General features: G+C 42.3%; 4 protein-coding genes across 16 annotated transcripts; 1 reads left to right on the top strand and 3 right to left on the bottom strand.

Annotated features, from left to right (window-relative positions):
• Positions 1 to 4,919: 4,919 nt before the first annotated feature.
• On the bottom strand, positions 4,920 to 65,992 carry TNFAIP8L3 (TNF alpha induced protein 8 like 3). The gene is made up of 2 exons (XM_044978828.1): positions 65,904 to 65,992; positions 4,920 to 9,413 (listed from the first exon to the last, which is right to left on the bottom strand). Exons 1-2 carry the CDS (start codon positions 65,953 to 65,955, stop codon positions 8,851 to 8,853), a joined length of 615 nt encoding a protein of 204 aa, XP_044834763.1. The 5' UTR covers positions 65,956 to 65,992; the 3' UTR covers positions 4,920 to 8,850.
• A 61,017-nt stretch (positions 65,993 to 127,009) lies between these two features.
• On the top strand, positions 127,010 to 353,122 carry GLDN (gliomedin). Of its 10 annotated transcripts, XR_006572591.1 has the most exons (13): positions 227,856 to 228,213; positions 234,146 to 234,197; positions 236,973 to 236,990; positions 241,767 to 241,874; positions 245,876 to 246,031; positions 247,097 to 247,216; positions 256,256 to 256,339; positions 256,437 to 256,562; positions 257,752 to 257,902; positions 264,053 to 266,476; positions 348,449 to 348,567; positions 352,651 to 352,755; positions 352,991 to 353,122. XR_006572591.1 is itself a non-coding variant. In XM_044980977.1 (12 exons), the coding sequence occupies exons 4-12, from the start codon at positions 234,155 to 234,157 to the stop codon at positions 264,510 to 264,512; spliced, it is 1,266 nt and encodes a 421-aa protein (XP_044836912.1). In that variant the 5' UTR covers positions 127,010 to 127,139; positions 128,409 to 128,555; positions 224,330 to 224,571; positions 234,146 to 234,154; the 3' UTR covers positions 264,513 to 267,252. The 10 variants fall into 10 exon arrangements, 2 of the variants coding, with proteins under 2 accessions (XP_044836912.1, XP_044836911.1); XM_044980977.1 differs by lacking the exons at positions 227,856 to 228,213; positions 348,449 to 348,567; positions 352,651 to 352,755; positions 352,991 to 353,122 and adding exons at positions 127,010 to 127,139; positions 128,409 to 128,555; positions 224,330 to 224,571 and having other exon boundaries at positions 264,053 to 267,252; XR_006572589.1 differs by lacking the exons at positions 348,449 to 348,567; positions 352,651 to 352,755; positions 352,991 to 353,122 and adding exons at positions 267,697 to 267,861; positions 332,120 to 332,353.
• On the bottom strand, positions 142,762 to 178,690 carry LOC123344591 (aromatase). 4 transcript variants are annotated; one of them, XM_044980979.1, is made up of 10 exons: positions 178,611 to 178,690; positions 164,858 to 165,026; positions 162,941 to 163,091; positions 158,484 to 158,638; positions 154,394 to 154,570; positions 153,391 to 153,505; positions 150,931 to 151,045; positions 150,050 to 150,212; positions 146,103 to 146,344; positions 142,762 to 144,041 (listed from the first exon to the last, which is right to left on the bottom strand). In XM_044980979.1, the coding sequence occupies exons 2-10, from the start codon at positions 165,000 to 165,002 to the stop codon at positions 143,790 to 143,792; spliced, it is 1,515 nt and encodes a 504-aa protein (XP_044836914.1). In that variant the 5' UTR covers positions 165,003 to 165,026; positions 178,611 to 178,690; the 3' UTR covers positions 142,762 to 143,789. The 4 variants fall into 4 exon arrangements, with proteins under 4 accessions (XP_044836914.1, XP_044836916.1, XP_044836915.1 ...); XM_044980981.1 differs by lacking the exon at positions 178,611 to 178,690 and adding an exon at positions 165,255 to 165,288; XM_044980980.1 differs by lacking the exon at positions 178,611 to 178,690 and adding an exon at positions 165,136 to 165,203.
• DMXL2 (Dmx like 2) lies at positions 268,219 to 383,185 on the bottom strand. Its single transcript, XM_044980982.1, has 44 exons — positions 383,068 to 383,185; positions 363,960 to 364,085; positions 360,907 to 360,978; positions 360,155 to 360,233; positions 355,749 to 355,911; positions 352,643 to 352,709; positions 350,357 to 350,535; positions 348,411 to 348,594; positions 340,189 to 340,363; positions 337,913 to 338,152; positions 333,461 to 333,738; positions 332,561 to 333,257; positions 329,647 to 329,768; positions 327,017 to 327,106; positions 325,084 to 325,201; positions 320,243 to 320,362; positions 319,292 to 319,519; positions 316,993 to 318,675; positions 316,526 to 316,636; positions 314,637 to 314,806; positions 307,131 to 307,228; positions 305,191 to 305,356; positions 304,348 to 304,612; positions 302,231 to 303,339; positions 300,826 to 301,017; positions 298,876 to 298,952; positions 297,854 to 297,984; positions 296,288 to 296,536; positions 292,628 to 292,809; positions 291,996 to 292,126; positions 290,834 to 290,919; positions 290,188 to 290,389; positions 284,695 to 284,812; positions 283,776 to 283,838; positions 283,295 to 283,381; positions 283,066 to 283,187; positions 281,599 to 281,737; positions 280,828 to 280,888; positions 280,575 to 280,702; positions 275,365 to 275,442; positions 274,561 to 274,652; positions 273,119 to 273,171; positions 270,450 to 270,667; positions 268,219 to 269,462 (listed from the first exon to the last, which is right to left on the bottom strand). The coding sequence occupies exons 1-44, from the start codon at positions 383,152 to 383,154 to the stop codon at positions 269,253 to 269,255; spliced, it is 9,246 nt and encodes a 3,081-aa protein (XP_044836917.1). The 5' UTR covers positions 383,155 to 383,185; the 3' UTR covers positions 268,219 to 269,252.
• Between the last annotated feature and the right edge of the window lie 62,582 nt (positions 383,186 to 445,767).

Here is a 445,767-nt window from a genome sequence, read left to right as displayed (position 1 = left end):
CAAAGTCAATGGTTATTTTCCATCTGACATTCATAATTAGCCAGTTCTTCCAAAGTGCCCATGTTGTAATAGAGTTAAAGAAGGAGATAGCCAGACCTCACAAGAGCATTCTAAGGCCAGGTCTACGCTAAACTTACATTAGTAGAGCTACATCATTCAGGGATATGAAAAATCCACATCCTTCAGCAACGCAGTTACATTGACCCTAACGGCAATGTAAATAGCACTATGTTGGTGGGGAGGGCTTCTCCTGTCGACATAGCTACCACCGCTCATGGAGGTGGATTAACTATGCCAAGGGGACAAGATCTGTCGGCCTAGTAGTGTCTTCACTAAAGCGCTACAGTGGTGCAGCTGCAGTGTTTTAAGTGTAGACCTGCCCTAAAACTTCTATTTTTGTGTACTTGCCACGATGTAGTAATTCATCCTTCTTTTGATGCTGATAGCCGCTACTTTGTTAGCGAAGAGGCTGTTGGGGGAAAAAATCCTGTTCCTTCTGGCTGCGTTTGCGGTACTGCTTTTGCTCTCACAATACACATTTTATCTTTTTTAGTTGTCATTTTTTTCTCAGATAGTCTGGAAATATTTTTAATGAGACATCTGAATAGGAATATCCATCATATCTATTGTATTTCTAAATATAGATTCAAACTGCCCTATTGCAATTACATTATATCCCTTCCCATAAGTCTCTATCCCTGCTCATCCCATAATTTGGGGAGGAGCAGAGAATTGTTCTGTTTAATGGACAATAGTCATTTTGGTGGTTGTATATAGCACCCAGATATTACATTGATACTTTCCTTGCAAATGCTTGAGACACCCATTTTTTTTAGACACCTGTGTTTAAACCTGCTGTATTGACGCCTATCAGCTGACTGACCTCTTTCTGGCATAAAACAACTTGAAAATCCTTGCTCAATGTGGGTCTCTCCCTCTCTTCAACACGGTTACTTATCTAACATTCTACATATGGGAGGGGAAATAAACCTACTTCTACCATCTATTGTAAGACTTTCTTTTGCAATGTTATTGCTGATATGAGACTCTTGTACTGTAGCTTCCAATTCCATTGAATCCCAGTTACTTATACACCGTTCTGCAACATGTTTGCAATAAGTAAGACAGCATATGTTCATTACTATTTATTGTGCTTCATATTGTTTAATAGACAGACTGCGTTATGAGTGCCACTAGCCACCTTCTCAGGATGTTCTGAGTCATACTTGTATTAATATTACTATTACATACAGAAAATATTTGACACAAGTTTCAATGTAAACAGGAATGAAGTGAAGAATATTGTGTCTAATCTTCTGCCTTATATACCAGTTTGAAAGCAGTGGTTTATTATAAGCAGGGCTGGTAAACGGTGTGTGACACTTCCTTTTAGTTGCTTATAACTTTGACGAACTTTAATCGTTTAGGCTGAAATTTTCCATGCTGAGTCTACCTAAGGCTGAAAGCTTTGGAAAATTTCAGCAAAACGATTCAGAGAATGAGACTAGGAAAAAATTCCATGTTTTGTCCATGTAAAAAAAATTCTGGCAAACCTTTTCTTTGAAATGCTCTAGTGCCTCCTTTTGTTGGAGTGGGAACTTGAAATTTGGCAGGGAGCCTGACTGTGTCAGGGATGTGCCTTTTGACACCCCTCCAAAAAAAAGTTTGCCCAAATTTGGCCAAATTGGAAGGCTTGGAAATATTGCTGTTTGCACATGCCCCTTTAAATTTTAGCAGCTAAATTTCCCAAAGATTCTGTCCACACTGAGTATACTCAAGCCTGGAGCTGAGCAGGACTTTCCTTGCAATTGCAGTTCTGAGCTACTTTCAGCTGTACCTAATCTGGGCAATTAAACAGAGAGCATATCTCAGTGACCACCTGATGGGCCTAAGCAGTGTGGAGGAGGAAGCTGTCTGCTGTGGAGGGGATGAGAGTCAGAACTTTGAGTGGGGAGGGGGAAATGGAAACTGGGACTGGAGGCAGGCATGGAGGGGGAGAGGAAAACTAGGTGTTGGGGTAAGGGGGAAACTGGGAGCTGGAGTGGCTGGGCAAGGAGAATGGGAGCTGGGGAGGGAAGTGTGTGGGATGAGGAGACGGAGTCACTGAGTGGAGGGAAGACTGAGGTCAGATGAGGAATCAAAGGGGAGACTGGGAAGGAGAACCAGTGGGGGAGAGGACACAGGGCTGGAGTGCATGGGGAGAACTTTAACAAAAAGCTGAGGCTGGGACACTGAGATTGGACAAGGAGCCTGAGGAGGGAGATTGGGACTCAGAGTCAGTGGGGACAGGAAATGTGAGAAAGGGGCACTGGAGGCTGAGGTGGCTGGTGAGAGAGATCGGCCAACGAGCCCAGAGGCAACGGACTAGCTGGGCAAAGGCCAGGGCTGCCCAGAGGATCAGGGGGCCTGGGGCAAAGCAGGGGAGCTGCGGCACTTGTACTCACCCAGTGGCGGTCCAGGTCTTTGGCGGCATTTTGGCAGCCGGGGGGCCTTCAGTCGCTCAGTGTCTTCGGCAGCACTGAAGGGCCCAATGCCGCCAAAGACCCAGAGCAACTGAAGGGCCCCCCTGCTGCCGAAATGCCACCGAAGACCTGGACTGCCACTGGGCCAGGGCTCAAGGGGCCCCTGTGGGGCCTGGGGCAAATTGCCCCACTTGCCCCCCACCCTGGGCAGCCCTGGCAAAGAGACTGGGTTTGGATACTAGGGCTGGGGGAAGACTGGGACGGGGAGTCCAGAACAATGTGTGGCAAGGCACCTCCTCAGCTTTGGCTCAGAGCTTCCCCCTCTGGCCTGGGTAAGTCAGCCCCCCACTCTGGATGGTGTTTGTTCTCCCTGCTCATGCCATGCCTAGCCCTCAGGGGATGTGCAAGAGGGGAGTCTGCTTTTCCACACTTGTGCTATTAAATAAAGAGCAATGGGGTTTTAAAATCCTCGGCAAAGGCTGCTGGCTCACACTCACGTATCCCTAAAAATGTCAACGTTTTAGGTGGAATTCTGGGGAACGTGCAAGAGCTGCGGGGAAGTGTGGGAAAGACAGCACTAGTTTCAGGGCCTAGGCAATTGTACTGCAGGGTCCTCACTGCAAAGAGGGGCATCAGCCATGTGATCTGCTTGTGGAGTGAAAGCCCAGAAGCCAGGAACAGAGCCTAAACTCTGCCTAGTATCAGCTCTCTCTGGGCATATGGGAGTCAGCATTTGGATCCCCTCACAGCAGTGTGGCAAGTGTCCAGCAGGAGGAGCTAGTCCACCTCCGTGAAATACTCCTCTCCCAGGGCTGTTGTGAAAATCAATTCATGAATGTTTGTGAAACCTTCAGGAACAATAGAGTGCCACAGAAAACCCTGTGAGGAAATTACCAATTCTGCCTGCAGAACAATGTTTGAATAGTGTATAGTAACTAAGGCTTGTGGCCACACTGAATGATGGTGAAGAAAACAAAATACTGAATAGCTGCTTGTTATGTGATCACTGTCCATCCTGTGCATTGAGTGAGGCAAGGGTCCTGTGGAGGAAAAAATAGTGTGTGATCATATAATTAGAGTCTATCCTAATTCATATGCACAATGGGGCCAAATTAAGGTTGTGCAGACAGCCTTAATTCTGGCATTTCCTCACTTTTGACTTTGGAACCCTACTAATGTTCTTTTAATGTAGTTTTTGAATATACCGTATTTTACATTGGTATATACTGTGTGCTGAAATTCCTATGCATGGTGGTATTGGTTGCAATTGCATAGACACTTAAAGCTGATAGAATAATAGAATATAGGGTTGGAAGGGACCTCAGGAGGTCATCTAGTCCAACCCCCTGCTCAAAGCAGGACCAATCCCCAACTAAATCCCCATATCCCTAAATGTCCCCCTCAAGGATTGAGCTCACAACCCTGCATTTAGCGGGCCAATTCTCAAACCACTGAGCTATCCCCCTGCATGATTTAATAATCATTGTTTGATCTAAAGAAGCAACTGATACTAAAAGTTCTGAATTCGCCTATGAACTTTGTTTGATAATTATACAGTCGATTGGGCTTGTTCACACCACACTTGCCCTGAAATGGTTAATGCAGACTGAGAAGGAGGCTAATGAACCTGACTGACCACAGCTGAGTGGAATCAGGTGGCTAAGTCATCCCCTGCCTGAGTGAGGGAGCCCAGCTGCGGAGGAAGGAGCTGGGCTGGGTTTGTAAGGATGGGAAATTGGAAGCAGAGGGAAAGTCTGTGGTGACTCCCTGGGAGAAGGTAGGAGTGTTTGGAAGCTGCAGAGGCAGGTAGCTCACAGTTACTTCCATAGGTATGGGAAGTAGGGGTGCTAGCTGCTGGCCCTGCACACCTGGGGTCCTGGCCTCAGCTCAGGCGGTAAGGGGGCTGATTTTCAGCACCCCCACTATTAAAAATGTTCCAGCCCCACTGGTTATTTCCTGGATGGGAGGAAGAGGTTGGTAGACCCTGAGAGTGGGGACTGCCAGAAGGAAGGAAAGGGCTCAGGGAAAGGCAGGAAAGTTCAGGAGACAACAGACCTTGGCTGCTGACTAGAGGGTCCCTGAGCCAGCATCTGGAGTAGAGGGTAGGCCTGGGTTCCCCTGCCAGCCACTGTGGGAGTGGCATCAGGGGGAGTGAATGGGAAGGCTGCCTGAGACTGCTAGTGTGGAGAGAGACTTTGATACCCCAAAAGGGGGAAAACATATTTAAGGACCTGGCCAGAGGGCCAAGTCACACAGAGGCAGCTCCTGGAGCAAGAGAGAGGTTATGGACCGAGAGAGAAGGATGGAGAGATGCCATGCCACTGCGGGAAGGGGCATTGACCCTACAAGGCTAATTCCCAGAATGGTCAGGAGGCACCGTCCTAGTGGTGAGTAGAGCAATCCGTCACAAGGTAGCAAAATGAAAACCGAAAGGAAACAAAAAATACAGTAATCACAAATCATTTAATCCACAAATATTATGATAATACATCATATACTTGATGGGTGACTTAAACATATTACTACATACCAAGCCACCAGTATAAAAGTAAACAATGAATATACAAGGTATACAAGTATCAGAAATACTTGAAAACATTTTTCCTCCACTTTAAGGCTACTAAAATTTATAAATAAAATGATACACATTTGGCTGTTTTCTAAAATACCAGAGTCTGAATACTGATATATGCAACACATAAAAAGAAACCACATACAGAGTATCATTTTTCTTTCAACTGTCATCCTTTTCAAATGGTGGCTTTATTTGTTTGTTTTAAAGTCTTAAATGCACTTAGCTTGCTCCAAAACAAAATAAAAACTCTTCCTCCCACCACCTGAAATTTGATATGTGAGTTGGATGTATTATATACTCAAAAAAAAAAAAACCCCCCACAGCCCATCAGTTTGATAAGTAGTGCTCTGGGGTAGATTTTGGCCAATATTGCATGTAAATGTAGATTATTAAATATGGTTCCGGTGAATGCCTACAATTTTTTACCATACAAGGCAAATCTTGCAAGTCCTTCTGCCCAGATTTTATCTCTGTATTATACCACAGAAGGGCAGTCCACATTAGTTGCTATTGAACAGAAGTTTCATGGATTCAAGGGAAATGGGTGGAAAATCGCTCCAATACAAGCAGCCTATGGTGCTGCCATTTTAGATGGCTTGTTTTCCTGTGCATTTGAAATACACTCTTCAAAGATGAGAAATAAGAACACTTCTGATTGTTCATGTGAAACTACCCCTATAGTATACGAATCAGGTAGCTGGGCATCCAGCTATCTAAGCATAGTTGCACTATAAAGGAAACATGGGATTGTTATTGCAATGCATATGACACAATTGTTTTGTAGGGGAAAAAAGACAGAAGTATAAGAAAATGTTCTGAAGTCTGTTATAATATCGTGTTTTGAATAATGTTTACATGTGAAAACAACTCTCTATAATACTGATGAGATCAATGATCTGCTCTGTAAGCATTGCTTAGGTAAAGAAAAAGCTTTCAAATGAATAATTTTTCATGAGTTTTAAAAGTAATGCATCTAATTATTGTAATACACCCTTTGGTACAGTATTTGACATCTGTGTTGTCTGCAAGGCTATCTGTGATTCGCATATCATCTACAGTCTCAAACCAAAGTATCTTTAGAGCTGTGGGAGTGGATGAACCCAATGGTGAGAGGAGAGTTTTAAATGTATTCTAAATCTGCTGTGTCTGCAAGCCAAGGGTGAGCCACTATAAAATTAACAGAATTTCAAAACAGGGAAAGGTTAGTGCATCAAGACACAATAACATTTGATACTGTTGTAGATTTTCTTTCTAGAGGATTCCCTCCTAAGTACCATTTTCTAAAAGCCAAATCTTGACCTGCAGCATGCACTTGTCCAGGGAAGTACGGGAATATAAGATGCCCTCTTACTCTGCACAAATTATTCTTTTCATAAGGCCATAGCATGGGTCAGAGAGCAGCCTCTGTGGCTCCACCCTGACCTCAGCATACCAGGCCATGCAATCAAGGCAGCACAGATGAGGAAATGAACTCTGCCAGCTTTAGCTGGTAGGACTTGATGACTCCATGATCTAGCCCTGTATAACTGAATGGATATTTTGGCTAACTATATCCCTGCTGTTGGAGGATATGTTATTGCACACTTAGTGATAGATGTCTATGTCCACTAGTTATAAGGAGCTAAAATGCTTGAACTGTAGAAAACGCTGATTTGCCAAAACAAAGTTTCACAAAACAGGGTCAAGTTCAATGTATTTCCCACCTTGAAAAAATGTTGAGAAAAATATTTGAAGTGAAAAATTCTGATTTAGCTGGTTCAAAACTACTTTTTGTTTTGAAATTTAAGTTAATGAGCCGCAAAAAGGCTTTTTTTTCCTTTTAAACATCAAAATTATTGAAATGAAACATTTTGGATTGACTCAAAACAAAAATTTGTGCTTTCCCCCGCCCCGCCCCAGTTCCTGGATGTTTTTGAAATTTCACTTTTTACCCTGGCATATTTCAGTGAATGTCTTGCTTCCAGGAGGCCTTGAGGAATGAAAATGTTCTACCATAGAGCCTTACACTTTCTGTGGTGCTCTGCTCTATATCACAGAGCACAAAGATTAATGGGTGCAATGTAAAGGTTGAAATTAATTAATTAATTTGACTTTTGGAGGATTTTTTTCACAACAAAGTTGGCTTTCAAATGAACTGGTAATGCATTTCCCCTCTGCCTCTAAAAGAGAAAAGTCACCTCAGTTCAATAATGAGCAATATAATTCTCTGCCAGCATTTCTTTGGTACCAGGATTTCCTCAGTCTTAGTTTCCTAATAGCAATGCTAAGCTCTTACCTAGTGTTTTTTTTAAATCCAATAATTTCAGAGCAATTTACAAAGGGGAAATTTTGCAGATTGGGACACAGAGAAGCTAAGTGACTTGTCAAAGATTACAGAAGTCAGTGGCAGCGCTTGAATTGGTTGTTTTAAGCACTATACCATGCTGCTTTCTTTTGTGATGCTCTGGACTGGGGATTATAAAATCCGGACTCTTGCCAGGAAAGTTGTGCTGTTGCAACCACTGTAACTTTTCTGCAAGTTCTTTAGTTCATCTTTGTTCTGTAACAGGTGTTGGGGTGTGTGTTCATTTTTTTAAAAAACGTGTATAGAATAAGATGCAATAGGTCCTTGATGTTGCTCCTAAGTTTCCCATGTTAACAAGCCCTAGTTACAGAGGTGTGGATGTTCTATACATAGATGGCACTGTGAAAATACCAGCTTGGCCCCCGTTCCCCACATTTCACTATTTGACTGTAAACACAACTAATTACAATGGACATACACTAAGCCATGGCTGACAAGTTGTTCCATACACTGAATATTGTCTTTTGAGAGCTTTTGCTATTTGCAGGTGGAAATGGTGTTTCAGTGGAGAAGGAAGGGACAGATGATGGCTTCATTGATCCAGTAATATCACTATTCCTCTCAGGTGTTCAGCATTTGTATCATGGTGTTCTTCAGCAGGAAACTTATGCTCTGGCACTGAAAACAGTAATTGCAGAGAAAGTAGCATGGCCCTCTAATCTAAGCCTATTTGATGTCACGGTGTGCTTGAGCCTGTGGGGCACACGTTATCATTGAAGCCAAAGATGTACTTCATGATTTAGTTTCTTCATTATGTTTGACTTTAAAGTCACTGAGCTGTTCTTCCAGAATCACAAGTTTCTCACTTCTATTCTTAGATGCAAAGCAAAAATCTCTAGTGGGAACATGCTTCTTAAAGAAGCTTCTCTACTCCTCTCACTTCTCTCCCTTTTATTAAGTTCTGCTCTCCAGTATGGTCTTAATCACCTGCAAAACTGGAGATGTGCTTTCCTATTGGTTCCTGACGCTACTGAAAGGAGAGAACTTGTGCCCATCAGACCCCCACTTTCCATCTAAGCCTCTGAGATCTTTTTTAGGAATAATAAAAAGATATACAAGAAGAGTTTTGGGGTCAATTCCATGCAACACCCTTTCTGCTTTTCCCCTTCTATCTTTGACACAGTCACGTGTCTTGAGTTTAGGTTCATTTTCACACAACAAGACCCCAACACAGATACTGAGGTTATGATGTGCTGTGATCTTGTTCTGAATAATAAGCATCAGCACCCCCTCTTAGCTCCCTCCGTTGAAAAGGCTGAAATCCCTGTGAACTGAGAATTGCAATTTGTAGCTTTCTGGGGTTTTTTTTCCTTCATAATAAGCCAAGTGAGCACATGCTGGTTTCTGATGAAGTCCATGTAGCAGGCGGATGGTAGGAAGGAAGCTCACAAGCTTTGCCACAACTCATCAAGTATGGCCAGTTTGCTGCAGCTCTAGGAATGAGTTTTTGTTTTGTAAAAGGCAAAGTTTCAAAGGATTTTCTCATCAAGTAGTTTGTTAATTCCATCACAGATCTTTTTGAGGTACGGTCGGCAATCCCCATCGAGGCTATACAGGGCAGTGAGGAATTCCACATCTGCAAAGTGATTGAAGACATGGTTGATACGCCCGTGGGACCTGGGCGTCAGGTGTCGCTCTACCAGTTCGTGCACCAGGTCTTTACATTCGTTCAGAAGTTCTGCGAGAACATTTCTGTCAAAGGTGTATTCTACCTCGTAAAAACTGACAATTGTCATGGCTGTCTGATTCAGCTTCTTTCTGAATTTGTCTACGATTTCCAGCTCTTCTTGGTTGAACTGATTGTTTCGGTAGAGGATCCCAATTTTTATTGCCACTTTAATCAAGTCCTTCATAATTTTGTGAGCTTCCTTCTTGTTCCTTGTATGTTCTCTAGTTACTTTATATAACTCATCAAATATTTCGCTGCTTGTGTCGTCGATGAGCATGTTAGCCATAGTTTTGGTAGCCATTTTACTCAGGAGCTTTTTCTGTGCTTGCAGCGCAAGGTTCTTTGAACTGAAACAATCAGGACCTATTGCAGAAGAGGGGAAAAAAAGAAAGTTAATTGCACTTTGGAAATAATTTGCATATAGTGGCAAATTAGCAACATGTAATACAGGCTGTTGTTTGTTAGCCACACTTAAGGTGCCTATGGTAGACACGTTCAGTGGATACTCCAGGGATAGGTCATGTCTTCAGTATTGTTTTTCTATCAGTCCTCATAGCCTCAGAAGCTCGTGTCAAGATCCCAGTTTTTGATTCCTAAAATCTGGGGGTGGTTGTAGATGGTAGAATTGAATATTCAAGATATACATTTATTTTATTACTTTGTCCTTTGCAAACACTAAAACGCCATGCATATTCTTGGTTTTAAAATAGACACAGGTTTAAAATGAAAGCTTCCTCAGCTGAAAGCTTTTGTTCAGTCAATGTGCACAAAAATGTAAATTACCTGTCAAAGACTCTAAGATTTAATGTGGTTGAGAAATACAAGGTCCATGACGAATTACAGGTCTGGTCACTGGGTGTCACTATTGCTCCATGCTTGAAATGATTAGGCAGCATGTTTAGAAGAGCTGACTGCACAGATCCATAAACATAAATGTATGTGTCTTTAATCTATAATAATGGTGCCTTTTTGGCTTTTGTAGCTAATGTGCCTAATTTGAGAAACTGACTTTTACAGAGCAGTTTGAATTTGAGCTTTTGTAGGAATTTCGCCTGCAGAACAAAAATATCTGAGCAGTTTTTTTACATAATCATCATCATAAACCTGTAAAAGCAGCAAAGAATCCTATGGCACCTTATAGACTAACAGACGTTTTGGAGCATGAGCTTTCGTGGGTGAATGCATGCATCCGACGAAGTGGGTATTCCCCCACGAAAGCTCATGCTCCAAAACGTCTGTTAGTCTATAAGGTGCCATTGGATTCTTTGCTGCTTTTACAGGTCCAGACTAACACGGCTACCCCTCTGATACTTGACATCATAAATCTGGGTTTCTTGGATTTTACATCCACTTGGCTGTATTAATTTATACAAGCTAGGACTGTCACTCAGCAAGGTACTAAAGCATGTGCTTAACTTTAAGCATGTATAGTCCCAGTGAAATACCTTGTTGAATGAGAGCTAATGATTGCAATATTTGACATACTCCTGTTTGGCATAAATGGTGGTTGTGATTTGTGGTGTGTTTTTTTTGGGGGGGGGGGTGGAGGGGGTGGGGGAGTGCGGCAGGAAGTTTACAGGGAAAACATAAAAGCCAATTAAGTAACTGTATGAAATAACCAAGTAGCTGAATTCTGCTTCTATAATACTACGCTTGGAGTGTTTGTACGTGGAATATAAGAAATTTGGTCTGTGTAGTAAAGCAATGATAAATGGGTGCAAGTCAGGGAGCAGGGAACCTAGAGGTAGCCAGCAGAATGGTCACTTTTAGTAAGAGAATCGCACCTCCCCACTCTGCCCCCAACCCACCTGGGCTCTTTACCTAGTTTGTTTGAATGATAGTAGCTTGTAGAGGCCTCAATGGAGATTGGGGTCCCATTCTGCTAGGCACTGCACCAACACACAGAAACTGTCCCCGTCCCCAAGAGTGTAAAATATAAATAAGATAGTTCACTGCATCTTCACTTCCCTCACTTTTGGTCTGTTAGCCTGAAGCAGGAATAGGGGAGATAGCCCAGAGAACTGGACAGCTAGTGCTTCGCTCTGCAGCAGCCCATGGAGTCCATGAGATCCTGAGACGCCAGTAGAATAGTACCTGTGGAACAGCTCCATGGCCAGGGAAGAGGAATTCCTTCCACACCAGCTGGACCCTCACTTATCTGAATGTTGGATGTGCCCAAGGACAGGATTTGGCTCTAAATTAACAGACAAACTTTTCATAAGTGAAGTGCTACTGTCACTGAAGCAACAACAAAGCTCTACTGTGACTCCTGGTCATTTTGTGGAGTGGAAAGGATACAATAGCAACCCCTAATGAAGGTGAGATATCAAGCAAAACACCATAACAGATTAAAAAAAACATTTAAAGGGAAACAATGCTGAAATGAGGCTTTTTTCATCTCTCTCACAAGTCGGTAGCTCAGCAGTCAAGGTATTATTGCAACATTCACCATGGTGTGCGGTACACTGGAAAGTGCTGCTTTGAGAGGTTGGGACTAAGTACTATATTTCTGGTAGCACCTCCCATGTGCTAAAGGCTGAACAAACTCAAAAGGCCTAGTCCTCGCCCTGTAGAATCTACAGAGAAACAGCTCTCATTTGCTGAGACTAGTCTTGAATCTATGTAAACTTGCAGCAATCCCTACAAACTGAATACCCACACCTCTTCCCCTTCTGCCCCACCTTGGGGCCATTCGCTTTCCTGCTCCAGCAAATGTAAGGGCAGGTAGTGCCCTATAAACGCCAATGCACAAGCTGTGGTGTTGCCAACATATGGTTGGTAGGGAACTTTATTGCCGTGAGTCAATAACGGTATCTAGCAGATGTACCTGGATAGATTCTCAGAGGCTGCTGCCCTCTAGGAGACACGGCTGGCCCTTGAAGACCTATTCCAGTACTGGAGAAAGGCCCAAAGGAGAGGAATAACCATAGAATTTCTGCAATAATGGGGCTGAAGGCAGCTCTAAAAGACATTATCTGTCAATAGTTCCCAGGGTAACCCCAGCCATAGAAGCTGGTAAAGGAGCTGCTAGGAGTGGTGCCAATAAAGGAGGGCTGGTTGGCGGGGGTTGCACTTGCTCAAAGTCCCATCGTTCTGTGGAGCTGGGGGATGACGGCCTGACCGCCTTTGAGCAGCGGCCTCAGACTAAATCAGTCTGATGGCTGCTGCTGGAGTGGTCTGGAGCATTGCTCTGGCTGTCTGGTCACAACGTGACTGACACGTGACCTGGCCACCGTCTCAGATATTTTGGATTCTTACTAAAATAGAGTGAGAACATGCTTCTGAGATGTGAATTAGAACAAGTTGTTTTCCAGAAGAATTGTTTCACTATCTCTCATCTGATACCAAAACATATGAAATATTTTTCTGACTATTCCAAAATTGACTATTCAGTGACTTTTGCTCTTTTTTGCTAGTTTAAAAAATAGAAGATGTTGAAGCTTTGAATGTTGAAGCATTATATTTCTTTGCTGGCTGCCTAATACAGCGGTGTAATTAACCAGGGCTTGGTGTGTGTGCGCGTGGCGGAGGGGGTGGGTGGGTGTGTTTCAAAATGCAAATTGAGTAATTTTGAATTAAATGTGACATGAATTAGTGCAAACAGCTCTTAATCTGATAACTACTGAATTAAGGGTGGTATTTTATAAAGGATTATTCCACACAGCTATTGCTAAAATTCCTAGTCTTAAACAGCCTCTTTTTACCAATCAAGGAAACATTTTAGAAAGGAATAATAGGAAACAATGGTTAGCACTGAAAAAATGTACATTTCAGTTATTCAGATTACTTCATCATGGGTACCTTCTGATACCCTTTCTCCACTATATCTGAACCTATAAACCCATCATCTTAGATCTAGCCATCATTGGGACTCAATCCAGCTCCTTTTAAAAGTAATGGGAGTTGGATTGGGTGGGCCCTTGTTTGCAAAGGATTAGTTTTGCAATGTGGGTGCACCCTGTTTTGTGTGCACAAGCCTGTGTGTAAGTGTAAATTAGGCTTTTAGGGAGCAAGCTTCATGATGGGTCTGTATATACACAAGCTGCACATTACCTCTGTAGCTGTAGTCAATTGCACACAATAAAACAAGCATGCAATATTAGAGGCTAGATGAAGGCTAGCTGAAAAATTTAGTTGATGATGTGTATTAATGACACAACTGAAGTAATAAAATTCAGATTTTTATTATATTTCAGTGTAATTATTGTATTCTAATTCAACATTTTTCTTAAAAGAAATATTTTTTCTTTGAAGTGTCTCTCTCTCTCTCTCTTACCAGGGCAGTTTTTTCTTATGCTGGTTTGATAACTTCAGGAGTTTATAAAATAAGAAATGAGCCAGTAGGCTTTGAACATAACATTTTATGTTACCACTATGGCAATTTGATGAGATTTACATCTCGGAGTACAGTATTGGGTCATGAAAGTACAGTACCAGCTTGCAGCGATTCCAGGGAGATTCTGTTTTGTCTGAACAATGTACATTTTATTGAATATGAGCTCTTTTCACAGGGGGTCACAGTTTCCTCTCAGATGGGCCTCTGCTACTTTGATCCTTGCTTTTGTCTCCTTTGGGCAAGAGCCAATTGTAACACATTCTGCCCAGAGCCATCCACAGCTATCACAGGGCTGTGACGTTTCCTGCAGGCTCGACAATGCTGGCTAAGAAGGACACAGCACCTCTCTGCTCTGTGAACCCCACTGGCTCTGTGTTTACCTCCCAACAACTTTCAAAGGCCTGCTCCTAGTCTATGAAGCTGCGAACAGAATGAGACTTGGTTACTTCAGAAATGGCCTTGTCCTCCATGACATTCCAAAGCCATGTGCTTGGATGCTAGGGGCCATAGTTGCTATATAAAAATTAGGGCTGGCAAGTGATTAAAAAAATTAATTGCACTGTTAAAACAATAATAGAATACAATTTATTTAAATATTTGTGGATGCTTTCTACATTTTCAAATATATTGATTTCAATTACAACAGAGTACAGTGCTCACTTTATATTTTTGATTACAAGTATTTTCACTGTAAAAAAACAAAAGAAAAAGTATTTTTCAATTCACCTAATACAAGTACTGTAGTGCAATCTCTTCATCATTAAAGTTGAACTTACAAATGTAGAATTAAGCGCAAAAAAACTGCATTAAAAATAAGTGTAAAATTTTAGAGCCTGCAAGTCCACTCAGTCCTACTTCTTATTCAGCCAATTGCTAAGAGAAACAAGTTTGTTTACATTAGCAGGAGATAATGCTGCCTGCTTCTTGTTTACAATGTCACCTGAAAGTGAGAACACGTGTTCACATGGCACTGTTATAGCTGGCGTCGCAAGATACTTACATGCTAGCTGCGCTAAAGATTCATATGTCTCTTTGTGTTACAACCACCATTCCAGTGGACATGCGTCCATGCTGATGATGGGTTTTGCTCAATAGCAATCCAAAGCAGTGCAGACCAATGCATGTTCGTTTTCATCATCTGAGTCAGATCCCACCAGGAGAAGGTTGATTTTCTTTTTTGGTGTTCTGTAGTTTCTCCATCGGGGTGTTGCTTTTTTCAGACTTCTGAAAGCATGCTCCACATCTCATCCCTCTCAGATTTTGGAAGGCACTTCAGATTCTTAAACTTTGGGTCAGTTAGAAATCTCACATTGGTTCCTTCTTTGCGTTTTGTGAAATCTACAGTGAAAGTGTTCTTAAAACGAATGTGTTGGGTCATCATGGCAGAATGTATGGCAGAATGCAGGTAAAACAGAGCAGGGGACATACAACTCTCCCCCAAGGAGTTCAGTCACAAATTTAACAAATTTTTTTTTTAACAAGCCTCATCAGCATGAAAGCATGTCCTCTGGAATGGTGGCTGAAGCATGAAGGGGCGTACGAATGTTTAGCATATCTGGCACGTAACTATCTTGCAATGCCAGCTACAAAAGTGCCATACAAATGCCTCTTCTCACTTTCTGGTGATGATGTAAATAAAAAGAGGGCAGCATTATCTCCTGTAAATGTAAACAAACTTGTTTGTCTTAGCGAGTGGCTGAACAAGAAGTATGACTCAGTGGACTTGTAAAACTTCAGAGCCTACCTTGTTTTGTTTTTGAGTGCAGTTATGTAACAAATCTACATTTGTAAGTTGCACTTTCATAACAGATTCACACAAGTACTGTAGTGCAGGTGAATCGAAAAATACCATTTCTTTTGTTTATCATTTTTACAGTGCAAATATTTGTAGTCAAAATAATATATACTTTGATTTCAATTACAACACAGAATACAATGTATGAAAATGTAGAAAACCATCCAAAATATTTAATAAATTTCAATTGGTATTCTATTGTTTAACAGTGTAATTAAAACTGCGATTAAGTTTTTGTTAATCACATGAGTGTGATTAATCGACAGCCCTAATACAAATAAAATATAGATAAGGTATGTTCCATAGGACCAGTGCTACTGGAGTGAATGAGATTTAGTCTAACTGAGTGCTAGGGCCACCTGTAGAACTCCTGGTCTGAAAAATTCAGACTGAGCCTTTTTGTTCAGATCAGTGTGTAAAGTCTGTGGATTTTGGGTGTTAACATCAGGAATGATGCTATAAGTAACATCACTCCTGAACCAGTCATAGGCAGGGAGCGAACCCCAGACCACTAGATGTAAAAGCCTGAGCTGCTACGGGTAGAGCTAAAGGACCAAGTAGGAGGCAGTAGCAGATTCATAAACCCTGTTGTCTAGCCACTACAGAGGGACACAGAGTCAAGTTCAGATTTTTAAAAATCTTTGAACATAAAAACTTTCAAGAGAGAGAGGGCTATTTGTTTTGGGTTCCTGCTTCCAAGTATTAATCTGTGCTCAGATACCAAGCCAATGATTGCCTTTCAAAGATCATAGCTAGCCACACGGATTAGATTTCAGACATTAATGAGGTCTGGGGGACAAAGTTTTACTCTAGAAGTCGTATCTTTCTGCTTTACGCTGTGCTTTCTTCAAAAATATAACTCCTTTGCTTGCCACGTAGAAACAGTCTATCTCCTACTTTCCCTGGAGTAACAGGACAGAGTACAAACAATTCTAGAAATGCTGTTAACCTTTTAGGACCATTAATAACTGAACCTACAGAAAACTGCTTGTATCTGCATAATGATTAGACTGCGTTAGGAATTTTGACATTTCAGCATCTATTGAAATGCGACTACTTCTGACTTCAGCTCTGCAATGCAGATCCCTAAAACTTCCGATGACTTGTATAATCGGAAATATGTTGCCAGCAACCTTCATACTAAGATGTTGGTCTCTAATAATCTGCCATCCTCCAGAAAGTGTGGCTTTCCAGATTTGCGTTTCTGCAGTTTTGATAAATGAATCAAAAATACAAAGACCTGGTTTAAGCAAAGAGGGCAGAATTTAAGGCAGAACTTGTGTTTTACACTGATAGCAGAAGCCAGTTTAAGTATAAATAATAGCTGACTTTCACTAGAACAGTAAATGTTCTTTGGCATCTTCATAGGAACAGCCAATAGAAAGCTGTCTAGCTTATATTTCTCTTAGAAATCAGCTATCCAAAGGTAAAATTTGGCTCTCTGGGACATAGAATGGAACTGGCCCTGAAAGATTTTTGATCTACCAACCAATTAACAAATTGCATTTACCTATCTATGCATTCTTCCATCTGTGGCGGAGACAGCCAGCTAAATTTTCTGCTGGTGTAAATGAGCAAAACTCAACTGAAGTCAGTAGATAAATGAAGCGGGGGGAGGTTCGCTCCCTTTTATGGATACCAAGCCAGCCAGTAGCTATAAACTCCCTCTTAGTAGTTGTTCTCTAATTGCCCTCTCTGTAAACGGTTAAAAAGTCTCACTGCTAGGCATAGGTAAAAGGAAGGAAGTGGGCCCCTGGCCAGAAGAGCCAATGGGAAGGCCAGAACTTTTAAAAATTGAAACAAGACTCCTCTTTTGTCTGTCTGTCTGGTTGTTCTCCCAGGAGAAGCGAACAGGGTAACAACTATGCTGTAAGAAGCTTGGGGCCAGGTATGAAAAATCCCTGGTATCATACCTAGAAACTACCCACTTGAAACCCCAGATATGTAAGTAGATCAGGAAATGTCTAGGAAGACGCGATTAGGTTTATCTCTTTTTATTTGTTTTATGGCTTGTGGAGTCCTCTATGCTAACCCCGGGTGCTTTTGTTTTGCTTGTAACCTTAAGATGGACCTCAAGAGAGCTATTCTTAGTGCTTAATCCTTGTAGTTACTCTTTTAAAATCTAGCAACTGCCTGAGTTTCCAAATGTATTTTCTTTTTCTTTTCTTTTTTTTTTTAAATTTACTTTTTTAAGAACAGGATTGGATTTCTGTGTCCTATGAGGTTGTGCACGTTTTTTAGTTAGCTGGTGGAAAACAGATGATTTTTTTTCCTTCCCCTTTCTCAGCTCTTAACTGGAGTGCGGGTGAAAGGGCTTGAGGGTACCCCACAGGAAGGAATTCCCAAGTGTGCCTTCTGGGCTCTCAAAGGGGTTCTGCACTTGGGTGCTGGCAGCATTGACCAATCCAAGGTCAGAGAAAAGCTGTAACCTTGGGAGTTTAATACAAGTCTGGAGTGGCCAGTATTAATTTTTAGAATCCTTGAGGGCCCCCACCTTCTGCACTCGAAGTGCCAGAGTGAGGAATCAGCCTTGACAGTAGAGTTGTGAATTTACATGAGCATAGCAGCTTGCTCACTGTATGGATAACTTCCTTCTCTTCTTGTCTCAACACCTATTGATGAAGGCAAATAATGGCATATATAAAAATATAGCAGTGAGACATTGAGTTGTTTGGCTATATATATTTTGTGATCATAACAGCTAGGAGAGGATAACTGGTTGCCATTTGTTGGCCAAACAGATGTTGGACAAGGCATTTACCAACATCCATTTTGGCCATTTATCATTCTTTGTAGAGACAAACAGCACTGTATGTTATATCTACAGAAGATATTGACAGGAAGTCTGCTCTGCATTAGTCATCCAGAATGAGGTCCTTGATAGAATACAGATAATGATTAAAAAATTAGTCATGTTTAGAAGTTAGGAAATAGTCTGGAAAGGGAGGAGTGTGGCTACATCACCCAGGAGCTGAAGCTGAAGAGGCCTCCTTAAGAGCGGCAACCAAAGTTTAGAGCTGAAAAATCCTCAGGCTAGGGTAGCACCAGTAAAGCTTTCTGCTCTCTCCAGGAGTGAGTGCCCACCTATTGGCACTTGGTGATGAAAATGGCATGTAAACACACGTGTATCTACTATGGTGCATCAAACCCCAAAGATCCAAAAGTACATAATAGAAATGCTGAAAAAGTTTGGTAATTGTATAGACAAGACTGGCTATAAAGAGTCTTTATAGCTGTTTTAAGAGATTTTGAAACTAAAATAAAGACCATCTGCAATATTCTCAAAATATTTTGATTCCAGATGGCTGAATAGAGTACAAAGTGTTTAGGACTGAGTGCTCAGCTATATTATTTGCATGTAAATATGCATTTAGTCATTATGTACACATTGCATGGAATACCAGAAACAGTGCACACTCCCAGAAAGACACATTCCGCATGACTATTAATGGAAACAGACTCAGACCCAGTCCACGTGAAATATAAAGCCATGTTACTGACAATTGTGTTCAAGCATAGTTTGTTGCTGATACAACAACTGACAGGTCTGGATGGGCTTTTTTTTTTTCTTCCCTGAGAAACCACTAAAGAATGTTAACGAGGGGGTAGGGATAAGGCTAATACGATGCAGAGACAAATATGCTCGACAGGGAATCTGTGCTATCCATTCCCCAGTTTACTGTAGCATGGACCTGGCCAGGAGTCGCTCATGTTTGGGTTTGCTATAACTGAGATGGGATCCTCCTGTTATGTGATGATGGATCTACAAGAATTTTCTTGCTTTGTCTTACAATTGATCCAGTATGCGCGAGCTGAGCCTTTTTGCATGTCTGGCACTGAGAGCTGCGAAATATGCAATTTAGGTTACTTAATCAACAATCATAGGGCCTGTATTGCTTTCTTCCCTCTAGCTCTGTGGTTCTCAACCAGGGGTCTGGGGCCACTAGGGGACCAGAGCAGGTTTCGGGGGGGCTGCCAAGCAGGACCAGGGTTGGACTCACTGGGGCCCATGGTGGAAAGCTGAAGCCCCGCTGTGTGGGGCTGAAGCCCAGGGCTCTGAGTCCTACCACCTCGGCTGAAGCCTGAGCAACGTAGCTTTTGGGGGACCCCTGTGGTGTGGGGCCTCAGTTGCCCTGCTTGCTACCCCCTAATGCTGGCCCTGGCTTTTATATGCAGGAAAACAGTTGTGGAGCTTTTATAGCATGTTGGAGTGGGGCCTCTGAAAGAAAAAGATTGAGAACCCCTGAGCTAGCTGATCACAATGAGAGTTGTGACTGTTAGCTCCCATCTAGGCGGTCAATCTAACCTCGAGAGGAGACCCTTTTACAACAAAGATGTCTAGACCTGTAAAAGCCCAAGGCTGAAGCAGGGGTTCCGACCTGGTTAAAATGTAGTTTGAGCTCATGCACACTGCAAGACCAATCCATGTTTTAAATGTCCTGAGACTATCTGGTTGTACCCAGCTCCCCTAACCTGGTGCTAGTTACAAAGGGGAAGCTTGCACTGCCATGGTCTGGGTTTGTGCCTACAGTGTAATAAACACTTCAGCTCTCAGTTGACCTCAAGCTAAAAGTAAAAAGGGCACATGGGAGTATAGTGGTAATTACCAAGGCTCAGATTTTTAAAGGTATTTTTGGTGCCTAACTCCCATTGATTTTAATCGGAGTTACTTACAAATACCCTTGAGGAACTGGACCATAGTATGTCATTAAAAACCATTTTGCTATCTAAATTGTTTGTTTAAAAGATATGTGTAAAGGCTTCAATTTAAAAGAAAACATATTTTAATATGTAAGGAACAGAGTGGCGCTAACAATAGTGCGGCTAGTGGAAACGTGGGCATTCCATCAAATTTCCAGCAGTAACTTATGCCTGCCAGAATGCTAGGTACATTTGTTAATTGGAATGTAATGGAAAAGAAATAGGTCACACTTTATATTAAGGGCACATTAAACCTTTAACTAAAATTATCAACATCACATGTCCAAATATACAAAGTAAATATCTTTAAATCAAACTCTAAAGCTTTCAAGCTTTCTTACATTGCCTATCTGTAAATGTCTCTTCTTGGTGGAAATATTTTTATTGGTTTGTGTGTGTATGAAGAACTTGACATTATACTAGTTTTACTGACATTTACCAATAAAAATCTAATCCTTCCAAGCCTATTTATAACTATGGCTCATCCTTATCTGTAACATCTATTCATCATGTTTTAACCATTTGTAAACTATTGTACTAAATGTACTTAATATTAAGTGTGAGCAAGAAATTGTATTGAGCTGCTAGGTAGAATCATGACTGTACAATAAGAAATAGCTACCATGGCTTTAGAAAGGAGAGGCTGTGTAAATAACTTGCATGGCTTTATTTCTAGGAGTTCTAGACAAGGTAGTTAGTGGTAGTGCACTTCAAATTAATTTTATTTCCATTATTAGGCTCCAATAAAATTGTGTGTGACCTTTTATCTTAGTTAAGATTAAGCTTGTAGAAATGAGCAGTAGGACACAGGATCTGGTAGAAAAAGGAGCAGTTAAAGTATTCAGAATGTGATTGTGGGACAATCCTACAACCGGCCTGTTTGCTGTTAGTGTGCATGTTACTGTGGAGTATCTGCAGGATCTGCACAGCAGAAATATTCCATGTGTCTGATAACTTCAAACCAACAAATCCTACAGACCAGATGGAATTTATCAGTAATTTTAAAGAAGGCCAGTTAATCATGTGCACGTCTATAGGGCCCCATGCTCAAACTTCTAAAGCTTTTAAATTGCTATTATGAATATATGCCCATGTGTAAAAAGGCAGTTTGATTTCATAACAACATGAGAGAGAGGATTGACAAGACACAACTATGGTACATAACTAACTGCTAAGAGGAGATCTTAGCAGTGTCCAAATACAGGGACCCTAGCACCATTAATATTATGTATGCACTGATTTAGGCATTTGGAAAATAGCAGCACTACCATAAGCAGGGAAATGGCAAAATTAAAAATTGGCTGTTTTCCCTTCTATCCTTTCTAATACCAACTATCACTATAAAAAAGCACTTCCTGGCAAACTAGTGAATGGGGTTAGCTAGCAACATGGATTAGTGGAATAATTTGTCTCTCAAGATAGGAACTGAAATTCAGACTCGACCGGCAAGTGGAAATTAACTGGGTTGTGTCTTCCTATACTTTGTGTATGTTACAAAACCAGCTCACCATCTGGCATCATCTCTTCAAGAGAGGCCCAGGCATGGACTAACTAAGGGTGATGGGAGAAGAGGGTCAGGAGTGATGTAGTCTGATAAAGCCATGCGAGAGAATTTGCACAGCATCTTGCTCTAGACAGCTCTTCTCCTTCATGAGCCCATAATCAATACTTGAATAGATACGTGGAACAGAGAACGGGAGAATAGATCTGTCCATTCGGAGTATGTATGCAGCGTAGCTGTGTGGGTCTGAGGATATTAAATAGACTAGGTGGGGGAGGTAATATCTTTTATGGGTCCAACTTCTGTTGGTGAGGGAGACAAATTTTCAGGCTGACAGACCCAAGAAGAACTCTGTTAATTGGAAAGCTTGGCTCTTTCACCAACAGAAGTTGGTCCAATAAAATATGATTTCTCACCCCACCCTGTCACGTGGTGTGTGTACATTTCAGCCGTTCAAGTATTCAAGGGATCTAGATTCTATTTAATTTGAATGGGACTTGGATGTCCAAATCCTTTAGATGGCTTTGCAAATGTCAGCCCTATGGTTAACTTTAAAATGATTGGGCCAAATTCATCTCTAGTAGAGCTCCATTGGTGTGAATGGAGTTCTACCAAAGATGAAACTGACCCACAGTGTGGGAGCTTCATAAGAATCCATTTAATTGTATCTACTTAACTGCCAAATTGGGTCAGTTTTTATGTACCACTGTTATTTGACACTGCAGCCAAGAGTCTTATGTGCAGGACTCAAGCTAGGCAATAACTCTGACAAAGGAAGGTTTAACTGAGAGGTTTGTCATCCTACACTATTAGCCCAACTCCATTGTACCGGAAAGGGAAGTATTAAACATCAAACGCTTCATAAGTGATGCAGCTGTGGTGTTTTGGACATAAAGTGAATGTGGCTGGCACGAACAAAAGCAATGAAGTTATTTGTGAAAGTTGCAAAACCTTGTAAGGTAAGAACCTCCACCTATTTAAAAACTAAAACGGGTGTTACAATTTAATCACAAAGTAGGAAATAGCCTCTGTGAAACCTGACTTTCAAGTGATCCCTATTTTGACTTTGCACCCTTTTGTGTTATGACGTAAGAAACGCTGTGGTGTTCCCTATATCAGCCAAAGAAGCAAAAAAACCTATTGGTTAATGTTCGGTGGTTGATAACTGAAAACATGGAAAAGTTTGTTTATACGCCAAGATAAACACACACAAAAAACAAGCCATGCTTGTTTCCTTAATTGGAAAAGTCCAGTAGCTGTAGGGAGGAGTGGGTACAGCTGGCTTGTGAGGCAATACATTCCAATCTATTGTTTACTGTAAGTTTAAAAAAATGTTGCTTGATATACTGAACCCTGCATTTTATAAAAATATTTAAATATTTTCAGTGTTACGGGAAGATTATTTTGATACCAAGTGCAAACAAATGTCAAAAAGAAAAAGGCCCCTAATGAGCAGAGAACACTCCTTTTAACAAGAGTAAATACACAAAGAACACGAACTCGCACATCAAAGGCGAGAATTAGAACAGGGAGGAGTTTGCAGAAAGTCAAGCAGTAATAGACTAAACAACACGTGCTTGCCAAAGCCTAGTTTCCCTGAACTCTCCAGCTTAGTTTCCCCCAATATGCCACAACAGCAAGCAAGAAAGGGGTCACTTTGTGGTTATGCTATAGCTATAGCCAAAAAAACCACAGATCAAAACAATACTCTACCTCCCTGGAGTAGTCAGGACAGATTATGGATGCTCTAGTAGAGGTTCATTGCAGGGAGCAGATGTGAAAGGAAGCCATAATTCATGTGCTTTGCATTCTCTAAACAGGGAAGGAAGCCAGTAGCATAGCAATGACCAGGTTTGGCCCCCTGTGATGGAGTGTGCACCCCACACAAGACTTGAAGGCATTAAGGTGGCCAGGTAGGCCAACTAACTCCCCAGGTTCCACCTGAGGAAGGAGCCAGGGAGCAGGGATTGATTGATTCACTGAGACAGGACAGGAACGCCCAGGAGCTGAGACCAGAAAGGAGCTTTAGGCTGGCAAACCCTGGGAAGGGAGAGAGCTGGAAAGGTAGGCAAGGCTCAGGAGAAAAGCAGTAAGGGATAAAAATAGGGCAGACTTTGGCTGCTGCTGAGGGCCTTGAGCTGGAATCCTGAGTAGAGGGCAGGCCTGGGTTCCCCTACCAGCCACTGGGGAAGTGGACTGTCTGGGGCAGTTTGCCTTGGAAAAGTTTGATACTCTGGAAGGTGAGGACCACAGTGACCTGGCTGATGGGCCAACTCACAAAGAGGCCGCTGCAGCTCCTGGAGTGAAAGAGGCTGCAGAGTGAGACAGGCTGGGCAAAGAAAGCGTGAGAGGAGGGTATAGCCCCTGGAAAGAGCTCATCTCCTGAGGAGGTGCCACCCCATGACACATCCCCTTCCCTTCTGTGCATGCGGGCAGGGCTGTAGACATTTGGCTCCCTATATTGCACGTATGGCAATACAATGTGCTTCTAAGCACCCAGACGGTCTCTAGGTATTGTTGGTAGAACAGCTGGAGTGGAAATTACCACACAGTGTTGTCTGAGAAGATATTATAGCATTTCTCTGTACTTTGAGATAGGGAATGATTGTGATATCTCAGCAACATGTGGTAAATACGGACTTTTTAGGGTGACCACTGTGGTGAAATGTGTTAACTACTATAGCACATTGTCTGATGTATCTGTGTGACTCATGGACACCACTGTGTAGAACTTTTAAAGAGAGAAGGTGGGTGAGGTAATAAAAGATATTACCTCACTCACCTTGTCTCTTAACATCCTGGGACCAATACAGCTACAACACTGCATAGAGCTTTTAAAACATTAGTAGACATCCTGAATTGGGTAGGCCTCTGAATAACTGACTGATTTTTTTCAGGCTATGCTCTACTATATTACTAATACTATTTACCATAGTAAATTCTGGGCATTAAACCATGAATGCTTCAATTGAATCTTTTGAAAATATTTTTTTTCTCCTCCCATCATGACATTTCTTAGACACCTGCTTTGTTTCAAGAAATACATTTATCTTCTGATATAATGTGCACTTAGAAAGAAGTTATTGTGCTGTGTAAGAGACACCTAATTATAAGGATAATTATCCTCTTTAAAGAAAAATTATACTTGTTGCTGTAATGTCCTGTTGTGAAAATTATGACTAGACAATAACAAACTTGTGATAGTCATGACAGAAGTATTTATTCCTCAATAAAGACGTGTCCTGAGTTCTGTGGAAATCTCAGGGATGTAATGAATACCAGGCCAACTGTCATGATGAAGGAAACCTCTCATGGATCTTTCTAAAAGAAGAGTAGTTAATGATAACTATTACCTTTTGGGGGAAGATGGTAGGGGATATCAAGAATAGAAATGATCTTCCTGCCAAAGTGTAATTTGCCACTGAGAATGTTAAGCAATGATAAATCTTTTAAAATCTTGTGACTAATACTGCTTTTCAGATGAAACACATTATTCATTGTAGCACCTCTTTTTTCTAAATGATGATTTGCATCAATATTAAATAAGTTACCTTGCTATTTAGTGCTAATCCTGATGGACATTTATGACCAGACTTTCCAAAGAGCTAGACAGGCTGAGTGCTGAGCTCTCTAGAAAATCTGGCCCTTATAGTTTAGGCAGTGACCACATAGCTAACCTTCCTGGAACCAACAAACTGGAGTAACATGCGTGAAAGCTGCTTTGACTTATGGTACCAAACTTTTTTCTCCTAGCTTCCATTAATGGAGATTGTTTTCCTTGCTCAAGGAACGTAACAGAAGATGTTTGTCTTTTAACGAATCACATGTTAAAAAGCACACTCCCAAGGTTTATAAGTGTAAAACCCATCCCCTAAGAATAATAATCTGTACTTCACACTGTACTTTACAATGTCCCATGATGATGGATTTTTAAATTCTCCCAATATAAGAGTTAAGTGTAGGAAAATCTTTGCTCCTAAGACAGGCTAAACCCAATATAGGCATTGTGTGGACCTGTGCATGTTGCACTGTCACTCTGCTGCTCTTGCTGGTTTTGTTGTAATGAGCTGACAGGGGACTGAAGTTTGTAAGAGTCTCTTGCCCTGAGACGTTCACAGGGCATGAACTTGTCACACTCTCTGTTTTGTTCTATCATAATTGTAGATCTGGCAGAGGACTGGAGATAACGGCAAGACTTTAGGTTATTTTATCTGAGGCAAATTGTTGTAATTCACAGTGACAGAATTTCCAGTCCAAATGTAAATTGAGCAGCATAAAGTGTGTGTGTGTGTAGTCACAGCTCTATGGGCGTAGATAGCAAGGAGTTCACCAAGCACCGTGCCTCACGGAGTAGCTAAGGGCAGGGGTGAAAGTAACTTAAAGGACTTACTGGTATGCTGGAGTCCTGAGCAGGCGGGGCCTCAACCGGAAGAGGCGGGGCCTCAACCTAAAGAGACTGGGCCTTTCAAGATTTAAAGGCCCTAGGGCTTCAGCTGTGGCTGGGAGCCCCAGGGCCTTTAAACCACCAGCTGCAGAAGTGGCTGGGAGCTCAGGGGCAAATTAAAGGGCTCAGGCCACCACGGATCTCTGGGCCCTTTAAATCACCACCAAGCCCTGCTGCCGCTACCCCGGGGTGGCAGGGCTCAGGCTAGGGCTGGGGTAGCAGCAGCAGGGCTCTGACCGCTGCGGGGAGCCCATGGCCCTTTAAATCCCCTCTGGAGCCCAGCTCCCAGGGCTCCAGCAGCTGGTCTTGGGAGGGGATTTAAAGGGCCTAGGCCTCCCTGTAGCAGCTGGAGCCCTGTGCCCTTTAAATCACCTATGGGGAAGCTGGTCCAGTCCGGCACGCTGTACCGGCTCTTGCTGGTACACCGTACTGTACTGGCTTACTCTCACCTCTGGCTAAGGGAGCTCTAAAGCACTGGGAAAATGTGCAGGAGTTACTGCAGCTAGTGTAGCTTTCCAGGGGATGTCAGCTAAAGGTCTCACCAAATGAGCAGTAGCTCTCCCCCAGCAACAGAGTGTCTCCTGATTCCCTTATGACTGACTGCAGGACAGGAATTATATCAGGTTTTGTAATTTCACTTTAGTTAATCCAGATTAATTTTCCTGTATGTCCCCATGTAGACAAGCCCTTAAATTCTATAAAAACTGTTTTTTGTTTCACTTACAACATACGGTAAATGGACCTAACATGGTTGGATATTGGTCCAGGCTCTAACCTTGAAACTGGACAAACATAGTGGTGAGATTTTCATTGTCATTTAAAGCAGATACTTGTATTTCACTGGATTCTGATTAGCTGATGTTCCTCTAAATTATAACACAGATTGTAAATCAGATCTGAAGATCCCTGTGTAAGAACCCAGTAGCCTTGAAGAGCTCTTCCCTCTTTGATCCAGCGAGACTATTTTGGTCCTGCTTTGAGTAGGGGGTTGGACTAAAAATTTTTTTTTATATATTGTAGGGGGGAGGGATAGCTCAGTGGTTTGAGCATTGGCCTGCTTAACCCAGCTCAGTGGTTTGAGCATTGGCCTGCTTAACCCAGGGTTGTGAGTTCAATCCTTGAGGGGGCCACTTAGGGATTTGGGGATTGGTCCTGCTTTGAGCAGGGGGTTGGACTAAATGATCTCTTGAGGTCCCTTCCAACCCTAATAATCTATGATTCAATGTTATCAGCATTGACCATTGCTCGCTTTGTGTGCTAGCTCATCACTCGCTAAAATGTTTGTTTCTAACAAACTTTGAGATCCCTTTAGATGCTTACTGCAGACAATTTCACCATAGCCTTTTCTAAACACAAGAGTTGTATGGCTTTGACTGTGCTGGTATAGTGTGGATGCAGTTATAAATGTGCTTATGCAGTACACTTTATTTCTCTGTGGGAAGGGAAACAAGCTATACCCGTGTCAGCACACTCATATCAGTATAACTGTGTCCTTGCTAGGGGGCGTATCGGTTAAAATAAAATCACACTCCTAACTGAAATGGTCATACCAGTACAAAATCTCTGTAGGTAGGTCTAAGTGTCTGCATGCCTCTGTTGTGCCCAACATGAAATCTAAACTCAATTTGTCAGCGCTGTTCAATGCAGTGGCAATTCAAACTTCAATCAATCCCTTGTTTTCAGACTAGGGGTACTAGAAACAGAAAAGGCAGCAGGCAAGAGTGTGCAAAGAGAAGTAGTAAATAAATGGATATTGCTTTTGGGCCTGCCCAGAAGACTTTTTTTTTCTAAGTATCAGCAAAGGAGCAAAACACATTACTTTAAAGGGTATTAAAATGGAGTACATGCTGTTTAAAAAGATGCTCTACTGGCTTCCTGAATTTTAAAAAAATAGAGTGCAGCTGTACATAAATCTTGTTCTGACAAAGATGAGTTATAAGGGAGATAGCCCAGTCAATTCCAGTCTCTTATTCCCCAAAATGGGAAAGCTCCCAGTTTGAATAATCATCTCTGATTCTGGTTGATTGAATCCAGGCAACTTGGATTCATCATACTGTCCATACTCAGAACATATATTAGGGATTCATTAGTAGAAGGAGAACCTTCTTCATCCTAGCAGAATCGTGGCATACAATCCCAATTTTTCTCTAAGCCACCATAGCCAATCAGATTTGGAGCCTAGTGACTGCTATAGATCTTGTAACCTCCACCTTGTACCATTCACCTGCTTCAGGCCCACTCTATACCAGGATGTCCTGTAAGGATGACTCAGAGTTAGGAATAGGATAAGATGTCTATGGAAGAGAACAATGGTATGTTTTACAGGAACCATAATTCAATAGATTATTTTTCCAAGAAGAACTTTGGAATTTGTCCATAAAGTCTTAAAGATGACTATCTACAAATATTTTTAATAAAATGAACAAAATAATGCACACTAATAAAACTACAAGCTGAATACTAAATCATAATAAATCTAGGAGGATTATTCCTACTGGAAAGGTACTAAGGCAGATTCTCATCCAGATTCTACTTCACCTTAGTTACCAGACCTGTGTGAATAATGTCTGCCTTAAAGTAACAGAGCATTTGCTATGTAAAATAAGCATTATTTGCTTAATAGTAACGAAAGAAAAATCCTTGGGCTGTGTTGGAAGAACAGGAGGAAAGTTGACTGCACATGCAGTGATGCGTTTTTGCTAGGGGTTTAGACTAAAGGTGTTGAGCATAATATAAATACATAGATAGCAATGCCTCTGACCCTAAGTAACATAAATAACATCATACAGTGAAAGCCTTTAGAGGATGAATGTTCCTGAGGATAATCTGATTTTTACACTTGCTCATTGGATATATTACAAAACATGTCAGGACAAGAGGAACATCCTGATACTGGAGACAATCTCGGTCATCAAGGAGTCCCTATTAACAGTTAGCACTAGGTGTAAATGCTGGTGGTATGGAAATTCACTCTCAATGCAGCCTTTTACTGCAGGAAGATGACCTGACAATGATTCTGAAAAACCACTGAACCACTATAATAATTTGTCTCCAATAGGCCATTTCATCACTGTGACAAGGCATGTGTATAGGAGAGGATATTCTCATTGGCCCTCGGTGTTTCACTTACACCAATGTACCTTTCAATACATCCCCATTATATTGTCAAACAAGTACCTTGGCTCGGGATTGTATTTTTCATCAAATGGGAAAATCTGCTCATGGCTGGCTGTGTATTGGCAGAAAAAAAATCCTCCTTTCTGAACTCTGTAACCGAATGGCACAAGTCTCAATGGTAACGGCAGCTGAGCAAGGCCCAAAGAAGCTGCCCCCATCAGGCCTTAATTCAGCCAAGTCCTTGAGCGCACATGTACTATGACTACTCATGTGCTTAAATACCTTGCTGGATTGGGGCCTCAGTTTCTTCACTATGCACTATCAGCCAGTATAAGACTCACTGAAGTCAGTGGGGAAAGGGGCTTTTCATTGACTTCAATGGGAGTTGAATCAGGCTCCAGGTTAGCATTCAAACTGAAAGGGAGAAGTGTAGCAGCACAGTCACCACACAGTCACAATCCCACTGCTTCTTTAGATGCCACCAAAACTATTGTCCTGACATCTCATGGCACATAGGCAATAGGACAAAAAGAAATATTATGAATCCTCACCTGCTAAAACAGTAATGCTCCATCCTGTAGTGTAGATGGTCACTCAGCACTATCTTACTCTAGTTTGCTGTTTCCAAATCTCCAGCATGGATTTTGGAGAGAGTGTCTGCTGCACTCTGACCAGATAGTATTTATAGGCTGTTCTACTCTCCTTCCAGGGCAGTATAGGTGTGGAAATATCAAGGTGAAGCAGGAATGTTGCCAAAGGAGGCTGAGGCCCTCCCGACTTCTCCATGGTGCTTGGACTTTCATCCACTCTTATGGGAGCTTGTTCTGACATTCTTGTAGCGACTTGTGCAAAGTTTACCCCTCTTATTGCATCTAATGAATTGCAAACTCCTTCCTTCTTAGCACCTTAGTTTTGCCATCCTTGCTTGGACAAAGCTCCCACTGAATTGGTTGGGAGTTCTACCTGACTGAGGGTGGTAGGATCTTCCAATTCAGCACTCTCTCTTCTAACAGGGCATGGGGAAATTGCCAGCTGAGTCCAGCCCTCTGTCTCCCTTTTTGGCACCCATCCTCCGTAGGGGAAACCTATGTTAATTCCCAGCTCAGAGATGGGGCTTTAACCATTGCCCTGCTAGACACCTCATGGGAGCTGTGCACCCCTTCACAGATTGTTTTTTGAAAATCAAGGACCAGATCAATCTCAGTTCTGGCAATCTGTTTGTTTGAGTCTCTCAGCTTGCAGCTCCATCCATGTGAGATATTTATCAATGGAAATAAAATTATCGTCTCATGCATTGTGGGCAGTGGAAAGTGGACTGTTGTCCGATAAGCTGAAATGAAATGTCTTTGTGGTATCGCAGCATCTAAGCCCCCATGCACAGACCAGGACACCACTCTGCCAGATGCTGTACAAATACTGAACTAAAAGATGACCCTGGTCTCAAAGAGTTTACAATCTAAGTAGATTCTGTTATCATAGGCTTAGAAAGGAATAAGTCTACCTGTCATGTGTTAATGCTTCTCCACATACCAGAAATAATCTTGAGTACTTCCTGAGAGTTTGCACAAGACTTGAAAAATAATGGCCTAATGTTTAGGCCACGGATATTAAGATCAGTGCATGTGTTTTATTGCTATATAAGGTATAAACCGTTAGTGTCATGTTTAAATAAACTCTGCCAGCTAATAAACTAGCCAAATGTTCTTAAACCTCACTAAATGATTTCACGTTTGCTAATGAAACTTCCCAACACTACTTCGGCAATAACAGAAAATCTGCAGTCTGCCCACAGTGACACAGCACAACTTAAAATATTTAACAAGAAAGGTTAATGGACCATGTTCGCGTCTGGAGAAGGAGGTCTCTGTTTATCCTCTTTCTGGCTGTATTTATCACTAATTTGAGTTGCTAATTTTCTGCCATTGAGTCCTACACTGTATTGCATTTGAAGCTTCACTTGGGGAAGTACTGGGAAGAACTTAAACTAAGCTGACTGATCTTAATGGCGTTACACTTGTTGCCAAATTCAAGTGCTGGCCAGCTTTATTCCCCCTCGCCCCCAAGGCTATTCAGATAGATCACTTCAAAAGAAACTGTTTCCCTTCCTTTGGGCCTAACGCTGCAAAATGCTGAGGGCCTCCTTGGAGGTGCTGGCTGTTCCAGGCTGCCATTCCTATTGGGGTGAGCTCAGGGTTCCTAGCACATCCTCAGCATCGTGCAGCATAGAGTCCTTTGTGGTTGCTTGTCTGTCTCTTTGAAAGTTTATTTTAGAAATAACATGTTCCCATCAGCCAGCTGCCTGTCTGTACTGCTTTTGAGCTCAAAGCCTGAAGACAATTTACTATTAACTACTTTCCAATGTCCTTTCCCCATGCTTTAAATACTGTAGTGCTTGCTGTGAAAACAAATGTCCGAGCTTTCCAAGCTGCTTGATCCTTCCAGCATATATAATAGCCATGCTTCCTATGTGAGAGATAGGAATGATGAAGCCATTTCTTACAGCACATGGACTCCCCAAACAAGTCTCTTAGAGCAGCTTCCTACTACACTTAATAAGCTGCAGTGGCACTGGTGCAGTTGTGATGCTGTAGCTACTTCGCTGGTGGGAGAGTTTTTCCTGTCGGAGTAGCTGATTCACCCAGCCCAGTGAAGCTAACATGGTATTACATCAGTTGGCATGTATTTAACTGTAACACACAAGCAATAACTTGTGAAGAGGCCTGTGACAGAGTGTTACAGGCTAACAAGTGAGCCAGTCCTCGGGTCACTTAGGGCAGGTCTACATTACCGCTTAAGTCGATCTAATTTACGTCACTCCAGGGTGCAAAAAAGACATGCCCCGAGTGATGCCAGTAACACCGACCTAAGCGCTGTCCCCGCTGGCGCTATGCCAACGGAAGGGTGCTCTCTTGTCAGCATGGGGCATCTTCACCAGACACGCTACAGCAGCGCAGCTGCACCCATGTAGCGCTTCTAGTGTAGATCTGCCATGAGATGCCAATTAGTTCCCCAGAGAAAGCTGGAGGTAGATAATCAGGCTGGCTGGCTGTCTGGGATAAAACGTCAATTACCCAAGGTCTGATAAAGAAGCATAGTAAAGAATCACTGGGGAGAGAGACAGGGAGGGGAACAGGGCTAGCTGAGCCTGGTCACATGGAAGCATGAGAGAAGGGAGCCCTCAGGCCTCGAGGAGCAGGCCAAAAACACTGTAGATAATGTAAATAGATTGTTGCATGGGGGTTGTTGTGGTAGTGGTGGAGGAACTTAAAAGGGTGTTGTGAATGCACAACCAGTGGAATCTGCACATTTTCTGTGAAGAAGACACGAGTGAAGACACGCCCTATTAAAGGGCTGCATCACACAAGGACATGAGATCAGAGAATGCCAAAAACCTCTCCCCCTCTATGTCAAGAGGATGCCTGGAAATCAGAGAAGCACTTTAGGACTTGTCGTTTTCATTCTAAAAAACTCAGAGCTTAACTAGTGGCTACTGAAGTCAAAAGGATAATTAGTGAGCTAGCCTTCCCAAGGCTTCATTCCAACATCCATGCCTGGAGCAGATTATGCTAAAGCCACTCTGCTGTGGCTTCTTCCCCTTCCCCCCCAAATCTCAGGGCTCCAGTAAATTATACCCAGACTCTAAATCAATTTTCAATTAATCTCTCAAGATCATCTGCTAGCTCCTTCTCTAACTGGCAGCATTAATGCTAGAAACACACAAGTGATTCAGAGAGCTGAATGCAGGAATTTATACAAGGGCGACGCTGAACTTTTCCCCCTTTCTTAATCCAGGCAGCTACACTAATTATGATTTTTTGTTATACTTTTGTCAAAGATGAATGGGAAATCTGGTTACCTATGCAATGGATTTGGGCTAGGAAATACTGAAGTTGCTCAGTGCTATATTCTGAGGACAGAACAAACTCTGGGAAGACAATATGCCACACTTTGCCATTCAGTATCTAACAAATAAACGTATGCCTCTGAATGTGTCTGCGATACACTTGTAACTATACTGTCTAATGCTGTTTAACCATGTGCTTATGACTTGTTTTATATTTACCTATGAATGACCTTAGTTGTATTGCTTGCTTTATCTGCAACAATAAAAGAATCAATGGAAAATATACACTAAGAGAGAGATCCCATATTTACCCTCTAAACCCCATTGTTCTAAAAAAGTCATTTTATAAGCACTTATAATCAGCTCGTATTGCAATGTCCTGGGCATTTTCTCAGAGAAACTAAAGAATAAAATGCTGAAGGAAGAAGGTTTTGCCTCTGATTTTATTTACAAGGTTCATTGTATCTCCAAGCACTAGCCTTTCCTGCTAGAGAAACTGCATCTAAAGTAGTAAAGCAGTTTAATGTTAAGTAGGGTCAAACGGATTTAGGACATGATCCAACTCCAGTAGAAGGTAATGGGAGCCTTTTTTGACTTCAGTTCTTTACACAGGGATGAATTTTTCAGTGTTAGTAAAGACAGCAGAATCTGGCCCTATACAATTGTGATGTTACGCATGACAATAAGGAGGCTGCTTCTCCAGAATATGCTCCCCTTGCCTCCTACTCCTCCTCTAGGTTTGATCCCAAGAGTTTCTCAAATGAGACTGAATTGACCTCTACCAGATGCTCTTCCATACCTCTCTTAGATGGATTGTTATTTAAAGGGGAGTGTAATCTGAGTGTAATCTACTATACATTTTAAGAGATACATGTTACACTGTCATTCTTTTCTCAAACTATATGGTCATTGAGTATGACGTTTGACATTCTTTTTCCAATTTCTCACAAGCTACTGTCCTTAAGCACGCACAGTCCAGGGGACACTGCCTGAAGCAATGGCTTGAATTCAGAAAGGATGTCTTTGTGGTATTCAGGCTCTAATCTTCAAGGCTAGGGACTGGATCAGCAAGTGCAAACGGGGACTAATTCTACTAACTGTTTAGATGTGCTTACATGTTACTATAGTGAATTCTCCAGCAAAGAGATCACTGAAGTCTTATTGTGTCTGCTCTTGCCTCCTCCCTCCTCCTTGTTTCCATCATGAGATGATAATGACTTGTTTGGAGTAATGGAATGTAAATTAATAATGTCAGAATGTGCATATTATGACTGACTTCTTAAAGAAAGCAATATCCTTGCTTAATTTTAAAAGTGAATGGATAGAAGGGCCAGGTCACCAGAACAGTAAATAGAAGACCAGGTTCAGGAGTAGCACAAGGTGAGGATGGAGAGATTTGGATGTACCCATGCATTAGATGCTAAAGAATCAAATAACCCTGTAATAGCATTAGGTGTGCTGTCATGGTTTATGAAGTCTTCAGAACCCATAGCTTCTCTGTAGTTGCTTGGCTATCATTCTTTTCATACAGATCAGCTGCTGTATATGAAGTGCAGTTGGCTATAGAACTGTATACCATATTTCTCTGTATTGTGCTTCCATAAAACATACTGCATTTTCCCTATCCAGAAAACTAACACAGGAAACATTTCCTTCTCTGCATGTCTCATTAGAATAGCAGAAATGTTGAAACCATTACTATTTGACATTCATTATCTAGCCAGTGGTGAAATTTGCCTTAATTTATTCTCCTGGGTGATTGTAGTAGCCTGACCCCAGTCACTCCTCATTATAACTGGAAAACCTACATCTAAATAGGGCTGTACTGTATTTTGTGGGGTGGTGGGGTTAGGAAATGATCGCCAGCAGGCAGAGATTGACATGACATCTGCTGACTTGTTCTTCCTTTGCTGTTTTATAGGCAGTTGGCATTCCAACAGCAGAGGTATTTCCTGTTTGAGTGCTCTGTAAAGGGAATGAGGAATTTCCCCCTAGCTACAAAGATGCAAGAAAACAAGGCAGAACACTCCCCATATTCCTCCTCCAAAAAATAACGGTTGCAATTCTCTTCATATCTCCCATCACATGGTCATACAAGTACTTCTGCCTTCAATGTTTCAGCAACTGCTGCTTCTCTTTTCCCTGTCAGGGCACTGGTAGCAGTGATGCAGTGTTAAAATCTTAGTCCCATTTCTAGTGGACATTCCACACCTCTACAACTGGAACTCTTCTTGGCACAGGATTGAGTGGGATACTCTCGCACTCCTAGAGACCAAGGACAAGGCCATGTCACTCTACCACTGTTTGGACTGTCCCTGTTTTGTGGAAAAGCATGGGGCAATAACAAGTTTGTCAATAAAGCACCTTTCATGAGCACTGAATTCACTGAAAAGAATAGAAAAGACCTAGTTCCTTCTAATCCCCGAGCCCTTTGCTCCCTTCAGACAAAACCGAGCAATGGCACAAATACAATTAATGGAGTCTCTGGTGCCTCAAGAGTTAACATATTAAAATAAATGGCATATTATGCTAAGGTATCAATACATAAATTGTACAGTGGCATACAGCAGATTTATAGATGCAACATTCACCCTGGGGATGGCCAGGAAGTAAGACAAATACAGAACTGTTGTCACTCCCCTTCACAATCACATCTTTCTCATGTGATATACAGGCAATGCTGTGTGGTAAGCTGTTTTGTAATCACAGGCATTCCCCAAAGCATCTATACGCGCTAATCACTAGTTGCAGGTTTCTTTGTTTTTTGTTTTATTTTTTTAGCCACAGCTTGCGTTGATCCCTGTTGCATAGTTTAGGTTTGGTCAGGGGAGGGGAAATGCTTAGCAAAACTTTATGGTACTAGAAATGTTTGTGTGGAATCATAAGAACGTTCAGTGGAAACAGTTTGCTTTGATTTAAACATTTCCTTGTAGAATTTGCAACACTGCAGTATTTTGTTAATGTATGAAATCCAGGAAGTGAAATGAGCTAGTCTGTTGTCTGACTGAGAGATGTGCCAAAAGTGAACTGGACTGTGAGAGTGGTGAGGAGAATTAAGTACTAATGTCACTAAAGCGCTAATAAGTGCTAGGAGTTAGTATCACAGATGACAACACCTGCATTTAAAAAAAATATTTCCCCTTTAACAGCTACCATAAGGGACCTATTCTGCTCTGTTACTCCTGTCCAACCCCACTGAGTTACACAGAGAATGAATGAACAGCCATTTCCTTCTCCAGTGCCAGAGAATAGGTCTCAACTCAGCGCTTTCAGTTGTACCCTGATTAGAATGGCTGGTGGCTCCAGAGACTCACAGTTGCCAGCTCTGGTATCTGGTTTATTTGCAGCAGCATTTGTTTGTTTCCTGTTTACTTTTAGCTGCCTCTCACTCCTAATCAAAATTCACTTCATTAATAACTAAGGGCTCCAGAGCCAAACCCTGCTTAGCTTACTCATGTGGATAGCCTTACATGATACTACTGATGTGAGTAAAATGAGCAGGATTTGGCTGGAACATGAACAAAAAGAATTCCAGGTGTTTTTCTTCCCATACATCTTCCAACACTTGTCCTAAGTCTTTGTCTGCATTAAGCAGCTATTATTTCCATGTGAACCTACTATAAAATATTTATATTGCAGTAGCAGCTAAAGGTCCAACACGGGTCAGAGCACCATTATGCTAAGCACTATGCCAGCTTAATGAAAACATAGTCCCTGGCCCAAAAGTTGCAATCTTTTCCATCTTCTTTGCCCCACAGTTTTGATCCATATTAATAGACTTTAAAAAAAATCTTTTGGAAATACAGGGCCAGATCTTCATATGATATACACTGATATAAAGCTGCACAGATTTACACCGGCTGAGGATCTGTTCCATGCTGGAAACCAATTATAACAATGCAAATCTCTGTTTAAATGGACTGAAGGAGAGCAATTGACACTGCAGACATAAAAGAATTGCTTGTACTACTGAGCATATATCATGGTCATGTCTTCAGATTCAATCTTGGAATATGCAAGTTCATGATTTACGGCTATGCTTTGCCACCATTTTTATGCAGCTCTCCCCACTGATTTCAACTGTGAGTTCTATATAAAATTAATGGCATGATATGGCCCATGGTGACTGTTGCTTCAGGGCTGTATTAGTCTCCAAAATGTAGTTTGTTACTTGACTTCAGTGGAATACAAAATATTTCTAAGTCACAAAAGGAGTACACTACTATCACCATAATATGGGTTAAATTCAGCCTTCTCTGAGGAGAAAATGCTATTTGCCACCAAATCGGCAGGATTATTTGATTGAGAGAAACGTCTGCTTTTGAGGAAATTTATGGATTGAACCAGACCCTTCGTAAATATATAAAGATTTGGGTTGACTTCAGCCAATGACTGAAGAAGCTAGCCAACTGATAATGTTCACTGAGATAACAGGCTGGCATTACCTCTAACTTCTCTGTATGGCTATGTTCTGTCTGCCTTTCATACGGTCTCTATGACTGAAGTGGGTAATTTATTAATGTTTTACAACAAAAGCCTAGCACTTTTCTTTTGTATCCTTTCATGTTATTGGAGTTAATAGGAGTCTTCATGTAGCTATTCACTTTTATGAAGTGGTTCCCGCTTTCTTTTTAGTTTTATTGATCTATAAAATTTTAGGATTCAAAGTTGCTCACTTATGTTTTTTGTTGGTTTTATAATAAAAATGTACAAGGAAACTTATCTTAGAGGCTACCTCAATATTCTTGGTAAAGTCTGGAGTGAGAAAAGCATTCCATTGGCAGTGGAGCTAAGATAGTAGTTTAACCCAAACTCCATACTTTATTGCATACATTGGGAGAAATTCACCCCCGTACAGAACCCCAACACAATACCTGCGCACACTGCTTGTGTGATAAAGGCCTGTGCTGGCTCTGTGCACACAGATGAATTTCACCCCTTCACCACAGTTATTAGATCTCTTATCCCAGGTATCACATTAGGGAAATATTGGATCTAGGTTTACAAAGTCCCAGCCTTGGAGGATATGGTCACAGCATTGTGGGCATGTGTAATAATGGATCTGGGCACATTTGGAGTAACACCACAGAAGTAAATGGATTTACTTTGGATAGACACTGGCATCACAGAGGAGAATTTTTCCCAGTGTCTGGTTGGCTGTGGGGGAGAAGGGTGAAGTTTAAAAAAAAAAAGTGGGAAGAAAGTGGTGAATAACAGACTAGATGTTTTGATGATGAGTTCTGTATCTCTCCAGGTATTGCCCTTCCATCATCTGGCACAGTAAATTACTCAATGTTACTGCAGAGTTACCTTTGTTCTCTACTTAAAGGCATATAACATTGTTGTGACAAGGAAAGGCAATTTCCCTTATCCAGTGTACACAAGCTCTCTATGTTGCAGGAGTCAGTCATTTTCAAGGGATTGCCACAGGACTAACCACTGCTTTCTGGCACTCCAGAGCAGACACTTAATAGGCTCATTTGGATTATGTCTGTATTATTTATTGGCTACATTACTGGTGTTCATCTGGTTACTGAGGAACATTTACAAGGCTTAAATAGAGGTTTCTCATGCGTCAAAGCTAGCAAACTGAAATCGGATTGTGTTACTTGGAAAAACGATTTACAAAGATGGAAATTATTCTGGTCCAAGGACTACAGAAATAGAATAGCACAAGCCACTCCATAGCTGCCAGCTGAAATAGGAGCCTGTCTTGTACTGTGTATGTCTCTGATTCCTTTCTTGGGCTGCTGTCTGTGAGTTCAAAAGAAAAATCTTGTTCAACTAAGTTTTGAGCTGCAGAGTTTCCTTTCATGTTGGAAGGGATACACTTTAGGTGCATAGTCCATGGTGATGTCCCTCAGGTTCCCTTTGAAAGCTAAAATACTACAGCGCTTAAGAGATGAGAGCTCTGTAGGGGAATTCCACTGGGACTGAGGGACTGCAACCCTTCTATGGTGTCTAGAGGCCTGGCCCCGCGCCTCCACCACTGCTGCCCTGGCCCATATGCTGTAATAGTGGCTGTCACCGCTCTCTCTCCATGTGGGAGTTTTGTTGGAACTTGTAGGAAACCTGGTAGTCAAACACATTAATCCTGTTTCCCCATCTCCCTGAAACCTCCACTACGTGCTTTCATGAAGCCCTGCTCCTCAGTACTCACAGCATGCAATCATCCTGCATAGCTTTTTTATTCACTGGCTACTGAGTGGCACTGCATCATCGTGCTGGTTTGGGGCGTTTTCTGCAGAATATATATTCAGGATTTGGTATTTAGAGATCAAAACACAGTGCTGGTTTTTATGAAGCTTACCTTACATAAGGTTCAGTACTGGAAGCATTCTGGGCATAGAACTCACATAGGAGTCAGCGGGCTTGCAGGACCTTATGTGATTATGTAGGAAATACTAGACAGGTGGGTACTGCAGGGACTGAGAATGATGTACCTTTGGTACCATGGAGATGGTAAGTGCTCAGTGTGGTAGATTACAGAGCACTTCTACAATTCCCCTATGCCTTGTATGCATAGGGTGACCAGATAGCAACTGTGAAAAAATGGGATGGGGGTGGGGGGTAATAGGCTCCTATATAAGAAAAAGTCCCCAAAAACGGGACTGTCCCTTTAAAAATGGGACTTCTGGTCACCCTATGTATGCGTAGATAGAAGCTGTGGCTATTCCTAGTGAGTGTGGGGAGTACAGACTACATGTCTGTAGCAGCTGACCCAAGCCATGGTATGGTAAGAGATGTCTTCTAATAAAGAGGAGAAGGGGTGAGTGTGTCAATGCTACAGTATAACAATCCTGGCCCCTGAATAAGGCTGAGAGTTAATCTAATGAAAGACATTGGTGAGCCACAGCGTATGGCTTAATTTATGTTGCTCATTACCTCCAACATCAGTCCCCGAAACCACGAACTCAAAATATACTAGAGGGAATTAAATCCTCATGGTGAAATGCTGCACCATATTTGAAGATTAGCAGCAAGAACCCACTAGCCTCACAGAATGCTACAACGCCTCATTGCACTCCCGTGGCAGATCAAAGGGCTATCAAATGGGCTATGCCAATTAAAACACACCTTTTTGTATTCATGAAGCATTCGGCATTAAAAAACCAAACCTTCGTGATTGCACAAATTGACTCAGTGCCATGCTTCCTACAGCTCTCTTCACTGCAGGGGGCCAGGGAGCCTTCACAGAACTCTCACTACCAACTGAGAACAATAGGGAATAGTCATTTCACGCCAGAATTTAAAATCTTTATGATTTAGTCAAAACTATTCATTATGAGTGACACTCACTACTGTGAGAAGGAGTCATGCAAAGCCCTTCATACTGCTTACGTCCCTCATAAACCCTTACCAGTTAATTGGCACTTCGGTTGTGCATCAGACCCTTCCTGATTTCCTTGCTCAGGGATGGTTTTTCATCCCATAATATCTAATGTATTCATATCTTTATGCCCCATGCATGAAATTCATCTAAACGCAGAGAATATGAACAAGGCATTATGCATCACTTGAATTCAGTGTAAAGCCCCACCAAAGCCCAATAAAGTCAATGGGATCTTTCCATCGGGCTCTTACTGAGAAGAGGATCTTATCCATGCCCCCTGCACTGGTGTGAATTTTACTTTCTTCCTACAGCTGCATCCAATCTTGTGCTTTAACCTTCTCCAGCCCCATGACAACCGCTGATTTGTTGGGCTTGTTTCCATAATGGCACTGATCTGCTCCTAAGCTGCAGTAGCATTTCTCTTCTGGGTTGCAGCCAATCTGGTGGCCTATCTCAAATTGTTTATTTACAATGCATCTAAAAGCTTTTTGACGTCCCAATCAGTAGTAAAATGAAATAGTCATTGATTTCCTAGAAGATATATCAGTCTTTACATCATTATAAAGAGGAAGAAAAGTAGAGAGCTAAGAGATAATGAGTCGTAACTTCTGAGTATCTCATTCTGTCAATGGAAAAAGATATATATATACACATACATATACACACACACACACACACACACACACACAAACACACACAGATTTCTAAGGACTCGTAATTATAAACACTCAGAAAATATTAGCAAACTTTAAAAGCTTTTAGAGTATGTTGTACACAAAAATACTGAAGTTTTTGACTGTAGAAAATATCCAGCTTGATTAAACCATCCTAACCCCGAATGATGGCACTGCATAAGTTAATAACCACCGCTAGGGAAATAACACCAGCTAACTGAACATAGATCTAACCCAGGCAGCACTGTTTATATTGAGTTGTCAGTCATTTCCTGAACACGACTGTCTCTATGCAGTGCATAACGGAGGTGCTTATTAGATTAGTGATATGACGGTCATACCTTCTGTCATGATTCCTTATTTGGAAAATAAAATGGAGCTATAGCAATGTTTTCCCCAGCAGATATCAAAAATAATCTTGAACTATTAGAACAGAGTTGGGTTTCAAATAACTCGTACAAGGTAGGGTTTCTCAGCTGGTGAAGTACTTAGAATAAGAACTACTTGTCCTTTTACAGATTTTTTTTTAAACAATTGGAAATTGATGTCCTAATTAAAACCGTTCCCTTCAAGCAGTATATTATGTCCTAACACCCCCAAATCCTACATCCTAGCTAGGTGGAGGCAAGAGTAAGCAAATCAGGGTGGATTGGGGGAGGGAAGGGGAACACACACACACTTTACCCCCATCTAGCACACACACAGATGCCCAAGAAATCATACTACAGCCTGGGGCTGCATTACCTTTCCTACTGTGCCTTCCCCACCACATGAGTTCTGGGAGTTGCTGTGCCCAGAGGAGTCCTTGGAGAGTGGGCACTCTTAAAAATATGACACGTTCATTCACATACTGATTAATGTTCTTCCAGACACAGCCCCTTCATCCCCTGACACAACCCACTCTTCTGATATCTTTTCTGTGAACAGTAGGTGGCGGTCATGTTCCTTCTGCATGCTGCAACTCCTACTTTTTGCTTAGGTCCCCATTGGAATCTGAGTGGTGCTGGCTGGAGTTGAGCACTTATGGGAAAAGCCAAGAGCCCCCTTCAGTCATTCCACCAAGATACATCCAAAGCCCTCATTCCAATACCACCGGCTCTGTCTAATCACCCTTGCTGTCTAAATAGCTCCCTTGCTGTGTTCAGAAGTCTTGAACGCAAAGCTATAAGGAAGTCATCATAACACACTATAAGGGATTATTGTGAAGATGTCTTCAAGACTGAGCAGTTTATTACAGAAAGGGAGACATAGCAAATGGCAACCAAGATGGAAATGAGGATCTTCGTATGAAAATAAGAGAAACCAACATCTTTGGGGAAAGTAGGAATTACAAAGGACCGCAGTGTACTGTAGTATGTACAGATATGAAGCAAAAAACAAAGAATAGGAAGATACAAAGCTCCGCAAACAAATTTACATAGACTATGGGGGATAGGATCTACAGGAAGCTACGGAAGTGAAATGTGATTTGTTCATGAGTAAATGTGTGAAATTACGCAGACAGTAATAAGAGCAAATAATGTACGTGTGGATGTATAGATAAAAATACATATACCAGTATTTGGAAGCAAAATATTCTGAAGTGCTGTTCAGCTGGTAACTCTAAAGTAACATGCTGATGTAGGCTTCCTGGTTTATTTTTGTTGTAATTTTTTCCCTCTGTTCGCACACTAGTTTGTGCTTACCTTGTTTAGTATGACATATGGAGCTCCTTCTACTGTAGCAAGGCTTGCAAATTCTATAGCAATTCAAGTGAAAGAGTGCTAACGCTGCTTACAGATGTGCCAAAACTATGACAAAATGAAGGAGAAACAGAACTTTCAAAGATATTGATGGTGGCCAAAACCTCATAATGGAACCCATTAACTTTATCATTTATCTTTATGGGAACAGACTCAGTCCCATGTCAACTGATGTCTGGCTTAGAAGTAAATTAAACACTTCCAGCTTGTACCTTGTTTAAAAAAGGGGATCTGGATTCAATTCCCGAGTCTGCCATAGTTTTCCCATGTGATCCTGGATAAATCCTTTAATTTCTCTGTGCCTCAACTTGCCATCTGTAAAGTAGGGATAATACTTCCTTTCCTTCATGCTTTGTCTAATTGGCTTTGTAAGCACTTTGAGGCAAGGACTGCCTTGCTGTTTGTTTGTATAATGCCGAGCACGGTGGGAGCCCTGATGTCAGTTGGTGCCTCTAGTGGCTACTGTAATATTTCAGTGGGAGTTGCCTCATAGGACCTTGCCCATGTAGCATAGGAAGTTTCTGAACTTCATAGAATATTACACTGAGAAACAGAATCCAAAGTCTTGTTTACTGAATACGCAAAACATAACTTGTGTAGTCTGAGGGCACGTCTACACGGTGTTTTAAAACCAAAAGCTTGTCTCTTTCACCAACAGAAGTAAGTCCAATACAAGATATTACCTCATTCACTTTGTCTCTCTTGAACCTAGGGACCAACACTGCTACAACACTAGAAAGGTACTGACAGACCAGTTATGAGCTTCCTATAGCATGCAGTTGTATTTGGAGTGGACTCAAATTTCTTTCCTAACGTAATATCAGCTTGTCATGTGTATCTGGAAATAAAATACAAAACTCTTTCCTCTAAGCTGCACTAATCGAGATCTTCCCAGCAAATAAGGCCAGTGGTTATTTCCATAAAAACATAATATTGAACCTTGTGCAGGTTATAAGGGATACAGAGAAGGCGGGATAGCAAGTGACTGTTAATATACTAATACAGTAGAACCTCAGTTACAAACACCTCAGGAATGGAGGTTGTTCATAACTCAAATGTTCTTAACTCTGAAAAAAATGTTATGGTGGTTCTTTCAAAAGTTTACAACTGAACATTGACTTAATACAGCTTTGACACTGTACTATGTAGAAGAGAAATGCTGCTGTTAACCATCTTAATTTAAATGAAACAAGCACAAACCATTTCCTTATCATGTCAAATTTTTTTTTTAAACTTTCTCTTTTATTTTTTTTTAGTAGTTTACATTTAACACGGTACTGTACTGTATTTGCTTTTTTGGTCTCTGCTACTGCCTGACTCTGTACTTCTGGTTCCAAATGAGGTGAGTGGTTAACCGGTCAGTTCATAACTCTGAGGTTCCACTGTATATTTATATACCCAAAACCTTTTTTATTCATAAATCAGTTTTAGTGGATTTTTTTTTCTTTTTGGGGGTGATTATCAAAAAAAGAGCAGCAGCAGCGTCCTTTATTTTTCACCTTCTCTTCTTTCCTTCTGCTCCCTCCAAACTGTAACCCTCTTCCCTGCTGTCTTCCCCTCTTCATAGAACTGATCCCTGATTTGTAGTCCATCCACTCAAAGATAGACCATTCTGTTGGCAAACTGGTAACCCCATGTGCCAAAGAAGATGTGAGGAAAGGGAGTCAGAAAGCAGGGCTCTTCCCCCTAAAATAATACTCATTATTTTCCCCTGATCACATTGATTTCTCTCATTGTGGCTGCCAGAATTCAGACTCAAGCGGAGAACTTTCATTAGTGTTTGCAGCAGGATGGGATGTCACAGTTAGGGGCAGAACTACTCAGCATTCTCTGATTCTCCTGTAGATCCTATCCAAGTATTACACAGTACACAGAAACAAAAAATGATCCTTTCAGAAAGCTATCGAGCCACCAGACTGACCTAGCATAAATCCCCCCGTTTTTTAAAATGTGCAATACAAGACAGTTAAATATAAACTTTATTCTGTTTCTTCTCTTATGAACCAAACTTCACACATGAGCTAATTAACTACATCTCAGAATGGACTGGAAATGATTACTGTACTATAATGCTGTGGTTTCCTAGCAACCATGAGAGGTAAGTTGGAGACTGTGAAAGAGAAACCCGAATAACAGTATTTCCAGACACTGAGGGGAATCTTATTCCTAGGTTTATTTGTTGGCTAGCTAGTCAATTATTTTCAGTTTCTTTCTACTTGCCCACTTCAAAGCTACATCTTAAATCTTTAGGTTGTAAGTGAGAGATTTTTCAAAGCCACAAATGGCAGTTAGGCACTTAATTCCCACAGAACTGATTAGGTACCCAAGTGCCAATTGTGGATCTGAAAATCTCCTTCTAAAATGTTGGAAAAACACAATCCTGCCTCCAGCTCCCAAAACAACATATACATATGGCACCCAATCCCCTGGACCAGGATTTTTGACCAGAAGGCTTGCCTGAATAAAGGCTGCAATTGTTTCATTGTAAAGGCATATTGCTTCAGTGTAAAGTATGCAAAGAACTCTTGAAAATTCTTTACATTTTATTAATAGTAGAAAGTTTAAATGTAACTTTAAAAAATCCTGTGGCTAACTTAGTGGACTATCTTTTCTTTATTGCTCTTTTGAGCTCTTGAAATACTTTGTCATTTGAAGATGCATATGGTTACTTACAATATTTTAATACTTTAGTAGAGGTGACACTATGTCACTGGATTCCAAAAATAGTCAATTTTTCAAGGCAGTTTACAATAACATCCTAACGACCAAAATTTCAACAAACTCCGTCAAAGCTCCCAAAATCACTTTGCACCTCGCTATGCAATTGCCACTCAGATGTGACATCCCGTAGCTAGAATTCTGGATTTCATTTTTATCTTGGAGCAGAGAAAGGTCTCTCTCACTTTCTAAAACTGTTTTTGTTTAGGGGAAAGCAAAGCATGAGAGCCAGCTATGCTGGGAACTTCTGAACCTGACAAAAAGCCTCCTAAACAGCAAAGTCAAAGGCCCTTGTCTATCTCTTTTCAGTATTGAAAAAAATTCCTCCATTCTTTGGCCAATTCAAAGAACTGCTCAGCTATGGTTCATATTACTCTGTATTGCCCAAACAGCTCCCAAGAGCATTTTATAATACCCAGTGAGACAGGCAAGAGCGTCCTTGTAAATGTATCCAAGAACGTAGAAATTGATTAAAAAGTCTGAGTTGAATACTAAGCGTGATTGGATTTTTGTTTTGCTCCAGGCTTCTTACAGAGCAGAAATCTGTGCTATTATCAGACTGAAATATTCCTTTGATTTACATCTCACCTTTTAATATGGTCAGAAATTCACTAACAGGTTCAGAAAACAAACCTGAATCTACTTAAAAACAAAAGAATTTTAGTTAGCTATTGCATTTCTGAATCCTGTCAAAGTGGTGCCAAAAAGGGTCAGTGGGGGTCAGGGGCAGCGAGGGACAGTTCCTCTTCCTGCAGTACATTATGCACTGGCATAGCAGAGGTTAAAAATAAACGGAATTAGTTTCATTTACAAGGATGGACTGAGAAATCACCAAGCAAAATGGCTGAATTTAGCAACTTCTACAAATCAATCTCTTGTAACTGAATGCAAGGCTCTGGGAATCTTTAGCTAGAGACTTGGAAACACCTGAACTAATTTTGTGTGTGTGTGTGTGTGTGTGTGTGCGTGCGCACCCAAAACTCCCATTGACCTTAATGCTGAAATCACAGGAGGAACTTTGTTTCTAGCAAGAACAGAGGAAGCGAGTGGGGCTGACCAATGTAAACAAACTCACAGGGCATAGAGTAGTGGAGTTAACTGGAATGAGTCTTCATTAGTGGTGATGCTTGAATTCTTCTTGGAGATGTATTTTAAATTCATATTGCTTCCTGCTGAGATGTTCAAGGCTTGGTGGTGGTGGTTGTTTCAAGAGGTTTAACGAACACTTTAACCCCTTTAACACCTACAACTGAATTTCATCCTATTGCCAGATATGGGCTGTCCAGGCTGTGTGAGCATCAGTGCCAGTCATTTTGCGCACCAGTTTTTCTTCATGATATGTGGGTTTAACTCCCATTTTTTCCAATGGTCTTGGTCTAACCTGTGGCTTGATCCTACTTTCCTTGTGCAGGATAAACCCTGATAAACCAAACTTTTGTGTCTCGAACTGCTAACCTCACCACCCACTGTGGCTGATTTGTGGGTAAATAAGTTACACACCCTTTGTTCTGAGCGAATCTTTCCCTAGGGGCAGCCCCCATCCCTGCTTATTGCTCTCACTTGAAGAATAAATATTGGGTGCTCCCCAGTCTGGCCAACCTCGTGCATGTCCTCCTTTGAACCTATACAAGACTGCCTGAGAGATACAGTAGCAATCATTCTCTCCCAGTGCCTGTAAATTTTCTATCTTCCTCTACTCCCCATGGTCTGAGTGCTAAAGTCTGATATAAGTAATTGGATCTTTGACCTGCTGAAGGTCCTTGGATGGTCCTTTGGTATGTCTGGTTACAAGCTCAATGTCCCCTTCCATTAAGTAACGGAAGGACCATCAAAGCACTTCTCCTACCCTTCCCACAGAAGAAGTCTGCCCTTTCCTATACTCCAAGGAATTTCAGTCTGCTTAGAAAAATAATCCAGGGGAAAGCCATAACCCTCTGAAAGGACAGTAATCTTCCTTGTAGTTTATAGGTTCCAAGGTTCCTTTTCACGTTACAAGTCAGTGAGAGCCAGTCCAGATTCTTGAGAGAGACTGTTTAGTCTAGCTTGAGTCATGTTCAGAACAGTCCTACTTTTGTATGATTTTACTCCTGCCATATATGGCATTGTTTTAATTGTTGAGGAAAATCAGTGAAACATATGTTTAAAGTAGAAAATGGTATTTTCAGGTTTGCCAAATTGTGTATCTATTGCCCATTAAATCTGCATGCTATTCCTTTAATTCCACTTTTTGTTCCCACTAGAAGATGCAAAATGCTGTGGACTCAATCATAGTTTATGTTTAGGGGTATATTTTTAAAGGGGCTGAAACCCACCTTTCCTTTTTGCAGATGCAATTTGAACCCACAAATAAGTATCGGTGCAATAAGAGAACTTGCAGCCCCAATTTAATTGCAGCTGCAAGAGCACATGTTCAAGCTGAAACTGCAGAAGGAACGCTGGCTGCTCTCATAAAAACTCTCTGCCTTTAGATGCAAAAGGTGGTTCTCATGTTTCCATAGAAGGTATATTCTCAAAAGGCAATAAAGTCTTTGTTAATGACAGACCTCCAAGGCAGCCCTCAGCAGTGGTGATTGAAAAGGTGGCACTCTTCCCTTTGAAGCCGCAAAGAATCCTGTGGCACCTTATAGACTAACAGACATTTTGCAGCATGAGCTTTCGTGGGTGAATACCCACTTCTTCGGATGTTTAATTTAGGGGTGATGTCCCTATTTAAATGACTACATTCTAACTCCTAAAAATTCTCTCTAGTTTCGTTACAGGGGTTCTTAATCTCCTTTCCTGAAGACTGCTATTTAACGTTCCTGGTGCAGAGTGACTGCCATGTCCTACCCAGAAACGGCTACTGTCCAGTGTCTGGAGTGTGATTCTTTTATACAAGAATTGCATGTAATATATGGTAACTTACTTGCTTTACTATGACCTCCCCTTCCCTTTCCCATACATCCTCATATTGCATCATGTCATAACATAGATTGAGCTCATTGGGGCAGGGGCTGTGTGTGTGTGTGTGTGTGTGTGTGTGTGTACACATTGCTTGGCACCATGATGCTTTGATCCATGATGGTGTCCCTCCTGCAAATGAGTGTTTAATCGCCAAATATTTGTGTGGTTTTTTTCTGAGTTGACGGGTCTAAAATTGTAAGAAGGAGCAGGAAACAAGTGACGAGAATTCTTCCAAGGAAAAAGTAGCTGTTGAGTAATAACTTAAAATGGATTTGTGCTCATTTCAAAAAGTAGGTTTCAGAAAACAGGCTTCTTCAGATTCAACAAGATCAAACATTGCATTGACAAACTATTGAAGCAGTGAGCAGAACATTGAGTTTGATGTAAGCTTTTTTTCAGTTTCATCATCCTTATCGAAATGTAACCCCTGTTCAGCTCCATTCAGGAGCAGTCTGTGTTGGTCTTCAACACCCAAATGATGACAAAGAGCCATCTGACTCTTCCATGAAAACAGTTCAGGTCTCTACCTGTCTTGTATCTTATCAAGTTCCAACCCTCGTTTCTTATCTTGTAATGTTACCTAGATGTTGCAGAAAATGAGCAATTTGAAGAAAAGATTGAAGCACTTCCTCACATGTTTACTACTATATACTCCATCAATTAAATTCACCTCTGTCAGAGGGCCAGCAGAAGGACTGCGTACTGCTTAAGTCCCATGTGAAGCCTTTTTGAACTTCACCCCAAGTGAAGAGAAAAAATTAAAGACAGAACTAAAAGAATTAACACAGCCATTTAACATAAGATGACTAGTAACACATGAGGCATGAGCCAATAATAGCTAAAAAGTCCATACTGGAGGGGAGTAGAGTTGCCAAATTTGGTCGGATGTATTCCTGGAGGTTTCATCACAAGACAATCTTTCATTAAAGATTAATCTCTAATTCCTGGAGATACCAGGACAATCCTGGAGGGTTGGCAACCATAGAGGGGAGAGGAATACATTCCTGATTCTATGCCTGAAAAAAAACAGGCTATACTTTATTTGTATTGTGGTACAGTCATAGATCTGAGCTAGCATGTACAAATACACAACAAAAAGACAATCGCTACCCCCAAAGAGTTTAACAACATGCTGAAGATTTCATCCAAGAATGCAGACTGAAGTATGACAAGGATGTGTTTACTTAAACAATGAAAATACAATGGAAAAAATTGAGAGCTCTTCTCAGGTGTAATCCTCCCTTCTTATTTCTGCTGTATGGTTGCTGAGCACCCTATTTAAACCTTTAGCTACCTGAAAGATGCTACAACATGCTTGACATTGCAATGTTATTCCTTGAAATGTTTTGGCAATCAAGATGGAGACACTGGATGGTTTCAGACATGTTATGTAACCCTGGTACCTCAGTGCTTGCAGGCCTCTAAATACCCCAGGGCCAAGCTGTGCCCTAGAGGCTTGGCAGAATAAGTGAAATTTAATTTAAAGTTCATGAAAGCTAACGGTACAAAAAACCCCTAAGTCCTTTAAACTGAATTCCTAGGCAGTGTTGCTAACTCATATTTAAAACCCCAGTTCATGGAAACAAGTGATTATGAGAGAATCTCAATTTTCATTAATTTAAGCCCTCATGAGAAGCTTGAAAACATGACCCGAGTTCCCTAAAGGCTCAAACCAGAAGGCAAATAGCAGGAACCCCAATCTCTTGATGTATTTTTTTGAATGCTCGGGGTTGGTAATAATTGTAATTGTAGTAGTCTGAGTACTGCCTCTTCAGACTGAGAGGTATGACCAGCATATCCCCTGCGAAGGCTGTATGGCGGGGAATTCTACTCCTGTGTTGCTACTGGCCAAACGTTGTTTCATCTCTGTTAATGAAGGGTTGTGCACAGGCTGAGCTCTCTCTCTAATGGGGATGTGGCTCAGATGTACCTTGTGTCAGGCTCAGCCCAGTTCTCCAGGTGAAGGGAGTAAATCCTGGCATCAGCTGATGGAAGCTGGGTGACCTGCCAGGGTATAAAGGGCAGCCTGAGGTTTGGCTTGTAAGTACAATCCTGTAGGATAAAACGACAGTTGCTGGAGGAAAACCGTAGCAGAAGGAGGCAGAAAGACTCTCCTTAACTCCAGGCAGAAGGGTTTGGGGAGTGAGATCTGCAGGGAATAGATACTCTGGCAGAAGACCCTGGGTCAGGGGACGGCACATGGCTCATAGAATTTACATTAAACGGTTTTATCTATTTGGGAGAATTAAAACTCAAGCCCTCAAGAAAAGGGACGGAAATATGCATGCTGTTGGGAGGGTTTTAGATACACTGACTGGTGAGTTGGCCTGTTGGCTTCCAGGCTGTTTAACTCAGCTATGTTAGAGATTCTTAATCTTGAGCAGCAGAGTATACAACAAACCAACAGCAGAGATGGGCCCAGACCAAAACCCTGCATCCAATTACAGTCGCTGAATTTTGCAGAGTTCAGATCTGGACTTGATCTTTACTGTTTAAGCCCATCCCTAATTTGCAGGGAATAAACTTGGAAGATCCTCACTACATTAGAAAACATGCTAATGGTCATGAACATGCTAACAGTGGCAAACATTTTGTTCTGGTAACTTATCCTTCAGTGAAAGGGCTTCTCTCTTTAGTTCAGTACAAGAACTGTGTGTTTAAAAAAAACCTACAGTTTCAATTTGTGGATTCTATTTTTATTCCAAACATGCTTTCTGCCACATAGCTAGACAATCTGAATCAGAAGCAAATAGAAGGATGGAAATATGTGGCTAATTTCTCTTGAGCTGCCTTTTTAAAAGGGAAAATAGGAATTTCCTATCATTCCTTGTAGCATTCCTTTGCTTTGGCATGGCTTGTCAAAGAATTATCTAATCATTTTGTTTTAAGATGTCAAGTGTGGTTAAGATTAATTAGTTTTCATACAGCAATCTCCTTTGAGCAATTTATTGCCCTTACTTCAGCCAGCACAAGGATGTATATCCTGGGTGTTTAAGAGCAAGAATCAAATATGAAATTGCTCCTTGGTTTTTGGCTACTGTGAAGTTTTCATGACTGATATATTATGGTAACTGTATTAATGAGTTTTACAATTACCATCCTTCTCCCAATGCATTGCATTAGTCTTACTTTCTATTTATTTGTATATTAACTGGGATTTTTATAATTTGTATAATAACTGGGAGTTCCTGCCCCCAAAGAGCTTAAAATATAAATAGACAAGGCAGACAAAAGGTGGGATGGGAAACAGAGTTGAAATGAATTGCTCAAGGTCACACAGCAGGTTAGTGGCAATGGTGGGATTAGAACTCAGCTCTCCTGACCATCTCATAGACTCACATACTTTTAAGGTCAGACGGGACCATCAACAGACACACTCAATTTTGCATCATTAAGCAAACTTTTGCAAGATTTCCCTATCTCCCAGTCCCATACCAGCAATTCAGTATTTATATTAACTCTGGGCTTTAAAGAGGATCTATCTACTTTCCTAATGTACAGTTTGGCCAACCTACTGTTCATCCCTTTGATATTGTAACTGAGATCTGTGCACCTCTTTAATCCAACGTTTGCCTCTTGGAATATCAGAAAGCTGCCACGTGGTTATGGCTACATTGCAGCTGGGAGCAAGCCCTCCAGCCCAGGTAGACGGGCCCGTATTAGCGCAACTTGAACTAGTGTCCTAAAAATAGCAGTGTGAATATTAGTGCACCAGCAGAGGCTTGTACCCACTCTCCCCGAGTGGCTAGTCCAAACCTACACTGGTGCCACAACAGCCACACAGCTATTTTTAGCATGATAGTTCGAGCCGAGCTAGTGCAAGCCTGTGTGCAAGCCTGTGCAAGGCTAGGTGGCTCACTTCCAGCCGCAGTGTAGCTGTCAACTTTTCCACTGCTACACTGGCAGCAGGAAGGGGTGAGTGGTGTACAATCTGTGGCACTGCAGAGTCAGATCATCATTTCTTTGGCTGGTCCTCCCTGAACCAGTTAGATCAGTCTTGCAGCAAATGTAGCGCATGGTGTCTAATTCCCCTTTGTGCACAGGAGAATCAAAGCTTTTGATACAGTCTCCCACAGTATTCTTGCCAGCAAGTTAAAGAAGTATGGGCTGGATGAATGGACAGTAAGGTGGATAGAAAACTGGCTAGATGGTCGGGCTCAACGGGTAGTGATCAATGGTTCCATGTCTAGCTGGCAGCCGGTATCAAGTGGGGTGCCCCCAAGGGTCGGTGCTGGGGCCGGTTTTATTCAATATCTTCATTAACGATCTGGAGGATGGTGTGGACTGCACCCTTAGCAAGTTTGCAGATGACACTAAACTGGGAGGAGTGGTTGATACGCTGGAGGGTAGAGATAGGATACAGAGGGACCTAGACAAATTAGAGGATTGGGCCAAAAGAAATATGATGAGGTTCAACAAGGACAAGTGCAGAGTCCTGCACTTAGGACGGAAGAATCCCATGCACTGCTACAGACTAGGGACCAAATGACTGGGCAGCAGTTCTACAGAAAAGGACCTAGGGGTTACGGTGGACGAAAAGCTGAATATGAGTCAACAGTGTGCCCTTGTTGCCAAGAAGGCTAATGGCATTTTGGGTTGTATAAGTAGGGGCATTTCCAGCAGATCGAGGGATGTGATCATTCCCCTCTATTCAGCACTGGTGAGGCCTCATCTGGAGTACTGTGTCCAGTTTTGGGCCCCACACTACAAGAAGGATGTGGATAAATTGGAGAGAGTCCAGCGGAGGGCAACAAAAATGATTAGGGGGCTGGAACACGTGATTTATGAGGAGAGGCTGAGGGAACTGGGATTGTTTAGCCTGCAGAAGAGAAGAATGAGGGGGGATTTGATAGTTGCTTTCAACTACCTGAAAGGGGGTTCCAAAGAGGATGGATCTAGACTGTTCTCAGTGGTAGAAGATGACAGAACAAGGAGTAATGGTCTCAAGTTGCAGAGGGGGAGGTTTAGGTTGGATATTAGGAAAAACTTTTTCACTAGTAGGGTGGTGAAGAACTGGAATGGGTTACCTAGGGAAGTGGTGGAATCTCCTTCCTTAGACGTTTTTAAGGTGAGGCTTGACAAAGCCCTGGCTGGGATGATTTAGTTGGGTTTGGCCCTGCTTTGAGCAGGGGGTTGGACTAGATGACCTCCTGAGGTCCCTTCCAACTCTGAGATTCTATGATTCTATGAATGTTCTCGCATAATGTGATTCCTTTTTATTCTGTACATTATGACATAAGCAGAAGGAGGCAGGGGAAGAAACTTTCAGACTCAGCTCTAGAATTCCTGACTTCTCGGGTGTGTGACTTCTCGCAAAATCTTGCTTTTCACCTTTTGAGATCTGGATTCCAAAGTGAAAGCTGCATTAACACTAACTGTTTTTTTGTGTGGAACAGGTGTGTATGCGTGTGTGTCTAAGTCTATTTCACATTAATTTATAAATACTGAAAACATGTTAGTAAAGCCAGTGGTGCCTATTCTGACTCCCACCCCAGTCCATATATACAGCTTCAAGAGCTGGAAAGGAGCTGCAAAGGAAGGGTTAGGGGGAATTCCCCTAGCACAGAAGCAGCATAGGGCTGCTATATGTAACCCATTCTGCTCCTGGGCTGCAGGCTCATTGCTGCAGGGTTTCTAGGCTCTGATGTTGTCCATAAACAGTTGTGGGGAGGCAGGCTGGGGGATTGCTCAAATTTGTGCCAAGAGCTGTTCTGGCCCTGACAGCAGCCCAGAATCAAGGTGGCACAAAGATGACTTGGAGTCGCCTTTCCCTTTGTCCCACAGCTGTGCCTCTCAGGAGATACAGGACAGAATCTGTCCCAGCAATTTTAAAGTTAGGCTTTCAGATTTGTTTTGAAATGTGTAAAATGATTTAAAAGATCTGTTCTGTTGGTGTACATATGTCTCCCCCATTAAAGGTAATGAGAAGCAGCTGTTAATGGAATTACGTACATGCGCCAAAAAGCGAATAGCTTGTATTCTGTAAACTGTTGTCTCTTTTTGTTATGTGAACAGTTATGTGGTTATATGTGCTCTTATAAAATAAACTCCTTTCCTAGAATGTCTATGCTTATAGACTTTAATATCATTTAAAAAATATTCACTGCATTAGACTGGAAGCCTGTAACATTCAACTTCATAATCAAAGCTTCTTTTAAAGATTATAAAAAACACCTGATTAACTGGACAAAATATTGCTATAAAAGCTACTTTAGTGTCTAAGGATTTTATTCTCAAGCAACTTTTTAATCTCTTTTTACATAACCAGATGGTCAGTACAGCAGAGAATGTGCTTGCATTGTTGCCAGGGATGATCTAAATAAGCATAGCAGTCCTAAATTATATTCACCAGTAAGAAGCATAACCACCTCTTACCTCTTTCTCAGAAGTATGAAAAATAAACTGTCCCACAATTACCAGTTTATTATAATGGCACATATCGGATATGGATTTCCATCAAATGTGGCTACAGGAAAATGTAACCATATTTATAGAAATGCTGTCTCAGGCCCCAGCATATGCTGGGGTATAATCAATAAACCTTGTATAGTTGTGGTTGCCTCATACGGTTATTTTGCAGGTCAAATGATGCTTCTGTATTTCAATGCGCAGGCAGCCGAGGTATTTTTGTTGTGCCTTTCCACCACCTCACTGCTGATTTATGGTAATTGCAAGAAAATCTAATTCCATTTGTTTCTGATAAAATAAGGAAATGGAATGATGGTATTAAAAGAAATCCAGCTGCTACAGATCACTTGTACCCCTCTAGGACTGTGCTAAGGGAATTTGTGCCTAGGTGAGCTGTGCAAAGCAAACAAACTGCACTCTGCGTAAGAGCAACAATCATTAACCACTTACAGTATAAAGTGATGTAAATTTACATGGAACTTCAGGGAACATGTTTCCTGTACGTTCTGTAAATCCAAATTTATCTCATTCAGGCAAGACCAAATCACACAAGACAGCAATGAGAAGGGGGGAGAAGGAGGGATTTCCTGAATAAGTGGGTTTAAGATGGTATCTGAAGGAGAGAGCACTTGGATGAGGACAGAGAAAAGGTTGCAACTCACTTTTGCTCACACCTCCACCAACACACATCTCCTCCTCTTGGGTCCATAGGTGTCTTCTCATACGTGTGCATGTGCTAGACCTCTGCAACACACATCACTGGAAGAGGCTGCCCTTGTCCATGCCCTTTGGCCAGAGACTGATTTAAGGGTGTAGGCTCCAGATACCTCTTGCCTTTGCTCCTTCTCCTCAGAGGTTGAAGAACTTTGCTCTCTTTGGGGCCAGTCTGTGTGAAATGCCACACAACAAACTTTTTAAAAGATGCTCTAAAATTGGAGAGAGAATGCTACTCAAACTGTCTTCATAATATAATTCATATGAATATTCTGCCAAAGCCCGCAGAGGCAGGCAACCCTTAGCCTTTCTACTGAGAAGGGAATTGCTTTCTAGTTATGTAAATTTTCCTTTCTCTGACCTCCCTTGGTCAGTCTGACAGCCTCATGCTGCTGTGTCCAGAGCCAGATACGTGTATCTCCCTCACCTGATCTGCTGCTGAAGTCCAAGCGTTTAGTATTGATTATCATATTAAGATTAGGTTACACTCGTGTTTCCCCACACAATTACTTGCTTAGGTGTGCTGTCTGTCTCATTCTCTGGCAGGTTCCCACACCTACCTGTCTGCACATTCAGAATTTCAAAATCCCTCTTGATCTTTCTTCTTTACACATCCTTGCTAACCAAGACCACTGCCCTTTGTTATAGGGGTGAGATAGCGTCAACCTGCTGAGAGCACCCAATTTCTCTCTCTGCTGACGACAAAGGGAATATGATTTTTTCCTCTTAATTTTCTACTGTCATGAAATATAAACTATTGACAGACCCACTCCCTGTCTCAATAGCAGAAGGATGAAGCCAAGAATGGGAGGAGAGAAACAAAGGAGAGATGAGTGGGAAGAATGCAGGGAGAATTAAGTGTGTGTGGAAATGACACAGATGGGGGCGGAGGGGAGATTATGCAGGGCCTGAGAAACAAAGATGAGGCGATTCACTAGGAAGAGGTGGCTTGTCAATGGGGGAATTTCCAGAAGGAAAGGTGGGACGGGGGCAGAGCACCAGGAGGAAATGGCTTCAGTAGCAAGATATTAGCCTTGAGTGAGAGGCAGTGAGGCCAGAGAGGGGAAAAGTTAGAATAATTAAGATGAGAGCTGATCCCTGTGTAAGTAATGAAGAAAGGGAGGAGTGTGGACTTTGGAGATATGAAAGGTGGAAATGCAGCAAAGAAGCTTTCCAGTTACTCCTGCGCAGCTGAGTAATGGAAGGAGGTAAAGGCGAGAGGTAGTAGCCAAAATTTTGGCTACAACAATCCTGAGAACAAGCTGCAAGGGACTCAGCAGCATCAGTGGCCTTAGACACCCAAGAAGAAGGGCAGAGTCATAGCCCTAGTCCTGCCCTCCCTTTCGGCATCCTCAAAGGTGGGAGGATCACATGCTATTCTTTTTTTAACAGGTGTTGACAACCTTCATGTTTTCATCTTGTAGAATTCTACCTGCCCCTATTCACTGCAGGCAGAATGTCTCCAGCCACTGCCATGCCATGGTGTTTTATCTGCAGTATCGACCCTAAAGTGACACTGGTTTCTAAGGCCACAATCTGGTCTTTTACTTTCTGAGAGGTCACCCTTCTTATAAATGAACTTTAAACCACTTGCACAAACCAAAATCAGTGCAATTTTCTTTTACAGCTTGTGAAATTAACAATTGTATATAGTTAAAAAGAAACCTAGTCTCTCCCCCAACCTCCTTGGAGAACAGCAGAAGGTACACTGGTCTGGAGGATAACTGAATACCAGCAGATCAACAACTGACTGCGGGAGCTGCTCTCAACCTTCAGGCACCTCACTTAATCCAAAATTTAATGGCAGAAGCCTGGAATTTTGGTGGGTACTGGTATTCATCTATCTTATGAATCTGTTTTGTTCCTGGCTTTCCATCTACTCAGTGTGATCTTTATAAGATCAGTGCTCTAAGAAGGAACGTTAGTGGCAATTGTATTTGGATAAATAGACTGATCTCCTTTTAGTGGTCTAGTAAGAGAAATCTCAGCAATGTCTGTCCCGATAATGCCAAAATCCTTCTTAAGAGGATGATACCTGAAACTAAGATGTAATGATTGATATATCAATGTTCTTAAAAACAAGTAGATGTTAAGGGGACAAAAGATGGACAAAGTGTACACTCATATGTAGGTTAGATATACTGGCTCACTAGCATTTTTTTGACAGAGATAAGGTCTAGTTATTGGGGGGAGGATGGGGTGGAGTCTCCTTTTTAGGTCACAATGCAGAGTCTGAAAAGCCTAACCAACAATGGTTAGTCCAAGAACTAATGGCCATATTTTAAAAGATATTTAGGTGCCTTTAGATGCAGATAAGTGCCTAGTGGGCTTGTCAAGCACTTAACTCCCAAGCGGTTACAAATGTAAATATAAATATTCAGAATTAAAATGAAAAATGTAACTCTGCATTATTTACTTTAACATTAGGCAAATGTCAAGATTTTCTTGGCCAAACCAAAACAGAGGAAAGATGGCTATCAAATAAATGATATCAGTTAGTCTAGATCTGTAAAAGCAGCAAAGAGTCCTGTGGCATTTAAGTGAATAAATAATATTCTTCCAGGATTTTACTTGAGTCCTTATTTAGCAGATTATTATGGTATAGAAGTAGAGCTTCTGACTTTAGGTTTAACCTATAAAATACCCCCAATACAAAACAAATTAAATTGGTATTTATCCAATAAGCACTGGAAACACCAGAAATGGTTACTTGGATCTAGCAGCTTGTCTACACAGAGCAGCAATTTGGACAACAGGTGTATGACTTCTAAAGCACACTGAAGTGTTGTGCATTAATTGGTCTGTGTAGACCTGTTGGTGTGCTTTAAAGGTTGCCTAGTGCATTTTAATGTAGTGCTGTTAGAAACAGTACTACATTAAAGCGCACTGGGGAACATTACAAAGAAATTACTCATTACAGTATAAACTGCTGAAATGAGTAATGAATATACATAACAAACAGTATATACAAAGAAAAAGTCCCAAAACTCATAGTTTTATGGGTTTTTCCATCTACATAAAACTCAAATTGCTAAAACTAAACCCTGGCAAATGAAATTTAATAAACCCTGAAAAACAGAAGTCCTGTAAATTTCACTTCTACTGGAACTTCCAACAGAGGAGGTCAGTGTTATACACACAATAACTAAATCTCACACAACCCTGGGTGGAATAAACATTCACCTCTGAAGTGAAACACAATGGTGGTTGAACAGCTTGCTGCAATGCAACACATGACAGAAGTGGAGAAGATTGTGTCCACCTGGAACTGTAGGGCGTTTTGTGTTATTACATGATACATCATTGAATCTTTAAGTGTAGCTGCAGGAAGCAAACGATTGAAATCAGCTCCCCGTATCTTCTTGATGCAAAGGAAGGAAGAATAGCGCACTGACTGTGCAGTGAGGAAGGACTTCATTATCAGTTATGAGAGGTAGTATCACTGATAGCACAATCTGTGTTGCACAGCAACTGTCCATGCACAGCATGGGAGACCAAGGCAGAATGAGGCTGAAGAATCAAGATTGTGTGATAAGCCAGTTAATAGAACAGTGAGAGAGGTAGAGGTAAGAGAATTCACTTCTGATCTGTCAGCAGCCACAATGAGAAGTGCCTGAGAATAGTACATTGTTTTCTATTGAATGTTCATAAAATTCCAATCTGAAGCAAACCATCCGCTTGAGGGACCAACACTACAGCACAGTAACAAATGTTATGATACAGCAATTGCTAAGGTACAGTAACAGCACGTTTGAGGTCTGACTGACTCTTCCATCACGGCAACCAACCACACTCCATGACTTAAACTTGGAGTTCCCAGTGAATAGGGAGTAGTGGCCACTTGGATGGGGGAAAGAGTTGTGGTCTGCAAACACTGTAGAATTCCAAGGATTAATGTGGTAAGCAGAGCATCATCTTGCAGATCCTAACCCATGTCCAGGAAGGGCCATCCCCTCTATGGCTTGTGTTATGCAGAAGGATGAACTAGATTATCACCGTGCCTTTAAAAATCTACAAAGAGTAGGCCCACTGACTTCAGAGGGATTGCTCACATGCTTAAAATGAAGCCATTGCAGTTTCCTGGCAGTTTTGTCCCAGGATCCAATAGCTGCATGAAAAACCACCTGCTCCCTGGCCTTCCCCCTGCTTACACCATGTCCTCAACCCTAGGTCACAGAGGGGCTTCCACAGGTTTCCAGGGAAAGGCAGGACTGTGTTGCATCGACTCCACTTTACCCCATACCTCTGTCACTTTTCATCCAGCTTTGTTAACCTCTCTGTGCCTTCCAGCAGAGGGGTGAACAGAGCCCGTTGTCATTATCCAAGTAGTTGGGTACGCTGTTGGTGAGTGCAGCCATGAAGTCATGCACAGTGGCTTTTATGCAACATGTCAGTTGCTTTCCCCAGTGTTTATGAATCCTGTTTGTTGGTTGTGTAAATGTCTTGCCAGATTCTTCCTGACTAGACCCTATTACGCTTCCCAGTTTGCTGATTCAGACCTCTGTTACAGAAAGGCAAAAAACCTCCCAGGTTTTCACCCTGATAAAGTGCAGCCTTTATGTCCACATAAATTCCACAAATGATCACTGTGCCATTCCAAAAAGTAGTTGCAAATGTTGCAGATACAGTTTCAATACTGCATAACCTCCATAATTCCTGTCTCGAAGAACTTTGACCCAGGATATTTTAACATTACTATTTACAACACTACTTTTCTGTTTCTAAATAAGTCTGTTTACAAAAGTATCTTGGCTCTGTCTAGAATGGCTTTTGACTGTACTTATTATCAAGATAAAATACAAAACAGACTTTTACTGCTCATAAGCAAATGTGTATGCAGATCATCTAACATGATAAATGATTTGCGGACAATGATTTACTACGCAGTCCAAATTAAATAATATAACTGGTCAGCTCCAAATAAATAATGCATGTTTTTAGAGCCCTATTTACATTAATGAATCATTTTAAAATCTGATGCTGTTTACTAAGTGCATATTTATTTCCCATGGGAGAGTTTAGAAAATTTATCAATTTTTAATATGCATTAAGCTTTTTGTGCCCGAAGTGACAGGGGACAATCCGAATTCATTGAAGTCAATAGCCGAACTCCCACTTACTTCAAGGGGGCCAGGAATTTTGTCCACAGTGTATACTTGCTTTGGCCACTGGCAGCATACAAAATCCTAGACTGTTAAGTGTTAATGTTCTATAAGACCCCATCACCAGTTGAGAACACTACCTGGGTCCCTAGCTGCTGTCCTGCATGGGCCAAATTCCCATTGATTACTGTGAGTGTTTGGCCTAAAAATAGGGTTACCAGATAGCAACTGTGAAAAAACGGGATAGCGGGTGGGGGGTAATAGGTGCCTGTATAAGAAAAAGTCCCAAAAACGGGACTGTCCCTTTAAAAACAGGACATCTGGTCACCCTACCTAAAAAGGGCTCCAGAATCAGGCTTGTGATAGAATAAACTTTCAATGGGGAGGAGGGGCCTTACAGCGCTTTATAGGAGAGAGAGGTAATTTAGCCCTTTGTCCTCATATGATCAGAATATAAATGCAGTACTTCTCTGTAAAAAAGTAGCAGTCTGTATTCTGAGCTAAGCGCTTGTAATAAGTTTTAAAACCAATGTGGTAGAAGATTGGTGTAAATTGAGATAGCCAGCCAATGCACAGCAGATGAGGATCTGCTCTTCTCTCTTTCTGTCACTCACTCCACAACACCAATGATATACCATGACTACTGCGGGCAACTTGAAATTCTATGGCCTGTGTTCTGCAGAAAAATGGACCAGATTATCACAGTGGCTTAGTCTTCATAGATTTTAAATTAGGCCCATGGACTTCAAGGGGACTACACATATGCCTAAAATGAAGACTTTTCAGGATCAGGGCCCTCACTGGTAACTAGTCCTCATTTCTTCAGCATCTTTTTGGTATAAAATTAAAAAACTTTATTCTGCTTCTGAAAATTACTTTTTATAAAATAATCCCTAGATGTTTGTCACTCTTATTCTCTGGCTATGTTATATTCTAAGTATTACTTGCTCAATTTTTGGGGGAAAAAGGTTCCATAGGATAATCACATTTTATGGAGTAAGCATGACTAGTCTATAGTAAAAATCATGAAGCTGGACAGGAAATGTGCTGCTTACACATTTTAGCTACATCCCAAATTTTAAACTTTTTCCCCCTTAATAAACTGGGTTATACAATGTGTGTGTTGAAAAGAATGAAGACATGTCTAGTACTTCTACTGTGGGACAAGTCTGTCCAGACACTATAGTCAAATATATTTATCTTACAATAGTTAGCTTGAGTACAAAGCAGGGAGGGATGAGACAGGCTGTGATGAATGCCAAGTCTTGGATGGCTGGATAGTCTAGTATGGAGATGATGATTTTTCGAGTATAACTAATATATCCCACATTATTGAATACACGGAGCTTTTTGCGTACAATATACACATGCCACAGTACGTTCATAAACATGGAAAAATACTTCTGCTCCTCTTGTAGACTCAGCTTTAATTGGCTATTGAAGGAAACAAGACTCCTGGAACGTAGGGATTAGACTCCAGCTGGACCAGCAAAGGTGTATAAGGGACTCTTCTATCCTTTCAGCACCTGGGCAGCAGGCTGTCAGAATGCCGAGGTTTGCACTCCCTGAATGCAAGCGGGGAGGGCAGACTAGCACTGCTGGAGGTATTTCAATCCTTCCAGGGGTGGTGGTGGTTTGTATTTACATTGCAGAAGCACCTAGGTGCCCTAGTAATAGACCAGGACCCCCCTGTGCTAGGCACTGTACAAACACAGTAAAAAGACAGACCCTGCCCAAAGTGATTACAATCTAAGTGTCCGTGAGTGGCCAGGGCCCTGCCGCCCTGTACACCAGCTAGGATTGGTGCTGAAGGGAGTGCATGCTGGACATCTAAAAAGTGTATGTGCTACTTCTGAGAGTGAAATCCAAGCCTCACTGAAGTCAACGGCAAAACTCCCATTGGCTTCAATAGAACCAGGACATCACCCTGAGTGTGCATCTCCTGGCTATCCTGGTGGCATTCTGCTGCTACACTTTGCAGGCAGAATACCTCTGGCCACTGCCACGGGGTACTGCACTGACGAATTCCTCCCTAGCCTCTCTTTCCTCTGGTTATGAAATAAGCAACTCCCTAGATTTCTATGCCTGTGGTAGTAACTGAGTATGATTATCAAACACCCACATACACACATATACTGCACTGTACATATGGAATAGTAGGCGAAAAAGACAAAAAAAAATCCAACAACACAGTGCTTTCTCAGAGCATATGTGGATCCAAACAAATAAGGAATAGCTAGTAAAACAATTCCTTTAGGCAGAGGGTAGGGAAAGCATTATAGTGCTTTTCCTTTGAAGAATTACCGTACATACTACGTGTTTAATTCTGCTGCCCTGTATGACTGGGGATATCAGATTTTTTTGATTTTGTACAAGAAGGAAAAACAGCATGGATGAAAGGGAGGTTTTAGGTATTCAGCTTTAACTGCTGGAAATTAGCAAGCTGTGAGAAAAAGAGTGTTTAGGGCAATCTCTAAACCATTTAAAAAAAAAATAAACTTTTAATCTCCACAAATTGTTGGTAAGAGCTGTCTTAAAGGAGCTTGTCTCTAATACTGACTTTCCTTTGTAACTCAAAACATTGAGTAAGATGTGATCATTTAGAAGAAATTATATATTTTAATGGTACATTACCCTGAATATAAAACACATGAGAGGGCACTCCCTTAATGCAGGAGGCAAGGGGATAGATGTACAGCCTGACCTTTGTCTATTTACCTTATAAAGCTATTAAACAAATGATAAAATATGCACCAGGACATCACTTGCAGATCTACTTCATTGTAAAACTAGGCTGGCCAAAAGTAAAAAATAATCTATAAGAAACAAGCCTATACTGTTAGGAGACTTCACCAGATGGGACCTATCTGTCCAAGAGTTCTATACTGTCACTCATCGCTGTAGTATCTGAGTGTCTTTCATGTAAAATCAATAGCAAAGTCTCTAATGGACTTTTCCCTTTACAGGAATTGGAACTCTGCTTGGGCTAGGTTATTTTTTGGAGGAGAGACGGTGATTGGAAAGGGCTTGGGAATAAAAAGGGTGTTTGGATTGTGAGCGGCACTTTCTGTAGACAGGCATTCTCAAAGGAGAAGGCTTTGCAATGTTTCGTAATAGATCTTTTCCATCTCTGCCTACTCTAATCACAAAATAAGTCAGACAATAAATATGGGCATGATTCTGATCTCGCTTACATATTTTTGCTGGTGTAACTACACTGACTCAAAGGAGCTACTCCTGATTTACACCAATGTAAGTCAGATGAATCAGGCCCTTCCTATGACTAGATTCAGAAATCATGTATCCGCTGTCATACGTAAGAAAGTCTTTCATTGTGAGACACTATAGTAGACAGCTTTTTTGTTGGTGTCAGGGTTACCAACCAGTGACTGTACGAAGTTAAAACTTGAAGATATGCATGGGGATGGGGGACCTTTCTATTGTACAACTCTTCTCTTTGGACTGAAATTGGAAAACTATGTGCTGGCAACTAGCACTACTGTAAAGTAATGTAAAATCCAGCATTACAGGGAACTGTCTTTATTCACTTCCTGTGCTGGGCATCCTTCAATTACTAGACAAGTCAATGATTACTCATTTATTTTGCTCACTACTTAGGGATGTGGGTCGGTTGGGGATGGCAGAGGAAAGTGTTTTTCCATCAGTGGTTTTCAGTCTTACCTAAAAACTATGCAAACTCCAGCCACCAGAAAGCAGCTGTTTTATGTTTTTTGTGACAGTTACAAGTTAAGACACTCTAAAAATAAAAGCCTAAGGATTTTGCATGTCTGGGCTTGAGGGGGGAAGTCTTCCCTGCCAAATACTTGTAGTTCTGGATAAAAAGAAAAAAAAGTGCAGCCCCTGGATATAAAGAACAATGGACCAGATTTGTCCCCAGGCAAGCTCTGCTATGTTCAGTGTGTCATATCATGGCCGAATTTAACGCCCTAAGCCAAATCACACTGTTACACAAGAGCAGGGCTTCTCAAACTGGGGGTTGAGACCCCCTCAGGAGGTCGTGAGGTTATTACATGGGGGGGGGGTCGAAAGATGTCAGGCTCCACCCCAAACCTTGCTTTGCATCCAACATTTATAATGGTGTTGAATACATCAAAAAGTGTTTTTAATTTATAAGCGGGGGGTCGTACTTAGAGGCTTGCTATGTGAAAGGGGTCGCCAGTACATAAGTCTGAGAACCACTGCCCTAGAGGAACCAGTTTGACTTCAACTGCCTGGGTGTAACAGGGAGCAGAATTTGGCTGAATGCCTTGTATTCTAGTTTCTTAGTTCTTCAGACAACAAAACAGGGAGTTATTGCTTTTGCTGTCCCTGAAGTTGCAGTGGAATGGAAAGGTGCAAGGGGGCAGCTAGGGTGACTTCTCTGTCTTTGGCAGCATTCATCCCCCGTTGGATCCTGCTAACCCACTGCTGCTGCCCCAGTGGAGGACTTATGAATAAAGACACGTGCAAAGTATTTCACTTAGAATGGAAAACCAAATGTGCAAGTACAAAATGAAGAAGGGCTAGCTATTATTTCAGGTATCACTGAAAAGGATCTGGAGTGATAGTGGATCACAAATCAAATATGAGTTGTCAATGTAATGCAGTTGTGAAAAAGGCTAGTATGGGTTGTATTAACAGGAGCATTGTATGGGAGGCAATTGTCTGGCTCTAGTTGGCACTCAGGCCTCAGCTGGAGTACTGTGTCCACTTCCAATTAGGAAAAGATGTGGACAAATTGGAGGGAGTCCAGAGAGGACAGCAACAAAAGTGATAGAAGTTTTAGAAAACTAATGCGCATGTTTAGTCTTCTTGAGAGAGAACAAGACTGAGGAGGAACCTGACAAGTCTTCAAGGGTTGTTATAAAGAGGACACTGACCAATTGTTCTCTGCTGAAAGTAGGAAAAGAAGTAATCTGCTTAAGCTGCAGCAAAGGAGATGGGGTGAGATATTGGGAAAAACTTTTTTTTAAACTCTGGCATAGGCTTCCCAGGGCAATCGGGGAATGCCCAGCCTTGGAGGTTTTTAAGGGCAGGGTGGTCAGCCACCTGTCGGGGATGATCTAAGTTCACTTGCTCCTGCCTCAGTGCAGGGGGTTGGACTTGACCTTTGGCGGCTCCTTCCAGCCTGACCTGTCTGATTCCATCATCCGCCCTGGCTCACAGGGAGCGAGCAACTTCTTGCGCTGCCTTTGGAACGCCCCAGCCTGCAGCACAGGGCAGGTGCGGGCTGAGTCCCGCGAGGGGGGAGACTGCTCCAGGACCCCCCTCCACCTCCCCCTGCGCACACAGGGATCGCTAAAGCCCCCGCCTCCCTCTGCAAACCCCTCCCCCTGCTCCAAGTGCCCCGCAGCTCTGTCCTGCCCTTGAAGTGGCTGTAAACCGTGTAAAGTGACAGCAGCCCCCCACCCCCCCTCGCCCCCCGGGCTGGAGCCGGGTCCAGGCAGCGCAGCGAGCCCCGCCGGCAGCCGCCCTCCCTACCTGCCGGCGCGAGCAGCTCCCCTTCGCTCAGCTCGGCGGAGTCCGAGTCCATGGTGCCGCGCGCCGGGGCTCCGGGGGGCGCCGCGCGGAGAAGTGCAGCCCGGCGCTGGGGAGAGCGGAGTGAGCGAGGGAGCGCGGGCGGCTCCGCTCCTGTCTCCTCCCAGCCCGGGCGCCGGGTCAGCGCCGCCACATGCAGCCGCCTCGCTCCGTGCCATTGGCTGCGAGGCAGGCGGGCCCCGCGGGGGGGCGGAGGCTCCGCGCTCTCCCTAAACTTGTTACCGGGGCTTGATCTAATCAGCGGCTGCGGCTCCGCTGCGTCCCCGGCTTGGCCGGCGCTGCGGGGAGCCTCGTAACCCGGAGCCGTGGGGCCGTTCGCCTTCGGGGCTGCGGCTTTTGCTGGTTGGCCCTGGGTCAGTGCACGGGGCTCTCCCGCCGGGGTATGTCTGGGGCTCCCTCCCTGCTCCCGTCCGCCCACGGCACAGGGGGCTTTGCCCACAGGGCAAATCGAGCCTGTCTCTAGTAGCGACCCATTCAGCGATTAGTCTTCGTAGCGCTGTAGTGCCTGGGAGCCGCACTCACGGGCCGGCCAAACACGGAACAGAAACACGGCCCCAAAGAGCTTAAATGATCATTGTGTGTCGCCTGTTCAGGATCCTACTGCCCCATTCAGTGGGGGAAATGTGCTGCTGAGTCTCTCCTTTTTTGTTGCTCTCCCTTCTCCTACATCCTTTCTCCCCTTTTACCTGTATTTGTGTCTCCCCTCTGGATTTCCTACCTTTTATCAGCTCCCAGTTCACAACCTCTCTACCCTTTCTAGCTACTCAAAAACTAAGCCATGAAAGAGTGAATGTTGGCCTGTGTAAGGACAGTGGCATCACTGAGCATCTGAGTCGACATCCGCAAGAGATCAATCAGGGGGCAGAGGAGTTCACTCCCCTCCCGCCTCCCTCCCTGCTGCTGCAGACAGAAAAGCCAGAGCAGGGTTGTGAAGTACACAGAGTGCAAAGTTGCCCAATGTGGCATTTTGCTGCGTTGGTTCTGCTGCACAGGGCAGAAGTGGAGTCAGAATTTGCCCCACAGTCTATAGAAAGTCCCAGTGTTCCCTCTCCCTTCATATCAGGCATGGCAGTACAACCTGCAGAGACAACAGATCTGAAGATGTCACCGCCTGGCCCAAGCAGACTGGAGCCTGGCCTCTGTGCAGACACACCTCTATATGAAAGATGAGGGTGGCTGCAATCTGCTCCATTTATATTTTGCATGTCAGGCGCAACTTAATTTGGGAAGTTGCCAGCATCATCCTGGGTGGGTAAAGTTTGGACCTCCAGTCTTATATATTAAGAAGACCTTTGTGAGATTTCACAGACAGCCATGTCAATTCAATGACAATGACAACAAAGCCTAACTTTAACAGGTATTGTTTGCATTTAAGTTTGTAATGATCTCTTCAAACAATGCCGAGCAACCTCTGAGAATTGAATTTATATATATATATAATGAGAGAGAGAGAGAGAAAACTCCTTAATTTAAACAAGGAATCTGCTCTCTTTCACTATAACATTCATAGTTTATTGTAAAGGGACAATTCAGACATATTACACAAAGGAGTAGAGAGCACAGCTAGGGGAGACAGTGCATAAGTGTGTTATGGAGAATGCCTCATGGCAATAAGAAATCCCCAGAACAGAATCAGAGAATTGCTGCAGGTGATGACAGACATCACATTTAAAACAAAATCTGAGAGCTCCAAGGTTCTGACTCCCCATCTTTTAAACCAGTACAACCCCAAAGAGTATAAAAACACTTTCTCCATTAAAAGAGCAGTTTAATTCTGAGGGCTAGTGAGGGGAAATCGCCCATCAGGTGTGGATTTGAGTTTAATCCATCTTCTCAGTCTTTCCTTCCTTCACATGTATCAGCTTCTGAAAGTTTTTATCCCTTCTATAAAAATGTTATCACACTATAGGCAAACATTGACTTTTTAATGGCACTAGGCAGAGCATACCAAAAGCTTAATATTCAGCCCACTGCAACCAACCATCTTAGGTGCAGCACACTCCCTTTCCAAAAAAAAAAAAAAAGTCCTACTAAAAGAAATTCTCTAATTTTTTCAGGTTGGATTTTTCTTTGGGCAGAACCTATACTATAATCACATCTGCTTGTGGGAGAGCTTTGGAGATCCACACTTGATTATCACATAGTCCGTGTTTAGCTAGTATCCAGTGTTAGATGCTACAAATTCAGAAGTCTTTGATACCAGATGTTCAGTTGCCACTAGACAACATTATTTTTCATGATCCTTTAAAGAGGAAGAAGCCTGGGCTTGGGATAGTGAACATGAAAACTGAACCCCACTCATTTTAATCGCTGTCAGCCTTTTTCTCCTTGGATAACCAGACCAATAGATAATGCAGTGGAAATGAAATAACTTAATCAATATTCTGTTGCATCAAAGGTGAGAAATATACACTGTGCATTCTCATTGCTGTGCCGTAAATATTTTCTGTTCCACAGTAAATTCTCTTTCAAGATAATTGCCTACTTTATTGCTGCTAACTGTACAGCACTCACTAAAGTTTTCAGCTGAAATAGAATGAGCATATTGTTTCATTTCAAAACATATGGTTAGAAATCATTTTTTCCTTTAAATGTTCTTTAGCTAGCAGAGTCCAGCACTTGTCGTAACATGTGGCCCGGAAAATTCCATATGCTTAGAGCTCAGAACTTCATAGTTTCCACCCATTACAACAGTGTGCACAGAAAAACCAAAACCAATTAATGACAATATGCGCCATATATATGTAACTTAAGTAATAGTCCACATACTGAAAACAGCTTCTGTTTGATTTTCTTTTGGTTTATTATGTTTAGTATACATTTCTCTCTGTTCAGCTACATAGTTCACTGTTATGATCTCAGTACCATAACATGTATTTCCTATATTACAAGACATTCATGGTTCTGGGGTAGGCATAAGGGTAGCTACACCAGATGCTGGCACAATGCTTTTAAAGGCCCAAATCCAGAGGTGGATTTCCACACCTTCATGTGAATCTCTCCTGTTCATGTGGCTCTCATTTGGAATCCTGTGCTGCCTATTTATTGTACTTGAGTGGTGAAGATCTGTTTGTGGGAGAGCTCTGGCCACACTTCATTATCACATAATCAGTGTTCAGCCACTATCCAGGTTACACTCACATGTGAGCACACTTGCAGTGCAGCAGTTTCTATCTTAAGTACTTATTGTATTTGAGTGCCTCACAATCATTAATGTGTTTGTCTTCACAGCACCTCTGTGAGGCAGGAGAATACTATTATCCCTATTTTACAGATGGGGATGGGAAGTAACTTGCCCAAGGTCAGACAGGAAGTCTGTAGCAGAGCATGCAATTGAACCTGGGTCATCTGCATCCTAAGCTAACACCCTCACCACTGGGGCAGCCTTGCTTTCTGAGTTCAAAATGGAGTGTGCCAATGGACAGCCTTGAGACAGGTGAGCTGGAAACTGGAGAAGTGAGAGATCTGTGAGTTGTCAGCATACAGGTCATAGTTGAAACTGTTACAGCAGTGATTCTCAAACTTTTCTAGTGGTGCCCCCTTTCACACAGCGAGCCTCGGAGGGCCACCCCCTCTTATAAATTAAAAACACTTTTAAAAATATTTAACACTATCATAAATGCTGGAGGTGAAGCGGGCTTTTGGGTGGAGGCTGACAGCTCGCGACCTCCCAGGTAATAATCTTGCGACCCCCTGAGTGGTCATGACCCCCAGTTTGAGAACCCCTGTGTTACAGTGTAACTCAGTGTGGTGTCACAGGATGGCTGTAGAGAGAAAACAACACTAACGGAGAGTGGGTGGGGACTCCAGGGAAGGAATGGGCAGAGAGATAGGAAGAGAGCCACTGTAGCCCAAAGCTTTTGACGCCTTGGGAGAAGTCTTTAGATGACGGAATGACTGATCGTGTCAAAGACATGACAAATGGATCAAGTAGGATATAAATGGGAGAGCTTGAGACGTTGCTGGGAAGTGGTGAAAACTTTGGTTAGGGCTCTTTCAACAGTGTGGCTGGAGTGAAAACTAGATGGGAGTGGGGCCAAAGCGAAATTTGGTAGAGAGGCAGTGTGTATAGATAACCTGACCACAAAATACGGAGGCAATTAAACCAGTTTCCTCTGCCTCCCTTCTTTATCTCCACTCACGACTCCAGTACCCTTAATAATCTCCCTCCCTCCCAGGCCCATATATTCTGTGTAATCTTGGACGCTTTTCGTCTTGCTCATATCAGGTGTCTTGCTTTATCTTTCTCCATTGGTATCCTGGCTCCTAATATGTCAGGTTCATGCTCATTGTCCACTTCTCCAAGGCGCTACAAATCTGGCCCTCACCTATATCATTTCTCCTTATGCCCATTCTCTCTCTTTAGGCTCTTCCCAATCCTCCTGCTTGACTCCTCCCTTTTATCCCATTTTCCTACTCTCAGCTTCATACATTCTGTCATACTGCCCCTATGTCTGCAACGGTCTTGAACTTTCTCTCCCCTCCTTAAACCCCCCCTCTCCAAGCAATCTCTCCTCCCACTCCTGTGGTGTTGCCTTTGCGTTTAATTTGTCTGATTTAGATAGTCACATTCCTGCCCCAAAGATTTTACACTCTGTTGATACTGGCTGTGTAAATGTAAGGGCCTATATAAATCATTTGTAATAAATAAAGTTTATTATTATTATTATTGTTAATTAGTAGTCTCCCCAGAATGGGCTATTTCTAATGCTGTTTATATTTTGTTTCTCCATTTTGTAAATTTTATCTTGTTACCTCCAAATCCCATTGTTACCTGCCACTGAGCGTCATCTAGCAACATATTTCATGAGCATGGTAGCTTCCTTTAACCACTTTTGGATTTCCTTTCATCTCTTTGCCATGATGCCATTGTTCAGTCTATTTTGGATGATAGTGTAGATGAATGTATTTCAGGAAGGATGAGCATTCGCACTGGTAGACTGAGTGATTGACATTAAGCTTTAGTCATTATTCTATCAACATCTTTGCCATACCATTAATTGTCAAACTACCAGCTTCTTACTGATATCCAGATGCTAATCAGCCTTTATAAATTCTTTAGTGCATTTTACTTATACCACTGCACATGTACCTTTTATGGTATAAAAAGAAAGGAGTCTTCTACTTAATTAGAATTCTGTGCATAGCCACCTGCGTTGTTTAAACACGACTCATATGCCAATATGTCTTCAACACTCTATACTTTTTTTTGCTTTTGATTTAGGCAGAATATATGTGACAAATGCTGCATATATAAATGTGCAGAAGTGTTTTCTGCCTGCATTTACTTAGGTAGCATGAAGCATCCTACAGTATCTGTCCAGAACTCCTAGTATTCCATCAATGTACTGTTAATCATTAAACTTACTGGACTGAATAACACCTGCGTATCGATGGTATCAGTGTTTACTTAAAGAAGAACTGTGGAGGCAATGGTAGCTTTGGGCTAGAGTCTATATTAGACCTACGCTAGAGTTTGGAGTTTAAGTCTTCAGGGAATCAAGTTTAAGGCTAGGACTGAGACTTGGCTTTGATGGTGTTGATGTGGCACAAAATGTGAGATTTCAGCCCCCAAAGGCAAATAATTTGCAAGCTCATCTATCTTGTGAGCTTTTGGTCATCCTGAATTGTATTAATCTCCCAGAAGGCACCTGAGGATAACAATAAACATTGGGTCACTCCTGATATATTTTATCAGAGTTTGATAGAGGTTGATGGCCGGAGTGGGGATCAGCGTAGCAGAAATTTTATAGTAGTAAGAAACTAATCTGAAACAAACCCTGCCTTTTGCTGCATGATGACAGCACTGACTGAGGAAGAGGGAGCAGTGAGTTTCTTCACTCTCTGTGCCCATGCAACTGCAGGAAGGAGTGCAATCAAACAAGACACAGCTAGGTTGGCGACCGGCCTATCCAGCACTCTTGCTCAAAAATATGGAAGTTAACAGCACAGCCTGAGTGGTGAACAGACTGGCCTTTCTGGTGCAGCACTAAGGTCTCCTATGTTTCTTTCACCTGGCTTGAACCATCCTGACCTATACAAGCAGGATACTGTATGTCCCTACCATGTTACTTCCATTGCTTCTCTGTCCTTCCCTTGCTACTCGCTGTTCACTGTTTGTGAATAGGATTTTACCCATAAGGTAACATTTTCCATTTCAGATAGTAATTCAAATTGCCCCTGCACTTAATTTTTGCGCTATTCTAGAAATGTGTGGTGATGGGTTGTTTTTTTGATTATTTGATTTGTTTTATTTTTTAAAAGAAACCCAAACTTTTATGTTCAAGTGAGCAAAAGTTATTGATTTGTCTTGTGGTTACAAAGAAATCCATCTTGGAAATGGTATGTGCAAAGTCTCACGTTCCAAACAACAGTAGAAATGAAATTTCTTTGGCAACAAAGATATCGACTCGAAATAAAAGGCCCACTTTCCAAAACAGGAAACACAGCCCATGCTGTAAATATATATAGAAGGAAGAGATCCAACCCATTAACAACCTCAGTGTGTAACAGAAAATCCATCAGTCACTGAACTACTCAGCATGCTGTGGTGCAACAGAGGTTGAGGCTGATAAATGCAAATGTAGCCTCAATATATGAAAATGTGGCTGGCTTCATACTTGCCTTGCACCATTAAATAGGTTACATCTGGGTCTGAAGACACTAGGGCATAATTACATAGCTGGACACTAGGGCATAATTACATAGCTGTATATCTATATACAGTGGTTCACATCCTGTACCTTTCCCGGCCATCCCATGTTGATGATGGTCCCTTGTGATCCACCAATGCTTGCAGCACCATTGAAAAGTACCTCTTTTGGTTTATGTACTTGCTGGCTTGGTGCTCCGGTGCCAAGATAGGGATACGGGTTCTGTCTATCGCCCCACCACAGTTAGGGAATCCCACTGCAGCAAAGCCATCCACTATGGCCTGCACATTTCCCAGAGTCACTACCCTTGATATCAGTAGCTCATTGATTGTGTTGGCTACTTGGATCACAGCAGCCCCCACAGTAGATTTGCCCACTCCAAACTGATGCCCGACTGACCGGTAGCTGTCTGGCATTGCAAGCTTCCACAGGGCTATCGCCACTCGCTTCTCAACTGTGAGGGCTTCTCTCATCTTGGTATCCTGGCACTTCAAGGCAGGGGAAAGCAAGTCACAAAGTTCCATGAAAGTGGTCTTACGCAGGCGAAAGTTTCGCAGCCACTGGGAATCGTCCCAGACCTGCAACACTATGTGGTCCCACCAGTCTGTGCTTGTTTCCCAAGCCCAGAATCAGTGTTCCACGCCATGAACCTGCCCAATTAACACCATGATGTGCACATTGCTAGCAGGGGTTGCTCTAGATATTTTGCCGCCCCAAGCATGGCAGGCAGGCTGCCTTCGGCGGCTTGCCTGCGGGAGGTCCCTGGTCCCGTGGATTCGGCGGCACGCCTGCGGGAGGTCTGCTGAAGCCATGGGACCAGCGGACCCTCCACAGGCAAGCCGCCGAAGGCAACCTGCCCCTCGCGGCGACCGGCAGAGCGCCCCCCGTGGCTTGCCGCCCCAGGCACGTGCTTGGCGTGCTGGTGCCTGGAGCCACCCCTGATTGCCAGGGCCTGTACTTTGTGAGAAGTCTATGTCCATGTCCTCATCACTCTCGTCACCGCGCTGCTGTCGCCTCCTCGCCTGGTTTTGCTTTTGCAGTTTCTGGTTCTGCATATCCTGCTGGATAATGCGCGTGGTGTTTTCAGTGCTCATAATTGCCGCGGTGATCTGAGCGGTCTCCATGTTCCCAGTGCTATGGCGTCTGCACTGAAAAAAGGCGTGAAACGATTGTCTGCTGTTGCTCTGACGGAGGGAGGGGTGACTGACGACATGGCTTACAGGACTGGCTTACAGGGAATTAAAATCAACAAAGGGAGTGGCTTTGCATCAAGGAGAAACACAAACAACTGTCACAGAGAATGGCCCCTTCAAGGATTGAACTCAAAACCCTGGGTTTAGCAGGGTGTTGATTTCATGGAGGGAGAGAAGGAGGGAGCGGGGAGCAAATGAATACAAATGAATACAAAACAAATCGGGTCTATTTCTTGTTCTGATCCACTCCATCTAGCTTATACATCTTAGGCTGGCAGCAGATGGTGCAGTACGACTGCTAGCCATCGTCACCTCCTGGCTGCTTACCAGAAGATGGTGCAGTATGACTGCCGGCAGGACTGAGTTTCCATGAGTCAAAACTTGAAAAGGGAATGACCTGGCTGAGTCACTCCCATGTCTGCCCAGGTGCCTCTGACCGACCTCACTAAGGTCGGCTAAAAGAGCACCCAGGAGTACGATGATGATGGCTACCAGTCGTAATGCACTGTCTGCTGCCAAAAAGCAATGAGCTGCTGCTGTGTAGCAATGCAGTACCACATCTGCCAGCACCCAGGAGACGTACGGTGATGGTGAGCTGTGCGGGCTCCATGCTTGCCATGGTATGGCATCTGCACAGGTAACCCAGGAAAAAAGGTGCAAAACAATTGTCTGCCGTTGCTTTCACCGGGGCCGGGGGAGGAGCTGATGACATGTACCCAGAACCACCCGCGACACTGTTTTTGCCCCATCAGGCTTTCATTGGGATCTCAACGCAGAATTCCAAAGGGTGGCGGAGACTGTGGGAACTGTGGGATAGCTATCCACAGAGCAACACTCTGGAAGTCGATGCTAGCCTCGGCACTGTGGATGCAGTCCGCCGACTTAATGTACTTAGAGCATTTTGCGTGGGGACACACACAATCGACTGTATAAAAACGATTTCCAAAAAACCCGACTTCTATAAATTCGACCTAATTTTGTAGTGTAGACATACCCAGAGTCAGTGCCTCTCTAGAGAAATAAGCTTTTATTAACTGTGGTTTACTTAGGCCACATACCCTGCATGGATCAAAGAACATGGCCCATAATCTTACTTCATCTCTTTCTAGTAGAGAGGCGTATTCCACTGTAGGAAGCTGATGGGAATGCCATTGTTAGGTGGTTAACAAAGCTACTGAACAGGGCCTTGGTTCTTCACAGTGCTCCACAGGGCTGGACTGCTATGCCCACACTGAGCAGCTTGCAGAATGGAGGTTTAGGGCAATTCCATGTCTAATTTCATTCACTTGTGTGAATGGGAGTTTGCCATGAGTAAAGACTGAGTTGTGTGTTCTGTTCCAGGACATCGGAATCTGGTTTTGAAGCAGCATTTTCACCTGGGAACACTGGAGAAATAATTGATTGTGTTTTTTACCAGCTACCCATTACTACTTCCTCTTTACCTTACTTTTAAAATGTATTTGGTAGTATCCATTTCTTTTTACTCTATGGATTTGACACATATAGTTTGTGTTGAACAAATTAAAACTTGCCTTGGGAATGCTTTCCCAAACTGAAAACGTATGTGCTGGCTCTCAGTCAAATTCTACTGACCTTGCCATGATTAACAACCAGGTTCATTATTATTGTTATTTATTATTTTAAGCCCACTAATACTTTAGATATTCATGGAATCATTTGCAACTTGCCATTTCAATGCAGGTGGTTGATAACAGTACAACAGGTATGAGAGTTATTAGCAGAAAACTGATTTTCCTTACCAGTTTCTCCTTCCCACAGTCAGAAAAATAAAAGAATACTCAGCAAACTTCCTTCTAGAAAATTTAGTTGTCGAAGGTGGGGAGCACTGGAAGACACAGGGAACAACAATAGAAATTCCTTGATTGTCTCAATCTACTCTTCGGTTGGGTGCCAGACATAGAATGTTAGCAGAGTGCCATCATGGAAGGTGCCAGTTAAAAGTAATTCCCCAGGAGCAGTAATGGGGGAGACATGATTTTAATTTTAATGGCTGTCATTTAAAATTATACTGAAACTACACATTCTTTTCCTCCCAATATTTTTGCTGAGTCTTGTCACTCCATTATCAGGGTTGATATTACTTCTCCAGTGGTTACACTTTAGAGACATTCCAGGGGTTAACCATAGCTAAGACATAAGTAAAATACAGTTGAACCAACAACAGATGCTGCTTTTCACTGAGCTGTATTTCATCGTGCTTTGAAGCAGTTTTGTTGCACATAATCTGATTATGGGTCATTCTTGTTTTCATCCTTGATTTCAGATTGCCTGTAGGAGGAGGATTCCACAACCTTGTTACCCTCAAAAAGCAGAGGAAATTTGGTTCCCAAGAAACTAGGGAGGTGTTGTACCTTACTTTCTTTCCAGAATAGTTTGTTAGCTGCCATCAGTGATGCCACCAAACCATCTCATGCTGTTTTCCATGCAAAACATCCATATATACTCCCATTGCCACAAACTTGTCAGAAGTTCAGACATACTGCAGAGTACAAATTTAACTATTAACTTCATGCTATTTTTTCTATTAGTCAGCAACAGCTCAATTTAGATTATATTGTATTTCTGATTGCTAACTATTTATATTACAGTCATGTCTTGAAGTCCTAAATGAGTTCAAGCTCTCACCATGGTAGGCATATGCATATAATAAGAGACAAGACAAAGGGCCCAAGAAAGGAGGTAGTATTATCCCCATTTTATAAATGAAGATCTGAAGCAGAGAGATTAAGTGACTTGCTCAAGGTCACACAAGAAGTCTGTGGAAGAGCCAGAATATGAACACAGATCTCCTGAGTCCTACTCTAGTCACTTAACCACATAGTTATCCTTCCAAATGTTTCACTGTATGTGCTTAACAAGGATTCTCTGGGCCAGATCCTTGATCCTACTCTGGCTGCTTTGTTCCCCTCTGGCAGCACAAAGAAGCCCTAAAGCATCGGTGGCTCCAGGCACCAGCGCTCCAAGCGCGTGCCTGGGGCGGCAAGCCGCAGGGGGCGCCCTGCCGGTCCCTGCAAGGGCAGCAGTCGGGCAGCCTTCGGCGGCTTGCCTGCGGGATGTCTGCCGGTCCCACGGATTCAGCAGCAATTTGGCGGCGGGTATGCCAAATCCGCGGGACTGACAGACCTCCCGCAGGCAAGCCGCCTAATCCGCAGGACCGACGGACCTCCCACAGGCAAGCCGCTGAAAGCAGACTGCCTGCCGTGCTTGGGACTGCAAAAAAGCTAGAGCCGGCCCTGCCCTAAAGCCAGGGCCAGCTCCAGGCACCAGCGCAGGAAGCAGGCGCTTGGGGTGGCCAATGGAGAGGGGGTGGCACGTCCGGGTCTTTGGTGGCAATTCGGCAGTTGGTCCTCAGTCCCTCTCGGAGGGAAGGACCGGCCGCCAAATTGCCGCTGAAGAATGAAGCGGCGTGGTAGAGCAGCCGCCGAAGTGCCACCAAGCGCAGTTTTTTGGTTTTTTTTTCTCTTCACCGCTTGGGGGAGCAAAAAAGCTGGAGCCGGCCCTGCCTAAAGCTGTCTTAAATTGTCCCTTGAGTTTTCTCCTCACACTGGGGAATGCTCAGGTTGTGTAAAGCCACCTCACTTTCAGCACTCAATGGGAACAAGGCCAGATGGTATTGCTCAGGTGTCCTTATGCCCTGGCCAGAACAGCCTCTTGGGGGTCATGAATACCAGGCATAAATTAGAGCATCTCTTAGGCTGCTGTAATTTGTGCCAACAAGGACCTGGGCTTGTGCAGATATGCTACCTTTGGTCCTGTCTCCACATATCTTGTGCTGAACACTTGGTCAAACCAGTGGATCTGTCCCTTTTTGTTCCTGCTACTAACCTCTCTCAAAATTCTAAAATGCACCTTTCCTCAACAAGGTCATCAAAACAAAACAAATGAGGCATAAGCAGGAAACATGATGAACCACACTCGGGCTATGAGATTTTTGGGAAAGTGAATAGGAAATCTTGGAAGCACAGTAATGTCAAAACTCCTTTTCTGAATTTTGCTAAACCCTGATCTCTGCCTGGGGCTGAGTCAGCATGTAAAATTTCAAAGGCTCCATTTCTTTTTGGGGAAGCTTTGTGTGTATGTGTTTGGTTGGTTTTTAATGATGCCAACCTTAGTAATGGAGCTTTTAGTAAACTTAGGAACAGCCTACTGACTTGGTGTCTACTATGACTTAAGCAACCATCATCTCTAGGAGGCAAATAATGAGGACATGATGGAGAATGGCTGAGCAATTCATTACAGCCACAGTCTTCCTGCCAGGTGGCAGAATGTTAGTGGACTTGTTCTGTGGTCTTTGCAGAGGTTGACATGAGAGTTAGAACCACGTGAAAGCACTTTCTCCATCTGACAATGAGTATGTGTTACCATGACTATTTTGGAAGTACATGGCAAAATACGCCTGAAGCAATACCTCATCAAAAATGGCCTTCAAGGCGTGGTGGACACATGAAGCGAAGTCAGAGAAACAGAGCGATATGGTGAAATAGATTAGTTCTTGATTTATTTATTCATATGACCACTGAAAGTTATACATCCTGTAAAGGTGGGGTGAATGTTTGTCTGCATCAGAAATTATTCAAACAGCTCAGCATGGCTGGCAATTTCTGCTTAAAACAAGCCAAGGGCTGGCATAGGAGGGTGGTCACTTATTTGTGTTCATTGGCAAAATTGTGTAGGGAAGCAATTATAGATAGCACCTACTGTGCCATCACACACTTCCTCCTTCCCCCCCTCCCCCACAAGATTCATCTGGCAGAGCCCTAGATATTGGCTAATAGCAGGAACAGTGCCAGCCAAACAGCAAAGTTGAGGTACTGAGACCCCTCAACACACAGGGGAGCTGAGGAGCCCGGCAGTGGGCTAAATGCTGAGTGGAGACACCCTAGAAAGGAATGGATAAAATCTGTTGACTGAATATATTTGCAAATAGAGAATAATATTGTTTCCTGCTGTTGAACTATAACTCTATGACAAATATCCTCAAATGCACTCTGCAAGCCTGCCTTCTATTAATAATGAAATGCCATCATCCCAGACAGCAAATTCTGTTTTACGTGTAGTCTTAGGAACATGCAACGTAGACAATTAGATTACATGTAGTCCTACAAACTTCCCAGTACAGAGAATGAAATTACATAGAAACTTGCTGTCCAGACAACTGTCAGGTGAATTATTTCTATTGTACACACATCAGGGGCCCTAGTCTGCCTTCAGACACATGGATACGAATGTCCTGACTTCAGTGGGAGCTGCTCCCATGTATCTAAGGGCAGAGCTGGGTTCTGTAAATTTACATTCACTTTGCTTTTGTATGACAACTTTGAGGGCACAGTTGCCAAACCTGCTGAGAACCAGAGGTCTACTGCTGATAAATGGGCAGGGCCAGGTCAGGTATATGGGTCCCTTGTGAACCTGACAGGACATTAAATATAAAAAGCAAATTTAGCTGAAGAGTTGGGCTAACTTTTCCACAGGCCCCACACTGTGCTGTGCCACCTTCCACTTTCAAAAACTAGCTGAGGAAACCCCATCAGGGTATTGCCTGGGCGCTAGAAGAGATCAGGGGAGCCTAGAGTTAGGGCATAGATGGGTCTCACCCATCTACAGATCTTCTATGATCTTTATGGATCTCTGAGAGAACCCTTTGTTCATTTTGTTAAGGGGAAATTTCCCCTTCTTCCTGACAGAATAATGTGTGGGAAAACTGTGTGAGGAGAATCTCAGCAGTCTTTCTTCACTGCAGGGCAGCCTCCTGCAGTTGAATGATCACAGTGTTGATCATTAGAGCTGGTCAGACAATTAGCTTTCCAATGAGGAAATGCCATTTTGTCCAGAAGCTTTCTCAGCCTCAGGGAAGAAGAGGGAGAGAACCACCTTAGGGGTGAGGGTACTTGCTTGGGATGTGAAACTCAGGTTCAAGTCCCTGCTCTGCCTGATTCCTGCATCCCAGGCAAGTGCCTTAACCACTTGTGTTTAGAGTTAGTCTCGCCTATTAGAGTAGCCCAATTTTGTATGAATAATTAAATATTCATCGAGAGAGAGAGAGAGACTCTATAGCCCAGTGGTTAGGGCACTCCCCTGGAATGTAAGAAACCCAGGTTCAAGTTGGGTTATTAGTTCTTCTGCAGCAGATCAGTCTTGTATTTATTCATGAAAAATTTTGTAAGGTCTCATTTTCATTCTATAGCAGACAGAAAACTGCTTTCCAAACCTCAATTTTTTCTGAACTGGAATTTTGTTTTCTGGTCAGCCCAACTGATCATAATACTGGGGCCCAGTTCTGCAAACCCCTCTTCAGGTGTCCTTCCTCATGCAAGTACTGCAGTATCTTTGAGCTTCTGTACATAAGGGGTTGCAGAATTGGGCCTGGGGCACATGGTAAATGACTGCTTTAGAACCAAATGAAATCAGCTATTAACTTGATAACCAGTACTGAAGCCATTCCACTCTGAATTTCTGAGGCCGGCATTGTGGAATACCAGCTGACCACACAGCCCCAAGCTCAGACTAATTGGCTTTTATATGTGTACAGTACCTGTTTTTATCGGCATGTAGTGGAAGAGAAATGTCGAGAAGGTACAGAAATGCTGCAGTTAGTTGAACTGGTGCCTGAGGCCTTTTTCTTGTTATTCACCACAGCTGGTATTGTCTGCTGAAAAAAGAGCTTGAATGCAGAGCTTTTAGGCAAAAGCATAGAGGAGGTCTACAAACTGGTAAAGCACATGGTTGCTGCTGCTCTCTGACAGAGGTGTCTGTGTTTGGGTAGAGACGGGAGAGATCTGTGTGTGTTTCCATTGCTGAAAATACAGATATCTCAGGATGTCAAAAAAAATTAACAGGAGCATTCCATAGTGCCCCTTTCCCTATGGTAATGAAATGATCGCTCTACCAGCACAGGGTATTAGTTTTATGGCTCAGTGAGACCCATTTCCACCCTGACCCATCCTGACTATGGAGCAGTTAGCTTTTAAAAACAGATCAAAAGAGATCAGAAATTATAAGAAGTTTAATGAGAAGAAATTGAAATATACTTTGATGGTGAGACAGAGGTAAAATGAAATGGCAGGTATATAGTGTGTGTGTGTCGGAGGGTGGGGGCGCAGGCTGGAGCTGGCCAGAAAGGGAGAGTGTCAAATGATCCAGGACATGCACTGACTCAGCTGTCTCTGTATCTCTTTTTTGTGTACCCTAGAGAATAAGAGAAGTGTCATTGGAGAAGGCATGACTCGTGACTGGTAGAGCCTCAGTAAATAATGGAACAAGTTCCTAGTTTAGCCACACAAGATTTTTAAAAAACTTGCTGGTTTGGGGTTTTTTTTTGGACTCTGAATAAATATTCTATAGCTTGACTAAAGAGTGTTTATACTATTGGGAAAATTCATAATTGATCTGTGCCTCCCAGATAAATGCATTCTGAAAGTATAGAAAGTACTGTGTAAATGACAGATTTCAAGTCTGTGCCATAACATGGATTGAGTAAGAAAAAATAATTTTCTCTTGACTTATAGGGCTGTATCCTTGGTGCCTCTTAATTCCACTTTGTACTGTTCCAGGGATGAAGTCCTGGCTCCATTGATGTCAATAAAGGTATGTCTACACCGCAATTAAACGCCCTTGGCTGGCTCATGTCAGCTGACTCTGGCTCGTGGAGCTTGGGCTAAGGGGCTATTTAATTGTAGTGTAGAGATCATTCATGCTTGCGCTGGAGCCAGAGCTCTGAGACCCTCCCCCCGCAGTGGAGGGCCTGGCCACAGTACAATTTTGGAGTTGCAGGGGTGAAGCCATGGGGGACCCAATCTTATGGTGTTCCTAAGGCCCCTGCTGACCTTAATTCCATCTTGGGCTGCTAGGATACATTTTACTACTTAAACTATGAATGATCTGCAGGGGGAGAGGAATGGAAAGGACTATACAAAAAATCCTCCAAGAGGCCAGTGTAAAATTACATTCAGATGGGCTTATGCCCCGTAACCACTCTGAACCAGCTGTGATATGTATGGTTCTGTACTAGAGAGAAGATACAAAACTTTTCCTGCCAATGGGCTATTTCTCCCCTGCCCTCCCAGCTGAGCAAAGAGAGTATAAGAGAGTAGCTTTTTACACCCACTTTGCACAGGTGTACGTGTTAGGCAGGGGAGAACCAGACCCACTGTCTGCAAGGCATTATTTGAGTAAAAGAACAGCAATAAAGCACCAAGCAAAAGATCACAAACTAGCCATTACTATAACAACCGTTTCTACCAGACATCCTGTCAGATTAAAATTACAGTCTATGGGGAATCTGAGATGCCTGCCAAGTAAATTTCCAATCCCTGAAGTGACGAGCGCCTTCACCACCTCGTAAGAGCCAACAAAAGTTGAGGCAGCTCAGCATCTTGCAGGAAGCACTGAGCACTCCCAGGGGCTAGACCTAGAAGGGGAGGCAGACTGCTGACATGATGGATACTAGCGTGGGATGTATTGATAGTTAACCCATGGAGCACAACCTGAAGACATGCCAGGGCAGAGCACTCTCTGTTTCAGCATGTGATAGGAACCAAGCCCCTTTATCTTCCTAAAACTATGAAACATAATAGCTTATTATCAAGAACTGAGCAGCAGACTGCTGGCAGTATCCACCTGCTGCTTATGTAAGACTTTATGAGCTTTCTATAGACAGCCACAATGAATAATGAGCTGAGTCACGACAGAGATTCATTTTAGATGTCACTAGCCTAAAGGATGAGGTGACCACGGCCTCCAGAGTGTGTTAGATAAATATGTGAAGGATGATGAGCAGACATCCCACAGTACATGTGCTGTGATGCTGCAGATGGCTCTGTGGGTCCCAAGTAAGCTTTCTAGCTAATGAGCTATAACAAAAGAGGTGTGGTTGCTGCCATTTTAAGAGACAATGAGCTGTAGCTTTGCCTTAAAACTAACAAGAAGCCACAGAACACAGTGACTGGTGATAGACAAAGGCCTCAATCCTATAGCTGAAAGTATGTGGGCAGACTGCTGAGTTTGTGAAAGTCCCACTGATTTCAGTGGAGCTCCATGTAGTCACAGCGGATTAATAGTTTGCTGTTGGTTACAGGGTACCAGTAAACTAGCCCATAGATTGTCATCCTGGAGATATGCATGTTACATCTGGGGTATATCGTACTTGCTCACCACTGGGCATGGTTCAGGATTTTTACAGAGTGGCTGACTATCATCTAAAAGGCTGGATATATGCTTGAATGTTGTATATCTGGAGTGATATACTCAAATCCATAAGGAAGTGTTTAAAGTCAGAGGGCACAGATCACATGTGTTTTGGCTTTAATTTTACATCAGCTGCAAAAAAAGTCTATGAAACCCCAAATTATCAATTATTACATTTAATCAGTCAGCACAGTCCCCCAGATTGAGTTGTGCTTCCATTTTTATAACTATTAGGATCTTTTTAAAAAATAAATCTGTGTGAGCAGTGTTTGACACTATAAAGGAAACATTTCCTTTGTGGCATAGCTGTCATCTTATCATAACATCCCATTCTAGGAATAGAAACTACTGAAGTGTTCACAATAAGCACAGCATTACAATAAAATAAATGCTTCCATTTTAGAAAGCCACTGAGAAAGGCAAGCCTAAAATAATTGATTATATCACTTTTATTAAATTTTCAAGGGTAGGGATGGGTGTGGTGTGGGAGGTGGAAATGAAAAGGAATTTACAAAATAGAAGCATCCATGAAAGTCCTAGCTGTTGAGGGCATAATATTTGTGCCAAAAACTGTCAAAAGTAATTTTGGCATATGATGCTCAGTTTAACAAGCAATCTTCTGCCTAATCATAAAAGTTGGCTGATGTGAGAATCTCCTGACTTCAAAAGTAGCTAATGGCTGGAAGAGTAACCCAGCAAAGCACTGGACAAAATGTTTACTGAATCTAAATGTAATAGAACTAAATAGTCCTTTAACTGCATCCCTCCTCATGTGTTATGATCAAGAGAATCTTGAAAAACCTTACACAATGACTTATCTGATATTATGATGGGCCAGTGTTCATGAACAATTCTGTTCATTTTGTGTATGTATGTACATGTGTAAGAGGTGTAGGTGGCAACTACAGTTTTAGATTGTGATGAATCAGCCTTTATTCAGTGGGCTCTTATTTTTGATTTGTGAGGAAATGCTTTCCTTTCCTGTACTCCCAGATTGCTGTAATTCCACTTCTTTAGTGAAGAATGTTCTACGTCTGTTTTCCCTTTGCCCCTGATATTTTATATGTCTCAAATGTGTAGTGGAAATAACCTCCTTTCACAGATGATTAGAGAGGTTTTTGTTCTATTTTCCCAGTCCCATGTTGATAATACTCTTAAATCAACACTAATGGCTTTTCAGGGGAGGCATTGCCTACTCTGTTTTCAGTCAAATTTTACTTGTTGCTGTAAACTGCCTGTGCAGATACAGTACCTTTCACTAGTCAGTTTTACGCCTAGTTCCCATTTTCTGAGGTAACCAGCCTATACAATAAACAAAGACCCCTTAAAGTATAAACCACTCAGTTTCCATTTATAAAATATTGAGAGTAGGCACAAGGCCTTCAAACAATGTATTAGGCCCTGATTTCTAACAATTGTGTGATTATCTATCCATTTGTCTGTCGATCTATTTTAGTTTTTTCCATTCTGGTAACTGTATCACTGGTTTTTTTTAAATATTGTAATTTTGATTATCTGTTGAAGTATGAAGGCTCCGACAATAGGTTGTGCAACGTGTGATTCATCTTGTAATGGGGCAGTGTTTGGAATATGAGAGTTCCCACTTAAATCTTGGACTTAGTAACACACAGGCCACAAACACTGAGTCTAGCCTATATTAGTTGCTTAAGTTCATGCTAGTCATTGGCCACCCTATGGCAGACACAATACCTACCGTCTGAAAGCTTTTATAGTTGTGTTATATCAGAGCAACTCAGAGGAAGAACCTGCATATTTAATAACCCGCCTTGGGTTCATCATTCTTACATGAATGGTCTGTATCTGTATATGTGCAAATAATTAATAGATAAGGTGCCAGTAAACGTTGTTCAGGACTATGTAGCATAGTTCATGTTTTTTTGTGGGATCAATAACACCGGAAGAATATGTAATAGTGTAGTGCCAAAGAATGTACTGTTCTCCCATACTGACTCTCATACTTATAGCAGTTGACTGCAGGTTTGATTCTACAGAATCATAGAAATGTAGGGCTGGACAGGACCTCAAGAAGGTCAAGATAGGACCAAGGAAACCTAGACCATCCCTGACAGGTGTTTGTCCAACCTGTTCTTAAAAACCTCCAATGATGGGGACTCTACAACTTCCTTTCGAAGCCTATTCCAGAACTTAGCTACTCTTATAGTTAAAAAGCTTTTCCTAATACTTACATCTTCCTTGTTCAGATTAAGCCCATTACTTCTTGTCCTACCTTTGGTGAACATGGAGAACAATTGATCGCAGTTCTCTTTAGAATAGCCTTTAACATATTATAAGACTGTGTCTAGCCTTCTTTTCCCAAGAAAACTACCCATTTTGTAGTTATGTATTTGATTTTTCCTTCCTAAGTGAGGTACTTTGTACTTTTCTTTCTTGAATTTCAAGATGAAATTCAATATAATTGAATAGAAAGAATCTCACGGAATAGAAGGAATTTCTCATGAGTGTGTTCTGCTAGTGTTCAAATTGGGGAGAGTATTTACTGGTGTAACACACCTCCCTGTAGGTCCTGATCAGTCTGGGAACACCCCCCCCCACAACTAGTGTAGATATCCAGGGATCACCCCTCATTTTAGCCTCCTCCCTTTGTTATTCATTCTCTCCCTGAACAGCTAAAGCAACCAAAGCCATATCTGAAGGTTGCATCTGACGAAGTGGGGTTTTTTACCCATGAAAGCTTATGCCCAAATAAATCTGTTAGTCTTTAAGCTGCCACTGGACTCCTCGTTGTTTTCAAAGCCGTATAGAATCTTGAAGTTTGTAGAAACTGATAACCTGGAGCAGTGACAGCAGCAGAAAAGAGAGGACCAAATGCTGCCTTCCTTTCAAGTGATCGCAATTGCCAACTCTCCCCTCTGTACCTCAGTGGCAGCAGCATCAGAAACAAGGTCTACCCTGACTCCCCCAAAACTTCCCTTTCTCTTCCCCGCTTTCCTGGCTGCTGCAGCTCCCATGATCTCTTCTTTTTTCAGCCAGCCACCCAGTATGGCTTCTTCCTGGCAACCAACTGCCTCCAGGCCCTTCTCTCCACATGTGCCTCTCTTTAAGAGACAAATCCTGTGAGGAGTTGAGCATCTCCTGATAGGTGCTGAGCATCTACAGTTTCTACTAACATTAATGGAATAAGAGAGGACTCAACATCTGATGCTAGGCCCCTAGAAAGAAGCCATCACAGCCTGAAATAAAGCCATGCCAGCAATACTATCTCAATCTGAGTCCTGTTTTTCATAGCTTTATAACGAAGACCCAATGAATAGTTATCGTTATTTGTGAGCAGTTGTGTATTATATTAGCATCTGATAAAGTGTTCCTTTTGGTTTACAATGAAATTGTCTCTATTTTAGCTGTTTATTGTGATGGAGATGTCACTCCTGGTCCATTGTGTCTGTGGTGGTAACACAGCTGGATTGTTAGCAGGCCGGCAAGATTAAAGGCATGGCTGATTTGTTTGTTACTGGTCTAGATGTAGACTTTGTGGAGGAAATGTTAACTCTTTGTACTGTGCCTTTATCCTGTAAGGGAGATGGATTTGAGCACAAAGCAGTAAGGTTTGGTCAGTTTTTGGTGTGCAAGAGGCTCTGTTGTATTTTTTTCCCCTAAAGAACCTTGCAAGGTTTTATAATTAGTGTCATAATAGTAGGCCTTTTAAATCTAGGACAGAGGTTCTCAAACAGTGGTCCGCGAGCTCCATTCAGCTGGTACGCGGATAGTTCCCTCTAAGGTGCGTGCCTGGGCAGTCGCACACAAGAGAATGAAGGGCCACCCACCTAATTAGTGGAGCCGCGCAAGCATGGTTCCACTAATTAGGTGCCTGGACCTTGGAGAAGACACACATGTAAGGTGAGGGGTGGCCTTGGGGGGAATAGGGGGTAGTGGGAGGGGGCAGTGGGGTGAGAAGAGAGGGTGGGGGGAATTTGGGACGTGCAGGGCTGCAGCAGCCAGAGGAATAGCTGACTTTCCCTAGCTCCAGGGCTTAAGCTGCCAGGAAGAGACAGCCCTCCTTCCCAGCCTCAGCTCTATGGCTACTGTGGCGGGGGAGAGAGGAAGAGATCCTCCTCCTTCCCAGCCCCAGCTCAGGGGCTGCCATGGTGGGGGAGTGAGGGCACATCCATCACATTAGAAAGATAATACTATTAATATATTAAAATATGAGTTGTGTGCTTTTATTTGTAGAACAAAAAAGTTAATTATTACGTTTTTTTTTATATAGCGCTTTCATCCAAAGCACTTTACAATAGCTAGCTAATGGTAGAAACAACATTTGAAAAGACCATTAAGTGGTCTGCCGAGACCCTCAGCAATTTTCAAGTGGTCTGCGGAAATAAAAGTTTGAGAACCACTGCTCTAGGAGCCCATAGCGTAGAGCAGCCAGTAAGAAAATCAAGGTCCATCTCCTAACTCCTACGAGCCTTCACTATACAGCAGCCTTCAGTAAAATAAAGATCCTTTTCTATAGATGAGTACAACAAAGCACTCCCTGAAAATCTAAACTGAGTTTAAATAGGAGTAAGGCAGCCATTAAATCAGACTGAATGGACTAGAATCTAAAAGTACACAGTGAAGGGTATTTATGTCAACTAAGCATTACTAGAAAAATATGTAGGATGTTCTGCAAGACATAGCCAAATAGCCCCTTCTTTGGGAATATGGACCAAATCTTGGGTTCATGTTACAGACCTGATATAGCTCCTTACCTTGCCTATGTCCTCACCATACTGGATTGACAAGCCCAGATGCTAAGGATGGGTGCATAAGAGGGGATCTGCACCCATTCACTGCATACAAGGCCCAGAGTAGCTCAGGGGTATGGGAGAGTGAGAAGCTCATGCATATGTATTGAGCAGTTCTCCACAGATCCTCTTCTTTCTCCCAGTGTGTGGGCTTCAAGTTATTTCAGTCCTGGATAGATAGGAGGATCAGACTCTCCTTCCACAAAGTGTAACACACATACACACTTACATCTGGGTAGATTAGCTGTGTCCTCACCCACTCACTCAGTTGCCGTGGGTTGAGATGAGATTCTTCACTCTGACCCTGGATCCCCCTCCTGACCAACATACCTGTATACTATACACACATAAGATCCAGAATAGTCTAGCAAAGCACTTTTGTCTTTTATTTTATCTAGATAAATCCCATCAGAATCTTCCTGCTCCACAAAATCTAGTCTCTAGAACATCCTTCTGCTCTTTGCTTCAGTTACATCAAATGCTTTCTTTCTTAACTTAGTCTGTTCACTATTCCATCAAGTTTTTTCTGGCTTCCCCATTTACTCTGTTTCCTTATTTTTAGTGTATATGCCTTTTTTTGAGTCTTTTGTCAGTGTGTGGACAGTTTATTTCTACGAATTTTGCCATTCTCTTTCATAATATTACAAAGTGATCTTAAGGGAGCTCAAAATTTCCTTCAATGCAACAAGAACAATCCCAACTTTCTTTAAGTTCCCTGATGACTCAGATTCTTCAGCCTTGCTATCTTCTTTGCTGCCACATTTTGTATCATTGGCAAGGTGATAATCTTCTCCTACTGTTTTTTGTAGAGCATTGACAGCATGGTTGGTGCTATGCAAAACACAGAATAAGATTTGACTCCTATACAATGGAATTCACAATCTAATCCTGTGGAACGATGGCCAGTTTGGCACTCAGTTTACAGAAATAATTTTAATGAGTTGCTTTTTAATATAATGGAACTGTCTTCATTTTGTATTTTCTCCCACAGTTGATATAATCTTGGCCCCTATTTTCATAAATGTGAAGTGCCAGGTTCATGCATATCTTTGCACACACGTTTTTTCAGGCCTACTTTTCATAAGTAATTTGCATGTGCAAATCAGTACTGTAGACATGGAAATATGGCATCTGAGCAAAAAATAGATTTAGGGCCTTGGCTTTTTTTCGGCTGCTGTGCACTAACTTTATGGCTTCAATGACGTTTCTACAATAAATACCATATATTTTTCCTGATCAGTGTTTTGGATGTCTGTTTCATTTAGCACAAATCTTGGTTCCTGGCTCCTAGTCAAATTGTTTTACATTTGTCTTCAACAAATTGCATTTGCAATCTCATGGCCCAGTCATCTAAATGATCCAAGTCTTTTGGAATCTGGTTGTATTATTCCTAATTATTTGCTCTGCCTTCAGTTTTAGTATAATCTGCAAACAGAGAGATCTTGTTTTCAGTACATTTGTTCAAATTATGAAACAAAACATATATCAGGGCTAATATTCAAAATATGCTTTGCAATTCCGGACAAGTTGTTTTTCCATAGGTAAAGTCTATCTTCTGTATGCATAAATGGTACTGCAAATTCACATGCACAAAGATGGAGTATGGGGGATCAGGCTCTTTTGAAAATGTGGCTCAGTATGAATAATATAGGATTTAAATCTGATGCTTTATCAGCTCATAATCCCTTTAAATAGAAAAAAGAGAACTCTACCATATATAAAATATAACAGACCAATAAAATTCATCCTTAGTATAACTCCACTGACATCAGTGGAGTTATATTGCTGATGAAGAGAGTCCACTGTATTGACAGAAAAATGGGTTTAAACATTTTGAAAAAACTAGAAAAGTATATAAAGTGGAAAATATGTAAAGTTTGACTACAGTAGAAAAGAGCACATTGTAAATCGTATACTACAGTCGATATATAGGATTACATAGACTTAATGGTGTGTGACAGAATGTGGTGACAGATACAAACTAGCTATGGATGAACAAGAAGGTATTTTTGGTTCTGCATAACCATGTCAGATCTCTTATGGTTTTGCAAACTACAAACCAAAGCTGATTTCGATCTTGGTTATATAAACTCACCAACATTTGAGTGGAAAAAGGAGTCTGGATAAGTGGTTCCAGTTTTGGCCAACCTCTATTTCATAGAAAGATGGGCAACCTATAGGGCTGATTTGGATATAGTAAAACCTCTGTAGTCAGGTTTTAGTTTTACAAACTAAACCCAGGAATAAATTGAACCCAGGTCCCATTTTGGGGGGCAGGTGACTGCAGAAACAACTCCAGTTTTGTCCCATCTCTGACACAAACCATACAGTACCTAGTTTGTCACTGTAATCTATATTGTACTAAAACTGGTTTCTTCTCACTCTACTCATTTTCGATATAGCAGTTCACCTGTCACCATAATGAAAGGAGAGAGCTGTGTTGGTATTTTCAATTTTAAAAAGCACAACTGACAGCACTTTAATTAGATTGGGAATATTCTCTCAAAATGATTGTCTATGTTCCTGTAGTGACTGCATACGAAGTGTTAATAATATAACACAGCTTCATGCGCACAAGAACAGATGTCCTGTGGCAAAGTTTAAATAAGATTGGAAGAAATTAACAGTCATCCTGTTTTCTAATGCACAGCAAAGGAAACATTGAACTGCAAATGGGGGCGCCTGCTTGGATGCTTATTCCTCCTCCCCCTCATTATTAAACAAAGAGAAATATCAGAACATAATAAAAATAGAAACTGATGTGACTCCATTTGTTCATTTTTATCCTGGAGTGGAGCCTCATTTGCTGATCCATGTTCTTCATATAATTGCCAACGAACTGAGCTCACCTTTCATCTCTGAAGCACAACCGTTAAGTGCATAAATACAACTCATAAAAGCATGCAACACGACCCCAGTAGCAATTCCAGAAAATTGTAACTGTGACCTGTCACTGAGCCATTATCTCACTCATTAAACCATTTTATGTCCATTAAATTATATGAACGCTCTAGAATCTGGATGGATAAAGGGTCTGGATAAATGATTCCAGGTTTGGCCAGTCTGTTTCAAATAGAGATGGGAGAAAATCATGGTTGACTTGGATTCAAGTCCCACTTATCCAACCCACAAAAATCTGGGAACATATGTTACATCTAGTACAGGGGTGGGCAAACTTTTTGGCCTGAGGGCCACATTGGGAAATAGAAATTGTATGGCGGGCCATGAATGCTCACAAAATTGGGATTGGGGTGCAGGAGGGGGTGAGGGCTCTGGTTGGGGATGCGAGCTCTGGAGTGGGGCTGGAGAAGAGGAGTTTGGGGTGTAGGAGGGTGCTCTGGGCTGGGACTGAGGAGTTTGGAGTGAGGGGGATCAGGGCCGGGCCAGGGGTGCAGGTTCTGGCTGGGGGTGCAGGCTCTGGCTGGGGGTGCAGGCTCTCCGGTGGGGCTGGGGATGAGAGGTTTGAGGTGCAGGAAGGTACTCCGTGCTGGGATCGAGGGATTTTGAGAGCAGGATGGGGATCAGGGCTGGGGCAGAGGGTTGGGGCATGGGGAGAAGGTCAGGGGTGCACGCTGCAAGCAGTGCTTATCTCAAGCAGCTCCTGGACGCAGCGGCAGTCCCTTCTCCAGTTCCTACACAGAGGCACGGCCAGGCAGTTCTGCATGCTGCCCCATCCGCAGATACCACCCCTGAAGCTCCCATTGGAGTGCCAGAGGGGGCCATTGGAGCGCATAGGAGCCCACCCCCCGGGTTTCCAATAAGACTACACAGACGTGCAAATCCCCCCAGCTGTATACCCTGTTAGTTCAAGAGCTCAGGGCAAGTGTGGGTGATTAACCAATGTAACCTATCAAATGGGATGGTTCTGTTGTATTTAACTTGGACAGAATAAATGGGCTAAAGGCGTTAACGTAACCTAATCACTGTCTAACATTAAACAGTGTTAAATAAGGTCTGGGATTTGGTATACAGAGACCTCAGCCTGCTTAGCACCATGGCAAACACATCATTAAAAATCTTTGTAATCCTTTATTAAAGGTACAGAAAAGAAGGAGCCGGGGGTGAGGGGGGGCAGGCAGCTTTTGGGAGCCATGTGGAGTGACACTCGACCCTGCGCCCTTGCCGGAACACTGGAATGGGGCCAAGCCGTGTGGTGTGGCCCACGACCCAGCACCCCGGCTGGAGCACTGGAACGGGGCCGAGACACGTCGTGCAGCCCGCAACCCAGCACCCCAGCTGGAGCACCAGAGCAGCCCCCGACCCAGTGCCCCTGCTGGGGCGCCAGAGCAGGGCAAGCCCCAGACCCCGCTCCCCAGCGGGAGCTTGCAAGCCGGCTTAAAATACACAAGTACAATTCAGGAATAACTCAGTTTAAGTAATTGGAATAATACCAGTGTTATAAGAGAAGAATCAGGTTTATGAACATTTAGAAAACCATAAGATGTCACACCCAGGCTTCTCTCCTTGTAGGGTAAAATTTTTGACAATTGTCACAACCTTTTTTTTTTTTAATACCTTATTTGTGTTATTCAACAGGGACACTCAGCTAGATGGCCACTCAGAGGTGAGGATGCCTTTTAGACGTAGGAAATCTGTCTTCTATTTACCCATTTGTATTTAGACTAGCATCTTAACATAATCAACCACTTATTGGCTAATGACCTTATCTTGAAAAATGGCTACTATTTTTGCAGGCACAATTTTGCATCCACAGATAGTTAGTTAGTATTTGGACCCCAAATTACCTAACTGTCTGCAAAGCTGGAGGCCTGATTGAGGGTCTTTTCAAAATCAGGCTATAATTCTATATTGATTTTCAGTGGCTGAATTCACTGTCTATCAAAGTCAGTGGGAGTTTTGCCATCTACTGTGTAATTGAAATGAGATTCTAGGCCAAGATCTGGTCCATGGCTATTGAGACCTATATTTTCAGAAGTGACTTGTTATTTTTGGTGCCCCGCTGGAGATAATTTTAAAGGGGATGATTTTTAGAGGGTGAGTGGTGAGCACTTTCTATCAGGCCTCTTTGAGTTCTCTGAAGTTGAGCGCCCACAAATTGAGGCACCTAAAGTCACTGGTGTCTTTTGAAACTTTTGGTCCTGGTTTCTTGGGATGCTTTTGTTTGGATGGTCCTTACCTCTTATAGTTAACATGATGATGGGTTTCAAAGAGCAAATAGAGAATGTGATAAATCAGTTGCCCAAAATGTTAGATTGTTTGGAAATACAGCAATGGGCGGGAGAGTGAGAAATCCTGTTATGAGTCATAGAAGACCAGAATTTCTGCATTGCCAGTTTTCTGCAGACTGAGTAACAGTTCTGCTGTCCAAAGGAGAGAGCTTGAAGGGTAGTGCTGCTCGGCAGGACCGATAAGGATGTATCTGAGTCCCAGGATTATTTTCTTCAGGTCTACCAGGAGCGGGAAGGGGCGATACACTGCAAAAGACAGACGGGAACAAGCATTATTAACAAACAAAACGTAATTCTAATAACTTAATCCACACTTAATGGATTAGCCAATGATATGCCATACTAAGAAGAAAGACCAGCATTTCTACGGTCCTCAGAATGCAGGAGAACTCCAGTGGTAAGTGTTCCATCCTGTTCAGTCAGTTAAGAAATACCTTTAAGCAGGGTTTTTCAGGAACACAACTTAAAGCTCTTTTTTAAAGCATGGGAAGATGACACCGCCTGTTCCTGCATCAAATTTTATAGGAACTTTCTGTCTCAGACTCAAAAATAAATAAATAAATATACGGCTTCCATTTGTGAATGTCAAACATTAATTATTGATTTTTTTCACAAAGCAGGTAAGGGATGGAAGAGCTGTCTCTTCAATTAAGTCCTATGCATCAGTGCCTCCATTTTTCATAAAATTAAATTACCAAATGAACACACTCTTTTAAAGCTCCTGCATTAATTAGACTACCTTCTCCTAGCTATAATCATTTTGGGGACTTCAATGTTCTCTGGTCTACTCGCTCTCAATGTGATAATTTCTTATATTCAGTCCGAGATGCTACAGTTAAATTAACATATTTATAAGTGTTGTAGTGGTCGCTGCAAGTTTCCAGGTTATAAAAGTTATACATCTCTGAACTTTAGCTTCAAAAACCATAATGGTTAGGAAGTTTTATTTGCTGGGCATTAACTTTTGGATTACCTAGTTTTCATTTGTCCAGCAAAGGATGAGTTGGGAAACATCTATTTGAGTGCCTTTATCTTTGGAAATGTGTAGGAAAAAATAGGTCTAAAGAATACCTGAATAGTCACATTCTAAGGTAATTGCATTGAGATCAAACTTAGTTAGGTCTTAGAAAAGGGCAGACATGAGGATCCAGACATATTTTAAGCACATCTAGTCAGTTGGGGAAGTGGTGAGGGTGGAATTCCTTATGGTTAGCCAAGGTGTGTACCACTTACTGGAGTAGACAACATTTGAAACACAACTGTATGTCAGGTGAGAGGCACATGTAGGATTATTATTTTTATGTAGCTAATTCTCATTACTAAATGGAAAGATATCCCCTAATTATGTGAACTTTACTAGACCAAATCTTGCAATCCCTAGTTAGAATATCAGTATTAACTTTGTCTCAGTAAGTAAGTACTTTAGAACTGCTCTCTCTCTAGTTAGTTGGTTTCTCAAGAAAAAAAAAATGAAACAGCACTTTTGGCCATCACTGCATTATGCCTCTGATATCTGTTTTAACTAGCAGTTAGCTGTCTGCCGAACTTGCTGCATGATGATTTAACTGTCCCAAAACTGAATATATGCACTGTTTTAGGGGATAGTTTCCATTTTGGAGAGTCTTCAGGCCAGATCCTCAGCAGTGATAAATTGTTTGCTGATCTGTACCAGTTGACAATCTGTCCCACAATCTGAAGCCTCAAGAAAATAGAAGTTTTATTTCTCAAAAACTTTGTGAGTCATAGCAGTTTATTTCCAGAGAGAGACATTTCTAGATGTCAGTCTGTTTTTATATAATCTTTGGTTTGATCTTTGTAAAGAATTACAACACAGGATGATTGTGTCACCATAGCAGTGGAGAAGGGGAAAAACACGAGAGAGAACACGGAAATAGATACAAAAACAATGAATATATCACTTAAAATCTCCATGAAAGCAATGAAATTTTAACTTGTCAGCTTGTTCTTATAGACTAGAGGCAGGGAGAGTGAGGCAAACCCGGCTTTTATTTACATTAGTGGCATCCCACTGACTTCAGTGGAGTGGCACCAATGTAAATGAAAGCAGAATTTGGCAAAATAGAGAGATGAGACTGATTTGAGGAACAAATCTTTCAAGACTGGAATACATGCTTCCATCCAGTTAGATAGGAAATAAGATAGATTTCAATATATCTGTCCCGCTTATCTTGTAAGCGGTAGGTTTTAATACGAAATCTGGTAAGTGGTAAGCAGTTTAGAAAGTTGGTTGGAGTATGCTTAATGAGTCCCTGATTGCAATTAGCAGCTCTTTGGTGCTTAAAGGGCATACATTTAAGGAACCTGAATTTTTAAAGGATTTACTATGGGCTTGATCCTGTGTTCATTGAAGTCCATGCCAAAGATCCCATTTACTTTAATTGTGCAGATATAGGTTTCAAGAAATAGACTGAGGGCAGAGCTGATTTTTTTTTTCTCCACATGCACATTGAGCCAGGTGCTGCAGCCCTTACTTGCCCATGTGGTCTCATTAGATTCAAGGATTAAGTGTTTTATTCTGCATGGTGCTGAACTTTAAGCTTATGATAAGTATGTCCTTAAGTGCTTTCTTTGATCACTCCAGAGCCTGGGGTTGAACCCTAATCCCTTAAGTAATGGATGATTTCAGGATCAGGCCCCTTATGCAGGCTCTCTGATGCTTTGCTACTAAATAAAAAAGACCTGTCTTTGACATGTATGGAGTGTTGTAGCCATGTTGGTCCCAGGATATTAGAGAGACAATATGGGTGACTGGAAGAAGAGCTCTGTAGCTCAAAAGCTTGTCTCCCTCACCAACAGAAGTTGGTTCAATAAAACATGTTTTCTCATCCACCTTGTCTGTCTTAGATAGTTATTTTTTTTAATATATTCTCAAATCTCAACCTTCTGCCCCTACACCTGGTAAAATACATAAATAAAGTCACACAAAGTGAGCTAAAAAGTAAATTCTTAAGATTTATATTCTTCTGTCATGTATATTCTTGTTTAATGCATTAAGAAGATGCCTTCATTTGATGATACTTTTCCCTCAGAAATAAATTTCCTTTTCACTTCTCATTTTGTCTCCTCATTGTATGCCTTGCCTATCTCAAAATTGGGAGTGACAATTGCCCATGGCACTTTCACATCTCTTTGAACTAAGCGTGAGAGAGCACGTTCCATTTTAGAAGATTTTTTGGAATAGTTTTCTTACCTGACGTCTTACAAGCAGAGGATGAAAGTCCATACTTTGAAAAATGGTCACTATTTACTACTCAGAAAGAGCAGCATTGCTTAAGTCTTCAGATCAAGGTGATCCAGGCTTGTCTCACCAGCTAGTGTTTGAGGTTCAACAATAGCAGTTAAGTAAAATCACAACTCATGAATGTCAGTCTAACCCAATTAATTTGAAACAGTTGGGAATATGGGGGGGTTTCCTTTATATTTTATCATTTTACCAGTATATTGGATTCAGGTTGAGCCACAATAGTGAAAAAAATCACTTCAAACTGCATGATCAGGATTATGATACTTAGTCCTGCCATGGGTGCAGGGGACTAAACTAGATGACTTCTTGAGGTTCCTTTCAGTCCTATGATTCTATGATCCACAGCAACAACTTTGACAATAATGTATTATTTTCACAGTTGCTGCTTTATCGCCATCTTATTGCCACAGTTGATTCATGGTCTCACCTACACTGGTTCTTCAGAAGTGTGTCACTCTAACCTGTTCTACTTTACAATGTAACAAGCACTTACAAGATTCTTTCCCCTCAGTGAATTAAAAATAATGTGAGTAAATTTTAGTGGTCATGAAAATGAGGGGATTGGGGGTGAAATTCATGCTCATGCCCAAGGCCTGTGACAAGGCTTAAATGGTGCAAAGGACATTGCACAAGCACTGTGAACTGGAGTGAATTTCCCTCAGAGCCAGATTCTGATATGGTGCACTCATGCCATGTCTGTTCATTATGAGTATGATTCTGTGTCAGGGATTAGATATCCTGGACTGCAGCATTTGAAACTAGGCCATCTAGGATTATTATCATTGACACAGAAAATGCATCATCATCGGGATGTCTGTAAGTTTGAATAAAGTGAAAGAGAGAGATGGGTTACAGTTAAGAATGAAAGAGGTGTGTGTTAAGAAGTCCAGTTGTTATTATCTTGCTTCCTAAAACAATCCTGATCACTTCTCTTACCATCATTTATCCTTGTCCTTTTCTCTTCACAGCCTTATTTTCACCTCAGTTATCAAGTGTCTTACATTTCCCCTTCTACTCAACCAGTCTTACTTGTCCATTTCTCTTTCCTTTATTCAGAACTTCCTTCTCTTTCCAACAGAATTCAGCAATCAGCTCTGAAAATATTATTAACATGTGGCAAAGCTGTACACTAATTGTAATGATCTGTGTAAATAGCACCTCCACCGACAGATGGTGCTGTATCTTTATCTTAGTGTTAAATGGTTGTCTTCTATGTTATTATATTGTTGTATCTGATCGGGGAAGGGGGTTAATAGGAAGTCAGCTCCTGTCTGTGTGTGCTAGAGGTGTTGCTTGCCGTGTTCCAATAAATCCTGTGATTCTATAAGCTAGTATTACAGATGATATTTAAAATGCTAATAAAGTATAGATTGGGTTCACTTTCCTAGAACACTTGCCATCAAGTTTTGACCTTAGTGGGTTTTTTCCAGGACTGCAGAATTATTAATTAATATTAGTTCTTGATAATAGTGCTTAGAGTTCCCAACTGAGATTAGAGCCCCATTGTAATAGGCTCTGTAGGCACTCACAGTGGGAGACAATCCCTACTCTGGAGAGTTTACAATCTAAATAGACAGAAAAATAGCAGAGGGGAAATTGAGGCATATAAAGGAAAAAAGTGTCCAAAATCATGCCACATATCAGTGGCAGACCTGGCAGTAGAGTCCAGGGATGAAATCCTGCCCCCACCAAAATCAATGGCAAAACTTCCACTGGGACTGAACTTCAGTGGGATCAGGATGTCATCCCAGAATTTCTGGCTTCTTGTCCAATGGCCTATCCACTAGATCATGCTATATTGTTTACAAAAGCAGATTCTTATACAGTATTTACTTTATACAAATTACTAACCTTTTTTCTCAAGGGTTAAAAGAATTACATCACTGTAACTACAGTGGAATCAGTGGGTGGGGAAATTTTTTTCCAGAGATGTCAAGCCTGGAAAACTAATGCATCCTGAAATGAACAAAGGTTACGGTCTGGGATTTTTGAATGACTAACTCGCTAAGACCACTTTGAAACTGCCAGCCATTATGATTATTTATTAAGTGCCTACAGGGCTGGCCCACAACATTTTGGCACCAGAGGCCGGGAGCTCAAATGATGCCCCCATGCCCCCTCACTTGGGCCAAAACTTTGAAAGGTCTTAATTCTGCCTTCTTCCTGTTCTACTCCTCTCATGGTACTGCTCTGCTACCTACCCCAATAAAGGAGAACTAACAACTTAAAATGCCTTGTTCAATAATTTTAAGTAATACTTAACTTTCAAATGCCTGAACAGCAAATGTAACTTTTCTTGTCTGCATAGTAAACACTGGCATGTTTATCTGTTTGAATAATCAAAGTGGTGCTTTCCGTGCCTTCTTGGTTACAAAGATTTGAACTGCTTCCTGCTGAAGGTCCACAGTCTGGGCCAGCTCATGCTCCATTGAGATGGTTGCAAGGCTGACCAGCCTCTCTTGTGTCATTGTGGAGCATAGATGTGTTTTTATTAATTTCAGCATGGAGAAGCTGCGTTCTCCCTGGCAACTGTTACAGGAAGTGTTAGAAGTATGCACAGAGCAACAAAAGCATTTGGAAAGAGGGTGGTCATCTTATTTGTGCACATCTATTCTAGAACAGCGTTTGGCGTTTATCCTGCTGAAATGTATCTTGAAAGGGCTTTCAGTTCAACACCTAAATCACTCGCGCAGTATTGATGCATGTCATCATGTGTCAACACTGTCTCTAGTGCCCTGCATTGCTGGTGTAGGTCTTCTTCAGGTATAGTGAGGAGTTTTGGAATATCATACAACATCCCAAATATACTGCTGTATTCCTTGAGCTGCATGAAACGTTCTTCAACTGACTGTGTTGCATAATCTAGTACCTGGTTAAAGAATTCAACTTTGAATTGTTGTTTGGGGTCTCTTATGGGATTATCCCATGCCTCGTAATCAAAATGTCTTCTTTGGTGACTCTTGTATTCTTGAATGGGTAGGAAAATAGCTTCAGTGTGAAATTCCTCTGCCAACTTCTGTGCACTCTTCAGAATGTTTTGAAATCCCTCATCTGACCAGTAAGACTGTAGGTATGACTTTGCTTTGTTCCATTGCTCCAGATATATCAAGGTCAACACCTTGGAGTCTCTTGCTTACAACATTTATTTTAAACAGTATATTGTGCCAATGTGGCTGGAACATTAGACTGGAAGAGTTTGCAACAAAAACAGTATGCAGCATTCTGGGTTTTTGAGTACATAAGCCATGGCCTCTCCACTTTGTCACCATTGGGGATTTCATGCCAGTAATGTGTTGGTTGGAAGCTTCTATTTTCATTGTCTTTGGGGAACATGAAGTTTTTCACTTGCTGTGGCCCATGCAGTACAAGGATGTCCTTCAGGCTACTGCTCAAGTTGGTCCACAGTCCTGGATCATCTAGACCAGTATTTCCCAAACTTGGGACATCGCTTGTGTAGGGAAAGCCCCTGGCAGGCTTGGTCGGTTTGTTTACCTGCCGCATCCGCAGGTCTGGCCGATCGTGGCTCCCACTGGCCGCGGTTCGCTGCTCCAGGCCAATGGGAGCTGCTGGAAGCGGTGCGGGCCGAGGAAACACTGATCTAGACTTAAGGAACTAAACTCAGCAGCTGTTTCTTGCGCCTCCACCACACTCTTCTCTGATCTACACTTTTCTTCAGGAATGTGCATGGTTACATCCATTTGAGATGGAGATGTGGATGCTGCAGTAACTGCCAGATCACCTGCACTCTGACTAACTGGAAGATCAGGCATCTTCTCACCACTCACATCCTCACTGGGGCCAGAAGGCTCACTGTAAACATTTGTGTCTATATATCTCAGGAGAGCTGCTTCCTGCTTAGATAGAAAAGCTTCGTTTGCTTTCTTTCTTTTTCTGAATGCTGCCCCAAAGGGGTGTTTTCTTCTTCCATTCATGACTGCTGTTCTGTGCCAGCTAGAGTGGCTCTCAACACTCAGTTGAAGGGGACAAATAAGCAGGCGGATAGCAGGGGCTGAGTAAGGGAAGATATCAGCATCTTAAGGACCTAACTGGCTCCTACTACTTCAGTTGACTGCCTGTTCTCCTCAAGTGGGTTCAGGGAAGCAGCAGGAAACAGGTAGCTCCCTGAGAAGCTGGTGTTAATCAGTCCAGACTCCTGGGGGTGCCAGAGAGGTACATAAGAGGCTCCTCCTCTTCTCTCTTCCTGCAGCTCCTGCTGCTTTCTGTTATTCCTTCTCACCTTTTCTCCTGCCTGCCTGTTATGTCTCTTGTGCCCTCCTTCCTCCAGCACAGACTCCACCATCTCTGTGCATCTAGAGCAGAGAGAATACATATGCACCAGCAACAGACACAATTTTCTACACTCTGGGTCCTAGTGGTGCCCCCTCCCCCAAGTCTGTCACCTGAGGCGGCCGCCTCAGTTCGCCTCATGGTCAGGCCAGCCCTGAGTGCCTATGGTGTGCTTAATACAGAACAAACATATTCCTGACCCAAAGAGCTAACTTTCCTTCATTCTGGCTTCGACAAGCTATATTTTTGTACCCTTAAATGTTTTATCAACTGTGACAAAGTTCCTCCTCTGCCTTGGTGGGTCCTGCACTTTTTGGCGGAATTGCTCACCTCAGAGGTTTATGGCAGCCCTCAGTTTGGCCGCTTCTGACAGAGGCTCAAACCTGCCATTCACTCAGCTAACCTCATCACTGGCCAGCATGGGGGAAATGGAGAACAATCCCCACAGTCTCTGTGTCCCACCTAGTGGGTTGGGGACAGGCCAGATCCCTTTCCAAATTAGGCCTTTCCTTCTGGTGTTTCTCTCAGACCAGGTGAACTCCTCCTGTGTCCGATCAGGAGTTGGGGGGGATGGGGGGAACCCAGACCCGCCTTCTACCCTGGGTTCCAGCCCAGGGCCCTGTGGATAGCAGCTGTCTACAATGTCCCCTGTATCAGCTGCGTGACAGCTACAACTCCCTGGGCTACTTCCCCATGGCCTTCCCCTAGCACCTTCCTTATCCTCACTGCAGGATCTTCCTCCTAAACCCTGATCACCCTTGTACTCTTCAGTCCTCCAGCAGCACCTTCTCACTCCCTCCTCCTTGCGCACCCCCTCACTAACTGATGGGAGTTCCTTTTAAAACCAGGTGTCCTGATTAGCCTGCCTGCCATAATTGATTCTAGTAAGTTCTTAATTGGCTCCAGGTGTCTTAATTAGCATGCCTGTCTTAATTGGTTCTAGCAGGTTCCTGATTGCTCTAGGGCAGCCCCTGCTCTGGTCACTCAAGGAACAGAAAACTATTCATCCAGTGGCCAGTATATTTGCCTTCTACCAGACTCCTGTACCCCACTGGTCTGGGTCTGTCACTTAACACTACCCTTTATTATATGAAAGACACAAAAGTTAAAATACATACATACTCTATTTAAACCCATTTACTGGTGATGCATGTTAAGTACCTATATGACAGCCCATTTATGATTGTCAGTTTAATGCAGGGGTTGGCAAACTTTTTGGCCTGAGGGCCACATCGGGGTTGTGAAACGGTATGGAGGGCCGGGTAGGGAAGGCTGTGCTCCCCGAAAACAGCCTGCCCCCACCCCTTGTCTGCCTCCTCCCACTTCCCACCCCCTGACTGCCCTTCTCAGGACCCCCAACCCATCCAACCCCCCCTGCTCCTTGTCCCCTGACCACCCCCTCCCGGAATCCCCACTGCTAACCGCCCCCCAGGACCCCACCCCCCTAGCCAACCCTCCCTGTCCCCTGACCGCTCTGCCGGAGCCAGCCATGCCACCACGCTGCCAGCATGGCGAGCTGAGGCTGCAGGGAAGGGGGGACAGCAGGGGAGGGGCTGGGGCCGGCTGGGAGCTCAGGGGCCAGGCAGGATGGCCCGACAGGCCAGATGTGGCCTGCGGGCCATAGTTTGCCCACCTCTGGTTTAATGCAAATCACCTTGCAGACAGTATAATGTAATATTTCTAAAGGAAATCAATTTACATTTTACACTGGCAAAAGGAATTGTGTTCAGTTCCAGTCATTTTCAAGTGTGTGTCCCCATACATAATTGATCTACTCCCTTCTCAAAAGATAAATGCTAGTTGATTATGAAATATGTAATGATTCAATATTTAAATGTTGTAAATTCAGTACACTGGATTTAAGGAATAGAGATTTTGGTGACATTTAAACTAGTTCATAATTTATACCTGTTGATAATGTCAATTGGGAGCCAAAGCAGAGCATAATCTTTCTTTGAAATGGTAACTTTGGTGTTATCCAGTTAGTTTCAGACTCTGTATGACCTACAATTATTTATGCATCAGTTAGTGCGTGAGCTGCAGTGATTTATTAAAACAACCTTTGTTGATGATAAAGACCAATCAAAGAGCGATTAATCATTCGGTTCAGTCTGTCACAAATTTAATGTTTCAAGCTTTACATAATCTGCTTTGATGGTCGGTGACTGACACAGAGTAAAGTGAGGAAACAAAAGGACAAAAGTAGCCATCTATTGCGCTATGGGAAGGTACCCAGATATTACAGTGATGAAGAAGCAGTATCAAAACCTATATAGGACAGAGCCGTCTAGTAAAAAGCACTTTCAAATTCAACATGCATTTAAAATACTACTTCATCAGGGCCACCGCTAGCATATATGCAGGACTAGACTTAGAAGTTCTGTTACCCTAGGAAGCATGTGTTTGGGGCCTTTATCCTCGATCCTTAAAAGACAGAAAGAAAAGAAAAAAGCCCCACAGTCAACAAATTGTATCCTTGAGAGCGGCTGTAAAACAGATTAGAATGTCAAACATAAACAAATGAAAATAAGGAAGTGTCTTCACCAGGAAATTGTTCCCCCCACCCCAACTTCTTTCCCTATTTTGCCTTTAAAAAAAAAAAGTTCCTTCTGTCATCTCTCACTATCATCATTGTATTCAGATACCACTGTGATGGGCATGGCCTAAAAACGTAGTGCCACCTGTGCTTGAACGCCTAACACTGCCTAGGCTGCTGTAAAGTTATTCACTTTGGCCCCAGTCCTGATCCTGAGAACAAAGCCTGGCTAAAAGGGATTTGCTCATGGAAACTACAGTGGCTGTAGGAGACGATGGACTTCTCAGCTGCTTTTGCTACAGCCTCTGGCTAGCTGTAGTCGGCAAGGTTCTCTGCACAGTCCCTAGGAAAATGAGTGTCCCAGTAAATCTGCTCCACACATCCTCATCCTACTGGTCTACCAGCATTTCACCTCTCCCAGCGTGAGCAGTGGATACCTACCAGTATGACTCTCTGTGGCATGCAGCAGTATGCAGAGCCCACCTCCAAAGAGTGAGTTGGAAAATGGTAAGTAGTTCACACCCAAACGCAAACGAAACACACCATTTTTTTTGAAAACTGCAAAGGTTTTCATTAAACTGGATAATGTAGAAAGAAAGAAAAAATGCATGAAAGTTATTCATTGCCAAATAAACAGCCCTTTTTCATTTGGAAAAAGTTGTCCAAAAATGTTGCCCAGCTTTACCTCTAAGGCATCCTTATTGCTTTGTTTTATCTCATTTAGCAGATCCACAGCTCTTCAGCTACACTGGACTCTAATGTGACCCCTTGGAGTAGTACAGGATTTGGCCATATCTTATTTAATGATGAAAAAGAATGGCCCCTCCACTGTATGCATTAGTCACACAGAGCATATCAAAAGAAGTTGACATAAACCTATTTTTTTTTTGAGGATTGTAAAATTCCCTGTATAATAAGTACTTACAAACAAACTAAAACACCTACACTCAGGAAGCAGTGTCTGAGATCTCTAGGTGGGGAAAGAGAGGACTCAGCTGTGTGAGGAAAACAGGGCGGTCTGCAAGATTCCCTGGTGGTAGCTAATGCCAGCCATTGTCTCCAGATTGTTAGGCTAACTTTAGCTTGGCAAAATAATCTACTCCTGGGGGAATTCTGCACCAAAAAATTAAAAATTCTGTGCACAATATTTTAAAATTCTGCATATTTTATTTGTCAAAATAACACAATATTATCATGCCAGTTTCAATTATTAAGGTGATTTATTAAGCTGCCATCTCTTCTGGCACCACATCACCCTAGGGGGAGAAAGTTGTAATTGCAGCATGACCCCTCTCATGGATTCCCTTCAGCTCCCCATCAGAACCAATTATTCTGCGGGGGGGTCAAAATCTGTGGGGACATTAATTCTGCACTTGTGCAGTGGCACAGAATTCTCCCAGGAGTAAATAATATTTCATGATGTCCCAGTTATCAAAACCTCCGTTTTCTAACAGTAATTTGTGTTAATAAGGAACAGATCCTAGGCTGAGTTCTGGGACTGTATGTTGGAGAGAGGGGTGGGCACAAGCTTGTAAAAGGAAAGAAAGGAACATATCCTTGCAAGGCTGCTGGGGAGTCAAAAATGAAAGCTACTGAATCTTACCGGCTGGCCACTGCGATCAGACCAGGGTGACAGGAGTGAGAAAATATTTGTGTTCTATTTTCTCCAAGAGACAACAAAAGTAAAACAAGGCTCTAGATATCTGGATTGAAATATATTATTCCCAAATGCCTAACGGCTGTTAGGGTGTTATCATCTATCCTCTCATTTACCAATCATCAGGCTCTGTTTCATATACTTTTAAAGCACTTAGAGTCTGATTCAAAGCCCACTGAAGTTGATAAAAAAAAACTTCCTATAATTTAAATCAAGCCTATAACCTGCACTAAATTTGGCCTTTAGTAAGGTCAAGGATTATTGGAATTAGACCCTTAGTATCTCTGATCTCTGGCCATTCTTGTGAAGATATTTTCTAGTAAGTGTTTTGCATTCATTCAGCAGACATTTTTCAAATAGCCATTTTTTTGTTATCAGCAACAATAGAGAATTGGTGCTCCTGTCACTTTGCTGGGAACATGTTGTGCTCACGTGGGTGTGGAGATGAAGCATTTGTTGCCAGAAGAATTATGTGAAAGTGGTGAAAAACATTTCTTAAAAGTGTTCACTATTTTGCTTTTTGTAAAATAGATGAAGAAAAGGTTTTTCCTACTGGCAAACATTCCAAAAAGCACAGACACAACATTCTACCATGCAAAACAGCCTCCAGTTGCCCTCTTAGTAATGTGTCTTTTATGCATCAAAAGTGAAGAACTAGAAAATATTGCCTGCAGCTCATATTACTGCTAACCTCCTCTGGATCTGGGAAGTGTCTCTCAAACTCTAGTGGCTTTTGAACCTCCTGTGATGCGGAGGCTCAGCATAAGGAGCAGCTAACAGAGGAGTTTTGCGAAGGAGTTTAGAGGGGGAATTTGAGGGGGTGCTAGATACACTTACCATTCTTTACATTTCTTTAAACTTAAGGCCCCAAACACCCTCTGATAAACATACAACATCAACAAAGGAATGAGCTGCAGGAGTAAAAAGAGAATGCAGGCAGAAGTCCAGCAACAGAGTGGGGGCTATCCAGTTTATTGCACTCAATGCAGCACGTATGATTACCTACCCTATGGGCAGGCTGCATATGTGTGCGTTTGGTGCAAGGAGCTCTTGGCCCTCAGAGACCAAGTACGGGCTTTGGAGACCAGAGTGGCTGAACTGGAGGAGCTAAGGGAGGCAGAGAGGTACATAGATGAGACTTTCCGGGACACAGTAGAATGGTCCCACCCATGGCCTGACAGCCTCTGTGCTGTTGAGGAGGATGAAAGTCTCAGGGAAGGAGAACATCCAGCTGGAGCTGAGGGAAATGATCCCATAATTGGGACCCTCCTTCCAGATGATGATGTGGTCACATTGAGGATACCTCTCTGGGGGAGGGAACTCCAGTTATTAGGAAGAGACAGTTAATAGTTATGGGAGAATTGATCATTAGAAACATAGATAACTGGGTTTGCGATGACTGGGAGAACCGCATGGTGACTTTCCTGCCTGATGCGAAGGTTGCGGATCTCTCGAGACATCTAGATAGACATGTAGTTCTGGGGAGGAGCCGGTGGTTATGGTATATGTAGATATCAATGATATAGAGAAGGATAGGACAGAGGTCCTGGAGGCCAGATTTAGGCTGCTAGGTAAGAGATTGAAATCCAGGACTTCCATGGTAGCATTCTCTGAAAAGCTTCCAGTTCCACACACAGGGCCAGTTAGACAGGCAGAACTGCTGGGTCTCAATGCGTGGCTGAGACAATGGTGTGGGGAGGAGGGGTTAGATTTATTAGGAACTGGGGAAACTTTTGGGAAAGGGGGAGCATATACAGGAAGGATGGGCTCCACCTAAACCAAAATGGAACCAGATAGCTGGCACTTAAAATTAAAAAGGTCGTAGAATTTTTTAAACTAAGGGCTGGGGGAAAGCCAAGAGGTACGGAGGAATATGTGGTTTGGACAGAGATATTCCTTAGGGGAGGATCTATTAATGGAGATTCTCTATGTCCTAGTAAGGAGGAGAAGATGGAAGATGATAAAATATGGGTAGGATCTGTTGAGAAACAGTTACATGAAAAAGAGTCCCATTCAATTACATCATGTAATGGCAGACAGCTAAAAAGTGATAAATTTTTAAAGTGCTTGTATACACATGCTGGAAGTCTAAATAATAAAATGGGTGAACTAGAGTGTCTCATATTAAATGAGGATATTGATATAATAGGCATCATGGAAACTTGGTGGAATGAGGATAATCAACGGGATACCAGGGTACAAAATATATCGGAAGGACAGAACAGGTCATGCTGATGGGGGAGTGACACTATATGTGAAAGAAAGCGAAGAATCAAATGAAGTAAAAATCATACATGAATCAAACTGTACCATAGAATCTCTATGGATAGCAATTCCATGCTCGAATAATAAATATATAGCAGTAGGGATATATTACCAACCACCTGACCAGGATAGTGATAGTGACTGTGAAATGCTCAGGGAGATTAGAGAGGCTATAAAAATAAAAAAACTCAATAATAATGGGGCATTTCAACTATCCCTATATTGACTGGGTACATGTCACCTCAGGACGGGATGCAAAGATAAAGTTTCTTGACACCCTAAATGACTGCTTCTTGGAGCAGCTAGTCCTGGAACCCACAAGAGGAGAGGCAATTCTTGATTTGGTCCTAAGTGGAGCACAGGATCTGGTTCAAGAGGTGAATATAGCAGGATTGCTTGGTAATATTGACCATAATATAATTAAATTTAACATCCTTGTGACAGGGATAACAGCACAGCAGCCCAACATGATAGCATTTAATTTCAGAAAGGGGGACTACATAAAAATGAGGAAGTTAGTTAAACAGAAATTAAAAGGTACAGTACCAAACAGGGGTGGCTTTAGCGATTTCGCCGCCCCAAGCACGGCGGCACACCGTGGGGGGTGCTCTGCCGGTCGCCGGTCCCGCGGCTCCGGTGGACCTCCTGCAGGCACGCCTGCGGATGCTCCACCGAAGCCGTGGGACCAGCGGCCCCTCTGCAGGCACGCCTGCGGGAGGTCCGCCGGAGCCGCCTGGCACCCTCCCAGCGACCGGCAGAGCGCCCCCCGCGGCATGCTGCCCCAAGCACGCGCTTGGCATGCTGGGGTCTGGAGCCAGCCCTGGTACCAAAAGTGAAATCTCTGCAAGCTGCCTGGAAACTTTTTAAAGACACTATAATAGAGGCTCAACCTAAACGTATACTCCAAATTAGAAAGCATAGAAAGAGAACCAAAAAAAAGCACCACCAGGGCTAAGCAACAAAGTAAAAGAAGCAGTGAGAGGTAAAAAGGCATCCTTTAAAAAGTGGAAGTTAAACCCTAGTGAGGAAAATAGAAAGGAGCATAAACACTGGCAAGTGAAGTGTAAAAATATAATTAGGAAGGCCAGAAAAAATTTGAAGAACAGCTAGTCAAAGACTCAAAAAGCCATAAATGATCTGGAAAAAGGGGTAAACAGTGAGGTGGCAAAATTGCAGATGATACAAAAGTACTCAAGATAGTTAAGTCCAAAGCAGACTGCAAAGAGCTACAAAGGGATCTCACAAAACTGAATGACTGGGCAAAAAAATGGCAGATGAAATTCAGTGTTGATAAATGCAAAGTAATGCACACTGGAAAACATAAGCCCAACTATACATATAAAATGATGGGGTCTAAATTAGCTGTTACCACTGAAGAGAGAGATCTTGGCATCATTGTGGATATTTCTCTGAAAACATCCACCCAATGTGCAGCAGCAGCCAAAAATGCTAACAGAATGTTGGGAATCATTAAGAAAGGGATAGATAAGAAGACAGAAAATAACATATTGCCTCTATATAAATCCATGGTATGCCCACATCTTGAATACTGCATGCAGATGTGGTCGCCCCATCTCAAAAGAGATGTATTGGAATTGGAAAAGGTTCAGAAAAGGGCAACAAATAATTATGGGTATGGAATAGCTTCCGTATGGGGAGAGATTAATAATATTGAGACTTTTCAGCTTGGAAAAGAGATCACTAAGGGGGGGATATTATAGAAGTCTATAAAATCATGATGTGTGGAGAAAGTAAATAAGGAAGTGCTATTTACTCTTTCTCATAACACAAGAACTAGGGGTTCACCAAATGAAATTAATAGGCAGCAGGTATAAAACAAACAAAAGGAAGTATTTCTTCACACAACACACAGTCATCCTGTGGAACTCTTTGCCAGAAGAAGTTGTGAAGGACATGACTATAACTGGGTTAAAAAAAGAACTAGATAAATTCATGGAAAATAGGTCCATCAGTAGCCATTAGCCAGGATGGGCAGTGTTGGTTCTGTTTGCCAGAAGCTGGGAATGTGCAACAGGGGATGGATCACCAGATGATTACCTTTTCTGTTCATTCTCTCTGGGGCACCTGGCACTGGCCACTGTCAGAAGACAGGATACTGGGCTAGATGGACCTTTGGTCTGACCCAGTATGGCCGTTCTTATGTTCTCACTTTGGAATGGATACTTGCGTGAATCTCTTTTGCTACGGAAATTAGACTGGACAAATCAAGAGAGCAGGCTTACTTATAAGATTCATGGTATTCTTGGGGAAGGAGTGATATGATAGCCAATTTCTTGAAGCTTTTCAGAATATCGTCTTCCACCTGGGCTGAAACCAGGAAGCAGAGAGGCTAAAATAAAATGATTTTTTTAGAAATAAGTTAAACATGAACTTTAAAAAATTGGGTCAAGTTTTCAGCAAAGGTTCAGAGTGGGCCTTTACATTCCATTAATTTAATCAATCCCTGGGCAAACTGTGAACAGCAATTAGCATAATTATATGCCACATATTTGCAGTGTCACAAAGTATTACTTCTATCACCTTATGAACCAGGTGTTAAAAAGAAAACAGGACTGACCTAGCGGCCTGAAGTAGTGCTCTGCAGAGCTGCTCAGGTGACCCATATTTAATTACCCTGAAGGCAGCTGTGCCTGGGAGCCTTGAAGAAGTGCTTTCATTTTTACCATGCAAACCATGCCAGCATAAATTATAGTTATGACAATAGCCTATTTATCCTATTGTGACATGACCGGATAAAGTGAAGTAAACAAAGTGGGTCATGTACTTCACAGCACAACACAATATACCAGGGAGAGATGAGCTTTGATGCAGAAAATCTTGTCATGGTGGTTTGTCACTTTTCCTGTTTTGCAAAAGGAGAGAAGAATTAAGGAGCATATGGGAATTTGCTGCAGCTGAGTGGCAAGAATTCTCTCACATCCCTTCCAGATGGCTTAGACTTTCCTTGGAACTGAATGCCTCATGTAAAATTAGTTCCCTGTTTATTCTCATTTAATAACAGTTGCAAAGGTGAAGAGGAGATTAATCTGGCAGAAAAGCCATGAGAGCACTGAGATGTCTTTCTTGCAAAATAGTTAATACTGAGTGATACAGTTCTTTAGCTTGAGCGGAAGGAGATGACTGCGAATAAGCAGTTTGATTTACTATGTGTATTCAAACAAGATGGCACAAAGAGAAAAGGGAAGGCTTTCCTAGCTAGGCAAGACTTTATTTCCTTTTTAAAAAACATTTTCCTGGTTATTATAATAAAGAATAAATACTGGCTGGATTCAGGCACGTTGCTCAAGGAAGTTCTAAGACTGAAAGAGCAAGGAGTGTTAGATATCAAGATTGACAGAGCTGTCGGGGGAACTAGCAAAGACTATAAATTGTGTGGTTGTTTTGTGATAACTAATAGTAACTAAGGTATAAGATGAAATAATTAAACTCACTGTAGGCTACAATTCTACACATTACAGAATATTAAAGAAATGCACAGATCCATCCAACCTTTCATGCATAAGGGCTATAGAAGGACCCTGCACGTCTCTTTCTGTGTTCTGTGGCTGAGGCAAGTAGGCTGGCTAAAGAAGTAAGACTTAACTTTTTCTCTCTTCTCTAAAGAGGTAATTTCCCCTCAACCCTAGAGTCAAAAACTGTTTTATACATGGATGAGCTATGTGAATTCTGACTCGTATAACCAGTTTCAAAAGCATGTGTTTTGCATAAATCAATGACAGGTTTTATTGCACAGAATAGAACAGAAAACAATTCCTAACTTCATGCTGTCATTTTCTTTATCCAGGGCTAAATTGGAGACTTATCAGTAACTTGAGCTGAATTAAGTATGTATGCAGTATTGCCAGACCCAACCTGTCAAAAATCAGACTCCCCTCCTCAAAAAAAATCACAAGTTTGGCTTAAAAATCACAAGATTAAAAAAAACACATACATTTCAGGCTGTTTTTATTCATTGGTTTCTATGCTGTAAGGTCACATTTTCAAGTTTTTTTTCTGCAATCAGGAAGGTGAGAAACTTGCCTTCTGAGAGTCTCATGTAATCACATGACTCCAGGAATTGAGGCTTCAAAAAAACCCACCACCTAATATTGGCTTTATTCCAATTCAAAAAGAAAACCACAAATTGCTAAATTCTCTGTGAAACTGAATTACCATTCTCTTCTCCAGTTCTGCTGGGAGCCCCAGCTTCAGGGCAGTCTGCATGATGAACTTCCCCAGAGCCAGGGACCCTAAGAGCCCACTCTATGAAGGTGCTGCAAGCCTGGGAAGCTTGGAACTCCCAGGACTTCCTTGCTCACCATCCACCCAACAGACATGCTGTTCAGTAGATACAAACCTGGGCTCCTGGAGCTCCCAAGCTCTCAGCTCCCAATCAGCCCACCAGGTGGGTGAGCTGGCAGGAAACCAGGCAGGTTTCCAATAATAACCTGCCTGCCTGGCAGTGTTCCATCAAAAACCTGTCTGGTTTCTGGTGGAAGTTTGCTGAAATTGACACGGTCCTGTGAAACATTTTGCTTTTGATAAACCAGCAAATTCCAACAAAAGCGTTTTATTGAAATTTTTCCAGTCAGGTCTAGTCGTAGGTATTTTCTCATGATTCATTAGTACTGTAGTAGCTTGCCTTACTGGAAGAATACAACTAGTGCATTATTTTTGGAACTCAAGATCTGTCAAATCTGATCTCTCAGGATAGTTGAAAATCAAATTTCCACATCTGGCCAACTCCAATTAATTTGGCAATCAAGTATCTCATTTTCTTTTTCACTAGGATAATGTCTGTAGTGTGGTGGTAAAGGCAGAAAATAAGAAGCACACAAAGATAGGGAGATACATAGCAGGTATAAACATCTTTAATTAATCTAACGCACAAGCATCCCACACAACATATCCTGGTCCTCTTTAAGAACTAAAGGACCATGAGCTCTCTGGCTACAAATTAACTCCACAATATCTAAAGAAAATCTTGCCATTCATAAGTCGTGTGGTCATTGCCAAATCATGCTGATAAAAGTACTTTAAGGTACATCACTCCATCATGGGCTCTCACTCTAATTGTCACCAACAGTACAAATGAGTGATGAAATAATTCAGTTACAGGTTTGGTCAATACAGCTTGCAGCTAGCCTCATCTTATACAAGAAGGAAGCAGCTGTTTTTCTTTCAGAATACAATAAGTCATGTTAATGTCAATGACTTTAGCGATGAACTTGTACAGGCAGTGCCTTTTATATGATTTCATACATTCTGTTAGATTCAAAATACTTTGAAATGTCTGTGCTACTTAAATTTTTAAATATTTACCTGCTACACAAAATGTCTTTATGCCCAATATAAAATGTTAAATAACTTAATGCGCATTTATTAATCCTGAATATTTTGCCTGGCTCCTCAGAAGCATCAATCTTTTAATTCTAGAATGGCAAAAAACATAAGGTCCAATCTGCAAATGCTGCTGGTGGATATTAATCATCTGAGCAGTTTTGTTACTTTCAAAAGGGGACTATTCACATAAGCCAGGAATACTCTCAGCAATCAAGTTTTGATGGATCAAGCTCATAGCATTCTATGGATTCTTTTCTATTAAGTAACAGTGGTTTCCTTTTAATATATATATTTTTTAAAAATTTGCAGATATCTAGTCCTTATTTTTGGTGTTTTAAAAAAGTTTTGATATGGGAAGCTAGAATGTACTTGATCCTTGCATAGGTACGCAATGGCCTCCTATTGAATCTCCCTGCAGAAGGGCCAGGCACAATTGCACTCCTGGTACTCCAAGAGGGTGCACACAGGACAGAGAGGGCCGAAGAGAAGATGGGACAATGCAGTAGCCTCACATCTGATCATAAGCAGCTTGAAGAGGCACCATGCAAATCTAGAGGGTGGTTCAGTAGGTGGGTGTACTGACCCCATGGGAGCATAGAATCATAGACAATGAGGAAGAGACCTCAGGAGGTCATCTAGTCCAACCCCCTGCTCAAAGCAGGACCAACCCCAACTAAATCATCCCTGCCAGGGATTTATCAAGCCAGGCCTTAAAAACCTCTAAGGATGGAGATTCCACGACCTCCCTAGGTAACTCATTCCAGTGCACCATAACCCTCTTAGTGAAATAGTTTTTCCTAATATCCAATGTAGACCTCCCACACTGCAACTTGATGCCCTGCTCCTTGTTTTGTCATCTGCCATCACTGAGAACAGCCTTGCTCCATCCTCTTTGGAACCCCCTCTTCAGGTAATTGAACGCTACTATCAAATCCCCCCTCACTCTTCTCTTCTGCATACTTAATAAGACCAGTTCCCTCAGCCTCTCCTCATCAGTCATGTGCCCCAGCCAGGGGCGGCTCCAGGCCCCAGCACGCCAAGCATGTGCTTGGGGCGGCAAGCCGCGGGGAGTGCTCTGCCGGCGCCGCGAGGACGGCAGGCAGGCTGTCTTCAGCAGATTGCCTGCGGAGGGTCCGCTAGTCCCGTGGCTTTGGTGGACCTCCCGCAGGCTGCCGCCAAATCCGCGGGACTGGGGACCTCCTGCTGGCAAGCCGCCGAAGGCAGCCTGCCTGCCGTGCTCGGGGCGGCAAAAACCCTAGAGCCACCTCTGGCCCCAGCCCCCTAATAATTTTTGTTACCCTCCACTGGACTCTCTCCAATTTGTCCACATCCTTTCTGTAATGGGGGGCCCAAAACTGGATGCAGTACTCCAAATGTGGCCTCACCAGTGCCGAATAGAGGCAAATAAGCACTTCCCTTGATCTGCTGGCAATGCTCCTACTAATGCAGCCCAATATGCCGTTAGCCTTCTTGGCAACAAGGGCACACTGTTGACTCATATCCAGCTTCTCATCCACTGTAATCCCCAGGTCCTTTTCTGCAGAATGCCACTTAGCCAGTCACTCCCCAGCTTGTAGCAGTGCATGGAATTCTTCTGTCTTAAGTGCAGGACTCTGCACTTGTCCTTGTTGAGCCTCCGCAGATTTCTTTTGGCCCAATCCTCCAATTTGTGTAGGTCCCTCAGGACCCTATCCCTACCCTCCAGCATATCTACCTCTCCCCCCCAGCTTAGTGTTAGCCACTAACTTGCTGAGAGTTCAATCCATCCCATCATCCAGATCACTAATGAAGATGTTGAACAAAACCAGCCCCAGGACCGATCCTCGGGGCACTCCACTTGATGCCGGCTGCCGATTAGACATGGAGCTGTTGATCACTACCCATTGAGCCCGAAGATCTAGCGAGCTTTCTATCCACCTTATAGTCCATTCATCCAATCCATACTTCTTTAACTTGCTGGCAAGAATACTGTGGGAGACCGTATCAAAAGCTTTGCTAAAGTCAAGGTATATCATGTCCACTGCTTTCCCCATAGCCACAGAGCCAGTTATCTCATCATAGAAGGCAATCAGGTCAGTCAGGCATGACTTGCCCTTGGTGAATCCATGTTGACTGTTCCTGATCACCTTCCTATCCTCCAAGTGCTTTAAAATGGATTCCTTGAGGACCTGCTCCATGATTTTTCCAGGGACTGATGTGATGTGAGGTCTATAGTTTCCTGGGTTCTCCTTCTTCCCTTTTTTAAAGATGGGCACTATATTTGCCTTTTTCCAATCTTACGTGACCTTCCCCGATTGCCATGAGTTGTCAAAGATAATTGCCAGTGGCTCTGCAATCACATCAGCCAACTCCCTCAGATGCATTACATCTAGCCCCATGGACTTGTGCATGTCCAGCTTTTCTAAATAGTCCTTAACCTGTTCTTTCACCACTGAGGGCTGTTCATCTCCTCCCCATACTGTGCTACCCAGTGCAGCAGTCTGGGAGCTGACCTTGTCTGTGAAGACTGAGGCAAAAAAAGCATTGAGTACTTCAGCTTTTTCCATATCATCTGTCACTAGGTTGCCTCCCACATTCAGTAATGGTTCCACACTTTCTCTGACCTTCTTGTTGCTAATATACCCGTAGAAACCCTTCTTATTACCCTTCACATCCCTTGCTAGCTGCAACTCCAATTGTGCTTTGGCCTTCCTGATTACACCCCTGCATGCTCGAGCAATATTTTTATACTCCTCTCTAGGCATCTGTCCAAGTTTCCATTTCTTTTAAGCTTCCTTTTTGTATTAAAGCTCACTGAAGATTTCTCTTTTAAGCCACCCTGGTCGCCTGCCATATTTGCTATTCTTTCTGCACATCAGGATGGTTTGTTCCTGCGCCCTCAATAAGGCTTCTTTAAAATACAGCCAGCTCTTCTGGACTCCTTTCCCCCTCATATTAGCCTCCCAGGTGATCCTGCCCATCTGTTCCCTGAGGGCGTCAAAGTCTGCTTTTCTGAAGTCCAGGGTCCGTATTCTGCTACTCTCCTTTTTTCAGGATCCTGAACTTGACTATCTCATGGTCACTGCTGCCCAGGTTGCCACCCACTTCTACTTCCCCTACTAATTCCCAGGGGTGTTCTGGGAGAGATTTTGCCGTTAACTTCAATGAAACACGATTGAACCATTGATTCCAAGAGTGTTAACAAGGTAGGGAACGATCACATTTACATTGGTGGTGATGGAAAAATTCCCATTTATTACAGTAGGAACAGTGTTAGGCCCTAGCTTTTTGACTTTCATTAGTTTTACATACATATGTAATCTAAGGGATTGCCCACGCAGATACTTAGGATGTGAATGTACAGCGCACTAGCCTGCTGTACACTAAGAGCTTTGTCCAATAGTAGTGGGTCAAAGCACTTTACCTGCTACTGTGCATGAAAAGTTCCATAAAGCGCTTTACCTACTGCTTGTTGGAGAAGCCCTTAGAGAGGCTAATGTCAATAGCACCTACTCAAGCACCCAAAAATTGCAAGTCAGGACCCAAAAAATCATGAGATTTAAAAAAAATGGATTTTGGATCTTTTCATTTTCCTTCAGGTTTTTGAGCCCATAGGGTTCACATTTTCCAGGTTCTCTTTATCACCCTGAGAACTACAAACTTTTAAAAATGAAAGCTGAGATTGTCATGAAACCACATGATTCCAGCAGCTGGGACTTTAAAAAAATACCCAAATATCATTAAACTTATGATAAAACTCTGAACGTTGGCAATACCATCTTTGGCTTAATAGGAAAAACGTGTGTTCTGTTAACTATTTAATCTGAAGAAACGAGGAAAAAGAACAAAGTAGTACACTTTCTACATTTCTAATTTAGGCCCAAAGAAGCCTTTGTTAATGACCCTGAAGCATCTCTTCTGTATACAATTTGCTTTGGTTTAGGAAAGCTGTTTTCAATTAAAGATATTTATAAAGAAAATTATTTTCTGGCATTGTTTACATGCCAGCACTAAGTTGTTATAAAAATAACAAAATTGTAAAGGGACAATGCAGCAGGCAATTTCCAGAGCACATCTCCTTCTGACAACAGCTGCCTTAGATTATTATCCAAGTATTTAGAGACTTGGGTATGATTCTGATCTCACAGACATCAGTGGAATTAAAAGTGTGGGAAACTTGTGATTGTAAATTCAGGTCCTAAAGTCCTACATTCCTTACTCAGGCAAAACTTCCACTGACTTCAAGGATTGCCCTTAAATAACAGAGTAACTTTTTGGGCTGGCATAAGACTGAACAAGTAGAAGTGGAGAGGCAGCACCGAGGGTTTAATAAAGTGCAGTAATGACATACAAGAGCCTGTTGCAAGATAAGAAGAAATTAGTTATCTTATGAAAGGTGATTTTTGCAAGGGTAGCAAGGGAACCTTCACTCCCAAAGGGATGTGTGTTATAGTAGGCCTTGGTGTATACACACCCTGGATTTGAACTAATTTAGTGGAGGAGTTCCATCTGGAAATCCCCAGGAAATAAATACTATTTACTGACACACAGTTGCACAAGAAGCAAGACTCCTTAGGTGATCAGATTAGTTTTCAGCAGACTACCAAGTGGTTTTCCAGAAGATAAGTCATGGATAGAATAAGGAGGACAATGAACTTGGATCAAGGGTTAAATAGTACATACTGCAAATGAAATAGAAATTTAAAAAAATACCTGGATACAAACTACAACAAATTAAGAGCATTTAACATTCAGGTAACATGTGGCCATTCAGTCCTCTGTATTCTCTGTGGATAGTTGGAATTAAGATAGCTCATACTGGACTCATTGGCTAGGCTGATAGTTATTATCCAACAAAACTGCAGGTGAGCGCAGAGGGAGCAGTTAACTCATTACAAAGGGAGTTTCTCGGTTAGGCAGCTCCTAAAGGAGACTCTTTCTTCTGTGGTCCAGAGTTTCTCATGTTGTTAGTTGCTGCTGGGGGTTCCATAACCCAGGCAGTATTTCGAGGAATCTGACTTAACCCAATTGATAAACACACAGTTGCTTTAATGGCATAGTGAAGAGTGAAAGAGGCCTCATTGCACTGGAACTAATGCTATATCTTTTCTCCCCAGCTCCCTCAACAGACTGATCTCCCAGACTAGAAGCTGCCCCATAAGATAGATCACTGGGACAAACCTTCCTTATCCTTAATTCTATGTGTCTCAATGCCAGAAACCCCTCTAGCAGCAAAAGGTAAGTAATACTTCAGGGGCTCCCTTGGAGTTTCTGGTCCCCTGGTGTATTTAGATACCATTAGTACTTTGGGATGTGGTAGTATTCTGAGGAAACAGGGGGCTATTTATAAATCACTCAGAACAGTCAGCTTTGATTATAATTGATTTCCAACACCTGCTGTAGAGACCAGCCGTGCCTTTGAGAGCCTTATATAAAGCAAATGCTCTGCTTGTGAAAGTTTTAGCAAACTGTTCAAGGTATTGAGAGTTTTGTTAGAGAAATAGCAAATGATAACAATTAAAACATTGACATGAGCTGGGGATCACTGAGATACAGGTATAGTTGCAAGAAGAAATTGTGTGGAGCCTAGTCCTTTAGCCAGAGTCTTGCTCCTATAGAGAGTCCAGGAGCAAACCCATCAAATGTTGTGGTGGAACTGCCCTCAAGTCTAATGAGGCTATATCAGCTAATTATGAATAAGAAATTCCTCTAGCTGAATGAGTTGAAGGAAAAAATGTACATAGAGCAAAATTTCAAATTAAACTAAATTGCTGCCACCTAAATGTTGTTTGAATGTAGATGCACCTAATTCTGAACATCACTCAAGGTTTTTGTAAGGTGAAAAGCTTAGCCGTGTCCATTGTGAGCTGTTAGAAGCTTATTAAAGTTTGAGGTTTAGAAGATGAGTGTTTTCACAAATGTTCTTAGCTTGAGATGTCAGGGCTGGGCAAATACTGTCTGTAGGTTTTCTTTTTTATGTGATCCCAGTTAAATAGATATGGGAAAAGTCAAACCTATTGTTTATTTTATGAGATCTTGAAATTATTTGAAGCCAGTTATTCTGTGATGTACTTTGCTGCTCACTGTAAAGTAGTAAGTGTGTGTGAGAGAGTGTCTGTGAAACAGCAGTGTCCTCTGTGGTGCTGCGACTTCATTTTATTTGTCTGTCTGCAGAGAAACATCCAAGGAAAAAAGTGAATAGAAAGCAACTATCCACAGTATGTGCGAATAAACAGGGGATTTTACTGATCTTTGGCTAGGAATGAGTTAAGCCGGTGGGAGAGAGTTCACACATGAAATTAGACTGACTTTAGCCTAAGTGGCTTGCGCTGACTGGGCCTCCAGCACCTATTTCTCAGGCTGGCCTATGCAATCCAGCATAAGCCTAACAGCTTCTGTATCTCTGGTGCATCAATGCATTATATCCTTTTGGGGGGGAATTCATCCCTGTGCAGAGAGCTAAACTTAGACTTAAATGATGCACAGACTAAGTGCTTGCACTCTGTGCTCGGGTGAATTTCACCTGACAGGTAACAACTTAATCCCTAGTTTGATATTGCTTTCTCTTGTTTCCAGTGTTTTACATCTAACAGGACTGGCACTTGGCCAATGTGTGCCAGAGAACAGGTTAATAATAACATCAGGCTGATCCTGCAGGCTACTTAGACAAAACTTTCATTGATTATAGTAGTAGCAGCACTGGGCCTTAATTAAAGGTCGTGAGACTTGGCCTATGCACAATTTAGAGTTTTATTGGTGTATGGATCAATTATCTTTAAAAGATGAGAGCTGGCACTTTATCCCTGACTATATATAATGCACTTTGGTATTTAAAATGTAAATAAGCTGGTCCAGAGATTTAACTTAAAAAAAAATAATGCAGGGCTTGATTCAGCACAAACCACAGTGCAGAAGCCAAACACTTTTTGTTGAATCAGCTAAGCCTGCTTATTACATACAGGTCACAACAATCTCTGAGCCTGTCTCACAGAATTAACGTAGCTATTTCTTTTACTTCTTGCTTATCTCCCCTCGTGTTGGCTCATGTCGTGAGGAGCCAAAGCCTGTTCTGGGAAACAAAACCAAAGCACGGGGGCTTTAACAACCTGAAATAAAGGGGATGGAAGCCTGCCCCTCAACCAATGAGATCTGAGGCACCTACCCAGGTGGGCTGCAGTTGTTACTGCTGGGTATGCGCAGATGTATATAGGTTGCTTCCAGCTACTTCTCCACTACACAAAGGTGTAAGCCAGTCCCTGTAGAATCTGGAGCTATCCACCCTTAGCTGTCCAGTTTGCAACCCTACTTCCACACTCAGTGAGGAACACCATGGTACTCTGTACCATGGAGTACAGCAGTTCTTCAGTGCTTGTCCTCCCCTCCCACAAAGTCTAATTGTGGCATTTCTGCTGCATTTTGGACCAGAGCACAGACTGAAAAGGCAGACATGAGCCCAGTAGAATCTCCTGTGCTCTTGCTTTAGAGTCTTGCAAAGTTCAGGCTGTGCTGGCCAAGAGGAATTGCAAGGTGAGACCAGAAGAGATTGTGGGAGAGAGACAGAGAGTGAATGAGATAAAGGGGTAGGAGGAGCGGGGAAAGAAGGTTCCAGGCAGTGAAAGAGGTTGTATAAGAAAAGAGAGAGAGCTGGGCACATTGGAAATGGAGGCAGAGATGGGGATTAGACAAGAAGGTGGCAGTTGCGAGAAGAGGAGTGGGTGGGAGGAAATGAAAGAAAAGTGGAATACCTGTTGGAAAAAGAAATAGGGTGATGGGCTGGAAAATGGCACAAGATGAGAAGAGAATGAGATCAAGACAATCAAATGAGAGGACAAGAGATGCTGCATCTCAAGGAGGGAAAGAAAAGGCCCAGGAATAGGAGTGAAATAACAGAGCAAGTGTCCAGCAGAGAGCTGGTCAAATATCTCAACAACTGAGTATTAATTAATGAAGAACAGCAAGGTTAGTCAAGTAATGTCTCTGAATACCGTAATATCTGACTAGTTTCATCCCAAACCACTAAGCTTGGTAGCTTTTGTCAGCCATCATTTGACTGATTATTTTTCAGCAGCTACGTATCTATTCTGTTTTGCTCCAGTGTATTTCCTGTGAAATATCTATGCCTTTTTTGTACTTGAGTGAATCCACAAACTTACCAACTTGATACCTGAAATGCTATACTCTCATACAATACAATAATAATGATTATTGATAATACTTAGCTCTTCTGTGGCCCTCTACACTTTCAAAGTGCCAAACAAACTTTAACTCTTGAATCCCAGATTGCTTTCAGTCCAGCAAAGTGATCATTGGCATGTTCCCCCATTTTAGCATGGAAAGGAACCAAAGGCCCTGAGTAAAGTGATTGTGGTAAGAACCAAGTTTCATTACTGTCTAGGTTAACCTTAGGGGGTTTCCTGTGGTGGCTTTATATCTTTAGACATTTTCCTTAAAACAATAGCAATGATGCATCTGCTTTTTTAAAGAAGTGTATCCAATTGGAATTCCTCTAAGGCAGGGATGGGCAATCTTTTTGGTTTGAGGGCCACATCTGGGTATGGAAATTGTATGACGGGCCATGAATGCTCACAAAATTGGGGGTTGCGGTGCATGAGGGCTCCGGCTGGGAATGCGGGCTCTGGGGTGGGGCTGGGGATGAGTTGGGGGTGCAGGAGGGGACTCCGGGCTGGGATTGAGGGGTTTGGAGGGCGGGAGGGGGATCAGGGCAGGGGGTTAGGGGCATGGGAGGGGGTCAGGGGGTGGGCTCCGGGCGGCACTTACCTCAAGCAGCTCCCAGAAACAGTGGCATGTCCCCCTTCTGGCTCCTATGCGGAGGCGCTGCCAGGCAGCTCTGTGTGCCGCCCTGTGCACAGGCTCAGTCCCTGCAGTTTCCATTGGCTGCGATTCCCGGCCAATGGGAGCTGTGGGGGCAGCGTTTGGGTGGGGACAGCGTGCGGAGTCCCCTGGCTGCTCCTATGTGTAGGAGCTGGAGTGGGGATGTGCTGCTGCTTCTGGGAGCCATGCGGAGTGGGGCAAGACCCTGACCCTGCTCCCCGGCTGGAGCATCGGAGAGGGCAAGCCTTAGACCCCGCCTCCTGGTGGGAGTTCGAGGGCCGGATTAAAACATCTGGAGGGCTGGATGTGGCCCCTGGGCTGTAGTTTACTCACCTCTGCTCTAAGGGTATGTCTGCATGGCAGCTGAGAGGTGTGATTCCCAGCACAGGACAACAGATTTGCACTAGCTCAGCTCAAGCTAGCATACTAAAAATAGCAGTGTGGACCTTGTGGCACTGGTGGTGGCTCGGACTAGCTGCTCAAGTTCAGACCCAGGGGATGGGCAGGCTCAGACTCCGGCAGCTAACTGGAGCCACTGCCCGTTCTGCCACACTGCTATTTTTAGCATGCTAGCTTGAGCTGACATAGCACAAATCTGTCTACCCATACTGGGAATCGCACTTCCCAGCTGCAGTGTAGACATACCCTAAATTTTCCTAATTGTCTCAATTATCTATGTAATAATACCCCAAATTAGAACTCTGTGATTTTTGCTGACCTGTGCGCTGCAGTTTTGTGAAAAGCTTTTCTATTTCAGCTGCATTTACAAAAAAAATAAAAACCAAACAAAATCTTTGTCCTTCCTTGGGTTACTTCTGTCCTTATTCAGGTAAAATTCCTGTTAAAATCAATAAAAGACTGCAGGATTTAGCCCATTGACTTCTGTGAGAGTTGCACCTCAGGGAAAACTGAGGCAAGAAGGATTTAGCCTATTAAAAAAGTGTTCAAGGAAAAAGTAATGATTTTTTTTTATAATTCTGATAGTAACTATAGAAAATCATGCCACTGATGGTTCAGGGCTAAATTGGACTAGATAGGACTTGGACTCTGCCCATGCAAGGGAGTAACGACAAGTCAGAACTTGCCTTGCACCCCTCTGCAGCATTAGTGAACAGCACATTTTCTTTTTAATAAATAGATAAATATTCACACCATCTTCTCCTGCGAGGAGACAGTTTTTCATCACCTCCACCATGGAGCAGCAGTTTCTATTTTAAATTATTCAAGTGGGTGTCTGAGTTCTGAGGCTGGTTCCTCCCGCCTAAATAAGTGAAAACTAAAGCCATTGGTTACCAGGTAATGGACTGATCTGAGGAAAACTTTGGTAGAAAGAAAATTCTTAATTCAGTGTGAGTATTTTTGGAACCAAAGATGACAGATCTGCTAATTTACATCTTCTGAAGATCTAGCCCTATAGCTCCTATAGGACATACAGGGCCAGATCCTCAACTGGTGTAAATTGGCATTGTATATAACAAATTTCTATAGGGTATATAGGGACAGATCCTTCAGTAAAGTCAATGGAGCTATGCCTATTTTCAGCTGCTGAGAATCTGGCCCATAACATCTACAAAATACTTAATTATAGACTATCACAATGTCTTATGGTCAATATAAGTGGCCTAGTCCTGCTCTCACTGAACCTGATTGGGATTTCTCCATTAACTTCAATGGGTGTGTACTATGGATGCCTCAGGAATATGCAAACACGCTTTTGACTTAAAAACAACCAAAAAGCCAAAACAAAAATCTACCCTCCAAACCATGGTTTGACAGTCAACCCGATAACAGAGTTGTCTTGGACAACTCTGGTGCTACGTTTTAATCAGCTGTATAACTTGTGTACAAGAATTAGTCTGCCTAAAAATAATTATTCTATCTTAAATGAGTCATTGTTCTAAGCACAGAGACATTGCACCTACTCAGATTAAAAAAAAAAAGCTATTAATATATGAAAATTAAGTTAGCAACAACTGCTCTGTTCTCTTAAATTGTCTAATTCAAAATAAGCTTTACAGACTGGCTTAAATAGGCCAGGATTTAAGTAGTTGGTTCCCTAATTTATTAGTCCCCTTTGAAAGTCCCAGCCATAGTCCCTTGCTGGATCTCAATATAAATGGATATATGTCATTACATGGTCATCTCAAAATTTTAGAGAAACATATTTGAGCTCAGGAGGAGTAATACATGGATTGACTTTTTTCCATTCTCTTCTTAATCCTTCTCAACTATTTTCTATCACTGTATTTTCCTTGGAAAATATCTCAAAGCCGATCAAGTGGCTTGGAGTGGTGTTTGATTTATAATCACTTGCACAAACCACTTTCATTATGCATTTGGCCATCCTTCAACTCCAGATCAATAGCTGGATATGCGTATTATTGGAAAACTTGTAGTATTACTACATTTAACTTCTTCATTATAGATGTGTTGCCTAGATACAGCTGTTGATGGGTGTTATGCGTAAAGTTATCAGGGAGTCATGCCCTTTGTACTTGGCAAAATTAATGCATTTCCATTTCTGTACTTGCTGCAGTGCCATGGCTAAAAAGCATAGCAGTAGAGGCAGAGTATACTTTAATGGTCATATAACTGTTTCAGAAATGCCTGCTCAGAGTCGCTCTTTTTAAGGTCTTAATTTTACTGTGCACATGGTTTTGAGTCCTGAATAGGAATGAGTGAGCTAACATTTTTAGATAAAATAAGAACCTACCTGAACCTGTGACCAAACTTTGAACTGCACCTGAATCTTTGAGATCTGGAAATATTCAGTCATTTTTTCCCCTAGAATCAACCCCCAGATCTGAACACTCCGTCCCTTAGGTTTGGATTGTGAACTCCCTATTTTGTAGGTTGGACCCAACTCTCTCTGTTTTCCATTTCATGTGTGGTTTTTCATTGGACTGGAAGTGGATGTGCTAAAGAGCAGGTACCACAAGAACACTTTAATTTCTGGGAAGTCTGGGGAAATCTCACACACGAGACTGTTTTTGTGACTTTTCCAATCCAAGAACCAGACCAAATGGGTTAAGCTTTGAGTAGACATCTATGCTTTGGAATGTTTTGTGACCCTTTTGAGATTTGCCTGTCAATAATCCTGAGTTTACAAATCCCAGTGAAAAAATAATGGACACAGTAAGGATTCCAGCATACAAGTGTTTGAGTTCTTTGGGAATTCTAGTGGACTTTGTACATGAGAAATGGGCCCAAGTTGCACATTAAGGATCTAAGTGCAACTTTCCTAAAGTTTGAGGGTGTTCTAATCTGGGATTGTAGTTCAGCCCAAAATAGAATTCAGTAACAGAATTTGGATCTAGATCTGGTTCTGAACATACCTAAAGTTTGGGAATTTGTCCCAGCTCATCTCTAGTTCATTGTATATAAATGAATGCATGCAATATTTGTGGCATACTACCAAGCGGGAGTAGTTAAGCTCTAACCATACAGTTAAACAATTTTAACTAAACTTATTTCAGAAGATTTACTAACTTCTTTCTTTCAGTGAACAATGTACCTTTACCTCAATTAAAATAAATGCATAGCTGGTAGTACATTCCATTGGAAATTGGCTTCATCCCTAAAGCAATAAGATGTCTGCTATAATCTTCAAGTTATCTGTTAGTTTGTTATGATCTGTTTTATTTTTCTTGACTGCACATTCATCCCAATGCATTCTTTAATTTCTGCCATTTGCAGTGCATTCTTATGTGAAGGTATGAGGCTTTGATACATATACCTCAACATGACTTTCCTGCAAGTAGGAATGTGTTAGTCGCTTCATGCAGTTCTAAGGAGTTTTGACTTTGATAGGTACATCTTACCATTTTAGTATTGCTCACTTTTTTCATCTTGTTGCAACCTGACAGGACACTGAAAAGTCTTAGAAAACTAGAGTAAAATCATTGCTGCAAGGATAAAATGGAACTAGAAAATCTCTTTGCACTTAGTGTGCACAAAGATAGACACACTGGAGCTGGCAGTAATTACTGGACCAAATGTGCATTCTGAACATTTCAGGATTGATTTAATTTGAAAAGCAAATAGTAATAGGGGACAGGCTAGCTAGACAGTAAACAATGTCTCCCGTGCTGATAACTGATTTAACAGGTTGTGGGATTAATTTCTAACATAGACTGTAAGCAGGTTTTATGTAGGCATTACTGTCCATTTGGCTGGTCAAACGGGAAGGTCTTTAACTTATATTTCAAAAGTGACCTGGGCACTTAAGTGCCCAAGTCCCACTGACTTTTAATGAGAAATGAAAGAATACTGGAATGAACCCTAAAGAAAACATAAATCAGACAGCACAATTTTGATGAATAAATGGCTGTCTTCATGCTATTCTAAAGACTTATTCACAATTTGTAGGATCAAAAATAGTTCTTTGGATTGCCAAGGGCTTAATTGTTTAGAGCGATAACTAATGGGACTCTAGTTCCTCTTACCTCTAGTTCAAATCCAGCCCATGGTGATAGTGTTTGAAAGGCCATCTCATGTTTGATCAATAGGTTAGTGAACTTGCTTCAACTCTTCTTGGCTGCATGTCCACATCACAAAACCCACCAGGCTAGTTGGCATTTTTTTTCTTCCCAAGTGGTGGTGTAGCATCCCTCTTCGACAGTCTCACCAGAGGCCAAGAACTGAATAATATTTTGGGTCAAATTTTGCACTTGATCAAACTCATTGGAATCAACAGAATATGACCCATTTTTGATGACTGAATTCTCACCCTCGAGAAGTAATTAATCCAAAACAGGGCTGAGGCACATGGGTGTGTGGGGGCAGGGTTAGCCTGAAGCTTACATACAGAACAGCCTGAGTGCCATCAGGGAGCACACTGGGTTTGTGGCTACATTTAAACAGGAAAAGGAAGCTAAGCAAGACAGAGAAAAGGGGCAACAGCTATGCTAACTGCTCTGAGTTGAAGACCCCTGGGCCCCAGCCTGACCTAGGCCTTAAAGAACTTGGTTAAGATGTGCCTTCTCTGACCTGCTGCTTGAGGGAAAGGAAGAAAATCTGCCTGTTCTTTTGTTCCAGGAGGCAAGGAATTCTGCTGGCTGGGGTTGGTTTTGGCCTCTCCGCCTTAGACCTTGTGCAGTGTGTATTGCCACTAACCTTGTTGTGTTTATTCTGTGGAGAACTATGTTCTCTAGAGCAAACTTTATGTGCTGAATTCAGATGATAGGGAAATTGAGCCATTTGTATTACCAGACCACAGCAACTAGGCTCCAACCAGAGACACCACTAATGTATTTCTAAATGTAAGCTCATGTATCATACCCTTAGCTATGGCTTTTGTTACCACTAGCAATCAGAATGGTCCTGAGCCTTACCAACTTTAAGGAGGATTGCAATAGCATGGCTTGTCTAGAAGTTACAATATTGGGAATAAACTCCTGCACATCAGTATTGCAACACAGCTCTCTGTAACCCAAAATATAACTTTATTTTTAGATACCTAGATCCAGATCCTCTCAGAGCAAGTCAAATGGTAGGGCTCCAGCAGTGTAAGTTCTGGCTCCACTGGAGGACTTTGAGATAGTTGGTTCAGGATAGAATAGAATAGGGCTTGTAGGAGATGTTTCTTTCTCAGATAGGAACCCTGGTAGTGGAAACTATGAAGCCCTAACTGGTTTAAATGTGCTCTCACTAGGGCTAAATCCTTCATTCAGGGTAGCCATTGTCCCACAGGATAGGAATGCAGAATGTTCCCTAAGTTTTACTAGCTCTTTTTAATGTTATATATGTTTTCATATAATTATCTATTAAAATGTATGTCTGAAATTTTTAATATGTAGTTCTAAAAACAAAACAGGAACCCTCACGGATTCCTTGTTGTGACAGTTAATTCCCCTCCCCCACCAAAACATCAAACTCAAAATCCAGAGAATTTCAACCAGCTCTAGTACTTTCCAAGTGATATCTTTCCTGCTGTAATGAAAGAGCCTGTTTAGTGGCTGAGGACTAGGAGTCCTGGTTCCTCGGTTCTTTTTCTACCACTGAGTAAACTGTGAGTTTAGGACAAGTTGCTTACCTTTCTGTATTTCAAACTACTAATCTGTAGCATGGGCATAACAAATCACCTACCTCAAAGTGGTGTGGTGATGTGTAATTAATATGAGGAAAATGCTTTGAGATCCTTAGAGGAAAGAATATAAGTGGGGAAAATAACATTTGTAATACATCGTATTATTCTTCTAGCAGAAGACAGAAAACATATATAGATATGGTGAATATGGTTTCATTTTATTTATATAGCTGAGCTGGTGAAATTTCATTTGAAATCTGTAAGCATCAAACACAAAGATCCATTTTAATAATTCAGTAGCTGAATCTAATCTTTTCACAAAATATAACTGTGCTTTGTGAAATGGAACTAAATGCCAATTTGCTTAATGTAGTTAGCACCATACTTAATAGTGTAATAATGCTGCTTTATGCTCTCCTCATGTTTATTTTGTCTGATTGCTCCACACTGAAAAAAACGATCAATATAGTATTTGCTGGTATGAATTAAGATGGGAGGATTATAGATGCAGTTTTATGGAACACCACTAGGGATGGTGATTCCTTAAATTAAAAACTCTGACATTTCGGAGGGAACATCCAAACCACATGGGTTTACAATGTTTATATATTTAATTATCTAAACTAAATGAGTATACAGTACAATAAATAAATAAAAACTCAAATTAAAGGGAAGTGGGTTAATATTAATCATCAAATTAGTCTAGTTATCGGGTTGATTAAACCATATCAAATAAACCAGCCATTCCTTATAACTTCTATTTAATAATGCGAGAAGGCAGCATTTTTGTCAAGATATCAACACCCAAAATAACAGGACATTATCAGTCTCAGTGCCAACTGATATATTTAGGTCCAGCCAAATAGCTGATACAGGGAGGATCAACTTACTCCAGGTTGAAGCTAATTTGAGGTAGCTTGCCCAGGTTAATGGTGGTTAGGTGATAGCCAATCTCTTCTGTCCCTGCCACCCCTACAATATAGGGTTACAATGAATTCCAATATACTGTAATTCAAGATGACAGATCTTGTTTTTTGAATATTGAATGTAATAAATTTAGGTGAAAATAACATGATTTTTTAGGATTAAGCATACAACTCCTAACCCATGAAACATGTGATCTTTTAGATAGCAAGGACGTTTAACCTAGAGCTGAGGAACGTTTAACCTTTCATAGCTGAAGAACTATTCTATAGTCACTTTTCTCTAATTCTAGGAGTTCTAACCATGCACTCTCTCTCTCTCTACTAGCCATCTGCTGGAGTTAAAAGAAGTGCAAGGAGGCTGAGGTGGAAATGTTCTTCTACTTATAGACATTGGAAAACCAAACCAAAAAGGTTGACACTTTTGCAGGAGGTTTTTGTGACTTTTGTGGTTTCATTCAGCTTCAGGAATCAGGTATCTAGTTGAAAAAAAGATTACCCAATGCTCTTACTGGTTCCAGTATTTAATGTTGATAGAATTGCTGGCTAGAGGTTACTTGCTTGTAGAGTATTGTAGATGTTGCATGCTGTTGGACTCCCCCTACCAGACGGGAAGGTGGAGGAAGCACTGGCCTCTTTGTTAGGTACAGTAGCAACATATAGCCAGAGACCAGCCACCAATGGCCATAGCAAGCAAACAAGCCAGAAGCAAGCAAGTCAGCAGCAATGTTCCTTCCTCCCACTTTTTGAACGTGGTGACCTGGCTGGTATTTTCTCCTTTGAAACATCTCTTAGGAGCTTCTTGGTACATCAGAATAGAGAATTCTTCTTCTGAAGCCATTGACATCACCCAATTGGGTCTGATTAGGTCCCCTTCATAGAAATGAAAAACCTTCCAGTCACTTCAGGCTCAGAATGTCCACAGATTTAAAAAAAAGTCAGCCAGCAGGTTCCTGGGTATTTTGAGGTAATGGGTCAGTTCACAGACAGACATTCTTAACCACCCTAGAATGTCCTGACTCAAAAATAACACCCAAATGTAAAGCTAGCAAAAAGTTGTAACTGATATCAGGCATACACCACTCAGACATGAACTCATCCAGCCAGGGACAGTTCCTGTTCTACAGATTCATGTACCTTCCCCTTTATATTTTGATACTCATCAACTCAATTTTAAACAGTGTTTTTTAAACACACCATCTGGGAGAAAGGTTAGATTTTAACTTTGAGTAAAAAGTCTTGTCCTCCTTAAATCACAATTCAGGCCTTCAGTTTTTATGTCCTGGCCTGTCTGCTGCAGAATAGGTTATAACTAGGCACCAAGCAGATGGTGAGGGAAGATTCCTGGCCCCAAGCATGTGGAGTGGCTGCAGATGTAAAACCCCCACTGTGGATGTGTGCCTCCAGCAGGGCTAAAAGATTTCTCTGCAATATCTCCTCCAAGCCACTGAGGCTGATAGAGTGCAGGGGTTTTAGGAAGTGAAGCTCCCTCTCTCCTGCTGCTGGATCCAGCCCAGCATGGAGCTGCAGTGATGAGGAGTTGATCACAGCTTCTGCCTCAGTGGCTCTGCCAGTGAGGGAGGCAGGCAGAGCCATGTGGCATGGGACCCTATTGTAGAGTAAAAATAGCACACATTTGCTGCACACCTTTGATTTCAGATTGTTGAAATATTCTGTGATGTACCCAACATCACTCTGAGAAATGAGAATCCCCACATATAGCAAGTTCATCCATCCTAAATACTAAGACCTTTACTTAGTTTTCACTCCTTCCTACACAAATTCCCACTCACTTTGTGCACACTCCCACTAAAAGACTGGGTGATAACTGAATACAATCATTAGGGTTTGCCCATTGGATTTGATCTCCAATATAATCAATAGAGAGTATGTTAATACTGGAAGTGCTCCTGTTGCATGTATACATTTTCTGTGTGTGCCATCTGCTGGAGTGTGATCGCAATACAGTGCCCACTCTTAAATCTTTTCAATTGCCATTGTAATTAAACAACATTTAATTACAATGTAAGTAAATACAGAGAAGATGGTAAATATGTGAATAACACATCCTCTAGTTTTATTAAAGCACCTTTAAGGGGACTGCAGTGCATGGTATGCACTGTATGTTCTTACTAATAAATGTCAGTGCTGCACATACTTTTAAAAAAAGTCAATTTTTAAGTCAATTTAACAATAATGTGGAGCTGGCACAAACTGAAAGGCACAATCAAAAGTCTCCATTTTAAAAGACCAACTTTAAAACTGAAAGATAAATTGTCACAGGGTCACTCACCACACTGGTGCCTCCTGCTGGGCGTTTCAGGAATTAGCTCAGTCCCAGCAGGGGTGCCCTTGGATGGTGGTGGCTCTCCTGTCCTCGCCTCCACCTGCAGACCTGTTACCGCTCCTTTCTCTTGGCATCTAGTTAGTGGCACAGCCCTCTGGCATGTCACCATCCAGTTTCCCCCCATTCTGGGGGGCTCCTGTAGGGCGGTTAGGCCAGGGCTCGTCCCCCTCCAGGGCAGCCGGGAGCCAGACCTCATCGCTATACCCTCCCCCACCCCTTAAGTCTGGCTCCCACTTGTCAGGGCCAGACTCTTCCATACCTCCCAGGCGGGACAGGAAGTCAGCATTAGCGTGGTCCTTGCCTGCTCTATGGCAAACCGTAAAGGCATAGGGCTGGAGCGCCAGGTACCACTGCTGTATTCTCATATTATTTTCTTTCATTTTATTCATCCACTGAAGCAGGGCATGGTCGGTGACTAGGGTGAACAGGGCTCCAAGAAGGCAGTAATGTAGGGCATCACAAGCCCATTTCACTGCCAGGGCCGCCTCCTCCACCTCCGCGTAGTTCTTCTCCCGTGGAAACAGTTTCCGGCTGATATATAAGACTGGATGGTCTTCCCCATCTATCTCTTGGGACAGGATGGCGCCCAGTCCTACCTCTGAAGCATCCATTTGGAGGACGAAGTCCTGGTTGAAATTTGGGCTGTAGAGGACCGGTTCACTGAAGAGACTTGTTTTGAGTTCCTGAAAGGTGTCTTCGCATTCCTGGGTCCAAACCACACGTCGAGGGCTGTCCTTGGTTAAAAGGCTGGTCAACGGGGTGGCGACAGATGCAAAATGGGGAATGAAACGCTGATAATAGCCAGCAAGCCCCAAGAATTGTTGCACCCGACGCTTTGTGGTGGGAGGTGGGCAGGCCACCAGGGCCTGGACCTTTCCCACGAGGAGCTTCACTTTTCCGTTCCCTATAGTGTAGCCCAGATAAGTAGTCTCTTGCCATCCAATGTGACTTTTTTTGGGTGGGCTGTCAACCCGGCTGCCTGCAGGGATCTCAGGACTGCAGCTACCTGTACCAAATGATCCTCCCAGTGGCGGCTGTAGATGACCACATCATCCAAGTAGGCTGCCGCATAGTCTTGATGAGATTGGAGGACACGGTCCATCAGCTGTTGAAACGTGGCTGGGGCCCCATGGAGGCTGAAGGGCATCCGGGTGAATTGGTACATACCTGTTGTGGTGGCAAATGCGGTCTTCTCCCTTGAAGCGGGGTCATGGAGGATCTGCCAGTAGCCCTTGCTGAGGTCAAGTGTGGTGAGGAAGTGAGCTTTCCCTAGCCGGCCAAGCAGCTCATCTACGTGCGGCATAGGATATGCGTCAAATTTGGAAATGGCGTTGATGCATCTGAAGTCGATGCAGAAGCGCTGCGTCCCATCAGGCTTGGGTACTAGCACTATTCGACTACGCCATTCACTCTGTGAGGGTTCAATTACGCCTAGCTCTAGCATGGCTTGTACCTCTTCCTTGGCTGCCGCATGCGGTGCAGTAAGGGCCTGGTCGTTTCTCAGATCACTACCCCAGGTTCTGTCTGAATGGTATGATAAACCAGGGTTATGTAACCCGGCTGGCCGGTGAAGGTTCATGGGAATGCCTGCAGGAGGCACCGGGCTTGCTTGCGTTGTTCGTCCGTGAGGGTCTCCGTGAGCTGGGACCCCTGGGTGTCTTGGGTTAGGGCGGCATGGGGGCCCAGTTCTGGCTTCGGCAGTTAAGGGTTAATTAATAAGCCCTTGTGCTCCCGCCACGGCTTCAGGAGGTTGACATGGTACCCTGGATTTTCTTATGTCAGTTCGGTTGGTTGACCTCATAGGTGACGGGTCCCACCTTCTGGGCCACCTCGTAGGGGCCCTGCCAGTGGGCCAGTAGCTTGGACACACTCAAGGGCAGGAGAAGCAGGACCCGGTCCCTAGGTTTAAAGTTGTGGCTCTGTGTGTCTTGGTTATAGGTTCGTGCTTGAGCCTCCTGGGTGACCCTTAAGTTTTCCCAGGCGAGCGCCTTGGCCTGAGTGAGGCATTCCTGGAGCTGGAGGACATACTTCAAGAGGCCCTGGATTGGTGATGGAGCTTGTTCCCAGTTTTCGCACATCAGGTTGAGCACTCCCCATGGGCGGCGGCCGTACAACAACTCAAAAGGGGAAAACTTCGTAGAGGCCTTGGCGATCCGGGAGGTGCCCCGAAGCAAAGGCAGGAGTAGCTGGTCCCATTGGCATAGTTCTTCTGGGGGGAATTTGCACAACATGTCTTTTAGAGTACGGTTGAACCGTTCAGCCAAACCGTTGGTTTGTGGATGGTAGATAGAGGTGCGCAACTGCTTGATCCCCAGGAGTCTACACACCTGCCACAGCAGTTGGGAGGTAAAGTTGGTGCCCTGATCTGTGAGAATCTCCAGGGGCAGGCCTACACGACCAAAGACCTTCACGAGCTCGCCTGCAATGGTTCGGGCGGTGATGCCTCTGGGAAACGGGTAGCATAATCTACTAGGACCAACACATACTGCAATCCCATGGTGCTTTTCGGGAGGGGCCGCACCAGGTCCATGGCCATGCATTTGAAGGATGTTTTGACTATGGGTATGGCGACCAACGGGGCCTTGGGTGTCCGCGGGGGTGCAGCTAGCTGGCACTCTGGGCAGGAGTTACAATAGTTCCTTACTTCCTGATGCACTCCGGGCCAGAAGAAGCATGTCAGTATCTGGGCTAGAGTCTTCTCATGGCCCAAGTGCCCGGCAGCAGGGATGTCGTGGGCGAGTTTCATGACTGCCCGCTGGTGATATCGAGGCACGAGTAGTTGGCTCTGGAGTTCTCCAGTGTGTGGATCCCATTCTACCCGATAGAGCCGATCCTGTCGCAGTTCGAAGTGTGGCCACTGCTTCACCTGGTGTGGGTCAATTACGGCCCCATTGACTGTGGCGAGTTCCTCGTAAGCGCGACTGAGGGTGGGATCTGCCCTTTGGTCATGACAAAAGTCATTGTGAAGCAGGGATTCAGCAGCAGCTTCTGGAGGGGAGTCCTCTGGCTCTTCTTCCATTCCGTTGGGGTCTGGTGCCTCCTCCCCCTCTGACTGGGTCTCAGGGAGGCTCCCTTCCAGTAGTGGGGTAGTTGCGGGCTTCTCATTGGCATTGGGGTGGACTTCCAGGAAATCTGGCCAGTCCCACCCCGGGATCACCGGGTAGGCAAGCCGAGGAGCCAGGCCAACCACCATCGATCGTGTGACCTCATCCATGGTCAGTCGGATTTGTGCACTGGGGTAGGGTTGTACATTGCTGTGAATGCATTGTAGATGGATCGCCCCAAGACGTGGGTCAGCCTGGAGGCCTAGGCTTTGGCGAGCCAGCATCTGGCCACAGCCTGAGTCAATTAGGGCCCAGGTTGGGCAATCCTTGACAACCACTGGCACCGTAATCTTGGCGGCTTGTGGGTGTCAGGTGCAGGCTTCTCCCGTGCAGACCTGGCCAAAGCTGCAATCCATCCCAGTACAGTCTCACTGCAAATGGCCATAATTTCCCACAGGAAAAACAAGGTCTGATATCCGAGCACTCAGGCCAGGACAGTGTTCCCGCCTGGCCCCTGGGGGGGCTTCGGTTGGTCCCTTGGGCATCTGGTTGAGGAGCTGAGGCTTGTCGAACTGGGACCTCGGCAGGTAGGGGTCAGGGCTCCGGGCCCTGTGACGGATTTTGTGGTTCACTCCGGGTGGCCCCCCTTTTCTCTGGGTTAGGGCGCTCTGGTCCTGGGGGGGCAGCTCAAGTGATTGGTCCCACTGGTACTTTGGTGGCGAGGAAATCCTCCATCAGTGTGATGGCAGCAGTTAAGGTCGTAGGCCGGTGGCGAGGACCCAGGCCTCCCTCGCGATGGGAGTATATGGACGAATCGCACCAGAATAATTTGTTCAACGAGCTCATCTGGGGTTCACCTTTCAGGTTGTAGCCACTGCTTGCAGGCTTCCCCCTCAACTCTTGGGCTACCATCCGGGCTTGGGCCCCCATAGGGTAGACCAAGTTCCGGAACCGCTGTCGGAAGGTCTCCGGGTTAACCTCCAGGGCATCTAAGATTGCCGCCTTTACCCGGGTGTAGTCCTGTGCTGCGTCCATAGACAGGCTCCGATATACGGTTTGGGCGGTCCCGGTCAGATATGGGGCCAAAATGGTAGCCCATTGGTCTTGGGCCCAGCCTGCGACTAACGCCAGCCTTTCGAAAGTTACCAGAAAAGCTTCTGGGTCGTTGTTGGGGCCCATCTTTGTCAACTGGATGGGAGGGGCCAGGCTGGGGGGTCCAGTGGAACCCGCATGCTGGGGCTCCGCAGGACGGGGCAGCAAGGTCACCAACTGCTGCAGGCATTGCTGCTGGTAGTCCTGGTTCTGGCATCCCAGCTCCAAAATCAGCTGTTGCTGTTGGGTCCCGAGCTGGGCAGCAGCCTGCTGCTGCTGTCGGCTTTCGGCTAAGAACTTAATAAGCTTGTCCATATCCATGGTCGCTCAGGTACGCTCCACCGCAGATCCCTTCTCACAAAGATTGGGGGATCGCTGCCCACATTCTCCACCATGTGTAGGGCGGTTCAGCCAGGGCTCATCTCCCTCCAGGGTGGCGGGGAGCCAGACCGCATCGCTACTTTGGTCAGATGTGTTGGGGAACTAGCTTGGCTGGGCAGCAAACACTCAGTAGCTCAGGCCCTCAGGCAGGAGCTGAGCAAACAGGTTCAATATGAGCAAGCCCCCACTGCACCGCTGACTGGGAGTCGCCTGAGGAAAGCCCATGCCCCAACCCTGAACCCCAGCCCTGAGCCCCCTCATTCCCAGCCCTAGCCCAGAGCCCACACCCCCGGCCCAGATCCCTCACATCCCAACCCCCTGCTGCAGCCCAGAGCCCCCTTCCACATCCTGAACCCCCCAGCCCCAGCCCAGAGCCCAACCCCCATCTCAACCCACATTCCAAATCCCTCAGCCCCACCCCCCAACCCAGAGCCCCCTCCTGCACCCTAAACCCCTAATCCTCAGCCCCACCCCCTCCCACACCCAACCCCCTCTGCCCCAGCCCAGTGAAAGTGAGTGAGGGTGAGGGGAGAGCAAGCCACTGAGAGAGGGGGGGATGTAGTGAATGGGGGTGGCAGGGCTAGAGTGTTCAGTTTTGTGCAGTTAGAAAGCTGGCAACCCTAACTCCTCCAACAAGAGTCCAGCCACTCCTCACAGTGGCTTGGCAGTCCAAGCTGGGTCACTCCTTCAGCGGCTAGTGGGAGGAGCCAATGCCCACCCACTACTCCAGGCCCCGGTACAGGGACCCTACACACAGTAGCTTCCTGCTGCCTCTTCCTTCCAGCTTCACACATCTGTCTCAAGCCCCTGGGCCACTTCCCCTCAGCCCCAGCACCTTCGGCTCCTGCCTCTGACTCCTTCACCATCTTCCCAGGGCCTCAAGCCTGCAAGCCCTAGCAGCCCTGTTCACGGTGCTAGTTTCTGCAGTCCTCTATGAAGCCGGTCCCCTCCATTGGGCTTCCTGCAGCATACTGACTTGTTCTAGCCTGCAGCTTCCTTTTATATGGATCAGCTGGGCCCTGATTGCCTGGTCCAGCTGCCGCCTTAACTGGCTGCTTCCTTGCAGCCCTCCAAGCTGGGTTTTAACCCTATCAGGGCCAGTGCAGGGCAGATGCCTATCACATAAGTAAACAATATTTGTTTTGAAGTCCTTTAGTATCAAATTTAAGGCTAATGCAAATAGTAGCTGGGTTATATTATTTTCAGCCGTAATAGTTTCAAAAGCCCTGAAGTCCTGGGAAATGTAGGCATTCTGAAAATGAATTCCTCCAGTACCAAATTCTACTCTGCTACACAATGGAGTTGCTCCAGATCTTTACTAGTGTAACTAAGAGCAGAATGTGGCCCTATAGCTGTATATTTTTTTCTTGCCCATTACAATGTTAAATTCCTTTCCTTCCACAAAATTGTAATTTTAATAAAGGCAATAGTTTAAGATTTAACATTTCAATCTAGTGGAATAGTAACTGAAAGCATAAAATTAAAACTAATTGAGAATCCAGAGAGTGAACAATCTGAATGCTATTCTTCTAATGTTAGTTTGTCCTCTCTGACTTTTGGTATTTGTATTTTGTTAATAAATAATAAAATATACATTTAAGCCTTTAAGACATCAAATCTTATTTCTTTCCTTCAGACCTAGGCTAGTGCGCTCTTTTCGATTTGTAGTGCCAGACCAAATTCTTCCTTGTTATTCCCGTGCAACTGTGTTGATTTCAGTGTAGTGTCACTGGTATAAATGAGGCGAATTTGGCCCACTTTCTTTCCATTGAAGACTTGTGACATGATTTCACAGTGTATTCCGGAGTAAACAGACAAACTCATGTTTGAATTTAAATAATTGAATCTCTCACTGCTTGAATTGAAAACCATTGAGAGAAATTCTAGCCTCATTGAACTCAATGGGAGCTTTGTCATGGACCTCCATAGGGCCAGGACTTCACCCATTGTATCTAATATTTTAAGTACTGATTGTGTAAATATACACACTTTATTTTATTTTTTGTAGTTTGAGATCATGAAGTAAAATGGACAATTTAAAACTTTTTTTTATGCACAGTACTTTTATTTGTACTTTATTTGTCAAACACCTTTTCCATATTTAAGGTCTGTTCATCTATATTGACACTAACTCATAAAATACTGTTAACAGTTTTGATCTTATGAATAGATTTAACACTAGTGAAGTAATTACTGCACAATAGTAGACCCAACGTCATTCTGAAGGTCAATAAACTTTTCACAATACCTGATAATGAAACATCATTTAAATTCAGAGCAATAACAAGGTACAATAGCCCATTCATATCTAAATCAACGAATTTGCTTACATTCACACTGCAAACTTTGAAAAGTGTTTTCATTATTTGCAGATCTTGTGGGGATGAAGGAAAGCACAAGAGAAGAATATGGGCCTGATCCTGCAAATACCCTTACAAGTAGCTATATATATATACCAACAGCTGGTTTGAGTAATGTTTTGGAAGATTGGAGCCCAGATTAACTGTTTATGGATCCAATCCTGTAGTCTTTTCGTAGGTACATAACAATAGGAATAATGACTGCAGGATCAAGCCCACTATTATCAAAGCACATAGGGACAAGGCTAATTCAAAATATTTATGGAAAATAAATTTACAAGTTTCCTTACAAATAACAAAACAAAACTCTCTTCATTGGACAATATTACTTTTGTGATGTTTCTAAATTCCAGGCCCCAAACTCTCAAATAAATAAGGTATTAAAAGAATCCTTGCCATTCATTTTCCAGTTATCTACAAGGTTTCATATAATCCTTATTTAATTCAAATATAATGTATTAATTCAATTACTGAGAAAAGCTTTATCTATTAGAGAATAATTATTATTATTAAATGGAAAATTAGAAACTAAGGTACCTCTAGAAAAGTAAAGTCTGTTTCCTTTTTGTGTGTGTGTGCAGAGTGAACAGAAAGAGAATTAGTATGTAGTTTGTTCTCCAAGAAAATGAAGGCACCTTGATTTTTACAAGTTTTTTTACCAATGTAAAATATGTGGCCAGCAAAATACTGTATTTAACATTTTAAGGTATCAGGCATATCAGGGCATGTTATTGACAGAAAGATCCAAATCAGTAAATGATCAAGTTAAAGGAGACACAATCAGGGCAAAATGTTCTCATTTTGTTTTCTAAATCTATATTCATGGAGGTGTCTTAGTCTAGAATGGAGGTACTGTCATCTAGGGGAGCAAGCATGGACATGGTAATCAAGAATTTCTCAGTTCTAATCCTGGCTCTGCAACTGAAGTGCTAAGTGGTCTTGGGCAAGATTCTTAACTTCTCTGGGCACAATTTTAATCTTAGTTGTACTAAAGTAACTCCATATGAGTCAGTTTCACCTTGGGTGTGAAATTTTAGTCCTAATGAAGTCAATGGCAAAACTCCAAGTGACTCAAATAGGGCCAAGAATTCACCATGTGTTTCTGTTTTCCCATCTGTGAAATGTGACTACTAGTACTTACTTTCCTCATGTGAAAATGTATTCGTTAGTGTTTGTAAAGTGCTAAGTAACATTAATAGTACATTTAAGAGGTCCTGGGAAGGAAGATGGGATTTAAGGACCCTTTGTCTTCTATAACGTGCCCATTTATATGCATTGTTTCAATTTTTAAGTTAGTCTTTATAATATTAATATCATGTGGCTTTTAGAACTATTCTCTTTTCTACTTTAATTAGAATGTCAGATTTTTGATATCCAGTTTTTAAGAAAGTTGAATAAAAAAATTTATGTTATAGTGAAAGAAAAATAGTCTAATCATATAACATATGTAGAACTAACAAACCAGTAGCATTTGAACTCTGATCCTTCAGTTGTAAACTCAGGTACCTGTCCGATCCACTGGCTGACACAGTGACATCAACATGTTCCTATTACATTTTTGAATGCCTTCAAAGAAAGGTTAAAACAGAGGTAAACAATTACATTCTATAGCTTCCATACAAGTCTCTATCTGCAAAATGTCATGAAAAATTAGATTTAATATTTTGTAGCTACAGTAAGAAGAAAAAAGATTAATTTCCCCACTTTTAGCTTTCTGTTTCTCCAGAGTACTCTATCAAAAACTAGGGCTGTCGATTAATTGCAGTTAACTCAAGTGAGTAACTCAAAAAATTAATTGCAATTTAAAAAATTAATAGTGATTAATCGCAGTTTTAATCACACTGTTAAACAATAGAATACCAATTGAAATTTATTAAATATTTTTGGATGTTTTTCTACATTTTCAAATATATTGATTTCAATTACAACACAGAATACAAAGTTTACAATGCTCACTTTATATTATTAATTATAAATATTTGCACTGTAAAAATGATAAACAAAAGAGAGAGTATTTTTCAATTCACCTCATTCAAATACTGTAGTGCAATCTCTTTATCATGAAAGTGCAACTTACAAATGGAGATTTTTTTATTACAAAATTCTACTCAAAAAACAAAAAAAAATGTAAAACTTTGGAGCCTGCAAGTCCACTCAGTCCTACTTTTTGTTCAGCCAATCACTAAGATAAACTTTTTTGTAACCAGCATTGCAAGATATTTACATGCCAGATATGCTAAACATTGGTATGCCCCTTCGTACTTCAGCCACCATTCCAGAAGGCATGCTTCCATGCTGATGAAACTCGTCAAAAAATGCATTAATTAAATTTGTGACTGAACTCCTCGGGGGAGAATTGCAGGTCTCCTGCTCTGTTTTAACTGCATTCTGCCATATATTTCATGTTATAGCAGTCTCGGATGATGACCTAGCAGATGATGTTTGTTTTAAGAACACTTTCACTGCAGATTTGACAAAACAAAGAAGGTACCAGTGTGAGATTTCTAAAGATAGCTACAGCACTCGACCCAAAGTTTAAGAATCTGAAATGCCTTCCAAAATCTGAAAGGGACGAGGTGTGGAACATGATTTCAGAAATCTTAAAAGAGCAACATTCCGATGAGGAAACTACAGAACCTGAACCACCATTCCAGAGGACATGCATTCATGCTGATTCCCTATCTGGAATGGTGTTTGAAGCATGTAGGGACATATGAATCTTTAGTGCATCTGGCACGTAAAAACCTAGCAAAACCATCTCACTTTCAGGTGACATTGTAAACAAGAAGTGGGCAATATTATCTCTAGAAAATGTAAGCAAACTTGTTTGAGCAATTGTCTGAACAAGAAGTAGGACCGAGTGGACTTGTAGGCTCTAAAGTTTTACATTGTTTTGTTTTTGAATGCAGGTTTTTTTGTACATAATTCTACATTTGTAATTTCAACTTTCATAATAAAGAGATTGCACTGTAGTGCTTGTAATGGGGGAATTGAAAAATACCATTTATTTTGTTTTTTACAGTGCAAATATTTGTAACCAAAAAAAAAAAAAAAAAGAAAGTGAGCACTGTATGCTTTGTATTCTGTGTTGTAATTGAAATCAATATATTTTAAAATGTAGAAAACATCCAACATATTTAAATAAATGGTATTCTATTATTAACAGTGTGATTAATCACAATTATTTTTTTTAATTGCTTGACAGCTCTATTAAAAATGCTTTTGTTCATGCAACATAAGGGTCACCACATCTGTGCAGAAGCCCAAAGAGAATAAAGCCACTCCAGTGAGAACTGTTACAATATGTAATCTGCAGAGTCTTTGTAATAACTTATCTATTCTCTACCAAGACTGTCTATACATTAATGTTCTGTTTAGGCAGCTTTCTTAACCTAGGGATCTGAAACAACTTACAAACAATTTACAACTGAACCAGTCTATAGGCAAATCTGGTGAACACATCAGCTATTAATTAATGGGACCTGAATTTTGTTGTTGTTTTTCTTCTAGTCATTCCACATGGGTTTCTACATCAGGTTATCTGGTGTGCCCTAGTAGTGCAAGGTGGGGAATTTAACTAGTTCATTACCACTTCCTCTTCTTTTTTTCTATCCAACTCTTTGGGCATGACTTTTTCCAAAGTTCCTGAGTGACATAGGCACACAAATCCCAGTGGAAGTCAATAGTATTCATGCTCTGAAGTCACTTAGGCTCTTTTGAAAATCATATCCTGTTTTTCTATAAGGCTTCAGTAAAAATATTTTCCTGGGTCTTATATTTAACACAATGTCAGCATTACTAAACAGATACCTAGTACTGCCTATACACTTAGTTGACAGAATGATCTAAGGGCTGCACTTCATTAAGATATAATATTTAGATAACGTGCCAGTGGTTATAAGGAAGGCACTTTGGAAAAGCCTTAGCTAGCTAGCAGTAATAAATTAATCTGCTGCCATTTTGATCTTTGAACTCCCTTGTAGCACCATCTTCCCTGGAAGATCTCCTTTTTTCCTTTTCTTCCCATTCTACTTGGCACTTGAGACCTCAGCTGGAGTACTGTGTCCAAGTCTGGGATTGCGGGGTTTGGAGGGCAGGAGAAGGATCAGGGCTGGGGCAGGGGGTTGGGCCATGGGAGGGGCGCAGGGGTGCAGGCTCCACGTGGTGCTTACCTCAGGCAGCTTCCAGAAGCAGCGGCATATCCCCCTCTGGCTCCTCCGCAGAGGCACGGCCAGGCAGCTCCGCATGCTGCCCCATACACAGGTGCTATTCCTGCAGCTCCTATTGGCCATGGTTTCCAGCCAGTGGGAGCTGCAGGGGCAGTGTGCGGAGTCCCTTGGCTGCCCCTACATGTAGGAGCCGGAGGGGGGGGCATATTGCTGCTTCCAAGAGCCACACGGAGCAACAATACACACGGAGCAGGGCAACCCCCCGACCCCACTCCCTGACTGGAGCGCCGGAGTGGAGCAAGCCCCAGACCATGCTCCCCAGCGGGTGCTCGAGGGCCGGATTAAAATGTCTGAAGGGCTGGATGCAGCCCCCGGGCTGTAGTTTGCCCACCACTGGTCTAGGATAACTTGGTCCGGTCTCAGCATAGGGGGCTGGACTTCATGACCTCTTGAGGTCCCTTCCAGTTCTACTTTTTGATGATTTTGTAAGTCCCCAAAATATGCAGCTTCTCTACTTGATCCTGATAAAGGGTGTGAAAAATCCCCTTTACAGTGCTCTATACATGTCTGCTTACTGTTTCAGGATATTTTCTGACTGATGCAGCAAACCTCTGATCAGTCAACCCCTGAGCTCCACCCCTGCCTGGAGTGGATGAATGAAGTCCATTTGTCACTGTCAAGAGTGACCAGCATTCACATCTTGAGCCAACTGCTGTTCTCATTTACACAAGTGTAGCCCTATTGAAGTCACTGGGAGAGCACCCATGTACTTGAGAGCAGCATTTGGCCCATTGTCTTGAAAGAGGAGCGATGAGGGTTGTGTGGGATTTGCAAGGAATTCTCCCTCCTGCTGGGGCCTCTTTTGGAGGAACTACCCACAATCTTACCCTTTAAGACAGAAGTCCATGGTAGGTGTAAGCTGTGGTTAAAGTAGATAGGGTTCTCATCCAGGATGAGGGTTCCTAGGCGCTATGGCAGGGGTAGGCAACCTATGGCATGCGTGCCGAAGGCGGCACACGAGCTGATTTTCAGCGGCACTCACACTGCCTGGGTACTGGCCACCAGTCCGGGGGGCTCTGCATTTTAATTTAATTATTTACTTTACATACAACAATAGTTTAGTTATATATTAGACTTATAGAAAGAGACCTTCTAAAAAGGTTAAAATGTATTACCGGCACACACAACCTTAAATTAGAGTGAATAAATGAAGACTCGGCACAGCACTTCTGAAAGGTTGCTGACCCCTGTGCTATGGTAATGTATGTAATAAATAATAATTGTTGAAATAGGAGGATATGTTTTCATTGCAACAGCTGAGGAGGAAGGAGAACTACTCCCCACAAGCCGGGAGAGGTGAGAAAGCTCTCCCTCAGGGTTGGGGAATGCTGTGCTCCACCTGTTCCCTCTTCCCTTAGCTCCTGTGTGTCGGGCTCCATCCTTTTCAGTCATGATTGGGCATTAATGGTGTGAGGTGAAGACACTTATGGAGCTGCTGTGGCTATGACTCTGGGAATAGAGACCTTGGAAACCTACTGCAGTTGTCTCAAATGCTATCTATTTCTTGATACCTTTAGAATTTAATATAATCAATAAAATGTTATCTAACCTAATCATTCTTTGATCTTATCTGTTTAATATACCAGAAAGAAAAACATTGTAGAGGGAAAAAATTGTTTCAAACTTCTCATTCTATAGACAGTATATTGATAAAGTGGCTATATCCACATTACCTTTAGAGGAATTTAGTAATTGCTATAGATATGTATAGATATAGATAGATACAGTTGATACATTTCCCAGTGTTTCTCATATTTTACATGAACATTAGTAGTGTTCACTACATGTTTTTGGATGACAGATAAATTAGAGCTGTTATAACAGCTGATGATTCTTCTTGCGGGGCCCAGCTCTGCCAAAACAAAACAATCCCCACCCCAAACCAACCCCAACCATATCACGCAATCCTGCAGGCATGGATCACTCAGGACTTGCACAGTGTGAGAAGCAGAACAGAATTCTGTTTGAATTGGATGCTTTAAAAAAAGTAATGACAGTTTCTGCATGCAACATCTCATCAACTGAAGACAGCACTTGTCTATATACTTGAAACTTATTTATCAGTTTTGAATCGTGACCAGAACCTGGTCTTGCTTTGCAGCAGAATAAGTGATCACTTAGAGCAGCAATGCATTAAGAGCAACAAAATGTGTAGTTCAGAGTATGTGTGACAGCACCTAGGAGGGGTGGACATTTCTCAGAATGTGACTAGAACAGCAGAAACCTTAGATCTCTGAGACCACTACTGATCTGTTGTTAGTCATCCTGACACTTGTCTATGTTTCTTCTTGGCATGAAAAACATCTCCAATAAGGGCTGTCTTTCATTCGGGTGCATGGATAAGTCATTGCTTTTCTGGATGTTCTTAAGGCCTCTTCCTTTCAGTGTCTGTACTCTATACCGTCTCAGAAGAGTCACCAGGATTGCCTTCATCATTACCATGGCAATAAACTTTCCAACACAGCCACGAGGGCCAAATCCAAATGGCTGAAAGTAGCGAGAAGGAACCTGTGTGAAACAATGAGAGAGGTCCATTGAGGGCACGTAGAACAATTTCCATCATTAAATTATTAAGAATATCATTGAAATCTCTAAGCATTTTATGGGGAACCTTTAGACAGACTCTTTTTGGATTAAATATTTTTTTCACATGCAGACTTCCTGGCCTTAATATCATTGTTTGTTTTTATCCTTTTCTTTAAAAAAATTATCGAATTAAAAAAACTTGTGGAAATAACATTTAAAATTGCAATCTCATTCTGTGACCTCAGGAACTGCAAAAGTGAGGCAGCCAAATTCTGCCCATAAATGAGGGCCAGTAGATCCCATTGACTACAGTGGTCTTGCACAGGGTGTGAATGAGGGCAGGAGCTGGTCTAGGAATCTGGAAATGTGTGTCTGGATTCCAATGATGATATCTCAATTAACTTATTGATTGGTGTGGGTTGCTGTTCATTTAGATTAGAACAATGTGTGTTATGTGGCAAACAGAATGCATCGTCAGATTGTATTGCTCACATTACATTAGTTATGAATCCCAAGAAAATGTCTGCTTTAAATACTTGGTCAAAGGGGAATATTTTTAGCAGCAAAATGAGCTTAGAAAGCAATCAAGAAATCCACCGAGAGAAATGGCTAGAATGGAATTAATGGGTAAAATTGATTAAATAATCTAGAGTGAATAATTAACTTGATAAATTTAGCCACTTTTTCTCTTTGTGAATTTTCCACAATGATTAATTCTTGGACTGAAGATTGTGTGCAAAGTTCATTGTTGGTAGTTGACTATCAACATGAAAATATTCGCCTTGTTGGTTAGTTTTGATTGCTTGGATAGAGTACATGATACTATTTATTCTCTGACTGGATGAATATAAATCATAGGATCTCTTTTCTGGTTCAATCTTAATGTTTGTGAGTTCAACATTAATATATGGCAAATATCCTCTTATATTTTCTTAATTGTTTTTGCAAAGATCCCCACCAGTAAACATGTTTCCTAAAACATTCACTAAAAATTAGTACAAAATGGGTTTCAAAATGAATTCTTCTGTTCACTTTTTTATTTGAATATTATGTGTGGATGTTTTTGGAGGTATTTGCCAAGAGCTAATAAAAGGTTTGAATAGGTAACAAAACAGTACACACACACACACACGCACACATGCACACAGAGTTGAGTATATAACAGGTGCTACTAAAACTGTGGGAAACATAATACTAATATTAATGTTTGCATAGTGGGAAAACCCACAAAACCAGCGCAAAGAGGTTTGCTCTATATGATCAAGATGGGGATGTACCTGTTGAAGGAGAAGAGCGTATCAGGCCCTCCAAGGTTGCATGGCTTTTGGGCCTGCTACCTCTTGAAGTTAAGGAACTCAAGACTTGCATCAAACCATTAAAGCCTGAGAATGCTAAATGCCTTCTGAGAAGTGCTAAATTGATCTTAAAATTTCATAGTCCATGTCCTTTACCACTGAATGCATTGCAGTGTCTTCCGCTTACTTCCAGTTAATTTGATCAAAAACCGAGGAACCAAATAATTTGTGTTATAAGTAATACAACCCCCACCTCTATTTTGAGATATTTTTACCACTTGAAACAGCTCTTATTGGATAATCTAATTTCTAGCTATGGAAAGCAGCCATTTAACTAATGACAAACCAAAATTCTGAATAGGAGAAAAAGAAAAGCCCAAGGAAGACCCCTTAATAGTAAAAGGTGATTGCAAATAAATTTTGCTGTTCATACGTTGCAGTTGACATTGGGCCCAATCCTGCAACGTGCTGAGGAGTCTAGCCCTGATGGTAATACTTGTGTGCTTAAACTTAAACCTGTACTGAGGCACTTGCTGGAGTGGTGCTGTGTTGCTCAGCATCATGCATGACTGAGCCCCTCATAATCATTATAATATGCTATGAAAACTGATGTACATCCAGGTGCTTACATGGACAACGAGAAATTGACCTGTGAAAAGGACTTGATCCAAATAAGAGGAAGACCCATTTTGCATTTTAATTAGAAATAATACTCTATCCCCTATCAGAAAGAAGACAGGAAACTTACATTCTTCTCAAAATTTTCGAGAGAAAACTCATTAGGCTTTGGGAAGAATTCAAGCTTATGCATACGTCCAATGTTCAGAATGATGTTTGTCCCCCTTTTCACAGGATAGCCATCAATTACATCATCCTGTAAAGCCTTGCGCATGACCAAATCCACAACTGGCTGGTATCTCATACTCTCATTAATAAAATTCTCCACAACCTTTAAGTTCGACATGTCATTGCTCTGTACGTCTCTGTCACCTTGAGGAATAAAGCAGACAAAAGAAGTTGATTTTGCTATTCTAATTTTACCTGATTGCTATTTGAAATGTTGCCGTTGATGCCAGAATGGTTTTAGAAATCCCACCATTCAGTAAAAATGCTGTCTCCTTTCAGGATTCATGGTGACAAGGAGTCTATGGGTTCTTGTGGCTTTGTGCAGCCTCATACCACAGAAGTCAGCCATACTGTTTACCCACATGGACACTAAGTGACTAATCAAATGATCTGCCCCAAATCCAAATCTCCTCTCTCCCACACGGTCTGGCTCTAATCCTGCTGCCATTGACGATAATAGCAAAAAACTGTTTCAGTTCAGTGGAGCAGGATCAGGGCCTTGTATGAAACTGATTTAACATGCCATAGATTCTTAAGCTGAAGGCCTAGATTCACTGACGTGGCACAGGCAGTGTGTGTAAATTACACCTCCAGTGCACCAGTAAGGCCCTTTCCTGAAAGATGGGGATACGTACGCATGGAAGGCAATTTCCACTGCCTTTCTTTCTTAGGGGTTGCACTAGTGGGAGAGGGCAGAAAAACAGGGCTAAGACCTGAAGGTTTCTCTACACAATATGACAACGAGCACTATAGAGGTGTGATTTCGAAAGCGCACTAACATGTTGAGCACTAATTGGTCCGTGTAGACCCTGCTAGGTCATTCTAGAAGTTCCCTAGTGGATTTTAATGTAGTACTAGTTCAAGATTTTCAAACTATGAAACATTGCTGCACCATGTAGGTGAGCCCTGGTTCAACTCCTGTTGGAATCAATGGAAAGGCATTCATTCGTTTAAATAGAAATTGGATCAGGACTTTAATTCCTGCCAGGAACCAGGAATTCCATAGGTGGTACAATACCCACTTCTGGGCCATCCACTCTTAGATTGGTCTACTGATCTCTCTATCTACCTTACAGTGATGAGGACCAAATAAGTGTAGTGTATGAGATCCTTCCAGACACCTGCAGGATCCCTGCTATGGCTGGTCAGAAAAAAATTCCCAAAACTATGATGAATTGGCAAATTGTGATTAAAACAAAATTAAAACCTTTCATGGTGATGGGTTGATTAAAACGAAATTCCACTGGAAACCAGGCAGGATTCTGAGGGAAGCCTATGTACCAGGGGTTTCAAAACGTGCCTGCCAGGCAAGTTTCCATCTGAAAACTTCCTGGTTTCCTGCCAGCTCACCTTTCTGGCTCTTTGAGAATCTGGGCTTATAGGCTCCCAGCTCCCTATGGGGAGCTGGGAGCCTGGAATCCTTGGTTCCCAGTATTTCAACTCCTTGACAGCCCAAAGTCCTTGGGTGCTCTGCACTGGAGCAGGCCACCTGGCAGACTGTCTCAGAGTGGGGGCTCCCTGTACAGATGAACAGAAAACGTTTCATGGAAAATTTTGAAATTTTTGGGTTTCATTCTGAATTGTAATAAAATCAGACTTGGAAATCTCAACCTCCGCAAAATGGAAGTATCCTTCTCCGCCCAGCTGTACGTGTACTCCCTCAGTGCAGGGGACAGTGAATCTCGCCCAAATTGTACAAATGTCCTATACGAAAACATTTATTTTTTAAAAAGTTAGCTAACCGTTGAACCTATTTGTCATCACTGTTCCACTATAGTTCTCTATTCTCTTCAGTGAACTTTAATGGAATGGTTTGAAAACAGTCATGGAATTTTTTGAAATCCTGGCAATTACTGCAACTGTTTGAAAGCTAAGCATTTGGAGAAGTAAACTTTCGGTCGCTTGTTCAAGGGAAACAAATACTTCTGAAAGCTTCCCTGCTGTCTTAACTCTATCTTCTGCTCTCCCAAATGAGAGTGCCTTCAAAATTACAGGTCTTTTTGAAAAACAGGACCCTAGGGCAACGGGGGTTAGATCTTAATTTGAGAGGAAAACTCTATATTAGTAAAAGAAGAAGAATTAATTAAACTTACTATCATGCCAAGGTACACAACACTGACTGGGGAAATCACTGATGTGTATGAGAGTATAGGAGACAATTTACTTTAGAAAACTCAGCAGTCTGATACATTGTGGCACATGTAGGTTTTGCTGAGGCATTTTGTAGTTGATAGATATGAGGCTGCCTTTTGGCATTAAATTATAGCTGACTGCTTCTAGGAAGCCAAGTATAGTTGTGAAAAGAGGCCTTTCAGCTACATATTAATGAGAACTGTTGTTACTCTTGTATGGCCCATGGGATTCAACACGATATCAATGTGCTGACTTAACATACAAGTGCAGAGTTTGCTGGATTCACCTGGGTTACAAGGCTCGTGGCCAATTAGAAAGACAGACACATCCACATAAAGAAAGAGAAGAGAGATGCAGCTTGCTAGCTGGAGGAGAGAAAGATGATAGGTGACGTTTAGCTAAAGCTCTGGGACAACACTGAAAGTAGTCTTAAAATAGTTTTGCACAAGTGTTACTTATTTCAGATATGAAACTTGATTTAAAAGCAATGTAATGAACCAGAATAAAGGAGCAGAGTGCCTAGAGATAATGGTGGAGGAGAGTGAATGCAATGAATATCTACATTGTTGTTCAGGCTGGGAAGAGAAATTAAAGAAAGGGAAGACTAAAATATTAACATAATTTGTGGGTCTGCCATTCATTAGCACCCACAGAGGAGACCAGAAAATGGACCAGAGTTTTAAAAATCCTCAGGTCATTCTCTTCAGCCATTTAACCATTTTTGTTGCTTTTGTTTCAACTTACTCCAGTTGATCTACAACTTTCTGCTAGTGAGGTGCTCAAAGTCAGGCAAGCACTTAAGCACATGTTTAATCCATATGTATTCAGGAAGTATTTAGGCACATGCTTAAATCCAATTAACTTCTTTGGGATTTAAGTATAGGCCTGAAGTTAAACGCTTGCTAAAGTGGTCTCTGATGAGGGATGCTTCCCAGAATGGGGGCCTCATTTCAGTATTAGAAATGTGGCTTCACCGGTATCTTAGAGAGGTACTTTCACAAGGCAGTGTCCATATAATATATTTCCTTTAGAGTGTCCATATAATATATTTCAATTACATTGCATATCCAAAATAAAATAAGATTAAGTTTACCACTAATAGATCAACTTGCAAATTCTGACTCTCGTTTTTCCAAATGCTTTTTTGATTACTTGAAAGGTTTAACTACTATGCAGAAAATATTCACATGATAGATTTCTTAATTTCAAATTTTACAGAGAGAATGTAGTATTTTTAAACAGCTTTTTACTTGTGTATGCTATGTATACAGGGATGATATGATGTGAATAGTTGTAGCTCAGCTTAGCTGGAGAGCTCATACCTAATTTCATAGTTCAGTACCGGTGGCTAAAAAGCACCATGAACCAGCTTTGCTCTCAGTTACACCAGTGTAAATCCAGAATAATTCCACTGAGGTCAGTGAAGTGACTGCAGGTTTATAGTGGTGTAACTGAGGGCTGAATTTGGCCCTATCATTCTAGCAGATTGCCTCTGGTCCTAATTTATTATTTCCTTAGTAGTTTATCTTTTATCATTTTTTCCACTCAGTTTTGAATGCTACTTCAGAAGACCTTTTTTACAATATTATGCAGCAAGATAATTATTGCACCCACTTTACAGTAAATAAACTTTAGATTTTTCTCCCTGAAAATGATTAGATCACTACTCAAGCATAATTATTTTCCAACATCATTGTCTTTATAGACAGCCCTTACCTATAACAGCTTGGATTTCCTTCATCATATCTTCTTCCACTTTAGGATGCTCTGCAATCAGTACTAGCATGAAGAAGAGAGTCACAGAGAGCGTGTCAGGTGCAGCTATCATCATCTCCAACACACACTGGTTCACATTCTCACCAGTCAGATCTCCATGGCTCTACAAAATTCAAGGGGGCAAATGTTGAAGGCTGAACTTGAGCTCCAGCAAAGATTCTTATGTCAACAGGAAGGGGAGAATGTAGAATATGTAGACTCACTTGAAACAACTGGTTCAAGTCCTAGCAAAGTTTACTCAGTCCTTATGCTACTGGGAGAGAGAAGTAATATCCACTTCATGTGTGTCTCAGATGAAGCACTGAAAACCAATGCCCTGCCTGGTGTATATGATCCTATAACACTTTAAAGAAAAGTAAGGGTTTGTGCTTAACCCAAATTCCTCCTCCACTCACTGTGCTGCAGCATACTGTGCACCATTCACTTGCTATGCTCCATCAGGGTGTACTTGATTGGCAGACATTCTGCATGGTTATGATTTCTGAAGCACTTGGGATTCTTTGGAGTAAAAGGTGTTTATATAAATGGAAAATATATGGGCCAAGGAGAGGCTGGAGGAGATGTAGGCATGAGCTTGAGAGCTTTGTGCATGTGGATATAACCTGAAAAGGTTCAGACAAGCAACCAAACATTTGGATGCAATTATTCAAAGCCTGGAACCTTGTTGAGGTGTTCCAAACACTAATTAATTTGTATTAGTTTTAAATGACATTACTTTCTGCTATAGATTAAGTTAAGTTAAACTCTGTTACAAATCCCATTTTGTTCTCGGTAACAGGAGCATTTTGGACAAATTCATATTTTGTTCATATTCTCAATACCTGTGCAAAAATCAGTTGTGATGCAAAGTCCATGTGCTCTTCCAATTTTTCAACAGTGGAAAGTCTCTGTCGTTTCTGTTCTATTAAGATTTCAATTGCTTCTTTCAAATCCTTGCTGAAAACAGATAGAACCCAGTATATTTATAAACATCTGTGATATTTTAGTGCTTACTAATGCAGGATGGGAAATGTAAGACTATATTGAACAAGAAATGCAACAATAAAACAGACAACCAAAAACATTCAGATAATTCTGTACAGTGCCTAGGTGACTACTCTGGTCAGGAGCTCTGCTACCAGATAAACTGACATCCACCTGTCCCCCTGTAAAGTCCCAGGAACTTTGAAACTCCCCTTCCTGTTTTCTTGGGAAATGCTCACTTATCTGGCCAGGTGAGTGCCTGCTCCACGGAGCAAAGGATCCCCTGCTTGGAGCAATGCTGAGCTACTGAAGCTGATCAGTGTTTGGGGACAGGAGGCTGTTCAGGGATTCAGGATGCCCCAGGATCACCGACCCCCCTTCCTACAAGACCTATCGTCAAAATGGAGAGAGCTGCACGGTGGGATAGTTGCCCTCAGTGTGCTGCTCTCATTGGAGATGGAAGTGCTGCAAATGTAACTTCTACAGGTGTCAGAGAGAGTGTTAAGTGAGTACACAAACCAGCACTTTTCTTTCACCGGTTCACTATCATCATTGAAACTAACAGCACAAAAACTCTGCAAGTGTAGACATAGCCTTAAGCTTATGCTCAAATAAATTTGTTAGTCTCTAAGGTGCCACAAGTACTCCTGTTCTTTTTGTTGTTTAGGAAGTTACTATTGACATTTCCCAAAGGTGGATTTCTTCTAAGGCGGAACCATATTGTTTTCATCATTAGGCCATGATAACACATTTGGAATATATAAGGACTGATGCTGGTTAGGGTTAGACAGTTACAGGAAATGGCCCATATTTGGTAGAGTTGGTCAAAATTTACCAAATTTAAATTTTAAACAATAGTTTTTCAAAATTTTGTGGATTTATTCCAGTAAAAAACTAAAAGAAAGATGGCAATGTTTTCATGGAATTTATTTTGGGGATTTTAACTGGCTGTATAATTGGTTGGAATTCTTAGATTTTTGAAAAATTTTGAAATATTTAGGATATGCCCAGTAAAAATGATGATGAAAAATCATGACTTTCTATTGTGGGTGGGTGTGTTTTACGGGCACTATATTTGAGGTTTTCCAGTGTGAGATTTGACTGCCCTCTTTGTGACCAGGGGAATACCCAAAAAGGCACACTTATTTTATGTATAGTGATAGAGCCATTTTAACGACAACCATTGTAGAGGGATTAAAATTTCTGTAGTCGATACAATGTGTGTGGAAATACTGTATGCGGGAAGTCCTGATAATGCCTGGTCTTCCCTTCCAGTTGAATCAGAAACCTATGGAAAACCCATGGTATGCTACGGTTCTCTAATTCAGTTCACTTTAGGTTCAGGAGCCTGTCACATTCATAGTAGGAAGAAGTGGCCACTAAAATTTTATCAATTGCCTATAGTTGCCATCTAGCAGTATCTAAGCCACCACAGTTATCTCCATAAGACATATTCAGTAAAGCTTTGATATCATACATACCATTGTGTAGTGACTAATGTTGGTATTTTAGAAATTGACTGGAGACAGGTTTTCACTTTCTATGTGAATTTTGCCATTGACTTCTCTGGGGACAGGATTTCCACCAGGGTAGATAGCCTTCCTTCCTTAAAATCCCCTAAGTCCTTGTGACACAATAGTATGAAAAGTACTTATTACACATGCTTTATAGTGAGTATTTTATCAGACTGGTCAAGGACATCAGTCCAAGTAAGGATGAAGTGCTGCAAGTTTGTTTTATAATCAGTCATCTTTTGGTAGAGGAAAACAAAGGAGACCATGAAAACTCAGTGGAAAAGGTTTTTGTGTTTGTTGACCTTAAAAAGAAAGATGGCAAAACTAATGTGTTCTTATTTGAGGGAAAAGATCCATCTGCAATGACAACCAGCATGATAAATGCTAAGTTTAAATCTGAAATGAAGAATTTTGGCAAAGATATAAGCACCAACAAGCAGGATTATACTGACTCACTAACTTAACATTCATTATATTGCCGTTGACTATAAAAAGGACTTGCTGACTCAAGGAATTGCCAGCCTTCCAGGTTACTATTGGAGCCCTGGTTGCTTAGGTAGTAAGTGAAAGTGGATACCATAAGATGGCATGTCATTGCCTGTGTGAAGTGAACTGGTGATTTTGAGTTTTACACCTGAGTTAGCACCAATGTACGTCTCAGCAGAGAAACCAAGACTACATTGAATTAAACTGAATGGTCCATCTCATTCATTTTTAAAAACAGAGAAAACTGACAAGTAAGAGTGACCCTAGGAAGGAAGGATCTATGTTATTCAGGTGATTTGTAAAACTGTTGATACTTACACTGACTTTTCATATTTCTTGTACAGCCAAGAAATTTTAAAGAAGATGTCAGGTTTCAGCAAAAGTGCTTGCCAAGCATCAAAGTAGTTCTGAATTTTAAGCACAATGGCATTTTCTGAAAATTAAAAATAAACAAACAGCAATGTAACATGTAATGTAACAGCTAGTTCACATAAATGTCACCCGAAACTGCACAATAAAGGCCTGCTCCTGCTGAAGTCAATGGGAGCCTGATTAGGCCTTAAAAGTAGGGTTTCACTATCATATTTCTCTTTTACTGCCATGGCATTGTCATTACTGACATTCAAATACTTTGTTTTAATATGTGATAAATAGCAGCATGAAATATTTTTAGAATCCTGTGCAGATTGTGCAGTTCTTTGTAAAAAAACAAGGCTCTTCAGCTGAAAGGAGGCTGCAATGTGATAACCAATGCCAGGTCATCTCCCACACATGTGGAGTGATGGTGCGTGGAAGATTACAAATGAGTGGAAAACTTGCAGGTGAAAGTTTAGCTCAGTGGAAAGTTTATTCTGACTCTTAAGTGCATATAATCTTGGGATAGGTGCCTGCTAGATACATCAAATCTTGTTTTGCAGATTTCATAAACTTTTGTCTGCCAACAAACATTCTGCAGCTGGCAATTTGGTACTTCCTCTATTGTGGGCATGCTGCAGACATAAAGAGCAGATTACTTTGTTGACTCTATTGTGCTTGCTAGGAATACTGGAAAACTAGCCGAACTGTCAAGATGCAGATGCTACTTCTCGATACAGGGGTCTTGTCAGGCTTACAAACTGAATACAGGTGTTTAAACACCATTTTAAGCTGTTGCTCATGATTAGAATTAATTGCAATCAAATCTGACAGTGTTATTAAAAACTGAATATTAGAGCCTGATGTACTTACTCAGGCAAAACTCCCCATTCATGGCAATGGGAAATTTTGCGTGAATATGCACCTTAAAAGTGGACCCATTATGAGATAAGAATTTTATCTGTACCATCCAAAGGGATCCCTAGAAAGAGTGTGTTAGAAGTGTCCAGTGTGATCTGTCTCATAAAATTCAGCACATTGATGTTTCCCAGTCCAGCAGTCACATTCTCCAATCTGTCCAGATGGTCTTTCGTTGATTCAACACAAATTGCTATCATACGCACGAGACCTGGACCAGACAAAGCTGAAATGTACATACAAAATAGTCAGAAGATGTTTAACTTTCATGTTATCTGTATTATTCACCCAGTGGCAATAAAGTTGTAACAGATGATGTAACCAAAATAATTGGAATACAATATTTTTATAATTTTTAGCTTTGTAACCGTCCTCTGATTTTAAAAAAATCCCACTTTGGACATATTGATTAAAAAGCAAAATGTAAAATCAAAGCAAATATATGTTCCCATTCCCCGGCCATTACTATTATAATAGTTAACACAGTGGTGAGGCTTAATTAAGCTGGAATTTTCAATCCTTGGTGCCTTTGTTAGGTACTTGGATCCATATTTATGCACCTGAGTAAATGACGAGATTTAGAAAGGAGCTGGGCAACAACTCACATTGACTTCAGTAGCTGTGGTGGTCAGCACCTGTCATGATTTAGTAAAACAACTTGGAATATCCTGAGTATGAAAGATGCTGCATAAACCAAATTATATTCAATTCTTCTCCATTTTCTAATTTTAACAAAGCTCTAGTAATAACGTTTACCTCGTCATCTGCCCACCTTCTATAAAATTCCAGTAGACTTTCATCTAGTCTATATTGGTTTCTAAAGGTATCTTCTGGTTTTTGCCAGGGCGGTTGTTTTCACATGGACTATAGCTTGTCTACAGAGCACTTGCTGCTTGTCTGTAGAAAGCTAGCCAGCCACATGGTGGCTTGTTTATCTTACTACTAGATGCTATATTGCATTAAAAGAACATAAGAATGGCCATTCTGGCTCAGACCAATGGTCTGTCTAACCCAGTACCCTGTCTTCTGACAGTGGCAAGTACCAGATGCTTCAGAGGGTATTAACATGGCAATTATTGAGTGGTTGATCTAGTTGCAGTTTCTGGCAGTCAGAGGCTTAGGGACACCCAGAGTGTGGGGTTGCATCCCTGACCTATCCTTCATGAACTTATCTAATTCTCTTTTGAACCCAGTTATTCTTTTGGCCTTCACAACATCCACTGACAATGAGTTCTACGGGTTGACTGTTATGTGAAGTGCTTTCTTATGTTTGTTTTAAACCTGCTGCCTATTAATTTCATTGGGTGACCCCTGGCTCCTGTGTTATGTGAAGGGGTAGATAACACTCTCTCCACACCATTCATGATTTTATAGACATCTATCATATCCCTCCTTAGTTGTCTCTTTTTTCCTAAGCTGAACAGTCCTAGTCTTTTCAATCTCTCTTATATGGAAGTTGTTCCATTCCCCTAATAATTTTTGTTGCCATTCTCTGTACTTTTTCCAGTTCTAACATATCTTTGATACAGGGTGACCAGAACTGCATTCTGTGCTCTAGATAGGAGTATACCATGGATTTATATAGTAGCATCGATATTTTCTGTCTTATCTATTCTTTTCCTAATGGTTCCTAACATTTTGACTGCCACTGCCCATTGAGCAAATGTTTTCAGAGAACTATCTAGACTAGTTCCAAGATCTTTTTATTGAGTGGTAGCAGCTAATTTAGACCCCATCATTTTGTATGTTTAGTTGGAATTATGTTTTCCAAAGTGCATTACTTTACACTTATCAACATTGAATATCATGTGCCATTTTGTTGCCCAGTCACCAAATTTTGTGAGATCCCTTTGTAACTTTTCACTGTCAGCTTTGGACTTTACTATCTTGAGTAATTTTGTATCAGCTGCAAACTTTGCCACCTCACTTTTTACCTCCTTTTCTAGATTAATAGTGCCCTACTAAATTCATAGCCATGAAAAATGCATCATGGACTGTAAAATCTGGTCTTCCCCTGTGAAATGTGATCTTGTGTGTGCTTTTACCCTATACTATACAGATTTCATTGGAGAGACCAGGTTTCTCCAATTGGGGGTTCTGACCCAAAAGGGCGTTGCAGGGAGGTCGCAAGTTAATTTTAGGGGGGGGCTGGTATTGCCACCCTTACTTCTGTGCTGCTGCCATCAGACCTGGATGGTTGGAGAGTGGTGGCTGCTGACTGAGCGCCAAGCTCTGCAGGCAGCAGCACAGAAGTAAGGGTGGCAATACCATCCCATGCCATCCTTACTTCTGCGCTGCTGCTGGGGGTAGCTCTGCCTTCAGAGCCGGGCTCCCATCCAGCAGCCGCCACTCTCCAGCTGCCCAGCTCTGAAGGCAGCTCCACCAGCAGCAGTGCAGAAGTATGGGTAGCACTACCACAACCCTCCCTACAATAACCTTGCGGAAACACCCCCCTGGCCCAACTCCTTTTTGGGTCAGGACCTCTACAGTTACACCACCATGACATTTCAGATTTAAATTGCTGAAATCATGAAATTTACCATTTTTAAAATCATATGACCATGAAATTGACCAAAATGGACTATGAATTTGGTAGGGCCCTAATCATTAATGAATGTGTTGAAAAGCACTGATCCCAGTACAGATCCTTGGGGGAACCCCACTATTTATCTCTCACTCCACTGTGAAAAATGACCATTTATTCCAACCTAAAAATGTTATGGGTGGGATTTTTAAAATTGTCAAATTAGTCAACTCTGCTCCCAAGAAGTCAATGAGAATTTTACAGTTCATTTAATGGGAGTAGACTTAAGCCAATTCTGAGTGTGTTTGAAAATCATGCACTAAATGCTTACGCTACTCTTCGATGTACGCAATGTCTGTAGCTGCCTCAAGGATGTTAAGTTATCATATATTGGGACAGGTGATCAATATGGTGGTGAATGGGAGGGGAGGAGATTCCCCACTGTAACTCAGTTGGTGAACATTTGTGTAATTAGATGTATACTATCCCAGGACTGAGTAGACCAATTGAACCAAAATCTTATGCCAATTGGAACCAGCTGATATTTTTCACCAACAGTGTCCACTAGGGTGCAGATGTGGAACAACAACACAAAATAGAGGGTGGAAGAAAAATAATAGTATAGAAAACTTAGAATGATGGCACATTAATACTTTAATACTTCACGTCTTTTCAGCTTCTTAAATCAGGCCCCAAAATCACCACAGGGAGCTGTGCAGTAGCTGTGAGCCCACAGCCCTTCTTGAATTATGGGGGATTGCAGAAGGACAAAGTAATGAGGGAACTATTGAAACTCAGTGATTTTGTTAAAAAACCTGCAAGTTTTGTTGAAATCATTAAAGTCGTTAGGTTCAATTGACCCCCAAAGTTATAAAAAGTCTACAATTGAAAACTGACAGTTTAGGATTGTTGACACCACATGAGCCCAAAATGACAAAGGTTGTACAACCTTAAAACAAAGCTTCAGGCCCAGATTCTCAAAGGAATTTAGGCACTTAACATGCATTAATTTAAATGGGAGTTAAGCATCTAAATACTGCTGCAGATCTGGGCCCCATCGTTTAATATTGTCATAACACCTCAGATTTCCTTTTTGAGTTTGGGCCGTGTTACAGAGCAAGTAAGTTGATATTCTGAGTTGACCCTGTTACTGCCCTGATTTTCAATGTTCTAAAACAATTAATGATTCCTGCTGCACGGCGCTCTTAAATTCATTTTGAAATTATAAATACATTTTAAATTATGGTAAGAGTGAAGTTTCTTTGAAATCAATTGAAGTTGGGATACAGAATCTTTTAGTTAAATAAATATTCTTACAAAATTGCCACTTGAATTGAGACGGGCCATAAATGTAAAAATATTCAAATCTGGCTTGTGGGACATAATTAGGATTTGCTTAGAGAAAATTAGGAATTTGCAAAGTTATTGCAAGTCCTTCTCTAGAGTCATGAGAATCAAGATGAGTGAAGAAAGAAGACTGAAATATTTTGGGGGGAGGGTCAGAGAAGGAAAAATGGCTCCTTATACTTACACAAAATGCCAATCCCAGAATTTCATAAGCACAAAATATATGGCACAGTAAATGTGGTAAATATAGAAATACATAATAATTTACCTTTGGTGAAAAAAGGTCGAATTTCTTTCCAGAGTGCTGGGTTATTATTAAATATAATACCATTTTCATGCATGCCAATGCACTGTAACCCAAGTTTGCTTCCAAATCTACAGCTATATTGCCCATGTTTCATTACATGGAAGATACTGGAGGATCTGGGAAAGGAAAAAAAAGATCATTTTGTCAATATATCTCTTTAATTTGACTTACGCTACTTCAAGCCCAATCTTCTGAGGTGTTGATCACTTGAGAGAGACAAAGCACTTTCAGCTCAAACATACTGTGCATGCAACATTGATGTTACTTCTTATATATGCGATTCTTTAAAAGCCATGATCTGATTGATAGCATGATGCATGGCATTTTTATAAGTACATTTTTTTTATGCATGCGGCTAGGCATGCACTATTTTCTCAGTAAAATGGCAATTGACTGCCTTGGAAATTCAACCGGAGTAAAGTGTGAAGATGCATAGAAATCTATAGGAACATAGACATTGCCACACTGTCTCTGACAATGGCCAGTATCAGATTCTTCAAAAGCAGATGTAAAACATTTGATGGCAGTTATGCAATAAAATGTATATAGAGGAAGTTGTTTCTTCACCCTAGACAGTTTTTGGTTGCCTTTCATATTGAATCAAGAGGACTGATAACCCTTTGTACATTTTTAATTTTGTTACTGGTCAATGTAATTGAGAATGATGTTCTTATTATTCCTATGTGTCTCATCCTTTAATGATTTCTTTTAAGATCTGTTCCTCAATAATCTCTTACGGCAGTGAGTTCCACAAGGGATTGCATGGGAGTACAGAATTGGAAATCTTATATACACACACACTAATTACCCTTGGAATGTGGTGGTGTGTTTATTTGTGCGGAGTATTGTGTTTGGGAAGGTTGTGTCTGGTACTGAAAATACAACCCCCTGCATCTGTTCACTAGCCCCAGACACATTAATAGAGTGAGATTTTCTAGGTCACCAGTTGAAATCCAGTCCAAATAACTGGAAATCGTTATCATCTAACAGCTTCTCGGTGACCTAAATTAAATGAGCTGGTGTTCCCTAGTGGACAGGCTTTCATATCTTAAAAACTACCAGCACCATTAGCACTAATTGGCAATAGGAAAGATTAAAGACAACCAAAACAAACATACCCCAAAGTTTTGGAAGGGGTATAAATTCTCATGCTTTAGAGCATAAACCAAAGTAGTGAGTTATTGCTAAGGAATCTCTGTTTGGTCACCTAAATCACATGGTATTTATTTGTTTTCTGAGTAGATGATCCAGCCTTTATAAACTACTGCTGCTTCCATCCAAAATTAATGTACCGTACTCTTGTGAAAACACAAATGTTGTGATGAATGTAACGATTTTGAACTATTGACCATGTCGGAGCTATGACTTGCCACAGATAATTGTCCAAACTGAAGTTTCCTTTTATGCAGGATATGAATGTGGCCATATTTAATGTGATTTGGAATTCAGCATAATGGTTCTGAATTTTCTCTCTACTTTTCACCCAACTCTCCTTAGGACCACAGTCATGTTCTGATCATTTTGACAGGCTCAGCCTATAAACTATGGGACTGCAACACTGCATAGCCTGTCTTTGATGGATTAAAATGTGCAGATGTTAGATCCCATCAATCATGGCAGGCATATACTGCCACTTACACATTTTATAGATCTTTGATCATTGGCAAACCCATGAAGAAAACACAAATATTCGTGTGTAATAAAATTCTGCTACCTGAACATAAACACTACCCATTGGAGAATAAGGACAGTCTCTCACAAGGATGCTCCTTAGAGACCAATAAACGTGACCTCAGTCTTCCAGTTTCATAGGGCTCAATTCAGCAAGGTTCTGAGCCCTGTGGACCGTTAGCTGCTTTCCTGGATCAGAGCCAGAGTGCTCATTGCCTTGCAAGATGCAGCCCATAGTGCACAACATGCATCACTTGATTCAGTGCCTGATCTAACTATGTAGCCACAGTGAATGCACAATATAACAAGGACCTTGCTTTACCAGTATATGGTAGTTAGCTACATTACAATTCTTTACTTTCATATGTTTAATATAATGCCTATAAAATTACTAATTAATTAGCAGAGATTAGAATTACTCATATATATAAAACCAAAGAAGAAATATTACAAAAACAAAGTATGTGTCAAACCAACCCTAAATAATAAAAAAAACCTACCACCACTGGAACATACCCTCCTCTTTTTTCTGTTAACCATGCTTATTCAATTATCACACTCTGGCAAACTGGGCTCGATCAGCATTACTACTTTAGAACCTGAATTCCTGTAGAGGGAGCTAGCTGCTTAGAAATGCTGATCCAGTGGCACAAAATGATCAGATCAAAGACGCCAAAGGAAGGAAGAGTGAGACTGGCAGAGATGAAACAGCCAGCCACTTTTCATGCCACGCACGCTTCAGAGACCAAATCCTGAAATCTTTATGCAGTGTTAACTAAGACAAAACTCTCACTGCAAATCATGGCCTGAGTGAAGACAATGGAGTTTTGCTATTGCCTTTAATGGGGCCAGGATTTCACTCTGGGAGTTTTGCCTGAGTAAAGATTGAGTAAGGATTAAAGTACGGGGTAGAGCAGAGGAACATAACCAGAGAGGAATTCTGCCAGGGGATTGTGCTCAGAGCTACAGCCTTTCAGGGAGTGCAGCATATTTCCCTTGTCCCTTCTGCCCTGCTCTCTTTCCCTTCCTCCCCACCGCTCCTGGGCGTCCATTGTGGTGGATTGTGCAGGGAAGGAAGAGTCCCTGTACTTCCATGCGCTCAGGGAGTGGAATGATGACAGGCCCATCACAGATGTGCAATCATGGGGAGAGGCTCCCTATGCTCTTTTCCAACCTTTACGCTTACCTAAAGGCCAATCACAGAGTGGCCCTAAGTGAGGATTTCAGGATTTGCTCCTGTCTGAGCAGAGAGATAGAGTGAAAGGTAGCTATTAACATTGGGCTGGATTTTGCTGATGGAAGCTATAAAATCATATTTCATTACAAAATTATGCAGTCAAGGCCTGGAGGAGACAATGTAAATTGTAGTGCAGACTCTGCAAATCCCTCTGTGCATCTGCTCTTAATCTAAGGGAAGTTGATGGCAAAAGTTCAATTGCCTTAAAGGGAGCAGGACTGTACCTGTATTTTTACAGAGCTCAGATCTTGCTGTTTAACTGTGACAGGCCATAAGAACCACTGCAAATGCTCTATTGACATTGTAAAGAATTTTAAATATTAGTTTTCCATGTCCTATCAAGATTTTTAAGTGAGAGGCAATCCTGACCAAAGCTGAGGTAATGACTATGGAGTCTGATTCATCTACTGCATTGATTTTGTATCTGATTATTTCTTATAGACTTGAATCAAATAGTGAAAGAGAACAATAAGAACACTTTGCATTTACACAGTCTGACATGTTTTAAGTATTGTATGGACATAAAGTAATTAATCCTCACTACCCCTATATCTGGTCAGGAGGGTGGGTAGCATTCTCATAGTTTCTACCTACTGGTAATGACAGAGACGGAAAAGTGAAATGACTTGCCCAGATCTGTACAAAGTCAGTGATAGCACCAGGATTAGAGCTCATTTCCCTGGACTACAATGTCTTGCAACAAGCTGGCTCTGACTTTTACATGATTGACATATCTGGATCCAGAGTAGTTAGAACGGCTAATCCAACAGTTGTTTTTGTTGTTATTTGTGTGTGGAAGACTTTGTTAGAGTTTTCAAATATGGAAAAATCCTCATCCTTATTAGGAGTGCACAGAATGTCCAATAAAAAAAATCACCCCCCCAAAGAACAACCCCCCCACCTCTATTGCAGCTAGTAAAACTACATGCTCCAATTCAGCAATGTGTTTAAGAATGTTTAATTTAAGCACATGAGTAGTCTCATTGATTCCAATGAGATTATGCAAAACTTCAGGAATATGTTTAAGTCTCTTCCTGAATTGGGGCCATAATCTTCAGTTTTTACTCCCATTTTGAGAAAGATCTCCATGAGGCTTTATGAAATTAATTTTTGGTTGGATCCTGCAAGCTATCAATGTTCTTATATAGTGTCTTAAACTCAGTAGTCCTATTACAATAAATGGCAGGACAAGTGAGAGTAAGTGCTTACAGGATTGGGACTAGGGCCTGATCCCTGTTCCATTGAAATACATGGCAAAACTCCCAGGTACTTCAGTGGCACAGGGTCAAGCCTGTAGTATATAAGTATTGACCTTTAGAAGCTGCACCCAAAAAAAGAGAGGTCAGCAAGCAGCACAAGACGTACGATTCCTGTTAGTGAGAAACAATTTTGAAAATCATGAAATAATTCTAATATAACAAAGTGCCTGGCAAAAAGTTGCAAAATACTCTTTATATTATTAGAGAGAGAGAGAGAGAGAGAGAGAGAGAGAGAGAGAACAAAGATTTACTTGCTAATAATGAGTGTTTCCTCTCCACTGATCCAGACTCTCATAAATTCTCCATACATCTTATTGTAATAGTTGCAGGCATTGCCCACTCCCATCCAAAGGAATCTCCCATGTGAAATGAGGGGACCAATTCCCATACAGAAACCAGGCCCTAAGGAAAAGGTTAAAAAAATATGAATTTTAACAACGGGTTAGAAAATATATCAGTATGCGAAGGATCTTTGACACCAAGTCACAGAGCCTATTGGACACTTGATTTCACATAAAATTGACTCATGCAAACCTGACATAGGAACATCTGTATCTGCAGAGTTGACAGTTTTATATCCACAGCAGCTTGATCCTGAGCCTGATGTACATCCTATGTGCATGTAATAAACTAGACTCTGAACCTTTTTCTGATACTTCAAGCAGATGACTATGGGGGTGGTTTTCATTTAGAGGTGTAGTGGGTGGGCATCAAGGCAAAGGAATAAGAAATAGTTCAAAGAACAATGACATACTATTGTTTATCCACTTGCAAATTTAACAAATAGTTTTAGTGACAAGGGCCTTTGTTAGACTGTAATATCACCTACAAAAGTCAGCTTCCTAGCTTTCTTTTAATATAAAGAATAGTAAATGAGGAAAATACAGTTTTAGAAGATGGGTCTGTATAAGAGCGTTCTACTCAATGAGTTTACGGAAAGCAACATTCTAATGTAAGAGCTCAGAACGGAATAATCTAAATTTAGTCAATGGTTAAGATTCTGAACTGAGTTCTACCGGTGTAAATCTAGAATAACTCCATTGACTTCACTAGAGTGATTCCAGAGATGCACTAGTGTAATTTAAAGCAAAATTTGTCCCCTTGGGGGAAAAAGAGTGGGGAAAGAGTCTTAGAATGGCTAAAGGAACCTGTTCTAAAGGGAGCCCCCTCTGTTCTACGCGGTCAGTCTGGCTTGCCTGCTGTAATGTCTTGGGATTTGTTCAGAGACATGAAAGAAAGCAAGTAAAGTACTTAGAGAAAAGTTTCACACATTATGTTCACAATATGTACAAATACCTCAAGACACCAACCTTTATGAACAGGAATCAGAAGCCAGGATTATTTAACTGTAAATTTAAGGAAAATGAATGCTGTTATCTCTCTCGGTTAATCCCATAAAGCATTCAGGCTGGACTACATAACCTTCTGCAAATGCTTTTCCAGTATTCTCTGAACTCTCCATGAATAAGGGTTATTCAAAGATAGTTTGCCTGGGTCTCCTCTCAATTAGCTTTACTCAGGTGTAATCCCATTAATTTGAACAGCTATTCCTTATTTACACCAGTGCACTATGTTCCAGGTTATGGAAATTTATTATCCTGTACCTAATGGAGAATAAACCGAACAAGTGACATCTACATATGTTCCTGAAAACCTAGCAACAAAGGTCATCTGAATAGGATGGTGGTTCTTTAGTGTCAGATACATGGGAAAAGGTGGGTAACCAAAGAGCTCCAAAATGACCCTCTCTTCTAAATTAGGCTTGTTTTGAGCAGAAATCATCTTCCAAAGCTCTAACGTTTGCAACAGTAACAAAATGAGAAGCTCTAAAACATCCATGAAAATAATCCAGACTATAAATGTCTAGATACCATATTTAAAATTACATACTATCATATGCACACAAGGAGAGATCTGAAGAAAGTAAATAATGTGATACTTTCAGCTGACCAAACAAACTTTAATGCACAAAGTTTGGGGGCAAATAGGGCACTTCAGATTTTTGTTTTTCCTATAATTATATCCCTATTATATGTTATACAGCATATTCCTTCTGTGTTTCCTAGATATGCACTTATTACCCATCATTCCCCTTTTTCCCATAGTATGAACAACAAAAGAACCCCTTTTTAGCATTTTGGGGGATACCGTGTCTAAAATCAATTTACCTGGTATTGATGATGTTTCTTCATAATTCCAGATTAGGAAAAGAAAGCACACGAGGAGGAGTATGGGCACGGTGGCAGTTGGCATCACTTCTGGCACCACACTGGTGATATTGTAATGCATCAGATTCAGGGTTTCCAGTATCATCTTTTCTAAGAGAGTCTACTTTGCCTTTAGGGGGGAAAAAATAGAAAGAGGCAGAAAGTTTCAAAATGCTAAGACACCTTTAATCGGTACCTTGCAACCCCATTGCAGGTCCTGTAACTGAGCAAATTCATACCAGTAGTAGCTTTGTTTTATAATGAGACTGGCTGCTTAGACAAGACAAGCTCAACCACAAGTCAAAACAGACGTACAGCAGATTTACTTTTTGCCCAGAAATAACAAAGCATTTCTGACCTTGGTATTGAAGCTCAGGTTCCTTTGGATGCTTTGGCCAATAGACCTTTTATCTTTGATATTGCCCTTGGCTGGCCAACAATGACGTTAACTCCAGACAGAGTGCCAAATTTCTAACCATAATAAAAGAAATTAAACTCTCAACACATGTGGAAGGGTTGAATGAACTCACTTGTAGTCTTTTATCTAAGATACCTACCTTTTTTTCCCTCCATGTCACTAGCATTTGTGAATGTCCTTGGATTTCCAAAACAACCAAGTATATTTCCTAGTACACAAATGTAGCTTGCCCCAGGCATCTGGGTAAAAATTATATTGTGCTTTATTTTTATCTGACACTGAGTGTCGTAATGCTTTGCCTTTTACTTTTTTCAAAATATTTAGCAGAAGAGCATAGTACTTGTCAGACCAGACTATAGATTCATCAGGTCTAGTGCCATCTTTTCTCTTTGACAGTGACCAATGCTTTACTCTTCAAAGGAAGGCAAAAACATAACAGACAACCATGCTGTAAAAGAGGGAGAAGGGTTCCTTGCTGGTCCCTGCAGATGTTAAGATATGCCATAAACCATGGGATTTGCTTGTCCCTGTGGAGGCAGATACTGTTATTTGTATGATGACCGTGCGGCGGGGTGGGGGAGCATTGTCCAACTTGCCGGGGAAGAGGGAATAGTCCTTTAAAGGCGTGTGTGCTGCAAAAAGGGGGAGTGGGTCAACGTGGTGACACTGACTCATCCCCAGGGACCAGAAGGGTTGGGGAGTTGAAAAGGGACAAGCACGGTGAGAGAAGCCTTTTTCCCTGGACCAGGTGGTGCAGCACCCACCCACTCTCCCTCCGTTTGAGGTGGTGAAATACTAGGTTTGGTCAGGACCTGCTGTGGGCATCATGCTAGCCGCTCCTTCCTAGGGGGACTGGGAAATAAACTGAACAGTAGGAAGTTTAGACTTGAAATTAGACGAAGGTTTCTAACTATCAGAGGAATGAAGTTCTGGAACAGCCTTCCAAGGGGAGTAGTGGGGGCAAAAGACATATCTGGCTTCCAGGCTAAGCTTGATAAGTTTATGGAGAGATGGTATGATGGGATAGCCTAATTTTGGCAATTAATTGATTGTTGATTATTAGCAGGTAAATATGCCCAATGGTCTGTGATGAGATGTAAGATGGGGTTGGGATCTGAGTTACTACAGAGAATTCTTTCCTGGGTGCTGGCTGGTGAGTCTTGCCCACATGCTCAGGGTTTAACTGATCACCATATTTGGGGTCGGGAAGGAATTTTCCTCCAGGGAAGATTGGCAGAGACCCTGGAGGTTTTTCGCCTTCCTCTGCAGCATGGGGCATGGGTCACTTGCTGGAGGATTCTCTGTACCTTGAGGTCTTTAAACCATGATTTGAGGACTTCAATAACTCAGACGTAGGTTAGGGGTTTGTTATAGGAGTGGGTGGGTGAGATTCTGTGGCCTGCATTGTGCAGGAGGTCAGACTAGACAATCATAATGGTCCCTGCTGACCTTAAGTCTATGAAATAATTTTTCCCTGACCACCAAATTAGCCTAGGTGGAGTGGGGGGCTGGAGTTTGTCTTCCCCACAGTGGATTCAGGGAGAGCTTTTTTACAGCAAGTAGGGAAGGGAGTTAGGCTATGATGTTACAACTCATTATGTAAGTGTGGGGTGGATGTGCAGTGCAGGGAAGGGATACGGTGACCTGATAAATGGTTTTGTAAAGGACTTAAAAAGGCGGTGTTGGTTATAGGAGCAGAATGGGGGAATTCAGGGCTCCTATGACTGGTACAGCAGGAAGCCAACCCCTCTTTCTTATAGCCCACCTTAACCCTCATTTGTGGGAGAGGTGGGGGGGTGTTAAGATCCCAGCAATGGGTTGGCTGGGGGACCTGGATGGAAAAAGAGGGGGCGCTGGTGAAACCTGCTGGGTAGATATTGAATGAACATGGAGTTACCTGCACTGTACACTTTTATCTGCTGGGTAGTCCCAGACATTTAATAATAAAGTCGAGGTCTGATTAAAACCATATCAAGTGTCTCCTATCTTCCTTTTGCAATAGCCAGACAAGGGATGTTTCACAGCTTGTTACTGTGCAATACATTAGATTAGATGAGTAAAACACCCTTTTAACTCTGTTCTTGCAATAACTAAATGTGTATTTGCGTTGTTCCCTAATCACTTAATATCTAAGTTCTAGGGTACAGGTACTCAGCATGTCCAGGTACAGCTGTTTGTAGCTATTTCTTCCCAATATTTTGTGTTTTCATAATGTTTATCTTGAAACTTTCTCTCATATTGTGCTTTCGTTCATTGTGTGTTTTTGTCTCATACTGTAGAAGAATGTACTACCGTACTCAGTTAGCAGTAATAGTATTATTATATTTATGTAGTGCACAGAATGTGCTCACTGCTTTACAGAAAACAAGAAGATGAGCTTACAGTCTAAGTAGAAGATGTTCAGAATACAAACAAAGGATGGGACAGGAAAGTAATGATTCCAAACCTTATGAATTCAAGGGTTGCCATAGTGTTTTGGATCATTACTGTGAAATACTTGTAGCACTTTTTAAAGAAAAGATCTTGCTGTAAAACAAAATGTCAAATGACCCTTTGGAAATGTGTGTACTACACTGATAGGTAGTTGGATCCCTGGATGTCTTTTGTACCTATGAATGCTCCTGTATCTTACGTTGCTTTATTGTTGTCCTCTTGCATGCCGGGAAGGCTTTGTGGATAAAAGCACAGGAGATCAGAGCTCTATTTGCTGCTTTGTCACAGCCTTACCAGGTGAGCCTGGTCAAGTTGCTTCACCTCTGCAAAATGCAGGTAATTATACTATAATTATCCACAAGGTACTATGAAGCCTAATTAATGAATGTCTGTAAAGCGTTTTAAGATCCTGAGACGGTATGCCATAGAAATCGTAGTATAATTGTTGTTCTGACTTCAGTTATTCTGATGTTAACAATATGTCACCCCATAGTAGCATGAAGGTGACTGCCTTAAAGGTTATGGATTTTATATATGGTAATGGAGATGTCTGCTTTTATATGACAGTAAAAGAGAAGCAGAGAAAGTGCTGCCTATTGAAAAGTTTGCTTTCTTCTACAATTCAAGAAAATATACCCTGAGTACAGGGTGTGTGTATCATCGCTGTGTATCTTTGCTCTCTGTTAAATGTAATGGACTGTGATTTAAAATAAGTACCATTGACATACCCATATATCTGCTGCAGAAGATGAAGACAGCAACTGATTTTTAAGAATGCAATGGAGATGTAGAAACAGAGGATGAGGGTCCAAAGTAGTCCCTAGTGTCCTTTCTGATGCCCAAGTCCTCTCCTCTGGAACCTTCATCTCCTAAAATCCAATCCCTACTGTGTAAGACATTCAGTCTCCAATGTGTGTCCAGTACATGTATGGGATGTGATAGATTAAATCCTGGATTAATATGAATCGTATGAGTGTTACTATCACCTTCCCAGAACCTAACTCTAGGGCCTAGATTTTCAAAAGAGCTCAGCACAAAGGGATGCAATTGGATGCTGAGCTCTTTTGAAAATCTGGCCATCCATAGAGACTCGCTTCTTCTGGTGACCCTTGTATTACATTGGTTAGTATTAAATGAGTGTTTTAATTGCAGTTTATATGTTAAGTTTAACAGGAATCAGAAAGGTCACTGGAGGTCAATGCCCCCAGACCCAGGTTTGATGCCAGTTGAGTGCCATGGAGCAGCCCAGTTCCAAATCAGCTGAGAGATCAATAGCAGTAGCTCTCTAGAAGTGAACTTAATGCAAAGATTTGCAGTAGGCTTATCTTATTACCAAAACATAGGCCCAAATGCTGACTCCAATGAGAGTTTTACCTGAATATGAAATTCAGGATTTGGCTCATATATCATGTTGATTAGAGGGGTACACAATTTGTGAAATTCAGCTCTAAAATTCTGCAAGAATGTTAGGGTGTCAGTTTCTCTGAGAGTCAAAACTGGAAAATTCATTTACATCCCTGTATCTTTGATGGTGGGCCCATCATAGGGTGATCGGCCCGGCTAAGAAGAGATGGGCCCAGCCCCACCTGTGACTGATTAGCTGACTCCCTGCAGGGCTTGATGAAGAACATCTTGCTCCTGTAAAAGTCAGTGAGAGCTCGGTTGAAGAGAACAGGGTGGGAACTATCGGAAGCAGGTTAGGCTTCTGTGGTAGGCCCTGGACACAGGGTGACTCCCAGGCAGATGGCCTGGGGGAGAACTGGAGAGAACCCGGCCTGTGGAGAGCCAGATTGAGGAGGGACTATGGGGGCAGCTGCCTAGAGAGTCAGGGGTCTATAAAAGCATGAAAGAAACTGAGTAGATCCCAGGAAGGGTAGATAGACCCTCAAAAAGGAAGAGTTATGTCAAGCTTGAGACTGGGGTGAAAGACCCTCTCAGGTTTTATGTTGGTTTGGAGTTTGATATGATGGAAAGGGTGGACTTTTTCTTTTATAACTTAGCTGGAGGGCCAAGTTACTGCGGCACACAAACCATGTGGGAAGTTTGAGAGACCCAACACCTGGTCGAAAGGAACCCTCCCCAGCCTGGTGAAAATGAACAAGTGAGTGAGGGTGGGGGAGAGTGAGTGACGGAGGGCATGGGGATGGAGTGAGAGGGGTGGGGCCTCAGAATAGGGCCAGGGCAAGGGTGTTTGGTTTTGTTCAGTTAGAAAGTTGGCAACCCTACTTGAGTGAAGGGACTCTGAGGCAGGGGCTAGTCTCAAGCCAAGTAAGTAGGTAGTGCTGTTAAAGACCCAATTTAGCTGCCCTTACTCACCCTTGTGTGCAAATTGACTAATAAGTTCTGCTTGGTGTGAGTAAAGGTTTGGGTACTGGCCATGAGAGAGGCTGCAGTGTGGGTTCTTTCCATCAGTGCAGTTACTTTCTCTCATTTCCCATTCTTAAATCACAGAAGAGAAGTGCATTGAGCTATCATTGCTGGCTTTCTATTATTGGAATCCCATAGAATTTGTTAGGTGCTTCAGTAATATGCAGCTTTATGGTGTACTCAATTGCATCATCTTTAGTACAGTAACTCCCTGCTTAACGTTGTAGTTATGTTCCTGAAAAATGCTACTTTAAGTGAAATGATGTAAACCGAATCCAATTTCCTTATAAGAATTAATGTAAATGGCGGAGGAGTAGGTTCTAGGGATTTATTTTTTTTTGCCAGACAAAAGACATATACATTTACAGTATAAGTTTTAAATCATTTTAAAACAATTTAAAATTGAGGCAGGGGCATAGCGGGGTCAGGATTCAGGGGCTTGCCCATTCCACCCGCCCGGCACTCCTGCTGGGGAGTGGGGTCAGGGGCTTGCCTGCTCCTCGGCTGGAATGCTGGCTGAGAGAACGGGGCAAGACCCTACGCCCCAACCCCACTCCCCTCCCTGGCAAGAGCACCGACCAGGTTGGTGGAGCGGGGCAAGCCAAACAACTTTATAATGGTATATTGTGTGTCTTTAAACGAGTATGTTCTGTAATAGAGCAGCAACCTAATAACGAAACAATGTTAACCAGGATGACTAAGTGAGGAGTTACTGTACTTTTAAGTTAAAAGTCCCCTGCATAGGAGAATGACTTTGTTCAATTCCTGCATCCATAGATGTATGTTTTCCCAACCTATCTGCTACCCCAAATACTAAGTCCTAGAAACACCATTGCCCACAGCCACCACCCAGACAGTGAGATAACAAGTATCTAAATGTTTCCTTGTAGTACATCTATTGTTTAGAAAACAAAATATGGGACCAGCTCAACAGCCTAGAGGCAGTTCTGTGTGCTACCAAACAATAGATCTACCCTGGGCTCACTTTTTTACTCCAAGTTGTTGGTCCAGTGCAGGATGCAGGTGAGGGGCTCATCTCCCAGACAAAGGTTTAGGCTTGTGTCACTATTGTGACCTGAGCCAAAGGATAGGCAAAGTGAGGGGCAGTATGGATAGTGGTAAGAGGTAGGAGTAAGGAATAAAGAGGAAAACAAGGCTTAATGAAGGTACATTTCTAGAGTGGTCTCCCTGGGTTTCAAGCCCTAATGAAGCTGTTGAGAGTTGGCTTTTGGAGGTTCGTGTGCAGAGAATGGGGCTATCAATTTGTGAAATGCAGCTAGAGTGACTGCAGTTGTGTGGGATCTGAAAAACTTGAATGGAGGGAGTGGCTAGCAATTGAACAAATAATTTTTTAAAAAATGCAATTGTTTTCACTGTGCAATGGTATTTATATTAATGACAGTAGTGCATTATTGCAAACTAAAAACAAATAGAAACACCTAGCACTCTTACTTGAAATTGAGAGATTCATTAGAAATAGGGTGACCAGATGTCCCGATTTTATAGGGACAGTCCCGATTTTGGGGTATTTTTCTTATATAAGCTCCTATTACCCCCCACCCCCACCCCCTGTCCCGACTTTTCACACTTGCTGTCTGGTCACCCTAATTAGAAACAAGCTTGGGTGCTTTGTGTGTGTTGCCACAGTATCTGGATGCCAGCATGCTTGAATGTACTGTGTACAAATGGATGAGTTTCTTCCATTTTTCACTTAGTCTCCAACCCTTTCCACCTGCTAAATCACTTCATGAGTCTACAGCCCCCAGATGGTGGTATGTACCAAAACAAAAATAGCACCTCTGTGGATTAGAGAGGGAGGAAATGAAGGTGTTTCTTTTCAGAAGGGCCAAAATTTTAGTCACTTATAAGCCATATATTCATTACAAATTCAAGCGCTGCGACCCTGCTTTTCAAGGGCTGTTGGTCTCTCCTTCTGACCTTTGGCAGCCAATGAACTGCAGATTCTTTGTTAACTTGCCAGTGGTAACTAATAATGCTACATTCCCTCAGCAATGCAAAACATTCCATTATTTTTGGTCTTGTGGTGGGTTCATCCTTTGCTTCTGCTGCCTTTATTGCCATGGATTACTAAAGACAAACAGAAATAAGTGACAGCAGATTTGGATGTTACAGCATGGAATAACAGCTTTGCAAAGACCCATATATACAAATATTTCAACTGCAGGGTCAAATGCCATGTGAGGATTCTGAGCACCTAGCAGGAGATACTCAACATCTTGCAAAGTTGAACCCCAAAGTATCTTCCAGGCAGTCCTAGATTTTGACCACGTTCATTTCTAGGGGTGTTCACAGCTGGGATTGTGTCCCATTGTAAAGTTATGGGCCAGCTGCAAAATTCAGACCAAGAAATGGATGCAGACTTCAAACCCCTCCAAAATTCAAGGATTATAGGGGTTTAAGGTCAGACTACTTCTAATTTTAACACTTATTCTTCTGTCAAAATAAAAATTGCACCTCTGATACTTTGTGATGTAGCATGAAACCAACTCAGTTATACCTTGTCATTAGTTTGAGTTTTACTCTGAGGACTAACTTATTTTGGATGGACGAGCATTGCTTTTTTTTACTTTACTAAGACACAATGTATTTCAGAGTGGCTTGAGAAATAAAATGGAAAATTACAGCTTTTCTTTTAAGTATTATACTTCAGGAAGGCTCCAGGCAAGGACAGTCTGACAGCAGAAGTGCTTAAGGCGGGAGGTCAGGAACTCTGGAAAGCTCTCGCCCAAAGGTTCAGCCATTACCTGGAAATCCAGAAGATACTGTCCAGTTGGAAAGAGTCCAACACCATCTTGCTGCATAAGAAAGGCGATCGAGAAAATCTAAAGAACTATTGCCCGATCTGCCTTGCTTTTGCATGTCTATAAGTTGTTCACCAAAATAATAACAAATTGACTGTCGTGAAACCTGGATAAACAGCAACCTAGAGAGCAGGCCAGTTTTCGAAGAAATTACAGCACGATAGACCACATCTTCACTCTAAACCAACTACTAGAATGTTCAAGGGAATACAAGTTCCCTTTGTGCATTGCCTTCGTGGACTATGAGAAGGCATTTGATAGAGTGGAGACTAATGCCATTCTTGAAGCTCTTTCAGAACAGGGCATCAGCGCAAAATATATCACATTATTAAAGGAAGTGAACTCTGGCTGCAGCATGGATATATTGCTGTTCGATACTTCCCTTCGAATCCCCCATCGAGAAAGGTGTGAAACAAGGAGATACAGTTTCACCAAAATTATTCACAGCCTGTCTTGAATTGGTGTTTCGACAAGCAGACTTGAAAGGTGGGATTAATATCAATGGCGAGCAGCTAAACCATCTCAGGTTTGCAGATGATATAGTGCTGATAGCCGAAAATACAGTCCAGCTTGAGAAAATGCTTAAAGAACTGAACACGAACAGTAGTCAAGTCAGATTAAAAATGAACCAGTCGAAAACGAAATATGAGATCAGATATTCTGCCAAGAACCCAAATAATTCTTGGAGGAGCGCAGATCCAAGAGGTCAACAAATACATTTATTTGGGTCAGGAAGTCGACATTCACCGTGATCAGAAAGGCGAACTTCACGCAGAAAAAAAGCTGGATGGTGCACATTCAATGACATCAGGGACATCCTCCAAGGAAAGATCAGCAAAACAACTCATGTGAATCTTTTAAACTCGACCGTGCTTCCAGTGATGCTATATGGCAGCGAAACATGGTCGCTGACGATGACTGAAGAACATCAACTGTCTGTCACACAGAGGGCGATGGAACAAACATTTTTGGGCATTTCACTCTGCGATCACATCCCCAATGAAATAATTAGGCAGCAGTCTGGAGTGCAAGATGTTGTTGTTGAAAGCAGGCTCAGCAAAATGCGGTGGGTGGGACATGTGGCCCGACTCGATGACAACAGATGGACTGCAGCTATATCTGAGTGGTATCCGTGAGAACTGAAATGGCCATGTGGTCGGCCTCCAAAGAGGTGGGATGATTTTCTAACAAGGAGATATGGACAAGCATGGTGAAGGACGGCCAGAGCGAGAGAAGATTGGAAGATGTGTTGTGATTGGCTCAGTCTTAACTGATGAAGGACCGACAGTCTACACAGTTACACTTCACAATATGTGCTTCAGTGTTTAAAGGTGTAACCTATAAACCACCAATCATCACTGATAAACACTTTCTTGTGTTGAATTTCTTGTAATTCAGCCTATTTGCCATGACTCTCCCCTTTCTACTTTTAACGGTAGTTCACCTCCCTTTTTCAATGAGTCATTATATTTCTAGATAATAAAATCTGTTGAATGTAAATATTTATGAATAAACGTAACTTAAACATACTTGGCCTAATTCTTATTTACACTAAGACTTTTTTACATTATTCTGCCTTACAGTTACGGCCCCCTTTATACTACCAGCGTGGTGTAAAGGAGTCTTTGGGTACGTCTTCACTGTAAGCACAAAACAAACCAAAAAGCAGCAGCAACAACAACAACGGTGTGTTCTTAACTCAGGTTAGCTAACTTGGATTAAAATAACCTGAGTTACCTCCTCTTCACCACTAACAGCTTGAGTTATAGTTTATAAGGGAGCTTTGGGTTGAACTCAAGCTGCTAATCTGAGTTGAAACCCAAATTGCTTTGTCTTCACTGCTATTTTAACCTAAGTTAGCTAGCCTGAGTTAAAAGCACACCTGGTCTTTGCAGGGAAAAGACATACCCTCAGTGTAGGTAACAATCGGCCTCAAACTCTTTCATAAAGAGAACAGATTTCACTTACCTTGCTTAAATATATTTGCTCTTGCACAGAAAAACTGTTGGTCCTAGTTTCAGTGAATGTTAAGTGCCCAAATTTGCAGGTTTCTATTTTTTATGTCTATTTACTTTAAAGAAAAAAAAATCTTGTCGTGAGGAGGGAGTGGGAGGACATTTTCCCAGAATCACTTCAGCTGAGCCATCCTGCCTACCAAATTGCTTATACTCCTTCATGTATCTGCCTCTCCTGATAACAGTCATACATGGCCCCACTTCAGTGTTATTCTAGGAAATAATATGGATCTTATGCTTATTGACAGTCAAACTTGCCTAGATAATAGATCTTGCTGCAAAGACTCTTATTTCTTGAATTTCTATTACATATCCTTTGAATCTTTTGATGAAAGGCTTAGAAACTTAACAAAACAAGGAATGACAACTGAATTAGTGACAGAGGCTTAGCTATTCCTGGTAATTTCTTCCTGGAATGTGCCTTGTGTGTATTATTCCTTTCATGAATAAGTAGGCTGATTTGTGCATTTGGTTAGATTCTTTCTAATGGACTGTATCTTTACTTTACTTACTTTAAGGAGAAAATTAATAGATTTTAAATTTTCAGGAAGGCAGGTGGTATATTGTAGATCAAATAATTAGTGAAGTGAAAGGGGAAGCAAGGGTGAAATTAGCAAAAAAAGTTATTGTTTTCACATCTTGATTTGCATTTTGATTAGAGGATGCTTCAAACATGTTAATTAACTTTCCCCATATACTGACTAGGCCTAGTAAGGAAAAATTGTAAAAGTCAAATACGAGGGGGAAGCCCATCTCTATTCAAGAGAGAAGGTTTTGTGAGTCAGAATGTTTCCATCATTGCGGAGCTATGAGTATTTACTGCAAGTTTCAACTGCTGCTAAAGTATTTGCCACTAGAGGTCGCTGTAGATTATAAGTCTAAAAGGTCTGCAATCAAGTATGTTAGGAAACTTCTAGACTGAGCTGAATTCCTTAAAATAGATGTTGCTGTGAGTGATTAGATGGGCTGCAGTCAAGCATAAGAATGTCCACATTTTAAATGATTTTTGTTTTTTTCCTCTCAGGTTATCAACGTTGTAACTGTATAAGTTTTAAAATAAAAGTAGTGAACAATAATCCTTCCCACCTGGCTCACAGAATGCCTGACGGCACAAGGCATGAGATCAGAGCTCGGTGTGGTACACTAAGTATGGAGGAGTTTATGATTTCCCCATTGAGACATAGGTTAACTGATCCCAGAAGGTTCTTTACAGAATCAGTCTTGCCTGTAGGAATTTTCCTCCACTCCTAACAGCGGAATCAATGGTTCAGGGGAGGGAAACGTTCCACCCTTTACTCCAGGAAAGGTTTAAAGCCTCCTTGAGGAAGTATAGCTACCTAGTTAAAATTGTAAAGCATCAAGAGTTTTGCAGAGTAACATCATCCTCACAAATGACTCTGGCTTTGCTCAGGACAGAGTATTTTCTCTGAACAACTGTGGATAACAAATTCAGATATGTAAAAGCAGCAAAGAATCCTGTGGCACCTTATAGACTAACAGACGTTTTGCAGCATGAGCTTTCGTGGGTGAATACCCACTTCGTTGGATGCAATACATCGGATGTATTCACCCACGAAAGCTCATGCTGCAAAACGTCTGTTAGTCTATAAGGTGCCACAGGATTCTTTGCTGCTTTTACAGATCCATACTAACACGGCTACCCCTCTGATACTTGACAAATTCAGATATGTTTATTTAACTGTACACAGGTTTTACAAAAGCGTAACTCCACTGACTTTGCTGCTGATTTACCTTAGTGTAAGTGAGGGGACCATCAGGTGTTAATTGTATAGTACCTTCCTTTCCTTATTCTAGGGGTAAATCCTACCTATTGCCGGCTTTCATTGCTAGTTTAAGGTTGAAGGTCTCATTCAAATGGCAAAGGCTCAGCCATCCATTTGTGAATAGACACCTGCCAAAAGCTGTGTGTTGCACATCAAGTTACATTCTATTTATTCTGTGGATGCTGCTTAAATGTGATATAAAGAAAGCGCTAAAGTGGAGAGGAACCAAGGAAAATGGAGTACACCTTGATGGGGAAAAAGGAGTTAATTTCATACATTGGGAAGTGGATAGACAATCCCCATATAAAATGTTTCCAGCTCAACTTCTGTTGTACTCTAACCAATAATAGTCCAGTGCAGGATATCCATAAGGAATGTGACTATTCACCCAAAGAAGATTTTTTTGTATTGCTGTAGCAACAGATTCCACACAGTTGCAGTGAATTTGACAAATATTCTAAACATGTTTTTTAATAAGAAGGCTGTGATGTGTTTTTCTGCAATAACATCTATAGCCCGAAGAAAGTATTTACTTAGATTATAGTCTATCTACCAGACTTGTGCAGAACTCCTTCAGCAGGGGAGGCTCTAGCCATTTCGCCGCCCCAAGCATGGCGGCACACCGTGGGGGGCGCTCTGCCAGTCGCCGGTTCCACGGCTCCGGTGGACCTCCCGCAGGTGTGCCTGCGGATGCTCCACCGGAGCCGCGAGACCAGCGGACCCTCCACAGGGACGCCTGTGGGAGGTCCACCGGAGCCACCTGCTGCCCTCCTGGTGACTGGCAGAGCGCTCCCCGGGGCATGCCGCCCCAAGCATGCCGCCCCAAGCATGCCTGGAGCCGCCCCTGTCCTTCAGCCTTAGTGCTCTGATGTGAACAATATGATTATAATTTAGCTCGTTATAGGCATGATCTTGCCAGGTGAGCATTGTAGCCAAAACCAGAAAAACAATCACTCTGAAAACTAAGCACATGGATAATCCCACTGAAGTCAGTGGGACTCTTCACATGCTCAAAGTTTAAGCATGTGCTTAAGTGTTTTGCTGGATTGACATAGAGTGCTCAGCACCTTGCAGGATCAAGCCCTATAGCTTTCCCCTTCTGATTGCAAAAGGATATTGAATATGGTGTGGCAGAGCTCCGACCTTGTCCCCGTGGGTCCGGCACTTCCAGGCAGTTTATGCTAGCCTCAGAGGCTCACCGCAACCTTCCACGTAGCCCTTCTCTCTCTAAGGCCAGGGTTACAGTCTACTGAGCCCTTTTCATCATAAGCCAGCAAGGAGGTTGGTGAAAGAACTCCCACAGTCTCTGTTGTCCCTACAGCAGGGATAGGCAACCTATGGCACGTGTGCCGAAGGCGGCACACAAGCTTATTTTCAGAGGCACTCACACTGCCTGGGTCCTGGCCATCGGTCTAGGAGGCTCTGCATTTTAATTTAATTTTAAATGAAGCTTCTTAAACATTTTAAAAACCTTATTTACTTTACATACAACAATAGTTTAGTTATATATTATAGACTTAGAGAAAGAGACCTTCTAAAAATGTTAAAATGTATTACTGGCACGCGAAACCTTAAACTAGAGTGAATAAATGAAGACTTGGCACACCACTTCTGAAAGGTTGCCGACCCCTGCCCTACAGGCTTATTCCAGAACAGTTTAGCCTCCTGTCCTGACAGGGGCCTATCTTCCCCTCCCAAGTGGTGTTTCTGTAGTGACAGGTTGGGGGAAACCCAGGCCCACCCTCTACTCCGGGTTCCAGCCTAGGGACTCTAATGGCAGCAGCTGTTGGCAGCTGACCTTTCACTGCCAGAGTTGCTACATTTCCCTGGGCCACTTCCCCACGGCTCTCCTGCTTCTTTCTTCTTCACACTTACTTTTCCAGTAGCTTGAGGGTGTCTTTATTACGCAACTCTTCAGCCACACTTAAAATAATTTCCTCTCCTCTAGTTCCTTGGCTCTCCTCAGCCTGACTGGAGTCAGCATTTTATAGTATCAGAGGGGCCTTAATTAGAGTCAGGTGTTCACATTAGCTGAACGGCCTCACCTGACTCTTTCCAGGTTAATTGGCGTCAGGTGTTCTCAGCCTAACAGCGTCAACTGACTCTTTGCAGGTGAATTGGAGTCATGTGTCCACCCTAGCCTGGAGCAGCCCCTGCTCTGGTCAGTCAGGGAACAGAAACCCGCTTCTCCAGAGGTCAGTAGCTCGGCTTCCAATGACTCTGCTGTACCCAGCTGACCTGCGTCTATTAGAAATTCCTCTGGTGCCATATGCATAGTTTTTCTCTAATGCTGTAATTCTTACAGGATATGAAGGAATGGCACTAAAAGAGTTCCTTCAGGATGTCCCATGCACCTGATATTTGTCTATCACTCCTTCCTGATATTTTTTTTGTTTTCAGGAGCTCCATGATTTCTTATTTCCCTTTTTTACTTGCTTAATTATGACTCCATTATGACAAAGAATACACCTTGCCATAAATGATGCCATCTGCATTTTGTAATAGGATGTGGAGTGCTGCCTTCCAAGAGTTACTTGTTTACATTTTTCTACTCCAGAAAAAAGACTTTTATTTTTGTCCATATAGTGTTCTTTTTAAAAAGGCTTCATTCCACATCAGAAAAAGAAACACCATGCCCTAATCTGCACATTTAACCATAATTAATACCCAATGCTTACAGTTAACTCTTCCCCACTGATTTCTAGAGCTATAGTCAGAACATCTAAAACTAGGTCAGTCACATAGATCTGACTTTTTAATCAATTTTACATAAAATCATTAGGTTATATTCCAAAAGCTTAAAGATGTTGCAGGTTTGGTGTCTTGTAGTTAATCTTGCAGTATTTAGCAGAGTATGACCTAAGTCCCCCCAGCAATTCCTTTAAACTTTCTTTTGTTCTTTGAAAGATTTTTGGAGGGAGTAGAGGCAAAGTGGGTGAAGTAACCAAGACAGCATGGGCTTCATTGAGAGGTTGAGATGGAGTGGGGGACTTTACATTGAACCTCTTTGCAGTCTGACAGGAATTCAGAACTACTCTTGTTTAATGACGAAAAGGGGAGGGGTTTGGCAATTTAGTTTGTGTTAGGGCAGGTGAGGTAGAATGTATTGGTATGTGTCAGCATAGACAGTAGAACCTAGAGGCCCTAGTGGAGATCAGGGCCCCATTGTGCCAAGCACTGCACAAAGATCTAGCAAGAGACAACCCCTGCCTTGAAGAAACTGTAATGAGAAAAAGATTATCCCCACTTTACAGATGAGGAGCAGGCACGCAGAGTAGGTTTTAAGTGACTTAACCAAGGTCACACAGGAAGTCTGTGGCATACCAAGCAATTGAACCCAGGACTCCTAAATCCCAATCCAGTTCTATAATCAACCACCATGTCAGTCAATCCTGGCAGAGAGAGAGAGAGAGAGAATTGCATTTGAATGGGTCTATTCTCTCTTCTGATAGGACACAGAAAGCAGTATTGGGATGAGCAAGGATCTGTTGTCACTTCTGTTCAAAGTATACTAGAAGGTGGAGATGGAGATAGGGAGGAAGTTTGGGTTTCGGTACTGTCCCTCATGGTGACATGTTTTTAATTTGATCACTTACCTTTGAGTGTCGGACTAAGATTGGGGCACCATGCTGAACTAGTTAGTTAATTAATAAGAGTGGGTGATGTTGGGATTGGGGGACAACCAGAGCAAAAGGAAGCATTCTGCCCTTTCAGTTGAGTGGATCCACCCTTTTGTGACAGGTAATGTAGAGTCTTATTGGATTCTTGGCTCTTTTATGTGTCCAGATAAAAGCTGTAGATAAGAATATATTTTCCATCTTTGCTTAGCAGGGTGGTTGTGACCTTTCCATTATTATCGGTGCTTTTGTCATCTCCTGTTTTGATTACTGTTATGTACATTGGGTTACACCAGAAGACCATTCAGAAACTTTAATGCAAAATGCAGTTGCCACTTGTCCTTCAGGGAATGCATTATATCCATGTCCCAGAGATGTGCTGGCTTCTGATTTGCCTCTGCATGATATTAACAATGCTAGTTTTGAGCTGCAGTACCCTGCAAGATTTTAGTCATAATAATTAGTATCATGTTTGAGCTAACAATCCCTAGCTTTAGACATCAAAGGGTAGGGGTTAGGCTTTTCCAGTGAAGTCATTTCCCTCCCATTGGAGCTCAAGTTTATTGACCCTCCAAGTAGTCAACAAGTCTTCTCAATTAACTCAGAGGCCATTTCTGAGTAGTGGATTGGGAAGTATCTTTTTTTCCAATGTTAGGTTCATTTTCATTATACTGGATAATTTAAAAAGTCTTATTGCTCATGCATGCAGAGAATTATAGGTGAACAATAGAAGTCTATTAAAAATATTTCACCAGCTGAAGCCATAGAGTCAAAGGATTCTTATCCACAGCCTTATAAATCTACACCCTATACAGCACTATTAGTAGTAAATCTTTTTTTCAGAGGATATCTAGAAAACAGAAGATGAGAGGTCTGGCCTTAAATTCACTGTATGATTAAGTTTATCATCAGTACCCTGCCTATATACCACAAACACAGAGATACAAGCACCCTTCCAAACCCAGAGAAATAAATACAACCAAAAGCCATCTGTTAATTTTATTTTATTAGCAAGAGCATTTTGAAACCTTTCATTTAAAATAAAATATCATGTTATTCATTGCTCCCCCACCACATGCACATTTGAAATCTATGAAAAAAAGATTTTGAATATAAGTGGTTACTATCAAACACCAATACACATTATAAACATAAGGAAAAGTTAAACAAAAGAACACTATGAAATACAATCAGAATGGAAAAGTATGAATAAACAATCGGCACAAGGAAAATAACGGGCTACACTCTCTCCACTTCCAGAAGAGAATTTGACCCACTACTTCTGTATCCTCCAGTCTTTTTCCAAACTCCTCCTTCACCCTCCACCATGCAATTTCTCCCATCTCCAAGATTTCAATCACATTCCAGGATGCGGGTCTGTTAGACTGGGAAGCAGTGTCCATTTCTATCCTTGAAATTATGTAGTAATACCCTGGTACAGCACTTCAGCTTGCCTGTTGCCCCTCAGCTCTTCCTTCTTCTCTCTTTGCAACATGAGTGTGTATGGGAACACTGCAAATCTGAAAGAGAAGGGAAGGTCATGCCATGCTGGTGTGACAGTTGGACATTGACTCAACAGATATGGTTATTTTATTGTTCATAAAGTAAGGGCATTGTCTGCGCACATAAAGAACAGCTAGATAAAAAGCCTACCTACAGTACACAGATGCTTTGCAGGCAAATTCTACCATACCACACCTTAGCAAAACTCCTCTACACCATGACTAATGATCAAACAAGATACTGATTATCAAACCTGAAATAATATAAAGCTTTACTTACAGCCTGGGAAGAGCAAGATCCACAACTGGTTCCCATCCCGGTCTCCACTGGTGGTTGCAGGGGCCATGTGCAGCCTATTAAAGGTTGCCAGTTGTTCCTGGGTCATTGGGATTGCTACTTTGATGGTGCATCTTGTTGATTTGTAGCTATACATCAAACGTGCATTATTTAGTTAGATTTCTGAATGGCGCCTATCTAAAACGCTAAGTACCAGTACAGTAATTATAGCATGAATATAGTCCTGGATCAATATAGAAAAAAGAAATACCCCACAGAAAAATGAAACCTTCAACCCCAGTCTTCACAATCAGCCCCTCTATTCCTATGTCAGTGAAAATCTGAGAAATTATCTGTGACATTGCACTCTATATGATTTTATAAAAATATGCTAATGAGTGAATATAATGTAACTGAAATATGCTTCATGCAAAAGGTCTCTTGTAAAGTATCACTACAAAGCTTATAATCTACTGAGTGTGATCATCCTATTTGTATAAATGTACCACTCTTGTGTCTGAAACTAGAAATATGAAATATAACTCTGAGGACCTATTGTAATTATGCAAAGTGTGGGCCATTAATGGTGGTCTGGAATCTTGATGACTCACATTAACCAGGACAATTGTCTGCAGATGGGTGTGTTTTACCTGTAAGTCTTCCTGTATACCTGTGTGCTGGCAAGTGGGCAATGAAGTCATGCAGTGACATGTGATCATGTCACCTGAACTGGAATCCATCTTTAACCTGGTGTCTTTCCATTGAGAAGGAGGGGGTGGGAACCCAGAGAGGGACAAAGGATTCCCGCCTTATGCAAAAGATATATAAAGGGGTGGAACAGAACAAAGGAAGAGAGGAGCCATCTTGAAGAATCCCCTAGCTACCACCTGAGCTGGAACAATCTATGCCACTGTGACATGTTGGATCACAGAACCCACCTTGGGAGCTGCCACCCGATGTGCCAAGACTACTTCTGCTCCTGCTTTCCCTGCCAGCTCAGGACCCCAGCACCCTGTCTTGCTGAGCCAGACATGCCCGTCTGCTCCAGCGCAGACCCAGGGTCTGAATTACTTGCCCCAAAACTGCAGGTTTACCTGAAAGCAGCTCACAGAAGTGTTCCTGTCTTTAACACTCAGATGCCGAACTCCCAATGGGGTCTAACCTCAAATAAATCCATTTTGCCCTGTATAAAGCTTAGGCAGGGTAAATTCATAAATTGTTCACCCTCTATAACACTGATAGAGAGAGATGCACAGCTGTTTGCTCCCCCCAGGTATTAATACCTACTCTGGGTCAATCAATAAGTAAAAAGTAATTTTATTAAATACAGAAAGTAGGATTTAAGTGGTTCCAAGTAGTAACGGACAGAACAAAGTAAGTCACCAAGCAAAATAAAATAAAACGTACAAATCTATGTCTAATCAAACCGAATACAGATAATCTCACCCTCAGAGATGCTTCAGTAAGTTTTTTCCCTCTAACTGGACACCTTCCAGGCCTGGGCACAATTCTTTCCCCTGGTACAGCTCTTGTTCCAGCTCAGGTGGTAGCTAGGGGATTCTTCAAGATGGCTCCTCTCTTCCTTTGTTCTGTTCCACCCCTTTATATGTCTTTTGCATAAGGCGGGAATCCTTTGTCCCTCTCTGGGTTCCCACCCCCTCCTTCTCAATGGAAAGACACCAGGTTAAAGATGGATTCCAGTTCAGGTGACATGATCACATGTCACTGCAAGACTTCATTGCCCACTTGCCAGCACACAGGTATACAGGAAGACTTACAGGTAAAACACACCCATCTGCAAACAATTGTCCTGGTTAATGGGAGTCATCAAGATTCCAAACCACCATTAATGGCCCACACTTTGCATAATTACAATAGGCCCTCAGAGTTATATTTCATATTTCTAGTTTCAGATACAAGAGTGGTACATTTATACAAATAGGATGATCACACTCCGTAGATAATAAGCTTTGTAATGATACCTTACAAGAAACCTTTTGCATGAAGGATATTCCAGTTACATTATATTCACTCATTATCAAATTTTTATAAAATCGTATAGACTGCAACATCACATTGGCTATGCATTGCAATGTGACCTGGAGATCAGTACATTAGGTCCCTGATAGATGAAAGCGGTAGGAGCAAGGAGACAGTTCCATAACTGAAGACCTCTTGGGGAAAATGTGCTGCTACCATCCCTTTCCTGTTTATACCAAATGGCTGTTTGTGATCAGCAAAGCTGCTTGAGCTATTGCTGCATCTGTCTCACACAGAATCCTCAAGCTACTTACCACTCTTAGAAGATCAAAACCCACACCTCTAAATGTGTCCAGAAACGAATTGGAGGCCAGTACAGATTAGAGTATTGGAGTAATGTGGTCACTGTATCACCTGAAGTACCCAAATGGTCTGTTGGTGTAGCCCCATGTTGAGAGCATTACCAAAATCTAGTCTTGGGGTGACAACAGTGGGATTGTCTACAAGGAGGTCCACTTCCAAGAGGAAAGGTTGTACTTTTGGCCACTGCTTATACCTGGCTTCTTGTTGGATTATGGAAATGCCAATAAGACCTTCGGGTTACAAACATCACTTAAAAAGAGCAAGAAAACTGCCCTTTTAGGGGGGATAATTGTAATCTCTGTTTGGGCGCGTCCCTAGCCTAGCAGCACCCCTCCTTCAGGCTTACCTGACAGAGCTTCAGCACACTACCCTGTTCTATTTAGTGTATGTAGTTAGTATGCATCTTTGGTCATGGCAGGTCACCATATTCCAATTAACCAGTGTCCCCAAACACAGCAATGCTCCCTCCTTCCTCACAATTCTTATCATTTTTTATGTCTATGATATATTTTCTTGGGTAATACAGGTTTATCTAATGCATTTATGTGACCCCCTTTCTGTAGTATCTGAGCACCTCACAATCTTGAATATATGTATCCTCACAATACCCCTTTGAGGTAGAGTACTACAGGCAATGTTTCCTGTACCTGAGTCGATATATATTCTACCTTTTGGATGGGTACAAACCTATGCAATGATTTCTCCAGAACAGGCATATTTTTGCACAATGCTCTGTTGCTATATTATTTTAAGGACATTTTGTCATGATGCTTTTAGTGTATTCTCTCTTGGAATACTGTGCAAATTGTCACTCATCCCTTCCCCACCCCCTGAAAGAGCAGTCTCACTTTGACAGGGCAGTCCTGTACCCTGCAAGCTATTCAAATGGTCCCAAATATCTTTCGGGATGACGCAACCGGATAATAGAATCTCTTAACATTACAGCACAATCATTATGACCTAGAGGACAGTGTCTAAAATATGACCGAGGCCATGTGGATGCCTTGTTTAGTTGTGGTGCTGTAAAATGGCAGGCTCAGTATTATACCAGCATGAACTTAAGCCAAGACTTTCAAAAGTCACCAGTGATTTTGGAGGCCTCAATTCTTGGGTGGCCAACTTCATTTTTCAGAGCGTGATTGCTCAGTGGTTTCTGAAAGTCAGGACCCATGTTGGGTACCCAAAAACAGAGGCACCCAACATCACTAGTAACTTCTGCAAATTTTGCCCTAGTGTATTAATAGACCTGCCCAGTTATAGAGTGATGTTAGTTGCCCATAGTAAATGAGACTAGAAAACACACCTGCTTTGTGTAACTTTATAGTGAGCGTTGCATCCACCTTTCTTTCATGCCAATCATCATGGTACCTTGGGGGCTGTTATTTACATTAGATGAAAATACGAAGGAAGGTACACTACATGGTGTCCCAGTGACTGCACAATAGGGCTCTTCATTTCCACAATGATCTGTGATTGATTAAATTACAATTTCCATGAAAAATAAGAAGGTTCTGAAATTAGAATTTGGACAATGGCCCTTTCTGAGATTTTAATTACATTCTGATGTATGATTTGAAAAATACCTTGCCAATTGTGTCGCTTTTACAATAGGACTTTTTTGTTGCTTAGAGACCAAAGTAGTGTTCATGAAAAGTAGCATCCCCTATAGAAGATAGATGATGATTTTTGCATTGTACCTTTTAATCCAAAACACTGGCTGATGCAGAACGAGAGTATATCAATTCATACTAGCCATCAGATTGAGACAGATATACTAACATACAAAGCAGATTCAAACATATATACTAACAATGGTCTAATTTCTATGGACATTTGCAAGGTTTTTTTTTTTTATTCCTGGTTTGAGAGTCTTGTAAACAATATTATTCCCATGTCTTGTCCAAAAGATACTTTTAGGACAACTTAAAGTCAATTATACCTTCAAAAGTGACAGAAAAAATTAGTGGAGAATGGATGGTTAGTATTTATCTCTCTAATTTCTATATCAAATTTGCTCAGTTTACACGTCAACAACTGTTTTTCTTAACTGCCAGCAGCCTTGAAAACTCTACCTGCTATCTAGTAATATAGATTATACAATTATAACTGAGCAGACAATTTAGTTTATCATATATAGAGAGAACAGAATCCAGATCTCTTTGTCATGATTATATGTCTACCATGGCAATGCTAATAGTACTAGAAACCTGTTTTTGTTGGTAAACAGATATGACTTATAGAGATAGAGGGAGCTATTTTATTAAGTGGCATCACATTTCACATAATGACTTTTCTGTCTGTAACCTCACCAAGTGTTACCTAGAATATGAAAACCGCTGCATATATTCCAATGAGTATGTTAATAAAGTTTAGAGAAGCAAAAACAACTTTGGTTTGGAAATAACAAAACTCATTTAGAATACAGTTTTTCCAGACATAATTTTCTGTTCAAACAGCTGTATGTATCAGAAGTGGACAAAGAGGAAATTCTAGCAGTTTAAGTAAAGACAGATCCTTACCACAGAAAACACCAGTGGCCATGAGACAATGAACCAACTCTCCAGATCAGTTTTAGCTGTGTACTGTTCTACCCAATGCCTTCTTTTTCACCTCAATTTTCATAATTCTGAGAGTTGATTTCTCCCTGCTATGGCTGTGTTACTTGGAAACCATACTTTGCCCAATTCCAGTCATTTTCTGCTTAGCTTTAATCCAGCTAACAGTTGACAATATCCATTCTCTCCCATTGTGGAGCAAATCTTTCTCTCGAGCAGTGCATATGGACACAGAAAAGGTTATTCTAGGTAGAAGGAACTCAGAAGGCACTGAAACATTAAACAGAGCATATTTCTTGCCCATGGAATTTGCACCAAAAATGCAAGAAGTTTGCAATTAAATACTTTTCATACTGTCTAAATGGTTTGAAAAGTTGAATGAAATGAACAATTTCACATTGCAATAGTTCTGCCAAAATGTGCTCCTTTTTTTTTAAAAGTGAAACATCCCATAATAAATACTTGCAAAATGAGTTTCTATTATTTTGTTTTAAATTGCAAGACATGTTTGAGTAAGAATGCTTTATGCTGTGAATCAGAAACATGTAAAGAGCTACTCAGACATTATATCATTTACAGAAAGTTAGCCAGAATAAACTAAGATCAAAGCAACTCTAAAATTCATCAAAAAGAATCGATTTCTCTTTCACAGTTGTTCTAGCTTAATTTTTTAAGAAAAAAATGCTAAAATATGAATGTTAAATAAGTTACCTGTGTCCTTTTGTTATCACTTCGTTCAGTTCCTGATGAGAGCTACCTGTGTTAACGGGTGCGCTCCTTTTAAAGATCAGAACAGGTTTTCTGATGACCACTCTGTGTGGCATCTCTTATGAAGGTGCTTCTTGTTGCTAAGAGATCAGTTGCTTAGAGATGAAGGTTTTTTGGTTGTTGTGTGTGTTTTGCAATAGGTTGGGGAAGGAAGGGTGTTAAAAAGGGTAGCATAACGAGGAATAATGGGATGATGTTAATTCCTTGAAAACAGGAGAGTTTTAGAAACAAAGCTTCCTTACACTGAGATGTATTAAGCAATCAAATAATTTCCAGCATAAATGTGAAAAAATGGAAGCTGAAGTACTTTGGATATTTAAAACTGGAATGGACAAAACAATATAAAATGTGTTGTATGGAGCAATCCTGAAATGGCAGCTGGATAACTAATGGGTCTTTTAAAGATCTATCCTGTTTCTGACTGTATACAGATACAATACACATAACGACACATACGGGTTACACTGTCATAATGATTCTTTTGAGGAATTGCATATACGCTGCTTGTTTCTTTAAACTTCTGTTTTATAGTGCTCCTAGTTACTTGTATAGCCACGGCCAACTTTGTAACTCTAATTTACCTTATGGAAATACAAATGAGTTATTTTGCAGTTGCTTAAGATGTTGCTACAAGACACACAGAATGCCCAATTTCCTTTGGAAAAAGATTTGCAGCTTTGTTAGAGGGCAAGATTAATAATAATACCTGAGGATAATATACCTACGGCAATTAATTATTCTCAAATCCAACACAGAGGTCACCCTCCCAACTTCTACTCAGACTGTATAAGAATGGCAAATCCTTAGTCAATTAGTGGCCGCTGCCAGTAATCTATATAAGAAGACTTCAGGATTGTCACTCTGTGTGGTGTATCACTATGAAGCCCTAGAGTGTCCGTATAGTCAGTGTGAAGTGATGGAAACAACTACAAGCATGACTCTTTTTGTTCCAAATATCACCAGGTTCAATCATCACTGGGATTTGTGTTCTGTGACTGCCCAGTCTTTGCTGTGAGCCATTTTCAACTCATTGGTTTTCCTTATTACTGACATTGGTATTCCTTATTACGGACTGAAGCCGGCAAGATGGCAGCCATTGCCCTATATTCTATCTCCATGTAGAAGTGAGGCTGCCCTTAATAAAGTTGGCTGCCACCTCCCACTGTTTTCAGTAAAATTGAAGCCGTGCCCACAGGCACAGAGGCTGCCTCGCTATGGTTCAGGGATCTTGACAGCACACAGGGACTTGATTAGCAGCAGAGACACTGTGAAAGGTGGAAGAGTGAGGAGGAGTAGACAGTGGAGGGAGCAGAAGACAGATTTAGGGGCTGGAGCAGGATGTGGGGAACAAGGGGAGCCTGAGGAAGGAGGGAGGCTTTGGGAATGTGGGAGCAGGAATCCGCGTTAGGAGTTGCAGGGGACTATGGGGGGCAGGGGAGGCTGAAGGCTAGGAAAGAGGCTGGGGGAGTAAAGGGAGATAAGGGAGCAAGGGAGAGGTTGAGGTGGGTGCAGATGATGTGGGGACAGGAGGGAGGCTGAGGGGGATGCAGAGGACAGTTATGGGGGTAGGATGTGGAGGGAATAAAATGGCAGCTCCTCCAGCCTGGTGGTAATGGTGGGTAAGGGGAGTCAGCACCACACAGCCACAGGAAACAGTGTTGCCAGCTCTCACGAGCTGATCATGAGTGGTGGGATTTTGCTGTCTTCAGGGGAGAGCTGTTATGATGATGCAAGAAGCTCCTTCGAACTCATGAGATTCAGAGCTGTGTGAGAGAGCTTCAGGGTTGAGGACCTAGATCTGCCCTGCTACTGTGCCCTCCCTTCATGCGTGACCCGATAACAGAGAGAGGGTCCTGGGGCAGTGGGAAGCAGGGGAGGGTGAATATGGGGAAGTGAGATCCAGGCAGAAGAGATCCTGGGCAGCAGGAGATAGGCGAGTTGGGGAGTGGGGCTGCTAGGTACCAGGCAGAAAAGTGCTGAAGCAGTAAAAAGTAGGCAAGTGTTTCTGCTGTAATAGGTAGTTCCCCTATCACTGGGGTGAGGGAGAGGGTAAGTAAAGTCTCCAGGGAGAGGCATGCATTTCTTGTGTGCATTAAAGGTTGACATTTCAACCTGAAATTATCACACATACATTCAGAGAGGAATAGAGGGCAGTTAAAAATAGGGTGACCAGACAGCAAGTGTGAAAAATCGGTATGGGGCTGGGGGGTAATAGGAGCCTATATAAGAAAAAGACCCCAGAATCGGGATTGTTCCTATAAGATCGGGACATCTGGTCACCCTAGTTAAAAAGTCCAGAGACAGGTGATGGTGAAAACATACTTGAGTACTATCAGTACAGTGGTATACTTAGACTGGCAAAACGTACCTTGGTAATAAATACATGTCATATTCAAATCAAAGAACTGGGAGGAAAGTGGCCCTGTTTTGGGTTAGGTGGTATGAAATAATGTTGTCACATGTACACTGCAATTTGACAATGTGCATATTTTCTTTTGATGTTTGTTGTCTAATATTTTCTTCCAGGAGGCACTGTTGCTTCACATGACTTGGGCTTTCAGCCAGTTTACCTATAATCTCTCCAGATTAATTTAGAGCAGGTTAGAAAACACCCGTCGGGGGTGGTCTAGATAATACTTAGTCCTGCCTTGAGTGCAGGGGGCTGGACTAGAAGACCTTTCAGTCCTACTATGTTATTACATACAATGGGCCAATTTACTCTATTCCTCAACGGGAGCTTCTAGTGTTCAAAACCTCTGAATATCAAGCCACTAGAGCCCATTTTCAGATGTGCTGGGTGTCTCCAGTTGAATCAATGAAGAGCAAGTGTGTTTGGCAACTCAGAGTCAGGCTATAAACATCGTACGTTGGGCACCTAAACATGGTGACACCCAAAGTAAGGCCAATTTTGAAAATGCAGCCCTTAAACTTTCTCCACCTAGTTTTATCCATCTAGGAAGATACGATAAACGTATCCATCTTTATAATGCTCTTTCAGAACATAAGAACTGCAACATTGGTCACAACCGATGGTCTATCTAGCCCAGTATCCTGTCTCTGGCAGTGGCAAGTACCAGAGCTTCAGGGGGAGTGTGTAGAACAGGACAGTTAGAGTACCACAATTGTCTTCCTCTCCCAGTGTCTGGCAGTTGGAGGCTTAGGGTCACCACGAGCAAGGGGTTGCATCCCTGACCACCTTGGCTAATAGCCATTGATAGACCTATCCTCTGTGAATTTATCTATTTTTTTAATCCAGTTATATGTTTGGCCATCACAACATCCCAAGGCAATAAATTCCGCAGGTGAATTATGCTCTGGGTGAAAAAGTTCTTCCTCTTCTTTGTATTAAACCTACTGCCTATTAATTTCATCAGGTGACTCCCTGGTATTTGTATTGTGGGAAAGGGTAAATAACGTTTCTCTATTCACTTTTTCCACACCATTTGTGATTTTATAGATCTCCATCATATCCCCCCTTTGTAATTTCTTTTCTAAGATGAACAGCCCTAATCTTTTTAATTTCTCCTTGTATGGAAGCTGTTTCATAACCTTGATCATCTTAGTTTCCCTTCTGTGAACCTTTTCCAGTTCTACTATATCTTTTCAGAGAAGGGGCAACCACAGTATTCAAAATATGAGATTACCATGATTTATATAGTGACATTATGATATTTTCTGTCTTATTTTCTATCCCATTCCTTATAGTTCCTAACATTCTGTTAGCCTTTTTGATCGCTGCTGTGCAACAGGTGGAAGTTTTCAGAGAACTATCCATGGTGATTCCAAGATCTCTTTCTTAAACGGTAACAGCTAATTTAGAAACCATCACTGTATTTGTGTAGTTGGTATTATTTTTTTCCAATGTGCGTTACTTTGCACTTATCAATGTTGAATCTCTTCTGCCATTTTGTTGCTCACTCACCAGTTTAGTGAGATCCCCCTTGTAACTCTTCATAGTCAGCTTTGGACTTAACTATCTTGAATAATTTTGTATCATCTGCAAACTTGCCACTTTGCTGTTCATGCCACTTTACTGGTTGCTCCATTTTCCAGATCATTAAAGAATACAGGGGAACCTCAGAATTATGAACACCAGCGTTATGAAGTGATCAATCAACCACTCACCTCATTTGGAACTGGAAGTATGCCATCAGGCAGCAGCAGAGACCAAAAAGCAAATACAGTGCAGTACTGTATTAAATGTAAACTACTAAAAAAATAAAGGGAAAAGAGCATTTTTCTTCTGCATAGTAAAGTTTCAAAGCTGTATTAAGTCAATGTTTAGTTAACTTTTGAAAGAACAACCATAACATTTTGTTCAGAGTTATGAATGTTTCAGAGTTACGAACAACCTCCATTGTTGTGGTTCTACTGTATGTTGAACACCACCGATACCAGTACAGATCCCTGAAGGACCCTGCTTTTTTACCTCTCTCCATTGTGAAAGCTGATCATTTATTCTCACCCTTTGTTTCCTATCTTTTAACCAGTTACCGGTCCATGAGAGGACCTTCCCTGTTATTCCATGACCATTCATTTCCTGAAGAGTGTTTGCTGAGGGACCCTGTCAAAGGCTTTTTGAAAATCCAGGTGCACTATATCAACTGGAATACCCTTATCCAATTGCTTGTTGACACCTGCAAAGAATTTTAATTGACTGGTGAGGCATGGTAGTACTACAGTTTCTACCAGCTTGCCCGGTACTGAATTTAGGTTCACTGCCCTGAAATTGCCAGGATTACCCCAGAGTCCTTTTTAAAAACTAGCGGTCTTTTAGCTACTTTACAGTCATCTGGTACAGAGGCTTGTTTCAGCAACAGTTACATACGACAGTTAGTAGTTCTGCAATTTCTTAGTTGAGTTCCTTTCAGAACTTTTGGTGAATACCATCTGGTGCTGAGGACTGATTACTGTTTAATTTATCAATTTGTTCTAAAAAACCTTTTCTATTGACCTATCATGTGGTACAGTACTTCAGCTCTGTTACCTGCATCAGAGCTATCTTTTTTGGGCATCTCTCCCACATCCCCTGCAGTGAAGACTGATACAAGGAATTCATTTAGCTTCTCTGCAATAGCCTTGTCTTCCTTGAGTTCTCCTTTAACACATTTGTCATCTAGTGCCCCCACTGCCTGTTTGGCAGGCTTTCTGCTTCAGATTCTTGGAAAGAAGTGGGCATATAAATGCAGAATATCATTACAGCTGTAAACCAGCCCCTAACAATAAGGGTAGAACTATGTTCCTTATACTGTGATGGGTAAAGGGAGAAATGGTCAGGGGCCCGGGTGATCTAAAAGGGCCTGGCGGTTGGGAACCCCAAGCCCTTTTAAATTGCTCGGGCGGGCCACAGGGCCCGCTCTGCAGAAGCAGCAGGCTGAGGTAGCTGCCCCAGCCCTGCAAGGAAACACCTCCTCTCTGCCACGGGCACCAGTGCCAGGCAGGTAGCGCTGGGTGGGGCCCTGGGGGATGGGACCGCTCTTTGCTCCCAAGCTTCAGCTGTTCTGCCCCTTAGGACTGTGCTGGGAGGGGGGATCCCTGCTCTGCGCTGGCTGAGCAGGGCCGGTGAGTGCGGCCGGGGGGCAGGGCATGGGGGAGTGGGTTTGTGGGGGTGGGGGATGCTGGGCAGTGCGGGAGGTTTGTGTGTTGGGGTGCTGGGCAGTGGGGAGGGGTCTGTGTGGAGTGCTGTGTAGTGGTAGTGGTGGGGCTGTGAGTGGGGGGAGTGCTGGGCGTGTTGGGGTGCTGGGCAGTGGGGGTCTGTGTGGAGTGCTGTGTAGTGGTAGTGGTGGGGCTGTGAGTGGGGGGAGTGCTGGGCGTGTTGGGGTGCTGGGCAGTGGGGAGGGGTCTGTGTGGAGTGCTGTGTAGTGGTAGTGGTGGGGCTGTGAGTGGGGGGAGTGCTGGGCGTGTTGGGTGCTGGGCAGTGGGGGGGTCTGTGTGGAGTGCTGTGTAGTGGTAGTGGTGGGGCTGTGAGTGGGGGGAGTGCTGGGCGTGTTGGGTGCTGGGCAGTGGGGGGGGTCTGTGTGGAGTGCTGTGTAGTGGTAGTGGTGGGGCTGTGAGTGGGGGGAGTGCTGGGCGTGTTGGGGTGCTGGGCAGTGGGGAGGGGTCTGTGTGGAGTGCTGTGTAGTGGTAGTGGTGGGGCTGTGAGTGGGGGGAGTGCTGGGCGTGTTGTGGTCATGGGCCTTGGGGGTCTGTGTGGAGTGCTGTGTAGTGGTAGTGGTGGGGCTGTGAGTGGGGGGAGTGCTGGGTGTGTTGGGGTGCTGGGCAGTGGGGGGGGTCTGTGTGGAGTGCTGTGTAGTGGTAGTGGTGGGGCTGTGAGTGGGGGGAGTGCTGGGCGTGTTGGGGTGCTGGGCAGTGGGGGGGGTCTGTGTGGAGTGCTGTGTAGTGGTAGTGGTGGGGCGGTGAGTGGGGGGAGTGCTGGGTGTGTTGGGGTGCTGGGCAGTGGCGGGGGGGTCTGTGTGGAGTGCTGTGTAGTGGTGGGGCTGTGAGTGGGGGGAGTGCTGGGTGTGTTGGGGTGCTGGGCAGTGGGGGGGGGTCTGTGTGGAGTGCTGTGTAGTGGTAGTGGTGGGGCTGTGAGTTGGGGGAGTGCTGGGCGTGTTGGGGTGCTGGGCAGTGGGGGTCTGTGTGGAGTGCTGTGTAGTGGTAGTGGTGGGGCTGTGAGTGGGGGGAGTGCTGGGCAGGGATGGTGATGTGCAGGGCGCTGGGCAGTTGTGGTGGGACTGTGGGCAGGGGGGCACTCGGCATAGCAGGTCTGGGGGAGGCTGGACATAGGGAGTTGGGGGGTGTTGGGTGGGGGGGCTGTGTGGTGCAGCATGGGCCACCCCAGAGGGCAAGGGGCACGCTGGCAGCACACAGCTGGGTGGGCCTGTGTGCATCTGGTGGCTGCCAGTTTATAAACAGTGCCCTTGCACTGGGCTGGGCACAGCAGGGCCGCCCCCTCCATGCCATGCCCCATTGCCCCTGAGTGGCTCCTTGCTCCGGGTACTGACCTCCCCGCACCATGCTCGATTGCCCCCATGGGGGCCCACTAAAGGTTAATCTGGCCCTGGGTCCTGGGCACATGTGGGGTGGTACCGGCAGTGAAGGCAGCCGGGTGGACACATACCTTTCTAGGAGGCCATTGACTGTTCTGCCCTGGGGCCTCGAATTGCTGTCGGCAGGACTGTGTAGCTTTTAATATATTTTATCTTGGACTTTGCCAGCTGCTAGTTCTCTTTTTTCCCATTTTCTTCTTCTTCTCTGAATGTTCCATATGTCATAATCACCATTAAAAAGTCACCATTTGCTGATAGATAATACAAATTTATTAGGGTTATTTTCTATTCTGAGTGTAGGGGGAAATTATGTGATCTCAGATACCATTGTGTGGTTACTATTGGCAATTGCTGACTTTTTAAGAGTGACTACATTATTTTATCGATCCTGGAGCAATCTCTAGTATTTTGTAAGTGTAATAGTACTTATTAGAAAGGGGAACACTGTGAAGTATCAGCTTCTCTATTGTTGAATCTTAAAGGACACCATGATTGTCTTAACATACAAACAAATATAGTAATAGTAATAATGGATGGGGTTTTAACTTCCAATGTACCAGAATGGTAAGCATTTGGAAATAAGCTACTTAGCTATTCTTGCTATTTGAACAGCATCAAAGTGAAAAGATATTGGGCCAAATCCAGAGGTGAATGCAAGGGAGACTAAGCTGGTGGAGTTCCCCCTTCTTTTGTTCCCCTTGGCGTATAATTTACACCCACAATGACTTCCAGAGTCTATGATTCAGTTACACATCAGCAAGTGGGTATGAGTGTAAATGAAACCTCTTAAAACTCACCTCAGTTTTCCCCACTGAATCTAAGGGACATTCCCTTGGTATAATTATATTTCAAGGGAGCAGAAATAGAAGAGTGTAATAGGAAAAGCAAAGGTTGTACATTGGGGAACAGGACTAGCTAGTACACAATTGGCTCAGGATTAGGGAAATCCAAGAGTGACTCAAAGTCACTTTTGCATACATGCAGACCTACCTGATTTTTAAGTGCCCTATGGCCATATTTCTTCCTAAACATACTCCCAGGCACAACCCTGCAGCTGCTTAACACTTGCATGCATAACACTTGCATGCATAACACTTACATGAACTAGCCTATTATCTTCATGTGCCCTCTTGGTACTTGTATTTGAAAAGGCTGCTAAAAATGGCAATGTCTTTCAGGCTGTGGCAGAATCCATGAATACTGCTAAGAACACATTACTGTCATCTTGAGTAAATGAATATCAATAGTGATTTACTGAGAATTGCTTGATTGAAAGGATAGTGTCACAGATGTCAAATTGTTTTCTAAAAATGGACAGTCCAACAGTCTTTTAAACAGGACATAGAACTTTTTGGTGACATAAATAATATTGTTTTTTCTTTCCTTATTGTCTGAGTCATGTATTTACTAATTGATGAAAAGTATTTTATATATGAACTGTGATGACACAGGGGACAAGAACCACTATGAATTAGTTGTAAAAGGTCAGCACAGAAGAGGTTAAATAATGTGAAAATACTTGTTTCTTAATACAATTAGGTTTGGGCAAGAGTTACTTGTGTGGGATATATCTTGAAATCAAATGTTGTTACGATGTGCCAGAGAAAATGGATTGTAGCTCTTTCATGCCAAAGAATTCCCGGAACTTTGTATAATGCAACCAGAATAATTGGACTTGTTCATTACAAAACTCTCTGGCTGAACACTAAAAATTCTTCAGTCTGAGTAGGCATTCAGTGAATTAACAAAGTTCTTTTTATAACATTAAAAATAATGCAGATCACTTCTAAATATTTTACAATAGACTTTTGTGAAAACAAGATGCAAAACGTTTTCTGTAATTGTAACAGGAGGACATTTCCCTCTCTGACAGTAGGCCTCAAAATAATGATAAAATAGAAACCTAACTTTTGATGCACGGGGGTTTGTTTTAACAGCAGGGTCCTAGTTCTCATCTCACTCCAATGTAGATCAGGAGTAACTTGATTCAAGTCAGTGGAGTTAAAACTCCTGAGGGTAGACTCACTAGTGTGAGATTAGAACCCAGTGTTGATGTTTTATGGACCTGATCCAAAGCTCATTGAGGTCAATAGGAGTCTTTCTTTTGATGCATTGCCCTCTTTGCCCCATGCTTTTCTAGAGTGGAATCTTCTAGAGTTGAGATAGCTCTATGTTGTAACCATTGCTCGACCGAGCATCTCGTATTCTTCTCCCCATGTCTACATTGACTTTAGCCTGTTTCTTTCATGCACCTTTTGGGAAGAAGCATTATGTCTTTGATCAGGTGTTCAATCACTTCACTTCTGCTTCTTTCTCTTGGAGGTACCTGCCTGTGATAATCCCTCACTGACGGATCCTGCAAAATCTTAATCACACATTGGCGTCAGTTTGAAGTTCCTTTTATGAGGAATGTTTTGCAAAATCAGGGCCTAACTGTATATGACAGAACTCCAGGGAGAGTATCTTAAATACAAAGAAAGTTTATTTGAGGAAATATAAAATTAGAGGTAGCTAAACAAAGACTAATATTGCTAGGCAGGAAGTATTGGGTGAAATCCTGAACCCACTGAAGTCAATGGCAAAACTCCCACTAACTTCAGTACATCAGGATTTCACCTGCTATTTCTGGTGTGTCTGGAAAAAAAGTACCTTAAGTGACTCAGCTCAACAGCTGTCTCTCTATTCCAACTGTGTTCCTCTGGAAGCTTCTGCCAGGGTGCATCTCTGAGCTTTATAGGACAATCAAGTTTCTTGTTCTCTTGAAAGCACTCTGTCTTGTATCAATGGAGTCCAGTTACTCATGGAGGACCTAATGCAATGCCCAATGCAATGTCTAATACAAGTTTAAGACATTTATATCCAGATGGAGCCATGCGTGTGTATAAAATAAGCCCTACTGCCATCCTATTTTAAGTGAGATAGGCCCCATCTATAACATACAGTATGCATGAGGGATGGAATTAGCAATGAACCTTCATAACTTCTTCAAAAAGGAGATATTCTTCATGTACTATTCAACCTAAAAACTAGCCTCAGACATCTTATAAAAGATTTGAGGAAAGCGCCTCAGTGCTAAGAGCTGTGGAAATGAATTCAGTGAAATTGGCCTTCTAGATAACTTTTTCACATATATCAAAATCAAACATTTCCTTTAAATTACTTTCAGCAGTAAAATGAATAAATTATACCATTATCGACTTCCATCTCAAATTTCTAGGACCAATATTTTACTGTTACTCTAAAATTATTAGGTGCCAGATACCATTAGAAAAATGTAAACTGCTTCTCGTATCTCTATGCTTAAATACTGTCAGTTTTGTAATTTAACAGTAAATTTATATTGCTCATGGAAAGTGCCAACACTTGGAAATAAAGTTCTCTATTTATCCATTCATGAGGTACAACACTCAGACAAAAGCTCCATTGTTGTAATCTGTAGCATATGCAATTTCCTTACAGTTATTCTAAGAGCACCACTTATGTGAAGATGTCCTCTTCTGACTCCAAGCCATATACAATAAATGCAGTTTAGCGTTTGCAGAAAATCCACTTGTACCCATCTCCTCCCATCTTTATTCAATACTTGGGACAGATATCTTTCATATGGCTTTGATTTTGCATAAAAATCAGCCTTTCAGGTTCCTGAGTGCTAGTTCTGAACAACTATTTAATTCGGTATCCACTATGCTTTTCAACCTGCACTTTTTCCTCTTTCCAGTAATTCTTTACACCCCCACCTCTCTTTTTTAAATGATTAGCATGTGCATGCACTGTCAGACATTTAGGGTGACCAGATGTCCTGATTTTATAGGGACAGTCCCAATTTTGGGGTGTTTTTCTTATATAGGCTCCTATTACACCCCACCCCCTGTCCCGATTTTTCACATTTGCTGTCTGGTCACCCTACAGGCATTTATACTCCAGAAGAGTAATCTGCAAATGTCTGTTTTCTCAGACAGAATTTCAGAAGTATTTTGGTGGACTTTTCTTGCTTTAACTTGTCCAAGATGGTAGTTGCAAGGACAAAGGTCTAAACATTGGGTCTGAAATAACTAAAGCTTAGTCCTTGGATGAAGAAGTGAGACACTTTTCTGCCTTCCCGGTCCTGGAGTTTGCTAGGAGCCAAACTGTCTATGGGCACAAGTTAGAGCAATTTAAGGTCTATGTCAGTTTGTAATGGCCCCGAGGGTTATAAGGATTGGCTGGAGTGCATTACACTCTGGCATCACAGCCTCCTGCCCTCCTTTTCAATGAAAAAACTCTGTTTGGTTATCAGACCATCTGTGAACAGAAACAGGGCAACATTTGTGTCAAATTATTTGTTCTAATTCACATGTGGGTTATAGTTGTTATGAAATCTTGCCTCCCTAAATCTACACGGTATCTTCCTTGTCACTAGTGTGCTTCTCAGTATTTCAGAACAAATTACAGCTCACTTCCAGATTAGATATCTTCTTCTGAATTTATATACAAACAGCTTAGAAAATAGACCAACCCTCAAAAAATGAAAGAAAATTCAGAGCCTCCTCTTTCCCCATAAAACAAGAACGACTTAGGAAGCAGCTGTGCGAATTTGCCTGCACCACCTTTCCGATCTACCTCAATTCTTTTGTGGAAAGACAACCTGCAGGGGTGAGAAGGCAGGATTTTGACTCTGTGCCCATTCATTCCTTGGTTTCTCTGGTGAAACTGCCAACAGAGATGCTAATCAGTGCCAGTTGCAGTAGTGCATTTTGTCATGTGGACACCTGTCTATTGAACTGGACTGGAGCTGCCAACTCATTTTACATAGGCCGCTGAACAAATGTTAGGCTGTAAGAATTTTTGGCCCCAATCTAAGCTGCACCAGCTCTACAGTCATGACCTAGAAGTGAGAGGTTCTGTATCCCATTGTCATCCCCTGAACCATCATCCAGTTCTCTTCTCATCCAAGAATTTTGACATTTTGATTTTTCATCTCCTGCTTTTGTCTCCTCCATGCTTAATTGACTTGTAGGTAGAATTTCATTATAGTTATTTCAATGCAACTTCAAAGTCTAGTTATTAAGTGTATGTCCTTGCAGTTTCTTTTCTTTTTTCTAAACAAAAGAGAAATTGAGTTCAGAAAAAGAAAAGAAAAGATGTTAATGCAACAGAAGTGGTGCACATTTCAAATAAGAAAAAGCTGGGACGTGCAAAGGCTAAGTCCTGCAGCAATGTTAACTTGATCACTCATTGGAACAGCGAACCATGGCCACTGGGAGCTGCAATCAGCCGAACCTGTGGACGCGGCAGGTAAACAAACCGGCCCGGCTCACCAGAGGCTTTCCCTGCACAAGTGGCGGAACAAGTTTGGGAACCATTGGTCTAGACTAGAGGTTTTGCTCTCATTTTAACTCAAGTTATCTGATTGCTGTTTAACTTGAGTTAGTGAACAGGTTTGTAAATGCGCATTAGACACCCTCCACTCATTTATCCCAGCGCACAAATGTGTGTGGTTTTTCCTAGGGCTCAGCCTGGAACAAATGTTTGTGGAGTGTCTAGTGGCTTGTCTTCATTGCAACAGCTAGCTCCAGTATGAGCGGCCACACCATGAAGCATTCCAGCTACACACAGTGATTGGCTTGGCAAAGTGATTAGCTAAACAGCTGATGAGTTGTGCTGACTCAAACTGTAGTCTGTAACTGCAGCCCCACTGCACTATTAGCTTGAGCATCGGCAGCTCTCATGTCCCCCGATGGGAAAATTAGCTTGAGTTTAAAGCACCACTTTACCTAAGCTAGACATTTTAGTGTTATAGACAAGTCAGGTTAGGGGCCATACTCGAGTTCTACCTTGAGCTAACAATGCAGTGAAGACAAGCCCTAGACCGGAATAAAGAACAGAGGCCATTCTTACCAGATGGGGAACTCTATCCTAGAAAGCAGTGAATCTAAATAAGATTGGGGGTCATGGTGGATACTCAGCTGAATATGAGCTCCCACTATGATGCAGTGGCCAAAAGAGTTAACGTGATCCTGGGATGCATGAGCAAGGAAATCTTGAGTAGGAGTAGAGAGGTTATTTTACTGATGTGTCCAGTTCTGGTGTCCATAATTCAGGAAGGATGTTGATAATTTGGAGAGGTTTCATAGAAGCACCACGAGAATGTCTAAAAGATTAGAAAACATGCCTTATAGTGATAGATTCAAAGAGTTCAATTTATTTAGCTTAACAAAGAGAAGATTAAGCAGTGACTTGATTATAGTGTATCAGTATCTACACAGGGAACAAATATTTAATAGTGAACTCTTCAATCTAGCAGAGAATGGTATAACATGATGCAGGGGCTGTAAATTAAAGCTAGACAATCCAGACTGGAAACAAGGCGTACGTTTTTAATGGTGAGAGTCATTAACTGTTGGAAAAAATTACCAAAGGTCATGGTGGTTTCTCTATCACTGACAATTTTTAACTCAAGATTGGATGTTTTTATAAAAATCTGATCTAGGAATTAATTTGGGGAATTTCTTTGGCCCGTGTCCTACAGGAGGTCAGACTAGAATGGCAGTGGTCACTTCTGGCCTTGAAATCTATGAATCAGCATTCACCAAAATGTTCGCTAACTCGTGTTAACTGGCAATCAACTAACTCAAGTTAAAACACTGGTTAAAAACTCTAGTCCAGACATACCCTAAAAGAGAAATGTTTCCTGAAACGAAGACAAAAGGAATGAGTGAACAATGCAAACTCACGTCAAAATCTGAGTGAATAAATGAGTAAAAAATGCCATTGTGACACAATATAAGGGTCACAATGCAAAGGAATTATGATTTTTAAATTTTGTGATTAGCAATGCCTTATGCAATCATATCTGCAACTTTTATGACTAACATTCATTACAAGTATCTTTATATTTTGTTTAAAATATTAGTTAAATCTTCATGGGAAGTCTGCTTAGCATTCAGCCAGTTGTATAAATGTGATACATGAAAAAGTTGTTAGATTCATTCTAGCTGAGCAGTGGAAGAGCTGTCATCCTTTTACACCAAGAGTTGTGTTTCATTTTAACAGCAATTTTATTACTTATAGCTATCAACAGCTGGCACTCGAGTGTATGTATTAGTGTCTCTCCGGGAAATATGATCAGGGCATGGTGTACTTGTATGGAAGAGAACATGGGGCACAATTAGAAACCATTGCGTTTAATCCCAGGCTAATCTAAAATGATTATGGGCATTATTGCTCAGGAATTACTTTATATTGACTCTCAGGAAACTTTAAATCACTTAGAATTTTTGTCTTCCTCAAGCATCACCGACTTGGCAATCACTGTCATAACATTGTATCCAGCTTCAGAGTACAAAATACCTTTGTAATGCTAAATCGTCACTACTGTTAATGTAGCCATTTAGGTGCGTAGCACTGCACCCCACGCCTTCCTCTGTGTGGCTGCATTAGTGCCCCTGTGGAGTGCAAACCTTGCTTTCTTCTCGGTAAGAGGTGAGAGAATGGAGCCATGACTTTACCTACCCATCTTCACCAGCCACCAGAACTGGGTGCGAAGGAAACTGCTCCCTTTTCAGGACTGTAATAATCCCCCCCCCCCTCCAGCCCACTCTAGAGCAAGAGGGGAGCAGGGGAGGAATTGTGACTCTCTGAATCAAGATCCTTCGTGGGGCGGTTCAACTCTGCACTAGTCCATTCTCAAAGCTGAGTTTAAAGGCTCATTCTGGGCCTTCTTAACAAAACCTACCAGTATAGTATGCGAAGTTCTTTTTTGAGTGACTTGCATATATTTGAGTGACTTGTACTGTGGCTTAGCAGGTTTCTATAATTCTCTTGGGGAAAATCTACAAGGGGTATTAGGCACTAGCTAATTAGAAATTAAAAATACATAATCATATTCCTTTATGAAAAATAACAAGCATTTATTTTAGATGTTTTACATGTGGACTAAGACAATATGTACAACTATCAGAGTTTGACTCTTCATGCTCTGTTTCTTTAAACACATTTCTAGCAGTGACCGAAGGAGCTTTTCTTTTGTGTAGGTTTAATTTGCTAATGTTACACTCTTCGGCAGATAAAACTTACTGAGTGAAACAAGATGTTTTCCCATGTGACTAAATTGACCCATGAGAAATTAGTAATTTCAAATTACCCTTTGTTTAGGACAACATATCTGTTCAAAATAAAACAAATAACTTTTATAAGTGTAAGAGGCTTATCAAGCAGGTGCTTGGGGCGGCAATTCCGGAGCGGGGCGGCACTTAAAAGTATTCGGTGGCAATTCGGCGGAGGGTCCCTCACTCCCGCTCGGAGGGAAGGACCTCCCGCTGAATTGCCGCAGATCGCGATCGCGGCTTTTTTTTTTTTTGCTGCTTGGGGCGGCAAAACCCCTGGAGCCAGCCCTGGTAAGAGGTGCTAGTTTGTTAGAACATGATCCAAAAGAAAGAGGGTTTTCAAATAGATTTTATATCTAGTTATATATTTAAGACCAGCAAGATAGACAGTTCAATGTAGCAGCTAGTTTTAATGGGTATGAGAGATGCACAATTAGGTTAATTAGCTATCACCCTGGCTTACTTCAAACAAGAAAATCTACCTCAGCTAGCCAGATCCAAAGAGAAAAGAAAGGTTTCATTTAGATCAATAGACACAGAAAAGTAAGGAGCTTTCAGTAGCTGAGTATCAGTCATTCCATCCAGCTGTCCAGCAACCTTTACTCTGCTGCTGGTTTGTAATATATTCTCCTTCTGGGGAATCAGGTGATTGTTACAAATTTAGGGTCCAGTCCTGCAAATAATTTTTTCCCAGGTAAAGTACTTATTTCTGTAAGTAGTACTGTTATTTGTCCACAGCAGTAAGCATTTCAGGCCATATTTTTTAAAAGGTATTTATATGCCTAAACATACAGATTGGTGCCTAGTGAAGGGAGTAGGCTCCTTGAAGGGAGTTAGATATCTACGCATTTTTGAAAATCTCCCAAGACACCTAATGTTTGTTAAAGGTTGGGATCTCTCTGCCTCCCTAGTCCCCCAACATGGAGTCTGTCTCGCAAAATTGAGAGAGTGAATTCTCTGTACTAATGAGTTTTACCCTTGCAACTGCCCCTGACTTTCCATTTGACCTTGAGAAATCACAGCACCTCTGTATACCACTTACCCAATGTACCTAATACAAATTTATGATTCCATAATGGAACTTTGTGTTGTGAGGTTTAATTAGTGCTTGCAGTGTGCTTTGAGATCCTTAAAGCAAAGCCAAAATACTGCAAATTATTTATTTCAGGGCTTTGGTGCGAAGCCCAGAAGTGGAACGCAGAGCAGTAGGTTTTTGCCCGGAGCTGGAGTGGAGCAATTCAAAAATTTGATTGCTCCAAATCCCTGATTTATTTATTTGTTTTATTGCTGCCTTAGAGACTGACATTTGTTAACTGGCATTATGCAATAAAATTGCCTCTGAAGGATAACTTCACAAGTCAGGGATTGTAAAATAAGGCATGTCTTTCTGACAATTTAAAGGGAGAAACCTCAGTTCACATTGCACATGCTAGATTAGAGAAAAATGGGATTTTTTTTTAAATGCAAACAGTGAAATGCAAAAAGCAGTATCTGGAGCTGGCAATCTGGATATTTTTTCTCCTGCTAGGCTGCTTGCATAAGTTTAGCATTTCAGACCATTTCAACTGACTACACACAATAACTCAAGAGCGGTGTTTATTTCAGAGTTGGGGACAGGGTGTTCTTTTGGAGAGCTGAATCACATGTGTGCCGCACAACAGGAACAGGCCATGTATATCGTACAAAACAAATTCCATCCTGCCTATCTAGTGTTGGATTTGTGAGACTGAGCTGGTAAATGAAGGAAACTGTTAATATGCAAAAGGGGTGGGGGAAATCTGGAGTATGTTTGACTCTGTCCTTACCTAGCGCATAGGAAGTATGCGGACTTCTGAGCCTCTTTAATTTAATTAAATGCTTTACAATATAATTAGTCCGGGCATTATTTCTACCCAAGTTACACATTTAATATCTCACTTATTGGCCCTTTTGTCTATTCTATCAAGATTATCCTGTAAAGAAGCTGCCTTTCACTGGAGCTGCCAGTATGAAGAAGCCTTTTTGAGGTAGCATTCTTCTCCCAATTGCCCCTCTAAAGATCTCCAGGTTACTCAGGCTAGTAGCTGGGGACAGTTGGGGGGGGGGAGGCTTTTATGAAATTCTTTGATGTCTAAAATCAGACTGTATTTTTAGAATGCTAGATAGTAGCCCACTAAGACATCTCAGAGTCTCATGGAACAACATGCAATCTTGCACAGCTTTATTTTACACAATGATTGTAAATAGGAAGAGAAAACATTTATTCTGACAGTGCAGCTACAGAGACTGGGGGGTACACTTCATTGAGTCAAACCCACAAATTAATTTTCATTCTCTTAAATTAATGCATGCACTCCACAAGCATTGTATATTATGTTATTCAAAAGAAGCTTACATTTTGAATATTCTATCCAACTAGGGTGACCAGATGTCCCGATTTTATAGGGACAGTCCTGATTTTTGGGTCTTTTTCTTATATAGGCTCCTATTACTCCCCACCCCCTGTCCAGATTTTTCACATTTGCTGTCTGGTCACCCTATATCCAACTGATTCAGTGTTCAAGTTGCCTATTTTTCATTACAGTTATGACAAACGTGTGAGCAATTCACTCAATTTTTTCCTAAACAACTAACCCGTTTAGTCTTTCATGGAGCACAGGAATCTTTTAAGTTCGTGTCGTTGTGTTACAAAGGTTTTATGTATACAGATGCAAAATGCAACCTTGTTCAGAATCTCCGCTTCTTGCTTTCAAGGTTTTCTGTGACTCTTTTCCTTTAAAAAAATCTTTTTTTTCCCCTATGGAATGTAGTGCATCTCTTGAAACAAGAGTGATATCTTTCTCTGATACATTTTCAGATTTATGCTTTGAATTATCCAACTCTCATTTGCAAAACATTATGAAGGATCTATTCCACCAGAAAATGCAGACCCCATGCACAATCCAGCTCCATCCACTTTTCCCCTGAATCATTCACTGCACAGATTCACTTTTCCAGTGGCAGCTGACCCCATCCCCTTTCATACATGTACAGAAGCACCCTTCTGTGTGCTGATCAAGCATTCCTTGTACTGTTGTGCTTGAAATGTTAAACCATATTTGTTCACCCAATAATATTTGAATAAAGTCATGCAGGGCAAGGTTTTGAAAACTGCACACACAAGTATTTGCTCGCCTGCATTGGCAATTGCATACATATGCTCATTAGGCATACAAATGCATGGTGTTTGCAGGCGCCATACTCAGTTCTATTTTGCCCAAACTCAATCAGCCATAATACTCTATTAACGAAAAGTGAGCTGTGTCTACTCAACGTCAGAAATACCTTTCAGAGCAGCAGTTTTTAAAAGAGCCAGTGCAACTCCCATATAAATAACTATTTGGTTAATAGTATGGGGGTGGGGGGGCAGCTACTTGGAATCCCCTCCAGTACAAATGTTAGGTACCTGATAAGTGTATTAGCAGCACTGGTGACAACCACCAACACAATTTGAAATGTCTAAAAAGAAGAGATCTGTGCTTGATATGTCCCATCTATTAAGGAACACTACTTGTCTTGAACATGGCAGGAAGGTGGTTGATGCTGCTTCTGGATTGAGGCCTTGTTTTCACGGCTAAAAAGGTGCATCTTTCCTTGGGATCATCAATGAGTGAGCTGTTCTGAGGTAAATACACAGTGACATCTAGTTGACCTTGCCTTGTTGAGGTCAACACTGACCTCACCTAGTTGACCTCACCTAATTTACCACACAGTAAAATTAAAGTGCCTTGTCTTCACTGTTTTTTGGTTTTGGTTTTTTGGTCTTACGATAGCTCTTGTGTTAGTTACTCCAAAGTAAAAAAAGATACCTTTTTCAGCAGTGAAGACAAGGCCTACAAGTGATAGACACAATCGTTTGATGTGTTGTAAGGCAGGGGTTCTCAACCTTTCTTTCCAAGGCCTTCAACATGCTATAAAAATTTCTCAGCCCACCTGTGCCACAACAAATGTTTTTATGCATATCCAGTAGCTTAAAAGCCAGGGCTGGCATTAGGGGATAGCAAGCAGGGCCAGGGGAGGCTCTAGGCATTTTGCCGCCTCAAGCACGGCAGGCAGGCTGCCTTCGGCAGCTTGCCTGCGGAGGGTCCGCTGGTCCCGCGGCTTCGGTGGCGTGCCTGTGGGAGGTCCTTCGAAGCTGCGGGACCAGCAGACCCTCCACAGGCATGCCGCCGAAGGCAGCTTGCCTGCTACCCTCACGGCGACCAGCAGAGCGCCCCCCACGGCTTGCCGCCCCTAGCACGCGCTTGGCGTGCTGGGGCCTGGAACCGCCCCTGAGCAGGGCAATTGTCCAGGGCCCCACCCCACAGGGTGCCCTGTGACACTTTGTTGCTCAGGCTGTGGCTTCAGCCCCATATGGTGGGGTTTGGTTTTCAGCTTTCTGCCGTAGGCCCCAGCAAGTCCAGCGCTGGCCCTGCTCTCTGGTTTAGTTTGGCAGGCCCCCTGAAACCTGCTCGCAGCCCCCAGGGGACCCTGGACCTCTGGTTAAGAACCACTGTTGTAAGGGTCACAATAGCAAAAATGAGAGACTTTGTAGTCCCTATGGAATCCTGTCTTGACTTGGACTCAGGGAAGAGAATAAAACTTTGCAACAATGGATAAAGCAATCTTCATGTCATTTGCTCAAAACTGTAGCTAGGGTTGGATCCAGATATCTGATTTGTTACTATTAGGCCAAATAGCTATTGTAATAGTGGCCAGAACCAAGCTGAACGGGTGCCTCCAATCCCCACCTAATTCCCAGGGGCAAAGCTCTTTTGTTTAGTCTTTGCTTGTAAGATCAAGATTTGACTGCTGTTTTTATCTGCCTGTGTGATGGTTTCACCTGATTGTTATGTAAACAGAAAAGTAGAGCTGGTTGAAAAACTTACAATTTTTTCTACAGAAAAGTAAATCTGAGATTCCAGTGCATATAAATTCCAGGGTTGGAAAGGAGTGATTTTTAAATGGGTTGTGGATGCTTTTGACCATTATAAGTAAAATATGCACGACTCAAATTCGGTTAGGGAACATGGGAACATTATAATAAAATGAAATGTAAACAACTTTTACCAATTGTTTTAATCCTCCTAATGCAGGAGTGGGCAAACTTTTTGGCCCGAGGGCCACATCTGAGTATGGAAATTGTATGGCAGGCTCTGTGGGTCCAGAAATGAGGAGTTCAGTGTGCAGGAGGAGGCTCTGGGCTGGGGCACAGGGTTGGGATGCGGGGAGTGGGGGAAGGGAGAGGTGGGTGAGGGCTCCGGCTGGGGTAATGGGCTCTGGGGATGGGTGTTTGGGGTGCAGAAGAGTGCTCCGGGCTCAGAGCAAAGGAGTTCGGAGGGCAGGAGGAGGATCAGGGCTGGGGCAGGGGGTTGGGGCGTGGGAGGGGGTCAGGGGTGCAGGCTTCAGGTGGTGCTTATCTCAAACAGCTTCCAGAAGCAGCCGCATGTCCCTCTCCGGCTCCTTCACAGAGGCATGGCCAGGCAGCTCTGCATGCTGTCCCATCTGCAGGCGCTGCCCCTGCAGCTCCCATTGGGCATGGTTCCCTGCTAATGGGAGCTGTGGGGGCGTGCTTGGGGCGGGAGCAGCATGCAGAGCCCCTTGGCTGCCCCTACATGTAGGAGCCGGAAGGGGAACATATTGCTGCTTCCAGGAGCCACACGGAGCAACAATATGCATAGAGCAAGGCAAGCCCCTGACCACACTCCCCGACTGGAGTGCCGGAGTGGGGCAAGCCCTGGACCCTGCTCCCTGGCAGGTGCTCAAGGGCCGGATTAAAATGTCTGAAGGGCCGGATGCGGCCCCCGGGCTGTGGTTTGCCCACCACTTTCCTAATGGGTTTTTAGAGTAATGCTAGTAGTGATTTATCTGTCTGTTATATATAGCAGCCATGGCTGCATAAGTCTGAAGTGGGACAAAGTTCAGTAGAACCTCTCTAGATTTGCTTTCTTATTGCAGTGAAGCCTGAAGGCAGAGTGGATCTACAAAAGCATTTTCTGAACTTAAGACTGACTGATCACAATAACCTCATTTATAATTACTGATTTACCATTATAAAAACTTGCCTGTGTTACAATCAAGTTTGTAAAGTATTCTGCTACATGGCAGTTTTCTTAAAATAAATAAATAAATAAAAAATTACAGATTCTTATGGTTCAGACAAATACAAGAAACAAGTACTCCCTGAGGCAGCCCCTAAATAAATAAACCCATAAACCACAATAAATCTAAATTAGATTAATTTAAGATGGAAATACCACCACAAAATAATTCGCTTGTGCACTTTCAGATATTAGGAATGGCAATATAGAAACCTATAGGAGAACACTTCAACCTCCCTGGACACACAATAGCAGATTTAAAGGTAGCCATCCTACAGCAAAAAAACTTCAGGACCAGACTTTAAAGAGAAACTGCTGAGCTTCAGTTCATTTGCAAATCTGACACCATCAGCTCAGGATTAAACAAAGACTCTGAATGGCTAGCCAACTACAAAAGCAGTTTCTCCTCCCTTGGTGTTCAGACCTCAGCTGCTAGAAGAGGGCCTCATCCTCCCTGATTGAACTAACCTCCTTATCTCTAGACTGATTCTTGCCTGCATATTTATATCTGCCTCTGGAAATTTCCATTACATGCGTCTGACGAAGTGGGTATTCACCCATGAAAGCTTATGCTCCAATACATCTGTTAGTCTATAAGGTGCCACAGGACTCTTTGTTGCTTTTTACAGATCCAGACTAACACGGCTACCCCGCTGATACCAAAAATTTCAGGTTGTCTACTATTCACTAGGGGTGTAATCCAGGCCGCACTGAAGTTGACAGACTCCCACTGGCTTCAGTTAGGTCAGGATTTGACTGTAAATTCATATGTGTTACCTAATTTACCAGGTACAGGTTTCATTATTCCTCCCATGTACATTTTCAATGGAATGTTGGTACCACTTGAAACTGTACCACATTCTATAATTTCACCATCTCTGCAGCAGAAGCCAATGGCAGAAGCAAATGGTTCAGATTTTGGCATAATCTGCACAGGTCGAACTTCAAGATCAAGTCAGATGCAGCCAGGTCTATCAGTTTCTCTTGCAATGGAACAGACAGTTTGCCTGCAAGCAGAACCATACACATTTGCTGTAAAAAGATCAAGAAGCCAGTCACTTCAAGTTAAATTCAGATTTGAGAAGTGGTGCTGAAATTTTGGTCTGTGATGGCAACACCATCTAATCAATAATCTCTAGAAGATCCCTCCTACTGTATCCTCTTCCAAAATTCAGAGGAATGGAAACATTTTGGTTGATTTTAATGTCAACTTATGTCTCCAAAAACTTCATTTTATATCATTACAGTTTTCAGATCTATAACCTTTAGGACCATTTCTGTGGAATTCAGAGTGGTGCTATTATGATCATTCCATGATAACAGTAGTACTGATTTGCACAGGATTAGAGTGCGGAGCACTCTCAACACCCATTGTACTCAATACCTTACAGGATCCAATCCCAAATCATGCCAAACCAACCTAATTCCCTTCTTTTACAGGTTGACTGGCCTAGTGGATACGGAGGATGCAATAGACATGATACATCTTGATTTTTAATATGACTTTTGACACAGTCTTACAAGGCATTCTCATAAAATTGAAATGAATATAAGGTGGGTGCACAACTGGTTGAAAGATCGTACCCAAAGAGTAGTTATCAGTGGTTTGCTGTCAAATTGAGAGGGCATATCTAGTGGAGACCCACAGGAGTCTGTTCTGGGTCTGGTACTATTCTATATTTTCATTAAAAGATTGGATAATGGAGTGGAGAGTATGCTTATAAAATTTGCAGATGAAACAAGCTGGGAGGGGTTGCAAACACTTTGGAGGACAGGATTAGAATTCAAAAGGACTTGGACAAACTGGAGAATTCTTCTGAATTCAACAAGATGAAATTCAGTAAAGATAAGTGTAAAATACTTCACTTAATTAGGATAAATCAACTGCACAACTACAAAATTGGGAATAACCGGATAGGTGGCAGTACAACTGAAAAGAGTCTGAGGGTTATAGAGGATCACAAATTGAATATGAGTCAAAAATGTGATGAAGTTGTAAATAAGGCCAATATCATTCTGCAGTATGTTAACAGGAGTGTTGTACGTAAGACACAGGCGGTAATTGTCTTGCTCTACTTGGCACTGGTGAGGCCTCCTCTGGAGTACTGTGTCCAGTTCTGGGTGCCACATTTTAGGAAAGATGTGGAGAGCGTCCAGTGGAGAGTGAAAAAATGATAAAAGATTTAGAAAACCTGACCTGTGAGGAAAGACTAAGAAACCCCGTTTGTTTGGTCTTGAGAAAAGAAGGCCGGGAGGGGAGGGAGGCGGAAAGAAGCTGATAATAGGCAGTTAAGGGCTGTTATAAGGAGGACTGTGCTCAGTTGTTCTCCAGGTCCAGTGAAGGTAGGACAGGAAGAGTGGGCTTAATCTGAAACAAGGGAGATTTGGGTTAGACATTGGGAAAAAATTTCTAACTGTAAGGTTGGTTAAGCACTGGAATAGGCTTCAAAGGAAGGTTGCGGAATCCCCATCATTGGAGATTTTTAAGACCAGGTTGGACAATCACCTGTCAGGTATGGTCTAGGTTTACTTGGTCGTGCCTCAGCGAAGGGGCTGGTCCCTTGCAGCCCTACATTTCTATGATTCTATTAATTTCTTTGTTACCCACTACATACCCAAGGCTTCTGCATCAGGACCCAGATTCTCAGCCGGTATAAATCAGCATAGCTCAAATGATGTCAGTAGATCTATGCCGATTTATGCCAGCTGCAAATCTGACCACAGGTGTCTGTTTTAATAGTATCATGCTGTTATGTACTTCAATCTCTGTGCCCACAAAGCACCGGGGAATACTTTGTCCTGAGAATTAAGTGGATGTGAATCAGAAAATGTATGGCTATATAGAGTTGTTAATTTCCCGCAGAACTCCCATTGATATAAATTGGAGCTCTGTGTACGGATTGAGATATTTGAAATGATTCTTGAATGGAGAGGGGGTTATATTTTTGTATTTCATCTCCTGTCACCACCACTTCAGAAGACTGTCCACTATGATTAATTATAGGGGGAAAAATAAAGTGGCTTTACAATCCAAGATGAAAGGTTTGTCTGAGTGATAAAGATAAAATCAATGCGCCTGAATGGTTTCTCTCATCAACTTAAATTATATTTTGTTTACCAGCTTGTGAGCCTAAAACTTGCCAAACATTATTTTTAATCAATAAGGCCTACTTACCAGATGGATTTTATTACCTTCCTCCACATTTCACTTTGGTATGAGGCATACCATAGTTAACGCAGCAGCTGATGGTTCAAGGCAATGAATATAAGGCATTACATTCTGAAATGTATGTTGCACATTGAATTGTATCTAAGTTGGATTTCTATGGAGTCGTAGTAGGAATGTAAAAGAATCAAATGACTGACTGAAGGTCTGAGTGGAATCAGGGTTATTAATGGTTCTAGCTTATGAATTGTTTTCATGAACAAGTACATCTGGATCATTATATATAGTCTGTGTTGCTTTTGCTCCATATGAAATTGATAAGTTTAGTAATTCTGTTCTTGGGTTGGGAGCAGGCTCCCTGCTTAATTATAATAGACTCTGATCTAGTTCTCTAAACAAAGTCGGCCATGCACACAAGAGCATTCCATTTAAAATTAATATCTAATAAAGTAAAACACAGAGCTCCTCATAGTCAATTTACTGTTTTTTTAAAGAACCTTCCAAACTGGGTCATTTAAAGGAATATAAAGATACCCTAAGACCACTGGCTACAACAGACCTCTGCTGGAATGGTGATGTATCATTAGGATCAGTCTGGCAGAGCAGAACAAACAAAGATTCCCAAACAGCCCATTTGCTTGCTCCACTACAATTTTTCTATGCTACTAACCTCCCCTTTCTTCCACCATCCCCCATTAAACTATATATTTATTTAGGGGAAAAAAATAGAAGCAAGTACTTAATCACCCGAACAAATCAGTTAATCTAATTGATGCAAATGTTAGACCCATATCAACATAATAACAGTTTTAAACAGCTGAAATCATGTATCTGAGAGGGAAGAACCCATTGGTGATCACTACATTCTGATTCTCTTACTGGTGAGAAAACTCCAGCATAGTAAGAACTTTCAAACAAAAATTCATGAAAGAAGAGAAAGGTGTTGCAAGAGGTAACAAGAAAAATAAAGATTTCACTAAAACAAATGAGAAAAGAGCCTAGAAAACACTATCTGGCTCTGTGTCACTGATTCCCCCATATACCTAACACAGGTAAAGCTCCCATTTCCTTCAACTATAGCCAAACAAGTTGGTGGGGTGCAGGGAGAAAGCTGCATGCCCTATGGGGGAGCAGCTCCAAGGCAGAGGGCAGGAGCAGCACATGGCAGTGTGGGGAGGAACAGCTGAACTGCTGCCGATTGCTAGCCTGCTGGGTGGCTGCCGCACAGGGAACTTAGGGGAGCAGGGAGCTGATGGGGGCTGCCGGTCCACCCTGGTTCCAAGCCCCCACCAGCTAGCTCCCACGGGCTGCTCTTCCTGCAAGCAGTTGACAATCAGGCGGCTGCCAAACAACGTTATAAGGGCGCATTGCACAACTTTAAATGAGCATGTTCCCTAACTGATCAGCAACAAAACAATGTTAACCGGGACGACTTTAAGTGAGGAGTTACTGTATAATGCAGAACCTCCTACTCGGTCTTTTGATATCTACCAACTTACTTACACCACAACGTTTGCTTTTAAGAAGAACTGCTGACCTCAAAAAGGGCATGTGACTTGAAAAAATAGGGATTGAGTCAAAGCTAAATGAGTACCTTTGCTATCCTGGAAATACGTCAAATTACAATAGAAAAATACCGAAATTCATAATGCCATTGTAGAAATCAAAGGTATGTGCTTATCTGGAATATTGTGTTCAGTTCCAATTAACCTATTTCAAAAAGTATAGAGAGAGATTGAGGGCTCAGAGGTAAGTGCCCAACATAATTAGAGGCATGAAAAGATTTCCATAGGAGAGACTGAAAAGAGTGGGCCTGTTTTGTTTAGAAGGGAGATGAATTGGAGAGGACATAAGAGATATTCAAAATAACAGTTTAGAGAAGGGAAATCATACACTTCTGTTTTCCCTTTCTCATAACACAAGAACAAGAGGCCACTCAATGAAACTCAAAGGCAGCATATTTGAAACTGGTAAAAGAAAATACTTTTTTCATAGACCATCATTAGCCCATGGAACTTATTGCCACAAGGTATCACTGAAGCTGAGAACTTTGCAGAAGAGCTGGGCATTTAAATCCGTAAAGAGAACAATCCACAGTTACATTAGATAGGGTTGAAAAAATTAGAAGGGAAAAAAGTGCATGAGCTAAAGCCTATTGAATTCATTGGGAAGATTTCTGTCCATTTAAATGGGCTTTGGATCAGGCCCTAAACCGGGGTGGGCAACCTATGACACGTGTGCCGAAGGCGGCACGTGAGCTGATTTTCAGTGGCACTCACACTGCCTGGGTCCTGGCCACTGGTGCGGGGGGCTCTGTATTTTAATTTAATTTTAAATGAAGCTTCTTAAACATTTTAAAAACCTTATTTACTTTACATACAACAATAGTTTAGTTATATATTGTAGACTTATAGAAAGAGACCTTCTAAAAATATTAAAATGTATGACTGGCACGACAAACCTTAAATTAGAGTGAATAAATGAAGACTTGGCACACCACTTCTGAAAGGTTGCCGACCCCTGCCCTAAACCCTCATACTTCAGGGCATAAGCCAACAACTAATTGTAGGGAGCTAAGCATAAACTTTCCATGTGGGGAGGTTATTCTCTAATTTTCCTCTGTGGTGTTTCTTACACCTTCCTCATTCCTTGAATCCGTAACAGGGTACTGAACTAAATGACTCCTTGTGTGATCCAAAATTGCAATCTCTAGGTTTCTGTTAATGCTGCTTTGATCAGAAAGAACATGCTCTGGGTAAAAAACTGCACTTTGGTGTAGCAACATGTACATTTTATGGCTGATGTCTAATCACATAGGAATCATCTGCCAAAAAGGACTGTTAACAAAAATGAGATTTAATCAGGTCATGTGAGTGGAGTAAATCACATAAAAGGAGTAATAAAATCTAGTAGTAATAAGAACAGAAGCAAATAAACAGAAATAAGGAATTTCATATAAACCTTCCCTACGTTGTTGGAATATTATCACAAATGATGAAGGCTGAATAAGAATAAAGGTGCCAAATTCCATAAGCCCTATTATGAGGCCATACACAAAAGATATTTTACAGTGGCTATTTCTTGTACAGATCCAGTTCCTTTAATTGACAGACCAGGAAATTACAAAATCTGCGGTCAGGATTAAATATCTTTTTAGAATTGAGACCAAAAAAAGGAAACAAAAATGAAAAACAAAACGAATCAAAAATCAGATATTAGATTGCATCAACAATGCAGAATTGTATGTAATTAGAGGCAGAAATCTGTAAAAGAAAAAGGTATGAGACTATATATATCCGAGAATCAGAGAAGTAATCTGCCTTTAACAATGTTCTCTGTTAAAAATGTGATTTGAATGTCTTACATTTAACTTATCCAAATATTAACATTTAGGAAGAGCAGTGGGTAGGTAGAAATCATCTTAATTCATCTTGTTGCTGTGCCACCAGCTGTGTATATTTCTCCTGTGATGTTCTTCTTGATTATACCTTTTTGAAATTTTTAAATGTATCCATTTAAAATTTTAGTTGCTGGGATACCAGACTGAAGTTGGCAACTGTGCGGATCAACACTTCACGTTTTGTGAAAACTTTCAGTGGATTGAATAGACATGGAATAAGTCTAAGTATATATTCAGATATCTGTGGAATAAAAGGAGTAATCAGCAGTGATTACAATTGTTCCAAAATAATTGGGTGCAGCATCTTCCAGAAAGTGATTGTCACGTTGAAAGCTGGATGCCCTCTTCCTCTGGCACTGGCGGAAGAGAGCTAACACCCGCAGAACTAGGCAGTGAAGCGTGGAAGTGGGGATCCACAGCTCATATGAAAGCTTCCCCTGGAACCCGCTGACGTTCCTTCTCTGTACTGAATTGTTGGGCCTGTGTGGATCAGAAGGGGCATGTCTAGGTGAGGAAAGGTGGCACTAGAGCTGCATGTGGCATACTCCCTTCTGACTGCAATTCCCCATCACACTATGCTTTTGGAGAGAGAGGGGGCTTAGGTGCAAGAGGAGGGGATAGTCAAAGATAGCCTGGACTCCTGAGGGGGGATGTAGTGACAGCCTCCAGTTAAACCATGGGAACTCTGAGGTTCAAGCCAAGTATCTCTGCAGATAGGCCATATCACCTTCTACTCCCATCTTTTTTCCCACTTGCAAGGTTAGAAATTCCTCCCTCCTGAGGGGAGAATGGGAAGGAAACTGAATTAAACCTTTTTGCCTGAGTAAAGACTGCAGGCAGGGCCTATTGTTGGTAAAGCGCACATTGCAGATGTAAGGTGCTACAAAATTGATATTCCAATACACATCTCTACATTTTCGAAAGAGGAAGGTGTCACAAGTCAGGAAGCCAGAAATATATTTTTACCATGTTACAGAAAGTGAGTCGGGAATAATTGAGGTGTCCTTGCATAAGAAAAGAGGTGGTTGCTAAATGGAGGAGATAAAGGAGGAATAAAATGTAAAAGGAAATAAATAACAGATTGTTTGTTTGTAAAGCAGCATTACCTTGATACCATACAAAAGGAGGGGGATTAGGATTCAGGACTGTAGTATGGTTCACTGAGTAGTATTGATTAATCACCTTTGTTTCCAAAGATGTTACAGTTAAAACATTAATAGCAGCCAAAACACCACACAGCATTAATGCTGCCTTTTAAAGAAAATGTTTGTGACACAGTGCACACTTCCAGATTGAGGCTAGCGTGGAGTGAAGCTTTCTTACATAAAAAATTACCACTGCAAAAATGTTTTATTTGTCTTTCTATAGTACTCCACACCACCATATCTATGAGCATCTCCAAACATTAATGACTGTAACCTCACAGCACTCTGCAAGATAGGGAAGTGGTGAGCTATATATTTTCTTAAAGCATCTGGAAGCGTTCAGGCATGTGCATCCATACATTAGCATTTATTTATAATAGTATTTTTAAAATTTCCTCCTTAGCATTTGAGTACTAGCATTCTTTATCATGTGGATAAGAGACCAAGTCATAGGACAATTTTGAGAAACGCTATGTCTTGGGTATTTGGGGTTTGTATACGCTCTGTAGTAGACATAATACCTCAGTTGTACGAACATTGAGGTTATTGTTGCAGAAATGTCTTAACCTTTGCTGCTGTCAATAACAGTCCAGACTTGGGTGCTGTTTTAAGGAAATGTTTTCAGAAATGCTGAGCACCTGCATCCCCAAATGAAGTCAGTGAAAGTCGTGGGTGCTCAGGACTTTTGATAAACAGACCCATTGTGGTTATAATTTCTGGTTCCTGGCGCGTATATCTTCTTATGACTCTGTCCACAGTCACACACACTAACTCTTTGTAAGTCTTTTTGAACTGTGGTGAAAGTAAATCAATTTGCTTACAAAACCAATAGTATTCAAATCATGATTCATGGCATTTCTCTTCCCTCTTGGGGCTGCTTCAAATCCTTTTATTTATGTAGACAAGGAACAGAAACACTGACAACATAGCTCTGAAACGGTGCTTCCCAGAGTTGAATATGCCAAATTATTCACTGTTGATGTGGGCAGTATCCACAGTGCCTGGATGGGAATTGAATATTCTGCCAAAGGTGGCCCCCTACATCCTGTATTCCCAGAAGATTTTGAAGGTCGTGTTCTACCCATGTGCCATTTTGAGATCTGCACAGATGTGCCTACTTCCTCATCTGAAAATGAAGACATATGTGACCAAGAAACAAATGGTTTTTTTTCCTAAAACATTTTCTTAATACAGCACCCAAGTCTCGACTTTTTCAGGGATACTCAGACAGTAGCGAATCCTGGCTCTTTAAAAGTAATGTTAGGAATGTGCCTTCTTTAGTGGAGAAATCCAAGAGGCATGTTTGCCTACAAATTTTGCACACAGCTGCTCTGTGCAAAAACATATTGAAATTACCATTATCCCATCCTCCCACTCCTCCATGCCTGTTTATTTGCTTCATCCACCTGTTGCATCTTATCTTAAAGGAAGACTGTAAGCTCTTTGGAGCAGAGACTGTCTTGTATTTTACATGTCTGTACAGTGTCTAGTTCAATGGGGATTGATTAGGGGCTATGTAGTAGTAATATTAACAACAATAATTAATATTATTAGCAATCTGGTGATATAATTTTCTGGTCTGGTGATTCCAAGAGGCATGTTAGTAGTGATCTGTTAACAAGCACTGTGGATACATCCAGTGATATATCAGCTCAAGTCGACCATTCAGTTAATGTAGCATACAAGTCCATGATGACTTTGCCCTGAATATGACTACATTAGCTGTCAACTATTATTTGATTGGTTATCAAAGGAAACTATAACTTTTCTGAGTATATGAAAAGATCAACTTCCAGGGTATTCATAATAGATATTGAAGACAAAAACAGGACCGGTTCATCAAGAAGCTCTTTAGATTGTTCTTAAATGGATCTTCTCAATTTAGGATATTACTATTGTCTTTAATAATATTACCAGCATTATAGTCTGTCTGTCCTCCAATTATATCTTTGCATCATTGTCCTTCATTTTATTTGGATGGTGCTTTTTATTATGAAATAACTTCATAGGATATCTACTGGGGTCAAACTTGAGCTGATTGAATTATATGACATATATTATAACAATATACTAATTTGTCTAATGACACAATTTTTCTTTTTGTGGACATTCTATGATCAAACTGCAATTTTCACTTATTTATACATCATCTTAATTTAACTGACTCACTTCTTTTGCAATTTTTTTAAGGCTCTGTTTTGATTGTGATCAGTTCACTTGCTAGTACTTAGTACTCAATGTACTCCTAGCATTGGTGCTAGTAAAATTTTACTGCTCGAATGTCCGGGAAAAGTGAACACACAGCAATTTTCTGATTGATTGAAATACCTTGATTGTTGCCAAATCATACCTCGGGAACTAAAACTGGGTATAATTAATTGTTTGTTGATTTGTATAGTACCTTCTTGATTAAATAATTATAAGGGCCAAAATCCTGGGCTGCATTCAAGGTGGGTTCTGCACAGCTCAAAGGGTACTTAATACTCAAGTGCCTATTGCTGCAAGGGACCCTCCTGATAGTCTGCGATCTATGGGGCATAGAGATGTTCTGGCCACAGCCCCTTTCCTTTGGTTATAGCCTTACACTGGTGGCTAGTAGGGTGGTGGCATAAGAATTGCCACAGTGGTTTTATATCACTAAGGAATTTTCCTATGCTGCAGGAATCCTCCACTGTCAAAACTAGCTTTAAGGCTGCTTTATGCCACCTTCTGCACATCAGAGAATCTGGACCAGTATTCATTAAAAATATTAAATATTTATTCCTGCCTTGTGGCTTTGATAAGGATTCTCCCAGAGTCTCTTGATACCTTCTGAACTCCTAATTGCAAGGATACGTTGTAAGAAGCAGTGACCTTTCTTGATAGTTGCTATAAAACTCACATCTTTGACACTGTTTTTTTCAGTTGCCAATGCTATTATAATGATGTGGTGAGTAAATCTTGGCAGATTTATCTTGTGTCGTAGGCTTTTATCAATTGCTTTTATTTCCCTGGCCTGGATTATGAATGGGCTGTTGCAGTCATGCTGTTTGAATTGGTTCTGTTTTTAATTTTCCCCTTTGGATCAACTTTCCTCTCTGATACATCTTTGGTTTTACTAACAAATGTTTGTTTGGGGGAATTCTGTGTAATCTTCTGGGAAAGTATCCTTTAGCTGCCAGTGTACTGATTCTGTTTTTCAGTGATTCTTAGCCATGGTCCTCCTCAAACATCATTTAATGACTTGCTTAGGACAGTGAGACATGGGGATGGTGTTGAGTAATTTTCTTTGTGCAGTGTAAGTTGTGCCTATTTACAGACATTAAGCATTTTTATTTTAGAAGAAGCTGTTTATCACTCTGGTTATTAATTTATGACCTACCATTAAAACTAGCTATTCCAAAATAGCATCTGGCTGAGCCTTGACTCTGTATGTATTAATTTACTCTTGCAACTCTTATATTAGGTAGTACTCACTTGACTGCAGTGGAATTACATTTCAGAAGTGCTGTGCCGAGTCTTCATTTATTCACTCTAAATGTATTACCGGCACGCAAAACCTTAAATTAAACATTTTTAGAAGGTCTCTTTCTAGAAGTCTATAATATATAACTAAACTATTGTTGTATGTAAAAGGTTTTAAAAATGTTTAAGAAGCTTCATTTAAAATTAAATTAAGATGCAGAGCCCTCCAGACCGGTGGCCAGGACCTGGGCAGTGTGAGTGCCACTGAAAATCAGCTTGTGAGCCGCCTTCGGCACACGTGCCATTGGTTGCCTACCCCTGCATTACAGGAATCCCTAGCTGGTTTCTTAAGGTAGCTTTTAAGTCCACTTATGCTGCTGTAGTGGCACAAAGGGAACTTTAGAGAGGCCAAGGATCTGGCCCTTGTTTTTACCTACAATTTGCTTAGCTAAAGAATTACTTGATGTTCTGTAGGCAGATTTTACTTTTTTCCCACAGCAGGCTTATCTTTATGTAAAATTGCTGCTTTTTAGATGTTACCCTATATAGTGAAACATTTGGATGTTTGTTCCTGTCATGTCCTTCTGTACTTTATTTCACTTATCCTAGTAATGTGTAATGTACAATCTGTGACACTGATTTCTTTGTTTTCTATTGGTTGCTGTTTTGGTAAAAGTATGCATTTCTTATGTTTCTATTGACATCGTTTCATTTGAATTGAATTTCTTATTGTTCAAGTCCTTTTGCCAACAAGTCTGGATATTTATTTCACTGCTTTCTCCAGTAAGCATCTTCCCACTCAGGTCTTGCATCATGGGATACATATTTATAAATACTAATCTTATGAATCTTTCTAGTGTATTTTAAATGGGTATGTGTGGTTTCTTCCCATGAAAAGACTGATCTCTCCTGAATGTAAACAAGACCAAAATTGTCCTTTTTCTGTCTATAATTTAAACAGCTCAGTTCCTCTATGCAGAAATGGAATGGGCCAGATTCTGACATCAGTTTCATTCACTGATATAAACTCTGGAATTACTTCATATTTGTGAAGATGTGTACAGAATTAGATGCACTTATTGCTGGAGCTGTCCCATAAATATTGCAAAGACATTTCAAACATGCATGAGCGGTTCCTTCCAAGGTGAATAGAACAGGACTTAATATGATTCAAAACTCGGAATCTCCTTCTCATATGCTGAAGGGGGTCTTTTAACATTTTAAAACAAAGTAACAGCCACAGTAAGACAATGATGGTCCTCACAGGAATCACCAAACTGTATCAGACCAGTGGTCCATCTAGTCTAGTGTCCTGTCACCAACAGTAGCCAGGACCAGATACTCCAGAGAAAAGTACAAGAAACCATGCTTCAAGCAGTGTTTGGTGAGGTGCTGATCCATCTTGCTGAACAGTTCATCTGTTCTTCACCATCTGTCAGAATCCAAAGGATGTTCTTGTCCAATCCACATAAACAGCTTCCAGCCGGCAGGAGAATCCTAAAATAAGTATGTTCAATCCACATGTTGAATCCCCATCTTGGCAGATAATAATATAGTCAAATCTATTGGTTTTCATTGAAAGGTATAAGGACACAGCAGTCTTTTTTTCTTTCCCTTAACGAGTACAGTGAAAAGGTTTATATTTTCACATTTCTAAGAATTCACATAGAGAGCAAAATTTGATTAGCTTAAAAATCAGGCTCATTTTTTCCATTAACATCATGAGAGGAAGATTTGTCCTTTATCTTACACGCAGCTCATCCTCAATTGTCTCAGCACTCAATTCAGCTTTCAGCATTGTTTATGTCAGACAAAGCCTGCTCCATTTTCTAGTGTATGCCACTGAGAGTAGAATGAATTGAAATATACAATTACATTTTTGCACAATAACAATTAAAAAAAATCTATATGAGAGGATTATTTAAGCAAGATGGTGTGCCTTGCTCTGTCTGCATCCATCCTCTGCCCCAATAATTGAGCAATCAAGAGTATTTTTGAGGGGAACAGGATAGCCTGGGATGATCATTAGGATACTGAGCCTTTCAACTCTTTGCTGTTAGTTTGAACTATGGCTGCACTGGTAGATTTTGACAGATACGACAGCTGATCTGTGGCTTGTATGAATTAAATTGACCATTTCAGTCTAGTTCCTAAAGAACATGGGCTAAATTTAAGCATTCTTTCATGTGCCAGGCTTCCACTGATGCAAATTCTAATGCATGTGTGAATTGAGCACACACTTTTGAAAATTTGACCCAAAGGTCCCCATGGAATCCCCTCCACATAAACTGAAACTCTTACTAGCATTCTTTGGACAGTCTCTACAAACCAACAACTGAATGTGTGGGAGGGGAGGAAGGGGGAATTTTCTCACTCTTAGAGGATGAGATTCGTACAAGTCAGGAGTCTGACATATGGTACGTTGGTGTGGGGTTGTGGGAATGCTTGAATTTCCACTGTAGACTTTTTCTGCTGTTTTAGTGAGTAAACAGAATTGAATTTTCCATTGCAATCAATCTACCATGGATTAAGTTAGTGACATTTTTAAAAGCTGTTTACAGATATTGCAATACAGTGGGCCAATTTTTGTTCCTATTCCCCAAGCTTTCTTTAGACTATTAACTCTTCAGGACCAGGATTGTTTCTTTTCCCTTTGTACGATGGGGCCCCAGTCCTGATCCATGCACTATCATAATATAAATATTTACTACTATTGGTGGAAAGGCTAAGGGAACCCATGCAGAGGTTTCATACTCTTCTATGTGCTGTAGCTTTGTGCTCTGTAGGGGCTCCTCGCACTCCACCAGGTGAGGTTTCTAGGCAAGGTGTAGCAAATGTATCCATGACAATGCAAGTCCCCTGTGATGTGAGCGGCACAGCAACCACTGAGGCCTTTGCAAATTCCATGCTATATTGGCAGCTGTGGAACAGATCCAATGCAGCCTTGTAGCCTGGGACTGAAGGGGAAAGATTCAATACCTCTGACAACCAAGGAATTTCCTTGTTCATAGCCTTACTTGGGATGTTCACAAGGAGCAGGATGTACCCCAGTGTTTAACCATAATAAAGATAAAACCCAAATCCCCTTCAAAATTGGACAGATGGATAAACAGAATGCTGTATCACTTCCACTATTCTCCAAATAGTGGCTCATGATTATTATGCTCTTTAGTCAGTCACTGTACTCTGAAATGGACAATAAAAGATGAAGAATCATTGTATGTTACGTTATACAATCTCTGGAATGCAGTTCCACGTAGGGCCATTTATGGCCTTAAAAGGAGACAAATTCTAATTAGTTTGCTGTTATGATGGATGTTTAGTGGTTTTATTGCATCAATGTAATTATAAATTATGTTTCTTTAGGACAGGGTCTGTTTTATGCATTTTCATTCATGGTTGTATTGTCTTTTTCACAAGGCTAATGCCATAAGCAAAATAAAGCTCAACAGTACATTTTTATAATCGGTGAGGCTATCAGTTGACAGAGTAAACAAGTCTACTTGCTATCTTCATTATCACAAAAAACTATTCAAACGTAAATAAAATCGTACGATAATTTCAGTGTAGTTAATTCAAGTTGAATGGCTTCACTTAGGTTTTTTTTGTCATGGTTGCCGTGAATGTCACTATTTTACATTCTATCATCAGAAGACACTCTGAGACGCCATTCATTCATTCCACAAAAAGATATCTGCTGCACATGACATTATCTGTACAATGCCATCATTAATGGTTTATCTGCGGTGGCCTTGCGAGAGCTCAGACAATACTGTATCATAACGTGATCGAAATTTTAATGATTGTCCTTATTGTTATGTCTTTTGTTCACGTTTCTACTGCCACTCTCCCCCAAAGAGGTGTGAAGAGATTTAGCATCTGTGGTTGCAGTTTTCCTTCTATCCTGACATTTTGCACAGTTTACTGTATACTGTACATGTGGGTTCTCTTAAAAAATAAAATCAGCTAATTTGAGGTGTGTGGAATCCTGACACATTTGGGGGGATGGAGGAGGCTCAAAAAAAGGGGGGGACTTAATGTGGTTGTCTGACACATCATGAGCACAATTGAAGGATTTGTGATAGTGTAACCGGTCCACAATCCATAAAGTAGAAGGGATTTACAAAATATATTGAAACAGATTTTCCAAATCTACTTTCTAAACAGGCATAAAAGGCATTTTTCAAGCTACCAGAAATATGTCTGAGCTACTTGCAAGACTGCCTCCCTCTTCATGACCACAGCATCCTACAACAGCTGTGTTCCATGGAACAACAGAATTGTCAAGCACAAGAATGGATTTGTAAGCTTGGGATATGGAGCCTTCTTGGCATCAGGTCCTTGTCTATGGAATTCACTCATGAAAGAGAGCAGTATGATCCTGAATCTCTCTGCCTTCAGAATGAAATGTAAGTCTCATTCTTTGTCTTAGCTTTCACTTAGAGATGGGTGTGGAATGAGGAGGGAGAGAGGAGGTGGCAAACTCCTGCTAATTGGGAAAGGGGAGGAAGAGAAACAGAAGACCTAATTTTTAAGTACTTTTTTGAAAGCTGCCTGGACACTGTGGACGTGACCCTGGTGTAGACAGGTGGATATTCAGATAGATAATAAGCCACTATTACTAACTAAATTCTAAACTTGTCTACTGTAGCTAACTAAGAAGGAGCAACAGCTATATAAAAGAGCCACATTAAAAAGTCATCCTAATGGTCAAGTAAACAAGACCCAGGATCCATCCCTGCTCCCACCAAAGCCAATGGAAATTTTATCACTCAGGACCTCAGTTAAGTTCCTTTGCCCTCACCCTGCCTACAGGGTTCATATACTCACATATGTGAACAATGAATTTAGGAAATTATCCCTGCTTTTGTATTCTTTAACTTAACTTTTGAAGTGACCAACTGTTTTTCATGTTGGGGCTTTTTATACATAACGAGGCTTTAGTACGGTGGAGCTGTATTTTTGTTCCCCACCCCACCCCAACTTGGCTCCTTTACAATATGTGAAATGCTTTGGATCAGAACTGCCTTTATTAGAGAGAAGCCAAAATCAGAGGCATTTGAGGGTTGTTTCAAATTCTAGGTCAGATCTGAAGCTGCAGCTTTCTGGTTCTGGTTGAGAGGTGGCTGAAATTTCCAGAAAATGGCCATTCTGATAAGATTTCTGCCCAAGAATAGGGAACCCCTCTTGTGAGGTTTCTCCCATTTAAAATGGTGGGGAGTTCTTAAGATCAATTGATTTAAAGAACAGCTTACAGGTTTCAGCACCATCAAACCCTAAGCCCTGATTTGGTTTTGAACCAAACATTCCAGCTCTGGATCCATAACCTCAGCTCTGCCCATTTCCAGGCTGTAACCTAATACATAATCAATTAACTTTATTTAATATTCCTGCATGGCAAGATTATCCACACAATACTAGCTAAACTTCCGTGCCCTGGCAAAGCAAGCACTAGGCTTGGTATAAAATCTGGGGTGAATGCTCTGGATAGTCTCTGCTATGGTTGTTCTCTAATCAGAAAGTGGGAGAGGAAATTTGTCCAGCCCATCAGCTATGACTATAAATTCACATTTTATAACCATCCATTAATTATTTTAATCTCTTTGTGTTCTGTGTGTGATATAGCCAAATTCAGCTTGCAGGTACATTGATGTAAATTTGGAGTAATGCCACTGAAATCAATGGAGTGTAAATGAAAGTGAATTCGGCCTGTAAGTTGTCTCACAAACCCCCAAAAGCTAGCAAACTCTTTGGAAGGGTTAACCTGCATAATTGTTACATGGGAAAAAGCAGTGGCTTTGGCACTGACCTTGAATTTCTGTGTGTGCTCTCGTGTGTTTATACATACACACATTTTTTCTTTAGTAATTAGATGTTTTAACCCTTCTTTCAAGGGTTAAAGTCTTTTGGAGATTTGTATGAAAATTGTAACATTTATGGGCCAAATTCTGCTCTGATTTACACCATTGATAAATCCTGAGTAACTCCATTGATTTCTCTGGAGGTACGCTGGGATTTACATTGGTAACTGGGAGCAGAATTTGGTTTATATCTCCCACACAGCACATTGGAGTAAAATAATTCATTTATGATCATAAAAAGTGAATTTTCATAAGGCTTTTGGTGGTGTGCCCAGTTCTACAGCCATAACACTATTTAAATGGTTATTAGTGAATTAAATGGTACCTTTTGAAAACATCAAGTTGCTTTTCTAAATTACAAAATTATATTGTAGATATACAGGAATCATTTTAACAAGCAGCAAAATGGGATGTAATACAGCTATCCTTATAATATGGCCAGAAGCACAATAGTACCCCAGACAGTGGAAGTAGTGATGTCTACTTAAGCACCTAAATGTCTATCATGGTTGGAGGCAACAAGGAGTAAAGGTTGTCTTCCCCCTTGGCTGTCCTGCAATTTCCCATAACAATATCCTGACCTAATTTCAATTTTCAGGGGCAAAGGTCAAGGCAAACAATTTCAAAGTGGATGCTTAACTTTAGGTACCTAAACAAATCAATGTAAACAGGGATTTTGCGTTCATAATTTTACATGCCCACTATGAATATTTCAGCCAGAGGTTGTAATGAGTGTCCTAACCTAGATCCTCTGCCCCTCTTTCCCTATCCCTTGGCACTGTGCCCATCTTCCAGATCTTTTTCCATCATCCTCATTCCCTTAACCTTGTCCCATGCTGCTGCTCCCTGCCCCAATCTCTGATTGTATTTGTCCTGAGCCTCTGTCCCATACTCTGGTACCTGTTCTCCTTCATCTCCCAACTGCATCCACCCTTCTCTGTACCCCGAACCCCTATGCCTGATTCACTGACCCTTGTCAGCTCAGCTGTATCCCTTATACTCACTTCTCAGTCGCTGACCCTCCACTCCTGTGTGCCTGTACTTGCCCTATCCTCTGGGCCTTGGATCCTCGTGTGCCTAGAACCGCTCTTTCGGATCCTGTGTGCTGATCCCGTGTGTGCCAGAAACCTGTCCCTCCTCCTTGTCCCCTGCCCAGTCCATATACCAGATCTCCTGTGTCCTTGTCCCCCCCACCCCCTGTTCCTGCCCTCTGCGCCCCCAGTGCCAGGTCCCCTGTGTCCCTGCCCCCATGTCCCTTGCCTCAGTGCCAGGTCCCCTATGTCCCTGCCCCAGTGCCAGGTCTCTCGTGTCCCCGCCGTGCCCCAGGGCCTGGTCCCCCGTGTCCCTGCCCCTATGTCCCCTGCCCCCAGGTCCCCCGCCCCGGGGCCAGGTCTCCCGTGTCCCTGCCCTGTCCCGGGCCATGTCTCCTGTCTGCCCCGCCCTGTCCCAGGGCCAGGTATCCTGTGTCCCCCGCCGTGCCCCTGGGCCAGGTCCCCCGTGTCCCTGCCCCTGTGTCCCTCGCCCTGCCCCGGGCCAGGTCCCCCGTGTCCCCTGCCCTGGGCCAGGTCCCCCGTGTCCCTGCCCCTGTGTCCCTCGCCCTGCCCCGGGCCAGGTCCCCCGTGTCCCGCCCCCGTGCCTCTTGCTCCCCGTCCCCGCGGCGCCCGCCTCTCGCATTCATTCCGCCTCGTCACCCCGGCGGCTCTGTGGCTGGCGGTGGAAGCAGCCCACGGTGCCCGGGGCCATAAAGCCAGTCCCGGAGCCGCAGGCTGCGAGTCCCCTGGCCGCAGCGCCGCTCCGCCCCCGCCTGCCCGCTAGCGCCGGGGAGCCGCAGCCGCTCGGATCCTGCCCGAGCGCGCCTCCGGGCCGGGGATGCCGGGGGACGGCGGCCGGGCGCTGCGCTGCTCGCTGGCCGCGGTGGGGCTGCTCTCGGCGCTCAGCGCCGCGGGGACGCTCTTCCTGCTGGGCCAGTGGAGGGAGCTGAGCGCGGCGCTGCGGGAGCTGGAGGCTGCGCGGCCGCAGGGGGGAGACACTGCCAGCATCCTGCGGTCCCTCGTGGGCCCCACCGCCCCGGGGGCAGCGGCCCCGGGGGCCGCCCGGCACAAGAGGAGCCACCGCGGAGCGCGCGCCAGGGGCCACGTTCGGGCCGAGAACGAGGAGTTGCTCATGATGATGACCTACTCCATGGTGCCGGTAGGGGGCGCCCTAGGGCAAGGGGCTGGGCCCTGAGAGCTTCTCCAAGGAGCTGGGGGCCATAAGAGGGTCCCCCAAGAGACAGGGGCTGTGGCGCACGCCGGAGTCCCAAGGACATGGCTGTTTCCCTCCCCCAAGGGAAGGGCTGAGTCACCAGCACCTGGGTCAAGTGCTGGCCTGGGCGGGAGAACTTGACTGGTGAAATTCGCCAGCGTATTGGAGGGCGTTTTAAGAAATAAATGTTAACATGAAACTTAAGTGAAGAGTGGTGGGACTTTCTCACGTCTCAGGAAAAGTGTGTGCGTTTGTGCATGTGTGAGTGAGGAGAAAGTGACCCCTGCACTAGGGCCAGGTCACACAGGTAGCCTAAGCCACCTCCAGCACCTATGGCCTTTGTAGTAGTTGGTTTCATGTTCCCTTAATGATCCCCCTAATATTCCACTGGCTTTTGCAGGTCCCTTGGACGTTCCTTTAAAATCTTTCTCCATCTTTGTTCCCAAATCTGAAAAAGCAGGTGAAATTTACAAAATTGCAAAGCAAATCTCATCTGTTTCCCATATTAGGGAAGTCAGAGATGAGAAAAGACCGTTTGGTCAGCCCCTGCCCCTGCAGGGATTGTGTTCCCTACGGGATATTTCCCAATGTTTTCTTCAGTCTAGTTTCCATCAAAAACTAACACTGGTTATAGACTGCAAATATTAAGGCAGAGAAATCCATAAAACAGACTATATTGTTTTACAGGTTGTAACTAAAGTTTTTTAAGATGATTATTTTGCAGACAAAATAAGAGCAACAGCTCTTAACAGGATCTGAAAGGATTCCCAATTTTTCCTGAAAGAGGCGGCTATTTTAATTATTTATTTAAAAAGTGCAATATTGGATTTAGTTAAAATACTACAAGAAGCTTTCAAACTAGTTATAAAAAAAGAGACCTTTACAAATAAATTAAAATAAAATGACAATTTTCAGGAAATTAACATTCTAAATTCACCCTTGTATTACACCACTAGTTTGAATCTCATTGTACAATTCAGAACAATTAACTACAGTCACACACATTTCTACTTTTTTACTATTAGGCATATTAGTCATCCCTTTAGCAGCCCATTCCTTCACAACCTTATTCACTGAGCAAGCTTTAAAATCAGTGAGATTAGTGGCATGAGTAAGGAAAGCAGGATTTAGCCCTTTGTTACTGTTGGGCCAGATTCTGAAGTCTTTTCTCAGGCAAAATGGCACTGAATTTCTCACACTTTAATGGGAATTTTTCCTGAATATGGGATTCCACTCATGTGCATGAGTGTTTCTAGGACAGGGGCTCTAGGGCCTGATTCTACTGTATCTACTCAGTAAAAAAATCCCATCAACGTGTGGGAAACACATTGTGAGTTTTGCCTGAGTAAGGACTGCAGGCCCTGGCTCAAAAATAACAAGAAAAGGCAAATCTGATACCCCTGCTCCCTTACTCAGGGGCGGCTCTAGGATTTGCGCCGCCCCAAGCAGGGCGGCACGCCGCGGGGGGCGCTCTGGTGGTCGCCGGTCCCGCGGCTCCAGTGGACCTCCTGCAGACGTGCCTGCGGAGGGTCCGCTGGTCCCGCAGCTCCGGTGGACCTCCCGGAGCCGCCTGCCACCCTCCCGCGGGACGCTGCCCCAAGCACGCGCTTGGCGCGCTGGGGTCTGGAGCCAGCCCTGCCCTTACTGATGTGAATACTCCCAATGACTTTAAGGATTACTTATGGAAGTAAGGTTTTTCAGTATTGCCACACTAAACGAGGTCACTGTTATGCTTAATAAACTATTGGTGTTTGTATTTATGTATATGTTATCACTATAACAACTGAATTTAATGAGATTACTTGCATAAAGTGACTCGTGTGTAATTATGATGATATTGAAGTTTATTGGCTTGACATTTTAAACAGAAGTACTTTTGATTTTTCTTTTGCATCAGAATGTTGTGTGGCAAGTTCTTGATTAAAAGTCCAAAACACAAAGACTTGCGCAGTTAAGCAGCTTATGTTTTATTTTCTCATATTTCAGAACAAATGTTAGGAAGATCAGGTTTGCATACATTGTTTTAAACTCCTTTTATTGAAGAAGAAATCCTTTTCATAAGATCATATGGTTTTTACTAGAACATTTTACTTTCTGTAGCCTTAAAACCATTTTGGAAATATCTTATATTGTTATTTAGTGATGTACAAATGAAAGAGAAATACTATAATTGAATGAATCTACTTTGCATGTTTGCCAGTTAAGAACATTTTTGTTCTGTCTGGTCTGAAATGCAGCTTGGAATCTGAAAGATCCTCAGAAAAAATTAACACATGCTAATTGTCAACACAGGTCTGCAGAAGAAGAGGGCCTGATCCTGCTAGGTGTTGAGCACCCACTGATGTTAGTGGAATTTTAAGGTGTTTTGATACTCGCAGAAGTACTCAGCACCTTGCAGGATTGGCCTTCAGAAAGCCCCTTTCTTATTTAAAAAATAAACAAAGAACTCTACTCTAGATAGCTGTAGATAAATACACTACAACTAAGCATCACATAATACATGAATCATTACAACACATATACTCAGAAGGATCTTTTGATTTGTTTCTCTGCGGCCCATTCTTGCAAAATTTCCACTGGCCACACACACACACCCATCTCAAAGTTCTGAAGCATGCATAGTCCCATTTACTCAGGGCAGACAATCCTTATGAAGAGTTCTCCAGCAAAGACAAGGAAATCAAGATCTGATATTTCTAAGGTAAAAACAATCAAGAAAAATACTTTAAAAGATGCTTGAGTCATATGCTTAAGTTAAACATGTACTTTAGGGCCTGATCCAAAGCCCATTGAAGTCATTAGAAGGATTTCCATTAACTTAAATAGACTTTGGATCAAGTCCTTAGTACTTTGCTGAATCAGAGCCTCTAATGGAAATTTTGTCTCAGTAGAAAGTGTCATATGATGTTGTACACTTGGTGTTTTTTGGCACTTCAGGCAGTTGTGCTCTTTGCCTTGATTGTGTGAGTAATAATGGCAATATCAAATAGATAGACCAGTGGTTCTCGAACTTTTTTTTTGCAGACCACTTGAAAATTGCTGAGGGTCTTGGTGGACCATTTAATGATCTTTCCAAATGTTGTTTGTACTGTTAGTTAACTATTGTAAAGCACTTTGGATAAAAGCACTATACATATAAAAACCTTTTTTTGTTCTACAAATAAAAGCACTCAACTCATATTTTAATATCAGTAGTCTTACCTTTGTAATGCCCTCTCTCCCTGCCATGGCAGCCCCTGGGCTGGGAAAGAGGTGAGGTCTCTCCCTCTCTCCCCCACCGCGGCAGCCCCCAAGCTGGGGCTGGGGAGGAGGAGGGTCTCTCTCTCTGTCCCCCGCCACAGTAGCCATAGAGCTGAGGCTGGGAAGGAGGCCGTCTCTCTCCGGCAGCTTAAGCTGGGGAAAGTTGCCTATTCCTCTGGCTACTGCAGCCCTGCACATCCCAAATTCCCCCCACCCCCTCTTCTCACCCCACTGCCCCCTCCCACCTGTCCCCTACTCCCCCCAAGGCCACCACCTCACCTTACATGTGCACCTTACAATCTCTGATGTGCGTCTTCTCCAGGGTCCAGGCACCTAATTAGAGGAACCATGCCTGCACCTTCATTCTCTCATGTGCGGCTGCCCAGGTGTGCACCTTAGAGGGAACTATCCGCGGACCACCTGAATGGACCTTGCAGTCCACTGGTGGGCCGCGGGCCACAGTTTGAGAACCTCTGAGGTAGACCATTACCTTGAGCAGCAACATCTATGGGGCAGTAAAACATTCAGTTAGTGTTCTGTGTGGATGACAGTGAGCTAGTAGGGGTGGTGTTTTACCAGTTTGAATCCCTAGACCTGATCCAGAGACAAAAAATCAGAAGGCAGTGGTTCTGATAGGTGAATAGCATAGCAAAGCAAAAGACAAAACAAACACACAACCTCCCCACCAAACCACCTTTGTGTCCCAGATTGTTTTTGTTTTTGTATCCTGAATTTTTATTTTAAATGATTTATAAAGACAGCCTCATACTTTTTTTTTTTAAACTGACTTGACTTGTCTTTTTTACATTAGAAATATCAGGTCATGATTTCCTTGATTTTGTTGAAGAACTCTTTGAAGCTTGGTATCTCTCTCACTTTCTGTGTTTGGCGTTCTCTTCTTTTTCTTTTTAAACCAAGTTTAAAGTGAGCCTAGAGCTGATGGAAAGGGTTGTATTGACAGCCATGGCAACAGAAATTCTCCATCCACAGCAGAAGTTCATCAGGGAAGATGGTGGTATAAACTTCTCCATGCTCCCCAGCTAAAGAGCTTTGACTCTGACTTATTGGTGGTATGAGGAAAGTTTACTCTCCATACCCATTGAATTCTTGGTCTCCTTGCTTGAGTTTACCAACAAGGATTCCAATAAGCACTAAATTTATTGGTTGTTTTTTATGACCTGGACAGCTGTCTAGTAGGAACTACATGGAGGTCACCAATCACACAGGTCTCAGAACTGTCGCCAAGTAGCAACAGCTTTTAGTCAATATCATTGTGGGCTGGATTTGAAACAATAATCAACAGAACAAAAGCTGCAGTAAATATCCCATTACTGATCCCATGACACATGCATTTTCTACCCCCTAGCTTCAGTAACTTTCCAGACCGAAGAACAGATTAAATGACAGTTGGTTGACAATGGGTTTTGGAGGTGCAAATGGTAAACGTTGCATGTCCTCAGATTATTTAAAGGGCACACACAAGGTTATGCAAAAACAAATGAATGCACGTGTGCTGAGTGGAGGCACAGTTTTACTCAAGCGCAATTGAAGGCTGGAAATTTGATCCTTTGTATCTTTTGGTTTATAAAAATTAACTTAGCTACAACAGCGACAATGTATACTACTTAAAAGAGAATGCCGTGGTTTTTATATTACCCTGGGAAGATACTTGTGACATCTGAAGATAGATGTTGTAAGTATAGTGAATTATGAGATAAAGCATATTTTAGATCAGAAATCTTGGCTAGCACTTACATAAGGACTCTTTGATTCTGCAAGGCGCTGAACATTGCCAGCTGCCATTCAAATCCCTGGGAGTTGAGAGTACTCATCATCTCACAGTGCTGAGCCCTGTATTAGTACAATGTTCACTCTTAGGAAGTAAATAAAAAAGAAAGAAATGTAGACAAAAATACAGTACCAGAATTTATCGGTAGGCATACCTACTACAACTTAAGGACATTGTTATAAAGATGGTCTTGTTGAGATGGTGAATTGTGGCTCTCTCAATTACAAGTATCTGAACAAAAGCCCCAATTATTGTAGTGCCACAAATGGATGAGGTTCCAATAATCTAATTCCAAATTCACATGCTGCTCTGTACTATGTCAAGTAAAGAAATTAGTAGGGATCACCTTATATATCCGGGAAGCAAGTTGAGTTATGTTGCATGATAGAAAATGACCCATAAATGGACATATGTATGAGTTAAACACTAATCATATTTGGCTGCTGCCGGCCTTGATAATCTTTGATAACCTATCTCAGATAGAGAGCCATGAAAACCTAAGTGAACTAAGGTGTAAGTCTTTCTACTCTGACTGCATTCAGAGATGTGCCCATGCAGTTTTTTTTTTAAAAAAAAAGATGTTAAAATGGTACAATGCACAGATTCCTAAAGATAGAGTCATTTACAAATACATATGCGGGTCTTCAGAAGGCCAAAGTTAAGGCCTAAATAGTTTGCTCACATTCTACAAGGTGGTGTAATTGTAAAAGAGAGAATTTTCCCAACTGCTTTTTGCACAGCAATCACACAGAAGAATAAAGTGAACCGGAGAGAGGTTTTGTTTGTCCTTTCTGTAGAAACCAAAACTCAGTGCATTGTTGTGAATTTTACATTCTTCTGTGATGTTAGGTCCGTGTGATGGTGGATTTATGTAACAGCACAAAAGGGATATGCTTAACAGGTATGTTTTCAAATACTACTATAGCATTATGCTGAATGCTGTATGCTTGGTGATGAAATAATTTTTGGATGAAAAATTGGCTTGAGATAATTATAGGCTGTAGGACTATAATTTTTGTAGGAATGATACTATTGATCTGATTAAAAATGTACAGTATCATTGGTTTATGTTCCTTTGAAAAAGGTAAAGACGCAATCTTGTAGTAGTAGTAGTAATAATACCAAGCTATTGTAAATAATACAAGAATATACAAAGCCTCCAGAATAACATTGTTACCTGGGGATGTTTATTTCCCAGATAGTTTTCTTACATGGGAGTCCACCCTTGCAGAGCTCATTAAAGAATTGGGATCTTTATAATGGTACTTAATAGATCTTGGTATCTTCAATACAACCATTAAAGACTGGAGCTCAGCCTCTTGATTCTAGATCAGCATGGGATGGACAACCCAGTGGGAGGGCGGGTCTTGTATCACTGTAGAAAATGCCACGGCTAAAGTAGGAGTGGAGGTAGTGGACTCTGAAGGATGATGATGGTCTTAGCATGAGCCTCTCAGGTTGGTTTCTCAGAAATCTAAAGGAATTTCAAAATACTTGATGGCTGGGGCAGGCTGAAGGCATGAAAAGTTTGCATGTGGTCTGGGAAAACCAGAAAATGTAAAGCTTTAGCTACTCCAAGGGCTCTGTCTTGGCTTTGCTAGCCAAAGTATATAGTAGACCGAGCTGCTGGAGCTGATATACATACTTGAAAATGAGTAAATCACATAGGTTTGGAAACCAGTTCAGGCCATTTGCAGTTGGTATGAACTACCGATCCAACAGGGTTTAATGTTAGTTTAACTGACCTGAATTCAAAATGAGTTAGAATTTTTTGGGAAATTTCCCCTGTATGGATCCAGCCTTGATATATTGGAGACAAAACACAAAAAATCCTTTTGAAAGCACAGGTGAAATTTGACTGGAACAAAGACAACTCCACTGTCAAGTACAGCTTAAAGTACAGCTTGTGTTGGGTTCCAGAGTTCTACTTCACACTACTCCATGCCTGCTAAATCCCCTTCTGTGCACTCCCTGAATCTTCATCTCAGTTAAACCCCACTCCAACGTTGGCTTTAACAATAGCTCACTACACAGTAGACATTAGCTGTCTTCATTACATTTGCTACATTTCAAGTACTTTTCCTGTTTATCTATGTGATAAAAGGACATCTAGCATCTTCAATGAGTTCAAGATGACAAAGTAATTGAGAGTACTAAATAAAAAAATTGTCCATGCTGAAAAAATCAGGCATTTCTTGGAAAATTGACTGAAAAGGGTATTAACTGGCATCTACCAGCATTACTAAAAAGTCAGTGCAGGTTTAGAGCTGTTCTAAACTGTGCTTCACTTTTCCTATAAAGCTTTTTCATTAATGCCTTAAATTGTCAGGTTTAGTGTCAGAGATCTGTTTATTTCTTTAATTTCTATGTAAAGTTGTATATTTTAAAAATGTCTTTGTAGCCCTGGTAAAAATGTTAGTACAGAGAATTCAGTTCTTTAATCCCAGCAGTAATCTCTCTTCTTATCTTCCAACATTCCCCAGTTTTTGACAAAAGTATGTTTTACCAGAAGCTGCATAGAACAGATAATTTGCCACTTATTAATATTAATCATTTACTTCTGCCTCATGAGAATTATGGGCATGGAAGTCATGTATGGTAAGGCCCCTGTATATTGCTCTGGCAGGGCAAAGGGGTTTTAGCATACATCGTAAAAGCTACCCTAATTTATGGGCTCTAAAATTCTCTTCCATGGAAAATGAATGATAATATTCTGCATACACTAATGGAGGTTTGTTTTCAATGTAGTTCAAGTCACATACAGAACAGACTTTGATAGCTTCCACTGGAATGTCCTGTATTACACATATCCCTTGAATTACTAGAGTGAATCCAATTTCTAGTGTTACCAAATAATGAACTTTCACAGGCAACCAGATCCAATCCCGAACAGAGAACAATTACAAGTAAAAGGAGTCTGTTTGTTATTTAGCCATAGCTACTGCGGATTAGAGAAAAGAAAATATGTAACCATCCTATTTCAAACCTCTGAATTCTTGCTGATTACCCAGGAAGGTGTGTACTTTGGAATGGATATTCTCTAAAAAAATTTCTCATGACATTTGCAATGTTTAAGCTGAGACATTGTAGACCTGTTCTTCCATTACCACAACCAAGGCTTTAGAGAACTCCTTATGAGGCACTAAGTAATGTAAAAATAATAATTAATGACAGGTTTCAGCCATGTTAGTCTGTATCTGCAAAAAGAAGAGGAGTACTTGTGGCACCTTAGAGACTAACAAATTCATTTGAGACTAACAAATAATTAATGGATGACTTAGGTGTGTATTAGTGAAAAGGCACATAAACACCTGTCTCCTGATTAATTTATTCAATAGCACTGAGAATTCAGAGGCCATTCTTTGTCAAATTGGTATCAGTGGAAATTTAAGAAATGACTGGGCTTGGCATATAAAGTGGGTGTTTTGAAAGATTATCCTCACAAGCAATTATACAGCAAGTCTGTCAGGATCTGCACTAATGCTTCAGTACTTACTTTTAATACAAAATAGTTAAACCCATAAGTGCCTCTGCAGACGTTTGAAAGTTCTTTTCTGTCTTGTTTTGGTCTAATGCTAATCAGCTGAGTTTAATGTGGGTTTTACTTGAGCTGCCAAGTTACACTCACCATTTTTTCTCTTTGTTTCCCGTGTTCTTTTGCTTGTTTTTGGTTTAGGCCCTCCAGGCTCCCCAGGTAAGATACCTTTTCAATTGTAACACTGTAGGCATGATGTTGATTCACTTGGTGGTTTAAAAAATATTTGTATAAAGACATACCCCTGACAAAGCGATCTCCAGGTTAGTGTGAGAGAGGGATGAATCAAAAAACACGTTTCCTGAAGAGTGTCCCTGATTCTATGAACCAAAGTTTCCTAGGACTAATAAGAAAATATTTGGATGCTGAACATCTAGAAGTGCTTGTAGCCTGACTGTATTATGTGACCCGGGGTGTAATTCTTATGCCAAAGAGAAAAAAAGACTTCGCTCTCCTCTCTGCCTATTCTTATGATATTTCTGTTCCGCATCTAATCATTCCCATTCATTCTTGTTTTGGCTGAGTGTGGTGAGCTCATGGTACACAGGCCTGCCTACCAATCCACTGCTACCCATCTGTTAGCTATTCCAGGAGAATGAGAATAAGAGTAATTTTAGCAGTTCTACAGCATCTATAAGAAGATCTCAAAATGCTTTGCAAACATTCACAATTTTAGCCTCTCAATGATCATGTGAGGTATACAGTGTCGTTATCCTTCCAGTGATCAGATAGCCTGTTGTTGTACTCCCTCCCCTAGACAGTCCCAATTTTCAGTAAAATTCAGCCTGTCCTCAACATTTTGAGTTTTAAAATGCAACACCTATGCTGTTGTATAGTTAGACTTGAAGGATTTGATTTTTATTGGTAAATGTTAGTAAACGTTGATTTCATCGTATTAAACACGCAATGGCAAAAAATATTTCCATCAGTGATAATACAAATTTACAGATAGAGAAAGTAAGAAAAATGCAGCTTCAGAACTTATTAGAGTTTGACTTAAGGATATTTACACTTTGTATATATTGACATATATTGATAATTTGTGCTTTAGTGGTCTTAAAGCTTTAATTTTTTGAATTTCAACATCTACTGTTATAAATAATTATTGTCTGAACCCTGCATTGGTTGATCCTCCGATAATTTCCTGCAACTCTGAAAAATTAACAAGATAAAATAGGAAAAATGCTTAAAAATAAACATCAATATTGTCTGTTGAAATGATAAACAAACAGAATTCTGCCAAGCCAATTTTTGATCAACAGCAACATTCACCATTCCTTCCCAGCAGGGGGTGCTGCTGTAGGCTCTGCAAAGCCATTCTCGCCCCTGGGGAAAACAGCCACAGTAGCACTTCTGAAAGGAAGCTGATGGTAGAATTGTGGGGTGCCACTCCCTGACTGCTATAAGTGGAGCCTGGTGGATTGTTTCAGCACCACCAGAGGTAGGTCCCAGCCTAGGAGCTGTGGGAAGGGGGTCAGTGAGGGAACAGGCTTATCATTGGGGAAAGAGTGTCAGGTATATATTTTCATTTTGATGATCCGGTCACCTCAGTTGTCTCCATTGTACAGATAAGAACGCTGGGGAACACCAGGCTTAAGGTCACTCACAGTCTATGGCAGAGCCATGAAGAATCATAGAATATCTTGGTTGGAAGGGACCTCAGAGGTCATCTAGTCCAACCCCAAGCTCAAAGCAGGACCAATCCCCAGACAGATTTTTACCTCAGTTCCCTAAATGGCCCCCTCAAGGCATTGAACTCACAACCCTGGGTTTAGCAGGCCAATGCTCAAACCACTGAGCTATCCCTCCCCAGATAGCTTGATTTCCAATGCTATACTTGAACCACAGGATCACCTTTCCTCCTTTGCTTTGCTACAACCATCCAGAGTTACCGGTGTCCCTATCATGGCTGTCTCAGAGTGGCAAGAAGGATTATAAATCTGAGATTGTCTCCCCTGCCTGCCTACCTACACTTGTGGTGTAACAGCTGCCTGTCATTCTTGTCCTAATAGGCCAGGTTCCCCAGGAAGTTCCATCTGCTTTGTTCCATTTTGGTGATGCAAAACAGCTGTAAACCCAACTTAACTGGCTAACTAAAATAAGTTTATGGGAGGTTAGCATCACCAGAGTGTCACAAAGCTGCTGGAGCATGCTGGTGTCTCTGGCCCTTTAAATTTATTATACCATTATCTTTATATGAATGTTTCTGAATAGGATCCACATTGCAGAATCTTCCAAACTTTATTAGCAAACTGACCCACATTAAATCAGGAAACTAATTCCATAATATCTGTTTTCCATCATGAGCATTTTTTCTGCATACAATGATCTTTCCCTTCATAAGGCTTCAGTTGAATACTAAAGATTATGAAACACATAGTGTAAACAATAGCTGCATTGTGTGTTTTCACACAACAATTAATACATATGCATTGTTTATTTAATAATTTTTAATATTTGCCTGATGCCTTATTTACTTTTGGATCATTTTGCACTGAATTGATCTCATAAATCAGTGTTTCCCAAACTTGGGATGCCGCTTGTATAGGGAAAGCCCCTGGCAGGCCGGGCTGGTTTGTTTACCTGCAACGTCCGGAGGTTTGGCCGATCGTGGCTCCCACTGGCCGCGGTTTGCTGCTCCAGGCCAATGGGAGCTGCTGGAAGCGGCAGCCAGTACGTCCCTCGGCCCATGCTGCTTCCAGCAGCCCCTACTTTTCTGGACCAGCGAACCGCGGCCAGTGGGAGCCGCGATCGGCCGAACCTGTGGATGTGGCAGGTAAACAAACCGTCCCGGCCCAGCAGGGGCTTTCCCTAAACAAGTGGCATCCCAAGTTTGGGAAACACTGTAATAAATAAACAAACATATAACATGCTGAAGTGAATGTGTCATGTAGTCAGATCAAATGGCTGAATGTATTTTGATCATAGACCTCCTTTGGTTCCTAGCACTGAGCTATCCCTTTACACAGTGAGTGGTGCTGAGGAGCCTTAGTTTGTACGACAAGCAGTTTATAAAGAAACTGCAGCCATTACAGTCTCACCAGTTCCAAAGTTTAGGCCCAAACTGCACAGACTTACATACGTGAGGATCTCATGTAAATTAAACGTGTGCATGAGCCTTTGCAGGGTTGAGGCCTGGGAAAGTACTCAAAAAACGTAGCTTTTAGAACAAATTTGAAATCTTTGACATTCACATTCTGTTTGGCTCCATCCAAGTACAAGTCGTGTACTGCTGCATGTTTTCCATTTTATTCCTCTGCTGGTCCTAGAGGCAGGGATGATTTTCAGTGTAGCGTGGTTATTAATTGCGTAGTGCAGGCTTCCGTTTATTTGGAAATACATAACGTTTAATTCAATTTCCTTTTTAAACAATGGTTTAAATTGACAAGGACAATATTTTGTGAAAGTTGGAGAAGTTTCATAAAATCCTAAATTTAATGAAAAGTAGTAAAGTTTCACAAACTGCTGGGGTCTTGCTTTCCTAGTTAAAAGCCAAATGCTGATCTTCACACCAAATTAGATTAGATGGGACTCGGGCATGGGAACAACGCAGGGTTTGCTGTATGGAATCCTTTAACTCCAACGCAGTAGTATGGCAGGGGATACTTGAACAGATGCATCTATGTCCCTCGGACTGTAGTAGTGATCATAGCCCCCGTTGCTGCATGTGCCCCATGCAGGGTTTTTGGCTGGTGGGATTTGACCCACTGGCCACTCCTCTGTCCTCAAATCCCCTGCCCTATGTGTCCACCCAGAGAGTTGACAAGGTGCACTGTCCTATGCCACGTAAGGGTTGCGCTGTTGTGTTTGTGCTTCATCCACCACTCAGCAGAACTGTACTAATTTGATTGTATTTTGGGTCTTGTACATCCATACAAGGGGATGGTTCAGATTTAGCCCTTAAATGCTATCACTAAGCACTTATTAAACATTAAACACATGAAATAGACAGGGTTTAAGCAGTGTTTGCTTAAGGAGATAAGTATGTAGAACTGAACTGCTCTGTTTTAATTGGCCACATTTGAAAATTTTTCCTTTTTAAAATTTTGGCTGGTGATCTTTGTGTTTATATTTTCCTTGTCCTTATCTCTCCTCATTTTAGTTCTGATTTCTTTTCCCCCTCAAGCGGCTGCCAGGCTACAAGAGTGATTACTTGCCTTCTTTCCCTGCTTTTGTAACTGCAGTTTTTCCTAGAACCATTTTCTGCTAAGTATCTGGCTCTCTTCCCTCCTGTTGTAAGGGGTCCAAAGGGTGGTGGAGGGGGACAGACCACTCTTAGTGCCCTCCCCCTATTACATCAGGCCAACCACAGTCTGGCATTACTTAATCCTTACAGTAGGTAGGCAAGTGTTATTCTTATTTGACAGGTAGGCTGACCGGCACCCAGAGAGGTTACGGTTACAACACACATGACTTGTCTAAGATCACACAGTCAGGAGAGAGCAGACAATAGAACTCTTAGTCCCTTCTTAGTGGTTCTCAACCTTTTCCATTAAATGACCCCAGAAAAAAACAACAGAAAAAACTTTTTCCATAACTTTGGTTTCTTTGTCCCAGCTAGCCATAGAGAAAGGGAGTGTGGGCATGATCCCATTGGGCCTCTTCAGGATCCTCATTTTAAAAGCCCATGAACAAGACCCAAACTGCTTCTCTGTACTGGTCTGGAGGCGAAAGGTGCAGCACCAACTGATGTCAATCACCGTTTTGCTCAAAGATCATGAGGAAAATATTACCCTTTACTTTTAAGCTAGGACTCATGCTTGGTTATCAGAAATTGAAGGCCATTGCACTGGAATGTAGGACATGCTACTCTCTGAACCCAAATAATGGCAGGTTCTGAGAACTGCGGGTATACAGTAAATGTAGTGGATTCGAGAATGAAGTGTAAATAGTATTTGGTTAATGTAAATTCCACTCTCCTGTTGGTTTGTTCAGGGCCTCCTGGACTCGATGGATTACCTGGCTACAATGGATCAGATGGCATCCCTGGCATCCCAGGGCCAAAGGGGGAACCAGGAGTAAATGGAAGAAGAGGAAAAATAGGTATTTTCTAGATATATCCTATTTTACCCAAATGTTCATTAATATTATACACGAGTACAGTTACTTATAGACTCTGAGCAGAGGAAATAAGTTTCAGTAAATGTATTATTATTGCCAGCCCCGTCTTTTCAGGAAACCAGGAAAGGTTTACACATGTTATAGACTACCAGTAAGACATATAGTACCCAGTTCTGCTCTCTCTTCTACAGGCATAACTCCTGTTGACTTCACCAGCTTTAGGCCAGTGTCACTCCATTGACTTCTATGGATTTACTCCTGATTTACCCTATACTGAGAGGAGAATTTGGCCATAGCAGATATGCTCTAGAGATTATAGTACACTCCTGATTAGAGAGAGATCTAATGCAGTTTAATTAAATCTTAGCATTTTCCACATGCAAATAACTATTATTAATGGGAGTTGAGTTCTGTCATTGTAAGAGTTTCTCATTCCCCCACCAGTCTATGGCCCTGAGACCCCAGCTAGCCTTTGAAAAGGTTTCAGCAATTTGGGGAGACCCTGTCTTTATTATATATCACTGTGACCACAGGCAGGTGTGCACTCAATGTGTGAGTGGAATGGAGTGGTGGCAAGAATGCTGCTTTACTTCCATTCTTTCTATCTTGCGTATTTATACTGTAAGTTCTTTGGGTCAGTGACTGTCTCTTACTAGGTGGGGGTTACAGTGCCTAACACAGTGGGGTCCGTGCCCAGAGGCCCCAACCAAGCTCTGGACCCCACTGTGTTAGGCACTGTAACCCCCACCTAGTAAGAGACAGTCACTGACCCAAAGAACTTACAATATAAATATGCAAGATAGAAAGAATGGAAGGAAAGCAGCATTCTTGCTACCACTCCATTCCACTAGGAATGGAGTGGTAGCAAGAATAGGAGCTAGATTCACAAAGGAACATAGGCATGGCAACACTCAGTGTCACCACACCTGTCTTCTAGGTGCTTAGGAAATCATTGAGATTCACAGCCCAGCATGCTGGCTTTTGTGAATCCCATTCTCAGGCACCTATCTCTCCCCAATCATTGTATAAGGAGCCTAGGCTCCTGAGAATGGGATTCACAAAAACCAGCATGCTAGGCTGCTCTGTGCTAAGCTAGGTAATGGGAAATGCTGAGTAGAGGAGTGTATCCTAAGCCCTGCCCTTCTCAGGGAGTTTAGCGCCAATGCCATTTGTGCAAGGAGGAGGACCTCCCTCATTACTTTTAGTACAGTGGGTAGGGACTATATGAGACTGCATGGGCAAGAGAGGGAGAGAGAGAATAAAGCTGTGTAGCCTGGTGGTTGGAGCATTCACTTGGGAGGTGGGGGATCAAGGATCCAGTCCCCATGCTGCAATGACTTTCAGTTATTTAGCCACAGAGGAAAAGCTCCAACCGGAGACACTGAAAGAGTCACAGATCAGAATATCCCATAGCCCCATCGTTCGGATCTCTGTTCAAACCCTTTCTCCCCCTCAGGTGGAAGGGGGACTTGAACCAGGGTCTCCCATATCCCAGGTGAGTGCCTGAACCAGCAGGCTAAAAGTTATTAGAGAGGTTGGAGTCCTTCTCTCCTCAGCTGTTTTGTGTGAGGTTGCCAGAGGGGGCCTGATCCAGTAGGCAAGCATGCTTACCGGATTGGGCCTAGCAGGCAAGTTAGGTGGTGGAATGCCTGTATTCCCCCCTGTCCGTGCATCATGCTGGGGTTGAGGCATCCAGACACTTAGAGTGAGTCAGCATTGCGCACATGCAGAGGCACAAACATAGGTGCCTAGGGAACTTTTACTGCAAACATTTAGGCGCCAGGCGAGTTTAGGCGCTTGCAAGGTTTGGCGGGATTTTGTGCATTCCAGTGGGCCCTGATTCTGGGGTTTAGGCTCCGAAAGTGGCAGGTAGGCACCAAGTCCTTTTGAGACTCTAACCCTGACTGACTTGCTCAAGGTCACACCCATGTCTGTGGCAGAGCTGGAATAGAGCCCAAGAGTCCCAGTCACTTCTGTGACCGCTGGACACATTGGCCTTGATTCTCCATTATGGCACTTGGCACAAGTCTAGATGGTGGGCTACAAAGGTGGCTGAAAATCATGCTGTGCCCACCCGAGGGAGTGTTAAAGAGTGGCTGTTATCAGCCTGCCTCCTGCCCACTCGCTGCAGCAGTGTCTACTGCTGGAAGGCCAGTTTTTGGTTTTTAATCTCAGTTAGCAGCATCGACATGTGACTGGCAACACTTGAGATGTGAGTTAAAAATTGTGACAGCAACCAAGGGGTGCATTCCTCAGCGACCACGTGTCTCATTCACAAACAGTACCAAGGGAGCTAGCACGACTGCCTTCCTCGTTGGCAGTCTCCGCGAAGTGGCCATTGATTGAATAGGCATGGAGGCTGAAGTGCCTTTGTTCTCCACCCCTTAGAAGCTATTGTCAGGTTGGTATGGGGAAGCTTGCACTGACACTGCCTGTGTGGTACCAGTTCCATGGATAAGCAGAAGACTTCAGTCTCCAGGGCTGAGATTTTAGCACTTTTCAACACATTTTGCAAGTTAGAAACCAGGGGTGAAATCTAGGCCCCATTGTATCCAGGGGTACTATTGACTTCAGTGGAGGCAGGAACTCTAAGTATATTCCCCATTTCACTGAATCATTTTAAAGAGTTGAGTTACATGTAAAAAACCCGAGGTTCTCTTCAATCAGTAGCCACCACCAACCCACATGATCCATTTCCAACTGACGGTGATTTATACATTTACAACTCCAGTGCTAGTACAGTTGTTAGCTCTTCTGCGGGTGCTAATGTCTTCATGTTTGGGAAAGAGGAAGAGAAGCAGACAGGACAAAATTTTGGCACATGAATTGCACAAACCCATCGTGTTCATTTTTCCCCCTTACTGCAAAATGTGCTGATGAGGTTGCTGGTAGTCATAAGACTCAACAATACAATGTGCTGTTGAATATTTTACTCAATGGTAATCAGCCGCATAAAGTATGTGGACTGATCGTACACTGGTAGCTAGTGTGGAGGCAGAATGAGGAGGCAGCATGAGGACATTACTAGGAAATGAAGGCTGTGCTGTGCCATGATGTCAGATAAATAAAATGTGAAGAACACAATAAAGGTAATTTTACTAGAAAGGGAGAGGTTTTGTTTGTGTTGGCACAAGTTATTATTCTACCAACAATGAGTGCAGTGTTGTGTTAAAAGAAAGGCAAGCAGAGCTGTGTAGATGACTGTTTAATGCCCTACAAATCATGGTCAACAGATAAAAGAAGCATTCGGAGAAGTTGTTTTCCTAAATGCTAGAAAAAAGTTAGGGATCAGGAAGGCTTCATTGGCTGACTAGCAAAGAGAAATGAAAGAATGAAAACACAGTTGTGTGTGTGTGCGTGTATACATATATCCATATAGGAAATGTGTACTAAAAATAATGATGAAAGAAGGAACTGTGGACTAGGGGCTAGAGTAGACAGTTAGAGGTCAGTACTCCTGGGTTATATTCTAGTTCTGATTGGGTTCTTGTCAAAGAGGTTTCCCTCTCTCCCCCCCGATAACAAACTTATGCTAGTGGACTTCAAGATAAAATAATACCTTTTTTTTTTAAACCGAACACTCCCTCCTCACTCAGACACACTCAGGTCAGTGGGTGCTGTGGATGCTTAGCACCTCAGAAAATCAGAACCATGGTATCCCAAGCCAGGCATGCAATATTAGTGAAGACTTCTGAAAAATGTAACCTTTGGGCTTTATGCATCGTACAACATGTATCCTAACATGTTTTATGGATAGTGTATAGTATTTGGCTTCAAAGCTATGTTAAATCATAAAGAAATGGCTCAAAGCCACACAACGGGAAATTCAGAGTGAAGAAAACAACTGGGCTGGTACGACATAAATAATACATGATGTGAGTTTCAAAAATAAACAACAGAGAGAAAGGTACATTGACCTTAGGAATGATAGTCTTATAAATGTATGTATTCACAGTCATGGCTAACAAGCTTCTCATGCCTAGGTTTACCAGGACCAAAAGGCGATCCAGGAGAGAAAGGAGAAAAAGGAGACCCTGGTGAACTGGGCTTACCTGGCAAAGATGGGATGCCAGGAGGGAAAGGGTCAAGAGGAGCAAAGGGGGACAAAGGGGATGCAAACAATGACGTGATATCAGAAGGTAGGAGGAAGCACCCTTAAGATCTCTCCTGCAGCACAGAAATATACAACATAGTAAAATAGACTACCCTTCTCTAGTGCTGTGGTGTTCGGCAGGCCAGTGCCACACACTACCATGCAGTGCTACCACAGTATTTTTACAGTAACTGCATTCGCGCTTTCGTTGTCTTAAACATGGTCGTCACTTGCAGTGACATTCCCACAGGCCTGCTGGGGCCTCAGGAGGTTCCCAGTAAAGAGGAACTATAACAGTTCTGCTGCATGGGGAATGGCGAGCAGGTGCACAGGGAGACTCTGCACACACTGTGCTCAGCAGGGCTGGGCTGCATCCCACCTCTGGGCAGCCCAGCATGTAGGATGGTTTTGAAGCAGGCTGGTAGAGCTGCCCATGGGATTATGCTCCCCAGCCTAGTGTAGTTCCCCACAAAAGCCTTTTAACTCAGGCTTTGGGCTGAGAGATGTGTGAATTTCATCCTTGTCCAGTACATTTTCACATGGTAAATTTCCTCCTACTCTCTCACAGTACAGTTTTTTTCCTATTAGACTATGACAGGCAGATTTCCACCCAGGAATGCATGCAGGAAGCCCATTGGCAGCCACAAATAAGTGCTGCCTAAAATGATAGTGCTGTAGCCTCTGATGCTGAGAGCTCAGAAAACAGTGATGTAAGGCAGCCCTGCTTTAAATTAAAGCTCGGTGTTCTCTCCCTTGTTGCTGTGCCCCAGACACTGAAAGGACCTGGAAACCCAGTTTATTTGTGACAGTGGGACAAGCACCAGGCTTCTTTAAAAAAACGGGTGCTATTAAAATCAATGTCTCTCCAGAGCGGACAGGACACCTAGTGCTGCTCTGCCACTGCAAAGCCATTTGCTCCCTTGTAAACACAAACGGGGGGAGGTCTCTGTTTGGGAATAGACAAGCTGGGGTCATTTCCAGGCACGGGTAGGGGCTTTAGTTCCTGCAAGCCTCTCTCAATACATCAGATCCGATGCACACGGTGCCCCCTGCTGAGAGGAGGTCTGTTCACCTGCAGCAACTGTAATCCTCTATTCTGCTTTCTACCTAGGTGCAAAGGGGGAGCCAGGGCCCCCAGGACCCCCAGGACCACAAGGTCCTCCTGGGCCACCAGGGAAGCGCAAAGCAAAATCCCAGGTTCAGGAGAATATGTACAGCAGCAAGTGCACAGGTGGGTGTTGGTGTCCGGGGTATCCTCCATGATTCTCATGCTTTCCGTTATAGCAGGTGCAGGGTTACACCTATTATAAGGCTCCATGTCCACTAAGCACTTAAGCACGTGCTTAACTCTGCTAGCTCCAGTGAGACTACACACATGCTTAAAGTTAAGAAAATACTTAAGTGCCCTGGCCAAAATGAGGTTGTAATCAGTCTCTCTGACCACCCCCTACTTTCTCACGCTCACTCCTTTCTCGCTGTGGGGCTACACATTTCCATATGGTGTTCTCTGCTGGATGGAATAAGGGTGGAAAGTAAGTGAAATCTCTGAATTACAAGAGGATGGGGATTCAAGAGTTACCCCCCTTGGACAATATGGGAACTACTTTCCATCCTCACCCCCATGGGTGCTAACTTAAAAAACAACATGTGAAATATCAATAGTGTGCGCTCTGGAAAGGAAAGGCCCTGAGAAAGCTGACTGAAAAAAACAGTAAAATGATGCAAATATTTTAAATTTTTTTTTTGTATTTTGCATTTTTTGACTAAATTGGCATTTAAAAGACAAACAATCTTAAATATTCATGTGGTGTATGTATGTGTGCAGATATTAACTGTGTAGTGAAATGCCTACTCAGCTGCTGAATTGAGTTAGACTTGAAGGACTTTTAATGTTGGAGGAGAAGAAGGTAGTGCCATCCTCAGAGACTGCATGTCCAAAAGAAATAAACATGGGGCTTGGAACCAGGAACTCCTGAGTTCTGTTTCTACCTTTCCTGGTCACTGGTCATAAAAATACTGTACAGATATTATTTAGGTAGGTCTCGTACACCCCTAGGAGATATCACTGATTCCATTTTGTAGTTACTTTGGGGAAATATCATTGATTCGATTGTACAGCTAGGAAAATTTAGGCTCGGCTGGGATGGGTGATTAGCCCAACATCACACGGCAAATAATTGTCAGAACCAGAATATAAAGCCAAGTCTTCCTCCCCCAGCCAAAAATGGGGCTTTTTATCCAATGTACAGGGGCCCAGTGGGGTGAGGTGTCCCCCATAGTTTGTAATTCTTTAAAGCTTGCAAAAGGCAGTGTATAAATGAGAAATGTGTGACAATGGTACTTCGTGCTGTTCGTTTACGTAATACACTCCTGGCCATTGTTCTCTGTCCTTAGTCACAGTAGCATATGGTAAACAAAGCATTTATCCATAACTCTTTTCTCAATCAAAAATAGATTGAAATTATGCCTCAGAGCTGAAGTATTTTTAAATCTCTGGAAAAGTTCCTCTTCACTATGTTAGAGCAGTGTCCTATCAATTAGCATTCTTCCATTTATCCTCTTCTCCACCAGAAGACTAGTGGTAAACAACTTGCTCTCTACACAGCAGGAGTATTTCGTAAGAAAGCTGACAGTAATAAATATGCTGAGCATCTTGCCACTCCACCAGAGTTTAATACAGGAATAAGATATTATTTCAGCTAAGCACTTTTGTGGGAAGGAAGGGTTGGTGTCAACATGTTATGAAAGAATGTATTAATATCTGTTGTTGCATGTCTAAACTAAATGCTTCCTTCTGTGCTTGGCATTTTTCTGTGCTTGATTTTTAAACTGGCTTTCTGGGTATATCTGAGTGTCTTCTTTTTGTATATTTAGGAAGGGGATGGTTTTTAATAAACAGAATGAGGTGTTTTATTGGGTCTTAGCATTTGCCGTGGGCCTTTGAAAATAATCACTGTCTAAGCACTGAGTGTTGTTGTATTGAGGGACCAAAGTTTTTTCAAAAGTGACTATTGATTTTAGATATTTCAATTTTTGGGTGCCCAACTTGAGACATGGAAAAGGAGCATGTTGCTCAGAAAGTCCTAAACACCCACCCTCTGGAAATCAGGCCTTTTAAGGTGTCTCCAGTTGAAATCACTCATTATTTTTTAAAATCTCAGCCAGGATCATCACAGGACCCTCCTGTGGAAAAAAATGGCAGAAAACAAAATTTTAAGGGCCCAGTTCTAGTCATTTCCATGAGCCAATTTTTGTCAGTGGAGAGTTGGCACAATTAGAAGAGCTGGAGCTGATGACTAGGAGATTCAAGCAGATGAGTGCTGTAAGCAAGACAATGTACTGTGATAATCCTAAAAGATCTCAGCTCAGACTAGCAGCAGGATAAGGAAAGCAGAGAGAATATGCTACAAAACCGTCACATTTGTCTTGTTAGTCACTTTTGGGAATGCAAGCAAACTTTTCCTCTTGGATCCTCATAATGAATCCTACCCTGCTGTCCTGTTTTCCCTACATGCACGGAAACCAATGAATATTTCAGGCTTATAGTGGCAGTTGAAATCTTCCTAGTGGATCTGGGAACAATTTTGCTGAGCAGATGATGTCCCTGTTTAACAAGGTCAAAGTAGTCCAACCCAAACTCCATCAGAAGATAAATGCTGTAATTGCTATGTGGAGATGCAGAAGAAGGTGAACCGAGTAATGACTAATGGAAATAATCTGAGAACGTACTTAGTAAAGTGGGTTTTCTTTTGTAGTTTTGTAGTTTAGCTCAAAGGTGAATGTCACAATAACTTGATGCTGTTGTTAATGTTGAAGCATGTGGAGTTATCATTAGATCTCACCATTAATACTGGATTTCACATTCTAATTAGTGTTGCAGTGGGAACATGGTGTTTTTTCAGCATTCAGGACAGAGCTCTTGATAGTTGCTGGGAGTAATGTTCTCAGTTTCATCTTGTGCCATTTCAGCTGCTGTAGCCCTTTACCTTGCTTTGTCTGCTGTGTCTAGCATATAATTTATCTAGCGAAAGGAAGATAACTGGGGAAGTGGATATTAACAGCCATTAGCAATGTTAGCCTTAGGTTAAAGGACCTTAGGTGAACCAAGGCTAGTGTGTGCTTTAGAAATATATATGTAGTTTTTCTTACTGTGATTCTGCAGCGTTTGCTAGGATAAAAATGCAGTTCTTATTACGAGCTCTCCCTGTAAGTAGTTAATGGAGTTAGTACCAAACAGAGTATGTTTCAATCTCTTCTTTTCTCTTTTCTTTATTATCCATGTTCTGAAAGTATCCATCAAGGAGCAGAGTCCCATTGTGCTAGGCATTGTACCGAGAAGTGACAAAGACAGTCCCTGCCTCTAATAGCTTCAGGTATAGGTATCAAACAGGAGACAACAGGTGGACTAAACAGACAAATGGGGTGGGAGGATTAGGTAACAATAAGAGGAACAGTTTAGCAGAAGTCTGATTCTACTTGAAATATAGAAACACAGATATAAACAGATCAGAATAATGGGCAGTCTAATCTGGTATCCTGTCACCAAACTGATGCCCAATCCAGGGTCCTTTGGAGAAAGGTGTAACACCGTCCCAATGTGCAGTTTTGCAATGTCATGCGTACAGAGGGAATTTATTTTTAACCATGGTAATTAATGGTTAGTTTATGTCCTGAAACATCAGGGTTATATCAAGATACTAAACATTTTTATCCTAGCTAATGAATATTTTTTAATCTGTCCATTCTTTTTTGAATCCTTAACAGCTCTTGGCCTCTGTAATATCTTGTGGCAGTGAGTTCCACATATTAATTCTGCATTTTGTATATACAGTGTAAGCATTACTTTACTAACTCTTGACACAATAATCACAGATTCCCTGTCTTGTTTTTATTAGCACAATGTGAATACAACATTGCAATTTAGATAAACTGCCACCTTTCAATCCACACAGTGTTTCTGGTAAAACATTGATAGTTTTGATCAATTTTGCAAAACACTTCATGTTAGATGAGGTGGGATCTGAGTTACTACAGAGAATTCTTTCTTGGGTGTCTGGTTGGTGAGTCTTGCCCACATGCTCAGGGTTTAGCTGATCACCATATTTGGGGTTGGGAAGGAATTTTCCTCCAGAGCAGATTGGCAGAGGCCCTGGGTTTTTTTTTCACCTTCCTCTGCAGTGTGGGGGACGGGTCACTTGCTGGAGGATTCTCTGCACCTTGAAGTTTTTAAACCATGATTTGAGGACTTTAGTAGCTCAGACATAGGTTAGGGGTTTATTACAGGAGTGGGTGGGTGAGATTCTGTGGCCTGCATTGTGCAGGAGGTCAGACTAGATGATCATAATGGTCCCTTCTGACCTTAAAGTCTTAACATCTATGACTCTGACTATCGCTAGCTGTCCACAGGTCCCTTACCCTGTCAGCACATCTGTCTAGTAAACATATATGTGTGCTAACTTAATAGTTTAACTAACTAAACTAACTTGTTACATTTACTTACCCAAAAAGAAACTAGAAAAAGACAACTTGAAATGCATCTCCTAGCATGTTTTGTATTAATAGTGCTGCTGTCATTAACTGGTTTTTTAAACAAAACAAAACAAAACACCAAACACACAACTCCCCAACCCCAAAAAACAGTGGTTTTAGTGTCATATAAACTTTATTAACATCAGACAGAATATTTTATGGTCAGAATATACAGGCTGCTAATCTTTTTTGGACAAGGTAAGCAATGAAAATTCCATATGGCAGATTCTTAAGCTGTGGTTTATCTCAAAGTGAAAAATATCTTTTAGTCTTAGCTGCTTTTGGTTTCTTTCAGCTAAAAGTTCATGGAGAATATTATAGCTATTCTCAAACCCAAATACTGCACTCAACTTCATCAGGAACACTGACCTGGTCCTTGACTGTTCCAGTCACAGATAAACTGCCGTCTAGGCTTGCTGCTAGTACAGTTAACTACATTCATTAGAATTAGTCTGGGAAGCATAAACTTCAGGGTATAATTTCTTAGCTCTGGGGAGCTTTTGCTATGAGAATTTCAAAAGATGATCAAATCCTATGTATCTGGCTCCCAGTGACTGGCAAGTATAAGATACAATATTATTCAAAACTAGCCATTCTGCTTCTTGCGAAGGGTTCAGCAAAGACAAACATCTGTGTTGAGATATTAAAACTCTTTATTAGAATATTCAAGACATGGAGGAGGCTGAGATGTTGTGCTGTCCTGGTTAATATGGTAGAGTAGGAGACAGAGATGTTCTATTCTCACTTTTCTACTGATTTTCTGTATGATCTTGGCCAAGTCATTGAACCTCTATCTCAGGGGTGGGCAAACTATGGCTCAGGGGCCATATCTGCCCCTTCAGATGTTTTAATTTGGTCCTCGAGCTCCCGCCAGGGAGCGGGGGCCGGGACTTGCCCCGCTCCAATGCTCCAGCCGGAGAGCAGGGTTGGGGGCTTGACCCTGCTCCGCACATGCCGTGGCTCCGTGTGGCTCCCGGAAGCAGCGGCATATTCCCCCTCCAACTCCTATGCATAGGGGCAGCCAGGGGGCTCCACACGCTGCCCCTGCCCCAGTTGCCACCTCCACAGCTCCCATTGGCTGGGAACCATGGCCAATGGGAGCTGCAGGGTTGGTGCCTGTGGACAGGGCAGTGCACAGAGCCGCCAGGCCACACCTCCACGTAGGAGACGGAGTGGGGACATGCTGCTGCTTCCAGGATCTGCTTGAGGTAAGCGCCACCTGGAGCCTCCACCCCTGACCCCCTCCCATGACCTAACCCCTGTCCTAGCCCTGATCCCCCTCCAGCCCTCCGAACCCCTCTGTCCCAGCCTGGACCCCTCATCCCCACCCCAGAGCCTACACTCCCAGCTGGAGCCCTCACACACCCACACCCCAACCCACTGCCCCAGCCCAGAGCCCCTTCCCGTATCCTGAACTCCTCATTTCTGGCCCCACCCCAGAGTCCGCACTCCCAGCCGGAGCCCTCACCTCCTCCCGCATCCCAACGCCCAGTTTCACGAGCATTCATGGCCCCCCATACAATTTTCAGACTCAGATGTGTCCCTCGGGCCAAAAAGTTTGCCTGCCCCTGCTCTATCCTTCCTCCATCTCTACAATGAAGGTAACTCTAGTTACCCTTTTTGCCACAGTACTTTGACATTGTGGGATGAAAGGGGCTGTAGAAGGATTACTAGTTCTGGCTGTGGACACCAATTTCCAAAAGCCACATCTGGATTGTGGTGTTGGGTCTTTTTTGAGATGGGATGTCTGTGCATCTGCTCTCAAGCAGGGGCGGCTCTAGCTTTTTTGCCGCCCCAAGCCCGGCAGGCAGGCTGCCTTCGGCGGCTTGCCTGTGGGAGGTCCCCGGTCCCGCGGATTCGGCGGCTTGCCTGTGGGAGGCCTGCCGGTCCCGCAGCTTCGGCATATCCGCCGCCGAAGTGCCACCGAATCCGTGGGACCGGCAGACCTCCCGCAGGCAAGCTGCCGAAGGCTGCCTGACTGCTGCCCTCGCAGGGACCGGCAGGGCGCCCCCGCGGCTTGCTGCCCCAGGCACGCGCTTGGAGCGCTGGTGCCTGGAGCCGCTGCTGCTCTCAAGGGTGGACAGCTCAGACCTCATGACCCAAAACCAGAATCCCTATGCCCTTTTTTAAAAGGGATGGGGTAAAGTGTGATTTCATTTGCTCATTTTGTATCGGAAATCCTCCATTTTGTGCTGCACAGGAGGTGGGAGTGAGGGGCATGCCAGAGGAAAGAGGGAGCAGGACTGCAGGAGAAATGGATCAGTTAATCTATTTCTTCCTTTCTGAGCATCAAGCTGCAGTTCAGTGCAGTTCAGCAACTGTTTTAATGTCATTTAATATTTGTATTGCCTTAATGCCTAGGATCAAGGCCCATTGTGCCGGGTACTGTATGAACAACTAACAAAAAAGACAGCCCCTCCCCCAAAGAGCTTGCAACTAACACATCAGACAGGATAAAAGCGGTGGACAAAACAGATCGACAGGATGGCGTGGGTTGGGAGAATGGCGTTACAAAAAGCTTTGGTTACCTCCAGCCACGCTAAAGTAAAAACAGAACTGGGAACTGTTCCTTGGAGAGGCTCTCTGTAAGTGAATCAAAAATGGATCATAAATTGCTGCTGAAAAGGCAGCTGTGGCTTTCAGGGAGTAAGTAAAGGCGCCTAAATAGTTTAGGGAACATTACAAAAGAATGTTTAAAAACAACAACAATAACAAATTTCCTTCAAAAAGGAAAATGTTTCCAGCTTTGTCTCTATTGTTTTCTTTCTATGAACTGCTTTCCAGAGGGGAAAGATACAGTGTTTAAGTTCCCTTCCTCCTCCACATTGTTTACAATTAAAAAAAGAAGCAGTGTAAGACAGCTGCCCCGTGTTCTGTCAGCATGAAGCCAAGCTCTGGTGTGCATTAGTAGAGGTACAGTAAAGGCAGGAGTGGGACTGCGCCTGCTGCCCGCTGAGGATGCCCCCTCTTGTGGTTTGTAGGTGTTTTACACATGAGTTTCAGTCGTTTATCAGCCTCTAGTGTTCCCAAACAAACATTCTTCATCGTATCAAAGGACAAGTTGGACAGCCGTCTCATCTGCCTCACATGTGTTAAGAAAAGGTGCCGCACATGCTCCCTAGCAACTCACAGCAAGGCATTTCTGTTTCTGTTGTTTAACAAAATTACTTAGTCCCAAAGTAGACTGATAGTCTGAAAACTTTAAGGAGGGAAACAAAACCAGCCCAGCCTTCATATCAGGGTAACGAAGGAAATAAAGGCTGCGGTGGTAGTAAACACTCACATGGGTTCCCAGGTAAGTCAAGTTGTATATTTCACTGCATAGTCCAAGGCAGACAGAAAGGTAGAGTGTAAAGGTTTTAGAAATTGAACCCTCCTCTTCTTCTGTAGGGGGTGGAATCAGGACTTCTCCCCCTTCTATTCCTTTTCACTCCAAATCCAGAGATTTTCCTCTATAGGGGCACATCTGGCTCAGAGAGACCAATCAATACAAACAAATGCGGTAGGAACTGGCTCAGAAGTGTACGGCTTCAAAGTGCTACACAAACATGATACATCCTCTCCATGAGCTAGATAAGCCGGAGACCATTATCTTGTTCTTTGATTCCCGTCTGTCAGCTCAGTAGAGACAATGGGACTGAATGAAGTCTTTCCACCACTTTCTGTCTTGTGCCAGGGTTACCACTTCATCTGGAGACAGTTATAGAGAAGCCAAGTAACTTAGACAAGGCCACCGAGTGAGCCAGTGGCAGAAACAGGATTAGAATTCATGGATTCCTAGCTCCAGTCCTATGCTCGGTCCACTAGATTGTGCTGCCTCTTATGACACTAGCCTAGTGTCAGCAAGATATAATTCTATGTGGAGGAAGAGTTTGGGACTCTCTTTGGGTTTGTCTACATGGTGCTTTAGTCTGCCCCAGAAAGGTGTAAATTTTAGTCTGCACTAGTATGATGCACTCTACCTGGCCCATGTAGAACATGCTGGCATCCACTAAAAGTTCCCTAGCGTGTGTTAATGTTGTCCTGTTTCAACCGGTACTATGTTAGTGTGCATCAGTGAACGTTTAGTGTGCGTCAGCAGGGTCCACATGGGGCAGTTAGTGCATGACATGCTAGCATGGACTAAAAGTTACACCCCTCTGGTGTGGACTAAAGCATAGTGCAGACAAGCCCTCTGACTCCTTGCTCCCATGAAGGCTGAGGAAGACTTTCTCATTTGTAAAAGGGAGAGACTGCATATAAAATGTTGCTGCATGAGGTATGAGAGACTTTCCCCATGTCTGGCCTCTACGCCTGTCTTATTATTGGATGCATTACTAGCCACTTATGTGCATTTTTAATATAAGGATTTATTTGACAAGTGCAAAAAGTATTTTAATTTGGTTAACTGACATGTTTAGCTTAAAGAAAGCAAGAATTATTGTTTTAAAGTGTGATAAACATGGAAGCCACACAGCATATGTTAGTGTTATTATCCCCAAACTTACCTTTATAGACAACTTTTTAAAATTGCAATTCTGAATTTTGACACAACCTTAACTGGTGACAGATGCATACGCTGAACAATGTTGGATAATAAGTATTAAACTGAATGATCTGGATTTCATAAGAAACACGGGGGCCGCTGGTATAAATTGTCACAGTCCATGCACTTCAGTGGAGCAGTTTACATCAACTGACAATGTGCCCCAGATCTGTGAAACATATTCAAAGGTTTTGTTTTCTGTCCCCCCAATTTTAGGTGAGACATGTGCCATACCAAATGATGACACACTGGTAGGAAAAGCTGATGAGAAAACCAATGGATACCATCCAAAAAAAGCTGGTAACTTATTTTAAATATGATGCATTATTAAAGTCTACTGTTTAGACTGTTGTGGAGGTTGGGGATGATGCAAATTTGTTTCTCTCTTTGCTATTAGAATGCATCATTAAATCAATAGGAAGTCCCACTGAGATGGGTAAGATACAGCAAACATTTGGAACATGGATGAGGGAACCTGCAAATGGAAATGATGAAAGAATTTGGCTTACGATGCATTTTTCAGGTACTATGGATATAATTGTGGCTAGGTTGATCCTATATTGCTTTTTCATTTTTTCAACCAAATCAGTGTTGTTAGAAATATAGTGTGTAAAATACTGTAATGAGTGAAAGTGAGCTTTAGTCGGGTGGTCTGTTGCCCCACAGGTTGAAAAGCCAGGGGCAGTATTGCACAGTGGAGGTTATTTTTAAACCCAGGTAGCATCATTTTTTCTTCTTATAAACTAGAACTGGAACAGTCCACATTGTCTGCCTAATAAGTTATTATTATAACCTTTTAAAAGGCCTTTGTGCCTTAAATCTGCCACAGCATCAATGACCTTCTCCTATGACTTCTCTACTTTGGCTCACAGGGTCATGTGACCCTGCCTTAGCCAACAGAAGAGTTCTGGAAGAATAGCAACAAACTTGAATCAATGTAAGTGGAGGGAGACCTCAGTTTTTTCAGGTCTCAGTCACATTTATTTGAAAACTTCATCTGCTTTCATAATATATCTGGACATACCTCTTGGAGCCCCTGAGAAGGTATTAACTAGTGCTGCTTGGAAAATGTGGAAGTGGTTTCTGTAGAAAATTTCAACTTTTCAGTGGAAAGCTGAAAAATGTTGGCTGAAAACCAAACCTTTTCAGCTGAAGTGCTTTTAGGTTTTGACCAAAGAAAATGTCACCAAAAAAAAAAAATGGAAAGAAAACACATTTTGGAAAAAAATTCCTTTATTTGAAAAATCCAATTTTCTGTCAAAACAATTTCAAGGGAAAGTTTTCAGACGAGCCTAATTTAAAGTGTCTTATTTATGTTCATTTTTACATCAATCCTACCATTTCCCTGTGACTTCAGTTTCCTAAACTATAGCTCGCAAGTTTAAGGGTTTAAAAAAATGGGGGGGGGGAGCGAGAACAAGAAAAACATGGAAATGGGCTGGATTCTGGGTGACTTGGGTCCCAGTCCCCTGTTGGAGAATCTAGATGCTACCACAATACAAACGTTGAATAATAAACACAATAATTTGGGCTAAGCTGGAGCTTTGTCTCTTGATTTTTATGTTCCAGCACTCTGAGAAATGTAAAAAAAATGTGGCTATGATTGGCAGGAACTTGATTCTGATAGAATTGTATCTGGATGAGAGCAGAGATGTCAGACAGTTCAGTAAACCAACTGGTGTGGTTTTCTTTCACTTTTTCCCTCCCCTAAGGAAACTTCATAAAAGAATATGAGAATGCAAACGCATTGCTGAATGACAGCTACAGGATCATTAACCTCATGGGGATCTTTTATGGATGTGGCCATGTAATATATAACAACTGTCTATATTATCAAAAAGGAGGAACCAGTGTCATTGTGAAGTAAGTCAAAGATTAGCCTGATGACGGCTTTGCATTCCACTGCGTGGAAGGCACAAGAAGTAATGAGAACAGGGAGCATGAAAGGAGGTTAAAAGGGCAAAGATGAACTTCAGTGGGAATACCCCCAACATTTTTAGTAATACACTCGGTTCTCTGTGTCTACATGTTCTGTAGTATCTTTCTTTTGGGATTGCGGGTGGAAAGAGAGGGTGGATAGGAATGGTAGGTGAATGGATAGTGGTATCTGATTCAATGGATAACTAGTTCTCCATTAGCTGCTACTATAAATGGCCACCAAATGCAGAGGTGGAGCCCACAATGTGCGACAGGAGAATCAGTTATCAACAGGCTCACAACTTATAACTTGTATTGTTCTGACAAATGTAGGCCCTGATCTTGCAGTTGGACCCCCGGCCTGGGTAGAATCCCGGTGAAGTTAATGGCACTCTAACTGGAGTGGGGAGGTCTAATGGTGGGATCAGGGCAGAAAAAGCATGCGAGAAAGAAAGCAAGGAAATGAATCAGTCTTTACAAATATTAAGTATTTTGAGCTAGCTATAGCTTCATCCCAGGGGAAAACCCTGCTGCTTATGAGTGCAAAAAGGTCTCATAGCTGTGTGCTGAAGGCAGAGCCAGAGTGCCGTGCGCTCTGGTGATCCTGGGCCAGTGGAATGGCTCTTCCAGCCGTGTAAATTAGAGCAATCATACAGAAACCCTACCTTATGCTAGGAACTGGTTCAGCCCCAAGACTAGGGAGGTGGAAAGGTTGCTTAGAGCCTCCCCTTCCCACTCAGCTGGCACCGAGAAAGTTCAGCCCACAGTATTGATCGTCTGTTGTTTCGGACACCTCCCTGGATCATGTCAATCATGCCATGTAATTATGAGAGGTAGGATACAGTGGAACTTGCCTTTGGCACAGGAGTTTCTTGGCATGCCAGGCCTTCTTGTTGAGCTGGCATGCATGTATGGCTGCGCAGTAGCTCAGTCACAAAGTCACATGCAATCTAGGGCTGCCAGTAGTGGTCTCTAACTTGTGCTGTGCATGGACTGCAATATACCAATACTCAGGCATCAGGTGATTACAAGGCAACATGGTGAGCCTGCAGGCTCCCTTGTAGAATGCCAACTTCACAATATGATTGCATATAACTAGAAAGTTGTGATGGCTTTCCCACCCCGCCTCTGCTGGGTCTGAACCTGGAACTGCTCATGCTACCACATCTGTGTCTTGTTAGCTTTTACTGAGGAGTCGGGCAGACAGTGCTAATCAAAAACAAAACTCAGCTTTGTGGGAAGAGCCAAGCAAATGGACTTCAAGGACAAGTTAAAGATTCCAACTGCTTTCAAGTTTCCGGCTGAGTCTCTGACATCTGAGCCAAGAACACCATTGTGTTTTGAAGTTTCTCCCCAGGCAGGTATGCGTCTCTGGCACCCAAAGGGATGCAGTGAGAAAAGAATGTGAGCTGGTTGCTGGGATCATACACTGTTTGTTCTACCAAAGACCCTTCCAGTTCCTTGCACCTTAAATGTTCTCAGACTTTGAACCACCTCGACTTATCTTGACAATGTAATAAGATAGGGTACCTATTGCTAAGAGATGGCCTTTCTATTGTCAACTGCACTTTTCAGTTATTAATACCTCAGGCAGAAATTCTGCTTCTATGCAGAATAGATTGGCAAAGTCTTCGCTGGACTTCATAGAGTCTCTAGCTCATCTCCCTTTTGGGTTATCGAAAGTTCTACTTGGGGGAGTTATAGTTGTTTTATGTGAAGGACTCAGTGTAGGGGGAGCTGGCAGGTGGATGTTGCAAATGTTGCTTTGTTGGAAAAACTTTTATCAAAGAACAAGGTTTTGCAGCATTTCCAAAAGTTATCAGACTCTGGATTTGTCTGATCTCCCCTGGCAGCCTTTTCCAGGGGCAGATCTCCTCTAATGAGAATGCTTTGTCCCTTTCTCTCATGTGCTTCGTTCAAGAAAAGATCTTCAGTTTGATCTTCCTTCTCTCACACCAGTGAAATAGTGCACTATGCCATACCCAAAGCAGCTGCTGGTGGTGGTGAGTGAAGGAACTATCTTGGTTATATTTGGTAACTCTAGAGTAGATCACTCCCAACAAAGACCAAGCCCAGGTTTTCCTTCATCATGCTCTGTGGGTGGTGTGCAGGTAGGAGGCAGGAAAGGACAGAGGCTCAGCCCTGCAGAATACATGTATCTTAGATCAGTAGAGGTTGGCTGCTTTCATACGCTTTGTATCTCCCTCAGCCCTCTATGGATACACAACTCCTGCAGAGCTGCACTTCCCAGGGTTATCCCCTTACAGGCCTGTCCTCTTCCTCCCTCCCCTAGGGGTAAGGCTGTTTATAAAGAGGAGGAGAGTAAGTTGATGTTGACTGGCTCAGTGAAGCCTTCTCTTGCCATGAAGCTGTTGCTCTGTGGAGCTCTCACATTGGTGGAGTAAGGAGATGCTGCAGAGGCACTGCTGCACCTCCACTCCAGATTGACATGCTGGGTGGGTGAGGTTCTGTGGCCTGCAATGTGCAGATCAAGCTGGATGATCATGATGGTCACTTCTGATCTTAAAGTCTATGAGTCTATGTCCTCTGCTTTCAGGAGCAGAGGGGACAGTTTTGCTTTTCTTATGATCAGCCACGCTTGCTGCTGCTTGATCAGCCCCAGGCAGCTGGCCTTGAGGGCTGCCGGAGCAGTAGCGGTCCGGGCGCTGCCCCAGAGCAGTGGTCCTGGAACAGCAGTGGCGGCTCGGGCCACCTCTCTCCCCCCGAGCAGCAGCAGCACCCAGGTGCCCCCCTGGAGCAGCAGTGGCACCTGGAAGCCCCCAGAGCACCCAAGTTTTAGTCAGGGGTATTTTTAGTACAAGTCATGGACAGGTCACAGGCCGTGAATTTTTGTTTATTGCCCGTGACCGGTCCATGGCTTTTACTAAAAATACCCAGAAGTAAATCTTAGCCTTACTGATGGGCCCACTTCTTTTTCTTAGAGCTCGTGGATCTGCTGCAGGTTCTTGTGTTAAATGTGCTTTCCTCCTGTGTCTTGGGAGACTTGGTGGGTGGCATTCTTAGGTAATAGCCAGCCCACCAAACATGCTCCTATTATGTGAATTTATTAATCCAAAGGATAAAGCGTGCTCTCTCCAAAACACTGCATCATTCAGTGATTATATACAAACTAAAAATATGCCTGAGTAGTAGCTGATTACCCTCTTGAACTAGCAGAGAAACTTGCATTTAGTAGCTTGCTGAGCACTGTTATTCTCAGATTACCATCTAGGAATTTCAAGGAATAAAAACACTTTTATATTTCAGATGAGACATTCAGGCTTCCTTTATGGAGGCCAATGTGAGGTCAGAATGTTGGCAGGATGTTTTTATTTGGTATTTGAATGGCTTTTAGAAGTATCTCTGATCAATTAACGTGTTGTGGAGCTCTATGACTAGGTGAACAGGCCCAAACTCAGCCCACAAAATTTTATCTGCTCTTCAATTTGCTGCTTCTCCCAGTGTTACTTGCAAGGAGCTTGAAAAATGGAACCATCATTTCATTCCTTCTGCAAACCCATTCCTCCCCTTAGTTGACTGACCTTCTCTTAGTGAGGAGAGAAGATTTCATAGGCTAAATATAGCGAAACCCACCAAGATTATTTGGTTTTTTTGGATTTCTGGATATTTTCTTTGCGCCTACTGTCCGAGTAGATAGTCCAAAAGTGTGGAACTTGCTCTCAGAGGACATTAGAATGACTGCCAATCTCACACAACCCTCAGCCAAGCTTCCCCTCAATGACCACACTCTCACTATTACTGTCATATTTTCCACCACTGGGAGGCTACAGAGAAGGAGAAAGTAGGGCTAGAGTCACAAAGGGAACAAAGGCTCAGCATTGCAATGCCCGAGCTGTAGGCACCTTGCCACCTAGTGGAATCCTTGGCCCTGAGTTAGACGCCCAGGCTCCCTGTACAATGCATGGGGAGAGGTAGGTGCCTAAGAATCAGGTTTACAGAAGCCAGCACGATGAGAGAGGAGCTGCCTAAGTAGCCAGTAGGAGATGCCAAGGAGAAGGGTGGGGTTTAACCTCTGCTCCTCAGAGGGAGTCAGGTGCCTATCCTCTGGGCCAGAGCGAGTCACCTCCCTCCATTTGAGATTCACAGTCATGAACCTAGCTCAGGTCAGTCGTTTCTCACAAAAGAAGGTGATGGTGCTGCTGCCTCCCTAACACTTCAGTGGTCTCCCAGATGTCCCACTAAGCAGAGGGCTACAGGCGACTCTGTAGGGCAGGGGTAGGCAACCTATGGCACCTGTGCTAAAGGTGGCACGCAAGCTGATTTTCAGCGGCACTCACACTGCCCGGGTCCTGGCCACCGGTCCGGGGGGCTCTGCATTTTAATTTAATTTTAAATTAAGCTTCTTAAACATTTTAAAAACCTTGTTTACTTTACATACAACAATAGTTTAGTTATATATTATAGACTTATAGAAAGACCTTCTAAAACGTTAAAATGTATTACTGGCACACAAAACCTTAAATTAGAGTGAATAAATGAAGACTCGGCACACCACTTCTGAAAGGTTGCCAACCCCTGCTATAGGGGATGTGTGTGTGTGTGTGGGGGGGGTGTTCTCTCATTCTCTCCTGTTGAAGCTGTTCCATTTTGAATGAAATACTTAAATCTTCATTAGGCCATTAGAGGAATGAGTGACTCTATAGCCTAGGGCATTCACCTGGGAGGTAGGAAACCTGGGCTCAGATCCTTGCTCTGAATCTGGCAGAGTGGGCATTTGAAACCAGGTCTCCTGCAACCTGGGTGAGTGCTCTAACCACCGGGCTGTTGGGCACAAGTGGGGCACCTCCTCATGCCGTCTGGAAGGCATTCTTTTAGGCAGCTTCTGGAAACACCTACTGAATTATCACAGGTGAGATAGGTAGGGAACACCTAGTTTGTGAATCCCACTGAGGCTCAGGCACTGAGGTGGTTGGCAGCACCAGAACTTCAGTGGCTTTGTGCATGACCACCAGTGGCAATGTAGGTGCTTAGGGATTTTAGGTGCCTAAAGGGCTAGGTGGGTTTTGAGGATCTAAATTTTGATCTCAGGTATCAGAATCCCCTTTTTGAATCTAGCCCTGAGAGCCTGAATATTTGTAAACTGCTCAGTTACTATGGTGATGAATTTGGTACAAAGCCTAGATAGCTAGAGACTCATTCATTGGGTACCTGGGGCCAGATTTGAATGGTCTTTAGAAGCCTAGTGAGCTTTTCAAAATCACCTTAGGCTTTTCAAAATCTGGTGCAAGGTCTAGTTGATCTCACTTTAACCACCATATTCACCTCCCCCAGAAAAGGTGAAAGACCAAACCAGAACTGGGGGCGGCAGTTGACGGGGCACAAATCTAAAGGACAGAGATGGGAGTTTTGGATGCCTGGTTTGTTACAATGTTCTCACAAGACAGCTCTCCAGGGAAGACAGATGAAGGATTATTGACTGTTTCGATGGAATTATCCAGGGCCGGCTCCAGACCCCAGCGCGCCAAGCAGGCGCGTGGGGCGGCATTGTCGGGGCAGGGCGGCATTTGGCTCCGGCGGACCTTCCGCAGTCATGCCTGCGGGAAGTCGAGCGGAGCCCCGGGACGAGCGGACCTGCCGCAGGCATGACTGCGGAGGGTCCCCTCTTCCCGCGGCTCCGCTTGAGCTCCCGCAGGCATGACTGCGACAGGTGCGCTGGTCCCGCAGCTCAGACGGAGCTCCCCCAGGCATGCCTCCAGATGCTCCACCGGAGCCCCGGGACCACAGGACCGTCCGCAGGGACTTCTGCCCCGGCCGCGGGACCAGGGAAGGGCGGCGCGCTGCTTGGGGCGGCGGAATTTCTAGAGCCGCCCCTGGAATTATCATAGTATTTATTTAAACACGGAGAGGATGCTTTCCCACTAGTAAGCACAAGCAGTGTGACACAAGCACACATGATTATTTTTGTCAGGAAATCCTAAACCCTCCGAGCAAAGGTTTTGTCCTGTTTTTTAAAAATTTTAAAGGCAAGACACTTCTTCCCGAGAGACCTCTTCATTACTAAGAATTTACCCAAATTATGTATGAAAAGCAAATTCTTAAACCAGCATCTTAAATATTTATCTTGTTTCCTTTCAGATTTGCGCTTGATACAGCATTATTCAGAACCCTGACAATTGAAAATGCCTTACACGATGGTCGCCACTACCTCTTTTCTAACGCCAAGACGTACTTCAACATGGCAGTGGATGAAAACGGTCTTTGGATTATCTATGCCTCAAGTATTGATGAAAATATCATTGTAGCACATATTGACAAAGAGACATTTTCAGTCGTTCAACATATCAACACTACCTACCCCAAGTCCAAAGCTGGCAATGCATTTATAGCATGTGGAGTGCTATATGTTACTGATACCAAGGATATGAGGGTAACTTTTGCTTTTGATTTGTTGAGAGAGAAGCAAATCGATGCAAGCTTTGAGTTAAGATCAGCACAATCTGTTCTTGCTATGCTTTCATATAGTCTAAGAGATAGAGACTTGTATACATGGGAAAATGGCTATTTAATGCAATACTCTGTACATTTTGACAGCTGAATGCTATTTTAAAATGATACATCATGCTGGCCGTATTGGGCTAAGTAGGTTATTTAAAGCTATGTCATGTACATCTTCTCCCTGCAGCATACACACACATTTTCTATTGAAGATTAGTGGTTGTTTGTGTGTGCATAAAGGGGAGACCAGACTCCTTTGTGTCATTTAAATATACTTAAATTCTGTAGGCAATTCTTAGCTTTATAGAGAAAGAGCTGTGTGTTAAAACTTATTTTTGTTTTTTCCCTACTATGCAGGCCATAATTATATCTACTGTATACTGATTATTCTACAATACTATGTTCAATAGGGTCTGTTTTTACTCTTAATTTGCAATTACTGTCTGCAATTATCTTCTAGTCAGCAATTATAGCTTAGTATAAATGTCTAAACAGTGTTTACAAATAAGCTTCTTTGTATCATTTCCATTTAATTCTTTGCATCAACTCTGAATTCTGTTTAGTTGTGATATTTTTTTAAAAATTGATGTACAGCGATTAAAATGATCAGGGAGAGTAATTTTTGTACTAAAGTAAATACCGTAAAGACCAAAGTAATAGTTTATTAAAAACTCATTCCATATTTATAAATCAAAATAGAAAAAACAATAGAAAAAAGCAAGAATCCTGAAATTTGACAAATCTGGCTAACTACTAAATAACCAAAAAGCAAACAGAGGTGATGTAAATGATGGCTAGTGACATGTGAACTTAGGTACTCAGTGGGAGGAGGTGTTACAACAGGAAATGTAGTCAGAGCAGGTGAAGCTCCTTTTATTTAACATTTTTTTGATTGCTTATCTTGAGCTAACCTCATCTTTCTCCCAAATTTACACAAAACTCCTAGTCACAAATGAAGACTGTACTGTCATGTAGTCACACTTGCGCAAAGCAGGTGTAATATGTTACCAGTTAGAAAGGTAGCATTTAACATCTACTTTTAAATGGGTGTATATGACAGCATAAGGCAGAGGCGAATCAGGCCTTTGTGTTTAAGGCAAATAGGCCAGAGTTTCAACATCCATGTGTTCAACAGCTCTGTGTGAAGGAATTTAATTAACTTCAGATCCATTGGTATCTTTACAAGCTGATAAAAACAAATCAACAGTTCTCAGGAATGGCTGTACCAGCCAGCTGCTAGTGCATATCTCATTTGAAAAAAGAAAAGCACTTTGGATATGATTATCAGACCTATACTATGTTAAACTGAGAGTTTGGCCTGAAAAGCATCACAGGATGGAAACCTCCCCCATCAATGCAGTCACCTGCACAGGCAGGTGACCTTCACTAGCAATTTGCCCCTGCCCATCTCAATGCCCACACACTAAAAAGAAGTCAGCACCAACCTTTCAAATTAAACACCAGGCAAAGGAACATTGTTGAATGGGTTCTGTTCTCACTGTCATTCATATTTTTTAGAGTTGTCACAAAATAGCACTGTGCCAGCTACAATGTATCTTACTGTCTATAGAAAAAGGTAGGGTCTTTATGAACAACAGCTTTCGGTGATGATTTGGGGAAATTTTCTGTGGACAACAAATGAATTCTGTTGAAATTATGAACATCTGTTTGTATCAGCCTGCAGATGCCATTTTGACTCTGGGAGATGGCTACCTTCTCTGATGTTTTACCTCTTGGAAAACCACCAAGGGGGGTGGGGGTAGTAGCCCAGGGCTAACAATGTAAGGTTGTTAAATCTTGATAGTTCTCTAGTCAAATAGGAGGCTCCTAAACAAAAGGCTGTCTTCTGCCAGAAGTTAGTTTATCAGGGGAATCACCTGGTGAGAGGGCTGTGCTCACCTGCTGTGAATGACAGAGGAGACTGGTAGTTTATAAAAGGACAGGCGGGCAGCCCTCTGGGTTTTTGGTCATTTTTCACCACCTCAAGCTGTTGGAAGCTGTTTCAGGAGCTTGAGGAGGACAAGGCTCACTGATCACAGTTGAACCCCACCAAAGACTTCCAAGGTAAGGGTGAATTAGAGTGAAAGGCACTGCAGCTGGAGTACTTGTTTTCTCTGTGCGCTGCTGTACTTTATCTCTTAAGAACTGAATTGTGACTATGTAAACAACTAACTTTTTTTAAAAGGGAGCATAAAAATATATATAAGTGGGCAGAGTAATGAGCATTCTTACTCACAAATAACACCCTCAATTCCATATAAGTACATTCTTCCCATTTCTAATCTATTATATTAGCATGGCTACCACAATGCTTCCTTCTTAACTGCATCAATGACTGATTTCCAAATGGTGGGAGGAACAGATCGCTATAGTTTAAAGCACATTTTAAGCTTTCTGAATGACCTCTCTCTATATATAGTGTGTGTGTGATGTTGTTAAACTTCTGAACCCAAGTTTCTTTGCCTTTATGGGTTTCAGCTGAAAGTTCATCTTCACATAACCATAGTAAAAATCATTATCCAGACAAAGCATGGGGGAATCTTACATATAACATAAAAGTGTTCTCTTAATGGGAAGGTTGCTCAATGTATTTTGCTGTAAACCTAATCACTAAAACAGGCAGTGAAAACAAAAACAAGGTAGATGTTCTAAGGATGCATTTCTGCCTGAAGCTTGCTTTTCCTTGATGTTTGTAAGTTGAAGTCAGATTCTTTGATATTGTTTGAACGTGTTCTGTGTGTAACAAGTGCCTGGGTACGTAACTAACTACTTTGAGTTATGTTAACACTTTTCAAAATATGCAGTGGTTAGGTGAAGCAGGAACTGCTGCCAGTAACAAATAGCTGAAGCATTAAATATTGTCATTTGCTGCACTATATTTGAATTCATTTTTGTGAGTAACATCCTCCTTAAGTTGCAAATTCAATATATTAAAAAGAATCACATATACTGAATCTACTTAATTTAGCTTTAGGATGTTAAACTAGAAATAATTTAGAATGTTTTTGTTTTGCTCATTTTGACTACATAAAATACCGGTACTCATTTTAAATTTCACATTTTAGAGCTCGATATTTATTACTACTACTGTAATTAAACTGACTGAGGACACTCTGGCTAGGAAAAATAGCAGTAGGATTCGGAAACCTTTCACCTTTAGGGCAAATTTAATGCAGGCTGGAAAGGGAAACTTTTTTCTGATGTGATGCATGTCAAATGAACTAGTGGTCTCGGACCAATTACTGTTTCCATCAAATTAACACCACTGTGGGTAACCTTATCAGAGTCCAAGGACTGAACAAGCAGGAAGGAGAATGAATTCACCCAAGTGACAGGAACCATACTGGCAGGATGGTGTAAGAAGAGTGTGTAGTGCAGCTGCCTGTGCTGTAGAAAGTGAACTTCAGTTCTGTTAATCTTGCACCCCTTGGGAGCAGTGAAACACAAAAGTAAGTCCAACTGCAAACCTTTTTTCTTGCCAGTGACAATTTTAGCTCTAATGGTAACTACAGATCTAATCATAATACTGAAGTTTCAACAAGACTGTTTAAGTGCAAGACAAAAGACTGCACAGGAACTAACCTGTTCCATGAAATAAAAGGAATTTATTTAACTTACAAAGGTAAAACTAACAAATGACACTTCCTTTTCTTTCATATCCATACTTCACAACCTGCAATTAAAATCCCCTTTGGAGAAAGGTGCATTTTATCCCATTATATTTTACATTGCTGCACAGACACCAAAATTCTCATTGAAGAAGTAGGACAACTAGTTAACATTTAAATACACAGAACATGTATCTTAAGAACATGGTTTTTGTTTACACAGAAAAATACATCTAAATATGACAACAGTGGCTAGTATATTACAAGCAAACAATATTGAACTCTGCATAGTTTATACAGTATGCTCTGGTAATAACTTAAATTACCATTACTATTTATTAGCTGGCCACATAAAGCCTGACATTCATCTGAAATGTGGCATTGTATATTACATTGGTATTCTCTTATATAGCTTCATTTAAGGAAGTCTTACTTTTCCCTGGACAAACATAAGGGTTTCAAAACTAAAAGCTAACTAAAACCATGTTTCTCTTTACTACAAACATTTAATGTTCACATTACATTCCTAATGTAAAGGCAGAGCTCGAAAATAGAAAACACAGCCATCAAAGAAAAAATGTGCAAATTAAGAAAACATCGCATTTTAAAAATGTGTTCATGTGCAATGTATAGTATCAATGGTGTAGTAATACTACCTGGTAAAAATATCAGCATAAAACGATACAGGTGTCTCATAGTACATTCTTCATTGCACATTATTCCACAGCTTTTGCATCTATTACACTTTCCTGGCCTACAAATTCTTCCATACACTGAATACCCTTCATTACAACAGTCTATTTTTTTTAAATGAGTAGCTGTAGACATGCTTCAATTAGTAGCAAGAACTGGAAGAAAAATAAAACCTGAATCACATTACAAACTGCTTATTGACTTTATTTAGCGCCATGGTGCTTGTATATGTCTATGGCTACTGTTAGAATCTGTGTACTATGCTTACTAAAGAAGGCTCGCTGTAGGTTATTGAGCACTAACCTACCTATGACTTTAATAGGTTTCATTCTTTGTTTTTACAATGCACTACATGCATTTCCATTCCCACCAATCTATGTACGCAGTGCTCAAGAACCCTGCTTTAAAAGTCAGTCTCTTTTCTGTTTCAGATAATATTTAATGCTGCAGTAATTGCTCTGAAAGCAATGTACGATAATTCCTTTCATGAATGCATATTACTGCATTGTAGCTATTTAACAGAACTAAACAGCATAAATCTATAGAATGCTAAAAATGCCTGTAGGGATGTTGAAAGCATTAGGTAGAACTCTCATTTTCAGGGTGCCATCTGCTCCACAGGAGAAGATCCGATTGTCTTGCACAGTTTCAATCTGCATGACTCCAGCACCAATATTTCTGAATATGGACTGTTTGGCATGTTCGTTTTTAAAGGAATGAATTAAACCGTAGCCTGTCAGTCCCCAGACCTATATTAAGAGAATGACAGACAAGACATAATGAGGTTAAAATGTGCCCTTTCTATTGAGAATCTGGATCAAACCTTTCCTGCATCAAAACCCATTCAGCACAGAAGAAGGGAGAGAAAATATGGATGGTCAGAGAGGAAGCTGTACAGCTCCAGGATTCTCAAGATGCTCTTTTACTGGTATAAGTTAGAGCAGCCTAGGGGCTGCTTTAATAGATGACAGCTGGCCAGTCTCTTAAGCGACCATACACCAGCTGTGAATTCATGCAGTGAAGCTGTGCTCCCCTTCACCTCATCCTGCATGCCCCCACTCCTGACTTATCCCGTAAGATGGGGGTGGCAGCTGGCATACAAACTGCTTTTATGTCAGGTAAGAATTCCCCTCCGCTGGAACACGGGCAGAGAATCTGGCTCAAATTTCATTAACACTGGTGCATGATGAGAGTTTCTGATCTGGGACTCAGTTCTCGAAAGTGTGGAGAGTCCTCAAGCTCAGTGATGTAGGTCCAGGGCAGTAGGAGGCTGGGGTTCTCCTATCTGACTATAAAACATACTGCACCTCTCTAGCATGGCTTAGCGAAGGGCAAAACGTCTGCGCTCTCTCTGTCTGTTGCCTTCACCTGTTGTCTTTCCTCTTGTATTCAGATTGCAAACACGGTGGGACAGGGAGTGTGCTTTTGCAGTGTCTCAGCAGAGTTGGGTACTGGCCCATGATTGGAGTTCCTAGACACTACCCCAATACAACTAGTTAAAATTCTTATTTAGAATTTGATATCATACAGTTACTGAGACTACCCTACAGATCAACTGGCTAGCTGTCTATTTTAATAATTACTTTAGCACTGTTGCAGGAAAATGAAATACAAAGGAAAACAAGAACATATTCAGAAAGAGACAGTAATAAATTAAGATAAATAATTCAGCATAATGCACTGTGCTTTCTCCATGTAAAATTCATATCACAACTCAGCCACTTCAATAATCTTACCTTCATGTTACCTTCTGCTGAGCCTGTTGCAAAGTATTCTTCAGAAGGATCTAGTGAAAGAGCCTTAATAGCAGAGTCATGTGCTTGGAAGGTATGAAGGATTTGTCTCTGTCTGATGTCAAAGATGCAGACACATCCTTTCCTGCCTCCAGAAATCAAGAGTTGCTGCTTAGGTGCATACTGAAGTACTGTGGCACCATGATCGTGACAAGTGAAGGCTGAGAGACATATTGTAAGATTGTTACAGATTTGTAGTCTTGTGTAGTTTTCAATTTTAAAGTACAGTTCTATTCTGAAAGGTGACTTGCACTTTTTTACTACATAGATATGCTCCCTTTGAGTGTATACAGTCATATCTGCTACATGAATGACAAACTTTTTTGTATTACTCTTTACACTCCTTAGAGCTGCGGAGCCAGCAGAAGTAAGGTGAGATGGATTCTATTATTCCTTTAATCAGTTAGTTTTGATTTATAGTTTAAGCACACATCCCGCTTGAAATGTTTAAAATTGAGAAAATATAAAAATCATACTGTATGTTAAATTACATTAAAAACTATAATAGAAGATGAAAGCTGTAAAGTCGAACACTCAAAAATTAGAAAATGCCAAAAATAAAGTTGTGCAAACTTAATTTGGCCATCTTGTGTGTACGCATTATGATAATGTTCAGTTATGTGATCAAATGCTATTTTTGCCTCAGGACCTCTGCTTCATTCATTTTCTCTTAAAACTGAGATCCCACACTTCTGTGACACCGTAAAGAAACTAACTATATTGTACAGCCCATATTTTTAAAAATGTGCCTATAATGAGAGTAACCATATGTCCCGTTTTGGCTGGGACAGTCCCTTTTTTGAAGCCCTGTCCCGGCCATCCTGACTTTTTTCCAAAAGGAGGCATTTGTCCTGTTTGCCCTTGATGACTTTATCAGAAGAGCAAACAGGACAAACAGGACAAATGCCCACTTTGGGGGGGAAAAAAGTGTGGTGTGGGGAGGGTGAGCAGAGATGCCAGACCCCCACAGGGGGGAGGCAGGGCTGTGGGGGAAGCAGTGTTCCAGCATGTGTGGGGGACCCCTCATTGTGCAGGGGGGCCCTTCAAGGTTCCAGCGACTGGACAACAGCCTGGCAGGTGGCTGAGGGGGGGAGGGAAAGGGGACAGGATTATGGCAACAGCATGGGGGTGCCATCGGGCAAGCAGCCGGGGGTGTCCTGTTTTTTCTTTAGGAAATACAATCACCCTACCTGTAACATACATGTATAGTTGCTTGAGCAAATGCAGTGATTACTAGCTACATGCATACTCATAAAACAATTTTATGACAAGAAAATTCAAGCACAAACTCAATTCTGAGTTGTTGAAGTAAAAGATGAAAGTACTGAACAGAGGCAAATACATCTGTTAAACACCTGTTAAAAAACAGAGTTAACCACAAATGCTAAATCAGAATTGCTTTGTTTAGATAATCAGTAGTGGGGCAATTTGTTGTACTAATATATACTCAGTAACCTTGGACCCAACCTGGGTTATAAGATGGCTAAGCACTCACCATATCAGGCACAGTCAGGTGTATCCACCTCTTTCTACTGTATGTGGCATATAAAAAGACTCCAGCCCCAAAGGTCTTCATTCCTCAACAAGCAGAATAAAGAAAAGGGGGCGAGTCCAAGGCTGCCTAGTTTCCTTGTCTTTACTGGTCATGTGGATAAGAACACCAATGGAGGAGCTAATGATGGTCTAAAACAAGGCCCCACTCTGAGCCCTTCACTCTCCAGCTGATCAACATCAAGCAGCACAGACAGCAATATCCTGACATTATCAGTGTCCCCTATCAAAACTCAGACTATTACATTTTCTCTTGGCTGCATGTCCTTCCCTCACGCTGCTCCTTTTCCACAAATCACAACTCCTCTGTTGCTGGACTTCCCCACCCTCCCTTTTCACCTTAATCACACCATCTAATCTTTCCCAGCCTTGCAGCTTCCCTCACTCACAAGACCTCAAATAAATCATCCTCCCGTCACAATTTTTATTAACATGAAGAGGAAAAAAATCCATCATGAAACATTCTATACCATCAAGACAGATACACACATAACCTCCACCATCTTTTTCCTGTAACCCTTGCGGCCACCCTTGATCTTGTTTGTTAAACTTAAGTGGGCATCATGCCTGAATTAGAGTGTCAAGCTCTTTGGGACAGGCCCTGTATCATCTTAGTCATAACTCCCAATATACAGCTCCCCTGCTTCAAGGCAGTGCTGAAAGGTGTTATTAAGTGCCAGTTTCAGGAGAGGTCTACATGCAGACGTATGGACCTGTTACTAATGACGACTAAAAAGTTTGGACATATGGTGCCAAAACCAAACCACTACATTCAAATATTTAACCATTTATAAACACCTTCACAAGACAGCCTTGCCTGTGACCTTTTCTGATGTTCCTCTTTTTTTATACTTTGAGATGTACAAAAGTAGACTCATGTTGAGTGTCTTGAAACAATAGATTTTATGGCCTCCATCAGTACTGGTAATGCACTGAATAACTTGTAATACAGATGTTTAGTCTAGCCCCATATGAACTTTTTCCTCTCAAAATCCATGCACAAATCCTACTTGATTCTTTAACCATTAAAAAACTGAAATGTGTTTTACTGCACTACTTACCGTGAATGAGACTGTTACCAGGGGATACCAAAGTGTCCCATAAGCACACGTTTCTGGTGGAAAAACAAAACAAGTAATGATGGCAACTTGCTAAATGATCCCTGGGATAGTATGGGTCTCTTAGCCCAGTGTTTCCCAAACTTGTTCTGCCGCTTGTTTAGGGAAAGCCCCTGTAGGGCCGGGCCGGTTTGTTTATCTGCCACTTCCGCAGGTCCGGCTGATCGCAGCAAGCTCCAGGCCAATGGGAGCTGCTGGAAGCAGTGGGCAGTAGGTCCCTTGGCCCATGCCTCTTCCAGCAGCTCCCATTGGCCTGGAGCAGCGAACTGCGGCCACTGGGAGCTGCGATCGGCCAGACCTGCAGACACGGCAGGTAAACGAACCAGCCGGGCCCAACAGGGACTTTCCCTGCACAACCGGCAAAACAAGTTTGGGAAACACTGACTTTGAGGAGGGCTTGTGCAGGACCTTTGCAGTCATGGGGAAGACATGTAAAAGCACAAATGACAGTTAAAAGCCTAACTCCAGTTGATTCAGTCATTCAAGCCTTTGAAAAACTTTGAAGTCCCCAGTGGGGACTATGCTTGATTCTGCTTCCTTGAAGGCTAAGGGCTTGTCTACACAGTGCTTTGGTCTGCACAGGAGAGGTTTAAATTTTAGTTTGCATTACCGTGTTGTGCACTAACTGGCCCACGTGGACCCTGATCCTCCACACTAAAAGTCCCTAGTGCACATCAACATAGTACAGTTTGAAACAGGACTACATTAATATGCCACAGGGAACTTTTAGTGTGCACCAGCTGTTCGTGCACAACACGCTAGTGTGGACTAAAGCACATGTAGACAAGCCCTTGATGTTAGCCTTACAGGAAGGCTGGGAAACATACATGCCATTCAATGGCACAACCGGGATCACCGCCTGCATTTACTAAATAAGCACCTCCCCAATCCAGTACAAATGTACCCGTCAGAACGAGTTGCAGTTGGGATGTCTGGAAACCACTGAGTAATAATAAAAACAGCCACATTAGAAATGAAGAACACTACCAAAGTGAAATAATTTTAAAACCAGGAGAGCTAATAAAACAACAAGAGGTGCTCAGCCAAAACCCTTGATTCCAGGCAGTCAGACCTTAATAATTCATATTTAACTAAATAAAGGGAGAAAAAGGATAATTTAGCACTTAGTGATAAGGAGCTTTGAGAAGCCAACAGAATACAGGGAACTAGTCTGCAGAAAAAAAGTAACTGCAGAAGTGACACACAAGCAGGCAGCCATGCACATACAGCTGGTAGGGGAATTCAACAGCTTTTAGAACATTGGGCTTCAAAATTCTGGCTTCAAGATCCAAAGATCTGTTACGACAGGTAGCTTTGGTGAAAACCTTTAACCTCTCAGCCTAGATATTTTTATATATTTTTGACTGCACACTCTTTTACCACACCTGTTATCGTTGGACTGCCCGGATGTAGCCACTAGACTTGAAGAGGTAATGAATGCAAAGTCACTTGTGGTTTTACTGTGACACTGCCAACTCTATAAAATGAAACAATGAAAATATCACCAAGATGCAATCTTATCACCTATACGTCAAAGTTTCTAACCACTTACAATATATTTAGTCATATGTATTTCTACTAATGGCATATCACAAGCAAGGACTTTAAACACAAACCCCATTTACTTTGATTCATGACTAAAATCCCTACAGGAAGCGACACTGAAAGTGCAGAGAACAAAAAGATAAATTATTTTAACTATTTTTATTAGAAATTCTAGTATTAAGAAAAATCCCCAAATAATTCACTATGTAATTAAACTGTGACAAATACAGAGTACAATATGTTTTATCAATTTGAATTCACAATTAAGTGCCGGCTTTGTGTGCTGTATAACAGCAAAGAATTGAGAGGAGTGAAGTTATTTTATTTTATTTTTTTAAAAAGCTTGATATACACTACAATAGATTTCAGTCAAAGTAAATTCAAGGACAATGCTTAGGTTATAGCTGTAATCACATTCAGCTTGTTGTTTACTCTGAAATGAATTCTTCAAAGCTGTGTCCATCAAACGCTATACTTGTTTTGATAAAGTCTGCCAATTAGCACAGCAGAGAAAAACATTAATCAAGAATTCACATTATCTGAACCTGCTCTTGACCTGTTTGAAACTTTGTAAAGTAAGAGACACTCAGTCTTGGTTCCTAAACATTTCTCCTATAAAGAGACAGAATGATTTTGTTACATACCAGATACGGTTTAGGATTAGATACAATTTGGTTGACTTGCCAAATACTTAAAAATCCCTCTCCATCAGCCACGCCACACTGCAAGAAACAAATTTCATTTATTCTGTAAACCGCTGAAAAGGTCTCCAGTGGTCAGTCTGAGCTTTTCATCACTTTTGTGATATTTAACAAGAAGCTGAAAGAGCTGCACGTGTATTAAATACAATGGGTAAAAATCTGAAAGGCACCTACGTGATTCAAGAGTCTAAGTTCCATTTTCAAAAGTGATGGCATTTAGGCCTAAAGCCTCAAAAGGATTTAAGTGCCTAAGCCCAAAATTTAGAACCTCAAAAACTCTGTTCAGCTGGTGCCTAACCTTCCATCAGTGAGCATGCACAAAGCCAGCTACATCCTCATGCTGCTGAGTGGCTCAATGCTTAAACCCTAGAGGGATTAATAATCTAGGCTTTTCTCCCCCGCCACCCAATCCAGGTTCAAATCCTCACTCTGCCTGATTTGAAGGGACTTGAACCCAGATTTCCAATCGCTCCGGTGAATGCCCTGCCACTGAGCTAGAGGATATTCTGGATAACCCTGTCCCTCAATCTCTCTTTTGGAAGCTGTTCCACTTCGAATAAATACTTAAATAGTCATTGGGCCAGAGAGTGTGACAATAAGGCTATCGCCAAGTTGTTAGCACATTCACTGGGAGTCTGGTTCGAGTCCCAGCGCTAGCCAAAGCACTCTATGGAGCTACTAGTGTGTGGTGGTAAGGTCCACGCAGCCATTTAGCGCGCAGCAGGCTAGAGCTCTGTACGTCCAAACTCCAGCTTGCCACACGCCAACAGGCAAGCCCTAAACCTCTTTGAAATGCTCCTACACGATGAAGCCCTCTTTTGAAACTGGGACTCAGGTGCTTTTTAAAATACTGTCCTATAAGTTTGAAGTAGATTCTTTTATTTTTAAATGTTTTTAATTTGAAATAACTAAGCTTCAGTTAGATCTGATACTCCACCACACTAATGAAACAAGTTTAATAAACCAAACAGACATGATGTCCTATAAAAATGACTTAGGAATCATTATGGAATAACTGCATTGTATTATTACGTGTGGCGAAGCCACAGAGAGCTCTGCAGATCAACACAAATGAGTAGCAATTAACCCTTTAGACCACACTCAGGTACGCTGTATATGCTATGTGCTTCACAGACATAATATTTTAAACGTTCTTTAAAACACTTCAGTGATACTATTCAAATCCCTGTACCTGTAAAGTCAGGCCTCACTAGTTCCATGATGTGGTTTAATGTTTCCAGCTGTCCCCAAATGGGGGGATTGTCCGGGATGACCCTTTTTGTTGTCCTGTAACTGATTAGAGGGATGTCAAAACATCCCTAACTCACAGCAAGTCACTTTTATTCCCTTAAGATTGTAATAAAGTTAATCAAAGTCAAACAAAGTTAGTTTGTATATTTTACTGTGTATGTGAAGACAGAACCAGTCCTGAAAAATCAGACGATATGGCTACTGAGGGAAACAAAACTGAGGGGTTGGCAAATTCTTCCTCCTAACTGGGAATCTGTTTCCTGCTGAGTCACTCCCTCCCTCTTGAGCTGAATCCTCTGGAGCCTCTCCACCCCCACAGACTTGCTTCCAGGGGAGCGCCATTTACATTGCTCTCCTCCTCCCATCCCCTCCCCTGTTCCTCATTGTACGGTGGGGCCAGACAGGACTCCTATTCCCTGAATGGCTCCACAGTGGGATCAACCCCAAGCATCTTCCTCCTTTGAACAGGAGGGTTTAATACATTTGTTAGGTATTATGGGTGCTTCAAAGCCTTAAGCACATCCAGGAAGCAGAGCAGGAGATGCCAGATGGCAATTACTTTAGTTTGAATCAATCCCACTTCTGCAAGATGGCCAGCAGGAAAGAATCAGTGGATGAACACTTACTCTTTTTTAAACCTTACATTAAAATGATGGCAAAGAGGAATCCACCTACTCCAGAACGGGGAGACAGGCAGAAATTGATGTGTGTAATAAACATAAATGGGTCAGATAAATGAAGGATTACGGCTGAATTTTGGAGGCTGCTCACAAAAGAAATACACAAGACTTCTAATCTAGCCCTATGCTCGGGGGGAGATCACACAAGCTAGAGGGACTCCAGTGAGGCCCATTTTCAGGCAGGGGATTCTTTGGCCAGACTTGGTCCCGGCTAAGGGGAAGGAGCTCTAGCTATTCACTAGCATCAACATCTTTCCAGCTGTCCCTCTGCCATTCCGGCTGTCCAACCAAGACCAAATATAAATCTACAGTTCTCTCCATTAGCCTAACCCCCACACTGGGCACCATTGTAGTCACTCACCCACACAGTCCTTGTCCTAAAATCTGCCACCATCTGTCACTGGTTCAAGACTGGGTGCTGCCATCTTGCATGTTAACCCAATTTAATTTTAGAAGAATAGAATGACTCTGCTTTTGAGATGAAGAGAAGGAAATGTCTCTGTCTGTCGAGTGGCTTAAAAGAGTGACTGCTTTTTTGAAGTTGCTTACAGGTTTGCAATGGAACTGGTAGTCCCGGTGGCAATGGATTTGTGGGAAAAACATACAGATGAGGCAGTCAAGAGTGCACAACAACTATCTCACCTGCATATCATTATCACTTCAGAGTAGAGTTGACTATGATTTTGACTAAATGGGGTTTTTGTTTTATTTTTTATGGAAAATGCCAAGTTGTTGACACTTTTTGCAGGAACATGTCAGTTTTGGGAAGGCGTCTCAGGTCCAGAATGGAATTTCTGGTCAGATCCAGAGACACACCCACTCCAGAACAGCCAATAGAATGGTGTTTAGGACACTCACCTGGGTTGTGGGAGACCAGGTTCAAGTTGGGGCAAGTCTGTTTCAGAGCAGGGACTTGCAACTGGGTCTCCCACATCCACACTAAGTGCCCTAACCATGAGGCTACTGGCTGTTCTGGGTTGTGTGTGAGTGTGAGAGAGAGAAATGTTTTGTCCTTATACTCAATGGGAAAATTCTTGAGATTTCAAAACATTTTGATGGGACATTTTCTCGATGAGCTCTACTTGGGTCTATAATCAGTTACCATCACTTTGTAGTTTCTATTAAATGATTCCTTAGGATCATTGTCACCTTACAGGAAAAACTTTCAAAACCAGTTCTGTTAGTCCAGTGTATCTCCTGTTTTCTCTTCCCTTTTTTTATTAGTACAGATATTTGAATGAAAACCAGAATGTGTCTTCTATCTAGAGGCTCCTCTGCTCTTGATGTTCTTTCCCTACCTGAAGTACTAATCCTCTGTCTGTAACATCATCTCTTCCACAACAATCAATTGCAATGGCACAAAGAGGGGATTATTGCTTTGTGTGAGGCCAAAAAACAGGAGACACATTCTTCAATAAAATCCTGTTTTTATTCTTACCTATGAAACACAGGGTAAGAGTACAGAAGCTATAAGATATATAAACAGAATTGATTTCTATTAATTTCTATAGCTTTATGCCAGTATGATTCCACAGGAATCAATGGCATTACATGGGCAGAAACGGATAAACCAGAGAGGAGAATCCGTCTCAATGTTTATTCAAAGTCTTCTATAAAGATAAAAAATTAGTTGCTCTGGTAATGGTTACGTCAGCAAAAGCACTTTGACTTGAAGCAGTAAGACACAGCAGATGAACACTTCAGAAACAAATCATGTACCAGATTCACTGGCACACTACAGCTACCTTGCACTGGAGATGCAAATCTAATTTAAATAAATAGCTAGGTAAGTGTGGTTTACAGCTGTTTTACATTGTCAGGGTGCCACAAAGCAAGTGGAGAGTATGAATGAATCTGGGCCCTAGTTTTCACAAAAATGTCTATTAGTAAGAATGAGGGGAAAATCCAGAAATTATATAATTTCAAAACTGAGGGCCAGATTTCTTGGTCCAGGCTCTTTGTGCAAGACCAGTGTGAGTGACAAGGAAGTGGGGGAGAAGGAGACTTTAAAGCCACTGTTATGCTCCCCAATTCTTGGGCTGTCTGGACAAGGACTGAGTCCACCAATATAAATTACAGCAGCCTGAAGTCTGCTCTAAGTAATGTCTGGTGGCTCATGGGACCCACAGAGCCATTCTGGTAGCTGGGCAGCCTAACACCACAGACCAGTACAGGAAGTGAAGTATGTGTCACTGTGGTGGCTCTGTGCATTGTAGGAGGAGAACTAAAGGATGTTTACAACTTCTTTGTTCCAATGGAGCAGCACAAAGCAGCCAGATAGCACTAGATGATTTTCAAAGTTTGAGCCATCTGCATCTCTATCATAGAAATAACAAAAATATATTTATAATCATATTACAGCTTTTCTGCTGAGACTTTTGCAAAATGTGCTCACTATAAAAAGAAAATACACATCTAGTATTGTATTTATGCCACTCTCCTAAAATATCTTATGATTCTAAATTGAACACTTTAATACTAGTGCTAATATCTCTCTGCACTTAAACTGCAAGGTGGAATATCCTCAATATTGAGCTTGACTGACTACAGTGGAGGTATAAATCAGATAATTTTTTTTGGACAACCAGTTTCTGCACAGTACTATGAGGATATATGCTGCCATAATATTCCATGTTTGTCAATGACTGAGTACCACAAAACAATGTGGCCATCTCCCAGGTTGGTTGCCCTTCATCAAAATCCTATTTAAGGTCAAAATGTTGAACCCATTACTCTTTCATATTTAGATGGTAATTGTTCACCACTGAAAGCAAGGGGTTGACAACCTGGCTCCAGCTAAATGAGGCATTATGCAATCAAAATAAGGGCCTGTTTCTGCAAAAAATGACTACTGACTCAAATCAGCTCCACTGACTTAAGGTTGGATTACTCATGGAAATAACTGTTTCTAGGACTAGTCATAACGTAGTTAATCTCTACAGTGATCATTAATATGAATATTGAAAGTTGCTTATTCAATACAAGAGGAGATGTAGATTTGAAGAGTGTCTGAACTTAAATATCCACATGTAGCTTTAACGATCTGTTTGCTTGATTGTATTCTTTGTTTTATATGTGTTGGGACAAATCACTTCTACATTCTAACACATTCTAGATATTTTTGTGCTCCCCTAGATAAAAACTGGCTAAGGTGTCCACAGTATAATCAAATGTTCATTTAAAAAGAAGAGGTGGAAAAACCCCTATTTTGGGAGGACTAACCTTATTGCCCTGGGAATTGAAATACATTCTAGTAACCCTTGCATTGCCAGCTTGTCGGAAGCATATCAGCTGCTGTGGCCTTGTCCATTCAAACATTCGAACGCTACCATCTTGGGCTCCTGTGAGATCTGGGGAAAAAGGAAAATATAGTTGATTTATTAATCAACAGGAAAATATAACATTTGTTCTGTATTACGTTTTGAAAAAACAAATACATTTTTCACATTCACATTGTTAAACAGAAATTACTTACAATACTGATGGACTGGATGTGAAGCCATTCTCTTGACATTATTCAGATTTCTTTTAATGAGCTTCATATAAAAGAAATATCATATTCAATTTGTGAACTTCAAAGATTAACTACTTTTGAACAAGTTTGGAAAACATAATTGAACTCAGGATATTGTATATATTACTACACAATGAACTGTTTTTTTGTCCCCTACCTATAGATTGTTAATTGTTAACCATATTCTGATCCCATTACTTTTAGTTGCAACACAACAACTAAGCCTGAATTCAGGAAAGGATTCCTAGTCAGGACAGCACTTAAGCATGTGCTCACCTTTAGGCATGTCCCATTGAAGGACACTGTACTTAAATGCTTTTCAGATTTGGGGTCTGAAACAAAAAGTTACGAATTACCTTTCAATTGGCATTTTAAAAAAAGAAATCTGTCATGGAGAAAGATAATAATGGTAGGGTATTCACTTAAACAATCAAGACATTTAGGAATACAGTACATCAATCAACTGTGTAAGAAAAAAAATCTTTTGGAGATTTATTTTCTAATAAGTGTTGGGAACATAGTTTATACTATTCATTGATTAATGGAACAAGTTAGTTATAGGTATGCCAATCCAAAATTATTCATGTAAGAGAATATTTAATTAGTTTGGCATTTTTTGCCAGCTGATGGTTATTCTATGACCATCCAATGTAATAAAATGAAAGCGTGCTTCTGAGTGTAGATCTTTGTATTAACTAACTATATAAATAGCAAACAAAACAAACTGCATACCACACCAGCTCCAGTGCTAGTTTGTCCACTACCTAACCATGGCATAGGCGAAGATGGCTGCATCTGATTCACTCCAAATGATGGTGCACTTGACTGAGTGAGTGTTGTGGTAGAACCACGAAAGTCAAGGTCATCTGAACTGTAAAAAGATACCAGTGTAACGCTTTGTTACTGTTACATTTCACTGTTCATCTTTTTTTTTTAAGTAATAGTGGCTGTGACAGATTGCAACTGCATGCTATGTCTTTGGAGATCATATTACATTAAGTTTACGAATGGCTTATGTATCATTGTGGGCCAGGGACTGTATGCAACTCCAGAGGGGAGGGCTACCACAGTGCCTCTAGCGGATGGTGGGGAGGGAGGTGGTGATTAATCATTCAGGTTGTAAACGCATCCAGAGAGGCTTGCATATACTGGTTCAAATGGGATTTTCAGAGACCAGCAGTCAAAGAAAGCCTTTTGGTGTAAAAAGGCTGAGTTTAAATTGTCATAGGGCCTTCATTTTGATTCAGCAAATGGATCAAAAGGTCCAAAGGGAGCCCCAAAGAATTGGAAGGACTTCAGCTTACTAAGACCCCCAAAGCCTGATGGGTGACCGTTGGTAGGCATTTAGCATGTGTATAGGAACTTATTGTGTTTAGATGTTTTCTCTGTAAGGCTTTTACCCTAAAAATAAATGTATTTTGCTTTAAGGGTGGTTGGTAATTGATGTACACCACTGTAACCCCTGGAAAAAAGTTAACCATAGATGCTGGGCCCTAGTCAGACCTGCTGGGGAAATCACAAGCCACAAGGGACTGCAAGCCTAAATACTCTGTTTGGAAGGGGAGAGATGTAGGTCACCACTATGTGTTGATGTGACAGATGGGACCTTGAAATCGTGAGTGCCCTCCAGGAAGACCAGGAGGGGGGAAGTCCAAAGGTGTAGTTAATCTTGACACTGTGACAGGCCTGACGACAGCAATTCCAGGCCTCAGAGCCAGCGCCGTCCCTATGAGGGTGCTGGGCCCGGGGCGGATGTGATGCATCTGTCACGGGACCGACTGTGCTGGCCAATCGTGCTGGGCCTCCCCAAAGTGTGGGGCCCAGAGCAGTCGCGCGCACCTAGAAGCCCTGTGGCCTGCCCGGGGAATTTAAAAGGGCCCGGGCTTCCGGCCGCCATGGGCCCCTGGGCCTTTTTAAATTGCCTGCCCCCTTTGCCCCTGTCAGCAGGCCTGCTGCTGACCTGCTGTGAACAAACTGTGTGACCTTGGACAAGTCACTCAAAACTTTGTCTCCATTTCCCCATCTGTAAAATGAGGATAATGATACTTAACTGCTTTTGTAAAGGGCTTTGAGATCTATGGAAGAAGAATGTATATGTTTTATTAGTTCACATTTTTGTTGTTGTTAATATCTGCACTTGTCTGTACTTTCAAAGTAAAAAGTTACCTTAAATATAATTACAAAGAAAGAAAAACTAACCTTTTAGATTCTCTGTCATATTCTTCCCCAATCCATATAAATGACTGAGCAGCCAATAGAGCTGAAACATCCAGTTCTTGCACATCATGTGTAGACGCTAAAACAATTTCACTGCTGTTTGCCTGCAGAGTACAAACAGATAACATACGCTAGTTTTAATTAAGACCTTAGAGCAACACAAACACAACGATTTAATAACACGGTTAGTAATAATGTTGTTGGCTTTTACCTTATTAACTGCAAATGCCATTATCATATCAGACTCTTTGTGAATTATTTTTGCTTTTCCCCCTGGGTAGCCAAGATCTGCTTCAACCTACAAAACATTTACAGGTAATTTTAATTGGTGTATAACTTTTTTTTTTGGTAGTGGTATGGACAGACTGCAATATCTATAGAAATTCATGCAAGAAAAGTTCAGTGGCCTCAGCATTGGTTAGGAAGCTAAACTTCAGACTTTTTTTGCATTCACCAAAAGCCAAAAATTGTATATTTGAAAGTTTAAAAAAACCCCACAAGTTGTGTGAGTAACACAATTTACAAGGTGTTCACTTATCCCAATCATAGGACATCCAAAGTAAACGCACTGATTAAGAGTCTGTCACACAGAGACTACATAGAACATTTAGCTTCTGTCAATATTAGAAAAGAAAAGCCAGTCCCACAGAACTTTTAAGAATGTGCTAAAGGTTTGGGAGAACGGATACTACCTTGTTTTTGTGATCTTCTGCTACGCAGTTTTGTTTGACCTGCTCCACACGATCTTCTACAGACTACATAACACCACACAGTCACAAACACAAAACACATGCACAAACAAATATAAAAAAAGAATGAAACATTCCAAACTAGATTTAAAAGGCCACCCCTCTCAGTAAATGATGACAAATGTTCATAATTTTTTTATAAAAGGCACAGAAACTAAGACAGGAATCTAAACAAACTCACTTAAAATGTAATGCCTCCTAGATGAACACAAAATGTATGGTATAAAAAGTACTTGTCCCACAATTTTGTTAGACTTGCAAATAAAATTTAGATATCCTTTTCTTTTTAAAAATGTATGACATAATAAATAAAAGAAGGAGCAACACACACACACAAACTTCATACTTACAGGAAGTTTTAAGATAGTAAGTAGTACGCTTGTTTCCAGTTTGTTACACATCAAAGTTTAAATTTAATTGCAACTCATTTCAGTTGTAATTATGATAGTCATAAAAATCAATATTATATATCACTATACATAATATGTATATGTATATATTACACATGCATATATACATATATTTAAACAAAGTAATTGCTCATTTCAATATATTATATAGGACAAGCCATAGAGATTCAAGAATATTCAATTAATTTATGACCATTATCCTATATAAAATGTTTTTAAATATATATACTGCATTTTAAACTCAGCTATGCCTTGTCTAAGAATACACATTTTTAGTTTGATATGTACTTTAATAAACAGCATGCTATCATGTTGATTTTAAAACACTGCTGAAGTGAAAAACAGGAAACTGAAATGCCAGCCAAAATGAAAACATTAAAACAAAATTAGAATGGAGACACTTAAAGATTGAGGAAAAGTAAAAAAGCCTCTTAATTATTAGTTTTGTTTACCTCACTTTGCTTTCTTTTCTTAGTGAATATATATCTTATGAAGGTCTCCTGAAGAAGTTCTTGTTTCACAAGAAAATGCCATAGTCTTTTAACTGGAAATGCTGAATAATCCCTTGATCTGAAAGAAAAAATGTGTGTTTTACATAATTTTCAATATAAAATTAATCATAGTCATAATATAGTTAAATGTGGACAAAAATGTGAAGAGACTCCAAACCATTTTAGATGCAATTCAGCATGAAACAAAATGATGGATTTGTATGCTCTGTGTTCTATCCAAGAGACGTCATAAGGAATAAAAGCTTTCCTGGACTTCCTCTGTGATACCACTTAGAGTTACTGAATTCAAAGTGATTGTGGGCCACAACTTGTTTCCTTGATTCACATACACTAATATATTTAGAGTGTGCTGAAGTCACTCTCATATTACAATTATGGCATCAGGATGACACAAATAAACCATGTAAAATGCTTTTACATTTTTCTGCTAATATTCAAAAGGCGTTTGGCAATTCTCCAAAACGGGCCATATTTTTGGAGTGTAATGTACCCATCCTCTGCGTGCGCGCACACAAACACATCATATATCATTTGAAACTTTATTTTATGTACATTTAGATGAGGTACACTGTGAAGCTGTTAAGTGGTGCTATAAGACTGTACATAAGCCTGTGAAACTACAGTACCCAAAATTAGTTTGTGGATGACACAAAGCTGGGAGGTATTGCTATCACAGAGAAGGACTGGGATATCATACAGGAAGAACTGGATGACCTTGTAAACTGGAGTAATAGTAATAGGATGAAATTTAATAGTGAAAAGTGGGGATTAATAACAAGAACTTTGGTTATAAATTGGGGACACATCAGTTGGAAGTAACAGAGGAGGAGAAGGACCTTGGAGTATTGGTTGATCATAGGATGACTACGAGCCGCCAATGTGATATGGCCATTAAAAAAGCTAATGCGGTTTTAGGATGCATCAGGCAAGGCATGTCTAGAAAAGATAAGGAGGTGTTAGTACCATTATACAAGGCACTGGTGAGGCCTCATCTGGAATACTGTGTGCAGTTCTGGTCTCCCATGTTTAAGAAGGATGAAGTCAAACTGGAACAGGTACAGAGAAGGGCTACTAGGATGATCCGAGGAATGGAAAACCTGTTTTATGAAAGGAGACTGAAAGAGGTTGGCTTGTTTAGCCTAACCAAAAGAAGGCTGAGAGGAGAGATGATTGCTCTTTATAAATATATCAGAGGGATAAATATCAGGGAGGGAGAGGAATTATTTAAGCTTAGTACCAATGTGGACACAAGAACAAATGGATATAAATTGGACAGTAGGAAGTTTAGACTTGAAATTAGACAAAGGTTTCTAACCATCAGAGGAGTGAAGTTCTGGAACAGCCTTCCAAGGGGAGTAATGGGGGCAAAAGACATATCTGACTTCAAGATTAAGCTTGATAAGTTTATGGAGGGGATGGTATGATGGGATAGCCAATTTTAGCAATTAATTCATCTTTGATTATTAGCAGGTAAATATGCCCAATGGTGTGTGATGAGATGTAAGATGGGGTGGGATCTGAGTTACTACAGAGAATTCTTTCCTGGGTGCTGGCTGGTGAGTCTTGCCCACATGCTCAGGGTTTAACTGATCGCCATATTTGGGGTTGGGAAGGAATTTTCCCCCAGGGAAGATTGGCAGAGGCCCTGGAGGTTTTTCGCCTTCCTTGCAGCATGGGGCACAGGTCACTTGCTGGAGGATTCTCTGCACCTTGAGGTCTTTAAACCATAATTTGAGGACTTCAATAACTCAGACATAGGTTAGGGGTTTGTTACAGGAGTGGGTGGGTGAGATTCTGTGGCCTGTGTTGTGCAGGAGGTCAGACTAGATGACCATAATGGTCCCTTCTGACCTTAAGTCTATGAAATAATTTTTCCCTGACCACCAGATTAGCCTAGGTGGAGTGGGGGGCTAGAGTTTGTCTTCCCCACAGTGGGTTCAGGGAGAGCTTTTTTGCAGCAATAATCTCTCACAGGGATTGCTTCCAGAAATACACAAGTTGAATTTGGGACATGTCAGAGTTGTACTGAACCCAGGAAAGGAAACAGATACTGCATCTGATCAAAGTGCATCATGTTCACCTGCTATAGCTACCAGAGCAAGCACATCTTCTAGAGACTGGTCCCACTGATTTTGTTTGCTTGAGAAAAACATAAGAGACTAGAAACTTCATAAAATAGAAACATTTGAGAGAGCAACCAATCTAAATGAGGCAGCACTTCAAGGAGATGATACGTTGCACAGAATATCTGTGAAAGACTTGATTGCTAAGGATGAAGTTTATCATTCAACATACCTTTCTTCCTACTTGAGTAAAATGAATTTTAAAGCAAAACCACCTAGTTACACTGCAACAGTCACCTTACGACATCGCATTTTATCAGCTGATTGAAGAGACAGACAATGACCTAATGCAAAGATATAAAGCTCTACTTACCTCAGATGTAGAAACTATAAACTATTCCTGGCAAGATTAGAAAAACGCTAAGGTTCTGCAATTTCATTCCATGCACGGCATGGACAAGGAAAGCCTACCATTGTTCTATGCAGTGCAATAACAATAGCTGATGCTATCCAAACTGCTAGTAATCTGTGGTAGGAATTTAAGTCATCTAAATGTTTTGTGGATCTACTTCTCGAGTGAGCCTGATTAAAAGCTTTCAAATGAACAAGTGATTTTGTATAATGCCGCTTCAATCCTTTGCCAAAATAAAAGCCTCAGATTATTATCCAAAGCAAGGTGATTGTAGTTTACAGAGGTCAGCTACTTTTGTGCCTTAAATGGTGCAGGAGTTTGTCCTTTTCTTGATACATAAAGAAGCATACTCATTGCTGGCTGAATTGTATCATCATTCAGAACATATTCAAAGAAGGTGCCTCTCGATTGTGGAGTGAATAGTATTAAACAGTTCCAAAATGATTATACCACCACACAAGCTTTGCTGCACAGCTATATCTTGATTTTTGTGTCTCACAATTTAGTTGACATACTACACCTTCATGGATTCTGCATCAATTTTGATGAGCTGGGGGGATTCATCACTAGTACTGCAAAAACTGAAGTAGAAAGACTCCAGGGAGGTGTGTTCATTCCAGTTTTGAAGAGCATGTCAAAAGAGCATCTTGGCAAAGATTTGGATGTCTTCGCTCATAGGTAAACAGGATATTGGATCACTATTGCAATATGGATGTAAAACTGCGCATGATGAACTACTTGCTTTATTTTTCAAGGGCGCCCAGTGTCGTCTGAACTTCTACAAGATCTTTTTTGTGCCTGTTCCAGTAGGGGTCACTGAACAATCTTCCCTGCACAGAATTGCCAAGGCACTGAAGATTGTGGTAATTCACACACTCTTCACTGAGATCATAATGATGAACAAGACTATGATAATGATGTTGACTAGAAGTCTCATCAGTGCTATTACATTTTAGTGATATCTATACAAATTTATTATTAGATTGTTGTTGTGATGCTTTCAGGTCACAAAGAAATCCAATTTTATGTCTTGAAATAAGACACAAATGTATTAAACTAACAGAAAAGAATGCAAATATTTCCTAGTGGTCCATGCATCATGTTGATGGTATCGCTGTTTATCCACATTTCTATGGTAATGGCATCAATTGACAGTTCCACATCAAACTTTGTCTTGAAGTACACATAATAAGCCTTCAAATGAGCATGTGTGTAGAGAAGGTACATTAAGTTGACCAAATTGGTGGGTCTGCTGCTCGCCTATAATGGTTTAATTAGATCACATAAGAACCGAAATGAAATGCAATGTTTCACATTTCTGAACAAGTGTCACTTAATGCATGTTTGTAACAGTAGAAAGGAAATTGTGAACAAAAATCTGTAGCAGTATCAACTACACAATTGTTCTACTAAATGGTGCATGAAAAAGCAGACAAAATATGAGTAGAATAAAAATGCAAGTAAAACTGTGGGAAGAAGTTATCCAAAGATTAATAAAAGGATTTAATCACCTAAATACCACTTAAAGCACCTAAATCCCAGAATCAGGAGTTTATAAAACCACTGCTCAGCTGCCTCGAACCATTTAGGTACTGGGCTCTGGGATACTCTGATGTGGGGCTCCCTCAGTCTTTGCTGAAGCTGTTCCACTTTGGATAAACAGTGAAAGAATCATTGGCCTAGTGAGAGAGTGCGCGCACAAACATGAATGACTTCATAGATTGATGGTTGGAGCACTCACCTGAGAGTTGAGACACCCAGGATCCTGCTCCAATGACTTTTTTATTAATTATTATTATTTATTATCCACAGATGATAAACTGGCAGTTAACTGGCAGTTCAAATCCTCTCTCCTCCTCAGGTGCAGGGCAGACTTGAACTAGGGTACTCACCTGGGATGTAGGATACCTTAACTATTGGCCTACAAGTTATGAGGGAGAGCCTTCCACTTTCTCTCACCCCCTGGCTTCTTGCTAAAACAGTGCAGTTGCCTAATGCCAAGGGAGGGCTGACAGCTGAGAACCAAGCTGAGGGAGTGACCTCTTGCTATCCTCAGTGCAGTCACCTATCTTTGAGAAGGGCAAGGCTTAGCACACACCGTTTGGTTTGGCATCTCCCATTGGGTAGCTTAGGCAAGGAGCCACCTAGTGTGCTCACTTTTATGAATCCCATTCTGAGGCACTGCTATCTCCCCATTCATTGCATAGGGAGCCGAGGCACTGAACTCAGGCTTTGTGAAGCCAGCGATTTTCTAGGCACCTACAATTTATGCATGGCAATGCTCAGCGTCACTGTGTATAAGTTTCTTTGTGACTCTAGCCTGGAAATATTTCCCAGATTGAAAATGAAAGTTACTATTGCAATTCATTCTTGAAAAAATAGGGTAAAAAATAAAATGAACTGCCAGAATGAACTGGGAATAAAAACCTGTAGCAGCATCAACTATGCAAATCATGGGCAGATGAGTGGATAAACCATACATCAGTTCTGCAAACTTCTCAAACTCTCTTAAGTTCATTAATTTACGCCCAAATCCTGCAAACACTTATTTAACTAGCTTAACTTTAAGCACATGGCTAGTTTAGTTAGCAAGATCTAAGCCTTAAGTAAGCATTAACAGTTCAAAGGGACTTCAATTCTCTTCCCTCATCCCAACCTCGATTTATTTTTTCCCCTTTCCTTCTCATTAACTGGCACTAATAAATTTAAGTCAATTTTGTCATTTTAATTTATTTGTAATAATTAAACATAAGCATCAGTAAAAACAGGCACTGTATTATGCTGCATTCATTAAGGTACAACTGTAAAGCCACTGTAAGTTAGGTTTTATTTGGCTTAGCCACCTCACTATTTTCTTTTAACTAAAATCCACTAGATAATTGACTGTTTCTGCCCAAAAGGTGCATTTGTCAAGTTATAATAAAGCCTGGATAGCTGTTTCCTGAAAGCTTTTCTTACTTGAATGGTGTGTTTTCAGGTTCAAGCATTGCTTTGTTGCGGAGAACAGCTGATCCAGCTCCCACTCCAAGGTCACTGGGATAAGTATTGATGTAGTTTGGTGGTGGGCCTTCAAACTGATCCATTCTTTCTTGAAGGATCTGTTCCCAGTTTTCCAAATTTTTGATCACAGCAATACCCAATGGTGATGTTACAGGCAGATCTAAAGTGGAACACAAAGGTTTAATACCAATATAAAACCCCTACGCTATTAATAGCAATAAATGAATCCTGCAGTAAAGTGCAGAGACAATATTATGAAGAAATTTTTTTTGGATAGTAACAGCCCAGGGCAGAATTTATTCAGATACCAAAAACAACTAAGTAAAACTACAAACAAAACAAAAATCCACAACCATAGTCTGACATAGTATTCTACTGTTTACATTTAATAAGCATAGGGAAGGTGTGTGTGTGCGTGCTTCCACAGAACTTACAGAAAAAGATTTAAAAAAAAATTGGATCGGTGCATTTAAAAAAACCCTGAAATAAAACACACAATTCCATATATTAACAATTGGGCAAAACAACTTTTCATATATAAATGCCAATACTTCTCTAACTCATATATAGAGCAAGGTAAAATAGAAATTAGAATTTAACTCACCAAAGAATTCCAAACCAGCAATGGGAAAAAAGTTCTTAATGTTGTACAGAGCTAGTTTTACTATCGCCAAATGTATAAGAGCCCAGCTGTAGAAAAAGAACAGGTTTTTTCATTTTGTAAAGTACAATTTAAATTCAGTTACCTGCAGGACACAATGTCTCACCAAACCATGTAGATATATGAGAAAAGCATTTATAACAAATAATGAATAGTGCTTACTTAGTGAGTTTTGAGGGTCAATAGGAACCCCCTACTGCAAAGCAAGGTAAGATCTTTGTATCTTAAACATGTTAAGTCTCTCTCCTTGGAGCCCAGAAGATTCCCCTCCCTCTTTTCCAAACCCCAAATCATCCTCTTCCCTCTAGCAGAGGGCACCTGGACATAGTTCCCTGTATGTGTACGAGGGAAGCATATGTAAAGTCAGGAATCCAATATTAATCTCATGGCAATGCCAATGCAAGTCCACATTTCAGAACTTTCCATGACATCAACATGAATGGAAAGGAACCAGTAGTATGGTATAAATCAAAGATTTTTTTTTCCATTCTCTCATATAGTACAATGCAATAGTTCCATTTATAGTCTACTGGATTTGAAAAGACTTGATACAATGTAGATGGAAGACATTTAATTTCCATCCACTTTCATAATGGATGTGACTCATTCATTTATGCCATCCTATGCTTGTGACACTTTTTAAAAAGTGTTTTTTCTAACCCACACAAAAAAGGAAATTAACATAGAAAATTCAAATTACACTTAAAAGTGGTCTCTACTCTGAAAAGTACCACTAAACCTGGCATCAAGGGATGTTCATTGTGTCTCAATGACTGAAATCAAATTTGCCCAGTTTATTTCCTCAGGTGACTGCAGAAGGGAAAAAAAGTAGCTACTGTACTTGCAAACTCAATCAGAACTGGAAGTCAAGGTGAATTCTTTCCTTTTTGCACATTAGTGTCAGTAATTAAGATTATTCAAGCCAGTTTCTTATCTCAGTAATGCCTCTGTAAACCCATGGCTGTTAAATAAATAGATACTGTAAAATATACTTCACAACAGAAAAGAGGCCCAATTATATCTTCTTTTGCTTTGGATGAAAAGCTGAACACACAACACTTTCATAAGGATTTTTTTTTTAAACTATGGTATAGTTTCCACTAACCTGTAAGAATTGGCATCTTTGTGTTCCTGGATCTGTGTGTCAGAAAGGAAAGCCCCATCGTCCTCTTCATCACTGTGAATGCTTTCATCAGAATCATATATAACACCACTATCTGATAAAGGAAGAAATGGCTGCAATGTAAGATAAAAACCTGTTATAACTCTTCAGAGCTGTCAACATTTTAAACATTTGATGTTCTCCTAGTTATTTAGATGTCACTTAAATAACTTAGTAGTGAAACAGGGCATCTTGATATGTAAATCTATTAATATACCTAAATTGTAAGTTAGATGGTCCCTTCAAAAATAAGTGTGTAGGAAGGATAAAAATGCTCATTTCCACTATTTTTTGCTTGGAGAAGAGTGCTAGATTGATAAGTAGATTGATATTTTGGAAGTTATATAGCAGATATGTAACTTTTTCATCTTTTCTGTGGGGAAAGCAACCTGCAAACATTTTTTACAGGTTGTGAGGCACATTAATGAAAACACTTCTTGAAATGTTGTTTTTGTCCTTTAAAATAGGAGGGGAAAGGTGCAAGTGTTCTGTACAAAGTATTTAATTTTATATTTTCAATTTTTAAACGTCAGACAATCTTGTGATACCAGTATGTTCAACACAGACTGCCCTACCTTTGCCATAAAATAGTCCCACATGCTGAGTTCTGGAGGAATGAATTTTTCTTTGTAAGAAGGCCTTTCTGCAGGCACAGGTGGAGGTACAACACTATCTTTTACTGGTCTCCCTGGTACAAGCATTCTCATATTAAATCGACGACGATGCTTATCCATTTCTTCTGAAGGAACGGGAGGTGCTAAATTGAAAGAATGTAGATAGCTAAAATCATAGTAAGAAACAAATGCTATCCGTAGTTTATTTTTAGAAACTGATTAATTTTAGAATTTAAATGAAGTTACGAAAACCATGAATTTTGGTTAAAAGTGTTTAGATAAAATCTGATAGGTTTAAAACAAAATCAAAGCTAAACTACTTTTCTGGTACTATTCCTTAAATATGTCTCTAAATAAAGTAAGTGTAATCATATAAATAGTCCAACCACAATAAATCCAAGTAGTTACCATTCTTATGCTACATGCATTAGGAAAACAAACTGTAATAAGTTTTCAGGAGCTGTGGGTTTTAAAATAGGTTTTAGACCAATTCCTGCTTGAACCCATATAGAGAAGGATTTTTCTAAAGGAGAAAACAATGTATATAATTTCACTACATTGAAATTTTCATAAATGTAATCAAGGAAATCTAGATGATTAACCCTGGCATTTTAGGAAAATCTATGGGGGAGGACTGATTTTAACGCTTCTTTAATGTAATCAAACACAGTATGAATGTGGACTTCAAAAATGAGCACTGTTTTGGATAGGCATAAGTGAAGATTTACACTTACTTTATAATAAAGAAGATAGAGATTTAAAAACACTCTCCTCTTTTAAAGCACACTAACATCCATCTACACTGCAAATCTTTACAAACCTTCATGACTGTCCTTTGAAAGATCAGAAACTGCAGCAGCAGCTAGTAGGTTTAAAGAAAACAAAATCTATCTTGAATGAAAGCCTTTGACTGTACATCTAGGAATATTTTTCTAGCTATTGCAAAAGTTATTAAGCAGTATAAATAAGATAGGTAAGATAATTACAGCATTTTCCTACTCAACATAATAGACTTTTATTATTTAATTCAATAAAAAAAATCAGTTTAAAATATGTAATCACTGCAAAACTTGAAGAGTTATTAGCAAGCTTCAAAAACTATTAGAGAATAAAAATACTGTTCAGAAAAGTTTCATCCAAGATGTCTGAATTCAAATTACTTTTCAGAGTTACTTCTTCCACAATTTATAGTATACTTCTTTCATAATAGTAAAAATGAAACACTGTTACAAAGGAAAGACAATCCCAGTTGAAATAAAACCAGTTCTTAACATTCATGTCATATGCCAATACTTTTTGAAACATTTCTACTGGAAAATACATAGCAATCAGCATATAAGCTGCTCACCGACCTTCTGGGGCAAATATTCTTCATCACAGCCAGCAGCAATGCACGGCTATTTGGTGTGATGAGTGGTGACTTGTTAAAAGTATATTTTCTGTCTTGCTGTCTGAGCATTTTGTTTTACCAGAATTAGGTTGAGTAGGAGACTGATTATTCATTGCCTGTTCCAGTGTAGTTTTAGAGTGATTTTCAAGGAAATGTGCATCTTTTTGGGAGGATAATTACACGTATGTATCCAAAGTACATCATCAAAAGTGATCACCTTTAGGGCTCCAGTAGAGTTTGGCTCCAACTCTAGTGGTTCTTGTTATATTTTACTAATAGTAAAATATCTATCAGTTGACAGGTGAAATTTTAAGTTACATTGTGGATTTCCATGATTTATTAAGAACCTAACTTGCGTCATATAAAACATTTTTAAAATTCAACTACAAAAGCTTCAAAACTGGGGACTTAACTAAAGGACTCTCTTCTTTTAAACATGTTGAATTCAGTACAGAATAAGTAAAAATTAAATGTGTAGACTTTCAGATTCCGCTTGCCAATATCCTCAAACTGGGTTTATTTGCTGTATAAGTCCATTGAGCCATTAAAATTTTATAAAGCTAGATTTGTTTAACGTTTACATAATTATACCAGAGCAGTTTTAAAATTGATGTCACACACACAAAATGACTTCCTGCTTAATTCAACACCAGTTAAATACGTTTTTCATTCCTTTGATTTTCCTCAAAATGAATTGGCAATTAATTAAAAGCTGGAGAAGAGCATAGATGAGTAAGGGGCAGTGTTTGCCAAAATAAAACTAATGATATTTCCCCACTTACTAGCTGAGACACAAAATCACAAATTCATTGGAATGGTATACATACTATAGCACGTCACCTCTCATACCTGGGACTGATATCTACAATCTACTTAAACTGTATGATCTTTGAGGTAGGTACTGACTTGTCATAATTATGTGCAGTGTTTAGCACAATGTGGCCCAATGGTATTTCCACAACACATAAATTAATAACTGTCTTTCAGAGCTCCAACAAATGGAAACTATCCACGTTACAGCTCATAGTAGTCAGAACCTTTTATGAACGATAAATTGTGTTCTCTTCTTGTTCAAAAATCAAATCAAATGTCTGCTTCTGAATCCATCATGCATGCAGGGCAGAGGCTGGGGAGTAAGAAGATTATTAGGACAAGGGTAGTGTCTGAGTTAATGCTAAAAGTGTGTGTCTGCCCTTTGTCAAAACCAGTATCTCATGCTCCATACAAAGATTTGGGACACTCCAAAAAGAAAGCGCTATGTAGAATCAAATTATATTCTACAGCTGAGAACTGCTTCATTCATGAGCATAAATAATTGCTTAGTTCGCTCATTCTTGCTTATTTCGCTCATGCTTGCTTAGCTCTAAATGAAGGAAAACTGGATAACTGTCTCAATATGTTCCATTTTAAATCAATGATCAGGTGTCCATACTTAAGCTAAGCAGACACAACGTAACATACGTAACAACTAGAAAACTGAACAGACTAGGACACACACCTGATGATCAGTAATGATGGAAAACAGAGCTGCAGATACTGGCGAGCCTTTAATATGTACTAAACTAGCAGTGATAACTGGTTGAAAACCATTAGCCAAGAATTACTCTTCCACTGCAAAATGTACTTTTCCCTAGAAGGCTGTATTAGGAGTCCTGTAAGTCTACAGATAATCTTAACTCCTTTAGATGAATTTAAGTTTTGGGAGATCCAAATCCCCATGTCTCATCAAACTTACAATTTTTCATGAAAACAAAAGGATAAAAAAATGCCAGAGAGCAGTAAAGAGTTTAGACTTTACTATGCCAATTGCTCAACAGCTTTTTTCATTAAGTCAATAACTAATATTTGTGTCATATTTTAGGACCCACAATGTGATATGTGGAATATGAAGACAATGCCAAACTCCAAGAGCTAACCATCTTTTTCCCACCCTCTTCTAAATGAAATAACCGTGGCTAAAAGTTGTATTCTTGCCAATCCATACCGATCAAGAATTCTAAGATTCTCATTAATTCCTTCAGTATGATTATGTAAGTCCTTAAAATACCTTTACCTTGGAGGAGGTTAAGAACTGATGATATCAGACACATACTATCAAACATTATGAATTTAAAAGTTCATTTTTAAACCATGTGCCTGGAACCTAAAAAAAAAGGAAATTAAACTCTACTCTTTCCCCAAAATTATACGAATGCACATTATTGGTCTGAAATTTAATCAACACAAAGTACCTGGAATATTTTCAGATTGTCTTCGGGGTTTCACAACAAGTTTCACACCTCCCCCAAAAACAGCAGCCCACATTCGACTGTTCAGGGGATGGGCTGCAAGCCGAAACAATTCATTGCAAGAATTAGTAGCAAGGGCATGTATCAGGAGACTTAGGTAAACAGCTATGACAGCTTCACAAAGTAAAATGTTTAACTTTGGTTGGTCCTCATCCTGGGCTGAATTTAAGAGATTTATAAGTGAGCTCACACCTGCAAGAATAAAAAAGAAAAGATGTAACTTAAAGAAGTTTGTAGAAGCACAAAAAAACAAGTCAGTATTTTTCTTATATTCATTTCATGCTAAACAAAGAATTCTGAGTGGCCATTTAGTACTTTGATCTAAACTAAGTTTATTACCCCTATTTCTGAATAGATTATAAAATTTGTTTCCTGATGATTTTCCTTTCCAAGACAGACCTTTGCCCAAGAGCATTCTCTGTCTCAGGTGTGTGGCTGGATGGTTCTTACTCAGATATTCAGGGTTTAACTGAGCTCCATATGTGGGGTCAGGAAGAAATCTTCCCCCAGGTGAGCTTGGCATTGACCCTGGGTTTTTTTCATCTTCCTCTGTAGCATGTGACTGTGGGTCACTTGCCAGGATTATCTGGGTATATCTCACTTAAGCATATCTCTGCTATTGCAGCGGCCTGGGGCACTGGTGCACCTCGGTCTCTCCTCTCTGCTTGTGGCAGATAATAGTCTAAGCTCCAGTGGGCTGTAATACTTTGGTCTAATTTAATTTGTTGGGTTTAGTGTGTGGGTGCTGGATGTAGTTGGTGGCCTGTGATCTACAGGAGGTCAGATTAGATGGATCTTGTGGTCACTTCTGGCGTTAAACTCTATGGCACTATAACGCCATCTGAGACTTTTTTGCAACTGTGCCTCTTTTCCTGCAAATACTACAGAAAGTTCAGATTTATCCATGAGGCTCTAGGAGTAGGTCTCATCCCCTTTACTCTTGAACCATATGAGTATTTTCAAAATTGTATGTAAACACTAAATTCTTAATAGATTCATTATAATGCCCTGTGCAACTTTACAAAAGACAAACATAAAACCTAAGGAGGCCATGGCCAAAATACCTGAACAACTTCTCTTGAATGGGACAGTTTAGGAGAATGGTTATTCCCAGAAAAGAAATCATCAGGGAACCAAGTTTACATTCTGGAGCCTGATCTTTCTCTCATTGAAGATATTTGGGGCACAGTGAGCATCTTTCTGTTCCCATAGGAGAGCCATAAGTTAAATGCTGATGGAATTCACTCAAGAGTTGAAAAGAAGCAAGAATGCAAAAGATATTTTTCAATAAGGGAAGCATAACTGATAATAGCTGCATCTTCAGCTGACTAACGTATGCTATCAAGATTCTTGTTGGCTTGAACACTAAGCCCGGTGCGCATTTGTAGATGTCCCTGCATGTTCTGAGTCACAAGAAAAATCAAGACATTAAGTGAGAAACAGCTTAGAGTGGGGGACAGCTGAAAAAGTGGTGTTGGCATGCTGTTGTGAAAAAAAACTTTCTCTCACCCGGCCATTGAGCAGGAGTTGAATTTGGTGTTGCATGTTCTTCAATGCTTTCTGTCCTCAGTCTGCGTCGATCACTCAAAAGCAGTCCTTGATAAACCATTCCTGTAAACTGATTTGTTTCTGTTTGACTGCTAAACACAAATCAATTTTTTCTAATGAGAAAGGATTTTAGAATATTCTTGTAATGAAGTATAATGCATATATGGCAAGTCATTTTCATTTTAATCTTTAATTTTTCAGAAAATACATTTGAAATTCTGTATAGTGTGTAGGAGCAGTTCTAGAAGACTGAATCAAGTCATATTTTTACAATGTAAAAAAGTTAACTTTTAGTGCTAAAAATCTTAGTCTGCATGCAATGTTTTACATTCCAGTCTCTCTGTCTGTATGTTTGGGGGTGAGAAAAAGATTCATTTTCAAAGATTTTAGTAATCAGAAAAAGTGTTGTGAAAAGTGCAAAATGCCCTCGCATCTGTAGGTGAATTTATTCTCTACTCTTTTCCAAGATGGCCATATAACTATCTGAAACTTGTTCATCTGTCAGGTATAAGAAGAAATTGCTCCTATGCATCAATGTGTCCACTGTGGAAAATTGCCTTTTAAGTGTTCTCCTTCTAATAGAGCCTCAATCATAGATTGAGTGCCTAGATAGTTTTATTCTTTATTCCGTGCCATAAAATCTACTAAGCAATTTTTGGTATTAAATTTAATTCATCTAAAATTGTCTGGGCAAATGGAAGGCGCCCATATAGTTTATCTTGAAAATGTTACAAGAATGTAACACAAACTGTGGCTTCATTCACACCACAATTTCTTCATAATGCATTAATTGCATTATATACATGTGTGCACAAAGTCTTGCACATTGAACTTAGGCCTGGCTGTGTATACACACGAGTATATACATGCTTAATTCACATTTTTAAATAAATGCATAAAGAATCAACATTTTGAAAGTTTACTCTTATGTGAAAACCAAAAACACATTTTAAACGTAACTGTAAGAAGAGCTCAATTTTTACCTGTAGCTGTGGCTGTCACATAAAGCTTGGTAAATAGATGCAGAAAGTGAAGCTGCTAATGAATGAAGTGTATGCACCTAAAACAAAATCATCCAATAATACATTTTATATGAAAAGTTGTAAAACTGCAATTTTTTTCTTAAAATCACAATTAACAAATTAAGTGAGACGGACTAGTGAGAAAATCTGAATGTTAAACACAAATGTTGAGTTAACTAGTAAGAGAGGAATTGTTAACTGTGATTTATTTTATTCATACAATCTACTAATTTAAAAATTACATCCCAATTGTTTTAACTAAATTAAAATTTAGCTACACACAGGATTCTGTTGCATTTAATGCTGCAATCAAAACCCTTCTCCCCGACATGCCTAAGACTGATGCTCTATTTATATCAATGTCAAAATAATTTAGATTACACTGAAATAGAATTACCACCATCCATGAGTGCAGATTAAATAACTACAATTTTCTGTTATGCAATATCCTTCCCATTCTGATTGGTTCTAGGCATCTGAGCTACATAATCAATAATATACAGTCATTTCTCAATATCCTGATATGCTAACTGGCTAGTACGAAGAGCTGTATAATCACTGTATGGTTATTTTGCTATTCTGCAATAATTGTACTGTGTATATGTACATCTCTACTCACAACTATAATCACCCTTCTCTAACAGTTCTTTTGCATAATTTTCCAGCAGTCTGCCAGCAAGGACAATACTTCAGCTTCTCGTTGCCTTCAATCGAGGCAGAAATCTTCCAATATTTACAGAAAAGAATTAAAAATGGAGTCCAAAAAGCAAAGAAAATGGTGCTGTTAAAGCACTGGAGGTTTTATTTTATTTTATTTTATTTTTAAAAAGCTTTAACTTATTTCCATCTCCCCTTCCATCATTCCTCTTGGTCAGCAAGGTGCTTGCCCTCAGAATAACTATTGTATTGTTTATACTGTTGGTTGGAAAATGCCATCTTTTCTTTCTCAATTCAGTTTTGAAATAAAATGCATGCAAAAATATCACAGTTGTTATGGGGGAAAAGACTGGCTGAGCTGTAGTGCAGAAAGAAAGGCATGGGGAAGGGAGCTAAATGGAGAGAAAGGAAGACAATGATGGAGAGACTGAGAGATGATCAGCTGGAGAGGGAAATGCCAGAAAGGATTTTTTTTAATTGTCTTTCAACTATTTGACAATCCATTCTATTTTCCAGTATTGTTTTTTTCCATTTAAATGTCAATATTGAATTAAAATTTGCAGTATGATCATCTGAAAGTAACTCCTGTTAACTCACCAGCAAACCACGTCTTTGTCTATTAAACTCTTTGGGACTTTTGTCATCTGTGTTTACTTCCTCTGAACACACTGGCCTTTAGCTTCAGAGTTTCTTCAGCTCAGAATATGGAGCCAGATTTTCAGTGTGTGTAAATCAACATAGCTTCATTAAAACCAACAATTTATGGCAATTTTATCAGGGCCAGGGTTTATACCTGAGTTAAGAGTATTCACTTCCAAGTCAGAATACATAATTGTCATTTTAATTCCACTCCAGGCATTGTTGGTGGTCAGTTCTGCAACAATGTATTTCATTGATTAACATAAACACTGGGATTCAAAGGCCCAGATTTGGGACTGGCTTTTTGGTCACTCATGCTCTGGGTTAAAAGGCTTTTGCACTAGTCAATGGATGGAAGGAAACAGCTAAGTGCCAAGATATCAACATTTACCCAGATTATGGGAGAACAGATATATTGCCACAAAGTTTGAAAGAGTGAGTTTGATTTTTCTTGAAACTACCTGTATTGCTCAATTTAAAAGTCATCACTTGTGAGTAATGTGGCCATTTGAAACGCATATTCCATGCTGTCTCACATTCCCTTCTCATCATATACAAACATACAAATAGCTATGATATCTCATTTTCAAACTGAGAGAACTTCTTTTGCCTTACCTTTACATCTTCGATATTAGGATGGGGTGGAAATTTCATCTGTACTATGGTGTAAAGAACGTCATGGATGTGGTTATTTAAGTACAGCACAGGGTTGGCTATTACAGTTTTTGTTGAAGCAATACTTGCAGAAAGCAGTGGGAGCGTTGTGGGTAATGGAAGGGGAGACTGAAGTTGCTTTACTGTAGTTTCCTGTTTAAAAGAAAATACAGTAGGTAAGATGGTCACATAGCTGAGAACAGAAGTAGAGCATATATTTACAACCTTAACAATTGAACAGAATAATCTTCCTTCATCTCTATCTATACAATATGGATGTAATTTTATGCTCATTGAGGTCAATGGCAAATCTCTCATTGACTTTAATGGTCCAGGACCAGAGACTAACATACATTCAACTTTTGTAGAATACTTTTTGATTCCTAGAAGGAAAATAAAACCACTAGACCTAAGTAACAAGTGTTAGAACTATTTAATACCAAACATTACTATAATAAAAAATTCATTAGCACTAACATGAGCTGAGCTCCTAGGCTACTCAGTAGTCTTGAGTTTAATAACAAGTAAAATATTCACATATATAGTATCTTCTATGTGAGGAACTCAAAGTATTTTACAAACAACATATTAAAACCTCAACACTCATGTAATCTTAGTTTTATTCCTATGTTAAATGTGGAAAAAACTGAAGCAAAGTTAAATGACTTGTTCATCATCACACAGGATCTCTACTGCTAAACAGGAAATAAATCCCACTTGCAGTCCTAAGATTTAGTTCTAGATACTTTCTCTAGCATGAAATAAATACAGAGGATGCCAGACAGTGCTTGGGGACACTATATTGTTTGATTTTGTCTTTTGGATCACACACAAATTAAGCCAAATCACTTGTAGTCCCATGGCATTATTCGCAAGAAGTGGGGGTATTAGAGCTTGTCAAATTCCAGTTGGAACAATATAGGTAGACAAGATGTAATTACCAAAAATGGAATGTGCACAGAATACTGAGTCTTAACACTCAGATACCAGCTTAAATGCTATGCTGATAGGTGCCTTAGAACAGTCTAAACTTGAAAATAGTGAAATAGAATCTTTAATAATCAAATCTGGATCCTGGCCATCAGATTTATGCAAAAGCAGCATCCCAAAATACCAGACACTGCCCCCTAATTCCACCTGGGGAGTTAGAACTCTATAAACTTAGAGGGAAGAGTACCATGTATTGACTTACCAACCCGACTGCAGTACCCTAGAAATGTCTGATCTAAGTACTACTCTGGCCCGACCTTGTTAAGATGAGTGATTTGACAAAAATCACAGTCTGAGCTGTGGTTGCAAGACGACAACAAATTCCTAAACTAAAAATGAACTAAACTCAATTTAAAGTGATTTAAAAGATTCTTACCTGCTGTGACTCTTGCAACAAAAACTTGAGCTCCATTCTTACAGATGCTAGACCACCACCTTGTGCCCCATGAAGGCTACAGTAACTTAGGAAAACTCTCAGGAGAGCTTGATTCTTTTGCAGCCACCACTTTCGTCTTTCAGCATGCTCTCGTTTCACCTGTAACCTACGTCTTTCTATCTGGTGACGTTCATATGAGCCAATATCTGGCTTATCCACAATTTCTTCATGATCAGGTAGGTCACCATCTACTTTAGTATATGTTTCACAATAGTCTTTGCCACCTGCTTCATGGTTACATATTTCATGCATAGCAGCAATTTCTTTTTCCAGCCAATTGTACAGTTGAAATCTAAGCTTCCCTCCATCTACCTCATACCCCGTAGCCAAAGTCCTAAGTTCGGTCATTAGGATCTTCAAACAGGCTCTGAACTTGAGTTGTTCAGCAATTACATCAACCTCAGTGTCACCTCCATCAGAATCCTCCCCTTGAGGTGTCTGTAGTACATCAGTGTGCACACTCTTCTCATCTAGTTTTCCATTTTTAGAGTCCAATTTTGAACCTTTCATTGTTAAACCAACATCATCTTTCTCTTCCTCTGAGCCATCTTTGTCTTCACCCCAGTCAAGAGTAAGAGACTCCTCATCGAATTTTACTGCTGGCTGACTCCAGTCAAATTGTGCTGAAGAACCAGTGCTACTTTCCAAAGCAGATGAAGCTGAAAATGGCTTTGACCAGTCTAGATTACTACTTTCAACACAAACACTCACAGTGTTTGACTCTAGAATCACACCAGTTTTTCTAGTGGGACTTGAACTGGATTGATCTTTTTTGGTAGAAATGCTGGACTTCTTACTTATTTTTGGAATTTTGGAAAGAACTTCGAGAGCCAAAACAGGGCATCCCACTTTAAAATGAGCATTTGCAGTGGTGAAGAATAATTTTCTCTCTATAAGATTAATTTTATCAACAAAACTTTTCTCAGTTTTTATACCTAAAGTGGCCAGAGTCCCTTCTGGGGAGCTGAAATGTCTTCGGAGGAGCAAAGGGTGGGTCCGAAGGTAGTTGTAAAAACTAAACACCACAGGATTGCAGGACTTGATGATAACTAGAGGAATTAAACAAATATAACCTCTACTGAAACACATATACAAATGAATATTATTTTAAGGTTGTTTTGCAAACCTATATTTGCCACTTTACAAAACCTTACCAAAACAGTCTAGCATATTTGTAAAAATAAAAAATAATCACATATTCCACAAGAAAAGTGATAACATGAACTGATTATGGAAAGAATAAAAAGTTGTCAGATACTGACGCCCTGTTCCTTCTGCTTTATGGCACTCAGGCAACTCAAATAAAGTGGAAAGCTGGCTTGGTCGGTCAGCTTGGGATTGCCACAGTATAGGGGAATTCCTTGGTGGCGTAAAATCAGCCTAGCTCACTGTCACCCAGCAACTGGCCCTGGCCTAGCATCTTTTTCAGGTAATGGCTAGGCTAGGGGACCTGGCTGCATCACTGGTGAACTCTGGTAATCCCTGGTACAGAAACGGCTGCCTGACAGTTACTACAGCTGGGCACAAATTAGAGCAGTCTCAAGGATGCTCTAACCGGCAATGTAGATTGAGCCTGCCCCCAGGATAAGGGAAGGGGATGTAAAGTGGCACCTTTGTTTCCACCCTTTCTGGTCTTACAAAGATTGGTTGGTGGATCCAGGAATGAGTCCAACATTTATTAATAGAGAAAACATTATAAATTGAGTTATATACATTACTCTTACACGTTTTTAAAAATCAGCTTTCTTTTATTAAAAAGACATACTCCTAAAAAACAGATAATGTAATGATACCAGGCAACTGCTCCTTAGTCCCCATTTTGTTTAAAACTATTAAAAAAATCACACTCCACCTATCCCTTCCACCTCCAGAGAGCCCGTTCCTGAAGTTTCCAATCAAGAACTATAGGATTTGGAGTGAGGAATCCAATCAGTGACTCCCACATGACAACATGGATTACAAATTTTTTCTAAAAGTTGAATTGAAATATTTATTTAGAAATAAACATCCTATTTTTTTTTAACCAGAATAAACTACAACACTGATATTTCTCCTACCTGGATTTTCATCATCTTCCTTAGGTGTTTGTTCCAATAAAGTGTCAAGTGCTCTAGTGTAGTCTTTCGTTATCCAATAGGCAAGATTTCGCAGGAAGGGATCAGGATGCAATTTAGTACATCTGAATCCAGTTCCATCTTTCTGGCAACCCAAAATCTTTTCATAAAGAATGGATGTATAGGTGAGGGAGGTCTCAAATTCTGATTCATATAAACGAGCAATAACCATGGCCAGCTGAATATCATCCATTTTTTCAAGACACACCTGTGCATAAAGCGTGAAAAGCAAGCTGCTGCATTAGGGTAGCCTAGCTCTCATAAAGAAAGAAAGAATGAATTAAATAACCACCTACATTTAGAATAAAGAGTAATTTTCCCATCATGTAAAACGTTTAAAAGGTACATCAAATCTGGGGGGCAGAAACTTGGATCCAAGTATGTTTTTCCCCTCTGTTTGGTCAGAAGTGTGCTGATTTTTTTTTTTTTTCAGATTTTTATAAAATTCTGGTTTATTTAGTAGTGTATCAATGGATCAATAATCTAATAGACTTTTTTCCCTCAGGCTTAAGCACAAATTTTCAGCCTTAATTACATGAACATTAGTTTTTTAGGGGGGGTTGGTACTGAACCATATGCAGAATTATATCTGATATCCTGTAATAAAGACTCCTGTAATACGTATACAGACAGGCGCAATAATAATGTTGCATAACCCTGACTTTTCATTGCTCCACTGTACAACTTTCTCTTGCCACAGCTTTTGTGAAAAGATTAACAAACAACAATGTTCACAGCAGTATAATTCTCAAGTTCAGTTCTGAAATTCCACAGTACTTTATATACCTCTATAGCATCTTTCAGGGAACCAGCTAGTAAGAAAAAAGCAGCAGACTGTTCAAAGCGTTGTTTCCCCAACAAAGCAAAAGCATTTTTCAAAGCTGCTTTGCGCCACCTATCTTCACTGAAATTATGGCTGAAAAATGTGGTCATCTTTTCATCGTACTGAGACCTGTGTTAAAAACAAACAAACAAACTCAACACATACAGTACTTAGTTATAACTTAGGGCTGTCAAGCGATTAAAAAAGTAATTGCGATTAATCACGCTGTTAAACAACAATAGAATATCATTTTAAATATTTTTGGATGTTTACTACTTTTTCAAATATATTGATTTCAATTACAACATAGAATACAAAGTACAGTGCTCACTTTACTTATTTTTGATTACAAATATTTGCACTGTAAAACAAAAAAATTTTATTTTTCAATTCACCTCAGACAAGTACTGTAGTGCAATCTCTATCATGAATGTTGAACTTACAAATGTAGAATTATGTACAAAAAATGCATTAAAAATAAACAATGTAAAACTTTAGAGTCTACATGTCCACTCAGTTCTACTTCTTGGTCAGCCTATCACTCAGACAAACAAGGTTGGTTACAATTTGCAGGAGATAATGCTGCCTGCTTCTTGTTTACAATGTCACCTGAAAGTGAGAACAGGTGTTTGCACGGCACTGTTGTAGCTGGCATTGCAAGATATTTGTGCCAGATGCACTAAAAAGTCATGTGTCCCTTCATGCTTTAACTACCATTCCAGAGGACATGCGTCCATGCTGCTGACGGGTTCTGCTCAATAACTATCCAAAGCAGTGCGGACCGACGCATGTTCATTTTCATCATCTGAGTTAGATGCCACCAGCAGGAGGTTGATTTTCTTTTTTGTTGGTTTGGGTTCTATAGTTTCCGCATCAGAGTGTTGCTCTTTTAAGACTTCTGAAAGCATGTTCTACACCTCGTCTCTCTGATTTTTGGACAGCACTTCAGATTCTTGAACTGTAGTGCTGTAGCTATTTTTAGAAATCTCACATTGGTATCGTCTTTGCATTTTGCCAAATCTGCTATGAAAGTGTTCTTAAAACAAACATGAGCTGGGTCATCATCAGAAACGGCTATAACATGAAATATATGCATAATGCGGGTAAAACAGAGCAGGAGACATACAATTCTTCCCACAAGGAATACAGTCACAAAGTTAATTGATGCATTTTTTTTTTTTTGAACGAGCATCATCAGCATGGAAGCATGTCCTCTGGAATGGTGGCCAAAGCACGAAGGGGCATACCAATGTTTAGCATATCTGGCATGTAAATACTTTGTAATGCCGGCTACAAAAGTGCCATGCAAATGACTGTTCTCACTTTCAGATGACATTGTAAATAAGAAGCAGGCAGCAGTATCTCCTGTCAATGTAAACAAACTTATTTGTCTTAGCAATTCGCAGAATAAGCCGTAGGACTGAGTGGACTTGTAGGCTCTAAAGTTTTACACAGTTTTGGTTTTGAGTGCAGTTATGTAACCAAAAAAAAATCTGCATTTGTAAGTTGCAATTTCACGATAAAGAGATTGTACTTCAGTATTTGTATGAGGTGAATTGAAAAATAGTATTTTTTGTTTCATTTCTACAGTGCATATATTTGTAATAAAATATAATATAAAGTGAGCACTGTGCACTTTGTATTCTGTGTTGTAACTGAAATCAATATTGAAAAAGTAGAAAAAAATCCATAAATATTTAATAAATTTCAATTGGTATTCTATTAAGTGTGATTAATCGTGATTAATTTTTCTGAGTTAATTGTGAGTTAACTGCAATTGACAGACCTACTTAAATTATACCTTTTAATCCAAGATCAGTTGAAATGAATTTCTAATCTGAAAGAGTTCTTTACACTATTAGTTTTATACTTACTTTTAAAGTCAAAGGCTAATGGAACTCACCTAAACAGACCCCACACCACTGCTTTTTTCTTCATAGCAAGGTAAAAAATTGCAGCATCCAAGGCATCATTGTTCCTCTGAAAAGCAGCTTTTGCAACCTACAGTAGTATATGGAGACCAAATAGAATTATTTCAGAAAAGCAGCTTTCAGCTAAAAAATGCACAAACTCTGCTGGGAAGGATAACATGGAGTTTGTGTGTGTTTCTATAAAGCTATATAACTGCTTTCTGAATATTTTGCAGAAGACACTTTTTATACAGTTTGTGAGCAGATCACACTGTAAATGTAAGTTTAATTTTTCTTAAGACCTTTAGAAAATAATACTGATGCATATATTTAAAACATAAAACATGAAGTTACAGAAGGGCAAATAAAAATCTTTCATCCCTCAAACCTGATGAGGTACTTTTCACTTGGCAACACATATTGTTGTGGTATTCTCTCGCACTGAGGTTACCTCTCTGGGGGAGGGAACTCCAGTTATTAGGAAGAGACAGGTATTAGTAATGAGAGAGTCGATCACTAGAAACACAGATAGCTGAGTTTGCAATGACCGGGAGAACTGCATGGTGACTTGCCTGTCTGGTGCGAAGGTTGCAGATCTCTCAAGACATCTAGATAGATTTATGTGTGGTGCTGGGCAGGAGACAGTGGTCGTGGTACACGTAGGTATCAATGACATAGGGAAGGATAGGTGAGAGGTCCTGGAGGCCAGATGTAGGCTGCTAGGTAAGAGATTGAAGTCCAGGACCTCTATAGTAGCATTTTCTGAAATGCTTCCAGTTCCACACGCAGGACCAGTTAGGCAGGCAGAACGGCAGGGTCTTAATGCGTGGATGAGACAATGGTGTAGGGAGGAGGGGTTGAGATTTATTAGGAACTGGGGAAACTTTTGGTAAAGGGGGAGCTTATACAAGAAAGAGAGGTTCCACTTAAACCAAAATGGAACCAGATTGCTGGCACTTAACATTAAAAAGGTTGTAGAGCAGTTTTTAAACTAAGGGCTGGGGGAGAGCCAACAGGTGCAGAGGAACATATGGTTCGGACAGAGACATCCCTTAGGGGAGGATCTATTAATGGAGATTCTCTATGTCCTAGTAAGGAGGAGAGGATAGAAGATGCTAAAATACAGGTAGGAACTGATGAAAAACAACGAAATGGAAAAAAGTCCCATTCAATTACATCATGTAATGGCAGACAGCTGAAAAGTGACAAATTTTTAAAGTGCTTAAATACAAATGTTAGAAGTCTAAATAATAAGATGGGTGAACAAGAGTGCCTTGTATTAAAATGAGGATATTGATATAATAGGTGTAACGTTGCACCCCATAATGCTTTATAGAAATATACTTATGAGCGTAAATAGGACATAACTGGAATATGTTTTATGCTAACTATGCCATGTAACATATCTTTGCAAAGGTTATGATCTACTGAATATATTCACCCTATTCGTATGCATGTATCATTTTTATATCTGAAGTTATGAGCGTTGGCTCTGTTTGTATTTAAAGTGTTTGCTGTAAGAAGCACATAAGGCCAACTTGGTCAACGTAGTGTGGAGGGGTTATTCAAGTAATTGGGAGAACTTAACTAACAATGGACTTTGGGAGATGCCAATCCACATCTGAACTTTCCTGGGAACGTTCAAACTAACATGTAAACAATGGCGTCAGCCTGCAAAAAGCTGAATCATCCATAGACATATGACTTGCCCAGGTGGCTACAGACTCCATCTTGTTGCTGTGATCTTGCATAGGAGAACAAAGGCGTTTCCACCCATAAGAAAGAATATAAAAGGACCTGGAAACCCTTCTATTTTGTATTCAGCTGGCTCAAAAGATAGCCTCTCCACCCCCAAAGACATGCTTAAAAGAAACTGGAACAAATGACAGTAACTACGGGGGCGTGAGTGATTGCTGGATCCAGACTAGGAAGGAGTCTAGTTTGTGAAAGAAGCTTATTGGAACATCTCTGAGGGTGAGATTTACCTGCATTTTGTTTCCTACTGTATTAGGCTTAGACTTGTACGTTTTTTGTTTTATTTTGCTTGGTAATTTGTTTTTCTGTCTATTACTTAGAGCCACTTAAATCCTACTTTTTATATTTAATAAAATCACTTTTTACTTATTAATTAATCCAGAGCAAGTAATTAATACCTGAGGGAGCAAACAGCTGTGCAAATCTCTCTATCAGTGTTATAGAGGACAAACAATTTATGAGTTTACCCTGTACAGTAACTCCTCACTTAACGTTGTAGTTACGTTCCTGAAAAATGCGACTTTAAGTGAAACGATGTTAAGCGAATCCAATTTCCCCATAAGAATGAATGTAAATAGAGGGGGTTAGGTTCCAGGGCAGCTTCCCCTACTCTGCAAGCACCAGAGGTGGGGGGTTCAATCTTCTGCCCGCCCATTCAACTCCTTTCCCCAAGCCCCGCCTCTTCTCCCTCCCACCGCCTCCCCTTTTACTTCTCTCGCTGCATCCTGGCTCCTCCCCTCTCCCTCCCCTCCCTTCTAAATGCCAAGCCAGCTGATTGCCGCCGGCAGGAGAGGGAGTGGAAGTGCACCGAGTCCTCACTCCTCCCCCCTCCCTTCTGTCCAGGGCAACCAGCTGGCTTGCAGTGTTTTGGAGGCAGGGGGGAAAAGCGAGGACTCGGCACGCCTCCCCCCTCCCTCCGCTGCCTCCCGAACGCCACAAGCCAGCCATTGCTGCCAAGAGGAGGGAGGGGGAGCCTGCGCGCCCAGTCCTCACTCCTCCCCCCCTCCCTCCTGCCGGCGGCGGCAATCAGCTGGCTTGTGGCATTTGGGAGGCAGGGGAGGGAGGGGGAGCCCTCATGCTGAGTCCTCGCTCCTCCCCGCTCCCTTCTGCCTCCAAAACGCCACAAGCCAGCTGATTGCCATGGGAAGAAGGCGGGGGAAGGCATTGATCCGCAGGGTCTGCTGGCAGGTGGGAGGCACTGGGGGAGGGGCGTAGGGAGGCTGCCAACTGTGGGAAAAGCAGGCAGCCAAACAACATAAGAGTGCAGCATTGCACAACTATAAATGAGTATGCTCTAACTGATCAGCAACAAAACGACGTTAAGCGGGACGACTTTAAGTGAGGAGTTACTGTATAAGCTTTATACAGAGTAAAATGGATTTATTTGGGATTTGGATCCCATTGGGAACTGGGTATCTGGGTGCTAGAGACAGGAGCACTTCTTAAGCTGTTTTCAGTTAAGTCTGCAGCTTGTGGGGGATGTGGTTCAGATTTGAGTCTGTGTTTATAGCAGGCTAGCATGTCTGACTCAACAAGACAGGGAACTGAAGCCCCAAGCTGCCAGGGAAAATGGGCTCAGAAGTAGTCTCAGCACATCAGGTGGCAGTCCCAAGGGGGTTTCTGTGACTCAACCCATCACAATAGGCATCACAGAAATTTGGTGGAATTAGGATAATTAATGGGACACAGTAATACCAGGGTGTAAAATATATGGGAAGGACAGAACAAGTCGTGCTGGTGGGCGAGTGGCACTATATGTGAAAGAAAGCAGAGAGTCAAATGAAGTAAAAATCTTAAATGAACTAAACTGTACCATAGAATCTCTATGGGTAGTAATTCCATGCTTGAATAATAAGAATATAGCAGTAGGGAAATATTACCGACCACCTGACCAGGATAGTGATAGTGACTGTGAAATGCTCAGGAAGATTAGAGAGGCTATAAAATAAACTCAATAATAATGAGGGACTTCAACTATCCCCATATTGACTGGGTACACGTTAAGTCAGGACAGGATGCAGAGAGAGTTTCTTGACACCTTAAATGACTGCTTCTTGGAGCAGCTAGTCCTGGAACCCACAAGAGGAGAGGCAATTCTTGATTTGGTCCTAAGTGGAGCACAGGATCAGGCCCAAGAGGTGAATCTAGCTGGACCGCTTGGTAATAGTGACCATAATATAATTAAATTATAACATCCTTGTGGTGGGGAAAACTCGAGAGCTGCCCAACACAGTAGCATTTAATTTCAGAAAGGGGGACTACACAAAAATGAGGAAGTTAGTGAAACAGAAATCAAAAGATATAATGCCAAAAGTGAAATCCCTGCAAGCTACATGGAAACTTTTTAAAGACATCATTGTAGAGGCTCAACTTAAACGTATACCCCAATTAAAAAACATATGAAGAGAACCAAAAAAGTGCCACCGTGGCTAAACAACAAAGTAAAAGAAGCAGTGAGAGGTAAAAAGGAATCCTTTAAAAGGTAGAAGTTAAATCCTAGTGCGGAAAATAGAAAAGAGCATAAACTCGGGCAAATTAAGTGTAAAAATATAATTAGGAAGGCCAAAAAATACTTTGAAAAACAGCTAGCCAAAGACTCAAAAAGTAATAGCAATTTTTTTTAAAGTACATCAGAAGCAGGAAACCTGCTAAACAACCAGTGGGGCCACTGGACGATCAAGATGCTAAAGGAGCACTCAAGGACGATAAGGCCACTGCAGAGAAACTAAACTGAATTCTCTGCATCGGTCTTCACTGTTGAGGATGTGAGGGAGATTCCCAAAGCTGAGCCATTCTTTTTAGGTGACACATCTGAGGAACTGTCCTAGATCGAGGTGGTGTTAGAGGAGGTTTTGGAACAAATTGATAAACTAAACAATAATAAATCACCAGGACCGGACAGTATTCACCCAAGAGTTCTGAAGGAACTCAAATGTGAAATTGCAGAACTACTAACTGTAGTCTGTAACCTATCATTTAAATCAGCTTCTGTAATAAATGACTGGAGGATAGCTAATGTGATGCCAATTCTTAAAAAGGACTCCAGAGGTGATCCGAGCAATTACAGGTTGGTAAGCCTGACTTCAGTTAAGGGCAAACTGGTTGAAACTACAGTATTGAACAAAATCGTCTGGCACCTCGATGAACATAATTTGTTGGGGAAGAGTCAACACGTTTTTTGTAAAGGGAAATCATGCCTTACCAATCTACTACAATTCTTTGAAGGAGTCAACAAGCATGTGGACAAGGGGATCCAGTGGATATAGTGTACTCAGATTTTCAGAAAGCCTTTGACAAGCCTCATCAAAGGCTCTTAAACAAAGTAAGCTTTAATAGGGTAAGAGAGAGGTCCTCTTATGGATGGGTAACTGGTTAAAAGAGAGGCAACAAAGTAGGAAAAAATGGTCAGCTTTCAGAATGGAGAGAGGTAAATAGTGGTGTCCCCCAGGCATCTGCACTGGGCCCAGTCCTATTTAACATATACATAAATGTTCTGGAAAAAGGGGTAAACAATGAGATGGCAAAATTTGCAGATTATACAAAATTACTAAAGATAGTCAAGTCCCAGGCACACTGTGAAGAGCTACGAAAGGATCTCTCAAAACTGGGTGACTGGGCAACAAAATGGCAGATGAAATTCAGTGTTGATATATGCAAAGTAATGCACATTGGAAAACAATCCTAACTATACATATAAAATGATGGGGTCTAAATTAGCTGTTACCACTTAAGAAAGAGATCTTGGAGTCATTGTGGATCGTTCTCTGAAAACACCCACTCAATGTGCACTGGCAGTAAAAAAAAGCAAACAATGTTGAGAATCATTAAGAAAAGACAAAATATCATATTGCCTCTATAAATCCATGGTACGCCCACATCTTGAACTGCATGCAGATGTGGTCGCCCCATCTCAAAAAAGGTGTATTGAAATTGGAAAAGGTTCAGAAAAGGCTATGGAATGAGTATGGAATGGCTGCCACATGAGAGAATAATAAGATTGGGACTTTTCAGCTTGGAAAAGGGATGACTAAGGGGGGATCTATAAAATCATGACTGGTGTGGAGAAAGTAAATAAGGAAGTGTTTTTACTCCTTCTCATAACACAAGAACTAGGGGTCACCAAACAAAATTAATAGGCAGCAGATTTAAAACAAACAAAAGTGTGTTTTTTTTTTCACGCAACGCACAGTCAACCTGTGGAACTCCTTGCCAGGGCATGTTGTAAAGACCAAGACTATAATGGGGGTCATAAAAGAACTAGATAAGTTCATGGATGATAGGTCCATCAATAGCTATTAGCCAGGTGTAGCAGGGTGATCACCCCCTCCTGCCTTGAGAGCTTTAAAGACAGCCCTGGGAGAGGGCTTTGGCAGGGGAAAAGCTACTAGGCTGATTGGGGAAGCAGCTGCAGCTGGGCCACACCGTAATCAGACCTCAGCTGGCCCTATATACAAGGCTGGGAGCCAGGAGCCCAGCAGTCTCTCTAGCTGTAGAGGGAGACAGGCCTGGCTGCAGGGAGCTAGAGACAGGGTACCTGAGTGGAGCAGGGCTGGGGAAAGGCAGAGGAGTCGGGGAGCTCCAGCCTGGAAAGCCCCAGGCTGAAGTCTAGCATAAGGCAAATAAGTACTGGGGGTTGCAGAGGGCAGACCAGGGGTAGGCAAAGGCAGCAGGTCCAAACCCAACCTTGCTGATGATGAGTAGGCTGATACTGCAGTCTGCCCTACGGCGCGGGGGCTAGACGATGACTGGCAGTAGCCTTATACTGAGGTGAGGTGGCGATAGTGGGTGGGGGTTCCCCTGGGTGGGGAGGCCCGGAGAAGCAGTGGGAGTACTGTCAGGGGGCAGCACCCAGTGAAAGGGTCACCCGGGGTCCGGGATGGACACGGGGGCCAGCGCAGGGTGAGACACTGGCCGACAGAGGGTGCTCTGGAGGCTAATTCCCCGAGACGACCAGCAGGAGGTGCCACCGGGTGAGTCTGCACATGGTTACTCCAGGATGGACAGAGATGGTGGCCCTAGCCTCTGTTTGCCAGAAGCTGGGAATGGTTGACAGAGGATAGATCACTTGATTACCTGTTCTGTTCATTCCCTCTGGGACACTTGGCATTGGCCACTGTCAGAAGACAGGATACTGGGCTAGATGGACCTTTGGTCTGACCCAGTATGGCTATTCTTATGTTGTCATGAGATCCCTATCAGCCTTACACTTCTATGAATCTATGAACTTGGGCTCCACTGGTGCTCCATTACAATTCATAACCATTTGCTCACTATCATATCCCATACTATTTAAAATAAGAGTGTTAGAATGTTGTGAATGGGTTTTCATTTAGACCCAAAGATCTGTCCACATGGATCTAATTCTAGGATCAGGGACTTAAGTTACAAAGCTGGGAGATTCAATGGGTAAAATTCTAATCCCACTGAAGTCAATGCAAGTTTTGCCATTTGTTTGAGATGAGAAAAATCACTATTTAATAGACTTAAGAAAAAGATTAAGAAAAAAGTATTTCCTAGAAAGAGAAAACCAGCAACTTCTTTTAACTTATTGTTGACCTTAAAGTACTTCTTTAATTCATCTTTTGAGTTACTGACAAGAAATGTAATGCATGCTGCAGATCTTAACACTAATCTTCATCATGGATTTCTGTTATGAATGGCATATCTAATACATATCTTGCTATAATTTATTTCTTAAGTTATACAAAACATAGCAAAGTTTTAATGTAAGTGATTCAATCTACCTTCTCAATGCACCTTCGGAGTGTGTTAATATTCCTGACCCACCAACCTATACCCATTGCTCTTAGTTCCGACCACTGTGGATCTCCTCTCTGGATAGCAGGAATCATGTTGATCAACTCTTCCTCAGCCTCAGAATGAAAAGCCCAGGCAAAATGGCAGGTAGATACACCTAAATAGTGGCATGGGACAATTAATCTTCAGAAAATAAAAGATGGTTAATAAACAAACGAAAAATAGGAGGAAGACTGCATATGGGCCATATCACATGAATTTATCATTTTGATTCTAATTTTTTACTTATAATAAAGTGTTTATAATGTTGCATCCCGGGGCAAAGTTTTTCTTTTTTAAATCACGAATGCAAATGAGCAGAACAGAGGTGGGACTCCCAGCCAAAGAGTGGGGTTCTCTTAGATGGGTCATTCCCAACAGGAGGAAGTGGTGCTGCTAACCAGGTTACTAATGGTGGTGCACCCTCCAGGTAGAGAGCATCCTGCTTTGAACACACATTGCTATGTGTGTACAAAATTTTATTATGTCACTAAATGTAGTGATTGTAGACTGCAATTATTTCAGTAAATCCCCAAAAGATTCTAACTAGTATCTTTCTTTAAAGCATTTAATTCATAATCTAATTCCTATTTTCCAGACTTTGCCTGAACTTTCTGGTTGAAGCAGGGATTTGAAGGGTAGTAGTGTGATGCAGGACTGCAAAGCAATGCCCAAGGAGCAAACAGGTAGTGGACTCAGCTCTGCTGGGAACTCACCTGAGATGAGGCATTTTTTTCTGCCCCTCTTCTCCCCCACCCCCCAGGCCCTAATTTGGGAGGCAACTGCAATGGACAGAATCTTAAGGCCATTGTGTGTGAACTGCAAAGCTTACAAGCAGCTGTGAGGGTAGGTGTGAAACAAGGAATAAAGCGCATGCTGCTTCAAGAGTCAAAAGGAATAGTGTCTCCTAACCCAAGAGGCCTAAATTCCTTCTTCCTGCTTACTCTCCCTCAGTAGCAGCTCCCCTCAATCACTGGCTCCACTTACTACATTTCTCTTAACATATCTGCCAAGTTTGTGGAGGGAAGAGAGCATACACATGCCACTGTCAGTACAGAAAAGCCGGTAAGGGAAATGTGCTGTGCAGCAACACAGCCAAAGGATATTGGGAACAATAATAGGCTGCCTGACCCACTTCTCAAGCTCTTGAAATGACTGATGGCAAACTGTGTACAAAACAGCATTCCTTCCTACTCTTGCCTCTAACTGCAGCCTGAAGATTTTGGCACTCAATGCAGCAGCCTTAGTGCTTTCAACATTCCTTTCCCACACATGCTGGATTACTATGGTGAGAAACAGAGGCAAAGGGAAAATACCCTGTTATCACAAGTCCCTTCAGAGGCTGGGAATCTGTCTGCTCCTCAGGTGCTGCCTGCTCTCCTACCCCAGATTTCAGAACGGTAGCACTCAGTCCCTGCTTCAACCAGGAAGCAGATAGCTGGGATAAAAATTACAAGTCATAGCTTAGGAAAAATAAAAAGTCTTATTTTCATTTCTTCTGCAAAGCAGATTTAAAAAACAAACAAACTTATTTTGTTGGGGAAAATATCCAAACTTCAAACTGACAAGCCATAATCTCTTTACCACACTTTCCAACTCATGACTTTTCTATAGCTCTCCTTCCATTACCCTGGTCATAGACTGTATCAAAGAACTTATGAAGTCAATGGTCCTATTCACCGTGGATGAAGGTAAACATACGCGTAAGTCTTTGCAGCATCATGCCTTAAGTGAACACGTATCATAAAAGTTCCTAAATGGGATAATACAAATATTGAAGATAATGCTGAAACATTTTCTGTCTGCTCATGCAAACATAAAACATTGCAAGGCTTACCTTGATGAAGCAGCTGACCTCGATATAAAGGTGGGAGTGATGTCAAAAGGCATGTATGCAAGCGCATAGCCAACAAATACCGCAAGCCACATTCATCTAATGTGTCTCTCCCTGCAAAATAAAAAATTGATTTGAGTACTTGTGAACACATCCAATTTACACCCCATTGATATTTTCATAAGGGGGGGACAAGAATTCAACAGATATGGAGACTGAATTCATCCCTCTACTTACTAACAGATCAGGACTGGGGCACACTCAGCAAGAGCATGAGGGGAAAGCCTACCCTACCATTGCTTCTGCTGTATCTTGTCTGAATCAATGGCCTTAGATACCAGCTCTGTCAATCCAACACCTTTTTATGAGTACTAAATTCACCTAAACACTATGATTAGTCATTATGCACAATTCTACTTTTATCAGTTGAAATACATCAGTGTTAATTAGAATTCACACTCACTACTAACCTGAGTAAGTCTTATCTCTGTTCTCATCAAGTTCAGTGCTTGTTGTAGCCACAGTGTCTGCCAAAGCAACCAGGAACATCTGCTCCAAACGAGTGAGGCCTGGCAAACTTGAGTGCATAAGATGACTTGAGAGGACACTAGCATGTTCTCGGCCAAAGTAGGATGGCCCGTATTGAGATAGGTTAATTACTTTGGATTTACTCTCTCTCTTTTCCATCTCAAAATCAATGAAGTCATCAGTTGTAACAGGCTGCATCTGGAATAAATTTGAGTATTGATCCTCTGTTTTTCTTTTAGTGTGATCTTCAAACCCCTTAGGTACTTTAGAAGTTTCTTCAGAAATTTTGTATGTGGTATCTTGATCTGCAGCAAGCAATGCATACAATGGCAGTGGTGGAATAGAATCTATCTCAGTATAGTCTCGAGTACCATCTTTTCCAGCAGTGATTGTGTCCTTTGCGGTACTACCGCTTACACTAATGGTACGAGAAAGATGACGTTTAGGTCCACCACCTTCCCCAGCTTCTGCATCTCTAACTATTGCAACTTCTCCTGCAATACATTTAACTAAATGGGACAGAATGGCTTTAGCTCGGCGAACTTTACCTAAGTCCATCAATTCTAATAGCTGGGTTGGATGATACTGTGGAAGAGTAGGGGAAAGGACATGAGCAGCTTCAAAAAGGCCTCCATCTTGAATTACAGTTGGAGTGCCAAAGACATCATCTACGATACCTGCTCCATCAATTACACTGGTCTTCTTTGCTAGCAAACTTGTTTTTAGTAGATCTTGAGTTACTGAGTCTTCAGCAGTAAAAACCTCACTTTCGCCATCACCAAATTTAAAAGCATGTTTCCATTGTGCATACACATGCATTTCACAGTCCATTCCCACTACCAGTATACCATCTCGTACCCAAGAGAGAGAAACTGGCAATGAAGGGGTGCCATCTACAGAGGACACCAAGTCAATAGATCTCAGCAGTACCCATTTGGACTTTATACCTTGTTTTATGCTACCACCTAGTGGTAAAGTAATAATAGCTACTCCATCCTTACTGCTTGTTTGCTCTGTCAGAATTCCTGAAAGTCGTCCATACATAAATATATTGGCACCCACCCCAACTGTAAGTATGTGTGAGCCATCTTCTTTTGATACCCAGTCCAAATGTACCAAATGCTTGATATTGGGCATAAGGTATTTGTCCTTGTTTAAAAATACATCTGATTTACTATATACAAACAAATTACTATCTACACTGACCCTTGAATCAAGTACACTCCCAACCTTAACTAAGTCATCCAGATGAACTGTCTGTTCCAAAACCCATTCTGATCCTCCTGTAGACTCACATTCAAATATACAAACATGCATAGAAAATTCTTTGGAAACAAAACCGTTATTCTGTACAGGTTGTTTGTATGCCACAGCAAGACGTCCTGTGTAAGAACAGCTAACAGCAACTGGCCTTCCTATTACGCGTACTGTACTGCTGTTGTCTTCCCCCTCATCATTCATTAAAGGCCATTTTCTCCAATGATACGTCTCCCTCACTTCGTTTACACTATTTAGATCCATCTCTACAGTGCATTTCCAGAACCGCACTTTGTTGTCTGAACAGGACGTTACTATCAAATAAGGCGCAAGGCAGACTGGGTATATTGATGATGAGCTCAGGTGACCTGAAGTAAGAGCAAACAGAATTCTCTATTAGTAATATAAAATATAATGGATACATGAATAAAATAGATCATTATTTGCTGTGGTTTAGACTAGGAATATTAAAACAGATTTTCAAATTATTGGGATTTTCTTAACTTGATTAAATATGGGGTGAAATGATACCAAAGCAATTATGGGGCTTAGGCATTATGTTAGACTACTAGACAGTTCTTTCCTCATCCTTTCAGAAATACACACAGCGTGTACTATTCCAGTCTTCTGAAGGTCCCAGGGAACATTTGAAACTATCAGGGTGGGGAAGCGTTTGGGTAAAGCTGGCAATTTGACCTATTGACTAACCCAACTTTATCAAATAGTTTTATAAATCAGCATTAAAGGGGTCATAAAAACTAGTGTAGTCTTTTGAAAAAGTCAACTGCCACTCTCTCAAATCTACTGAGATTAAGAGACCTAGAGTGCAGCTCCTCAAATTCAGAACATAATTTATCATGGAAGGACATAAATGTCAGTTAGCCAGAAGTTCGGCAAAATGGGGTTGTAGAACACAGTACTACTAACTAGAAGTCAATTTGTTGCCAAAAACTTGGTAGACTGCATAGAACAGTATTGTTTTACCTGCCGAAGGGGTTGCTCTTATTACTTCTACACCAGTTGGAAGATCTAGTGGATAGCTATATACAAGTCTAGAACTCAAAATGAGTTTACTGGCAGTCTGAAGATTAGCAATTGATGAAGAACGTGGCATAGGAGTTGAGCCAGGTGAGGTATCTGGAGAAGACTCCACAGTCTTTTGTTCAGGTACACAAAGTTGATTCTCTGATGAAGTAACTTCAGGTTTTTTTGCTTGAAAGAAGCATTAGAAACAGTATTATAAATAATTGTGTGTACAGCCAAAGTTTAGATATCCTATAGACAAAGAATTGTTTTCTTAGGAGTGCTTTAGTCACACAGAACAGGCACATAGCATACTTCTGGGTTGCTCTTGTTCTACTTCTAAATAGCTTAGATTATTAGTTCTTGTTTTCACATGATCATAACTTTCTCAAACATTTACATTTTAAGATAAAACATGCTTGACAATGTCACTTGTCCCTGTAACAATAATGCTATTTTATGACTGGCACAGAGTGGATTTAATTTTCCTTAAAACTTTGATAAGCAGCCATCATTCAGCTGCATCAAACTTTTCCATTGATCTTACAAGTTAGTCTAAAATTTCCAGTGTTCTACTTGTAGTAGAATTCAACCATCTGATCAACACTGTGATATAAATGAAATTGAGCTGTGCAAGTATAGTGGTCTTCTATGTTTTGTACATATATATAATTGAAGTTATTGTGTAACAGAAATAGTCATGTGATAACTTCCACTAATGTTACTTAAATGTCTCCCAGTATTTAAAGTGAAAATCTAAAAATTTAGTAAAACTGAATTGATTGCTTGGATGCTTTTCATCTGTTTACTAATGAGGAAATCTATCTTTTAAAAAAACTAACTAGCTTAAAATCAACTGTGCAAAATTTAAGGTAAATACATGTTAATCTCTGAGAAAATACACTCACTCACCTAAAAATGCTTGCACAGATTTAAGATGAAGATGCCACATGTGAAGAACTGAGCAGCCATTCCTGTCTTTTTCAATTACTACGAGATAGAATTTTTCTGAGAAAGGTGGTGGACGATACCCTGTTATTTAAAACAAACACATAATTATGAAGTTAATGGTTCAATAAAAATGGTTTAAATAATAAACATAATTTGTTGTGAAAATCTCTGATACCTAAAGAATTATGTGGTTGGTGGAGTGTGTGTTTAGTTTTCCAAAATGTTGCTTTGGTTGATTAATTTATACAAATACAAAAACTAAACACACACACGTTTTTTAGTAAGGTTACATAGTCTACCCTTGTTTAATGTAAGAAATACATTCTTCTTAGTTTGAAGTGTATGTCAGGGTGACAATATCAAAGATTACTGAAAAACATTAAAGTTGATGCCACTGAAGTTGGGAGAGGAGCGGGAAGTGATGAGCAAGAGGTCATCACTTCTCCCCAAGGGTCTTCTGATTCTCTGCCCAAGCACAAATTAAAGAAGCCTGGGGGTTACTCTTTCACCAGCTGGTCCATACACCAAAGGTCCATACACCAGCTGGGGAAAGGAGGAGCAGAATGCATTCCATCCATTTCTACTCCCCACTCCTTTCCCTGTATCATGGTCAGTGACAAGGGAGGCATAGGAGGTACATGTGACCAACTGTTCACCGCCAGGGGACTCTCCAGCAGGGCTTGCACATGGCTTCTGCTCCATTTGTGCTACCTGAAAGGCACAAACGGAACAAAACAAGGCAAAGAGCTGCCCAATGTACTGATTATGGCCCTGGGACCTTTTTGAAACATTGCGTGAAACATTGGAGTCAATAGCAAAATTCCCATTCACTTCAGTGGGGCCTCCAGGAGGACACTGATGTCAAGTTTGAAGCACTGTTTTCGGCTTTATTTATACATATCAGAAATGCTTAACCACAAAACTGGAATGATCAAACAGTCTGACTGCAGGAGAATTTTATTTTTATTAAAGAAATGAATGCTCTGCAATGTACATTTTCCTGCAGTTTTATTTTTGTGTCTTTGTGGCAAAACAGCTATTGCACCACACCCCCGGTGACTGTTTGATAGCCGTACCTCAGCTTCCCCCAGGCCTTCTCTGGCCTGTTTCAGCCTCCAGCCATGCCAGGTAACAGAGTCCCAACATTCTGCAGAACCTCGAAGTCCTGCTCTTAAAGTCCAACAGAAAATAGCAAAAGAAGAGAACTTTCAGGCCGGCTGAGCTCAGCTGGTAGCCTCTGCTTTTGCAGGCTAGTCCCAGCTTCAAACCATCCCAATACCAACCCAAGCTCCTAAGTTTCTCTCCCACTATTTGGTGACTGTCCTATTCCCTCTAACCAGGGTTTCAGGCCAGCTGCAGTCCCTGGCTAGCCCATCTCCAGTCAGACTTCCAGTTCAAGGCTCAGACTCCCAGGCTTCTTTCAGCCCTCAGCCCAAGAAAGCAAACTCCCAGCTACCTCTCCCCTGGGTGTCCTCCCTAGGCCCTTCCACAGCAGCCCTTTGTGCCTTCCTTAATAAAGACCCAGCCCCTTCCTAGCCGGATTTGATCACAGTTAAACACTCCTCCAGGAGAAGCCCGATAGTTTAACTAGCTTCTCAAGCCACTTTAACCCTTCCATCATCTGTGGGGGGTATACACCCCATCACATACCCTCCCACTCAAGACAGCATCCCGCCCAGTTGCTAGGGTCTTGCCACTGTGGGGGAAGGAAGGTGTTGTCCTTGTCCAGCTTCTCACCCTTGTTATACCATAATGTTAATAATCTCTCTTCCCCCAGCCCAGAGGGCTCCCAGCCAGCTGTCCAATGAACTTCTCATATCATCTAGGTCAGGAGCTCCATCTGGCATTCTACCCCCATTTTTCCTTTTCTAGGTTTGCCTATTCTCAATAGGCCTCCTGCAAAGCCTGATCCATCTTCATCAGCTTTTCTTGCAGCCTTGCTGCTGTTACCTTTTGCTCCACTGCAGAGGGGGGAGGGAGAGGATGGTCTGCATCTCCACAGTATATTGTTCTGGCTCAACTTTGGGCCCTTGCTTTGTGGCATTTTTTGCCACCTGAAGCATAGACAGTTCTGTTGCTTTTTTGTGTTCCAATTCCACCTTTATCTGGACCCTGTCCTGTTCTAACTTTTCTACCCATCTTACAATTTTCTACTGGGAGGTGTTTACTTCTGCCAAGTCCCATTGAGCTTCCTGTAATTATTCCTGCAAGCTGTGAAGATGTCTCGGTTTCCTCTTTAGTTCTCTCAGTGGTCTCCAGATCTAACAAGTACTTCCAATCCTCTTGTGTGTGCCCATAAGGCCAAAGCAACCCTGAGCGTAGTTCTGGAACATGGGTAGGTTTCTCCGCTACTGGCTCAGGCACTGTCCCATACCCCATCAGGGCTGTGAAACTTTGTCAGTCTCTGTCCAAGTTCATAGGTCACAGAAGGCGCCTCAACACTCCGACTCTCACTTGGCCACACTGGCTCTGTATCTCTAACTCCACCAGTGCCATTGCTATTCTCTCCACGCACACAAGATATGTGCACCGGAATGTGCTGGTCTATCTTGCCAGATAGAAGTTCGTTTCCCCTAATAAGAATTTGCCTGCAAACTTGAATCCATCAGGCCCTTCTCTCCCTATTTCCTCTACTTGATGGACACCACATATGGTGGCATCTGATCCCGGCCTAAGGAGCCACCCAAACCACAACTTTTATATCATGTCAGGTTGTCACACTCCATCAGGAACGGCTATACCTGAAACACATGTCTGGGTTTCCCTGGCTATCACCCAGGGTACTCCTGTTGATCTGTGGAAAGACTGGAGAGGGGGCTGAATGTGAACGTAGGTCTGCCCAGGACTCTTCCTCCTAGTGTGTTTTATCCAGCCTCTGAAGATTGGGGTTTGACTTCTTCCCACCTTTCTTTTCTTGGGGTGGTGATCTTGATCTGGCCCACTGTTCAGATCATCTGCTTCCAAAGAGGTCTCCCTTCTTTCCACTGCACTGCTGCTGTAAACTGAATGAAATCGCCAGACCTAACTTTGGGCCCCAGCTGGTAGAACCTGCAGAGGTTGTTCTAAGATGATCTGTTCCAAAATTCTCTCTACAGAACTCATCTCTGGACACAGGATGATGCCATGTCTCAGAACTACTGAACCAGCCCTGGGCCATGCTTCTTGGGGGAACTGTTCCATTGTAAAACGACGTCAATAGTCTTCAGGTGTCAGCCCCATGAGATACAATTTTGCTTGTTCATTAGCTAGGGCCCTGTGTGCCACTTGGGCCTCTCCTGACAGAAATGAGGTCACCCAGAATGATTGTCCATCCTGCTTAAAAGTACATAAAAGAGCCTATGGGTCATTGTCTGGCCCCCCTTTCTAAAGCCTGGGACTGACCTGCTGGGACCTTCTTCCCCAAGAGATGCTTGATTCCCTGAGGTTCATTTCTCCACACACTGCAGCAAATGCTCCTGCTGCAGCTGAAGGGTTTCCTACTGATTTTGCTGTTCTTGCAGCAGTTGCAGGAAGACAGACTGGGTCTGATCCTTCTGTTCCCACCAACATGTGAACTACTACCTCCATTTTGCAGCTTTTCAGTTATTCCTCCCTTTTCAGAGGGAGTAGCTGTAGATCCTGGATCAGCTTCCACGTGGCAAACCCCTGGTAGCTGTTGCGGCGCCACATAAAGCCGGGCTTCAGTTTTCCCGTGCCTTCTTTGGCCATTGGCATGACCTGGCTCTCCAGCCAAGCCAGGTACAGACCAATAGGTTAACTGGCTTTTCAGGCCATTCTACCCCTTTCAGGGCCTGTGTGGGATACACATGCCATCACAGTGTGCGAAACATATGCCATCACAGTGCTCTATTGTGAATCTGTGTCAAACACTGTTCCCCATATTCAGGTTTTGGTAGCTTGAAAGTTATTTTCCACTAAAATTCTCTTTGACAATCCAAAGGACAAAAACACTTGGCCTTTCTGTGCTTTATTAAACTGTTTGAAAGATGGACACGTAAGTAGTACTCATGCCATCTCCACCAACAACAGAGGCTATAATTTTTAAAATTTCACAGTCAATTCTCATGATTTTATAACTTTTTATACCTTACAGAGGTTATAAATAATTGATTTTTTTACTGAGAATACTGTTAGGTATTGAACACCCAAAGGGGATTGTCAGAATATTTCAATATTGTACTTGTTTTACTTCTCCTATACCTGGGTCCAAGGAGATGGAGTGATCTGAATGCACCCCAAAACACAACCAGTAAGTCTAATTTTCAGGCTTTTTTGCCTTCACAGTATCTCTTTAGAAAGCTCTGCTGAGTCTTATATTCTATTCTCTCCCTCCTGCCCCCCCCCTTTTTTTTTACTAGCAAACTCTTAAGTCATGTTCTAGTGAAATAGCTGGCAAGTCAGAAACACTCATCCTATGGGCCAGACCTAATTATTGCTAATTCTTAGATTTTTACCATTCCACTTTACAAATTAAATACAAAATGTACTCATAAAATTCTCTATACAAACAAGTTCATGTATGACATCAGAACCTGTTCTATTTTTCATACAAATGATAAAAAATTGAACAAATGTACTGGAGTGTACAACTCATATTATGCAAATTGGAAATGGTTCTACTTTGTGCAAATTAGAGCACATTTAATGTTACTATAGTAAAAATGTTTAAAATATACCTATATTGCATTTCACCTTAAAGAGCCTATATTTAAAACTGTTCAATTTATGCCTGAGAGGTTTTAGTGTTCTTCATGAACACTTTAGACACCTACTTCATATTGCTTACTATTTTTATACTGTACCTTGTGATGGTTTGAAAAATGTTTCTGTTTCCTTCCCTTCCACATCTTCCTTATGTGGTTTGTATCCCAAAATGAAATCTTCTTGAAAGACATGAAGCAACTGTGTATTTGAGCCACACTGGAAACATTGTAGAACAGTAGTTACAATTTCAAAATAGTTATACAAAACAGCATTCAATACTAGTATAATTCCATTTCTGTTAGTATTGTTATAGACCAGGGTCACCCACTGCCATTCTTTAATAAGTAATGTCAGGACATTTATATACTTAAAAGATGTGGAAAAACAAATAATCTTTGTGAGATCTACTATGCTAGACTAATTCTCTAGCACAAATGACATTTGCAAAAGTAAATTGGCAAATCGGCACTATCAGAACGATTCTTTATGTGCTGGCAAATTTTTAATGGATGCCTGGTGGAGACCTAAGATTATTTTTTTTAAGAAGTTAAATTTCTAGCACTCTCTTCCTTGGGAAGACAACCTCCAGAATGTAGTAAACAAATTGTTAGGAAAGGCTGTTAAGACAGGAAGAAATCAGATTTTTCCTCCTTCCAGACACATTCAATGCTATGCTCTCCAACCAGCAACAGATCCTTCTGAAATACCACCCCATAGGAGGAAGGCCATTGTTAAGTGACAGAAAATTCTCAAACCATCCCCCCACACAGTTAAAGTTCAGGTTACAGATCAGTAATATAATGACAAAAACTACAACCCCTCTGCGAAGATATGGAATCTTACTAAAGAGTGCCAAAAGACTTCCTTCATTACTCTGTATGTCTAATCAGGAATTGGTAAAATACATCTTTTTTGCTGGATGGGACACTGCTGTAAAGAGCACAGGAGTTGATGCAATCATGGTAAAAAGTACGATTAAGGCCAACCCATTCTAATGTTTATACTCAGGATAAGATAAATTATCTATCCATAAATTTTATCTCCAGTTTTTTGGTCTGTTCTATAAAGGTGGAGTTAGTCATTTGGGTACCCTTTGCTATGCATGTCTACAATTTTGAATGTTTGGGTTAATTTTAAGTTAAAGTTAAACTGAATTCCCTACTCTTCTAACAGTGGGGTTTTTTTCAACAACTACAATGTTCTTGTAAATAATTCTTAATCTTAATTTCATTTTTACTAAAATTTATGTCTAGGAATAAATGTTACAGGATATGTTTAATTACACAGTTCCCATTAACTAAGGAGAGATGAATGGCTAAAGTGTTCAACATACTGCTAAATTAGCAAACAGTCAATGGGGAAAGATGAAACCCCATTAGCCCAGGTTAATTCCTTGAAATTCTGTTACAAATTCTCTACAAAAACAAACAGATTTTCAGATTTCCTTTAATTACACAGGCATAGAAAAAAACAGTTAATTGATTAGTCTCATGAGGGATCGGCACCACCTCAGCTAGAACATTATAGCTGTAAGTAAATTATCTCAAAGGGTGTTACTCTTAAAAGATTTTGGAGTATCAGTAATAGAAAATCCTTCTCAATTTTTTTTAAAGAGTCAAGGAAATAAGCATCCGGTTATTACTAAAAACATAGAAAAATTCAAAAATTACATTGAGATATTACTTTTACTTTAAACATCAAGCTATTTTAGAGCTACATAAAACACTGTAGCTACATAATCAATATACATGGAAAATGTAGTATACCTTTAACTTTTCTTGGAAACATGGTATATTCATGTTAACATGTTAAGATTAAAAGGAGTTCTCTCAAGATAATTTAATAATGTGGAAACAGAAATAAAGTAATCTTTAATGGGCTTATTAGGATTGGAGAGAGGTCCTCTGTTTTACCTGTTAATTAGCATTACTTTGAAAAAATATTTTATCTTTTCAGTAGATTAGGTTAATTATCAGCCAAAACCATTAAACACTTTTATATGACACCATTAATGATCAGCCAGTTATTTACTTGGTTAGTTATTGCATCAAGTTCAATAATGCATCCTGGTCGAGCAGTAGATTGTTGGCTCACAATGTTAAACACTTCCCCAATGAGTTTCTGAAACAGAGCAAAAGGAGGTAATGATTAGTACATTATACATTCAAAGAGTAGCAGCTGCAATTAGCTGAAAATATAATCATGTTAGTTGGATGCTTCTAATTTTCCTTGTAGGCATAAATAGTCATGCTTTTCTTACTGGTTTCATTTTGATATTTTTGAACAATGCAGCATTAAGCATGAAATTAACATTGTTGTGGTACTAGATCTATCCATGTGTATGCTTTAACACTTCTTCGTACATTAATTTTTATGGATACTTTGTGTTCATTGTTCAAGGATTTCTTCTTTCATTATGCCCATTTTTATAATGAGTCGTCTTGTTTTATAACACAATGCTGTCCAATCCATTGCTTCATTCCTGCTTAATTTCAGATTTTGTCACTGTGCAGAAAAAACAGTAATCTACTGCAAGGCCTGTTTTTGATACATGACTATTCTATGCACAACCTAAACTTCGGTAGGTGGAAAGGAGGGACCTACATTCGAGGCATGTAAAGAGAAGAAAAGGCTGTGAATGGTGGTTCACAGGCTGTCTGGTTTACTGTTTTCAGATCTGATCTATCTTATACCTTTGAAAGGCAAGGAGAGATATGCAGTTAGGACAAGTACCACAGAAATTGTGTTAGCGTGTAGTCTGTGTAGCAGAAAAAAAACAGAGGCTGAACAGAGTTTCTCAAGCAGGATAGGAAAGCGCCTGTTTATGGTATTAAAATGGGGGGATGTGACTCTGGTGGAGATGAAGATTTTCATTCTTTGGGTTCTGAACCAAACACGAGAGAACATTTTGGAGTCCAGTGTTTCTGTAGAAAAATTAGAGAAGCCAGGGGATAGGTATATGTTGATGCAGCAGTAGCAACCCCAGTCTAGCAATGAGACACCCAGTAAATCCTAAAAGTGGTTAGACTGTGTTTGTTGAGAGACCTAGTGAATCCTGCAAGTGGTAGTAGGGTTGCCAATTTTGGCTGGATATATTCCTGGAGATTTCATTTTATGACAATCTTTAATTAAAGATTAGTCTTTAATTCCTGGAGACTCCAGGACAACCCTGGATGATTGGCAACCCACAAGTGATAGGCTTGTACATCCTGGGGTAGGGAGACCACTAACCCACTCCCTTAATATTTAGGCTCCAAATCCTGAAAATAGACACATTAGTATGGACAGCTGATCATGCACAGAACCCTGGTCAATGGTATGTGACGTGGCAACAATTGTCCATACTAGCACATCAGAACCGGGGTGCAGTTTGTAAAGATTTTCTGATTTGGGGCAGGGGATTTTATTTTTGGAGTTTCAGTGCAATGCCTCCCTTCTGCCACCCCCTACCCCTCCCAATTACAACTTACAAGAGTGTTCATATGCTCCTTTGTACATCAATGGGGAAAAAGTTTTCATTGCTACATAGGATTTCAATAAAACAAACTCTTCAAGCATGCAGGGTGCCCTTTCCGCATTCCCACAGCCAAGTCGCAGTATTACACATCCAGTAGAGCTCCAGGAAAGGACAGGGCTTTGTCTACAGTGCAGGGTTGACCGCCAAACAGCCTCTCTCCCTGCCATTCCCAGCCACATGGCATGCAGCAGAAAGAAGGCAGTGGGTGCAGTGGCAGTGTCAATGCCTTAGCAGGGGGAGTCCTGGGTATAGTGGGGAATCAAGACCTATTGAGAGGGAAGCAGAGGAGAAGAGAGGAACTATAGGGTGAAGGGAAGGGGTGCCAGGAGCTAGTGGGGAAAGAGGGGACAGGACTACTGGAGGAAGCTAAAGAGGAGCAGGAACTAAGGGAAGAACAGGGGCTATAAGGGGACAGAAAGGGGATGACAGAAGCCAGTGGAAGTGCAGGATAGGTCAGGAGCTGGGGGTGGGGGAGCTGGGGAAGCCAGTGGTGACCCTTAGCATTGCCTCTTCCCCCTTTCAGGTTCGTCTTGGCCAACAACCCCACTCTGCTCTCCTTTGAAAGCTCATTTTCCCAAGCCAAGCTGCTGGCTTGTTACATGCCTTTGCCTCCCACTTTAGGCATAAGGCACATCCACTGCTACTGTTTGGGGAACCCAGTTGCAGAAATCTAGTCTTAGCCTTTCACTAATACTAAATCCAGTGTTTTCAAAACTAATGATTATGGACACATACAAATCTTTAAAAATATGCAAACTAAGCCCTGGTCTACACTGGGGGCGGGGGGGGGACCTAACATACGCAATTTCAGCTACGCAAATAGCCGTGAGGACGGCGGCGAATCGACTGCTGCCGCTCCCCTGTTGACTCCGCTGGAGTTCCGGAGTCGACAGGGAGTGCGTTCGGGGATTGATTTATCCGCATCTAGACGAGATGCGATAAATCAATCCCCAATAGGTCAATCTCTACCCGCTGATCCAGCGGGTAGTGAAGACCTGCCCTAAGTAAAAATTACATGACGTCACATGGAGCTGCACAAAATTTGGCAGCTATGAGTAAAGTGAAGCTTTTGGAACAAAACTAATAAGTTAAACTTTTGCCTTTTACATTTCAAGTCTCTCAGATAAGCTCTATGTAAACTTACAGAACATTCGGGGTCAGACAATTCATCTAGCAGTTTTCGTGCATCTACCACTGCTTGATACAGCCTCAGGTTTTTGCCATCAGATGCTACAAAGCAAGCACTAGCAGAATTGCAGTATGTACCTAAATCAAAACACCAAATACACATTTTAGAATATAAACAGATTATGACACCATTTCCACTGAATTACTGGCTGAAGTGACATTATCTAGTCAATTACAATCTATTTTATTGCATGAAACTATATTTAATTTTCTGACAAGTATTGTTGAAATATTGGCAAATGTTATGAAAATATGTAAGTTAAATATAATACTTCAATATTACATTAATCTCATTTCTTAATTTACATTTTATAATAAATGTTAGTTATATAAAACAATCTAAGTAGACACAAAATCCAGGAGCATAATTAACATAAATGAATGTTTATAAATAAACAAATCTTTGCAAGTGAGCAAAGACCAATAGATATTATCTAGCTGAATATCTTCCTATTATGTCCATGACCTGGAAAATATGAACTCCTAATGTTAAAAGCAGCAACAAAGGGGAAGAGGAGAAACTATCCACACAGTACAAATGTATACATTCAAGTGACCTGTAATGGTCTGTGTCCTTTTGGCTTCTCTACAATGTATAAAATAGGTCTGCTGCAATGGATTTAGTTTTGTTTTTTGAATTAATTTTTTGCTTAGCTTCCTACATTAGAAATATCAGGTCATGACTAAGCTCTTTTTGGCTGGAGAATGCCTTAAAGGACTGAAGAGCTTAATGAGATTATGACAGCACAGAAGACTGAAACCTGATCAGGAAGGGATATTTAATCAGAGCATTAAACATTTGGGGAGGGGCTTGTTGTTTTTGTTAAAATCTATTTAACTTGAACTTTTGAAAAACTTTTTCTTGAGTCCTCTAGCAAAAATATGGAGGAAGCTTTTGCTGTTTACTTTGTAGTTCATTTTTAAGGTCTGGGAAGCCGAGAAGAAAAAAAACAACAAAAAAACCCAGCTACCAAATGATCCAATATTCTTTAATAACAGTTTTAAGAAATATGCTTACGCATATAGTGCTGTGATTCAGTAATTAGTATTTAGCATTTTAAAGCTTAGTCTGAACACTGTTATTGAATTTAATAAGTACATAGTTAAATACTATACATTTGCTATGCAGAAGAAATTTTCCAGCACAGTACGCAAAGACTACAGATATGGCGTGGTAAAGTTGTTTGATATTTTGGAAGGTAGAAACTGAGTGACTGAAAAGGTTTACAAATATTTATATGGAAGATTTTCTTGGTTGTAATATTAGAAAATACTAAAATTAAATCCAAGAATTAAAGAATTTATTAAACCTGATGCTCTAGTGCAGTGTTTCCCAAACTTGGGACGCCACTTGTGTAGGGAAAGCCCCTGGCGGGCCGGGACGGTTTGTTTACCTGCCACATCCGCAGGTTCGGCTGATCGCGGCTCCCAGTGGCCGTGGTGCTGCTCCAGGCCAATGGGAGCTGCTGGAAGCAGTGCGGGACGAGGGACGTACTGGCTACTGCTTCCAGTAGCTTCCATAGGCTTGGAGCAGCAAACCCTGGCCAGTGGGAGCCGCAACTGGCCAGACCTGCAGACAGGGCAGGTAAACAAACTGGCCCGGCCTGTCAGGGGCTTTCCCTACACAAGCAGCGTCCCAAGTTTGGGAAACACTGCTCTGGTGTCATAGCATAAAACTATGACCTACCGTAATGGTGTGTCCCTCCTACCCCCCCAACATCAATCCTCTGCCCCCTCCAAAACTTTGTCTTCAGCATTAAAAAGTCAATGTACCTGATTATTAAAACTTATTCAGCTTTAGAAACAGGCTTCTTCAAAACAGAAAAAAAGTGCAAAGAAGTCTGTTATATATGAAAGCTCCCAACATGGAGGACATTAAGTAGTTTATGGAAAGGTTGATCAGGTTTAAGTCTCAGTTTAAAAATATTCCCTATATAGGAGGATACAATTATGATAAAGATGTCGGCACTGTCAGAGACATTTTGCCATTTATATGGACCCTGTCACCGCACATTCATAGTTTGTTAGTTCGCTTTCATCTAGTCCCATGTCAGAGGACTATATCTAAGCAAACTAATGAACTGTTAATGCACAGCAGCTGATCAAATCCAACAAATCCTTTGTGAGGACCCTGTGCATGTTAACAGTTTATTTTGCTTTGATCTAGTCTCATTTCAAAGAGAACAAGCTGTTAATGCGTTGTAGCTGACAATTTTTTGTTGCTATGACCACATTGTGAAATTATCTATATTTTACCTTGGCTGTGTCATGAATTATGCATAATTTCACCATGACAAAAATCTTATCCATACCTATATATTATAAAAGAGATGATTTAAAACAAATTGATTGCTGGAGTATATAGTAAATCAATTTTGCAACTATGTTCTTAAATCAAAAAAATTAGTGTTATTTTTCTTCCCCTATAGGTTAGTTGAAGTCAGCACTTTGAAGGAAGTCCAGAAGCTGGACAGATCAGGTCTCATCTCTTTCATGAATTCATTCCACCCAAAGCCCGAAGATAACCTTTTTCCAAAGGACAGTGGGAGATATTACATCAACTGTTCTAACAATGTGTTACTATCTATACAACATTTTAAGTTTCCTATTTTAGTACAAGGTATGCTTCGATAATACAAGTCAAACAATTAACAAAAAATTGTTTTAATTTAATGATGTGTTCAAAGCAATGGGAGTTTCTTGAAAAAAACAAGGAAGGATAATGAAATTATATAATGTATAATGAAACAGATAATGCCTAGAATAATGAAATAATTAGTATACACTACTGAAATAAATTATAAATATTTGGTTCAAACAGATTACATTTCATTGTTATGTAAAAAAAAAAAAAAGTACAACACGCTCACCGAGACAATAGCTGGGAATAAGAGTTGGAAGCCAGGCCACGTTAGAAAAGGCAGATGTGTGAAGCGAGTTAATTCGAGCCAATTCAGATACTCCTCCAGTGTATGACAAAGGTCCAATGGGGTCTACACGCCACAGAATCAGCTCACTGTAGATTGCATTTGGGTCATGGAATGTACAAGTTGCTGCATTTCTCAGATGTTGCCTAGAAGAACCTTTTAAATGTTTAATAGGATCCATTATTTTGCTTAATCTATCAGAGTCCCATGGATGATCTGATTCGGGAGTTAACAGAGCATTATGATGAGAAGATGTTAATAACAAAGGTAAAACAGAATGGCAAGCCAGGTCATTGAGATGAAATCGGTGACCACAGTACCGAAATTTATGTGATACAGTAAGCACAGTGGTAAAAGCAGATTTATCAGCAAAAGTAACTGCCCACTGGTTTAGGGATCCATCTATATGTTTGGAAACCATCATTACGATAGGAGCCATTATATTCACATTTGGGCTACCCTGGGAAGAGCTTGGTCCATTAATTCCTAGAGTGCTATCTGGAATGTTAGTTGTCTTCTGATGCACAGCGCTACTGACATCTTTTGTAGAGGTAGTGCAAGCATACATCATGATGTTTTTACTAAGGGAGCTGGCATCTCCTGATGGAAATGCAACAGGAATCCGAGAAGAAAATGAAACCTAAAAAAAAAAAGCACAAAATAATGAAAAGTTTAGTTAAAATATAACATTTTAAACACAAGCCCACCATAAACATTAATGTGTTTGTTGTTTTAGATTACATTTGTTTAACAGATTAAATTAATATTTACATATGTTTCAATAACATGTGTACTGTGAATATCTGTTAAAATAAGAAATAATTAAGTTTTCCAGTACTGTACCTGAACTTGTCTAAAGATTCCTGGATTGTACTCATCCAAATATTTCACATGCCACACTAAAAAGGTACCATCAATGGGGTGGATAGTAAAAAGCATGTCTGGATTCCTATTCCATTCAGTAAGAAGCATTTCAATTTTCCGATCTAACAAAACCGTAGGAAGTGGCATACACGGGCTGGCTGATGGAGATGTTTTGGGGCTCCCCTCTCTGTCTCCATCTTCATGTTCTGAAGAGCCTGTACCTGTTCCTGTCTCAGATTCTCTATCTATAGATAATTCTGAAACAGATAAACACAAACTGTCTTATACTACAGCAGAAACTTTCTTGCCATAATTTATAAACAAAACAAAAAACTTTATTTAAAAAAATCAATTAAGGTGCTAAATAACAATGTTTATCACACTGAACGCCTTTTGGGAGGTAGAAACTGTCTTTTTGTTCTTTGTTTGTACAATGCCTAGCACTGGGTTTATGACTGAGTTTGCTAGGCACTAATGAAAAATCATCATCTACAAAACCCACACACACAGAGGTCCCAAATTAATGTGATCCTTTCAGATAAGGTGATTGTGATGAGAGGTGCAGTATTTTACCGTTGATAGGGAAAAGCTATTGTGTGCATATAGTAAGAATTGTGATGCCCTTAACTACTTATTTCCTTGCGTGTAAGGACCTGGGTTTTATAAATGACATGATAGGTGAGGCTGCTGTCACAAATTAACCTTACTTGGTTTTTGAAACAAAGATTTTTGGTTTTAGAGTTTCCCAGGTGATTTTTTTCCTTTAGTTTGTGCAGCTTAAAAGAGATACTTTTTTTGAAATTTTAAATAAATGGAAGTAGCACCAGACAACTAAATTAAAGGTGCTGACCAAACTAATAATGGCTCCCTTCCTTACTTCACAGTGCACCTGACAAAATACACTTTCTTATTATGTGACTAAGTTAACTACAGCATAGATGAACAGTGCAGCCTTCATTCATTTGGAATAGTGATAAAAAGCATAAGAAGTCTAAAGACTAATTGGTAAATGTCAGGAAATATCAATTTTACCATCTCCCCCCCCACCAATGAAAAAATATTTCCATTGAAACTAACAGAAATTTCGATAGGCAAAGTTAAGAAAAATGCTGTTTGAGAAATTGAGAGTCCAACCTTAATGTGCATAAAACATGTTGTAACACTAGCATTAACAGACCTAGAAGAGTGACACCATTTAGGTAGTTTAATTTTTTGAATCTCAACCTTTCTCTCACGTCTCTATTCCATGTGGAACATAGGATCTTCACCACAGCCTTCCACCTTTTGCCGGTCTCCTGCTGCAGTCTTAGGCAGGGTCTACACTACGAGGTTAGGTTGAAACGAGCCACATTAGGTCAATTTTATAATGAATGCGTCTAAACAACCAACCCCGTTCCACCAACCTAAAGGGCCCTTAAAACCGACTGCTGTACTTCTCCCCGACAAGGGGAGTAGCGCTAAAATCGACCTTCCTAGGTCTAATTTGGGGTAGTGTAGACGCAGCACTGATGCCCACATGAGATACTTCTCACAGTAGATTTTGCGGATACTCAAAATATAGCCATGCCTTCTCTGCTGGGCTCCTCAGGCTTGGCTTCCCCACAGTGAGGTTCAAAAATGCATCCAAAGACAGGGCCATATTAAAACATCTGCATAGGGTCCCAGCTAGCTGAGTCATGTGATGCCATCAGAATTGCAGGGTGTTTTTTTTTGTTTGTTTGTTTCAAGCCTTCACTGTTGCAAAGAATAGCTGGAAAAGTGAACTGTGTATAACTGATGTAGTGATGTCTGTCTGAGCCTGCATATGGCCTCCAGCAAATGGAAGAGCCAAGAAGTCAACTCACCCTCGCAGCTTTGAGTGGGTTGGTCTGAATGGGATGTGTGGTTTACATGCACTGCTGGGTCTGAAAGAATTGGCGCCATGTGATGGGGTGTATCAATCCCAAACTGGCCAAAAAGGTGTTAATTGAAGCCTGAGAGCTTATTAGCCCCACCTTGTTACACCTAACAGCTGTGCCAGGCTCAGGGAGCAATTAGAAGGAAGGAGTTCAGTGCAATTTGGGTGGAAGGGAGAATATAGGAGAGATGTGGTTTGGAGTCCCCTCTCTGCAGGAAGGGCCTGACAGAAACCAGGTAGATGAAGAACTGTGAGACAAGCTAAGGAGCAGAGTTAGCTCCTGTGGTGGGCCTTGAAAAAGGCTCAAGATGCCTGGGAGGGAGCCCTGTTGGTTGGTGTTTTGCAGAAGGGACAGAGAATTGGGGAGAACCTAAGGCTATGTCTACACTCCAGTTTATGCCAGCATAATTTGTGTCCCTCGGGGGTGGGAATAAACCACCCGAGTGACACAAATTATGCTGACATAAGCACTTGTGTGCATAGCGCTATGTTGGCAGGAGATCTTCTCCCACCGATGTAGCTTTTGCCACTCGCAGAGTTCATTCTCCCATCAGCATAGAGTGTGTCTACACCACACGCACTGCAGCTGCACAGATGTATCAGTACAGCTACGCTGCTATACATATAGACATGGCTGAAAACTGACTAAAAGCTTAACTGGGAGGGGCAGAAGTTGCTTAGATTGTATTTCCATTTCATTTTGTTGTTTGTTTGTTTTAATTTTGCTGAGGGACTCCAGGAAAAGCCCTGTGAACCACTACTGTTCTGGAAGAGGAGAAACTGAAGAGGAGTCTAGGAGGGGGGTGTAAGATGTTGTGCTGATTGCCATTATTTTGTTGGACACTATTTGTTTTGGACACTGAAACCCCCAAAGGGGTGTAACTATAGTGTGGCGTGGCTGGAGGGCCCAGTCACCCTGGTACCCAACTACTGAAGTCTTGAAGAGGATGGCGAGAGTGTTGCTGAAATGCCATCCAATGTAACAAGGGGGTGCTCTGGAATGGTAGGTTGATGATGCTCCCTCTCGGTGGGGTTCAGATGAACCGCTGGGCTTCGTTCCTTTCCTAGCTGGCCTTTTAGCTCCATGAGGGGAAGAAGTGGTGGTGTTCTCAAGCATCATCCATTCATGGCAGCAAAATGAAATGTTACTTTCAGAACATTAGGCAGAAGTTCATAATATGCTTGTCCCTCTCCTCTCTGACAGTGGTGAAACCACCTTCTTTTCCCCCTTTTCCAAGCTAATTGGGATTAGGTCACCAGATCAGTCTTTTTCTTGCTCCTAGTCCAACGCTCACTCCAAATCCACTCCGTCCTGCTGTACACAGTCTATCCACTATTTTCTTAGCTGTCCTTCTCTGACCACAAACTTAAATCTCAATTGCCTCCTGTACAGAATTCCCTTTGTTCATCATTCACACGTCTAAACCATCTCAGCTTCCTGTCTTGCAGCTTCTCTCTTACACCACAAACCTTTGTCTCATTTCTTATAACATCATTCTGCATTTGGTCCAGCAACATCACCCCCTCACTGCCCTCAAACATCTCATTTCCATGGTTTCAAGTTTTCTCAAGTGCCTCTCTTTGGTTGCCCACCTCTCTGATTCATCTTGCCATGTCTTTGTATAATTGTCCCTTAAGTAGTCTGGGTATCCATTTGTCATAAATCATTCCACATATCTTGTGCCATTACATCAGTGGGGGAACAATGAACAATATTAACATATGAAACACCACTGGGCATCGGAGTTAACGCCAATGGTGTTAACATGGGTCAGTTCACACTTCCCAGAGATACTCTTACAGGCTGCGTGCATCTGCACACTCAGGTAGACATTGCTGCACTTCACTTACTTCACATTTTCAAGATTGTCTTCACAACTATATGGGGGATAGCCTTAGTATTTTATTTATGAAAGCTGAGATTCTGAGAAACTAGATAGGATGGCCCTAATGACCCAATGTGAAGCAGTCCATTTCATATCTTGGTTACCATTACCAACTTCCTTCCATTTGTGCTTGCCCACATTTGGCTATAATTTGTACTTATCTTCTCTTTTGCATATAGTAAAAGGAATGATCCAAAATTAGCAACCTTTTATTATTGTTTGTAAATGCCACTCTCTCTAGGCTAAGGAAAGAGAGAATTATACATTAATATCAAGCAGACGTTTTAACAGAAAAGCATATTTGAAGTTAAATATATAATTTTCTCAGTGAGAATCTAAATGGATGTAAGAGAATAATCAACCACTGATATGCAAACAGACATACAATAATGTTCAGTATAAACCTCTTAATATAAAACCTAGGTTTTTCACTATAATCTATAAAAAATGGAGTCTTCACAACCTTCTAAAAGAAAGACTGTTAAACCTTTCATGCAAGAGATTATTGTGCCCACTAGTGGTTGCAGCCTCCTGCATATGAAACCTAAACTATAAATGCCTATATTTGTGATGTGTGACATCATATATGTACTATGTTTGCCAGAGTAATTCTAATGTAGACATTATAAAATAACCTGGATTACCAACCATGATCTAGTTTCATATGTAAGCCTCTCTCTTTCTCCTCCATTTCCTCGTCCTCCTCTTCACCATCAGCATCAGCAGCATCTTGTTCTGGTTGTTGTTCAGCAAGTTTTCTTAACTGCTGCAGAAATACTTCAATTGAGGATGTAAAATTAAATTCTTTATTATTCAGCCAATGAACCACAAATCCTCCATTTCCTTCGTCTACATTAAAAGCTGTCCCAGCTAACACTGATGGAATATCTGTGGAAATAAAATTTAATTTAAAAAATCCCCACCAAAACCACAACATAAGTAAATGTAAATTAGCTATCTAAAATACAGAACTTCATAAATTTACACCTGTAAGCTAAAACAAGTTATACACACAAGACAGCGGATAATTTACAGATACTAATGGAAATGGGTTGTTATAAGCTGAAGAATGAAAATTAGCTTCGTTCCATAAACAAAAACCAGTTGCAATAACAAAAGTTAAGGTTCTCTACATGAAAAACATTATAAATTTATTTATAATTATGGATTATTCACAAAATTATTCACAAAACCAAACCGTTTAAAGACAAGTGTAATAAATCTTATGCTGCACACAAACATTCTTACCAAATATTAATCATAACATAGCCCTAACTCTGATAAGTTATTCTTAAAATGTATTTTTGTTATTTTGTTTTCATATCTACATATTTCTTTTAGGGATACTGTCAAATGGAAAATATTCAGTTAATATATTTATCAACTGACAATTTTTCAGTATCATACTTATGTGCGCTCTGAAATTAATGGAATAATGCTGTATGTGTAGTTTAGTAAAAAAGCGTATAATATTAATTGGTAAAATTATACATGTATTGCTGACTTGCATTTGAGACTCAATGTGCTACATTAACTTTTATAATTTCTTTTTCAAAATGCTTTTGTTTTGTATGTATAGTTTGAGATAATGGGTGTAAGAATATACTGTATTTTGGGTCAGAGTTAAGGTTGTTGTGGTTGAGATTAAATATGCATTTCTTTATACTTGACAAGAACAATCTCTTTATTATGTGGACAGTGTATAATTTACGGCCTTAACTATTTATATCCTTTAAGTGCTAGGGTTTTGTAAATATGATAAGTGACTACATTGCTATTAGTTAACAACTTCTTTAATTTAAAAAAAGCTTGTTTTGGGAATTTTATGGGGTTTTAATGCTTTATTTTTAAAATTGTGTGTCGTTAAAGAGACTCCTATTTTACAAATTTTTAAATAGGATAAGACGTATCACAAGATGGAAGGAGGGAGTGGTGGCTGGCTAAAGACTTGTTCAGAACTCTCTCATTCAATGTACACCACTGAGGATGCACATGTTCCATGGGTACCTATGTTAGGCTGCGCTTGTAAGTGAACATGGCTATCTTCAGAAGTGCTCAAAAACTATAGTAAATTGAAGTATCAGATCTAAAGACCAGAACCAATGTCACTTGATTCCACTGCTAAAGACAAACCCGATAGGCCACAGTGCCTCCCAGGCATGTCCCTAAACCTTTGTGCATGTTTCTCCCAAAGCACCTATCATTATTGTACCTAAAGGTACATCTGCACTGGAGCTGGAGGTGAAATTCCCAGCTTGGGTAGACATACCTGCACTAGCTCTGATTGAACAGGAGAGCTAAACATAGCAGTGTATCCATGGGTGCACAGGCAGCAGAACAGGTTTGCCACCCCAAGTATGCACCTAGGGTTGCAGACAGGATTGTACACAGGGCGGCTAGCCTGTCCTGCTACCCATGTGGCTGTATCTACACTTCTATTTTTAGCACGCTAGCTCGATCACAATTAGCAAACGTTCATCTACCTGAACTGGAAATTACACTCCAGTGTCAGTGTGAACATACTCTAAGTGTAACTTATTGCCCCCAAAATGTTAAGAGATCTGCAAAGGACCCTTCCCGCCAAACCCAAGAACAAACCAAACTTGAGTTTGTGCCTTTTTTTTGGTTCTTTATTATGTACAAAGATGACCCAAAGGTTTTGTTTTTCAACCTTAAAAAAAAAAAAAAAAAACCAAGAAAAAAGATGGGGGGAGAGTGTTTAGTTTTTACATTAGAAATTCAGGTGCTGTCTGTCCTGCAAGACTCTATGATAATTAGAGACTAATGAAATGACATCTTTGCTATGGACAATACTCAAGAAAGCAGATCAAATCATGAGCACTACGCAAACACCATCTCCCTACCATTTCCATTTTGGATAAATTATTATTGGGCATTTAAAGAAAAAAAAAGAATATTTTCACCTGCGGTAGGGTTGATGCTTGCTGTTATATGAAAGTGACAGAGTGCATTAGCATGATGTGAAATATGACGACGAACTTCATGCGAGCCCTGTTGATCAGGCAATAATTCTGTGTGGGTAATAAGAACTGAAGATCTTCTTTGTCCTTTTCTCATATTTTTCAAGTGGTGAAGTGTCTGAAGTAAAGAGAAAAATCACATTTAAATCTAAAAGAAAACAATGCATTGTGAAGTTGATTCATGAGAATATATCTATGTAAATCCTGAAACTTTTATGGTTTCCTAATACCCAAGATGTGACGACCCTGCATGCAGATTGTTTGATGTTGTTAAACTGTGCACTTTTTTTTTTCTGATCAAAGCCACATTTGAAAGCCTTCAAGTCTCTGCTCTAATCAAAAAAATATTTTGTGACAGCATTTGTATAGAGACAGAGCAGTAACAACTTTTGTTTTCCAGCAGAGTAAGCATGTCTTAGTATGAAAGCAGCTGTCATTCCAAAAGTTGTCACAGCTATTAGTCTGATAAAGCAATGGATCTCATCCCTTTCAGACTACTGTACCCCTTTCAGGAGTCTGATTTGTCTTGTGTACCCCAAGTTTCACCTCACTTAAAAACTCAGGTTTTGGCTTCAGCCCCACGCAGTGGGATTTGCACTTCACCCCCACGCGGCTTCAGCTTTCTGCCCTGGGCCCTAGCGAGTCTAATGCTGGCCCTGGTGACCCCATTAAAACGAACTCACAATCCTCTTTGGGGTTGCAACCCACTGTTTGAGAACCGCTGAAAATACAGAATAGTATAAACAAGTTATTGGCTGAATGAAATTTAAATTTCTACTTACTTCACTAGTGCTTTTATGCAGCTTACTGTAAAACTAGGCAAAATTTCTGGATGAGTTGATGTACCCCTTGGAAGACCTCTGAGTACCCCTATGGATACATGTACCCCTGGTTGAGAACCACTGTGATAATGGATCCTTGAGGCAATGACCTTCCAGAGGCATCATACTTTGTAACACATTTTGGATTTGTATTATTTTTGTATTACTGTACATAATCTTCACACTTGTCTTGATTAATTCATAAAAGCCTTCAGCTTTCAGGAGTTGCACAAATATAACTGAGGCCATAATTTAAAGACAATGGCTTCTAAAAGTTCAACTGAGGGCATAATTTGTCCTGCTACTGGTGATATGCCAGAAGGGAAGAGCCCAGTATGATTTTCATAGCCCAGGATGAGTTTTCAATACAGGTAGTTTATTCCCTCTAAACTAAAAATTTGATACAGGTAACACTGAGACTCAAACATGAAACACCACAATGCCATCTTTGCAAAGACATTTTTCAAAGCAGAACAGCCCTTTAAAGACATTAACCAAACCAAATTACTTAGAGACCAAAAAGAACGGTTACTCACCTGTAGTAACTGTTGTTCTTCGAGATGTGTTGCTCCAATCCATTCCAGTTAGGTGTGCGCGCCGCGCGTGCACGGCTTCTCCGGAACTTTTTCCCTAGCAACCCCGGCGGGCCGGCTGGCGCCCCCTGGAGTGGCGCCGCCATGGCGCTAAATATATACCCCAGCCGGCCCGTCCGCTCCTCAGTTCCTTCTTGCCGGCTACTCCGACAGTGGGGAAGGAGGGCGGGTCTGGAATGGATTGGAGCAACACATCTCGAAGAACAACAGTTACTACAGGTGAGTAACCGTTCTTTCTTCTTCGAGTGATTGCTCCAATGCATTCCAGTTAGGTGATTCCCAAGCCTTACCTAGGCGGTGGGGTCGGAGTGAGACGTGGCGGAATGCAATACCGCAGAGCCGAAGGCTGCATCGTCTCTAGACTGCTGCACCAACGCGTAGTGGGAGGCGAAGGTGTGGACCGAAGACCAGGTGGCCGCTCTGCAGATGTCCTGGATGGGGACATGGTTCAGGAAGGCGGCTGACGAGGCGTGTGCCCTTGTAGAGTGAGCGGTGAGTCGGCATGGTGTCACGTGAGCAAGCTCGTAGCATGACCTGATGCATTGAGTCACCCAGGAGGAAATGCGCTGGGTAGAGACCGGTTCGCCCTTCATGCGATCAGCGACTGCGATGAAGAGTTGGGTGGAACGCCGAAAGGACCTTGTCCGGTCGATGTAAAACGCCAGCGCCCGACGGACGTCGAGAGTGTGGAGCTGTTGCTCCCGGGACGAAGCATGGGGCTTCGGAAAGAAAACCGGGAGAAAGACGTCCTGATTAAGGTGGAAGGCCGAGACCACCTTTGGTAGGAAGGCCGGGTGAGGACGAAGCTGCACCTTATCAGCGTGAAAGACGGTGTAGGGGGGGCCCACCGTCAACGCTCGGAGCTCCGAGACTCTCCTTGCAGACGTTATGGCAACCAGGAATGCCGTTTTATAGGAGAGGTAGAGGAGAGAACACGTGGCCATAGGCTCGAATGGTGGACACATGAGCCTGGCCAGGACGAGGTTCAAGTCCCAGGTCGGGGCAGGGCGACATACTGGCGGGTACAAGCGGTCGAGGCCCTTCAGGAAGCGGGAGACCATCGGATTGGAAAAGATGGTTCGACCCTCCACCGACGGACGAAAGGCGGACAGCGATGCGAGGTGGACCCGCAAGGAGGAAACCGCCAGACCCTGTTCCTTAAGGTACCATAGGTAATCTAGGATGGTAGGGACAGGTACCACGAATGGGTTGAGCCCTTGCTGGTCACACCAGAGCGCGAACCTCTTCCATTTTGCCATGTAGGTGGTACGAGTGGAAGGCTTTCTGCTCTCAAGCAGGACTTGCTGCACCGCCGCCGAACAGCCCCTCCCTGCGTGGGTCAACCATGCAGGTACCAGGCTGTAAGATGGAGGGACTGCAGGTTCGGATGGTGGAGTTTGCCGAAGTCCTGCGTGATGAGGTCCGGCCACAACGGGAGGGTGATGGGCTCCCGAACGGAGAGCTCGAGCAGCAGGGTGTACCAATGCTGCCTCGGCCAGGCTGGAGCCACGAGTATCATGGTGGCTCGATCCCTCCGAAGCTTCTGGAGCACTCTGTGCACGAGTGGAAACGGAGGGAAGGCATAGAGGAGGTGAGTCTGCCACGGATACAGGAAAGCGTCCGACAGAGAGCCCGGCGAGTGCCCCCGGAACGAGCAGAACTGGAGACACTTCCTGTTCGCCTTGGAGGCGAAGAGGTCGACCCGGGGAAACCCCCACCTCTGGAAGATCGTGTGAGCAACGTCGGGACGGAGGGACCACTCGTGGGAGAGAAACGACCTGCTGAGATGGTCGGCCAGCGTGTTCTGCACTCCCGGAAGAAAGGACGCTTCCAGGTGAATGGAGTGGGCCACACAGAATTCCCACAGGAGGATCGCTTCCCTGCAGAGGGGGGACGAGCGGGCTCCGCCCTGCTTGTTCACGTAGAACATTGCTGTTGTGTTGTCCGTGAATACTGCCACACAGCGGCCTTGCAGGTTGGTCCGAAAGGTGTGACACGCAAAACGGATTGCTCGGAGCTCGCGGACATTGATGTGGAGTGTGAGCTCGCTTGCTGACCAGAGGCCTTGAGTGTGGAGGTCTCCCAGGTGAGCCCCCCATCCGAGCGCAGAGGCGTCCGTGGTCAACGTTGCCGATGGCCGGGGAGGGTGGAACGGAACTCCGGCGCACACGACCTCCGGGTCGAGCCACCAGCGGAGGGAGTCGAGGGCCGTCCTGTTGACTGTGACCACCATGTCGATGGCGTCGCGATGCGGGCGGTACACCGTCGCGAGCCAGGACTGAAACGGACGAAGGTGAAGTCGTGCGTACGCGGTGACGTACGTACACGATGCCATGTGGCCCAGGAGGCGGAGGCATGACCGCACCGTCGTGGTCGGGAAACTGACGAGGTCTCGGATGATGGAGACCATCGTCTGGTGTCGAGCGCGAGGGAGACAGGCTCTGGCCATCGTGGAGTCGAGGACCGCCCCAATGAATTCGACTCGCTGCGTCGGAATCAAAGTTGACTTCTCGGTGTTGACAAGAAGACCGAGGCGCCGAAAGAGGGCCAGGACCTCTATTATCTGACTCTCCACGAGCTGTCTGGACAGACCGCGAATCAGCCAGTCGTCCAGGTACGGGTATACGTGTATCTGGTTCCGTCGCAGTGCTGCGGCGACGACCGCCATGCATTTGGTGAATACTCTGGGGGCGGTCGAAAGGCCGAATGGCAACACGGCGAATTGGTAGTGGGCGTCGTTGGCCACAAACCGAAGGTAGCGCCGATGAGGGGGGTAAATAGCGACATGGAAGTAGGCATCCTTCATGTCGAGGGCCGCAAACCAGTCTCCCGGATCCAGGGAGGGAATGATGGTCCCCAAGGTGACCATGCGGAACTTGGGCTTGAGTAGGTATCTGTTCAGCCCGCGAAGGTCCAGGATAGGACGTAGCCCGCCTTTTGCCTTGGGGATGAGGAAATATCTGGAGTAAAATCCCCTGCCCCGCCTGGAGGGAGGCACCTCCTCTATGGCACCCACGCTCAACAGAGTCTGGACCTCTTGTAGGAGGACTTGCTCGTGAGAGGGGTCCCTGAAGAGGGACAGGGAAGGTGGGTGGGAAGGAGGTGGAGAAACAAACTGAAGACGGTATCCCGAGTGGACCGTGCTGAGCACCCAGGCGTCCGACGTTACTCGGGACCACTCCAAGAAAAAACGGGAGAGGCGGTTGTGAAATAAACGATGAGGATCCGTAGGGGAGAGTGATGTGCAGCCCTCGTGCGTCCCATCAAAAGGGTTGCTTCGCCGCCTGTGGGGCTTTGGAAGCGGCCTGGCCCCGGTTCCGGCGGTTGCCCGACGGGCGACGGCGATTTTGGGCCGGTCGCCGAGCCGGGTAGGGTCGGTACCGCGACTGATAGCGGGAGGGCTGCGGGCGGAAAGGTCTACGTTGCGTAACCGGCGTATGCATCCCGAGTGTCCGGATCGCCACCCGGCCGTCCTTGAGCGACTGGATCCGCGAATCCGTCTTCTCCGAAAACAATCCCTTGGTGTCAAAGGGCAAATCCTGGAGAGTAAACTGGACTTCTGGAGGCAGGGTGGAAGATTGGAGCCAGGCGATGCGCCGCATCGTGACCCCTGTTGCTAAGGTCCGTGCCCCTGAGTCCGCCGCGTCGAGGCCGGCCGTAATGGAGGAGCGAGAGGACCGCCTCCCTTCCTCCAACATTGTGGTGAAGTCCTGGCGGGATGTTGACGGCAGGAGGTCAGTGAACTTGGCCAGAGACGTGAGTATGTCGAACACGTATCTGGCCAGGAGGACCTGTTGGTTACCGATCCTCATCTGCAGGCCCCCTGCAGAATAGACCTTTCGGCCGAGAAGGTCCATCCGCCTTGCCTCTTTCGCCTTTGGGGCAGCGGCCGGCTGGCCGTTACGCTCCCTATCGTTAACGGACTGTACCACCAGGGAGTCCGGAGTTGGATGCACATACAGGTACTCATAGCCCGATGGAGGGACTGAGTACTTCCTTTCCACTCCCCTGGCTGTGGGAGGCACGGAAGCGGGCGTTTGCCAAATGGTGGTGGCGTTTCGTTGGACCGTGCGCACAAAAGGTAACGCAACCCGGAGTGGCACGTCTGACCCCACCACGTTTGTGATGGGGTCCTCGTCCTCTTTTACCTCCTCTATAGGGAGGTCCATAGCCGTCGCCACACGGCGGAGTAAGTCTTGATGCGCCTTCGCATCAACGGGGGGCGGCTCCCTTGATGCCGCGCCGGCCACTGCCTCATCGGGAGAGGATGAGGAGGATAACTCCTGAACGACCTCAGCCGAAGAGGGGTCCACCGCGTGGTGGGCTGGGGGTTCGGAGGGGCACTCTGGCACCACCGGAACGGCTGGCGGTGGGGATGGCGGTGGTCGGGATATCGATGCCTCTGGGACTCTGCGGTGGGTCGCTGGAGGCCTCGGCGGAGCCGGCATAGCGTCCGACTCATATTGTGCCCATGGGACCCAAAAACCCCACTGCTGGGCCCCGCGAGGCTGGGCTGGCGGCGTTGGAGGCGGGAGCCCATAGGCTTCTGCGCCGGAGGCGACCGACTCAGGGCGGGAAGGCCAGGGAGGTGCCAAAGAGGGTCCAGGGCACACCGCCGGGGGATGCTCTTCCCCTCGGCTCTGGGAAGGCGACCTCGCTCGACGGTCTTCACGGTGCCGGGAGCTCGACCGGTGCCGGGAGCTCGACCGGTGCCGGGAGCTGCGCCGGTGCCGGGGGCTGCGCCGGTGCCGGGAGCTCGACCGGGAGTAAGATCTCCGATGCCGAGACCGACCATGATCACCGCGGTGCCAGGAGCTCGACCGGTGTCGGGAGCTCGACCGAGAGTGCGAACTGCGACGCCTGGAGCGTCCGCGGGAGTCTCGGTGCCGGGAACGGTGCCGGGACTGAGACCGGCGGTGCCTAGCTGGTGGCGACCTCGATCTGGTGCGACGTCTGGAGTGCGACCGGTACCGCGAAACGGAGCGGTACCGGGACTTCGACCGACGAGGAGACTGCGATCGGTGCCGCGATGGGGTGCGGTGCCGGGAGCGCGATCGGCGGGACGGCAAGCTGTCGACGGTGCGGGAGCGAGACCGGGACCGTGACCGACGTCCACGCCTCGATTCCATGGAGGGTGGCCGGACCATTGCCGCCGGTTTTCCCCTGGAGACGACAGCCCGCGCCGGCGGTGCCGGGGGCCGGAGGCCTGGAGCCTCTATGAGCTGTATCAGCTCTCGCGCAGAGGCGAACGTCTCCGGCGTCGACGGCCGCCGAAGCTCGACCACGGACGGCACCGGGGAGCGAGGCGGCGCCGGACTCGACGGCCCTTGCGGCGCCGGAGTCACAGGTGCAATGCACTGTTTGTGCAGAGGCACCACAGGGGCTGCAGGCTGCGGAGTCGCCTTGGCGGAGTCCTGCACGCGCGCCTGAGCCAAAGCCTTTGCCAGTCTTTGCTTCCTGGCGGGCGAGAGGGAGCGGTGCCGAGTCTTCGCAGCCGCTTTCTTCGCCGGCGGTGCCGCAGTCGGTGCCGGCGGTGCGTCCTGCACGGGAGGAGGCCGCGGAGGCGGCGCGGGCGGTGCCGGTGGTTGGAGGGACTCCTCCATGAGGATCTGTTTTAAGCGGCTATCTCGATCCTTGCGGGTCCGCGGCTTGAATTTTAAACAGATCTGGCACTTGTCAGTTCGGTGCCCTTCGCCTAAGCAGCGGAGACACGCGTCGTGCGGGTCTCCTACGGGCATCGGTTTCTGGCACCCCGTGCAGGGCTTAAAGCCCGGTGCTTTGGGCATGAGCCCGCACCGGCTAAGGCAAAAAAGGGGGAACCCCCCCTTTTTTAGCCTAACTAACTAACACTAACTATGCTAACTGAACAACTATAACTAACTATGCTAACTATGTACAACAATGAACTAGAGAAAGCTAGGGACGTGAAGAGCTATCAAGCACTCCACAGTTCCAACTGCCGTCACGGGCGGTAAGAAGGAACTGAGGAGCGGACGGGCCGGCTGGGGTATATATTTAGCGCCATGGCGGCGCCACTCCAGGGGGCGCCAGCCGGCCCGCCGGGGTTGCTAGGGAAAAAGTTCCGGAGAAGCCGTGCACGCGCGGCGCGCACACCTAACTGGAATGCATTGGAGCAATCACTCGAAGAAGAAGAAAAGGTTTGTATTCATGGCATACATTTTACCTGGAGAGAGCTGAAAAATCTCCCCAGTACTGAAACTGTCTTCTTAGTAAGCAATGCAATGAAAACCAAATGAGCAGTAAATTTTATATTTTTTAAAGAATAAGTCTCAATTATATGCTACTATCTAACCTTATTAAGGGGTAAATAATATTTTCCCTACATGCATCCAAGAGAATGTTTCAATGCTCGGTTTCCATGGATGTTTTCACAACTATGGAATCTCATTCTCCAACCAGAATGAAACCACCAATTACTGTGCAGTATTTAACATCATCTGCTTCTAATAACTCTACACTCAGCTGAGGAGGAAGCAGATTCATTCAATTTTTCATCTGAGTCTTAAGGGTTTTATTCTCAGGCCTACAAAAATAAATTGTCTCTCTTCTTGAGTGATCTGTTGTAAACTGAGTATGTGAAAGAACTCTGACTGCTACATTCTGATCTACTGTATACTAAAAGCTAGACAGCATGTGGTTTCAGTTTTCCAAATCCCTGAAAAATTTTACCTACCCAAAATGTTAACTATTGAAATAAAAATTAATTAGCAATATAAATATTTAACAGTACCTCTAGAGCATGCTGTATTCTGTCTTTTTGCCTTCCAGAATGAAACAGGCTGCTGCTACTGCTGGAAGTGCTAGTCTCACAGATCTGCTCACCCAGAAGACTATCCTCTGGTAATAAAGTCTCTGCCCACAGCCGACAGATACCATCATGGCATGAAGTAAGTAACACATTACAGACAGACCCCCTGAAAATAAACACGTCAGGATTACCTCATGTAATTAAATGAAGTACAGTTACACAACTGAAAATACAAAAACATACAAGTGTTAGGGAGCTATGATCTGCTTCTTGGAAGGTTCTTGGAACTGAAACGTGTTTATAATAGTGATAACAATTTAAATATGCTAGCTAACAGCAAATTGTAGATTACCAACAAAAGTGCATCTGATAGTAACATCAATTCAGATGAATTAACTGAACACTACTGTAAGCAAGTTTATAGTTACAGTTATAATTATCTGGTTTGCTGGGTTTGTGTAAAGTATGAGCATGTACGTTGCACCACTACAGGAGTGAAAATGAAATCCTAAGCTACTATATTTATCATGTCTGCTTTAGAAAGGAGTTAGTTAATTAACAACAATTTACACGGATTTTTCTTCCAATGCCATAGTAACATTTCCTGAAGAAAAGATTTATACTTGTGCTTCCTACACTTAACAATGTACTAAAGTTTAGATCAGATTTTATAGCACTACTGATGTCAATAGACTTCTTGCTTGAGTAAGTGTTCACCAATGTAATAAGGGTTGCATAACTCCACCCTTCAAAATACCATCCTCCCTCTGTAATAGTTGATAACATTATTAACACATACAGTAGTTACCATAAAAAAAAAAGCAACCTTTTTAATGGTGACCACTCTAAAACAAGCCAAGGAGCTATATTCCCCATCCCTCTTGGCTGCAATGTCAACTTAATATTTAGGGCCCTGAATTCAGGTCCTAGAAAGTAAGTGAAGAAATTCATTCTAAAATATTTTGAAATGTAATTTAAGATCTACATTTAAAATCTATATATAGTTTCTTATAATTTTATAAGGGTTATATCATGACTTCAGCTCTGGCTACTTTGTGCCCTTTTGGTCCCCAGGTGGACCAGGACTGGCAGAACAAAAGGTGGCTTGAAGCAATATTGCACGTCTTCGCAACACCCTCCCTTTCCCCCGCCCCCCACACTAGGTGCAGCTAAGGAGCTGGCCTGACAGCTTTTCATCTCTCTTTATTAGATCTTCTTACATTTGTATGCAATTCTGTGACTGACAGTGGTTGTCTAAACATTTGGAAACCTACAATCATGGTTCGCTACTATTTGAAATGTATAGAAAAGTTGATACTTTTCAAATAGTAGTAAGGGGTTGCTAAAGGGTGACCTATGCCCCAGTCCTGCCAATACTTATACACATGCTTACCTTGAAGCATACAAGTAGTCCCAATGAAGTCAATGGGACTACACACATGTTTAAAGTGCAGAGAGAGACCACAGTATCTTGAACTCAGGTCTTGTCACCTTTTAATAAATTACAGGTGAGATGTACATAAGTATTTGCAGAATTGGGGCCCTACAATTCAATGAAAATGTGTGTTAGTTTCAAAAGAAGTAGGGAAAATACTAGATGATTGAATTAAATAACTATCATAACAAACAGAAGCTGAAATTATATGTGCACATCCTTAAGCATTACATCTTCAGTATAATACATAAATATATTTAAACTATCACGAAGACAAAGGCCAAAATTTAAGCTTGGATGTCTAAAATTAAGGTGCCTAAATTTAGATGTAGGTACAATAATGGACATGGTCTAATTTAGAAATGTGCCCAAAAAGTGAATGAGAAACCACTGAAAATGAAGCTATTTTTATTCATGTACCTATTTAAGAGCCTAACTTGAAGCACCCAGGCTTGAAAATTCTGATCAAAATTCCTTACAGGAACTTTCTAACCTGGGCATGTACTTGCTAGTGTTACGCCATGAAAATCCTGTCACCGCTCGAGGATGTGCCAAATAAACAAAGGAAAAGTGAACAAGTGCTGAGCTTTTTTTCTTTTCTTCACTCTCCCGTGGTAGAAGAGATGACTTCCACCCAGTCATTGGATACCATACCTTTAAGAGACAATCATCCTGGGAAAATAAACAAAAACATACATAGGATGAATGGGCTACAAGTACAAATGTCACAAAAAGTATGGATGAAGTTACGTTGGTGGTGTACATCTAATGACGTAGTTAATTAAAACCAAGTTGAAATGTTGATATAGCATCACCACCAATACCTAGAGGCAACTTATTAAAAATGTACATTTTTAATGTGTGTGGAGAATTAATTTACAGTAGCCTATTCAATTTCATGTTTTAAAACTACCAAACGTTACATAACACAGTACGATGATATGTGGACAGCACATATCAAAACTGCATGAGCAAAAAAAATGACTGCCAGCTTATTTGTGATCAATCATTTGAATGTGCACAGGAAACTAATGTAATGTCTGGCAGAAGGAAAGATCTAGTTGGTGTAATTCACCAATTTTACACCGACTAAGAATCTGACCCTACATACATAGCACTATACATTTAGAGTTCCTTTCCTAGTAAGAAATACTCTGACAGACAAAATAAGATGTGGCACACAATTAAGGTAAGAGGGAGAGAGAACAAAGGAAAACTAATTTCTATTAGATGTTAATTTTATAAAGGGATTTGGAGGATAGTGAAGGCAGTTGTAGCACAAACAGAAAAAGACAGACAAATATAGGTATAGTATGAATGAAGGCCTGAAAATGACAATGAAGAGAGCAGTAAAAAGATGATTATAGAGAATGAAGGAAAAAGCGTGGAAGCCACTTATGCATGGACTGGGGAAACACAGATAAGTTTGCATAGTGTCTTTAAGGTAAGGACATGGTGGATGAATTGGAAGGGATAAGAAACTGGAAGCCAATGAAGAGGCAGGCATGGAAATGTGTTAAAAGTAACATGAGAGAGAATTTTAGCAGTAGCCTTTTTGCCTTTTCAATAGATGGAAGAACATTATTCTTCCATGCTACCTTACTCTCTTTGTCCAAATCTTTCTTAAATTCTTAAAACTGAAGCACATAGTATCAGAAATAAAACTACAAGCCAATTTCTTCCTTTCCTCCCCTTTTGACCCTGTTCAGGTTCCTTTCACCAGATTTTCAGTAGGTTAGACTGACCTACACCTGCATTGGTGTGTGTTAAGAGATGCCTAGGTGCCCAATAATTATCAGTGTAAATACAATTACACAATGATAGGAGAATAGCTCTCTCAGTTGCAGGATTGACTGAGGTAGGGAGAAGAAAATGGAAGGAAATCAAATTTAAAAAAAAAATTATTACAGACTTCACAGCCTCGCTAAAACATAAAATTCCCACAAAGAGATCACAAGATATGCTTGATGACAGATCCTGCAAGCAGGACTAACAAAAATGCTTGGCAGGCGGCAATGTTAAGAGTTATGATTAAAGCTATACATCCAACAGAGCTATATGTTGCAACCTAAATAGAAGCCTCTTCTGACACAGAGGCAGAAAATGGGTTTCTGGTACCATCTGCTGCAATTATCTAGTCAGGGAATCTTGTCTGTATAAACGTATATGCACAGCAGATGGAGATATACTAAGAATAAGACTTTCAAAGCCTAGCCTTTGGTCACTTTCTAATCACAAGGATCTTACGATGTAGTACCTAGCCAAGATACTACAGTGGGCACATTCCTAGTGAAATCACACACACACACATACACGTCTATAACAGCAACATAACCACCATGCTGGTGACTCAAGGTAACCATTAAGGAGAAGAGTTAAGAGTTGAAGTAAATAAAAAAAATTGTTCCTCAAACTCATCTTTTCCCTTAGTGGAATTAGTGGTATGACTAACAAATGCTGAACTATCAGAATGTAAACTCAAGAATATCACTCAAGTGACAGGACTTTAGATGAACTAAAAATATATAGTTACTTGAAAATTTAATCCCAAAAGCAGTTTGAGAAAGATATGAAAAACTGAAATGGAGGGTAAGAATGGAAGTTGAAACTCAATCTTCACTATACATTTGAAACTGTTTGGTTATTTAGATATTGGGATTAGTTTTGCTTAACTATGGCTACATAACTGCACACAGTCCATCGTTTTTGCATATTATTTATCAAGCTTGTGATGAATCCACACCCAAAGACTTAGTTAGTTGTTATTTGTCCTCCTTACCTTTCCAGCTGTTGCAAAGTATTCACCATCAGGAGACCACTCCATCAGATGTACAGATACTGCAGTCCTAGGGAAGAAAGACAGTTCAGCTTTAAACCTTGACTGACTACTGTGTATGTATTTTTATAATATTATTGCTCCAAATATACAATTAATCAAATATCATTATGTAATATTTGAGTGAAGCATGTTGATAATGTATAGTCATTCCAATGTGTCTCAGCTGCTATGTGCTGCATCCAGCTAAAAATAGCTATAGCAGTTTAGGATTATTTTTGCACAAAAATATCTGACACATTGAGAAAAGAGAATGGGAAGAAAATAACTTTTTTTTTTTTTTTTTGCCAGAGCAAATGCACATAAGCTCTTGATCCAAGCGCAAAAGAAAAGCATCTCCTAGTTAGTCTGGGACTCTTTCTCAACAAAATTTGAGGCACTTGGAATTGCCTGAAGAAGCAAAGACACCTAATTTCAAGGAACCCCCATCTGGAAAGGAGAGGGCTTAGCACAGCATTTTTCAATAAGCAATTGTGCTGTCCTAAAACTGGTAGAATAAGTCACCCACCTGGAAAATCTCCTTGTCTGCCAAGTAGAGAACAGAAGAATATATTGTTTTGGTCATACCAGTCCCTCAGAGCATCTTCTAACTTGGGACTGAAGAACAGATCAGTTCTCACTTAATCTAGAACATGGCAGCCACTCAGTCCATGATAGCCTGAATGACCTCTCATGGCAGGAAAGTTCAGATGGCAATTTTATGGCCCAAAATTCCAAGTTACTGATGCTTAGGCTGGCTTCTTTTGGCTTTCAGAGCCAAGACACACTGAGGTGCATAAATGAACACTCCTATCTAGAATAGCATTCATCTGTTATCACACAAGTTAGGGACATCTGTGTGAATGGTGACCCTCTGAAAATATTCTGGAGTAGTGACTACCAAATCACTGATTTTTCTGACAAAGCCAGAGAACCAGAACAGTAAGCTGAGAATATTCAAGCCTGAGTGATATAAAATGCTCAACCAGGATGGAAGGGGCTTCCATCCACAGCTTGGTGAGTTGAGCTCATTCAAACAACACAAGAATGCAAGATCAGACATAAGAACAAAGAACGTCAGTCACATTTTCAGGATGGTCGGCTGTATCCCAGCAGACAGAGACTCTGAGAAGGACTTACACTTCATAGTGGATAACCAACTTTACATGTGTTCCCAGTGGATACTGTGATTAAGAGAGCTAAATGCAATCTTTGGATGTATAATATCGATTAAGCGTACAGAGGGGATATGGCTATATATGGCATTGATCCATTAGTGGAATACGGCAGTCCAGCTCTGATGTCCACAATTTAAAAAGGGTGTTGAGAAATTGGGGGCGGGGTGGTCAGAAAAGTGCCACAAGAATGATTTGAGGTCTGGAAAACCTGTCTTACAATGATTTAATAAGGTCAGTCTATTTAGTTTACTCAAGAAAAGGTTAATAGTTGACTTGATCACAATCTAACTCTAATCTAGGAGAAAAAGGCATCACAAGACCCAATGGCTGGAAGTAGAAGTTACATAAATTCAAACTGGAAATAAGGTGCAAATTTTTCACAGTGAGGTAATTAACTATTGTAATTTTCCAAAGAACATGGTGAATTCTCTTATCACTTGAAGTCTATAAAGTAAGATTGGATGTCTTTCTAAAAATATATTCTAGCTCAACTATAAGATATGGACAGGATGCAGTAATTACTGAGTGAAAATCTATGGCCTTTATTATACAACAGGTCAGACTACGTGATCATTATAGTCCCTTCTGGCCTTAAAAATCTATGTAACAAATACAATAATAATTAAAACAGAAATGTAAATTACACTAAATGAACAGTCAAGATGAGAGCAAAGGCAAAAGTAGCATGACAGGAACTAAGGGTATGGAGGGAACCTTGTTAAATGCAGTTGGAATATTAGATCTGCAGGCTGACATGCACATCCCTCCTAACAGACTTTGGAATGCTTCTGGGAAAGCAACACAAAGTACTACTAGAATGGGAGCTGAAGAGGAAATATTGTACAGCTACTTGTTATTTAAAGAAAAAATTCTTAACATTATTCAAATATACAATTTGACTGGTTGAAAATTTCTTTAAAGGTAAATCTCTCTTCAATTGGGTGGTTGACACCTGGATAGAGTGGGGTCCACATGGAAAGAATATTTGTCTGATTAAACCTCATAAAAATATAAGTCAGGAAAAGTTACTAGGTTATAATGATGTATTTTTTTAACACACTAAAATTCTGGTGATAGTTCTCCCCTCTAATTGCATTAAATGATTCAGTCAGTCAATATTTAATAATTTTTCTGGGTACTTGAACTTGTATATCCTTCGGAAATATATATCTGAAACTCTTTTGTAATTCTGTAAACTCTAAAGAAATTCCATTGCTCTGTGGTTCACTGCCCTTTTTTGGTTAGAGTCCCCTTCACCTTAAATTACCATATTAGCATCCTACTCAGGTCCCCATGCACCATATCTTTGCTTAAGTGCCTGTTTACTTTTTTGTCCTCACCCCCACCCGCCCCGCCCCTCTTTTTCCTTTTGACTCCATTCTTTTTCCCCTTCCCATTTTTCTTCTTTCAATTCTTTGGTTTTTTGGTTTTTTTTGATCTCCTCACTTATTCCATCACTATATTGAAAACCAGCATTATTATTATTAATCATGCAGCAGTGTGTGTCTCCTGTCTGGGAGCGTGCAAGCCGCATGCACACATTAGCATGACCAGGGACAGCTGCCGGTGAGCCTGGTGCCCGCTCCAGTGGGCAGGGCTGGGGGCGGTTCAGCCACGCTGGAGGAGCTGCCTGGGATGGGCGCTGGCTCCTGCAACCCGACATGCTGCTGCTTTTGCCACTGCGGTTCCTGATCCAGTCACTGGCCATGGCCCTGCCAGTCTCGCTTGTTGTTGCTAGAGCCCTGTGACACCACAGATATCCGCTTTATATCTGCGGATATAAATTTTGTATCTGCGCAGCGCTCTACATATTTAAATGCTTTTAATGGCACACATTTAAAATGTGGTCTTTTACATCTAGTTAACACATCTTAGATTACAGATTCACTTACTTGCACTGCCAGACACATTTCCAGTCATTTAGAACAGGGAGAACTTTATCATCTTTGATCTGACTGTCAGGATCATCATCTTCTTCCTCCTCTTCTTCTAGAATGTCACTACATGGAGGGGCCCACAACTGCAAGTTGTCAGTTGCTGTCAGGAGCCTATTACCTGAAAGTGAGTAATATTAATTAAAGTTATAGAACAGAATGAGGAACTCTGGATGCATTTATATTAGAAGATTATGTACAGTATCATATTTGACAACTTATTAAAAATAGCCGAGGAACACAACTTTATGATGTCCATTTTGATTACAGTAGATTATTCAGACATGGCACACTCAGCTCCAGTTGGTTTTACTAAATTTTTTAGATTTTACCATCTATTTTAAGCAAGAGTGCTTTTTTCCCTGCTATTATGAATACAGTAATATGAAAATAATTGATATTGTTTTGGATATTAAACCATCTGAATTAAAAATAAACCCCAATAATTTTATGAATAACTATATTGATTTCGTATTTCCAAAAGAGACAGCTACTGATTCATACTACATTTAAACTTGAAAACATTTAGTATACATTACTTAAGCATTTGTAATGGCAGGTGATAAACATTTGTTCTTCCAATGCCCAGATTTATTTCCCTTTATATCAGTAAGCCAACCCACTATTTGAAGCTATTTAAATTAAAACATGTCTTGTTACTGTCTGTGATAAGGCCTTGTTATTCAGTCCATCCATTAGAACATTTATTTTGTAGGCTATGGGGAATCTTTTCTGCCAAAAACTCTAATTACACTACCAGAAGTGTAGATGAAAGACATGCAGAATTTCACAAATATCACCATTGTATCAGAAACCAAGATATTTACAAATCTCCCTCTTAAAAATTTTTCAATGTGCAAGTTGAAGAAAACAAAAAGGGAGACTAAACAGACAAGTTTAGTCTCAAATAAGAGTAGTTCTTGGATTTTTCCAGAATGTCACAGGATCAAACTTCTCTTAGAACTTAACTTCAAAAGGAATTTCTGCCTTCCTGTAAAATGGGTTTCTATTAGAGTATGAAATAGAGTATAAACATTACTTAGTTGTCCTTTCTGCACAGGTGATTTGTCCATTTGACAGTCAAAGAACTGCAGAGAAAAAAAAATATCCAGGCACAAGAAGTCATTTCTTATAAGCATAGATTACATAGGCACCAGGAAAGTGGCTGTCCAAGAATTAACATGCTAAGAGACTGGTTAATATCAATAACTAGTCATGCATATCAATTACTAGAGGTACTCTCACAGAACCCATTTTACAGGTAAAGAAGAAACTCTCTTTTCCGTAGTGATTAATTCCAGCAATCCATTCTAATAGGTTGTGTACATCCATCCCAAGGAGCCCAATTGTGAAGGAGAAAACTACACCTCATGATTTTTTAAAAACTTACTACATTACTAAATTACAGCCCATAGAAAATGTCTGGTGAAAGCTGGAAGGGCTGAAGTACTCACATCTGCTGTCTCCTATTTAGTCTCCCAGATGACCACTTTGCAATTTTATTCTATACAGAAGTCACTGGAATTTGCGCCATTTAAAATAATCTTATCTGGCCACAAGAACCTGGTAATTAGCTACTTTCATTTGTAGAGCTAATGAGAAATAAGCCTCCTAACTGAGAAGATCCACTCCCCATGAAAAGGACATAAGGAAGTTGTATTTGTAGTTGTATTATGTGTGTCTATATGACTCTGTTTTCTGACTAGGTACACTCTGGTGGCTGGAAGAAACTGAGGGGTAGAGTCATCGTGCCTTATATACCCTCAGGTCTAAATGTTCAAGTACCACAAGGAAGCGTGTGCCCAACCTCAAAGGTCCAAGCTTTCTAGAGGGCTCCTGCTAAGATGTGGAGTGAAGAATGTGGAGCTGTGTAGGCAACGCTTGAAGAAAAGATGAGTTCACAGGTACTGATATGCTCTCTTGGACCTGCATTTTTAGCTTCAACTGTTTGCTGCACTGCATAGGGTGAAACAGTCCTTGCAAGAGTGTTAGATACATTTCAAGTATTTTATTAAACATTGGTATTTTTAAGATAACTAACACTTGGGTATAATAAGCATAATTGGGTGGGGGTTCATGTCTTCTCATACTGGTGTAGTTGGGAAAGGAAGGAAAAAAGGGTGATTCCTGCCTCCCCAAAGCTATCATCAAGCCAACCAGCAAGGATTCATAAACGTCTGGCTAGAATATGACTTATTTTCTCAGGGAGAGATACAGGCTGTTTTCACACTGATAGGCTTATAAGAGGTGTCTCCCTCAACCCATACACTAGTGAGTTCTTGGGTGCCCCAATCTGGTGTGCAGGGGCAGGAACTTGGGCTTCCTTGTTAATGGCCTAGGGAGGGGATTAGAGGCATAACACGATTCTAAATTTAGTTTAGGACTGCCTGGTCTTGGGCACAGCTGATTTTGCCAGTTCCCTCTAAACTGTTACTTTCTTTCTTCTATCACAAACATGCTGATCACCCCTTAATCCATTTTCCACTCACTCTCCTGTTCTTAGCCACTTTAGAGCAACCTTATACTTCATCAACCCTGACATACTAATCTGTATCTTTGTACAAATGAACTTAAGTTTCTTTGATCACTATAAAATCAGATGGCACACATTCTCGTCTGCAGTTCATAGCTGTAGCCTGGATCCATAGTAGAAATATTTTTAACCATGTAAAGTGGTACTTTCCATTTATTTAACTATTTCCCATCAGTAGCTTTTCTTTTAGTCACTCAAAACATGCAGCACTTACCACATCCTTCAGGAGGAAAATGGTAATGTCTTGCTTTGAGATGTGGAACTGGCAAAGAGGAAAGTATTTACCTCTTTGTTAAGATGAATATTTTTTAAATAGTTTTATCTACACAAGTAATTGTGACACTCTGTATCTCGGGGGAACACCCCGCATCCACATGTTCATCCTTGTAAAATGATTGTGTGGTATCCAATGCAAAGTTTGTCATGTCGGGTGTCTTCGAAAGGCTCATGATGCAGTGAGCATTGTTGTGACAGTAATGTTATAGTAAGGTTATAAGTTATAATTTCATGTACATAGTTATGAGGCTGAAAATTTATTCTCATAACTTAAAATAAGCCCAGGCAAAAACTCTCCGAGAGCTGAGAGGCAGTTCACACCTCATCAGGGCATGTATGGGACAAACCCAGCCCAGCCTCACAGGAACAAAAGATGCTGGACTAGGCAGCAACAAAATAATCTATTGGACTCTCGAGGGAGTCACCCCCCTTCCTTTAGTCAGTTTGGAACTGCGATAAGGTAATACTCACCTGACTCTGAAGGGGGGGGGGAGGGGCAAAGCCAAGAGGGAAGAAAGAACATGATAAAAGGGAGAGACGTTTGCCATGCTCTCTCTCTTCCACCTACATCTACAGACACCACACCAAGCGACTGAAGCGCTGATCAAAGGGGAGAGCCTGGCTGAAGGGCAACCAGCCAGCCTGTGGTGAAAAGCATCTAAGCTTGTAAGGGCATTGAAAGTGTTAAGATCAGCTTAGACTGCGTTTTGTTTTTATTTCATTTGACCAAATCTGACTTGTTATGCTTTGATTTATAATCACTTAAAACTGACCTTTGTAGTTAATCTGTTTGTTTATTCAGTATGTTTGGTTGGAAGTGTGTCAGAGACTCCCCTTGGGAGAACAAGCCTGGTACATATCAATTTCTTTGTTAACTTGATGAACGCATAAGCTTGCAGCGTCCAGCGGGCATAACTGGACACTGCAAGATGAAGATTCCTAGGGTTGTCTGGGACTGGAGGTATGGACTAGTATCATTTGGTTGCACAATCCAAGGAGCAGCTTACATGCCAGAGGCGGTGTGTAAACAGCCCAGGAGTGGGGGGTTCTCATAGTAGAGCAGGGTGAGGCTGGCTCCCAGAGTCAAGGATTGGAGTAACCTAGCAGATCACCAGTCCAGATAACACCAGAGGGGAACATCACAGTAATGCACTATGTTTAAGAGTGAATACTATACACAGTTCAATAACCGGTCAAATTCCAAATTTTTCCTATCAGAATATATGCTAATCATAACATTCTAACTATCTTAGCATTAGTGATGTATTTATATCAGTTGGCTACCTAAAAGTGCAGTTTCCAAACTAACACCTAGCATACTATATCTAAAATTGGTAGAGCACCTTCATAAATAGTAACTGCAGTGGATTTTTAGTGTGATACTAAAGTTTATATCAACCTGTGTACCACATGTAATGTACCTACCACAGTTGGAGAATTGCTTATCTAATACATATATGTTCACACTCCAATTTTATTTACATAAAAAATATTTGTAACTAGAATCATTCTACAGTTATAAATTTTGAACAAACACTAATCAATTTCATATTACCTTGAGGATCCCATGCTAAGTTGTAAGTCATAGAACTAAGGAAAAATTGCCCCGATTTAAGCCACTGACACTTCAGTTGCTGTCGTATAAAAACATTAGGAATAAAGGGTTAGTTCTTAACAGCAAAAAAGCAATAAAGTAACAGCATTTTATACTTTCTATATGAATTTACAAATATAAATTTCAGATTTCTATTAATTCTTTTGAAAATAAATTCAAATTGTAATAGATCGTAAATCAGTTGAATGCAATTATTAAATACTTGATTCAGCAATGATGAAATGCAGTCACTGAAATTCTTTTAGCAGTAGAAAACTGAACATTCACCATTTTGGTATGATGTTCCAAACAAATATTGCTAGCATTATCCAGAATACTAGGTACTTGCTAAATACCGTATCCCTGGTTAGGGAAGGAGGAATATAAACAAAAAATAAAATCACTCATGTTCCATTTAATAAAATACTCCTACAGAATAGGTGAAAACTAAGGAACATAATATTTTCTAACCTTCATTTTCAAATGAGAGCTTTTTATTTTAAGGGATATATGCTAGACAGTATTGTTTAGAATAAGAAATTAATTCTGATTTCTCACTATACAAATATTTGAACTATATATATGTCTAACATGAACATATTTCTCAGTTAATCTCCTTTGTTCCATTCTAATGGGGCTTTAACAAGTGGTAGGCATATTTTTATCTGCTCCAACAACACAAGACATAGTTTAATCATGTAATACATACTTACACAATTTCTTTTGTGAGAATTTATACCAAGAGGTTCAAAAATACAAATAGCATTTCCATATGATGCTGCAATCTGGAACAGATTGAATGAGTAAAATGTTAAGACTCAGGAAAAAAGCATTAAAATTCTCTAGAGTTCACAGATACTCACTGAATTTCCAATAAACTTGTAAGTGTAGGTGCTAAAGGAAAGCAAAATTCGTACAAACATCACTTAGTAGAGTTGTACATAGAATTGATTGCTTTTAAAAACATTGAAAAATACATTTGTTTATTTTGAGTAATCCCAGGTTAAAGATCTAAATGTAAACAAGAGAGACCCTGAGTACAAAAGGACATGTGCTAACTCCTGTTAATCTGCTATTACTTCAGGGTAGCTACTGTAAATGCACAATGGAAAGCTGATGCCTTTGCTCTTTCTGATCTTGCTCTACTTCACAGAAAACTAGTAAATTAATGATCAGTGTTTGGGTCCTCAGTGTGATTCCAAGTTCCATTTCCTATCACTAAATATTAAGTACAAGAATACAGGAGCAAATGTTATTCTGTTGCTGCTGGGTTCAATAAATTTTTGAGGAAAAGTCTGGTGTATGGAAAGGGAATACTGAACATACTATTGGAAACTTACTAGCATACCAAGTAGGACTCTCTAGTTTCTCCAGTCCATTTCTTTCACAGAAAATCCACATCTACAAAAGACCTTTTTTTTTGTTGAGAATATGTCTGATCATTGTGCTTATCTGCATTTCAAAAATGGCTGGACTGTTTTTTTAAAGTCTACATTTTAATTAAGATGATACATTAAGAGCTCTTTAAATACTTCCAATTTAGGACTCTAGTCTCCCCTGCACAGAAATAACCTGCAAGTTTTAACCCATTTTCCTAACAACTCCTATCAAACCCCCAAGTTTCATCTCACTTAAAATCTACAAAATCAGACAAAAAATACAAGTGTGTCACAGCACACTATTACTGAAAAATCACATACTTTCTCATTTTTACCATACAATTATAAAATAAATCAACTGAAATATTAATATTGTACTTATTTCAGTTATACTACATAGAGCAGTATACACAAGTCATTGTCTGTCTGTATGAAATTTTAGTTTGTACTGACTTTGTTAGTGCATTTTATGTAGCCTATTGTAAAACTAGGCAAATATCTAGATAAGTTAATATACCCCCTTGAAGATCTCTATGTACCACCAGAGGTACAGATACCCCTGGTTGAGAACCACTGCCTCAAAGCACACAGAACAGGCAAGGAGTTCAAACCCCCTGGACCTAGAATACCGCAGGATCCACATGGATTTCGGGACCACCAGAAAAATATTCTTAATCTTTCCTTTCCCTGTCTATATTACAACCAAATTTGTAATATGGTCAGTCGTGTCCACCTAAAACTTGGTCAATACTCAGTTGTAACTATGTTGGAAATCATACAGGGACTGCACAGTTATCAGGATTCACTATGCTAGTACACACATTAAACATTTCTAGATACTTTTAAAAAACATGCACACTTGCACCACTTCCCAGGACACAGACATAAATGGTTTCATTGTTCCTTAGCTAGAAATGTAGCTTTTCTTCTAGCCACTTTAGACAATACAGGAGGCATGGCCAGTAATAATATGTAATTTATAATCAGTTGTGCTACATTTAAACTATGCCATTAAAAGGGAACCTAAGCCATGGAATTCTTTTAATGTTTCAAAGCACATGCTATTTTAACTGCACACTTCCAAGAGAAGTGCTTCCTATCTCTTGTATTAGATTTTAAAACTTTTAATAGAAAGTGCTTTTTTTGGCAGCAGTCTGTCATAAGCAGTGGCTCACATACACATATCTGGTGCACTACAACCACATTTATTGAAATAATTTATTTATAAATGTTCTTTTTTCAGTGTCGTTTGAGAAATAAATACGATTATATATGCTGAAATAAATGAAATTATATTCAATGCACACAAATTGTTATGGAAAAATTACTTGCATGCACAGTATTCTACTTTTAATCGTTTTCAATTCCTTGAGCCCATGATTTGAGCACCAAAAATACAGCCACTTTTGGTTCCATGGAGAAAATCTGCAAACTCCAAAAAGGGGCATAATCTGAATAAATGTGTGTTGGGGGGTAGGAGAGGAGGAATACTATATACACATCTACCCCATTATAACGCCACCCGATATAACACGAATTCAGATATAATGCAGTAAAGCAGCACTCTGGGGGGGTCGGGGCTGCGCGCTCCCGCGGATCAAATCATGTTCGATACAACGCGGTTTCACCTATAATGCAGTAGGATTTTTTGGCTCCCGAGGATGGCGTTATATCAAAGTAGAGGTGTATGTTACCCTGCAAAACGAAGTAGTGTAAATTACCACAGAAAACTGGTATCCATTTAATTCTGTTTTAAGTAACATTTAACTTGCTGTTGAAAGAAATACACATTTTGGTGCAGCAAAATATAAAGGTTTTAGTTGATGTCTAAAGTATCCAAGAACCATCTGCAAACAAATTAGAGAGTATGATCTTCATCCCAGAATATATTATGTTCAGAAAAGTTTGCTGTACCTTTTCACATTTTGTGAGACCTCATATAAAATTGGGTCTGAACCTTTTTACTACAAAGGAAAGCATGTGGCTTTCAGAATTTGTTACTTTCAGAATTAGCCATTGATGCATCCCTTGCTGATATGCAAACACATATGAATCTTAAACTTTTTAAAAGTGGCATAAATTATCTGAACATGAAGAGCTTTATTCTACTTTTAAATAGTGGAAAAAAATTAAAAAATAGAAACATATTCAGGTCGCTGAAAAAAGGCCAAATTCAGTTTTATCAAACTTTCAAAAAATAAATCACCATTGGGCTGAAACAAGGATCATTACTTTTAACCAAAAAGGGTTATTTAGAAAGTTGTAAGTATCTAAAAATAGGTCCTTAGCATGAAATTACCACCTCAGCAATAGCATCAACATGTCAAACAATTTCTGTTTATATATTTCACTTTTTAAACTTTATTCAGACTCATCAAAGACCTTACCCTGCCTTGCTGTTGGGAGCACTCCACACAGCTGACTTGGATGTTTCCATGCTTAGCACCAGGAATAATCTGCACACATTCAAAGTCGTTTGCCAGAATAACAATATCACAGCCTGAGCCATATGCCTGTAATAGTTTTAAAAATATATATCATCTAATGTGATCCACAATGGTTACATTTTAGTAAATTAGTTTCAGAATTACCGGTATTACATTTTTTTCGAAGTGCATTATGATCATGAGTACACACTTAAATCTCTACCTCAATGCACACTAGTAAAGTACATTAGTTTAACACACACAGTTTACTCCTGAGAGCATTCTGAGCCAAAAACGTAAAAATTCTGAACCAAAAAATTTAAAATTCTGCACACATTTTAAAATTCTGCAAAATTTTGCAAATTTTATATGTTAAATAAATGTGGAGGCTCAAGCCTGGCATTGAGGAGCACAGGCCACTGGCTGCACAGAGGTGGGAGATCAGCGGTGAAGCTTCACCCAACCCTGACATAGTGCAAAGGTCGGGCCTGCCTCAGAAACACCCCAGGGTCCTTCCTCTCCATGCCAGGTGCAGCACGTGTGGGCAGGCAGGATCAGCAAGGCAGGATCCAAATGTGGAGGGGCTTAGTGTGGGGGGGAAGGGATCCGGTGTGGGTTGAAAGGGTTCTGTGTGGGGCAATCTGGGCGTGGGAGGCTCAGCAGGGGATCTGGATGCACAGGAGCTCGTTGGAGGGTTCTGGGTGCAACAGTAATGGGACTCTGCAGCGGGATCCAGGTGAATGTGGTTGGGGCTCTGTGGGGGGGGATAGAACTTGGTAAGGGGGTCTGGGTGTAGGGGGCTCAGTGGGGGGGTCCTAATGCTGGGGGAGTGGGGATCCAGGTGCAGGTGGCTCATTGGGGTGGTCCAGGTGCAAGGAGAGTCGGGCTTGTCGGGGGAGGCATTCTGGATGCGGGGGGAGTGAGGCTCAGCTGGAGGGTATGAGGGGGTCTGGATGCACGGGGGTTGGGTGGATGGGGAAGCAGCTCCCTGTACAGTGATCTCTTCCTCTGCAGCTGAGGAGTGATGGGTTCAGTAAGCATGGGGGGAGGGAAGGGAGAGGAAGTTTTCAGAGCTTCCTACCGCCAGGGGAGAAATCTGGGGATGGGTCTGACATGACCTCTGCAGCATCCAGGGTCGTGTCAGACCCATCCCCAGATTTCTCCCCAAGCTGTAGGAAGAGGAATTAGGAAAAGGCTGTTGGAAGAAGACTAGCAGCTGAGCCTGGCACAGAGTAAGAGCCACCAGGTGGGTCTTCCCCTGTCCCACAGTGATTTACCTCTCTGCTGGCTGCCCTGGACACCCAAAACATACTGCTGGGGAGGGTCGCATGACCGCTCTTGTGGCTTCCCTTTGCTTCCCCATCAGAAAGTCATTTTTCTGCAGGGAAACAAAAATCTATGGGGGACATAAATTCTGTGCATGTGTAGTGGCACAGAATTCCCCCAGGAGTAACAGTTTGCTCCTCATCCCTACTACAGCTGCTTTGTGCTGATCCAGCTGGCTCAGCCAGCCCCCTGAATATTCTCTCAGCCAAGGTGGTATAGAGCCACAGTAACTGTTATTATGCAACCCCTCCACATTGGTGCAGGAAGCATGGAAGAGGAAAGGGAGGTGGGGGGGGGTATGCCTACACCTCAGTAATCCTCAACTGCAGGAATGTCCAGTAGGTGGTAGGCAAAGAAAACCATATGTAAATCAGAGCCATCAGACCTACAATTGAGTACAGCTCAGCAGGACGGGTTGATCTGGGATGGCTCAATTAGGCTCTGATTCTGCACCACAGAATTCAACGGGAGTTTTGCCACTGACTTCAATGGAAGCAGTATCAAGACCTACAGAGTTTTAAAATAGTACTCTCTCAGACTCAATCAATGAAGTCACACTATATGAGAAATGTAAATTAAACTAATGGTATATTACATCTTTCTTGCTTTCTTCCTGTTGAATACATAAACATGCATCTGAATAAAATTAAATATTGGAATTGAACATAGTATAGAAACCTCTTAATTCCTTTCTCACTGAAACTATAACAAGCAACAGTAATATATTTGTACTTTCTAAACAGGGGCATACATACACCACTTCCTGTTTTGTAATTATGTCAATGATTTTGCATCTTCTATACTACAGATGTAAAAAGAAAAAGTGCAAGAATACTGAACTATAACATCCTGTACCTTGCTACATCATTTCATAACCAATGTTCATTGTTTTATAACAGATTACATTGTATAAGTAAAACTGACAAAATAGACAAGTGATTTGCATTCAACAATTTAATATGGCCCCTTTATAGGCTAAGTATAATCATAAACAACTAATTGTGAATTATATAATTGCAAGTCTATCATTCTGGTGATGTCAAACTACAAACAGTCACTCGAATTTTTCTTCTTGTATGGTCACCAAACTCCTTAGGATGAAATTACAGACCACATTGTCTCAATTCAAAATGTGTCTTATTTTACATCAATCCTTCCCCCCTTTACTTCTCCAGCAGGACTAGCCCCAGAACACTTATCAGCAGAATCTGCCTGATATCATGCCTGTGAATTATCAGAATGTGTCAGTGAGAGGAATGGAAGTGCCTTCACACCTGTGAATTATATAGCTTTGTATTATAAGTGTGAAATACGGATACCAGTGTATAAATTAAGTCTAATATAAAAATGGATAAAATTAATCTTATTAAAGCAGAATTTTCTATTCTGTTTTCAAGGGAAAATAATAGTATTCTTCTCCTGCATGATTTTTTAAAAGAAGCTTCCATTAATTGTTTACCATTTCCCTCTAAGATCATATTCAAAGATTTGTGCTCTGTTTCTAAAATGGCAATGTGGTCATTGCAGATAGGACTACCCGCGGTTCTTTTTAGAAATGAAAGTAGTGCATCAAGACAGCCAAAAAATGTACCCTTCATTACATAATTCTACTACTGTTGATTTTTTTAAAGCAAACACAGACACTAAAACATACAGCTGATCTCCATTCTTTTCAGAAAGTTACAGTTACGGGGGGACAGACAAAAGAATAGCTAATTGAAAAGCTTTAAATTTCCTTGGATTAAAAAAAAATGGAGTAAAACCAAATACTGCAAAATAATTACCGCAAGAATTAAATTCTGAATTGATTTCTCCTTTTAATTTTTTTAATGTATAAGGAGTCTCAGATGACTTTTGGAAAAAGGCCAACAATTGTTTTTATTCAGATTTGTTTATTATTTAATTTGTATGGGGGTAAATATAGATTATTTTCTTTTACTATTTTTAAAAGTGAGGCTTCTATTCATTACATACTCCAAGTATCTGACTTTTGGGATTTTCTGGGTTCTAATAAGTATACTTTATTAGCATAGTGTAAAACAACAAACAAAAGCTTACTTCAAGGATCTTGTATAATATATTGCATCTTGTGCAGTACAAAACGCACATACCATATGGTCTGTCCAAGAAAATTTTAACAGACAATGGCTTGCTTGTCTCTGGTAGGAAATGACTATCTTTATGTCTGCCAGTTTTTCACCTGTTATGGAGCCTTGGTCACTTTAAATGATCTGTTATACTTAACACCCACATCTGTGTCACACAATGTCAGTTCCTCACATCCACTTAAACTAAATAGCTTTTATAAACACAAACTAACCACAAGTTCCATTTCCTGAAAATAAATAAGTTTTCTATTGACTCCACTACAGTAGCTAGCCAATTAGTTTAGAATTAGCAATACCCTAGCCCTTATTAATTATTTTCTAACCATTTGTCTATATTTACCCATGTATCTTTTGAAGTTGTATCTTTACCAACAGCTTATTTTACAGCCCAGATTTAAACTGTTTTATCAAGTTAGCTTTCCTCTTGCTTCTTTCATATTAGAATTCAACGACTGATGAATTCCAAGTTAGTTCTAATGGTGTACAAAGCAGATTAAATTCTGGCCCCACTGACACCAATGGGAGCGCAAAGACTGAAGATTCTGGAGCTCATCTCATGTCTACAGAAACACAGACCAATGGCCTTAGATAACTTGATCACCAGTACTTAAGGGGACATTACAGATGTCAAGGCCTCTAACCAGGTTGGAAGAGGGTCTTCAGATGGGGAAATCTGAAACAAAAGACTTGGAAACTGTTAAAAGCACAGTCCCTAATGAACACGAACAGAGGTAATGTCTGCAAGGAAGCAGACTCAAACTCTGGCCCCAAGAAGTAAAAGTATTTGGAATGTGTTGGATCAGCCAAACTTCGAGGTATATGTTAATGTAAGACATATGCATGGAAGCCTTTTGTTGTTTAACCGTCTTCTCTGAAATTATGTTCCTGTGGTTAACAACAATTTACTTTTGTTTCGAAGAAGCTGTAACAAGTCACTGTATTTACCTCTTGGTCACAGCACCTGAAAGGAAAACTCTTGAAGATGCCAAACCCAGTTGAACCTGCTGAGGACAAATGGATGTTAAATAGAGGTACTGTACCCTGCGGATCAGGTCTGCAAGTGGGAGAATTGTGGGATTCCACCCCAGGGAGGTAAAGGTTTAAGACCTAAGACCTGGAGGAGGTGCACTCAAAGAGAGACTTAAGAGGGGTCACTGGTGTAGCTAACGCTGACCGTGACAGGAAGTTTTGCCACTAACTTCCATGAAGCCAAGACTGGACCCAGTGTCTGTAAAAGGCCCTCTGCTACCAAAAGACAAGGCCATATATTCCCGATTGTGTCTATTTCAAACAAAGAATACTCCTGCCTCCCTCCTCTTTTCCCCTCAAGTTGCCAGATAGCGCATCTGCAACTTGTTATACCAATGGATGCCCAATGGCACATTAGATATCCAAGAACATTACCTAATACATTTGAAGAGCACAGATATGATAATGAGTAGGTTTTGCTAGCTTAAACACAAAGCTAGACTCTTAATTAGCTAAGAAATTTGGACCCTTTAAAATTGTATTAATTATTCAGAATTTCATGAGTGAAGTTACAGGAAACTTAGAAACAAGGATTGCATACATTTTTGTGCATGCAACTTCTCCTCTGCTTTGTAAGTATATCTGTTGCAACTGGGTACACAAACTAGAGATGTGGTTACATACATGGCACTAAATATCTATGGTATTGGTAAATGTCCAATTTGTATCTGTAGCAATAATTAGAAATGCAAGGTAGGCATACAATTGCATACACAAAAAGCAGATTTTCAAAACTTTACAAAGTAATTGTTGCAGGTATGCCTGTCGCTTTAAGGGGAAAGTGGTGCAGCGTGTGACTAATTAGTCACCACCTCATCAGGCACAATGAGGGATAGCTGGCCTCTCTAAAGGCCAGCAGCAAAGCTTAATAAAGAGGAAAGGCTAGTAGTGAGCTTGCAAAGGCTCTGGCAGGAGCCAGAAAAGGCTGGAGAGAAGAAACCACAGGGAGTGAAAAGGCTCCTGCAGGAGTCCCTGAAGGACAGGATGGAGAAGGAATTGCAGGAGATAGTGAATGCTCCTGCAAGGGTTCCATGGAAGAAAGTTAAGAACAAAGATGAAAGACTGATTGAGAGTCCTGGATAACACAGTAGCAAGCCCAGATGGGCAAAAGGTTTTCTGTTTGTTTTGAGAGTGTATAAAGCTGTACAAAGTCCAAGGTGTGGGGAGAATGTTCTGTGTTTCATAACTCTGATGGAAAAAATAAAAGGCAAAGGCGGGAAGAGTGGGAGCTAGACCATACCTTGGTTGGGAAAGAACAGACCAGTGCCAGGAGAGGCTACTTGGGAGGTGGTGACCCCATGACAACAACCTTCCAAAAGTAAACTTACAGTGTTGTGTTCCTGAGTCAATAGCACACAACTCGTATGTGTCTATTGCGATTCTAGAAAAGCTGTAAGGAGCAGAAAGTAGACACACCGGAGCTATTCAATGAGATGATATCACAAAAAGAGGCTGGACAGGGCTAGATGAGCAGACATACCCTTACCCAACGGCAGAGTAGTACACCTCCTGTTAGGAGGCTCTTGTGTAGGAAGAATAAAAAAAGCATCTCTTCTAGTGCTTTTTCCAATACAGTCTTGATCTTTTCAAGTACGTGGTAGAAGCCTCATTGCTTGGAAGTGTTGGTACATTACTGGACAACAAAAATATTGAGAGAGGCTTGTCCATGCTCAGTTAGAATTCATTCCAATGGTCAACCTTTACATTAAATTATGTCTTTGGGGCATTTGTCCTATTTGAGTCTGTAAAACTGGCATTGAAGGGTTGCCAGGCAGTACTCCCAATGCCCTTCATCTCAAATCTACCATTTACATGTACAAAGATGTTTGTTTTTTCTAATTGCTAGCCCTGCTAATTTAACCTGGGATCTGAAAGTCAAGCTGTGTTCTGATGTATCACTAACAGCAACCCTAACCAAGTGAAGAGTATTATACAAACGTGTTCCTGTGCATCTTGAGGTAAAAATTTCTCAATTTTAACTTAATTATGCTTATTGTATCTCTAATGGCATTTATACATTTTGTTAAGATTTTCTGGCTCTTGTATTAACTCATACTCCCACCATGCTACTGGCTCTGTAATTCTAACCAAAGTAAATACCCTCCTTTTTTTAAAATGCCTTCCCTTATTATTCCCTGTGCGATCAAGCTAATACTTTTGGGCTAGATGTATTGTATTTCACCATGCTTTGACAAAGTAGGAAGAAAGGGGAAGATAAGAAAAAACAGTTTTTGAACAGAACTGTCAAGTTGAAGGCATCTTACTGAGTTACTTATCTTCTTAGTCTCACCCCTTTTCTCCCCTTCCCCTCTTTGGCAACAGTCCTACAATGACTGCATGGATGGACACCTATATCTGCAGAGGGCCCTTGGTTTGTAAATTACCCAGTTGAAGTTGGGCTTTAAAGTGCAGGACTGGGGCCTTACACTGTAAACTCTTTTGGGGCAGGTACTGTGTTTTTCTTGGTTTTCATGAGGTGCATTTTTACTTTTGAAAAAAAAAATATTTTTTTAAAAGCACAGGTAAACTTAATACCAATTGTTATTAAAATGCCAGTAGCACGCATATCTGCCTTCGTTTTTAAAGCAATCTTCCTTTCTTAGCAGGTGTACTCTGCAAAATTAAAACAAAGCTTACTCAAATAAGGGTTACATATTTTTCTTGACTGCAAGACACATTTCCACATTCTATACACCTGAACACAAGTATCTGTGACTTTTGTGCTACATTCAATATGCCGATAGTTAGAAATTCCTAAAAATATGGCCTAGTTATACTTAAAATAAATCCAATAAAAACCCATCAATCAAGATTTTTAATTCTGGCCTTTTGCTCCTTGAATTAGATTACTGCAGAAGCAGCTCACTCTACTCTGCAGAAGAGGAAATGTCCTGTAATATTTAACAGTACCCTATCCATCTTATTTAGGAGCACAGTTGACTGTCTCTCCTTTGAGTCAGTCATAGAATTATAGAATATCAGGGCTGGAAGGGACCTCAGGAGGTCATCTAGTCCAACCCCTTGCTCAAAGCAGGACCAATCCCCAGACAGATTTTTGCCCCAGATCCCTGTTGTTTGCCAATGTCCTTGCTAAGGGGCAAGACCTGAGTCTACTGAAGTGAATGATGACAGGGCTGTAATTGAGTTCAATGGCAACAGACTTGACCCAGTAGGATTTCTGACCCAAACTGTAAGAGTTAATGGATTAACAGTTTTTAAGTAATTACCTACATTCACCATGGCCTGATGAAATACATCCTAGAATACTTAAGGAGCTGACTGAGGAGATATCTGAGCCATTGGCGATTGACTTTGAAAAGTCATGGAAGATGAGAGCAATTCCAGAGGAATGGAAAAAGTGCAAATATAGTGCCATTTTATAAAAGGGAAATAAGGACAACCTGGGGAATTACAGACCAGTTAGCTTAACTTCAGTACCTGGAAAGATAATGTAGCAAATAATTAAGCAATCAATTTGCAAACATCTAGAAGATAATAAGGTGACAAGTAACAGTCAGCATGGATTTTTCAAGAACAAACCATGTAAAACCAACCTAATAGCTTTCTTTGACAGGATAACAAGCCTTACAGACAGAGAAGAAAGCAGTAAATGTTGTATATCTTGACTTTAGTAAGGCTTCTGATACTGTCTCACATGACCTTCTCATAAATAAACTAGGGAAATACAACGGAGATGGAGTTACTATAAGGTGGGTGCATAACTGGTTGGAAAACTGTTCCCAGAGAGTAATAATCAGTAGTTCACTAATCAGTCAAGCTGAATGGCCATATCGAGTAGGGTTCTGCAGAGATCTGTTCTGGGTCCGGTTCTGTTCAGTATCTTCATCAATGACTTACATCATGGCATAGAGAGTACACTTATAAAGTTTGAGGATGATACCAAGCTGGGAGAGGCTGCAAGTGCTTTAGAGGATAGGATTAAAATTCAAAATGATCTGGAGAAATGGTCTGAAGTAAATAGATAAAACGTCAATAAGGACAAATGCACTGTACTCCACTTAAGAAGGACCAATCAGTTATACACATACAATATGGGAAAGGATGGCCTAGGAAAAAGTTCTGTGGAAAGGGATTAGGGGCTCATAATTAAGGCTACAATTTTTTCACGGCGGTAGCAGAAGTCACAGAATCTGTGACTTCCAGCAACCTCCATGACTTCAGACCCAGTGGCCAGGAGCTCATAAACTCATAGACTTTAAGGTCAGATTATAAGGGACCATTATGATCATCTAGTCTGACCTCCTGCACAACGCAGGCCACAGAATCTCACCCATCCACTTCTATAACAAACCCCTAGCCTATGTCTGAGTTATTGAAGTCCCTAAATTGCGGTTTGAAGACCTCAAGCTGCAGAGAATCCTCCAGCAAGTGACCCGTGCCCCATGCTGCAGAGGAAGGCGAAAAACCTCCAGGGCATCTGCCAATCTGCCCTGGAGGAAAATTCCTTCCCGACCCCAAATATGGCGATCAATTAAACCCTGAGCATGTGGGCAAGACTCACCATCCAGCACCCAGGAAAGAATTCTCTGTAGTAACTCAGATCCCAACCCATCTAACATCCCATCACAGACCACTGGGCATACTTACCTGCTGATAATCAAAGATCAATTGCCAAATTAATTGCCAAAATTAGGCTATCCCATCATACCATCCCCTCCATAAATTTATCAAGCTTAGTCTTAAAGCCAGTTTTGTCTTTTGCCCCCACTACTCCCCTTGGAAGGCTGTTCCAGAACTTCACTCCTCTAATGGTTAGAAACCTTCGTCTAATTTCAAGTCTAAACTTCCTAGTGTCCAGTTTATATCCATTTGTTCTTGTGTCCACATTGTTACTAAGCTTAAATAATTCCTCTCCCTCCCTAATATTAATCCCTCTGATATATTTATAAAGAGCAATCATAGAGGAAGCAATAGTGGATGGGAACCTGGGAGGCAGTGACCATGAGATGGTCGAGTTCAGGATCCTGACACAAGGAAAAAAGGAGAGCAGTAGAACAGAGACCCTGGACTTCAGAAAAGCAGACTTCGACTCCCTCAGGGAACTGATGGGCAAGGTCCGCTGGGAGAATAACATGATGGGGAAAGGAGTCGAGGAAAGCTGGCTGTATTTTAAAGAAACCTTATTGAGGTTGCAGGAACAAACCATCCCGATGTGTAGGAAGAAAAGTAAATATGGCAGGCGACCAGCTTGGCTTAACAGTGAAATCCTTGCTCGTCTTAAACACAAAAAAACAGCTTACAAGAAGTGGAAGATTGGACAAATAACCAGGGAGGAGTATAAAAGTATTGCTCAGGCATGCAGGTGTGAAATTAGGAAGGCCAAATCACACTTGGAGTTGCAGCTAGCCGGAGATGTTAGGAGTAACAAGAAGGGTTTCTTTAGGTATGTTAGCAACAGGAAGAAAGTCAAGGAAAGTGTGGGCCCCTTGCTGAATGAGGAAGGGAACCTAGTGACAGAGGATGTGGAGAAAGCTAGTGTACTCAATGCTTTTTTTGCCTCTGTCTTCACAGACAAGGTCAGCTCCCAGACAGCTGCACTCTGCAGCACGGTATGGGGAGGAGGTGACCAGCTCTCTGTGGAGAAAGAAGTAGTTCGGGGCTATTTAGGAAAGCTGGACGAGCACAAGTCCATGGGGCCGGATGCGCTGCATCCGAGGGTGCTAAAGGAGTTGGCCGATGAGATTGCAGAGCCATTGGCCATTATCTTTGAAAAATCATGGCGATCGGGGGAGGTCCCAGATGACTGGAAAAAGGCTAATGTAGTGCCCATCTTTAAAAAAGGGAAGAAGGAAGATCCAGGGAACTACAGGCCAGTCAGTCTCACCTCAGTCCCTGGAAAAATCATGGAACAGGTCCTCAAGGAATCAATCCTGAACCACTTAAAGGAGGGGAAAGTGATCAGGAACAGTCAGCATGGATTCACCAAGGGCAAGTCATGCCTGACTAACCTAATTGCCTTCTATGATGAGATAACCGGCTCTGTGGATGAGGGGAAAGCAGTGGATGTGCTATTTCTGGACTTTAGCAAAGCTTTTGATACAGTCTCCCACAGTATTCTTGCCAGCAAGTTAAAGAAGTCTGGGCTGGATGAATGGACGGTAAGGTGGATAGAAAACTGGCTAGATGGTCGGACTCAACGGGTAGTGATCAATGGTTCCATGTCTAGTTGGCAGCCGGTATCAAGTGGAGTGCCCCAAGGGTCGATGCTGGGGCCGGTTTTATTCAATATCTTCATTAACGATCTGGAGGATGGTGTGGACTGCACCCTTAGCAAGTTTGCAGATGACACTAAACTGGGAGGAGTGGTTGATACGCTGGAGGGTAGGGATAGGATACAGAGGGACCTAGACAAATTAGAGGATTGGGCCAAAAGAAATATGATGAGGTTCAACAAGGACAAGTGCAGAGTCCTGCACTTAGGACGGAAGAATCCCATGCACTGCTACAGACTAGGGACCGAATGGCTGGGCAGCAGTTCTGCAGAAAAGGACCTAGGGGTTACGGTGGACGAAAAGCTGAATATGAGTCAACAGTGTGCCCTTGTTGCCAAGAAGGCTAATGGCATTTTGGGTTGTATAAGTAGGGGCATTTCCAGCAGATCGAGGGATGTGATCATTCCCCTCTACTCAGCACTGGTGAGGCCTCATCTGGAGTACTGTGTCCAGTTTTGGGCCCCACACTACAAGAAGGATGTGGACAAATTGGAGAGAGTCCAGCGGAGGGCAACAAAAATGATTAGGGGGCTGGAGCACATGACTTATGAGTAGAGGCTGAGGGAACTGGGATTGTTTAGTCTGCAGAAGAGAAGAATGAGGGGGGATTTGATAGCTGCTTTCAACTACCTGAAAGGAGGATGGATCTAGACTGTTCTCAGTGGTAGAAGATGACAGAACAAGGAGTAATGGTCTCAAGTTGCAGAGGGGGAGGTTTAGGTTGGACATTAGGAAAAACTTTTTCACTAGTAGGGTGGTGAAGAATTGGAATGGGTTACCTAGGGAGGTAGTGGAATCTCCTTCCTTAGAGGTCTTTAAGGTCAGGCTTGACAAAGCCCTGGCTAGGATGATTTAGTTGGGTTTGGTCCTGCTTTGAGCAGGGGGTTGGACTAGATGACCTCCTGAGGTCCCTTCCAATCATGAGATTCTATGATATCCCCCCTCAACCTTCTTTTGGTTAGGCTAAACAAGCCAAGCTCTTTCAGTCTCCTTTCATAAGACAGGTTTTCCATTCCTCGGATCATCCTAGTAGCCCGTCTCTGAACCTGTTCCCACAGAGCTCAGAGCGAGCCCCCACAGCTGCCCAGCCACTGCAACCAGTTTGGGGACCCCGAAGCCAAGCTCTCCATTTTCTCATAGATACTTGTAGTAAAAGTCATGGACAGGGTAATAGGCTTCCAGGAATTTTTCTTTATTGCCCATGACCTGTCTGTGACTTTTACTAAAAATATCCCTGACAAAATCTTAGCCTTAGTCATAGTGGATCACACGTTAAATATGAGTCAACAGTGTAACACTCTTCAAAAAAAGCGAACATCATTCTGGGATGTATTAGCAGGAGTGCTGTAAACAAGAAACGAGAAGTAATTCTTCCACTCTACTCCATGCTGATTAGGTCTCAACTGGAGTATTGTGTCCAGTTCTGGGCACCACATTTCAGGAAAGATGTGGACAAATTGGAGCAAGTCCAGAGAAGAGCAACAAAAATGATCAAGGTCTAGAAAGCATGACCTAATGAGGGAAGATTGAAAAAAATGGGTTTGTTTAGTTTAGAGAAGACCGGGGGAGAGGGAGGGATGGGGGGGGTGGACATAAGTTTTTAAGTACATAAAAGGTTGTTACAAGGAGGAGGGAGGTAAATTGTTCCCTTTAACCTATGAGGATAGGACAAGGAGCAACAGGCATAATTTGCTGAAAGGACAGTTTAGGTTGGACATTAAGAAAAACTTCCTAATGGTTAGGATAGTTAAGCACTGTAATAAATTGCCTAGGGAGGTTGTGGAATCTCCATGATTGTCTAACCTGCTCTTAAAAATCTCCAAACACCAGTCGGATAATACCTGGTCTAGATAATACTTAGTCTTGCCATGAGTGCAGGGGACTGGACTAGATGACTTCTGGAGGTCCCTTCCAGTCCTACGATTCTATTTTAATAATTTTTATTCACCTTGGCTGCTTTGGTGGGCAGAGGGGCCACATTAATATACAACCATCAGCCTCTGACAAATCATCGAGTTAGACAGCAGCCAGAAGATTTAATCTACTTGCCAACAGTGCCTGAAGCTTGTGCAAAGTTGAGGGTACAAACTTATGGGACACTTTCCCAGTATTTTGAGGCCTGGGTTACACTTAAAAGCTTTGCTGACGTAGCTATGTTGATTAGAGTCATGTTTTTTTTTCTCCACATTCCTAATCCAACAACCTATGTCAGTAAAAGCCCTGGTGAAGATGCAGTTATACTGGCAAAAAAATCCATGTTTGGGAAACTGATATAAGCTATACAAGTAAAAGGACTCTTTTGCTGGTATAAGCTGCATCTCCACTTGGAGGGTTTGCTGGTATAGCTACAAAGGATTAGAGGGTAAACAGGACTCATACGTATAGAAAAGTTTGAGGAATAAGAGACAGATTTCAGAATTCACAACCTAATGAGATGAATAGAAGAGTTTACACAAATATGAGAGCCCCCTTTTTCATGGGAAGCGTGGATGGGGGAAGCCTCTTGCAGCAAGACCACCGCAGTTCTACTGTGCATGGGGTGAAGCAGGATTTCAGCAGGCTATGCAAGGAAGCCACTACCCCAGCACCTGTTGAGCTCAGCTGCACTGGGACTCTCTGAACAGCACTATACAACAGGTATTTGGGGAGAGGGACAGGGGTTCCACTAGCCAACTCCCCTCCTTTACTCACAAGCAGAGTAAAGGCTACTCCTATCTTCATGAGTGGAGTAGGAGTACCAAGCATGAAACAGTTGGTGTTGGACAAGGGGCTGGAGGGGAGACATTATTTCCCACAACCCAGGACTAATTCTCAGTTCACAACTTGGCACTGTGTTATCTGTATGCTATGGTGGGGGGACAAGTTGTGGGCCACCAGGCTGTTCCCACCTCTCTTCTGTTTCAGACTGTCTGCAGACATATTTTAAATACAGCTTGTTCAGAAATTTTCAGCCAAATAATTCTATCAAAAATATAGCTCAACTGAAATCAGTGTTATGAAAATAGTTTGATTTTGATTAAAAAAAGAGTGTTTCATTCTCTGAACGCAACAAAATGGCCAAACGCTGCTTAGACTTTTAAAAAAAATTGCCTTTGGGTAGAGGCCAGCTTGTAGTCAAAAGTATAAAATTGTCTATGGGGCTTTCGTTTAGCTTGTGTGTACATATTATGGTATTGTCTTACCAAACGTTACATAAGGCTCGATTGGCACATTACAATGAGTAAGGGGCAGCATAGAATCGAGGTGCTTCAGCAGCAGAGCAATGACTGAATTATGACTTGGGCCCTGTCTAAACAACAAAAAAAGGTGCTGCTTTAAACAGTATTAGCTAAATCATTTGAGCAAATGTAGTTTGAAACATCTTATGCAGACAGTTTAACACCTTCTAAAATCACGTTAGTTACCCACGTTATACCCTTGGGGGAACCTAGGCTGCAATAGACAAGTAACATGAGTGAAGTCACCTCTGCTTTTTCCAACTGGGCTGTCTCTTCTGAGAGGTCCACCACAAAAATCTATCCCCCTGATTCTATCCTCACCTATGCAGAAGATACACTTTCCACCCCTAGGGGAATTCGGCACAAAAAATTAAAAATTCTGCGCACAATATTTTAAAATTCTGCATATTTTATTTCTCAAAATATTATTATGCTAATTTCAATTATTTTGTTATTTTCAAAATACCTGTTAGCAAATATGTCTGTAACAACACAGACAACAAAAAAGATCCAGGAAATGTTTTTTGACAAATAGATTCCTTACTAGGTATATTAATACAGACCTTGATGTATCTTTGTTGACAGTTATCTTCTGTTTCGGTGATATTAAACATTTCATTTAAACAAAGTCATTATACAAAAGTATGTTATACAAAAGTATTGTAATGACCTGGCTTAAGACGGCACTAGCATCCTTAAGGACTGTTTTGTGTCTGTCTGCCAGGTCTTGTCCAAGTTCAATCTTCTATGTGTATTGTAAGGTTTTTGAGTCACGCCACTGTTGCAGAAGGGGGTTTGGTGAGTTAGCGGTAGTTTAGTTGGAGGCTAGAGGTTGGTTAGCATGGGGAAGGGAAGCCCAGGGTAGAGTGTATGTATGTGTTTGTGTGGGTTGTGTTGTGTACATGGTTCACCAGCCAACACTCCTTCTCTGGAAGTCGTATGAATGCGCCCATGTAAGGTGGGGGTGCTGGGGAAGGGCTGCAGCAATAGGTGAAAGCGGAGGGGGGCGGGTTCAGGCTGAAAGGGAATATAAGAGGGCAGTGCCACTAGGGTCAGACACGCACAGAGTGGAATTCAGGGTGAAGAGTGCTCATGTATATGCAGACATTACGTGTATACCTAACTAATACGTTTGAAACATACAAAACCAGAAAAAGGAGGCATTTTGGTGGAAATCACAAATTGTGTGGAAAAAATAAAATTCTGCGGGGAACATTAATTCTGCACAAATACTGCATTGCACAGCGGCACAGAATTCCAGCAGCAGTAACTGTCCAACCTCTCCTGTTACCCTCTGTAAGATGTGGGGAATGATACTTCCTACCTCCTGATGAAGGAGCTGTGAGGTACATAAAATTATTAGAACCAGTCAGCAGAGGAGCTAAAATGGGAACTCATGGGCCATGTCTACGCTACAAAATTATGTTGACCTAATTTACATCGTCATACAGTCACCGCAGTTATTTAATCAGTTGTGGGTGTGCACACTTGGCTCCTTGCGTCAGCGGTGCACACGCTCACCAGGAACGCTTGTCAATTGTATTGTCAGTGGGGGGCGTTGTGGGACAGCTCTTGAAAGCCAGTAACAGTCAATATAAACAATGTGGTGTCCAAGATCAGCACAGTGCCAGTAAATTACATTCTGAGACTCTACCCCACCCAAGGAGGTGGCGTTATTAAAGTGGCGTAGAGAGGTACTTATGTCAGCAGGAGCCAAATTTTAAGTGAAGACACTTTCATAGATAGCTCAACATAAGCTGCCATGTGTTGACCTAACCGTGTAATGTAGATCAGGCCATGGTCTACAACTGTCTCTCAGATCACGTCTATACTATGGGCACTAAACAGCAGAGCTATGGTACAGTTGCTGTGCCACTGTAATCTCATAGTGTAGATGCAGACTACCGTGACACAAGGGTTTTTCTCGCTGCTATAGGAACTCCACCTCTGAGCAATTGTAGGTAGGTCAACAGAAGCATTCTTCCATCAATCTAACTGCATCAACCAACAGTTAGGTTTGCATAGCGATGGTGCTCTGGGGCACAATAGCTATGTCAACTTGAGTTTTAAGTGTAGAGTAGGCTTCAGCCCAGTACTCAGTCTTTCCCTGAGATAACGGTCAAGTTGCTATCTGGAGCTAAGCGAGTCTAAGGAGAATGTATGGTATAGATGATTGCTGGGGGAAGGGATTATGCTCTATTCAGATTAGAACATTTGGATATTTTAGTAGCCGTCCTCTAACAAGCTCTGAGTATGAGCAAATGGCATTTTCCCAGTATATAATTAATCCAAATATGGCTACAGGACTCTACCAATGGGAAATTTCAAATTTCTGCAGCACATCCTGGCAGCACTAGAGCTCTTCAAAGAAACAGCTGTAAAAACAATACCACCACTAAAACTACCTATTTTCCGTAACCTCATTCTGAAAAAGAGCTGCACAATTTTTGCTAAAACTTAAAAAAAAAAAAAAAAAAAATCAGATGAAGGCAGAAAACAACAATGGAATATTTCAGCCCAAACTATTATAGTTTCACAACGCTTTCGGCAACTGAAGACAGGAGCTGGCTTAACTATAAGCATCACTATCAGCTAGGCCTATAATTAGGGCCTTACCAAATTCAGGATCCATTTTGGTAAATTTCACAGCAGCGGGGGGGGAGGGGTGTTAAAATTAATCAATTTCATATTTTCAGATATTTACATCTGAAATTTCATGGTGGTGTAACCCAAAAGGCAATCGGTGGGAGGGTCGCAAGGCTATTATTGGGAGGTTGTGGGATGCCACCCTTACTTCTGCCCTGCTGCTGGCAGGGATGCTGCCTTTAGATATGGACAGCCAGAGAGGAAGGCTGCTGGTCGGGCGCCCAGCTCTAAAGCCAGCACCACTGCCCACAGCAACGCAGAAGTGAAGGTCACAGGGTCTGGGGGCGGAGTGGTGGAGTCGTTTACATATATCTGGTTTTCCTGGCAGTCTCCTATCCTAGTGGGGAACTGACAGCTGGAGCTGCAGCATCTCCGTGCGGGGAGGTGACAGCTGGAGCCGCCGAGCTTCTGGCAGCCAGGGGAGATGCCAGAGATGGGTCTGGCCTGCTACAGGAGGGGCCCCTGCACGAGAAAAGAAAGTATCGTCCCTCCCCATCCCCAGCCGGGAGTAGCAGCTGGAACCCCGTGCAGGGTAGGAGCACCTTGCTGCGTGCCAGATTTCACAGGGGAGATCAGATTTCACGGTCCGTGTTGCGTTTTTCACAGCTGTGACTTTGGTAGGGCCCTACCTATAATAATACAGTACTATAGGTGTGCATGGTGCTTAACAAAAGAAATCAACATTGTAAATCTCCTGTGGCAGACATGTTAATCTACGTTAGGCATTAAGGCCCTGATCCTGGAATGAGTTCTGCACAGGAAGACCTTTGCGCTTGCACAAAGCTTATTGCAGGCTCAGGGCTTAAAACAACAAGAAATAATAAGCCAAGAGTGAAAAAAGACAGAATGGGAAGCAGACAGTTACAACAGAGCAAGATCATGAGATATGTTTTCTCTTACATATATCACTTGCTAGTTCCTTTTTAATTTAATTTAACATAATAAAGTTGCAGACAATAGCCAGAGGAGAGGCTGGGGTGCTTTATATATAATTCTACAATTAAAGTGAACCACGTAATGATTTTGCATTTTTCTAAAACATGACTTTGGTATTCTTGTATTGCAAAAGGATATCATTCGTTGTGAGTGTCGTAAAACTAATAGGTATTAAAAAAATAAATTTTATATTACAAAGGCAGCATATTATGAACTGACTTTCCAGGCCATTATAATGGAAAGAATACTACAATATATTATTTTATGACTGTCAAAAGTAACAGCAGCCATACAATGCCCTTAGATCTCAGTAGCCCTGCATAGCAGCACAACAGGGAAAATGCTCAGTCTTCATTCCCTTTATATCTTGTAGGTTTTTAACCATCTGTTATTAAAAAGAGAGTTAGAAGACTGAGCAGGGTTTGAAATGATCTACTAGTCTTCCCACAGTTCTTTTATAATGAAAATGATGCTTTATATCACTTAACCAAGAACTAGTTCAGGCCTGGAATGATGGCTGGTAAAGGTTATCACAAAACCTAGTCAGACACAATTCCTCTTCAAATAGTAAAATATGGATTAAATTAAACACTGCAGAAGCTGATCCCTCATTGAAATCAGTCACATCATAAACCAAATCAGTGACAATTATGTTTACATTAAAATGGGGGAAAGAGAGGCCAATGGATGGTAAATAAATCAACTCCAACTATAAATTACTAGGCTCTACCAAACTGTTTTGAATGTCTTATCCATTTTCACTTATATTACGGGAAGCTTTTGTAAAGGAATTAATATTTAATTTCTCCTTGCCTCATAGTAACAGAAGACCAACTGTTCACCAACAGCGGATGGGGTATTTAAGAAGATTGTTCCAACTGAATTTTTCTTTTCATTGCAAATAGCCATACTATTAGCTATTTTATTCCTTGAACACAAAAAAAACCAGGGATATGTAGCTGACTGGTCTCCCTCCCTCTTTTATCTTCACAATGTCAGGTAGGCCCTCAACACCAGCTAGAGGTGACAAGTGCATCCTCAAATCCCAGCCCCCATCTGCTGCTGTGTTCTGGGAGTGCAAAACAGCAGATCACCCCCCTTCCCCCAGTGGGAGCTAGGGGAATCGCTGCAAGGGAAACAGACACCAAAGGACTGAATGGGTGGGTTATTTCCCCCCTCTCCCCAGTCATTTTCTGTACTGGAGCATCTCAGTATGAAATTCCCAGCCCACCATGAGATCATAACTACCCACCACCATGCACCTAGTCATCACCCCACCACCACCACCTGCCTGACCCCACGCCACTGCCCCAGCTATAATTACCCCCACACTAGTACCCCCAGCTAATTACCCCATCCCACTGCCCCTGCGATAATTACTCCCACCCTTAATTATCCCCAGCTAATTACTCCTCCCTTCATTACTCCCACCCCACTACCCCCAGCTAATTACCCCACCTCTCATTACCCCATCCCACTGCCCCAGCTATAATTACCCAGCATCCTTAATTACCCCCAAGCCAAGCCCCGCCCAGCGATCCTGCCACCTCACCCGGCCCCGCACCGCCCTCACCGTGAAGGGGATGTCCCCGACGCTGCCCACCGAGTAGCAGTTGTCCCCGGGGTTGACGGCGCCGGTGAGCACCTGGTGCAGATGCATGGCGGCCCCGCAGACCTACAGGCTGCGGCGGGGCCAGCCGGCCTGGCTCCCCGCTCTCCGGGGCCGGCAGTGCGGCGCGGCGGCTGCCAGCACCGAGCAGGACCCGGATGGCTCCGCGTTCCCTCCCGCCCGCCGGCCGCACCGAACGGGAAGTCACCGGCCCGCGCGAGCCCAGCTCGCGCCCGAGAGAGTAGCCGAGGGTGAGAGATGGGGCGCGCGAACCAGGTGAGCTGGCGCGCGCGCAGTGCACTCGCCTGTGGCGCGCAGGGCCGCGGCGCGCGTGCGCGCTGGGTGGGGACTGGGGAGGGGGCAGCGGCAGCGTGCGTGGGAGCGCACCCCAGGTGTGTGTACGCGCGGCACTGCGTGCGGCGTGTGCACTGGGCCGCCTGCTGGCCGTGTGCCAGGGATCTCCCCTCCTCAGCAGGGCGCGGACTGGGGCACGCACGCACGTACCAGCCCCCGGGGGATGGAGCTGAGGCTCTGCTGGTCCCCGGGGCAGATAGTGACCGCATAAAAAGAGCGGCTCTCACCAGATACCGAGCCAGGGGCCGTAAACTAGGGCTGCAACGCGGCGTGGCAGAGTTAGGGAGCAACATCTGTGCAACCACTGGCTGAGAGGAGAAATTGAATGAGCTACAGCCTGAGCTCCCCACCCCCACCCCAGTGTTCAAAACAGTAGGAAGTGGTGGTAGAATTTTTTTTTTTTGCAAATTATCAGAAGTGCTGAGTCCATTAAAAGGGAAAACTGCATGAGTCTGGAAGAAAAGTGAGACAATCCGCTGCAGAATTATTAAAAAAGGGCGATTTAACAAAGGGGCATGAGCTACAACCTCAAACGCACTGTGATGCCCTGTCCTGGGCAGAGCTTTGATTTGAGGTGCTTGTGGTCTCTTGTTTATTTGCACTACTGTAAGTCATATACAGCTTGTGATGCCACTAAAATATATTGTGCATAGTGCCTTGGGGAATTTGCTTCCACCAGCTTCTCCCACAAGTGTATGCAGTCCTCTGGAAACTGAGCACCTGGGATGTGAGCTCTTGCACTGTCCCTTGGAATTTGTGCATTGGTACTTGCTTGTGCTGAACCCTTGGGATGGGAATACCTACAGAGTGCATGGAAAAACTGAGCATCAGCTTCAGATTTCCAATACTTATGTGCAGCATGCATTTAATCCTTGAGTGGTTTAATTGTAACTAGCTATTATTGACCTCAAGAATGGGGCCAGTGATAGTAGGAAAGGTTGTCATTGCTTTCTGTGTCAGTGACAAACATATAAAATGGTGTAGCTATAGCAGGGGATAGAGGGCTCCATGATTCACTTTTAAGTACTCAAACTGTATAGCTCTATTAACTGGAACGAGAGAGGAAAGTGGTGTTTTGGGGTGGCATTTTTTCGAGTATCAGAGGGGAATCAGCTTATATTAAACAAGGAAGAATTTTTTTGCATTAATTTTAGCAAGGTATAGGAGACAAAAAATCCACTGGTACCTTAGGCTCTTGTAGGTCTGTTTCTATTCAGTGTATTTGTAATGACTCAGAGGATGGGCTTGTTTACAAAAGACTTTGCAGAGTAAAGTAGTCAATGTTGAAACACCCTGAAGAACGTGAAAAATGCTGCGTCTTAGAAGAAGAAAAGTAACCACTGAAGATCTATTAACTGTTTAGGGGAATAACCATTGCATAATCCTCCGAGATTTAAGAAAACACTGTAAGGTTGTCTTTACACTGAACAAAAACAGATCTGCACTACACAGCTAGTACAACTCCACTGTTGATAGCAACAGTGGGACCTGTAGTGTAGTCACAACTCAGGCATTTTTGCCACCATGTTATTGTCCAATCCTGAGGTGCTTATAAAATGTCTATTTAAGTAAATGTGTGTTTTTCCTGAGCAAGGACTTCAGGATTGCACCCTTGCACTTTGTTGCGTCTTCTAAAGAGATTTTATTTGCCCTAATTGAACATATAACCTTAATCATGTTTATACAGATAAATCAAGCTCATGTTTCCAGTGACTTACCAGCCAAGCAAATTCAGATTGAAAAACATTGTCATTAATCACTCTTGGCACTTCAAGTGCTCAGAACCCAAGTCTACTGCTAGTGAAGTCAAGGGACGTTTTGTCAGATTTCAAAGGAAACTGGATCATGCCCTTATCTATGCTGGATAAATTTGGTGTGATAGCATGCTAGGAGAGCCAAAGAGTAGTTATCCAAATGTAAAATTGCTACCACTGGTGCACAGATGATTCTATCACTGTTGTATTGCATTTCCTCTGATCAAGGCTCTTTTCCCACTGTATAGATGCCATTATAATTGATGTACTTTATTTTATTTTAGGTAAGTGCTAAAATAAATGAGATATTTGGGGCCAGATTCTCAGGTAGTGTTACCTGGTGTTTCTACATGGAAGTCAATGGAACTGTCATCTGACACCAGCTGAGGATCTGACCCTTGAATGGATAATTACCACATTTAGCCATGACATTAAGTGGAATTGTATTTAAACAGTGTAACCTAAAGAACACTAGAAATTCAGTAAAACCAGAAGTTGCGGCTTTTGATGGAAAACATCCTTCAATTTAAGAGGGCACCTCCAGAGTTAGTCATACCATCCTATACAATTGGATGCAATTAGTGAGAATTTTGGTTTGGAGCCCAGTCTTCTATTATTTATTTTATTAATTATACTAAGACTGCCAGTAATTCTTGCTTGCAAGCCAAATGTGAAATAGACATCAGGATAGTAGGCTAGATGGACCTTTGGTCTCACCCACTATGGCCTTTTTATGTAACTTTTGCTTCATCTTCTCTCAATGTTTTATTGACCAACTTGGTGAGAAATACTCTTCAGAATGTTTGATCTTTTGGAAGTTTTCACATACCCTTTTTTAGATGACATCTTGTTGAAAGGCACTTTGTGGGTTTTTTTGTTTTTTGTTTTTTTGTTTTTTTAATTCTGGTTCCTGACCCTCCCTCACCTTTCTAAAGAAGCTTCTGTTATCTCAAACATCAAGGTAAAATAAGCCTTACTCCAGAATCTCTTTGAATCTTTGCGTTCCTGGGAGCTTTACTCTGTAATTTCTGCTGTATACAAGATTTTGATAGATGATTCAAAACTACCCTCCACCAAGTTGCATAATGATAAGGCTGAAATAATCCACAAAATATGTCCTGCCAGATTGAAAAGATAACTAGTGCTTTCTCTAAAACAATCCAAAGAGACAAAAGCACTAGGCTTTCAGTTAGTTTAAGGCATTTCTTTTCTGGAATCTTGATTTGAGGCTGTTTGTTCAGATCAGTCCTTTTTAGACTTGGTAAACTAGATGAGGTCAATCACAGATGGGAGTATAGTGCTATTTTCAGCTAGGTTACCTTGCAGTAAAACAAAAGTGCATGTAGCTGTGGAAGGTGATCAGTTTCTTCTGTGAACAAGAAATCTTTTGCAAGTATCTAGGGACTGAAACATTCAGATCCTGACTGAAAAACAGTCTCTTTTGGCTAGTATTCTGCCACTAGCCTAAACTCTGAGCAGTGTCCTTTGCCACTCCACTGCTGGCAATTTATATCTAGTAACTCAAGTGATTGTTTTGCACTTCTAAGTTACAATAAAACATCTAAATAATGCATACTTGCATCTTTGCAAAGATCTTTATTCTTCACAACTTGATCAATTTCTCTCCCACTCTCTAATCAGCTCTAGTATAGTCTACTCATTGTGTAACAGATTCTCTGCCTTGTGCCATTCCCATGAGTGGTACAAAGTGAGTGGAAACTGCCAGTAAGATCCCTGCAGGGGCGTGTCATCCTTTGGCACAGTATCAACTCTCCACTTCCCACCTTGCAGCTCCTGGAGTTGGAGGAAAGGGACTGGACTATGATGCACTCTGGCAGTGCCCAGCTGACAAATGTCCCTAAGGTTCCAGTTAGTTCAAGTTAGAGCAGCCCCCGAGTTTATCGTCTTAATGTTCCTGGGAATAATGGGTATTGCTGTCCACTCCTAAACAAAAATCTCTGAGACTTCCATAATCTAATTATGGCTCCCAAACATCTTCTTTCTTTATTAAGAAAGAATACACAAGCCCAAGTATCTCTCTCTGTGTTATAAATAGTTTTTTAACCCGAATATCCTAAGAATATCTATGCTTAATACTTTTGGAAATCTGGAAGGGGTTGATTCTGGTCAATCTCTGTAAGTGGCCTTCTGTTGTGCCTGTTTGTGTTTTGCAGGATTTATCTTTAATCTTGTAGAATCCTGGCCTAATTATCAGTTGGAAGAAAAAAGAACCATAGCCGAGAGTTAAAATCCTATTTGGGAAGAAACCAAAGTATACTTCGGAGTCTTCAGCACTGCATTGAGTTTTACCATTCTTCAAAGGCTTATGTAAGGGTTAGGGAGACTTATAGTACTGTACTCTGAACTATACTAGAAATATAGTGAATGTGTCTCTCTGGAATGTTTAGCTTCTTTAGGAGGTCCATCTAGATTAACTGCTCTGTATCTTCAACTGTAAATAAAATGTTCTCTTCTCCTCACCCCATCTCACCCTTCTAGCACAGTTTAAATGCTTTTACATTCCTGTCCTTCACTGAACAGTCAAGTTCCAGTCTTGCAGTCTGGATTAAGACTATTTTCACTGAAATAAATAAGATTTCTTGCATGAGTAAATATTAATCACCCGAGTAAAGGTAGCAGCAAAATTTGGCCTAACTCTGCTGTTATTGAAGTCAAGCTCATATTTAAAGGAAAACCATTTGTCAGTTGATTTTGATAGGAACAGAGGGCTATGTTGAGTGCTTTTGAAAATCCTTCCCTTAGTGAATGAATGACCAATTATTATTCTGCTACTTTCCAATAGTAGTTTCCAAGAGTGTATATTGTTACAATTCCCAATCAAACTCCTCTTTTTTTGAGTTACTTGTCCAGTGTTGCTTATCTTTTATCAGGATGTCAGAGGATAACATCTATTTCTTCCCTAGAAGTGAGAGAAGACTATCGGCACTTTTGCTGCTATTGATTATTAGTGACCTTTCCTCTGGAACTCCACTTAATCCCCAAAACATTTATTTTTAAAAATGTAGAACTTACTTTGTTAACCATGAAAGTATTCTGTCCCATCATGCATTCAAATGACAGCAGCATTCACTGTCCTAATCTACAGTAAATCACTAGTCTTGAGCTTCTGGGAAGTATCCCTTAAACAGGAGCTTTCACAAAGAGAGCAATCTTCACTACAGTAAGAAGACAGTTAAGCAGTGACAGGTTTTTCCATAACCTGCTTGGAAAAAAAATCTATAAAATATGGACACATTCTTTAGCAAATATGTATTTAATTAACTGAAGTATTATACTACGGTTTTCCTTTCCCTATAAAAATAGAATATACCTATGTTCTCAAATGTGTAGATCTTATGTTAAAGAGGTAAATGACACACTGCTTAGAATTCTTTCGGTTTGTTGTGGTTCAAAACTCTTCCAAGATATTGTCATGTTTTAAATTATTCACAAGTGTTCTGGGCCAAATTCATTATTGCAGTTACCCAACTGAATTAAATGAAGATACACCAGAAATTCTTAGTCATTTATCTCTAAAGGTGCAGGGAATGAGACAAAAATTGACTTCAGTGGTGTTCTGCTAATTAATTATTATTTGCATTGCGGTAGAATCCAGGAGCCCATTGTGCAAGAGTGTACAAACACAGAACAAAAGATGGCCATCAAAACAACCTTTTAAGGTTATTTTATAATTGCTCTATGTTGCCAATGTTCTCTCTTCACCAAGGAAGACCCAGTCTCTGATCTTAGGAGGATACACACCTGCAGGGACAATTATTTCTTTCACATTCCTGAAAACTTTGCTGTTCAGGTTATTTCCTACCTTTCATGAGCGTGTGGTGTGTGGTGTTTTTTTGTTGTTGTTTTTTTCTCCAATATTCTGTTCAGTGTATTGGGTGAAATACTTCTGATCACTTGAAACAAATGTAGTATAATGTAAGCAGCCTTAGATGTTTTGTTTTGAAATGAGGAAAAAACAGAAAGGTAATTTGAAAAATATATTGGGTTTTGATGTCATGCTCACCTCTTACAGGCAGATACTTATGAACAACAACAACATTTTTATTAAATAAGATGAGTGGGGAATATTGGCAAACATGAGATCTGTATTAAAAACAAAGGAATCTGGGTGGGTGTTCATCCTTATCTCACCCTCTTTTATAACAGTTAACATCACTGAAGGATGGTGTGGGTGCTTAGATCTTTAGCACTAACTCTAAAAGGATTTAAGGCACTTAATCCAAAGAATGTTTGCATAATGTGCTTTAATTACTATTTCATTTACAAAAGTGTTTTCCCTTCTGTTGTGTGCAGTTAAGGAGGGCCCTGTAGGTTGCCACCAGTGCCACTTGTTTTCTCCACACATCAACCTCACTATAGAACTTGAGGTTTTCATTTTCCTGGGCAGAAAATGATATTCCTTCATTCTCAGAAATGCACATGGAGCATCTAACCACTAGGTCACTCCACAACTGAGTGTTTTAAAAGAATGACATCACTAATTAGAATGCAGTGATGTAACCATGTCAGTCCCAAGATATTAGAGAGATGAGGTGGGTGAAGTAATGTCTTTTGGCTGGATCAACTTCTGTCTCTCTCACCAACAGAAGTTGGTCCAGCCAAAGACCTCTTGTGTCTCTCCTATCATTTACTAACATTTAGTGATCTTTAGTAATTCCCCAGCTGTAACTATAGCTGGGTGGTAAGAGAGCAAGGCCAAAGTAAACCTAATTCTGGAATCTTAGTGTTATGCAGCAAGACCTTGGACCTTGATGGGACTAGTTAATTTTTAATACTATGCTACTGCCTGGGTTGATCCTGTGTTCTTTCTCTGGATTGAATGCTTGTGTTGCATGTAAGTGTAGTGAAACTGAAAGAATGTGCACTTTCAAATGCACATTTTAAGAGAGCCCATGTGCAACAGGAAGAGCCACTGTTTTAATACCAACGTTCATTTTATTTCCCTGTGTCTAACCACAAATGGAAGAATCCTACTTGTTGGGAGCACTGTTCATCTGTGGATCTCATCTCATCTTATCCAACTTTGTCAAGCACTTTGAACCTGGAAATACATGCATGTGATGGTGTGACTGTATAAGTGAAGGGATTTGGAGTAAAATTGCTTTCATGTTTTTCTTGACTGACTAGTCTAAATTATGACTTAATGGAATTTGTATGAAAATAGTAATAATTCACTGACAAATGAATCTCTCCATATAATTTAATTTTAAATGGGACTCTGTGTCTTGAAGACATTAGACATACAGGGGGAAATGTTTCAAGAATAGACCCTAAAAAGATCTTTTAAAAAGAAATACTGAATGTATGTTTTTAAAAAGGGTAAAATGAAACCGTCTCATCATGCCGTAATAAGGATTTAAATTCTATATCTCCGAAAGGCAGGCCTCTTCTGTCCTTAGGAGATAAAGAAAGCTGTTACAAAGGTTTATTTATAGCTTAGGCTTATGTCCAAGAACTAAAGGATACCAGAAGGAGCCTCCTTGTCATCAACTTACTATGACAGCGTTTTCAGGCCTAGGCTAGATGTTCAATCCTGATACACTTATAGGGCTAACTGTAGCAACACTGTAGTGATGGTTGAGGAAGCAGTTGCATTACAAGCCCTTATTTTCAGAGACTATAACATGCCAGAGACTTGGGGCTAATATTTCAGCTGAGAACAAACACTAGAAAGGTAAAATTGATGAATAAACTTGTTTTTGCTTTTCAGATAACTCTAAAATTGCTTTTGTTCTAAAACTTTGTTTGCCGTAGAATTGTTAGATTCTGATCTCATTTGCACTGGTGTAAATGTGGAATATCTCCATTACAGTCCAGTGAATTTGCACTGGAGTATATGAAATTCTAGTCTGCAGTGAGGGAGATATGACTGAAGAAATTGGATTTGGAAGTAACCAATCACATATTGCTTCTCCTGGAGCTCCAATGTTTTGTTTTGTTTTTCTCACATAAGCCAGAGTATGTCATGAGAGGAAAAGGAAGGCAAAGTGCACCACCCACAGGATAGCGCACATTCTTGCCTTGTACCTACTATGGATTTACACCAGTGCATGGTGAGTCAGAACAAAATGTAATCTGTACACCTCCTTTGCACAGGTATAAATGACTACACAAGGCTGTGGAGAGTTAGCCCTGTATTCTGAGTGGAATCCCAGCAGGTATGCCATGGAGACTATGCTCATATGCAGCGCACACACTTTATTTTACAGGAGGAGCAGGAATTTGCCTGGTGCCAGCCTCCAGATGCTAATTGTTACAAAAAGAGGGCAATGCCCTAGGCAAGAGGTTCTCAAACCGTGGTCCGTGGACCACCAGTGGTCTGCAAGCTCCATTCAGGTGGTCCGCGGATAGTTCCCTCTAGGCTGCATGCTCAGATGGCCACACATGACACCCACCTAGTTAGTGGAGGCGCACAGGCGTGGCTCTGTTAATTAGGTGCTTGGACCCTGGAGAAGACACACGTAAGGTGAGGTGGTAGTCCTGGGGGTAATAGCAGGTAACTGGGAGGGGGCAGTGGGGGAGAAGAGGAGGTGGGGGGAATTTGGGATATACTTGAGAATCTCTGCTTTCATTTAAAAAAAATTTTTTATTTCTCATGAAAATGTGAACCCTACAAGTTGAAAACCCAAAAGGCGCCCCCCCCAAATTATTTTATCTCCTGAATTTTTAACTCTAATGACTTTTTTTTTTCTTTGTTCTTTCCTGACCCTTTTTCAACACTTGGCATTGGCAATGCTACTCTGAATGCTGGGAGCAGAAGCAGTGGCATTTTCCCTTGGAGTAGGTGTCTCAGAGGAAAAGGGGTCCTCTAGCCCATAATATAGACCTTCCTCACAGGTGACTGATGGTGACTAGCACCCCCCTTCCCTTGTGTGTTTTATCTAATTTTAACTAGCTATACAGGTACCACTTGCATGAAATTATACCATGAATAAATTAGCTAAACAGTCAATGGGCACCTAGCAAACGCTAGGAAATTAGAACCTGCAATTCATCACTGTTGGAGATCTGATGATGATGGCAACAGCGGACTTTGTAGCTTAGACAAACGAGGCATTTTAAATCTGGGTATAAAACTTTCAAAAGCAGCTATGGGCCCTTTTTAAAGGTATTTAGGTGTTTGAAGATAGTTGCTTAGTGGCACTTTCAAAAGTTTTTAGGTGCCTAATTCCTTAGGCACCTAGACACTTTAAAAATCCCACTAAGCAACTAATGACTTTGGAGGCTTTCAAAAGCAATTTTAGTCATCTAGGAGCCGAAGTCTCATTGACTTAGGGCTTGTCTCCCCTTACTGGGGGATCGACAGGTGGTGATCAATCCACTGGGGGTCGATTTAGTAGGTCTAGTGAAGACCTGCTAAATTGACCACCAATCACTCTCCCGTCAAGTCCAATACTCCACCAGAACGAGATGCATAAGGTAAGTCAACTGGAGAGTTTCTCCTGTCAACCCAGTGCAGTGTAGACACCACAATAAGTTGACCTAAAATACGTCAACTCCAGCTATGTTGCTCACATAGCTGGAGTTGCATAACTTAGGTTGACTTAGCCCCATAGTGTAGACCTGCCCTAAGTGACCTTTCAAAAATAACTTAGCCCCTTAAAGGCGGGTCTACGCTACGGGGCCAAGTCTACCTAAGTGACGCAATTTCAGCTATATGAATAACGTAGCTGGAGTCGACGTACCTTAGGTTGACCTATTGCGGTGTCCATACTGCGCTGGGTCGACAGGAGAAACTCTCCGGTTGACTTGCCTTATGCATCTCGTTCTGGTGGAGTACCGGAGTCAATGGGGGAGTGATCAGTGGTCGATTTTAGCGGGTCTTCACTAGACCCACTAACTCGACCCCTGGTAGCTCGATCACTATGCGTCAATCCCCCAGTAAGTGAAAACAAGCCCAAAGAGTGTGCAGTTACTTAGCCACTTTTGAAAACTTTTCCCTGTGCTCATTAAGCTGTTGGCAGTAAAGTCTAAGCCCTGTTTTATGCTATTGCTTTAATTTTTGCTATCACTGTGGGAGCTACAGATGCAGGTCCAGTATGAAAGTATTTATGGATTTAATCCATTATTTTGATTTCCAAAAAATGGATCATTGCATGCTCTTTACATTTACGTTTGTTTTTACCTTGCAAAGCATGTGAGAAACAACACTTGTTTTTTTTAAATTTGCTCTCGTTAAACAAAAACTTCTACAACACTGTTTAACTCTAGTAGTAGTCTTTTCTCCTCCTCCTCCCCCTTTCTCTTTGTTCTTCAGTCACCATGTTTGAAGTAGGATTAAAAAAACCCCACCAAGGCTGGAAAGTAAGACGGCACACAATCTTGCACTTGTGAGGATTTGTGTTGTTTCAAACAAATGCCCTTTCTTATCCCTACCTGGGTATAACCTTACTCCGGCAGCTGGCTGGGAAGCATCTCCTGGACAGTGGAACATGCGAATTGCCAGACTGGATCAGACCTGTGATCTGTCTGTCAGAGGATTCTGGACTAGAGGCCAGTGCTAGTTGCTTCTGAAGTACAAGAAATCCCCCCCCCCCAATAATTGTATTCCCCCACCCCCATCACTCCTCCCAACAAAGGCTTCCTTCTAATCCCTAGCACGGGTTCTCAAACTGGGGGTCGGGACCCCTTGGGGGGTCATGAGGTTATTACATGGGGCGGGGGGGGGGTCGCAAGCTGTCAGCCTCCACGCTAAACCCCACTTTGTCTCCAGCATTTATAATGGTGTTAAATATGTAAAGAAGTGTTTTTAATTTAAAAGAGGGGTCGCACACAGAGGCTTGCTATGTGAAAGGGGTCACCAGTACTAACTGCCCTAGCAGTTAGTTTGGTTTAAACCCTGAAGCATTAGGTTTTATATTCTTTCCAATACTTTTTTTTTTTGCATTCACTATTATAACTCTGGATATTCTTGTTCATATAAACATCCAATTTCTCTTTAAATCTTCCTAAATTCTTGGCCCTCAAAGACATCTTGTAACAGTGAGTTCCATGGTCTAGTTATGCATTGTGTGAAAGTGGGGGGGTTTGGTTTGTTTTGTTTTTCAGTTCATTTTGAATTTGCTGCCTTTTTGGTTTCATTGAATTTCCCTCACAACACAAGAGTAAGGGGACAGCAGATGGTCCTGATCTACCTTCTGCAGATCAGTCATTAGTTTATATGCTGCTTTCATGTTCCATAAGCAACGTAAATTGCTTCAATCCCTCTTTTTATGAGAATTTTTTTCCATCCCCTCTACTCATTCTCCTTGTCCTTCTCTGAACTGTCTCTGATTCTTCAGTATTGTTTCTGAGTTGGGGTAACCAGTAATGCACACAGTACATGTAGTATACATCGATATTTTCTTAACTGACCAGTAATGCTGTGTGCCAACTGCTAAGCCACAAGATTGGTTCATTTGGTAATTCTTTGAGGGACTAATTGTTATCTCTGCTAATGTGAAAGTACAGAAGTGCTAACCCTCCGGCCCTGCCAAGATTGACGAATCGAACCATTGGTAGCCCTGGTGTAGAAAACAGTTAATCATGCTATGCTGCTTCAGTGGCATTTGAGGTGTCAGTTCTTCTCTTCTGTAGAAGAAACAGACTGCCTTTCTGCAAGGGAGGATAACTTTAGCGAGTTAATAACTAATGAATCCCTGATGAAACAAACAGTTTACATGTGCAAATATGAATAATTTTATAATTCTATTGATCCATTTCAAAGTTCCCTCCCGCAAATATGCCTCTGTATAAGAAATCAATATGAATCAATTACTAATGCTAGCTAATGACAGAATAGATTTATTTTTAAAAGTATGAGGGAAGCTCTTATAATTTAAAAAAAAACTGCATAAAATTAGAACTAGAGCTATGCATGAGCCAGAGTTTTCCTCCCACAGAAAATGTGCATTTCTGAGAATATTTGTTCCAAACTGGAACAAAAAGTCAGAAATGTAAAACTTTGAGTTTAATGGAAAATTGCAAAAAAAATCCCATTTTTTTTTTTCTAAAACTTCTGGGTCAGCCCAGTAAGCCAGGCTGCCAAGGAGATGGGGATCCCAGGGAGCCGGGCTGGCTGGCCAGGTTTCAGTTGAAAGTTTCAATGGAATCAACTTATTTTTGAAGGAAAATTTCAGTCATCAGCATTTTCTGAGGGGAAAATTGTTCCACTGGAAAATTTTTGACCAGCTCTAGTAATAACCTTTTATTGCAACAAACATTGGCTGTATGTGGATGAACACCAACCAACTTTTAGAGTAATGAGCTACATTTTGTATTTAATAAAAGTACTGGAAAGTTAGCTTGAGCTGCCTCTCATTTTACAAATGTTGGGAGGCTTTGAAATCGCCAGGAATACTTCAGTAGTGAAATTACACCATGCAGAGATAAGTAGTTGACATAACTTGCTCCTCAGGGAATGGATAGTTCTTTTGTATAGGACCTAGCACAATGGCACCTAGGTACCCCCCAGTAACAGACTAGGGCCAACTGCAATACATATAATGATGAATAGCTTAAGTAATAAAGGGAGAGGCTTACTTTCTCAAATGTGACTATACAAGTGAAGGAAACAGTGTGCCCTTCTTTAATTCTTTATTGCTGTGAATGGGCTGAGTCCCCACCCCATCCCCTCAGAGGTCTCAGTTTGAGTTAGGGCTGGTCTACACTAGTGGGGGGGGGGATCGATCTAAGATACGCAACTTCAGCTACATGAATAGCGTAGCTGAAGTCGAAGTACCTTAGATCGAATTACTTACCGTCCTCACGGCGTGGGATCGACGTCCACGGCTCCCCGTGTCGACTCCGCTACCGCCGTTCGCGTTGGTGGAGTTCCGGAGTCGACAGGAGCGCGTCCGGGGATTGATATATCGCGTCTAGATGAGACGCGATATATCGATCCCCGAGAAATCGATTGCTACCCGCCGATCCGGCCGGTAGTGAAGACGTACCCTTAGTGTCCAGACTTGCATTCTTCCTGGAGTCTGGCTTTATTGGTAACTCGTTAACAGTAGCATAACATAACCCTCAGCTTATGCCTCCTCCCTGGTGTCAGCTGTACCCCGTCCACGACTGCTCCCATCCTAGTTCCCTCTCCTCTGGGAGAGGAACTTCCACCTGTCCTAGATCACCAGGGAGAGTTTGAGCCCAACCTGCCACAGTAAGCCTGCAGGAGACTTTGTGCTTGATGTTCTAATATCCACTCAACAGAAGAGCTTTTAAGCAACTATGGAAAAAGAGGGACATTAATTGGCAGTTTTAGAGCCCCTATGCACCAGTCATTTGCCTACCTTTGCCTGGAGCTGATGCATCAGGAACATATTTGATGAGCGAAGTGTTGTCTATATATTCATTTTGCTAAACTAAGCCATGCACGTGAGGTTCCTCAGAGGTAAAGTCAAAGATGCTATCCAGCCACATGTGATATTCTCTGGGAGCTTTCAGTTCCTAAATCAATCAATAAAATGTGTTCTCTGTCTCATGCATAGTTTATTAATTTGACATTTATTGTTGTGTGTAATAAGTAATCAAAGTTCTAGTCTATGAAAGTGACTATTACACAATACATTAAAACATTCTTTTTCATATCTAACTCAGAACACTACATAGGGGAGAGTGCAACTGACTGGAAATTGCTTAAATAAAATGAGAGGTCTGCAGCATTGGGTGACATGTGGAGCCTCCTAGTGTAAGGAAAGGTATGGCATGTTGATTCCCAAACATCTAGCATGCGTCTCACTGAAGTGCTAGATGTTATCAAATTCTGCCAACCTAACGGGAAATTCTGCTCTGCAAGATGAAGTGAAATTTGTATGTGCATCTTTCTGGTATTGCAGAGACACAATTATTCAGGGATGTTGGAGAACTTTTTGTTCTCATCTGGCTCCCAGTTTTGAGATTGTAATAAAGATAGTTAAAAGAAACTTGCACTTGCCACATGCACAAACAGGATATGAGAAATAGAGCGAATATTGCTCTTATTCATATTAAACATATTGGATTTACTGAAAATGCACACTGGCTAATCTAGTTAAAATCTTTAATTTGAACCAGAAATTGAGGGTGACATCCTGGCCCTATTGAAGTCAAAGGGAGTTCTAGCTATTGAGTTCAATGGAGGCAGAATTTTACGCTCTCTGAACGCTATTGGCTTGCTGAATGACTGCAGGCAGGTCACTTGGAAAACTGAATCACAGAAAAGTCATCTGTTAAATTGGGATGATGATACTTGGTGTCTGCATGGAAACTTAATGCATGTTATGAATCCTGACTGGCTGTGTGGACCCTGTTACCGCACACTAAAAGTTCTGTGTACAGAGGTCCACACAACCAGTCAGTGTGTGGTTAGCTGGGTGCAGATTGACACCACAGCTTGAGGCACTATAAGTCTGTGTAGACTCCCTCTAAGTATCACATCCCAATTTAACAGATGGAAAATGGAAGCCAGAGCCTCAGTGTAGAGAAGCCCTTACTCTCCTTTGTAAAGTGCCTTGAGATCTGTGGATGAAAAGTACTGCATAAGAGCTATTGATTTATACTTATTTCTACTATAATAAAGGAATAGTTAGGAAGCCAGTTGGACAGTGTGTAGTCAAGAAGAGGCATACTATGAATATATGTGGCCAGATTTTCAGACATACCAAGCACTCACAACTAAAGTTGAATTAATTGGAGCGGTATGCACTCAGCATCTCTGAAAATCAGACCAGTAAAGGTGTGTGTGTGTGTGTGTGTGTGTGTATCTAATGCATATATAATATGAGCTAAACACTGATCATATTTGCCAAAAACATATGGAAACCCTGCCCACTGCATCACACAGATCTGCCACCATCTGTTCACAAAGAACTGCTGCACTGAAAAGAGAAGCTTATAGTGTAATTCTGTTTCCATTAAAGCTCACAGAGAATCTGATTTATTCTAGATATTTCTTTTGAACAAAGACTTGATCTGAGTCCATTATTTTTAAATTCTCATGACTATTAAGTGAAGGAGCCCATTTCTGTGTAAACATCTAGTTACCTTCTAGCTACTGAGAAAGCAGACTTTTGTTGGTTGGTTTTTGTTTAAGATTATATTCCCAGAGAGTATATCTAATAAAACCAGTAATTAAAACAGCAAGGCAAGCTGTCTCTTTTTGGACCATACAGCAGTGCCATAATTAAATGATTATGTAGCAAAAAGGCCTGGTTTCAGCATAGACTTTTTGTCAATCAGGACTAAATGGTTATCTCTTGATTCTTGCGGGAACACAAAGGAATTATCAGAATAAGTACTACAATCAAAACAACCACACTTTCTTTCATGAGTCTTTGCCATAATTTTTTATCTAGCCAAATAACTTAGTTTTTTTTGTTTGTTTTTAAAAAGCACTTATTAATTCCAGAGCTGCCTAAGCTTACTAATTAAAACCAAGGTTGTGACAATCTAGTTATGTTGGGCCCATCAGCCTCAAGCTACTCAGCCATCAGTATATCCAATGCTGTGGATTTGAAAAGATATGGGAAATTGACCTTAAACATGAACTATCCCAATGTGCAGAGAGTCTCGTGTTCAGCATCCACTACACAACCCTTATTCTCTCTATTACAAAGGTACTGCATCACTGAACCATATTAAAAGGTAACATTTGTGTTGGATCTGCAGTCAATCATGGCACTCTGCTGCTCAAAACACCTCCCATTTTGTCTGTACCCAACATGACTTCTGATCTATGAACTTAATAATGCTTTAAGTCCTCAACTCTGCACTTGGCAAGGAGATAGCTACTATGTTACACCCCATATTCTTCCTAGAAATATATGAATATGGCATAACTAAGATGTTTTATGCAAGATGGGTCATGAGGTATCATTGGAAAGGTTATGATTTACTGAGTGTGATTATCATATTTGTATGCATGTATCTTTGCTGTATCTGAAGTTGGGAATATAGACTCTGTATCAATTGCAAAAGTGCATCTGGGAAATGCCCATCAGACACTAGGCAATCAGCCTCAATGGGCCATTAGGAAGAAGAAGAAGAAGACTTGGAAGATACTAATCTTCTGCCTTCCTGGGAAGTTGCTTTGACACGGCAGGGTCAGGTGATGTCACCTGGTATGGAGTACCACCTTGGACACTGTTGGTATGTTTCCAGTGGAAACAAAGGATTCATGCCTTATATAAATTCTGTTTAAAGCTGGGAAGTGAGTCAATTAGGGCTCTTCTGCATTGCCTCCCTGCTCAAGAAGGAAGACTCTGAAAGCACCTGAAGAGACAGAGGAACTAAACTGGGGAAAGGCCAGGGCTGAGTCAGGGGTCTAGCCTGTAAAGAAACATAACTGGAACTCTAAGCTGCAGAAACTCTGCAACCTATGTGAAACAATATTTAAGGTGAGAAATTACATTTTGTAACCTGTTTCTTTAATTAAGCCTAGGTTGCATGTTTTGTTTTATTTACTCAGTAATCTGCCTTGTTCTGTTAGCTATCCCTTATAATCACTTAACAATTTACCTTTTTGTAGTTAATAAACTTATTTCTTGTTTATTCCAAAACCCAGTTTGTGCAATTCATATCTTGGGGAGCGGGGAGAAGCTGTGCATATCTCCCTCCCCATTGAGGGAAGGGGTGATTTTTATGAGCTTGCGTTGAACAGATCTCTGTACAGCGCAAGACAATATTGTTTTGGGGTTTACACTCTGGATGGTGTGTGCACCAGAGTGCTGGTCTTTTCCCCTACCTGAATCGTCCTACACAGAGCTGATTTCAGTCTGTGTCTACAGCTGGGTGTGGCCTTGCCTGGGTGTGTCCTGGAAAGGGGCTTGAGAGCCTGGCACAGCAACCCAGTGCAAGGGAAACCCATGCTGGTAGGATGGGTGGGCTCAGTGGGACCCCAGCATATCCAGAGGCACCCAAAAAGGGGGGGTCCAACCCATCACAATAGTGATGACAAATGTTCTCTGTTGCTGGCTGGTGTAGCTGGTGCTACAGCTGCCCCTAGTAGCTCTGGGAGGAGGGAAGCATACTGGGGACTGGCAGGTGTGTGGCTGCATTGTTCCCATGCTTCCCCAGTAACATGATGGAGCTTTCGGAGCCAGGGTGAAGGTTAGGCCAACTCTTGCTTGGACGAAATGTTCCTGCATTACAAATGCCTACATGCAGTGTAACTATATAATCACTTATTGCAGTATATATAAATCCAAGCTGATACATAGTTACTCATACAGCTATGACAAAAACTCCATCTGTGCAATTGTTGTGATATTATGAGCCACTCAAGTTAATTTCTAGAGCTGGCGAGAAACAAATTTCTGGGGAATGTGAGAGGAATAGTGATATTTCACTTCAACCTTCTGGAAATGTTTCTGAGCTGCCTGGAGCCCTGGCAGCCTACCAGGTAGGGAGCTGAAGAGCTGGGAACTCTGGCTCCTGGGCAGTCTGCCTAGAAGCTGCTGAGGGACCAAGGAAGCCCAGGGAGCCTGGAACTCCAGGCTCCCAAGCAGCCAGGGACCCAGGTAGGCAAGCTGGCAGGTAACCATGCAGGTTTCTGCCAGAACCCAGCCTACTTTCTATCAGAATTCCCCTAAAATCACCACAATCCCACAGAATGCTTTGATTTTTTCAAGTTGGCATCTTTGAACCAAAAAAAAAATCCATTGGGAAAATTTCTGACCAGCTTTATTAATTTCCCTCTTTGAAGAACAAAAGTTGCCACCTTTATCCAATATAGAACAAAGCATGGTAAGAGAATTACAATTCACGGTTGACACAATGCACTAATATTGGAGAAAAATGTGGCTTAAATTTGGCAAGTCAAGTTTATCAACATCCATCTCCAGCAAGTTTAGAAAAGCCTAGTCTCCATCTGACACCAGTTCCCAAACCAGAGTGAGTCTGACCACACAGCAGCCCCCAGAGAGAGGAGTGGTTGCATAGTGCTGGTTGTCCTTGTTTCCAGCTGAGATGAACAGATGGGAGTGGGTGATGAAATGATGAGCCAATGCAGACTGACTATTTTTTTTTCAGAAAGGGCAAAACACTTACTGTACTAAAGGCAGCTAAAAATACAGAAGTACATTTCTAGTGTTACTTGTGAGCAATGGCTGCAGTTGCCCTGCGGGTCTCACGTGAATGAGATCAGGGAAGAGGTGGTCTGTGTGATTGCAGATGGGAGGGGTGGTATCCATGGGATAATATCAAGATGCTGTTCACATGATGAAGTTCGAGAACCCCTCCCATAAAGTTTTAACTACATGGAAGTCTCATGATATAAAAAGATGATCAGGGCAGTTAATGGAGCATAATCCTCCATGCAGTGTGGTCAGTGGTAAAATTACCATTGGCTTCAACGGATGCATGACTGGATATAAAGAAAATTTGGAACCTCTAATGGCCTGATTTTCTGCCTGGCCTCTGCATTTGTTCCCCAAGTGCAAAGTTGGTCTGTAGGTACATCTCAGGGAGGTAGGAAAGTCTGATTTACCTTTTCATTAGAATTGGTCAACATTTTCTGAAACTTCAAAATGTCTACGGGGAGAAAGAAAATGTCAATGTTTTTAAGCTCATTCTCCTCCACCACCACCACCACCACCCCATCTCTGTATTGGCCAAAAAAATAATGGAAAAACATTCACAATACTTCCCCCTCCCGCCCTTTTTTGTTTTCTCCCCCAACAACAAAACCCTCTACCTTTTACAGAGGGTCAAAATGAGGCAAAGAGGTGAGAACCTCACCCTCTCTGGCCCCTTTACAGCAGGAGCTATGAAGACCCTGGATCCTGCTGTGGGGGTGATTCCGCTGGAGCAGAAACTGTTCCAAAGCTCCCCTTCTATGGTGCCCAAGGTAATGTAAACTTAACATCACTTTATTCTCTCATTCTCACCATTTCTTAACTAATGAGCACCAATTTACCATTGTTTCAATTTCCATTTAGTGTCCCCAAGTTCACAGCTGTCCCTCATGGCTAGTTAGAAGTAATATCCTCTCATCCTTTGCCATACTGCCTCATGGAATATTCCTCTAGTAGCTGGGAAAGGGTTGGGGGGGGGAGGAATGACTAAGCATCCGCAAGGCATGTTGCCTGCTACAAAAGGCACATGCTGCCAGAATAGATGTCCAAAGAGGCACAACTGGAGTTTTTCAGACTTTAATAATCTATTACAGACCAAAGAAAATATCTTCGGGGAGAAGTTGAGGAAAAAACACAACAAATTGAAAAACTGCAGGGCAACTTTAACATCTCTCTGGCTAGTGTCAAGTTATCTGCTTCTATAATCGAATGAACCCATTCAGGAATATTTTCAGAAGAGTCATTCACTGCTCCCATGATCACAAGAGCTGGGTAAAACCTCTAGCTTCCTCTACATGAAAATTATGTATCCAAATCTAAACCATCACTGAAAATGAAACCTTTGAACTTCAGACTCTCGGTGTCACTACCACACCTTTCTATGGAACAGTTCAAGCCTTGCTTCTGCGGATGCTTGTTACTGAAATCTTTTGCCTATTATTTTGGGGGAGTTGATAGACCCCAAAGCACTGTCAGCTATAAGGATCCTTAATCTGATCCCAGAAGACCTTTCTTTAGAACAGTCATTATTAGTGTATTTAGAAAGGGCCCCTGTCAAGGAGATATATTGGACCAGATCTCAGCTGGTATAAATAAGTGTAGCTTCAGTGACTTTAATGAAGCTACATCAATTTGCATCAGCAGAGCATCTGGCCTATCACCTTGTTACAAGGTTATAACCATGTGATGTAGTATCCCACTTTGGGGGAAAACTCATCAGACAATTTTGCTTGTATTTCTGTACTATTTTGACCTGATTGTTGGTTTCTTTCTGTCAGCTCTCTTGGGCTGAATGCCACATTGCATGCATGCCAAGTGGTGCTTGATGATAAAGCAAAGTCATAGAGCAAGAGGGGAAAGAAAAGCAGCAATACTACATACATGAGTGATCCTATATAGATGCACACCACGTGATAGCTGATGCTAAAATTAGATCAGTGGTAGAGAAAAGGAAAACAGGGACTTAATTATCTCTGGGTGGGAATGAGCAACATAATAAAGAAAATCCCCTGTTTTAAATTTAACAAAGTTTTGGACTTTATCAACAAATGCCGTGCCAGTGTTTGTATGAAACAAGGACTTTGCAATCAGATTTTACTGTAATTTAAATAGTGTCATTACGTTGGCTGGACTCTACCCTTGAAAACTGTATCCTAGCAAGATTGTGAAAAAGGGACACAAAATTGCCAAGGAACAAGAGAACAGAATCTTTTCCCTCTCACCAATTAGAATATCAAACAGAAAAGAACTGGATTTCTTATCAGTAATTCTAAGGAAGTATTTGAGACCCTAAATTGCAGAGCTAATTTTGATCTTAATTATATTTTTTTTTAGATTTAAAATGGTGTTCTTTGCAGTTAATCCTTCAATACTGAATTAAAGGAGTTGGTTAGGTCTTGCACCTAGAAAGTTGCCTACCTGCGCACATGAATGTCACTTTACCATAGTAGATGCTGCATTGCATATGTCATAATGAAATACTGGAAAGGCCACCTGCAGCCTCTGATTTTAGTAATTGAAAATGCAGCAGTAAAATATGTTTTGGAAAAATCTAGAATCTACCTTGGCCCTGTCCTCACCCCTCCTAGCTAGGTTCTGCAATCTATTTGGGACTGCCACATGCTTCTGAGTTCCCTGGTGGAGCATGGTAACAGACCCCTTAGTCACTGGTCTCCACTACTAGCAGACTTTCCTCATCCTGGGGTCAAAATAACCAATATATTACATTTCTTGAAAATTGGTTCTAACTTCCCAGAAAATCATCTTGTCGGCAACTTCTGCTTTAGGTTCCTTTCTATACACGCACATAATCAGCAGTTAAGCAATATCTGCAACAGGATATGCCCTAGCAGGCTGTTTGTTTGGTACATATCTTGGGGGCAGTTTGAGTCATGAGGCCAAAGGACCAGTGGCTTCACTCACTCTGATGTGGCTTCTTGCTAAATAAAACAGATTTTTAAAGCGTGCACAAAGTCACTGTGGAGCAATGACTGTCACGTGTTGAAAGCTAAATAACTTTTGTCCATATTACTGTGCTTGAAAAACTAGTTCATAGAGAAAGAAAGCAACTTAGAACTTTTAAGAATGGGGAGCAGTTGTTATGGCATACAATAGATAAGAAATGATTACTCAACTTCTTGTAACTATTGTTCTTTGAAATGTGTTGTTCATGTCTATTCCAATCAGGTGTGTGTGCATGCTGCTTGCATGGTCATCAGAAAGTTTTCCCTTATCAGCTTCTGTTGGGTTGGCTGTGGAGTCCCCTGGAGTGGCTCATTCATAATCATAGAATATGAGGGTTGGAAGGGACCTCAGGAGATCATCTAGTCCAACCTCCTGCTCAAAGCAGGACCAATCCCCAGATAGATTTTTGCCTCAGATCCCTAAATGTCCCCCTCAAAGACTGAACTTACCACCCTGGGTTTAGCAGGCTAGTGCTCAAACCACTGTGTTATCCCTTCCCCCTTTGGTTTCTTCCTGCTGGATATGACAGAGGGGAAGGAGGGTGGGTTTTGGAATGGATATGAAGAACAACAGTTATGAGAAGGTGAGTAACTGTTTCTTCTTTGAGTGCTTGTTCATGTTGATTCCAATCAGGTGACTCCCAAGCTCCACACTGGAGGTGGGGTTGGAATTAAGGAATAGCTGATTGGAGCATCATCTCAGCATGGGTGGCGAGTTCTATGGGCCCATGGTGCTTGGGCACTAGGAATATTCCTGGCCCAGGGCCCAGCTCCAGCAATGTTTGAGGCCCGGTCTCTCCCTCGGTCCCCGCTTCTGTCCCCGGGTGCTCCCCCTCCCCGGTGCATCCTCCAGGCAATTTAAAACAGCCTGGGGCCCCCACCCACCACCAGCAGCGCAGTGGAGCTGGGCGGCTTCCTGTCTGCTCGCTCCACATGGTTGCTGGCCCCTCCCTGCAGCTCCTGGGTGGGGTGGGTCTGTGTCTGTCTACGCACGCTGCTCCTGCCCCAAGCACCTTGTGGCCAATAGGAAGCTGTGAGGGAAGTGCGTGGGGGTACCAGTGCATGGAGAACCCGGCCTGCCTTGCCTAGTAGCCCCAGGTAAGTGCTGCACCCCCCACCCACTCCTAGAGCCTTCACCCCACCCCTTTCCCACCCCCGCTGCATCTGCTAGAAGTTTACAAGCTGTCTGATGTGGTAGCTGGAAAAGAGAAGAAGCAAATGCACAGGTTTGTGCCCATCTGTGTTGCCCAACTTAGCCTGGAGTTTGCCCTCATTCCAGTTTAAACAGGCTCTACCCATTGGTAGGACAAAGTTGCAACTGTGTGGACTGACTGTCGCTAGCTGTGACCAAATCCTCTGTGGTCCATGACAGAGGGGTCTTCATGTATGTAAGGTTTATAATACGAGAATAATTAAAAGGTATAGTCTGTGTAGGAAAATATAGGTAGGGTGTGATGCATGACCAGAAAAGGTGAAGCATCCTGCAGGATCTATTACTTAAATTCAACCCTTAAAAACATATGGGTAGATAATGTTTGTGCTTTTCTGTATTTACATATATATTGGTAGAGGTCAACAATGTAATCAAACAGTCTCTGTCTATGCTGTATTCTGTTAATTCAGAGATCAAAGGGCTATCTTAACATTTAAATGAACTGTAAACATAGGATATCGCTGTATTCACCTCTCTTTGAAATGTATAGCAAATCATCTGCGACTGGTGGAAAAACAGGCAATTGCCTTATGTTTATCTGTGTGAATAATTACCAGCAATGCTTAGGAAATGGGTCCACTTCAAAGTTCCCATGAGTGTCTATTGTTCGCCAAGGGACACTGAGCTGTCGAAGAAGGCCTGAAACTGTATAAAAAATGGCTTGGGTCCTGATCCTGTCATCTCAGATCTGTTTGAGGTTTCATGCAGGGGAAGCCTAAGCCACAAGGACTGAGATCCCAGTTCTGATTGGACCACCCTGAATACAATCATTGGACTATAACCTATGAACTATTTCTGAATAGTTGGCACATGATGGCATATATCACATTGGTAGATGTGCACATGGGCGCCAACTTATATGGGCTCTTGGAGCTAAAGCCCCAGGAATATTCATAATCAGGGGCTCTGCTCCACCAATATTTGGAGCTAGGTTTTTCCCCCCCGAAGCTTCCCTGCCTGAATGTAAAGACAGCGCACAGCGAGTGTCTCTCTCCCTTGCTTTTGCTGCCGTAGCCTAAGGCTACAGCTGCAGCATTAGCATAAGAACAATGCTAACTAACTGCTGCTGTAGAGGGGGAGGGGAGTGGAGGGGGCCTCTTCTCCCCTCCCCTGCCCCTACCTGGAGGAGACGGGAACGGGACTTCCGGCCAGGAGAGGGACATCGCTCACCTTAGCAGCTGCTGGGGCTTCCGTGAGTGTTTGACCCTATGATTCCGCCCCAGCCCCAGCCCCGACTCCTACCCCCGGTGAGGCGCAGTAGGCTGCACAGGGGAGGCAGGAAGCCACATGTGAAGGCCCTCCCCCAGCACCCACCAACCCACCCGCCACAGGAGGGATGGGAGAGGGAGGCTTCCTAGACCTGAGCAGCTGGGGCTTGGATGAATTTTATGACACCCTGCTCCCCCGCCCCATAGCCAGCCACCACCCTGCCTACCCCACTTCTGCCCCATGCTGGGCAAGGGGCAGCCCCATCACCCATCCACAGTGAAGTTATGGTGAGGGGCAGCATGGAAGGCCACCTGTGATGGCAACCCCCCCCCCCAGTACCCATCATAGGGGAGGGGAATGAGCTTTCTGGACCTGAGGGGCCCTAGGAGCATGTGCAGTGACTGTGGTGCAGAGTGAGTGTGCTGTGGGGGGCAGGGGGGCAGAGGAGGGGTCCCTCCCCTGGAGCTTGCTACGGCCAGTGGTGGTGATGGGGATTCCTCTCTGGCCCTAGCCCTGGGGCAGCCTGTCTGCACCCCAAGTTCCTCATCCTCAGCCCTGCCTCATCCCAAAGCCTGCACCCCCAGCACCGAGCACGCTCCTGCACTGTGAACCCCTCATCCCCAGCCCCACCCCAGAACCCTCACCTGAGGGGAAAAACATGCAACTTAAATTTGGTGGTCAGTTTGGAGTATCATTGTATTTAGCACAATATTTGATTATTTTACACCCTTCAAAGTATGTAACTGGTCGTATACAGGTGTTTTCTCTGAATACTGTCTGTGTGCCTCAGTTTCCCCAATGCATTTCTTAAGGCTCTAGATGGTGGGATAAGGGGGTGTGATTGTTGTAAAGCCCTAGAGGGCCAGTGTGATGCCGTCTGCACAGATAATGGCTGCAACCCTGCCTCCAGGCAACTGATGGCCTGGGCCACCCCCCTGCAAGGTGCCAACTGAAGGTGTTGGAGAACAAAGAGATCAGGTGGCCTCCTAATGCCTGGAAAAGAGACAAAGGCCAGAGGAGGGAGTGTCAGTGCTTGTGCAGACTTCCGGGAAGCGCATGGTGTGGAAGGGGATGCTGGGATGCTTTGGAACAACTCCATACAAAGCCAGTCAGGACTCTGGGGGAGCCTCCTCTCTCTGAGCAGACTGTCTCCAGGGCAAGAAGCTTACACCTTCCTGGGTCTGACCTCGGAGCATTCAGCATGCCCTTCCACACCATGCACTTTCCGCAGCGAGTGTGCCCAGGCAGGTCCTGGGGCAACCAGAGGTCCCTGCACCCCAACTCCGCAGTCAGATGTGACTCTCAGCCAGACAGTAAAACAGAAGGTTTATTAGATGACAGGGATACAGTCTAAAACAGAGCTTGTAGGTACAGAAAACAGGACCCCTCAGGGTACGTCTACACTTACCTGCCGGTTCGACGCGGAGAATTCGACTTTTTGGAGTTCGAACTATCGCGTCTGATCTAGACGCGATAGTTCGAACTCCGGAAGCGCCGCGGTCGACTCCGGTACTCCACCTCGGCAGAAGGAGTTGGCGGAGTCGACGGGGGAGCCGCGGAGTTCGACCCCGCCGCGTCTGGACGGGTGAGTTGTTCGAATTAGGGTACTTCGAATTCAGCTACGCTATTCACGTAGCTGAATTTGCGTACCCTAATTCGAACCCCCTTCTTAGTGTAGACCAGGCCTCAGTCAGGTCCATCTTGCGGGGCGGGGAGCCCAGACCCAAGTTCTGGGCCTCTCCCGATTTCCCCAGCCAGCTCCAAACTGACACTCCCTCATCTGGCCTTTGTGTCTCTTCCGGACAAGGAGGCCACCTGATCTCTTTGTCCCCAACACCGTCAGTTGGCACTTTGCAGGGGAAACTGAGGCACCCACCCAGTATTCAGAGAAAACATTAAGAACATTCCCACTTTGTCACAACAGGTGCAACAAAATTTAATACTGTATATTGAAGCAGGCAAGTGCTGCTTCTGACTTTCCACTTTTAATTGACCCTTGTAATCTTGTGGTGCTGATGCATTGTAGCTTCATTTTATATCATCTTACAGGGTGAGAGCGGGGGGGGGAACCACCATTTTGGGCCCCACCAAAAATTATACGAACCTGCCGCCTATGGATGTGCAGGTGAACGAGCCCCGGATGGTGTGGCTGATGTGGTTAGGTCCTATGATGGTGTTCCTTGAATAGATATGTGGACAGAGTTGGTACCGGGTTTGTAGCAGAGTTTGGTTCCTGGGTTGGTGTTTTTGTTGTGTGGTGTGTAGTTGTTGGTGAGTATTTGTTTCAGGTTGTGGGGCTGTCTGTAGGTGAGGACTAGCCTGTCTCCCAAGTCCTGTGAGAGTGAGGGATCGTCCTTCAGGATAGGTTGTAGATCCTTGATGATGCGCTGGAGAGGTTTTAGTTGGAGGCTGTAGGTGACGGTTAGTAGTGTTCTGTTACTTTCTTTGTTGGGCCTGTCTTGTAGTAGGTGACTGCTCGGTACCCTTCTGGCTCTGTCAATCTGTTTCTTCACTTCACCGGGTGGGTATTGCAGTTTTAAGAACATTTGATAGAGATTCTGTAGGTGTTTGTTTCTGTCTGAGGGATCAGAGCAAATGCGGTTGTATCTTAGGGTATGTCTACACTACAGGAGTAGTTCGATTTAACTTAGGTCGAATTTGTGGATTCGACCTGATGAATTCGAATTTGTGTATCCACACTAAGGACACTAATTCGAATTTGTGAGTCCACACTAACGGGGCAAGCGTCGACATTGGAAGCGGTGCATTCTGGGCAGCTATCCCACAGTTCCCGCAGTCCCCGCTTCCCATTGGAATGCTGGGTAGAGCCCCCAATGCCTTCTGGGGGAAAAATGTGTCGAGGGTGGTTTTGGGTAACTGTCATCATTCAACCGTCACTCCCGCCCTCTCTCCTGGAAAGCGCCGGCGGGAACTCTGTTCGCGCACTTTTCTGGTCAGTGACAGCGCAGACGCCACAGCACTGCGAGCATGGAGCCCGCTGCGATCATCGCTGCACTTATGGCCGTTGTCAACTCGCACCTTATCGAACACCTCTTCCACAGTCAGCTGCTGAGAAATCGGGCGAGGAGGCTCCGGCAGCGCGGTGAGGACGTGAAGTGTGAGAGTGGCACAGACCTCTCACAAAGCACGGTACGCCGCGCCGTGGAGATTATGGTGGCAATGGGTCACGTTCATGCTATGGGATGGCGATTCTGGGCCCGGGAAACAAGCACGGACTGGTGGGACCGCATAGTGCTGCAGGTCTGGGATGAATCACAGTGGCTGCGAAACTTCAGGATGCGTAAGGGCACTTTCCTTGAACTGTGTGACTTGCTGGCCCCTGCCCTGAAGCGCCAGGACACCCGGATGCGAGCAGCCCTGAGTGTGCAGAAACGAGTGGCCATAGCCCTCTGGAAACTTGCAACGCCAGACAGCTACCGGTCAGTAGCGAACCACTTTGGCGTGGGCAAATCTACCGTGGGGGTTGCTGTGATGCAAGTAGCCCACGCAATCGTTGACCTACTGCTCTCAAAGGTGGTGACCCTGGGAAACGTCCAGGTCGTCATAGATGGCTGCGCCGCAATGGGATTCCCAAACTGCGGTGGGGCTATAGATGGCACTCACATCCCTATCCTGGGACCGGCCCACCAGGCCAGCCAGTATATTAACCGAAAGGGCTACTTTTCAATGGTGCTGCAAGCACTGGTGGACCATAAGGGACGTTTTACCAACATCTACGTCGGGTGGCCGGGCAAGGTTCATGACGTGCGTGTGTTCAGGAACTCTGGTCTGTTTAGACGCCTGCAGGAAGGTAGTTTCTTCCCGGACCACAAAGTAAGTGTTGGGGATGTGGAGATGCCTACAGTGATCCTCGGGGACCCAGCCTACCCGCTAATGCCCTGGCTCATGAAGCCCTATACAGGCGCCCTGGACAGTGACAAGGAGCTCTTCAACTACCGGCTGAGCAAGTGCAGAATGGTGGTGGAGTGTGCTTTCGGACGTCTCAAGGGGAGATGGAGGAGCTTACTCACTCGCTCGGATCTCAGCGAAACCAATATCCCCATTGTCATTGCAGCTTGCTGTGTGCTCCACAATCTCTGTGAGAGCAAGGGGGAGACCTTTATGGCGGGATGGGAGGTTGAGGCAAATCGCCTGGCTGCTGATTACGCTCAGCTAGACACCCGTGCGATTAGAAGAGCCCAGTGGGAAGCGCTGTGCATCCGGGAGGCTTTGAAAGCTAGGTTCCTCAGAGAGCAGGGTAACCTATGACTGTCCAGTCTCTTTACAGAGAAGCTGAACCTGCCCCTGTTTCAGTTCCTATTGTCTTTTTTCAGCGGTTACATACCCCATTCACCAGGTTTCCCCCCTTCCAACAGACGTTTAAAAATAAAGTTATTGGAACATTTTTAATTAACAAAGTTTTCTTTACTAACGAATTCTCGTTCAAGGGTTACAACAGGGACGCAGACTGTGGTGGGTACGGTGTGCAGTGATGTACATACCGCTTCTACACTCGAGGACTGACAGGCTCCTGCTCCTACTGCGGTCTCTGGGGGGAGGACGGTTACCGGAGGGTGTGCAGGAAGGGGTGGGTTTGCAGGAAGGGGTGAGGGGTGTGTGGGAAGGGTGAGTAGGTGTGGGTGGATGATGGCTCTGGCTGGGGCTCAGGGCATCGGAGAGGTTCATGGCTAGGGTGGAAGGGCATGGTAAGGGCAGCCTGCCTTGCCATTTGTGGATGCCAGGCGCTCGGACTCTGGGGCAACATACACCTCCCAGACTGACCTGGGGCAGCAGACACCTCCCAGAGTGACCCGGGTGCCTAGTGACTGCACTCTGTGTGTGACCTGCTGTTGATCCTGCCCCCATGTCTGTACCCTGTTAATGGTGGCTGTCCTATGCAATTAACAAACCCCTCCCCCACCCTTCACACAAAGTCTTCTGCAAAGAAACATGACGGAAACAGTAATGAACAGCAAACTATTGGGGGATGAAACTGGGATTTGGGATCGGGTGAGCCAGGAAGGCAAGCAATTCTCATACTTTAGGGAATGAGAGCTGTTTGGTACATGAGCGCTCTGCTGGGGTGGAGTGACAGTTTTCACAGCCCCTAGCGCCCCTCCTTCTTGTGATTTTGGGTGAGGGGGGGACAGGACTTTGTGGCGGGGGAGGGCGGTTGCAGATACAGTTCAGGGGGGCTCTCTGCTCCTGCCTGCGGTCCTGCAGAACATCCACAAGGCGCCGGAGCGTGTCTGTTTGCTCCCTCATTAGTCTAAGCAGCGTTTGAGTCGCCTGCTGGTCTTCCTGCCACCACCTGTCCTCCCGTTCACTGTGTGAGCGCTGCTGCTGAGAGAGGGTCTCCCTCCACTGGCTCTGCTGTGCCGCCTCGGTCTTTGCATTCCGTTTTTTGGAGTGCAGCTCCGAAAGCACAGACTCATCGCCCCACACAGCGATCAGATCCAAGACTTCCCGGTCAGTCCATGCTAGGGCCCTCTTTCTACTCTGAGATTGCATGGACTCCTCTGCTGGAGAGCTCTGCATCGCTGCCAGTGCTGCTGAGCTCGCCACGACGTCCACACAGGAAATGAGATTCAAACTGGCCAGACAGGAAAAGGAATTCAAATTTTCCCGGGGCTTTTCCTGTATGGCTGATCAGAACATCCGAGCTCGGACTGCTGTCCAGAGCGTCAACACAGTGGTGCACTGTGGGATAGCTCCCGGAGCTAGTAAGTTCGATTTGCATCCACACCTAGCCTAATTCGACATAGCCATGTCGAATTTAGCGCTACTCCCCTCGTCGGGGTGGAGTACCGAATTCGAACTAAAGAGCCCTTTAGGTCGAACTAAATGGCTTCCTGGTGTGGACGGGTGCACGGTTAATTCGAATTAACGCTGCTAAATTCGAATTAAAGTCCTAGTGTGGACCAGGCCTTAGAGCTTGGCTGTAGGCTCATGTGATGTGGTCTGGATGGAAGCTGGAGGCATGTAGGCAAGTGTAGCGGTCAGTAGGTTTCTGGTATAGGGTGGTGTTTGTGACCATTGCTTATTAGCACTGTAGTGTCTAGGAAGTGGACCTCTTGTGTGGACTGGTCCAGGCTGAGGCTGATGGCGGGGGCGGCTCTAGGGATTTTGCCGCCCCAAGCACGGCAGGCAGGCTGCCTCCGGTGGCTTGCTTGCGCGGGACCAGCGGACCCCCCCCACAGGCAAGCCGCCGGAGGCAGCCTGCCTGCCACCCTCGCGGTGCCGGCAGAGCGCCCCCCGTGGCTTGCCGCCCCAAGCACACGCTTGGCATGCTGGGGCCTGGAGCCGCCCCTGGTTGATGGTAGGGTGGAAATCGTTGAAATCTTGGTGGAAGATTGTACTTACGTCTGGATGTATACTGACCTTTTAACCTATAGTCTGTCTCTCTTCTTTTTAAATACATTTTAGTTTAGTTAATAAGAATTGGCTGTAAGTGTGTATTTGAGTAAGATCTGGAATATTCATTAACCTGGGAAGTACCGTATTTATCGGCGTATAACACGCACTTTTTTCCCCTGAAAATAGGGGGCAAATGATGTGTGCGTGTTATACGCCGATATAACCTTAACAGGGCCGGCTCTAGGATTTCTGCCGCCCCAGGCAGAAAAGAAAAGCGCCGCCCCCCCCCCAGCGGCGCGGAGCGGCGCCCTAGCCCCTGCCCCACTCCCGAGCAGCGCGGCCCTAGCCCCCCCCCCCCCAGCGGCCCGAGCCCCCGCCCTCTCCCCCCCCCAGCGGCGGGGCCTGAGCCCCGAGCCCCGGCCTGCGCGAGCCCCCCCCTCCCGAGCGGCGCGGCCCGGCCCTAGCCCCCTCCCGAGCGGCCCGGCCCGAGCTGCCTTAGCCCCCGCGCCCCTCCAGAGCGGCCCGAGACCCCGTCCTCCCTCCCTCCCCCGAGCGGCCCTGGCCCTAGCCCCCGCCCCCCTCCCGAGCGGCCCGGCCAGAGCCGCCTTAGCCCCCGCCCCCCTCCCGAGCGGCCCGAGACCCCGTCCCCGTCCCCCCCCCCGAGCGGCCCTAACCCGCGGAGCACCGCCCTAGCCCCCGCCCCCCCTCCCGAGCGGCCCGGCCCGGCCCGCGCCCCCGAGCGGCTTAGTCCCCGACCCCCTCCCGAGCGGCCCGAGATCCCGTCCCCCCTCCCCCCCGAGCGGCCCTAGCCCCTGCCCCCCTCCCGAGCGGCGTGGCCCGACCCGGCCCGAGCCCCCGTCCCCCTCCCGAGCGGCCCGGCCCGAGCCCCCCTCCCCGCGAACCTTATTTACCTTATAAGTGGTAATAATATTAATAAAACAAGTTCTGAGCTACCCTTATTTTGCTTCAAAGTCCTTTATTTGAAATTTAAGTTTTTTTCCTGAAATTTCCCCCTTAAAATGAAGGTGCGTGTTATACGCCTGTGCGTGTTATACGCCGATAAATACGGTAATGTGTCTGATCCTTTGGGATTGGTAGAACTTTTTTATAAGATTTTTCAGTAATCCTTATCATAAGTAACTTGGGTATCTGGGTGGAGGCCTGAGGCAGGGTTACTTTAAAAGAACTGTGTTGTTGGCTTCTGAGTAACCAGTAAGGTATTATGGAAGCTGTTTTGTGCTGGCTTGGTAAATCTAAGTATTATATTAGCCTATCCACCAGCTTTGGGGATTGTCTGCCCCATTTTTTGCAGTTCACCCTAATTGAGTGACTTCAGTTGGCTGCACTGGGACTCCAGTCACATAGGGATACTATTCCCACCACCCAGCAGAGATGTCAATGGTGTTTCTGTGCCAAATATGGAACTTTGCATAACCTTGAATATAATTATTTCCTTGGGCTTTACTCCCAGTCCGGCTCCTCAAGACAGTTGTCCAGTTGGTAGGGGCCTTGTATGAATCCCTCTGTCTGCTATATTACACTTTTATGGACTTACTTTTCCCCTGCATTGCACAGGAGTCCCCTGGATCCTTGTATCTTCAGAATTATCTGAGACCTGCCGATGCATCCTCGGGTTGCATTTGGTGGAGTTCACATTCCTGTATGCTTTCCGCACTCCAGAGAGTCAGCTAGGTCTTGATCTCCCCTTCCCAAAAGTAATGTTTCAACTTCACCATTGCAGACATGCAGTTGATCATAGTCACAGTGTACAACCATCGAGACATTGTCTTTTTGTTGTTGTTTGTTTTCTAAGCCCAACAAAACAAGCTACATGTATTTTAAACCTACTCCTGACTTCTGCATGAGGTAGGCTAGTGAGCTGTTGGAGATAGCTTACACCCAGAGGATAGGGTTCCCTGGGTCAGACACAGAGTAGTGCTGTTAAGATGTGGGAAAATGTACTGTGGGAAGTCTAGTTGTATCGGAGAGTTTATCCATTATAGTGGCATTGTTAGAGGTATCCATCCATACAGAAAAATGACCAATTATAGGAATGGAAGTCTGTGCCATCACAGGCTGCTAGTAGGAGCATCAAATAGTTAAGATTCAGCAGGAATAAATATTAACTGACTGCTGTATGGAAAAACCTGTACTAACTGGCTAGTGGTATGGTAAAATTAGCTGAGTGCAGAGGGTCTCAATTTTGCTTGTGCAAACAGTGTCATAGGCACACACAAATTGGGTAGTTAGACTGGCCTGCTGGGAGACCTTTGGGCAAAACATGGAGGCTCTCAAAATCTGTTTATATCAGGGGTGGGCAAACTTTTTGGCTTGAGGGCCACATTGGGTTTTGTAAATTGTATGGAGGGCCAGTTAGGGGAGGGGGTCGTGGCCGGCCCCCACCTCCTATCCTCCCCCCTTGGGACTCCTGCCCCATCCAACCCTCCTTGTACCCTGATAGCCATCCCAGGACCCCTGCCCCATCCACACACCTTGCTCCCTGTCCCCTGACTGCCCCTGGATCCCCGCCGGCCCAACCAACCCCTCCTCTCATTCCTGATGCCCCCCCCGGGACTCCTGCCCCATCCAACCACCCCTTCTCCCTGTCCCCTGACTGCCTCCTGCTGCCCCATTCAATCCTCTCTCCTTCCTGACTGCCCCCCCCAGGACCCCTACCTCAATTCAACCCCCTGTTCCCCCCCCAACCACTCCGACCCCTATCCACACCCCCACCCCCGACCACCACCCCGAACTCCCCTGCCCTCAATCCAACCCCCCCTACTCTCTGCTCCCTTACTGCGCTGCCTGGAGCACCGGTGGCTGGCAGCTCTACAGCTGCACTGCCCGGCTGGGGCCGGGCCAGGCTGCCGCCACCATGCAGCACAGAGCACCGGGTCAGGCCGCAGCTCTGCAGCTGCGCTGCCTCAGGAGCTCACAGCCCTGCCACCCAGAGCATTGCGCCGGCAGCAGAGCAAGCAAGCTGAGGCTGCGGGGGAGGGGGAACAGCAGGGGAGGGGCTAGGGGCGAGTCTCCCGGGCCAGAAGCTCAGGGGCCAGGCAGGATGGTCCTGCAGGCCGGATGTGGTCCATGGGCCATAGTTTGCCCACCTCTGGTTTTTATATATATGTATATATATATATACACACACACGTTGTGTTTTAATAGTCTAGTTTTAGAAGAATTGGATATTGTTTGTAAACTTCCTTTTAAGCAGTCACGTGAAGACTGTAGATGTTGACAACACCCTACCCAAAACCTAAGGAAAGAAAATCCTTTTCAGCCATTTGATTTACCCAAGATGAAGTAGAGTATTGTTCACAGGAAGTTAATTTACTAGAGAAAGAAAGACTCCTTATAGACTCCTGCCTCTAAACTCCACTTACATATCAACCAGATGCATGGACAAAGCACACTGAAAAGTTCTTGTCAACATGTTGGATTTTAGTATCACTGATAAAAATGATGATAAAGATTCTCTTGATTTTTATCACAAGAGCATATTGGCTTTTTTGTTCCATTTGACACCAGCTAATTAGGTTAGTCTGTTCTCAGAATGCCTGCATGGAAACAGTTGCTTTCATGTATTGTTACTGTTTGGCAGGATTTCCTTGAATGCCAAATTGAATCCCATTCAGTCAGAACTGGGGCAGAGATGGTATTGATTCTTGGGGAAACACAGTGAGCTCTTGACATTCAGGACTCCCATTTATTAATCTGTTTACATTTCATACTGGCCTTAAATTAGGGGGACATTTACTGTAAACTTTGAGAGTGCCAATAACATACCAAAATGCTTTCATCTGAAAATATATAGAAAAGAATTAATAACCTGCTGCTAGGGATGCATCTTTTGTGTGGAACAGCAGTGACATCCAGTGGCCACCTTGGGTTATGGTCAGCGATACTTTTTCCTGGAATTAATTCTATGATTTATTTCCTTATTAAAATTGGAGATGAAAGAACACGGTGGGAAACACTGCATGAGGTCAAACTGGCTTTGTAAGGCACATATTCTCCTAGTTCTTTAGACTCACAAGTCGGAACAAGCTTAATTAAAGTGAGTGAAGAAAAATGTACTTAAAAATACTGTTTTGGAACAGATCCTACTTCCTCTGTTCATCTTAGAATTAATAACCATGGGGAAAGTGCTTTTCTTGTGATCTAACTTATGTTCTTCTTTTCTTTGTACTCTTGATTTTTCTCTTACATTGTAGCATTTTACAGTGGGAATTGGCATATAATTTATTCTTTTCTGCTCTGGCTCAGATAGTTCTAGAGAAAAGGCTGGTTGTAGTATTTTGATTTCTTTTGCAATTTCCTTCCTTTCCCCTCTCCTCCCTCTTTTTCCCCCCAAAATCTCTCTCACACACCAGTTTGGCTACAATATTGACTCCCTGGTCTTGTAAACAAATTATTAAGTGAATTAGTTCCTCATTTTGAACAAATCTCATGTTAATTAGTTAAAATTTGCAAATCACTTTGAAGATAAGTGCTAAATGTTGTTTGTGATTTTATCAGGTCAAATCCTGCAATCCTTATTCATTCCTTAGTCGGATCTCCTTGTGAAGTCAATGGGAGTTTTGTCTGGATACGGACTGCAGGATTTGGCTCTTGGTTTTTTGTTGTTGTTTAGATTATTGGAAGGAATTAATCAAATCACAGGGCTCACTCAAGGCTCTCTGGCAACACCACTTGAGGCCTGATGTTATACTGTGCAGCGGACTGTGTGCAGAGCAGCAATACTAGGCTGTTTGCACTCCATGTGCACCAGATGTGAGCGTGGAGGACCAAAGAGTAAGTCACTGGATCCATGCTCCGCTCCCACAGATCTAGGAACCCCCTTGCAACAGAAATTCTATCCAACACTTCCTTAGTTTTCCCCCAAGAAACCCTTACTCCAGCTTGATGCAGGGAGGGGTCAATTTCACCCTTGGTTAATAGTTCTGTTGTACAGTGTATTTTCTTCCAACTTGTTCTTCCTTGCAAACCTGGCGGAGGCTTGTCGAGAATGCCAAGTTCTACCACCCACCTAGCAGTAAGTTTATGAGCATTAAAGAAATTGTTGCCTGAGTGGCTGGTGCTGGTATAATAGGTTAGTATAAATCACAAGCATGTGGGGTTTAACATTTCATAACACTGGGCACTCCTATGGTTATCTAGGGACTCTGGAACTGTATGAGCCCTCAGTGCCTGACTGCCTAATATTGGGCAAGTCACTTAGGCTGGGATCAGGGCCGGCTTTAGGAAGTGTGGGGCCCAATTCAAACAGTTTCGACAGGGCCCTGGCAGGGATGACTTAAAAAAAAAAACACATGTAAAAAAACACGTAGGGCTTGTAATCACCGCGCGGAGCTCTGAGTCTTTGGCGGCACTTCGGCGGTGAGTCCTTCACTCGCTCCAGGTCGTCAGCGGCACTGAAGGACCCGCTGTCGAAGTGTCGCTGAAGACCCAGAGTAACCGAAGAACCTGCCGCTGAAGTGCCGTCGAAGACCCGGAGAGAGTGAAGGACCCGCCGCTGAAGTGCTGCTGAAGACCCAAAGCGCCGCCACGTGAGTAAAAATTGAAAAGGCGCCTCTAGCCAGAGAAGGGATTCTCACTGGGCATGGGGCCCTCTTAGGCGCAGGGCCCGATTTGGGGGAATTGATGGAATAGGCCTAAAGCCGGCCCTGCCAAAGGGTAGGGCACTTGGAGCTAGGATCAGGGTTCCCATGGGTAGAGCTTCCCACCCTAGAGTTAGGGTTCCTAAGGGTAGGACACATGGAGTTAGGGTTCCTAAGGCTAGGGCACTTGGAGCTAGGGTTAGGGTTCCTATGGGTATGGCACTTGGAGGTATGGTTAGGGATCCTATGGGTAGGGCGCCGCGCCCTAGGGTTAGAGTTCTTATGGGTAGGGCACTTTGAACTAGAGTTAGGGTTCCTATGGCTAGGGCACTTGGATCTAGGTTTAGGGTTGTTTTCAGTAGGGCTTCCCGTGCTAGAGTTCGGGTTCCTAAGGGTAGGGCTCATGGAGCTAGGGTTCAGGTTCCTATGTTTAGGGCACTTGGAGCTAGGGTTAGGGTTCCTATGCATAGGTCACTTGGAATTAGGGTTCCTATGGGTAGAGCTTTCCGCCCTAGGGTAAGGTTTCCTGTGGGTAGGGCACGTGGAGCTAAGGTTAAGGTTCCTGTGGGTAGGGCACTTGGAGCTAGGGGTAGGGTTCCTATGGGTAGGGCTCTTGGAGCTAGGGTTAGGGTTTCTATGGCTCGGGCTTCCCGCCCTAGGGTTAGGGATCCTACGTGTTGGGCACTTGGAGCTTGGTTTGGGGTTCCTAAGGGTAGGACTGTTGGAGCTACGGTTGTGGTTCCTATGGGTAGGGCATTTGGAGCTAGGGTTAGGGTTACTATGGGTAGGGTACTTGAAGCTAGTGTTAGGGTTCGTAAGGGTAGGGCGCCCAGCCCTAGGGTTAGGGTTTCTTTGGGTAGGGCACTTGGAACTATGGTTAAGGTTCCTGTGCGTAGGGCACATGGAGCTAAGGTTAAGGTTCCTGTTGGTAGGGCACTTGGAGCTAGCGTTAGGGTTCCTATGGGTAGGGTGGCCCACCTTAGTGATAGGGTCCTTAAGAGTAGGGCTCTTTGGAGCTAGGGTTAGGGTTTCTATGGATCGGGCTTCCCGCCCTAGGGTTAGGGTTCCTATGGGTAGGCTGCCCCGACCTAGGGCTAGGGTTCATAAGGATAGGGCACTTGGAGGTAGGGCGAGGGATCCTAATGGTAGGGCGCCCCACCCTAGGGTTAGCTTTCCTGTGGGTAGGGCACTGTGAGCTAGAGTTGGGGTTCCTATGGGTAGGGCAGTTGCAGGTAATGTTAGGGTTCCTATGGGTAGGGCTTCCCGGTTAGGGTTCCTAAAGGTAGGGTATTTGGAGCTTGGGTTAGGGTTCCTTTGGGTTGGGCGCCCCGCCCTAGGGTTAGGGTTCCTATGGGTAGGGCACTTGGAGCTAGGGTTAGGATTCCAATGGGTAGGGCTTCCCGCCCTAGGGTAAGGGTTCCTAAGGATAGGGAACTAGGGTTAGGGTTTCTAAGGGTAGGGCACTTGGAGGTAGGGTTAGGGTTCCTATGGGTAAGGCACTTGGAGCTAGGGTTAGGGTTCCTATGGCTTGGGTTTTCCACCCTAGGGTTAGGGTTCCTATGGTTAGGGCTTCCCGCCCTAGGGTTAGGGTTCCTATGGGTAGGGCACTAGGAGTTAGGGTTAGCGTTCCTATGGGTAGGGCACCTGGAGCTATGGTTAGGGTTCCTATGGGTAGGGCACTTGGAATTAGGGTTAGCGTTTTTATGGGTAGGGCTTCTGGCCCTAGGGCTGGGTTTCTATGGGTAGGGCTTCCCGCCCTAGGGTTAGGGTTCCTAAGGAGAGGGCACATGGAGCTAGGGTAAGGGTTTCTAAGGGTAGTGCACTTGGAGCTAGGGTTAGGGTTTCTATGGGTAGGGCTTCCCACCCTTGGGCTAGGGTTACTAATGGTAGGGCACTTGGAGCTACAGTTAGGGTTCCTATAGGTAGGGCACTTGTAGTTAGGGTTAGGGAACCTATGGGTTGGACTTCCTCCCCCTTAGGGTTAGAGTTGGTAAGGGTAGGGCAGTGGGAGCTAGGGTTAGGGTTCTTATCGGTAGGGCGCCCTGCCCTAGAGTTAGGGTTCCTAAGGGTAGGGCACATGGATCTAGGGTTAGGGTTCCAATGGGTAGGACACTTGGAGCTAGGTTTAGGGTTTCTTTGGGTAGGGCACTTGGAATTAGGGTTAGGGTTCCTATGGGTAGGGCTTCCCGCCCTAGGGTTAGGGTTGCTAAGGATAGGGCCCTGGGAGCTAGGGTTAGGGTTTCTATGCGTAGGGAGCTTTGAGTTAGGGTTAGGGTTCCTATGGGTAGGGCACTTGGAGCTAGGGTTATGGTTCCTATGGTAGGCACTTGGAGCTAGGGTTAGGGTTCCTATGGGTAGGGCACTTGGAGCTAGGGTTAGGGTTCCTAAGGGTAGGGCTTCCTGCCCTAGGGCTAGGGTTCCTAAGTGTAGGGCACATGGAGCTAGGGTTAGGGTTCCTAATGCTAGGGCATTTGGAGCTAGGGTTAGGGTTTCTTTGGGTAGGACACCCCGCCCTAGGGTTAGGGTTCTTATGGGTAGGGTGCTTGGAGCTAGAGTTAGGGTTCCTATGGTTAGGGCACTTGGAGCTAGGGTTAGGGTTCCTATGGGTAGGGCTTCCCGTCCTAGGGTTAGGGTTCCTAAGGGCAGGGCCGGCTTTAGGAAGTCCGGTCCCAATTCAGACAGTTTCGACTGGGCCCTGACAGGGATGACTTAAAAAAAAAATGTAAAAAAACACATGGGGCTTGTAATCACCGCACGGTGCTCTGAGTCTTTGGCAGCACTGTGGCAGTGGGTCTTTCACTCGCTCCAGGTCTTCAGCTGCACTGAAGGACCCAGTGCCGAAGTGTCGCCCAAGACCCAGAGTAAGTGAAGGACCCGCCGCTTAAGTGCCGCTGAAGACCGAAAGCGCCGCCAGGTCAGTAAAAATTAAAAAGGCGCCTCTAGCCAGGGAAGGGATTCTCACTGGGCATGGGGCCCTCTTAGGTGTGGAGCCTGATTCGGGGGAAATGGTGGAATAGGCCTAAAGCCGGCCCTGTCTGGGATCCATGAAGGGTCTTAGATGTTGAAATTCTTAGCATCACGGCGCCTAGCTTTTGGGCACCTAGAAAATCACAGGAACAATGTCATTTTTTTGATAATTGTGCTTTAAAGAGTTGTTTGGCCAGAAGCTTGAGCAACGTGCATGTGTCAGAAAAATACATGGTCAAATTCTTCAGTCTGATTCAGGGCCAAATCCTCTCTCTTCCCCCGCCAGCAAGTGTGCAGAAGGCCCTAAGTGCAAGTGCATGTCTGGCAGGCCGTGAAGAGGATATGCGGGAACAATCCCTATCCCATCTGCAGCATGGTGATGTGCTCTGCAGTGCCTTTCTGTGGCAAATAAGGGGAGAAGGAAGGGTGAGCTGGGACAGGGCATGGGTTGGCCAGTGGATCTATCATTATATTATGTGAGGGAGAATGGTCCAGGAGTTAGGGTGCTAGGCTTGGATTGAGGTTCAGTTCCCTGCTTTGTTACAGACTTCCTGTGTAACATTGGGCAAACCATGTATGGTGGGATCCACAAAGGGTCTTAGATGTTGAAATGCTTAGCATCATGGCACTGGAAAATCACAGGAAGAACAACGCGATCCACAAAGCTGTTAGTGCCTAGGTTCCCTGTACAATGACTAGGGAGAGAGAGGCACCTAAGAATGTGATCCACAAAAGACAGCGTGTCTAAGATAGCCAGTAGGAGATGCTGACAAGAGGGGGGTGATAAACCCCTAAATCCTGGCTCCCAGGAGGTGCCAGCTCAGCTTAGCAATTCATGAACTGGAGCTTTCTGGAGTCAACCACTGTTGCTTTGTGGATAATTACTTAAACAATTTTTGGTCCAGAGAGAGCGAAAGAGAGAGAGTGACTCTGTAGTCCCAGGGCTGGCTCTAGGTTTTTTGCCGCCCCAAGCAAAAACATTTTTGGCTGCCCCCCCCAGCCTTGAGCTCCCCCCCGCCCACCAATGCCCCCCCTGCTGCCCCAGCACTGGGCTCCCCCCCCAAACGTGGGATCTGCTACCAGCACACTGCAGCCGAGCCCTGGCCCAGCTGCGACTCCGTCCCCATGCGGGTGGAGCTGCTGGGCAGCACGGAGCAGGAGTACTTCCAGGTGGCGGTGAGGCTGCGGGGCGGCGCGGAGAACACGGTCTCCTCCCTGGGCTTCGCGGTGCTGCTGGTGGCCGAGGTGGATCAGTTCATGCTCACCGCCCTCACCCCTGACATGCTGGTGGCCAAGGACCTGGAGAGCCCCCCGGACCTGCTGCTCTTCAGCCTCACGGTGCCCTGGCCCAGCCCCGGCAGGCGGGAAGGCGAGGATCTCCAGCTGCGGGGCTACGGGCTCAGCACCGACGAGCCTAGCCGGCCGCTCACCTCCTCACACACTCCAGGAGCCCCTCTCGCGCCACCACAGCTGGGGCTCGGCTCCAGGGGACCCCACTTCCCTCCCTCCCCAGCTCCTCACACACTCTGGGCAGGGCCGCCCAGAGGATTCAGGTGGCCTGGGGCAAAGCAATTTCGGGGTCCCCTTCCATAAAAAAAAAGTTGCAAAACTATAGTAACAAGTATTTGGAAATGTAAAAAATAACTAGTCAAATGCATTCAAAAATTAATTTGTAATAATTTGAAAATACACCAAATACATTATTTAAAAACATTAACTGCTTTACTGGTCTGTCTACATTTGCAATTACACAATGAGCTGTTGCTGGGTGATGGTGATGGTTGGTGCCAATGGTCTGTCGCTGCCTGGGGGTGGTGCTGCTGTTGCCCAGGGCTGGGTGGGGAGCTGGGCTCTGGGTTGGGGGGTGTGCGGCTCACAGGGGCTGGGCTCAGGACTGTGGGGAGATGGGGTCGGGGGTTGTCTGGCTCAGAGGGGCTGGTCTCGGAGCTGGGGGTCAAGGCTGTGGGGGATGGGGTCGGGGGTGCCCAGCTCAGAGGGGCTGGTCTCAGAGCTGGGGGTCAGGGCTGTGGGGGGGGATGGGGCCGGGGGGGTGCCCAGCTCAGAGCGGCTGGGCTCAGAGCTGGGGGTCAGGGCTGTGTGGGGAATGGGGTCAGGGGGGTGTCCGGCTCAGAGGGGCTGGTCTCAGAGCAGGGGTCAGGGCTGTGGGGGGGATGGGGCCGGGGGGGTGTCCGGCTCAGAGGGGCTGGTCTCAGAGCAGGGGTCAGGGCTGTGGGGGGGATGGGGCCGGGGGGGTGCCCAGCTCAGAGGGGCTGGGCTCAGAGCTGGGGGTCGGGGCTGCAGGGAGATGGGGTAGGGGGGGTGCCCAGCTCAGAGGGGCTGGTCTCAGAGCTGGGGGTCAGGGCTGTGGGGGGAATGGGGTCAGGGGGGTGTCCAGCTCAGAGGGGCTGGTCTCAGAGCTGGGGTCAGGGCTGTGGGGGGGATGGGGCCAGGGGGGTGCCCAGCTCAGAGGGGCTGGGCTCAGAGCTGGGGGTCGGGGCTGCAGGGAGATGGGGTAGGGGGGTGCTCAGCTCAGAGGGGCTGGTCTCAGAGCAGGGGTCAGGGCTGTGGGGGGGATGGGGACAGGGGGGTGCCCAGCTCAGAGGGGCTGGTCTCAGAGCTGGGGGTCAGGGCTGTGGGGGGAATGGGGTCAGGGGGGTGTCCGGCTCAGAGGGGCTGGTCTCAGAGCAGGGGTCAGGGCTGTGGGGGGGATGGGGCCAGGGGGGTGCTCAGCTCAGAGGGGCTGGTCTCAGAGCGGGGGTCAGGGCTGTGGGGGGGATGGGGTCGGAGGGTGCCCGGCTCCAGCCTGGCCCCTTACCATGCCACTTACCCCCTCTCCCCGACAGCGCTGCAGCGGCGTGGTGTCTCCAGCGGGGCCTGAGTTCCCACCGCTCGGCTGCAGCTCGCAGCCCCGCCCCCTCACCAGCTGAGACACCGGGGGATGGGGGAAGACAGAGGCGGGGGAGCCTCCGACATACCCTGCGGGGCCCGGAGCCTGGGGAAAATTGACTCACTTCTCCCCCGCTAAGGTGACCAGATGTCCCGATTTTATAGGGACAGTCCTGATTTTTGGGTCTTTTTCTTATATAGGCTCCTATTACCCCTCACCCCCTGTCCCGATTTTTCACACTTGTTGTCTGGTTACCCTATCCCCCGCCCGGGCGGCCCTGACTCTGGGAGCCCTTCTCGCTACCGCCGCAGTCCGGGCTCGGCTCCAGGGGACCCCACCTCCCTCCCGGGCTCCTCACACACTCTGGGAGCCCCTCTCACCGCCGCCGCAGCCCAGGCTCGGCTGTGTGAGGAGCTCCCGGAGCGTGTGAGGAGCCGGGGACAGAGGGAGGAGGGGTCCTGCTGCCACTGCCACTCCCAGCAGCGCCTTTCCGAGTGCAGGGTGCCGCGTTTCCGGGCTGTGCAGGGTGCTGCCGGGCTGGGCAGTGGGCGCGGATTCCAACTCGGGTGACTGCGCCAGGGCCGGCTCCCGGCAATGATGCTCCAAGCAAAAAAAATAAAAAATAAAAATAAAAAAGGGGGGTAGGGCGGCGGAGTGCCGCCCCTTAGAAAGTGCCGCCCCAAGCACATGCTTGGAGTGCTGGTGCCTAGAGCTGGCCCTGTGTAGTCCAGTGCTTAGGGCACCCACCTGGGGGCATGGGAGCCCCTGGATCCACCCCTCCTGCTACAATCCAGAGTGCAACTGCTTCATCAGGAGAGACTGATAGAGCCTCACTGAGCGATGGGATGGTCTAAAGGTGGGAAACCCCCTTTTCAAATCCTCTCTTCCCTCAGTCTCAGGGAAGGGGGAATTGAACCTGCATCTTCCACATCCCAGGTGAGTGCTCTAACCACAAATGTAACAGTTGTAAGGTGGGCACCACCTCCTCCTCTGGCCAGATTCTGAATGGGACTCCATCTGGTAGGTGCCCTCTGAGCACACCTACTGGATCAGGCCCTGCATGCAACTGAAGTGACCGAATGCCTGTCTTCCCCTGGTTCGCAAATCACTCTGGGACTTAGACAGGAGATGGGCATCCGGCTGCCTAGAGTGAGGGAGTTGTGAGTGTGTTCAGAGGCAGGAAATAGGCACTGAGGAAACTTACTCTGGAGAAACTTGGGGGCCCAATGAGTTTAGGCACCTACAGGGGGTCAGCAGGAGTTCTGTGGATCATGGTGGAGCCAAGACAGGGACTTAAACACCTTAGGTGCCCAAGTCTGGGGCTTGGGTGCCTCAGTACCTTCATGGATCCCATCCTTTGTGTCTGTGTCCATTCCCCATCTGCAGAATGGGCATAATAGCACTTCCCTACCTCACAGGGTGTTGTGAAGATAAATATGTTAAAAATTATGAGATTCTCAGATACTACAGTGATGGGCACATAAGTACCATAGAGATATACATGAATTGACAGCCTGAACGCTGCCCTTCCCCCTACACATTTTTCTCTCATACACTTACACAGATCTCCTATGCCCCCTGCCAATCCTCTCTTCAGTGTCCTGCATAAAACCCACTTGCTAGGGCTTTGTGCAGAGAAAACTTGGCTCTCAGCCCTTGCCTGGGAAAAACTCCTATTGATGTAAATTGCCTGTGGAAAGACTACAGGGCTTCACTCACAGACATAACTAACTTAAAACCCAGCAATTCCCAGCAGCCCTTTTACTGGTAGCAAAGCCTAAAGGGGTGGGGGGTGATTTTTGTGATCTTGTTTCAATGTCCTATGTAGAGGCCCACTCAGAGAATTGCCCAATCTCCCAAAATATTAGTTCAATGAATTAAAGCATTTCCATGTTTCTGGTCTTAGACAAGATTGCTGTAATTTCAGATGTTCAGCGTACTTTGGCAGAGTATGGTTGCCCTTATATCAATAACAGCTTCACAGGAGATGGCGTTGTTGACTCTAGTCTGTGCCTTAGAATTGAACAGCAAGTGAAATGGCAAACCAGTGCATAAACCTGAAAATAAGCACTCTGGCCTCAAAGTCTGTTGCATCAGCAAGTAGTCATTACAATCTGCACTGTCCGTTTCTGGGTAATACTAATCAATTTAGGACAGGCAGTATTTCCAATCAGATTGCCAGTGCCCCTCACTTATGAATGCAGAAGAGAATCCATGAAATTAAAATGAGGCTGGTTTGGGATTGATATTCTTATATCTGTCCTATTTTGTCAAGGCATGAGCTGAAATATTCAGATACCATGTTTTTTTTTCAGATGCATCCCTTTAACTAAGGAATATATCTATCATATCTGCCAGTGAAATGAATAACACCACAAGGAGGTATTTAATCATAAGCATGGAGATTGCACTGCAGATTGCTATGCCCTGACAGTGCCAGTCAAGATCGAATAAGAAAAATAATGCTGAGAAACAAGGTGTCCAACTGATAGTTACTTATGGAGGAGTAAACAGAGTCTGCATTTTTAATTTGTGTTAAGGACAATATGTTCAAGGAATGCAACAGGATCTGCTCTATTAACTTAGCTCAGCAACCTGTAGATGGTCTATTGTTGGGAGTGGACTACGTGTGCCCATGTTTCTGCCTCCGCATGTGTGCACTGCAGCCCCATGCCGGGTGTCTGGACTCATGAGCCCCAGACCAATACACTAACTAGGGGCAGATAGATGTTCCCCCACCTAACTCACCTTTATACATTGAAACACTTTTATATGGGGTATTTTGAGCAGCTGTTGGTAGGGAGTTGTTTAGGTTCATGGGAACCTAAAAAGGTCACCAAGACTCATAAGACTCCATTAAAAATCTGAATAGCTGCCTAATGAAAATTCAGAACTTATTCTTTTTAAAAAAAACTGATTTCTATGAACCAAGCAAAGGTACTAGCCCTCAGTGAGGATTGTGTTGCGCTGACACGTATCCAGTTTCCAAGTAGCCATTTTTGTTGTAGCCCTGCTTAGAAAAATAAGAAATTAAAGTATAGTTGGGATTTCTTTGCACTGGAAAAAATGGCATAAGCTATTTTAATCTTACTTTTCAAAATATTGGCCTTTGGGCAGAGGTTAAGCCTGGAAAATTTCAGTCCCAGAGTGAATGTTTCAGAAAGCTGTAAACATGTGAAAATGAGGTTGTAAATAAAGCCAGCTGATTACTGTGTAACACCACTGTCATCAATAGGACCACACTCAATGAGACACACTAGTTGTGAAAGTTCATGTGAATTCTGAACAGTTTTTTATTTGTTATTCACAAACAACTCACCCGAGCTTCAATTCATATAGATGTTTGGGGAATGGCTATTTGAATATTGCTATTTGCATATGGAAAAGGGAATTTGTGCACCACACTCATTTTGGTTATTTGCTATTTATCATTCTCCTATTTAAAAATGATCCATTTGTCCAGTCAGGGAATGGAAACATAATATGTGATTTATGTGACCAATCACGCTACTGAAAAACAAAATGAAAAATGAAAAGCATGCAGTTCTTGAGTAACCTGCGCTGAAGTATATTTGTATCAACTGTTGATTGAACAATTATGAATGTATGAAAATTCATAAAGATCAGCAAGAACAATTCATGAACAGAAGAAAGGGTTCAATTAATCAGAACATTTGTTACAAATAATACCAGCTCTAGATGAATGGAAACTGCAAACCTAACTGTCACTTTTAGGGATAGTGATATTTCTTTTCACCAATCTCTCTCTCAAAATCCACATGCAACATAATGTAAAGCATGGGTGTGGGAGAGTTGTGAGCAAATGTTCAAATTTACAAAATACAGTAGTAAATTCCAAACTGCATATGAGTGGGATAATTTAAAAAAAAAAAGTTAACCTCAGGATTACAGGACCATGTAGTAGAAAAAGTATTCATGCATATGAAATCTCCTACTGGAATTAAGTTCTGCTTTGAGTTCTGCTGCTTCTGTAAATGATACAAAAAAAACAAAGTGCAAAAGACTTACACAGTAGCATAATTAGAGATTTACCCAGGAACAGGGCAGGAGTTGAGTACAGAGGCATTTAAGTGTAGAAAATATTTCCAGGTTTCAAGATGCATCATAGAAAGCAGGATGATGACACTTGCAATTAATGTAATATTTATAAATATTTGAATTATTAAATAATGAAATGGGAGTCTGCATTCAACAGATTGTGACATTATACAAATGAGATACATAAGTGACTTTAAAAATACTTACATTGTAATAGTTCCATTAGTATTTATAGATTGTACTACATCAGTTACTTTACATTTTGCAATATATTCTCATTTATTTTACAATAGATTAGTGGGCAGGTTTTTTTTTTATTTGGGGCTTGATGCAAAGCCTACTGAAATCAGTTAAAAGACTCAAATTGACTTCAAGGGTCTTTGGGTAGGACCTTGTCTTATGTACTTTAATTTCTGGCATTGCTCATGTAATAAAAAGCTCCATATTATGGTGAGCCCTTGCCTCAAGAATGCCCCCTTGCATCATGTTGCAGGAGTCTTCCTCTCTCCATCACCCTGTGCGGACCATCTGCCTCTGAGTAATTCAGCCCTCAGGCTGAGAAGCATCTAAATTATCTCTTTCAGGGTAACAAAAGCTCAAACTAATGTCCAGAGTGTCTCAACAAATCAGCCCTCCCTCAAGGCTCTGGTCTTCAGTCCAGGGCCGGCTCCAGGGGTTTTGCCACCCCAAGCAGCCAAAAAAAACAAACCACGATCTGCGGCAATTCAGCAGGAGGTCCTTCGCTCCGAGCGGGAGTGAGGGACCCTCCACCGAATTGCCGCCGAATACCTGAAAGTGCTGCCCTGCTCGGGAGTTGCTGCCCCAAGCACCTGCTTGATAAGCTGGTGCCTGGAGCCGGCCCTGCTTCAGTCTCCTTTTTCTAATGCTCCAGAATCTTCTCCCCTCCCCCACCCATATTGAGCACTGATCCCTCAGGCATCTGTCCTCTTGCAGACTTCTTCTGCTCTCCATGGTTCCTCCCTTCAAACTGAACTCTCTCCCCTTTCATGAGGTCCAGATGTTCATTATATTATCACCTGATGCCACCCTCCCTGCTAGCTGAGAAGCAATATCTGTTGCACCTGTGTTGTAAATAATTGGCTATTAACCCTTTCCAGCCCGTGATGGGGTTTCACCCCATCACACTCCAATAGTGACTTCAATGCAAATTGTAACTGAAATAAGATATTTGAATCAAGTATTAATTATTGGAGTGGCAGGCTTATTAATGAGATCTGCTATCAAAAGGAATCTCACGTGTCCAGAATAAAGATCCTAGATACCAGCTTAAAAGTGTCCAGGAAAGAGTTAGTTAATACCTGATGGCCTCTGAGAAATAGAAATATTGCCTCAGGAAACAGCTAATCAGCAGACATTAGTGGTCTCTCTTCTTGGCAGTCTCAGCAGAGGCCAACCACCACAACTTAGCATGGAGACGAGGGTGACCAGATAGCAAGTGTAAAAAATCAGGACAGGGGATGGGGGGTATTAGGTGCCTATATAAGAAAAAGCCCCCAAAATCAGGACTGTCCCTATACAATCGGGACATCTGGTCATCCTAATGGAGACTGAGGTGCCCTCCTCCCACTCATGCCTAGAGGCAGTACCTCCAGGTCAGGGTGAAACACAATACAGAATATCAGAGGGGCCAGACTCTGCTACTCCCCTGGACGTTCCACTGAAGCTAGATGGTCTTTCTTTAAGAATGGCATTGAAATGAAAGAATGTGAGACATAACCTGTAAAGGCAAAGAGTCCAATACTGATGGTTTGAAGAAGTTTGCTTTTCCTTGTGAAAAATGGATCGATCAATATTGCTGACAGACTTTTTCTATTAAACTTTTTTTAACTGGGGAGTCTAGACACCTCTTAGAAATCAACTGCTTTGTCATAATTACTGCAGTGAGATTCCTTTTTTGTGCTCATATTGGGTTTTATTTGCATTCTAGCCAGCGATGTATAGTAGTTCTCCGATTCATAGCACCAAGGTACTTAAAATGTTTAAGGAGTTCTGATTCCCAATACAATATCTTAACTTCAACAAAGTTGCAATAATTCTAATAGTTCATTAGAAAATGTGATGGCTTTGAAAATAAATTTCAGCAAAGATTTGGGATTACATCAGGCAACAGAAAATATCCAGCTTTCTTATTTTTTTATTTCAAAAATATATGTAAAAATGTTGTTTTAAAAACAAAACTAAACCCGAGCACAGCTACACAGGAGTACCTTGTGGCCAGTGCAATAGGTTGTCATTGTCTGATGATTTGCCTTCCCGCTGGTTGGGCCACTGATCATAGTACTCAGATGGAACTCATGCAAGACCACATGGACAATACCATACTTTGAATTTACCATGCCTCCTTGACTTGGCTTCTCCAGCCCATTTCTGTTGACGTCATCCCCATTATATATATGTAACCTTAGAGTCTTCTGCAGCATTTAAGTTAGCATGATACCAGACTGGGTTTTTCTGCTGGATCAGGTAAATCCTTGAATCCATTTATTTGTTCTCATTAAGTAACAAAGACTTCATTAACTTTAAACTTTATACTTAAGCATTTGAGCAGCTTCAATAAGCAGCTATGGAAAAGACACTTTCACATTTCTCCCAACTTCAGAAGAATTTATATTCTATCCAGTATATTTGGTACCTAAACCATATTGGGTGAAATTGGCCACTGGACAAATGGCCCATACAAGTCCTGTTCACCACCTATCTCCAACTAAAGCCTACACAAATAGAATTTAAGTGAGACTTACATGGTGAATTGTCCTTGTGTGAGCCAGCTTTCTTTATAGGGATGACTTTCACCCACTATGAACTGATGCTGATTAAAAAAAAAATCATTTGAAATGATCAGCATGTTGCAAGGATAAGCTAAAGTTATCGTGCAGTGGTCTATGTGGGCTGGGTGAGTGGTCTCTGTCCTAGTTCCTGTACTGGACAGGTGTCCTCATACAAACTGCCATGCTTAGCACTGAATTGCTTTCAGCAGAAAGGTCAATGGGTGACTATGCATGGAGGCTGCACTGTACAGGTGGTCCTTCCAGGTTTGTGGTGCAAGCTTCCCCACACAGCTCCACCAATGTCCGTGCTGTAACTTTTTAGTGTGCAAAGAGAGGACTTCACTTCCTAGAGCTGTCAATTTGGTTCCTTGCTGCTAGCACTGAAGTCATGTAAAAAATGTAAATGGCTGTTAAAAAAAACAACAACAACAACTAAAATTCAAAACCCTTCAATAGGCGGAGAGCTGGCAGCAACCTGAAGTGCTTACATGCAACCAATCATGTTACTGATGTTGCTCTCACTTAGAACCAAATTCACCTCTGCCATAAACTCCGAAACACTATTGATACCAATGGATTGGTTGGTTTTGATATCAATAGAGTTGAGCCTGCTTAGGTCAGCAGTGCAATTGGTCCTCAAAGTACATTTGACCCGGATTAGCATTTCTGAGTGGTTAGGATTGTTCAAGATATATACTGTCTGGACCTTCAACAACACTTGTGCTTTATCCTGCTTGAATTCTTCACTGGCTCCCAACAAAGACTGTGACCTACCGTGTGAAAAATTTACTGTGGAATATATGTTTGTATCTTTCCAGAAAGACTTCTGCTCTCAGGGCCACAGGAGTGGACAAGTTGCAGCAAAAAGTGCTCTTGCCCTTTTAACGTCCCAGCAACAAGCTTGACAGATGGTGCCCTTTTTCTCAGTTGGCTGAATAGCGGTCACATACAGGTGGCAAACGACAGAATTTAAATAAAGTACTGAGGAGTTGCAAAGATAATGTATAATTTCTCCAGCAAGGGACACAGTGCAAGAGATCCCTGGTTTGGGCCTCTTTAATTCAGACAGCAATTCTCTGGATTTTTTTACAGTGCTGCCATTCTATTTTCTATTTCATAACACTTTAAATTATTGTATAATTTTCAAGTAACAGTTCCCATTTTTTTACCACAATCAATTACAGTTTGAATCTCTTTCTGAAGAGAACAGTGATGATGGCATTAAATTAAAATGACTGAAGTAAAAAAACAAAACTATCACCCCCACCCCCAACCCATAATGTGGCCATTACAACAGTGTGAAGACTCAGTATAAGAAAATGTTTGATGTCTGATTTATGTTTTGCTTTCGAAATGTTCTTGGCATAAGATGAGCGAACTGGGTGTGGTGTGGAAGCAGGAATTAAAGAAAAGATAGTTGGAATGTGGTGCTGTGTATTGGTCCATAGAAGCACTGGGTAGATGTTGAAGTCATAATCAGCATCAAACCCAAATTCATCAGTTTGATAATTTCACTGTCTACTGGTTTTAAGAAGTAAACATGTCCAGCACCATAGTCCATGTGGCTAAAAACTCTTCTTTCTCTCTGGATCTGTATGCCCAACCTTTTCATACTCCAATTCCCTTTTGTGTCATTTCTTTGCAATGTTACTGATAGGCAGTATAAATCTATGTGTTTTATTAGTGTGCTCCCCAACCTGTGCAATATTGCTAGAAAGCAACTAATTCCACCACTTATTGCCCTTAATCCAATCAAATACCTCACTCAATATTAGCTCCATCATTCACTGTACTCACTGCTAGCTCTAGCTATCAGTGCACCACTGAACATTAATTTCAGTATCTTTGATAGCATTAACTGAATTCAGGTATCAAAAGGAATCAGAATTGGTCATCTAAACTGGGAAGTTCTTACAAAGCAATTGCAGATAATCCCCTTCCCCCCATCCCTTTTCCCCTTCTTCCCCCATTTAGGAAACAGAAGATCTTTTAGAACTGCATCCATAATAAAGTGGGGGGAAATATGTGGCACTCTGGAAAATGTGGGGGGAAATATGTGGCACTCTGAAGCATACACATTCAAAACTGACCTTTTTAGAAAATTAGGATCAATTCAGAGATTTTTAACTTGTAACCGTTATAATCCCTTGATTTCAACTTGTAAGTCACCTGCAAAAATGAAGCTCCAATCCAAAGAGCAATTTAATAAGCTGTTGAGAGAGTGCAACATTCATTATAAAAGCATTCAACTATGGTTAGGTTAAAAAGTCCTGACCTCACAGCAGGAGCAGTCAGGAAAGTGTGTTGCAATCATACTTCATCATCTTTATGCATCTTTGAATTGTGTAGTATGGGACATTCTCCAACAGAGGGAGAAATGTACTGAAACATAAAATGAGCTATAATTTTGCAGCACAAGGTGGTGCAAGGCTATGTGCAAAACTGAAGATTATTTTGAATGACTTAAATTAAAAGATATTACTTCTCATTGATGCTCATATTAAATGGCAATATATATCTCTGCCACTTTTGTTACCCATAATTATTGTTTTGGTAATTTTCTTTGAACCTTAATCAAATAGTTGAGAGTTTGTTTTATAGTTTTTTTTTGTTTTGTTTTTTTAATATCCATAATAATCTGGTCTAATGAGTTGCACTTTTCATTGATTGCAGTGATAGCTGTTCCTTAATTCAAAACTAAAGCTACAGTGAAATATGCTTTAAGGGAGATAGGTGATAACATTGTATGTCTAGTCATTATCACAATAATCTGCACATAAAAGTTGTAAAATAAAAAACTTACACATTGCTAAAACAAGGCAGTCTTTGATTAGAACTCTGTATGCAGAATACAGTGTACTGCATGTGGAGAAAAATGTCTCCGTGGAGCTGAACTTCATAAACTATATGGCATGGAGACACATTTTGGCATAACAGCTGTTCTTTTGTAAGGGCCCAACTCAGTTTTCTATCCCTATTTACCAAAGTGCTTAAATATACGCTTAACTTTAGGCATCAATGAGACTTGAGCAAGTGCTTACATTTTAACACATTCTTAAGTGATTTGTTGATTTAGGGAGGGATTTAAGCATGTGCTTACAGTGCTTGGCTGAATTGGGACTATAGTGCAGAGGTTTTCAGATGCTCTCGGATGAAAATGTCAGGTCAACCCAAAGACTTTGCAGCAGTAGAACTCTCACTGCAGAACTCTATAAAGTTGATCACTGCTATGTCAGCAGTTTGTTTTATTTTTAAGAGACCCTGCCAAAGGGAGGCAGGCTCTTTAAACTTTGGTGAGGCCACTTTTACTCTCAGCAGCAAAATTAACCAATATGGAAATAATTATTCTACAATAACCAAATCCTCTGTCCAGCTAGCTGCAAATGGCTGTGCTCAGCAATGAAACTAACTGCACTGGGAATATTACAAAATGACTCTTCCTGAGAGAGCAATTCATGTAACATTGTCAAATTACACAATGTCAGAGCAAGGTACTGAAGAACATATTGCGATGACAAATACATGTGCAAAGTCCTGTGACTAATGTAGTTGGTGAAGGTGGGGACTCATATTTCAGAGCAACTTGTGGGACATGTGACAGGCTATCTGGGGCTATGAATGTTGCAGGTGTTGTGCTTTCCACCTCTGAGATGGGAAGTGAACAGCTTGAGTTGGGCTCTTGTCCCTTATTCTATTGGCAATGAGCCAGTTTGGTGTACAGTAGAGGTAGTTATATTTCGAAGCTCATAGAGGAACTTAAGCTTTGCTCAGTTGGCATTGATGGCATGCTTGGACAGACAGTGTCTTGGAAAGGATAGAAAAAGTGTGTTCACATCAGAAGTGTATTGGTTTCTGGAACTGAGTTTCAAAGGAAAAAAGGCTAGATCACCACATGGGCCATTAGTTAGGATGGGAGCAGCCCTATCTGGGAAGCAGTGGCAAAAAGTCATTCAACCTTAAAAGACCTTGGGGAAGTCTCCTTGATATCTTTTTCCAAGGACTAGTAAGTAGAAAATGATGCTGGAAAACACTTTGCGAAAAATCACAGGTAATACGAATGATTCAGAAGAGATGGCAGAGGCAAGGAAAGTGATCTGTGGCCAGCTAAATGAGCCATAATTATCTGTAATCCGGTGATAAAGTTCAACATCAAGTGGTGATTATGTTGGTGTAAAACTTGGTGCTTTAAATTTCCAGTGGTTAGATGATGAGCATTTAAAGCCCAGATGCTGCAGTGATGGGTGCTTGATAGACTCATTTTCTTGGGGTATGAACCCAACTGGATCAAAAGCAAAGTATCTCCAAATTCTGCAAGTGGAACTCAGTCAAAACTCCAGACTTTCACATGGCATCCACTGAAATCATGTGAAACTGCCAATTGCTCACAATTTTAATGCAAAACTGTAACTCAACCCAGGACCAATTGAAAAGGGGCCCAAGGTCACTCAAAAGCGTTAGACTCACGTAACCTGGGTTTTAAATTTGTTACAAAACCTAAAAACAGGCAAGTTTGCATGGTTTTGTTATGAATCTTACACACCGCTCTGGTTGTGGGTCACTAGTTAGGCAAGTGGGCTGACAGACATTAAGATGGTTTTAGATCAGATGGGTTCATTACTCTGATATCTGCAGTGTGTTTTTTTTTAAATATTTAAGCTTATTTGCTGACAACAGAGATGTTTGTGCATTTTGAACTGCTAATGCTTTAATAATAGGAGAAAATCAAGACACATTATTTCTCTGACTTGATCTCTTGATGGCCTCTTAATGAGCAGAAGTGCTAACTAAATTTTCTAGTTAGGAGACCTGCTGAACTATATAGATCTCACCAAGGTGACAGTAAAAAACCTTTGCCACTAACATTGGAAATTATGTTGGGTAATAACATGTAAAGTAAAATATAACTGAACTACCTCAAGTAAAAAGGATGAAAGCAGAAGATTAGACTGTCTAGAGTGCAAATCCTGAATTAGTACCAGACCAGCAACAACACAATCTCCATCTCTAAATGTGTGCCATAGCAATGAAGGTGGAAATCCTCTCCACCTTCTTCTCAGTAGTATCCACCAACTCTCACCCATTGAGCTAGTCCACATAGTGAATCAGCTGACAGCCCCGACCTACACAAAGTCTTTCAGATGTGAAGAGCTTTCACTTATTTAACCAATAGGAGCAACAAAAGCATGGCCTTGCAAGGAGTGCGAGAGCTGAGCTTATTGCAAGAGGACAACTAACCCAGCTGCCTTTTTAAGGTTTAACATTCTCTACAACAGGACCCTGATTATGTATTGCCTTATCAGGAGGAGACTAGACCAGGCTTGACCATATTAAGGTCTAAATGCAGGACTCACCTCTTCAACTCTCTACCTCCAGAACTAGGCCTTAGTAGTGAGACTTGGAGGAAAAGTGAAAACAAGAGAAGGAGAAAAGAGCAAAACAACATGAGAAGAGTAAAAGGAGGACAAGGGGGAAAAGAGCCAATAGAGCCCTTTTGGAGCATGCTCAGTGCTGCCTTTAAATTGCGCTGTCCATTGCTCAGAAACCAGCAGTGTGACAGGCAGCTTAGAAATACCTGCAGAAGATAGGAACGCTATTGTCCTGTCTTTCTGAATTGTCAGAATCCCACCCAAGCTTCCATGCAATCCAATACCAAGGCCCACAGGTTACTTCACTCTCCGTTCCACCTCCACTACACCATAGTCTCACTAAAATGAGAATAAAATCCATAGCAACATGTTCAATGTAAAGATATGATTATATTGTCCCTTTATTACTAAGGCATGATGGAAGGGAGATAGGTGTTGAGCTCATGTGAAAGATTCCGTGGCAGAGGTCATTGGACTTGCATGGAAATCATGAGGATGAGTGGAAATTCAGTTAGGATGGTATAATTTGGTTACTTTTTTTTTTTTGGTATGTGTTGCTAAAAGTGGTGTATTGAACAAATGAAGTTGCTCTTGGAAAAAATGAGCAGTGCTTTCATTTTGCATTTGTTTCCTTTAATGCATTTTTTGTCTTCACCACTTTTCTTTCCTGTACAGCATAGCAGAGTTTGGCAAATATTTTTCCTATAATCCTATTGACTGCTAACCAAGAGCTCTGATAATCCGAGTCCATTTAGCATCTACTACTCAGCTTCATGTTTTGCATACTCTATCTGAGCGCTTGAAACAAATAAATTTTTGTACTGCAAAAGTATTCCAGCAAACATTGAGTTTCCCTGAAAGTTCGACTTTAATAGGTAGAAGCTCTCATAATGAAACAGGGCCAGAGAGATTAAGTAAGGCAGGATTTTCAATTCCAAATTAAAAAAAATCCTCTTTGCTTAATATTTTATACATCAAAAGTCAAAGAAAAGTAACTTAATGAGATATCTTAGGCAAAAAGCCACTAGAGACAGAGACCCAAGTACTTGTTTCACCCACGTGATTCCCGTGCTCCTCATACTGTACAGTACAGCAGAAATCACATGTAATCTAAATCTATTTTAAAATTTAACCAAGAAAAGTCCAGTAGTATTAATCTAATTAATAAATGGAGACTATAATATGCAGTTAATGCTGTTCACCCTGATCCACTGTGATTTACAATATCTGGCATGTACATTGAAGGCTTGGCTAAAAAGACATGATAAGCATTTAACTAAATGTATAGCAGTCACATCAGATACCATTAGGAGTTCTTACCTTCAGACCTTCATTTCTCTCTTATCAGGAAACACTATGATCTTCAACATTGACAGTTTGTCTGACTGCCAACTTGGCAACTTGCCAACTTTCCCCTCCAGTCAAAGATTTCATATGCTTCTTAATGCTCTTTTCCTTCCATTTTATTCGAGCAACTATATGATCAATTTTAAACACTGGTAACTGGAACTATAAAATGCACTGACAGGGAACTAATTCTACAAATATAAATGATCAAATAATTCCATAAACTTTCTCATGTCCCTTTTGGAAAATTGTCTACTAACTAGTGACAACTGCTGTTTTTAAAAAAACAACATACAATTATATTAGCTATCAAACAATTTGTTTTTCATGCAACACAAGTCCACAACTAAAGCTATAAATTAAAGAGATAGTTGTCCTTATTCTTATGGCTCAGTTATGGCATTTCTTAGCATAATTCATCCCTATTATGAGACAAATATAAGTAGTACATAAAACACCAGCATAGAATTACGTCTAATAATTGTCTAAATCATGCCAGCTTTATCAAGTTATTGGTGTGAGATGTATTTTGACTATGCAGAATAGCTAACCATTCAGAGTAGGTCTTGATAATTTGTTCAGTATCAAAATAATTCAGACTATGTAACAATTACTCAAATTTCTACATATTTGGATGCCCAAAATAAGTTATCTTTCATCCAGAAGAATCCTGTAATGTATAAATTACAGTACACACACACGGGCCCTAGTTCCCTGAACTGACCTACGTGTGCTCTGGGCAGGACTAAATAGGGCTGCAAACAGATTACACCTCTTTGTGTTTCCCCAAAGCCTGGAGCAGCCACAGTCAGATCTGGCTCTGACATAAGTTAGAATAGCCTCCAGGCTGCTCTAACTTATTTCTGGCTGCACACAATCCAAAGGTGCAGTCTTGGCAGCGGGAAATTGCTGGAGTATAAATATGCTCTGACCATGTACTTGTTCCTCCTGAAGCACACCCTGTTCTGCAGGCTTGCAGGTTGTGTGGGCTCGTACCTTTTCTACCCCATCCATGGATTGCTTCTGTCCGGGGGGAATTCTTCCATGGTGGATCCACCAGGTCTCTAGCTGCTTTCTGACATCAGTGTCTTGCAAAGCAGTTGGAGCAGAGCCAAGACTTGGGCCCATATGTTTTTTTATGTTGCTACTGGTGAGCAAGGTAACTGTCTTTGAGAAGTTAAAAGAGAATGCAAACTAAGCAGCGAGGAATAGTAATTGGAAATAGAATTGCTTGTTCCAAGTTTCAATGGGATATTTCACATTCTTACTCTTGCATGGAGCTGATTAGATATTAAAAGCTGGAAGGTATTAAACTATAAACAAAGCCATTTTGATCATGAGCCACTTCAGAAACAGGCTATTAAGTTGTGTTCCTCAAGAAAAGGAGAAGTCATTGAGCAAGAAAGCTAATGATAAAGCTGTGTTTACCATGACAAAACAATTCTTTACACTCTTGTTGCTACTGCTGGCCTCCCTTCTCTTGTGCGCTCTCCTGTACCTACAAGCACCTGTGCATACCACATAAAAAAGAACTGTTCTCAGTATTCCTACCAGCTGACCTAACAAACACTAATTTGCTACCTGACAAAGGTTGCTTATCACAATTATCCATGTAGGGGACTGGACTAGTTAACTTTTTGAGGGTCCCTTCCAGTCCTATGATTCTATCTTACTAATAAACACATGTCTGGCCACACATTGGGAATGTGTTGTGCAGATGAGAGTAGCAACTGTTTTTTTTTAATCTGGCACATTGCTGATGCATTGAAGTCAGACAGGGAGCATCTCAGTGACAGAAGCTGATATCTTGGCAGTCATCATGCATAAAACTCTAGCCTCGTATTTTTGAGGGTACCTAAGTGAGTCCTTGTTCAGAGCAAAAGAAATATGTGAACCCAGTTTTATTGTCTTTGGCCATTGCCCTCACATATAGCTAGAGCAAGAGAGAAGGAGCTGGTGAAGCAAAGAAGAGAGAAAAAGTGAAAGAGTGGAAAAGGGAAGAAGAATAAAGGTGAAATATGCAGTTTGCTCATTTGATAAATACATGATATAGGTAAGAAGATGATTCAGCTAGTTTCTCAGAGACACTGTGGAAGGAATGGATCCTTAGGAAAACTTTGTGGCCTTGATTTTGTACTCATACTGGTGTAACAGTAGTAGACCAGATCCTAAACTCAGAATAGGTCCATTGAAGACTGTAGAATGACACGAATTTACACAAGCTGAGGATCTGACCCAGGTGGGAATTAACCTGAAGCAAAGCTGGTGGAAGTGAGATGAGAATTAGACCCTGTATCTTTACTTAGCTCAAGTCCTTGAGCAAAGAGATGGCCATATATGCATAATGTTGAAGCACTGCATTTAGCATTCCTTGGCCTAAAGGATGACCACAGTGATGAAAAGACATGAAGAAGGAAATGGGTGGGGCAGACCCTCTAAGCTAGTAAGACTAAGGAATTTTTTTAATTGCTTAAGGCAAATAAGGGTTGATGGAAAGAGCTTTGATCTAGGGAAAGCTGAACAATACCTTACAATTTTGCTACTATATTAAAATAATGAATCTGTTAGGAATTGTCATACATTGTTTCTTTAGTGAGACAACTTGTATTTCAGTTAAGCCATACAATTTGTAACAAGGTCTCTTTCTGTTTAAAAACGAAACCAAACCCTCCACTGTTATCCGCCTCCAATTTTTTTGTATATAAAAAGAACTACATTTGTGTAGCTCCAGTGCATCTGAAGGGCTAGTTTTATTGTGTAAATGTATCTAAATAATCCTTCAACTATAATTTATGTACATCATTTTTGTCAGGTATGTATTGATTACAATTCTATTGAATGTCCGTTTTCTCTAGAGATGCATGGAACAGAGCAAGGAGCTGATCCTCCTATTAGAGCTCTATTAAGCTGTAATGATCTGCAGCTTTGCATACCACAGAAGCTGCGTAAGGTCATGGATCTTGGGAATGGAGCAAGCTGGCCTATTCAGAAGAAAGGTTGGCCACTCTGTGGAAGCATTTTTCTTTGTTTTCACAGCTCGGAGTCACCCTGATCCACAGGTGGAGAGTGTTCAGGGAACTCAACTTTGCACTCAGTTGTGATACTTTCCCCATGATACTGAAAGTTTTTAAACGTAGGCACTTACTCCGGGGAATAACTGGAGTGCGGCATTTCCCTAGCTGCTGTGCACCCCCCCCGCCCCACATCAGCCCATTCAAGTTTCTGACCCAGTTTGACTCAATTCTGCAAATGCTTTTATTTTAAAAATCTGCTTTTAACACATAGATGTCTTCCCCCAGTTAGTTACAGTAAGTCAGACAGCCTGGTTTGGCTTTTCTTCAAAGGCAGGAAGGGCAAGATCCCCTAGAGCCATCATTTGTTTGACATATTTTTAAAAGTTGCTCTGGCTCATGGGCAGCAGGAATAATAGGCCAAGGAAGGCTAAACCTTTCCTGGTGCAACTGCTGCCGGATACCTGGGCTGTGGCTCCATCCCCTTCCCTGAGGCCCACACTGCCTTCTCTCCTCCACCCCACCCCCAGAGGTCCCCGCCGCTTGCCATGTCCCTCCGCCCCGCCCCTCCCCTCCCCCACGGGGGTGAGGGAGTGAGGAGGGATGCAGGGAGCCAGCAGTGGGTGAGGGGGTCCAGCAGGGGAGTGAGGAGGCGAGTGGCGGGTGAGGGGGGGTGAGGAGGCAGCAAGTGGCAGATGGGCATCTCGTGGCAGGTGGGGGGGTGAGGAGGGATGCAGTGGCGGTGCAGGGGCGGGCAGAGCAGGGAAAGGGCGGGGCTTGGGGTGGGGTAGGGGTGGAGTGTGGGTGGGGCCAAGGGTGGAAGAGGCAGGACAGGGAACTACACTCCCCCAGGGGGAGCTTCACATGCCATCCGTGCTCTGGCTTTGTTATTGCTGTTGTTTATTATTTGTATTACAGTAGTGCCCCAAAACCCAAGTCAAAATCCGGGACCTACTGGGGGCAACTAGTTTCTGTATAAACACAAAGCAAATGTCAGTTGGTGCCCTGAAGAAGTTACACTCTGTGTGTAATCAGTAGTGATTCTTGGCAGCTGTTTTAGGTCCTCTGCAAATAAACAACATTAGTTTGTCCCTTGCCATCTGTGCACGCTCAGTAGGCAACCGTGAATCTCTTACTATATGCAGTTTGGGATGGTAGCTGACAGCAAAGGGAGGGATTCTCCCTCCTTCTATGACCACTACTGTTGTGGCAACTTAAAGCAGATGTAAATGCCCGAGAGCCCTTCTGGGGATGATTTCTTCAGGGCCGGAACTGAGATGGACCATGGCAGGTGGTTTTGCAGGTTCCTCCCCATGAGCCCTGTTGCAGAGCATGCCAAGAGGTGGGGCTATGGGAGATGGAGACTTTGGGTGGTGTTACAATTTGTCTTTGGGCTGCAACTCTGACTTAAGCTATGTTAGTCCCTTCTCCCCAGAGGTGATTTTGTTACAAAATCTCTCTAGAGATGTTAGCCTGGTAAGTTAGGGAATGTCTAAACTACCCGCTGGATTGGTGGGCAGCGATTGATCCAGCTGGGATCAATTTATCGTGTCTAATCTAGACTCGATAAATTGACCCCCCGAGCGCTCTCCCGTCGACTCCTGTACTCCACCACCACAAGAGGCACAGGCAAAGTCAATGGGGGAGCGGCAGCAGTCGACTCACTGCAGTGAAGACACCGCGGTGAGTAGGTCTAAGTACATCGACTTCAGCTACGTTATTCACATAGCTGAAGTTGTGAAATTTAGATCGATTTCCCCCTCACCCCCCAGTGTAGGCCTAAGGGAAGCAGGCCTAGCTGGGTATTATGAGGCACTGACTCCCAGTGTCTGTCTAGAGCAAAATATGATTAGTATCCATAGTGCTGAGCCATGTAGCTCTGTGGCTCTGCATATCAGAACTGATTTTGTTTTGTCTTGAGTTTTGACTGCCACCCTGAAAAGGGAGGTTGGATTAAAAGAACATTTGGGATATATATCCAGAGGCAACAACTGCCCCTGATTAACCTAATTTGGTGAATGAGCATCACTTTGCTACAGAAATATAACATTAAATTTGATACTCTGTAAGAATTCAAAAGAGAGGCGCTTGACAAGGGGAGTTTGACATTTGCTTGTGGTTTATTTGTTTGACAAAGAGGCAGGTTTGTAGGTTGTAATGGAATTCTTAATAAATACCAGTGGATTCACGTTTTCATGTTTCTATTTATAAGATAGAGAGCACATGTTATTTTGTACTGAAGCATGCATAACCCACACTATCTCAGGATGGTGCTGTAGCCCCTTTACTGGAGACTGGGTCACGTATTAAAGTTGCTGAAGCTTATATAGCCTTGCCATATAAGAATACACTGTCATATAAGCCTTGCCATATAAGAATACACTGGATAATACACTGTCTCTCTTAGCTCCAGCAGTACAGACTTACGCTTTTAAATTCTGAGGCTTTGGGTTCAATCCTTGTTCCTGATGTGTGTTACACTTGCATGTGTTAGCTGCTATTATGCATGCAGCTAATTAAACTAATACATGTAGGTCAGGGGTGGGCAAACTACACCCCAGGGGCCACATCCAGCCCTTCAGATGTTTTAATCCGGGCCTTGAGCTCCTGCCGGGGAGCAGGGTTGGGAGCTTGCTTCACACGGCTCCCAGAAGCAGCGGCATGTCCTCCCCTGGCTCCTATGTGTAGGGGCAGCCAGGGGGCTTCGCACACTGCCCCCGCCCCAAGCGCCGCCCCTGCAGCTCCCATTGGCCGGCAAACGGGGCCAATGGGAGCTGCAGGGGTGACACCTGCAGACGGGGCTGTGTGCATAGCCGCGTGGCCGCACCTCTGTGTAGGAGCCAGAGGGGGGACATGCGGCTGCTTCTGGGAGCTTCTTGAGATAAGCACCACCCGGAGCCTGCACCACTGACCCCATCCTGTGCCCCAACCCTTTGCCCCAGCCCCGATCCCCCTCCCACCCTGCAAACCCCTCAGTTCCACCCTCCTGGATCCCAGAGCCCTCATCCCCCCCCACCCACATCCCTTCCCCATCCCGGAGCCCCCTCCTGCACCCTGAACTCCTCATCTGGCCTCACTCCAGAGCCTGCACCCCCAGCCGGAGCCCTCACCCCCTCCCGCACCTCAAGCCCCAATGGCATGAGCATTCATGGCCCACCATACAATTTTCATACCCAGATGTGGCCCTCGGGCCAAAAAGTTTGCCCTACCCGTGATGTGCATCCTGGTTGCACTTCCATTGAAATTAATAGAATACTTTCATTGACTTTAACACAGCCATGACCATGGCCTCTATATTTTAATGAAAAATTAATTTGCTCATTTCTTGGGATCTGTTTTCTCATTGACAGTATAAGTAGGAATGTACACATTTTTCCATTCATTAGTATTAGACATTGTCTACACTGGAGGCTTCAACCATTGGTAGCCAGTCACTGGTATAACTGAACCAGAACAAATCCTTCTAAATAGTGCTTTGCTCCGGGGAAGTTCATCCTGGCTTGAAACCAGACCCCTGTTTGTTTGTAAGGATTCCTGCTATAAAAAGCAAAACATCTTATTTTATTTTTAAATTAAAATTGACTTTTTTGGAAATTATGAACACAAATATTAGCAAACGATATGGTGATCAAGTCCCTTATAAACACAAAATGATCTAGAAACATAGAATATCAGGGTTGGAAGGGATCTCAGGATAGGGTGACCAGATGGTAAGGGGAAAATATCAGGACCGCTGCGGGGTGGGGGGGGTTATTTTTTATTTTTTTTACACTCACCCGACTGGGTCTTTGGTGGCAATTCAGCAGAGAGTCCTTCAGTCGCGGACGGTGTTCGGCAGTATTTTGGCAGCAGGTAATAAACCTTGCTGACAAAGATAGAAGCACCTACCACCAAAATGTCGCCGAAGACCATCCGTGACTGAAGGACTCTCCGCTGAATTGCCGCCGAAGACCAGGAAACAAAATATCGGGACAAATACATCTTGACCGTACTTCGATTGGGACACGGGACAAACTCCTCAAAATCAGGACAGTCACGAATTTATCAGAATGTCTGGTCACCCTATCTTAGGAGATCATCTAGTCCAACCCCCTGCTCAAAGCAGGACCAATCCTCGGACAGATTTTTGCCCCAGACCCCTAAATGGCCCCCTCAAGGATTGAACTCACAACCCTGGGTCTAACAGGCCAGTGCTCAAACCACTGAGATAAATCTATAACAATGCAGAGGAAATCTTACATTTTTTTCTAATTATACCTTGGCCTAAAGACTGGTGAATTATTTCTAGGATGCATATTCTTCATATCAAATGTTTTCTTTCCTAAATATGACCATAAAGATCTGTATAAACTGATCGATGTTATAGAAATTGCCACTGCGCTGCACAGCAGTATCACTGCCTGCCACCATGATCAACATAACCTCTTATTTCATGCCTGAACAACTACCAGGACAACTCGCATGAAAAATGCTAACATGGTTCTTATTTGTTCAAGATTTGACCTTGACTTTTTGTTGTACATCTGGAGGCAGTTTTTCCTGCTTCAGGGAACTCAAGGAAATGACTTGGAGAAATCAAAGTTGAATATTCATTTCTCTTCCATATTTTGCTTTTGGAGTAATGCACCTCACACTTGCAGAAAATCCAATGAAGAAATTTTGTTGGTTTCATTTACATTGCATTCACAGTTTACTTGGGAAAAGATGTATGCTGATATTTTCTGATATTTCTGCAC

Source organism: Mauremys mutica, chromosome 11 (assembly GCF_020497125.1).
Source record: "Mauremys mutica isolate MM-2020 ecotype Southern chromosome 11, ASM2049712v1, whole genome shotgun sequence".
Taxonomy (NCBI): Eukaryota; Metazoa; Chordata; order Testudines; family Geoemydidae; genus Mauremys; species Mauremys mutica.
This window is presented reverse-complemented; position numbering and strand designations above follow the sequence as displayed.

Coding starts and splice junctions, on each gene's coding strand:
- DMXL2 (XM_044980982.1), bottom strand. CDS start 383,154: ATGCATCTGCACCAGGTGCTCACCGGCGCCGTCAACCCCGGGGACAAC. Junction 327,107..329,646: donor TGTCTGACCCCGAATGTTCT/GTAAGTTTACAT, acceptor GCTCTGTTTCAG/AAACTCATTGGGGAAGTGTT. Junction 314,807..316,525: donor AGGTCAGCTGCTTCATCAAG/GTAAGCCTTGCA, acceptor GCCACTATTTAG/GTGTATCTACCTGCCATTTT.
- LOC123344591 (XM_044980979.1), bottom strand. CDS start 165,002: ATGATACTGGAAACCCTGAATCTGATGCATTACAATATCACCAGTGTG. Junction 150,213..150,930: donor CACAACTGATTTTTGCACAG/GTATTGAGAATA, acceptor TGAATTTTGTAG/AGCCATGGAGATCTGACTGG. Junction 146,345..150,049: donor GGAAATCCAAGCTGTTATAG/GTAAGGGCTGTC, acceptor TTATTCCTCAAG/GTGACAGAGACGTACAGAGC.
- TNFAIP8L3 (XM_044978828.1), bottom strand. CDS start 65,955: ATGGACTCGGACTCCGCCGAGCTGAGCGAAGGGGAGCTGCTCGCGCCG. Junction 9,414..65,903: donor GGAGCTGCTCGCGCCGGCAG/GTAGGGAGGGCG, acceptor CTTCTGCAATAG/GTCCTGATTGTTTCAGTTCA.
- GLDN (XM_044980976.1), top strand. CDS start 227,893: ATGCCGGGGGACGGCGGCCGGGCGCTGCGCTGCTCGCTGGCCGCGGTG. Junction 228,214..234,145: donor TGACCTACTCCATGGTGCCG/GTAGGGGGCGCC, acceptor CTGTGATGTTAG/GTCCGTGTGATGGTGGATTT. Junction 241,875..245,875: donor TGGAAGAAGAGGAAAAATAG/GTATTTTCTAGA, acceptor TCTCATGCCTAG/GTTTACCAGGACCAAAAGGC.